Genomic DNA, 428,235 nt, shown 5'->3' on the forward strand with positions numbered 1-428,235 from the left:
TTTTTTTTTAGTATGCTCTATGATGGGGTCACATTTCATTATTTTTCTATGTGAGTATCCTCTTATTGCAGCACCATTTGTTAAAGTTTTGTTTGTTTGTTTTTTGTTTTGCTTGTTTATTTTGGGGGAAGTGCATGGACCAGGTTTCAAACCTGGGTCTCCTGCATGGCAGGTGAGAATTCTACCACTGAACTACCCTTGTACGCTCAAAAGCATTGGATTTTGAGTCCAAAGATATAGACTTTTGGCCTCCAGAGCAAAGACTTACCAGAAAATCTCTGTCTCTCTGAGACTCAGTTTCCTCATTTGTTAAATTTCTTGCCTTTAAGGATTGTGTTGAACTTATCTTTTTATCTTTAATGTTATTCTAGTTTGCTAGCTGCTGGAATGCAATAAACCAGAAATGGAATGGCTTTTTAAAAGGGAAATTTAATAAGTTGCTAGTGTACAGTTCTAAGGCCAAGAAAATGTCCCAATTAAAACAAGTCTATAGAAATGTCCAATCTAAGTCACCCAGGGAAAGATGCCTTGGTTCAAGAAGGCAGATGGCTCCAGGATTTCTCTCCCAGCTGGAAGGGCACGTGGCAGTCGCTCAGCTTCCTCTCCTGGCTTCTTGTGTCATGGCGCTCCCGCAGGGGCGTTCTCCTCCTTCACCTTCAAAGGTCACTGGCTGGTGGACTCTGTGGTGTGCTCAGCCTCGTGGCTCTGCTCTGCTTGGCTCTGCTGTGGCTTTCTCATGGCTTCAAAAAGAGGCTCTCTCCAAAATGTTTCCTCTTTTAAAGAATTAATGGGTGGAGTCACAACTCCATGGGAACAATCAAAATGCTCCCAGCCAGCAATATTGAATGAGGATCAAAGAATTTGGCTTTTCTGGGGTCTACCACAGATTCAGACTGGCGCAAACGTCTAGCACAATCCCTGACCCAGAGAAGGCCTTGCTGAAAAGTGAATTGAAAGTCCTGCCAACCCATGTCATAGTGTTGTTAGCAGGATTAAACAAAATAATGGACATGAACACTCTTTGCAAACTTCAAAGAGCCTTAAAAATGCTGCTCCTTTATTTATTTATCAGCCATCAATCTTGAATGCATGTCTACATGTAAACATTTGTGTAGAATTTTGGTTATTTTTTTTGCGGGGGGGTTCCTTTTTTTAACATTGTGCAAATCAGGAGAAAGTCGGTATGAAAAGAGTTAACTTTTTCTCAAATTATAGGTTGAGTTCTATGAATGCAACAACAATATGCATTCCTCAAGTTGTGCAATTTAAAAACCTTGCAAGTGTTTTGATATTTGACAGCTTTGATGTCAAGTAATTCTGTTCTACAATTAATCATGCCATAGCCATTTCTTCAACTCCTGTCACAATATAATGGCATCATTGTAAGTGCATACATAGTATACTTCCATGCTATTTAAAAGGAGGTAGAGCAAATGGATATTAAATATTTACTACTCAGTAGATTGCAGTTGTGTTGCCAAGATTTATCATTGAGCTCAACTTTTTTAATACTACTATTGCTCCCTATATGAATGCAAATAAAACCTTTCAGTCATTGTAGTTTTCTATTTCCTTGTTTGGGAAATTGAGAGTCTCCTTTCTCTAAGATGTTTTGTATGCTGGCTAGGTGCGCTATACAAAAAACTGAGATCATTTAATGATTTAACATTAGCTTCCAGGTTTTGAGTGCTGTTCTGTCTTGATCAGTGTTCAATGCAACAGCTACTCCCTTCCCGCCCCCACTGTCAGTGACATCCTGAGACAGATGAGTTTCCACAAATTGAGATGCTTGCAGCAAACATCTCTAAGAACCTGTTAAATCTCATTGGCAGTTTGTCGCTTTGCCTCACTGTTAACGTTGAGACCCCTGAATTTACCAAATTTCTTAACTTCTTTAGTAGTTTAACTGTTTCATGGGAATCCTACTCTTTGTACCAGAATCATGTGTTTCTCATACACAGCATCTTAATTTTTAGGCAACCTCAGGTGGCTTTAAAAAAATACACAACCACTGTTTTTCACTAGGTCATTTACTGTTTACATGTCTAATTTGTCAAGTAATCAGAGAAGAATTATATAGTATAATCTAGAAAGAACAGATTTATTTGTCAAAAATTTGTGTAAAAAATAGAATTAATCCTCTACCTTCAGAGGTAATTGCAGCTACTTGCTCTGATGACATTTAGTAACTTTCAGACTTTCATCTTGATGGACTTTCAGGTGGAACTGGCACTGCTGATGTTTTTATGCAGCTGCACAATCACCCTGGTAACAAGAATTTCAGGGGCTGCTACTGAATTGCTCAAGAAGAATCTGAAACAATTTTAAAACAACTTCATTATAAGGGTTAAATAAAAATAAACCCTGACAACTGAAAGGTGTAGTTTATATATACATGTTGATAAATATGGCTCTCACTTAGGGAAGCAAGTGAATGTAATTATGGAATAAACATAGAACTGTCATCTCCATTGAATACATGTGTGAGGAAAGAGGGGTGACAGTATCTGAGTAAGATATGCAGTAAGTCAGGGTTTTCCTGTTCCTCATTTTTTTCCCACGAACTCAGTCTGACTTTAAACCTGTTCCAAGTTTTTGAATAAGACTGATTATTTCTTAATCTAGTAATGCCTGAAATATATGACAATTCTACACCTAAAGATAGCCAGCACTTTGTTTATCAAGACCAAAGTGAGCTCCATTTGCCACCCCAACCAGGCCTGGTCAGAGAGGTGGTACTACATGGCAGCCTTCGGTAAGATTGTTCCTGCACTGCTGACTGGTCCTGATGCCTGGTCTCTACACACCGGGGTGCACAGCTTCTAAAACCAGGACTTCCCCCTTCCACTGTTGAAGGGAAAAAGTTGAGATTGCTCCTACTTTCAGCTTTATTTTCTGGGAGTGAAGAATGATTTTCACTGTTGCATCCTCACATTCAGTCTCTCTTGTAACCAAGAATACTGAGCTGAGTGATGACTGGACTCTGTAGCTATGGAACAGAGCAAATGGAAAGGGAGCCCTCAAGCAGCAACTCTACACACATGGCATCATCAGCACTGATTTCCATCTAATAAAATAAATAGCAATTTGTTAAAATGTTGCACTGAATCAGAAATGGAGTAAAAGTCTTTGCACATCAATTTTTAGCCACTCTTTCATCAGGAATGTGATGAAATGTGGCTTTTGAGACTTAAATCAATGCTCAAGAAATGGTTGCTGCCAAAGTATGTAGTATGTAATGTTAAACTAATCACATAACTTCTGAGTCCAAATTTTCTCATCTGTAAAATGAGAAGGCTAATACCTCCCTCTTAAAGTTACTAATGGCTCCCATTTTTTGAATCCCTGCCTTGCTCTGAACACTGTGAGGCAATTTACATTTGTTATCTCCATAATCCACTCTATTCCTTAAACTAATGTTACCTCCATTTTGCAGGTGTAAATTCTCAGGCAGAAGTTAAATAACTTGCCTCAAGTCAAAAAGCTAGAAAGTGGAAGTATTGGGATTTGAACCCAAGTCTGTCTGATGCCAACCATCATGCTGTACCCCAGGATGATTGAAATGTGATGATCTAGCGATGATAAATTAATATGCCACACACAATATATCAGAAACATAATGTAAGGCAGTGTTTCTGAGATTTCTGGAGAGCAAAAGACTCCACCTTCATGACTTTTACTATATCTACTTACGACATAGTGATTTATTTAATATTTGCTTTAACTGGATTTACTTTTTTATCTCAAAAAATTTTTCTTTCAGAAATTTTTACCTGGGAATGTAAGCAACTGAATTATTTGTCATTAACAAAAATAAATTGTAAAAGATCAAAACAGTATTTTAAAACTTAATTCCATTGTCTGTCTTCTAAGATTCTTAGGAATACTTGAGTGAGGTGTGTTCTTTCTTTGTTAAAAAGATATCAGCAAGGGTTAGAAAAGTGTCAAAGACACTAGCACAAGTTCAAGACTTTCTCCTAGGTATAATCAAGATTGACAGATTATTGAAAAGGGAATGCATTGTTTCATAAGGATTCAATAGTATATAATATGATGATCTTGTTACACCTAAATCATCTTGAGTAATGGCAGAGGAAAGTGTCCCACCTATGAGAAATACTACTATAAACAAGGGAGCAAAAAAAAAACCCTAGGATACTTGCAAATTTTTCCACATCAGTCAATTTCAACCACCTATTTCCATGTTTACTAAAAAACTTTAAGCCATTACTGTTCCCATTTGGGGTGGCTTACCCAAGTTCAGAATCTGTTTCTAGCTCCAGGTCCTTTCTCTTGCTACTACATCACATTGGGAGGGCTAGAAAGACAAGCAAGTTGTTCTTATCTGTTATTTGTGTTATTCCCCATTCTCCAAGATATTTTAGAAGAGTACATTTCTGTCTCAAGACTGGAGAAGTAGCAGTCACAATACTGAAGCCAGTATAAACATTGTATCTGTCTTCTTGAAATGTCTAGTTTTCAGGGAGAAAAATGTTTTCTCCTTAGCAAGCAAACTTCTGTTACTATGAATTTAAATAGCATAGGATTCTTGCCATGCTGAAGTAGCTAACTTGATTTTTTTGACTAGTCTTTCTTCTTTAGAATATCCAGTCATTAGTAAAAAGCTGATTAGAGAACTGAAAGAGTTAATATGGCTTTGAAAGGTGAATTTATAATCTAGAAGTAATTTAGGCTGTAAGAGAAAATCTCTTACTACGAAGATGGGAATGCCAAACCATGCATACAAATGTGATTGCTAGCTCGTGTGTAACTCAGAATTAACAGCCATGGATTTCAGGGGCTTAAAATGATCTTAAGAAACCATTTGACCCAGAAATGTGTACAGAAAGTCTTCTCTTTACTTAGAAAATGTGGCACCTGAGTCCCAGGGAAGCTAAGTGACTTGGTGGTAGAAAGGCTTGGCCTCAGAGGAAGGATGCCTAGAATCTGGTCTCCAGTGCCCCAGTTATAATGCATTTCTTTACTATAAACTCTGCCTCTTTGTTTGTTTCAAGAATGAGGGAGTGGATAACACAGCAGATGGACCTAGTGGTCATATAAGACAAGACCTCAAAAGGATTCATTAGATTTAGCCATGTGGAGTTCTTTAGTGACTTTAGGGAAAGCAGTTTTGGTGGTACGGTGGAGGCAGAAGCCAGACTGGACAATTACAGGAAACTCTTTAAAGACATTAGCTCTGAAGATAAGGAAAGAAAGAAGGCAGCTTCTGATGGGGATTCAGAGTCCAAGGGGGTTTCCCCAAGGTTTTTTTGTTTTGTTTTGTTTTTGAAGGGGTGAAGGCAGAAAGTCTTCCTTTAAAATGGTGAAAACCCTACAGCATGTTTAAATGGCATTTGAAAGAATACAATAAAAAGAAAAATTGAAAGACTGAACATACATGTGAGAGACAGGGTAAATTAAGAGTTCCTGAAAAGTTTGCAGTAGGTAAGATCCAGAGAATACAAGTGGGTATGGAGGTAAGGACACTTCCTGCATTGTAACAGAAGGAAGGAAGAGGATGAAAAAGCCTCACAGGTGGAACTGTAGATCTGGTGGGTAGTAGCATAAAAAACCTAGTGTCTAACAGCTTCTACTTTCTCCATATCATAGGAGGCAAAGTCATATGCTGAGAGTAGGGAGGCTCACACTGGTAGAGAATAGTCAAAGTTTTGAAGAAACAATGAAAGTTTTGAAATGGTGTTGAAGATAGTTAGGGAGAAGTCATAGAGAGGGCAGTACTGGGGGCCCAATTTAAGTTGGAGTCTATGAATATATAGTAATACCTACACCCTCCATTGCCTTCACAGGCGTGAAAAAGACGTATGGTGGAGTTCCTAAAATTGTTTCTATTTTTCTTTCAAGAAAAGAAAGACGCAGCATAGGAAATTATGGTACATTTGAAAGACTGTTTGAAATAGTAGAACATGGAATCTGAGCTGGAGAGAGAAGGAAGTGAAGACAGAAGGATTTTGATAGATTAAGAGAGTATGGTTATCAATGTTTGGGAAGTCCTGCTGAGGTGAAAAGAACACTTGCAGAGGGAGTACTATACCATACAAGCAGAAAGATTAGGAGGATGTTGTCAGAGGGGAATGTTCAAATCAGTAATTTCAGAGGTGGGGCAGTAGTGATGACAAGGTCAAAAGTGTGACTTTGGAAAAGGTAACTGCAGTGGAATGGAGGAGGCAGGCATTGGAGATGAAGAGGTCAAAGGATTCAGAAATGAGTATCGCGCATGTTGTCTCATGCAGGGAGTGTTTGAAGGGAAGAGGATGACTCAACTGTGGGTGTTCAATGAATAAAGAGATAGGAGGATACCAGAATAAAGGAGTCATAGGGGGCATTATGGTCAAATGATGAATCTCATCGGAACTGGAGTTTGTTTGTTGACCAAGGAGTGAAGGTCTGATCTGAGGTAGGAAGGCATTGTTGAAGCAAAGCCATGAGGAAGAGCATAGAGCACTGACTTTACCTCCTACCTACCCTTGGATATGGTTTGTGAGAGCATAAGCAGCCTTGATCTGAGAGGGCAATAAGAGGAGGAATTCCTATAAGAAGCTATAAGAGGGTCAGGCTTTAGAAAAGGGAGGATAGCTCAAGGAGACAGCTAGGATATTGGATAATTTGCTGTTCATGAGGGTTACTTCAGAAAGCACAGTGGAAGAGCTCCAGGGGGAGGGGAGGGGAGGGTCTAGGTCATTAGGGAGGCTCATCAAGGTCCAGTACAGACCAGAACCTCTCAGGGCTCCTTGGCTGGAGGAAGTCTCTTCCTTCCTGTATAGGAAGGAAGGAAGACTCTGCATCCTTCTCTGTATATCTGCACCAATTATTTCATTCTTTCTTTATGTCAAATTCACCCAGAGAGTATCACCCAAATAATTTCCATTAGTGCTCTTGTGCAGAGCTGTCATTAGCCATTGGCTAGGAAACCATCGCCAGTAAAATGCTCCAGCAAGGAAGCTTGCATGTACCAGGATTGGGATACATATAACTTGAATCTCATAGAAGGAGATTGTAGAGAGATCTGGAACCCTCCTATTTTGTTGGTGGGAATGTAAAATGGCAGAGCCTCTTTGGAAAGATGTCTGCCAATTTCTTAAATCGTTAAACATACACTTAATATATGACCCAGCAATTCTACCTAAGAGAAATGAAAATATATGTTCACACAAAGACTTGTACATGAATGTTCACAGCAGCATTGTTCATGATAATCAAAACCTGGAAATAATCTATATGTCCATCACTGGTGGGTAGATAAACAAAATGTGGTATATCCATATAATTAATTAAATGTAATTGAATGCTACTAAAGAAGAAAAAAGAACAAAGTACTGACATATGCAACAGAATGGATGAATTTCCAAAACATGATAAGTGAAAGAAGCCAGATACAAAAGACTACAAATTTATGATTCTACTTATATAAAATTTTTAGAAAACACAAATCTTAACAGGCAGAAAGCTGATCCTTCTGTCCCCATAGACAATCTCCACAGGAGTGGGGACTGCAAATGTATGGGAGGGAACTTTTTGAGGTGACAGAAATGTTCTAAAGGTAGATTGTGGTGAAGGTTATATAATTGCATAAATTTAGAAGTCATTGATTTGTACATTTACAATGGTGACTTTTATGGTATGTAAATTATACCTAAGTACAGCTGTTAAAAAAATTAAAATTATTTTCTAAAATAATGGGCAAAATGTTTGAACAGACTTCATTAAAGATCATTTAGGGATGACGGCATACAAGTCCATGAAAAGATGCTCAACATCATTAGCCATTAGGGAAATGCAAATTAAAACCATACACATTAGAATGGCTCAATTAAAAGACAGACCTTACCAAATATTGATAAGAATGTGGAAAAAGTAGAAAGTTGGAATTAATGGTACAACTGTTTTCGAAAACAGTTTAGTAATTTCTTTATAAGTTAGGCATATATCTACTATCCACTCCATTCCTAGGTATAGCCCAAGAGATATGAAAACATACTTCCACGCAAAAACTTGTACACAAATGTTCATAGCAGCCTTATTTTGAATAGCCCCAATTGGAAACAATCCAAGTGTCCACCAACAGATGAAAGGATAAACAAATTGTGGAATATTGTAGGCAATGGAAAAAGAGAGAGCACTGTGGATGCCACAACAACATGAATGGTTCTCAAAATGATTATGCTGAAGGAAAGAATCCAGACCCAAAATGTATACATATATAATATAATATATACACATGCATACAGTAATGTTCCATTTGTTTGAAGGTCTAGAAAATGCATACTAATCTGTTTATTATACATACCTAGCCATTGCTAACTTATCCTTAGCAATGGCAATTTGTTCTATAAATTCTGGACTGTTCCTCTATAAACTTCTGGAATGTTCTTGCCTGGCTTTACTCTCTCACATTGGCCATCTCTAAGAGACCAGAACAACAGTCCCTGTCAGCTCTAATTTATGTTCTCAAAGCTTTACAGCCAAGGAAACAAGAAGAACCTTCCCATAAATCCAAAAAAAACAGTGTTTGTTTGTTTGTTTGTTTTGATTTTACTGGCAGTGGCACCTGGCATGGCTTCCTTTCTCAGATCTGCCTCATCAAGCAGGTAACACTGTTAATATGGCTTGTGACATCAGCTCCCTGATTGCTTAGAACAGTCTTTTCCCATTATTTTTCTCATCATAAACCAGACCACTAAGGTAGTACTCATCCTTTTCAATTTACTACAAAATAGAATTTATGAGTTTTCTTTATTTCCTACCCTGTTTCTTTTCCAAATAGAATTTTCACACTCTCCCTATTACATGAGGCCAATGGGTGTTTGCATCCAAAATTTTTCATGAAGGAAGTGAGTCTTGGCAAAAGGGTGCTTGCTTTTTTGCCTTAGGAATAAGTTCCCTTCCCCACAGAGAACAAGGTCAGTTCAATCTACTCTGGGTGAAGAGCTAGTCAACAAATTCTTATTGAATGTGCCCATGCTGCATTGCCCAATACCAGGGAAAATGATGCCACCTAGTATTGTATTAGTAATAACTGTTGAGTTAGGAATGGGGAACTATTTAGGATCATATAAAAGTACAAAGATTTTTCATTTTACAAATGTCAAAACTTATTTACATTTCAAGTTCTATTTGGTTTGGCCAAAAGTTAGGTTGTCAGGCTGCTGGGTTTTTATTTTATTTTATTTTATTTTTTTGTTGTGTTTCTTCATTACCATTAGAAGCACAAAAATCCAACTGTAATCTTTTCAATTTTATTTTAAAATATACTGATTTACCTCCAAAAACAGTCATGAAAATGAAAGATATTCCTTTTCCGACCCCCCATCTCAAAAAGGACATTCATTGCAACTTATTTTCCAGTATTTCTGAATTCACTTCAAAGAGTCTGGCTAGTATTTAAAAGATTTTCCAAAGTCTTAGACACTACCACATGCACAATTTCTATCTTCCCATAAGCATTACCACTGCAAGCCTATTGGGAATTCTATTGGGAGAATTTAAGTTTCTCTTGTTCTGGGCCAGATTTACCGACATTTCTCTAAAGCATCTAACACACACACACACACACACACACACACACACACACACACACACACACAAATTCTCCTGGCATACTAAGTAATTTCTAAATCATGCAGCATTGAAAAGCGCATTTTGTACAATTTGATTTTTACATCTTTTAGGTTATCTACTAGAGGAGTGAATGGATATAATTCACAAATGCCATAGAAAGACTTCATGGACAGTTACACATTTTTTCCAGCTTTGTAGACAATGGAGCTACCGGTGGCCTGAGCTGTTTGTTTTTGTTGTTGTCATTATCGTTATCAGAAGAAATTGCAGTTTTAAATTTAGGTATTTTTATTTTTACCAAAGTCATTTATCAGGTAGTACTAAAAGCCCAGAAAAGAAAACAGCAGTCCCCTCCTCCTGCCCCACCCCTCCCAACTTCCCAGTTCTACTCTCAGAGGCAACTCCTCTTTCTTTTCTTAGCTATTTCATAAAAGCTAGTTACCTACTTATTTTCAAATAGTATGTGCATATGCTACTCCTCAATTTGTTGATATAAAACATTAACATATCAGCAGGCAGGAATGCTTGCGGGCGATGCCAGAGGACCCGGGTTCAATTCCCGGTGCCTACCCATGTAAAAAAAAAAAAAAAAAAAAAAAACATTAACATAAAACACTAACTTCCTCTTATGGTAAACAGGAATTTAGTTCTCTCAACTCTATCTGTCCCCATTTTCTCAATAGAATCATAGAGCTACTTTCAATTTGCAGTTTCTAACCGCAAATATTGTTTCTTAGTTTTTCCCCAAGGCTCCATAATATCTTCCACCCACTTATCTTGATTTTGTTTTGTTTTCTTTTGTTTTTCCAAGTAAACCCTCTTATCAGATAGACCTTTTTCTTATCAGATAGCCTTCTGCACTCTGGTTTCATTCTGGTCTCTAGGCCTGCTGTTCAGCTGACATCCTGAGACATCTCTTTCTTGTGCTCATGGGATTGATACATGGCTTTCTGGATCCCATGTCTTCCTTTTGCTTGTTTTACTATTTTTTTTTAATTGGAACCTACCCAGCTTCTCAGGAAAGGGATATGGGAAATAAATTTTCTGAATCCAAACATGTCAGAAAATGCTCTTTCTTGCCCTCACACTTGATTAATAATTTGGCTGGATGATCCATCGCAAGTTGAAGATCATATTCTCTCAGATTTTTGAAGTTTTTGTCCATTATTGACTAAAATCCAGTGGTGGTATTGAGAATTCTAATTTGAATTTATTCCACAAATATGTCACGATTGTTTGCTGTGTACCAGGCACTGCTTGAAATACAAAGAGTAAAGAAAGAAATACAAAGAGTAAAGCATCTTCATGGAGATCCTATCCATGAAAGCAGACAAAAAGCAAATAACTAAGTGGAAGATAATTACAGATTATGATAAGTCTGTGAAGAAGATAAAACAGGCTAAAGGGGGTAGCTGTGGAGGCTACTTTGTGAAAGTGCTCAGTGGTGGGTGGCAAGTGCCCTTTGTGCTTCGCTTGAGCAATGAGAGGGGTTCCAGCCATGATCTGGGGAAGGAGGAAGCACAAAATGTGAGGTGCAGAGATGGGACCAGCTTGGCTTGTTCAAAGAGGTCACATGGTGACCAGAACCTGGTGAGGAAGAGGTGGGAGATGAGCCTGGTCTCAATTCATGAGATTTGTAGAATGTGGATTTTTGTCCAATGCAATGGAAAGCCACTGAGTGGGAGGTTTTACAATGAGCTAGTGAAATAATCCTACTGAACTTTTTAAAGACCACTGTGCTGCAAGTAGAACTGACTCCCAGAGTAGAAGCAAAAGACCACATATATGAGGCCATTGTACTGGTCTCTGTGAGAGGGGGCATGAACTTAGAGTATAGAGATGCAGTAGAGGTGTGAGAAGTGACCAGATTTGGTAAGAAAATTCAACAAGAACTCCTAAAATTAGCATGTGGAATGTAAGGGAAAGAGGAGGATTTCAAAAGAGGCTTTCAGCTATAAATTTTAAAAAATAGGAAAGTAGACTGGCAGCTTTGGCTGGCAACTAAGTAGAAGTCAGTGCAGAAGTTTGCTGCCCTTACCTGGGCAGATTTATGACTGATCCCTGTTTGTAGGGCCCCAGCCCTCTCTCTTTTAGGATGTTTTTAACAGGGGCAAATACAGGTTTTGTGGAGCTAGAAGCATTTACAGTGTGGAATCATCTTAAATGAAGAGAATAAAAATCATGAATCCAAATTTAGCATGAAAGTCAATATTCAGGAGGAGAAAAGAAGTTACAACAAATAGCATATTTGAAAAGGCTGACAAATTCCACAAAATCTTAAAAAATGACAACTTTTGTTAATTAACTACTTGCACACCTCTCTAATACTTTCCCTGAATGTTGTTTTGTTTTTGTTTTTTTGCTACAGACTCATCATCTCTTTATAAGACAATCTTATACTATCACCTTCTCTACAGAAACCAGAAAAATAATTCAGTTTTTCCTCCATCTTGATTGAATTTGTTTTTTTTATAATATTAATAGTTTATCTTTCAGCTTCACAATTCATTAGCAATGTCATGTAAATTAAAATTGCTACCAAATTTGGAGAACCATCTATCACATTTCTGCCATTTTAAATGGAAAAATTTCAGGGTATTTCAAGATGTCTGTTTAATGACTACTCTTAAAGCATCCTTAAATGGTGACATTCATTAACCAACTTAGTCCTCAGTGTAGTGGCATAGCAAGAGTTTTATGTTATCTTTGCAATGTCAATATTTCATGTAAACCAGCAAGAAATTAAAAATTTTCTCAGTATGTTTACATGATTCCCACTTCTTCACTAACTGGATTACCAGATTATCCAAAAGCCTATTCATTATTTTTAATCAAAATTTTTCTCATTCTCTTAATAAAATTGTCACTTTAGATTAACTTGAAAAGTGTTTATCTCAAGTTGCTTCTATATTTCAGAGTAATTTCTATGAATTTCAGTTGTCATTGCTATCACTTTTGTTTCATATTCTTTCAATTTTGTATCTCGATTTTCTGTTTTAAAATAAATTCTGATATTACATACACTGACTTGTTCTTGAATATATATATAAGATACTGTAACATTTACTGTTTTAGCTCTAAAAGGCAATCTGATCCATTGGTAACAGAAATCATGTGACTTACTGAATGCATTTGTGCCCCACCTCACCCCCACCTGCACAACACACCCAGGAATTCTGATTACTTCTATTTTGTGCAATCCTCATAAAAATATATAATGCATTTATAATGCATTATTAAGTATGTTTCTGACAGGAGAGAACTTCCATTTTGATCGGATATTGTTGGAAATCGAATCTTCTGCCTACTATTTATAAGTATGTTAATTCAAAGAATTTTCCACAGATTAGCTTGCTGATTTTCCATTATCCACATATTCCCTGTGCTGGGCACAATAGAACACATTCATCTTGTTGTAAATCTATTGTTCCTGCAACTTTAGTCCACAATGCAGGTTTAGTTGGTATGATGGTATATTAGTCAAGATTCTCTAGGGAAACAGAGCTGGCAGGACTGTGGGTATGGGCAAGTCCAAATTGCTTAGGGCAGTCTGCAAGCCAGGAACTCTGATGAAGGTTCTCAGATTCTCCAGGAGAAGCTGGCTGGCTGAAGTAGAGATGGAAATTCTCTCTTCTGACTGTTGAAATAATCATTTCTTTAAAAGCCTTCAACTGATTGGATGAGATTTCTCTCATTGTTGAAAGCAATCTTCTCAGTTAATTGTAGATGCAGTCATTCATAGATGCAATCAACTTACTGATTATTTAAGTCCAGGAAATATCCTCAAAATAACAGTCAGACTTGCTTGAACAAACAGTAGGACACCATAACTGACCAAGCTGACTCATGAATATAACCAACACAGATGGTAGTCACTTCTACATTAGAATGACCAACAATGCTTTAATTATACTTAGAAGTGCCTGCCAACCACATAAACATATCACCATAAACCCAACTTAAAGAAATCTCCAACTCAATTTTCCTCAAGTCATATCCCAAAAAACGCTCATAGCTATTCCAATGTCTCTTGTGACAGGGAGTATAAGTAACTAAAGTTAAAAATATTTTACTTTTGTAAATTTTATATAATTAAAGAGCCATGTGAAGACATTGTACAGTCTTTCTCAGGCCCTCCTCTCTTAGAAGAGACCCATTTTTTGAGAGGTCTTGAAGTTTAAACTTTATTACCTTCAAAGAAAATCAGCCTCTAGGATCAACTGCATGTGCAAAATGTATTTTCATCTTGATGTGTACATTTCATTTCCCGGTAGCTAATTATGTATATACACAATTGTATATATCACAGCGTAGTATTGATCTTAAAATGGTCAAGCGATTAAAGCCTAGAGACTAAAGCTCTGGTCTCCTCCTGCCTGAGGAGGGTGAGAGTGTAAAGGAGACAAACATCTGGTGCCTTGTGCAGGGGGATGGTGCTGGGGTGACTATGTTCTCATATAGTCTTAACCCAGCTCCCGTTTTCTCTGTCTCACCTCCACCCTCTGCCACATCTGGCCCCGTCCAAGTCCTGAGATTCCCGACAGTTCTCTGTGCTGATCCATGCCCTCCACCTGGCATGCCTCTCTGTGAACACTTTAGAGCAGGTCTTCGTCCATCCTGCTCAGTCAGGTACATGCTTCCACCTGCTTTCTGTCCTCTTTAAACATCACATTCGCCCTGGATGCCTCAGCAAGGGGTTGCACCAACAGGATCTTTCATCCCAGGCTAGTCAAGCAGAATTTTTTTTACAGCTTAGTCCTTGGAGTCAGCAATCTTGTTCTCTTATGAATAAACCTAAGGAATTAGAATATGGTTAGGTTAGGTTTGTTAGAGGAGAAAGGTAGCAATGCGTATGTAGTCCTATTTGGACCTTCCAAATACGAAACATATTACCAATGCAAAGTAAGTTAAAGAAAAAGAAAACATTTATACTGTGTTTTTCTTTCTTTTTGTTCTCATGGGTTTGCACTTTTCTCATTCCTTTTTATCATTTTAGAGGGGGTGCTGGATGGAAGGGAAAATTATCTTTCCTTGGTTCCTAACGATATTTGTTGTAATATCATTATTACAATAAAGTTGTATGGCTTGCCTACGGCTCCAAATAAAGTTTTCTAGATATCCAAAGTCAGGTTTTCTTTATTCTTGTTACAAAAGAATTCGTACTAAATGCTCTTCAGAATCAGTCTTATTCAGTGGAAACCTGTTTATAAATCTAGGCAGTCCCTATGGGAGATATGTTTGTTCTCAACTCTCTTAAGAGACTCTAATTTAGGAATCAGATTTCCTCTAAGAGCTAGGTCTATGCTATTCAACTATTAACCTGCCATAGTGTATTGTCCTTTTAATGTACCCACCTCTCTACAAATAGTGTATATCACAGGGTGGTCTTGGCCTTAAAATGAACACCTTAGAGACCCCTATGTCTTAGGACCTGAAACCTGAGCCCTGCAGATATCCAGCAGGCTAAATATCTCCTAAACTATTGTCATTAGTCAGGCTTTTAGCTTTTGAGAGGCACAACACTGAGAAGAAAATGGAAGATTTTCTAGAAACTCTAAAGTTGTTCTGGAAGATCTCTGAAGGATTTTTAGAATTATCATGAAAACTGTGACAAGGAACAAAATTTATTTGTGTTTATTGTGCATTGCTGTTATGCTGGTTCCTTTACTCAGCCACTAGGAGAAGTGTTAAGCCCTATACATGCTTCTCAAAGTCTTTGAGGATCCAATAATATACTTGTTTGCAATTTGGTCTCAAGTTATTATTAGTCTATGAGGTAAATCAAATAGCACAAAGTTTCATCTCCTCAGTCCAAGTTTCATTATCGGGGATTAACTGCACATGCAAAATGTATTTTCATCTTGATGTTCACTCATTTGGCTTTCCAGTAGCCAAAAAACTAATAATAAGAATTTCAACTGTCTGTGAATGTCCCATTGCACTTTGGTGTAAAATTTGGGCATTGCCATATCTGATGAACAAAAACACCACCATTTTCTGCAGACCTGTTACTCTCTCACCTATTGCTATTGACGCAAGTCCTCCTCTCACTCTACCCTTCTGCTCCATCTCATAAGGATCCTTGTGATTGCTTTGGGCCCACTCACACATTTCAAGAGGATCTCTACATCTCAGGATCACATCTTAATAACATCTGGAAAGTATCTTTTCTAGGTAAGGTAACATATTCACAGGTTCTGCATATTAGAACATGAACACCTTTGGGGGGCCACTATATTATCTATCAAGAGGATAATGGGCCTCAGAAGAGGGGGTTTCATTTCAATCTTAGGAGATAAGAAAAGCTTTGTGGAGAAGGTAGCTATTGACCCAAGCCTAGAAACATGAGCAGATAAGAAGAAAAAGCTTTATAGGCACAGGAAACAGCTAGAGCACAAGTTAGAAGACAGAAAACAGCAGGCTTTGCTTGATGACCTCAAGAGATTTGGGAGGATGTGAGTGTGGGAAAAGATGCATATTTGGGGAGCAGATGCTGACCAACAACAAAAAATGCTAAAATGTCTATGGTGATCATTTCACACAACCTTGTAGGACCTGTTAAGAAGTTTGTACGTTCCCTATAGGTGAGTTGAACCAATGAAGGATTTAAAGCAGCTTAACATTTTTCATATTTTCTCATTATAATTGTGATAAAATTTAATATCTTTATTGTAGTGCCATGTTGGTCCCCTTTGGGGAGTCTGGTGAGGCTATGAATCCTTTCTCAGAATAAATAGAGTTACAAAGGAAATAAAAAGTTAAAAACCACTTAAGGATCGTGGCTTCTGCTCTCTCTCTCTCTCTTCCTGGAGCTCAGAACTCCAAAGACAATGGCCCTTTCTCTGTCCCATCAAAATGTCAAGTTCCTTCTGCCTTGAGTCTTTGGCACATGCTGTTTCTTTTGCTTGTAGTGTTTTTCTTCTCCCCACACCTGGATAACTCCTATTTGGTTTGAATGACACTTTCTGGGGAAGGGCATTTCACCTTCAGACTAAGGTAAAACCTCCCTTAGAATATGCTGTCATTCAGTAATTTTCCTTTATAAAATTAATAATGTGTAAATAGTTTTTTGTGTGATTATTTGACTAATGCCTGTCCCACTAACTAGATAGTAATTTCATGAGCGCAGGGACCATGATCTGTACTCCCAGCACACTGCCTGGCACATGGTAGACACTCATTGCATTTAAAAAAAATAATTGTTTATTTTTCAACAATTACAATGCTAATTCAGAGAGTTGCCATATACCCAACAGTATCCCGTTATTCCCCATCTTACATCAGTATGAAACATTTGAGACAATAAATGAACCATTACTGATATATTATTATTAACTAAAATTCATACTTGATTCAGATTTCCTTAGTTTTTACCTAATGTCCTTTTTCCGTTCCAGGATCCAAGGTTACACTCAGTTGTCATGTCTCCTTGCTCCTAAGTTCCTCTTGCCTGTGATGGTTTCTCAGACTTTCCTTGTACTTTGATGACCTTGACAGTTTTGAGAACTGATCAGGTATTTTGCAGAATGTCTCTCAGTTGGGATTTATCTGATGTATTTCTCCCAATTAGACTGTGGTTATGAGGTTTGTTTCCTTTTTGAAGTGGAGGTAGGAAGGGACAGAGGTGAAGTATCCTTCTCATCACATTGTATCAAGATACATGCTACCAACATGACATCACTGTTGACCTTGAACACCTGGCTTAAGTAGTGTTTGTCAGGTTTCTCCATCTAAAGTTGCTCTTTTTGTCACCTTGTCCATTCTATAATTTTGGGGAAGAAATCACTATGCACAGCTTATACTTAGGAAGGAGGAAATTATGGTCCATCTCCTTGAGGGCAAAGTATTTACATAAATTATTTTGCTTTTTCTGCTTTGGACATTTGTCTAATCTCCATTTATTTATTCAATCATTTATTTATATCAGTATGAACTATTGGTTATTTATTTTATACCTTGTGTTATAATTCAATACTGCTTTATTTATTTGATTGCTCAAATTGTTCCAACTTTGGCCATTGGGAGCTCTCACAGTTTACTCCTAAATCCCTTTGACATACCCTCATCACTGTGTGTGTGTGTGTGTGTGTGTGTGTGTGTGTGTGTGTGTTTTCCCCACACTTCCTTACTTTCTGATATGAGAAGATGCTCCAAGCTCATCACTTATATTTTCTGCTTCTGTCCTGGAATTGGCCATTTCTCTGAGGTTCCCTGGTTCGTGTTATTGGAAAATCAGATTAGAAACCAAGATCTAGGCATTAGGTATGCTCATTACTACCCCAGCTTCTGTTGCTTCTGGTTCTTCTGAGATGACAGAGCAAAGAAATATGTTTGTATACTAACCTATATATATATATATGCACATATCCTTAAATATTTCTGTATTTGACCATCTGTACTTATATTAAGCTGAACATGAGTTCATACTGATGTCTCCAACTCTAATCCATCACCCCAGGGTTATTCCCGCCTTCTCCCCTTGTTTATCTGCAACCTCCCACTGCAACAGTGAGAAACCTGGCTCCCACCATCTGCCATCCATTTTCTTCGTTGTCTAATTCCAATATATATAGTGTTTTCAGAGTTGTTAGTTCATACTCACATGAAAAACAAATTTAATAACTAGATTACATTGCTCATATATAGTTCCTTTTGATTTTAGTCTTACAGACTCCAGCCACTTCCAAAATTACTTAGATCAGTTCCTTTTTCCTTCACTCCTTCAGTGAAGTTGTTTCATACACTTATAATACAGTTAGACTATTTTGTCACATACTGTATTCCATCCTGGGATTGCCCCACCCCTAAATGACTTTTTTTTAATTTGCATGCATTAATGTTGACTCTTTGTGCTGTAAATGTCTAATGTGCTGTAAGTGTCTACAAATGCATAGTGTCATATACCCACCATTATATCATACAAAATAATTTCACCATCTGTTCTAGTTTGCAAAAGCTGTCAGAATGCAATGTACCAGAAAATGGAAAAGCTTTTAAAAAGGGGGATTTATTTTTATAGTTCTAAGCCCATGAAAATGTCCAGATTAAGACAAGGCTATGAAAATGTCCAAAATAAGACATCCAGAAAAATATACCTTGATTCAAGAAGGCCGATAATGTTTGGAGTTTCTCTCTCAACCTAAAAGGCAGATGGTGACATCTGATAGCTTTCTCTCCTCATCTCATAATGCTTCCCCAGGGGCATTTTCCTTCTGCTCCAAAGGTCTCTGGCTCTAGGGGCTCTGTTGGTGGCTCTTGTGGCTCTAAAGCTTTCTTCAAAATGGTTCCCTCTTAAAGGGCTCCAGTAAGCAACCCCACCTTGAATGGGTGGAGACACATCTCCATGGAAATCATTTAATTAGAAATTACCACTCACAGTTGGGTGGGTCACATCTCCATGAAAACAATAAAAAAGATTCCACCCAGGAATATTGAATGAGGATTAAAGGACATGGCTTTTCTAGGGTACATAATAGCTTCAAGCCAGCACACCATCCTAAAATGTCTTCTGTATTTCATCTATTTAACACCTCCCTCTGACTACACTCTGAACCTTTGTTAACACCATTTGTTTTCTGTTCCATACTTTTGCTTTTTCCAGAATATCATATGAATGAAATCATATCTGTGTGACTTCTTCAGACTGGCTTCTTTCACTTGGCAAAATGCATGTAAAATTCATCCACGCCTTGTGTGGCTTGAGAGCTTATTCATTTTTATTACTGAATAGGATCCCATTGTATGGATATGCCATAGTTTGCATATCCAGTCAAGTCTTGAGGGACATCATGATTGCTTCCAGTTTTTGTTGGTTATGAATAAAGCTGTCCCAAACATTCTTGTGTAGATTTTTGTATAGGTATATGTTTTCAGATAAATTGGGTAAGTACCTACAAGCACAATTGCTTGATCATATAGTCAGACTATGTTTAGCTTTATAAGGAACTGCCAAATTATCTTCCAAAGTGGCTGTACCTTAACGCCTTTTATTAAATTAGTTATGGTTGATAGTGGTAGCAGTGTGCAGATTATTGAAAGGACTCAAAGTTGGAGGTTGAGAGTTTAGTTAAGAGGCTGCTAATAATGATTCCAGCCAGAAATAACAAATGTCTGGAATAAGGTGATGCTGCGAGGATGGAAGATAGTTTCATAGCCTTGAAAAATTAAGGATATAGAATCCACAAGATATGGCCATTAACTAAATGTGGGGTTATATGATATATGGTGGCTCCCAGATAGGTGGTTTGGGAAAGTACGTAAATGAACATAGAAAAGGAGCAGCATTTTCAGAGAGGATTTTGGAACATTGTGATCATGTAAATCCATGCTGCCTGTGGGACTTGCCAAGGGAAATGTCTAGGAGACAGCTGCACACGTGAGTCTTAAACTCAGAAATAAAACCTTTTTATCAAGATAGAAATAAAATTATTCACAGTTGTAAAGAGAGGCCTGTAGTAATTCTAACTTAGCAAAGTGTCAATTTTAGTTTAAGAAGCACAGTTTCCATTAAATTTAAATTTTGCCATGCAATGTATTTGTCTGTTAAGTGACAGTGGCTTCAAAATGAAGATAGATATCTATGTCTCCATCCTTGCATACCTAGTTGCTAAATTATTCTACCTGCCAGCCTGTATAATTCAACCTCTATTCACCAGTTATATTCTGAATTCTCCCTTAGATTACCAATATTGTTGCATTTTAGAACGAATGGAGACCCTCTAGTTCAACACTTATTCATGAGTATGAACTTAATTGTGTATGTATTTAAATCTAATCAATTTAATTATTACAGTCTTACTATGTTTTCTTGCTGCGTATGAAATCAAGTATTTAGATTTGTCTTAAATAAATAACAACATTTATATTATGAATCACAAGAAAAGTTGTTTCACAACCTTGGTGTGTAGACAACATTGAATTTCTTTATTTTTCTAAATCTAATTAAATCCAGCTCCAGTTCTCTGCCCGCCAAAATTAACAGGAAGTCCAGTTCTGGCATCAAAAGTTTATTAGAACTCTCCCCCTTTTCCTTGTTCCTATCAAGTCCTAGAAATTGGGAGCAGGACTGGTTCTTAAGCTTCAAAGCTTGCGGCTGCTTTCTTCCCCAGGGGTCTGGACAAAGATGAGCTGCTCTGCAGGGCTCCAGTTCCTTTTGTGACAAGTTTGGTCGCTGGAGACTTTCACCAAGGCTGACCACTTAGTTCACAGGGCTCACAGTCTCCTGACCCTTCCATATCTAGTGTCTCATATAACTGCCTTTAAGAAGGCTCCTTATCACCACCATCCTTTAGTCCCTTTTCCTGTCCTGAGAGATACTACTTCACTGGGATTAAATTGCAATTTACCCTCAAGCACAAAACTTTCACTTAATCTACCCTTCCGAGTGATCCAACTTAATTGTCTAGACAGGTCTAGACCAGAAATTGTAATTTCTGTTGACCAGACAAGAAAACAAATGGGTAATGCAGATAGGGTATAAGACTGACAAGTTAGGAGTTAGAAACTATATACTATATACCCTGTCTTCCTGAGGAAGAAGAATTACCCTGTTCTAGATAGCTAGCTGCCGGAATGCAATATACCAGAAACGGAATGGTTTTTTAAAAGGGAGAATTTAATGAGTTGCAAGTTTACAGTTCTAAGGCCGAGAAAATGTCCCGATTAAAACAAGTCTATAGAAATGTCCAATCAAAGGCATCCAGGGAAAGATACCTTGGTTCAAGAAGGCCAATGAAGTTCAGGGTTTCTCTCTCAAGAGAGAACACAGTCAGGGCTTCTCTCTCGGCTGGAAGGGCACGTGGTGAATATGGCGTCATCTGCTAGCTTTCTCTCCTGGCTTCTGGTTTCATGAAGCTCCCCGGGAGGCATTTTCCTTCCTCATCTCCAAAGGTCTCTGGCTGGTGGACTCTCTGCTTTGTGGTGCTGCAGAATTCCCTGCTCTCTCTGAATCTCTCATTCTCCAAAATATTTCCTTTTTTATAGGACTCCAATAAACCAATCAAGACCCACCAAATGGGTGGAGACATTAATCCAGTTTAACAACCACTCTTGACTAAATCACATCAGCCAGGGAGATGATCTCATTACAGTTTCAAATATACAGTATTGAATAGGGATTATTCTACATTTATGAAATGGGATTTATATTAAAACATGGCTTTTCTTAGAGGGCACACTTCCTTTCAAACCAGCACATACCCCAAAATTCCAAGTGTTTTCATTTATCAAGAGAAGCAAAGAGTATACTCTTTCATGGGAATTCTTTCAAATTTCAAAAGTTGACAACTAATCCAAAATATTTTAAAATGATGTTCATATCAAACCAAAAATCCCTTGGCCACCACTTCAAAACCTTTTGCCTACATCTAAACACAAATATATGTTGAGGGACTTTTAAGGAAACTAAAATTTTCCTGGAAAATTCTACTTTCAAATCAGAGAGCAAAAAAACCTAATTACTTCCAATTGGAGTTAAGGGAAATTCACCAAACCTCAGGAACAAAGGGTGAGTGGTGATGGGATACAGACAGTGTTTTGTTTTGTTTTTTTCTAATAAGTTTTCAGCAAAATTAATCTGAAAGTTAAAATTTCAACCTTGTTATATATACTTTAAATGGTTTACCTAATGACCCAATTTGGATATGTGCATAATGTCTTTGTTGTCATATAAAGCCTTCGGACTAGGGCTACCATCCTTCAGAGTCTCTTCTATTGACTTTCTCCAGTGACATGACCAGTGTGAATTCAATAGCTATCACAATAATTAATGAATTAGAAAAGAAGTATAAGTGGATGATCTAGTTACTATTTCCTGGTAATACACAAGGATGATTTAATTATGCATTTCTGTTTGAAACCAAAAAGCCTTTTGATAATGGTGTGTGCATGTAAGTGTATGTTTGTAAAACTTTTAGTCTAACTATTGAAGTGTTTTATAAAAATCATTTGACAGCACAGACATAAATCCAATCACAGCACTCATATAACAGAGAGTCTACACAAAATGAAGGTGCCTTTCTAAGTGGAGTATAAAGGAGCTCTAGGCCTTTTTTTTCCCAGTTTTGGTTTGGGAAGGTCTAGTTTTGAAGAGTGTGAACTTATGGAAATGGCAATAAGTGTTCCTGTGTCTTGAACTTTTTGGAAAGTAAAAACTAATTCAAATTTGCCACGATAATAAAAGATAGACACAAATCACTGTGCATCTTTGTCCCAATGAAATATAAAAGCTCCCTGCTTTAGTCCTCAATGCATTATGATTCTGAATAGGAAGGCAACCATATACCATACTCAGAGGTCTCCTCAGCTCAATCATAGGCATGGGGCATTTGTATTCTCATCAACTAATGGACTCGGACTTTTTTAATTGAGGTAAAATTGACATAACATAAAATTCATCATTTTACAGTGTATAATTCAGTGGCATTTAGTACATTCACAATGTTGTTTAACCATAACCACCATTTAGTTCCAGAATGTTTTCATAACCCTAAAAGGAAACCTTGTAGCTCTTCAGCAGTCTCTCCCCATTTGCCCCTCTCTCCAGCCCCTGGCAACCATTAATTTGCTTTCTGTCTCTATGGATTTGCTTATTTCAGATATTCACATAAATGGAATCATATAATATGTGGAATATTACAATATGCGACCTTTTATGTCTGACTTCACTCACTATAATGTTTTCAAGATTTGTCCATGTTGTAGCATGTATCAGTACTTTAGTACTTTGTTTTTGTAGTGGAATGAAATTCCATGATATGGATATACCATATTTTCTTTATCCATTCATCTCTTAATGGACAGCTGGGTGGTTTCCACTTTGGAGCCATTGTAAATACTGCTGCCATGAACATTCATATACAAGCTTTCACTTGAATACCTGTTTTCAGATTTTTTGGTTGTATACCTAGGAGTGGAATTGTCAGGTTTTATGGAACTCTGTCTAATTTTTTGAGGAACTGCCAAACTATTTTCCATAGCCACTATATGACTTTACATTCCTTCCATCAGTGTTTGAGGATTCCAGTTTCTCCACATCCTCAGCAACACTAGTTATTTTTGGTTTTTTAAAATTATTATTATAGCCATCCTAATGGGTGGTAAGTGGTATGTCATGGCTTTGATTTACAGTTCCCTAATGACCAATGATGTTGAGTATTTTTTCATGGGCTTTTTGGCCATTAGCATATTTTCTTGGGAAAAACGTCTATTCACATCCTTTGCCCATTTTTAAATTGGATTCTCTTTAGTTGTTGAGTTGTAAAAGTTCTTTATATATTTTTGGAGACTAAACCCTTAGACTCCAGTAAAATTTTGCCCTAAACTTCACCTCTGTGTTTTTCTTCTGTGAAACTCATAATCAGTCTAATCATGAGAAAAACATCAAGCAAACCAAAATTGAAGGACATTCTAGATAACACATAACCAATACTCTTCAAAATTGTCACATTCATGAAAAACAAGGAAAGTTGGAGAAATTACCACAGATAAAAGGAGACAGCCTAAGAAGACATGATGACTAAATACAATGTAGTATCCTTGACCCAAGAAAGTACATTAGTGGAAAAACTAGCAAATCCAAATAGATTTTGTAGTTTATTTAATAGTTAAGTTTTGAAAATTTTATCATGGGTATATAAGATGTTAACGATAGGGGAAGGGGAGTGCGAGGGTAGTTCAGTGGTAGAATTCTCATCTGCCATGTGGGATGCCTGGCCCATGCACTTCCAAAACAAACAAACTAACAAACACAAAACAAACAAAAAAATAATTCAACAAATGGTGCTGCAATAATAGAATACTCACATGGAAAAAGAATAAATGTCACCCAGCCATACAGCATACAAAAACAAAAAAACAAAACACAAATTAAAAAAATAGGGGAAACTAGATAAAGTGTATATGAGAACTTTCTATGATATCTTTGCAACTTCTCTGTAAAAACATAACTATCCCCTCTCAGAAAAGCAATTATTTATCAACTATTGAAAGCAAATTATAAAAATTTCCTTAAAGTTAGTACGGAAGTTGAAGCTGTTATGTATCCCAGAAAAATCACATTTTTAAATTTGATCCATTCCTGTGATGTAGAGCTATTGTAGGTGGGACCTTTTTTTTTTTTTTTTTTTTTTTTTTTTTTGCATGGGCATGCACTGGGAATCAAACCCAGGTCTCTACCCTGGCAGGTGAGAACTCTGTCTGCTGAGCCACTGCGGCCCGCCCTGGGTGGGACCTTTTGATTAGGTTCAAGATGAGTCTTAAACTCCTTAATGGAGTTCTTTATGAGAGGGTAAAACACATAAAGAAAAAAGAGATGAAATTAAGTGAAGCTCACAGAGAAACACCCAGAGAAGTTTAGCAAAAAAGCCGCAGATAGAGAAGCCAGAACCTGAAGCAATTAAATCCAGGAAAGAAGGGCCAGCAGACAATGCTGTGTGTCTTGGTATCTGACAGAGGAGCCCAAGCTTACCTGTAACCAGTCTTCAGAGAAGGTGCATCCTGTTGCTGCCTTAATTGGGACACTTTCATGACCTTAGAACTGTGAGTTTGTAAGCTAATAAATCCCCATTGGTAAAAACCAGTTCATTTCTGGTAAATCGCATTCCAGCAGTTTTACCAAACCAAAACAGTTAGCTTCCAAGGTACCAGACTAGACTACTTGGCTTCTTCAGTCAAATGATTTAGTATTAGGTCTTGGACATCAGTGCAAGGCTTGAAGTGAACACCATTGTTTTTTGTTGTCTTATGGCCTCTACTAAGGAAGAATCATTTGGTTGCAAATGACAGAAATTTTGACTCAAAATATCTTAAACAAAAGTAGGAATGTCTTAACTCATGCAACTGAAAGTTCAAGGTAGTACTGGCTCCATAAAAAGCTGAATGATGTCATCCAGGATTTAGTTCTTCCCATCTCTCGGCCCTGCCCTCTGTTCTGCTGGCCTTGTCCTCAGGCTCTTTAATTATGAGACTTTGTAGATCCTGGCTCAGATCCTCTGGGTTTAAGTTCACCAGAAAAAGAAGTATACCTCTCTTTCCAATAGTCACAGTAAAATTTACTTGTATCTCATCGCTTCTGATTGGATCATGTGCCCAACTATGAACAAATCACCATGGGTGGGGAATGCAATGCTCTGATTGCTGGGGTAGGACTACATGCACACTCTTCAACTCTACTGGAAGCACATGGGCTGACAGTTGTTTCTCAAAAGGAAAAGCCAAGCACTGGAGGAGCAGAGTAAATGAGTTCAGGATAGCAAAAAAAAAAACACATCTACTCCTCCTACAGTGCTTTCCACCTAAAGTGAGGCCACTCCTCCAGCTTCCACCCCTGACTCACAACCAGTGCTTTTCTAGAGAGAGGGAAACACTCCAGTTTCTTCTAGAGACTGGTCATGCCATACTGAGTGAGTATGTGCCTTGGGTTTACATATCCTAGGAAGGTTCATGCTGGTGTAGTGTGGTTAAACCTTCATGGATCCAGCCACCTTTTCTCTCTTCCCCTATCTGCTATATAATTCATTGTAGTCTTTGATACTTGTCGTATAAGCAGTAATATCAATTGCTATGTAGGTATGGTTTCATAACCCTAATATTGACCAATATGTTGTTCCCTACAATGGGTATAGGGGAGCTGCTATTTTTGCTTTGTGGTTCCAGCCCTTCTCTACAGGAACATGAACTATTTTCCAATTTCATTATCTACCCAAGCCTTAAATCAAAGAAAAAAAGTCATAGTTTTCCATCACTATCTGTCAGTAAGGTTTAGCTGTCTGTCTGATGGCTTTACAGCTTAAAAGTGTTTCCTCTGCCAAGAAATTTTGACTTTGAGCTTCAGCTTACTTGAGCCACTTAAACAAAGCATGATGACAACAAGAGTGGGGGAGGGTGCAGGAAGGAAAAGCAAGCAGAGCAGACATTTCTTTCAATGGAATGCCCTATATAGTAGTCAGACTCTATGCCTCAATATATCCTTTGAGCACTCACTGTACACTCTGATGGCTCCTACTGCAGCCACCTGAAACAGTCACCTAAAAGACTTTCTTCAATGGTAATATACCTGACCCATGTCTATAGTAAGCCAGAAATGCCAGTGAATTAAAGCTTCCTGGATTGTAACATATCATGAGCAGGAGGTGGTAGGAAAATATCTCTTTTTCTTCGTGCTTCAGGAAAGTTCTCAGAAGTTCCAGTTGAAATGAGGTTCAAGTTGGAGTCCCACTTGCAAAGAGCCCCAAAAGCCCACAGTAGTGACCTGATCACTTTCACTCCCTGTATTTGCATCCCACACTTCCATGTTGCCTTCCCTACTCCCTTGATAGAGCTATCTGGGATTACCTCCCAAATAAACTACTTCTATTCAATTCCTTTCCTCAGGGTTTGCTTCTGGAGAACTCAAACTAAGACACTCTGTCATTGGTACCTACCCTTCCTAGACTCTCCTTGGTGTGTGCTGCTTTGCTCTTTGGGGCTAATACACAATTCAGTTGTTCTGTAGTAGAAAAGGGTACAGTTTTATATGTCAGGTTACCAGGATATTTTGGATCTAATTTTTTTTCAATCACTAATCAGCAGCTGTATTGTAATGTTTCTAATGTATCTAAATATCACTTTCCTCATTCACCCATTTTTCAACAATTTGTTTTGGAGTTCACCTTTGTTTAGGATATAGAAAGTCTCAAGGGAATGAGGCTCATATCCTAAAAATGAGAAAAAGCCAGATAATTTTCAAAATCATGACTTGAGCCCATCATAGAGGGAAGCCACAAGGCAACCAAACTTGGAGTGGCTTCCAAGAAAGGATGAGATGCAAACTCTTTTACTCTTGGCAAAGCATGTAAGAAAGAAAAGGTGAATGCCATACAAGCAGGTTAGAGGAAATTAGCTAAAATTTCAAAACATTCTTAAGGGTCAGTGTGGGCTGACATGTCTGCTTGCATGTACTACCAAATTCTTTTCTGTGGACCACCATTGTTTATTCATGAGAAATACTGGAGCAAGGAGGAAATTGGAGAGAGCATTCCTTGGTAGCACTAGCATGCAGGAAAAGTTGGACAGCTTGCATGAACAAATGGGGAATTTTAGCAGGGAGATGGAAACTATAAAATCAACTTAGAAATTGAAATGTTACAAAAGAAAACCAGAGGTGAAGAATCCTTTTGACAGACTCACTGGCAGATTAGACATACTGAGAAATAAATTGGTATACCTGAAGATAGCTCAAGGGAAATTATTCAAAATGAACAGAGAAAAAAATAATATTTTTGAAACATAGAACAGAGTATCCAAAATATGTACCACAATATAAAATTTTTATCATACATGAAAATGGAGTTCCAGAAAGAGAAAACTGAACAGGGAGAAAGGCTATCAATTTTAGAAAATTAATAAAAGACAAAAAGCCTCAGATTTAAGTGACCCAGAGAACTCCAGAAACACAAATGCAAGCAAATAAGCAATTATATATATCACCAATAAAACTGCTATAAATCAAAGACAGAAAGAAAATCTTGCAGGCTATAAAAGCAAAAAACCAACATTACATACAGAGGGACAAAGAATTACAGCACACTACTTATCATAAGTTTTGCAAGTCAGAAAGAAGTGAGGAAAAATCTTTCAAGTGCTGAAAGAAAAAAATTGCCAATCAGGAATTCTAGATCTACCAAAAAGACTTTTCAAAAACAAAGGTGAGGGCAGGCCATGGTGGCTCAACAGGCAGAGTTCTAGCCTGCCATGCTGGAGACCTGGGTTCAATTCCCGGTGCCAGGCCATGTTAAAAAAAATAAGGTGAGATAAAGATTTTTTTTTCTCACATAAACTAAGGCTGAGAGAAATCACTGCCAACAGACCTGCACTACAAGAATTGTTACATGAAGTTCTTCAGGTAGAAGGAAAATGATACCCGGTAGAAATTTGGATCTATATAAAGAAATGAAGAGTACCATAAATGGTTAAAATATATTAATAATAATAAGGGTAAATGTAAAAGATATTTTTCTTAATTTTAATCTTAAAAAGATAATTGACTAGGAGGGCAGGGCAAGATGGTGATGTTGGGAGTTGTGGAATTTAGTTAGTTCCCTAGAGCAGTAAGGAAATAGTCAGGAACTGTCTGGACAACTGATTGGGGGATCCATGGCCATACACACATCATACAACAGTCTGGAATAAGTAAAAGGGCCAAGATCATAGCAAAAAACTGTGAGTAAAACCCCCAAACTTCAGAGGCTAGCACCCTCCCCACTGGCATGGCAGGCTCAGTCAAAGAAATTTCCCCGTGGGGAAAAAGAAGCCATCTCCGCTAGGAGCAAAGAAGGGCAGCTTAGCTAAGCTCCAACTGTGCTTTTAATGAATGAATTTGAACTGCTGAATACAAGATCTCTCAAGCACAGATAAACCAAAAGCAAGCAGGAAAAGCTGAGTTCTATCTGGCAGAGAAGAGGTGGACTGATAGGAAAACAAAAACAAAAACAAAAATACAACAGTCAGACTTTCTGGAGTCAGGTGAGCTCAGAATACTGGAAAAGGGTTGTACCCCAGGAAAAGGGCACAAAGAGCCAGCTACCAAATCCAACTCTTGATAAGCAAACCTTAGGAGCTGGGAACTGACTCTGAAAAAGGATTTCTTTTTTAAAATACTACTAAGTAGTTCATTAGAGAAAGCTTCAGGCACTTTCAGTTGTCAGCCCCAACCCAAACAAGGGTGGAGTGAAGATAAGTCTGAGTCACAAAATAATGATTCATGTGAAGGAGATAATTTGTTCAAGATCTTCTCTTCCTCAAGGAAAAGGGAGCAGGGCCCAGCTCAAGAGGCAGCCCTCTATCAGAGAATTCAGACCCCAAGGGCTAAGCCCTAAGCCCACCTTCCAACACAGCCTCTGTCTCTTCTATACCCCTGGCAGGTATAGGATCTGCTTAGAATTAAAGGCAGCACACCACTTTACACCAGTAGGGAGCTGCAGGCTGACAATCACCACCTACTGGGAAGGGTAGGAAAAGCATGGAACCTAGAGGTCTTACATGAATCTCTGAAAGTCTCATCTTCACGGGAAGCTTGATACTGATCACACCTTCCTCCTGGACCTGTCTTACATGAGTTTGATCATATCTGGGAAGACCCACCTCAAAAAAGAAAAAAGATTCCATATATGCAAGGCAAGAACCAGCAAAACAAGAATGAAAAATTCTGATCAGTTAAATAGAAGCTATGCTAGAGGTCTTAGAATAAGTTGAACTAAATGCCAAAGAACAGACAGAGAACAAAGCCAACCAACAAGAAAACCTTAGGTAAGAGAATCAAAACAACCTCCAGAATAAATTAATCAATGAAATCAGCTGCCAAGACACCCACAAAAAATTATGAATCATACCAGGACAAATGAAGATATTGCTTAGTCAAAGGAACAAACTAACACTTCAAATGAAATACAGGAATTGAAACAACTAATTTATGTTCAAACAAACATGCTAAATCAAGTCAAAAATCAAATCGATGAGTTGAGGGAAGATAAGGCAAAAGAGATGAAAGATATAAAGAAGACATTGGGTGACCATAATGAAGAACTTGAAAGCTTGACAACATAAATAGCAGAACTTAAGTGAATAAAAGAGATGAAAAGCACAGTAGAGGCCTACAATAGCAGATTTGAGGAGACAGAAGAAAGGATTAGTTTACTAGAGGACAGGGCATCTGAATCCTGCACATAAAAGAATAGACAGGGAAAAGAAAGGAAAAATATGAGCAAGATCTCAGGAAATTTAATAACATGAAGCACATAAATATACATGTTATGGGTGTCCCAGAAGGAGAAGAGAAAGGGAAGAGGGACAGAAAGAATAATGGAGGAAATTATCACTGAACATTTTCCATCTCTTATGAAAGACATTAAATTGCAGATCCAAGAAGTGCAGTGTACCCGTAATAGAATAGATCCACATAGACCTACTCCAAGAAACTTACTAATCAGACTGTCAAATGCCAAAGAAAAAGAGATAATTCTGAAAGCAGCAAGAGAAAAGCTGCATACCAGTGAACTCTGTTAGATACAAGGGAAGCTCGATAAGACTATGTGCAGGTTTCTCAGCAGAAACCATAGAGGCAAAAAGGCAGTGATATGATATATTTAAGATACTGAAAGAGAAAAACTGACAACCAAGAAACCTATACCCAACAAAACTGTCCTTCAAAAATGAGGGAGAGAGTTTGAAATATTTTCAGATAAACAATCATTGAGAGATATTATGAATAAGATGCCAGCTCTATGAGAAATACTAAAAGGAGGACTAAAGGAAGATAGGAAAAGACAGGAGACAGAGGTCTGGAGAAGAGTGCAGAAATGAAGACTGATTATCAGTAAGGGTAAAAAGAGTAAAAAGATATGACATAAAATCTAAAAGACTAAATGGTTGAAGAAAGCACTGCCTTTAATGTTACAGTAATGACATTAAATATTAATTAGATTTAACTCCCAAATCAAAAGACATAGCCTGGAAGACTAAGTTAAAAAACAGAACCCATCTATATGCTGCCTACAAGAGACCCAATTTAAACCCAGGGACAAAAATAGATTGAAAATGAAAGGTTGGAAAATGATATTTCATGCAAACAACAACCAGAAAAGAGCAGGGGTAGCTATACTAATATCAGATAAATTAGACTTCAAGTGTAAAACAATTGGAAGAGACAGAGAAGGATACTATGTATTAATAAAAGGAACAATTCATCAAGAATACATAACAATCATAAATATTTATGCACCCAGCCTGAGTGCTCCAAAACATGAGGTACACACTGACAACGCTGAAAGAAGAGTAGACTTTGGTACTTTGATATATGACTCTCATCGTTGAATAGAACATCTAGACAGAGGATCAATAAGGAAACAGAGATTTTGAATAATATGATAAGTGAACTAAGCTTAACAGATATTTACAGAACATTATGCTCCATAACAGCAGCATTTTTCTCAAGTGCTTATAATCATTTTCCAGGATAGACCACATATTGGGTCACTAAGCAAGTCTCAGTAACTTTAAAAAGATTGAAATTGTGTGCACAGGTAGTTCAATGTAGAATGCTCGCCTTCCATGCAGGAGACATGGGTTCAATTCCAGGGCCATGTACCCCCACCCCAAACCCCCACCCCCTAAAAAGATTGAAATTATACAGAGCTCTTTCTCAGATCATAATGGAATGAAGTTGGAAATCCAAAACAAGTAGAAGGCCAGAAAATGCACAAATATATGGAGGCTAAACAACACACTATTAAGCAACAAGTAGATCAAGAAGGAAACTACAAGAAAAATCATTAAATATCTCGAGGCAAATCAAAATGAAAACACAACATATCAAAACTTATGAGACACAGCAAAGGTGGTACTGAGAGGGAAATTTATTGCCCTACGTGCCTGTATTTTTAAAAAAAGAAAGAGCAGAAATCAAGGAATTAACTGCTCACCTGGAGGAACTAGAGAAAGAATGTCAAACTAACCCCAAAACAAATAGAAGGAAAGAAATAACAAAGAATAAAGCAGAAATAAGTAAAATTGAGAACTTGAAAATGATAGAGAGAATCAAAAGAACCAGAAGTGGATTCTTTGAGAAAATCAATAAAATCAATGGACACTTAGCTAAGGTGACAAAAAAGAGAGAGAGAGAGAGGATGCATATAAATAAAATCAGAATTGGGAGAGGAGGCATAACTATTGACCACACAGAAATAAAGATAATAATGAGAGGAAACTATGAGCTAATAAACTAGACTATCTACACAAGATGGATATCTTCCTAGAAAATCATGAACAAACATTGACTTGAGAAGAAACAGATTATCTCAACAAACCATCACAAGTAAAGAGACTGAATCAGTCATCCAGAAGCTCTCAAAAAAGAACACTGCAGGACCAGATGGCTTCATATGTGAATTCTACAAAGCTAACAAGAAAGAATTAGTACCAATTTTGCTCAAACTCTTTAAAAAATCGAAGAGAAGGGAAGCTTCCTAACATATTCAATGAAACCAACATCACCTTAATAATAAAGCCAGACAAAAATACTACAAGAAAAGAATATTACTGAACAATCTCTTTAATGAATATAGATGCAAAAATTCTCAACAGATATTCACAAATCAAATCCAGTAGCACAGTAAGAGAACTATACAACATGTCCAAGTGGGATTTATTCCAGGTGTGCAAGGATGATTCAACACAAGAAAATCAATTAATGTAATACATCACATCAATAAAGCAAAGCCAAGCAACCACATGATCATCTTGATTGATGCAAGAAAGGCACTTGACAAAATTCAACATGCTTTCTGGATGAAAACACTTCAAAGCATAGAAATAGAAGGGAACTTCCTCGATATGATAAAGGGACGATATGAAAAACTCACAACTAACATCATTCTCGGTGGAGAAAGACTGAAAGCTTTCGCTCTAAGATCAGGAACAAGACTGGATGCCCATTATCACCATTGTGATTCAACATTGTGCTGGGAGTTCTAGCTAAAGCAACTAGGCAAGAAAAAGAAATAAAAAGTATCCAAAGTGGAAAGGAAAGAGTAAAACTTTCACTGTTTGCAGATGACATCATATTGTATGTTGAAAATCCTGAGAAAACTACAGCAAAGCTATAGATCTAATAAATGAGTACAGCAAAGTGGCAGGGTATAAGATCAACAGCAAAAAAAAAGCAGTAGTGTTTCTATACAATAGTTAATGAACAATCTGAGGAGGAAATCAAGAAAAAAAATTCCATTTACAATAGAAACAAAAAGGACCAAATATTTAGAAATAAATTTAACAAAGGCTACAAAAAGACCTGTACACAGAAAACTACAAAAAATTGCTTAAAGAAATCAAAGAAGACCTAAATAAATAAAAGACATACTATGTTAATGGAATGGAATACTAAATGTAGTTAAGATGTCATTTTACCCAAATTGATTTATAGATTCAATGCAATACCAATTAAAATCCCAAAATTTTACTTTTGAGAAATAGAAAAACCAACAACTAAATTTATTTGGAAAAGCAGGGTACTCCAAATAGCTAAAAATATCTGGAGAAAGAGGATTGAAGAGGGAGGTCTCACACTACTTGACTTAAAGCATATTACAAAGCTTCAATGGTTAAAGCAGCATGGTACTGGCATAAATACAGATATACTGACCAATGGAATAAAATTGAGTGTTCAGTAGTAGACCCTCTCATCAACAGACGATTGACCTTTGATAAGGTGATCAAGCCAACTCAACTGAAACAAAGCAGCCTCTTCAATAACTGGTGTCTATAGAACTGGATATCCATAGACACAAAAAGGAAAAAAAAAAACAAACAAAGAGGATCCATACCTCACACCTATGCAAAAATTAACTCAAAATGGATCAAAGACTGAAACATTAGATCTAAGACCATAAAACTTTTAGAAGAAAATGTAGGGAAATATCTTATAGATCTTGTGATAGGAGGTGGTTTTGTACACCTACACCAAAGTGCAAGCAATAAAAAAGAAATAGATATATGTAATCTTCTCAAACACTTTTGTGCGTCAAAGGACTGTATAAGGAAAGTTAAAAGTCAGCCTATACGATATGTACCTGGAGGAACTGAGTGTGGGGACATGAATGGACATTTGCACACTGGTGTTTATGGTGACAGTGTTTGCGATTACTAATGGATGGAGGTGGCCTAGGGTACAAACACTGAGAAGAGGAAAGGGCAAGTTGTGGTATATACATACAATGGACTATTGAGTGGCCTCAAGAAGGAATGAAGTTGTGAGACATATAACTAGGTGAATGAAACTTAAGGACTGTAGATGGAATGAAACAACAGAAACAAAAAGACAAATATTATGGTGCGTCACTCATATGGACTAACTATAATGTACAAACACAGAGAATTGAAGTTGAAAGTATGGGTTATCAGGTTGGGGCCTATTGTAAAGGGTCCTAGATTGCAAACTCTTACAATCATGTATATTCATGTATATTCAGGAGATGTAATTGTTATTTCTAAATTCTGAGATACTGAGCTTTATATATTAACTGGTCGTTCCCAGGATCTTCAGGTATTTCTGTGACACCTAAGACTCAGAGTTAGAATTCTGAAGCTATGAAAGTCAGAATTACCCTATACAGCAACTGTTTAAAGAGTTTAAAAAGTGATCAGACTTCAACCAGAGATATGAATGAAGCTGATCTGGATAGAACCAAGGTAAATCAGAACACAGGGTAAAAGATAATATGGTCCATATTTTAAAACTTCAACTTCTGCATGAGACCAAAGGGAGAAATTCTTATTTGGTGCAAAATTTGTATTTTGGGTATCACATTACCTAATTTAATGTGTATGGTACTTGAACACTATAAGTACATGAAATTTTGAATAGGGCCTGAGATCTTATTGGTTTGTACAGGTTAGTGTGATGCCCTAATACATCACAGAGTAATTTGGGCAATGAATAAAAAAGTATTTGCAAAGTCCCCTTGGGGACTGAGGAGAAAGGAGGCAATATTCAACTACCCTATTTGGGGAATTCCTGATATTCTTGCAAGCAACAGGGACAAAGAGATCAATGGCTGAGCCCTCGATCTTGGGGTTCATCCCGAAGAAACTTCTCCCTGCAAAGGAGAAGCTAACCCTACTTATAATTATGCCTAAGAGCCACCCGCAGAGAACCTCTTTTGTTGCTCAGATATAGCCTCTCTCTCTAAGCCAACTTGGCAGGTGAACTCACTTCCCTCCCCACTGTGTGAAACATGATTCCCATGGGTGTAAATTTCCCTGGCAACATGGGATAGGACTCCTGGGATGAACCAGGACCTGGAATCATGGGAATGAGAAAGCCTCATTGTGACCAAAAGTGGGAAAAGAAAAATGAGACAAAATGAAGTTTCAGTGGCTGAAAGATTTCAGAGTGGAGAGGTTATCCTGGAGGTTATTCTTATGCATTATGTAACTATCCCTTTTCTGTTTATGTGGAGTGGAGTGGGTAGAGGGGGGTACCTGAAACTGTTGAGCTGTTTTGCAGGAGCCTAGATTCTTAAAGATGATTGTATAATGATAGAGCTTTTACAGTGTGACATGTGATTACGAAAACCTTGTGACTGAATGTTCCTTTTATCCAGGGTATGGACATACGAGTAAAAAAATAAGGATAAACTAAATAAATAAATAATAGGGGGATAACAGGGTAAAAAATTAGGTAGGTTGAAATGCTAGTCAATGAGAGGAAGGGGTGAGGGTATGGAATTTATGAGTTTTTCTTTTTTCCTTTTGTCTCTTTTTCTGGAGTGATGCAAATATTCTAAAAATGATCATGGTGATGAATACACAACTGTTATGATATTGATTTTATATTCTATATGGACTGCATGTGTGTGAAGATTTCTCTCTCTCTCTATGTATATATACATATATATATATATTTGGGGGGGGGGATGGGCATATACAGGCTCTGGGAATTGAACATGGGTCTCGGGCATGACAGGCCAGAATTTCACCACTGAACTACCCTTGCACCACCAATAAAAATATATTTTTTTTAAAAAGGCAGTCCATGCAATGGGAGACAGTATTTGGAATATTTGGAAACCGATATCCAAAATAAATAAGGCGATTCTACAACTCAACAACAAAAAGACAAACAACCCAATTAAAAAGTGGGCAAAAGACATGGACAGACACTTTTCCAAACAGGAAATACAAATGGCTCAAAACATATGAAAAGATGATTGACCCCACTGGTTTTTAGGGAAATGCAAATCAAAACCACAATGAGATATCATCTCATATCTAATAGAATGGCCATTATAAAAAACAAACAAGCAGAAAAGTACAAGTGCTGGAGAGGACACGGAGAAAGAGGCACACATATCCATTGTTGGTGGGAATGTGGAAATTGCAACTGCTCTGGAAGGCAGTTGGGCAGTTCCTCAGGAAGATACTTATAGAATTGCCATATGCTTCAGCAATCCCATTATTAGGAGGCATTGAAGATAGGACACAAACAGATATTTTCCCACCAATGTTTATAGCAGCATTATTCATGATTACCAAGAAATGGGAGCAGCCCAAATGTACATCAACAGATGAATGGCTAAACATATTGTGGTAAATGCAGTGGATTATGCAGCTAGAAGACAGAATGAAATCATGAAGCATGCCACAAACTTGAATGAACCTTGAGGACATTATGCTAAGTGAAATTAGCCAGAAAGAAAAGGACAAATACTGTATAATCTTACTAATATGAACTAACATTAATGAGCAAACTTTGAAAGTTAAAGTTGAGAACACAGGTTGTTAGGAGATAGAAAGAGGGTAGAGATTGAGAGTTTAGTTGTGAAGGAGTATAGAATGTCCAACAGGATTGATTATAAAGATCCAGAAATAAATAGTGCAATACTATCTATGGTAGAAAAATATTGTAAGTAAATTGAATGAAGCTGCATGTGAGTATGGTTGAGGAAGGAAGGCTGGGGGCATGTATGATGCCAGGAGGAAAGAGAGAGGATAAAGCCTGGGATGGTATAACTTGATGAAGCATCGAGTGGATAATGATGGTGATTAAAGGTACAGATATAAGAAAGTTATTGCATGAGGAAGGAAAACTGAATGTCAACATTGCAAGTTGGTGAAAATGGAATGGTATGTAGGGAAAAAAATACATCAACGCAAACTAGGGTCTATAGTTAACAGTAACATTTTAATATGCTTCCACTGAATGTAACAAAGGCAATGTGCCAAAACTAAATGTAAGTAAGAGGGGGTTATGGAAGAGGCTATGGGATTCTTTGCAGAAGAAATGGAAATGTCCTCATATAAATTGTGGTGGTGAAGACATAACTATGTGATTATACCAGAAACCATTGATTTTTTGCTTAGGTTGGATTGTATGGTATGTGAACAAAAACTGAAAATGAACAGAGATACACATGCTGGAGAAAATGTGGAGAGAGAGATGTACCTATTCACTGTTGGTAGGGAAGTAGAATGGTGCAGCCCCACTGGAGGGCAGTGTGGTGGCTCCACAGGAGGCTAGAGGTGGGGTTGACGTAGGATCCTCAACCCCAATGTAAGGTGTATACTTAGAGGAACTGAGAGCAGGAACACGAATGGACATTTGCACACTGTGCTTATGGGAGTGGTATCCACAATTTGCAGTGGATGTAAGTGACCTAAGGGTACATTGACTGAGGAACAGAAATGGGAACTGTGGTGTTTACATACAATGGAATATTGTTCAGCTGCAAGAAGGAATGAAGTTGTGAGTCAAGCAACTAGGTGAATGAACCTTGAGGACAGTATGTTTAGTGAAATAAGCCAAAACAAAAAGACAAATTTTATAATACTTCACTAATATGAACTATAATGTACAAATTCTGAGAACTGAACTCAAGAGCATAGGTTATCAGGGAAAATCCTAGTGTAAAATTTCCTAGATCGTAAGCTCTTACAGCAGTCACATCTATTCCAGAGTAGTAACTATCATTTCTAAATTCTTAGATCCAGAGCTGTTTGTATATAACCTGGTTGTTCCCTGGAATTTCAGGTATCTGTGTGACACCTGAGACTCTGAGCTAGAATTCTGCAGCTATGAAAGTCAGCGTTATCCCATACAGCAACTGTTAAATACACTGAAAAAGTGATCAGACTTCAATTAAATGTATGAATGAACCCAATCTGGTTAAGACTAAGGTGAATCAGACTGAAGGGTAAAGGATATTGACTGTATATTAAAACTTCAACTTCTGTGCCAGACCAAAGGAAGAGATATTCATTTGGTGCAAAATTTATAACTTTGGTAGCACTACATCTATTTTAACTTGTATGGTCACTTTATTTGAACACCACAATTACATGGAATCTTCAATAGGGAGTGAGATCTTGTTGGTTGTACAACATCCCAGAGGTTTTTGGGAAAAAGATAAAAAAGTATTTGCAAAGTCCCCTTGATGGACTGGGGAGAAAGGTGGAAGTATTAAACTTCCCCACCTGGGGAAGACCTGTTATTCTCACAAGCATTGAGGACTGCCAAGTTGATGGGGCACGCCCTCAATCTTGGGGCTTGCCCTTATGAAACTTATTTCTGCAAAGGAGAAGCTAAGCCTGCTTATGACTATGACTAAGAGTCACTCCCAGAAAACCTCTTTTATTGCTCAGATGTGGCCTCTAAGCCAACTCCACAGGTGAACCCACTGCCCTGCCCTCCATGTGGGACATGACTCCCAGGGGTGTAAATCTCCCTGGCCACATGGGACATGACTCCTGAAGATGAACCTGGCCCTGGCATTGTGGGATTGAGAAAGCCTTCATGACCAAAAGGGGGAAGAGAAATGAAACATAATAAAATTTCAGGGGCTGGGAGATTTCAAATAGAGTCTGATATAAAGTAAAAATAGTAACTATGTTAGTGGGATTGCACACAGAATTAAAATATATTACAACAATAGCATTAAAGGGAAAATGGATATATGATGTCTCAAGGATCTGATACTATACCAGAAGCTGTATGATATTTGTTGACAGTAGACTGTGACAAGTTAAAGATGAATGTTGCAAACCCTAAAGCAATCACTAGAAACATTTTAAAGTGGGGATAAAAGGAACTTATGAAAAATATTTAAATAGTAAAAAGACAAGGAACAAAAACAGATGGGACAAAGAATTGGAAAGATGGTAGATTTAAATCAACCATATCAAGAATTATAGTAAATATAAATGCTCTAAAACCCCTATTAAAAGGTGGAAATTGTATTAAAAACATTCCCAACTATGTGCTATCTACAAGAAACCGACTTTAATTATAAAGTTCTAGGAAGATGGAAAGAATAAGGATGGGAAAAGATAAACCATACAAACCTAGTCAAAAGAAGACTGAAGTGACTCTATTAATATCAGACAAGATGATTTTAGAACAAGGACTATTACCAAGAGTAAAGAGGGATGTTACATTATAATAAAAGGGTCAACTAATCAAGAAACCATGAAATAATAAATTTTTAAACTATCAGCAGAGTCATAATACATGATGCAATAATTGATAGGACTGAAAGGGGGAAATAAACAGTTATAGTTGGAAACTTCAATATGCCATTCTCAGTTATGAATAGAACAAGAGCTGGAATACCAGTAATGATACAGAAAAGCAACAGGATCAACTGGCTTGACTTGATTGCTATATATAAGACATTTTAGCAAATAATAGCAGAAAACATTTTCATTTAAAGTGCACATGGAACATTCACCAAAATGCTCCCTAATCTGGGCCAATTAAACAAACATACAAAAAAATTAGAAGAATTAAATTGCATAAAGTATGTTCTAAGATCCCAACAGAATTTAACTAGAAATCCGTAACAGAAAGCCCTATGGGAATCCCCAAATATTTGGAAATTAGCTAACATACTCCTACATAATCCATGAGTCAAAGAAAAAAGACACAGGAAATAGGAAAATATTTTGAATTGAATGAAAATGAAACCAAAACATGTCAACATTTATGAGAGGCAGATATAACAAATATTTATTAATTTATACTATGCGCCAAATATGGTTTAGATAGTGGGAATATACTGGTAAAAAAAAAGATCCTTTCCTTTGAAATGTTTATGTTCTAGTGAAGGGAGAAACTTTAAATCATAAACATTAATTAATCTATAACATTAGCACATGATGAGTGATTTAAACAAGAAAAAATGGAGCAGAATAAGAGATTCAAAAGAGCTGGAAAGGAGAGAGGTTGCAGTATAAATTGAATGGTCTGAATAGGCCTCATTTTGAAAGGGACTTTTGAGCAAAGATTTGCTCAAAAGGAGTGGAAAGAATTAGCCAAATAGTTTTTAAGAGGGAAAAGCATTCTAGGAGTGGGAAGAACTTGATCCAAAAAGCCTAAGGTGGGAACATGCCTGGCATGTTCTAGGAACAGCAAACAGGTCAATGCGGTTAAAGCACAGTGAGAGAGAATAATAGGAAAGGAGGTCAGGGGGATAGTAAGTGGTTACCTCATGCACAGCCTTGTAAGAACTTTGGTTTTTACTCTGAGTGATATGGGATCAATTGCAGGGTTTTGAGCAGAAAAGTGAGATGCTCTGTTCTAAGATTATAGGGAGCAAAGGTAGAAGAGAGGAAGCAACAGCAGTAAATGCAGGTGGTTACTGCAGTAAATGAAAGGAAGAGTAGTTGGCAGGTTGGGCTGGAGTGGTAGGAGTAGAGGTTGTGAACAGTGGTCAGATTCTGGATATGCTTAGAAGGAAAAGCCAGTGAAATTCCTGATGTATTGGATGAGATGTTGAAGAAAAAGAAGTCAAGAATGACTCAAAGTGTTTAGTTTGAGCAATTGTAAAGATGGAATTTTCATCAATTAGATGGAGAACACCATGGGTAGAGCAGTTGGGAGGAAGACACAGAGTTAGTTTTGGACATAAATAAAGTGGATGGAGAAGGCAACTGTATACAGTAGTCTAGTATTCACAAGAGAGGTCTGGACTGAGAATAAAAGTTTGAGAGTGTCAGCATATAGACCATATATCAGTCAAGGTCCTGGCAGGATATAGAGAGTGTATTCAAATTGAGTAATTGAGAACAGAAGTAGTCACAAAGATATGGACAGGATTTAGGGAAGTGAACAAGGTATGATTGAGTCCTCCAAAGCTGTTAGCATCCCTGGCATAAAAAGACAAGGAGGGGAAGCACTCTTCAAACCAGAAGGGTGTGGTTCTATGGAGAGGGTGGCCTAGCAAGATATATGGCCTTCAATAGAGACTGCAGCTGATCTCTAGCAACCTGGTAGAGAATAAATACTCCAACCTGGCTTTCCTTCTCTCCCCCTATCTCCTGTGACTGCCTTCTGCTAGCTAAACCCAAATGGAAATTAAAGGTCAAGGGAGCTTGTTTGTTCTGCCTTCCAAGATAGCAGCATGAAAGACAGTGGAGAGTAAATCTAGAGGAGCAATAATTTAGAAGAGGAAATCATCAATTAGGTCAAAAATTGCGGATAGTTCAGGTAAGGTGTGGAAGGAAAATTGGCCAATAGATTTAGCAGCATGGAGGTCATTGGTGACTAAAGAACAGCAGTTTGGGCAGAGTGGTGGAGGAAAACACTCAATTGGAGAAGATTTACAAAAGAATGAAGTGAGAAGGATTGGATGAGCTAAGTGTTATGTCAAGGTATTTTTCTGCTAAAAGGAAAAAAGAAATGAAGTAGGATCAGAAGGGATTTTTGTTATTGTTTGGGTTGCTTTTTTGATTGTTTGTTTATCTTTAAGAAAAGAGCTAACACAATGTTTACCTTCTGACAGGCATGATCTAAATAATTGAAGATATAGGAAGGAGTGGGTAAGAAATGCTGGCCCAATATCCTTCTATAGAAGAGAGGGGAGGATCGGGTACAAAAGTGTACATTAAGGAAAACAATAGTACATAACTCACAGGCCTGTTGTGAGGACTAAATGGAATAATGCATGAAAAGCAATTGTTTCTGGCAACAAATGTTAGATATTATTTTTTATTATTATTAACTTCTCTGGGTCTCATTTTTCTCATCTATAAAAAGAAGCTGGCATACATTTCTAAAGTGCCTTCCAGTTCTAACAATCTGTGAGATGAGATTACTCAAGAAGTTGCACATGATGTCTAAAGAGAACCTAATCTCCAAGCCCAGATCACATGAGTTCACCCTGTAATATTTAAAATGAAACCTATGCACAATTTATCTACAGCCAATTGTTAAAACTTATTGGCATGCACAAGGAAGAATTTTAACACCACTGGGTCTATTGCTACAGTGGGAAACAGTTAAGAAAGAGAACTCTAACAACACCTGAGTCTCTAAGACTCTCTAAAAGCAATTGAGTCTGCACACAACTGAATTGTAGACTCAGTTGCTATGTAAACTGTGCTTCAGAAGGCATTTAAAGACTTAGTACAAGTGGCTTGAGGTTTAATCTTTTAATTCCGTTGCTCCATAAGTTCCTTGTAGGTTCAGTGAACAAGGAATTTAGACATAATATTAGAAACCCATTTTCAGGAAAGGGCTTAGGCATGGAAAAAATGTGCTGCATTTTAGTGCACAAAAGAGACTCCAGACTAATCTCTAGATCTCCTCAGTCTAAGGGTAATTCTCATGCAGGGATCCTGCTGAAAAAAACATATGCTTGCACAGCAAATTGAGGTGTTCATCCCCATCACTGACCCCCTCCCCTCAGTACCTACAAAGGCCTGTTTTAAAGAGCATGTGGACTGTGTTTATAAACATGCTCGTTTGGGTCATTTCCTCCCTGATGAACGTCCCAATTCACTGTGAAACATTATGTTACCTCTTATGTACTTGGGACATTTGCACTTCAGAACAGTAGAAATGGTCACATGACCACATTATCAAACACTGCTTAGCTGGTCAAGCCACGTGTCCACTAGCCCAGCAGAAGGAAGGCCACCAGCTCTCCTGAGGTGCCCCAGGCCACTCCAGCCACACATGGCCTGCTCTGGTTGTGATGCTGCTTCACACATACACACAGAATGTAGACAGTTCTTTGATGATCTTGGAGTCTGATGGTACAAAGATTAACTGAAGTCATATAATCCACCAGGGTGAACAGGCACGTTTGGATGACATTTAGGAACCATTGCACACATTGAATATGCTGTACTTTAGCAGCACTGTAATAGATAGTGAAATATGGTGTCAGGAAAAACTGGTCACAATTTATCCAGCCTGAATAACTGGAGCTAGTTTACATATTTCAGATATAATTTTATTTTTCACGAGTCACTTGAGGGCAAGACACATTTTCTTTTCAAGCTTGGAGGAAGTGCTGAATTTGCTCTTCCACCTCTTTCCCTCCTACCCTTGGGAACTTGATGTGTTAATAAATAGTCATGATACTTCTTGATACTTTTTTAAAATAACTTACCAGAATTCTCTTGTATTAATTTTCGGTTCCTTTAACTGTTTAGTAACTGAGACCATTAGACAAGGATTTATGAGGCCAGGGAGCCAGGAATTAAATTACTGGGGCAGGGAAGGTTGTGGTAAGCTGGTGGCTAATACATGGTGTCCCAAATGTCTTGTTCTGACAAAAAAGGTAATGACTTGTACCTACATTTTTCTATCTGGAAAATCAACACAATGATAATCCCTTCAAGAGAGTATTGCAAGAGTTAGTAAAGTGTTCTAAAATCTGTCATTTCTGGACAACAAACTCCACTACTATTATTTCACATTATCATACATAGATTCACATAATATAAATACTATGTTTTATTTTTCATAATGGCACCATCAAGGGCTTTTTTTCTTCCTAATTTTAGACGTAAAAAAAATTAAGGTTAAAAAAAGTGAAAAGCTCATGTGAGGTTGTAGTCAGAGAGGAAAGCACAAGGAAAGCATTTCTTGATACAGTAAGGCAATTTTACTATGAGTATCATAAAGGTATAAAGAAGAGAGACAAACTGTGGCATGTTTTATCACTTCAAGACAATTAAGTCAATTTTCCACTGATGCTTATAAAAGTTTACCACTGAAACAGGAAAACTCTTTTAAAGTAAAGTTCTCTATTAGAACCTTTGTTGTATGTATTCACCTATGACAAGAGTTTGGATTTTTCATCAACTTTGTCCCACATTGATGTGTAAAACTACATCGTCTTGGTCACTAAGTATGCTTATGGTTGTCAAATTTAGCATTAAAAATAGAAGACAGTTAAGTTTGGATTTCAGGTAAGCAATGAATTATTTTTTAGTATATGCAATACTCGGGAAATACTTATAATAAAAAATAAGTCATTCAAATAATCTTCTATTTCATCTGCCAACTTTAAGCATGGCTGAGATCTTCCAACAGATCTGTGGGAGAGAGGGGCTAGCTGGATTTGTCAGAGTTAAGAAGGCTAGCACTGGGATAGAGCTGGATGCCCCTGGGGAAACACAGATTACTATGGCTAAGGGTTGTAGTTACCCCGCTGAGACCTGAGTTGATGGACATCCATTCCTAAGGTATCAGGGTTAGTGGGAGAGGAAGAACAGGAAAGCTGAAGCTTCTGCTCAGTCCATACTCATGCTCAGGTGGGTGGACCCATTCAGCATTCAGGGAACTGGGTGGGGTTGATACCAGGGTCCAGAGAGCAGAGGCCCAGGGGCTCACCTGGAAACTCTGATCTTTGGCAGCAAATGAATTCCAAACCTTACCTGGCAGGCTGATTCTCACAGAAATGAAAGGTTTAGCTATTGCAGCCAAATAAATCGAGAGCAGACAACGTTCACATGTTCTCATATTTTAAACTTCAGCATATTGTATTAGTTTTTTCACTAGTCCAAAATCAACATTAAGAGCATTGACTTTCAAGTCAAACTTACCTGGGTTGGAATTCTGGCTGTACCTTCTAAGTGTGAGACTTTGGGTAAGTAGTATGAACACTCTGCATTCCAGTTCCTTAACTGTAAAGTAAAGATAATAAAACTACTTCACAGTGAGTCTGGGATAGTTAAATAAAATAATTTATAAAATTATTAATGTCTACCATAAAGTGAGGAACTCAGTAAATAGTACCTACATGGTATTCTAAGCTTTCATAAGGGTCAAATTCTTTATCGCGACTGAATATTACATAAGAAGTCTAGTTCTAGTCATGGACTCAATGGTTTGTATTGACAAGCTTTGATGAAAAATCCATGGCAAGTGTTACATTGGCCCTTAATCATTATCATCCTATTAGAGCAGGAAGTCGTTGGAGTTCAGGATTAAAATTTCTGTTACTTAGACTATAACCCCATAATTACTGACAAGAAAATGCTTCATCTGATTAACTGAATGCATAAGCTCCAAATGAAGAAAATCTTTCAACTGAAAATAGAATATTGTATTGATCAAGATGAGAAATTTAATTTATTCTTCAATAATGTATATTCGTATGTGAATGCTGTCTACCAACGATATCACTGTCACTTTTCCTACACCTCGTGGGTGCCGAGGGTCAGCCCATTTACAGCACTGGTTCTCATCTGGCTGTATATGCAAGCTATCTGGGAGCTTTAAAAAAAAATACCAAGAAAGGACTCTACTCCCAAATCAATACAATTTAAATCCTGAAGTAAGGTATGAGCATCAGTATGTTTTAAAAGCTTTCTAAGTGATTCTGACAAAAAGCCAGGTTAAAAATATTAGGTAGAGGAAAGAATATGGGCTTTTGAGTCATACCAAGTTGTGGTCACCCCAGGCCGCCATATTTACTAGCTGCATTACCTTGCACAATGTACTAATTTCTCACAGCATCAGTCTCCTTTATTAGAAAATGGGTATACTTAACCTCCTGAGGATCCATTGAAGTGCTATATAAATGAGAATTTTTATTCTAGGGTTTGCATAAAAGATGATCTTGTTAAGACATCTCCAGACAGCAAAAGCATTTCTTTTCTCCAAGAGAAAAGACTGGCAACCCAAAGCATAATAGCTACAATTTTTTCAGTATTTGTCTTCCTTGACTGTTCATTATGTTGTTGTATACCTATAAAAATTTTAAAATCTTAATTACTTTTTTTTGGCTTTCTTTTGTTCTCTTGGTACTACCCATGCCATTTCAGCCCAGATCTGAAAAGCTGATTACTTAAAATAAAATTTTATATGAAAAGAAACTTAAACTGGTTTTATGACACTATCCTTATTATTTTCTTCTGTTTCCCCTGCATTTGTTTTTATAGCAGAATTTTTCCTGCTGTGCCACACTTATTGAAGAGCTTCCCTTTTCCTTGTAATTCAAAATTTCCAAAATTTGGGAGTTGATTCTCATATTTACTATTTTATTTCATGGTCCTCTCCCTTGCTAAGCCTAGCATACTTAAATTTTTAATCAGTTTTTTTTTTTCAGTTCTCATCACAACCCTTGAGGATCTAGTGACAGAAGTGTCATATAATTAGGGTTAGAAATCCTGTATCCTGCTTTGCCATAACTATTCCTTTTTAATCTCATCCAGATGTCTTAGAGATAAATAGATGCCCTGGTTGGCAGTAGGGTTGATATTCAACATACTTAGAATCTGGCACAATATAAATTAATGTGTAAGCAATACAATTAAAATATATAATTTTCCTTATTTCCAAATAAAACTATTCTATGATAAGACTATTAAGTAACATAAACTGTAGCACAAATTATTTGCCAATTTATTCGGTTAATTTCCAAGTCATTTGTTGATTTTCAGAAATTAACGTGATCTTTTTTCTCTTGCTTTTGTCTTTTCTTGTTTGCTTCACATGGCTATCACTAGCTACTCGTCTGAGCAATGATGTGACATAAAGAACCTCATCAAACTCTCCAATGATGTCTCCATTCAGTGTATTTCCATTAAGTTTCAAAAAGAAGAGAATTAAAAATAAAGTACATTATTCATAGTACTGAATCCACAGCCTCAAATTTCCACAATTTAATTATATTTTTATAACACTTTTAAGAAAAACAGTTGGTGTTTCATTGATTATTACTGTAATCTTTTTTTCACAAGGGAAATTGTAATATATTTTCAGGTAAATAATAAAATAACAACATATCAAAATTTATGGAATGCATTTAACATTTAGAGGTAATTTTATAGAAAGGAATAAAGGGTTAAAATCAGTAATTTAAGCTTTTATCTCAAGTGAGAAAAAAATTAAATCCAAGGTAAGCAGATGGAAATTAAATAGTTAAGAATTCAATGAAACAAACAAAAAGGGCAAATAATAAAGAAAATCAGTGGGACCAATGCTTGTTCTTTAAAAAAGATCTAATAAGATACATGAATCTATCTAGACAGATGAAGAAAAAAGAAAGACAATACACATAACCAAAATATGGGATGAAAAAGAGACATTACTGTGGATCATATGTCTGTTGAAGGGCTAACAAGGGAATATTATGAACAACTTTATGTCTACACTAAGCTGCAAAAACTTGCATGAAAAAATAGAAAATCTGAAAAGACTATCAACAAAATAAATTGAATTTGCAATTTAAACCTTGTCCCAAAGAAACCTCCAGGCCCAAATAGCTATACTGATTATTTCAGTAATCTTATTGCCCTGGTTTATAATTTTCTAAAATGTTTATTTCTCTTTATGTTAGATAAAGATTTTGCAATAATTAGGAACATAAATCCAAATTGCAATGATACTCCCTTATCAGCTTTACTTTTAAAAATTCTGTAAAATATCTCATAACTTTACTTGTTCAGTTTTTTTAAATAAACTTTTTTTTGGAATAAATCTGTATTGTAGAATATTTACAAAGATAATGTAGAATGTTCCCATATATCCTTCACCCATTTTCCCTTAATGTTAACATCTTACATAATCACTAAACAATTTGTCAAAAATAAGAAATTAACATTGGTAAAATACTATTTACTATACTACAGGTTTTATTTGGATTTCACCAGTAAATCTCAAGTCTCCCTTCATCACCACCAACCCCAAATCCCTCAGTAGTGGTAACTGTTAGGACCAGTTCAGCTTGTGATGTGCCCTACACAAAAATTTAGCTTTGTTTTGTGAGTGTGTGGTTGGATTTTTTTCCACAGAAATTTGTCATATTGTACAAGATTTTTTTCACTCAGAAAACATATCTTTGTTATTTTCTGTAGTAATATTCCTTGCTTTGATATCTACATTATCTGATATTAATATAGGCACTCTAGCTTCTTTTGACTAGGGTTAGCATGATACAACTTCTTACATTCTTTTACTTTTAGTCTATGTCTTACATTTAAAATCATTTTCTTGTAGACAGCATATAGTCATGTCTTGCTTTATTATCCTATCTGGCAATATCTGCTTTTAATTGGTGTTTAGTCCATTTAATATAATTATTAATATGGTTGGATTTACATCTAACAACTAATCAGTTTTTGGTCCCATCTGTTTTTAGCCTCCTATTGGATTGTTTATTTTTATTATTTCATCTTATCTTCACTATTAGCTTTTTAGTTATAACTTTCTTTCAAAATATTTCTAGTGGTTGTTCTGATTTCATAATACACACCTTGAGAGCAGCTAGTAATTAGCCAGGAATGGTACAGAACAACTTCTGGGGGAAAGTCAGTGAATGGACACACAGCATACCCCAGTTTGGATGAGGTGGAATGGCTGAGATAAACACAGAACTGTAACTCCTTCAAGCCCAGGAGGCCAGCACCCTTCCCCACAGGCACAGCAGGCTGGTGGGGAAAGGAAACAGACTTCACTAGCAGCAAGGGCTTACCACAACCAAGTTCCAGTTGTGGAACCAACTAACAAATTTTGTCTACTGAAAACAGGCCCCCAGCACAGATATACCTGGAAAAAGCACTGAAGAATCTAAGAGTTTTTGCTCCAGCAGAGAGGAGGTGGAGATGACAGAAAACAAACAAACAAACAGAGGCTTTTTCAGTTAGACAGCACAAAATACTGGAAAAGGGCTGTACCCCAAGAAAAGGGGGCACATAGAGCCTGGAAATACAGAGAGCTACATACCAACTTAAGCTCTTGATTGACAAATCTGAAGAGCAGGGGTCCAGCTCTGAAAAGACTTTTTTTTTTTTTCCTTTGCTTTTTTTTACACTTTAACAGTTAATTAAATAAAACTGAAAGCACCCTCATGCTCCAGAACTGCCTCAGGCAAGGGCAGAATTAAGCTTATCTGAGAGATAAAGTAACAAGTCAGGTGAACGAGTTAATTCCCTAAAGGCTGTGTCTTCCTCAAGAGAAAGGGGGTGAGGCCCAGCTCAGGTGGAATCCCTCCTTCAAGGAATTCAGGCCCCAGGGAAGTGAAGCAATTAAAGCCATCATATTACCTCACCTCTGTCTCAACCATGCCCCTGGCAGTGAGAGTCTCCTGAAATTAAAGGCACCTTATTGTTTTAAGCTGCTGGGAAGCCATGGGCAGAAAAGCACCACATGCTGGGCAGGATAGGAAAAGCACGGAGTACAGAGGCTTCATAGGAAAGTCTGAAAACCTGCTGGGTCCCACCCTTAGGGAAAATTGATGAAGGTGACTCTTTCCTCCAGAGATATGGGCCTATGTGGTCTAGGAAAATCTGACTGGGGTCTATAAAATCTGAGAAGATTCTCCTAGAAAAAATAAGCTCCATATATGCAGGGAAAGAAACAGAAAAATAACAACTGAAAAATTCTGATTAGTCAAACAGAATCTATGCTGGAAGTCTACAATAAGTTGAACTGAATATAAAAGGATAGAAAACAAAGCCATCCAGCAAGAAAATCTTGGGTAGAAAAGTGAAAACAACCTCCAGAATAAACTAATTAAGGAAATCAAATGCCTAGACACCAGCAAAAAGTAATGAGTCATACTATTATTATCAGCCCAGTCAAAGTAGCATTCTAACACTTTAAATGAGACACAGGACTTGAAACAACTAATTATATAGGTTGTTCCAACAGACATGGAAAATCTCATCAAAAATCAAATCAATGAGTTGAGAGAGGATATAAAGAAGACATTGGGTGAACAAAAAGAAGAACTTGAAAGTTTAAACAAACAAATCACAGAACTTATGGGAATGAAAGGCACAAAAGAAAAGACCAAAAAAAAAAAAAAAAGGAAACCTACAACAATAGATTTTAAGAGACAGAGAAAGGATTAGTGAACTAGAGAACTGGACATCTGAAATCTGACACACCAAAGAAACTATAGGGAAAAATGGAAAAATACGAGGAGGGTCTCAGGGACATGAATGATGACATGAAGTGCATAAATATCTGAATTTTGGGTGTCCCAAAAGGAGAAGGAAAAAGGAGGAGAAAGACTAATGGAGGAAATAATCACTGAAAATTTCCCATCTCTTATGAAAGACATAAACTTACAGACCCAAGAAGTGCAGGGTACCCCAAACAGAATAGATTCAAATAGGCATACTCCAAGACACTTACTAGTCAGATTGTCAAATGTCAAAGACAGAGAACTTTGAAAGCAACAAGAGAAAAGTAATCCATCACACACAAGTGTGGGGGATCAGAAACAGGAACTATAAATCTGGCCCAACCACAACAGAAACAGGAGCTATGAATCAGGCCCCAACACAACGACAAGTCCCCAAAACAAATAGGGCAGAAAGTTCCCAAAAGTTAAAACTGACTCAATTTACCAAAAACAATAAAACAAAGGATAGGGCCTAAAGGGAACAGGATGTAGTTTGGCATGAGCTAACAGCATTTTTCTGCTTCTGTGGTCAAGCTTGCTTGCTCTCAGCTATGAACTAGGATGTGGTTTTAGCCTTTATAAGCTAACTCTGAGAATCTACTGGGGCTGCTCTCTGAATCTCTTCTCAGAAGTTTCTGAGGCAGTCACCGGCTGGCTAATAAAGACTCCCGATTGGCTTGCAATTTAAATTGTGTGGTTTCTCTTTCGGTGTGCCCCACAACACAAGGTGTTCTAGTTTGCTAGCTGCCAGAACACAACACACCAAAGATGGATTGACTTTTAATAAAAGGGGATTTATTTTGTTAGTTCTTCAGAGGAAAGGCAGTTAACTTTCAACTGAGGTTCTTTCTTGTGTGGGAAGGTGCAGGGTGATCTCTGTTGGTCTTCTCTACAAGCCTCTGGTTTCCAACAACCTTCCTTGGGGTGATTTCTTTCTGCATCTCCAAAGGCCTGTGCTGAGCTACAAGTGCTAAGATGAGGTAAGCTGAGCTGCTTGGGCTCTGCTATGTTAAGCTCTCTCATTTAAGCACCAGCTGGTTAAATCAAACATCATTCATTGCAGCAAGCACACCTCCTAGCCAACTGCAGATGTACTCAGCAACAGATGAGGTTCACACGCCATTGGCTCATGTCCATAGCAATAGATCTAGGCACCTTCACCTGGTCAAGGTAACAACTGAACCTAATTACCATATGTCCACCCTTTGTCAACTTGTCAACTATATGCATCACCTTAAATGATATTAAAGTGGCACAAATTCTCTTCTGGCTGTGGACCTATGAATCTCAAAACAAGTTATCTGATGCCAATATGCAAAGGAGGGACAATCACAGGACCTATAGGGAGAAATTGGAAGGAAAACCTGCAGGGCAAACACCATCGGATTTCAAAGACTGAAAGTCATTTATACTTCAGCTTTGGAAAGCTGCGGTCCCACTCTTTCCAAGGGCCTATGCAGTGGCCCACCTCTTTCCAAATCAACCTCAGGGGACTTTGAACAGACCATCTTTTTTCTTGGCTCCACTCTCTCCAGGCATTGAGGCCACACCTGGGCTCTCTACCATTTCCAGGGCACATGCTCAACCCCTCCATGTGGTGGCAGCCAGGCTCTCCCCAGTCCCCAGGGAGTGTGCTGTACCTTCTCAAAGGCCTGAGGTGGCACAACTCTTCCACTCCAATGAGATGGGAGAATCATCCTCTGCCCTCCGGGCAAACTCACCCTCTCCATGTATATGGGTGGGTCCACTCTCCTGGCCAAGGTTTCTTGGTTTCAGACCTGAGCTTTCATGGTTCTCATTTTGCAAACTCCAATTTGTCCCTTTTGTGTCCCCCTTTGTCCAGATTGGCAGTGGTTCCATTTACACCAACAGTCTCTTCAAGCACTTCAGGACTTCTCCATCATTCTCTTCACATTTCCTCCAAAATCTTCCCCTTAGCCATCTAGAAAACCATTCCAACATATCTGGTATTTGCAAACCACAACAGCACCCCACTTCTCAGGTACCAAATCTTTGTAGTTTGCTAGCTGCTGGAATGCAAAATACCAGAGATGGATTGGCTTTTAATAAAGGGAGAGTTCTTTCATTAGTTCTTCAGAGGAAAGGCAGCTAACTTTCAACTGAGGTTCTTTCTTGAGCAGGAAGGAACAGGGTGATCTCTGCTGGCCTTCTCTCCAGGCCTCTGGGTTCCAACAACCTTCCCCAGGGTGATTTCTTTCTGCATCTCCAAAGGCCTGGGCTGAGCTATGAGTGCTGAGATGAAGTATGCTGAGCTGCTTGGGCTGTGCTATGTCAAGCTCTCTCATTTAAGCACCAGCCAATGAAATCAAATATCATTCATTGCAGCAGGCATGCCTCCTAGCCAACTGCAGATGTAATCAGCAACACATGAAGTTCACACACCATTGGCTCATGTCCTCAGCAATAGATCTAGGCACCTTCACCTGGCCAAGCTGACAACTGAATCTAACTATTACACAAGGGAAGCCCAATAAGACTATGTGTGGACTTCTCAGCAGAAATCATGGAGGTGAGAAGGCAGTGTTATGATATATTTAAGATTCTAAAAGAGAAAAACCACTGACCAAGAATTCTGTACCCAGAAAAACTGTCCTTCAAAAATGAGGGGGAGATTAAAATATTTTCAGAAAGGAAATCACTGTGAGAATTAGTGACTGAGAGAGTGGCTCTGAAAGAAATGCTAAAGGGAGTGCTACAGGCAGATAGGAAATGGCAGGAAAGAGAGGTCTAGGAAATAGTGTAGAAGTGAAGACTATCAGTAAAGGTAAAAACAGGGAAAAGTATTAGATATTACATTTAATACCCAAAAGCAAAATGGTAGAAGAAAGTACTGCCTTTACAGTAATAACATTAAATATCAATGGATTAAACTCCCCAATCAAAAGACATAGATTGACAGAATGGATTAAAATACAGGACTCATCTATGTGCTGTCTGCAGGAGACTCATTTTAGACCCAAGGATAAACATAGGATGAAAATGAAAGATTAGAAAAGATATTTCACACAAACAATCATAAAAGACCTGGCATAGCTATACTAATAACTGACAAATTAGGCTTCAAATGGAAAAAAATTAAAAGATAAAAAGGACACTATGTGTTAATAAAAGGAACAATTTGATAAGAAGACATAACAATCATAAATATTTCTGCACTGAGCCAGAGTGTTCCAAAATACATGAGGCAAATACTGACAACACTGAAGTGAGAAATAGAAATCTCTACTATAATGGTTGGAGACTTTAATTCCCCACTCTCATCAATGGATAGAACATCTAGACAGAAGATGAGTAAAGAAACAGAACTTGAATAATACAATAAATGAACTAGACTTAACAGATATTTACAGAACATTACACCCCACAACAAAAGTACACACATTTTTCTCAAGCACTCATGGATCATTCTCAAGGATAGACCATATGCTGGGTCACAAAGCAAGTATTAATAAATTTTAAAAGATTTGAAATCATACAAAATACTTTCTCATATTATAATGGAATGAAGTTGGAAATCAGTAACAGGCAGAGGGCCAGAAAATTCACAAATATACAGATGTTAAACAACACACTCTTAAACAACCAGTCAGTCAAGGAAGAAATTACAAGAAAAATCAGTAAATATCTCAAGGCAAATAAAAATGAAAAGACAACATATTAAAATTTATGGGATGCTGTAAAAACAGTCTTAAGAGGGAAATTTACTGCCTTAAGTGCCTATTTTAAAAAAGAAGAGAGGGGGTGCAAAGGTAGAGAATTCTACCACTGAAGTGGTAGAATTCTCACCTGTCATGTGGGAGACCTGGGTTTGATTCCAGGTCCATCCACTTCCCAAAAAAACAAACAAGCAAGCAAAGCAAACAAACAAACGGTACTGCAATAACAGGATACTTACATGAAAAAATAATGAAATGTGACTCTGCCATCCAGCGTAAAAAAAAAGAAGACAAAAGAGCAAAAATCAAGAATTAACTGTTCACTTGGAAGAACTAGAGAAAGAACAGAAAACTAACCCCAAAGCAAACAAAAGGAAGGAAATAGCAAAGATTAGAGTGAAATAAATGAAATTGAGAACATGAAAACAATTGAGAAAATTAAAAAAACAGAAGTTGGTTTTTTGAGAAAATCAATAAAGTCAATGAACCCTTAGGTAGGTTGACAAAAAAAAAAAAGAGAGAGAGAGTGAGTGAGAGAGAGTATGCAAATAAATATAATCAGAAATGGAAGAGGAAATATTGCCACTGACACTGAAGAAATAAGGAGGTAATGAGAGATACTATGAGCAACTATATGGTAATAAACTAAACAACGTAGATGAAACTTCCTAGAAAGGCAAACAACCAACCTTGACTCAAGAAGAAATAGATTACTTCAACAAACGAATCACAAGTAAAGAGATTGAATCAGTCATTAAGAAGCTCCTCCAAAAGAAAAGTCCAGGACCAGATGGCTTCACATGTGAATGCTACCATCACTCAATAAAGAATTATACCAATCCTACTCACACTCTCTAAAAAAATTGAAGAGGAGGGAAAACTACCTAACTTGTTCTCTAAGGCCAACATCACCCCAGTACCAATGCCAGACAAAAATACTACAAGAAAAGAAAATTACAGACCAATCTCTATAATGAATATAGATGCAAAAATCCCAACAAAATTCTTGCAAATTAAATCCAGCAGCACATTGAAAGAATTATATACCATGACCAAGTGGTATTTATTCCAGGTATGCAAGGATGACTAAACATAAGAAAATCAATTAATGTAATACACCATATCAACAAATCAAAGCAGAAAAACCACATAATCATCCCAATTGATGCAGTAAAGGCATTTGACAAAATTCAACATCCTTTCTTGATGAAAACAGTTCAAAGGACAGGAATAGAAGGGAACTTCCTCAACATGATAAAGGGAATATTTGAAAAACTCACAGCTAATAACATCCTCAATGGGGAAAGACTGAAAGCTTTTCCTCTAAGATCAGGAATAAGACAATGATACCCACTGTCACCATTGTTATTCAACAATGTGCTGGAAGTTATAGCCAGAGATATTAGACAAGAAAAAGAAATAAAAAGCATCCAAATTGGAAAAGAAGGAGTAAAACGCTCACTGTTTGCAGATGATATGAAAATATATGTTGAAAATTCTGAAAGATCTATAGCAAAGCTACAAGAGCTAATAAATGAGTACAGAAAAGTGGCAAGGTACAAGATCAACACCCAAAAATCAGTAGTGTTTCTATACACTGGTAAGGAGCAATCTGAGTAGGAAATCAAGGGGAAAATTCCATTTATGATAGCAACTAAAAGAATCAAATATTAAGGAGCAAATTTAACTAAAGATTCAGAAAACCTATAAACAGAAAACTGTAAGAAATTGCTAAAAGAAATCTTGAAAAACCTAAATAAATGGAAGAGCATACCATGTTCATGCATTGGAAGAGTAAATACTGTTAAGATGTCAATTCTACCCAAATTGATTTATAGATTCAATGCAATATCAATTAAAATCCCAAGAAGTTATTTTGAAGAAATAGAAAAATGAATAACCAAATTTATTTGGAAGGGCAGGGTGCCCCAAATAGCTAAAAATATCTTGAGAACTAAAAATAAAGAGGGAGGTCTCACACAACCTGGTTTTAAAGCATATTATAAAGCTACAGTGGTCAAATCAGCATGGTACTGGCATAAAGATAGATATACTTACTAATGGAATTGAATAGAGTGTTCAGATATAAACCCTCTCATCTATGGACAAATGATCTGTGATAAAGTGGTCCACCAACCCACCTGGGACAGAGCAGTCTCTTCAACAAATGGTTCTTGGAGAACTGGATACCTATATGTAAAAGAATGAAAGAGGCTCTATATTTCATACCCTATACAAACATTAATTCAAATTGGATCAAAGAACTAAACGTTAGAGCTAAAACTATAGCACTTTTAGAGGAAAATGTAGGGAAATATCTTATATTTCTTGTACTAGGAGGTGATTTCCTAGACCTTGCACCCAAAGAAATTGATAAATGCGGACTCCAGAAAATTAAACACTTCTGTGTATCAAAGAACTTTGTCAAGAAAGTAAGCCTACACAATGGGAGATAGTATTTGGAAACCACATATCAGATAAGGGTTTACTATCCAGAATATATAAAGAGATTTGTCAACTCAATGACAAAAAGACAAACACCTAATTAAAAAATGGGCAAAAGGCATGAACAGACACTTCTCAAAAAAAGGAAATAGAAATGGCTAAAAGGCACATGAAAAGATGTGCAACTTCACTGGCTATTAGGGAAATGCAAATCAAAACCACAGTGAGATATCATCTAACACCTACTAGAATGGCCATTATCAAAAAATACGAAATAGTAAATGACAAGTGCTGGAGAGGATGTGGAGAAGGCAGCACACTTATCCACTGTTGGTGGGAAAGTAAAATGAGACAGCCACTCTGGAAGGCAATTTGGTGGCTCCTCAGGAAGCTACATATAGAATTGCCATGTGATCAGCAATCCCATTACTAGGTATATATTCGGAGAACCTGAGAGCAAGGACACAAACAGACAATTGCGAACCAATGTTTATAGCAGCATTTTTTATGATTGCCAAGAGATGGAAACAGCCCAAATGTGCATCAACGGATGAGTAGCTAAAGAAGTTGTGGTATATAAGTACAATGAAATACTACACAGCTGTGAGAGAAAAAGTGATGAAGTATGTAACAATGTGGATGAAACTTGAGAAAACTATGATGAGTGAAATTAGTCAGAAAAAAAAGGACAAATACTGTATTGTCTCACCAATATGAACTAACATTAATGAGTGAACTTGGAGAACTGAAGTTAAGAGTGAAGGAGATAGAAATAGGGTAGAGATTGGGGAATTGGTGCCAAAGAAATACAAATTGTGCAACAGAACTGATTGTAAAAACTCAGAAATGGATAGCACAATACTACCTGATGTTAGCACAATAATATAAGTACTGAATGAAGTGGAATGTGAGTATGCTGGAGGGAGAAGGGCTGGGGGCACGTGTGAAACCAGAAGGAAGGATAGAGGATAAAGACTGATACAATATAATTTAGGAATGCCTAGCATGGACAGTGATGGTGATTAAGTGTACAAATCAAACAACATTTTTGCATGAGGGAGAACAAATGAATGTCAATATTGCAGGGTGTTGAAAATATATGGTATATGGGAAAAAATACAATCAATGCAAGCTAGGGTCTATAGTCAACAATAACATTGTAATATGCTTCCACTGAATGTGACAAAGACATTATGCCAATGCTAAATAAACAGGCATGGAATTGGGAAAAGGGTATGGATTCTTTGTGGAAGAAAAGGAAATGTCTTCATCTAGAGTATGGTGGCAAAGGCATGTCTATACACTTATGTTGGATTGTATGATGTATGAATAAAACTTTTAAAATGAGCAGAGAGAAATAAGCGCTAGAGTAAGAGATGTATCTGTTCACTGCCAGTAGGGAAACTGAGAGGAGCAGCCCCTTAGAGGACTGTGGTGGTTCCACATGAGCCTAGGGGTGGGGTTGCCATATGATCCTGAAACATTGTTGCTCAGTATATACCTGAAGGAACTGCGTGTGGGGACATGAATGTACATTTGCACATTGGTGTCACGGCAACAGTGTTCATGCCTCACAATGGGTGGAGGTGGCATAAGGGTACAATGACTGAGGAATGGAGGGGGTACTATGGTATAGACATACAACAGACTACTGACCTGCCACAGGAAGGAATGAAGTTGTGAGGCATGCAACTGGGTGGATGAACCTTAAAGACCGTATGTTGAATGAAATATCAGAAACAAAAAGACTGATATTATCACGTCTCACTCATATGGACTAACTATAATATAAAAACTCAGTGAACTGAGTTGAGAGCATGGGTTATCAGGTTGAGGCCTATTGTAAAAGGTCCTAGATTGTAAATTCTTATAGCAGTCACATAATTCATAAATTGTCACAGTTATTTCTAAATTCTGAGATACTGTGCTGTTTGTTTATAACCTGGTCATTCCCGGAAGCTTCGGGTATTTACATGACACCTGAGACTCAGAATTAGAGCTCTGAAACAATGAAAGTCAATAGTACTCCATACAGGAACAGTTAAGAAAGTTGAAAAGGGGATCTGATTTTGAGTAGAGATATGAATGAAGCTGACCTGGATAGGACTAAGGTAATCAGAACACAGGGTAAAGGATGATATCGTCCATATTTTAAAATTTCAACTTCTTTGTGAGACCAAAAGAAGAGATGTTTATTTGGTGCAAAATTTATATTTTGGGTAGTACATTTCCTAATTTAACTTGTATGGTCAGTTTAATTGAACACCTTAAGTACATGGAATCTTGAGTAGGGCATGAGACTTTGCTGTTTTGTACAGGTTAGTATGATGCTCCAGTATATCCCAGAATAATTTGGGCCATGAATAAAAAAGTATTTGCAAGGTCTATTTGGGGCACTGGGGAGAAAGGAGGAGATATTCAACTACCCCACTTGGATAATTTCTGGTATTCTTGCAAGCAGTGGAGGCAACCAAATCAAAAGGCCGAGCCCTCAGTCTTGGGGTTTACCCCTGTGAAACTTATTCCTGCAAAGGATAAGCTAAGCTTCCTTAAAATTAGGCCTAAGTGTTACCCCCAGAGAACCTCTTTTGTTTGTCAGATGTGGCCTCTCTCTAAGACAAAGTGGCAAGTGAACTCACAGCCCTCCTCACCCCTATGTGGGACATGACTCTCAGGGGTGTAAATCTCCCTGGCAACATGGGACAGAAATCTGAGAATGAGCCAGGACCAGGCCATAAAGGAATTGAGAACTTTATCAAAAGGGGGAAGAGAGAAATGTGACAAAATAAAGTTTCAGTGGCTAAGAGATTTCAAACAGAGTCTGGAGGTTATCCTGGAGGTTTTCCTTCCACATTATACAAATACCCCTTTTTAGTTTATGGTGTATTGGAGTGGCTAGAGGGAAGTGTCTGAAACTGTTCAGCTGTGTTCCATGAGCTTTGAGTCTTGAAGACGATTATATATTGATATAGCTTTTACTATGTGACTGTGTGATTGTGAAAACCTTGTGTATGATGCTCCTTTTATCTAGGGTATGGACAGATGAGTAAAAAATACAGATAAAGATTAAAAAATAGAGGGAACAAAGGTTAAAATAAAATAGGTGGATGAAGATACGAGTGTTAATGAGAGGGAGGGTAAGAGATATGGTATGTGTGCTGGTTTGAAAGGATGTATGCCCCCTAGAAAAGCCATGTTTTAATCAAAATCCCATTTCATAAAGATAGAATAATCCCTATTCAACCCTGTATGCTTGAAACTGTGATCTGATCATCTCCCTGGATGATGTGATTTAGTCAAGAGTGGTTGTTAAACTGGATTAGGTGATGACATGTCTCCACCCTTTTGGGTGGGTCTTCATTAATTTATTGGAGTCCTATAAAAGAGGAAACATTTTGGAGAGTGGAGATTCAGAGAGATCAGAGAATGATGCAGCACCGTGAAGCAGAGTCCATGAGCCAGTGACCTTTGGAGATGAAGAAGGAAAATGCCTCCTGGGGAACTTCATGAAACCGGAAGCCAGGAGAGAAAGCTATCAGATGATGCTGTGTTGGCCATGAGCCCTTCCAGCTGAGAGAGAAACCCTGATTGTTCACCATGTACATTCTCACTTGAGAGAGAAACCCTGAACTTCATCGGCCTTCTTGAACCAAGGTATCTTTCCCTGGATGGATGGATGCCTTTGATTGGACATTTCTATATAGACTTGTTTAATTGGGACATTTTCTTGGCTTTAGAACTGTAAACTAGCAACATATTAAATTCCCCTTGTTAAAAGCCATTCCATTTCTGGTATATTACATTCCAGCATCTAGCAAACTAGAACAGTATGTATATATATTTCTCGTTTTTCTTTTTTTTCTTTTTCTGCAGTGGTGCAAATGTCCTAAAAATTGGTCATAGTGATGAATACACAACTATGTGATGATATTGTGAGCCATTGATTGAATACCATGTATGAAATATTTGCATATTAGGATTTAACAATAAAAATATTTAAAAAAAATCTTCAACCAAATACTTGTAAATCAAATCCAGCAGCACATTGAAAATATTATACACCATGACCAAGTGGCATTTATTCCAGGTATGCAAGGATGATTCAACACAAGAAAATCAATTAATGTAATATACCATATCAGCAAATCAAATAGAAAACCACATGATCATCTCAACTGATGCAGAAAAAGCAATTGACAAAATTGAACATCCTCTCTTGATGTAAACACTTCAAAGGATAGGGATAGAAGGGAACTTCCTCAACACGATAAAGGGAATATATGAAAAACTCACAGCTAACATCATCCTCAATGGGGAAGACTGAAAGTTGTCCCTCTAAGATCAGGAATAAGACAAGGATGACAACTGTCACCATTGTTATTCAACATTGTGCTGGAAGTTATAGCCAGAGAAATTAGACAAGAAAAAGAAATTAAAAGCATCCAAATTGGAAAAGACGAAGTAAAATTCTCACTGTTTGCAGATGATATGATACTATATGTTGAAAATCTGGAAAAATCTATAATATACATCTTTAACTTATCACTATCTACCTTCAAATAGCTTTATGTTACTTCTGGTATAGTGTAGGATCCTTACAACATATATATTCATTTCTTCCTTCCCATTCTTCATTCTCTTTTTGTCATAAGTTAAAACCCCACAATACGCTGTTACTATTTTTGCTTTAGACTAAGAGTCAGAAAAGTAAATTTTTACAAATAAATTGTTACTGGAAACCAACCCATCCACTCTATTTCGTATCACTCAGATCTGCTTTCCCACTAAATGGCAAAGTTGAGTAGTTGCAACAGAGATCATACGGCCCACCACCTCAAATATTTATTATTGGTCCTCTAAGAAAAAGTTTGCAAATTCATGATTTAGACAGTTAATTATCTTTTAAGTTGATTAAAATTAAGACATATCTGTTATATTTACCTTTATTCTTGCTCTTTGTTACTCTTCATTTTTTTATGTAGATCCAGATTTCTAACTCAAATTTCAATCTACCTGAAGGAATTTCTGTAACATTTCTTTTCATGGAGGCTTATTGGCAGTGAATTATCTCAGCTTTTCTATATCTAAAAAAAAATTGTTTCACCTTCCTCTTAGAAAGATATTTTCACTGGCTATAGAATCTTGGGTTGGGATTTTTTTCTTATTCAGCACTTTAAAGGTGTTCCTCCATTGTCTCTGGCTTGTAAGGTATATAACAGAAAGTGTGATTTAGTTCTTTGTTTATCTTTATGTAACTTTTCTTTTTTCTCTGGGTATCGCAAGACTTTCCCATTAACTTTGGTTTTCAGAAATTTGATTGTGACATATGTGGGGGAGTGAGTGAGTGTGTGTGCTTATCTGTGTGTGTGTGTGTTTAATTTATCCTGTATTTGGGTTCCTGAATCCATATTTGTTTTCTGTTATTAATTTTGTGAAATTGTAGATCATTATCCCTTCAAATTTTTCTTATGCCCAGTTCTGTCTTTCTTCTCCTTCTGGAACTCAAAGTACATATATTTTAGTCTATTTGATATTGTTCTTGAGCTCTTGGATGTTATCTTCTTTTTTCACTCCTTTAACTCTTTGTGCCTAGATTTGAATAATTTTTATTAGCCTACATGTAAGTTTACTAATATTCTCCATATCTGTGTCAAATCTGCTCTCAAGACCATTAAAGCAATCCTTTAAAACTGATGTGTTTTTTATTCCTTGTATTTTCATTTAACATTTTTAATATTTTCATCTGTCTGCTGAATTCCCATTATTTAAGCATATTGTCCATCTTTTACATTAAATCATTTAACATAGTAATCACAGTTATTTTTAAGTTCCCACCTAACAGGTAGTTCCAACACCTAGGTTACCTCTAAGTATGGTTCTGTTGATTATTTTATCTCTTAACAATGGACCATAGTACTTTCTTGCTTTTTTACAGGTTTTTATAATTGTTGATTGAATGTTGGACTTCATGTTTAAAAGGTCAGAAGAGACTGAGGTAAATAGTACTTACATTGAAAAATCTCCACACATCATCCTCTGTCAGATTTTTAATGTGAACAAGAAGTTGGTCAAGTGAGCAAACTGAGCTCATTTGGGTTTTATTGTTGTCATGGCTACCCTCAGTTCACCACAGGCTTCAAATTCCTCCCAGAATGGACTGCTGGTACTTTATGCTTAGTGTGGAGCCTCACGTGCTGGAGGGTTTTTCTCAGATTTCCTGCTCTGTGCTTAGCTTTCACCAGTCTTTGCAAACCTCTATCTCAGAGGAGTCCCTCTCCGTATTCTTGCTCCTCCCCACAGCAGTAGACTGCTGCTGCTTATTACTAACTACTAGGCTTACAGTTGCATCACTGGGAATTTTAGACTGTGCTGGTCAAGCCACTGCCTTACGTAGGACCAGTAACCTTGGCCTTAGGGGTTAGGCCTCTCAATGTTCCTGCTATTCCCCCACCCTACCCCATACCAGCCAAATTCCACCTTGCATCTATAGCGTATCTTGGGAAGCAGAGTTTCCTGGCCCTCCCCTAGCAACAGAAGACCTTTACTTTCTATTGGTTCAGGATCCTAGGTCCAACAGTTTTGTTGTTGTTGTTTTCCTGCACTCTAGTGGAGGCAAGTGACAGTTCCTTCTACTCTTCCCCCAGGAGCAATGGACCCTCGCCTGGTTACTCAGGCTAGAAAGAAGTATATCTACTCCACCCCTCTTCCACAGAAGTAGAATGAGTTTTATTTCTATCCCTGCCTCGGAGGCCTTGGAGGTGCGTTTATGTGCCTAACCCTAGGACTTAAGTGCTTGCTTCACACGAAAAAAGGATACAGGGAAACAGTCAATGCCTCATGCCCTTTTTCCCCCAGTGGGAGCTGATCACGACCAGCCAGCTTATACCACTAAGGAGGCCTCCCTTCAGTCTTTTGCCTGACCCCAAGCCTTCTCAGGATCTCCTGATGGAGACCTGTGGAGAAGAGCTTGCAACTGAGTGTGGACTCCCCCTATATCTGGAGCTTCCAGGTATTTTAAATTGATATGCTGGTCCACACAAGGCTTTAGGAATTTATAAAAATTTTAGCTGATGTCTTCTTATTCATTTCTATATTGGCTGCCTCCTCCCACCATGCTTTGCCAAAGATGAAATAATGTGTCCTGCCTCTGAAACCCCAGCCCTCTAATAGCTTCCAGAGAGGTTTTGTTTTTATAGATTATTGGACTTTTTCTCATTGTTAGGATGCAAGGGAAATTCTCTCGTGACTTTTTACATCCTAAGTGGGAGCAATACTTTTGTCTTTGTGATTTTACTTTGTTAGAGTATTCATAGCTACCTCATTTTTTTTAACTGAGCCATTGAATTCTGGAGTAAGATATCATGGCCCAAAAGAATTTCCCCCAGATGGTTCAAATAAAGAGACTTTAATGAAGGAGCTACTCACAAAGATGTGGACAAGTTTAAGAGAAAATCAACTTTCTTAAGGATTCTATTACGTGTATGTGCTCCTTAATTTCTAGATTTATGCGGAAACTGGGACATCATAATAAGAATGAAACAAGCAAGCCTGCTATTTCTTGGGTTTATTTTATTTCAAGGCAGGGAACGAGCCATGTGCTTATTTCAACTCATCAGGCACTTTATCTTTGAGGATGGTTATTCTTTGTAGTCTAATTTCTAAAGGTGATATCCTCTTTGGATGACTGTGTATTTGTGTATATTTCTCTGACAGGAAATATAAGATCTGTCTTTGGATTAGAAAACAGACTTATTCCTCACTGGGCATTTTAGCCCTCAGTCTCAGTCCCCATAGGGTAATTCAATGAGGGACTAATGTCTCACTGCACATGTAGTGAGGTTGCACCGCAGGAGAGGACCCCTGAAATTATGAGGCCCAGAGCTTTTATAGGCTGTTGGCACATCATCTCATCCTTCTCTCTAGGGAGGAAACAAACCTTGTACTCTGAAATGTAAACAAATCTTCTCTGGGATGGGAGGAACCAGGTCTCTACCTTTCCTGCACCATCCTGTAACATAAATAAGTGGTACTAGGCAGGATAAGCTTGTAAATAAAAGCAATACACTCTCTATAACTTCCATGACTTGTTTGACTGCCAATCATCCTTAAACCCTTTGCTTGGAAAACCCAGACCATGCAAAAATCTAAAAATAGTCATGGAGCATTATCTTCTAACAATATGTAAGAATCATACACTGAAAATACTCTGTTCTAACATTAGATTTTTTTTTCCATGGTTAATAATGTTTCTTAACAAAGTAAACTTTCACAATTGTTCGATACAGAGAAAATCTGGAGATAATGTCCAAGATTAGACCCTCAAAGTAAACAATTTGAATAATAAATAAGGAACTGTTAAAATCTCATCCCAGCTTTTACCTTTCTAACTTTCAATGCAATGGTCTTCTTTCCTGAATTCCTCAAAGTGATTATTAATTACTAAAATTTTAGTTCAGTTGGTCAAAATAATCAACTGTAAAGTGCTAGGAGATCTTTATGAAAATCACAAACCAGTGTAGATTTTCATATTCTGAAATTTAGAGATCATTTTTCTCTTGAGTCAGCTTTCTGATTCCTGCCCCTACTGATGAGAGACAAATACGGATGGCCTTAGAGGCTCATCTTTTCCTTTCCTTCAATAGCTGAATGAGGCAATCTGCAGGATAGGAAAGCCTTTGGTTAATGTCAACATAATCCTGGCAGGCAAGGCTGTTCCCAGGGTCCAGTATGCAAGCTCCCCAGGGCTTTTCTTGTGCCAAGAGATCTCTTGATATATTTCTTGCAATTTAGAAAAACTAGGTGTTCCCAACCCCTCCTAGGTCAATCTACGAATAGATACTCTGATGTGGGGGTGGGGTTCATTTTTGTACTTGGACAAGATTACATCTAGACTGCCGGCCCAAGCAGGTCCCTGCCTGCTGGGACCTTGGCCATGAGGAGACAGGATATCCACACCAGGGCTGTGCTGTGGAATAATTGAGAGGTCGGAGGATTGCGTGCACTTTGCTACGTATCTGTTTGTTAATTTTCCCCCTACTACCCCAATTTTATCTGTGTTCTTCTATTGCTAGAATTATATAAACATGACCACTCTGCATGACAATAAACATTGCAGCTCTGTGTCTTTTGAACCCTAAAGATAGGGTTCTTTCTTTAATCATTTTTCCCAATTCTTTTTCCTGAGAGGAATGCAGTCTCCTTGTGATTGGATATTCCATGATCATTCTTCTCACACTGAAACTGCCTCATTTCACTTATCCCAAATGGGCGTAATGAAATGACTCTTCTCTCAATATTCTCACTGAAAAAATTTCTCATTTAGCATTCACCAGTTTCTAGGTAGGGGCTTTGAGTAATATTTCATCTCTTTGGTTGTCTAGTTTTATGGGATTTGATTTTCTTAGTATTAAAATATTTCTTCCTCAAGATTATAATTATTTGCTACCTAAAGAGGCTATAGATAACTGAAACACAAATCCCTGCCTATATCAGACTTAATATTCTTCTACAATAGATAATTTACTTAAAATACTAATATACTCATGGAGCAGGTAGCTTTAATAGCATTACAAAGAAGTATCATGATAATCATGCCTGCCCAGTAGAAAAGAGGAAGTTCCATTCTTCATCTTATATCCTAAACTGGCTGCTGCTTTTCTATGGAAAGAAGAGGATTTATAAGATTTTTCTATAATGGCAGTCAAAGAAAAAGGAAAAACATAGGTACAAAGCATGAGGCAACTAGCCTAGGATCAGAGAAACCTCAGAGCAACAGAATGTATGCTCCCAAAGGTACAAAAAGACTTTCTCAAACTGAGAGCGACTACACCCTAAACTCAGGTACATAGATATGAGTATATTTTCAGTATATTTGAGGAATGCTATGCCCTTTGAGCAATAAGCTTCAGCTTGGGGAATTACATGGAATGGTATTTTTTCTTGGGTCTCCAGAACTTACTGCAGTGGCTGGCACATGGTAGGCACTTAATAAATGCCATAAATAATCAAATGAATGTTGTCTGAACTTACGGCCTCTGGGTGACCAGCCCCATTGTTTTTGACCCCTTAAGAGAAATTAATCCAGATTTCTTGATACCTTTAGGCTACATGCTTTATAATCATATTCCCAGAGATATGGTATATATCACCACTCACTTACTCTGCCAGGAGGAGCTAACTCATCACTGATTTCTGGTTATTAGCCCAGGGTCAAGAGTAGAAAGATCCTGGATTGACAGCATTTTTCTAGGATGTACTTCAGAGGGTACTGGAGGACCAGTTTGTTAGAGTGAGTTAGCCCAGCTGACTCATAAGTAAGGCTAAAAGAACAGTCGACGCTGGCTAAGCTTTGACTGCTCTAGTAGGGCCATTGTGAGATTTTCATTCCTATGTCCATTTAAACCAACCATTTATCCAGCACTGATAGAAGTTACCTATTATAGGGGGTTGCCAGCCCAGGCTATTGTTACATGGACTGTTTTTTTTTTAGGAAAGTGGTTCCTATCCTGTTCCACTGGGACTAGAATTACTAAAACTGTTAAGAGAGATAGACTGGTGATCCAGAGGAGGGGGGTCACTGGGAGTTTGTGTGGTGGGGAAGGCTTCATTGAAGGAGAGGTTCCATGTGGGTCTTAGGCAGTAGTTGGGGGGCGGGGAGCTAATCGGGAGAGGCAGGGTGTTCCAGACCAAGGAAACGGCAGGGGCAAAGGCAGAATAAGTAATGCTGTTTTCTAAGCATTCTGACCAATCTGACAGATGTAATTATGGGGCAAGGAGAGGAAAGAGGGAGGGTAATAAGGTAGAAAAGGTGAAGAGGGCTCAGCACGAAAAGAGCTACAAACTTCAAACTGAAGCGGTAAGACTTATTCTGTGAGCTAGAGTGTGAATTCTTCAAATGAATGTCGCAACTAAAGTAACCTCCTTAGTGCAAACAACAGGATTTGGGTAGTGCAATTAGAAAATTATCCAAACATCTTACCATTGCCTTCAAGACCCTCCACGACCTGGCTACCTCTCAACCCCATCTCTCCCGGAGAGGGTCCAGCCTTCTTTTGGCAGCTCTCCCAGCGGCCGGGAGAACAAGTCCTTCGTTCCTGAAGGGTGAGCTGGTTGGAGAATCACAGCATCCCCGCACGCATCAGCTTCAGGATAGTGCTGACCTTGGGCTTCGGGAAAAACGGAAGAGGAGGTAAAGCAAATAAGACAAACCACTAAAATTTAAAAAATTTATTTACTGATGGATACACTGCTGTCTGTTCTATTACTTTCTCTACTTTTTTGATATGCTTGAAATATTTTATAATGATAAGTATTTTAGCATACAGCCAAATGCATTTTGATCACATTTCTAAGTGGAAACTATTAGTGAATAAATAAAATCACTTGCATTTATAATCAATTCCAAAATTATTTTTAAGGAATATATAAATATCCTCCCCAAGTTTAGCATAAGAAAGAAAAGAGAGAGAGAGAGAGAGAGAGAGAGAGAGAGAGAGAGAGAGAGAGAGAGAGAGAGAGAGAAAAAAAAGAAAGAAAGAAAGAAAGAAAGAAAGAAAGACAGAGAGAAAGAAAGAAAGAAAGAAAGAAAGAAAGAAAGAAAGAAAGAAAGAAAGAAAGAAAGAAAGAAAGAAAGAAAGAAAGAAAGAAAGAAAGAAAGAAAGAAAGAAAGAGAAGAACATACCAGAAAAATTGTTTCTAAGCTCGGGTTTCACGTAACCTGGCATCTCTCTCACACAGGGGCCTCATGCTTTCCTGGATAGAGCTGTTACCTGGGTAAGGAAGGGGATTAGGGTATAGCAGGAAAGAGGGAATGCTGTCCTCTTCCTCTATCTTAGACATGTCCATAGGCTTCTGCTCTCTGATTTATACCCTTGTCCTCTGCCCCACCACAAGCCTTCCACATCTTCCCACCCTTTACTACTGCCGGAAACCTTGACTTTTGCTTTCTCAGCTCACTCTTTTTTTGTGTTAGTAATCCAAAGATTTTGTTTGTAGTCTTTTTTGACAGTTTATAAATTACACAATAGGTACATCAAGTCCCGTTATGTTTGCCTGTGAGCTCCTTTGTTTAGCACATAATTCTCTTGGTGAATAATCTGTAGTTCTTAAAATGGGCTATAAAATTCTGGTATAACCCGTAGTCCTTGAATTCAAATAAAGGTTTCAGCATTATGAAAGAGTAATGTTTGGTGCTTGAAGATGCCACTGAGTATTTCATGGATTCATTCCATTCGTTATTATCAACTATTGAACACCCAGAGATCATACTACGTACAAATAGAGCCGAGTGCAGGGTCTCGAGCAAAACGGGCAATAAATACTGGCAGTTTTTAAAGAGTGACTTACAAGCTTCAATCAGGCTAAAGCAGAAACTTAAAATATTTTTCCATCCAAATAAATCTACAGTGATTCCCCAAGCGGTATTATAATTCTGTCTTTAATTTATGATAATGCAGTTTTAAATCAAGCAGGATCTCATAAATTCCACCCCAGTTTGTAATGTGTGAGTTTAAGGTGAGGAAAGCATAAGACAATCTGCTGAAGAATAGAAACAATTGCCACAGGTGAAAATAGAATTAAGTTCCAGGTTTACTTTCAGAAAGGTCATTAAACCTTCATTTAAGACTAGTTGGAAATGTGTTAATTCTGTCAGCCAGGTATAGGTTTAAAGCCTAAAGTCATTTTAACACAACAATTTAAAGTGGGGGGGTGGGGGTGGGAGAAACACGACCAGAGATTTAAAATACCCCCAGGTAGCTTTTGCTGGGGGGGGGGGGGGTAGTGGAGAGGGTTGTAGGTAGATACCCAGAATGCCAGAATGTTTATTTTATAATTAACAAAGCTACGGAAAGTCTTTTGAAACACTAATTGGGGGTCCAGGAATTAGGTCACTTCCCTAGGTTGACAGGAGATTGCTTACGTCCAATACGTGGTGTGGGAGCCCTGGACGTCTGCGAGCTGCGGTTGTGGCCCAGCTGTGGCTGAAGGGCTTCGAGTCCTAAGTGATCTCGGAATGCTAAAATTCTATGGTCTTTACATCGTTCTGAACAATGTGGAATCAAAATGTAACAGAACACCAGAGGTGGAAAGAAATGTAAGGTCTACCGGCTGGTGGGGCCTTTGCATCTTAAAGGTAAAGAGACCAGGGCCAAGAATGGGAGCAGAGGAGCCCAGGATCACTCTGCTAATTGCTGCAAATTCAGGTCCAGAAAGCAAAGTGGGCGCTTCACAGAGCAGTGTTCTGTGCAATAACCCACACAGTTTCTAGCCAGGTGTGGAGCATATGCGATCCTCAAATTCTTGGACTCATAAGACTCCCTCAATGTGTAGTTTCAGCTTAATCCTCCTCTTGACACTTGCTTTTTCTCCTGACTGTTAAATTTATATACATAGAAGAAAGGACCTAGAACTAGAAAAAAAATCAGAGCTTCTTTAACATCTGGTTGAGGCATCTACCAAGGTGGACCTTTGATTTCCTTATGGAAGCTGTAACGTGTGATCACAGTGTATCTTAATGTAGCTATAGAGATAATACTCTGGTGTGATGAGATGATCTTAATTGACTGTGAAACATCTGTCTGTATGCAGTGCATTTTTTGCCACTCTTGAGGAAAAATATTGCTTCTCTAGGTAGAATTCTCAACATCTCAATTTTGTCTGGCTTTTAAAATTGGTCTAATTAAAGGATTTCACACTCCTTCATAATATTGCCTTCTCATGCAGAAATAAATGACTGAGCCGCATTTTGTGTTTTTCTTATGAAAGACATTTTGTTAATATATGGGTAGGTTATTTGGCTTGAAATGTGTTAATTACATTAATTAGCCTTACTATGGTAACAATAACTAGGAGTTGGTGATGAATCTGAGTTAGAATACTGCCATTCTAAACCTCCTTTCCCTCCCCTCTTCTTCCTTCTTTCCCTGGCTTTCCCATTACCAAAAAAAAAAAAATTAAAAAATAAAAACAGGGTTTAGAATCATGGAAAATCCTACTCATTCTGAATTGCTACCACTTATGTTACATTTGAAATGCAAGAATAGATGCTATAAAAATAATATTCATTCAATAATTTTATTAATCTCAAAGAATAACAAGACTCACAATATGAGCACACTTTAGGAATTGTGGACACATAATACAGGATTTTAGTCTCAATGACCGAGGTCATATTGTTTTTTCATTTCTTCTGCATATGTATTCTTTGAATACCTACTTGTCAAAGAGAAAAAGAACACCAATCTGTGTGGCAGTAGCACTGAGCAGACAGGGGACATCCATCCAGCTTTCAGTCACCCCTACTGAAACAAAAAATAATGTGAGCTGAACTCCCTCCCTAGATATCACTGTTTCATAGAAACAAAAAGGAAAAAAAATTACACTCTGGCTGCTCATGGAAAACATTATAAAATCCTAAATGAATAAAGAACTTGCTGATGTAAACTCTGTCGTTTCCGTGATAGCTATGCCCTATTGACTCTGGCAAGGTCAGAGCAGAGATGCATGGCTTCTTTAAAGCAGGCAAGGAAAAACATCTATAGTACCAGATCTCTGTCCAAAATCTCCATAAGTGGTAGGTCATTGCTCTCATTCCCAGCTCTCCGTGAAATGCAGAGATTGCATTTTACTCTCTTGTAGACTAATTGAAGCTGGCCTCTAGCACCATGCTTTTCAGAGTTTAATGCACACACAATCACCGACTCTGCTAAAATGAAGATTATGGTTCAGTAGAGTTGGAGTAGGACCTGAAATTCTACATTTCTAAAATCTCAGTGAAGCTGATGCTGCTGGTCTGTGTGCAGCAAGAGTATACTTTTTTCATCATGACCTACAGTAAGAAAGACATTTTATATCATGACTCAATATCTGCATGCATGTAATATATGTATGACTATGGATATAAAGTTACGTAAAACTGAAACAAAAGTTTCACAGAACGTTTCTTATCTTTACTACCTGTGATATTTTCTAGACTAATTCTATTTTATTTGTTTTAGTTTGTTAAGTTGCTGGAATGCAATATACCAGAAACAGAATGACTTTTAAAAGAGGAATTTATTAAGTTGCAAATTTACAGTTCTAAGGGTGTGAAAATGTCCAAACTAAGGCATCCAGGGAAAGATACCTTGGCTCAAGACGGCCGTTGACATTCGAGGTTTCTCTTTCAGCTGGGAAGGTACACAGTGACCTCTGCTAGCTTTTTCTCCTCATCTCATAAGGCTTCCCTAGGGGACTTTTTCCTTCTGCATTGCCAAAGGTCTCTGGCTGTGTGGGCTCTGTTGTCTCTGAGGCTTCTTCCAAAATGATTCCCTCTTTAAGGACTCTGGTAAGCAACCCCACCTTGAATGAGTTAAGACACATCTCCTTGGAAACTACCTAATCAAAGGGTACCACCCACAATTGGGTGCATCCTATCTCCATGGAAACAATAAAAAAGATCCCACCCTGCAATACTGAATGAGGATTAAAGAGCATGGCTTTTCTGGGGTATACAACAGTTTCAAATCAGCACATCATCTGAAAACAACATTAGAAAATAGATTGGGACCTTCAAAATTGGTTCCAAGACCACTAATACATTGAGACCACTGTTTGGAAAACACCCGTCCAGGATATTATGGATTGTGATGGGTTTGTTTCACCAAAGCAGATGCTATAAATGGGCAAGGCTGAGATGAATCTTCAGCTGAGATGACAAGGTGGCATTGACATGAATGGAATGTGGAGAGGAAAGGAGGAGCCTAGGAGGAGGCTTTCAAGGACAGGCTGAAAGGAAGCTGACTACCTACACAGAATGCTAGTGGGCAGTCTACAAGAGCGGGGAGGAGAAGACACACTCAGGAGTATCCACTGGTCATCAAAATTAGCCTTCTGAACATCCAGCTTTACAGAGTACTGTCCATCCAAAGTTTTGTTTTTGGTTGCATGTGTCTTTCAAAGTCCGTGGTAATGCGGTCTAAATGCACAGCCCAAGAGAGTGTGAAGGCGATACTTGGGACTGAGGGAATCTGGAGGAGATCCAGAACACTGAGTGGGAAACACTTGGATAAAGCAAGTTTGGAAAAGGGGGAAGGGATTGGGCAAGGGCTGTGATTGTTAACCCTGATTGCAGACTAAAAATCCAGAAGGCAATTTTATGTATTTAATTGATAAGCATTATAATAAATCACCCATACCAAGCAAACCACAGAACTGCACAGCCTCATTTTTCTCACAGTAATATATATCACAAGAAAAATATAGAGAAGAAGGAAAGGTACATTCTTTGACCAGAGACACATGAATGTAGAATGGGTGAGGGGTATGATTTAATTAACTACTACTTTAGGTTACAAAGTGCTGAAAATATGAATCATACAATTGTTTCAATGTAATACCTAATGATTTTTCTAAATATAAAAATGAACTTATTGCATTTTCTTAAGGCTTTTCTTCTGTCATTCACTTCATTTTTTGCTAAGATGCCTATTCCTCTTCTAACTAGATAATTCTGAAGCATCATTTTGCTCTTGTAATCCAATTGCAGGTAAATAGGAGATATCTGCAAAGTCTAATTTAGAAGAGAAGGCTTTTTCTGCACCGTGCAATAATTCATTTCAATTAGCATGATGAAACAAACTGCAGAGACATTTTTCACGGAAAATGTTGTGGTGGAGTTCAGGGAAATATTAAAGATGTTCCTAGAAGCACAAACAAGCTTACACATGCACTTAGCTGCCCTAAGGAAAAAGAGAAGATTACAAATTATCTCATCAGACAGATAAGAATGCTCTGTCCTCTTCAGCACTTTAGGTAAAACAGAATCATATTCTGCTTATTTATAGTCACTCAACGTATGATCCCAGGGCATGTCCCATAAAAAAATCCCTTTTATTTGCATTATTCTTCTTTAATGCACTTATCTAAGAAAAAGATAAAATAGAGTCTACTGAGGATTTTAATAAAAGTGTGATAGAAAAATATCTAGAGAAACAAATATTGCTACCAGGAACCAAATGATATTGAATAAAATATATAATCAAGGGTTACCATGAATTTTCTGATATCAGCTTAAGGGGATTTTAAATTTTGTTAAGTAAGAAGTATAGAAAAAAATCAATCTATTTATTATAGGGTTTGTCTTGTATGTGAAGCCAGGTGTTGGGGGAGATTGAATATGCACAGAGGACCAGCTGACTTGAAACAAACTGAAGAATGTCGTTGTAGGGAGTTAAGAAGAGCTGTAAAACTAATTGGTGCCCAACATGTTTGGGGCTGCATTTAATTTTCTTGAGGGGAAAAGAGGTCAGGAATGGAATGAAGTCAATGAGAACTGGAATAAGTCTCACCGGAAAAAGTAAAAAGCAAAATGGCCAACATTGAAAGGTCAGTGAATATCCCAGAGACAGGAAATGAACCTTAAATAAAATAGAAGGTAATATTTCTATCTGTGTTTGGGAGTTGTTAAAATTGCTATTTAAAAGGGTGACTTAAATCACCAGATGTTGCTTGCATAGAATCTGGTTTTGGTATGTATTTAATTTATTAGAAATATCAAGAACATAGTTTTTTTTTTTTTTTGCACTGGGCAGTAAAATAACTATTTAAACTCACAGCAAAATCGTCACTGTTTAACAAGACTTACTTCCTATTTTACTATAACGTATTTTCCTGAAAGGAAAATAAAATTCTGAATCTTCTCTCCTAAGAAGTCTTCATTATGCTAGTGGCTATTGGTCTGAAACCTGTGAATATGAAATCGAATAAGGTTATTTCCTTCTTTTGTTAAAAAGCTGCAGCTGGGTGGGCCATGGTGGCTCAACAGGCAGAGTTCCTGCCTGCCATGCTGGAGACCCTGGTTCGATTCCTGGTACCTGCTCATGCAAAAAAGAAAAAAAAGAAAAAAAGCTGCAGCTTCCAGTCATAGCCATTTGGGGGTTGACAGATTGCACAGAGCATTTTATTCAGGTAAAATTTGATTGCAAGGGTGCTTGATATATCCCACTGTCTTAAGGAGTAGTGCTGACAGAATAATGCAAATTCTGAATTAGCATCCACATACTTTCCAAAATAAAACTAGAGTAAATTATTGCTACTTGAACCGCTCTATCTAAGGGCAAATTTTGATAATACAGAGCCTAATTACAGCAATAAATGTTCATGTTTTATTGAAAGTTAATAATGGTTAAAATTAAAAGCAGTTATTACAAGGGTTTCTGTCCTTTAGGAGGCATTCATAATTGAGATGTATTGGAGCCCTTGTCTCCTCCTGCTATGAGATTATGGGAAAGACCATATGATGTAGCAGGATGATGCTGGGGTAACAGAGTAAACAGGCTTGTAAAACTCAGACAGGTCGCCAGCAAACCCGTTGTTGTGCCTAGAGCTTCCAGCAACACTCTCGTTCTCTCTTTTCCCCCCAATCATTCTGTTAAGCTTGTCCTCATATATCACTATTGCATGTAAATATTTGGACTGAACCTTTTTGGCACTATACACCTATGTTATGCTTTTAAAACTGCAAGTCGTCCTCTTCCACCCACTTGTGGGAAAGGCTGTTATGCCTACATTTTTTCCCCAGCCACATGTATTCTGAATCTTTTTGGCATTGCTGCACAACAGTTCGCTCTAATTTGGCTCAGTAATGCAGTGTTACCAAGCTTTCTTTTCCCCTCCCTGTAAGTAAAGGAATGAGTTGGAGGATGTATTAGACTTTTCTGTCTTGTCAAGGGAGGAGGCGGGTCAAAGAGGAACTTGGTTTGTTCTTTGCCCTTGCGTGCAGCGCTCCTGGCCCTGCTTCCTGAGAAGAACCTTAGTGGTGTTGTTATAAAGCGACATGCCCCAAACTCTCCTTAGAAGCTTAAGGGCAGCAATCTGATTGTCAAGGGGACTAAGGGGCTTGCCCTAAAGCTGGCATTTTTTCCAACAAATGTGCTTTTCTACTTAGACTGTATGTTTATTTTGGGAGAATGTTGGGATTTGTGGGGGAGGATTAAAGACCCATAGATCTCTCGTCTCTCCCCCCACCACTGCAAAACAGTCTTCCCCGACCTCAAATTTGGCCACCACAAAATTCTCCTGACACGGATTTCTTTATAAGGTAGTTGAACTATGAACGTGCAATACATGTTTACAAACTCTACATTTTTTTCTCTTTAGTCTTTTGTTAAGCACATGAATGGCAAACAGAAAGAACTTATCTTAAAAATCAGCAGGGTAGCACTAGCTGGAATGTAATTTCACAAAACCTGGCCATCTTTCAACAAGAGTGGGTGGATTTTTAGCACTACAAATGTTTGTGTATTATAAAGTATTTGCCATGGTGACAAAGCTGGGAGAAACATCCCATTAGCCACAGACGGGAAGCCTTTACAGATTGTTCTGATTATCCATGTCCAAAACTCAGTCTGGCTACAGCTTTGTGTTATTTTCAGTGTTTATAAGTGCTCCATTTTTCAACATACGAACCTAAAAACATAGCAAATATGGATGTACATAGGCATTTAATTTACGTTTATCTTTAAACATGTTCTTAGGGCTCATTCATCTAACCAATATGTAGATTTTAGTATGTGTTATCATTGCATTTAAAGTGGATATGTCTATAGTGTTATAAATAATAAGCTTTGAAAGAATGAAAGACTTGTGAAAAGTACCCTGGATCACTTATTGAAAATAAAATGGGTCATGCAGAGAGAATGTGAACAAGAAGGAATGAAAGGTCCGTCTTAATTTATTTGCAGAGATGTCTGTCTATTGATTTCAGTTTTAAAAACTATAGCCTCTATTTGTCACTGCATGTACAAATCCACATTTCCCCTCTTCCAAACGTTTCCCTGTGAAGGAAAATATGAGAAAAATTTTAATGACTGCTTTTGCCCCTGTTTGGCAGGAGAATGTTTACAAACAAATGGTGTTTTACGTAACAGAGTGAATTACCATGCAATAAAACCTAGTATCCGACCGACGGGAGAATTGCTTTGAAGTTATTTGTGACTATACGAGGTAGAAGACTGGCAGAATAAGGGAGCACAATAGGCCAAAAACAAACAAACAAAAGAAATACTTTAAGGTCACATAAAGGTTAGAGAAAAATAGGTCACAGAAAATGAGTGCTTATCAGCTGAGAAGTATTACCGCTAAACCTGAGGATGCTGGAGCAATCTGAAATTTTCATGTAAAGACACTAAACAATCAGTTCTGCAACTGCAACAGCTCAAACTTTTCCTTACTTTTGTATTTAGTGGGGGTGACACGGATGTTTCTTTCTTACATAACAAAGAAGAGATTCTGATTTACGTGTTTATCATTGGGTCTCTCAGGAAAGGTAATATAGCAGATTTCACTAAACAGGATTGAGGAGAGAAACATTTTAATGAGGAAGTAAAATGCCTGTTACAAGTATTTTGAGCAAACAACGTTTTGCTGACTCCTTCCAAAAATTGTGCTTTCTCAATTCATTTTGAAAAGTACTAAATCAAGAGCACATTTGTACAAACTGAAGAGTTGTTTCAATAAAATATAATGAGGTTTTCATAGTTCCTAAAATGTATGTGTTCAAATGTGGATCTACTGGTATATTATACAATTTTGGAAGAGGAAAATTAAAGAAACTTGGTTTAAAAGGACCAAGTATTCTCAAGTCTTATTTCTAGGATATTGAATAGATTTATATTAAGCATTTCTAAAACACCGTATTTCTAAGATGTGTATTGAGGTCTGATTTTCATACTGGTTATGCTGTTCCTGCCAATGAACTAGTTTAGATTGTGAATATACACTGAAGACTTCAGCACTTAAGCAGCCCAGGTTTCTAAAACTGTTAAGCTTTTCAGTGGTCAAGGAGTTAAGAGGCAGAATTGGGCACGTGTATCTGGAGCAAAACTTCATTTAATATTTCGCTGTCATCATTCATTTCTAATCTACACTTGCCTCAGAGTTCACATTTAGCATTTTCCAAAAGACAGTCTGGACCACTGCCTTCCAGACTTCAGCTAAGACGTTCATTGGGGCTTTCTCGATCATATTTTACTCATAACTAACTAAAACTAGACAGACAGAAAAGGCTAAATTCCTAACACATCTCATATAATGGCAAATTTTCATATTTAAAGAAAGCCTGGTACATATTTGTGTTTCAATGGAGCCCTACACATCTGTTTCTTATTTTGGAGCAGCCGCTATCATATATGCAAAAATCTCTTGCAGATAAATTACTGCATTGCAGTCTAAAATTACGTATAAAGGATTTCATTCTTTAGAAGAAAATTCCTTACATAGTTATCACGAAAGGATCGTGTGGGTTCCCCACAAAAGAGTTAGGCTTCACACTATATGTGCATAAATGTGTGATTAATTACTGTAGTCATTGACATAATAATAGCATGTGTTCTTCCTTTACTTGAGGGCACAGATGCGGAGTAACATCCACTGCGGATGTAGACAAACAAATGCCTCTTTTTTGACGTACAACTAGGAGCCCAGGATTTATAAAGGTCCTTATTCAGAAAACGCATTGAGTACCTACTTCAGCCCGTAACTTCTCGTCCAAGGCCCCATGAGCTTCAACAGGATGACATGTTTGAGAACTCTTCACCTGTATTTGCATTTGCTGTGCTTCCAGTCCTTTACCCCTTCTTCCCTATTGATAAGTAGAGAGCTGCATACATACCATTAAAAGGCAGACTTTCCAACTCAAAGGGGGAGAAAAGACATGGAGAACATAGTTCTAGAAGAAACCTTCCATCCCTTCTCTTTACTCCCGTGAGAAGAAAAGCAACTTATCTGACTGATGACACTGGGGTACAAGGTCATACTGCTCATGAAGGACCCCTGATGCTGTGACACTCTCTGGAACTGGCTGCCCACAAACAACCCTCTGGTCTCAGCTTCCTGCCACCTTGTATGCACTAATCAGACCAGCTCCCCACTACCAGGCTAGGTCATTTCAGGAGAAGTATAAAGCCTAATTTTGGCCTTAGAACCAAGCCACATTCTCCAAACCAACATTACTAGCAAGAAAGCCAGTAATGTTCTTATTTTATTTATTTTAATATGTTATATTTTATTCTTATTTGACCCCTTTTTATACATTTCTCAAATGGCTCAATTGAGAGAGAGAAGAAGTAAATTATCTGGAGTCTTGCAGCAGCCCTTTATAGCAATTATCATCATGTTTGCTTGGCCATATACTTACTTTTTTTTTTACATTGGCAGGCACGGGGAATCAAACCCGGGTCCTCTGGCATGGCAGGCGAGCATTCTTGCCTGCTGAGCCACCATGGCCCGCCCACCATATACTTTCTTAGTAGACTATAGGCAACTTGAGAACAAGACCTATTTCTTTCTATGTTTGTAAGCCCTATGCATAATATAGGCACAATATCGGTTATAATCGGTTGCATCTATCATAGAACTAGTACTTAATAAAATGATCCTGAAATGATAACCTAGTTTAAAAAGGCATAGTCAAGCAATTATATCAGCTGTATTAAAGATCTAAAATCATCAGTCTGGGGGAAATTTTAATATTATTTGACTGATTTAATCTAATAATTAATAGAAGTATTGATGTGTGGAGGCTAATCTCACTTCCTGCTACTCCTCCCACCACATAAATGCCTCCCCCCCCATAAAAACTCTATTCTGGTCTATAAAATGCCTCACCTTTTAACTAGTCATTGTGGAGACTGAGAAATAACAAGGAATCAAGTATGTAAATGTCTCGTATATCAGGAGTCTCCAGTCTTTTCCTGAAGACAACAGTTTATTAATTTCCCTAACTTGTTTTTGATTATTCAGGACCCAAGCACTGAGCTGGGAGCTTCTACCCCTACAATGAAGAAGAAAGGCCCCAGGAGTAAGATGACATGGAATTCTGAAGGTTTTTGTAATCCTGGTTACAAAAGTTATATACACAAGCTATGTGTTGTTGCTATGCTCAATACTTTTTCCATAAGTATATGTGGCTTTATGTATGGGCCAATTCTAAAGTATGTATTGTTCTTAGTAATAGCCATTAAATCATTGTAACCTAACTAGAAAACTCAATTTTAGAGTCACTCTGAGACAAACAGGAAAGTGGCTCATGAAGGCAGATTATAAGAGAGAGGGTTGAGCAACTGGAAATAAACAATTTCCTTTTTGTGTCAGCTGACCATGGTTGAGCCTCCATCTTTCATTTTTGGTTGTTGTTGTTGTTTGCAGGATTTACATGGCTTTGATAACAGATATTCATGGTCAAGTGCTGTGATCATCATGCATGTCTGTGGTGCTCATATTCTCTCTCAGATAATTAATCATCATCAATTAATCTTTTCCTGCCAAATGAGGCCACTAAATAATCTTTAAAACTCATTAACAACACCAATACTTTGCTTTCCTTTGTATATTCTTACTCATTGACTTGATGACTCCAGTAACCTAAATCAAGTATTTTCAAATAACTTTTCAGTTCTCTTATTTATCCAAAGCAGGAATGGACTCAATTGTATAGCTTCTAGGTGGAAGAAAGGACTGAGGCAGTATAGCTGTCTACCTAAAATGAAACAGGACAAAGAAGGGTCTGATTAAGAAGTAGGTGAGGAAAGAGGATGAGAATCAAGGAAGGGGTAATAACACATAACGCTTTGGAGAGAGTGAGGGAAGATGTATGAGTGAGGGAAAAGGTTGGGGCAGACTGGAGATCTGGTCAGTGGCAAAAGACAGAGGAACTCCAGGAATATGACCTCAGGTTAAGGAGGAGGGTGTTGGCTTTGACTGACACCCATGTTCCAAAGAGGATAAGCTATAGAATAAGCTGTGGTTTCATAGCTGCTTCAGCAAACTCCCCTCTGAAGCTTCATGTTGATGCAATATGGAACTCCAACTGAGGAAAAATATAAAAAATTTCTTTGGTTTTCAAAACAAGATGTCCCCCAAAATAGTCTTTTCAATAATTGAGCATGGAAGAACTGACTATCAATAGCAAAAAGAATGAAGGAGGACCCCTATCTTATACCCCACATAAAAATTAACTCAAAGTGGATCAAACACCTAAATATAAGAACTAGCACCATAAAACTCCTAGAAAAAAATTTAGGGAAACATCTTCAAGACCTAGTGATAGGAGGTAGCTTCCCAAACTTTGCACCCAAAACACAAGGAACAAAAGAAAAAATAGATAAATGGAACTCCTCCAAAGCTAATGCTTCTGCACCTCAAAAGACTTCGTCAAAAATATGAAGAGGCAGCCAACTCAATGGGAGAAAATATTTAGAAATCACATATTGGACAAGGGTTTGATTACCTGTATATACAAAGAAATCATACAACTCAACAACAAAAGAACAAACAACCCAATTATAAAATGGGCTAAAGATATGAATAGGCATTTTTCTGAAGAGCAAATATAGATGGCTCAAAAGCACATGAAGAAATGCTCATTTTCACTGACTATAAGGGAAATACCACCTCACACCTGTAAGAATGGCTGCTATTAAACAAACAGGAAACTATAAATATTATAGAGGATGTGAAGAAAGTGGGACACTTATGCACGCTGTTGAAAATGTATAATAGTGCAGCCAGTATGGAAGACTGCTGGCAGTTCCTTAGAGAACTAAATATCGATTGCCCTATGAACCAGCAATAGCATTATTTGGTATATACCCAGAAGAGCTGAAAGCAACAATGCAAACAGACATTTGCGCACCAATATTTTTAGCAGCATTATTCACAATCACCAAAAGATGGAAACCAACCCAATGCCCATCAACAGACAAGTGGATCAACAAAATGTATTATATACATACGATGGAATATTATGCAGCAGTAAGATGAAATGATGTCCTGAAGCACATGGCAAGATGGATGAGCCTTGAGGACATAATGCTGAGTGAAATAAGCCTGACACAAAAGGATCGGGCTTATTATCACTGCGTGATCCCACTTTTATGACCAGCATTAAGATATAATCAGAATGTAGGGGACTTAGAGATACATAGAAGCTAGAGATGGGCAAACGGTTAGCTAATGAGGTTGAACTCCAATGTAAAGAAATGATAGAAGTAAAAGTGGTTCTCTGGGTCTATAAGTAATATTATCATATTGAAGATGAACAAGATTGAAAGGGGTTATATAGACCTACGTGACCCACTGATTTACACTAGAAATATGAATTAGCTCTTGCAAGAATTACTTCAAAGCTATAATTTGTGTATAAAGAGTGTTTAAGTCCAGGGTACAGGGGGAATACTGCTATTGCATGCTATGAGCTATGTTTAAAAGGAAGATATCAGCACTACCACAGCAACAGCAGAGGTAAATAACGGGGGGAGGGACAAAAGTTAAGAGGAGGTTTAGATTTCTTATTTGGTGAGGATGTGTTTATTGGTTTTCTTTCTCTTGGGAACAATGAAATTATCTAAAATTGAGAATGTTGATGAACTGTGAACTTTGGGTATTATACATGATGACTGATGAATACACATGGCGGAAAGATGCACTGACTAAGAAGTAGAGTGGCGAACGACAGAGTATACTTATGAACAAAAGTTGTGATGCTACAAAAAGGAACAAAGTTGTAAGGCATACAATGATGTGAATGAACATGTAGGACATTTGGTGAGGCAAAATAAGCCAGAAACAAAAGGACAACAATGGTATGCTCACCTTTAGAAAATTCTTGTAAGAAAACAGGGCCTAGATTATAGCTTTTAGAGCAGACACATTAAGTCTAGAGTGATGATTATTGTTTCTGGATTTTGAGAGGCTGGTGTATATATATAAAACCTGATATTTAGAGAAAAGAATGAAGCTGATCAGATTGGGTTTAAAGTACTTCAGAACACAGGGGTTAGGAAGACAGAGTCTATATTTTAACACTGCACCTACTCTTTGAGACCAAAGGAAGAAAGGTTCATTTGTCCTGGAACTGAAATTTTCTTTAGCACATAATCTAACTCAACCTATCTATATATCTCATTTGAACAATTGAAACACAAAGAGCCCAGAATAAGAAAGAGGTCCTTTTATCCTGAATAGATTACTGTAATACCTGCATACATCCTAGAGTATATTAAGCAGATTATCAAAAAGTATTGGCAAAGTCCCTTGAGGGATGGGAGAAAGAATATGGAACTATTAAACCTTACCACTAGGGAATCCCCTGATCCTGTGTCAGAATTTAGGGACATCCAAATCACTAGGACATGTCCTTGAACCTGAGGCTTACTCTTGTGAAGTGTGTGTAGGTAGTGCAGAAGCTTAGACTACCTATAGGCATGCCTAAGAGTTATTTCTGGAGACCTCTTTTGGTGCTCAGATGTGGCCTCACTCTCTCTAAGCTCAACTCTACAAGTGAAATCATTGCCCTCCCCACTACATGGGACATGACATCCAGGGGTGAAAGTCTCCCTGGCAACATGGGAGATGACTCCCAAGGATGAGTCCAGCCCTGGCACTGTGGGGTCAACAACTCCATCCTGACCAAAAGGGGGAAAAGAAGTGTAACTAATAAAGTATCAGTGGCAGAGAGAATTCAAAAGGGTGAAGAGGCTACTCTGGTGATTGCTCTTATGCAAGCTTTAGTTAGACCTTGCTACCTATCATAACCTCCCAACACCCAACCAGAACCATTCCAGCCAATCCTAAAGAACACCTAGGGCAATATATAAGATTCCAGAAGGGTTCCATGTACTAGAGTAGCTTTCCATTTATTTCCATAAATCTACCACCTCCAGATGGGTCCCTGGTCCAGATAAATCATGAAGCCTAGAGGGCCCAACCTCTCTAGACATCAGATAGTTCCATCTCCCTACCCCATATTAGTGACAGACCCTTCCAATATGAAAAATTTAGAATTGCCATAGCCCAAACACCCCTAAAGAGAGGGATGGAAAGATCAAAGGTGATGGTGGAGTTATACAGTAAAGATAGGACTTAACAAATGAATATGAATGCTGAATCATTAAATTGATATCTCTTTTAGACTCCAGTATCTTAGAGCAGCTAGAAGTGAAAACCTAAAATTGTGGAATTACAACCCATGTCAAACTCTGAAATATGTTCTGCGACTAATTGTTGTGCAGTGCTTTGAAATTTATTGCTTTTTTGTATATATGTTATTTTTCACAAAAAAGAAAGAAAAAAGTCAATTGTGATGATAAAAGAATATTTAAGCCTTCTAGCCTCATATATTCTGAAGCATCTAGAAGGAAAAGAATCTGAGAAGATTGCATGGTAGCCCATGACAAACTCTGGGATCTGTCCTGTAACTACTTGTTGAAGAGTGCTTTGAAAACAATAGCTTTTTTGTTTCTCTGCTTTTTATATATGTTATACTATACAGTAAAAAAACAGTTAAAAAAAACAAACAAAACAAAAAAAAAACAAGGAGTCCCCTTTGCTGCCTTGTATTGAAAGTATATGCATGTGGCTTCCATATAAAATTAATATGTACACCAGACACTTATCAGAGAGCCTAACCTGGCCTATTTTGTGCATTTTAACTGTAGCTTACCTTCATTCTTTGAGGGAATTGTACTGGTTTGAAACTGTTATGTACCCTAGAAAAGCCATGTTCTTTTCCTAATCCAATCTTGTGGGGCAGACCTATTGTTTACGGTGGAACCTTTGATTAGATGTTTTCCATGGAGATGTAATCCACTCAACTGTGAGTGAAACCTCTTGACTTGAGGGAGATGTGACTCTGCCCGTTTAAATTGTATCTTGATTAGTTTACCGGATTCCTTTAAGAGGGAAAACTTTTAGAGAAAGGTCAAAAGTGACACAGACACAGACTTTGGAGATGCTTGGAGTGCCGACAACGAGAGCAGATGCCTAGACACAGACATTTGGAGATGCAGAGCCCAGCAGATGTCACCATGTGCCTTCCCATGAGATGCTATGCAAGCCAGAACCTAAAATTTTGTCCCAGAGGAGCTAAGGGAAAGCCCACAAATGCTTAGAGAGGAAGCCACTGGAATCAGAAGTTGGAAGCAACAGAACAGGGAGCAAGGACCAGCAGATACCAGCCATATGCCTTCCCATGTGACAGACACTGGCCTTTCTTTGGAGTCAAGGTATCTTTTTTTGGATACCTTACTCTGGACCTTTTTGTGGCCTTAGAACTGTAAACTTATAGCTTAATAAATCCCCTTCATAAAAGCCATTGCAGGGTGGGCAATGGTGGCTCAGTGGCAGAGTTCTCACCTGCCACGCCAGAGATCTGGTTCAATTCCCAGCGCCTGCTCATGCAAAAAAAAAAAAAAGCCATTGCATTTCTGGTATGTTGCATTCCGACAGCATAAGCAAACTAAAATAGGAGTTAAGTAGGAGATAAATTATAAATAATACAAACTTAAATTAAAAAAAAACTTGCTCTAGGATTGGCAACACTATTAGATATCCCTGGATCAAAAGGAATCTATCCCATTTGTTTTCTTTGCTCTCTTTAAGAAGGCCAGAAATAGTTGTATATTTTAGAAAATTTTCATACAGACTCTTAACTCCTAAAATATAAAAGTGTTTGCATGAAAAAGAGTCAGATCCAGTTAGCTGGAAAATGTGTTTATGTGGAACACTTCATTCCCCAGAAATGTCAGCTAAATGATGCATTGCTACAAGAAGCAATGATGCATGACATCAAAGAGAGTTGGACACATTTCATCACACTTTTGCTGGCATTCCAGAAGACCACCTTCTCTGCTTTCTTTTACCCCTGCTGCAAGAGCTGAATCAAATATCCAGGGCTGCTCCAACAATTAAATTGATAACATTTTGAATTTTGAATCCCCGTTAGATGCATTGCTGCAAGACAAGGGAAAAGGAAATGATGATGTGAAAAGCCCAGGCACACTACGGCATTATCATTTTATACAAATGAATTTATATCTAAAAATAGGTAGTGTTTTCGGTTTGTTAGAGCTGCTGGAATGCAATATATCAGAAACGGAATGGCTTTTGAAAAGGGAATTTATTAAGTTGCAAGTTTACAGTTCTAAGGCTGTAAAAACATCCAAGCTAAGGCATCCAGGGAAAGATACCTTGACTCAAGAAAAGCGTATATCTGTCACCTGGGAAGGCATGTGGCTTGTGTCTGCTGGTCCTTGTTTTCGGATCTGCTGCTTCCAGCTACTGATGCCAGCAGTTTCCTCTCTAAGCATCTGTGGGCCTTCACTTAGCATCTCTGGGACACAAGTCTGGGTTCTGGCTTGCTTAGCATCTCATGGGAAGGCACATGTCTCTCTCTCTGTGTCAGCACTCTAAGCTTCTCCAAACACCATGTCTCTGTCAGCTCTGAAGCAACTATTCTCCAAGTGTCTGCATCAGTTCTGAGCTTTCTCAAACATGTTTCCTCTTTTAAAAGACTCCAGTAAACTAATCAAGACCCACCTTGAATGGGCGGGTCACATCTCCATCTAATCAAATTGGTGTGTCACATCTCCACAATTGGTGTGTCACATCTCCTTTGGAAACATTCCAATCAAAAGGTCACACCCACGACTGGGTCCATCACATCTATAGGGAAACAATCCAATCAAAGTTTCCACTCTAAACAATAGGTCTGCCACAAGAAGATTGGATTAAGAAAGAAAGCACAGATTTTCTGGGCTACATATCAATTTCAAGCCAGCACAGGTAATGAGTCATGAGAGGAAAGAAACTGTATCTTTGTAATATAGTATTCCTGAGCATAATGCTGAATGTATTTTCACCAGCCATAGAAAGGAAAAGAGTTGAGTTACTCTTCACTGAGCTCTCAAGGCACAGTTCAGAGCTGTGTTTATCCCATGTGAATATTTACTCAATCCCTGAAAATTGTCACCAAGAAGCAGTTAGAGACAACATTCATTTATTACTGGCATTGTTTTAATAGCACTCAAGAAATATAGAGGGATACACTAATCCCCTACCTTTCACATGACAACTAAGCATTCTCACTCCATCAGCAAAAACTGTGTGGCAAAATCAAGATCTTCGATCTTGAGATCCATTTCATTTGAGAAAACATGACAGTGGGTTTTAAATGATTGTTGCAAAATCTTGAAATAAAGATTAATTTTGACCCACTTAAAAAAAAAACATTGATCCAGAATGTTCCCATTCTTTAGATGGGAAAATTAAGAAAATTTTCAAACCTATGGTGGGTTTTTTTTTTTGGCATGGGCGAGTTCTGGGAATCGAACCTAGGTCTCCAACATGGCAGACGAGAATTCTGCCACTGAGTCGCTGTTGCACTGCCCACCTATGGTATTTTAATAATAACTCTGGGAAAAATAATTATTATCCTAATATCAGGTACATAAACACTAGTAGAACACTGAAATTCTGTGAGAATGAAACTAGTCACAAAGATAATTACATTCAAAAAGCAGATTTTCAGAGAGAAATTAGCACATTTTGGCTGGGTTAAGAGATTTGTGTTGACAAGTCAAATTAAAAAGGATGTGGGGACCAATTGTCCAGAGTGAAACAAAGCCATGGCATCTGAGCCAGCAGAGAAGAGTTCCATAGGACCTAAGAGCAGGACACTGGAAATAAAAGGCCTAAAGTAACTGATTGGTAGACCAGCCAGCCTGCTTTAGTCCACAGCTAAGAAGCATAGTCCTTAGTCTTCTCATCAAGTTAGATTCCTGGAATAGATGCTGGAGATGCCCAAAGATGGTTTGCAAAGGCCTTTTGCTGCTCCTCTGGTCTCAAGTGACCCCTTTTCTGGTGTTTATATAACAAGGCTCCCTAACACCACCCTTTCAGTATTTTCTCTAGACGGTGCGTGATACCTTCTCCAGACAATCATAAAAACCTTGAGGGTACACTAAACAAATATATAGGTTCAGGTCCCAAATCCTGGACTCCCTATCATGGCCCTCTAGCAAGTTTGGGCAAAGGTTCTGGACAACTCAAGCCAGACATGAAGGGATAGGAGGAAAGGGCTGTGCAAAAATAGTTTTGCCATCCAGAGAGCCCAATTGACCATGTATCCAGAAAACTCAGGTAAGTCACTGAAGGGTAAGGAGAAGATACAGTACTAGTTTACAGCTGCTGTCTCAGCATAATTGTAAATAGTGCCTCCTTACTCTTCAACATCCTGGTTTGGGCTCTGACTATGTGGGCACCCTACTAAATGCATCATTCAAAAAATGATCTTCTGATTGGAAAAATGTATGCAAGAAAAAAATGCTTGAATGTAGAAACAATGTAGATAACTAAATGAAGTTCTGCTTTGTAAAAAATCAGCTCTGATATATGGGCAGTAAAAGGTAGAATATTAGAGAAATGTTGATTCTTGTTGAATTGCCATCATAATTTCTTCATCCTCGTGTGGGGATGGGTGGGTGGTAGTAGTTGTGAGGGTGGGTGTGTGTACATGTATATGAAATGATACCTCTGAAAAGGCTTTCTATGAGCCTTTAAGTAAAGATATCATACAAAGTAATATTATTACAACTGGTCAAATGTGATTTAAAAGACAACAATATAGACTCATTTGAAAAGTCTACAAGCAAAGGATGATCAGGGAAATGGGTGGAGGGTGGCAGCTTTTGAATGGCTGTCAGATCATCTCTTCTGTCTCATGAAGGACACAGAGCTGATCCTGTGTAGGACAAAATACACACAGAGAGATGCACACACACACTGAAACCAAACCCAATGGAAATCAGAGCATGATGAGAAACCTAAGGTTTTGTTTTGCAAATTTGCTCTTTAATTGACGGAGTGGCAGCAGACCTAGTAGAGCATATTTCAGTTAAAAATTGTGGCAAGGGAGAGGAACCTTAATAGTTTTCATTCTTTATAAAGAATGCCTTGCTTTGCCCTTGAGAGTAGGCTAAGCTAATTGTTCTACAAGAACAACATGGGATTGAAAGGTCGCTGTGAGTCCTGAGTCAGGGTTATGAGATCTTTTCTTATAGACGTGGACTCGGGAAACAAAGTATGGACGCTACCTATACCTTAAAGCAGAGTTGCAATGGTGAGTCTTGACCTGCTTCATGGTCTTGCTGGGATCTCTTTAACATCTACTGGTCATTCTATAAATTGCCACCATGATGGAAAACACTTCACAACACTCATTTTACTTTTTTTTATGTCTATTGTTGAAAAATGCGTGAAAACCTTGGGAATTGTAACATAAAGAGGGCCTCTAATGATGGTGATTTTGTTCCTCTTCTTTCGAGAGGTCTGAGTGAGTCCCAGAAAGGGTAACACGAGAGTGGAAGGTGGGAGGTCCTATTTATTTCCTTGTAATGGCTCCAGACGAAGTTGCCTTTTATCCACTTAGGCCCACACGACAAGTTCACTCTGGAAATCTCTTCAGCTTGGCTGCGCGCAGACGTAATCGGACCTGCTCTGGGCAGTCCTAATTGCAAACACATTTCTTCTCTCCCTCTGCAGCCATTCCTAAGCAGGCAGTGGTCAGACGCTTGCCAGAGTTTTCTGGCATTTTTTTCCTGCTTTGTTTCCAAACCTGCATTTTTCCATGAGAAAAAGAGCTACGAGAGATTGTAAACAGGATAATTATATGGCAATATCACTTCCAATGCAGGCTTTCCGTGTGGATTAGTTTGAATGTGTATGAGTTTGTTTTGGTGTGTGTGGTTTTTTCTCCTCTCTGCCCATGAATCAGGGAGATAAAATGTTGTTTTGAAAACACAAGTATGTGAGTCCACAAGAAACCTCCTACGAAGTTATCTAAGATAGTCTACAAAAGATTATTGGGAAGAAGGGCAAGCAAAAGAGAGAGAAGTGAGAGAAGAGAAGGTGCACTAAGGTCTCTGTGGATCTGGATCCCATAACTGCAGGCCTGGGGTCTGAACAGGCTGTCCCTGCTCCCTTTTCTAAAACAGCATGGAGAAGGAAGAAAAACGGCGTTCTCTTCACGATGTCATCCTGCCTGAAATGGTGATGCTTTGGTCCCCCGTCCTTCCCCATGCCTTCATTCAACGTCTACTGCAGTTTGTCGTCACAAATGGTTCTGAATCTAAAGATGGGGTGGGATAATGTCAAATCCATGCTCAGCCTTCAAGTTGCATGCCTAGATACAGCACAATAATTTATTTTGATACATCAAGTCATATAATGTGTGGCTGTCTGAGCCAAGGAGCACATCAGGGCTCCACTCATGGCCATGCACTCTGTGCTGCACAGGGCCCCTGAGCGCCACGTGAGGAAGCTCTGGGACACTCTTGCTTCTTTTTTCTTTGTTGTTTTATCTCCAGTGCCTGGCACACTGCCCGGCACATATTAGGTACTCAATATGTTGTGTTGAAAAACTTGCCAGTCTGCCTCCAGGAGACTGAGCTTGTTAACAATCAAAGTTCCTCTGAAAAACAAACTTTATTCATTCCCCAGGAACTGTCAGAAATATAGGGATAAAGAAAACACCAACCTGCTCTCAGAAAGCTGCAGAAGCCCATCTGCAGAAGCTGTCTGCGCAGGACATGGTGGGAGCACAGAGGGACAGTCAGGAAAGTTTTCACCTAAAAGATTATCTTTGCAAAAGCAAGCTTTGCACTCTACAGCCCCAAATATCAAAGAAGACAATGCAAATGTCTGATTTTTACCATTTCCTTGTCTTCTGGGGAGGAGACTGAAATATTAAGGACTACTCCGGATATATTGTAATGTGTTCTAGTTTTGGAGAACAGAAACTGCCCTCACCGCCTGGTGTATCTCATTCAAATGTAACAAATTCTTTTTCTGAAAAATCTTCTTCAGATATTATGAGACAACCTTGTGCTAAAGAGTCAGGCTGACACTTATCAGCTGAGTGATTTGGAGAACATTACTTATTTTATCTGGTGTTTCCTTATCTCTAAACCGGGGGTGATATATTTCAAGTAACCATAAATGTCATTCCTACTTTTATTCTCTCCCCACCCGAGGGCACACTCTACGTGTTCAAGTTTTTGTAAATAACCTACTTACTTGAAGAATGCTAGTTAACCATCACACGTAAGCTAACACTGCAAAGATTCATAGGTAACTGATAGTTTGTCTCTTAACCTTCTTGAGCCTAAACAATAGCAGTACTTTTTCTTTTTCAAGACCTTCTGAGGTTAAGAGATGAAGGCATAGAGTGAGACACAAAAAAACATCATCTGGAATATCATTGGCTTACCATGGTCTTTATCAAATGAGGAGGATCTTAATACTATGAATGATCATCTCAACAAATATTAACTGCCAACATAAATTTTTGTCACCAGCAGTGGTCTTTATCCAGTATATTGGTAATATTTGTAAGGCAAAAGAAATCTTTCACAGATGACTTAAAAATTTAAATTAAATTAATTCATTTTTCCATGACTCCTAATTATGTCTTTCTTTAAAAGTTCTGGACTACTCCATCTAATTTCACCCCAGGGGCAACTAAAGATCAGCCAAAAGTAGTGGTTCAGGAAAGTAAATTTGAAGGAAACGTTTGAAAGGTGTTCGATGATCTATCATCCATAGAACAAGAGAAAATATGAAAGCCCAGTCCAATGGTATTTTAGTTGATTTGCAACACTCATTTCAGCAATTCGGTTGACTTTATTTCAACTTTCTCTCTAAAAGACTTTTCTCATGGTTGCTAGTTGACGTATTTGCTTTCTTAGTCTGATGATTATGTTATTAATTATATTATCTCCCCCCAATTAAAACAGAATAGAAAGAGAAATTAGACGCTGGCTAATTTTACATAGACTGAATAGCTCAGCTATGGCTAATTCTACAGTAAATACTATATTATCCATCCATAGATAATGCATAAGTCAATCATTATAGAGTTTCTGTTTTTATTGTGACATCTACTTTAGTAGAAACAGAGAAAAAAAAGATGAGTAACACTGTCACTTTCCATCACCTCCTAGAATAGCATCTAGCCCATTGCCAATTCTCAGTAAATGTTTGCTGAGTGAATAAATGACCACACGGGACCTTCTCTTATGAAAACCTCAGAGGGAGGGGACTGTCATGTGCACTATTATATCAGTACTATGTCCAGGGTGGCCTCCCTTCACCACCTGTGGTCTCTAGAGTTGCTTTCAGCCACCCTACCCAGTCCTTTTCTGATTACAGAGTACAAAGGAAAGAGATTTAAAGTAAAAGAGACCACGTTTTAATTTTCTATTCTACTATTAGCTCTGAGAACAGACAAATTATTTACCATTTTAAAAAATCTTTTGGTCTTTGATTTATCAAATAGAGGTAATGGCTTCTGCCATCTGGGGCAGTGTGGAGAATTACTTTGCCAGGTAGTAAGCACTCAAGGAACTGTGAACTCACCACACTGATCCCTTTTCTTCCTCCCCAGTTTCCTCTCCCAGACTGCATTAGCCTTTCCTCTGGCCCACTGTCCTGCCTGTCACTCTAAACCAGTGGTTCCCTGCATGGCTGATTTTCAGAATCATGTGGTGAAGCCCTCCAAGACCTATAGAATTAGAATCTCCCAAGCAGTTCCAGAAACCTCAGGAAGCCCTCGTCCCTAGGTGATTCTGATGATTACCTATCACTGGGAACCACTACTCTCCACACTGTTCCTCAGGGCAGTAGTGCTCACAATAAGCAAGCACCAGAAGCCCCTGGAAGGCTTGTTAATTCCTAACCCACCTTCCACCCCCCACCCCGACTTTCTGATTCAGTAGGTCTCAAGTAGGGTGTAAGAATTTGCATTTCTAACAAGTTTCTAGGTGCTGTTGCTGCTGCTGCCTCACCTCCTGGTGCAGGGACCACACTTTGAAGTCTTGCTTTAAGTTCTTGCTATTCAAAATGCGATCTGTTGACCCACATTATCAATTATCACTTGGGAGCTCCGATAAATGCAGAATCTCGAACCCAATCCCAGACTTGCATTAGGGCTTGAGAAGCATAGCTTTAGGAAAGAGGTTCACAAAGAGAGTTTTAAAGTGCCGTTTCCTGGGCTCCCTGCATGAGAGAGTCTGATGGAGCCCAGTAACTGCATTCTAATAAATTCCCCATGTTAGATGCATGCCACTCAAAACCACACCTTGAAAAAACACTTTGAGTTGGTTTGCAGCAGCAGTTTGTTAGCTGTAAAATCAGTAACAGTTCTTGCTGCTGAGTACCCAGCATTGAGTCTGGCCAGCTTTGCTGCTTATCTTGCTGTAGCAAGGGACCTATTAAACAGTCAGTCACAGTGCACCTATTTTTTTATAGTCATCAGTCAAAGAGATTGTGTGTGCATCCCAGCAATCTAATCATGGCCTCTAAGAATAAGATAAGGATAAAATGGGTACATTTTGAAGACAGATGTCAAATATAAAGAAGAATGTCTGAAATCATTACTTACACCCATATCTTAGTCAAAGCTGTTTTGATTGTAACAGACAGCCATTCTATCTAGTCCATATACAAAACAATGGAAAGTTTTCTGGAAAGATACAAGGTAACAAAAAGCAAGGGAAGAAAAGTACAGCTGGGCCTCATCTCTTCATGATTCAGGACTGAGGTTTTTCTCTATGGCATGTTGTACTTTCAACTAGCAGTGAGAATCTTTCCCATCCCACATACTCTTCTTGAACCTTGCGACTACCTACTAAGAGGTAGAGTCTATGGCCCCTTCTCTTGAAACTGGGCAGGTCTTTGTGACACTATTAATAGAGTATGGCAGAAGACATGCTAGGTGGCATCTGGAGCTGGGTCATAAAAGATGATATGGCTGCTGCCTGGCACTCTCTCGGACTTTGCTGCTTTAGGACCTTGAGTCACCATACAAGAAGTCCAACTGCCTTCATGCACTGGAGGCTACGTGGAAAGTCCACATGAAGATGGAGAGAAAAGCCCAAGGAGCCCCAGCTGTTCCAGCTCTCAGCTGTTTGAGTCTCCCCAGGGCAGAAACCAGACATCTGAATGAAGAAGACTAGGAAATGATTCCAAGACTATCAATTGCCTGCAACCTCATGGGAGACCCCAAGTAAGAACCACCCAGCGTAACCAAGTCAACCCCCAGAACTGTGAGAGATAATGGTTTGTTGTTGTTTTACACCGCTAAGTTCAATTTGTTTGTTATGCATCATTAGCAACTAGAATATCCTCAATATTTGTCTAGAGTTCCATGATTTTGCCTCTGTTCCTCACTACACATCTGCTTCATTCTCCTCTTTCATCTTACAGGCCAGTCTTGTATATTTGTCCATGTACATAGAGCAATATTACATGTCCTACAGAAGTGCTTCTCAAGTTGTAATGTGCAATTGAATCACCTGGAAATTTTTTCAAAATTCAGATTCTGATTCAGCAGTTTCATGATGAGACCCAAGAGTCTGCATTCCTAATAAGCACCTGGGTGATACTGCTACTGGTCTGTGGAACCTAGGCTTGCCTTTGACACATTTGCTTTCCTCTCTCTTTTTGTTATTCTGAATCATTTGAAGACAATTTACAGACCTTGGAGATCCTTCAGCATAACTTTAAGAAAAAGAACATTCTTCTATTTAATCACATTACTATTACATATACAAAAAAAGTTAGTTTTTTGAAAACCATTATCTAAAATATAATGACACTCAAATTGCCACATTTGTCTCAAAATGTCCTTCAAGGCAGTTCCCCTCCTGCCCCCCCACCCCCTTTGGTCTAGGAATCAATCAAGAATCATGGCTCTTTGACATCCTATAATCTAGTATAGCTGCTTTGCATTTTTAAGAATTTTTTCTTTAATGATATTGGTATTTTTGGATAGTCCTAGCCTGGTAAGTTGTTTTATAGGATATCCCACAAGCTGTATCTGTCTCATTGTTTCCTTGTGAACAGATTCAAGTTATGCATGCATTTTGTCAAGAATATTTCATAGCCACCTACTATATGCTTCACATTGCCTCACATCAGGGGAGTCATGATGTCACTTTCTCCCATTTTTTGGATTGCTTATGTGGTACCTCTTATGTCTTATTTTTTCAGAACAAAGAAAAATTTCCCAGCTAGAACCCAGCATAATAGCCCTCTTGTCTCACTGGCCAGAACAAATCGCATGGCCATCACTAACCCCACTCATTGACAAAGGAGAAGAGTCCTGTGACTGACTTAGATGAACCATCACCCTCCTCAGAAGTAGAGGTTGGTCAGTCTGTTGGAGAGTTAATTAACTGGGGAAACTTTTAGCCTGGAAGAATGAAAGAATGGCGTTGGTATAGACGATCAAGAGTATTCACCATGCTTACTTACTGCTACCCAGCTAGTTAAAGTAAAAGCTTCCTTCATATTCCCATTACAACATATGCTGTCTCCTCAGGAGATTAAGGATCCACTGCTTATAAAATACCTTATAGACCTTCTGTGAGAAATCCAATACTTATTTGCCCTATCAGATAAAAACAAAAATTTATTTTTCTTATTTTCTCTTCAGTTGTTCTCAAGCCACAATTTCTCACAATGTAATGATGATATAGCTATATACATCCTCTGCAAATAAAAAAAAAACTTTACAAAATGGACCAACAAATTTTGTGCAGAATAAGTTCATGGAATGTAAATAGTATAATTTTAAAACATGTTCCACTCCATTATTCTTTTAAAAAGTTCTAGAGATGGAAAATCAAAAGGAGTTGCAATTCTATCAGGATAAGAAACCAAAACTGTAGATTATTTAATGAAGTTTATCAGGACTATCAGTAATAGTCATTCAAACCTCTGGTATCTGCAGAATTGGGTTGTATATTTGCAAAGAGCTTTTTCTTATGAGAATTCTGGCACTTTAGAATCTTGTTCCAACTGGAAACTAGATATGAAAAATATCAAGTTGATTCTGAATTTCTGAAATTATTTGGTTTAATTTTGAAAATCTAGTATTTTTAGGACTGGGTACAAGGGCTACTGTTGTCCCAAGCAAATGTTGTCTCAGCTATAGTAGTCTATTATTTTGTGTCTGAAGAAGTAGGAGAAGCATCTCTCTATACCCTGTTATTTAAAGTGATCAAAGATAGCTCTTTTACTAGCTTGTTATGTGTTTACAATTCTGCCATTTGATTCTTGAGGTCTTGAAGTCACTCTTCAACCCACTTCCATCAAGGAACTCTATGCTTACCTTACCTCATTCTAACTGGGCCAAAGTCCTTTTCCCTCCGGTTTTTTTTTTCTATATATAAGGGAGCCCATGGTCAACTCTACATAGGACTAAGCCAAAGGTGTCCACACATCAGCCGATACTTTAACAATGAAACTACATGCCCAGAGGCCCAGATGGCCACATGAAGAATGGGCTTTGAATGAAAGAGAAGAGTGGTGGGGTGTGGGAATGGCAAAGCAGAGGGGATACTGAAGGCGACCTTTACCTACTTCAAACAACTGAGTTGAAACTAGGCATCATTTTTAGAGTTCACTACTCCTTTTGTTTGCCACAACTGCTGACCTCAACCCTCACCAACCTTTTGCTTTCTTTGCTATAACCTTGACTCCAGGAGAATGATGCTTGCAATATATTTGACTTTGCTTTGCCTTGAAACAAAAAACAGGATGGCCAAATACCACAGAGAACTGTGTGGTTATTTTTATATGGGCACCAAATGAGATTTCTACACATATTTGTCATTTCTCCCATACAATGAATGGGTTTTTAAAACATAGTGATTTCTCAAAATTTTATTCTAGCTATTTTGTTCTTTGGCATTTACCCACATACCCCATGAGAGGAAGATATGAAAAAAAAACAATATTTGACCATGTAGCTATAGTTACAGACCACAGACAGCCAAGAGAGCAGAAATTTAAAGATGAATGTAATATGCAACTCTGCCCTGATTCTGTCTCTCTGCATAAACTCTGCTCTCCACTTAAATCTAAGTATTCTCTAGTCCTAGATAATTGACAGGTAGTAGGAGAAGATAAAATCAAGCAGAAATTGAACATTGAATAGAAAAGCATCTCATTTCCAAGAAAAATTCCATTTTATTATGATGATGAAAATGGCCAATCCTTTGTTTAGATAAATTTCAATAGCATTTGTACTGATTTCTCCACAGGGAGAAAAAAAGACGTTTCTTTGCAACATCATTGACACAAAAAACCTCAAGTTGAATTTGGCTTCATCTTGATAGTTTGAAGTAGAACAATTCTTTATCAGGACTTTAAAATGTAATTTCATTTATTATGCTACACAATATCATTTTGAAATGAATACTACTGAATTCATTTAAGTGCCATTAAAAAGATATAGATAAGATTATATGGAAATTCAAAATCTGGAAAAAATTACTTCTGAAAAACGTGGACAAAAGTAGCAGTCGATAAGATTTCATGGAAAGAGGGGTTTCTTAGGATAGCCTTGTAGACAAAAAAAGGTATTTCAGGTTGTGATGTTTAGGTTCTGGTGTCAGTTTGGCCAAGTGATGATGCCCAGTTGTCTGGTCAGGCAAGCAAGGATATTTCATGTCTGGCTGATGAACTGAAAGGCTGGTTATTAAGTCATCAGTTAGTTGATTGCATCTGTGATCAACTAAGGCGTGCTTCCCACAATGAAATAATTCAATCAGCTGAGGACTGTTAAGGGAGCAGAGAGACTCTTTCATTGCTTCTTCAGCCAGTGAGCCTCTCCTGTGGAGTTCATCCAGACCCTTCATCAGAGCTGATGGCACTGACAATCCATAGAGTGAGTTGACAAAATAGGTACTCAAAATATCACCATTAGATTCTGCTAATTGTACACGTATACGAGACAAGGGTCTGGGTGAGAATGTTTTTGACACCTTTATGGAATTTTATGGAATTAAGAGGTATAATGATGTTGGCTGGTTGTTATTACATATACTGGATACAGGAATGAAGGAAAGGGATGATCTGAAGGCCTCAAATTTGGACCTTAAGTGCCATAGGAATGATACAAAAGTTTCCATGTGTGCTCTGAAAGAAAATCTTATTTTCTCTGGTTGCAGACTTGAGATCTCTGAAAACCAGACATAAAGCCCTATTGTACAAGTAGATTTACAGCATAAATTAAAATCTCAACCTTGGAGGGCATTTGCTGTTATAGTAAGGGCTTTGATTGGAAAAGAATGGGATCCTGAAACGTGGGATGGTGATATATGGCTTGACAACGATGGTGAATGGGAGACAGGATCCCTGGAATCTGCTGATCCTTTGCTAGATAGACCCGTAATGGACTGCCCTGAGTGAAGAGCTTCCTGACCTCCAGCCTGCTTTGAGAAAACAGCTTCCTGGCCTCCTATTTCCTCAGCGGTGTCTGCCATCCAACCTCCACCTAATGAGATTAACTCTTCACTGCCTGCTAACTCTGTAACCATGTCCCTTGAGGAAACAGCCCTCATTCCTCTGTTTGGAGCAACTAATCCTGCTTCAGCAGATGAAACTGCAATGGAATGCACTGAGGAAACTGGCTTGAAAGACACTTCTATTTATTTTCATGACCCACCTCCACCACCTCTCTTTTCTTCAAGACCTATAACTAGACTAAAGTCCCATCAGGTCCCGGTGAGATACAAAGTGTGACCCATGAGGAGGAACACTATAATCCAAAATAACTGCATGGGTTTTCCAATCTATATAGACAGAAATTAGGGGAATATGTGTGGAAATGGATATTAAGTGTGTGGATAATGACAGAAGGAATATGAAGTTGGATCAAGCTGAATTTATTGATATGGGCCCACTAAGCAGAGAGTCTGCATTCAGTATTGTAGCTCAAGGGATTAAAAAGGACATTAACAGTTTGTTTGGATGGATGGCTGAAGCATGGATCAAAAGGTGACTGAAATTACCTGAGATCGAAATGCCAGAACTTCCCTGGTATAAGGTAGATGAGGGGATCAAGAAACTTAGAGAGATGGGAATATTAGAGTGGTTTTGTCATGAAAGACCTGCTCACACATCCCAAGAATGTCCAGAGAACACATCTTTCACCAGAACCTTGAGAAATAAATTCATGAATCTAGCTCCATTATCCCTGAAGAACTCTGTTTTTGCCCTTCTCTGTAGGTCAGATATTACTGTGGGAACTGCTGTCACTGAGCTGTAATCCTTAAACACAGTGGGGATGATTGGATCCCTAGTTGGCAGAAGCCATATGGAAACAGTTAATCACCATAGACAAGGTGGGTGTGGCCACCATAATGGACAGCAGATCCAAAGCAGCAGTCAAAATAATCTGACTCACAGAGACTTGTAGGGTTGACTAGTAGATCAAGGGACACCTAGAAGTAAAATTGATGGGCAGTCTACTAAATTCTTGTTTAAGCTGTATAATCAGAAGAATTCTAGATCAAGTGAAGAGAAGTCTAACTTGAATTACAAACACAGAGTCATGGCCCCTTAATCAATTCCCAAACTTGAGACAGTTTACAGACCCAGACCCAGACCCCCTTATAAGAGGGGAGGGCTGGGTGCCCTTGGGGAAGGACCCTTTTACATTGTCCAAAACTTACACTGTTAACCTTCCTGCCAGCCTTCCCCAAGGAGACCTGTGGCCCTTTACCAGGTGACTATGCACTGGGGAAAAGGAAATGATCAGATATTTGGGGGATTATTGGATACTGGTTCATAAGTGACACTAATTCCAGGAGATCCAAAGCATCACTCTGGATCACCAGTCAGAGCGGGGGCTTATGGAGGTCAAGTGAACAATGGAGTTTTAGCTCAGATCCTTCTCACAGTAGGCCCAGTATGTCCCCAGACCCATTTTGTGGTCATTTCCCCAGTTTCAGAATGCATAATTGGAATTGACATACTGAGCAACTGGCAGAATCCCCACATTGGCTCTCTAATTCATGGAGTGAGAGCTATTATGGTAGGAAAGGCCAAGTGGAAGCCACTAAAACTGACCCTACCTAGAAAAATAGTGAATCAGAAGCAATATTGGATTCCTGGAGGGATTACAGAGATGAGTGCCACTACTAAGGACTTGAAGGATGCAGGGGTGGTGGTGATTCCCATCACATTCCCAATCACCTCTCCTATTTGTCCTGTGCAGAAAACAGATGGTACTTGGAGAATGACAGTGGATTATCATAAGCCTAACCAGATGGTGACTCCAATTCTAGCTGCTCTTTCAGAAGTGGTATAATTCCTTGAGCAAATTAACACATTATCTGGTACCTGGTATGCATCTACTGATCTGGCAAATGCTTTTGTCTCAATAACTGTCAGTAAGGACCACCAGAAACAGTTTGCATTCAGCTGGCAAGGCCAGCAGTATACCTTCACTGTTCTGCCTCAGGGGTATATCAACTCTTGAACCCTATGACAATCTTGTCCTCAGGGACCTTGATAACTTCTCCCTCCCCCAAGACATCCCACTGGTCCATTATATTAAGGATATCATGCTAATTGGACCTAGTGAGCAAGAAGTAGCAACTACTCTAGACTTATTCATAAGGCATTAGTGAATCAGGGGATGGGAGATAAATCCAACAAAAATATAAGGGACTTCCACCTCAGTGAAATTTCTAGGTGTCCAGTGGTATGGAGCATGTCAAGATAGCCCTTCTAAGGTGAAGGATAAGTTGTTGCATCTAGCCCCTCTATGACCAAAAAATAGGTACACTTAATTGCCCTCTTTGGATTTTGGATACAATATATTCCTCAGTTTGGGTGTACTACTCCAGCCCATTTACCAAGTGACCAGAAAAGCCACTAGTTTTGAGTGGGGACCAGAGTGGAGATAGAGAGGAGGCTCTGTGCCATGTCCAGGCTGCTATGCAAGCTGCTTGCCACTTGGGCCGTATGATCCAGCAAATCCAATGGTGCTGAAAGTGTCAGTGGCAAATAGCTATGTTATCTGGAGGCTTTGGCAGGTCCCTATAAGAGAATCTCAACACAGACCCTTAGGATTTTGGAGTAAATCCTTAACATCCATTGCAGATAACTACTCCCCTTTTGAGAAACAGCTTTTAGCCTGCTAATGTGCCTTAGTAGAGACTGAATGCTTAACCATGGGCCACCAAGTTATGAGACCTGAATTGTCTATCATGAGCTGGGTATCTGACCCACCAAGCCATAAAGTTGTGCATGCACAGCAGCATTCCATCATAGAATGGAAATGGCATATTACACAAAGGGCTTGAGCGGGTCCTAAAGGCACAAGTAAATTACATGATTAAGTGGCCCAAATGCCACCTGGTGAGGGGAAATCCTGCTAGTGGGCAGAACTTCAAGCAGTGTACCTGGTTGTTCATTTTGCTTGGAAGGGAAACTGGACAGAGGTGTATTTCTATACTGACTGTGCTGGTTTGAAAGGTTGTATGCACCCTAGAAAGGCCATGTTTTAATCCTAATTCCATTTTGTAAAGGCAGTGGTTTCTTCTAATCCCTATTCAGTACTGTATGTTTGAGACTATAATTAGTTCTCTCCTTGGAGATGTGACTCAATCAAGAGTGGTTGTTAAATGGATTAGGTGGAGACGTGTCTCCACCCATTCAGGTGGGTCTTGATTAGTTTATGGGAATCCTATAAAAGAGGAAACATTTTTGGAGAATGAAGGAGATTCAGAGAGAGATGTCTGAGAGAGCAGAGAATGACATAGCCACAAGAAGCAAAGAGTTTATCAGTCAGCGACCTTTGGAGAGGAAGAAGGAAAACGCCTCCTGGGGAGCTTCATGAAACAGGAAGCCAGGAAAGAAAGCTAGCAGATGATACTGTTCACCATGTGCCTTTCCAGATGAGAGAGAAACTCTAACTGTGTTCGCCATGTGCCTTTCTACTTGAGAGAGAAATCCTGAACTTTGTCGACTTTTTGAACCAAGGTATCTTTCTCTGGATGCCTTAGATTGGACCTTTCTATAGACTTTAAATTGGAACATTTTCTCGTCCTTAGAACTGTAAACTAGCAACTTATTAAATTCCCCCTTTAAAAAGTCATTCGGTTTCTGGTATATTGCATTCTGGCATATAGCAAACTAAAGCATGACTCATGGGCTGTTACTAATGGTTTGACTGAATGGGCAGGGACTTGGAAGGAGCATGATTGGAAAAGTGGTGACAAAGAGGTCTGGAGAAGAGGTATGTGAATAGACCTTTCTGAGTAGGCAAAGAACATGAAGATATTTGTGTCCCATGTGAATGCTCACCAGGGTGACTGCAGCAGAGGAAGGTTTTAATAATCAAATGGACAAGATGACCCATCCTGTGGATGCAGGCCTCTTTCCTCAGCCATTCCTGCCTTTGCCCAATGGGATCATGAACAAAGTGGGCATGGTGGTAGGGGTGGAGTTTATTCATAGGCTCAGCAACATGGACTTCCACTCACCACAGCTGACCTGGCTACAGCCACTACTGAGCGCCCAATCTGTCAATAGCAGAGACCCACACTCAGTACCCAATATGGCACCATTTCCCGATGTGAGCAGCTTGCTACGTGGCAGGTTGACTGCATTGGAACACTTCCATCATGGAAGGGGTGGTGATTTGTTCTAACTGAAATAGACACATACTCTGGATATAGGTTTTCATTCCCTGCACACAGTGCTTCCACAAAAACTGTCATCTGTGGACTTACAGAATGCCTTGTCCACTGTCATGGTATTCTGTACAGCATTGCTTCTGATCAGGGAACCCACTTCACAGCAAATGACATGCAGGAATGGGCATATGTTTATGAAATTATCTGGTCTTTCCATGTTCCCCATCATCCAGAGACTCTTGGGTTGATGGAATGGTGGAATGACTTTTTGAAGACCCAATTATGGTGCTAACTAGGTGGCAATACCTAGCAGGACTGGGGTGATGTTCTCCAGGAGCCTGTGTATGCTCTGAATCAGTATCCTTTCTATTTCTCCCATAGCCAGGATTCACGGGTCCAGAAATCAAGGGGCAGAAATGGGAGGGGAACTGCTCACTATCATCCCTAGTGATCCACAGGAAAATATTTGCTTCCTGTCCCTGAAACCTTAAGCTTGTTCGTCTACATGTCTTAGTTCCAAAAAGTATGAGTGCTCCTACTAAGAGACACAAAAATTATTCCATTGAACTGTAAGTTAAACTGCCAGCTGACCACTTTGGGCTTCTCAGCCACTGAATCAACAGGCACGAAAGGGGATTACTGATCTGTCTGGGGTGATTGATCCTGACTATCAAGGGGAAAAAGGACTGCAAAAACAAGAGTTTTCCTCGAATTCAGGAGATCCCCTGGGGCGTCTCTTAGTACTCCCATGCCCTGTGATTAAAGCCAATGGAAAATTGCAACAACCCAATCCAGGCAGGACTATCAATGGCCCAGAAACTTCAGGAATGAAGGTTTGGGTCACCCCACCTGGCAAAGAACCATGGCCAGATGAAGTGCTTGCATCAATGATGAGAGTGAAAGCAATATGGAATGGGTAATAGAAGAAGGTAGTGATAAATATGAACTATGACCATGTGACCAATTACAGAAATTGTATGACTATTTCCTCCCTGTTTTGTTAGGAGTATGTTTGCATTTGTACATAAGCAAATATCTTGTATTGTTCATGTTACAGTATTTAAGTCATAGGATATAAAGTTTAAGAGTGAATGTTACCTAAGATTTGCATCCAATGTTGGAGAGATGTAGTATATTTCTGGTTGTATGCAGGACAGTTGACTATTGTTAGATGAAACATGTCTGTTATTGTGTTCTATTGGGGAATTTAGCATGTCTCAAGGTGATGTGTACAGCTGCCAAGTTTACAAGGGGTGGACTGTGAGGGGTAGGTTCTGGTGTCAGTTTGGCCAAGTGATTATGCCCATATGTCTGGTCAGGCAAGCACTGGCCTGACCATTGCTGCAAGGATATTTCATGACTGGTTGATAAACTGGAAGGCTGGTGTATTAAATCATCAGTCAGTTGATGGCATCTGTGGCTGATTACATCTGTGATCAACTAAGGCGTGCCTCCTACAATGAGATAATCCAATCAGTTGAGGACTTTTAAGGGAACATAGAGACTCTCACTGCTTCTTCAGCCAGCAAGCCTCTCCTGTGGAGTTCGTCCAGACCCTTCATCACAGCTGCCAGCCTCAGAGCCTGCCCTGCAGTTTTTTAATTCTTTCATTCCCATGGTTACATGAGATACCTTTATGAATCTCATATTTACAGGTATCTCCCATTGGTTCTGTTTCTCTAGAGAGCCTTAACACACAGATGTTAAAAGAGTTGTTTAGGACCAAATATATTTACTCTTAGAAACAATGTTACAAAGCAGGCACTCCACAAAATCCCATTTAATTTGTTACATTGTGTACTCTATATACAACTGCATTCAGAATGAAAATATAGAAGACACTGCAGTTGCAATTATAGTCATTAACATATTTTAAGACATAAAAAAGTACTACCAAAGTCATGAAGGTAGTAAGAGAGTAAGAGAAGCAGGACATAGTTCAGGCTAACTAGCACATAGCATATGTAAAAGGGTGTTTGGAGGAATAAATACAGAATATAGTGCACAGCATTAGAAAGTTATGCTGAGATGTCTAAATTTTATTGTTCAGGGGCCATTGAAAGTTTATTATGAGGATTGAGATGACTGGAACTGGACTCTAGAAAGACTAATCTGGCATTGGTGTGGGCCAAACCAAGAAGCAAGCAGTCATTTTAGCAAGTTATTACAACCAACTTAAGGGAAAAAGCATTGAGAACCTGAACTAGGATAGTGATGTTGAAAATGAGAAGAAACATACCTAAGAGAGTTTCCAAAAATAGAATCAACAGAAATTGGCAACTGGTTGGATTAGAGGATAAAGAAGATTCTCCTCCATTCCTCCAATCTCCTGCCAGAGAAATCATTGGCCAGCACCAACCAAGGGTTCACACACTGGGCAGAGAAGGTATCTGGCCCAACATAAGTGGTTATCTGTTAATCAATGTCAGTGAACATAAGAATCACCTGTGGGAGTTTGTTAGCAATGCAAAGTCCTAGGACTTTCCCCAAAGATTCTAACTCTGTAGACCCAAAGAGATGAGGCTAGCCATGTGTTGTTTTACTAAATATCCTACATGATTCTCATACATGTGGTATATGGATCACACTTTGAGGAACACTGAAGTAGCTTAATAGGGCATTTCAATGAGTTTGGCTGAATATATGATACTCACAAATGAACCAAGTTCTTTTTCCTTCTGGAGGGATTTTAAGAGTAAGGTCAGATTAATCCATCCGGAAAAAGACATTTGATCCTCTTCCCACATGACTCATATATCCTGGAGACTATGTGAATCACAGGAGTTCCTTCGTATTTTTGCTAGCACTCATCACCTGGCATAGTCCAAAGGAGCTCCAAGACTTTCCTCTGCTTCTGGATGCAAGTACCCAAATTAGTCCAGAGAAGATGCTTAAGTCACATTGTTGTTTCCTTATGCATTTATTCAACCAAATTATACAGAACGTCACCCCATAAGCACGAGTTTTTAATTTTTACATTGTTCTCTTGCACTGGAAATGTTTTCTCCATCTTTGTATCCCCAGTACCAACATGTTGAATATATGAGAAGTGCTCAGTAAATGTCAATGGCCAGTGAGTTTATTAATGGACATAAAAGGTAAAATGAGTGCAGTTTAAATGGCAGCTGTAATTTGTTTCTAAAAAAAAAAAGCAACAACAACAACAAAAACCAACAAACTTTCTGTTTAAATAAATTAAACTTTCATTGGCAATCAAACTCAACAAAAGTTCAAACAGGTTTGTAAAATCGTATGCAGTTGCAATGTTCCTCAAGCATACTGAGTGGGTCCCTGGGAAAGAGAACCCCGCAAACTGCAAACTGCAGTCTGTCACTCCTCTCAGGCTCCCACCTACTGTTTTGCATTTCTATGTGGTTTTTATTCAAAGTAACTGAAATTTTAAAGAAATTCTTAACTTGTGAAGATGATGCAACAGTGGAATTTAGGCTTTTCTTTTTAAGACGATTTCAGCATTTCTGTCGTCCACCCCTATTTCATGTGTGTGCAACTCTCAAAATCAAATCTGGGCAACCACATTACATCGCTTCACCCTGAGAGAATTTATTTCATTCCAGCATATGCTGCTCATGCAACACCTGTTCCTGCTGAAGAAATAAGCATTTTGTGCACACCTACACAGATTTTGGGACAGGAATCTCAGGAGTTTGTGATTTTGCTGTAACGAATCCCGTGTGAAATAAAACTAAAACAATCCGTTATGACCATTAAAACAAGGGCTCATGCAGATGACCCTTTTGGTAAGGCTTCAGAAGTGTAATACTAAGAACAAGGTAGTTATTTAATAATTTCTAAAAATACTGAGCACAGTTTTATTATTTTCTGTATGTGAATAATATTTTCAAGATTTCCTTCTATAGACTAAAACGTCCTACCACCAGGGGAGAAGATCCCTTTACTGTACCTCTTTTCCTACTTTATCTCAGATATATAGAGAGATAACAGTTAGTTTCTAGTCTCTTAAATAAAGTTATTTAGCCTGACTTTCTAGTCAGTGAAAATGAGTTCGGCATTTTCTGGAAGAAAATGCCAAGTACCAATATATCATTATCTCACACTCTCTGCAGTTGGCTAATTGTGATTATAAATATAGTACTAACATTTTTTCTGATGGTTACGGTATTAGTAGTTACTTTCAGCTTCAAGTCACAGAAAACAGAACACAAAATGCTTTTTAAAAAAGCGGATTTGTTCTCTCTCTTTAAGAACTCTCAATTAAGGGAGACTCCATGCTGAATTACTTAGCAGCTCAATCACTTTAATAAAAGACCCAGATTCTTTCCGTATTTTTACTGTTTCATCTGACTTTCCAGAGACTGGATAAGGACAATTTATTCTTATGCAACTCTTCTTAAGAGCAAGAAAATCTTCCCCCAGAAGCCCCCTAATAATCTTCCTTTCAATTTTCATTGGCCAAACCTGGGATTTATACCCCTCGTGAAACCAATCCCTGGCAAGGGAAATGAGATAAAGATTGGTTTAAACCAGTCAGGTTTTAAATGAGCCATGTGGGGCAAGAATAAATATTAAAACTAAATTTGAGCTATACCACATGGAAGAAGGGAAAAGCTGTGTTGGGTAGGCAATGCCAGTACCTGGTACATAATAGGAGCTCAATAAATATTTGAATGAGTGAACAAGTCAAGGAATGAATGGTGATGCATGCAGAGGGTAATGAGTACAGGTGACTTTCTTCAAATATAGACCCTGGTCAAGGCATCACTCTAGCAGGCAAATAGTGCATATGTTATATGCATGATGTGTGGTTCTCGTGCATATTTTTGCCCCATACTGCTAGAAATTATCACTCATAAATACCAAGTGAATGCTATCTGTGCTGTAAGGGCTGAGCTGAAAAAGAAAGGCAGAGTAATACCATTCTAAGGTTATTTAATTTTTATTTATTTAATTTAGTGATTAAATACAAAAACCTTTCTTTTGACTTACTTGAACTCATAACCCAGAACACACACCAAGATATTGGAGTTTTTTAATCAATAAGACCACAGTTTAGAGCAAGCTCATAGAAAAATAGAGAACCTCACCTGGGGATTATGAATTGCTCCAGGGAGCTACAAGGTGTGCTCAGGAAAATATGATGCTTTTCTTGTTGCACCTGTTACAGAGTTCCTTGTTTATGTTTAGTTGTCTTGTCAGGGCTTGTTTTCACCAAGAGTCTGAATTTATATGCCATGTGATATAGGAATAAGATGGAGATATGTTCTGAATAAATGGATTACTGACTTATCTCACATATGCATGCACACACATGTGCACAAAAACACACATCACCACACACAGCATTTACTACTATTTTCTTATCACCTTAATAATTAGAGATTATATTATGCTCCTTTGTATTAATTTTAAGGTGAAAAAAATTCCTAGCTTGTCAAGAAGAAATTATATTCTAGCTAATATTTATGCATTAATATTTACAGATTGCAATATTATAGTAGTCTTGTGAGGAGTTCCTTGGACAAGAGGAAGTCAGTGACTAACTTTTTCTTAAGCACCTTGAAAACCACTTGCCCTTTCTTCCCCTTCCTTCTGGGTGAATCCTAGCCAACTGGCCACTATGTATTAGTCTTTTGATCATGGCAGTCCTTAACACTTTCTAAGATTTCTTTGGTTTCTTTGCAAGCAAAATAGGAAGAACACTGTTTTCCTGAAATGCCTCATAAGGTTCTATATATCTGTTTTGTCCACTAGAACATCATCTCACTGGGGAAAGGAACTATGCCATTTTCTTCTTTATGTGGGGATGTTCAATAAATGTTGGATGGTTGAGGTAATAAATTAGATTAAAGTATATGCCATTTTAATGAGAGATGCAAGAGAGTTTGATGACCTGATACTGCTAGGGTCAATATACTAAGACAATCCAAGAACACAACGGGTATGTAAGAAGGTTAAGAGATGGCAGTGTGTGCTGGTATGAAAGGATGTATGCCCCTAGAAAAGCTGTGTTTTAATCAAAATCCCATTTTGTAAAGGCAGAATAATCCCTATTCAATATTATATGCTTGAATCTGTAATTAGATCATCTCCCTGGAGATGTGATTTAATCAAGAGTGGTTAAGCCAAATTAGGTGACAACGTGTCTCCACCCATTTGGGTGGGTCTTGATTAGTTTCTGGAGTCCTATAAAAGAGGAAACATTTTAGAAAATGAAAGAGATTCAGAGAGAGCAGAACGACATAGCACCACGAAGCAGAATCTACCAGCCAGCAAACTTTGGAGATGAAGTAGAAAAATGCCTCCTGGGGAGCTTCATGAAATAGGAAGCCAGAAGAGAAAGCTAGCAGATGATGCCAAGTTCACCATGTACCCTTCCAGATGAGACAGAAGCCCTGACTATGTTCGCCATGTGCCTTCTCACTTGAGAGAGAGACCCTGAACGTCATCGGCCTTCTTGAACCAAGGTATCTTTCTCTGGATACCTTTGATTTGACATTTCGATAGACTTATTTTAATTAGGATGTTTTCTCAGCCTAAGAACTGTAAACTAGCAACTTATTAAATTCCCCTTGTTGAAAGTCATTCAATTTCTGGTATATTGCATTCCAGCAGCTAGCAAACTAGGACACAGTGTGATCACTGTTGGAGAAGAGTGGAGAAAAACTCAAGGAGCAGGGATGTGTGAAAGAGAGGCTTAAATAATCCACGTTCAAAGTCCAGGTGTCTAGGGAAGAAAAGCAGACCCATAAACATTGTCATATTGAATTTATTCTTCAAAATTCTGAGCACATGGAGGGGACTTAATATCCTTCATTTTATTTCCTGTTAGAGACCAAAAGGAATTGAAAGTTAAAATGTAATCATTAAGTCCTTCTTGGGGAGTGTGGCTCTAAAAATGTAGTGCCCAAGAGGGAAAACTCTTAAGATATACTGTGCTACAAAAACTGAGGTTTGAGACTTTTGAAGACAATTGACATTTCCTTATCAAAGTGAGAAACTTTCCAAAAATACAAAAGGGGTGTTATCTTTTAATGTGTTAGATTGTACAGAAGCAGGAGATGTTTTCTAGTGGTTTATCATCCATACGAAAAAACGTAAACTATTTGTTGTTTTCCCTAAAAATTAAGAGTAGAGGTTTGCAACTATGGTGGCAGTAGGCCCTGAAATAGGGAAGAGAGGACAGAGTGTGGTTCATCATTGCCTTTCAAATCCAGGAGATGCATAATGGAGTAGAAAGAGCCGTCCCTTTCCTGCCTTGAGTTTGACTGTTAGGATGCAGTAACAGAATGCAGGCTACACTTGGCAAATTGTTGGAGAACTCACTGGAATTAAACATGCACATAGAAACATAAGGCCAAAGAACAGTTTGACATATATAAAGTCATTCTAAATACTTCTAGATTCCACAGGACATAGAGTTCTGTCTCTACCTTCAGATTGTCGTCTCTGATAATAAGTCCCTGAAGCTATCAGTCTCCAAAGATATTGCTAAGACAACTTTACCGCTTAAAATGAAGCCCAAATGCACCACTCTAGGCATTATGTAAGCCTTTTCTATTGGCGGTACTTGAGATAATAAATATGGCCATGCTTTAAAAGCTGTAAAGTACTATCTCAATATATTTTGTGGCTATTGCATGGTTAAGCTAAGCTTTGCCTTGAAAATACAATTATGAATGAACTGCAATTCTCAGTTTCTGGAGCCCACCTTCTATTTTAAGTTTATGATTTTATCAATTTGCTATTTAATTGTTTCAAGTCATCCATTTGCCAAGCGATGTTCTTTTACTCTTTCTTCAATACACCGTTAGGATACTTTAATTGATTTAACATAAAAGATATGTAGATGAAGGCCATATACTTTTAAAACATTTAAAGGCAGAAATTTGGGGAAATGCTTTAAAAGATTTGAAGTCTGCCTAATTCCATCGCCCTTACCAGCTTCTCCCTGGTTATTCTCTCCTGGCTTCCCCACCACATCTCCAAGTTGCACTGAAGTCAGCAGCTCCAGCAGGCTCTATGTGTAAACAGAGCCTCTTGGAAGTCTAGAGAGGCCCATGATCATATTATTTTTAGACTCTCATTAACTTAGAATTCCCATCATTTTGGGAATTGTGGAGAAATACCACAATCAGTGGTATAAATTTAAACATTTATGTTTAATGAATTAATTGCTTTAATATACATGGAAAAATACAGCTTAATGAATAGCCTTTATTTATAGGGCATGTCAAAACTCTAAAGTGAAGGTCTTCCCTTTATGTGAAGCTGGGCCAACTGGCCTTTCCACCTCCCTCTTGGGCCCTGAGTGCCCTGGGATGGTTGCTCGCCTTCCCCAGTATTCATTATTTGTCATCTGGGCCTCTGAAGAGGCCGCGAAGCACCTCTTGTTGCATTCAAGGTGCCATTTCAAGGCTGTCGTTTCGCAGCTGGGAGAGGCCCTTTGTCTTCTGGTCCACCCACTGCAGCTGGAGTTTTTTCAAATTGGTTGTTTCATTCACATAGAAAGCTCTTTTCATGTTTCAAAACACCAGGGTTGACAAAAGATGCTAAATTAGGTAATTTGTAGCGCAATCCCTTGGACTAGAAAGGAAGTTGGTATTGCTATTTTTTTCCAGTCTGCTCAGATAACACCAAACAGCTTAATGGAACTAAAACACAGTACTATCTAGGATAGAGAGAGAGAGAGAGAGAGAGAGAGAGAGAGAGAGAGAGAGACTGAAGCCACAATAACAAGTAGTCAGTTTTCTCCCTGAAAAATGCCATTTTGAGAAGACATGTATTGTACATGAACTCTAAATCTTGCTTGAACTCTGTAATGTACTTATGTAACTGAGGACTCTTTGACCTACTGAGGTTCCTCCCTGATCCATGATTCACTCCCACACACCCTATATGTCTCTTGTCTCACCATCAACTCAGAACAATTGGAAGAGACTAAGAGATTAAATTCTGAAAAACAAGCATCATCATAATGGAAAATCCAACTTGCTTTAGATACAGTAACCACATACCAGCAGCAGCACTGTAATCTTCCCTTCTGTGACGATGGCTTAGCTGTCCATTAGGAAGCATGTCAAAAATTAAACAATGTCGATTATTTTCCTTGTCCTGATATCTAGCATCATTTTGGGAATTGTTGTAGAACATTAACTACTGATATATATTCTAGCTAAATGTAATTCCAAGAATCTTCACTTTTTCCTGTTTTATCTTTTTTTGAATGCCTCTGTGAAAGGGAAAATAATTTTCTCTAGGGAACCCAGGGTATATTCCTGTTCAATGTTTTGTAGCTTGTGAAATGATTTTTTGTTGATAATGTTGATGTCATTTTTGGCTTTCCAAAGTGAAAAACACTATTGAATAATGACATCATCCTACTTAACTCTCTCAGCTGCTATTCCTGCTTACAGGGAAGGAAGACAAGAGGCCATGCAATTTGGTGAAATTTTTCTGTGGGATTACTGGTAGTTTTGGGAGCAAAAGTCAGATCTTGACATCAAGCTCAGGATTTGTCCTCCAGACTGTGCCTTCTTATGTTGACAAAGGCAAAGCACATCCTGGATTTCTATTCCATGCCCTGTTTTTACAACTTCTTGCAGAATTATTTAGTAACATTCAATAAAAATGTCCATTCTTTGCAAAAAATTATACATAATAGAAACATGATTAGGATATAATCCCTGCCCCCAAAGGGTTAAAACAGCACCACAAATACAAAACAAGAAAATAATAACTACTATATTATATATGAAAGAAAATTACATGAAAGTCTTTGTTAGAGTGGGTAAAATACAAATTTTTAATTTTTACTTTAATTTATACTTTAATTTATAAAGTACATACACGCATACTTATAAGTGTAAGAGTGGCATGGAAGTTAGAGGGTATCTCATTTGTTAGTGGTCATAGAAAATCAATGAAAGCAAATGAGGAAAGAGAGGAGGGGGCTGCACTCCTTCCCCTGAGGCTCCATTTGTTCACCTGACATGAGTTTCTCCAACTTAACAATGTGTTTAAGACTCACTTAAGTTACTTCTTAAAAATGCGGATTCATAAGCCCCACACTGGACATTCAGATTTGGTAGGCTTGCAGTGGAGTCCTGAAATCTGTATTCTTGACAAGTTTTCCAACCATTTTAAGATGCTTTATGATCAGGTTACTCATCAATTGAAGGAAAAGAGAGCACTGATTTGAAAGATATGCATAGTGTTAAAGTCCATAAATGGTGATCTTTGTAAGTACTGTCTTACATCATGGCAGATAGGTCTGAAAGACAAAGGAAAAGAAACAGCTAAGGAATTAACTAAAACAGCCTTGTTAGAGGTCAAATGTACTGGGACCCAGCCCATCTGAGTGCACCAAAGAAATCTGACTCCTTACAGTGGTTGCCTTCTCCTGTCCATCCGCTATATTTCCTCTGATCCTTGTTTTGTGATCCATCCGTCTGGGGTATGGCTGATTTCATTTTGAATTCATGAACAATTTGGGGTTATATTTAAGCATCACCAGTTATTAGGCACCTATATCTTGGTATACTACCTATAAGATTTTACTTTTTTAGAATTCTAGAAATGCATGAAAAGGAAAGCTGTTAATATTAGGTCATTTAGTCAATTACCTCCTTTCCTGCCTAATGCAAGGTTATTCCCAATTGCCCTGTTTCTAGTGCTCTGTTGCCTATTTTTAAATGTCCTAACCGATGGTGATTCTGCCACTCCCTCAGGAGAGCATTATCCCAGCTCACCATTCTCAGTGTCCAGGGGCTTTCCCTGGTAATTAGCTCCAACTTGCTATTTCTTCCCTTTCCCATTATCCTTGGCTATCAATTCCCTTGAAACAGCATTATTTCTTTCACAGTAGTTATATATTTTTAGAGAATTTCCACAGTTCCACAAGCCACTGTTATCAAGAGTTGTACTATTTAGTAAAAGCCCATATCATAGTCACACTGTTGCAGGGTGAAGATGCAGCTAACAGAAATGGTCGCTGGGTTCTGCTGCCTCTAGTAACACGCTGCATTATCTCGTGCCCATGTCCTCAGTGCTTTTCCACAATGATTTTTATCAATCTAAAGTCATTGTCCTCTACAAAGCAGTGTCTCTTTAAGCAAAATGTGTCTAGATCATATGACGGTACATCTGAAAGGGCCACTTCATTATCTGAAAAATGGGCATCAGAGTGCCTACTTGAATAGATTACTGTTGATGCTAAATAATATCAGGTGTGCCATTAACTTAGCAAAAATGTAATATGCTATAAATACAAAATACTAAAGCATGTCTATATCCTAAAGAGAATCTATATTCTGAAGTCAAACAGACTTGGTTCTATTGTATCTTTTTCACTTGCTGGCCATATTATTTATTACACTTCTTGTAATTATTTATTACATAATATTTCACAGTTTGTTAGATTAAGAATTCCCTAAAGGGAGGATTACTGCAAGAGATTTTTATTAATCTTTGTATCCAGTGCATCAAACTTAAGTTGTGAAGTGCATATTATCTGCTTCTGTATCAGACAGGTTTTATACCGTTTCCTACCTTCCTTGACCACTTTTTCGCTCCACCTATTGCTGCAGATACTTATTGTGCACAGGAATAGCCTGATGACACCTCACCTCAGCTGCACTATACTATCTCTTGCTTTCTTCCCTGGGATTTCCATCACCCATGGAACATCTGCAAGAGCTTGACTACAGGAGGAGAGCTGTCTGTTATCACCTAAGCTGTGGTTCTCACTGGGGGAGATTTGGTTGTCACAACTGGGGGGTGGAAGTGCTACTGGTATCTAGTGGGCAGAGGCCAGGATGCTGTTAACATCTTACAATACACAAGACAGTTCCTACAACAAAGTATTATCTGAACAAAATGTCAATAGAGACACCGTTGAGAAATCCTGACCTAGAGACCTTGCAAAAACCTAATCTGAGGAAGACACTTTAGAAGATACATTCCTTTCCCTCAGGTTCTGCCTCCAGCATCCCTCACAGCCTCCAAATTATATTGGACTGCCCCCATCCTAGAAGGGCAGCAATATATCCTTACCAGAATTTACATCTACTTTGATTTCAAAAATGCTTCCCCTACTTCTGGAGGACCTCTTTTATTCCTCAGATATGGCCTCTCTCTCTCTAAACCTAACTGTGAATGCAATCATTGCCCTCCTCCCTACATGGGACATGACATCCATGGGTGAAAGTCTCCCTGGCAGCGTGGGAGATGACTCCCAGGGATGAGCCTGGCCCTGGTACAATGGGATCAACAATGCCATCCTGACCAAAAGGGGGAAAAGAAGTGTAATAAACAAGGTATCAGTGGCTGAGAAAGTTCAAATAGAGTCAAGAGGCTACTCTGGTGGTCACTCTTACACAAGCCTCAGTTAGACATTGCTACCTATCATAGCTTGCCAAACTCAACCCAAACCATCCCTGCCAATTCTAAAGAACACCTAGGGCATTATATAAGATTCTACAAAGGTTCCATGCACTAGGGTAACTTTCCAGAAACCTACAACCTCCAGATGGGTTCCTGGACCAGATAAGTCCTGAAATGCAGAAGCCAGCCTCTCCAGAACATCAACTAGTTTCATCCTTCTATCTCAAATTTTCGACAGCCCCATCTAACAGGAAAAGGCTAGAATGGGCATAGCCCAAATACTCCTAAAGAGTGGGAGAAGGATCAAAGGAGATGGTGGAGTTATTCAGAGAAGGTAGGGTTTAACAAAAGAATATGATGGCTGAATCATTATATTGCAATTTCCTTTAATCTCCAGTATATTCAAACAGCTAGAAGTAAAAACTTAAAATTGTGGAATTGTAACCTATACCAAACTCTGAAATCTGTTTTACAACAAATTGTCACAAAGTGCTTTGAAATGTATTGCTTTTTGTATATATGTTATTTTCCACATTAAAAAAAAATAGTCAATTGTGATGATAAATGCACCGCTATACAATGATACAATGATATTGTGAACCATTGATTGTACACTTTGAATGATTACATGGGATGTGAAGATATAATATATATATCAATAAAAAGAAAAACTCATCTGAAAAAAAAATGCCTTCCCTACCCAGGGTGACTCAGCCAGTATCATAAGCTTCTAGTGTCTGATTTACCAACATGGGATCACAGGAAAATTGTCTCAAAGGAACATATTTTACAGTGAAGAAATGTGTCCCTCAGACAAAGGGACACATTTACAGTGGCACAATGAATGCAAGACTAGGGAATCCACAGGTCCCACATTATACAGCACCACTCTGAAGAAGCCAGTATTATATAATGATGGAATCACCTATTAAAAGCTCAGGAAAGGAACCAGTTTGGAGCACATATCCAACAAGGATAAGGGTGCTGTTCTCTAGTATTCTGTATACGCAGTGAACCTTTAACCAATAAATTGGGCTGTCTCATAATAATTCCTAGTGACCCACTTGCAGAATTGTACCTCTCATCTATATCCTTAGGCTCTGCTGGATTAAGTCTTGATTCTTGGCAGCAGGGGGGAGGTTACAGGGTTGGGGAATAGATACCGAAAGTTTCTACCAGAGGACACAGAAAAGTTCCACTGAACCTAAAGCTATGACTACTATTTTGTCATTTGAGGCTTCTCAAGCTGGTGAACCAACAGGCAAAGAAAGAAGTTACCACACTTGTGGGGTGGGTGGGGGAGGAAGGTGGGGAGTCAATAGACACTGATGACCATGAGGAATGGAGAATGAAGGAATACAACCCTAACCCCGGAAATCACTTGGGCTTCTCTTGAAGCTTTCAGGCAATTTCATAAAACACAGCCTAACAAAGATAAACCAGTGATGGAATCTACTCACTGGTGATAAACATGGAACCAGGCAATAACAAGAAAATTAACACCTGTGAAGCAACCCTTGACCAGTGGCAGAATGGAAGCTGGTGGAATAAGTATTTTCCTTCTCCTGTCTCAGGGAGATAATTTTGAGGCATATCACACACAGGATCCTCAAAAGGCTCCATGCTGAACTAAGCCATAGTTGCTGATGGTGGTAACCGATTCAACTGGTTTTCCCTCCTTCCCTGTTTCACTCTTACTAATACCCACATCTAGCTCCTTGTGAAAATTCCCCAAATAAACCACCCACATCTAGCCATTATCTCAGGTTCTGCTTTTTGGAAGAATCCAGACAAAGACAACTTCCAATAGTCTCTTTGCAAATATTTGATGAAATAGCCTAGAGTTGGGATAGGATATTACAAGAATAGGCCCTTAAACACATCCTGGAAAAATTTCTGAAACTCAAGAATAGGGATAAATTCCTTCAAGCCTCCAGACAGAAAATAATAATGATAATAATAATAATAATAATAATATAATGGGTTGACTGGAAAGTAAAGGAAATAAAATTGGCATTGAAATTCTCATCTATAAAATGAAAAACTAGAAAACAACAATGTTTGCAAAGGGTTTGGCAAGAAGAATGTGACCCTATGATTCTATAGTCAATCAAAATATCCTTTTGTCCAGCAAGAGAGACAAAAATTGTTGGATATGTAAGGATTTCAGAAAGCATCATTCCTGCCTATACCATCTAGAAAGATCACTTGAGTAAACCTCTTGCCAGAGGAATCTGAAAGAAGAGCTTAAGAAAATGAAATACATGGTACAAGTGGTGGTAAATAAGCTAGGAGAAATACAGGCAATTCTAACTATCATGATGATGTGTAGTTAACTCTTATTATTGTTAAGAAAAACTTCTTAAATAGAAGAGATCTAATATTTTTTAAATGAGATTACATATTAAGGGGCCTATCACAGCTCCTAAGAACATTGTAAGCATTTAAAAATAGTTTGGGTTTTCTGTCCCATAAAGATGGTAGAATGAAAAGCTTCAGAGCTCTGTCTACTCACAGAAGCTTTGAACAAAACCTCTTTCCCAAATCTCCAGAAAACAGTTAAAGGACTGCAGTAACAGAGCAAGATCCAAATAAAGAAAGAAAAAAAAAAAGACTTCTTAAAAGCAGTAGGATCTCGTGGTGCCCTGGCTGACCACTCCCCTACCTCTCACTGGTTTGACATAGAGCTCTCGGATGCTTCTAGTGCAAATCCTTGGTCCTGGTTATGGAGGGAGAAAAGTTACCCTCGTGCACAACTTGGGAGCATGTATGTTTTGCCCAATCTGTCTAGTGGTGGCCATGTTGAATCCAGAAAGAAGAAAGAAGAAAGAAAAGTGAACAAGCGTCTAAAGAATCTGTGGGACCACATCAAGCATAGCAATATATACATTGTGGGAGTCCTAGAAGGAGAATAAAGAGAGAAAGGGGATCACAAAGAATATTCAAATAAATAATAACTGAAAACTTCCCAAATATCATGAAAGACATGAATATAAGGCATCCAAGATGCTCAATGAATTCCAAAAGAATAAACCCAATTGACCCACACCCACAACATATGATAATCAAACTGCTGAATGTCAAAGATAGAGAGAGAATTCTGAAAGACACAAGAGAAGCAATGTATCACATACAAGGAAGCCTCGATAGGACTGTGCCAATTTCCCATCAGAAATCATGGAGGCAAGACAGCTGTGAGATGACATATTTAAAGTGCTGAAAGCAAAAAAGTGCCAACCAATAATTCTACATCTGACAAAACTGTCTTTCAAAAGTGAGGGAGAAATTAAGACATTCCCAGATAAACAAAAGCTGAGGGAGTTTATCACCCTCACACTAGCCTTACAATAGATGCCAAAGAGAGTTCTACGGGTTGAAAGGGAAAGATGCTAGACAATAGATTGAAGCCACATGAAGAAATGAGAAACTCCAGTAAGGGTGACAACAAGAGTATATATAAATGCTGCTTAGATAATATTCTTGTTTTTAACTACATTTATTACTTCCTCCAAGATCTAAAAGGCAAAGTGTTAAAATATAAGGATGAATCAGTGGTTTGGGACTCATAATGTATAGCCATCAATTTGTGACAACAACTATATAAAGGTGGGGAGGCAGAGAAATATAGAACCATTTTTATGTATGCCATTGTGTATACATTGATATCTAAGCAAATGAAAGTGCTACAAATTTGGGATGTTAAATTTAAGCCCCATCGTGATTACAAAGCCCATGGAGATAGTATTTAGAGCGGGTTATCAGGGGCAAGGGGCAAGGGAAATAAGGAGTTAATACTTAATGGGTATAGGGTTTCTGTTTGGTGAGATGGAAAGTTTTAGTAATAGAAGGTATTGAAAATACTGCAACAGTACAAATAAGAGTAATCCCACTGACTAGTATGCTTGGGAGTGGTTGAGATGGGAAAGTTTATGTCGTACATATGTTCCTACAATTAAAAAAAAAGAAAACAATTAAAGAGATAATGACAACTAAATACAATATATAACCCTGGATGGGATCTATCAGGAAAGGAGAAATGGCTCAAAAGTACATTATTAGGACATATGAAAAAGCTGGAATACAGAATATAAGCTTTATATTAATGTTAAGTTTCTTGAACTTGATGATTACACTTAAAGTGGTTATATAAGGAATAAATTTGTTCTTAGGGAATGTACATGGCAGTATCAAGTATTAACCTTCGTTCAAGTGTTCAGAAAATGAATTGATAAATAGACAGACAGATGGGTAGATAGCTAGAGGAATTGATAGGTTCATGGAGAGATAGAATGATACAGCAAATGTAGCAAAATACTAAAATTGGTGGATCTTGGTTTCTGGGGGGATAGGGATATATTAAAGTTCTCCATATGGAGTTTATAATATTTTTTTAGCTATCCTGTAAGTTTGAAAGTATTTCAAAATAAAAGCAAAAATACCCAACAATTGGTTCTCTTCCCTACCTGCTACTTCTTGTTGATATCATGAAATACATGATACATACAAAATAGTGATATAGCTTATAACATATAGGTATAGTTCAAAAATTATAATTACAGAAAAAATATCTGTGCACCCTCCACCTTGCTTAAGATACATTTGTCCACTTTTTCAATATGCTTCATTTCTAGAGAGAAACACCCTCTTTTTAATACAGAAAAAGAGTTCAATATTTTACTTACCTAGTATTTCTTTAAATAAGCAGGGATTAGAACAAACGTCTGCGACCACTGCCCACTATGTGAACTTGACCGAGGGACAACATCTCCCTGAATCTTAGTTTCTCCGTTTGTGAAATTGTGACCAAAATCCCCACCTACTCCACACGAACATCTCGGGCAGAGGAATTGGATTTAATTACTGAGAAAGTATGTAGTGCACAAATATAACTTATTGCTGTTATTATCATTTTAATCTAAAGCATACTCCAAAAGAGGGTATACATAACAAGCATCTGGTATACCATTGACCCACAGTTGGTCTGTTCACGTAGACTAATACTATCAATTCTGCTGAAAAGCTTGTACGGGACTGGTTTTCTGTGGCTAAATTTTCTTTAGTACCTGTGATCTGGCATGTCCTATTTCTCTCTCTTTACCATTAAAAACTGTACTCATTAATATACCACTTGGCACTTTTCTACCTTTTAAAAATCTAGCCCATGAATGAATCACCACTGAGTTAGAGAAACAGCTTGAATGAAAAGCTAAAATATACAAATGGATCTGTTGTAAGGTCCTGGCAGTAAATTTTAAAAATAGCTCTATGGAATGGACAGAGTTAACTCTCCTTTTGTTCATCTGGCAGTTTGTCTCTGTAGAGTCTGGCAGACACTTAACAAACAGAACAAAACTTTATTTTCTCCTTCCACTGGTGTGATGCTGTCAGCTTGAGCATCTTTTGGAATGCCCTAGTGCACTCAGAATGGATCCCATGAGCTCCAGCAGGCAGGAACAATGGCCTGAAGACTGTTGAAGCGGGCAGTGCTGCAAACTGGAGCCACACCAGCCCTGCTGGGAAGGAAGCCTGTCCGTTTATCAAATTGACGGCAAGGCAGCAAAGGGAGCAGCTGCAGCATCCTTTGCCAAGGACAAGCATAATGCAGAAAAATTATGTCATTGCTGCTAGTGAGTATATCTGGCTCAATTTTTGGACCATATCACCAGTCATCTAAAGTAATGGTCAGAAAAGAATGACCAAAGTTGTATACTCCAAATGAAGCTGGAAAGAGGTTATCTAAAGTGAGTTACTGAGTTGGAGTTAGACTTGCTAGTCTCATATGAAGGGATAGAACACTGACTTCTATCTCCGAATCTATTAAAGGCCTCATTCTAAAGAATGCCCAAAGAACTGTGTCCTTTTGCCAGGTCGTGAATCAGGTTTACACAGCTTTAGTATAGAACCTCCTCCTCTTTTCCACATTGTTCAAACTACATTGGGAAGAAGCTATTTCTGCTAAGACACATTTCAATTAAACAAACTCTGCAAGACAATACTGGAGATGCCACTACTGCCTCTCAGAGGAATAACTTAAAATTTATTTTTAACAGGATGAGAAACATTTGCATTATGTCTAGGTCCTATTTTACCTAAAGTCATATTACTTGGGAAAGCCAATATTAGTATTGAAATATTGACGGCAGAGTAGTACGTTGTCACCCTTTCTCTATTATATACTCTCTTAAGAAAAAAATACCTCTCATTTGTAGCACTCTCAATATTGTAATTTTGCATTTATTTATGTGATTTTTAATTAATATTATCTCCACCACCAAACTATATACTCCTTAAGGAGTACACAGAACCTCACCAAGACATGCTTAGTTCTGATCAAGATTTTGTATAGGTTAACTGTGATGTGCTAGGAATTGGAGAAAACAAAAAGGGTCCAAGAATTTAGACTCTAACCTTGAGATGTTTGTATTCTAAGATTATCCTAGAAGAGTGAACTGCTAAGCACCCACACACCCCTCCCAAACATTCCTTAGTCACTTCTTTTCCATTGGGCTTATCACCTTCTAGCATATTAAACAATATGCTTTTAATATCTGTCACTAAATGTCACTCCTTGACATCTCCTCACTAAAATGTCAACTCCATGAGGCAGGAGTTTTCATCTATGTTGTTGATGTTGTCCTGGTGCCTAATAATTATACTAATTGATCAGTTCTTCCCTCTTGAAATACTTTCTGTATTTCTGACCTGGTCCTGTTTCCTTGATTACTTATCTCTTATGACTCCCTACACTGGTGGCTACCAGCTGTGTACCCCCAGAAAAACATATTCTTAAAGTTAATCTATTCCTGTGCATGTGAACCTATCATAAATAGGACCTTTTGATGAGATTACCTCTTTAGGGTGTGGTCTGTCTGAATCAGAACAAGTCTTAATCCTATCACTGAAGTCCTTATGAGGAAGGCCAGAGAGTAAAACCTAAAGAGAGGAGCCAGCAGTTGGAAGTCAAGGGAACCAAGAAGTCAGTAGAGGCTGTTATGTGAATTCCGTGTGACAAAAAAGTCAAGGACCAAGGCTCACAGGCAGCCAGCCCAGAATGCCAGAGTTTTCTGGAGAAAGCATCACCTTGATGATGCCTTGATTTTGGACTTCTCCTAGCCAAAAAAGTTAAATTTACATTTTTTAAGCCAACCTATTACATGGTATTTGTTTTAGCAATCAAGAAGCTAAAATACTCCATTGCAACCACACTGTCTCTCTAGTGTTTCAAACACGTATGCTTCATCCTGAGGTCTTTGCACGTGCCATCCATTCTCAGTAGAAAACCCTTCCCCTAGTTACCCACGTGGCTTGCTCCCTTGTTTTATTCAGATCTTTGTTCAAATGTCACCATGTCAATGGGGCTTTCCAAGATAACCCTATATAAAATTGAACACACTCTCTACCTCATTCTATCCAGCCATAAGCACACATATGCATATTCACACACATAGACAGTCCTGGACCTTGCCATCTTCCTGCCCCTATTTTTCTCCATAGCACTCATCATAGTCTAATATACAATATTATCTGTTTATTGTCTGTCTCCCTCACCATCCACAGACACACTGGAACTCTAAGCTCTATGAAGGCAATGTACGTTCTATGCTTTGTTCCCCAACATATCCCCAACATCTAGAGAACATGTTTCAATTGGCACTCAATAAACATTTGTTGAAGAAATGAATTGTCATAAAAGCAATTTTATATATGACACACCAAATTTTAGAATGTTCCACTTTAGCTCAGAAAGTATATATGATTATAATAAGATGCTTGAATTTCAAATAGAAAGTTGAATGTGAAATTAAAAAATATAATAAAAAGCAGGTGACTTGGAAAGGTTAAGTAATACAAGGCATACATCTTTGCTTTCTCATAAATTTGGTGCTAGAGTTTAGGTCCTTGATAAATTCTGGCCTGAAAATCTCCAAGCAGTTGTTTGCTATCATATGTTGTTTTTAAAGACAACAATCAACACACACACACACACACACACACACACACACACAAACTTTCATATATAAGGATGCCTCTAGTGCCCAGAGAAAATGAGAGGAAATGACTTTTAAAGGGCTAAGGAAAATATTTACGATTTATTACTTCAGTAAAATGGAAGAGCAGGCACCCACTTAACAAAGCCGGCAAAACCAATCTTAACCAGGTAGCTTCTGATGTGGAGACTCAGATCAAGTTTCTACAGTTATAGCTGTAAAATTACAACTTATCCTGAGATTCAGAAGCCTCAGGGTAACCCTGTAAAATATTCAGGGAATATTTTTCTCCGTGTGAAAATCAATTCAAAATATCCATCCTTCCTTTCACCCAGAAATTCTTGAGTATTATTTTGATAGTGTGGAAGTAAGTTGTCTGTTCTCTTTGTGATCAGCATAGAATCATATTGTTTTATAGCACAGAGACTTTAACAACGACACCATCCAATTGCAGCATTTTATGAAGGAGAAAACCGAACTGAGCCAAAGGCTCCCCAATTAACTTAGTGGAAATATCTGAACCAGATTTAAGATTCGAAGCCTAAGATTGGGGTCTTCCCCTACACTGGAATGTCATCACTGGTGTCCTAAGTTAAGTGCTCAGAGCAAGCACTTATTTGAGTCCAAGTTAATGCATGCAGTTCTCTGTACATATGTATAGGTAGATATATAGAGAGATAGAGATAGATACTGTTATGCTATATTTAGAAAAACATATAAAAATGTCATTGGTTTTGTCTCTTTTTAATAAAGAGAAGAATGAAGGAGAAAACAGAAAGCGGTTCTTGATCTCACAGCCCTTATATTTAATCCTTATATTTTACTATCCTAATCTCTCCATCCTTCCATTTCTGGACCAGCTACTCTGTACCAGATCTCTTTGAGGATATATCTATTCAAATCTCATAAAAACCCTATGATGTAGGTATCATTAGCCCCTTTTTATAGAGGAAGGGTGGAAATTCAAAAAGTTCACTCAGAATGTGATTTGGCCAAAGACACCCAGCCTGGATGTAGCTGAGCCAGTCCTCAAACCCAGACCAGTCAGCCTCCAAGGCTGGTTCAGTTTATACCTCTCCACACTGTGTATGCCCATATTCCCTCTGAAAATGAAACCCTAATTCCTTTCTTCATACAAGATAGATACTTTTCCCCTATATTTATGAGGACAACTAACAATATCCCAATTACAGGCACTTCATTTAGAGAAAGATGAGGTAACATTGTTATTATTTAAATAACCAACTTTATTGCAGCTTAAAAACCAATTAAGATGATTTTACTTTTAAACAAGGCACTGATGATCAACCTGAGCAAAGCCCTTGGGCAGGGAGTTGTGCTTGTCCTGTTGCCTGTTGAAGATCTGTCTATTGCATGGAAGCAAGCCCATCAGTGATTTTCTGTTCCATTGCCTGCCTAGAATGTTTCACTTCAAACAGAGAAGATTTGTAGATCTGTAGGAGAAGGTTAGCTAAACCATAGAGGCTCCCTTTGGAAAGAACAGGTGGACCCATGAGGAGATTCTACTGTGTTCTTCCAAATGGTAGTGCAGGTGAATTGACTGGGCTTCTCCCAGAAATGCAATTGGGATTTACATTAGTTAGGGCTCTCTAGAGAAACAGAATCAACAGGGAAGACTCATAAATATAAAATTTATTAAATTGTCTCACGTGACAGTGGAAGCACAGAGTCCAAAATCCACAGAGCAGGCTGTGAAGCCAACGATTCCGATGGAGGGTCTGGACAAACTCCACAGGAGAGGCTCACCAGCCGAAGCAGGAATAGAGCCTGACTCTTTTGAATCCTCCTTAAAAGGCTTCCTGTGATTAGATTAAGTGTCACTCATTGCAGAAGACACATCCCTTTGGATGATTACAAATGGAATCAGCTGTGGATGCAGCTGACGTCATCATGATCTAATCCTATGAAATGTCCTCATTGCAACAGACAGGCCAGCACTTGCCCAACCAGACAAACAGGCACCACAACTTGGCCAAGTTGACACATGAACCTGACCATGGCAGGATTCCAAGCACAGCATCTCTCAGGAAAAAGGCAGTAGGACAGCCAGATATGCCCATGTTCCTTCAGAGATTCATTCCTGGATTTCAGTATCCCACCCAATCTCCCAAGTTAAAGCAAGGTTTCTTGTTAGGATCTTTGGCAGCCAAACAAATGACTTAAAGAGGTTCACTGGCCTGGAAGTTCCTGGAGTCTTTCCAGAAATAGCCAGTAGACCAAAATGGGGCTGCTAGTCAACCTCCTAGGATCCAAGCTCTGAAAAAGCAGACAAGTGGTTTTCCGAGGCTCTGGCCTCCCAGATCTGATTCACATCTGCATTCTCCTCTCTGCAGACACTTACAGGGTGGAGACCAAGAGGAGGGAAGGAAATCTTTGTGTCTGCTCTCTATTGTCCCACCATTCTGGGGACTGCCAATCTTTATTCTTTAAATGCACAAATGGCATTGCTTCGATTTTTCTTTACAGGAGATAATGTTTCTTTATGATGAAAAAGGAACTTGTTTGTGCTTCCAAAGGAAACAAGATGTTTAGTTTTGACTTTAAACAGAGATTTCAGAATGTGCAAAATGAGTTCAGCTTTTCTTACTAATCCTGTTGTTCATTTTCCTGTTTTCTCACTGACAGATAATGCAATTATTGCCACTCTTTTAAAACTTGCTAGCAGGCTCTTTCTTATGAGAATGTGAATCATAAAGAGACTACTTGGCAGGCCAATGTTTCTGGTAAGGTGTCCTCGTAATCTTTTTGAGTCTTGCTCTCATAAGCCACTTTCTATCCACTTGTTTCCACTGGACAACACAGCATAATTCATTGCAGGAAATTTCCTTTTTAATATTTTTCCCTTTGAGTCATCTTATTTCTACTTACTGTGTTCAAATGTACAAGCTTTTACAACTTACCAGCTGTTGATTCTCAGCAACCAAAGAGCCTTAGAGATGTCACTGAACATCAATACAAATATATGCATGCATACGTGTAGATCTGGTAATGAGAGTGTGCACATCATCTGTCTGATGATCTCTACTTTGAGGAATTCAAGATATTTTTTAGAATGTTTTCATTGATGGAAACCTAGATGAGTTATTCTGTAGAATACAATTTTAGAAGATATTATCCTTGTATTAACTAGGAGAACACTATGGATGCCAACAAATATAGTTCACTGTAGTTCAGCATCACTGATGTTTTTCTCTTCCACAATTAAAATGCTTTGCTAAATGTGGTTCCATTTATGAATTTCTTTCTCAGTCATTTAGAACGTGAGTGTGCATGTTTCTGTTTGTTGAATTCAATCACAGGAACTAAACACATATGGAGATTAAGAAAGAGGAGAGTACCTCCTAAAATCCTTAAAGCAGTGTTCTTCTAGAATGCATTTTATCACATTACTTATTACTTAGAGCTTTGTGGAGTAGAATGTTTCCTCCTTATAGAGGCAATCATTCGCAGAGAATGCAACAACTTTTTACTCAGTCATTGATAAGATAATAAATAGAACTCAAAAGTTCTATAAGTGTCATTTTTTTTTCCACCTGCAGATGGATACCTGTGGCAAACTTGAGTCAAAAAGTGTAAACTCTCAGGGGGATTCATTTTTCAAATGTAAAAGCCTACACCTGATACTTTGTTCAATATACCACCCTGCTTAATGCTCTGAAGAAACAAAATGTCTCCATATGTAGACATATCCCATTTCATGCTAAATCATTCATGCTTCTTAAGACACTGCTGACCAAAATCTAACCTTTCTTATGAAGTACATAGTGTTCCCAAAGCAGAATTGTTTGGTTTTGTGGGGCCATGAAAGCTTCTGGAAGATTTCATCTGTGACACCTGCGTGCTATACTTAGCCATATGGCACTGTACCATTGCCAGTGAAGATGCTGGAAAAGCAATTTCTCCACAGGCTCCACGCTCTGTCCCGTGTACTCACTTCTGCTGGACCACAAGTGTGAAGAGGCTAGATGATGCCAGAATTCAAAACAAATCACAGAGTCTCTACGAAGGAAGAGAATTTAAACTTCACCCAGGCCTACCACATTGCAGTAATGCAAACATCCTCTCAGAACATTTTAAAGCAAGGAACTAACACAAATTCAGAAAGGTTAATGACAGGCAAACCACCATGACAACTTACAAAAAAATATTTTAAGTAGGCCAAAAAGAATGTTCTAGGAGCTCAGAAAATATACACCAAAAAGGTCTTGTTCCTCTGAAATTGGAGAGGCAACAATTTCTCCAGTGCTTTCCAGAACTTCTACAATTCAAGGACAGTTGTTAACAGATTTTGAGTTGCTTCTTTCTCACTCATTTATTCAACAATATTTATTTTGTGTCTATGATGCTAAAAATGATTTTTCAAAGCAGGGTTAACACTTATCATCACTACAAAAACCATTTCTGCCCCATCAGCACTTTCCATGCAGTTTTTTTTTTTTTTTACTGTAGTCCGCGTCAGTAACCCACAGATCACATGTGCTACTACTTTTAAGAAGAGAAAAATAACCTAAACATTAGGACTAAGACCATAAAACTTTTAGAAGAAAATGTAGGGAAATATCTTATAAAACCTGTAATAGGTGGCAGTTTCCTAGATCTTACACCCAAAGCACAAGCATTGAAGAAATAGATAAATGGGAACTCCTCAAAATTAAACACTTTTGTGCATCAAAGAACTTTGTCAAGAAAGTGAAAAGGCAGCCTACACAATGGGAGACAATATTTGGAAATGACATATCAGATAAGAGTTTAGTATCCAGAATATATAAAGAGATTCTTCAACTCAACAACAAAAAGACTAACAACCCAATTAAAAAATGGGCAAAAGACATAACAGACACTTCTCAGAAGAGGAAGTACAAATGGCCTAAAGGCACATGAAAAGATAATCAACTTCCCTGGCTACTAAGGAAATGGAAATCAAAACCACAATGAGATATCATTTCACACCCACCATTTTTTGATAATGGCCATTATCAAAAAAGCAGGAAACGATGGAATATTAAGCAGCTGTAAGACAGAATAAAGTCATGAAGCATGTAACAACGTGGATGGACCCCAAGGACATTATGCTGAATGAGATTAGCCAGAAACAAAAGAACAAATACTGTATGGTCTCACTGATATGAACTAGCATTAATGAGTGAACTTGGAGAATTTGTTCTTATACATTATGTAGATATCCCCTTTTTAGTTTATGATGTATTAGAGTGGCTAGAGGGAAGTACCTGAAACTGTAGAGCTGTATTCCAGTAGCCATGGTTCTTGAAGATGACTGTATAATGATATAGCTTTTACAGTGTGACTGTGTGAGTGTAAAAAAAAAAAACTCTGTATTTTCTGCTTGATTTTTCTGCAAACCTCTAACTGCTCTAATAAAAAAATTTAAAATTAAATTAAAAAAGAAGAGAAAAATATTCCATAATAACAAAGAACTAGAGAAGAATCTAATGAAAAATGATACTGAATTTTAGAAATCCTAGGTAACTCTAGTATTTACTGTTACTGGAATAGACAGTCACCAAAATATCATAGATATAAGATGCCAGGTATCAAATGCCAGGTTAATTAGTATGCATTAAGAAATGAGGACATGAAGGGGATGAAGGGTGCTCTCGGTAAGTATATGTGCTCTGACTGTTGGGCCTTTATCATTCATTCTCCACACCTCTAACTTCCAGACGTTAGAGCAAAGACCATCCTGCCAGGTTGGCATCTTTGTTGGTCTTTACTCCCTAGCATGCCTTACCTCCAGAGGATACAGCAGTAAAGAGATGTCAGTATAGCAGACTCAACCAACAAAGGAACTCTCCCTCCTGGAAAGATTAGACCAACTGCAGCAACAAAAGCTTTTAGATACATAGCCAAATTTCAAATCCAGAGCATGAAATCACTCAATGTAAAAACAACACCCAAAGTCAGAGCAGTGAATAGGAGTCTTTAAGCCAAAGCAACTCACGGTTCATACCTTTACTGGATATAGGACCTAACAACTAGGGGCTGGGGCATTGGGGCCATCACAGGCAGAGATGTTCAAATCATCATTCCATGTATGCGAGAGACAACATAGAAGGTGGGAAGAACTCTCATCAGCAACAGTAAATGTCAAATGCATGGAGTAATATTTTCAAAGTGCTGAAGGGAAATTTGTTAGTCAGGGTTCTCTAAAGAAATGGAACCAACAGGAGAGATCCGTAAATATGAGATTTATAAAGATGTCTCTGTGGGAATAGAAGAGTCCAAAATCCATAGGTCAGGCTGTGAAGCTGGTAGCTCTGATAAAGGGTCTGGACCAACTCCACAGAAGAGCTCACTGGCTGAAGAAACAGTGAAAGAGTCTCTCTGCTTCCTTAAAAGCCTTCACCTGATTAGATTATCTCGTTGCGGGAGAAACACCTTAGCGGATCAGAGCTGTAATCAGCCACAGATGCAATCAATTGACTGATGATTTACATCATTTACAATTGACACCAGCCATCTGGGTCATCTGCCAGCCATGAAATAGACTTGCAGCAATGGTCAGGCCAGTTCTCGCCTGACCAGACAACTGGGCATCATCACTTGGCCAAGTTAACACCAGAACCTCACCATCACAGGAAGCAAAACCAGTTAAACCATGTCAAGAGTAAAAGCGAATATATATGAAGACTGAAAGAGTTTACTAGACACAGAAATTTACTGAAGTAATTACTAAATAATATTATTCATCAGGAAGGATGATGAACCTAGAAGAAAAGAGTGATATGCAAAAAAATAATGGTGAATAAAAAGAAGCTGGTATGCTTGTTGAGCAATCTAAATGAACTTTGGATCTAAAATAATGATAACATTTACAAATTGTGGAGCTTAACTGCAAGAAAACATGCTAATTGATAACTTAGAATATAGAAGAGGATAATCAATCTATTTTTTCTTATTTTTTCAGGAGGAAGATGGAGGATTTGCCTTTAGACTGCATAAAGTTAGAAATTTAAATAGTTAACTAATATAAAGAATAAAAATAAAATTATATTACCAAATCAGTTCAGAGAAAGTAAGAAAGAATAAAAAAGATTTGATCAATTCAATAAATATCAAGAAAAAAGGAAAATGCACAAAAACATGAAGTCAGATAATAAAAATAGTCATTAATATGTCAGTAAACACAAAAAGATTAAAATCACATCAAATTGTATTTTTTAAAAAAGAATAATATCTTTTTTTAACTTTTTTTAATTGTACAATATAACATATACAAAGCAAAGAAAGAAAAAAGCAATAATTTTCAAAGCACTCTTCAAAAAGTAGTTACAGGACAGAACCCAGAGTTTGTCATGGGCTACCATACCATCCTCTAAGATTTTTCCTTCTAGTTGCTCCAGGATATAGGAGGCTAGAAAGAATAAATATTTTTTTAGCCTCACAATTGACTTTTTTTCTTTTATGTGAAAAATAAGTACAAAAAAAGCAATAAATTTCAAAGCACAGCACAGCAATTAGTTGTAGAACATATTTCAGAGCTTTGTATAGGTTACAATTCCACAATTTTCAGTTTGTACTTCTAGCTGCTCTAAAATACTGGAGACTAAAAGAAATATCAATTTAATGATTCAACAATCATATTCGTTTGTTAAACCCTACCTCCTCTGTATAACTCCACCATCACTTTTGATCTTTCTATCCCACTCTTTAGGGGTTTTTGGGCTATGGCCATTCTAACTTTTTCATGTTGGAAGGGTGTGGTAGTTAGATTCAGTTGTCAGCTTGGCCAGGTGAAGGCACCTAGTTCTGTTGCTGTGGCCAGGAGCCAATGGTATGTGAGCCTCATTTGTTGCCGATTACATCTGCAGTTGGCTAGGAGGCATGCCTGCTGCAATGAATGATGTTTGACTTAATTGGCTGATGCTTAAATGAGAGAGCACAATGTAGCACAGCCCAAGCAGCTCAACATACCTCATCTCAGTACTCAAAGCTCAGCCCAGGCCTTTGGAGATGCAGAAAGGAATCACCCCAGGGAAAGTTGTTGGAACCCAGAGGCTTGGAGAGAAGGTCAGTAGAGATCGTCCTGTCCCTTCCCACATAAGAAAGAACCTCAGATGAAAGTTAGCTGCTTTTCCTCTGAAGAACTAATGAAATAAATTCCCTTTTATTAAAAGCCAATCCATCTCTGGTGTGTTGCGTTCTGGCAGCTAGCAAACTAGAACAGAAGAGGCTGTCAATAATATGGGGTAGGAAGACGGAACTAGCTGATGTTCTGAAGAGGCTGGGCCCTGTAGGTTTCAGGACTTATCTGGTCCAGGGACCCATTTAGAGGTTATAGGTTTCTGGAAAGTTACCTTAATGCATGGAACCTTTGTAGAATCCTGTATATTACCCTATGTATTCTTTAGGATTGGCTGGAATGGTTTTGGTTGGGGGTTGGCAAGTTATGATAGGTAGCAATGTTTAACTGAAGCTTGTTTAAGAGTGACCTCTAGAGTGGCCCCTCGACTCTATTTGAACTCTCTCAGCCACTGATACTGTATTAATTACACTTCTTTTCCCCCTTTTGGTCAGAATGGCATTGTTGATCCCATGGTGTCAGGGCTGGACTCAACCCTGGGAGTCATCTCCCATGCCACCAGGGAGTCTTTCACCCCTGGATGTCATGTCTCATGTAGGGGGGAGGGCAATGATTTCACTTGCAGAGTTGGGCTTAGAGAGAGTGAGGCCACATCTGAGCAACAAAAGAGATCCTTCAGAAGTAACTCTTAAGCACACCTGTAGGTACACTAAGCTTCTTCTCCACCTACATAAACTTCACAAGAGTAAGCCTCAAGATCAAGGGCTTGGGTTATTGATTTGGGTGTCCTTAATGTTTGATACAGTATTGGGAATTCCCTGGTGGTAAAGTTTAAGAGTTCCATATTTTTTTCTCCCATCCCTCAAGGGACTTTGTCAATACTTTTTGATTATCTGCTTAATATATTTTAGGATGTATCCAGGCATTACTTTAAGCTATACCATATTAAAGGCCCTTGCTCTTATTCTAGGCTCCTTGTGTTTTGATTTTTCAAATGAGCTATCCAGACAGGTTGAGTTAGATTATGTGCTACAGAAAATTTAGATTCCAGACAAAATAAACCTTTCTTCCTTTGGTCTCAAAGAGTAGGTGCCCTTCTAAAATTTAGACTGTAATGTCTTCCTTACTCCTGTATTATCCTGTATTCTGAATTACCTTAATCCCAACCTAATCAGCTTTGTGCTGATTTCTAAATACCAGGTTACAGATATATAAACAGCTTTTCAAAATCCAGAAATAATAATTATCACTCCAGACTAAATGTATCTAGTATAAGAGCTTACAGTCTAGCCCCTATTTTCTTATAAGCATTTTCTAAAGGAGACCATGCAATAATTGTTCTTTCGTTTCTGGCTTATTTTTCCCTAACCAAATATCCCACAGTTTCATTGACATCATTGCATGCCTCATGACTTTGTTCCTTTTTGTAGCAGCACAATATTCGATCATATATATATACACCATCATTCACCAATGTATTTCTCAATTGTTCATGCTCCACATCCAGCTATTATTTTATTTTAAGAGACACACCTAAAGCATCAGTATAGAGAAAGTTGAAAGAAAGGGATAGAGAAATGCCAATCAGGTAAATACTGATCAAAAGACAAGTAGTGTTGCAATATACAAATAAAAAAAACAAAACAGAATTTTAAGCCAAGATGCTCTAATAGAAACAAAGACATATAAGATAAAAATAATACTCAACAAGAAGATTAAAATAGCTATGAACTTACTATATATTTAACAACATAGCCTCAAAATAGGGAATTTTGTGCACTATAGATTACTGTAATAAAAAAATTTAAGTAAAATTGACAGAATTATAAGTAGAGATTGACAAATCATAGTGGCAGATTTTCATGAACCTATTTCAAAAACTGATACATCATATAAACAACAACAAAAAAGGATTTCTGAAATATTTGAACACAAAAAGCTAATACAAAATCATATTATATGCAGAGGCCTGAACATAATGAGTGGAAAATAGTATTACACAAATATTTTCAAATACAGAAAGAACCAATGGAAAAACCAACTAAATGCTAGGGCACAAAGAAAATTTCAAGAAATATCGAAGACTCTAAATTACATATCTGTGTCATAAATCTGATCATCAAAGAGGAAATCACAACAAGGAAATTTTGAAAAATTTAAAACTATGCAATGTACAAAAACTATACAATAATATAATAAATAAAACAATATAATAATTTGCTGTATGCCAAGATTGGGGGATATATCTATCCCCCCCAAACTAAGCAGAACCTTAGTTTTAAATCAATTTATTTAAAAGCAAGAAAGGATGAAAATAAATGAGCGCAGATTCCATTGAAACCTGGGGTAGGGAGGAATGAATAAACCTAAAAGAAAATAGAAGGAAGAATATAATAAGATAAGAGCAGAAATTAAGAAAATGGAAAACAAAACAAAATCCTTAGGGATGATGAGATGATAAAAAATACTCTAACTGGCTCCTAAAGAGTCCTTCATGGTCCATGATGAAGAAAGAAGCTGTCTTTCTCATTTGCTGTTGGTGTGAAATACCTATATCAGAACTGCCAAATAGAGATATAATGTGAAACATATATGTAACTTTAAATTTTACTGCAACATTTTAAAAAGTAACAAGAAACAGGTGAGGTTAATTTTAATGTTTTATTTCAACCAATATACAAAAAATATTATTTTAACATATGATCAGTGTTTTTTAATTGAGATATTTTGCATTCTTTTCTTGTACTAAGTCTTTCAACCTGGTTTATATTTTACACTGGCAACACACTTCAGTTGCCACATGTAGCTAGTAGCTATTGAAGTAGACAGAGCAGGGCTGTGCTCAAATGCCATACATTACAGTTCCAGAGCTTTTTGACCTTTGCAGGCACTATCTTCAATGTATTTGCTTCTTAATTTGGCCCCTGGGATGGAAAAAGATTTGTACAAGCATTTTGTTTTGTCAGCATTCTAGGTGCTGCATGGCAGTGGCAAAGCTTCAGTTACTTTGCTGTCAATTTCTGGGCAAGTCTTATCCAGCCATATGCAGTGGCATCAACTTAGCAGCCAACGTTCTGACAGTCACATAGGTGATGGCATCTCAAAGAGTCGCCTAACTTCTTTTGCACACTGGTGTTTGCACAACAAAGATTCTCTACAGGCATTTCTATTCCCCAGGAGTTACATGTTGAAATAACTAAATGGCCTACATTCAACTGAAGATAAATTGCTTTAATTATTAGGTAGATTGTAAAGCTCACCATTTCAAATATCAGGTCAGCCACCACAGTCCCCAGTGTTTAAGATGATTTCAATGTGAGATTTCTCCAAGTGCTACTACTAAGCCTTAATATCAATGAAATGCCTCCATTTAGGATTTCACTTTATCTGTGTCCTAAAAGAAGAAAAGTGATCTCAGTAATTGAGGGACGAGACTATTATTTCCCAATACAACAATATTTGGTATTTGACATTTAGTCCAAGTGTCAGCATTATGGCTAATAGCAAGGTTGAAATCCCACAGTATAATTACTTTCTAAGTCTTAGAATTGATAGAATGAAATGATATCTATGACTATCAACTTTTTTTTTCTTTTTTAATACTTTATGTGAGATCAAGGAAGAGAATATAGTGGTTAAGACTAACAACATATGGTCTGGGGTCAGACTATCTGGATTTGAATCCCAGCTTTACCACTTACCAGCCATGTTCAAGCTCAGCCTCCACAGCTTTAAAATGGGAAAATATTATTTAAAGTTGCAAAAAGGATTACACAAAATAATGTATATTATAAGGTGCTCAGCCCTGTGACCAACGTACAGAAGTACAATATTTCATTAGCTAGGTTATCTGTGGGTTCCTAATTCCTTCAGGCAAATTTGGGAACTTCAGAAAAGGTGACCATCTGACAGCATTTCTAAAGCTCTGAAAGCAATTCCTCCCAGAAGAAATTCCAGTTGACCTGCTTCTCTCTGAAATGTTCTTCAAAAAGTTTCCCTGAATGTGATGACATCAGCTTCCTTTCTAGATATTTATTATGCAACCATGCTAGCATTTTGGTTTGGAAACTCCCTCATCCATTTTCTATTATCAAAAATCAAGGCAATCACTTCCGGGACCATGCACCCAAGGAAAAAAAAATCAAGGCAGATTAAAGCTTTCTAAACATACTTAGCATCAGCTAGTGGAGTAACTCGGTTTTGCGATGTCACTTTCCTAATCTTATCTCTCTGAACCAGGAGTGGGCATTGTAAGGTTAAAGAGTATTTAGTTTTCTTTTTCTGAAGTGTATAGTTTTTTAATAACATTTTTATTCAGGGTGGGGAGAGGCTGATTCTGAATTGGAGAAATGGAATCATAGGGTTTATGTAAGCAAGTACACAGAGAGGGTTCACTCCGCCCCCCTCCCTGTCCCCGCACCACCCCGCAGTCATTTCCTCTCCTCATCTGAATAGATGAAGTTCACCTTTACACAGTCAGCCATCAGGATGGGCAGATGGCCCCTGTATTGCCTTGTAGATTTATAACTCCTCTTTTTGAGGTTTATTTCTATTAAAACTAAATCCTATGTCCACATGATCCATCTGCTGAAATTTTAGCATTCTAGAGCTAAAATTGCACTTCCAGGCTTTTTCCAGAGTCAATTAATTGACTATAAAATTAGAGAAGTTTTCACAATTTTTCCAGTAAATCTGCTTTAATCTTAAAATATTTCCTTTAGAAAATGCTGATTAATAATTAACATAACAATCGATATATGCCAGGCTACTGTTCTAAATGCTTTCATAAATAATACACTTAATCCTCACAACAGCCAGATGAGGAAGGTATCAGTTACCACTTTATAGGTGAGGAAAGTGAGGCATAAAGAGGTTAAGAACTTGCCTGAGGTCTCATATTTGTGTAAATAGTGAATGAAGCTGGGATTCGGATGCAGGTCTCCTTCTAGAGCCTGAGCTCTTAACCACGGTGATGAATCTGCCTCTCACGAAAAACATTAGCCGCATATATGCAATTAAAGAAGGCTCCATGCATTAAAAAGCAAATTTGTCACATTTTGACATATCTTTGGAACCAAAAATATTTAAATAATCTAACTTAATATATGTACATCTCAGGAACCATATATCTTAGAAACCACTGGGAACACAAGCCTAACCTGTCAAATAATGGCAAAAATCAACCAAAAAGTCAGAGCAGCTTCCACCGTGGTTACTATGGTACTTTGGTGTTCTTATCTATGAATTGGGAAGTAATTTTCCCCCTCCATTCACACATCCAAGCTGGAAAAAGCTAGAGAAGAGATCTTTTGCTTTGAGTGATTTTTTTTTTCTTATGTTGAATGGGAAATCATTATCCAAATCCAGCCATGAATATGTACTCTACACAAAACAATTTATCTAGAAAGAGTCCATGGGCAGCTGGATAGGGAAAAAAACACAGTAATTATCATTCAAGTGGAAATGCCCCATAGACGTACCATTTAATTAACAGAGAGGCCAGTTTTGGAAATGAATAATTTGAGGCAAGCAGGCAGAGGTATTGAGATAAACACTTGGATGATTTAAGGGTATCATCCGTGGATAAACACTAAAAATACATGAAAAAATATATGTCTTTTATTTGATGCCAAAATCGCTCATAATATAAAAAGGCACAGCCTTTATCTTGCCTGTGTTAAAAGTCATCATCTGTTGTAATGGAGAGGCTGGAGGAACTGCCTGAAAATGTGGAGCTGGGTTCCAGTAGCTATGTTTCTTGAAGATGATTGTATAATGATATAGCTTTCACAATGTGACTGTGTGATTGTGAAAACCTTGTGTCTGATGCTCCATTTATCTACCTTATCAAGAGATGAGTAAAACATATGGAATATAAATAATAAGGGGTACAAATGTTAAAATACATTTAGATTGAAATGCTAGTGATCAATGAAAGGGAGGAGTAAGGGGTATGATATGTATGAATTTTTTTCTGTTTTCTTTTTATTTCTTTTTCTGAATAGATGCAAATATTCCAAGAAATAGTCACGATGATGAATATGCAACTCGGTGATGATATTGTGAATTACTGATTATATATGTAGAACGGAATGGTTGAAAGTTAAGAATGTTTGCATTCGTTTGGTGTTTTTTGGTATTTAAAAAAATTTTTTAATTAAAAAAAAAATCATCATCTATGAGCAGGAAGTTAGTCGTTTTCTACAGGAACATCAATTCCTTTAGAGGCTGGAAAATCCCACTTCTCTGAATTTGAACTCTGAAAAGATGAGAACTAAAATCATTTCATGCACAGAGTTTCCCTGTCTTCGAAAACCCTTGAAATTTGTAGCTCTGCCAAGATTATAAATAGCAGTGAATTGATCATTCTGCTAAATGTGCTCATCCCATTTGGGATAGTTTTATGAAGCATGGTGGCAGCTGGGACAGCGGTGGCAGCCACCGTCACTGCTGCTACTGGGGCTACAAAATGCCTCCCCATTTTTTATTTCTTTACTGAGAAAAACCAGAAGATATTTTCCTAAAGCATGAAAAATAAAATTACAGCCAAAAGGTTGTTTTCTGGAGCAGTCTGTGAGACAAAGGATCTGGAAAAGGAAGTGACATGCACCCATTGATGCCCTGAAAATAATCCAAAAATCAGAGTTCTGGGATCCAATTTGGCATCATATGTGGACTGTTAAGACACTGTCAGGTTTTGTGTTATGACTGTTAAAAATGTCACGCTTCATAAGACAAGCTGAATGCCGCAACTAGCTCCTGGGAGTGGGGTGGGGCGTAGATTTTCATTTCTGACATTGGCATTTCCTTCCATTTGCTTAAGCTCATCTTCGATGATTGCCTACTTTTCCCTCTTTGTCTTCTTCCCTCCACTTTCAGCATATCTTTTCTTTAATACACTGGGGTTCCTAATTTAATTCATTCAAGAAGTAGTTACTCAAGAGTCTACTGTTAAGCCCAGTACTAATGTACTAGCTAGTTGGAGAAGAGAATATGTATTAAGAAAACAACCCTAGCACCCTCGTAGTGAACTAAAACACTAGAATAAGAAGTCAGGGAGGGGATAGGAGCCATTTGACTCAAAATTCTGCCCCCTCTTGCCGGATTCTACTCTCACATTGAAGGGCTTTCCCTCTGGTTTTCTCTGGCACCTTCAAGCTGCCTCTGGGGACTATGCTCACCCTTTAAAGCTGTGACCCCAATGTGAGCAGAAACTTTTCCCACAGCACAGCTGAGACATTCTCACTGAAGTTTTCAAAACTCCAAGAATTAAAAAGGGGAATAAACCCAAAAGATGCGGGAATCAAAACAAGCCAGACTACAGAGAAGACCTTTTATTTTTCCTAATATTTTTCTCAGGTGGAAAACCTATATTTCAAACAGAAACTTACATAAAGCCCTAACAGATAAACCAAAAACCCTGGTGCTGCTCTGATCAGTGTGTAGTGGAGGAAAGGTCCTCCAGATGCCACAGGACTCCTGACCTGCACCCGAAGGAGAACCCTGAAGATCCTCAATGGGATTCCTGGAGTGTCTATGCATCATTTGAAAACCTGTGGCAGGCTCATCTCTAACACCCCTCAGGACAACACCCTACCCTACCCCCTCCACATGCACAACTCAGCATGCCCTCTAGATAGCCCAGCCCCCTTTCAAAGTCAAGACCAAGGGAGCACTCAATTCCTCTCTTGTACCATTAGTGCTGGTCTAATCCATATGTTTCTTCCCTCACGTGGTAGACATTAAATTTACTCTTACTTCTAGCTATGGCTGGGTCCATGGTGTGGGTGTGACCTAGTCCCAAATACAAGGCCCTAGTACAACACCATGTTCATATAAAACAACAACCTCAGCATTATCTTATTAGTGAAGTGATGGTAAGGCAGGAAGTAGTTTCCTCACAAACTGAAGTGGTCCTCATGTCCTGCAAGATTATAATGTTTTAGAGGAAAGGAAAAATGTTGGCACAAAGTAATCTGCTTGAAATAGAAAATAAAACAAGACAGTATAGAAGAGGTTTCTAAACTGGAAGTGAACGCATTATTAAACATGTAAGTGTTGTGGGAAGTAAAAGAGGGGAAGCATCAATACTGGCTGGTGCAATGAGTGAATGTTTGAAAGAGGAGTTTGGACTTAAGGTCCTGAAGAAGGAATTTAGAGAGCATAAATGGAAAGAGATAGGCACTCCCAGCAAGCTCTTGGCAAACGAAGGTGTATTCACCAGGAAGGATTTGCATTCTAAGGAACAAACCCCTAATGGAACTAAGCTTCACTTGGAAAAGTAAACTTCTAAGAAAAAACGTAAGTTACACTGGATCCTAACAGAGGAGATTATTTTCCCACTGAGAGGGTATAGGTAGAGCTTCACAAATCATTATCAGCAACTCTGAGCCACCTCTAATCTCTGTGTGATGACATCCTGCCCAAGGACATTTCGGGAAGAAATATGGAAAACCTAGTGGTTTGCATTCCAGTGTGTGGCAATAATAATTTTGAAACCCTAACCAATATATTTGCCTTCCTACTTTTACTTATCTGCAGCTCCCACCCCAGCCTGAGAGAGGATATGATCACAGAAAGTAAAAAAGAAAGGAATCTTTTCCTGGCTTTTGATTTTCAAAAGTGTATATGAAAGACTTGAAGAAAATACGATAACTCCTAGGAAGTTGCCCCTCTCCATAATTCCATCCCTGCATCATCTCAAAGCTAGAAAAGAATTCCCCAAGCTTGGGAGTGGGAAGGAGAGGCAGGAGAGAATCAATCTGAGAAATGGTTCTGGAACAGGCCCAACGAGACCCAAGAACAAGAGAACAACCAAGTTCCACCATCATCCCAGGCTTGACTCAAGCAATTGCGCACTTTGGAACTATGCTACTTGTCCTTTGCACCACCAACTAGTGAGGACTTCCCCTCATAGCATTCAGCACTTTGATCATCAATTCGCTTGAGTTCTGACATGTTGCTTCATCGCTTGCTTCCAAACTACCATAAGTAATAACTGCATAAGCCAATGGTTCTCAAACATTAATGTGCATCAGAATCATCTAGAGGGCTTAAAACACAGATGGTTGGGCTCTATCTCCAGAATTTCTGATTCTGGGATGGGGCCTGAGAATTTTCACTTTCAACAACTTCCCAAGAGATGCTGATGCTTTTGGTCCAGGGACCATATTTTGAGAACCACAGTCCTAGGCAATGTTGCTGAAAATCATAAGCACAGAAAAAAGAAGTGGGATTCCACATACCCATATTTGTAGTAACAAGGTTTGGAAGAGAAATCCCTCACATTTTGGATTTGGGGAGGGGAGGTGGGGGAAAGGTGTGCTAAACAGAGCCAGCTTGAGATATCTTCTGAGCTTGGGCAATGGTATGGAATCTGGGCAGTTCCAGGATTTCTTGGAGAAATCAAGACCTCAACCAAGGGCTGGCACCATGAGGGCTCTTGACTCAGTCTCAGGAAAGAATTCAAGGACTAGCCAAATAGTTTAATAAGCTTGATGCCGGGGAACCCAAGGACTTCTCTGCTGGATACCAGAGAGCTGCATGAAGTCTTGGAGAAGTCTAGACCCCGAATAAGACATGACTCAGTGAAGGTTCTTGGCTCAGCCACAGGAAAGAACTCAAGGACTAGTTGGTGTGTACAGCCAAAGAATCCAAAGACTAGCCAGTGTGTCCAGCTCAAAACTTTAATGTGCAGGGAATGTACATGCTTGAAGATGAGCGTGGGCATTCTCCAAAGGAGGAGAAGCAGTCTGTGATCTGGATCTTTGCATTAGAAGGACTTGGAGGGGCCCTTCCCCCTCTGGCTGTGCTAATAAGGGATTGATGCATCTTTCATTGGTTCTTTTCAGGTGCCAACCTGAATGAGGGCTGGGTGTGTGAGGCTACGTGTGTGCGTGCCAAAAGGAACTTTTTGTTATGGGTTTTAGGATCACTTCCCACTCCCTCCTCCCCCATCTAACTTGCCTCAGTTATGACACACTGGAGAAAATAGTTTGAACGTTTTGGTGTGATTTATTCCCAGGTAGCCAAAACAGCACCACCATCTGGGTATCCTTGGTCTCCACAATTTTACTAACAGATATCTGACCCCAAAATTACCTGAATGGATCACATTGGAGAAAGAAATCTTAGGTCACTAGGTGGACTGTTCCACATGGAGCTCTTTCTCCCCAAATGACTTACATGTTCACTGAGGGCCTATTTTTTTTACAACTATAAAGTGCTTAGCAAAGGAAAACACTGAGATTCAGGTCTCCCCTTCTTTGATAACCTTAAATGGGTGCCAATATGCCTAATTCCAGCCCGAGGGCTTGATATCTATGCTATTCCATGTGCAAATCAAAATACAAGGCAACAATTGCTTAAGCAGACTTTGGGTTTAGAGGGCTGAATTTGAATCTTAACAATGATATTTACAAGTTGTGTGGCCTTAGCCACATTTCCTCACCTCTCTGTCCCTCAGTATCCTTATGTAAAAGATGGAGATAATACGGAACCACATACAGTTATTGTGAAGATTAAATGAGATGCCACTACAGTATTTGTCAAGGGGCTGACTCCTGGCCCGTAAACATTCCTGGTTATTGTTATTTATAACAGCAGCTAACATAATGCCCCTCACAGAATGTCTTCAAAAAATGTTTTCTGGCTAGTTGGATTGTTGCCAATTTTTGACAGTCCCAAAAGTGAGTTGGGTGTGTCTACACACTCCCATCCCCAATTTGGTTCCGTGCCCACACCTTAACAAGGGGAGGACGAAGAAATTACCCTCTGGTTTATGTTGCCCGAGTCCTGATCATGTGTCCCTCTAAACCGACTCTTCCAGACCCTGCTAATGAAATTTAAAGAATGTGTGGCAGCAGGCCACTGCTGTTAAGGGGCGGGAACAAGGAGAGGCGAGCTCCCAGAGATGTGGTCCCAGTGTGTTCAAACCTTCCAGCATTCTTAGCTCCGGCTTATCTTGGGCTGAGCTTTTGTTAGGATTAAAAAAAATAATAGTAATAGCCAAGCAATCTTGTGAAAACCAGCTTCTGAGTAAGATATATAGGCACTTTCTGGTTACCCCTGATATGAGAATAACCTTTAAACTATTTCCATTTCTGATCCTGGCTGGAAACAGGAAACTCATGGGGTACAGCTTTAAACAAAACAAAGGGACCAAAAGATAAGCCAACTTGTCCCAGGGTTCAGTAAGGGTTTATGCTAAGTTTTAGAAGGTTAAGATTTAGCGAATCCTCCCCCAGTTTCTGCCATTCCAGAAATTCCTTTTAGGGGAAGAAAAAAAAGAAAAAAGAAAAAGGGAAGTTCTGTACTGAATTGCACAGCACTGCCATCTTCAGGAGAAGTGGGGAAAATTTCTCAGGGTCAGTCAGATAAATCCTTTCCCAAACACTTCATTTAAATATAATCAGATGGCTAAAAATTTGACAGCAGACAGACTGGAACAGATTTTTCTACTGTTTCCAATGTTTGAAAAGTCAGTAGACACAGTTTTTTGTAGTGTGTGCACATTTAAAAAAATATTTGCTGATTGAAAAGCCATTTACAATAAATAGGAAAGTTTAAATAGCTCCTACTGCATTGCCAAATGATGGGAATAACACAGACACAAACATATTGTTCCAAAAAAAAAAATTCCTTAAAAAGAAAAGTATGACTCGAATGATATAGAAGTGCTGTTTGAACAGATGGTGTGATTAACAACTAGCATGTTAGCCATCTCAGGAGCTTACAGAGAAGTAAACAAATGCAAGGGGAAAAAATCACTTTATTCCCCCAAAGAGCATTTAGTTCATTTCATTAGGAAAATTTGAAAGTCTGCATTTTGAAAGCTGGGTATCACTAGGGGATATAGGGAATAAGGAGTGAAGAGAGTCTTTTTTGAAAAACAACTACAGTAGAACAATGATAGGAGGCACTCTCTGCACGGCCTAAGATGAGAGTAGAAGTTTAGGCTGTTTTCATCCAGAATGCTGGAAGCAGGTGGTGCCATGGAGAATATACTAGAATTGGAGTAAGAGGGCCAGGTTCGCATCCGGCTCTAATACCAGCTGCTGCTGTCCGTGAGGCTGTCCTTGTTCTCCCTGGGCCTCAGTTTCCTTGTTTGGAAGGTACAGGTGAGAACCAGATGAATGGTACAGCTGTGCTTTGAAAACTTTAATGTGCACCTGGGGATCTCATTAAAATGCGAATTCTAACTTAGGAGACCTGGGGTAGAGTCTGAGACTGAATTTTCCACAGCTCGGACTTATGCTGATCGCACTACAGATCCACTGACCACGTGTTTACTTCAGGGGCCCTAAAATCCCTCCCGCTGATGTTACCCTGCCCCCCTCTGACAGCTCAGAGCAAGGTAAGCAGACCAGCATGTGTCGTCTGAGGGAATAGGCCTCGGATATGGATGTGGATAAAATCACATTATTACACGCTAACAATCAAATATTGATTTTAAAGGTTGAAAGGCTGTGTTGATTTTAAAAGAAAATGTTTGTTTACATGATAAAATTAACAGTGAGAATTGCATTTTGTAAGCAGGTGAGATAAGAGGAGAATCATGGGAATTAGATAAGGAGGCCAAGTATACGAGGATGAGATGAGAGGAAGGTTGGGAGACTGAGCCATCACCCAGCATCCATGTGAGGTATTTAAGACTGATCCTTAGTCTTAATCAGAACTGAAAACTTTTGTTCTTATGAAAGACACTGTTAAGAGAATGAAAGGATAAGGTACAGAATGGGAAAAATTATTTGCAAATCACGGATCTGACCTAAGACTTATATCCAGAATATATAAAAAATTCTCAATACTCAAAAAGGACATTGTGCCAATTTGAATCTGTGGTGGACCCCAGAAAAGCCATGTCCTTTAATCCTCATTCAATATTGCTGGGTGGGAGCATTGTGATTGTTCCCTTGGAGATGTGACCCACCCAATTGTGGGTGGTAACTTTTGATTAGATGATTTCCTTGGAGTGTGTCTCCACCCATTGAAGGTGGAGTTGCTTATTGGAATCCTTTACAAAAGAAAACATTTTGGAGAGAGTTCCTTTGTAGAGCCACGAGAAAGCCAGCAGATGCCGTCAGGTTCACCATGTGCCCTTCCAGCTGAGAGAGAAACATTGAATGACATCAGCCTTCCTATACCAAGGTATCTTTCCCTGGATGCCTTAAATTGGACATTTCTATAGTCTTGTTTTAACTGGGACATTTTCTCAGCCTTAGAATGGTAAACTTGTAACTTATTAAATTCCCCTTTTTAAAAGCCATTCTGTTTCTGGTATATTGCATCCTGGCAGCTAGCAAACTAGAACAGACATAACCCAAGTTAACAAGCCAAAGACTTGAACAGATACTTAACCAGAGAGAAGATAACAAATAAGCAAATGAAAGGATGCGCAACATTACCCATGAGGGGAATGCAAAATAAAATCATGATGAGATTCCATCACACACCCACTAGAATAACAAAAAATATTGACAATTTCAAGAGCCGACAAGGATCTGGAGAAACTGGACCATTTGTACAATGCTGGTGAGAATGTAAAATGTTACAGTCACTCCGGAAAACAGTCTTAGTTTCTTAAGAAACTAAACATAAACTTACCATATGACCCGGCATTCCCACAATAACCTGTACAAGAGCAATTTTAGCAACTATTCATACTTCCTAAAAACTAGAAACATCCATATATCCTTCAATAGATGAGTGGATAAGCAATATGATAGGTCCATACAACAGAATATTATTCAGAAATAAAAAGGAAAAAACTGATTTTTTTTTGTTAAAAAATTCACAAAACAAACACCCCCCAAAAAAGCCAACTTTATTATATGCTAATATAAAACTTTTTTAACTGATCCTGGAAAAATTGAAGAGTTAGTCTCTTTTTAAAACTTTGTATAGGAGTCTTTGGATGTGATTAGTGAAGTAAACTTTCCCCAGTCACTATACTGCCATTAGATTTAACTATCTCTTCACACGACCTTGAAAGAAAGTCCTGTATATGAGTCCCAGCAGCTTATCATATTAAATCCATGGTACTCTCTTCCTTTCTGATAATTTATACGGCATCAGACAATTCTTTCCCTACAAGTTATGGCCCCAACACTTAACAAGAGAGCAGTAAGTCCCAGAAACCAACCCCATTCCCTCCAAGAAACGTAATATTCTTGTAAAAATAAACAAAATCTGTTGATGTTCCCATCATTTGCAGCATATAATACTCCCTCAGAAATTTCACAGAAAGAGCAAATATTAACAATTCCTAAAGAAAAGATAGATAAATGATTAATAATTATAAGATATTCAACCTCATTAGTAAAGACCTGCAAATTAAGATGAGATGACATTTTTAACCTGTCACCTTTTTAAAGATTAAATAGAGTGATGATATCCAGTGTTGAGGAGGTTGTGGTGGGATGGACAGGCACTTTCAGCAGTATGTAGCCAAAGCCTTTAAAATGTACCGGCCCTTTGCTTGGGCAGTTTACACTTTATCCTAAGAAATTATCAACCAAGGATAATTAGCATTGTTTTGCTTTGTTTTTTTTGGTATGCTATATGGTGGGTCACATTTCATCCTTTTTCCATGTGAGTATCTCATTATTGCAGCACCATTTGTTGAATTTTTGGTTTTTTGTTTGCTTTTTTGTTTTTGGGAAGTTGTTTTTGGCCAAGAATCAAACCTCGGTCTCCCACATGGCAGGCAAGAATTCTACCACTGAACTACCCTTGCACCCCCCAAGCATTGTTTTTAATAATGAAATATTGAGTGCCAGGACTCTTCCAGTGAATGGATGAAGTACTATGTCATTCTCTGATATGCTAGGTGCCACACAAAGCATATTATATCCCAAGAGTTTAATATAATTTGGAAGTATATATGGATTAATGTGTATAAAGAACATACTGACAGCCAAATATTGAACTGATTTTAAAAGTAAATATTTATTTAAAATATATAACAACATAATTTGCATATCAAAAAAGATTTTTCCAGACAATACTGATATTAAAAACAATGATATGCATGTATGTATGTATCCATCTATCTATCTATATCTATATATAGATATAGATATATTTTTTTTCACAGGAAGGCATCAGGAATCAAACCCAGGTCTCTGGCATGGTAGGCGAGAACTCTTCCTGCTGAGCCACCGTGGCTCACCCTGTATCTATATTCTTTGACAAGGAAAATTTGCATTTCATATTTTATTAAATGAAAAATTCAGACAAATAGCACTATCTCATTTTTACACAAGATTTACAGAGATAGAAAATGTTATGGGGGAGAGAATCTGTAAGAATATACTTCCAGAAGTTAACATTGTTATTTTTGAGTAGTGGAATGATAACCGATTTTTGTTTTCTTCTATATTTCTTCTGTAATTCTGATTTTTTTTTTAATGAAGATGTATTACTTTCAGGAATGAGAAAATGCAGTATGACTATTTATAGAAACAACCAGTGCTACCCCTTTGTATTAAACAGAGACCTTTTTCTCTATTTTAACATCACTGACTTTCTCCCCCAGAAGGATGTGCTTCTTGGGTGTTTGGGATGCTGCATTTCATCACAGACTCTGCAGGCTTCCCAGGGGACACCGATTATAACCCCAGAGTTTCTAGAGTCCCACAGATAACCCCTCATCATCACACCAGCCACTGACACCGTGGTTCAATGTACAGCCAGGATTATACCTTGAACAATGGCCATATCTGAAGTCTACCCAAAGTTCTCGGGTATCAGCCAATTCCAGTCTTGACACTTTTTCCTTAGTAGCCCAGAACTGTCTAATTACAAGTTAATTTGGAAATGAGATTACCCTTAACATCTTTCCCTGGCATCTTGTCAAAATAAAAAAGACAATGGAGCTTCTTTCTAAGCAGTTTTTGTTTCATTCTGGGTTTCCTTAACATTTTCGAGTCCTTCTAAATTTTTCAAGTATAGAAGATAGTAAAAGGGGCAAAATCTGTATTTTTACTGAATAAATTACTTTTTCTTTTTTTTTCCCTTTTTCTTTTCCGATGCCATTCACATTTCAATCCGGGAGAAAAGAGAATGAATGAATTCACCGGTTCTATATTCCTTTTTATTTATTCATAGAACTTCTCCTTGTCTACATAGCTTGATGATTGGGTGTATTTTAAAATAAGCTTTTTAATTAGTGATTTCAGAAAACTTTTCAATGTGCTTCTAGAATTATGTCTTAGTCACTTAATTTCTATTTCACCCTGAATACCTGGACATTTTAATTTATCTGTGACAAACTATTTTCACGTGTTTGCAATAAAATGTTTTTGGTCAGCTTTTTAAAAACCATTTTAAGCTCTTTTACAGCCAAGTTTTTCTAATCAGTGCTTGAATTTTATCTAAATGAGTGTCTTTGGCTTCATCCCACTTGCTAAAATATTGGACTTAATTGTGCTGATTACATAAAGGATCACTCCTGAATACCTAACTAAACCAGTTCCTGTATACTACGTAAACACTGTGCCACATGGAGCTTTTCTACTTAGTTAGAATTAGTCATTTGTCTCATCCATAAATGTCATCTCTGCATTTCATCCTGAATTAGGTAGTCTGACACCTAACAAATAGGTGATTGAAGTTTTGGGTTTTTTTTTTTTAAGTTTTATTTCTTACCTTATCTAATTTCTCAACTTCTCCAGTTTCATCAGGAAACCCTGGTCGGGTGATTTTTTTTCTATTTTTTAATACTTTCAATTTGCTTATGCTGGCAGAGATTTCATAGAGAATAAAAACTCTTGATGCCATTTATAATGATATTTTCCTTCACACAAAAAAAGGTACAATTCCCTGAACTCTAGCCTAGATAAACAAGTTGTTATCTGTCTTTCTCCAATTATGTTAAGGCCACTTATTTAACAGTATCCCCTCCCCACATCCCACTAAGAATTCCATTTCATCCAGTTAATTTCTGCATTTTAAAATTTTCACCTGACTTTTCTTCCATTTCCCAGGAATGTCAAACACTATCCAATGATAAAATGGACAACATTTTCCTCAAATAAATCATTGACTCCCCTTCAATGACTTTGTATCAAAATCCCTCCAATAACTCTAGGATTATATATACTTTTGTTAACTTGTGGTTTCTTTTTAATTTAGAAAATATTCTGCTACCTTCTATTTGCTTTAGTATTTTAAAACCAGTTTTCTGAGACATTTGGATTTAATGGGATAGAAAGGGAGAAAAGTAGATTTTGTACGTCTTCCCATTTCCTATCAATTTTTAAAATGTGTATCTCTTTCTGATTTCTAGTCCATTACTGAAATGTATCAGACATGTAATCTTTTGTCTTGCAAACTGGGTCCTGGGAAAAATTCACTTGGGACTTTGGTCTGAGAAGTCAAGGTTCTTTCCCTCACCAAGTAACTTTGGGCAAGTCTTGTCACCTCTCTAAGCCTCGGTTTCCTTGTATGTAAAATAAAATGTTCAATGTCTGAAAAAAAAAGGGAGAAAAAAACCAGCTTTCTGGTAGTGCACCTTCCTAATTTATCCCCATGTTCCCCAAGGTTCCTGTTTATCAACTTCTATGTGCCAGTCATCTTTGAGATATTATATCTTATCCTCATAATAGTGTTGTGAAAAACTGTTGTTATTCCAGTCATACAGATGAGGAAACTGAGGCTTGGAGAGTTTAATTAACTTGTTCAGGCATGTTCAGCTAGTATGTGAAGGAGATGGGATTCAGAGTCATGTCTTTCTGAGATCAGAGCAACTTCTTTCTTTTCGCCCTGATACCGTCCACAAATCTAATATTCCCATCCATGAACCCATGACTAGCCATCTTACCTGGTTCATGAAACACTGCTCATATATTACCAAGGACCCATAACATCCTTCCAGCAGTACTAACCTACGCAAGATTAGACAGAGGCGGGACTAGTTATGTCAGTTTCTCTGAAATCCTTATTGTTTGACATTCTCTTCAGGCCCTTAAAGTACCTCTCAAATACATTATTTTTCTCTTCCAAGAACTTAATTTCTTTTCTAAAGTCTTCTGTGGTTCCTCAAGCTAACACTGCTTTTCCCTGCTTTCTAAACAAAGCGGGTTATTGATTTATTACTTTTTCAGTGTGGCAGAAAATCAATAAAGGAGAAAGCAGTTTGTCAGATGATCCACAGAATACAGAACAATTATTTTCTTGAGGAAATGAGCACCAGGGTTTCCTGTTTGAGAATTATGGGTGATACCACCTACCCAGCCCTTCTTTTGTTCCGAGGAGAAAAAGCTGGTTTGATGATTACTCACATCAGATTTCCAGCTTTGCCATTCCCTTGGGCAATAGCTTATTTTTTGGCATTTGAGAAGATTACTCCTCCAGGGTTTAACTACAATTAGAGGAACAGGTTGGAGGAAACGTCAAATTTTTTCTAGGTGGGGGTACAAAATTGTTTATGTGGAGGAAGGGAGCTAGGTGAAAAAAATAAAATAAAAAGTTATTAATATCCAGAATACATCTTACAGAAACACAGAGCTAATAACTTACATTTGGTGTTCCTTCTATTTTTGTTATTTGGCTCTTGACAAGCAATTTTATTTACCACTTTCCAAATTAATCACAAAATCAAACTGCTGCTTGGCATGTCCAATCTCTCCCCAAATCATCTTGGCAGCCTCTAGCTGACAGTTCTGACATGTGCAGATAGCCCAAGCCTGGGAAATGCCAAAGTGCGTAATGGTAGTTATTGTCATCTTCTTTCCTGACCCAGGGGTTACTGTTATCATATCCACTGAAGAACAAATCACTACTGCCTCGATCACCTAAGCTTTTCTTGGGGCCTGTGATGGTTTGAAGCTGCATGTACTCTAGAAAAGCATGTTAAGGTTAATCCATTTCCATGGGTGTGGATTCATTTTAAGTAGGCTCTTCTGGTAACTAGGATAACTAAATTGAGATGGACCCACCTCATTCAGGGTGGGTCTTAATCCTCTTACAGGAGTCCTTTATAAGAGGATGAAATTCAGAGAGAAAAGACATAGAAAGTGACAGAGAAAGCCACAGAACAGAGAGGAAGCCACTGTAGCCAGAAGCTGGAAGCAACAAAATCCAGAAGGAAAGGGAGAGACCAGCAGATGCCACCATATGTCTTGCCATCTGACAAAGCAGCCCAAGATCACCAGAAGCCTGTCTTTAGGTCGAAGGTATCATTTTGATGATGCCTAGATTTGGACATTTTCACAACCTCAGAACTTTAAGCTTGTAAGTTAATAAATCCTCATTGTAAAAGCCAGCCTATTTTATGATATCTGCATTTCAGCAGCTTTAGCAAACTAAAACAGGGCCCCTTCAGCCTTTTGGGCTTCTTGTGTTTTGAAGAAGTAGCTCTTAAGAAATCGGTATCCTTTAAGGCATTTTTGACAATGGAACTCTTTTAAACATACCAAAATTGACATCAAATTCATTAATTATGCAGCTTAAAATTTTATTCAGTCACAGATTGCGTATCTACTTACTCTTCAAAGGTGTAAAAATGTCTACTTCTACAGTCTGGGGTCCTGGCATGTAGCTTATATTTCATGCTTATTTTTTTTGAAGTATTTCACTTTTCTATGTTGTTTTTAAATCAGCACACCACACTAAATTCTCTTTGAACCAAAGGAGGGAATTTATTTATTTATTTATTTATTTGTTTATTAGAAAGTCTGGAAAGGGCCCTCAATCAGGAATTAAGATTTGCCATTAATTAATTAATTAGCAAGATCTGCAAGAAGTCATTTAAATTTCCTTGGGACCAATCTCGGGTTTAGTATGAAATGATCTCTAAGTTTCTGACATTGGCATAATTAGAACTGCCAAATAAAGAAAAAGGTTAAAAATAGAGGGAATGTCTCACCTACAGCAGAACTGAATGTGGTCAATGGGCACTCAATCTCCATTCCCACTTCCTTCTAGTATGCCTTCTGTACTGCAGAGCCTGCAAAGCCAAAAATTACATTCCTCAGGCCCTTGCAGCTAGGTCCTGGATGAAAATGAAAGTTCCACCAATCAAAAGTACATGCATGAGGGGTGCAAAGGTAGTTCAGTGGTAGAAATCTCACCTGCCAATGAAGGAGATGTGGGTTCGATTCCTGGTCCATGCACTCCCTCCCCTCCCCCCCCAAAAATACAAACAAGTGAAACAAACAAACAAAAATTCAACAAATGGTGCTGCCATAACAGGATACTCACATGGAAAAAGAATGAGATGTGACCCCATAATACAGCATACCAAAAAAAAAAAGTACATGCATGAGAGATTTTGAAGGTGAAAATGAAGCAGAGGTCATCTTCATGTCTTTTGCTTTTTGAGCTACTGTGGTAAACAGTGTGTTGGAAATGTAAATGTTCCATCTTCAACTTCATGGGGGCAAAAGGTAGTTGCACAACTGGTAGATGCCAATGCAGTCTTCTATGCCTGATTATCACATTCCATTGAGGGTGTCCAGAAGATTTGCAGTAACAGTGCTTTGGCTTCCCAAGTCTGGCTTCCTTATTCCCTATTTTATATTTTGTGCTAGTTAGTGCAAAGCCTTGGGAGGTTCATATCTGTCATGTTTTGGAAATCATTGCTGATGTCCTGCTAGAACCTGCTCTTGGATCCCTTCTAATAGTTTTGTGAGCATCTAGTTTCCTGTATTAAATCCCTTTTTACTTAAAACACCCACATGCTTTTAATACCTTTCATCCAGCCCTAGATATCTTTTAGAGCTCTATTTTCTTCTTCATTGTTTCTTGCTTTGTTTTCTTCCTCCAAGTATATTTTGTTTATATGATTGCAAACCTGGTTGAAAAATGAAAACATAATCAAATCAGTCCTGTGGGGCGGGCCGCGGTGGCTCAGCGGGCAAGAGTGCTTGCCTGCCGTGCCGGAGGACCCCGGTTCGATTCCCGGCCCCAGCCCATGTAAAAAACAAACAAACAAACAAAATATAATAAAACAAGAAAATGTTTAAAAATGTTTCCCTTTCTTCCTCCCTTCCTTCCTTCTCTGTCTTTCCTTCCTTTCCTCCCTCTCTCAAAAAAAAAAAAAAAAAAAAAAAAAAATCAGTCCTGTGGTAGCTTGTTTTGACACCCATTCCAACTCAATCTTTTTTTACTTACAAATCAAACCAAATGCTCTTCCAAGTTTTTTCAGCACTCAGTGTGATTACCTCTTGATGCTCTTTTGTACCACAGCATGGATGGCCACAGAATCTTCTTTGGAAAATGTATATACTGTTCCTTTCTATATTTCTTTGTCTCTGGCTGTACCTGCTATTTTGAGTTTAGTCTTTTCCCTTTAAGTTTATTAATATATATCTATGGTCCTGAAAAATATTACTTATTATATTTTTTACTTTTTATTCTGAAATAATGATAGAGTCACAGGAAGTTGCAAAAATAGTACCAAGAGCTTCCATGTACCCAATATTTTTAACTAACACTTATTTCCATAAAAAAAAATTTAGTTACTAACCTTCTCTAACATTTCAAGCACACATTATACCACATTATTTTCCTCCTCAAAAATGTGAGGAAGCTCTACTTTGCTTATTAGTGCAATAGTAAAGTGCAATCTCTGTATTTAATCTTGTTTCCACCATTTTTCCTATCTAGCCCTGTCCCTTTCCAATCTCATCTTCTTCTACACCCCAAACCTGCAGGCATGTCCTGGCAATGACTTGAAAAACCTAAGCTCTCACTCACCTCTAAGCCTTTGTTTGTGAAATGTTCTTTCTTTCCCTTCCCTCCTTTACTTGGTCAGCTTCCACTTCTCCTTCAAGATTTGATTCTGAATTACCTTCTCTAGAAGGCATTTTCTGACTCCCCCAACCCTTGATGCAATTCCTGAGCTCCAGCTGGTGTATAGATCTCCAACCACGGGCTCCCATAATATCCTTGGCATACCACATTTATCATACTATCTTCTAGTTATCTCCCCCTCAAACTGTGTTTCTCAAGAGGAGAAATTGTGCCTTTCATCTCTATTAATAGCTCTGGCATTGGTCATGATACACAGCACAGGCTCATGAACCTTTGAATTGTTGAATTTAATTACAGATTTCTCCAGGATGAATTTTGCTCCTGTATGTCTCTGTTTGGGTACCAGCCCTCTACTGTTTCTTTACTTTGAACCACAGTCAAAAATAGTTCCCCACTATTGTGGCCCATCAATCACTGGGAGACCCAGGAGAGTTTGTGACTGGATCCCAACAAACACATGAACTTAATTGGAGAAAAAAACTGAGCACTCATGCCCTGTTCTCTTGGATCAGGGATGATGACTTTATTTATGGTATACATGAAATACTAAAGCCTTGGAGTAAAAATACAAAATTCCTACTTCACCACCCACTTGTGCTACCTTATCCAAGTTGCCTATACCTTGCAGAATTCATTTTTTTCATCAATAAAATGTGGATACAAATAACTACCTTAAATTACAAAATCCCTTTAAGGATCCAAATGAAGTGAGACAAGTGACGTCACCAAGAATGGTGGACTCAGGAACTTAGCTCCAAGGATCTGTTCCTCCACTGAAGCAACAATTAAGCTGGAAAAAACATTAGAATAAAAATTTTTGGAACTCTGGAATCTAATTAAAAACTTACAAACCCCAGGGGAATCCTTAAAGAAGAAAGAGGCTGCTAAATTTAAGGGAGGGTATAGTGTGGCATTTTTTACCTATAGCCATTCACCAGCTCAGTAGCAGTTGTGGAAACAGCAGCTGGCTTTCTAAGTACACCTTGCTGATTTCAGAAAGGAAAATATGGATGTCATTCCCAAAATTTGTGCTTGTATATTTTGACCTTTGTGGCAGTGTTCTGAGGGATTGGCTCAGGGGCTTGCCTTTGTTTAACCACCATAGCTCCTTGGAATTCTCTCAAGGCTGGAGTGGCTTCCTGGAAAGCATTTAAAGGCATATCCTACTTGCAAGCACCCGAGTCAAGGTACAACAGAGAAGACAAGCAGCAAACAAACCAAAAAATATAGGAAGAAAGAGCCTGGAGAAGGAGACAAATGGAGAATAAGGGCTTTAAAAACTCTCATTTATATGGGGAAATCCAGAAGCCATGTGAATGCCCAGGGCTATCTGAATGTTCATAAAAGAGTTGTAAAGATCCTAAGTTGTACCTCTAGCAGATCTTTTAGTTCCATGTAAACAGGAAGTAAAGGTTAACACACAATTGTAAGAACCCTGGAAAAGTATTAAAAATGTTCCAAATCAGAACCCATGTGCAAAGACCAGAAGAGTATTTCTTTTCTTTCCTTTTAAAGAAAAGCTGTTTGCCAATCACTAGCTCACTGCTAAGAAACAGAATAGAGGTTTCAGTAACCATATATGACAAAGAATATGGTCTTTAAGAAAAGTTAAGAAAGTCACTAAACAAGCAACTACAAGCAATCACCACAAATCCTGAAGAATAGGAAAAATCATATTTCCGGAGTTAATGCATTGTAATATTCAGAATATCCAGTTTTCAACAAAAAGCTACAAGGCAGACAAAGAAACAATAGAAGATGGCCCATTCATGGGGGAAAAAGAAATTAACACAAACTGTCCTTGTGAAGAACAGACATTGGGTTTATTAGACAAAAACTTCAAATCCACCATCTTAAATATGTTCAAAGAGCTAAAAGAAATCATGGACAAAGAACTAAAGGAAACCAGGAAAATGAAGTCACACAAAATTGAGCATATCAATAAATGGATAGAAATTATGAAAAGAAAGCAAATAGAACTCTTGGAGTTGAAAAGTTCAATAAGTGAGATGAAAAATTCACTAGAGGAGTTCAATAACAGATTTGAGGAAAGAAGAAGAAAGAATTTCTGAACTTGAAGATAGATCAATTGAAACAAGTCAGACTGAGGAGCAGGAATAGAAAATAATGAATAAAAATGAACAGAGCCTAAAGACTATGGAGCACACCATCAAACATAACAACATATGCATTATGGGAATTCCAGAAAGAGAGGAGAAAGAGAAGCAGTAAGAATTAATTTTGAAGAAGTAATGGCCACAAACTTTTTCAAATTTGATCAAAGATATGAATTTACATAGCCAAGAATCTCAACAAAATCCAAGTAGGACAAACTGAAAAAGATCCACACCAAGAAACATAATCAAATTGTTGAATGCCAATTCACAAAGAGATAAGCAACTGTTATAAGGGAACTTCAATAAGATTAACAGCTGATTTCTCATCAGAAACTATGGAGGCCACTCTCTCTAAGCCAACTCAGCAAGCGAACTCACCACTGTCACCCCTATGCAGGACATGACTCCCAGGGGTGTAAAGCACCCTGGCAACATGGAACAGGACTCCTGGGATAAACCAGGACCCAGCATCATGGGATTGAGAAAACTTTATTGACCAAAAGGGGAAGAGAAATGAGACAAAATAAAATTATAGTGGCTGAGAGATTTCAAAAAGAGATGAGAGTTTGTCCTGGAGGTTATTCTTATGCATTATACAGATATTCCTTTTAAGTTCATGGTTCATTGGAGTGGCTAGAGGGAAGTACCTGAAGCTGTTTTAACTGTGTTCCAGCAGTCTTGATTCTTGAAGATGATTGTATAATAACATAGCTTTTAAAATTCACTATGTGATTGTGAAAATTTTGTGTCTGATGCTCCTTTTATCCAGTGTATGGACAGATGAGTAAAAAAATAAGGAAAAAAATAGGTAAATAATAGGTGGATAAAGATTTTTTAAAATTGAGTAGATTGAAATACTAGTAGTCAATGAGAGGGAGGAGTAAGGGGTAAGGAATGTAGGAGTTTTTTCTTTTTTCTTTTTTTTTTTCTGGAGTGATACAAATGTTTTAAAAATAATCATGGTGATTAATACACAACTATGTGATGATACCGTGAGCCACTGATTGTATACTGGGATGGACTTATGTGTGTGAAGATTTCTCAATAAAAATATTAAAAAAAAGAGACCATGGAGGCTAGAAGGAAGTGGGATAATATATGTAATGTTCTAAAGGGAAAGAAACTGTCAGCCAGGAATTTTATATCCAGAAAAACTGTCTTTCAAAAAATGAGGATCAGATTAAGACATTCTCAAATACACAAAAGCTCAGGTAGTTCACTGCTAGCAGACCTGCCCTAAGAAATATTAAAGGGTATTCTTCAGGCTTAAATGAAAGCCATATGAAGAAGTAAAGAACACCAGTAAAGGTAACTACATAAGTAAACATAAAATTCAGTATTATTTTATGTTTGATTTGTAACTCCTCTTTTTTCCCTAAATGACTTAAGAGACAAATGCATAAAACAATAGTTATAACTCTATGTTGATGGACACAATGTATAAAGATGTAAATTATAATAACAACATAAGAGAGGTGGAAGGAACTATATAGGAGTAGAGGTTTCTATGTTATTGAGGCTAAGAAGCTACATTGTTATGAATTTAGAATGTCAGTTATAATCATCAGGGTAACCATTAATAAAATAACTAAAAATATAAGCAGATGAGGGAATTAAAACAAGACACTAGAAAAAATCAGTGAAACACAAAAGTAGGCAGTAATGGAGGAATTGAGGAATGGAAAGATATGACTTATAGAAAACCAACAGCAGTAGGCAGAACTAAGTCCTTCCTTATCAACAATCACTTTAATGTAACTAGATTAAGTGTCCGATTAAAAGACAGAGATTAGCAGAATGGATGTTTTAAAAAGTGATCTAACTATAAGTTATCTACAAGAGACCCACTTTAGATCTAAAGACACTAACAGCTTGAAAGTGAAAGGATGGAAAAGATATTCCAAGCAAATAATAACTTAAAAAAGAGCTGGAGTGGCTATACCAATATCAAGCAAAATAGATTTGAAATAAAAATTTGTTACAAGATACAAAGAAGGGAGAAAATATTTGTAAACTTATCTAATAATGGTGTAGTGTCTACAATATATAAAGAAGTCTTACAAACCAACAACAAAAAGACAAACAACTCAATTTAAAAATAGGCAAGGACTTGAATAGACATTTCTCCAAAGAAGATATTCAAAGCACATGGAAAGATGCTTAACATCACTAATCATTAGGGAAATGCAAATAAAAACCATAATGAAAAGCCACTTCACACCCACTAGGATGGTTATAATTTTAAAAATAGGAAAACAACACTGTTGGCAACGATGTGGAGAAACTGGAACCCTGGCACATTGCTGGTGGGAGTGTAAAATGATGCAGCCACTGTGAAAAACAATTTGGTGGTTTCTTAAAAAGTTAAACAAAATATCACCATATAATCTAGCAGTTTTACTCCTATTTATACACCCAAAAGAATTAAAAATAGGTATTCAAACAAAATCTTGTACATGAATGTTCATACAGCACTATTTACAATAGCCAAAAGTGGAAACAGTCCAAATGTCTGCCAAAACATGAATAGAAAAACCAATTGGGGTATATCCATATAATGGAATATTTTAGGCTATAAAAGAATGAAGTGTCAATACCTGCTACAACATGGATGAACTTTGAAATCATTACGCTGAGTGAAAGAAGTCAGACATAAAAGTCCACATATCTAATGATTACACTTATATGAATATCTAAAATAGGCAAATCCATAGAGACAGAAGGCAGATTAGTGGTTGCCAGGAGCTGTGAAGAGGGGGAAATGGGGAGTGATTGCATAATGGGTGTAAAGTTTCTTTTTGAGTTGATGAACATATTCTGGAACTAGATAGTGGTGATGGTTGCTCAACACTGAGGATGTCCTAAATGTCACTGGCTTTTATATTTTAAAATGGTAAATTTTATGTTACGTATATTTCATCACAATAGTTTTTAAAAGAATGGAATAATGTCATCACATACACTGTGTTTTTAAATTTTTAAATATTATGGGCCTCAAATCTATTTTGGAATAAGCCAAAAGACAAATCAGTAAAGAAAAATTTTATCATGCAATAGAAACGTGAATTGTTATTGCATCTCCATCTTCATCACACTCACTGAAGCAGCCACATTGAGAATTATTCTTGGAAATAGTTATATTCTAACGAGTTTCTGTCTTTCATACAGAAACAGCCACGGCATCTGGTTAATCCTAATATCCTGGCACCTGATCTACGACTCCATTGTCAGGAAATGGTATGTTCGTCCCATGATGAAAGCTGCTTAACCTCCTGCCCAGAATTGACAATATTTTTTAAATCCCCATGAAATGTTTCCTTCTAGATAAACAAACTAAGTGAAATTCTACCTAGTTTGAGATGAGAGTAAAAAATCTTTAAAGAATAGAGTTGTTTGATTTTTATATCAGGGGAATGTTTTTGTTGTTGGTATCGTTGTTGTTTTTAAATATGGAACGCGTCACGTATTTGCGTGTCATCCTTGCGCAGGGACCATGCTAATCTTCTCTGTATCATTCCAATTTTAGTATATGTGCTGCCGAAGCGAGCATGGAATGGTGTTTTTGTACTTTCTTAATGAGCTACACTTTGAAAAACTTTTCTCACACTGAAATATTTTATAACCTACACTTTATGGACCCTACCTATATGATAAAGTTGACTTTAACCTGTCCCTTCATAATAAAAACACAGAGTCATCCAAGATGGACTACCTTTCTTCAGCATGGTCAGTAACTTTTTTTCTTTCCTATTAATAGCTAGCCCATATGATAGTAAAATGATAAATAATGGCAATAATTAAGGGGTTAATTTAGGCTCCTTTCATATTTGCATGCTATGAAAAAAGTTGAATCCAGATTATTTAAAGTGATTCCCATTTCAGAAACCATCATTCCAGCCGGAAAGTCTAAGACAAAGCTCCAAGCTTTGAAAGTCCTGGGAATCTTGGAAAGCTTCATAAAATGGAAAAGGGGGAAACCACTTCTATAAAGTAGAAAAAATATTGTCTCTTACCCTCAAATACCAAAGAATATGACAGAGGAAAGCATAATCATAACCAGAGGTCTAGACATGGACCTTCCCTGAATAACAGCAGCTAGAAATTGGCAAAGAATATTCAGAAGGAAGGCAAACTTTAATTTCCAGCTTTGCCTGAATCTATACAGTAATAAACTGGTGACAGCAATAGCTCAAATTATGGAAATGTGACTTGTTGAGGCTTAACTAAGCCTAAGTTTAGACTCAAATATAAACTCTGAACAATTACTGACTGCAAAATTAATGTTAAATTCTGATGCAAATTGGCATGGAGGAGGGAAGAACAATTGTGAACTAAAAAGACCAAAAAAGGTGAAAGATTTTTCTTAGCTAATTGAAGAGAGATTGCAAGTTAATATCAAAACTGCATCATATATTATGTTTCCATTAAATGTTGATGAATCTCCACAATTGGTAGATGAGGAAGACTTTTCCAAACTAATCCAAACTGTCTCATCTCTGACCTTCTCTCCTAGCTTCCCACCTCAGCCAGTTGCAGCCACACTATTGCAAAACATGCCTTTGCTTAGACCATACCCTTAGAAAATCCCTACTCTTTCTTCATGACCCAGTTTGTTTGTCACCTCTTCTGAAAGCCTTATTTCATTCCCTAGACATCCTTCTTCACAGGATCTCAGAGCTTTGTTCATTTCTCTGTTAAAACACTTACACTAAATTGCAATTCCTTGGAGTTCTTGTCTTTTCTGATACCATGTGTATTAGTTAGGGTTCTCTAGAAAAACAAAATCAACAGGGAAGACTCGCAAATGTAAAATTTATAAAAGTGTCACCCGTGACTGTGGGAACACAGAGTCCAAAATCCACAGGTCAGGCTGTGAAGCCGACGATTCCGATGGAGGGTCTGGACGAACTCCACAGGAGAGGCTCACCAGCCAAGACAGGAAGAGCCTGTCTGTTCTGAATCCTCCTTAAAAGGCTTCCAATGATCAGATTAAGCATTACTCATTGCAGAAGACATTCCTGTTTGGCTGATTACAAATGTAATCAGCTGTGGATGTAGCTGACATGATCATGATTTAGTTCTATGAAATGTCCTCATCGCAACAGACAAGCCAGAACTTGCCCAACCAGACAAACAGGTACCACCACTTGGCCAAGTTGACACATGAATCTAACCATGACACCATGTCTTTTATGTCTTTGTGTTCCTTAGACTTAGCAAACTGTCCAGTTGTCCATGTACCTCCAAGTTCCTACTTCCCACACAAGATCCAAAATTGTAATCCTCTTTGAGGCACAACTTCAGGGACCAATGATAAAATTTTAGTTTTAGGTTCTTTACATTCTTGTTAACTGTGGTTATGAAGGACATGCTCATTGCCTGCACAGGCCCAAATGTACAGGCCTGTAGTCTTTGCTACCAGTGCATTTATAATATATCACAGGAGACCAAAAGGTAGACGAGGGAGTCTAAAAGCATGTTTACTTATGTTGTGCTCTATTCAGAGATGGCGGAAGAAAGGTAAAGTAACTGGAAGAACTAAAATAGATGTGTTAATGTTCTTTAGCAGACATTTTCGTGAAGATGTATGATTAGGGTTTATAGAGAAGGGAGAAATTAAAGATCTGATTAATTTGTTGTAAGTTGCTTTCTTTTTAAAATAGCTTATATACATCATGCTCCACTGTCACAGTCTGTTGTTTCTGAAGCATGGTGACATCCATTTGCTGTTCTTCTCAACCCTGCAATCTGCTTGGGAAGGCTGGTATCACAGGGCGATCGGAACCTCTGCCTTTCAGGTCATCCAACCCATGGGGCTCACTGACTGAGGCTGAGCTCAGCGGGCACGGAGAAAGACTAGTGTTTACTGCACCTCCACCCTCCCTGCACAGAGTTCTAGTAGAGGCTGCTTTCCATGGCAGCCCTTCTTCCCTGGGCTCAGCTCTCATCAGAACCACAACTGTGTTCCTGGCTGTGGTGGTTTGAATCTGTATGTACCCCATAAAAAACATGTTCTTAAGTATAATCCATTCCTGTGAGTGTGAACCATTGGAAGTAGACCTTTTGATAAGGGTGCCCACTTAATCTTTTGATCAAGACGTAGCCCACCTCAATCAGGATGGTTCTTAATCCTCTTACTACAGACCTTTGTAAGTGGAGTGAAATTCAGAAAGAAAGCCACAGATGTAAGAAGCTGAAATTCAGTGGAACTTGGAAGAGAATGGAGAGGCCAGGGTAAACCACCCTGTGCACTACCACGTGACAGAGAAGCCAAGGACCAGGGGTCCCCTGCAGCCAGTCCCAGAATACCAGTCTTTGGAAAGAAAGCATTGCCTTGATGACATCTTGATTTGTGCTTTCTTTTAGCCTCAAAAGTGTTAGCAAATAAATTCCTATTGTTTAATCCTACCCATTTACTTGAGTGGTCTAGGAACCAAAAAACACCAGTTGAGTGTGCTTCCTGCTTCCTGGAAGGACTGATACAGTCCTCACCTGCCCATAACTGAAAAAAATATGTGCATGAAACAAATGCTACTTGGGTTTTCTATTTCTTGCTCTAGTGTGTCTCCCAGGGAACTCCAATACTACAATGTGTAATATTGAGAGGAGGTTGTAGGGTTTAAGAAGGGCAATGTCTAGGAATTTCAGTTGCAAGCCCACTGAATTTTGCCCATTTCAGAAGAATTACAAGCTTCAGTGGAATAGGCCATCCCTCCTGGTGATTATTTTGAACACTGATAATTAGACTTCATCAAGGGCACATGTCTCCTTACTCTTTTAATAGACCTCCTCAGAGAAAAGCTGTGCAACTGTGGCTTACTTCCATTCAATTCAATAAACCTATTTTAAGTATCTCCAATGGTTCATTAGTGTAAAAAAAAAAAGTGAATATCTGGGGAAACTTGTTTGGCCATGTGTTATCTGTGTAAGATTTTTCTTGTGTCTTGTTTAAAAACACTCTGGATTCTTTTGAGATTATCATTGATGTATAACCACGTTTTCAAAAACAGTCCTTAATCCTTGCCAATAAAATAGTCCACCTGATCGCTGCCTATTTTAAAAACAGCTTGAGTTTCTTCTTTAAGTGCACCATCTCATCCCCCCACCCCCAAACAAATACACTTTCTAGTTGTTGAATGCGCATAGCAGATCCCTCGGGCTTGTAAGTGATGCTGTCTCTCGCTTAGAGAAGGGCAGATTCTTTTGGGAGCTAAAGGCAATGAATGACAAAAATTGTTTTTCAGATGTTTGGGGTTTACTGAAACGCAGGCTGTGCACTGACAGGTAGCACCACTGTGCATTTTTAAGCTTTCCTTATGTTACCGTATATTTGCCTAAAACACTGCCTTATGTTACTTTGCCTTTGTGTTTACCTACCTTTCTATGCCACATTCCCAAGACTCACAACAGACTCTTTAAATCCTATTTAAAAAATAGCCACCAACAAAGAAAGATTGAAAAAAAAAAGCCCTCAGGCAACTCATTCAGGTAGGAGCAAAGAATTTAATTTGAGACTCAGCAGTAATGAGGCTTAAGGGAATTCCGAACATGGCCTGGTACTGCATGCTTGAGAATTCCTTTGCACAAAAGTCCTTCTCATTGCATTAAAATAAACTATTTGGGATATAAAATGATATCTACAATGTCAATTTACACAGGGCCATAAACCCTGGTGTTATTGAGGTGAGTAGCTATTCTCAGCTCTAAGCTGAAACCTGATTTTTCTGGAGGTCGATGGCTTTGAGTCAGCAGGGATTCTACTGGTCTCTGTAACAAGCAGGAGGATCATTGCCCTCCACCTGCCTCAGAGGGTCAGAATATTTCCTTAGCCCTTTCTCTGTCTGGAGCCCACGGCTAACAGAACCATTAGTGTAGCATGAAGGAAGGAAAAAGGCACCACTTTGGGGACATCTTAGAAGTCAGGAGCACATCTTAGAAGTCAAAGTGAGCCCACCAACGCTAGCTCCAAATAAGGAGAATCCTTCCCCCACTATTAGAATGGCCAAACCTGAATGCAGCCTAAAGGAATTTATTTTCAGCCTCTACTTGTGTATCTAGGAGTTGAAATCTCTAATAAAGGATGTGATCAAAATGAATTTGAATTCACTTTACTGACTTATGAAGGCCTCCCACATTGCCATGGCAAGAAGCTTGTGGGTTTACAATCATGAAGACTACAGGAGACATATCATTGCTTTCAACCATCTTATATTATAAATTAATAGAGCAGTTACTGAGCTTATAAAACTATATTAACAGAGTACTATACCAGGTATCTAGGTGGGGGATTACAGATAAAAGACAAAATATGGTTCCTGACCTCAAGTTTGCCTGGCTGACAAAAGCAATCATAATCAGAGGATATGGCTGAGAGGAATAAGTAAATTTGACACCCAAAATACAAAATAAACCCTACATGTTGACTCCACTGGGGCTATGGTAGACAACTATGTTAACAACAAGAATAGGATTGAGAACGTCCAAATCCTCTAATAGTTTGCTAGTAGTATAGCTTGTGTCTTTCAGGCAAAACTTATCTTTAAGAGAATTATACCCCAGCATTCCTACCAAGCCACACTTTTAGTCCTCTTCTTCATTGGGAAGAATCTAACCTTGCTTGCATGAAGAGTTTAGATAAATGTCTTAAATTAAACCTTAAGACAGATATGCTTTGCAGCTTATATATTTTTTTATTTTACTTTTCTCAGAACCCATGTCTGTAAAACCTGATCCAAGTTCAGCCAACACTAAGGAAATACTTTTCAAAGTGTGTTTCTAGAGCCTCCTGCATAAAAATCAAATGTTTGTTAAAATTCGTTTTGTTTTTGCTGCACTGCCCCGAAGACCCACTAAACTAGAATGTCTGGTAGAAAAGCCCAAGAGCCTTTAATTCTAATAAGTATCCCAGATCAAATGTCTCCACCATCAAAAGTTTGAAGTTCATTGGTTTAAAGTCTGTGTGGATTTTCTGAGCAACTTCCTAGCCCTATGCTTGCCAATGAAATCTATTAAGAATCATTCCTTCTCATTGCACAGTTCTTTATATTGCTGGAATTCTTTGTCCTGGGTCCATGAATTTCTACAGAATCTCTGGATGGGTTTCATGCTTAAAGGCCCCTGAACATACATGCACAATGATGTGCATGTGTATGCTCTCTTCTGGAGTAAGAACCCATAGATATCTTCAGATTATCAAAGAGGCCCCAGTAGCATGACCTAGGGAGAAGCTGTACAAAAAAAAAAGAGGAGGGCCTGGTAAAGGAGACCAGGGTAGGCTGGGAGGGAGGGGGGCAGAATAGGAAGAAGGTCAGGAGATTGTAAATTCCTGGAAGCCATGGGAGGAAACTGCTCAAAGAGGAAACTGCTGCTGAAAGGTCTAGAAGAGACTGTCCGGTACTGGAGCCTCAGGCTGCATGTGGCCACTGAGCGCTTGAACTGTGACTAGTCCAAGTGGAGATGTGCTATGAATATAAAATGCAGATTTTGAAGACTTAGTACCAAAAAAAGAATGTAAAATAGCTCATTAATAATTTTTCGAATGATTGCATATTAAAATGATAATACTTTGGATATATTGGGCTGAATAAAATATAATATTAAAACTTCAAAAAAAATGTTTATAGAGCCTGAGTCTTTGACATCAATAAACTGATAGGAGAAAAAAAGCGTGAATCTTGTCTGTTTTTAGAATTCTCATAATGTAAAAAACAAATACTGTTAACAATTGAAGCCATATTTATGCTGTCTTTCCCTTTCATTTGAATGCATCCTAACTAATGTACTTTGTATATTACATTTCCATTAAAATGAGATTTTCATGTTGTTAAAAAATGGTGCTAGAATAGTTTTATGGGCAAGTTGTGAAATGCTCTTGGGAAAGGGAACTGATTTTATGTAACCTCTGGGTCCCTACTGCTGAATTTAGGTTTCCGTCTGAAGTCAATGCATGTCTGGATACTAAGCAACAGAACTGTTGAACTAAGAAATAAAAAGAATCAAGATTTATTGAACATCCTGAATGACTGCTGTATACTGAACACCTTCTGTCTATCCCATTCATTCCCCACAATGCTTTAGACTGGAAAGTAATTTTATTTCCATCTAGATTTCTAATAACAATAATAATAAAGATTGACATTCAGTGAACACTTACTATCTGCCAAGTACTGCTCTAAGCACATCACATATAGTAGCTCATTTAATTCTTGCAACACCTCTGTAGAGTGGGTTCTACTATTATCCCCATTTTACAGATGAGGAAACTGAGATTTTTCATGAAGCCCCCTTACCTCATCTTTAATAATAATGATTATGATGATGATGATGATGATAGCTAAATTTTATTGAACTCATTATGTGCCATGCACTTTTCTAAGCATTCATTTTTCGGAAGAGGAATCTGAGGCACAAAGAAGTTTATGTACCTTGCCCAAAGACATCCAGCTAGCAGGAGGCAGAATTAGGATTCACATCCTAATCTGACTGGAGAGCCCACCCCCAGCCATGCTCTCTACTGCCATAAATTTTACTTTGCTGGATGATTGTTGATTCGGTGAGGTCTAAGCTGCTAGCCTCTTCCCTCCTTTGAGAGCTCCATTTGTATCACAGGCTTCAAGGAGTGCCCTCCAAATTGCCACACGTGATTGATGGCTGCCTTGTACCACATAGTGGGTCCTGGACAGTGTGCCAGACCACCCTCTGCTCTGTCCCAATCCCCGGCCCACACAAGGTCACCTCGGCTTCTCAGGGGTGTCAGAACCCGCAGATGCCTTTCATGATCACAGACACAATAGCACCCGACAGCCCTGCTTGCTGGCCGGAGAACTGAGCAGTATCACATTTCAAATACTGCCTTCGCGTAATGTTCTGAGACCATTCAGAGCCCGGTTACAAAAACATAGTCACGACTCTCTACGGGGCTGGCGCTGTTGATTTTGTTAGGTGAGCCCACTAGAGGAATATAAAATGCAAGAGCAAGAGTGGCAAAAAGAAAAAAAAAACAATAGATGGATATATAGGGTCAAACGAAAGTCACAGAGAAGCAGAGGAAAATCCAGGCTGCAGCGTTTGGCTCAGTTTAAACCCCAGGGTTTAAAAGCCTAAAGGATTAGTCAATTTCTACTCATTTCAGTTTCTTCCCAATTGTAAAATGTTTACTTACACAGTGGCTTTTCCTTCAGTGTGTGTGTGTGTGTGTCTAAACTATGACTCTTTTAAAAATCTGACAGCTGCCTGTGTCCCCTGTTCTGCACACATATCAGAAACGTTTTGTGTTCAAAGCACACAACATTTGTATGGTTAGCTATCTATTTATGCGGGGCTTCTAATGTTATGCAAGACTTTTTCCTTCCTTTATTCACCACCGACTGTGCTGATTCAACATTTTATAGACGCATAAATTTTCCTTTAGAAGCTGTGCCGAGAACGTGTACCCCCCTGGGCCAGTTTCTTATTGAAATCAGATGATGTAGAATACATCGTTTCACATTTCAGTGATAGGCTGCCCCCTAGTGAAATTTTTCAGCCACACATTCAGCCTTCAAATTTATTGTCACAAGTACTGCAGTGGTTTCTTGACACAAAGGAGAAATGTCCTTCAGTCTTGCGGAGGATGTGACAGCGCTGTATAATTTAACCATCAATCACAAATTGCTTTGCTTTCAACGTCCTCACCCTATTTTCGGTATATGTCAGCGTTCTACACATTTTTCTTTGATAATTCAAGTTTTTTCAATTTAAATATATGCACACAAAATATATTCTTTGCCAAGACAATAAAAAATCTTCATAGTACTAAGTGAGAGATGCTGCTGACCAGTGCCCTTTCTTTTGTTGTTTCAATGATATGTATGCATTTTTTCATTTCCGCTATGTTATTTGACAATTGTGGCATTTTTTTTTCTTATCTACACAAAATAAGCCATTTTTGCTTATAGGCAGTAATTGTATCGGCCTTTTAAATACTTAAGTGTACAATGCCTCTATTTTCAATTGAATTTTAAGATCCGTTCTCATGCAGGTCTATAAGACAATTAATATGAAGCATTTTGCATAATGCTTTTCATGGTAAGCCTTAAAAATAACCATTGCTACTATTATCATAGAATTTATTTTGGACAAAAATTACTTTAAATGCTAAGCAAGAACACGTTTGGTTTGCCATTTATTTCTCCATTGCTGTACAGAGGTGAAATTGTTTTCATGACACAGTTGAACATCTCTCCATAAAATCAGCATTTAATAATTTGAAAACATTGGCAAATTTTTCCTTCTTTCCTATTTTATTTCTCCATCCCCACCCCACTCATCCACTTAACATCAGTCAAAAGGATAGCTTGCTACCTGAATTAACCTCTTCAAAGTCATAAGACAAAGGTGAAAAATCAATAACTGAACAATTGTAACATCTAGGTGTTTGGAAACTAACTCCTCTCAGCTTTTCTGCAATCTAATTTTGAGCAGATGCCATCCAAGATTAGAATCAAAAGTGCTCTTCGTTTTATTTTGATGGTTCTTTCATGGATTCAAGCTCTCTAGAATGAAAGCTTGGTTATTTTCCCCTACTATGGATGCTAATGGATATATTCCATTTCGTAGATTTCTGAGAACTGATTTGTGGGAAACTCACGCTCTGATGCAGGCATAGTGTGCTCACTTTACAGGTAATGAGACCTGGCTCAGAGAAGTTGGGGCACTTTCCCAAGGATACACAGCTTATTGATGGCCATCAAAATTCAGACCTTAGCCAATTGAGGCCAAGCTCCATGCCCTTTCTCATCAGGGTTGATCCATAGCCTATCCTTTGCTGTTTTTCATTAAATCTTAGAGACATAGACCATCTTGCCCAAATTTTAAGGAAAAAAAATTACATCAAGAAAGAATTAAAAAGCCAGAAAGTACAAATGAACATCATCATCTTTCTACTAAGTCTGTTCAGTTGAGAATTCCCTAGGGGATTGAGGACGGTTAGTACCTCTCTCTTCAGAGATTCTCCCCAAGGTTGTACCCTTTTCTCCCAGCCATGAATAAGTTATGAAGGTAAAATTTCTGAACTTACACAGAGACGTTTTCATAATGTAGAAGAAGGGAATTTCAGACAGATACTGCTAAGAGCAGATGGTATTATCTGAAACAACAAACAAACTGCCCCCTGTGGGATTACTGTATCATGGGAGCTCAAAAAAACTGCTCAAACAATATCCATAAACTGTGATTCAGAACTAGGTTTGAAATCTCATGGCTGAGGAACTATTGGCAATATTCTTTTGTTCAGTTATTAAACTGGTTGAGGAATTTTCAGGGTTTTTTTGTCGGGGAGGGGATTTGGAAGGGGGTGGCACATTACCACACTCAGGATGAACAACGAAAAACAATTCTTGCTTCTGGAAGCTTCTGAATCATACTAGCATGCTAGAGAATTTAATCTGTCTCTTTTTTAACCATGGCAAATGATCTGCAGTTAATTTTCTTTTGAAAATTCTGAATTCACTTACAATAAGAAGATGCTTGTGGTCAATTAAGTATATATATACTTTACACATGGGCAGGCACCAGGAAACAAACCCGGGTCTCCAGCATGGCAGGCAGAGAACTCTGCCACTGAGCCACCATGGCCTGCCCTCAATTAAACATATTTTGAGCAAATTTATTCACTTGTTCTCCCTAGGAAGAATATACTTCCCTTCCCCATTGTTACTGAACTTGACCATGTGTTTACTTTGGCCAAAGAAACATGGGTAGAACTAACAGTATGCCAGTACCAAACCTATGCCTTAAGAGGTATCACGTGTCAATGCTCACCCCTCTTGTCCTCCTACATTTTGCCTCAACTAGCTACTGGTTTAAAAAAGTAAGTAGAATAATTCTGTATCCAATACACAGTTTTAAGCCAAGCCCAACTGAACCTACTTAGATTACCAAAGCTCCAGCAGACCAGCAGACAAAGAGAGATACATGCGTATTATTGCATGCCACTGTATTTTGGGGTGATTTATTATAAAGAATTATTATGGCCATAGTTGGTCAACACAAAGCGTAATAACAGAGTAAAATGTGCATCTTAGTGTACTCTACATTGCATATCTAATACATTTACCTCTCTAGTATCAAGAAATCAGGTTGGTTACCTAGAGCAAAGAAGAATGGGAAAAAAGTAAAGTTGGTCCCTGACTTACCAAAAGAGGTGCCCCATAGTCTGTGCATGAAAGCCTGCACATTTTTTCATAGGAAAGACTCTCCCTAAGAGCCTACTTACTACCTTTCTGACCAGTTTAATTATCTAATTCCCCAGGCAGGGAGAAATTGCGAGAAAGACACTTGCTGATAACAAAGGAAAAGGTAACAGAGTCAGTGAGGGAGGAGACAGAAAAACCATGAAAAGTTAACATAAGAGTTTGAACCATAGAAATCTAGGATAATTTAATACGAAAGCAATATATCTTAATGTGTCCGTTTCCCAAGGGGTAGCAAATAGAATAGGGAAGTTTATGATCAATTCAAAATAATTGTTTTAAGAATGGCTTAAAACAATGGTTCTTACTGTTTGTTGAATCATGGTCCTTTCTGAGAAACTTGTAAAAATAATGAATTCTCTCTTCAGAAAAAATCCACAAAATCGTCCATCTAATTTGAAGTAGTTCAGATATTCCCTAGAACTGATTCTTGAACCCCGGGACTTAAATCACTAGTTTAGAAAAAAAAATTTAACGGCTTAGATCTGCCCAAGGGCCCATTAATTCAACAGGAAATAAGTGATCGGGAGGGAACTGTGAAATAACTCAGTTCCCTCTCACTTCAGCCTAGCAATTGTTAACTTTGAACACATCAAGAGCAGGAAGAATGTTAAGATGAAACAGTGTGGTCTCCACCCCTGAGGGTCTCTCCGTTCGGATTGTTTCAGGGGTCTGCTCCAATAAAGGTGGAATCTAGAATCATGCTAAGGAACATAAAGCAAACAGGAATTCATTCTGAAATTAAGAGTTCTGCATGACTTCTCCCTAGTCAAGACTTCCAGCTCTTAGTTCTGGGTCAAATAGAAACATTTGATCACTTCTCCATAACCTCCCTCCCAAAGATGAGGCTGGTCACTGAGTTGATTTGAAGACCACATCAATTCTCATGGAATTTGGCCAAACCCAGATCTTTCTACTCTGTGTCTCTTGGATGCCCACCACAGGACACCAACCCATCACTCACAGCCCACTACGACACTGGTGCCCAGAATAATTGATGCAAGTGATTATTTTTTCTTCACACGCTCATGAGAATTGGCAGGAAGGCAATGTGTTTAGCATGGGGAAATAACAATTTGTTGAACAAAATTGCCCCAGCAGTTGACTCTCTTCTAGGAGGATCCCTGGCTTTTTGACCTTGGCTGCTGGGAAGAGTGCATTCTTTTCCTGGGATGAGTTACTGTTTCTCAAGTCAATCTCCCAACACTTGCCAAGGGTAACCAGCTGCTTTGTATTATGAATATATGCTTCTCAGCTGCTCTGTCCCACCCAAAGGTTGCTATTCTGCTGCTTTTCCAAGTGCAATTAATATTAAAGCTGCAGATGACTGATTATATTAAGCTTTTATGTTTGGGATCTGGACACCGTAAATAAATCACAAATTCTTCTTTTGTTCACTAAGACATAATTTGTTTTGGGGGAACTTCAGTCAATCATCTAAAAATGCATATACATTTTGCAACAGCTGTTATATTTTATATGTTGATTTCCCCCTCCCCACAGAAGAAAAAAACATGTGTGTCAGTAACATAGTGAAATGAAAAACATATGTCCATGGTTAATATACCAATAGTTATATTGGTTAGTATACCAATAGAGCACTGCATATAAAAGAAAGAAAAAGAAAAAGAGAATGCAAGCTTTAGCGTTTGGCTTTGAAATAATATTTCTTTCTCCAAAGGTGTGAACTACACTTAAATAAATGGAAAGAAGATATTTCTGGGACTGGTACCCTCTTTCTTCTTCAAATGTGTAAAAATCTAAATGGTTTACTTATACAGATCAATAGGTATTGATTACATTATGCTGAATATTATGTGATATATTAAAACAATTAAATACATTATTTCTTCTAGTTCTGTTTGTTGTTAGAAGAAACTCTAATTTGTCATATTGTGATGAAGCCTATCAAAACTGAATTATATCATTGAGCTATAATTGAATATTTGGTTCCAATCCAGAACGAAAGTTCAGAAAGACTGAGGTAAACGACCAATTGTGTGGGTGGCAACATCCTCTTCTATGATGCACTGAAGATAAATTAGGATATCTTAGCTTGCCAGAGCTATTATGACAAATACCACACAATGGGTTGACTTTACAGAAAGGATGTGGGGCTGTTATTTATTGGCTCCAGTCCCCACCTCACTTCCAACCAAGGGATGGAGTCTATTTCCCTACCCCTTGAACCTGAGAAGGTCTTGCAATTTGCTTTGACAAACTGAATGCAGAGGAAGTGAATGTGCCATTTCTGCACTTAGGTCTGTTTCAAGAGCTCTTGCTCTTATAGATCTGCCTCTGCTGCCTTGAGAATAAGCTCAGCTAGCCTAATGGAGAAACCACATGGAACAGAGCATTTACTGTAAGACAGGATCATCCTAGTCCATCTGAACCCCAGTCAACTCCACTGCTAAATACAGTTGCATAAATGAGTCCATCTGAGATCAACAGAACTAAGTCTAGCCAATATGCAGATTCTTGTGAAATAATAAATGGTTAATGTTTTAAGTCACCATATTAAGGGGCAATTTATTAAGTAACAATAACTGGCAAAAAAAAAAAAAAGTAAGCAAAATCAGATGGCCCTAATAGAAGTAACAGACTGTAATCTTATAATTGCACCAATAAAGGGAAAGTTAGAATTGTGCCTAGTACTATGAAGGTGAGGTTCTTAGGGAGGGCACAGAAAAGACCTAGAGCAGGACATCAGGGAAGGCTCACCTGAAGAAGTGACCACCGGACTAAGATCTAAAGAATGAGTAATATTTAACCAGATCAAGAGGAAAGACAAAGGAGCATATGAAAATGTCTTTAGTAGAAGAGAACATGGTAAATAGTAAGGGTTAAATAAGGAATAATATGACTTGAGCAGAAAGACCAAAAGGTACAAATACAGAATGAGTCAGAAATACAGGTAGAGGCCAGACCTGGTAGGGTCTTGAAGATCAAGTAAGGGAATTTTCCTCTGTCCGAATAGCAATGGGACATCATTAAAGGCTCTTAATTAATGTGCTGGTCTGAAGCTGTTATGTACCCTAGAAAATGCCATATTCTTTTAATCCATTCCAATGGGTGCAGATGTATTGTGGGTGGGACCCTTTGGTTGTTATTTCAATTGAGATGTGACCCACCCACTTCAAGATGACTCTTTTTAAAAATCTATTTTTATTGAGAAATCTTAACAGACATACAGCCATCCACAGTATACAATCAATGGCTGACAATATCATCACATAGTTGTATGTTTATCATCAAGGTGGATCTTAATCCTTTCACTGAAGTACTTTATGAAAGGATAAAGGGCAGAAAAGGCCAAGAGAGTTTAGAAGGAAAAAGCCCCAAAGAAGCTAAGAGAGGACCCACAGAAGGAGCCATTGAAACCAGAAGCTGAAAGCAACAAAGGAGAGAAGCACCAGAAGACACGGGTCATTGTGCCTTCCCATGTGACAGAGATGTCCCAGATGCCAGCAGCTTTCTTCAGAGAAGGTATCATCCTGGTGATGCCTTAAACAGGACATTTTTCACGGCCTTAGAATTGTAACTTGTAAGCTAACAAATCCCCATTGCTAAAAGCCAATCTATTTCCTCTGCCTTGAGAATAAGCTCAGGTTAGCCTAATGGAGAAACCACATTACACTGGTATATCGCATTCTGGCAGCTTTAGCAAACTGAGACACCAAACAAATTTGTTTTGAAAATGTCACTACCATTACAGGTGGAGAATAGATTGGGGCGGTGGGGGAATATACATTGGGATATCATTTACAAAGTCATTTTACAAGATGCTTTGATTTGTTGGTAGTGGAAAATATAGATGAGCAGGTTCAAAAGATATTTCTTTAGACTCAGTGAATCTTGAAAATGGATCAAAAATTAAGGAGAACAAACATCAAAGATGACTCCTTGGTTTTGGATTGAGAAAATAGATGCAAAATGGTGCTCCTCATTGACATAGGGAACACAGATTGAGGACTAAGTTTAGAACAGAATATCTAGAGTTTAGTTTTAGACATGTTGAGTTTGAGGTGCGCCTAGTTAGAGCTATTAGGATGACATTTGTGATATAGGTGTGACACTTAGATGAAAAGTTGAACTAAATTTGTGAGTTTTATATATGCTGGATTTGTGGGAGCTAACATTTATTAGCTGCAGGGGAGAAGATGAATATAAAAAGGAGCCTGAGACAGGACAGCTGGAAAGGAAAATATGAAGCTAGAGGTCACAGAACACAGGAGAAGAAGGTGTTTGAGACAGGCAGCAGTAGTCAGCAGTGCCAAAGACTGATGAGCATTCAAATCAGGGGCCAAAATATGTCTATGAATTTGTGACTATTAGGTATTGATGATTTCAGCAGAAGTAGTTTCTGTCAATAGGTGGGAGCCAAACTGGAGTGCATTGAGGAATGTGTAGAAGGTAACTAACTCTCTTGAAGTACTGTGTTAGTTTAACCACCTGGACAGGTTCCATTTTGAAATACCCTGTCATTAACCCACTCTGAGCCCAGCATAGCCTAGACCTATCTGAAGGCTAATGGAGAATCCCACCCATGCTCCTACAGTAAAAGACTGCTGATTTCCTGGGGAGCAAATAATTTCAGGATATTAGAGTATGAAGGGACATTTGGCCTAAAGAGTAGTTTGGTCTAAATAAAATTTGGTCAGAAGGGGCATAGAATTCCTCCAAAAACTTTGTCAAATAAGATACATTTCCTTTTTTATTAGAGAAGTTGTGAGTTTATAGAACAATTGCAAATGAAATACACGATTCCCATATTCCATCAATACCTTGCACTGGTAAGGAATATTTGTTACAATTTATGATAGCACATTTTTATAATTGTACTATTAATTAAAGCTCATGGGTTAACTTAGGGCTCACTATTAGTGTAGTGTAGTTCCATGACTTTTTAAACAATTTTTTGTTCTGTAACCATATATACAATCTAACATTTTCCCTTTTAATAATATTCAGATATATATTTCATACTGTTAATTGCCTTAACAATGTGCTATTATTACCACCATTCATTACCAAAACATTTCCATCTGTGTACATTTTAAGCCTTAAATTCCCATCCCCTATCCCCACCTACCTCCCTAGTAACCTATATTCTAAATTCTGACTATAATAGTTTGCTTATTTTAATTGTTTCAAAAACAGTGCGATCACACAATTTTTGTTCTTTTGTGTCTGGCTTACTTCACTCAACATGATGTCTTCAAGGTTCATCCATATTGTAACATGTATCAGGACTTCATTCCTTTTTATGGCTGAATAATATTCCATAGTATGTTTATACCTACATGTTGTTTATTAATTCAACTGTCAATGGACACTTGGGTCGCTTCCATCCTCTGGCATTGTGAATAATGCTGCTATGAACATCAGTGTGAAAATATCTGTTCATGTCCTGCTTTTAATTCTTTTGGATATATACCTAATAATGGGATTGCTGGGTCATATGGTAGTTCTATACTTCGCTTTATCTTCCACAGTGGCTGTACCATTTTACACTGCCATCAGCAATGAATGCATGTCCTATTTCTCTGCATCCCCTCCAGCACTTATTTTCTGTTTTGTTTTGGGGTTGTTTTTTCTTTTTGTATGCTGTGTGGTAGGGGTCACATTTCATTCTTTTTCCATGTGAGTATCCTCTTATTGCAGCACTATTTGAAGAATTTTTTGTTTGTTTGATTTTCGTTTGTTTGGAAAGGGCATGGGCCTGGAATTGAACCCAGGTGTCCCACATAGCAGGTGAGAACTCTATCATTGAACTACCCTTGCACTCCCTTTCTGTTTTTTTAATAGTATCCATTTTAATGGATGTGAAATTGTATCTTGTGGTTTTGGTTTGCATTTCCCTGATGACTAATGATGTTGAACATCTTTTCACATGCTTTCTGACCATTTTGTATCTTCTTTAGTGTGATGTCTGTTCAAGTCTTTTGCCCATTTTTTAATTGGATTGTTTGAATTTTTGATGTTAAATTGAAGGATTTCTTTATATATTCTGGATATTAGTCCTTTATTGGATATGTGGCTTCCAGATACTTTCTACCATTGTGTAGGTTGTCATTTTATTTCATGATAAAATCCTTTGAGATGCAAAATTTTTCACTTTGATAAGGTCCCATTTATCTATTTTTCCTTTTCTGTGCTTTGGGTGTAAAGTCTATGAAACTATTGCCTAATACAAGATCCTGAGGATGCATGACTACATTTTCTTCTAGGAGTTTAGCAGTTCTAGCTCTTATAGTATGGCCTTTGATCCAGTTTGAGTTTATTTTTGTATATGGTGTGAGGTATGGTGCAAATGGAGATCCAATTTTCCCAGAAACATTTGTTGAAGAGACTATTCTTTCCCAATTAAGAGTGCTTTGCTACTTTGTCAAAATCAGTTGGCCATGAATGTGAAAGTTGATCTCCAAGCTCTTAATTCTATTCCATTGGTCTATATGTCTTCCTTGTGCCAGTACCATGCTGTTTGGTTTACTGTGTAATAAGTTACAAGATCAGAAATTGTGAGTCCTCCAACTTCATCCTTCTTTTTCAAGATGTTTGTAGCTATTTGGGTCCTCTTACTCTTTCATATAAATTTGATGATTGACTTTTCCATTTCTACAAAGCATGTTGTTGGAATTTTTATTTGGACTGCATTGATCCCTAAATTGCTTTGTGTAGTATTGATATCTTAATAATTTTTAGTTTTCTAATCCATGAACACAGAATAGCTTTCCATTTATTTAGGTCTTCTTTAATTTTTCTTCTTAGCAAAGTTGTGTAGTTTTTGCTATACAAGTCCTTTATATGCTTGGTTAGATTTATTTCTAGATATTTTATTCTATTGGTTGTCATTGTGAATGGATTTTTTTTCTTGATTTCTTCTTCCAATTATCAACTGCTTGTATTTAGAAGCAATTCTGATTTGGTGGTGTTTATCTTGTACCCCACCACTTTGCTGAAGTCATTTATGAGCTCTAGGAGATTTGTTGTGGATTTTTCAGGGTTTTCTGTATATAGGATCATATCTTCTGCAAATAGAGAAAGTTTTACTTTCTTGCCTAACTTGCTCTGACTGGAACTTCCAGTACTGTGTTGAATAATGGTGGTGACAGTGGGCATATTTGTCTTGTTCCTAATCTCAGAGGGAAAGCTTTCAGTCTTTCACCATTAAGTAGGATGTTATCTGTGGGCTTTTCATTTTTTCCCTAATCATGTTGAGGAAGCTTCCTTCTATTCTTATTGTTCTAAGTGTTTTTACCAAGAAAGGGGGTTGTGTTTTGTCAAATGCCTTTTCTGCATAAATTGAGATGATGATGATGTGGATTTTTTTCCCCTTCATTCTGTTAATGTGGTGTATGTTAATTGATTTTCTTATATTGAACCTTGAATCCCAGGGGTAAATCCCACCTTATCGTTATATATCATTCTTTTGTGACGCTGTTAGATTCAGTTTGCTAGAATTTTGTTGGTGATTTTTTGCATCTACATTCATGAGAGATATTGGTCTGTAGATTTCTTTTCTTGTGATATCTTTTTCCGATTTTGGTATGAAGGTGATGTTGACCTCATAGAATGAGTTTGGGAGGGAACGCTTCAATGTTTTGGAAGATTTGAACAGAATTGTGGGTAAGTCTTTTTGGTATGTTAGGTAGAATTCCCCTGTGAAGTCATCTGGTCCTGGAGTTTTCTTTGTTGGGAAGTTTTTGAATACTTATTCAATTTCTACTGGTAATTACTTTGTTGAGATCTATTTCTTCTTGAGTCAATGTAACTAGTTTGTGTATTTCTAATAATTTGTCCATTTCAGCTAGTTAACTAATTTATTGGCAGTTGTTCACGTTATCCTCTTATAGTCCTTTTTATTTCAGCATGGTCAGAGTAATGTCCCCTTTTCATTTCTGGTTTTTATTATTTGCAGCCTTTCTCTTTTTGTGTGTGTGTCAATATTCTAAAGGCTTATTGATCTTTTCAAATAACTAACTTATGGTTTTGTTAATTCTCTCTCTATATTTTTTGTTTTCTATTTCATTTATTTGTGCTCTAATCTTTGTTATTTCCTTCCTTCTACTCACTTTGGATTTATACTGCTCTTCTTTTTCTAGTCCTTACAGTTTTGAGATTGGGTATCTGATTTGAAGTCTTTCTCTTTTTTTAATGTAAGCAGTTAGAACTATAAGTTTCCTTCTTAGCACTGCCTTTGCTGCATCCCATTCATCTTGGTATGTTTTATTTCAATATTCATTTGCCAGAGAAAATTTTCTAATTTTGTTTCTAATTTCCTCTCTAACCCATTTGTTATTTAATAGTATGTTGTTTAATTTTCACATATTCGTGAATTTTCCATTTCTTCCTCTGTTATTGATTTCTAGCTTCATTCTTTTATTGTCAGATAATATGCATTATATGATTTCAATATTTTTTAATTTATTGGTGACCCAATATATGGTCTATCCTGGAGAATGACCCATGTGTGCTCAAGAAGAATGTGTATTCTCTTTGTGTTCGGTGCAGTAGTCTATATATGTCTGTTAGGTCTAGTTGGTTTACTGTATCATTCAAAATACATTTATTTAGTGAACCAAAGATCATCTGGACCAGAAAAAATATCAACTGCATCAAATGTGAACTGCATCAAATTCTTTCAAAAACTTATCAAAACTCAAAACCCCACCTCCTAAGAGTTAGGGATGCCCAGTCAAATAATATATGATCCTTTCCCCTAAGAAATTTATAATCCAGAGAGAGAGACAGACAAGTAGATGAATGTCTACAGTGAAGAGCAATACCTCCTCTGAAAGAGCAAAGATAACAAAGAGATGACTAAACCAAGCCTGGGGTTTGGGGAAGACCTCTGAGGAGAGATCATTCTTGAGTGGCCCTTTGAATGGTGAAGAGAATGAGATAGGAGGATGAAGAAGGAAAGTAGGACAATGGAAAGCATTCTAGACAGAGGGTACAACCTATGGAAGGGCTCAGGGTCATAAAACAGAATGGTACATTGGGGAAGTCAGCGCAGTAAAGCAGGAATACTAGGAGATGGGTCAGAAGAGGTAGGTCTGGGCCTGATTGTGAAGAACTTTGTATACAAGTGTGTTAATTAAGAATCTGTTGGTTTCAACTCACAGAAAAACAATTCAAATTGTTTCAACAAAAATATTTGGAATGCGAGGGCAACTCAGGTTACTAGAGGGTCCAAGAGGTAAATTAGTTTTCTAGCATGGGTGGTTATGGGACTTTGGCTGATTATCAGGGATCTGTCTTCAACTTGGGTCTAACCCTATGAATCCTATGCAAATAAGATTTGAATTCTCTGATTGGCCAAGTCTGGTTCAGGTGATCACTCTTAGCGCTGGGGAATTGAGTCAAAACCACTCTCTCTCACCAACTTCATGGAGTGAGAGTGGCACCATCAAAAGCAATGAATGTCCAACTGTTTTAGTTTGCTTAGCTGCTAGAATTCGATATACCAGAAGTGGAATGTCTTTTTAAAAGGGGAAATTTAAGTTGCAGGTTTATAATTCTAAAGCTGTGAAAATGCCCCAATTAAAGCAAGTCTATAAAAATGTCCAAATTAAGGCATCAAGAAGAGGTTACCTACACTCAAGAAAGGCTGATGAAATTCAGAGTGTCCTCTCTCAACTGGAAAGGCACATAGCGAACATGGCATCTGCTAGCTTTCTTTCCAGATTTATTGTTTCATGAAGCTCCCACAGGGATCTATTCCTTCTTCATCTCCAAATGTCTCTGGCTGCATGGTCTCTGGCTCTTGTCATTCTCTCATAGTTCTAAAAATGGGACTCTCTCCAAAATGCTTTCTCTTTTAAAAAATTCCAGTAAATTAATCAAAACCCACCTGGAATGGGTGGAGTCACAACTCCATGGAAGCCATCTAATCAAAAGTTACCACACACAGGGCAGGGCCACAGTGGCTCAGCAGGTAGAGTTCTGGCCTGCCATGCTGGAGACCTGGGTTCAATTCCCAGTGCCTGCCCATGCAAAAAAAAAAAAGAAAAAGTTACCATACACAATTGGGTGGGTCACATCTCCGTAGGAACAATCAAAAAGCTCCCAGCCATAAATATTGAATGAGGATTAAAGGACATGACTTTTCTGGGGTCTACCACAGATTCAAACTGGCACACCACCCCACAAGGAAAAGTGCTTTAAACCTTATACTAAGGACAAGGTAGGCCATTGAAAAATTCTAAACAGGAAAGGGGCATGATGAGATTTGGATTTCAGGAAGATCTGTGAGATAGCAGTGAAGCAGATGGGTCAGAAGAGCTAATTGAGGCAATTAAAGCTCCTTTAGGTGCCAGGGGAGTATGGTTAGGGGCTAGACAACTGCCCCGAGAATGGGCAGAAAATCACCTAGCTGCCTTTGTGGGAACATTAACACAGCCCATTAGCCAGCCACAATGACACAGTTTTTCCACTTCTACTTAGATTTTTTTTCTCAAATATACTATTAGCAAAACTCAAAACATGCTAATTCCTAGAAGTAGCCCTAACTTTAAGAAAAATGTAAATATTCTGATTAGAGTCAATACAAACCATAGTAAACTGAAAAAGAGTATATTCTGTAAAGGACAGTTTAACAAATTAGAGGTGAAAGAAATTCATATTCCTTGGAAGATGTAGCTTAAAGCCATATGTGCTCCAGAAATACATTGTATTAAATCTAATCCAGTCCTGTAGATGTAAATCCATTGTAAGTAAAACATTTTGAGGAGACTACTTCAATTAAGTTATGACCCACCTAATTTAGGATGGGACATAAACCTATTACCGGAGTCTTTTATAAATGGAATGAATTCAGAGAGAGAGAAAGAAAGTGAAAGCCATAGAAGCAAGAAGTTGAAAGCAGTGCAGTCTGGAAGAGAAGAAAGAGTTCAGCAGATGCCTCCATGTGCCTATCCATGTGGCACAGGAGCCAAGGATCAACAGAAGCTGTTCTTTGGGAAGAAAGCATCGTCTTGATGATGTCTCATATTCCTTGGTCTCAAACTGCAAGCTAATAAATTCCCATTGTTTAAGCCAACACATTTCATGTTATCTGCTTTAAGCTGCCTAGGAAATTAAAACAAATCTTGATACCAGGAAAGTGGGGTGCTGCTATCACAAATACCAAAATGGGGCAATGACTTTGGAATTGGTTAATGGATAGAGGCTGGAAGGATTGTGAACTGTTTGATAGAAAAGGCCTAGATTGCTTTAAAGAGACCGTTTGTAGAAATATGGATGCTAAAGTTACTTCTGACAAAGTCTTAGAAGAAAATGACCATTGTGTTATTGGAAACTAGATGGAAAGCAATCTTTGTTTTGAAGTGGCAGAGAACTTGGCAAAATTGAGCTCTCGTATCAGATGGAAGACAGCATTTGAAAGCAATGCATATTTAGCCAAGGAGATTTCCAAACTAAATATATAAAGTCCTTTGTTTCTTTCAGCTTACAGTAAAATACAAGAGGAAAGGAATAAGTTGAGAGCTGAATTCCTAAGCACTAAGAAATCAGAAATTGATGGTTTGGAAAATCATGAATTTCTGGAAAGGGAGTCCCCAGAGAATAATGCACCATGGGAGGGTTTAACTGAAAATGGATCCCAGTCATAGGCAGTCAGCCACTTCAGTGTAAGTCAAGATTGGAAATGCAGTTATCCAGGAAGGATCTGTTGAAAGTTCTTTAGTCTGATGGTTTGGACCCCTGTGTACTACATGTAAAACTGACAAGCTTTTTGCCAGATCTTTACGAGCAGAACCACTGCCAGGCTGGTACAGAAAAGGGGTTGAAGGAAAGATCAGTTCAAGGGCAGGGCCAAGGAAGCTGAGGTCTGGACCAAAGACATCTTCTTGGGCCAAGAGAGTGGACTTGCCCTTGTGTGTGGAAAGAGTGAGCATGCTCCAACACTGATCAGGAAGAGTGCTATCACGCCAGTTTTCTCAGATTCCCTATGGATTCTTTCACTTTATCTGCTTAGCCCTCAAAGGCTTTGAGATAGTAATTCCTGAATTTAATCTTGAGTCTAAGTCATTACATCATACAATCCTCCTCCTATTTGCTAGTCCTATAGTATTTCTAATATAAAGCACATTTATTGGACATTATATGATGGACTATCTTCTATATTCCAGGTATTTCCTTTGTGTTAGTCACTTCCAGAGCATGATTATAAATCTCTTCATGGCATGGGATGATATATCAATCACAGTTCTCAGATACAAGCAATTGGAACCAACTCTGGTTAATTAAAGCAGAAAAAGGAATGCATTAAAAGATATTACATGGTTCACAGAATGTCCACCAGTTCTGAAGAACCAGGCTTAAAAGCTATTCAGCCAAGAACTAGGCCCCAGGTCATACCACACACTGGTCCTGTGAAGACAAATTGCCAGAATCATCAGGCACAGCCCTCCCAACTTGAACCTCCAACAACTCCATTGTTGAATCTTTGCCAATAAAACTATTGCCACACTGCTTCAGAAACTTCTGGGTAGCTACTGCTGCTATTACCTTTCTCCCTGGGATATATTCAATTTGTTCTGAGTTATTTTGCCTCATCAGCTTTCCAGAAAAGGGGTGAATGTACTCAGTGGGTAGAAGCCAGGTCATATACCCATGCACTACCTTCAAGGAAGGCCAGGAAAGCAAGATTTGGCATTTTCTGCCTCTTTGATGATAGGAAGACTTTGTCTCATGAAATGAACATTTCCCCAACATATCAGGGCTTTCAGATACCAGGCAGTCAAAAATAATAAGCATCCCCTACAGTCTTGGCTTACAATTCTGTAGTTCAAAACTGTGTTCTACCCAACCTTAATGACTTCCTGACAGTTGACATTATCAAATTAAATTAAATTGTCAAAGTCACGTCATGGGAACTAATTGAAAAGGTAGAACTTCAGGCAACTGTGGAAAATGAAAATGAAAATGGTAGAACTAGAGCTCCTACCGTTCAAGGTCTCTTTTGCAATACAGGTGTTCAAAGTAGTCTACAAGTTTGCTGATGAACTTCAAACACAAGGACATGTCTATAACTACTACAAGGTGCTTTGGTCTCTCAGCTATAAAGCAAAGTAGGAAAAAAATAATAAAAAAGAGGGGAAAAGATGTTTCTGTATCAATTAATCAAGTGGCTGCTTCCTAGTAGAATTCTTGATACCTTACTAGTCATTATTCAAATAAACCTTGACTCTTTCTTACTAAAATCCACTGATTTCAAGACTAATGCTACAGCAGTTGGGTGTATGGCATCCAACTATTACAGTACAAAGTAAAAAAAAAAAATGCAAAGGAAATAATTTAAAGGCCAACAGAAAAGCCTTTCTCCAAAGGAAATCTGGAGAAGAATATGAAACATACAAGCTGACCTTGAACAACTTTCAAATTCAGAGCATCAGACCAGCCAAGATTGCAAAACCGATGGAGACATGAGACTTTAATAGGGAGTCAGGAATGGTTCACCAGGCACCTGCCATGAGAGAGACATCATTTTGCTTTACATGGTTCCCATGCTGGGCACTGAGAACCCATCTCACCAAACATTTAGATACAAGACAATTTGCTTAGTACTTTGATGCGAAACAAAAGCAATAAAATTCCACCCCTGCTGCCCCAAAGTTTAGGATCTCTAGGAGATAAAATGTCAAGAATTCAAATTACTATAAGGCAGAACATGATAAGTGTCCTAAGTGTTGAACAAAGTGCACAAGGATTTGGTGAAGAGAGAGAGAGTGGGAAGCTAAAGAAAGGCAGGTGGCAGGAAGAAGAGAATACAATGCCTGAAAACTCCTTCATGACTTCAAGTCATTGCACAGATAATTAAAGAGAGTTAGGGCTAGAACAGGACCTACAGATCATCCGGTTCAACCCCATCATTTTTGCACTTAAAGACAATGAGACTCTTAAATATGCGAGTAGCAGAGGCAAAAGTGGAAGCCAGGTTTCCTGAATCCAAAATCTGTATGATCCCTCCATAGTCATGAGACTCATAAAGAAAATAAAATTTTCCTATCTTTACCTGTGTCTTAAACACCACCTATATCCTTATGTTCCAATTATGAATTTAAGACCACTTAATCCTGCCACTTGGTGGTGTGACAGTGTGTTGTATATGCTGGGGGTGGGCACTGAGAGTGGCCACAGGGATGCATACTCTGAGAGACTGACCTGGTGTCCTGGGAGACAGCTGAGAGAGCTGCTTGGCTTAGATGAGATGCTGACCAGACCCTCCAAGCACATAGGTGCCATAAGACAGTGGGGAAAGGAGCATGACCCATATTTGATTCAGCAGAGTGAGGTGCTGAAGTGACAATTCAAAATTCAGTATGAAATTGAGTCAGTTTGGCTGTAGCTCTATCTGAGCAGGTGTGAACTCAGATATCTTAGTTTCAGGATGTCATCAGATAACACCTAAGGACATACTACAAGGGCAAGCCTGGTAGCAGCATGGAAAGTGTGGGAAGGCCACACATCTTGTCTGCAGCCAAGAAATCAAAACCACAGAGGTCTAATTGGGCTTTGAAATTAACACTATATGAAGGGGAGGTTGATTCTTCTTTGGTTCCATTCTCCCAACTCTGGCAGCAGATTATGTCTAGTAATTAGCTGGTAATATTCCATATCAGTTCCTTCCCAGGAAGCTGCAAAACTACAAAAGCCCTGGATAGACCCATGCTAATTTTTCTTTTTCTCAACTTTCTGGGCATGGTTCCTATGTTTATTGCCTTGGTTCTTGTCCTGTCTTGTCTTATTTTGTTTATTGTTTGTTTTTTTATCTCAAAAGGGATTAACTACTTTCATTTACTAATCAAGTGGATGCTTCTCCTGATTTTCCTTTAACAACAACAATAGGAACCAGCTATTAGCAAATACTTTAACCTCAGGCTGGAGTCTCATCTATCACTAAGTGTTTCGAAAGTGGGCAATATAGAGATGACCACGATTGTCACCCTATTGGCAATGAGTCTTTCTTCTAGGAACTTATTTCCTGAAAATACCGGGCCCACTACAGTTGGCTGTGACTGGTTTGGTCTTACCAGACCTCTGCTGCCACCAAAACAGTTCTCAGTATACCATAAACTGTTTTGATGATCCCCATCTGCTAGTTTCACACTCTTTACTATCATTAACATTGTGAAGATGACTTTATAATAATCTTTGCCATGTGTTGAAGTCTGCGTGGTAGGTCTTTTTATGGAAGATGGCCTTAACTAGGCCTCACCATCAAGTTTCCTTTCACACTGACCAAATTGAGTTCAAAGAAGAAGAGAAAAGCAGAAACCCATCTGAAGCCCAAACACACATCCCTCCATAGTTATGAGACTCATTGAGTCACATGGCAGTTTTTAGATCTCAGCTCTGTGTTGGATGCCATGCGAATCCCACATGAGGAGATGATTTTATCTATAAATGCTTTGCACTTGTAGCTTGGAGGCAACCAAGGGGCACACTTGTTGACATGATTTAGAATCAGGAGAATATGAAGACTACTTGCTCTATGTTTGACAAGCTGAGTACACCTCAGTTTCCTCCTCAGTCACCTCCTCACAGGCCAAATAGACTGAATAACATCTTACCTTCAAAACCTTAGAGAGTCTACAAAAGTAAAAGTTGTTTATAAAATAGTAAACTAATATTTCCCCCTGGACAGACTTTGTCTTCCATAAAAGTATTAGAAATTCTAATATCTTGGAAAACAGAAAGACTTTAGAAAAATCAGAAAGAAAACAGAATAACTCCTTAAGTAAAACTTTGGTGGAACAACATCCTATGGCCTGACATGGGAACAGACGCTGAAGACAGTCTACTAAAGGCTAAGTGCTAGGTCAGTTTGAGAAAAGCATGGATATTTAAACTCCTGAAAGATTGATAGTGGTCCTCAATTCCACATATTGGAATGAATGTGGATAAATACTCAGGAACCTTGTTTTATCAACAAAGATCCTGGAAGATCAGAAGTCAAGTTCACATAAGCTGATGCAGAGGTTCCCTGATCAACTGGTCCCACTATGGCTCTCTTAAGTGTTAGGATTTGGAATAGACAGGTATGGTTCCATTTAAGAAGATCCTAAGCCCATTTTGGTACAAACATTGCTCTCTTATACCATCACAAAAACAAAGGTTGTCTTCTGAAAGTTTGATAACCCAGTACTTGAGATGTCTATAAAATGACTGGCCCTCACCATCTGTCCATGCCCCCACCCCCACCCCATCCTTGACTGGCTTCCAGGATGGCTAGTATATGGAGTTCTCCCTAGGACAAATATGTGAGCACAGGCTATTAACTACCACTGCCTTGCCCAAGGCACACTTCACTAAATGATTGTAGTACTCTTTCCTTCCAAGGCCAGATGCAGCCTCAAGATCCTTCTCAGCAAAACTCCAAGGAGCCACTACCAGTAATTTGGAGGTGGCATTCAAAAGGAAATCTATTTTACCATAATTTTCCTGGGGAAGGCTGAATAGTGAGTTCCCCTTGCCAGAGGACTTTCGTATGTCCATTCTTCCAGAATCGTACTCATTCAGAAAAACATCCAATAAATGATGAAAGCAGGATTTACTAATTAATGCCCTAAGAAAAAATATTTGAGAGTAATTTATTCAATCACTCAAAAATAAAAAGATATTAAGTGGCTTCTATGTGCCAAGCTGTGCTATTCTCTCTTTTTTTTTCATGCATGTCATTATTTTATTACTCATTTACCCATACACTGGATAAAGAGGGGACCAGTTACAATACTTTTAAAAATATATGGTAAAAAGATGAAGCCTATGTAGTTATATAATCATTATCAAAGATCAAGGCTACTGGATTACAGTTCAATAGTTTCAGATATTTCCTTCTGGCTATTCTAATACACTAGAAACTAAAAAGAAATATCTATATAAATGAGTCAGTAGTCATAATAATTTGCTAAATCCTAACTTCCCCTCATTTGATCATTCTCTCAAATCCTCAGGAATATCTGGGCAATGACCATTCTAACTATCTCATGCTGAAAAGAGGTGTTGATATTATGGGGTAGAGGAATGAAACTGGTTGATTTTCTTGGAGAGACTGGTACCTCTGGGTTTCAGGGTTTGTCTGACATAGGAGCCATCTGGAGGCCTTATGTTCCTGGAAAAAAAATAAAACTTAACAGGTTAAACTTTTATAGAGTCTTTGATAGAGTCCAGGGTATTCTTCAGGGTTTTCAGGACTGCTGTTGGTTGGGGCTTGGTATTCTGTGCCAATTTGCAATACTTAGCTGAAGCTTGCTAAAAGTAACCTCCAAGATTACCTCTCAACTCTGATTGAAATCTCTTAACCACTGCAACTTTATTTGGTTTCATTTATCTTCTCCCTTTTGATCAAGAAGGCATTGTTGATCCCATGATGGCAGGGCCAAACTCATCCCTTGGAGTCATGTCTCACATCGCCAGGGGGATTTACACCGCTGGGAGTTATGCCCCATGTAGAGGGATGGGTAGTGAGTTTGTTTGCAGAGTTTAGCTTAGAGACATAGGCTACATATGAGCAACAGAAGAGGTTCTCTGAGGGTGGCTCTTAGGCATAATTACAAGTAAGATTAGCTTCACCATTATAGAAATGAATTTCTTAAGGGCAAGCCTCAAAAATGAGGGCTTGGCTTATTAAATTGGGAGTCCTTAATGCTTGAGAGAATATCAATAATTCCCAAGATCTTCCTGGGGAGGTTTAATAGGTCCACATTTTTCTTCAGTCCCTCAATGGACTTTGCAAATACTTTTTAATTTTCTGGCTAAAATACTCTGGGATGTATTGAGTATTACAATAACCTGTACAGTATAACAAGCTCTCATTCCCTATTCTAGGTCACAAGTAATCAGTTTAAACGAACTGACCAGACAGGTTAAATAAGATAGTGTGCTAGAGAGAATTTAAATTTTGGACAAAATAAATATTCCTTTCTTTGGTCTCACACAGAAGTTGAAGTTTTAAAATACAGACAATAGCATACTTTGTCCTATATTCTGATTTACCTTAGTCCTAACCAGATCAACTTCATTCACATCTCTAATTGAAGTCTGATCTCTTTTTTAGATTCTTTAACAGTTGCTGTATGGAGCAATGCTGACTTTCAGAGCTGCAGGACTCTAACTCTGAGCATCAGGTGTTACACAGATAACCAAAGTTCCAAGGAGCTATCATGTTGTACAAAAACAGCACAGCAATCTCATAATTTAGGGATAACAGTAAAACTCAGGAATAAATGTGTGCTGTAAGAACTTACAATCTAGGGACTTTTACTATGAGCTTTATTGAACATTCTGTACTTGTATTAGTTAGGGTTCTCTAGAGAAACAGAATCAACAGGGAACACTTGCAAATATAAAATTTATGAAAGTGTCTCATATGACCATAGGAACGCAGAGTCCAAAATCCACAGGGCAGGCTGCGAAGCCAATGACTCCAATGGATGACCTGGATGAACTCCACAGGAGAGGCTCACCAGCCAAAGCAGGAATGCAACCTGTCTCCTCTGAGTCCTCCTTAAAAGGCTTCCCATGATTGCATTTAGCATCACTAATTGCAGAAGACACTCCCCTTTGGCTGATTACAAATGGAATCAGCTGTGGATGTAGCTGACGTGATCATGACCTAATCCTATGAAATGTCCTCATTGCAACAGACAGGCCAGCGCTTGCCCAATCAGATGAACAGGTACCACAACTTGGCCAAGTTGACACCTGTCCCTAACCATGACAGTACTCTTTAATCATCTATTGTGCAATCTCTGCCCACTTTCTATTTCCTTCTAACCTGTGCTCTTAAATTTAATTCTCAAAGTTTCCTCATTGTAGTTTATATTAGTGAGACCATACAAGATTTGTCCTTTTGTTTTTGGCCTATTTTACTCAACTTTACAGTTTTAAGGCCATAAATATGTCCTAACTAAGGCATCCAGAGAAAGATACCTTGGCTCAAGGAAGGGTGATCTGGGAAGGCAAATGGCTGGTCTCTACTGGTTTTTCTTCCTAGTTCTGTTGTTTCTAGTTTCTGATGCCAGAGGTTTCCTTCTTAAGCGTCTGTGAATATTCACTTAGCTGCTCTGGGACAAAACTCTGAGTTTCATCTCTGAGTTTAGCATCTGCCAGGACTGGAGATTTTTTCATTTCATGTTATGGCTATTTCTGTGAGTCCTTGCTTAGCACCCAGGCCATTTCTGTCTTGATCTCTGAACATCTACATCAGCTGTCACCTCTAAAGTTTCTCCAAAATGTTTCCCCTCTAAAAGACTCTAGTAATCAAGATTCACCTTGAATGGGTGTGGTCATATCTCCATCTACTCCAAAGCTCACACCCACAATTGGGTGTGTCACATCTCTGTGAAGATAATCTAATAAAAATTTCCACCCTATGCTGCTGCATCAGGATTAAAAGAAATGGTTGCCCCCATAAGATTGGATCAGGATTAAAACATGGCTTTTCTGGAGTACATAATAAATTCAAACTGGACACAAGTGTATAAAACACCAATGATTTTTGTGTTTTGATCTTGTGTCCTGCCACTTTGCTGTACTTGTTTATTAGCTTTACTAGCTTTACTGTAGATGCTTCTGGATTTTTCTATATATATAGAATCAAGTCATCTGCAAATGTTGAAAGTTTTGCTTCTCCCTTTTCAATTTGGATGTGCTTTATTTCTTTTTCTTGCCTAATTGCTCTAGAGGAACTTCCAGCACAATATTGAATAACAATGATGACAGTAAGCATCCTTGTCTTATTCCAGAATGTAGAGGGAAAGCTTTCAGTATTTCCTCATTGAACACGATGTCAGCTGTGGGCTTTCATATATCCCCTTTATCATGTTGAGGATGTTCCCTTCTATTCCTATCCTTTGAAGTGTTTTCAAAAAGAAAGGATATTGAATTTTGTTAAATTCCTTTTCTACATCAATCAATATGGTTCTGTGCTTTTTCCCCTTGACTTATTAATGTGGTGTATTACATTCATTGATTTTCTTGTATTGAACTACCCTTGCATGCCTGGAATAAAACCCACTTGGTCGTGGTGTATAATTCTTTTAATGTGCTGTTGGATTCAATTTGCAATTATTTTGTTGAGGATTTTTGCATCTATATTCATTAAAGAGATTGGTCTGTAATTTCCTTTCCTTGTACTATCTTTGTCTGCTTTTGGTATTAGTGTGATGTTGGCTTCATAGAATGTAATAGGTAGCTTTCTCTCCTCTTCAAAAATTTTGAAAAAATTGAGCAAGATTGGTACTAGTTATGTCCTGAATGCTTGGTAGAATTCACATGTGAAGCCATCTGGTCTTGGACTTTATTTTGGGGGAGGTTTTGATAAGTAAGTCAATCTCTTTACTTGTGATTGGTATGTTGAGACCTTCTGTCTCTTGTTGGGTCAGTGTTGGCTGTTCATGTTTTTTAAAGAAGTTATCCATTTCATCTAAGTTGTCTAGTTTGTTAGCATATAGTTGCTCATGTTATCCTCTCATTATCTCCTTTATTTCTGCAGAGTCAATAGTCATGTCTCCCCTCCCATGTCTGATTTTATTTATTTGCATACTCTCTTTTTTTGTCAGCCTAGCTAAGGGTCATAAATTTTATTGATATTCTCAAAGAATCAATTTCTAGTTTTGTTTATTCTCTCTATTGTTTTCATATTCTCAATTTCATTTATTTCTGCTCTAATCATTGTCTTCTGTTTGCTTTGTGGTTAACTGCTATTCTTTCTCTAGTTCCTCCAGTATACAGTTAAGTCCTCAATTTTTGCTTTCTTCTCTTTTAATATAGGCATGTAGGGCAATAAATTTCCCTCTCAGCAATGCCTTCATAGCATCCCATAGTTTTTTTGTTTTTGTTTTTGTTTTTGTTTTTGTAGCCCATAAGTTTTTATGTGTTTTCTTCTCATTTTCATTTGCTTGGAAATATTTACTGACTTCTCTTGTAACTTCTTCCTTGACCCACTGGTTGTTTAACAGTATGTTGTTTAGCCTCCATATATTTGTGAATTTTCCAGCCCTCCACCTGTTATGGACTTCCAACTTCATTCCATTATGATTTGAGAAAGTGTTTTGTATAATTTCAATCCTTTTAAATTTATTGAGACCTGCTTTGTGACACAACATATGGTCTATCTTGGAGAATGATCCATGAGCACTTGAGAAAAATTTATATCCTGTTATTGTGGGGTGCAATGTTCTGTAAGTGTCTGTTAAGTCTAGTTTGCTTGTCATATTATTCAAGATCTGTTTCCTTATTGATCCTCCATCTAGATGTTCTCTCTATTGATGCAGTGGTGTATTAAAGTCTACAACCATTATTGTAGAGGTGTCTACTCCCTACAGTGTTGTCAGTGTTTGGATCATATATTTTGGGGCACTCTGGCCAAGTGCATAAATATTTATGATTGTTATTTCTTCTTGATGAGTTGTCCCCTTTATTAATACATATTTTCCTTCATTGCCTCTTTTTATTGTTTTACATTTGAAGTCTAATTTGTCAGATGAGAGTATAGCTACACCCACTCTTTTCTGATTGTTGTTTGCACAAAATATCTTTTTTCAACCTTTCATTTTCAACCTATTTTTGTCCTTGGGTATAAAGTGAGTCTCTTGTAGATAGCATATAGATGAGTCCTGTTTTTTAATTCATTCTGCCAGTCTATTTCTTTTGATTGCAGAGTTTAATCCATTGACACCTAATGTTATTGTAAAGGTAGTACTTTCTTCAACCATTTTGCTCTTTGGATTTTATATGTCATACCTTGTTTTTCTCTCTTTCTTTTAACCCTTTTAGTTACCCTTTATTTCTACACCCTTCTCCAAATCTCTCTTTCCTGTCTTTTCCCATCTATCTGTAGCACTCCCATTAGTATTTCTTATAGAGCAGATCACTTGTTCATGAACTCCCTCAGAGTTTGTTTATCTATAAATATTTTAATCTGTTCCTTATTTTTAAGGACAATTTTGCCACAAAAACTGACTTCTTGGCAGTTTTTCTCTTCCAGTATCTTAAATAAATTATACCATTGCCTTTTTGTCTCCATGGTTTCTCCTAAGAAATCTGCATCTAGTCTTATTGAGCTTCCCTTGCATGTGATGGATAGCTTTTCTCTTGTGGCTTTCAGAATTCTGTCTTTGGCATTTGACAATCTGCTTAGTAAATGTCTTGGAGTAAATCTATTTGATTCTATTCTGTTTGAGGCACACTGTACTTTTTGGATTTGTAACTTTATGTCTTTTGTAAGAGTTGGGAAATTTTCAGTGTTTTTCCTCCATTATTCTTTCTGCCCTTTCTCCTTTTTCTTCTCCTTCTGGGACACACATAACATATATATTCATGTGTTTCATGTTGTCATTCAATTATCTGAGACTCTGCTCATATTTTTTCCATTATTTTCCCTATCTGTTGTTTTAAATGTAGGATTTCAGATGTCGTGTCCTCTAGTTCACTAATCCTTTCTTCTCTCTCTTCAAATCTGCTGCTGCATGTCTCCATTGTGTTTTCATCTCTTCAATTGTGCCTTTCATTCCTGTGCTGATTTGAAACTATTGTGCACCCCAGAAAAGACATGTTCTTCTAGTCCAATTTGGTGGGGACAGTCCTATTGTTGGGTGGGAACCTTTGCTTAGATTGTTTCCATGGAAATGTGACCCCACCTATTCAAGGTGGGTCTTAATCTGCTTGCTGGAGATCTTTAAGAGAGAAACTTTTTGGAGAAGCCCAGAGAATCTAAAAGGTTCTCTTTTTAGGACAACACCCAGGAGAAGCCATAAGGACCCACAGGAGCTTCCAGAGCCATTTTGAAACCAACCCAGGAGAAAGGGCCAGCAGCCATTGCCATGTGCTTTTCTCATGTGACAGAGGAAACCTGGATGCCAGGAAACTTTCCTGCAAGAAGGTTTCCCCTTGTTGGTGCAAGAGGAATTTGAACATTTTCATGACCTTAGAATTGTAACCTGTAAGTTAATTTCTAAAAGTCAATTGATTTCTGGAATATTGCATTCTGACAGCTTTAGAAAACTGAAACAGATTTTAGTACCAGAGAAGTGGGGTGCTGCAATTTGCAAATACCAAAAAAAAAAAAAAATGCTGATATGGCTTTATAAATGGATAAATGGAATATTCTGGGAAAACTGTGATATGCTCAATAGAAAAGACCTGCATTGCTTTGAACAGACTGTTGGTAAAAATGTGAAATCTAAAGATATTCCAAAGAGAACTGAGTTAGAAATGATGAATGTGTCATTACAAACTGGAAGGAAAATAACCCTTGTTTTAAAATGGCAGATACTTTGGCCAAATTGAGTATTTGTGCTTGATGGAAGGCAGAATTTGAAAATGATGAGCTGGGATATATATCTGAGGAAATCTCAAACTAAATATGGAAAATACAGCCTGGCTTCTCCTTGCAGGTAATAGCAAAGTGTGAGAGGAAAGAGATAAGCTGGCAACTGAACTCTAGGGTACAAATAAACCAGAAACTGATAAGTTGGAGAATTCTGAGCTTTTGGTAAATGAGTCCCCAGAGAATAGGATTTAACCAGACATGGAACCAGTCAGCCATCTCAAGCGAGGATTAGAAATGAAGTTATCCAGGGAGGATTTGTGGAAAGTCCTATTGTCTGATGGTTGTGACCCCTGTCACATGCTGCATAGAAAAACTGACAAGTGTGTTTCAGGATCAGTATAAACAGAAGTACTGCCAGTCTGGACTAAAAAGGACAGAAAAGAAAAGGGACAGATTGAAGAGAAAATTACTTCAGAGACGGAACCATGGAATCCAAGGTCTATAGCTAAGTCACTTCGGGCCAGGAGAGCAGACCCACATAAGGACATAGAAATGGTGAGTTTGCCCCAGAGTTTATAGAAGGTGGTCCTTTCACCCTGTTGTTCAGGAAGAGTTTTGTCGTCCCACGTCTCACAGAGGGTATAACACATTCCCTGATGATTAGGAAGAGTCTGGTCACAACCTCAATGTTCTGAAGGAGTTAAATGTGTGCCCTAGAGATGGTAGAAATTCTGGGTGCCCACCCAGATGCTTGGAAAAGGTAGAGCCAAGAAAAGCATGGTTTTCCCAATGCTTGGATATGTTAAAATCCTTGCTCCAGTGTTTGAGAGAGCAGGGTTACTGCATAAGCCCTTGAAGAGGGTAGAACTGCTGTTCTCTCAAGCCCTAAGGATAACACATCATTCTATGAATGACTCTCAGACTTCAAAATCTAATTGAGCTTGCCCTGAAGATTTTGGAAACTATTTGGAACATTTGACCCCTGTTTTCCTTCCAATTTCTCCCTATGGAAATGGGAACATTTATCTGATGACTGTTCCTCCTTTCTATACTGGAAGCAGATAACTTATTCTCAGTTTCACAGGTCCACAGCTGGAGGAGAATTTTGCCTTAGGACAAAACGTGCCTGTAATTGATTTTGATAAAACTTTGTATTGTACTTGTACTGTTACAGAAATATTTTAAAGCTTTTGTGATATTGTGATGGAATTAATGTATTTTGCATATGGAAAGAACATGCCTTTTAGGGGTCCAGAGGGCGAAATGTGCTGGCTTGAAACTGCTATGTACCCTCAGAAAAGTCATGTTCTTCTAATCCATTCTTGCAGTTACAGACCTAGCATTGGGTGGGACCTTTTAATTAAATTGTTTCCATGGAGATATGACCCACCCAATTGAAGATGGGTGTTAATATTTTTTACTAGAGTTTTCTATGAAAAGAATAAAAGACAGTTCTACAACTAATTGTTGCAATGTGCTTTGAAATTTATTGCTTTTTTGTACATGTTATTTTTCACAAAAAAGAAAAAAGTTGATTGTGATGATAAATGCACAACTATATTATGATATTGTGAAAAAGTATTTATTTAATTTCTTTTATAATGTAAATAATAAATGCAAAATATATTTTTAAAATAATTAGAGAAAATATAGAGATCTCAGAGCCGATAGAGAGGATGAACAGATGAAACCAAGTGAAGCACATAGAGGGAGAGAGATACCCCAGAGACACTGAGAGGAAACGTACAAGACACAGACATCTCAGCGAGGTGTCCCTGGAGAAGCAAGCAAGAACCACAGATGCTCAGAGAGAAAGCCACTGGAAACAGAGGCTAAGAACAGCAGAACCCAGGAGTGAAGACCTGGCAAATGTCACCATGTGACTGAGGAGCCCTGGATGCCATCAGCCTTTCTTCAGAGTCAAGGTATCTTTCTCTGGATGCCTTAATTTGGACATTTTCATGGCCTTAGAACTGTAAACTTTTATCTTAATAAATCTCCATTGTTAAGAATCAAACCATTTCTGTTATATTGCATTCTAGCAGCTTTAGCAAACCTAAACAATATGTGTCTGGTCTTCGTCCTCCAAACAGTTGTTCCAGGCAGTTCCTGGTTATTTACCACCTGCCCTGGAGGATGAACTAAATCTCACACCCTCCCTATGTCACCATCTTGACCACACTGGTACTGTGCTCTTCTTTACAGATTCAAAGAAAAGTAAAGTCAAATTTTTTCCTCTCATCCTGCTCACAATCTAGAAAGAGATAGGGACAAGTAAATCACAACGCATTTTCTGGAAGCTGTACCTGAATCAGCAAGGCCAAAAGAAAACATAGCTCTTACCTTTTTTTTTGGCATGGGCAGGCACCGGCAATCGAAGCCCTTACCCTTTTATAAACACATATTCACAGACACACACTTACACACACACAAATCCACCATGCACTTTCACATATTACCATCTGACTATTTCAGGAACCTCATCCTTCCTTCATATTCCCCATGAAGGATTAATCTCACCGTTGACTCTGAAAGCTACCAGCTATCTGCACAGACCCCTATGACGTGGACTGTCTGGAATATACTGACACTGGAAAGTGGTTCTGCTCCTCTCAGTAACACATAATTTGGTAGAGTTCCTTTTGTTTTTCCAGTTTCCAGGTTTTTTTCTATAATTCTAAAAACTTCACTAGGAAAATTTTTCCTCACCCAAGTATTGTGATTTCAACAGTGCAAATTGCTGTCTTCTCAAACTTTAAACCATATATGAATCATCTGAGAGTTTGTTAAAATGTGGATTTTGATTCAGAAATTCTGGGATGAACCTGAGATTCTGAATTTCCAACACTCCCAGGTAATGCCAATTCTGATGGACCAAGGACTACTATTCTAGAGCAAGGTACCTAAGAATCCACAGCATTTACACACCATTTAGCAATTCAAATCATTATACGCTAACCAATACTTATGGAATGCCAAGCTGCGCTTACCTGAATCAATTTAATACCTAAAAATTGAGAATAAGTATCCCAACCTGACTTGACTAAAATATGCCAGAACTGAAGTTGATGTCAGTAAAGCTTCTCAGCTCAGCTTGCATGTGGTACCTGGCATTCTGTGTTGGACATCGTCCATTTGTCCCTACAAATCCACTTTCCTCTCTTCTTCAGCCTATGCCTAGATGCAGAAGTCTGACTTTTAGGGTCTATAGGTCAACAGGGCTCCTCTGTCTTCTGGCTTCCAGCGGGGTTCAACCAGTGGGAAACTCCAGCAGAAAACTGGAGGGAGGAAGGAAAGTGAGGTCATGCTATTTATTCCCCTGCTCTGTCCCTGCAAGGCTGCTTTGGGCTGACTGCATCCATGGATAAAATTCATTGCTTTTCGCAAAGTGTTGTTTTCTGCAGAACTCGCTCTCTTTTCCCCAGTTGCCATAATGTCTCCCTCCATTCATCATTCAGGTCTAACACTCACACCTTTTAATAAGTCCCTTTGTAAATAAATCCTCCTCCAAGTACTCTAGTTCAAGTGTGTTGTTTACTTGCTTTTGGGACACTGACTAATATCATATTTCACCTCACCCACTGCAGGATCTGTTTGCCTTCTTGTTGATAACATCGAGGATAAAAACAGAAAGAGGGGCTGTCTGTGTGGTATGTAGAATGTGTGGAAGAAAAGAGCAGAGAACATCTTATAAAACATAAATCTTTGGAGCCTGATCTTCCCATCACTCTCTCTGACTATTGCAGTTTGACAAGCATTTAGGTGTCTGACAAATACTGCTTCATACTGAAAGCAATAAATCCTTTCGCTAACAGCCCTAAGTCAGCACAGAATTAAACTACCAAATCACTACTTCTAGGCACACTTACTATTACGGTCTCACCACAAGGGACTATGGTCCTTGACTAGTCCATCTTTTAAATATGAAATTTCTTCAGTTTTAAAAAATCCTTATTCATTTTATGCTCAGATAGGCTTCTTTATCATTCTCTTTATTTTCTACTTGTGGAATTTTTATTAGTCATATATTTTAGCATCTGGATTTATTCTCTAGTTTATTAACTTTTCTTCCATTAGTTTCCATCTCTTTATTTCCTTGGTCTGTGCTTTGAGAAACTTTCAGAGTAGGTAGTCTAATACAGTGGTTCAATTCAAGGGCTCTCCTTGGATTCAAGATTCGTGGTGTGACTTTGGACAAATTGCTTATCCTCTCTGCCTCAGTTTCCTAATGAAAAATTGGAGATGAAAAGAGTACCTATGTGAAATCATTTTTATGAGTATGAAATGAGATAATACAGGCTGAATTTTAGAGTATTGACTGGTACATAGCAAGCACTCAATACTCAATAAATATTAGGTAACATTAGTTTTCTTCAACTTAAGTACATGGTTCACTAAATCACTTTTCAGTTATGTCCAGTCCATTACATTGAGTTTTATTATTTCAACAATCTTATTGTAAATTTCCATCATTTATAATTGGTTCTTTTTCATAGCATTCCATTCTTAGTTCATAACACCTTATTCCTATTTCATAAGTACTTATTCTGGTTTCATAGATATTTTTCTCTTTTATTTATTGAGGTTATTAAATGTACTTACATTTGTAATCCTTTACAAATGACTCCATTTTCTCTATTTCTCTAGAAGTAGGTTCTCCCTTTTATTGCGTTTTCCTTATATATCTGGAGATTTTAGGTATGAACTCATTAGGGCCAGGAGATTTTTCAATCCCTTTTACTGTATCATGATTTCTAAATACCAGCTCTAACTGGGGCTTGGTGCCAGTACCTAGGCCTTGCTCAGGTAGCTGCGTGGAGAACAGCCCACCTGGAGATGCAGTTCCAGACCCTGTTCCTGCAAGAGAAGCATGATTCTGGCCCTTAGGTTAAGTACAGATGCCACCACTCCAACTTCTGGCCTTGTGTTCCTACTCAGCTCTAACTCCAGGCAGTTCCTGTTTGTAGACAGGCATGGCAGTTCACCCCTGGCCATCATCTGACCTCAAGCAGAGCCACCTTCTTGCAACCTTTTCTCTTGTCTTCCAGGTCCAGTCATTTATTCAGCTGCTCTGTGCCCTACCCAGCACTTTCTCCCCCAGTATTATTCTCAGGCTCCTCTCATGTGCTTTTTCTTTTCCCACTGTCACTAGCTCCATATGATCCCCTTAACTTTGTCCTCAGAGTTACAGACCCATTTAATAAAGAATACAAGATATTCCTTATCAGAGTTTTTCTTGCCGTTCTTACCCCTCCAGTCCCTAGTTGCAGAAGTTCTTAAAACTGTCATGCCACATACTCTCAAAAACCTACAATCTCTTTAAGCTTTCCCATCTCCCCTCCACAGTCATTCTTGTAAGAAATACCAATATTAAAAGCCATTTGGTAGAATACTCACTTGCCATGTGGGAGATCTGGGTTCAATTCCCAGCCCATGCGCCCTCTTTCCCCCACCAAAAAAAGCTATTTGGGCCTTGGCAACACCAACCCCTTGGCATGATAGCAGGTCTTGAACCCAGGAAGTGTTGGGAGGGTAAAGAAAAGTGCCAAGAGGTGAAGAGGATTACCATATTCATACAGATCTCAACTCACTGTAACTCTTGCCCTTATTCAGTGGGTTTCTCTTTATAACTGCTACAGAATTCCCCAGCAAGTGGGGATAGAGGACTATGATCTTAGATATAGCATGATAGAACACATCCACCATCATGAAAACCTCATGGGCAACATATTTTTCCTCTCTCCTGCAGTATGGACTGGACTTAGTGACTTTTTATTCCTCAGGTCATATATATATATATATATATATGAAAATTATTAGCTTGTACACACACACACACACACATATTTCTCAAGATGAAATAATTTGTGTGGCAAGACTGCCTGCCTTCTTCCATGATTCATTTTCTCCTTTTCCATATGCTCTCTGCCTTCATAAATACCTTTAGCCTGTTCATTAATTTCCTGATAAATGTATTCAATTCTTCCCTCTGTTCCTTTTCCCCAACACTCCAGTTGCTTTTTAGAAGTTTTAGCTCTAACCTTATGCTCTCTGTCTCTCTAGCCCTGCAGTGATTGTCACTATCTTTCTGTGTTTCTCTTTCCTCAAAGTCTTGCAAAATATAACATACTGCAAAGCAGTGGTGTTCCTGGGATTTAGCATTTGGGGTGGCAGATGGGGTGGTAAAGAATCTGCTTGTGGGGGCTGGGTACATCCTCCAGCACTCCCAACCCATTGCATACATTTTGAAATAAAAATATTAAAGATAATGGAATTAGAAGCATATCAATATGGCATCTCTACTTAGTAGCTATTGAGAAAACAAACTCTTTACTAATAATTAATCCATCAGACCAACACATAGCTAAGTATAATCCCCTTGAAAACAAATAGGTAAGAGAGATTTGGCTTTTGAGTTCTTGCTACAACTTAGCCATTAGTGAAGAAGGCATTGGTAAGGGGGTTATTGCAATAGGAGGAGTTAAACTTGACTGTTTCATTTAGACTCACTTGAACCCTGGTTATTCACTGACTCTCATCACCCACACTATCCACAGACACATTTCGTAATAAAACCAGGACTTCTGTTGCTTAATCTTCATGTTAGAGTCATTCTTTTCATGTATCCCCCATCTAGATTGTAAGCGTCCTTGAAAATAAGGAACATGTTAATGCCTTGCAATGGGATTCACAGTCTGCACAATAAGAGGAAAGTAAGTTTTGTTTACAGAGTATCTTCTACGTATGAGCAATACACCATGTAGGCATTTCATTTATTTATTCTCATGTAATCATCGCAACAACCTTATGGTTGCTCATAGAGGTGAAGTAATTTTAGCGTGATCACAAAGCTAGCAAGAAAGCTGAGGAACAAAGCCCAATTTTCTTGATTCTAGGGCATATGTTCTTTATACTACACCAAGTCACTCAGTGTTGACTAGGAATGCATGAATGAGTGATGAATGAATGAAGCAATCAATCCTGAACCCAATGCACTTCAGTTCTGTTTGCAACTCTCTGATTGCAAAACAAAGAGTAGTCATTGAACAGTAAATGTGAAAAACAGGATTGTTTTGTGAAAAGAATGACATTCAGTTCTGAATTAAGACTTTCAGCATTTAAATATGTATGAAAAAGCCACAACACACAGTAACATCTCTCCTTACCAGGCTAGAAGTTTTACCAGTTTTATTATCCTGTTTGGCATTGATTGAACGGAAACAAAGGCAAAGCAAGGCCCAGGTCAATGTTATATGGGCTATTCTCATCAATCTAGAATTAGTATCAAGAGCTTTTGAAAGCTGCATCCTCTGCTCAGCAATCCATAATTTTTCAAATGCTAATGTAAAATGTTTTGCCTGATGCACTAATGGAAACTGTGCAACAAGAGGATACCTTTATTATCAATTAACCGGTACAGAATACCTAGTGAGGACAGACCCTGCACAGGTGCTATTGGGTTTTCTAGAGTAGGAAAACAGACTTCAGCTTCATCCTCTGTCATGATAGCGAAGCTAGAGATTTACATTAAGCACTGCAGATGGTATAGGATATTTTAATTACAATTCCAAATTGCTCTAAATAGCAAACAAAAACAAAAAAAAAAAACCAGACATATTAATTTGAAAGGACATAAAATTGCAGTCTTGGTGAGATAAAGCTTTCATTTAGTAAATCTTTCCATTTTGCCTGATCACTTCTGAGTAACTTTTTGGTCACTAAGGAGACTCACATGCAAAAAAGAAACTTTTCTATGGCTTATGAAAAAAAGAAAAAGCCCTTCCATTATGCTCTGTTTCTTTTGAAGAATTCCCTGAGGAACTCTTCTAAAGTTGAGGTAAATCAGCATACACAAATACATCCATTTACAATCTCCTTGGAAACTAGAATCACTGGCCAATTCAGGCAGCGAGCAGCAAAATGTTTTCTCCAGGTTTACTTGAAGAGAGAAAAATATTGTGAAAAATGCAAAAGGAACGTATATGTTGAGTTTCAGGGTTTGAAGTGCTATCCTCTAGAGGCCTACGTTTCCATGCACCAGAAAGATTGCTGTTTAATGCCAACCCTTCATGTTGTGCCATCAAACTGAAGTAAGCCAAGAAAAATGTTAATTATAAAAATGGTTACCATTTACAGAGTACTTAGCATGTGCAGGTAGGACGCTAAGTGTTTTAGCTACATAATCTAGTGGAATCCCCTCAGGCACATTTGGAGGTAACTAGTATTTTCCTCATTCTACAGAATAGGAAAAGGAGGCTCAAAAAGTTAAGCAATTCACATAAGGTCACACAGCTAATAAGTGATGAACCTTGGTGACATCACCCAGGTCTGTCTATTCCCCGGCTCTAAAACCATGTGACGGTGCCTGTGTGCTGAGTGCAATGCTACATCCCCACAGACACAGCAGCCTCATCAACAAGACTTCCTTGGCTAGAGTGTGATGATACAGTTAATGCTGAGCAATGAGCCTTTCCTTTCTAAATGCTTAAAAGGAACCACAGGTTTTCAGCGAGGACACTGAACCACTAAAATAAAGGCATGGGAGCTGTTCTGACAGATCTTATGGCCATTTATTTACCTATTACTCATGACCCCCTTGTGCATGAGTTTATACTGTAGGGAAAAATCCAAAATGAGGAAAGTAAAATTATTTGTGCTCTACCTCTATGTGGACAAAACGATTAAAAGACATACTGACACACTCACACACACACACACACAAATGGAAAACAGATTTGTTTTGACAACCTATTATACTACAAAAATATTTATGAATGTAAGCTGCAGCAAAGTGCATTCATCTTCCAAAAGCATGCGTGCGCGTGTACACACACACACACACACATACACAACACCAAAGGCTGCTTAGATTTGGGGAAGGTGAGAATATTGTCTCTAAATTAACTGCCCTTAGGCTAAGGGGGTGCATGAGAAGGAAGCTTCCAGTTTTCTATTATCAGGATTTCTCATAATGCCACTCTTTTCACAGAATGCTCTGATTTTTCACATCCACTGTTAAGTGACCACCCTTTATTTTGCAATCAGAGAGTTGAGCTGGCAGAACTGAAGTGCCTTGGCAGCTGCAGAGATGAAACTCAACTGAACAAACAGATTCTTAAGTGATGCTTAGATGGAAGAACTTGGAAATGGTTCAGAATGTTTAAAAATTCATTTAAATGTGTGATTGAATCCTGCTCATTACCCTCTCAGCGGTATATTATATATTCAATTCTTGATCATATAATAACGTTGAGGGTGGAAAATAAGAAAGGTACAACATTACCAACTCCTCTTATAATAGAAGAAGAGCAGCTTTGTTTATGTCATAAACAATAGTCAATAAATGCATATAACAAGTTGATTTTTCACAGCAGTCTATACCCAGAACTTGGAATACGCTATTTAGTTCTTTGGTCCAAATTTCTTGAGACAAATAAATCCTTCTGTACAGTAATCATACTAAAATCTTGGAGTAAACTGTGTGTAAAAGCTTACTGGCACAATTTTAGAATGTTGCTTAATGAGAATTGATGACAGACAACTTTACTCTACAGCACTGCCCAACACCTCTCTGATCTCATTTTCAAATCCCTCCCCTCTCTCACGCTGCTCACTTGCTTCCTTTGAATTTCTTAAGCATTTTCCCAAGTTAGAGTCATTGCACTTGCTATTTCCTCTGCTGGAAACATGCTTACTCCAGCTAGCCACGTGGCTTAAACCCTCCCGTCTTTCAATAGTCTGTCCTAATGTTACTTTACACCCTACCATTTTTTAACCTCCTAACCTGATTAGTTATGTTCTTCACATTTGCATCATCTGATATATATCTCTTTGATCCTTGACTCTCCTCTCCCACTAGAATGAAACCTCCATGAGCAAAAGAACTTTGTTACTTGCTGCAATAATTCCAGCACTTAGAAGTGTGCTTGGACATAGCAAATGTTCATGAACGAATGAATATTACTAGAGCCAGTTTAGAGTTGGGAGACACAGTGAGGTGGCTGCCTAAGATACCAATCTATAAAAGAGTTCTCAAACATCACTGAAAAGTAATGAGATAGAAAATATTTGTTTTAGCACCCCTCTCAAGAAGTCTTGTAAATGTTTAAAAGAATCAACCACATGAGGCTTAGGGAAGACTGATTAGCCCCATGGAAATATTAGTTAAACTCTCTAAGGAGAGTGGGTACAGTTATCTATAGGTCTTTTATTTTTTTCTTAATGGGGTTTGCATGATTGGGTCAGAGCAGAATCGCTTGGGTCAAACTAAAAGGCTTAAAAAGGCACCAATGGTTCTCCTCTCCCTTCCCTATTTCCTGTTCAGTCTGCCCTCTAAATAAATGTTGCATGAATAGTTAAATAATATTGGTTTGAAGAGGTACCATATCGTTAGTGTGCCTTGTGTACCCACATTCCTCTCAGAGAACCTATTGTGTTCAAGAACCTACAATGCTTCTCAATTACTTTTAGAGTGCATTCGAACTACTCAGTTTGGTTCACAATCCCTGCAATTTATGATTATGTTACGGTAGATGGGGAAAAAAGACCTCACAAATGATACTAAGTTTACAGACCTTAAGATAGGGGGATTAGGAGATTATCATGTTTATTCAGGTGGGCCCGATGTCATCACATCATATGGGCACTTAAAAGTGGAAAGGAAGGAAGAAGCATCAGGAAGACGTAGTGGAAGAGGGAGACCTAGGACTGATTTGAAGCATGTAAAGGGCTCACTGTGCCATTGTTGGCTTTGAAGATGGAGGAAGGAGTCAGGAGCCAAGGGAGGCGGGCACCTCTAGAAGACGAGTATAAACCCACCCACCAGCCAGCAAAGGAACAGGGGCCTTCTCCCTACCACCACGTAGAATTCAATTCGGCCAGTCACCTGAATGAGACTGGAAGGAGATCCTCCCCAAGAGTCCAGTGCCACCAACTCCTTAATATCAGCAATATGAGTCTTGAAGCAGAGAATCCAGCTGAGTCCATTGACATACAAAAAGAAAAAAAAACAACTATATGATGATAAATTTGTATTGTTATAAGCTATAAATTTGTGGTAATTTGTTACAGCATCAAGAGAAAACTAATACAAGACCTTTAATAATCTGGTTCCAATTTATATATACCAAACAAGATTCCATTACTCTGCTATATGAACCCACTGCACCAGTTAACCTGGGCTGTTTATGGTCCATAAGCATGCCGGCTTGTTAATCCCATTTAGTCCCTCCACTCAAGCCCTTTCTCCTGCCACACAAATTCAAACACAGCCCTTTGAGACTGAGTTTAACCCAAGAGCCCAACTTGTTCACCTTTTAACCTGCAAACCTAACAGGTTTTCCCACTTAGGGACTTCCAAGTGTCACACTATGATTCATATAATTACGTATTTAACTCAAGTGTCTTACTATTGTCTTTCTCAACAAAACCTAAAACCCTTCCTAAGCTGAAATCCTGTTTCCTTTGTGTCTAACAAAGCAGGTAACAATGATATACAATAAACATTTCAGAGGAACTTTTTCATTTCACTTCACATGCCCATTGGAGATTTTTATTTTTAGAGTATTTTATAATCTGCTAAAACAACAGTGTTGTCAAATATTTTTTGCAGCATGGTTGATTTCAGCTTGTATCACAGATCAGATGTGCAAAACCCTAACAGATTTGATCCTGAGACAGGAAGTGCTTAATTCATTTGTCTATCAGTTGGGCATTCCTTGCAGAGACAGTTCTCGCCTGATGCTTACTTTTCCATTCCATGTTGATTCCAAGGACTTTGGTGTTGTCAGTGTGAAAGCCATAATCACATCACGTGGAGACAGCTGACCTAACTTGGTGAAAGCAGTATTGTGTTTTATTGCCTAAACCATATCTGCAACTATCATTGCAGTAGGTAGACTAGATAAATGGCACCTTATTCTTTCAAGACTAAGCTCTTTTATTTCATAAAGAGAATTTGAGGTTTTATCTTGTTACTAGCAGACTTTTAATTAGTTCTCTTGGCATTTAACAAACTTGCTCCCATGGCACTGTACAAACTTGCTCTATGGACCTCATAAAAGCAATCTAGAAAGGTAGCAAGTTTTAAAGTACCATTATACAATTACCTGTTTAAAAGCATGAATCTGTAAATTTTATTTATTCTCATACTTAAACTCATCACAGATGAGATACGAACAGGTTCAGACATGCATTTAGTAAGAAAACATTATTCCTACAATGATGCCACTAGCTTTTATTAAAAATTATGTCCATTTTAATATGGATTCATTCGGGAAACACCTACTGAGTACCTACTTTATTATTAAAACCACTCACCTGCCATGTGGATTTAACAAGAAGATTAAAACTCTTCGGTTTCTCCCTTTTATCTTAGTATACAAGCCCCTCTTTTATGTGACACTCTCTAATTTTCCAGCTTTCCTTTCCACCAACTCCTGCCTCCTATAGCTCCAATAGTTCTGTAATCGCTTACACATTGACACGTAATGTTGTCATGACTTCATTCATCCTGGCTGTCCTCTTTGCCCAAAATATTTTTTATCTCTGAAACTTTAGCCTAGTTAACCCCAAATTCCATCTTTAGAACTCAGTTTAAATATCAACCTCTCCAGGAATCCTTCCTAACCACCCACCCCTCTTAGATTTTCTTACCTCCCTAAAGACTGTGACTTCCTTGAAGGCCGGAATGATATCTTAAATCATTTTTGCAACTTCAGAACCCAAAGCAGTACCTAACATATAGTAGAATCTCAATAAATAACTGTTGAATGAATAAAATATTTCAAGCAGAATGGTTGTTAAAAACTCCCCAAATAATCTCATAAAAAAGTCAGAACAAGGACACAAATGTTAAATATCAATTTAAGATGTATTATAGAACAAGATAGGTATATGAGTTTTTTAGGATTGCCATAAAAAACTACCACAATTTGATGGCTTAAAACAAAAGAAATTTATTGTCTTACAATTCTGAAGGCCAAAAGTACATATTCAAAGTGTCAGCAAGGCCGTGCTCCCTCCAGAAGCACTGTGAGGAAATCCATTCCCTCTCTTTCCTAGCTTCTAGTGGCTCCCGGCAATGCTCTGCCCCCAGCCTTTTCCTTGCTATATGACTTCTCTGTGTGTCTGTCTTGAAAGGCTGCATACAATTGCATTTAGGGCCCAAACAAATAATCCAGGATAAGATGGATTAAGTATCTCAACATATGTAAATTAATTATGTATTTTGCCATGTAAGGTAATATTCACTCTACCATATAAGGCAGTATTCACAGATTCCAGGGATTAAGATAAGGCTGTATCTTTGGGAGGGGGGCATCACAATTAAAACCACTATAATAGTTATAAAGTCAGAATCGTAAAGTTAGTAGGTTATCCAAGGACAGTCATGGGAACTCAGAATAAAGAGCACAATGGGCTGAACTGAGGGCCTCCGGAGCCTTAACATTTTAAAGTGTCACAGTAATTTGCAGTTATCCCCAGTGGCTCATTTGGGACAGCATGGTGCTATCAATTCCACTGAAGAAGAAACTAAGTAATGGACAGGATGCGTGCGTGTTATAGAAAGGCTAATGTTGAGGTCAAGAGTAGGATTTTACGCTCCTGTCTCCAAAGGCTTTATTTATTATCTATATTTTGCAACCATCCAAAACAAATTTAAGGGAGATTAAATGATAGACTACATCAAAGAGCTTCTAACCATTAGTTAAATGGCAAGTTTTCTGTCTGTTCTGCTTTTATTCCTGCCGTGATTCTCATAGTGGAATGCTAATGCATTACACTGGACAAAGGAGCACCACAAAATAAAAGCTAAGGGCTTCCCATGTGTGGTAGTTAGGTTCAGGTGTCAACTTGGCCAGGTGAAGGTGCCTGGTTCTGTTGCTGTGGACATGAGCCAATGGTACATGAACCTCATCTGTTGCTCATTACATCTGCTAGGAGGCATGCCTGCTGCAATGTATGATGTTTGATTTAATTGGCTGGTGCTTAAATGAGAGAGCACAACATAGCACAGCCCAAGCAGCTCAACATACCTCATCTCAGTACTTGCGGCTCAGCCCAGGCCTTTAGAGATGCAGAAAGGAATCACCCTGGGGAAAGTTGTTGGAACCCAGAGGCCTGGAGAGAAGGCCAGCAGAGATTGCCCTGTGCCTTCTTATGTAAGAAAGAACTCGTCAAAAGTTAGCTGCCTATCCTCTGAAGGAAAAGCATTTAGTTATATGTTAACTAAATAAGTCCCCTTTTATCGAACGCCAGTCCATCTCTGGTGTGTTGCATTCTAACAGTCCATCTCTGGTGTGTTGCATAGCTAACAAATAAGAACACCATATCACTTAATATTTACTCAGTTTCTGCCCTTAGTAAAGTATTTTGAGGAATACGAAGAATTAGACATGTATTCCTACACCGGGCACTACCATTCATAGAAGAACATGATCAGATGACATTTGCAAGGCAGTGGGTCTCATAGTGCCCCAGATAGAAGGCTATCGACATTCAGACAAGGAGAGATCAGTTGGGACCAAAGTTCTTTGGAAAAGTTTCATGGCACAGGTGACATCTGAACAGGACTTTGAAAGGAAAGGACCTCGGGAAACAGAGTAGGGGAAATGGGCTAGAAAAATTTAAGCAGAAGAGAGAATTTTTTAAATTGTGGAAGTGAAAGACTAAATGTTTGGGAAATAACAAGAAATTCAGGACATTTGCAGAAAAATGATGGGAGATAAAAGTACAAAGAAAAATTGTTATACGTGGTCCCTGACTGTCAAGTAAATGATATGGGCTTTTGAAAATAGGCATGGCTCTGTCGTTAAAGATATTTTGAATAAGGAAAAGACATAATCAGACATAATCAGCGTTGTTTGGGAAGATTTCTCTGGCAGTAGTATGAAAGATGTATTAGTAGGCAGGGAAGGCTAGATTATTGCAGTAGTACTCAAAGATTATTGCAGTAGTACTGACAAGAGCTAAATAAGGGTCTTGATTAGGGAGGAAGCCATGTAAAAGGAACAGAAGTAGGAACAGTGTAAAAGGAAAATCAGTAGGATATAATGACTTATTAGGTGTGTGACTGGAGATACAGAGGGTAGCAGAGATGGGTCTGAGATTAAAATATGGTAACAAGAATATAGAGATGCCACTGGAAAAATTGAGAGGGTAGGAACATGTTTAAAATCAAAACTGATTAGCTTAGTTTACAAGTGTTAGTTTTTAAGAACTGGCAGAACATAATGAAAGAGCATGACTAGAGTATAAATGCAATCATCATTCCCATAAAAAGAATAATTTAAATCATGGCAATTTATAACATCACTAAAGAATGGAGAGAATGTCCTAAAAGCTTAAGGAATGTCCATAATTAATGGATAGTAGACTGGTAAGAGCTAGCAAAAAAATCAAACCAAGAAAAAGTGATTTGACCAAAGAAGTAATGAAGATCAAATGCTGAAGTGAACAGAATTCAAGGAAGAAGAGAATTTCAAGAAATGGCCATCAATATCAAATATTACAAATTTCAAAAATGTGTTCTGAAGACACAGACCATAACATCATGTTTAGGGGTCATTTTCTATGAGCACAAAAATCAGCTAGCAAGGAGATAATTAATTGGTAGCAAATAAAGGTTGTAGATAAATTTTTCAAGAAGTTTGAGGATAAAATACCAATTAGCAGAGGAGGAAGTAGGATCAAAAGAAAGTTAAGATGGGTAGGTGTCAATTTTTGTCTTTTGTAGAATAAATGCTTACATTCTAATCAATGTTTCTTTAGTGACACTGTCCCACTCTGCTAGATGGTGGGATCCAGAGATGATTGGAACTTGGTCTTCATTTTCAAGTACCGTACAATTTAGTGGAGAAAATTGGAAATGTAAAGACATTGCTTAATATTGCATGGTAAATACTACCATCAAGGTAGGCAGAAGGCTATGGGAGCATCGAAGATGTGCATTTAGCTTGGTCTGGGGGAAAGGGTTGGTGATGGTGCTGAATAGCCTCCTAGGCACAGGTGATGCCTTGAGTCTTAAAAGAAGAATAGAAATTAGATAGGCATATTTCAGCCAAGAATGGGGGAAGAGAGACATACTGCGTATGTTTTCTTGCAAAGACAAAAAATCATACAAAGGGTGAAAAACTGAAGTTGCAAGAAATAGAGGGGGTAAATAGTGATAGCTTCATTGAGTGAGGTTGGAAAGGATGAGATCCAGCAGACTATTAAAGGAATTAAACTTTCCCAGGACAAGGCAAGAGAAAAGGAGACAAAAATGGATGAAGAAACTGGGCAATGTTCAGGTGGAAAGAAAAGTCTGAGGAAACCAGTGTTCTGCCTTGATCATTTTTGTAAAATGGAAGTTCAGCCATCTGCTGAGAGAAGAGTGGGACAGAGATGTGATGATTATTAGATTAATAGTCTTTCACTCTTTTTAAATAAGGACATTTATTTAAATCAAAGGCAGTTTGGGGTTCAGTCTCTTACCAATGCAAATAGTGTGAGAAGCAACTGAGCACAGAGGTGCAGAGCTTTTGAGCTCTAGAGACAGGCAGTCTCTGTTTGTCTTGTCTTTTCCACTTATTACTGTGTGATTTGGTGCCAGTGTGTCTGTACTTTTGTCTGCTCATTTATAAAATAGTGCAAATAACAGAACCTAACTCATAGATTTGTTGCGAGGATTAAGAGAATTAATACATTTAAAGTTTTGAGAGCAATTCCCAGCACATAAATGATATTCAAAAAATGTTAATTTTTATTATTACTAGACCAGTGTTATCCACTAGAACTTTCTGAGATGATGGACATGCCCACTGTGTCATCCAGTACAATAGCCACTAGCTACATGTGGCTCTTAAGAATTAGAAATGTGACTAATTTGACTGAGAAACCAAAATTTCAATTTTAATTGATTTTCATTTAAATAGCCATGCAGAAGAGGAAGCCAATAATTTAAACAAGGTTTTATGAGTACCAAAAACTTGAGTTCCATCTTCTAAGGACCCTGAAGCACTAGAAAATAGACCCAACCAATTAAAGATATGGCTGTAGCTCTCAGCTTATTTTGTTGGTGCTGATGATCAAAGACAGCACAGAGAAAAGATGTACTCATGACCCCTGTACCTCCATAGGAGATTTCAGTATCTGGTAGGATATTTGTTAGATAAACAAGAGACAAGTGGCATCTCCCCAACAGAACAGAAGAGAGCTTCAGCCAGCTTTCTGCTGAAGTGGGTCAGTTGAGAGCCATTAAGACAGACAGCTGGTGTTCTAAGAAAGACAGGAAAGCAGCTATAGATGTGTTCTTGAACCTTGCTAATGTCTGATGACAATGGATAATATCACTCAGAGCCACCAAAACAGACAGCATAACAATCTATGCCACTACATGAAACTTATACAGTCTACACCACTGATAAAACACAAAGGGAAAGAGGAGAAAGCTTATCAATGAATAATGCATTTCCTTTTGTGGAAGCAGGAGGAAAAGAAACAAAAGGATCATTAATGGGCTTAATGTAATCGGGGTCCTCGGTGACAGGGAAGCCAGGCACTGGCCCCTGGGAATAAGGCCACTAGCAAAGGAGGCAGTGATGAAGTGGAAGGGAGTGGGGGAGTGTTAGGAGAGTAATTTTGTAGTTGTTGCTTTTTCTTTCCAGTATTTCAAGGCCTTTTCTTGGATCCAAGATTGTGTTATTTCTCTATTTCTAGAACAAAATGGCATGTGGTTAAAAAAAAAAAAACTACAATCACATATCCCTGAGGATTTATAGGAAAAAGCATGATCACATTGAAAAGCTTAATTAAGATGAGCATGGGGAAATGAAGGATAAAGCAATGGAAATAAAAGAGCTAAAAGGACAGGAAATAATTACATGACAAAAACCATTCTTGAACATTATCAAGAAAACAGACACACAAAAGTTTCAAGCTACAACTTGCTGTATGCAATACATACTTTGCTGTAGAGAGGCATAACTTGATCTTTTCAAAATCAAATATTTGAAATTCACTAACAGCCTTCACTATTCAGAAGAATTCTGTGTGTTTAATGAACAAATCCATTATGACCTCATTAAGATTCCCATTGCAAAGAATTCTCTCCTTTTTCTATAGAGTGCTTATAAGCTATGGAGTTCAGCAAACCTGGGTTCAAACCCAGTCTCTGCTTTGTATTGATTATGTGACCTCGGGTGAGTTAATTTGCCATTTGAGCCTGAATTGCCTTAGCTCCTGCTTGGCAATTGAATCATGCCCCCCACAAAAGATATGTTTAAGTCTTAACCTCAAGTCCTGTGAGTGTGAACCCATTTGTATTCAGGACCTTTGAAAATACTTTACCAGATTAGGTGTGGACTCATTTGTGAATAGGATCACAGAAGATCCTATGTAGATGAAGCCAAATTAAATAAGGGTGGACCTTAATCCATAGGACAGGAGTCTGTATAAGCAAAGGAACTTTGGACTTAGTTGGTAGACCCAAAAGCCAGAAGAAGCCAGAAGTCAGCAGAAACCAGAAAAGCTGACACAATGAGAGAAAGACTGCCATATAACAGAGGATTGCCAGAATATGACAGACTCTAAGAGAAACCAAGCCCTGCCAAAACCTTGGTTTTAGACATCTAGGATCCAAAACCATGAGACAATAAATTTCTGTTGTTTAAGCCAGCACATTCTGTGTTATTTGTCATAGCAGCACTAGTAAACTAAGACAATAACTAACTGAATATTGTAAAAATTCATTTTAATGAGATAGCCTATATAAAATGCCTAAGAGTGTAAGGACAATAGTTAAGGTTGGTTAGCCTTGGGTGGTACAGAAGGTTGGCATGGGTCAATGAAGATTGGACATAGTTTGGGACAGCCCTGAAATTAAGCAAGCCAAGTAGAACATGGGTAGCATGATCTGACCTCAGAGCTGACAGAGGCCAGAGATTAGACACTGGCCTATCAATTAGGGACAGCGCCAGTCCTTACCTGGTCCTAGGTTTTTCTTAGAGTTTTTGACCTGGAAGTTGCTTATCTAGATGTCTAAACTCTGAGTCTCAATATTACTGCATTAACTCAAATTTCTCCCAGAACACTCTAGATCTTGAAAGAACCACACTCTTGGTCTTCATTCCTAGTCCTAATGACGTCAGACAGCATCCTCATGCCTCTGTGAGTCTGGTTCCATCTAGTAGGAAGAATAATCATTTAGACTGACTAAAGCTCTATAGTTGAACTGTACCTTCATGGAAGCACATCTTAATAACTGCTAGACTTTATGAGAATTCAAAATTCCCCTCAGCTCTCCTCCTCCTTGGGGCAGGAACTTAGCATCAGACTAGAAAATAGATGGTGGAAGGATGCTGAAAACTGGCTTACCAATGTAAAACAATTTTCACAATGAATATAGGGCATGTTTGGAAAAGATACAGAAAGCATAGCCTTGGAACACTCTTGAATGCTTAGCAGGCCTCTCTACCTCAGCCATCAATTTCTTTCTTTGGTGGTAATGCTATAACACACCAGCATATATTGATTTCAGGACCTAGCCTTAACATATAAGCACAATCTCTGTGGTATGGATCCAAAGGAAGAAAGTCCATGGTTCTCATCCTTAAGGAGGAAACCTGTTATCCTTATAGAAGTTCCATTAAGTATAGCTATATTGCAGAATATAAAACACTTTCAGGCCTTAGAATTCACTCCTTGAGATAAAAGGAATCATTTACAATCTTCTATATATGTATATATGTATTCCATTTCTATCCAAAGCAACAGTATTCTTCATAAGCTTCTAAGAGGATTATAACTTCCCACACAAGATGAGTAGACAAAATGCTGAATGCTTTAAAACCTCCAGCCTCTAGAAAATTAATAAGAGTTTGAGTCTTATGGCGAACCAACAATGAGTTATATGATCAGGTAGGACACACCCATCTCTCCTTTCCTCCTTGGAAAGTGCATATAATGGCACAAATGACCTACCAACCTCATCAAGAAGACTTGAGCATTTCTAAAATCTCTTGAGTTCCTCATAAGAAAATCCACATTCCTGTGAAATACATATACAGAGAAATGCCCAGAACCAAAACTACTTTCCATTTCAAGAGAACTGGAACAAAAGATCCCTTTGAAATGAAGGAGCCAAAAAAGAAAAATAAATACCAGCCCAGATATTCTATCTCCTTCTACATTGTGAATGTGATTTGCTAGTCCTGACTGCAGGTGAGGGCTGAATTACAATAATTGAAAGCACCTGTTGAATCAAACCACCACCACCATAACTCGCTAGCACTCTGGCCCCAAGGTGGACCTTTATCATAAAAGCACTGGCTTTTCCCTTGGAAATGTATTCAGAGTAATCTCCAAGAAATATTTATAATTAAAGTCTCTGGACTATTCCAAAGGTATCTCTCTTTGTCACCCTCCATCTCCTTTCCATATTAATCCTTTTTTCCCCTGACTTTGCTCTAGAATTAAAGTGGGGCTATGGGTAGCAGGAAGCCATAGCTCATATTTCAAGTTCTTTGACAGGGAAGAAGACATCGATTGCTTCCCACCCACTTTACCCCAAGAGAGACCAGCTCCTTTCATCTACATCTCAATTCCTACTCATTATATCTGCAATGTATTTCATATACTGTACATGGTCATGTTCTCAAGAACTATCTTCTTCCACCCATTTTTAATAACACATTTATTGAGCACTTATGCCAAATCAATATATTAAAAGGTTTCTCTCCATATGTGGCTTTGTAAAACATACACAGAAAATATGCAAGACTCACTGTCTGAATATTAACCATCTCTGGGTCACAGGAACTCAAAACAGCCCCAAGAGCAATTGACATCTCCATTATACCAGCTCAAATGTAAAATCTTTTTGTTTTAGAAATATAAGAGGGCAGTACAGTCAAGCATTATCTCCAAAAATATGTGCCCCTTTCACGAAATCTTGACCCAATATCCCCCTTCTTACAGTTCTTGGGTTTGTTTTTTGCCAACTTTTTTCTTCTTAAAAATTATACTCACAGTATTTCACTTGCAATGCACTGAAGACCTTACTCTTGCACCTGTGCTACTAGTAAATTGCTTCTTTTTAGCATGAGATAAGGCATCTTGGGCTGACCACAATGGACTAAATGGCCATTTTCATGTCTATCAGCAATAATAACCTAAAGATCACATTTGTAACATAACAGTCATGTTTCTTTCTTAGAACAACAAATGAAAACTTGCTTTGGAGGTGGGGGAGAGAGAATCCCAACAAACCACCAAAGGAAAGCACCCCACTTAGTTGGTTCTTTGTGGAGAGATGAAGAGAAGGGAGGGCAGAAGAGAAATCATCACCTATTCATTATCCTTCTATCAAATTAAAAACAATGTCACCAGCTGAATCTGAGAATCCCTGAATTCTAATTGACCTTAGATGCTGGGCATTGAAAGATGGCTAGGACAGGTAAGCTAAATGTCAGAAGAAGAATATGCATAATTAGCCATTTTTAACTCTCCTTCTCCTGTTTTAAGAACACTTCTAAATGAGCAACTTCTTTAGTCCCGTAATGTTCTCACTGATGGGGCTTAGCTATTGAAATGATACTTCGTCAATTGGAGACTGAGTCTAAAAAGCCACCCCTGGAAGGCTGAGCTTGCCTCATTCTGTTCTCATTTGCCATGTGGCTTTATACAAGTAAATGAGCAGCCTACTTTTGCTCACATTTCTTTCAGAGCTAAATAAAGGACAAGCTTCTTGTTAATCAAGGGCTCCGGGGTCATTGACTTAGAGCTACTAACAGCTGTGCCAATACAAGAGAATTGGTTTTATTTATTTTTTTTTTTTTGCATAAATCTGCCCAATACGAGCATCTGTGTAACATCTATGCAAAGGGACTTATCGCCAGTCTGGACTGTATTTATAGCAAGACAGTGAGAATCATAGACAGGAACGTGTCTGCCATGCACAAGAAAATGCAGCATGTTATGTCGTCCGGAGATTTTTCCAAGCAGCTGATATTGTCAACCCTTCCTACTCGTCATTTTGATGTTTTGATTCTGGCTACCAAATCTGTAATTAGGCCACCAAAGAAGTTATTACTATAGCTGTGGTCTACTGTCATTTTGACCTGCCTGTTTTCAGCCTGGTTAACTATTGGTTTCCAGATAGAAAATTGTTCGGCTTCTTCCTGAGCTAGAAAATGGCCTACAGTGCAGTCACTGGCCCACCTCCTTTCCACATACAACATTTATTGCTGACCTAGTGGTTCGCCGCAGACTGCCTGTTTCTTATTCTGAAAAACCAGGAGGAATCTTCACATTTCTGAGAGAAATCCCCCCTCTTGTGGTGGCTGTGGAATACTGCAGTCCCAGATTCCAGCTCTCACCACCCCACAACTTCCTACAAACAAATCTTGTGGGGATACTTGGAACTCCAGTCTTCCCAGAATATGAAAGCTTTGAGCTTCCCCTTATAAGTGGTGAATAGTCTCTAATTGCAGCAGGCTTTCTGATAAAGACTGAACCATATGAAATTGCTAGTAGCCAGACATTTTTGACCTACAAAATGGCAATTTCATATGGTTCAATATAAAGATAAGACAGGCAGAAGAAGACTTCTGCCTTCTTCTATGGTTTTAGCTGAGCCCCGTGAATGCCAACTGTGCTGGTTTGAAAGTGTTGTGTACCCCAGAAAAAAGCATATCCTTTAATCCTGAGTCAATATTTTGGTTAGACTGTTTCCATGGGTATTGACCTATTCAATTGTGGGTGTGAACTTCTGATTGGATTACTTCCATGGAGCTGTGACATGCCTAATTGTGGGTGTGGCCTTTCAATTAGATGGAGATGTGACTCCACCTATTTAAAGTGGCTCTTGATTAGTTTACTTGAGTCCTTTAAAAGATGAAACATTTTAGAGAAAGCTCAGAGCCACCAAAGATGCAGACACTTGGAGATGCTTGGAGTGCCAACAGAGAGAGCAGACGCCTGGACACAGACATTTGGAATGCATAGCCCAGCAGACATCGCCATATACCTTCCCATGAGATGCTAAGCAAGCCAGAATCCAGAGTTGTATCCCAGAGGAGCTAAATGAAGGCCCACAGAGGCTTAGAGAAGAAGCCCCTGGCATCAAAAGCTGAAAGCAATGGAACTAAGAACAAGAACTAGGAGACATCAGCCACATGCCTTCCCATGTGACAGACTTCAGTCTTTCTTGAGTCAGAAAGAGTCAGAAAGATATCTGCTTTCTCTGGATATCTTAGTTTGGACATTTTTATGTCCTTACAACTGTAAACTTGCAAATTAATAAAACCCTCTTTATAAAAGTCATTCCATTCCTGGTATATTGCATTAACAAACTAAAATATTAGTCAAGAATGGAAATCCTTCCTTAGTAAGTATAATGAGAGTTTTTAAATGCAATAAATGAATATTTTTCAAGTCCTAAAAGCTGGATGCTTTGACAAGCTCTGGGCATAGGCTTTCCATGTTTCTTGGTCAATTGATGGTTAATTATAAAGAGCAGGTGCAGAGGCAAGTAAATGACAAAACTACCTCTCTCTCCCCCCATGAACAGCTGGTACTCTGAATAGATTTCTTTATCTGAGGCTAAGCAAACAGAGCAACACTGAATGCAGTGTTGTAATTATTCACAGAGTCATTATTTTCATAGGTGCCCAATTTATTTATTTTAATATGAGAAATTAAATAGTTTGTTATGAATTTTATTGGGCAATCTTTATTCAATAACATTGATTTATCATTCTAGCAAATTAAAAAAATTTGTATGTAATTATTCAGTATTTTAAAACAGTTGATGTCAAATGGTAAAAATATCTGCAACCTCAAATTGGAGATACTTTATAATAAATAAAGAGCTCCTAGAAATGAATAAGACAAAAAGGAGCAACAACTCAACATGAAAAGAACCTCAACTTCACTCAAAATTCAAGCAATGAAAATTAAACCTATACTGATATTACTCTTGCCTCTCAGATTGGTAAAAATGAAAAACTTTGATAACACACTCTTTTGACAAGGTTATAGAGAAACAAACATTCTTTTACATTTCTGGTATTAGTATAAATTGACATATCTCCTAGGAAGGACAATTTAACAATAACTATCAAAATCACATATGTATATACTCTAGACCCCAGCAAACTTCATTTCTAGGAACATAGCCTACAGATTGCTTGCACGCATACAATATATATAAAGTGTTATTAATTGCAGCCTTGTTTGTAATAGCACAAAATTGCAAACAACCTAAAAACCAATCATGCAACTTTAAAAAAAGAAAAAAAGGAGGAAGCTCTTCAGGTACCAATATGGAGTAATTTCCAGATTTAAAAAACTTCCCACTTCTCAACAAATTTAATAAATTGTGCATTGTGTAGGAAGAGTGTGAGTAAAACTGTTGAAGGACATCATAACACTTATTCTTTAACAATAAACCCTTGTCTGACCCCAAACAAACTAAGGGTGTTGCTTCTCAGCACACTAACAGTAACATAATTTGAAACCCAGTATAGTACCTGAATCCAAGATTAAATTTCTGCTGAGTGCTGGATTTTCCTCACGACCTCAGGCCACTTCTAGCATCAGCAGATGTCCAACAGAGACCAAATGAGTCAGTGTTGCTTGTTTCCATGTGAAATGATTTCAACTAATCTTGCAATAATTTAAAAGATAAAACAGTCCTCAGTCCTTCTGAGCCCTTCTCTTCCTACTACTTTTTTTAGGGATTGAGGGACAGACAGGGGAGACATTTAGCGGACACTAGAGGAGGAAGCAGTAAAGTGCCACACAGCAGCCACAGCGTAAGTGCTCGCTGCTCCCGGGTCTAAAGAGGGCTCCAGGTGGTAGAAGGATCCAGGTGTCAGGACAGATGCAGCAGCACATTGCAAGAATAAGCAGTCTGTACTGGACACAGGCAATGTGCAGGGCCCAGGCTCTGGAAAGCTCACCGTTGGGACTGGTGCAGCCAGGTGGGACTTCCAGCCAGGAGCAAGACCCTGCTCTCCTTGGGGGGGCCCTCAGCAGCTAGAACCTCTGTGAATGTCCAGGGCTGTGTAGTAACAGGAGGGGGTGTGGACGAAGCTTTAGGAGAAGAGTTTGCACTCATGCCCAGGAAACCATATTCACACATTAATTCAAAATGATGAGCACCTACTACATTTAGATGATGTTCTAGAAGCACTCTAAAATCACCACTCACTCCTTGTTGACCTCCAAGAAGTTGAAGTTCGGTTATTCAGAGCTCAACAATGAGATGAGGGCCTAAATAAGCCGACATACGAACTCAGAAAAATCCAATTAAAGCAGAAGACATCATAAGGAGATTGTCAATCTCGGCGATGTGGTAAATGATCCCTGTGCCTTTTGGTTCCTAAAAGCAGTGCATATTTTAAAGTACACACATGCATGTACCCCACTGACTAGCCGCAAGACTTTGGGGCAGCCGTTTCTACTCTCTGACTTCATCTGATCCCTGGAAAATGAGAGCGCTTGAATTAGCTCAGTGTTTCTCAACATATTTTTATTAATTGTCCCCCTTGCCTCCCCCTGGAATTTTAGACATTTTTTTTTTCCCTAATCATCCTCTATCATGAAATTTAACACCACAGATATACTGTATATCTGCTTATGACAATGACAGTATATATATATCTGTTCCTTGTACATAAAAGAGTAAGTTTTTTGGTTGTACCCCCCCCCCCCCGCCTTGAGAAAGGCTGAATTAAATGATCCACAAGATTTGTTCTAGTTTAAAACTGATGGTAGAGTACAGTGCGGTAGGGAAACGTGTGTACTTAGGCACCAGATGGGTTTAGGTTCAAAGCCTGACGCTGCCACTCTCTTATCACATGACCTCAATTAGGTTCTTTAATATCACTAATCCTAAGCATCTCGTGTGTAAGACACGTATATCTTACACATGACGTGTACCTCTCACGGGGTTGTTGTAAATATCAATCAAGACAAAGTGAGGAAAGCCTCAAGCGCTGGACCTGGGACACCATAAGCAATCAGTAATTGCTATCTTTTCATCTCCTTAGTTTAAAACAATCTATAACTCACATCTGCATATCTAAAAAATGATACACTAATTACAGTAACGTGATAAAATTATAATTGATGGGGCAGGCGATGGTGGCTCAGTGACAGAATTCTTGTCAGCCATGCTGGAAATGTGGGTTCAATTCCCAGCGCTTGCCCATGTAAAAAAAATAAAAATTATAATTGATGACTCAGTGACCTATATTGTGGTTTCATTTGTGCCTGGAATGTAGCCCCACCCCAAATGCCAACTCCTTTGTGTCTTCAAAATACAATTCAACTTTCAAGACTGAGATCAAATGTTACCTCTTTCAATGAAATTGTCTTCAAGTTTTACCAAATGTAAATCTCTCCATCTTTTTAATTCCCATACATAGCATAATCTGTTTACAACACTGTTAGGGTGCTAAACATTCTCCTTTATAAATTATATAAGATTTTAAATTCTTCAAGGGAAGAACTCGATTTTATTCCTTTTGCTATACACACACATGCAAGGAACATAATAGATTTTCATTAAACATTTATTGAATAAATGAATTAATGCTGCATTAATTTTTTATCTCAAAACTCAAATGCAGCATTAGTGCATAAAATCAAAAGGAAGTAGTCAAATTAACATCTATGTTAACATAATGACCTAGAGAGAAATTAAAAATAGAGAGCTGAATTTGTTTTTGTCATTATTTGTCCCTAAGAGCTTAAATATGAATCCCAAGTGAAAACTCATCTTTTCACATAGTAGATATCCTTCTGGTACTTTTCTTTTTTCTTTTTTTTTTTTTTTCAGATCAAACCATTTTATTATACTGTGAAAATATGGAATTTGCATGTTTGGTACTTTTCAATTTATAAGATACATGAATTTTTTTAAAAGAGGCTATTCCAGGGAACATCAGGATGCCTCCCAATATGTATCAAACTCGAGTTTTATTAAAAGCGTACAGGCTATCTGTGCAACCACCAGAACAGTTCTGGGGATCTCCTATTCTATGACTATATTCATGGTAGTTCTTTGTCAAGCTCCTGCTTCAGCTGGGGAAACTCTGTGATAAAAGAAACACATACGTCAAATGCAATAGCAAAAAGCAAAGAGAAGCCAGAAAGAGAGAGTGACTATGTGAAGCATTTGGTTTTTAGCCCCTATGATGTTTTAAGCATATACCTAATCCTCTTTACACATGCTGAATAACCAGGCTAATTAAAAAGCCCATACAGCTCTTGTTAAAATCTGTTCAAATTTTTTGGAGCACCTGTTATAACAGAATGCCCACAGACTTGATAGTTTAGAGCCAAGACACCTGCTACCTTATGTCTCACAGTATGTTCAGTTTTATACTGTTAGCAAAAAAATAAACACTTTTTGACATTTAGCAATCTTATGCAAGTGATATGAAATAATCAAGAAAGAGTAATAGTTTAACCCTTCCTGTGCTGTTCTGGGAAACCCCACATTTTCTTCTCTAGAGGGAAAAAAATGGATTTCTAATATTTTCCCATGAAGTTACTTAGGCTTCTTTAGTCATCTCTAATCATACAGGGCTTTCTAAAAAGTCCAGATATCTTCTTGGAAGAAAGGAGCAGGGAAATTTCTTGTAAAAACAAGTTTTCAGTGAGCTTTCTTAGATACACACATTTAAGTGATGGCAATTTACAAATTAGCCTCTCAGCAAGACCCTTAAAGAAGCCCATCATTGTTTTGACTTTATCAACTCTTTATGAAATTCTGAGACAGATTTGATTTTACAAACCTGGGAGAGATTTTTACCAAAGCATTACTTGAAACTGTATTTAATTTTGAAACATTTCATTTATTTTCCATAGTGAAGGAATTTTCATTGCCCAGACATATAGAAACGTTTGAATATCTCTTTTAAATTTGGTTTTATGATAGGTAAACAAATCTTTTAAGGATGATGTTAAAAATGGTTTTTAAAGATACCTATTTTCTAAATGGCTTTCATTTAACCTACAGTATTTAAGTTCCTTGAGGTCTAGGACAATGTCATATTCAATTGTGTTAGCCCAGGGTTACACACATTGAGTGAATAAACAATTCACCCTGGCAAAAATTTCTTACATTTTATTCTGTCACATAGTTTAAGATTTAATTCATGCTAATAACATTTATATTAAAACAACTGCCTTTGATCTAGTAATTTTATTTTTTAAATTATGTCCTACAGGTAAACTCACACATTCGTACAAAGACTTAAGTATAAGGATATTCATTTCCAGGACTGTTTATATAACAAAAGATTTGAAACAACAGAAATGTCCATTGATAGAGAACTGGGTAAACAAATTACGATATATCAGTGCAATAGAATACCATATACCTGTTAATGAATAAAATAACTTTGTATTTGGTAATATGAGGCAATCTCCAAGATATACTGTTAAGTGAAAAACATAAGGTGTAAGAACAAACAAAAAACACACATTTGAAAATTCATAGCAATATAGAACATCTTTGGAATGAAACACAACAACTTGTAATGAATATCTCAGAAGGGGGAAATCAAGAATTGGGGGACTGGAATAGGAGGAACACTTATTTTTCACTTAAAGCCCTTTTGCAACTTTAGATATTCATATTGTATCAACATATTACCTATTCAAATTATTTTAAGATGAAAATAAATTTGCATGGGGGAGGGGGAATTAGATGCAATACATTGTGGGACTACTTTAATATAATATCCTAAAGAACTTTTAATTCCCAGACAGATACTTGGTTAACTCTAAATGAGTATTTAACAATATAAATCATAATTTAATGTCTAATTATCATGAGGAAAACAGCTTTTGAATGTTGACTGTGTATAGCTGTATTCAAATACAAGCTGTTTTGACTTATAACCAACATACCAGAACTAGGAGTGATTTTGTTGCATAATTAGAAAACAACCTAAAATACATTTCTCTGAGATGTTTTTAAAGACAATGGGAAGCATTTTTAAATGTTCAAGAAAAGAGATGTTTTAATTCCTGGACATCTATCAGAACAGAAAAGCAAGATCCTATTTTTATTGGTCAGGAAAACATCTATATTCAGCATACACTTTGTCACTGTAATGGAGCATGCAAAACCTGAGGACTCCTGAGGTCTGTTTCCTAAAATGGACAAGAATGGATTTTGTAGGTACTCCAGGGCTTGTAACTGCTGAACAACTGCTATAAAACCACAAGGCCCACCTTAGGCAATATCTGGAAGCAATTGATTTATGTTCCAAATACTTTTTCTCCCTTTCATAGGAGAAAGTTCTAATTTTCAGAAACAACATAACCATCCTCAAGAGCTCCATAGCACATGTGACAGGACTCCCAGGATGAGCCAGGACCGGGCATCATGAGATTGAGAAAGCCTTCTTGACTAAAAGGGGGAGGAGAGAAATGAGACAAAATAAAGTGTCAGTGGCTGAGAAATTTCAAACAGAGTCAAGAGGTTTTCCTGGAGATTATTCTCATACAATATATAGATATCCCTTTTTAGTTTATGGTGTATTGGGGTGGCTAAAGGGAAGTACCTGAAACTGTTAAGCTGTGTTCCAGTAGCCTTGATTCTTGAAGAAGACTGTATGAAGATAAAACTTTTACAATGTGACCACATGATTGTGAAAACCTTGTGGCTGATGCTTCCTTTATCCAGGGTATAGACAGATGAATTTAAAAAAAAAAATAAGGATAAAAGTAAATAAATAATATAGGTGGATAAAGGGTAAAAAATTGGGTAGATGGAAATATTAGTGGTCAATGAGAGGGAGGGGTGAGGGGTCTGGGATATGAGTTTTTTGTTTTTTGTTGTTATTTTTTTTTCTGGAATGATACAAATGTTCCAAAAATGATCATAGTGATGAATACACAACTATGTGATGATACTGTGAGTCATTGATTGTATACTATGGATGGACTATATGCGTGTGAAGATTTCTCAATTAAAAAAAAAAAAGAACTCTGCAGCAGCCACCTTTCCAAAGCCATTGGATGAACACACTAAAATTAGAGTATACATAGTGTTTATTTGTACTTTAAAAGAGAATTCAAAAGACTGGCCATAATTAGCCTAAGGAGTAAATTCTGATGAAGGATGACAAGCTTCATAGTAGTAAAATAGTAAGATAGATTGGGAAGGGTATGTAAGTGGAACCTGAGACCAACAATTGATACCAAGTCATTGATTGATTTTTAGGATTCGCACTACCACTTTATGCAAATAGCAATAGTCTGCTAGTTGTTGTGGATACTCACCAGATATTTCTGATTCTCCCACTCTGGGTGATGGCAGGATTAATTTTCCTGGCTACCTTGTGGGTGAGGCCATACAACTAGGTCTAGTCAGTGAGTTGTGAAATGAAATGGTATGCAATGCTTCTGGACCAATATGAGACCCTCCAGAGCACTCTTTGCCTCTGCTTTAGAGACCAGCAAACTTCCAAACAGTAGATATTGTCTATCAAGTGGATCCTGGAGTGAGAACACATGGAGCAGAGCCCCCAGCCAGCCCATAAATAGGAAATAAGCCTGCAGAAGCAAGAAACAAACATTCATTGTTTTAAACCATTAACATTTTGGCATATTTGGCTACAATATAACCTAGCCTCTCCTTGCTGATATATAGGGCAATGCAACAACCATACACAAATGACTCAAAATAGCCTTTGGGTTTACAAAGAGGATAATGAATGATAGGTTATAGAAATTGTAACTTTATTTTCCTCCCCCTGTCCTTTTTTTTTTTTTTTTGTATGCTGTATGCTGTGTGGCAGGGTCAGCGTCACATTCCTTTTTTTTTTTTTGCCGTGTGAGTATCCCATTCCTCATTTGTTGAATTTTTGTTTGTTTGTTAGTTTGCTTATTTGTTTTATTTTTTGCTGCTGTTGGGAGGAAGTGCATGGACTGGGAATCGAACCCAGATCTCCCACATGGCAAGTGAGAATTCTATCACTGCACTACCCTTGCACCCCTTCTCCCCCCTCATTTTATAAAACATTTTTCACTTGCTCATTAAGACCTTTTCCCAAATGCAAATTTTTACTACATTCCTGAAAGTATTAGAATTACCCTTTGGACATTGAGGAAATGAGACACAATATATTTTCTGTCTCTCTCTCTCTTGCTCTCGTTTTCTCTTCCTCTTTCCCTCCTTCCTTCCCTCCTATAGTTTAATGAGGAATTCTCCTAAAAAAAAGAAAAAAAAAACCTGAGAAAATAAATAATTTAATACGATTGAATATTTTATTAAAATGCTATGTAAAAGGAAAGGATTATTTAATTCCATGCCACTCTGGATTCCTCAGTTTGTCAAATTAACCCTATGGAAGAGGTTACCTAGCCATAGAGGAAATCGTCACAGGCAGAGTGTTAGGCAGGGAGTCATTAAGGATTTCACAGGAGACCGCGAGTCAAAGATTAACATATTTACTGAAGGGAAAAAGCAGAGAGGAAGCAGGTAGGAGCCTGAAATTGGATCCGGCCTCAGGAGGCAGCAGGAGGAAAGAGAAAATGGCTTTGGTTCCTTGTTCTGGGAGCTGTGTTTTAAAGGGATAGTGACACCTGAAGGGGAGGGTACCCACTAGGTGGTGTGTTGTTTCCTGATTGGATGGAGGCTTGTAACAGGTTTATATCTGGATCCTTGGACCTGTCAAGGTCGCTGAGGAGGGGAGCTCAGGGAGGCTCTGCATGAAGAGTTCCTTTTGCCTGTTAATTTCTTTTTTAAGGCCTAACACAGAGAAAGTCTTGTCCTAAGGATACTGTCACCACACATTTGCATAGCACTTTATGATTTGAAGAGTACTTTCTTCAGTATGATCTTTCTCAGGCTCTCTCCTTATCTTGCGTGTGATTGCTCTTTGTGTGTTTGTGTCCCCACAACCCTGTCAATTTTACTCCAAGGTATGATAGGCAGTAAGAAACAGAGTCAAGATTTAAAATCAGGTTTTCTGACTTGGTACAGGGAATTTTCCCAATATTCCACTCTGCTCCATGGAAATGGAGAAGAAAGAAAGCAAAAGCCCAGAGAAGGATCATCCTGTGGTCAGGGAAAGCTTCCTGGAAGAAGTGCAGCTTTTGCCCTTCCTGTCACTGCATTTCTGTATGTCCATCTTCCTTCTTGTCAGTGATAATCTTTGTATCCTCAGACTGAACACAGATCCCTCTCAGTAAGTAAATGCTCAATGAATGCTTATTGAATGAATGAGCAAATGTGTTGAAAGAGTGAAAATATTTTCATATTGACATCAAACTTTCATTTTTTGAGAGGAACGCACATTTAATTATTGAACCCAGCCCAGGCCTGACACCAGACCTAACCCTCAAATTTGCAGGACCCAAGACAACAGTGCAAATGGGGCACCATATACTTTATTTAAAAATTAGAAAGCAAGTTAACAGTTAGATAACATGTATTCTCCTACTTTGAGAAATACATCTCTATAATGATAAAATTAAGAAAAAAAACATGTATAAAGCTATGATTTTTTTTAGATTCTCCTAAAGGACATTTATGATCTTACATAGCAAGAAGACTGGAATCAGGATGGTTCCAGAGTTGGCTCAGCAACTCAATGGAGTCATCAGTGATGATTTCAGGGATGCAGGAATTCTCTGCTTTCCACTGCCATATTCAACATGGTGGGAATGTCTTCCTACAGGGTTAGGAGTAGCTGCAGCAATCCACGTATCACATGTAGATAGAATGATATCCAGACAAGAAGGGGTGTTTTCCTCCACCCTTGAATCTCTTTTTATTAAAACTACAAATTTATGACTGAAATTTGGCAAAATACCAAAGATGATTAAATTTAATTATTCTCATGATGTCTATTGATAGATCAATGATGTTTGGATAAGAAATAGAATAAAAACACACATAATTCATATATTAATATAATATTCATTCCAAATTTTTTCCTTTCATTTCAAATTAATATTTTTCATATAATTTGTTTTATTGACAGTAATGTCAAATTAGCCACCTTTCTTGAGATGTAGTTTTTAAGACTTATATTAGTTACATTTGTAAGAAATTTTGCTCTGCAAGGCAATAGGAATTGAAATTTTTAAATTACTAATGCAATAGTTAGATTTGGAAATGAATATGAGACATATATCTTGTTTAAACTTTACAATAGTACCGTATGTGATAAGTTATTATTCGTGTAGAAAATATTACCAACTATTTTCAATTTCATCATATGAATAGCTATTACTTGTGTTACAATTTTTACCGTCTCTTAAAGCAATATCTATATTCATACAGTTATGCAGAGACTCAATCTCATGTTTCATGTATTTTAAGTTTAGACATAAATATACACTAATTTAAGAGTAATATGAATTATTTAATATTGCACAATATTCCAGCCTTGTGTCACTTTCAAATATTGCTCTGAAATCACGAATTGGAACAAGAAGAGAAGAAATAGATACTCAATACTCCCGGGATATTCATCATGCAAGAATCTATTGCTTTCATGTTAATTAAGAGGACAAATTTCACAAGTTAATTTATATTTTCTACTACCTATGTGTCTCCATTGCTTAGATTATTCCCTGGACTCTAAACAATGTGTGTGTCTCCAAAGTCAATTGTGATTCAACCCGAGACCTTCATGCCATTTGAACAGTTGACTTTGGTTTAAAGGACATCAAGCAGGAGATATGGAGAAGCATTTACCTGGGGCTGAGTGGTGTTAGTCATGAGAATGAATGTATTTTCCCAGTGACAGAGGCATCCACGTGTTCTTTAACAAAAGTATGCTATATGTGATATGAATGACTCCCCAAAGTGTGGGGCTAGGGACAGAGACCCCTCATGCCAGGCTAAGAGCTATACAGCTGAAGATTCACTGTAGCAGGGCAAAGGAACATAATGGCTTAATCACTTTTAAGCCAGTTGTGCAAAGTCTTCAGGAGATTTTTTGCCAACACCATTTTCTCTTTATATATGCATCATCAATTATTCATGCTTGAGAAAATATAAGAGAAACAAAATAGTAAGAGAATTATTTAGCACATTATTATGTTCTCAAGTATTGATATAAGTATTTTATGTGCATTATCTTATTTAGTCCTGCAACCACCAATGAGATAGATAATTTTATTATTCCCTTTTTTATAGATGAGAAAATTGAAGCATATAAAGGTTAAGTAACTTACCTAAGATCACAGAACTGGTAAGTGGTGGAGCTGGTACTTAAAATAAGGAAGTCTTTCTCTGGAGCTTTCACTCATAGGACATAAGTTAGTGATGACCCTTTTAGTCCATGACTTCCTCCTTCCTTGGTTCTTAATTTTTATTTGATTTTTGATCACTTTAAATAATTTTGGAAAAGGGTACATATAGAAGACCAGTAGAACATAGTATTTAACTGCTTCAGTTCCAATTCTGACTCTACCACCTAACAAGCTCTGTGACCTTGGCAAGACACAACCTGCAAAAAAGAGTTGTAGTATGAACCTCATGGGGTTGGCATGAGGATAAATGGGTTACATGTAAAACACCCATGATAGTGTCATGTTAATGTTTCCTTTTTTTATTATACTGTGTGGTTTATTTTCTGAGCTCTCCCAATGGGGATAAAAATAGTATCTCCCTCAGAGGTTTGGGGTGAGAATTAGATGAGTTAAAATATGGAAAGCACTTAGAACAATGCCTGACACAGAGAAAATGCTGTTTGCTAATTACATCATCATATTATTATTATTATCATTTTACTATTATTGCGCACAATGTATTTTTTGAGCCTTCTAGTACATGAGAAAAACCTTTTCATTTCTTTCACTCATGGATAAAAATCAGGTTCAATAAAAATAGTTGGGTCACTGCTTTTTTTGCTTCAAAACTTTGCATTTTGGTAGGGCACGTCTCAACCTATATTTTTGCCCTCACCCACTGAGGCATGAGACACGTGCCCAGCATCAGTCAATACACACTACAGAAGCACATCAGACTCTCCTGGAGAGCTGTTCAGTTCCAAAAGGGCCCATACTACCATGTCATCAGTCCCGCCCCCCCAACCCCACCCCGCCCAGGAGAACGTGACCCAGCCACCCCAATTAAGAATCACAGTGTGCTGGTTTGAAAGGATTTATGTACCCTAGAAAAGCTATGTTTTAATGCTAATCACTATTGTGGGGGCAACGGTTTCTTTTAATCCCTATTACTACTACAGGTTGGAAATTTGATTAGTTATCTCCATAGAGATGTGACTCAATCAATTGCAGATATTAAATTTGATTAGATGGAAACGTGACTCCACCCATTTGGGTGGGTCTTGATTATTATTTACTGGAATCCTATAAAAGAGGAGACATGTTGGAGAAAGTAGGAGATTCTGAGAGAGCAGGGAATGATGTCAGAGCCAGGAGAAAGCCACAGCAGAACCAAGCAGAGCCATGAGGCCGAGAGAAGCACAGGACCCACCAGTCAGCGGCCTTTGGAGATGGAAGAAGAAGAGCGCCCCTGGGGGAGCTTCATGAAGCGAGATTCCTGGAGTGGAAGGTAGCAGACATCGCCACGTTCGCCATGTGCCTTTGCAGTTGAGAGAGAACCCTGAACCTCATCAGCTTTCTTGAACCAAGGTATCTTTTCCTGGATGCCTTAGGTTGGGCATTTTTATAGACTTGCTTTAATTGGACATTTATTCAGCCTTAGAACTATAAACTAACAACTTATTAAATTTCCCCCTTTAAAGGCCATTCTGTTCCTGGTATAGCGCATACTGGCAGCTAGCAAATTAGAACACATGGCAATGGATGTTATTTCATTGTCTTTGGGTATTTAGGAGGACAATTCAGTCCAATAGAGCCTTTTCTCCCCCTCGGTATTTCTTTTTCTTTTTTTTTTTTTTGCACAGGGAGGCACTGGGAATTGAACCCAGGTCTCTGGCATGGCAGGTGAGAACTCTGCCTGCTGAGCCACCCTGGCCCGCCTCTGTCTGTATTTTAATGTATTTGGTTCTTTATTCTTAAAATTCAAAGTAACATCATAAGTGGTCTCTTTATTCATTTTTCTTGGTTCCCCAATGGCTTCATTGGTTGGTGTACTCCACATTTTGCTGGTGCAGTAGTATTTCTCTCTGCACCCTCTGCCCCATTTGCTTAACTCCTATTTAACCTTCAGGTGTCAGCTCAGTTAAGTTTCCCCAATTGCATCTCTTATACTTTCTTTTTTAAAAAAAGTTCTTGTTCCTTCCATGAGAATAGCCATAATTCTTAGGTTGAGTTTCTGTTCTTTATCTTCCACATTATCTTCTTTCACAAAATTGTTAGTTCTTTCTCTTTCCCTCTGAATTTTGGGAAAATTTCTCAAGTTGTCTTCCATATCACTGATGGTATTTTTTTTTTTTTTGCCAATTGTCAATTCTATTCTTCATTCCTGTAATGCCAATTTGAATTCTATTATTACATTTAATTTTTCTTACTCTTTTTTATCTGTCTTGTTCCATTTTTATTATTCTCTTCTTATTTATTCATTTAATAAATATTGAGTTATGAGTATGAGACAGAGCAACAAAAATACACCAAGAACAATACAGGAAAAGTATGTCTCCTTATAGTGTTAATAAGGAACACAGACAATTAGCTATGCAATTACTATAGGGTCATATGATGATAAGACTGAGGGATAAGCAGAGGGATTGAGGGATATGCTTGAGGGATATGCAGAGGTGAAGTGACAAAAGGCATTGCAAACCTTCTTAGGGAGTTTGCACTTTACCCTGAGGACTGACAAGAGCAGATATACTTTGTTAGAAGATGACTCATTGTGGTGTACAAAAGGATTGGAGCAGAGCATGACCAGAAACAGTGAGACAAAATACAAAGGAGTTATAGCACTCTAGGCAAAACATGATGATGACCTGAAATGGAGGGAATGGCATTAGGGATGCAGAAAAGAGAGCAAACTCAAGAGCTATCTAACAGATAAGAGGCAGAATCAACAGGATTTAATGATTAACTGGATATGACAGGAAAAAGAAAGAGAAGAATTAAGAATTCTTCCTACAATTTTGGTCTGAACAACTGGGTGCGTCCAGTCACCAAGATGAAGAACACAGAAGGCTTTGGGAAAGACATTATGTTCAGCTTACTCAACACAGAGAATGTTGACTTTTAATTGTCCATGGAATGTTCTATTCGAGATGTCCAATAGGCAGCTGGCCAAAAAGACTGGACTGAGGGTAGAACTTTAAGAATTAGCATATGAAAGGTTGAGGCACTGTTGGTGAATGCGATTCTTGGGAAGAATGTACAGAATGAGAAGAGAAAGAGCTGAAGCTGAACCCTGAGAACAATACCATTTAAATGATAAGTAGAGGAAAAACAGCCCACAAGACCTAAGGGAAAGTCAGGAGCATAGCTTGTGATGGAAGCAAAGGGAAGAAAATACGGTGAGACAGAAGTTGCGGTGAGCAGTACCAAATGCTGCTGAGTGATCAAGTGAGATCAAGTCTGAAAAGTAGCCAAGAATTTTGCAACAAGGAGGCAAACAGTGACCTGGACTGGAGGCGTTTCACTGGAGTTGTAGGGGTGAAAATCTGACTGTCGTTGGTTGCAGAGGGAATGCAAAATGAGAAGGGCAAGTGAAGACAACTCTTCAGAAAATGAACTATGACAAGGAGAACCACAGCAGTAGCTGGAAGGAGGCTTGGCGTGGAGCATTTTTTTTTAAGTGGAAGAATTTTTAGGTATTTAAATGAGGAGTAGAAAGAACAAACACAGGGAGAGCGAGAGTTAAACCATGAGATAGAAGAAAGGAAAGTGAAAAATATTAGGCTTCTGTGGAACTGTAGGATTGGAATTCCAAGTAGTTATTAAAGATTTAGCCTTCTAAAGGAAGAGGGACACAGTTTCATTTGTAGCATGAGATGACCAGAAAAGGATGGTGAGAATGTACATAAGTTGACAGGCACATTGACAGGAATTTGGAGAATTTTCACTCTGAAAGCTTTAATTTTCCCTATAAAATAGCAGGTGAGGTCATCTGCTGGTAGTGAGGTCGAGATGTGGAGAAGAGAATAGAAGTTTGACATAGTAGTTGTGAAGAATTTGATTGAAATTTCGTGTGGTTTTAGCACATGTGGTGTGGCTGTGTGATTTTCTTTGATAGTGTTCAGAAATGTCGAGTGGGTTCAGGGAAGACAGAAAGCTGGATTGGGATTTTGTGAGGCTGCTGCAATGGAAGGAAAATAGAAGTTTGCAGGGAATGATGAGAGAGAGGATGACATCATAACATTTTGACTAAGTTGACAGGAGGGAACTGAAAACCTGGGGATTATCTGGGAATATTGGTGAAGCTAAAGAATGGATGGGGTGGGCGTAGCCTAGTGTGAAAATTGGTAGGCAATGCCACTGTGGTCAGAGATTAGGAAACAGAACATTTGAAAATAAAATTTTGGAAGAGCGTAATGCTCGATTATGGTGCCACCCTGATGTTGGGTGGTTGAAAAGAAAAGAATGTCTCTGGTAAGAACAAAATAAACATACTGAAAAGCCAAGCAAATGTATGGGTCATCTACAAGGATACCGAAGGCATCAGAATGATGGTGGAATGCAAGGTACAGGAGACTGTGAATGGGACACCAAACTCTTCAGTGATTTAGGAGACTAATCCAGCTAGAATTATCGGAAATAAATAAATAAATAGTGGTTCTCTAACCCAAAACGTGTTGCACTTCTTTTTCTTTTTACTTCTCATTCTAACTAGTTTTCTATCAAATGAGCACCCAAAAAATTAGTTTGAGGGAACATAAAACTAATTTTCACATAAACTAAACATTAGTTTAGGGAATCGAATTGATCAGAAAACCAAATACCAGACAAGCACATTTACTGATAACTCATTTCTGCTGCTTCGCTATTATACCAGGGAAGACACTGCCCATGATGTGGATACTTTTATTCTTTTATGCATGTACCACACGTGGACATGCACAATGTGCATTATATTATTTGATCCATAAAACATTTAATATGTTTCTTTTAAATCCTCTTATCCTCTACCATCTGATTCAGTGATTTACCCAGAAAAATATAATAATTAAAAACGCATGCATGTATGTATATATAAAGATATAACCCAAATTTAAAAAAAATTATTTGGGAAAACTTTATTATGCTTTTAAAATTCTTAGTATTTTGACACATTTCATTGCTAAATAAAACTGTTTTAATTTAAGCTAAGAAAACTAATTGGTATAGATACTAAAAGTTCTTGTAAGTTGTTGAAAGTGTTAGTTCTGGGAATAGCATTTTATATTTTTCATATTGATTTGCCTTTGAGACAAACTGCAACAGGAAAGCAGGTGATAAGTCTTTGTTAATGCCTCTGGGAGAAAATGCTGTAGCTACAGACTACTGTTGATAAACAGATTTTGAATTAATTAGTTCTGCATAATTATCTGAGCCATCAAGTCTCTAAAACCAAATGCAACTGGTCTTTTATTGTGTTATATAAAAAGAAAAGAAAAAAAATTATTTTTAAGTTTACCTATCTTAAAATATAGTTTTAATTTTAACAGCAATAATTGAAGTTTATAAATGGCGTATGTCCAAGGAATATTGTATATTTAATCTTAGATTTATAAAACAAGATAAGAAGGAATTTGCTTTTTATAAATTGTTACCAATAGTGACAGAAATGAGACTCAGAACTCTATAGTAGTCTTGCCTCACACTCCATGGAAGTTATGTTTTTTTACCAGAAAATGCCAAAGTATGCATCTTAAGAAAAATAGCCTGACAGTTAAGAGGACAGAGTCTTCAGTAAGATCATTTTAAGATTTTTACCCATATATTTACAAGAGCAACCAATATTTTTTAAAAGGGAGGAAAAGTGCTTAAATTGAAATAAGTAGAAAAAATTACAAATATTTATGAAGCACAGAAGAGTAGCATCAAAAAAATGGGGAGATATACCAGGAAACACCAGAGGAAGATTCAATATTGTAGAAAGGTGAATTATTACCAAATCAATGTATATGTTTAATACAATTTAATCAAAAGTTTAATTAGATTTTTTTTAATTTTGGCAAATTACTTGAGAAATTATCTAGAAGGACTAACTTAAGAATAGGCACGAAAATGTATTCAAACGATTTGTGTGAGATGACTTCCCGATTAGAAACTGGCATCTATTATAAAGCTATCATAATTTTTTAAAAATGATGCTGAGTAATGTAGGAAGAGGCAGAAAGATCAATGAAACAGAATAGATAGCACAAAGATAGACCAGAATAAGTAAAAATTTACCTAAGGAAATAATCAAAATTTGTACCCAAGACTATTTGTTTTAATATCTCATTATAATAAAAAAAATCTCAAGAACCCCCTGAAATAGCCAATGAAAGAGAATGGTTAAATAATTATGCTATATCTAGATGATGGAATATTCCATATATTTAGAAACAAAGTCTTGAAAAATAATTGCAAGGGAAAGTGTTCAAAATAAAATATAAAGTGAAAAAAAACATGATTCAGGGATATGTATCTCTATTCTTATATATTTATATGAATATATATATATATATTCATTCATTTGTATGTCATAATCAATGTTTTAAAGATTTAAGAGAAGTACATCAAAGTATTTCCACATAAGAAGTCTGGAGTTGGGTGAGCTCCAAATGGTATGAGTAGTGGCTTGATTAGGTATGCCAAAGGGGGGCCTAAGTCCTTCAAACTTCTCCACTCAGCCAACGTTAATGTGTAGGCTTTGTTCCTGGGCTGGTTCCCTTAACCAGAACAAGAGGGCTACAGTGATTTTAGTCATAAAAATTCCCAGAGGAATAAAAGGAACCATCTTTTCTGGTATCTCTTTTTTAGGAGAAGGAAACCTTTCACAAAACCCTAAGCAGACTGTTCCACAAACTCCCTGGGCCAGAACTGGGTCACGGGCCTATTCATAAACCAATTGCTGGTAAGAGGATGGGGGTTAACATAACTGCTGTAAACAAATCAGACTTGAAGTCAGTTTTCCCTGAAATGCCTGGAGGATGGATATGGGTACACAATCTAGGTTCTGTTGTGAAAAAGGAGGGCTAGGCTAGTATCACATCCTAGTGATACTTGATATAGGTAGGCAGTCTTTTCTGCTTCAATCCTCCAGGTTGCCAATGACATAAGAAAAGAGAGATTTCTTTTTTTTTAAGGGCAGTGATAGACACGAACACAGATCCTGAGGATTTGATAATGGACAGGATCTCTTCCTCACGAATCTCTAGTTTTAATAGAGAAAACATACAAGTCAGCAGGCAATTACAACACAGTATTACAATCACAGTGCCAGAGAATCTCCTTGGATGGGGCTGTCACACAACTTTGAATCTGAAAGGAAGCAACATCAAGCTGGTTCCTGGGAGAGCAGGAAACAGTCCTACAGTAATTGAGAGACTGGCATATCTGGGAAACCAGCAAGCCTTGAGGATGGAGATGTAAGCAGGATAGAGATCATATGGGGCTCTAAAAGCCATGCTAAGGAGAGTACATCTCATCCTGAAGACAATTTGGGTCTCCAATAAAGGATTATACACAGGTGAATAACATAATCTGATTTTCTTTTTAGAACATTCCTTCTATCTGCAGAGTTAAGAATAGATTGGAAGAAGTCAAGGGTAGTTTCAGAGGGATCACTTAGATGTCATTACACTAATCCAGTTTACAAAAAAGAGGATAGTTCAAGTTTCTGGCTTAGTCTACTAAGTGGATACTTGTACTATAAATAGAGATGAAGAACATAGAGGGTAAAAACAGGTGTGGGGAAAATATTTTGAGTTCATTTTAGGACATTGTGAATTTGGGGTGCTGATGAGACACTTAAATGGAAATGTGCAGTAGATAGTACTACTTGTTTAGGCTTTTAATGATTACTACCATCATGATTAAATTGCTATTGGAAAAAGGAAGCTCCATCAAGATGGTGGAGTGAGACACTTCAGGTTTCATCCCTCCACAGAAGCTTTGAACAACTAGGAAGATCTGATAGAAACATCTTTCTCAAAGTTCCAGAAAACAGTTAAAGGACCCCAGTAACAGGGTGAGCACTGAACCAAGGAAAAGGCTAGTAAAACCAAATGGATTGGGCAGGCAATGGTAGCACTGTGGCAGAGTTCTTGCTTGCCATGCCAAAGACCTGGGTTCATTTCCAGGTGTCTGTCTATGCAAAAAAAAAAGCAATCGATTTCATCCTGTGGTGTCCTAGATGGCCCCTCCTCTATCCCTTACTGGTTTGGCATGAGGATAAGCCCCAATCAGTGTGGCCGAGTGAGAGGCTTCAAGGTTCTGTCCCTAAACCTACACAGAAGCTTTGAAAAAAACATAAAGAAGTGGAAGAAACATTTTTCTCAAAGCTCCAGAAAACAGTTAAAAGCTTACAGTAAGAGAGTGAGTGTCAAATCAAGAAAAGCCTACTTCTAAGTGGTAGGCTCTGCTAGTGTCCTGTGTGGCCCCACCCCACTCCTCCATGTAGAGCTGGCCAGTGTTCCCAGTGTGGACCTCTGCTCTAAGTTCTGGAGCAAGCAGAGTAACCCTCATGCACATACCAGGAACACATATGTCTGGCCCAATCTGGCTGGTGGTAGTCTGAGGAACACATCCCAGAACTTGTCCTGGGTGTAGAAAACATAGAACATGTGGAACACAAACACAGGGGAGCAGTCAATTCATGCTCCCTGGGGCAAAGGGTTGCTGTCTGTAGAATATATAATGCAGAATAGGGGGCCATTTCTTAGAAAAGAGGGGGCATGAGGAACTACATACACAGAGAAATTCCCAGGGCCCCACATTCATACCTGAGACAATATACATGAACAGAAAAGATCCCTATACTTTGGCCTGGAGCTACACTCCTAACTGTAGGGATAAACCCGTAAGAAAAGCAATTGCAAAGGTCAAGCTACAAAGACTGGAAAGGTGTTTTTGGTTTTTTGGTAGCTCCTAGCATTCAAGGAAATCTCTGTCAAAACACTAGCTGAATACAGGCTTATGAACAGACACCTCCAAGTCTATATTCCAGTGATAACACATTAAAATATCAATATGTCCAGGTTTCAAAAATCATTACAAAACATACAAAGAAACAGGAAGTTACGGCACAGGCAAAGGAGAAAATTAAAGCTCAGAAAACCATCAATAAGCAGGGTCACACAAAGGATAGGTCAAGCCTACTTAAAATTAGGCCTAAGTGTCACCCCCAAGAGAACCTCTTTTGTTGCTCAGATGTGGCCTCTCTCTCCAGCCAACACAACAAGCAAACTCACCACCCTCCCCCTGTCTGTGTGGAACATGACTCCCAGGGATGTGGACCTTCCTGGCAATGTGGGACAGAAATCCTGGAATGAGTTGAGACTCAGCATCAGGGGATTGAGAAAACCTTCTCGACCAAAAGGGGGAAGAGTGAAATGAGACAAAATGTGTCAATGGCTGAGAGATTCCAAACAGAGTCAAGAGGTTATTCTGGAGGTTATTCTTACACATTAAATAGATATCACCTTGTTGTTCAAGATGTAGTGGAGAGGCTGGAGGGAACTGCTTGAAAATGTGGAGCTGTGTTCCAGTAACCATGTTTCTTGAAGATGGTTATATAATGATAAGGCTTTCACAATGTGACTGTGTGATTGTGAAAAACCTTGTGTCTGATGCTCCTTTTATCTACCTTATCAACAGATGAGTAAAACATATGGAATAAAGATGAATAATAGGGGGAAAATGTTAAAATAAATTTAGAGTGAAATGCTGTTGATCAGTGAGGGGGAGGGGTGGGTGGGTATGGAAAAAATAAATAAATAATAAGCAGGGTCAGACTGGGACATTTCAGACAAAGAATTTTTTTAAGTGGTCCCAATTATGTTCAAAGCACTAAAGGAAAACACAGACAATGAACTAAAGGAAATCAGGAAAACAATAGAAAGATTGCAATCATTGAAAGATGACATATTTTAAGTGCTAATAGCAAAAACTGCCAACCAAGAATTCTATATCCAACAAAGCTATCTTTCAAAAATGAGAGAGGGATTAAGACATTCCCAGATAAACAAAAGTTAAGGGAGTTTGTCACTACAAGTCTGGCCCTACAAAAGATGCTAAAGAGAGTTCTGCAGGTTGAAAAGAAATTAACTGACATCACATGAAGATATGAAGATCTCAGTAAGGGTAACAACTGGAGTAAATATAAATACCAGGACTGTTGTATTTTTGGTTTGTAAATCCATTTTTTACTTCCTACAGGATCTAAAAGGCAAATGCATAAAATGTAATGAGAAATCAGTGGTTTGGGATTCATAATGTATAAATATGAAAATTTGTGAAAGGAACTACGTAAAGTTGGGGAGATAGATGGGTATGCAACATAATTTCTGTATGCCATTGAAGTTAAGTTGCCATCCTCGTAAACAAGATTGTTAGAGATTTGAGATGTTAAATATAAGCCCCATGGTAAATATGAAGAAAATATCAGAGAACATGCAAGCACATAGAGTCAGAAATTAGAGTGCAGGTTGCCAGGGGTGAGAGGTACAAGGGGAGTGGGAAGTTAATGCAAAAATGGGCATAGGGTTTCTGTCTGGAGAGATGGGGAAGTTTTAGTAATGGAAGACAGTGAGGGTACTGCCACATAATGAAGCTGATTAACTCCACCAAATGTATGCTTAGGAGTGGTTGAGATGGGAAAGTTTATGTTGTATATATGTTCCCACAATTTAAAAAAAAGCAAAAGGGGCAACTAAAGAGATAATGACAAAGGCAACAAATGACCCTGGACAGGATCCAACAAGGGAGAAAGAAGGCTCAAAAGGACATTATTGGGACATATGAAAAGAGGAATATAGAATGTGTTATATCAATGTTAAATTTCTTGAATTAAATAACTGCACTTAAGGTAGTTACACAAGTGAACATCCTTATTCTTAGGAAATGTACATGGCAGTATTAAGTGTCCAAGGAGCCTAACACTTAAGTGTTCATAAGATAGAGATAGAGAAATAGATAAAATGATCCAGCAAATGTGGCAAAATGTTAAATTGGTAGATCTGAGTAAATGAGGAGATAGGGGTTTGTTGGAGTTCTATAGTATGGGATTTGCATTATTTTTGTAGCTGTCCTGTAAAGTTGAAAGTATTAAAACATAATTTTTAAAGGGAAAATTGCTATTAAATATCCTCATGAAAATCTCATAAAGAAATACAATTGCCAGATTATCCTGGCATTTTTTTCTTTCTAGCTATGACATGATTTGAATGATAGAATGAGAAAAAGTCATAGCAAATGTTTTACATGCTAACAATTTAAACTAATAGGTATTTTTAGATGTTGTGTAAGAAAAGAGCTCTGGGCTAAAAATGATGCTGACATTTAAAGGCTCTCTGTAAACTTCAGAAATTTGTAGTCTTAGATACCAAGGCTAGTAGTTTTAAACAATGCTTAGCATCTAAACTTACTGTTTTTCCAACTCTGTTTTCTCTCTTAGGCTCAGATTTCCTCACACCGATGCACGTTTAAGATGCTTACTCTTTTAAAGTAGGTCCCAGAAATCGCACTCACGTTGGGTTCTGGGAATGTCTGGCAGGGTCTTTGGTCCTTCTTCTCAAATCCCTCTGCAGGGCAGAAAACCCGTCTCTGCCTCATCTGAGACCAATGTTCCTCTGTCTGAAGAACATGGATGTCCATCCCAACTATTTTTTCAATAAAATTTTCATTTTGTGTATTTATATCATACAGATCAATGGTAGAAAATTTGGAAAATGCAGAAAAGTATTAAAAAAGTAAAATTCAATCATAATCCTACCACTCAGTGATAGCAATGGTTTACGTTTTCCTATCTATCTTTAACATCCTTTTTCTATGTATATTTATATAAAAACTCTAAATATATTGGAGTTTTTCTTACAAATTTGGAATTATAACCTACATAATATTTAGTAATCTTAATTTTTTATTTACCATTTATCATGACCCCCTTTCAATATCTTGAAAATATGCTTCAAGAACATGATTTTTCAGGGTCATTTTAAATGAGACTTTGTATTTACAAATAATTTCACATTTACAGGACAGTTGCAAAAGGAACATGATTTTTAGTGGCTGAATTATACTCTAACTTATTATGTGATGAAAACAGTATACTTCTGTGGACATTTAGGCAATTTCTAATCTTTTTATAATACAAATAAATGGTGGGGGAACATTCTTGAACATAAATTTCCATGACCATATCTGATTATTTCGTTATGAAAATCCCCAAATTTTGAATTAGCAAGTTAAAGGCTATGAACATTTTTAAAGCTTTTGGTGCACGTTGCCAGAAATTCCGTACAGATTTATACTCCCACCACTACCTTATAATACTGTCTAGTTCAGCGTAAATGACAAGTGTCATTAAATCTTCTTTAATATTTTCATAGTTCCCAATCAGCTTTTGTAAACTATAAGATAGACCAGTGAGGTTCTTCATTTTATTTTAAACCTGTAAGTACCTAGAAGGGGAGAGCTTGGGAAAAGAGCCATGGAATTTGAGGCTGGAGAATCAGATTCTAGTTCTTGCTCTTTTACAAACTTATAGAGTTAATTCTGGCAACTTCACTTCCCTGGCCCTTGGTTTCCTCTGTCCAAATGACAAACCTGCACAAAAGATCTCTATAGTCCCTTTCACTATGTAGAACAACAAAAACAATTTGTAAATGGTTTAAGTAAATAACATGGAATCTTATCTAAGAGCATGTCATGATTAGTTTTTCTTTGATAAGCTAGCATCCTTTCCTTGCAAGCACATTCTCTGAATTTGACAGGGCTAACCTTGAAAGTAGTGGGGTGGTCAACCACCCAGGACATGTGATATGGTTAGACCTCAAAATTTCTGCCCTGACTTGTGTTATTCTACCATTACAGCTTTACTTCTTATATCCTGAATGCAAATATTAATCCAAAGAGGAAATTCATAGTCATAGCCTTCAAGAAGCTTAGATATCTATTGGTAATAGGAATCCTGGGTCTGTATATACTAGCCTGGTAAGAAGACCAATGATATAAAGCAAGTCTATAATCCCTTGGAAATTGTCACAAGACAAGGGCAAATGACCATTAATGGATTTGACAGTACAACCCAAAAGTCACTTGACTGTGCAATATGGTAGCTTAGTGAGGTGTGGAACTTAGTTCATCTTCAAGAGCAGCTAGTAAATAGCCAGTAACAGTGCAGAACAACTGCTGAGGCCACATCAGTGACCAGACACACGGCACACACCAGTCTGGACCAGCTGAATCAGCGGTGATCCCACCCAGAACCATGAGTTCTCCATGCTGTGGAGTCTGGTTCCCAGAGGGATAGGAAAAAGACTTTACTAGCAGCAAGGGGCTGAGCTCAACCAAGCTCCAACTGTGGAATTAATTAACAAATTCTGACTATAAAAACAGTCCCCCAGCTCAGCTAAACCTCAAATAAAAGCTGAAGTCACTAGTTTTTTTTTTCCCAGCACAGAGGGGGCAGGGCTGATGGGGGGAAAAGGAGTTTTTTGGGTCAATCAGCACAAAATACTTGAAAAGGTCTGGACTCTAAAAAAAAGGAGGGGGCACATAAGACCTACAGATCTGTAGAGCAAAGTACCAACTTAAGCTCTTGATTAGCAAACCCAAGGAACAGAATCTTGCTCTGAAAAGGATTTGTTTCTTTGTTTCTACCACTTAACTGCTCTCAGGCTCCAACTGCCCCAGCAAGGGTGAATTAAGCTTATCTGAAAACAATGAAGCTACTCAAGTGAAAGTGGGTAATTTCCTGGAGGCTATACCTTTCCCAGGAGAGGGGTGGAGTCCAGCTTAGGTGGAATCCCTCCCTCAAGGAGTTCAGACCCAAGGACTGGAAAACTGAAGCAATTAAAGCCAGCCTACAACCTCTCTTCTGTCTCAACCATGACCCCAGCTGGGAGAGTCTGCTGAAGTTAAAGGCACTGCATCACTTTATGCTGGTGGGCCCTGTAGGCAGACAAATGCCACATACTGGGCAGGATAGGAAAAACACAGAGTCTAGAGGCTTCATAGGGAAGTCTGTCAACCTGCTAGATCTCATCCTCAGGGGAAAGTGATGCAGGTGACTCTTTCCTCCTGAGAGGAGGCCAGTCTGGTCTGGGAAAAATTGACTGGGATCTATAATATCTAAGTAGACACTCCTAATGAAAAAAAAAGGCATCATACAGGCAGGGCAAGAAACAAGAAAGCAAGAGCTGAAAAATTCTGATCTGTTAAAACAAAACCTATGCTAGAGGTCTAGAATAAGCTGAATGGAATGTCAAAGAACAGTTAGAGAACAAAGCAATCCCGCAAGAAAATACTAGGTAAAAGAGTGAAAAAAAATCTCCAGAATAAACTAATTAAGGAAATTAAATGCCTAGACACCAGCAAAAAGTAAGGAATCATATTAGGAAAATCAAAGATATGGCCCAGTCAAAGGAACAAACCAACAATTCAAATGAGGTATAGGAGTTGAAACAATTAATTCAGGATGTTTGAACAGACATGGAAAACCTCATCAAAAATCAAATCAAAAAATTGAGGGATGATATAAAGAAGGCAAAGGATGAACAAAAAGAAGAAATTGAAAGTCTGAAAAAACAAATCACAGAACTCATGGGAATAAAAGGTACAGTAGAAGAGATAAAAAAAAATGGAAACCTACAATGTTGGATTTCAAGAGGCAGAAGATAGGATTAGTGAACTGGAGGATGGGCCATCTGAAATCTGACAAACAAAAGAAAAGACAGGGAAAAGGATGGGAAAATATGAGCAGGGACTCAGGGAAATGAATGACAACATGAAGCACATGAATATACATGTTTTGGGTGTCCCAAAAGGAGATGAGAAGGGAAAAGGCAGAGAAAGACTAATGGAGGAAATTATCACTGAAAATTTCCCAACTCTTATAACAACTTAAAATTACAGATCCAAGAAGTGCAGTGTACCCCAAACAGAATAGATCTGTGCTGGTCTGAATCTGTGGTGGACCCCAGAAAAGCCATGCCCTTTGATCCTCATTCAATATTGCTGGGTGGGACCATTTTGATTGTTTCCATGAAGATGTGACCCACCCAATTGTGGGTGGTAACTTTTGATTAGATGATTTCCATGGAGGTGTGTCTCCACCCACTGAAGGTGGAGTTGCTTGCTGGAATCCTTTAAAAGAGGAAAAATTTTGGAGAGAGCCCTTTTTGGTAGAGCCACGTGAAAGCCAGCAGACGCCGCCATGTTCACCATGTGCCGTTCCAGCTGAGAGAGAAACATTGAACATCATTCTTGAACCAAGGTATCTTTCCCCAGATGCCTTAAATTGGACATGTCTATAGACATGTTTTAATTGGGACATTTTCTTGGCCTTAGAACTGTAAACTAGCAACTTGTTAAATTCCCCTTTTTAAAAGCCATTCTGTTTCTGGTATATTGCATTCTGGCAGCTAGCAAGCTAGAACGAGATCCAAATAGACGTACTCCAAGACACTTACTAATCAGAATGTCAGATGTCAAAGAGAAAGAGAGAATTTTGAAAGCAGCAAGAGAAAAGCAATCCATCACATCCAAGGGAAGCCCGATAAGACTATGCATAGATTTCTCAGCTGAAACCATGGAAATGAGAAGATTTACAAATTTTTAAGACTTGTAAAGAGAAAAACTGCCAACCAGGAGTTCTATATCAAGCAAAATTGCCCTTCAAAATGAGGGGGAAATTAAAATACTTTCAGACAAAAAAATCACTGAGAGAATTTGTGACCAAGAGACCAGCTCTGCAAGAAATGCTAAAGGAAGCACTAGAGACAGATAGGAAAAGACAGGAGAGAGAAGTATGGCGAAGAGTGTAGAAATGAAGACTACTAGTAAAGGTAAAAAGAGGAAAAATTAGATATGACATATAAAATCAAAAAGGCAAAATGGCAGAGGAACATACTGCCCTTACAGTAATAACACTAAATGTTAATGGATTAAACTCCCCAATCTAAAGACATACACTGGCAGAATGGATTAAAAAACAGGACTCATCTATATGCTGTCTACAGGAGACACATTTTAGACCCAAGGACAAACATGGTTGAAAGTGAAAAGTTGGGAAAAGATATTTCATGCACAAACCACAATCAGAAAAGAGCAGGAGTAGCCATACTAATATCTGACAAATTTAGATGTAAAACAATTAAAAGAGACAAAGAAGAACACTATGTATTAATAAAAGGAACAATTCAATAGGACATAACAATCATAAATATTTATTCACTGAGCCAGAGTGCTCCAAAATACAAGAGGCAAACACTGAAAAGAGAAATAGACACATCTACCATAATAGTTGGAGACTTTCAATTCCCTGTTCTCATCAATGGGCAGGACATCTAGACAGAGGATCAATAAAGAAACAGAGAATTTGAATAAAACAATTAACGAACTAGACTTAACAGACATTTATAGAACATTACACCCCACAACAGCAGGATACACCTTTTTCTCAAGTGCTCATGTATTATTCTCAAGGATAGACCATATGCTGGGTCACAAAGCAAGTCTCAATAAACTTAAAAAGATTGAAATCATACAAAACACTTTCTCAGATCATAAAGGAATGAAATTGGAAATCAATGACAGGCAGAGGACTAGAAAGTTCACAAATATGTGGAGGCTCAACAACATACTCTTAAACAAACAGTGGGTCAAGGAAGAAATTACAAGAACAATCAGTAAATATCTTAAGGCAAATGAAAATGAAAACACAGCATATCAAAATTTATGGGATGCAGCAAAGGCAGTGCTAAGGGGGAAATTTATTGCCCTAAATGCGTATTTCAAAAAAAAAGAAAGAGCAAAAATCAAGGAATTAAATGTTACCTTGGAAGACCTAGAGAAAGAACAGCAAGCTAACCCCAAAGCAAGTAAAGGGAAAGAAATAACAAGATTGGGGCAGAAATAAATGAAATTGAGAACATGAAAACAATCGAGAAAATCAACAAAACCAGAAGTTGATTCTATGAGAAAATCAATAAAATTGATGGACCCTTAGCAAAATTGACAAAAAGTAGAAGAGAGAAGACGCAAATAAATAAATCAGAAATGGAAGAGGAGACATAACTACTGAAGCTTCAGAAATAAAGGAGGTAATGATAGGATACTATGAATAACTTTATGCTAATAACCAGACAACGTAGATGAAATGGACAACTTCCTAGAAAAGCATGAACAACCAACATTGACTTGAGAAGAAATAGATGACCTCAACAACCAAAAAGTCACTTGATTCCATTTCTTTCCCTTTTCTTCCCCATCACCCAGGGACAAAGTATTTTTCAGTCCCTTTGCTTCCTGCCAGATTTTGAAATTTTTAGATCATCCCCATTTAAATCTAACAGGCAATATTCAGTTATGCTTGTTTCACAGATTTTGTAGAGGACGTATTTTTCTTTTGGAAAAGAAAAAGAAAGTATAATAACACACAAAAAATTGAATGACTCAATGAGCTCTCAAGTTATCTTATAGATAATAATGTATCATAGCTATCTTTGGTTCTAAGGCCTCTACTTGCCCACTATTTATTCATGATAAGCAAGCAGATATGATGTCACCAAGTGTCTTGTGACTCCCATGAGAGAGCATCGCATGGCAGCAAGGGTTTGAGGTGTGGGACAGGCAAGCTTCTTCATGCTGAGGATACTGAGACTGCCTTCCAGGGGAGACCTGATCCTGGGGTGTTACTATGTCTCAAATATTCACTACTCGACTACTCCCTGAAATACCTGTGTAATCTTTTTTTTTTTTTTTTGACCTTCTTAGAGAAGGTAAATTTCAATGTCTTAACCTGATTTTACTTACTTAACAAAAACTGTAACAGTGGATCCCAACCTTGACTTCCTGATAGAATCACCTGGAGAGGTTTTCAGATTCCCAGTGCCTGAGCTGTACCCCAAACCAATTAAATCAGAATTTCTAAGAGTAGGACCCAGGCATCAGTATTTTTAAAGGATTGCCCGGCAATTCCAATATGTAGCCAAGGCCAAGACCCACTAATATAAGATTTATCTCACACAATTGATATACATTTGAGCTTATTGTTTTTTTTCTGACCAACATAAAGCCAGAAATTACAGAAACAATTAATGAAGTGACTTCACTGAGGAGACTCAACAACTACTTTTGACTCTTACCCCTTCATGGGCTATCAGCTGTGGCATCTGTCATATCGCAACCTGTGTCCTCAGTCCCTAACTTGGGAGTCCTGAGGTTGTCCTATGGGTTCTTACATCCCTCAAATTACTGTTTATCTTTTTCTCAGCCTAATTCCAATCCCCTTGAGCTCATATTTCCTGAGGGGTCCCAGACCACCTGTTCTCCTGAGAGGCCAAAGTGAGCTAACATGGATGGATACAAAGTCATATGAATCTTCTCTGCTCTTTTGGCAGTTCTAATAGATGGAAGGGGAGAGAGGAATCAAGGGAGAATCTTTAGACCATCCATAGTTCCCATCACCTCCCCTCCCCCTATTCTTCGATATAGACAATTAACCTTTTTCTGTATGTTATGTCTTATATATCTTGTATAAGGTGTTATAAAAAATATAGCTTCAAAGTGATAGAATGATTCTTTTGGCAAAAAGACAAGCATCCAGTTTGTGGAGGTTAAGTGTGATATCCAATATATCCCAAAGTAATTTGGACAGAGAATAAAATAGTATTTGCAAAATCCCCTTGAGGGACTGAGGAGAAAGGAAGAAATATTCAATTTCCCTATCTGAGGAATCCCTGATATTCTCGCAAGAGACAACCAATTCAACAGGTTGAGCCCTTGCTCTAGGGGTTTGCCCCTATGAAACTTACTCCTGCAAAGGAGAAGCTAAGCCTGATAATTATACTTAAGAGTCACCCCAAGAGGACCTCTTTTGTTGCTCAGATGTGGCCTCTCTCTTTAAGCCAATATGGCAGGTGAACACACTGCCCACCTCCTACGTGGGACATGACTCCTAGGGGGATAAATCTCCCTGGCAACATAGGATAGAACTCCTGGGATGAGCCAGGACCCAGCATCATGGGACTTAGAGAGCCTTCTTGACCAAAAAGGAGAACCGAGAAATGAGTTTCAGTGGCTGAGACTTCAAACAGAGTTGAGAGGTTATCCTGGAGGTTATTCTTAGGCATTATATAGATATCTTTTCTTTAGTTTATGGTGTATTGGAGTGGTTAGAGGGAAGTACCTGAACCTATTGAACTGTGTTCCAGTAGCTTGATTCTTGAAGACGATTATATAACTATATAGCTTTTACAACGTGAACATGTGATTGTGAAAACCTTGTTTCTGATGCTCCTTTCATCCAGAGTATGAACAGATGTGTAAAAACATAAGGATAAAAAATAAATAGGGGGGATAAAGGGGAATTTTGGGTAGATTGCAATACTAGTGGTCAATGACAGGGGGGAGTAAGGGGTATGGTATGTATGAGCTTTTTCTTTTTTCTTTTTATTTCTTTTTCTGGGGTGATGCAGATGTTCTAAAAATGGTCATGGTGATGAATGCACAACTTTGTGATGGCATTATGAGCTACTGATTGTATACTATGTATGGACTGTATTTGTGTGAATACTTAATAAAAAATAAAAAATAAAAAAAAGACAAGCACCCACTAGAACCTCTTTAACTAATCACCTGTGCTTTCTCTTTGGATATAAACAGGTATCACAGTACCAAAAGTAATGTATTTGAACTATCCCATGAATTTTCTCATGACCATTTTACAAATATTCAACATTATTTCATGCGCAATTGGCTTCCCAAATTCAAGGCCAGAATTTTAGAATGTTGTGGCTTATTTTTGAACTTAGAATGACTACAGTTACACCTGTACATTTAGGAAGTAGATGAATGTTGTTTGTATTCTGCCTTTGTAATAAGCGTATTGAAGACAATGTCAAGTAAAATTGTCTTATGCAGTTTTCAGACAACAGACTCCAAAATGTGACCTTATATAACTGCCCCTTTCCTACTGAATTATGACAAAACAGGAAGTTAAAAATCATGTTCTGGTCCTGTTTCTTTATCTCAGACAACAGGAATCTTCTTAGCAAGAATCTGTTTTGCTTAAAGAACAACTTCAATTTCCTCAGTGACGGAACCCAGATCTGTAGTTCGAACACAGCAGCTCTCTATTTCTGTCTGGACTTTCCCCATACTCTCAGCTTTGTTCGCAGGCTCAGTTTGCTGCAAGTGAGTTCTCCACTTCATTCTTCAGTGCATATTCTGACTCTCTAATAAAATAAGACCAAATAAATCCAGATACTGACATTTTACCTAGTATGCCTGTGTGTTAAATTTCATCCCCTCTCAGACTGTGTTGCACTTCCATGATTAGGACTCAATGAAATTACAGCTCAGTTCAGGTCTCAACAACATGGAAAGAGGTTTATAGGATTTGTTTACAAGTTAGAATGCCATATGCTCTTCTAAGAAAAAAAATGCTAATTACCAGCAAGATACTTTCTGTGCAATGGGAATAAATGTGGTGAAATTCATCCCCTTGTGTTTAATCATTCAGCTGAATTTCCACAGAAAACGTTAAAGAATAAGAAAAGAATAAGAAAAGAACAATTTCCAGTAGTTATGTACCAGGTGATAGATTTGACACATTTCATATTTTAAATCCAAGCTGCCTCAAATCCTTGTTTTGGTCCAAGTAATGTTAAATACAAAATAAAATAAGATATTTAAATTTAAAATCTGTGCACAGTGACAACATGAACCAAATAAAAGTTGGTTTTTCTTGCTGTTCTTCTCCAAGGTTCCTTCTTCACACTAGTATTTGTTGCTGGAGGAAAACGTTAAGTTTAGTCGATCATTTTTCTTCAAAATAATTGCTGGTGTTTGAATTCAACTCTTCAGGGTTTTGTTTTGTTTTGTCTTGTTTCCTCCAGCTGGTCTGTGATTATAAATAAAGCTTTGTTTAAGAAAAAAAAAATCATGCTTTCCTATTCAGCAACACATTGGCAGGAAATGCTGGCGCAATGGGCTGTGTCTTAATACAGAATCTTCAACAAGACAATTGGAATGATGGGCTGAGGAGTAGAAAGAAAAAAGAATTTTGAAAAGCACACAGAGCTAAGAGGCCTATGGGATACTGTCAAGCATATAATATGAGCATTATGGGAGTCCCAGAAAGAGAAGAAAAAGTGGAGAAGAAGGAATATTCAAAGAATTTTTTTTAAAAAAAGAGTCTTCCAGCTGATCAAATCGTATCAAAGTTAGTGTTTAATATTTAGAATTTAAGAACTTTGCTATCTGAATATGTAGATTTTTTTCCTTGTTGCCTCAATTTTAAATTGGTTTATGAAACTTACTGTGCAAACACAGGCTTTACAATGATTATATGGATACATTATTTAAATATGCCTATGGTTAAACTAACTAAGGTATCCGTTTTGTTGGTTCTAAGTATATTTTTTGTTTTCTTAAATAAAAAAAAATTTTTTTCAAAAGTCTTCATACCAAAACACCTTCTTCTGTACCAGACACACTACGCAGGTCTGTTCTCTTTTCGTATATACATGGAACCACATGGAACATCCTTCAGAAGAAAACCAAGGCTACATGTCTAATTAACTACAGATAACTCCATATCCCCCCAAGTTCGGGTCTGTGCTGGCGATCTGTTACAAAGGCCTCCCTCAGTAAGTTGTAAAGTAGACAAATAGGCAAGCAGATTTTGTCTGTTTTGCTCATAAAATTAAAACAAGAAAAAGACAGACTAGCCTTAGGCAAATGGCCCCTTAAAAGGACAAAAACTCTGGCTTAACTCCATCTTTATTCACTTTAGCTTACCACTATAAGAACTAAAAGGAGGCACTTATTAAGCCACGTGGTTTTCCAGGAGACACAAAGTTCCCCCATCTCCATAGCTCTCAATATTTAACTACCAAGGAGTCTGGAAGGAATGCATATTTGGAATTACATAGGTCCAACTTCAAATCCTATTCGTTGTTTAACACAGATAAATCTCAGCCTCAATTTCTTTTTCTACAAGCTGGAGATGAAAATTTTGCAGGAGCATCATGAGTATTTGGGGGAGATTTTTCTCACTATTTTGCCTTTGCCTGGAGGGAGAATATAAGACCCAATAATTTCTCTCTCCAACAAGGGTGAATGAGAAAGTGTCTTTATACTGGTTAATTGAGCACTAATATTCAGGTTTTCCTGCACAGAAACTTTTAGTAGGCTCATTGACTCAGTAAGAAAATAAAACATAGGAGTACATTACTGTGGCAGAGCAAGGATTGTGTTATATGGGAATAGAGCAGTTGCTTAAGTGTTGCCATAAGGCCATTCCTCAATGCCATCTTCAATTATGGAAAAGTAACCACAGCTATGGGCTACCTTGACTTGGTGGAGTCTTCACTCTGCCCAGACTACTATGACCCCCAAACTTCAGGTGCACATCTGTTTGCTAGCTAAATAGTAAAATAAAGCAGGTCAAGTCATCATCTCAAAGATGTTCAAATCTGCTTGGATTTTGTGGTGGGAACTCACTCTCCATGAAACTCTCTGTCTCAGGAGCCAATGGAGTGAACTTATAATTGCCTCCTTTTACAGATGAATACTGTGGTGGAAATCAAGAGATCCAAGGCAAATTTGACACTCGGTAGACTGAAAGCTCTTAAAGGTCAGAGACTATGTGCTATTTACCATTTCATTCCCTATGCATACCACACTGCCTGGTACATAGTAGTTAGTCAATAAATATTTTGAATGAACAAATTAACTAATGATTGAATAAGCAGACTGCCATGCATTTCTCTCTTCTAATCTTGGGTAAAGTGGGTACCAGTAGCATTGAAACCAGAGTCCAAGGTGAGGACACTGGACACACATGGTTCTACTTATCTTTTTTTGAGTTTGGATACTTAATGTTTTAACAATGATGTATTTTCCTGTAAAGTTAAATATATATCTACCCTATCACCTAGAAATTCCCCCATCTAGTTTATTTACCCAAGAGAAATGAATGCCTATGTCCACAAAAAGGCTGCACAAGAATATTCATAGCAACTTTTGAACAAAAATGTTTATAGAAATTTGTTCAAAATAGTTAAAAACTGGAAACAAGTCAAGTATTCATCAATAAGTAATAAGAAAATATATTGTGGTATAATCATACCAAACAAACCTATGTAGCAATAAAAACAGGAAGACACCTCTTGATGGGTTCAAAACAAACAATGTCCTGAACGTCACATAAATGGAATAATACAATGTATTAACTTCTTTTGCTCAACATAATGATTTGAGTATTTGTCCAGAGGTTGCTGGAGTCAGTTTGCACAAGCTGATTGTGCAAAGCTCTTCCCAGTGCCATATTCAATGATGTCACTTTGGTGATTTGGCCATGTTGGGAGTAAGCATGGAAGTCAGCAAACACCACACAAACCTGGGATTTTTTGCTATTGTTCAGAGAAACACACTTTAAAAAAGAAAAGAAAAGAAAAACTGTTTTACTTCAATGCTATTTAAAAATGCAGAAGTCCTGGGTGTGCCAAGGTGGCTCACTGGCAGAGTTCTCACCTGCCATGCCAGAGTCCCGGGTTCATTTCCTCATGCCTGCCCATGAAAAAAATAAAAAAAGCAGAAGTCCTAAAATCTTCCAGTAGCTCATCTTCTGATGTTTGCTCACTCAGGCTACCAATGAAAATACAGTTATGAGCTACCAAAGCTAGAGGCTGCTTACCCTACGCAGATTTGAGTTCTACTTAGATTTTTTCATCAAAGTGAAACAGAAGTTTTAAACCGAGTGCTTTATCTGATTTATTCTCTAAAACATACAGATAAAAACACTGATATTGCCTCATAAATATTGTCTTTATTGAAGGTGGGATACTTTGCAGTCTAGAAGCCCCCCACTCCCTCTGGACTGTTCCCCTTGGTTTTAGGGTTGGCTACCAAAGAAGCATTTGCTCTCAGGCTACAGCCAAACTCCAAGGTGGCAATGGGCAATCACCTCTAAAGGAGAAGAGATTCCAAACTTTCCATTACCTCCACTAAAGCAGAAATCAGAGGCTTGCGGGGGTCTTATATTATTCAAGCCAAGATACATGATAATATCCAATCACAAATTCCTTGTTTATTTGGTGCACTGAAAAGCTAGTTCCTCTCTCTTCTCTAATAGAAACTTTAGAGTATACAAATGTAATTTCTTGATAATGAGGGACTTTTCATGATCTTTGTGCAAACATTACATGATCCCTTCCCTTGCTGCCATATGTGTATAATTTCTCTTTCAAGAAAAGACTTATAGATCCATCCCCTGCAGCTCATACTTGTGGTCAGTTTAGTAACCCCAAAATATCAGAAGAGTCTTTAAAACATACAAGCCCTTTGACCTAGTAGTTCCACTTTCATTACCTGTTTAAAGAATAGTCATATAAATATTAATATATAAATCCAAAAGTCCCCTAGATCCCATCAACAAGTTTGTCAAAAGTTTGTGAACTAAGGGATCATTAGCTCTTAACTTTCAAGTTACAAACCCTCAGGCTACCTTTTGCATGAGTGTCCCTTCCAAAGAGCATGGGTTCTCCAAAATGAGAAGCATGGGCAAGGTCCTGTAGGTGGGTGCACATGCCTTTTCCTACTCATCCTGGAACTCCTGCTCCCTCCCAACCATCAAGCCCTGTAAGTGGAAGGAAACAGGTCTGGGTCAATCATCCTATAGAAAATGACCAAAAATTGCATATACAAGTTCTGTTCATGTCTCATTGGTGAGAACTTTGTTACATGCCACACCTATCTCAAGGGAACCTGGGAAACGTAGTCTTTAGTTGGAAGGTCATGTGTCCAGGAAGAAGGGCAGAGTAGATTTGGGAACAATCAGTAGTCTGCCTTACCACATTATACACGTAAAAAAATGCAGGAAGGAAATATACCTAAATGTTCACAGTAGCCATTTCTGGGCAATAGGGTTTGAGGAGCTTTTTCTCTTTATACTTTTCTGAATTGTCTGAACTGTCTGCAATGGCTATCTATTTCTCTCATAATCAGATAATGAAAAATGTTATTAACGTAAAAGAAAAAACACTAAAAACAAATGTAATCAAATATTAGCAGTAGTTGTCCTTGGAAAATGATACCATATAAAACTTTCTTTTCTATTTACTTTCCTGTATTTTCTGAATTTCTTATACTTCAAGTTTTAGAAAGTAGTACACTAAAAGCCTTAGATCCTGCAGGGGAGGTAGACATATTGTTTTGACCTATATTTGGGATTCATACACAGTTACAATTACAGTGTGTTTCCATCAGAGCCCTTCATTTTCTTTGCTTTAAAATTAAGAGTAAGTCTGTTTATAAATGACTCTCAGTAAGGCGTAAATGACATCAAATCTTTCTGCCTGTCCCCCAAAAGCAACCATTTTAAGTAACTCATTTGCTTAATTCTAGAATGGAAGCTATATTCAACTACTAACTGGTTTTCCTCGTAGCAAGTTGCAATACCCCCTACCCAGACAGTAGTGTCTCACCTCCTGCTCAGCCATCCAATGGGAACATTGCTGTCCCTGCTCCCATCCTCCAGATGATATATTCCGACAGAATTTATCTCGGTGAAGTAAGCCCATCCTCACCCATCCACCATGGTATTAACTGATGGTAGCGCTGGGTATTATATTTGCAGTTCTATGAGACATTTTTTAAGACCTGATTGAAATAGAAATAAATGAAAATATTTTGAAAGAAATAGGCCTCTCTCAGTACTACTTAAATCCTATCATAAAAGTAACGCCTTACTCATAAAGATAGTTCTGTTTAGGGGCACATACCAGAGACAGAAATAAATCAACACAAACTTTTTTAAAATAAAAAATGAGACATCAGTTTTTATGACCTCCAGGTGGGTCCCTGTAAACAGATAAGTCCTGAAACCTAGAGGGCCCAGCCTCTTCAGAACATCAGCTAATTCCATCCCCCTACCCCATATTACTGACAGCCCCTTCCAACATGAAAAAGTTAGAATGGGCATAGCCCAAATACCCCTAAAGAGTGGGATAGAAAAGATTAAAGGTGATGGTGGAGTTATACAGAGAAGGTAGGGTTTAACAAATGAATATGATTGCTGAATCATTAAATTGATATTTCTTTTAGTCTCCAGTATCTCAGAGCAGCTAAAAGTAAAAACCTAAAATTATGGAATTGTAACCCATGTCAAACTCTGAAGTATGTTCTACGACTAATTGTTGTGCTGTGCTTTGAAATGTATTGCTTTTTTTTGTATGTATGTTATTTTTCACATAAAAGAAAAAAAGTCAATTGTGATGATGAAAAAATATTTATTCCTTCTAACCTCCTATATTCTGGAGCAGTAGAAGGAAAAATCTGAGAGGACAGTATGGTTAGTCCATGACAAACTCTGGCATCTGTCCTTAACTACTTGTTGATATTGCTTTGAAAATTGTTGCTTTTGCTTTCTTTGCTTTGTACATATGTTACACAATACAATAAAAAGTTAAAAAAAAAAAAAGAGGCATCAGTATTCTGTACACTGAAAAGGTTGCAAAATTGCAAAAAGTATCTCCTATTTCTCCTTTTCTTGTCTGTCCTTTCATCTTCCTTTTTACCACAGTAATTGTCAGTACATGCGCAACCCACAGAAAGCAAATAACATTCTGAAAATACAAGTGATCAAAACATTTATTTATCAGTATTTACAAGCACAAAAACACTACCTTCAATTTCAGGGGATCAGTGAAATGATTTAGTTCACACTATGATGTATTGTCTTATGAGTCCCACCAAATGACTTAGTTGAAATGGGAATGCATTTAAGCCCATCAAAACCACTCTGAATAAAGGATATCAACATTCTGGATGACAGCTATAACCATCATCAGAAACAGCCTCAGACGAACTCTTCTCACTGTCCTTCAATATGAAGACATGATGGGTCAGGGAGAAGTGGAAAGAAGGAGGAAAACAGGTCTGTTTCACTTCTCGTCTTATCTTAAGGTTCCCAAAATGTCTTCTTTCTCCCCTTCACCTAACATCCCGCAGTTTTTGCAAAACCCACTGACTCCTTTGCTCTCAGATATTTATATTCTCTCGCAATTATTCTCCTGATACTACAATTTCTTTTAGATTTCACATTGTTCTAATTTCTTAACCATTTTGTCTGGCATAATCCTTATTTTCTTGAGTTTTTCTTCTTCCTTTCCTGAGCAACAGAGAATACATTGATTCCTAGGGTCTGTTTTGCATATTTCATTGTGGAGATTGAGACAAAGAATTAGCTGGGTTCGATAGATTCGTCAGTCAAATTATCCTGGGCTCTGTATTTATAACTGACATTTTATTTACAACATAATAAGAGAAACCTAGTATTTATTTCCTTATGCCTTGCTTCCATTTTCCTGACCTAGATTTTTATGAAATACAACAGACAACTAAGACAGAGGTAGATAATTTACTTATTTTTTATAAGGAGAAGGAGAAAGAGGAGGGAGGTAGAAGGAGAGGAAAAGGAGGAAGATGACACCTACTTAAAACATCCAGCAACTCAGGACTTTGTAGAATAGTCCAAAGATTATCTATGTCTTTGTAGATATAACCTTAAAATATCACTTCCAGGGTGGTCCACAGTGGCTCAGCAGGCAGAGTTCTTGCCTGCCATCCCCAGATCCTACATCTTTTTTGACATTCTGAATTAGCATTTACTTTATTGCTTGTATCCATACCAATAAACTCCCTTTAAAATGTTAATCTAGGTACATATGCTAGTTAAAATCATCATTGTCAAGAAAATAATTTAAAGAAGGGCTTCTTTTGTAGACTAAATCCGGCTTAAGCTGACATACTAGGTCACTGCCAATTGTTGACTGAAGTAGGAACCCTTTCCTTCTAACAAATGGGTCTTTCAGAAGAGAATGTCACATCCATAATGAAATTTGCTGATTATGAAACATATTTCTTTGTTTTAGTAGAGCTCAATTCCATTGTCTCCTAAAAAGGAGGACAGTCCTTACAGGTCCCAGGACTGCCAAACGACAGAGGACTAAACCATGGAACAACGCTAAATTATTCAAGTGGTGGGGTCCTTCCTAAAATAGAAAGCATCATCGCTATTTTTCTTGAAATGCAGAGTTGGGGAGGGAGGCTGAGGGGTTGGGGGAAGAAACAGCACTTGATGTAAATTGTGTAAATCTGTTAAATGATAATAAAATGTTAATCAGGGCCAAGAGAGCTTTTACTTTTTGTTGTTGTTTTTAGCTCTATGAAATCATGAATAGAGAACATGTAGAGAAAATAGTTGCTACTGCCATCTGGAAGGCAAACTAGGGAGGTCAAAAACATCTAAGGCCTGGAAAAATGTAGATGAGCAGATAGGTTGAGTAGCTGCTCCTTTTTCAAAAGCTGTTGATTTTCTTAACAACTAGCAATTCTAGACTTTTTATTGGATGCTTTATTGATTATTGTTTATAGCAGCATACGATGAAAGGATATAAATATGCAGACGGGTTCTGAACAGTGAGTTGCAGAGGGAAAAATGTCAAAAATTTAAATAAATCTAAACCAGGAATATAAATGGGATAATTCGTTTTGACATCCAAAACTAATTCCACAGTATGAAGTAACATAAAATTCACAATTGCCTCCATGTAAGAAATGCTGCCCAGTTTTGCATGGCCCCAATACAATAAGATTAAGAATGTTCTATCATTGTTTACCCTTTGTGATCAATTGTTTATCCAGTGTTAAACAAATATTGTGGAAAGAATAGATTGGAACAGGCTTCAAAACTATTCCTTGGATGCTCATCAACAGAAACAGAGAGAGACAGCAGAGCTCAGAACTTGGACAGATAAAATCCAACAGAAAAACCAAAGGAAAACTGACTAGAATTTTAAATCTTTAACAATGAATAGAGTCGTGGGATTACTGGTATAAATGCAAACCTGATGCTGCAGAAAATAACTTGGATTTTTAATTCCCAAAAAAATACATATCAACTTGCCTTTCCAAGGAGATCCTTAATGATACATGTGCCAGGGTAATGTATGCATGTGTATATATAATGTATGTATTATATATAGTCTTTTTTGAAAAAAGCAAGAGAAAAAAAAAAGCATGAAGAACATATAACATATGGCATTCCCTATCGCCTCAGCTGGTGTTTGCCATTTCCTGCTTGTAACTTTCTTAATTTTACATCTTCTCCTCAATTTCAACATACTAGACATTTTAATCAGATTTGCAAGTTAGCCTTCCCGGTTTCTTCGTTCCCTGACTCTTCTCCTATTAATCTTTTCCGTTATAAGACTAGACCTATTCGATTTAAAGAAGAGCTAATAATTACAATGCCTGAGGTGACTTCATGAATAATCAACAATGTGTTTACTGTGATGTGGTTGGCTGTGATGCTGAGATGCAAGAGGCCACAGAATAAAAATCTATTCTAATATGTTAATCAAATTTTATGGGTTCTATATGTGATGTTACTGAGAATAAAAATCAGTGTGTTGCATGGGCAGCCCAAAAAATCAAAATTGATTTCAAGTAGCTCAAGCTTTGCCCTTCCTAGTTGGTCCTCAGTTTTCCTAACTTCTAGCCCTGACCAAAGCCAAGCTATATAATGAAGCAGTTCTCTTTAAGAAAGACAGAAAGACAAAACTGGTCATTAACTCTGAGGCAATTGGGTTGACTTTCCTCCCAAAAGCAACTAAGTAGAATTCCAAGCCAATAAGATCCTAGACACGACTAGTAAAACCTTCCTCACTTTTCAAAAGTGAAATCCTCTCCACTGAATGCTGCTAGAAATCAGAGATATTGGAAAATATTAGCAACACAGTGGGAAACCCATTCCAAGCTTCTTACTGCAGTCCTATGAATGGTCATCGAGAGTTCTTGTAGTTTGCTTCAGGAATTAATTATGCACTTTTAGAAATCCAAGGAGTGCTGCTGACAAATGTAAAGGACAAGCACCCAAAACATATTCTTGCACACTCTAGCAGCATTGCCTAAAATTAGACAATGCCAGTTAAGGAATGAATGTGACCAGCCAGAGCTCAAGGTTGACATCTCAGACTTTGACATCTCAGATCCTGAGCTAATGTCCTAAAAGTATATATGCATATGCAGGGATTCCATCAGGTTTTCTCTGTTTTGCTAATTAGCATGATTATTGGAGAGCTGAGACTTCACTTTCTCCTGAATTTTTTAGCTCACACAATTGCAAAATCACCCCCAACCCAAACCCTCCTTGGGTACTTTCTCAGAAGGTTGTCTCATGCTGACTATTATTAGGTACCTCTTCAGAGGTTCTTCTCCCCATAAAGATGATCAGGTTTTAATGAAACTCTAGAAGATACTGCTAAAGAAATCTTTATAAAATTTAAGAAGATGGGGAAATGAGAGCAAAAGACATACTCACACTCTAAGCATTACATCTCAGCTAGGCAGCCAGTTTTAATGTAGTACTGTCAGTAGCATCATTTCCCACCCATCACCCAGCTCTTGATATAAAAGTTCACACACTAAAGCCTGAATCCACAAGTTCAGAACCAGGATTCCAATTAAATAATACAAATGAAAGAGAGTCAGACAGCACAGTCATGAGAGAAAACAAAAGCACTACGGTCAGAAACAAAGAACTGTGATCCAGTCCTTTCTCTACTTTTGAACCAATGAACTAAGTTGCAGAATTCTAGGATAAACTTTCATTTCATTGCTATGGAAATGACTAATAACTATTGCTAATCTGTATTTCCCATGTATTATACAGTATAGCCATACTTCATCAGTTATAGAAATTGTAATCCTTTTTTGACGATCATGAATATCCAGTTTAGTATTTTTTAAATGTATGCATAAAAAAAGAGCAATCATTACCTAAAGTTGAGGTAAAATTAACTTCTCTACCAAATAAAATGAACAGGCTAATTCAAAATTACCACATCTCAGAATCTCACATGGATCAGAGTTCCAAAATTGGTAGCTATAGTTAAGACTAGAAGTGTCAGAATGAGATTCTGAGGCAAGAGAATTTTCAAGTCTGTAAGAAATCATGTCTAAATGATGTTAGCTATAAAATTGTAGATTAACAAATGAAACAAACACAAAGATAAAAATTATGCAGTTAAAGGTAACCAAAACTAGTCTGTCCTCACATAAAATTTAACATTTCCATTCTTTGCCCTCATGCCTTACCCTCGCCTACAAAATTAATATGAAACAAAGACATAACAAGACTAAAGCATTAGGTACCACCATCTGTAAGTTGCTAAAAAAATGATTGAAAGTGTAGTATCAAAAGACTGACAAGAAGGAAACTCTTATGATGAGAATTTACAGTATTCAAGAAAAAAAAAGCAGTGAAGCCAGATGTCAAAATATGTATTTAGTGACTCATAAAATTTCATTGCCCTAAAGTGAAAAAAAATGAATATCACAGTTAGGCAGCAATTTCAGCAGATGCCCCCAAATTACTTCTTCTAACTTTAAAATAGTTCTCCAATTTTCTTCTTGAAATACTTTCTATTCATTCATATTTCTCTTATTTTATTGACATTTTCTCTCCACTATCCTATATAATTAAGAATAGAATCATGAGTAGAAGAAATTAAAATAAACTGAATGTCAGGTTCACCATGCTATGCTTATTATCCATGTCTAACTCAAATTTGCTTCCGACATGTAATTAATAGGATAAGTGGAGGGATGAAATGGGCTAATCATATATTTTCCTCTCCTCCATCTTTATGAAAGGCAAACCACAAGATACACTTCTTACTTTTAATGTTTTAACATTGTTTCAAAATACTCAAACAAAACTGTACCGGGCATTTCACATTGGAGAAGCTAAAGAAAATTCGAGGCAAGAACAGAATCCCCTTTCTCTCCACCTTACTTCCTCCCCTTCCATTAGACTTTATACTCATGGAAAAGTGTCAACCTAAGGGCCAAATCTGTCCACATATGTGCTTTGCTAACTTGAGTGCCTTTCAATAGAATTTCACTCTGCAATTTGCCATAGTCCCCACCACTCCCTATCATTGTATTTCACAGGGCCACTTCACACATTTGCCTTACCTATTAATCCATGTATGCATTTCAGATTTTGATCCCTGCAAGGGAAGATTTATCTTCATCTATTCAAATAAACAGAATATAGGTAGGGGCTTTAAAGACCATCTTCTGGAACAATTGTTCATTAGATTATCTAATTATCTATTAGACATTAGATAATTGTCCATTAGATAATTAATCTCTAATACATTTTTGCCTAGCTTTTAGTCTTTACACTATGTTTTATGTACATCAGAAACACAAGAAGAATTTCTCTAAAATATAGATGTGGGAGCCCCATCCCTGACTTACTAAATTAAAGTATCTAAGTACGAGGGTTCACACATCTATACAGGTGAGTCTGATGTGCAGGTAGGGTTAAAAAAACATTTATTTATTTTACCCAGTAATGAAGCACTCACTGCCTCCCAACAGTTTTTTGGATAACAATGTAAGAAAGTTCTTCCCTCAGGCAAATCTTAGTGCTCAGGCTAGAAATAAGAAGGGTTTCCTGCCTCTCAGCCCTGGAGTGGTTTGACAAATCTATCAGAGAACCCGGACAAAACTCAGGGGAGTTTGTTAATAGAAACTAGTCTTTACTTCTTCCGCTTCCTGCCATATGTTTTCATTCCCTGCTGGCTTGATTTTGAGAAAACTTCTATCTCTATGTCCATGTGAAAGCTAAAGCTACTGATTCAGGTGTTACAGCTGTCACCAACAATATCTGGTGATGGGACGAAATAGATTTTGCTATGAAAAGAAAGTCAGTGCACAGAATTGACACATTATGAAATGATGAAATACAACATCTGGCTTAGAAGTGAGTCAAACAGGTGCAATTAACAAGAAAAACAGGAAGCTTCTTTATTAAATAACAAAGTTAAATTTCCAGGCTATTTTGGACTTTCTTTACACAGCATTATTAATCAATTCGTCAAAATATCATTACAGGGCAGTGCAATGGTAGTTCAGTGGCAGAATTATCGCCTGCCATGCTGGAGACCAGGGTTTGATTCCCGGTGCCTGCCTATGGAAAAAAAAAATCAACAATAGATTCGACCAGATGTTTGGCTGAATTAGCTAAAATGGCTAGTTATTATAACACAGCAAAGATTCATGCATATAATTGCCAACAGAAATCTAATAGCTACAGGTCAAAAAATACATATTTATAATACTAAGTCAAAATTGTAGAACACTTTACACCTTTCAAAGTATTTCCTCATAAATAATCTCATTGAAACTTTACAGAAATCCTTTTGTCAGGTGATAATAAATCCATATGACAGATGAAGAAATAGAGACTCTTGTCAATTAACTTACCCAAATTCACTCAATTAGTAGCAGAGCCTGCAAAGGCCCAGATTCCCCAAATTCAAGGCCAGCACCCAAGACCTAATACCTTCAGGTTTCTAAATTATAGAACCAAGCTTAAAAAATAAAAATCAACATAAGCCTAACCATGATTCTGATAAACATGTGAATGAACAGGAATAAATGCAATAAAGAAAGGAAATGTGGAAAACATCTAGCCTTGACTGCCAGGCTGGAAATATGTCAGTTTTCAGACTGAGTTCTAAGGTACTATTGGTGACATAAACATCTGCAACCAATTCCCAGGCCCATCAGGAGCTAGCTGTCAAAGGCACAGATGTAGAACACAGAACAGAATAATGAGACCGCCTTATGGTTGTGTAGCACTTTATACAGCCACACAGAGAGATGAGACATATTTCCCTGCCAGGTAAATACTGGCTGAGGAATTTTGAGCAAGCACAGGAATATTTTGGGAAAGAACATGTGAGGTGCAGCTGAAAGGGCCTCTGAACTTCAGTCACGACAATACTTCTGATGATAAATTGGAGCTGAAGGCCGAGAGAAATACTTTACTTGACAGAAATGACTTTTCAGAATTATTTTAATGCACTTTTATTGATATATATTATATATTCATATACCATGTATTCAGCCAAAGTGTACAATCAATGGTTCACAGTATCATCAAATAGCTGTGCATTCATCATCACATTAACTTTTTTCTTTTTTATGAAAAAATATATATACAAAAAGGCAATAAATTTCAAAGTAACACCGCAACAATTAGTTGTAGAACAAACTTCAGAGTTTGGTATGGGATACAATTCTACAATTTTAGGTTTTTACTTCTAGCTGCTCTAAGATACTGGAGTCTAAAAGAAATATCAATGTAATGATTCAGCAATCATACTCATTTATTAAACCCTACCTTCTCTGTATAACTCCACCATCTTTTCTCCCACTCTTTAAGGGTATTTGGGCTGTGCCCATTCTAAATTTTTCATGTTGAAAGGGATTGTCGATAATATGGAATGGGAGAATGGAACTAGTTGATGTTCTGGAAAGGCTGGGCCCTTTGCATTTCAGGACTTACCTGGGCTAGGAATCCATCTGGAGGTTGCAGGTTTTGGAAAGTTACCCTAGTGCATGGAACATTTGTTGAATCTCAAATAAAGTCCTAGGTGTTCTTGAGGGTTGGCAGGAATGGTTTGGGTTGGAGTTTAGCAATCCCTGGTAATTAGCAATGTCTAGCTAAAGCTTGTATAAGTGTAGTCTCCAGAATAGCCTCTTGATTGTATTCGAACTCTCTCTGCCACTGAGATACAAATGCCTTTTAAAGTTTAGTACATACTGCATTATTTGATTCTACCATTTTCAGGTCAGCATGTCTCATTGTAAAATGAGGGTCAATATCTTGCAAATATCGAGAAGATCTTAATGCCCTTACTGATTAATCCCCAGGATTGTTCATCTGAGGTAAGAAGAAATGGACTATAAAAACAGCAGCATCCATTCTATTAAAGTGTAGGGAGATGGAATTAGATGTGGAATGATTCCCTCTTCCTATATATTCTTGGCTATTTAGGATGCTTTATTAAAACTCTGCTATGGAATTGTTAGCAGATTGCAAATCTCTTTTGGGTATTAAGCACATAGTTTCATTTCTTTTGATTCTATGAATTTTATTAACTTTCAATGTTGATTTTTAAGGTGGAGAGAATTTGCTCAAAATTTTATGTATCCCTATAATAATCTTTAATGGATTTTAGGAAAAGCCCATTTAATTGTACATGCATATATTCCAGATTTCTGTATAATTTTTAAAAATTCTAAACAATAAAATGATAATTAGGGGGTATTATTTTTCTTCATTAACTAAACAAATATGTATCAAGTTCCTATATTGGGCCAGACACTATGTGAAGTTTAGGTATACAAAGATGAGTAATACAGGATCCCTGCCCCCAAGAGGTTTACTATGAGAAGAGAAGTAATTAAGAGCTATGAAATAAAAGGTATTCATGGTATATGGAGACACAAACCAGTGATCAAAGCTAAGACGATAAATAGACATATGTTATACTAAGGAATCTGAAGTTTGCAAATGTAGGCTAAGGAGAAATTGAGACGTTTTAAACTGTGAGTAATTATCAAAATCATGTTTTATAAACAGCAGCTCCAGCAATGAAAAACAGCATAGCTTGGAAGGATCAAGACCAGAGATAGGGAAGCCAATTAGAAGAAGACATTGTAGCAGTGCGTTTGTGAAATGGTCAGGGCTTGACCTGAAACCATGGAAAGGAAGAAGAAAATTAAGTTGGGGGGCAGTGGAGAGCAGATTTGTTAAGCTACCCTATTGCGTGGATTCATGTATTGCTTTGGAGGAATCGCCTTCAGTGATCTTAAGATAGGAACTCACCACCCGGTTTTGAATTTTAAAATAGAGTTTTTAAACCAATAGCAAGACAACCTTCTAAAAAAGTTATTTTGATTTGCAAAAGCTACACTTTACTTAAGCTGAACAAGAGCCAGATATAGAAGACTGGAGCATAAAGTTTTACAAGGGACCATGATGCAAGGGAGATAAGATTATTATAGGTATGGACATTTCCTGACCCAAGAAGGGGAAACTTATTCCAAGAGCTGAGGGGATGGGACAGGAGCAGTTTAGATGTCAGCAAAAAGAAGAAAGAGGCAAGAGGTCAGATCAAAGCTCACTTTCCCCCTAACCTTTTAAATCTAAAATCTCAGATGGGTTGTGTCCACACTGGATGAGAAAAGTGGCAGAGGAAAGCCCAGAGTTGGAGCCTGTCTTCTGTACAGGCTGTAGGCAACCCAGAGAAGCCTAACAGTCACCACGACTATCATGACACATCACAAATGATTTTCAAATGAATTTTAAAGTATGTCTAAATTTCTCTAACTTCTAATGTGGTAAATATCAGTATAATCCACATAAAACAAAGCTCCTCAGGGCCCTCAGTAATTGTATAGAATGTAAAAGGAACCTGAGACAAGAAAGTTTGAGAACCAGTGTTCTATGAGAAGCAAGGAGTGCATCGTGTAGTAAGCTTCATTCCAAAGGAATCAGTAATGAAATACTGCGGTACTTTTATAGCACATTGGACCTGGTCACGAATAAGGGACACATAAATAGCATAGATAGCATTTTAACAGCGGCCTTAGGCCCCAGCTTCAGTATTACTTTCTTGGAAAAGGGTTCCCTTATCACTCCATATGGAGGCCTCCCCCTATTATCCTCTTTCCCCTTACCCTGTTTATTTCCTTCACAGTAGTCACTTGTTTTAGACTTTGTTTGGTTTTCTATGTCCTTAGTCTCTACACCCCACCCTCATCCCACTTCTTGTTTCTTGTCTCTCTCTTTCTCCCACTCAAATATCAGTTCCTTGCAGACCCGTAGGGACCTTGGATGTCTTAGTTAATGCTCTGTCCTCAGCATCAGGATAAAGGTCTGACACACACTAAGGGCTCAATTAATATTTGCTGATTGACTGGATGAACTGACTCAGTCTATTAATTACTTGCTTCCAGACCCATAACATGGAGAAAACTGGGAAGCCTAAAAAACATAAACACGCACACATGGTACTTGCCCTTCTTTTCTGAAATACTAAACATCTCTGACATACTAAAGGAGCCACTGTTTGCCCTGTGGTTTTTTGTGAGGCACTGTGGTATTGCCCAAGGCTAAGTCTATTTGGTCCTCCAAATAATAACACTTACCCCCTATTGCAGAACCCTGAGGAAACCTGCTGGAGTGAAATGAAGACTGACGCAACTTTGTTATATATTTGTCCCTCACCAGATTGACTGCTGCTTTTTTGCCTAGATTTGTTCTAATAACAGTAGCTCAGTCTCAGACTTGATCAGCATATCAAGAAGTTCCACACTTATATATAGAAAGGACAGAAGTGAATCCAGGCTATGATAAACATAGACAATTCCACCCAAAGGATGAATTTGTGCTTTAAAAGGCCTTGAAGTGTTTTCACCCTGGCAAAGAGCACTTGTTATGCATTGCTACATATGCAACCAGCATTCCCTTAAGCAGTGTTTTTGATCCATGTACACAAGAAGCTTAACATATGTGCTGTTTAGGTCATTTAATTGCATCTGGATCTGCATAGCTGTAAACAGTGTAGCTGCTGCAAAGGTGTACCATAGCTGTAGCACCTGGTACATGTCCTACATCTGTCCCTGGCTAAGGGTGGGACCTTGTTCAAACCACTAAACTCTGTGCTGTGGTGCTTTTGTAAAACCATGGATAATAATACCTGTCCCAGGCACTTACCTTAAAAGGATGTTGTAAAGATAGATGAGATTTGTGATGGCAAAGCTCTTTGTTGAAAGGTGCTATTTAAATCCCAAATACTATTATTAGGGACTCATGCAACCTCTCAGCTAATGGACAATGCAACAGATGGGGCCTAGAAGATGTTTGATATTATTGATACTTCCCATGGATTTTTTCCTTCTTCCCACTTCTCTTATTTTTTATTTATTAAAATTCTGGCTCTGATTTAGATAACAAGAAAGAAACAGAAGGCCTCTCTGTTTGGGCTGATTTTGCCAAGATCACCTTATCCAGACAATTTAAAATATATTACTTTTGTGCATTTGTAAATGTAGACAAATCACACAGGTGGATTGAGCAGTTTCTGATGTACTAGTAATTTGATGCAGATAAACCTGATGCAGATGGATTATGAGTTATTTTTCTTTTTTAAAAAAATTTCTGTTTGGGTGTTTAATGTTTGTGTGATAAAGATTTTTAAAAAATTAAACACCCCAACTATACTAAAAATGCTTAACTAGTGGGTCTAACATGAACACATTAGAATAAACCAGTAGAGTAGCATTAACTACTTAACAGAGATAAACTGGCCGTTTATAGTACAACTAAGGAGGGAGATCAAAAAAGTTCAATAAGAGGGGCACTGGCCACCGAGAGGTGGTAGAAGAGGGTAAAGGGCCTTATCTGGCAAGTGGAGGAAAAGCAGCAGGCATAGGGTTAAAAAAAAAAAAAGCAGCTTATCATAACACAATCATAGTCTCAGGTCCAGCAGTCTCCATCACCAGCTTGCTTTCTACTTAAAATGACCTCTAGCTAATTCTAATTTATGTGACTTAGTCTTCATTTTAATGCAAGTATTTCAACAGTCAACTCATTGCCATGATGCAGCTTTAAGCAGAAAAACACACCTAAAACATGGGAGGGAAATGTCTAGCAAGACACTTGAATTTGCTCCAACTTGGTTTAATTCAGTCACCTAGAGGATGCTGCTGCTCCTGAAGCAAGTATCCAATGAGCAGGCTGCTGTTGAGCAGAATCTGAGAGAGAGGAACAGGTTGTGCCTGTTTATTACTACTTTTTGTTGTTCCCAAATAAATGGATGCTAATTGAGAGGGAGTGTCATTCCATATTTTATGACACCCTGGGTACATGCTAGGAAGTCTCAGGAGGGCTGCTTTAAATTAAAGCTAATGTTAAACTCTGCTTCATTAGCATTGCTGTAGTGGATTTTGCTTTTCCCTGTTAGGGGAAGAATGTGCTATGTTACAGTTTTCCTGTGCAAAATGCTAAACTACATGATGGAGGTGAAGAAGTGATTTGGGAATTGAATGAGTTGCTGGCAAGAGAGAACCAGACAGGATGGTATTTTACTAATTAAAATGAGTGTGTACTAACCAGATGGGAGGAATGCAGAGTGGGACAATGGAAAGAAATCCTCAGAATGATACCATTATTTTAGAAACCATTATAAATCAGATGGAGTTGGGGCCTTAGAAGCAACTCCCAATAAAAAAGTGAGACTGTCACTCCTGAACATTCAGTGGTAAACAGCTAAGGAAGCTGAGGCTAAAATCCCTGAATTCCAAATAATTCATCCATACCTGATGGAAATACAATAGGAATAGCAAGGAGATGGGAATAGCTCCTAGTTGTGCCAAATATCACTGTCAACCAACACACTGACTCTTCCCTACCTTTGGCCTCCCTTAATCTCGTGCTCTGACATTGTCTTTTGCTCTGTTCCCATTTACACATAAACTGTGCCACATTTGTGCATTATATCAAGTCCCCTTCCTTGAGTGTCAGAGCAAAACTTATCATGCTGGCTGCCAGTCACTCAGTTTGTTGGTGGCTTCATCTACAGCTGACATGGAAGCACAAGGTTAGTTGTTTCTGGACTGGCCACCAGACACTAAACTCTGGTCACTCTATAAAGTATAACCCAGCCAAAGAGACTTTCACAGATTGAGACAACAGCAAGTTGACCCAAGAAAGGATATCAGGCTTGTAATTAGACCTACAAATGGTTTGCTAAGTAAACTGTCCTGTTTAGCGTCTCAGGAGAAAAATTCTGAGGTTGCCCACTACTCAGCTACCCAGTACTGCCAGAGTGACTTTGTCACTTCAGAATACAAAGACGGTTATTTAGCTTTCTGATGCAAGTCAAAACACACTCACATCTCCTGCTCACAGGAGCCAGCATAAAATGGGTACTGAGCTGGGAGAACAGGTGTGTTTGTGCTTAGAGGAAGCAGCTAGGGATATGAAAATGACTTAGCAGCTGGTGAAAAAGAAGATTGAAGTTGTGCCAGGAAAAGGGTGTTTTTTTTCCCCAATTATGCAAAAGCCTTAATTTCATTGATCATGTTGTTCTCTTCTTTCTCCATCTAAATACTATAAAAATCTAAGTAACAACTCTTTGGCAAAGTAAAATAAATTGCCAGGGATGCTTATTAAGAGAATGTGGGTCAAGAAACACTCTTTACTAACATCTCTCTTTTCTCAGGGTTTGTAAACCATGGCAAGCTTAATTAGAAAAAAAAAAAAGATGTAATAAAATGAAATGTAGTCATTAGAGCTGGAAAAAAAATGCAGTCGAATGAATAATCTTGGAAAACAAGACCCAGGGAACTTGAAAGCCTCTTTTTGTTCTTGCACTGTTATGTGAGTGTTTGCATTCATTCATTTGACAAAACAAGTTATTGAACTTATTAAAATTTATTTTGTGCCAGTGATTGAACTATGCATTCAGGATCAAGGATGAAAAATTCAGTTTCTGCCTTTCACAGGCTCACAACCTAGAGGCGAAAAAAAAAAGTTTCATCATAACTCTGTTGAGGTGGAGGCAGCTACTTAGATAAAAATTCATTCTAATTGAAAAATTTAGTCTGTTCTTTCATTTCAAGTGAAAATTCCAATTTTAAAAGCTGTATCTTAGTTGAATTCTGGTGATTTGTGAGAAACCTGGTAAATGATCCAAATTGCATGACGACTTCACTCATCAGCGGCTGGCCAAGTGATCCAGAAGACCTGTGTCTCCCCTAGGCTCTGTGATCCTAAAAGTGATGCTACATAAACATGTAACCTAGACATGCTCATCATTTTCAAATCCAAATAAAGTGAAAGACAGACAATAACAAAAGATGAAAGTCCCCAACACTCACACCAAAAAAAGAGCAACTGCTCAAAAATGTGTTGGTAACATCACTGTCCTTTGCTTCGGTTCTCTCCCACTCAAGGAAGCAACACAACGTGTGCCAAGCAACCAAGGAGTTGAGGCTACCTTCTGACTTTACAGCTTGTGGTTGTGAACCAACATTGCACATCTCTCCACACTGTCAGAAACTGTAGCAGCAGTCCTCAGAGCTGGAAACAGCAGTCGCAGTATGAGGTTCCATGTCTCTCTGTTTGACTTATAAAATGTCAATCATTGTATGGTCTCAGATACATTGACTTGCTCACTGTTTGGTAACATTGCAATGACAATGTGTTTTAAATATATGCTGGAAGGACAATTTAAACACTTGACAGCAGTGAGAGTCAAGACAGACCATATTTTCCTTTCTGAATCTAGTATGCAAGAGAATCTGCACATACTGCCAGTGTTTTATTGTCATTTACATAGTTTTCAAATGTGAAAGTGTTGGCTAAGCTGGCATTTTGCTGGTTGGTTTTACCTTGATAGTCTGATATGGGGAGGGCAGGATACTATTTGAAGAGAAAAAAGCGTGTCAGACCCTAAGAGACCAACCTAGAGGTTTCCTAATCTTCTTGCTCACTTTTTGTACTTGCCATCACATTCCTTAAATTCTACTCCAACTCCTAGATTACAGTCCTGGAACTTGCACCCCTAAAACAGTACATTCAACTCTCTAAAATAGTCATCTGTTTTAATTAAGTGAAAGAATCTAAGGAGAATGTAAAGAAAGAAAAAATATAAAACAGTACGGCAGAATACCTACTGAGATATTAAATTGGGTTTTATTCTCAAATTATTTTTTTCCCTCTCCAGCCTCCTTGCAGAAAAGGAGCCAAGCCCTCTGGACTCCTTTACTCTGGGATAGGTTTTCTTTCCAGCTTTATTTACTAAAGATTATAATCTTGAAAGCATTATGCTAGAGGGAGATGACGAGAGACAAGTTGGTCTGACAGAGAGAATGTTTCCCCTCATCTGAAAAGAGAGTGAGCAGCCTGAGACCAGCCCCTCCCTCCTTAGGTAGGGCCTCAGCAGAGATGACCAAGGTTAAGGTTATCACAGAAGTGGCAGAGTCTGTCCCCTATTTTGGGGGTGTATAATTTAAACCCCTGAAAGGAAGGGAAGGAGTACAATAATGATGAAGATTGAATTTCCTATCAGCTCAGGGATTTATAGAAAATAAATAAATACAACATTTCTTATTCACCCACATTTGTGATTCCAAATTCAAGTTTATTCTATTCTGGTTTCTTTTGCACCCTCAGAGTGTGAATTGCTGCTCTTATTTGTTCTCTGGTTATACATTATAGGGCAGGGCTGACTTTCACAACTGTAGTGAATCTATGGTCAGAAGCCCTACAGTCTATCATTTGGGTCTTGAGTCTATTCTACAATCTTTAATTGAACAATGAATGTCAAAAGCTCTGCAGGGTCTGAGATTTTACTCTAATTATTAGCTAACAAGTAGCCTGTTACAGTTTCATGGATACTGGCTGAAGACCATGGATACTGGATGAGACTCTTGAACTAGATGAACAAAGGACTTTATTACTCATAGCACAGCAAGCAGCATGAGTAACAAATTTGTGTCAGAGTCCCTTGTCCCCACAGAGTAATGCAGATGGGCCCAGATATGCCTGCACATGGAGAGGCTGCATTTCAGGAGATGAACCCTCAACACAGGGAACCTGAATCTTTTATAGCGGACAGCAAGCACACCTACCCTTTCCTCTAGAGACACTATATATTCACAGGTTATTTCTTATCCAAATTTCCTTGAAAAAAAGAGTACAGTACAAATAATAGTTGGTGTCTTTGCTCCCAAGATGTACCTGAGAAACCCATGTTATACTCTCCCCAGCAGAGCTAGGGCTACTGTGGCACATATGATGGCTAAAGGAGAAACATGACCCCAGCCCTCAGAATCTAGTGAAAGAGATCAATTAGCTGATGTGGGGCTACAAGCAAAGAATTTCACTTTTCAGTGCTTCACTTTCTGTGATTATAAAATAGAAATATCTGCCCACTCACTGCTTATTTTGAGAAATAAAGGGAAAAGAACAGGGTGACAAATGCTTTGAGTTTCATAATGGGCACTAAAATAGGAGGCATCATATAAAAAAAAATACTGAGTTCTGATCACATTTTTGTTCATTGATGCCTTTAGAGGAAGTGTGATAAACATGCAGATATTTATTCTGATAAGGTAAAAACTCTGATATTTTTTCATAAGTGCTGAACATGAGTTTAAGTCATTAGCTCCATCAAACTATAAAGTTGGTTAGGTATGTTTAAACAGTCTGTTCTTATTGAAGTCACTATTTAGGAGGAATTCAAAATTCTCATTTCTAAAGAAATCAGAGAATCACTGTCTCTTTATCATACCACCTAGTAGCTGTAAATCACTTTGTAGCTAGAAAAGAGAACAGATCCATTATGTCTGAGTCCTTTAAATATGTCTGAGTCTTCCCCACCCCATCATCTCATGGACACACAGTTGGTTGGCCTCCTACCCTTTCTGTCTTCTCGCTTGGTACTTCTCAATTCTGATCACCTTTTCATACTCCCAGTCTTAATTTCAACTCAGCAATGTAGTGCTGTTTGCCATAAAGTCATAAAAAGAGAGATGTACTCAGTGCATATAGATGCAAGAATTACTAGACTCACAGGCTGCCTTGAAAATTTTAAATTCAAGTAAAGAGCTTCCAGCACTCCCTGATTAATTCTACTAGCAAATGTGCTAAAAGATGTCCTAAATTTCCCTGAAAACAGCCTTTGTGTTCTATAACCCCCTACATGAGAATGACTAGGCCAACACACCAGACATATATAATCAGAATATTTGTGGAGAGAACCCAGAAATATGCAGTTTAACAAGCACCACAGGTGATTCTGTAGCTACTAGAGTTTAAAAACCACTCTTTTAAAATAATAACCAATGGAGCTTCAATAATTATGCTTATTTTCTAAATTGTAGAATATAAGACACAAGCACACGCCATTTATTAACAGGCAAAAGAAAAAAATGTTAATTAAGTAGGATGATTTATAAAAAAACAAGTGCATCTTAACAATAAGTATAAATAGTCTGATTTCCTTTGTTAAAAGCAAAGATTTCCTTTGTCAAAAGGCAAAGAGTCTAAAAGGATTAAATATCTAGCAATAGGAACATAGTTAACTAAATTACAATGCATTTACTCAACAGAATATTTTGCAGTTGTTTTAAATGATCATTATGAAAACTGTTAGATGATGTATAATATGTAATATGCATGAAAAAATAAACAAAAACGAAGAGCACAAAACTGCATTTACGTATGATTACAACTGGATATATGCATGTATTTGGGAAACAAAAAGAAAGCGAAAGGGCCAGAATTGTAGGATCATGTTCCCCACCTCCATTTAAAAACATATATCTTTAATGATGCATTTTCCCAGTACTTTAAAGAGATAGTCTGAAACAGAGAATGGAAATGCAAATCTCAGTCTCTGCCTGACAGTTCTATTAAGTAGATTAACAATACTGTTCTCAGTTATTATGAAACGAGAGAATAGGTGAAGGAGATGAAATCTGTTTACCTTGATTTCTGATGGGGCCTAGATTTCACTTTAACATATTTTCCTTTCCCATTATCTCCCCACTAATATCCTGCCACTTATCACCAAGACTATTTAACTCACTTCTCAAACTAGAAATTACATGCTGGCATCCTCCTCCTACCTCTTCTAAAGGCCTCCAGAATGGCATCTCTGCCAGGAGCTCACTGTCTCTCAAGAGGAAAGACAAAGATTCACCCTCCAGAAAACACCTGTATTTTCCCTCTCTGAAATCCCACAGGTCAACAGACCAAACTTAGATTTTCATAATAAATGTTGTTTCATGGTACAAAAGCCACTGACTGACCAACTATCAAAGTCAGGTTATACATATTTGCCTCTTTTTTGTTGCTAGGGCTTCAAGTTAGGGAGAGAATTTATTTATATAATGGGTTATGACAAATGTTTGTTCCAGGAGAAACCCATGGTCACTGGCCCCTTGAAGATGTCTGCTAGTCTGAAAGGCCTCCCCTGCAAACCAGGCATGAGCAATACCCTAGAATCATTAGCCACCATCACGGGTAAATATGGACATTGTACCCACAGAAAGGAGGGACTCAGTGAATGACAGCTTAATTCAGTGGAATCAACCAAGACACTTAGATCCTTCTAATGAGATATAAGGTTTCTCAAGGAGGACAGGCTGCAAGATAATGCTAAGTCCAGTGCTCATCCTAAAATCTTGATTCCCACATGGAACTTTGATGCCACCAGGAAAAGGAATGAACCCAGGAAGTCTGTACAGCTCCTGAGCAAAGACCAAAAGCAAAGGACCAGCATCAAGTTGCTGGTGAATGTATTATAGTAAAACAGAACAGAATCCACCCAGGCTTAGAGCCACACAGTTCTGGTGGGTCTGAACCCTTCCATCTCAAGAGTGATTGCAAAAGATTAGAGAACAGATGGAGTGCAGCGGGGGTGGGGGGATGGCAGGGGGAAGAGACCATTCCAAGAGGTTCCTCCCTCACTTTTGCCTTTTCTTCCTGAAAAACGGATTTCACATCAATACAAAAGGATGCTGAAAACCAAAGCAGAACAGTCACCAGGCCTGTGAGGAATTCAAGGAGAATGAGGTTTCATCATCAAAAGATCAACTATTAGTAAGAAAGAGTAAAGTACTCAAAGGAAGAAATATTTCTTCCAGACTCTTCTGGAATTAAGGAGGGATTTCTGAGAGCAGCAGGGTCAGAGAAACACCAGAGGAAGGCCAACGTATTTCTGCCTGACAGTTCTCTTCTGACTGCAGTGCTGTCCAGGAAAAGAAACCTATCCATTATCTAGGAATGAGAAAAGTTTTTCTGCAAGTTCAACTGATAAATCAGATGGAAATTCCAGGGAAGAGGAAAGTCATACAAATGAAATGAGTGACTTGATATAATTGATGACTCAAACCCTAAAATTGGACTCTAAAAAGAGCTGTGAAGATCTCCCAGTATCAAATCAGGTGTCAGAGTTCAAACTTCATCTGAACTATCAGATATGCTGATACTTGATGGAAAAGTTGTAGAAGAGCAGTGAAGTTCCATTTTAAAGAGCTACCTTCAGCTATTGTGTCACATTCTCAAAAGATCAGGAGACTCAGAGTATGAGTTCTGCAGTTTTGAAGGTTAGCATTGCCACATACAACAACTGTTAAAGAAATTGAAAAAGAGATCAGGCTTCAATTAGAGATAAGAATGAAGTTAATCAGGTTGGAACTAAGGTAGTCAGAAAGCAGGGGTAAGGAGGACATTGTCTATATTTTAGAACTTCACCTACTCTCTGAAACAAAAGGAAGAGAGGTTTATTTTGTCCAGAACTTAAATTTTCTGTAGCACATAATCTAACTCAACCTGTTGGGATATAACATTTAAACAACCCAAACACAGGAAACCCAGGTAGGAGAAAAAGGCTTGTAATTCTGAATAGTTTATTGTAATAAATGCTCAGATACATCCCAGAGAGTGTTGATCAGATAATTTAAAAGTATTGGCAAAGTTCCTTGAGGGATGGGAGAGAAAATATGGAACTATTAAACTTTTCCACTAGGGAACCCCCTGAGACTGTCTCAAACATTAGGGATCCCCAAGTCAATAGGCCAACCCCTTTATCTTGAGGCTTGCTCTAGTGAAGCTTATTTATATAGCAGAGAAGGTAAGCCTACCTGTAGTTGTGCCTAAGAATTACTTCCAGAGGACCTCTTTTTGTTGGGCAGATGTGGCCTCTCTAAGCCCAACTCTGCAAGTGAACTCATTACCCTTACCCCCCCTACATGGGACATGACATCCAGGGTTGAAAGTCTTCCTGGCAACATGAGATATGACTCCCAGGGATAAGCCTGACCCTGACACCCTGGGATTGACAATGCCTTTCTGACCAAAAGAGGGAAAAGAAATGTAACAAATAAGGTATCAATGGCTGAGAGTTCAAATAGAGTTGAGAGGCTATTCTGGAGGCTACTCTTACACAAGCTTCAAGTAGACATTGCTAATTACCAGGGTTTGCCAACTCCCAACCAAAACCATTCTTGTCAACCCTAAAGAACACCCAGGGCATTATCTGAGATTCTACAAAGGTTACATGCACTATGATTACTTTCCAGAAACCTACAACCTCCAGATGAGTTACTAGGCCAGATAAATCTTGAAACCCAGAGAGGCCAGCCTCACTAGTTCTATCCTCCTATCCCATATTACCGATAGCCTTTTCCAAAGACATGAAAAAGTTGGAACGGACACAGCCCAAATAGCCCTAAAGAGTGGGGAAAGATCAAAGAAGAAGGTGGAATTATAACAGAGAAGATAGGATTAAAAATGAGCAGGACTGCCGAATTACTACATTGATATTTCTTTTAGTTTCCAGTGTCTTGGAGCAGCTAAAAGTAAAAACCTAAAGTTATGGAATTGTAACCCATACCAAACTCTGAAATCTGTTCTACAAATAATTGTTGTGGTGTGCTTTGAAGTTTATTGCCTTTTTGAATATGCTATTTTTCACAATTAAAAAATAAATTAATTAATTAAAAAAAAAAAAGGTCAGGAGTCTTGTTGAAGCCTTGAGAGCTGATCTAATCTGGGGCCTGGGTGACCAGGTTTTAGAGCAAGTATATGGTCTCTTGGAAGAAGATGATGAACTGAAGTGAGAGGTACATTTGAGGAAGCACACAGATGAAAAGTATATGACTTACAGTGTGGAAGCTTACCAGTTGAAATATTTTTAAGAAAATGTGAATGTTTGAGCATTTGTTTTAATCTGCTGCCAGAACTGAAGACCTATTTTCAACAGTTTCTGGCTAAAAAACAAACAAACAAACTCATAACAAGACTTGGAGGCCATTCAGCATGCTTTTATCTCTAGTTGGGGTTTTCTTACTGAAAAAAAAATTGGACAGTACAGAGTAACATGAATCAAGCTCAAAAAACAAAACAAAAAAACAGAAAAACCTTTGACTATCACATTCTCTTTATGAGCAAAATTTTTTTGAGACAATTTGTTTGGTTACTGTTTACCAAGCCTTAAACCACTGACTTTATATTTAGGACTTTATTTTTTTAAGGTAATAATTAGATTTCAAGCAGAGCCATATATATTGGATTTGAAGTTTTATATTGTACTGTGGCAACAAAAAAGCAATAACAAAAACAAATGACATACTAGGTCCAGTGATAGTATTTGTTATTGTTAATAATATTAGGAAGTAGTTGATAAATTTTTTAAAAAGTCAATTCACAATCCTGGGAGTATATTTGAAGAATATCTAGTTGCACTAAGTATTTGAACAATTGAATTCCTTTTTTACACATTGATGAACATTTAACATTTTTATTTAATATGGAACTCATTTAGGACATAAAAGAATTGATATATTTTGACTTTGTAAATTAGTATGTTATTCCTTACTGATTTTGTTAGATTGATTTTGTTAGAGACCACTGCACGCTGCCATGATGTAGGATATAGCCATGTAGACATGTACCTAAAGATGTTTCACATGCAACTCATTTGTCCATTTCTTAAATATCGTCAGCCATCTATTATGCGTAGGCATATTTTTACGGATTTAAAGAAACACGATTTAACAGGCCTCTCTGACTCTGGAGAACATAGCAGGTGTGCAAAGATCATAGGCCCTGGAGACAATCAGACCTGGGTTCAAATCCTAGATCTGCCAGCTACTTTCCATGTCCATGTCCAAGTTACTTAGTCTCTCTGAACTTGCTTTATCTTCTGAAAAATATCTAATTCACAGGGTGGTTGTGAAAAGAAGATGAGAAATAAATGTCACCCAGTAAAAGTTAGCTTATTGCTCCTTTCCTTAATAGGAATTTGCAAACTGGATGTTAAACTAATAAAAAGAATCTCCACGTTTCCAGGATTAGCCTTTTGTGGAGCTGCTCCACTTCAAGGCAGTGTAATTAACACCCATTCTTCACCTTCACCCACGCTTTCATCAGTTTCAACAACGGTTAATCACTAGCAGGAGGTCGCACAGCAGACCCAGGCTTCCTGATTCTTAATCCTGATGTACACCCCTGAATTTCTGTTTGCTGCAGGAAATTTAAATAAAATGAAGATTTAGTCGTGTTTTTAAAAAATATACAGACCATCAAAGTCATGTGCCCCCTCATCCTTCTCTGTTCTAACAAAATAAAAAGGTATTTCTAATTAAATGTTTACTATAGTGTGCTTATTAATCCATATAGAGTATGTATATGCTAAAATAGAGACGCTTTTTTATAGATTGCAAATACTCGTGTTTTTTTTTCTATTCCAGTCTTTATATTTTAAAGATCTTTGTTTTAAAGAAATAAAATGTCACTTTACTATGCTGACTGTATATAACAATCAGCTAGGGAAAGTTTAAAAATTCTAATGCTTAAGAGCTACCTCAGATCAAGTAAATCAGAACCTCTGGGGGTGGTATCCAGGCACCAATGAATTTTAAAAGCTCCCTCAGTTGGTTTTAATGAACAGTCTTGGGTTAAGAACCACTGAGCAAAAAGCCTTATCTCTGTCTCCCTTCCCTCTCCAAGGTAACTGGTATCCTGATATTGGTGTAAATTCTCCCTATGCAATTTTTAAACTTTAATATGTACTTGGGTATCCAATACAATATTCGTATTTTTTTAAATACTGTACACACTCTTTATATTATTCGGGTCCCTTGGACTATCAATATGAGCATATGTTTAACTCCATTTTACAGAAGCATTACAAGGGAAGAACTGTGGTCTAGACATCAAGAAATCCAAATTCAGTTCCTGCTCTGCCACTAACTAACCAGGTGACCTTAGGTAAATAATTTCATCTCTCTGGACTTCTATTTTCTTGTTTTTCAAGGGAGGGATTAACATAAATTCTATCTTCTTTAAGCACATAGTATGTGACCAGTGTCTTATCTAAGGGACAAAGGCAGTCAGATGCTTCAAAACATAGTATTTACAAACCCTACTGCCTCTTTGTCTGACATCAAGCCACAGCTCCTGCTTGTGACTAATTATTCATTGTTGCTGATTATTCTTTGCCTCCCACCATTGCCCCTCAAATTTCAGAATGATATTCTGACTCCTCTAAACTCACCAGAGTTTGAATTCTCCTGACATAGATTCCAGCTTGGTGGAGAGAGGGAAGGAGAGACATGATTTCTTTTTTCTTCATTTCTTTCTTTTTTTTTTTTGCCTTTTATTTATTATACTTCAGAGCCTTGTTCCCCACTGATTAATCCCAACTCTAACTGCAACACTGGTTTGGGATTATAGGCAATCCTATAATTTAATCCTAATTATAATTCTAATTTACTATTAATAACAATAACAACAATTTCAGATGGAACTCAGGAGTGGCATTGTTAGAAGCCATACGTGGCACCTATGATAGGCTCAGCTCCTTCTTTCCCAGAAAGAAGTCCTATAAGTTTGCAGCGACTTAACAGGCACAAGCTGGCTGCATTTCCTATGTATTCATTGCTTTCAACACCCTTGATGATTTGGCTAGGCCCTGTGTCCTGGATGTATGGAACTCCTCTCCAAACTTGGCCTAAAATTGTTCTCATTTTGAGGTCAAAATAAATTTTGTCTGCTAACCCTCTGGATCCTGGTTTTCCTCATAAAGTAAACAAATGTATTTAAGAATCACCTAGAAATTTTGTTAAAATGCAGATTCTGATTCAGAAGGCCAGTGGTGGGGCTTGAGATTCTACACTGCTAACAAGCTCCCAGGAGAGGCTGATGCTACTTATTTGCCAACCACAGTTAAGTGGCAAGGACTTTGATGGTTCTTTTCACTTCTAAATTCTAAAGCAGAACAGAATTCAATTCTTCCAAGCTCTGTTTTTCCTTTTGTGAGATATTCTTTGTATGTTATTTCAAAGATATATTTCAGGTTGAGTCTTTGGGTGGAAAAGCATCCTACAGTTCAAGTATTGCTCCTACGGAAAAACACAATCCTCTTTATGATGATCCACTTTTATATTCAGTTCACAGGAAGAACCATGGTGGAAGGGGAGAATTTTCTGTGTAAATAAACAGATAAGTACAATCTGAGACAGTATATGCTAAGCGTCAATTGATCTGAACTGACAAATTGTCCCACTACTTTCCCTTATGAGTCCTTGGCAGGTTTCAATAATCAGTCATGGCACTGTTCTCTTTGAGCCCATATTTAGCCTCAGAATCTTTTTCAATACCTACCTTTTTCAATACCTACCATATCTGCAGCTGGTATCTCTAATATGGATAATAAGTATGAAGAATACAGAGGGAAAAAAAATCAACTCCAAGTGGGGGAAATTAAAAATTATTTCCTGAAAGGAACTGACTTTGATTCGGTGTAAACCAGGCAATTCATTAGCATATCTTGCTTTGTGACACCAATCTGCTAGTAATAATAAAGTAGTATTTTTAAGTGCTTGCACTCTTAGGATAATAACATTAAATATTCATTTTACCTATAACCATGCAATTATAATTTGTTCTTTAATGATGCTTTTTATGAAATACTTGATTTCCATCTTCCAAATTTACTATTAATAACAATAACAACAACTTCAAATGGAACTCAGGAGTGACATTGTTAGAAGCCATAGGTGGCACATGTGATAGGCTCAGCTCCTGTAGTTGGCTTAGAGAACTAGGTCTGGACTTTGATGCCACTTTTGTCCCATAATCTGCCACCATCCAAAGGACACAGTAGGTCTCTTCCTGATTAAGTTTCCTGTTTCTTTGTCAATTTTAGTACACATCACTGGATATTGTGTGGCTTAAATCAGAGCTTCCAAAACTTTTGGATTTTTTGAATTAGTAATATTTTCACAAAATTTCGGCAATCAATATAATCTCATCAATCTTTAATTTGCTAAGCAAAGACATAAAAACCAATAACTATCATCCACAAACACTGTCATTTTATTTTTAAGGGCATATTTTAATGCCAAAAAAGTAGGAAAAATTAATCTCAGAATAAAAATAGCTCTTTAAAGTGAACAAATATAGCTTTACAGGAAAAATGACTATTATCTTTATCCTTCTCATTTTACATGGTTTGGTAAAAGCTTCATCATGGACAACAGTCCATACATTAATCATCTGGGTACTCTTGGCTTGAGTAATAGAAACTTTTGACAGCAGGTAATGTTTTTCCTCATCACCAGCGAGTACTAGGGCCTTTGCCTGGGGAATAATTTGGCTCTTTTTTGAGCCAGGCTCAATAATCAGTACCTGCCTAAGCCCCTCTGTGTATATCATGCTTTATGAGCTCTGTGCATTAGACACCCAGCTGCCTGCAGAAGGCCATCTCTATATCCATTCTGCCCCTTCCCAGCTTCCTTCTCCTATGTGCTGGTCCATATTGATAGTTTCTATCATGTCCAAGTTATGACAGTCTATTCTCCTATCTCTTGAGGAAATGCCAGGCTATGGACGAAGAGAGCTTTTTGTTTTTTAGTCATTCCAGAATGTGGATCTCTTCCATCATGTTGCCACAGACTGCTTTATAGGCTGTGGGCTGCAGCCCACACAGTATAAATACATAGAAGAGAAACACGTTTCTGGGCCTCTATCAGGACTTAATCCTGCCATTACCTTTCAGAAGTTGTGTTTTTGGAGAGAAGGCAAAACTATGTTTTCTCCCATGATTTAAAACTGGTTTCAGTGACAGTAAATATGAAGCTAAAGAAGAGGCTTTTGGTATTAGAGAGACACTCACTTTGAAATCTTGACCAGTAGGTAAGCTGTGTGGAGTCTGTGAAAGCAGCGTCAGGGTCCTTCTTGCTGAATCATTACAACAGTATGAACCATGGTGAAGTAAATCAAAGGCCACAAACATCAGCAAGTAAGCAAGAGAGGAGTAGCAACCAGGCCCAGATTGTAAATCCAGGATTGGGAATGATGATCATTGAAATCAGGAGTAAATCAGAAATAGCCCAGCAACACAGGCTGCCCATGCCAAAATTAAGAACTGAGTAGATTAGAATTGGGTCATTATATGAGGATCAGGAACACAGACCACCAGAGGCTGATGGAGGCTAAGTGAAGCCCCTTGCTTTAGGCTTTCTGGAAAGAAGGCCTAAGAGCTCTTAAGCATACCTCTTGTAAATTATCTCCTCTGTTGGCCCTGGCCTACAAAATAATTCCCATTCACCAATCTATCCACTTGCTTGTTGGTGGGAACCTCCCCGAAAGAATGATGAAAGACTCTGGGACTAATTCTACACATAAACTGGTCTGACCATATTGACTGAGGTGATACTGAGAAAACAAGTCTATTGAGCCACCTTGCCATGTTTCTAGATATAGCCTCTATCTAAACTTTGTGATTAAACTGCCTCAATAGTAAAATTACTTATGTGTAAGGATGAGTGGGCTTTTTCCTGTTGCCTGATTTTCATCTGAGGCCCCAAAGCAGAGAACTACTTTATGAGCCCACATATCTATGAATTTGCTGAAGAGGCACTGAAAAAGCTGATCCATAAACTCAGTTTTCAAAAAATAAAAGGAGATAAGATGATGAATCCTAACAGGATTTTGGGGGAAAGGATTGTTATTCAGAGAGAGTAATCAGAGCACAGTGCATTTTCCTCTATCCTCATGGTAGCACACGGAGAAGATTCACACACACACAAACCATAAGGTCAAATGAAGAGAAAACCTTCAGGGGATCTTTTAGAGAGCCTGACCTGTATCCACTGAAGTTGGTGAGGCGTAGAGACTCCTATTTGGAAAAGTTTAAGGGCAAGAGGGTGACATGGGGCTGAATCTGAAAGCAGAGAAAGAAGAATCAGTTGCTGTGGAAGTGTCTCAAACTTACTAGAGTTCAGCAGAGCAAAGATGAGTGTTCTGGTGCTCCAAGTGGACACTATGGGTGGTAACCACATCTAACACAAGGATTCAAAGAGTCTGTGTATAATATATGGTTGAAACAGCAGCTGAGGAGCAACAGTAAGAAGTCAGATAAGAGACTGCTTTGCTCAAACTACCGATGGGCAGGATAAGAATCTCACAAACAAGTGGACATCTGCCCTACACAAAGGCCCACAAAGTAAGACGACCACCCCAGCAGACCATTACTACATTTTCAGTGCCATCTGTCTCTTCCTCCTCCAACCCCACCCCCAAATCTGTAAGACCAGAGGTACCACAATGAGAGAGAGGACTGGGAGCAGTAGAGTTGGGTAGGAAAAGAGTGTTGAGGCCTATCAAGCCACCTTTCCGCCCCCTTTCCTCACTGTAGGTTCTAAGTCCAAGTCAGGCCAAGTCAGAATAAGGTTTAAAGTTTGATTTATATAGAACTGGACTTTTCAAAACTTGAAATCAGACTACATTAAAAATAGAAAGGAATCTAGAAACATTTTGGAATTGACCTAAATTTCATTCAGGAACAGGGAAAAATTCACATAGCACAGATGAAAGACAGTAATAGGAAAGAAGTGCCAAGTTCAGTTCATCTAATAAATCAGTTAAGGAAGCAAAAAATATGTGTATGGCTCCCAGTTCTTCTGCTTATTAGTTTAAATACTGTGTATTTTATAACGTCTCAAAAGTTTTCAGTCATACCTTTAGTAAGCTTAAAATTAACCTAAAAAGTTGTTAGAATTCAGTATTTTTTATTTTTATCTTCTTACCAGTTGAAGGAATGAACTTCTTTGTCTTCAAATATTCTACCAATAATGTCTGAAATTTTGAAGCTTCATACTGCATCTTATCATATGTCAGAAGAATAAGACATTTTTCCTCCTACATAAGGATAAGTACATTTTCTCATTAACATAAACATATGTTCAGACAGAAGTACTACACTCAAGACTTTAACCATGTATCTGAGGCTAAAAAAGAAGAGAGGGCACTCTCTCTGAGAGCTCAATTTGATATACCATTTGTCAAAACATTTCAAAAGGCAATGGTGATTAAGATACAGAACTTCAGTTAAAATCTTCTCCTCAGCCCTTGGTAGGATTTGCATTCTTAATATTTTATGGGTGAACCCAAATCTTGAGAAATCGCATATCTAACTACTTGCTAGACATCTCCATGTGGATGCTTTACTGGCTTCTAAATATCAACTTCTGAAAAACTGAACATTTCTTCTCCATCACCATGGTCCTGTTCTTCCTTTTACATCCTCTCACCTGGGTGCTAGTGCGATTGAGAAGATTCACTGAGATCAAACATTTGTATTCAGTAGCCAGCATGGTGCCTGGCACAGCTGTTACTCTCAGTCCCTTATGTCACCAACTTCCCCGTGACCCAATTAGTGGCATTACCAACTCCTCTCTTTCCTTGGTTTCCCACATTCAGTCAGTCCCCAAATCCTGCCAATTATACAGCCAAAAAATTATCCCCAATTGATCTTCCTACCTATAATCTCTTTCCTTTTATTAGATTAGATGATAATGTTTTCTTCTTTTCTGTATCCCACATAGGGTATACAGCAACTTATTCTATTTAATTCCAGACTTTACCTATTAAATAACCATTTCCTCTAAAGTCTCAGAATGTGGCATGCAGAAGGTGCCTCCTCTAGTTGATAGAAACAAAATAAAATGTTTAAGATACTTTTATCTTCAACAATTTACAAGGCTCCAAAGCTATTCCAGCTGTGGCTCCACCAGACCACAGCTTCCTCCCTTTCACAAGAAAACTCAATTGGAGAAAATCTACACCACCGCACCCTACCAGAGGTCATCTAAAATTAGTCTAAAACTGTGGTTCTTGTCTTGACAGCTGCTCTCACAAGCTCTGACTCCATCTAAGCCACTCTTATTGGGAGCCACAACTCAAACCTCATGGAAATTTTCTCTGCTCTTAGAGGAAATCCAAGTTTTATGCTGTTATGGTTTGCTAATGCTGCTGGAATGTAATATACTAGTAGTAATGAGCTTTTATAAAAGGGGTTTATTAGATTAAAATTTACAGTTCTAAGGACATGAAAATGTCCAAATTTAAAGCATCAATAAGATGATACCCGGACTCTGAAAAAAGGCTGCCAGCATATGGAACACCTCTGTCAGCTGGGAAGGCATGTGGTTGGCAGTCTGATGGGTTTTGCTCCGGTTTGTTGCTTTCTATTTCTGATTTCAGTGGCTTTCTTCCTGTGTCCTGTGGATCTTCTCTTAGTGTCTGCAGGGTCCTCTTTTAACTTCTCTGGAACAAACTCTAGATTTCATCTCTTAGCTTCTTTTGGCTCTATCCAGGTTCTGGGGTCCTTCAGGTTCTTGGGTCATTGCTTAGCATCTCCCAGAGTGTTTCTGTCTCCAAGTATCTGTGCTTTCTTTAAAAATTCTCTCTCTCTTAAAGGACTCCAGTAAGTGAATTATGAGCCACCCTGAATGAGCAAGGTCACATCTCCATGGAAACAACCTAATCAAAAGGTCCCGCCCAACAATATGTCCACTCCCATGAGATTGAATTAAAAGAGCATGGCTTTCCTAGAGTACATAACAAATTCAAACTAGTACATTTAGGCCTACACTAACGAAATGAATTTTCCTCTGGTCATGATTAGTATACATTCTCTTCTTAACAGACTACGTCATGTAGGAAAAGCATGGGCTCCAGAGTTAGACAAGCCTTGATTCAACTTTTGGCTCAGTGGCTAGCTGTGTCAGCCTAGAGCCTGTTTTCTCATCTATATTGACAATAAAATCTACCTCATAGTGTGGATGAGACAATTCAGTAAGATAATTTATTTGTATACAGAAACTAGTATGATGCCTGACACAAGGAAGTTACTTAATAAATATGTTTTCTTTTTCTTCATTAATACTTATTTTCATCTCTCTCATTTGGAATCATTACTTTCTTTGAGGATCTTGGAAGAAAGCCCTAAGTACTGCTAGTGATAATATTAGATTGTTCTGAATATTGTCAAAAGGTTTATTTGTTTACTATCTAGCATCATAATTCTTATAAGTGAGTAGGACTAAGTTATTCATAGTTTCCTCATGTCTCTGGGTAGAACTCAGTTCAAGAGAAGAGTGAATTTCTAAATCCTTTGGCTTCTTTTTCTTCAAATAAGATTCTTATTGCTAGAGGAAGTTTTCCCTAACATATAATGCCAAATAAGAAATTCTTCCTTCAGTGATATAAGCATATCCTGTAAAGCCAACTATTCAGCAGTAATAATAGGATAGTTCTTATGGAGGAGAACTATTATACTGTTACCGGTTAGGTCCCAAACCTCAATACTAGATTCCTTCATATACTGGAAATATCAACAAGTGCCTAGCATAGGTATAGCATTTCTGGGTGCTGGGAAGAAATGTACAAAACATGGCCTCTGCTCTCAAAACAGAGTACTTCTAGAACAGTGAATGGAGTCCACCTCCATGTGACGATTTTTATACCTAAACTTCCTTTTCCCACCTTTACCTTTGCTTTACCTCCTTTTTTTCTCCTGGGTCCTCATTCCTAATAAACAAGTCCATGTGTGAAAAATTCGATTATGCCAAGAAATAGTACAATAAATTACTGGTGTGTGAGAGCTGGATGGTATCTTCGACATCACATAGTCTTACTTCCTTTCACTCACACTGTGCATTAGAGGCATTACCATCTTCTACAATCATTCAGTCATTCATAATTTCACTTCAATACAGCATATCTAAGCCACTGAATCATGTACAAAGTTCCCAATAATGCATTTCTGCAAAATCTCCACTATTCTTAACATTCATATCCCCTGCCTCTTCTCCATGAAATCAGTTAGACAAGATTAAGAAATGAACAAACTGTCTTTTATACTCCTAGCCTCTTCGTTCTTAGCCCATTTCCTCTTCAGTAACCTCTTCTTCATCCTAGTTCCTCAAAAACTCATTTCCTTCATCAGTAGTTGTCACTAAGATGACTTCCGTCACCTTAAGGTTTAATGACTATTATCAATGTAATGGTTATCTTTCATGAGTAGTTACATTTTAATGACAGTGAAAGTGTTATGTTATAAAAAGGTCTAACCTATATCAGACACCAGTCAAAGAGGATTTGGGGAGCCCCAAGTCTTGGTGTGGATCATACCTGAAAAAATATATAGTTAACACCTACTTTATCTACCTTTAAGTAGCATAGGTAATATACTTAAATAAAAACAACTGCTGAATGTTGGCATAACAGGGTATAATGAAAGCTAACCCCCTACATTCAAGTGTACTGTTTAAAATTTATTGCCTCTTAGCTCTAAAGCCACTCTTTATTGTCTGCTCTGCAAAAAATAGAGATAGATGGAACCTGTAAGTATCTCTCCTTTGCAGTGAGTACGTTATGCTGTGTCAGTATAGGTTGCTAGAGGGACACTGCAAGAGGAACAGGGCTTCTTTTCCTGGTTCTGGTGTTTTCTCTTTGACTTTTCTCTTTTCCTATCTCATGACTACCAGCTGCATGCATAGGATACATCCTCTGGCATTTACTTCCATCAAGTTTCAGCGGTGCCTACATGAATGACTTCTCAAGTTTCAGTGGCACTCCTGTTGACAGCTTTCCAGCGAGTCTCATAAGTGTCCCAGAAGTTGCCTTCCAGGCCTTGACCCACCCACACTTCGGAGGAGTGTTTACTGTTTGCCCAAGTTCTGTGAATCATCCCTGGCCTGGGCAACACAGAGACCCAGCATCCGGGGGCTATAACCTTACCTTCTCCAATATGCTCTGAATCCCAGCCTTGTAGAGGATGGCCCTTTTAACATTTATTCATGCCTTTGATACCCACCCTGAGACCTAGAATATTCTTTTGAGCTAGCTTTATCCCTCCATAGGTCATCACCTATTATTAGTTAAGAATTCTTAATGTCAAATTACATATGATTTCTGTGTCCTGATTACACACTGACTGTTATTAGAGAAAAAAAGATCTTCATTCCTGATGGATAAATCTTCAAAGCATTTGTTTCAAAGCCCAAAGTATGTAAAGAACCAAAGATAGTTTGACTTTCTGCCAAAGTTTTCTACTGCAAATGAGTCAAATGCCTTGGTTACAATACATGAAAAAGAAAAAGCAATAAGCATTCAAATCCTAGCAAACCAGATTTTCATTTTAAACCTGCAATCAAGGAAAAATAAATTAAGACCCTCAAACAAACTAAAAATCAAAACATAAATATATTAAGGCCATAATCAGCGGTTAAGTTTCAGTCTAGTTGTGCCCAAATTAATATCTCTTATATTTAATTGATAAATTAAACTGGGGGAAGCAGGGAAGGGGGACCCTAAGTAGGTTTTATAAATTTGTTTTCTGCAAAGATATTAGCATAAATTGGAAAAAAATAAAAAGACCATGTTAGAAGTATAACATTTGCAGCCATGACACTGTGTACATGGCATTCAAAGACCCGCACCTTGGTAGGGAATGAGAATCATGTTATCTGTCTCTCAGGATTGTAAAGATTACTACCTTTGGGCAGTGCTTGTCATGTAGCAACTATTCCATAGTCATTCATTGTGGTTGTTGACTCTTTTTTTACTTTCTTGAGTATTACAGCTCCAAACAGAAAATCCAGCTCAAAACTAGCTTAAACAATAAAAAGGGACTTTGGGGGTTATATAATGAGAAAAATGAAAGTAAAAGGATCTATTGATTCAGTGAGATGGCAATACCATCTTAAAGACCTGCGTTTTCCCTTCTCTCTTTTTGGCCATCCCAGGTGTTGGCTTATCATAAGACTGAATGAAGCCCTTTATTGATTTAGTTTGACTGCCAGCCATAAAGAGGGCTGTGCTTCATTAAATGCTGTCAGTGGGGAAGTGAGCTCCCTATTCCAAGCATGAATCCTGGAATTCATTCAGATGCAACTGGTTTAGATCATGTGATCACTCCTGAGCCAGTAACAAATGCCAGTGAAATGTAATGTGCTGAATTGGTTTACACCAATCCTAGCCTACCCCTGCATCTGGAAATGAAGTTAGCTTCCCAAATACCACATAGGCTACAAGGGAGAAGAGATGAACATCCAAATAAAAGTCTTGACACATTTAGGAAGAGGAAAAGGGAAATGGGTATTGCATCCACAAACAAAATAGATCTTGCTTAAATTATTTCCCTCTGTCTAGTTTTTCTGAAATACTTTATGAATTTACATTACTATTTTATAGACAGTAAAGACAAATGCAGCAAAGAATAAACAAAATACTCTTATGTAGTATTCACCATATGCCAGATGCTATTTTAAATGCTTTACATATATTAACTCATTCAGTCTTCATAACTACATATGAGTTTTGCAAGGAGTTAGTAAAGGTGGAGCCAGGATTTGGAATCTCAGCAATGCCTCCAGCACCTGTGTGCTATACCCTTCTGTTAGACTGCCTCTCAAAAAAAGAGGTGGTTTTTAATTCCTCTGGAGTGCTACGGAAAATACCATTATACTTGGTTTTGTGGCTCTCTCTCTCCCCTGAAGTCATCAACTGATGAATGAAGGAGTAATATATAAACAAATGATATGGGAAGGAGGTGTTCCTAGGAGGATTTTTTTTTCGTAGTCAAGCAATACTTGAAATCTGAAACCCAATGACAAAGGAGAGGTAAAACACACAAGCCTTTCACCAAAAGAGTAACATTTAAAAGTTATTCAGTCACATCCGACTCAGCCTTCAAATATTAACATCATCCTCAACCTAAAATGTCAGAGATTATGATAGAGTATTTTGAAATTAAGACCTTTAATGCCAGTGGAAATCTATTAATATCAATAATTAACTGTTCTATATTGAAAAAATCAATGAATCTCTTTGTGATTCAGTTTCCTTCTTTTTAGTGAAGGGAGTCAATCAGGTTAATCTAAAGAATACCATGTACATGTACACACACAATTACTCCTACATTTTTAAAACTACCCCAATCATTTCCCCTTAAAACAATAGCTTGTGGTTTTACTTGGAACTCATGTTAATTGAATCTTGCATCATCGCTCTGGCATCTCTCCAAATATGATCAAATTAAAAGGGAATTTAACTGGTGAACCAAAGAATAAATAATGCACAGGGAAACTTGAAAACTCTCTGCCAGCTTCAGCGAGTTAGTGCTCCCAACATCCCTGTGTAGTCAGGCTAAAGAGTTTTTAAAGGTCAGATATCACCGAGTCTGCCTTCTTTTATTAGGGTTATAGGAAAAAAAAACAGAATTTGTGGAATCTTTTCTCTCTCCCACTTTTCTCTTCTCCTCTCTAATTTCTCTCTCACAAGTCATTGTGTCTGAAAGGTTATAGATAGGCTAACATATTTTATCTCCTCATTCATATAATTACATTTATAATCTACTAATCCTGCTAATATTACAAACTGTTTCAGTGCTAAATTACTGTACTGTGCATACTCACATAGAAAATTACTGATGACCTTAGGCATCTCACAGCCATTTCAATTTTGTGAATTTATAAATTTAAACGAAATCTACTTCAGGTAAGGTAAATGTATTTTCTACCATTTATAAATTCTGAACCACTGTGAGGGGAGCCAGGTAATTTCTACTTTTTTTTGTTGTTGTTGTTTGTCCTAATAGCAGGACCATTTTCTGGATTTCTCAGTTTAGTAAGAAAATACCTGTGAGATTCTTTTTTTTTTTTTTTTTGGTTGGTGTTTCTCATTAACTTTAGATTGGAAAAATCCTAGTACATAGATTTTTTTAAAGGGGAAATGGGGTTTGTTTGGCAATGAACTAAATACATTGCTACCTTGGCCACTAAAAGAGCAAGTAGAATGTACCTGCAGCAGACATTTCTAGGATGAGGCACCCTCATCTCCTAAAGAAATTTTGTAAACTTTATGGTGGATTAGAGAGTTCACCTTGCATCCTGTAGAAAGCATTGTAGATTTTTTTTATGGAATAGATAGAATAGAAAAAATTGAAGGATGAGTAAATCTGCAGAAACAAAATGTGCATTGTCATCTTTCTTTAACTAATGGTATTAAATCAGCATCAGGGCTGCCCCATTTTCCTAAGTTGGTATTTGAAGAGGCAGCAAGTCTAATTCAGCCCTCCACTTCCCAACAAAGGCATCCATTCTACATCACCTTCTTATTCCTTTTGCGTCTGCTTGCGGTCCCCAACTATACAATTCTTATATATCCAGCTGAAGACCAAACTTAGATGTTGAAGCAGGGATAGGTGATGTATTCTCAGTTCATTATATCTTGCCAGGCTGGAAGCTTTCAAAATCAGGTAGAAGAGTCAGAAGTGGTAGGAAATATAAATTTCTTTTCACCTCCCCTAAAATTCCATGGATTCAGTAAATGCAGGAATCTGCACTAAATAAAGTATACTATAGCAGACATACAGTTGCACTACAGTAAAGTTGTTAAGAGCATGGACTTTGGCGTCAGTTTCCACCTAGTAGCTTTGCGTCCTTGGCCTTTATACTGCAGTTTCATTGTAAAAGAGTACCTTCTTCAAAAGAGTAGTTAAAGGATTACATGAAATAAAACATGTAAAGTGCTCAGAATTGTTCCGGGACAGTCAAAATTGCTATATTGGCGTTGGTCAATATTATCTCATCTGAGATTTGAATCCCCTTTCAACATCCCCAAGCAATGGTCATTAATATTATGCTTGATTATTCCCGGAGAATTCATTACCTCCCAAAAGGACCTAACTCATATTCTATCTATTGGAATGTTGATCTTCCTATAAGAACTAAAATTAATTTTCCTTGTAGTTACTATTCTCTGGTCTGATTTCTACCTTAGAGCTTTACAGCAGAATTTCATCAACATTCAAAAAAGGTTTTTTCCTTCCCATTTTCTCCAAGATAAACATGCTCCATTTCTACAATCATACACACATAACCTGGATGAACATTAAGTAGCTAATTTGCCTATGGTGTTCTTAAAGTGTGGTACCCAGAAAGATGGATCTAAAAGCAGAGAAGAGCTTCCTTCATTCTAGAGGAAATTCTAAGTTTCTGTTAATTTTGCATTTTTTAAAAATATTCCCGTATTACCACCTCAGTAAAACTCCTAAGTTATTTTGTGTATCAACTGCTACTGAACTGCATCTCATCATCCCCTTTCTGAGATTATGCAAACTTTTTGTTTATTTGATTATATTCATTTTTTTGTGGAATGGTAGTAAGGATGTGGGCAGTAATTAGAGAACATTATAGTTATTCCAGTTAAATTTCATGTTGGCATCAACCTGTAACCTGAGTCTGTGAAGATATTTTTGGATTTTGATCCCATCAACCATCATTTCATCACATATCACTAGGTATGATGGTTAGGTTCTGGTGTCAGCTTGGCCAGGAGATGGTGCCAAGTTGTCTGGTCAGGTAAGCACTGGCCTAACAATTACTGTAAGGATATTACATGGATAGTTGATAAACCAGAAGGCTGGTTTATTAAATCATCAGTCAGTTGATTACAGCTGTGGCTGATGACACCTACAATCAACTAATGGCACATCGCCAGCAAACAATATAATCCGATCAGTTGGGTTTGAGGCAGTCAGTTGAAGCTTTTAATGGAAAAGAGAATTTTCACTGTTTCTTCAACCAACAAGCTTCTCCTGTGGAGTTCGTCAAGAACCTCCATTGGAGTCGCCAGCTTACAGACTGCCCTATTTTGTACTCTGAATTTTGGACTCTTTCATTCCCAAGGTTGCATGAGACACCTTTATAAATCTCCTGTTGGTTTGTTTCTCTAGAGAACCCTGACTAAAACACTAAGTATCCTTTTTCTTTTCATTGTCAAAAATATATAGTTACTGGGAAATCCCTGATATTTCTCTTAAATATTAGAGTCTCCCAAGTTAATAGGCCAAGCCCTTGATATTGAAGCTTGTTCTTGTGAAACTTATTTCAGTAATGAAGAAACTAAGCCTAGTTTTTTGATTAGATTATCTCCACAGAGATGTGATGTGCCCAGTTATGGTTGTGACCTTTGATTAGATGGAAATGTGACTCCACCCATTCCAGGTGGGTCTTGATTAGTTTACCAAAGTCCCTTAAAAGAGGAGACATTTTAGAGAGAGCAATCAGAACCCACAGAGAGAGAGCTAATAGAAACTTCAGAGCAGAGCTGACACAGATGCAATACTTGGAGAACAGAGACACAGATGTTTGGAGATACTTGGAGTCCAGCAGACATCACCATAAGATATTAAGCAAGCCAGAACCTGGAGAAAGTCAAGGGAAGCCAAGAGATGAAAGCCAGCTCTGGAGAATCAAAGTGAGGGAACCCCATAGGAACAGAAGCTGAAAGCAAAGGAGTCCAGGAGCAAAAAGGACCAACAGATGCCAGCCATGTGACTACCCAGCTGTCAGAGGTGTTCCTGACCCATTGACCTTCCTTGAATTAAGATATCTTTCCCTGGATGCCTTAGTTTGGACATATTTTTAGGCTTAGAACTGTAAACTTGCAACTTATTAAATTCCCCTTTTTAAAAGCCATCCTAGTTCTGGTATATTGCATTTGGGCAGCTTGCAAACCAAAACAACATACAATGGAATATTTTGCAGCTGCAGGAAGGAATGCAATTGTGATGCATGCAATGACCTGGATGAACTTAAGGACATTATGTTGAGTGAAATAAGCCAGAAACAATGGACAAATATTGTATGGTCTCAGTAAGAGGAACTAACCATAATGATGAAACTCTGAATTAAATTTGGGAGCATAGATTATCTATCAGGAGATAGAAAGAGGTCAGAGATCAGGCAATTGATGCTTAAGGAGTACAGAATGTTCAATAAGGTTGATTATAGAAGTTCAGAAATGAATAGCACAATACTGTATGATGGCATAACGCAGTATCATAAGTATAATTAACAAAGCTGAGTGTATGGCTGAAAGAGGAAAATTAGGGTTGTATATGTCACCAAAAACGAAAGTCAGAGGATAAAAACTGGAACTGTATAACTCAGCAAACATAGAGTAGTCAATGATGGTGGTTAATTATGAAAATATAAGAAAGTTTTTAGATGAACTAGAACAAATGTATGTCACTATTACAAGGTGTTAATGGGGTGGTATATGGGGAAGATACAATTAATGCAAATAAGTTCTATAGTTAACAGTAACATTGTAATATTCTTTCATTAATTGTAACAAAGGCACTATACCAAAGCTAATTATTTAAATAGTAGGGGGATATAAGGGAGAGGTATGGGATTTTTTTTTCTTTATTTTCAGAAGAAATTAGAATGTCCTTATATAGATTGTGGTAGTGAATGCATAACTATGTGATTATATTAGGAGCCAATGATTGAACACTTAGGATGGATTGCATGGTATGTGAATAAAACTGTTTTTTTTTAAATACATAGTTATCATATGATAAGAAAGGAAGGATGCTGGGAAATTCAGGACCTTCCTTCTATTCCCAATCACAAAAGGAATGGGCCTATGCTCGCTTCAGCAGCACATATACTAAAATTGAAACGATGCTGAGAAGAAGCATGGCCCCTGCACAAGGATGACATGCAAATATATGAAACATTACATATTTTTTTTAATGGAATGAATATGGGGGAAAAACCAATTAATCCAAACTAGGGTCTATAGTTAACAGTAACATTGTAATATTCCTTCATTACATATGCTTACTTTGCCAAAGCTGCCAGAATACAACGCACCAGAGAGGGATTGGCTTTAACAAAAGGGGATTTATTTAGTTAAAAATGTAGAGGGCGAGCCATGGTGGCTCAGCAGGCAGAGTTCTTGCCTACCATTCCAGAGGCCCGGGTTCGATTGCCGGTGCCTGCCCATGCAAAAAAAAAAAAAAAAGTATAGTTCTCCTGGTGTCTGCCCATGCAAAAAACAAAAACAAAACCAAAAAAACATATAGTTCTTCAGAGGAAAGGCAGCCAACTTTCATTTGAGGTTCTCTCTTAAGGACGAAGGCACAGGGTGATCTCTGCTGGCCTTCTCTCTAGGCTTCTGGGTTCCAACTGCTTTCTCCGGGGTGCTTCCTTTCTTGGTCTCCAAAGGCCTGGGCTGAGCTGTAAGTACTAAGATGAGATATGCTGAGCTGCTTGGGCTATGCTGCATTGAGCTTTCTCATTTAAGCATCCAGCTAATTAAATCAAGCATCATTCATTGCAACAGACCCTCCCCCTAGCCAACCACAGATGTAATCAGTGACAGATGAGCTTCACATGCCATTAGCTCATGTCCACAGCAACAGAACTAGGCACTTTCACCTGGCCCAGTTGACACCTGAATCTAACCACCTCAACATGTAACTAAGGCAATATACCAAAGCTAAATGTCAATAAGAGGGGGATATAAGAAAGGCATACAGTGATCATGATGATGAATATGCAACTATGTGATGATATTGTGAATTACTGATTATATATGTAGATGGAATGATCATATGTTAAGAATGTTTGTGTTTCTTTTCATATATATTTTTTAATTTAAAAATTAATTAAAAAAAAAAAAAAGAGGGGCGGGCCGCGGTGGCTCAGCGGGCAAAGTGCTTGCCTGCTATGCCGGAGGACCTCGGTTCGATTCCCGGCCCCAGCCCATGTAACAAAAACGGAGAAACAGAATACAATAAAACAAGAAAATGTTTAAAAATGTTTCCCTTTCTTCCTTCCTTCCTTCCTTCTATCCTTCCTTCCTTCTCTCTGTCTTTCCTTTAAAAAAAAAAAAAGAAAGGGGTACAGGATTTTTGTTGGAAGAAATGGAAATGTTTACATATAGAATGTGGTGGTAAATGCATAACTATGTGATTAAATCAGAAGCCATTGATTGTACACTCAGGATGGATGATGTATGAATAAAGCTATTTTAAAAAGAAACAAAAATATACAAGCACTGGAGAAGTGGAGAAAGATGTACTTATTCACTGTGAGTTGGGAAGTAGAAAGGTGCAGCCCCTCTGGAGGGCAGTGTGCTGGTTCCACAGCTGGCTAAGTGTAGGGTTGCCATATGATCCCACTTATGTACTTGGAAGAACTGAAAGCGGGAACATGAATAGACATTTGCATACTGGTGTTTCTGGTAGCATTATTCGTGATTGTCAATGGATGGAGGGAGCCTAAGGGAACATTGACTTATGAAAAGAAGGATGAACTGTGGTATATACACATGATGGAATATTTTATGGCAGCAGAATGGACTGAAGTCATGAGGCATACAACCAGATGAATGAACCTTGAAGATATTACGTTGAGTGAAATAACTCAGAAGCGAAGGACAAATAATGTACAGTATCACTAATCTAAACTAATTATAATGAGCAAACTCTGAGAATTGAATCCAAGAGCATAGGTTGTAAGGAGAAAGAAAATGGGCAGAGATTGGACAATCAATGATTAAAGAGTACAGAATGTTCAATAAGGCTCATTTTAAATGTTCCTAGATTATAAGCTCTTACAGCAGTCTCAGTTCTTTTTTTTAACAAGTGATCATTCCATTCTACATATATAATCAGTAATTCACAATATCATCACATAGTTGCATATTCATCATCATGATCATTTCTTAGAACATTTGCATCAATTTAGAAAAAGAAATAAAAAGACAACAGAAAAAAATTCATACATATCACACCCCTTACCCCTCCCTTTTCTTTTTTTAATTAATTTATTTTTTATTTATGATACATAACCACATACACACACAAACATTCTTATCATATGATCATTCTGTTCCTGTTATAAAATCAATAACTCACACTACCATCACATAGTTGTATATTCATCATGATCATTTCTTAGAACATCTGCATCAATTCAGAAAAATCAATAAAAAGACAGAAAAAAATTCATGCATACCATACTCCTTACCCCTCTCCTTCACCGATCACCAGCATTTCAATCTACTAAATTTATTTTAATATTTGTTCCCACTATTATTTATTTATTTTTAATCCATATGTTTTACTTGTCCATCGATAAAGTAGACAAAAGGAATGTGACACCTGAAACTCAGAGTTCTGCAGCTCTGAGAGTCAGTATTACTCCATACAGCAACTATTAAAGAAGCTAAAAAGAGATCAGATTTGAATTACAGATATGAATGAAGTGGATCTGGTTAGGACTAAGGTAAATCAGAATACAGGGTAAAGAATGATATTGTCTATATTTTAAAACTACAAATTCTGTGTGAAACCAAAGGAAGAGATATTTATTTTGTCCAAAATTTAAATTTTCTGTATCACACTAATAGAACACTCTGGTCAGTGTATTTTAACAACCTAACTACATAGAACCAAGAATTGGGAATGAGATCTTTTTACTCTGCACAGGTTAAAGTAATACTCAGACACATTCCTGAGTATTTTGGGCAGAAAATTTTTAAAAAGTATTTGCAAAGTCCCCTTGAGGGACTGGAGAAAAAAATGTGGACCTATTAAACTTCCCTACCAGAGGAATTCCTGATATTTTCTCAAGCATTAGTGACTCTCAATTTAATAAGCCAAGCCTTCAATCTTGAGGCCTGCCAATATGAAACTTATTTCTGCAATGGCAAAGCTAAGCCTGCTTATAATTATGCCTAAAAGTCACTCCCAGAGAACCTCTTTTGTAGCCTCTCTCTTTAAGCCAACTCTGCAAGTTAACTCACTCCCCTCCATCCTATGTGAGAAATGACCCATGGGTATAAGTCTCCCTGGCTACATGGGGCATGACTTCCAGGAATAAGCTTGTCCTTGGCATCATGGGATTGACAATGTCTTCTTGACAAAAAGGGGAAAGAAAAAGGGAACAAAATAAAGTTTCAGTGGCTAAGAAGTTTCAAATAGGGTTGAGAGGTCATCCTGAAAGTTACTAGGCAAACAACCTAACTACATTGAACCAAGAATAGGGAATGAGATCTTTTTACTCTGCACAGGTTAAAGTAATACTCAGACACATTCCTGAGTATTTTGGGCAGAAAATTTTAAAAAAGTATTTGCAAAGTCCCCTTGAGGGACTGGAGAAAGTCCTGGAAGTTACTAGGCAAACTTCAACCAGATATTGCAAATTGCCACAGTATGCTAAGCCTCAACCAATGGTATTCCTGAAAATCTTAATGAATACTCTGGGCTCTATCTAAGAATCTACAAAAATTTTACCTATTAGTTTATCTTTTCAGAAACCTAAAGCCTCCAGATGGCTCCTATGCCATAATAGCCCTGAAACCCAGTGGTACCAATCTCTCTGAGAACATCAACCAGTTTCATTCCTCTACCCCATTAGATCAACACCCCTTTCTAGCACAAAGAGTCTCAAATGGTCATTGCCCTAATAACCCTGAAGATTGAGAGGATGGTCAAATGAGATCGAGGAGAGGTAACTGAAAAATTAGGATTTAAGAAAAGATTATGACCATGAACCCATTTTATAGATATTCCTTTATAGTTTCTAGTGTATTAGAAAAGCCAGAAGGGAAATTGTTGTACTGTAACCCAGTAGCCTTGATCTTTGATAATGATTGTATAACTATATAGATTTTATCATGTGCCCATGAGATTGTAAAAATCATGACTAACACTTCCTTTATCCAGTGTATGCATAGATGAGTAACAAAATAAAGACATGCATGAAAAAAATAGATCAGAAATATGGGGGAAATACCCCTCCATTAACTATGGGCAATAGGTATAGTACCACTTTAATAATTGTTTGGTTTGCTAAAGCTGCCAGAATGCAATATACCAGCAATGGATTGGCTTTTACAAAGGGGATTTATTAGATAACAAATTTACAGTTCTAAGGCTGTGAAAATGTCCAAAGTAAGACATCCAGAGAAAGATACCTTGACTCTGAAGAAAAGTTTGATGTCATCCAGGGTTTCTCTGTCACATAGGAAGGCACATGGCGACATCTGCTGTCCTTCTTTCCAAGCTGCTGGTTTCAAACGGCTCTGATTCCAGGGCTTTCTCTGTAAATGTCTGTAGTCCTTACTTAGCTTCTTCAGGGCAATTCTGGGTTTTAACTCTTAGCTTAGCATCTCCAAAGGTCTGTCACCTTCTGTTCCATCTCTCTGCTCTCTGTGTTATCTCTCTCCAGGTCCTGGCTATTTCTGTGAGTCTTTGCTTAGTACCCAAGGTACTTCTGCCTGCATCTGCTACTTCCTGTATCTAGGTGTCTGCTCTCTGTATCGGCTCTTTTAAGGACTCCAGTAAACTAATTAAGATCTTTCTTAAATGTGCAGTGTCACATTTCCATCTAATCAAAGGTCCCACCCACAATTGGGTGGTGCACATCTCCCTGGAAACAACCTAGTCAAAAGTCCCCACTCAAAACAATAGGTATGCCCCCACAAGATTGGATTAGGATTAAGATAAGGTTTTCTAGGGTACATAACAATTTCAAATCAGCACAATAATCTTAATTATAATAAACATAACTAACATTAAAAATAATAGAATTTAAAAAAAAGTGTTATCATTAATTGTAACAAATTTTCCACACCAATGCAAGTGTTGTGGAATATGGGAATTCTGTATTTTATGTGTGATTGTTCTGTAAACCCACAACTTCTCTAATACAAAATTTAAAAACAAAAGGAAAAAAGAATAGACCTGAGGTATTTCTTAACCACTCAGTCTGTGTACCTCACAGATACCCTTTTTATTTGCATGGGCAGGCACCAGGAATCAAACCCAGGTCTCCAGCATGGCAGGCGACAATTCTGCCACTAAGCCACCTTCGCATCACCCCAGATATCTTTTTAGAGATAGATGATCCAGAGTGATTTGGACAGTGAATAAAGAAGTAAAAAAAGATAAATAAATAAAGATAGATGATAAGAACACTGAAATGGTCATCAAGACTATGAATAATCTTCTACAATGTTAAAAAGCAATTTATGATTTCTAGAAAAATCTTACTTTTCAAGCTATGGATACAAGAATGTTCAAAGTAGCACTATTTACAATATCCAAAAGGGGTAACTTATTCTAGTTTGCTATCTGCCGGAATGCAACACACCAGAGATGGATTTGTTTTTAATAAAAGGGGATTTGTTTTGTTAAAAACATGTAGTTCTTCAGAGGAAAGGCAACTAACTTTCAACTGAGGTTCTTTCTTACGCAGGAAGGCACAGGGTGATCTCTGCTGGCCTTCTCTCCAGGCCTCTGGGTTCCAACAACTTTCCCTGGGGCAATTCCTTTCTGCAACTCCAAAGGCCTGGGCTGAGCTGCAAGTGCTGAGATGTGGTCTGCTGAACTGCTTGGGCTGTGCTACACTGACCTCTCTCATTTAAGCTTCCAGCCAATTAAATCAAACATCACTCATTGCAGCAGGCATGCCTCCTAGCCAACTGCAGATGTAATCAGCAACAGATGAGGTTCACATGCCATTGGCTCGTGTCCACAGCAATAGAACTAGGTACCTTCACTTGGCCAAGTTGACATCTGAACCTAACTACCACAGTAACAAAGTAAATGTTTATTTATCCATTAATTAATGGATAAACAAATGTGGCATAGCCATAATGGAATATTATTGAGCCATAAAAAGAAATGAAGTAGTAACACATGCTACAATGTGGATGATTCTCAAAAACATTTCAATGAATGAAAGAAGCCAAATACAAAAGGTTACAAACTGAAGGATTCCACTTATATAAAATATCCATAATAGGTAACTCCATAGAGACAGAAAGCAGATTGGTGGTTGCCAGGGGCTGGAGGCAATGGGGATTTCGAGTGACTCTTTTTGGATATGGGATTTCCATTTGGGGTGATGAGATGTTTTGCACCTAGAAAGTGGTGGTGGCTGCACAACACTGTGAACATACTAAACACCACTAAATTGTACACTTTATACTGGTTAACTTTATGTTATGGAGTTCTACATCAATAAACAAATAAAGCAAGTAAGCTTTGGAAAGGAGCAAAAGGTCACAAGCTCAGCCTAAAGGAAATCAGAATGAATTTACTGAGAATCCAGATAAAGGTATAAAATTAGTGTTTAGCCCTTTATCATTCTGTTTGTGTAGTTCTAGGTATTTAATCATTTCTTCATGAGCAACTTCAGCTTTGACAACTGCTTCTCTGTCCACACAGCACCTTGTACATACCTAAGCTATCATCTCTATTAATGGGCAGAGTAAAATGTTTGTGTACCTGTCTCTTCCTAGTGAGCTGAATGACGGCCCCCAAAAAGGCATGTCCATGTCCGAAACACAGAACCTGTGAATATGACCTTATTTAGAAAAAGGATCTTTTCAGACATATTTAGGTTAAGGAATTTGAGGTAAGATCATCCTGGATTATCAAAGTGGGCCCTAAACTCCGATGACAAATGTCCTTATAAGCAACAGAAGAGTAGACACAAAAAGATAAGAAATCTATGTAAAGACAGAGGCAGAGGTTTGAGTTATACATCCATAAGCCAAGGAAGGCCTTGAGCCACCAAAAGTTGGAAGAGGTTAGGAAGGATTCTCTCCTAGAGCGATAAGTGGGAGCACTGCTCTGTGGACACCTTGATTCCAGACACCTGGCCTCCAGAACCATGAGAGAATAAATTTCTGTTGTTGTAAGCCACCCAGTTTATAGTAATTTGTTATAGCAGCCCTGGGAAACTAAGATATTCTTTTTTACTGCTCTGGGCTCCTCAAGGGCAAGAAAAGCATTTTCATAATTCCTACACCAGAACAGAGCCTAACACATAACAGGTAATAAACAATTAGATTTGTTATTGAACAAACAAATGAACACACATGCTAACTAAATGTTTCTAACAACATAAGGTCAGTCATTAACTTATGTGACAACTTTAGAATAAAAATTATAAGGGGTATTTACATTTCCCTTGCTCCCCTTCCTACTTCTACCAAATCTCCTTCACCCTTCATTGTGGCCAGAAAGTCCACTAAATGGGGACACCTTTAATTCTACAACTCTCTAAGTCACAACAGGCAAGTATCCCACTGGAGAAGCAATATTTTGGCATAAATTTATGTTACACTGCTAATTACCTAGTACAGTTTTGTAGTGATTAGGGTATAGAGGAGAAATAGTATCCATCATCCCTGCAGGTCCCAGGGTCAGTTTTGCCTTGGCCAGGGCCAATATAATCCTGGCACTCCAGCCCCACCAGCAAGTAGAGGCTAGAAAATTTTGCTGCTCTCACAACTACCATGCCTGGAGCTTGGATTCATACTTCAGGTGCCATGTGATCATTAAACACCTAACCCATGCAGGCAGATTACTGACTCACTCCTTGGCCAAATTTTCAAGCCTTCTTTGAGTGGCCCTGAAGGAAGCGAGTCCATCCCTGAATCCCACTGAGCAATTGCCAGGCTTGCTTTCTTACCCTCCAGTTTCCCCTAGGAAGACTTTTCTTTGCTTGATTCTTCTTAAGGAGGTATCTTGCCTAGACCTGCCCTGAGAACCCTGTTGCCCTGTGGTGGTGATGTCCTCATTCTTTGATCAGTAAATCCCTTGACCGTACATCTCTATCTAAATAGGAACATGAGTTTTGCCTCCTACCCTCTGACTTGGTCTGGGAACCACTCCATCCCCTTCCTGGTCATTGTACCCTAACCCTTGCCATTCCTGCTTGATGCCAGTTTGCCTCTTCTTCCCTGACAGGAACTTCCTGCATTTCTATGTGCTCTGGTCAGATAGTTTATGAGAGGAAAAAGCCGGGCTGATTTGGAATAGGAAAGAGAACCACTGGACACAACAAGGATAAAAACTTCTATCTGCCTCACATATTTTGCCTAGAGCCAAAACTGGTTAGTGGTATAGGTTTTTAATTCCTTGCACTCAGATAGAATGTCCTGAAAAAACATCTCTAACTATGGTTTCTCTATCTTGGCCTGGAAACCCTCTCTCAAGCAGTACCCATCAGTATGAGACAAAAGGAACAAAACTAGTTAGTTCTTCTGGGTTTGGACGTCAGGCAAGCTTATAAGCCAAAGTAAATAGAGAAGGGAGGGGACAGGGTGGAGAGACCAAGGAAAGGGGCATTTTCCAGTTAAGACATAGACATTGCTTTTGTAAAAAGCTGTGTTTTTAAAACCTTGCTCATTCAAAAATGTAAATTATTGAGAAGAAAGTTTTCCTTTCAATAGTTTTCAAAATTCATCAAATTTTTTAGTTTGGTTTCTTCTATTATATTGACGATTAGATAGACTTTATTCCACTGCACACAATAAAGTTTATTGTTTGATGTTTCACCAGCAAACTAGTTATAAAACACACGGGGCTGAGGAAAATTATATGTTAGATGAGTAATGGAATGTTTCTAATCATAGATTAATATAGCATTTAGTTACTTTCAAATTATTTCCTTTTTTTTCTTTTTAAATGGGCAGGCACCGGGAATCGAACCCACAAATTATCTCCTTTTATAGAATAATTACATCATGAGTAGCAATATCTCAGGTTTATTTAATATATAATTCATTATGTTTTAAAGTAGAAAAGAAGCTAGACTAAGAATTAGAAGCTCTAAATTCTAATCCTTTTACTAACCATGGAACTTTGGTGAAGGATTCAGTGTCCTCATCCGTAAAATGCAGGAGTTGAGCAATGGACCACTCACTTGTCTTTTCTGATGCAATAACTTGACAAGCAGAGACTATGGTGCAGTGAAAAAAGAAGTGTACTCCAATTCAAGGGGCTCAGATGTTAATCTGAGTGTTGCTTCTAACTTTCTTTGTGACATTGGGCATTCATCCTCTCCTGTTTCCTCATCTGTAATGAAAAAAAAAATGGAACAGATGGTGACTAAGGACATTTATAGCTCTAAAATGCTATAACAAAGAAAAATGTCTGTGGTACATATGCTGCCTTCCATTTGCATGTAAAACTTGATATTTTACTCCAAGTAGCCTGGGAGAAAAATGCATGTATTTTCCAGTGTACGGGAACATACACTATGGAACCTTAGTTCTTTAATGGAGAAAGACTGTCTCAAAATCTTTAGGCTGCAGATACCTTTGCTTTACCCAGCTTCTAAGCACCTGAGGTCAGGCTCTAGAATCCAGTATAAACCTAATTATTGCTTAGTATCATCCAAGTGAACTCTTTAGTTCACAAGCAAAGGCAGCTATGCTTGAATCTAGTCTTTGTCTGCTGTTTATAAATATAATACTTAGGACAAACAGTGACTGTTTAAAGGCTAAAGGGGCCATTTATCAAATAAATAAACTTAAATTTTTTTCATAAAAATATGCTTAATCCCCCAAAATTGGGAGTTTACAAGTTTCTGGGTTTTTGTTAAAATGCCCTAACTATTCAAGTAAAGTAACTTTTGCTTCAAAAGGAAGTCAGAGCTACAGTCACGGGTGGTTTACAGAGTATTTTCTGGTAGTCTTTGCTTCATTTCAATATCTTGCCATGATTGGCTGTTGATGACTACAAATAAGGAAGTCTTCAAGTTAGGGGATTTCTCAGTGGAAGTTCCCAGTTTGACACAATGGAGAGCTCAGAGCAGTTTGTTGGATGGCCTTGTTACACAGCCTGTGGATAAAGCTCCTGGACCGTGTAACCGTCTAGATCTTTAAAGAGGAGTAGTCTACAAAGGAAGATTTGCAACCTGGAGAAGAGGTAATCAAACTTTAGCATTTCCTACCAATTCTCAACATAGCAAGATGGTCTGGATGTCTTAAATGGGCATGTTGCAATTTTTTTTCTATTCTAACTTTTGCTTAATGAGTAATTTAGGGCATGATTCAATAATGCCTTTCTATTCATTATCATAGTTGAAAATTTGACCTTAAAAATAAAATGGGCTCCCTATTCAAGATCCAAGAAAGTTTAAAATATGGTCTTGTTACTTTTCAACTTTTGAGATAAGCTTAGTCTCTACTTGAAAATTTGGGGGGGGGGGGGTTTGGTTCATATCTGGAGTGTAAGCCTTCTCCAATAAGTGGTTATTATAAAATAATGTAAAATTGAAAGATATGTATTTGGTTTAAGTTAAGTGGTATATAGCTTACTAGTTGCTGTAGGAGTTTTTTGTTTCTTTGTTTCTGAAAAGTTAAATGCTGTATGTAGTCATAAGTTTTCATTAATTTTTAAAAATTAATTCCAGCCTGATCCAGCCAGCCCATTCAAACATCAACTCAGGTTTAGTATTTATTATTCCACCTCATAAGAAACACATGCTAATGAATAACTCTTTACACTAAAGCATTAACCTAATACCTAACTCTGCATATCCTATCTTAGAACATTTAAATTTTTACCATTATAGTAATCATCTTTTTCTGTTACCAATTGGGTATTTTATTTCCACAATCAAAAGTGAACATTAAAGATTATGTAGTATTTTCTTAAGAATAATCCTCAGAATGGTTGATAATTTAAAAAAAGTAAACATCAAGAATCATTGTCATTGTTATATTGATAGCTGTCCTTTATTGAGTGCCTATAGGAAGAGAGATCATAGAATCTTCCAGGTAGTAAATGATGGAGCCAGAGTTTAAACATAAATTCATATAAGTTATTTTTCCATTGCTCTGTTACAATTGGCTGGCCTTCATACAGTATTAAAACAGTATTGGAAATTTCTTCTCCAAACTGCAGGGTGAGGGGAGAAATACAGGGCAAAAAAGGAAGATGACTTGTCCAAGATCACAGAGCAGCCCAGTTAGTTCCAGGAGGTAGGTCCTCCTTCATCTCATTCGCCCCCACCACCATCTCCACCCCCACCTCCAGAGTCACTTCCCCATGGGCACAGGTACACATACTGTTCTGCCTCCATGCAGTCAGCTTCAGACCCAGGGAAGGACAGTGGACCACGTCCTTGTGGAAAGCTTCTGCCCAGCAGCCAAATTAAGCATCTGGGTTTCAGTGCAGAATTGGGGCCCTAAAGCAACTTCCAGGTATTTCTTATAAACGCTCGTGACCATGAGCTAACTGGAAGGCTAACTGGAAGGTTTAAAACAAATCTGTTAAATTCCCCTGAAAAAGTTCTGATAAGGATTTCATGAAATGTATGCACCAAATTTGTCCTTTGTGTCATGGGAGAGGGGAAACGTGGTTTCTTTGTTTTATTTTTTTGACAAAGATAGTCTTGCCACTGTATTTTCCAATTACTTGCTGACATTTAGGAAAGTTATTGATTCCATAATTTTACTTTGTATCTGGCCATTTTATTAATCCCTCATTTGTTCTAAATAATTTTAGATAATACATATACAGTACCTAGACAGAAAAATAATAATTTTGTCCCCTCCCTTTTTTTCTTCTCACCACATTCTAGAACAGTGTTTAATAACAGGAGCAAGTGTTCAACTTTGTCTTGTTCCTGATCTCAGGGGAATTTCCCTAGTGGTTAACATTAAGAATGAAGTTGGCTGTTGGTTTGAGATAAATACATTAATCATAAGTGCCAAATAACTACGAATTAATTTTCCAGCCCTAGTTTACTGAAAGTGTGTTTGAGAGAAAAAAAAGACTTTATGTCTTCATGTTAAAGTATGTTCAATGTCTTTTCAGTATCTTTAGAGATAACTGTATAGCTTTTCTACTCTGATCTATATAGTACTCTGCTGTCTCATAATAGAGTAATTGCATTTTTTTTAATTCTGTTATCCAAAATCATGTTATTAATATGATTGCTTCAGTAATAAAAGTAGGTTTATAGTTATAAAATGTATTTTGTTATTGCTCTGGTTAAAATAATAAATTGCTTAATCAAAATGAACCAACCTAAACCTACACATTTCCTCATTTTCTCCTCAATCCACATGCTTGGACGCCTCTCTTCTATCATTTTAGCTTTGCAATTCAATTCACAACTCAAACTACCACAAAAAAAAACAAAACACTGTGGCATAAGCCAAGGAACTCTATCTGGGCAGAGTAACCAGATACTCAAACAAAGCAACTGTTCCTATGCTTTGTGCAAAAATGCTATTTTCCTAATTACAAGCCACAATTTGTTACAACCAACATTGGTATGCAAAATTTGTGTCCAAATTGATTAATCTTGCATCTACTTTCTATTAAGAAAATGTATGCTGATAAAGAAATACCTGTAATTCACTGAGAATTTTTGAACTCATATTCATAAGTGACATTTTTGTTTTCTGGCACTAACATTGATAGGCTTTATTATTAATCGTATGTCAGCTTTATAAAAAATGATAAAAATACCAAACTTTCTATGTTCTGAAAATATTTAATTTAGTGGGAATTATTGGCTCCTTGAAATTTTTAAAGAACAAATCCATAACACTGTTTGCTGTTGGTACCTCTTTGGGAAGTAGTTCTTTAATATATTTTCCACTGTCTTCTATTATTAGTCTACTCGGGTTTTACGCTAATTTTTTTTTCACACAGTTTAGGGTTTTGTTGCTGTTGTTGAGAAAAGTATTCTTCTTATCAAAAATTTCATATTTATATTTTCTTTCTCTTTGTTACCATTTGGACATGTCAAAGAGACATGCATCTTTGCTGCATCACTTTTATAGTCATCTCTAAGTTAAGTAATTTTTTGCTTTTTATCTTAATATTTTCTTATTGCCGTTTTTATTTTTAGACATTCTACTTTCTCTTTACTCAGTTTGTGAGTTGAGTACTAAGTTCATTTATTTTTATTCTTTCATGTCTTATAATGAAAATACTTAAGGCTAGAATTTTCTCTGAATGCCACTTTGATTACATCTTACAAATGTTGATGTCACTCTCACTTTAGTATTATTTTACATGTTTTAATTGTAGTTTCATTTCCCTTTAATCCAAGAGTTATTTAGGACAGCAAATTTTTTAAAGTAATTTTTTTATTTTAAAATTTCTTAGAATATAATTCAAAAGATAAAAACAACAGTACATTATAAAATGTCTCCCTCCTCTGCCTGCCCCCAAGTCTTCCAGTTCTTCTCTCCCAAGTAATCACTTTTACCATCTTCTTGCCTTCCTGAGTGACTTAGTGTTTTACTTTGTTTGCTTTTTCACTTAACAATCTATTTTGAAAATTGTTCCATATTAATATGTGTTAGCATTGCCTGATTCTTTTTAACAGTTATATAGTATTCTTTTGTATGGATGTCCACCATAATTTATTTAACTAGCCGCCAATTAATGGATATTTAAGCTGTTTGCATTCCTTTGCTATTGCAACAATGCTGCAATGAATATTTTTTTTTTATTGTGGCAAAATACACATGTTCTAGTTTGCTAGCTGCTGGAATGCAATATACCAGAAATGAAATGGCTTTTAAAAAGGGGAATTTAATAAGTTGCTAGTTTACAGTTCTAAGGCCAAGAAAATGTACCAATTAGAACAAGTCTATAGAAATGCCCAATCAAAGGCATCTAGGGAAAGATACCTTGATTCAAGAAGGCCAGTGAAGTTCAAGGTTTCTCTCTCAAGTGGAAGGGCACATGGCGAACACAGTCAGAGTTTCTCTCTCATCTGGAAAGGCACATGGTGAACACAGTCAGGGTTTCTCTCTCATCTGGAAGGGTACGTGGCAAAAACAGCGTCATTTGCTAGCTTCCTCTCCTGGCTTCCTGTTTCATGAAGCTTCCCGGGAGGCATTTTCCTTCTTCACCTCCAAAGGTCTCTGGCTCGCAGACTCTGCTTCTCATGGCTATGTCATTCTGCTCTGTTCTCTCCAAATCTCTCCCATTCTCCCAAATGTTTCCTCTGTTATAGGACTTCAGAAACTAATCAAGACCCACCCAAATGGGTGGAGACATGTTGTCACCTAATCCAGTTTAACAACCACTCTTGATTAAATCACATCTCCAGGGAGATGATCTAATTACAGTTTCAATCATACAGTATTGAATAGGGATTATTCTTCCTTTATGAAATGGGGTTTTGATTAAAACATGGCTTTTCTAGGGTACATACATCCTTTCAAACCAGCACAACACATAACATAAAATTTACCATTAGTAATGTTTAGTGCATTCATGATGTCATGGAATCACCACCAATATCTAATTCCAGAACAATTTCATCATTTCCAAAAGAAATCCCATACTCATTAAGCAGTCACTCTCCATTTCTCCTTCCTTCCAGCTCTGGGCAACCACTAATCTACTTTCTGCCTCTATGAATTTGCCGTCTGGACATTTCATACAAATGGAATCATACAAGCTGTGGCCTTGTGTGTCTGGCTTTTTTCACTTAGCATAAGGTTTTCAAGGTTCATCTATTTTCTAGCATATATCAGCACTTCTTTCTTCTTTTATGACTAAATAATATTCTATTGCAAGGATATGCCACAATTTCTTAAATCCTTTTCAGTTCATGGACATTTGTGTAGGGTACTAGTTTACTAATGCTGCTGGAAAGCAATATACCAAAAAATGAAATGGCTTTTCAAAAGGATATTTAATAAATTACAAGTTTACAGTTCTAAGGCCAAGAAAATGTCCAAATTAAGGCACAATGAGAGGTTACCTTCACTCAATAAAGGCTAATGCCATCTGGAACAGCTCTGTCAGCTGGGAAGGCAAGTAGCTAGCTTCTGCTAGTCCCTTGCTCCTGGGCTCTGTGCTTTCAGCCTCTGTTTCTGTGGGGATTTCTCACTTTGCTTCTCTGGGGCTGGGTTTCATCTCTTGGCTTCCCTTGGCTCTCTCTAGGTTCTGGCTTGCTTAGCATCTTATCAGCAGGCACATGGCAATATCTGCTGGGCTCTCTGCCCCTGTCTAGGCATTTGTTCTCACTGTTGGCACTTGAAGCATCTCCAAATATCTGTGTCTCTGTCCACTCTGAAGCAACTGTTCTCCAAGCATCTGTATATGAGATTTCTCCAAAATTATTCCCCTTTTAAAGGACTCCAGTAAACTAATCAAGACCCACCTTGAATGGGTGGAGTCACTTCCCCATCTAATCAAAGGTCACACCCAAAATTGGGTGTGTCACATCTCCATGGAGATAATCTAATAAAAAGTTTCTACCTACAGTATTGAATCAGGATTAAAAGAAATGGCTGCCCCCACTAGATTAGATCAGGATTGAAACATGGCTTTTCTGGGGTTTGTAATAGTTTCGAAGCAGCACAGGCAGTTTCCCCTTTTGACTAGGAACATCTTTTTAAGAACATAATTCTGCATATATGCATTTAGAAACTAAAATTGAGAGACATATAAAAAAATATCATATTTAGTATTTTTGGTGGTTCTTCATGTTGAATGAAGCAGGAACACCAACATCTCATACCTTTGAATTATGATCTAATTGAGAGAACTGGCTTTCTTTGCCTTTTCTAGCATGTGGCTCCATATCTTTAGAGCACACAATAACTTTTATTTCTTGATACATCACAGTGTGAACATTCAAGGACATTTAAGTTAAAGTCAGCAGCATGTAGGATCATCTACTTAAGGGACAGAAATTCTTCATAATAGCTAATATTTATTAAGTTCCTCCTATGGCTCAGCCCCTATTCATAATATTTTATCTCATTTTACACACATATACACACAACCTATGAGGCAAGTACTATAATTATCCGTATTTGACAGATGGAGAAACTGATGCATAGGGTTAGTAAAGTTATATGATTTGTAAGTAGCATGCCAAAATATGAATCAGGCAATTTTAATACAGAGCTCTCAGTCATAATCAGAACACTTTAGCTTTTTACAGTTTGAGCTGGCCCTTGTGGAGCAATGATAACTTAGGCTTCTAACCAGTGGCTGCAAGTTTCTTTAACATCAGTCGTAATAGTAATCCCAACGTCAGAAACATCCAAAAGTGCATCTTGAAATTACAAGTGTGATGCATGTTACAAAATTGCTTTATCCAATATTTTAATGATTTTAAATGTTTACCAATTGTGCCAGTTTGAAGCTATTATGTACCCCAGAAAAGCCATGTACTTTAATCCTCATTCAGTATTGCTGGGTGGAATCATTTTTTTATTGTTTCCATGGAGATATGACCCACCCAATTGTGGATGGTAACTTTTGATTAGATGGTTTCCATGGAGATGTGTCTCCACCCGTCCAAGGTGGATGGCTTACTGGAGCTCCCAGGGAAGCCTTATAAAATGAGGAGAGAAAGCTAGCAGACATCATCATATGCCTTTCCAGCTGAGATAGAAACCCTGAACATCATCGGCCTTCTTGAACCAAGGTATCTTTTTCTGGATGCCTTAATTTGGACATTTTCACAGCCTTACAACTATAAACTTGCAATTTAATAAATTCCCCTTTTAAAAAGCCATTCCATTTTAGGTATATCATATTCCAAAAGCTTGCAAACTAGAATACCAATATTGTTTCAGGAAATAGGTGTTATGATTTCTGAACCTTGAGATATCTGAGAATGTCATTCTTTTCCCTTCCCGTGTGAATAACTTGAATGGGTATAGACTTTTTACATCAAACCTTACCCAGGCAACCAGAGAGATTATTCTATTCAGCTTCTAAAGTTTAACGTTGAAGAAAAGTCTCAGGCAAGCTTTCATTATCCTCCTTTTTAAGCAATCTATTTTTTTCTGTGTAGTTCTTGTCAGATTCTTTCGATACTTTAGATACTGGAAACTCTCTCTCTGACCCTTGCAAGCCTAAGCTCTCCAGTATATTTTCAGGGTACCCTATTCTTAATCTTATTATAACAGCATATTGTGTAGTAATTGGTTTTTATGTATATCACTCATATCAGAAACTAAGTTCTTTTAAGGTCGGACTGTATTTTGTTCATCTTTGCATCCATAACTCTTAGCACCTAGTGAGCACTAGCAAAATATTTGCTGAGTAAATGAATGGATACATCATTTAATGTTGAAATTTCTGCATGTCAATTCTAAAAAATTCATCATCATTAAAGAAAAAAGTTTGACACCATTTTAATGTAAAATGCACCCATTTAAAATAAGCCCACCAAAATTCATGCATACACCACCCTTGGTAGAAGAATGCAGCCATTTTTCTTATGAGAGTGGAGAGAAAGAAAAATACATGTTTTTAAAGAAATGTATATATATTTATTTTTTCCTAATTCAAAGATTTGGTACCTCCATATTTCAAAATGCTTATACGTTCAGTTTCAGATTATGAGTTTATTATTAAATTCTACTATTTCAATTAAGAAATCCTTAAAGCAATTCCTTCACTTTACTCAAAAGCAGAGCCATATTGTCATGTTTAACACAATTACTTATTATCTCCAACTGGACCAAATGTTATATATGAGAAGTTTCTGTTAAAAAAAAACTTGGAACTATGTTTTTGGCTTTGACTTTTAAAAATAAGCCCGACCTTGACTTCCAGGGAAGATGTTGAAGTAGGGAGCTCTAGGACTCAGTCCTCCCATCAAAACAACTATTAAATAGGCAGCAACTGACTGAAACAACTATTCTGAAACTCTAGAGGCCAGAAGAACAAGTATAGCACCCAGGAAGAGCAGGAAGAGGCATGTAAATTACTGTAAATTGTAGTCTCCCTGTGGTGGCTACCAGCACCCATTCTCCACTCTTGGTGGCAGCCATCAAGAGATCCAGTCCCTGGCTAGCTGCTTGTGACAGAAAAGACATCAAAATCCTCTTCCCCAAGTACAGGGGTGGGCACAGCTGATCGCTGATCACAGCTTTTGACTGGCAAATTTGGATCGTTAGTTCCCAGCTCTGTGGACAACTATTATTTCAATCTGACCTAGACAGAGGCAATGATAGCCATTGTTTAAAACCTCCCTGGACAGGGGCAGAGGTAATGGAGATTTAAAGACATAGTGCTTCCTTCCTCAAGGCTGCAGGAAACAGGTAGCTAAAGGCTTCATTTGTTGGGCAAGCCTTAGGAAATCTCACTTCTGGGAAGGCATCGGAGAAGATTTTGGAGACTCTCCTGATCCCCTCCCAGGGCATTTTGGACCCAGTCACCACTCCCTTCCTGGATCCCTGGTCCTGTTTTGGCTGAGAAAGACTGACTTGGAAAAATCCTCTCCAGGGCAACCCTACTCCCAAAATTTGCCCTCCAGTTTAAAGCAGCGGGAGACAATGAAAGGAGCATAGAAACGTATAATGACAGACAATCTGAGACAAAAGGCCTTCCAGCAACAAAAACCTGGAATAGACAGGTCTATATCCTGGGAAACAGAGAAGACAACCAAACTCCTGTAAACAGGGGAACTCCAAAACAACTATTAAGCAAAAGCCAAGGACAAGACAGAGGCTCAGAAAGACACGGGAAACCCTATACACTAGGGTTTACCCTTGGGCAGAACTTCCTGATAGGAAATCTCTGTCTTATCACCAGCTGATTACAGAACCAAGAAACAGACATCCCAGGGAGTAAATCCCAGAGTTAACACTTTAAAATATTAAAATGTACAATGTGCAACAGAAATAACAAAGATATTGTTATTCTGTTAACAAAAATAACAGAAAATAAGCAAAGAAAGAGGAAATGATCCAAAGGAAGGGGTCATTGTGTTTTCACACAAATGAAGATGAGAATGTAGGCATATAGAACAAAGCCTTTTTAAAAATGATCTTAAAAATACTCAAGAAGAAAAAAAATGCTTAAGAAGAATAAAACGCGTGGCAAGATGGTGGTGTAGTGAGGCACAGAATTTAGTTCCTCTTCCAGTGCAGCTAGTAAATAGCCAGGAACTGTCTGAAACAACTGTTAGGGGGACATCAGTAACCAGACACACATTGTACAATAGTCTGGAATGGGTGGAACAGCTGTGACCCACACAGAACTGTAAGTGTCCCAAGTCACAGAGGCTGGTGCCCCTCCCCAATGGACACAGCAGACTGGTTCCCTGAGCAGAAAGGAAACAGACTTTATTAGTGGCAAGAAAGTTAGCTCAACCAAGCTCCAATTGCAGAATTAATTAACAAATTTGGACTGCTGAAAATAGGCCCCAAGCATAGATAATAAACCTGGAGTAAGCACTAAAGAAACTGGGAGTTTTCACCCCAGTAGAGAGGGGATGGGACTGATTGGGGATAAAATGAGGGTGTTTGAATTGGAGAGCACAAAATACTGGAAAAGTGCTGGGCCCCAAGGAAAAGGCGCATATAGAGCCTGGGGACACAGAGTCACATACCAACTCCAGCTATTGACTGGCAAACCCAGGAACCTGGAGTCCTGCTCTGAAAAGGCTTCTCTCTCTCTCTCTTTCTCTTTTCTTTTTATTTAACAATTCATTAGATAGAACTGTGAGCCTCTGAGGCTTCAGCAGTGCCCCAGGGAAGGGTGGAATTAAGGCATGTCTGAGAGACACAGTAAATGGTCAGGTGAATAGGGACAATTCCCTAAAAGGTATATCTTCCCCCAAGAAAAGGGGGGTGGGCCCAGCTCAAGTGGGGGCTCTCCTTCAGGGAATTCAGGTCCCAAGGGCAGGATAACAGAAGCAACATAAACTGGTCCTCTACCTTAGCCTATGTTTCAATCACAGCCCTGACAGGGACAGGGTCAGCTTAGAATTAAAGACACCATATCACTGTATGCTGGTGGGAAGCTACAGACTGACAAGCACCACATGCTGGGCAGGATAAGGAAAGCATAGAGTCTAGAGGCTTCATAGAAAAGTCTGACAACCTGTTGGGTCTCACCCTCAGGGACTCTTGATACTGGCTATTCTCTCCTCCTGAGACTTGTGCCTGTTTGGTCTGGGAAAACCTGATTGAGGTTGATCATATCTGAGGAGAACCTCCTCAAAAAAAGGTTCCATATAGGCATATCAAGACCAGAAATACAAAAGTTGAAAAATTCTGATCAGTTAAACAGAACCTATGCTAGAGGTATAATAAGTTGCACTGAATGCCAAAGAGCAGATAGAGAACAAAGCCAACCAAGAAAACTCTAGGTAAAAGAGTGAAAGCAACCTCTACAATTGAGGAAATCAAATACCTAGATGCCCCCTCACAAAAAAATAATGGGTTATATTATGAAAAGCAAAGATATGACCCAGTCAAAAGAACAAGCCACCATTCCAAATGAGATACAGGAGTTGAAGTGACTAATTAAGGATTTTCTAATAGATGTACAAAAACACATCCATATCAAATCAATGAGTTGAGGGAAGATACGGCAAAAGAGATGAAGGATGTAAAGAAGACATTAGCAAACATAAAGAAGAATTTGAAAATTTGAAAAAACAAATTGCAGAACTTATAGAAATGAAAGTCACAATAGAAGAGATGAAAAAAAGCAATGGAGACCTACAACAGCTAATTTGAAGAGGCAGAGGACAGGATTAGTGAACTAGAGGACTGGAAAATCCTACACACAAAAGAATAGATGGGGAAAGGAATGGAAAAATAGGAGCAGGAATTGAAGGACAACATGAAATGCCTGAATACACATGTTAAGGGTGTCTCAGAAGGAAAAGAGAAGGGAAAAGGGCAGAAAGACTAATGGAGGAAATAATCACTGAAAATGTCCCATCTCTTAAGACAGACATAAAATTGCAGATCCAAGAAGTATAGCATACCCCAAATAAGATAGATCCAAACAGACCTACCTCCAGACACTTACTAATCAAATTGTCAATGTCAAAGACAAACAGAGAATTTTGAAAATGGCAAGAGAAAAGCAATCCATCACATACAAGGGTGATAAGACTATGCGTGGATTTCTCGGCAGAAACCATGAAGGCAAGAAAGAAATGGTATGATATATTTAAGATTTTGAAAGAGAAAAACTGCCAATCAAGTATTCAATACCCAGAAAAACTGTCCATCAAAAGTGAAATGAACTTTAAAATATTTTCAGACAAACAGACAATGAGAGAGTTTGTGATTAAGAGACTGGTTCTACAAGAAATACTACAGGGAGCACTACAGGTAGATTGGTAAAGACAGGAGAAAGAGGTCTGGAGAAGAGTGTAGAAATGAAACTATCAATAAGATAAAAAGAGAAAAAATATATATATATATGTCATAAAATCCAAAAGACAAAATGATAGAAGAAAGTATTGCCTTTATAGTACTAACATTAAATGGCAATGGATAGGGTGATGTGATGGTGGCTCGGCAGGCAGAATTCTTGTCTGCCATGCCAGAGACCCAGGTTCAATCCCCATTGCCTGACCATGCAAAGCAAAAAAAAAAAAAAAAAAAAGAGGCAATGGATTAAACTCCCCAATCAAAGACATAGACTGGCAGAATACATTAAAAAATAGGACCCATCTATATGCTGTCTACAGGAGACTCACTTTAAATCCAAGGACAAAAGCAGATTGAAAGTGAAAGTTTGGGAAAGATATTTCACACAAACAACAACCAGAAAAGAGCAGGGGTAGCTGTACTAATATCCAACAAATTAGACTTCAAATGTAAAACAATTAAAAGAGATAAAGAATGACACTATGCATTAATAAAAGGAACAATTCAATAAGAAGACATAACAACCACAAGTATTTATGCACTGAGCCAGAGTGCTCCAAAATACATGAGACAAACACTGACAACATTGAAGGAGAAGTATACACCTCTACCATAATAGTTGGAGACTTCAATTCACTGCTCTCATCAATAGATAGAACATCTAGACAGAGGATTAATAAAGAAACAGAGATTTTGAATAATATGATAAATGAACAAGACTTAATAGATATTTATAGAACATTATACCCCACAACAGGGCATACATTTTTCTCACATGTTATGGATCATTCTTAAGGATAGACCATATCATGGGTCATAAAGCAAGTCTCAATACATTTAAAAACTTTGAAATTATTCAAAATATTTTCACAGATCATAATGAGAGGAAGTTGTAAATCGATAACAGGAAGGGGGCTGAAAAATTCACAAATGTATGGAAGCTAAACAGCACATTCTTAAACAACCAGTGGGTTAAGGAAAAAATTACAAGAGAAATCAGTAAAATTTTTGAGGCAAGTGAGAATGAAACACAACATATCAAAATGTCTGGCATGCAGCAAAGGCAGTGCTGAGAGGGAAATTAACTGCCCTAAAGTCCTATATTTAAAAAGAACAAAGAGCAAAAATTGAGAAATTAACTATTCACCTGGAAGAGCTAGAGAAAGAACAGCAAACAAACCACAAAGCAAACAGAAGGAAAGAAATAACAAAGATTACAGCAGAAATAAGTGAAAATGAGAATATGAAAACAATAGAGAAAATCAACAAAATCATAAGTTGATTTTTTTAGAAAATCATTAAAATTGATGGAACCTTAACTAGGCTAACAGAGAGAGAAAGAGAGACAGAGAGAGAGAGAGAGACAGAGAGAGAGATGATGATGATGATGATAATGATGATGATGATGATGATGATGATGACGATGATGATGATGATGATGATGCAAATAAATGAAATCAGAAATGAAAGAGGGGACATAACCACTGGCCCACAGAAATTAAGGAGGTAATGAGAGGTTACTATGAGCAACTATCTGCTAATAAACTAGACAGCACAGATGAAATGACACTTCCTAGAAAAGCATGAAAACCAATATTGAGAAGAAATAGAAGACCTCAACAAACCAATCACAAGTATAGAGACTGATTTAGTTATCAAGAAGCTCCCAAAAAAGAAAAGTCTAGGACCAGATGGCATCACATGTGAATTCTACCAAGCATTCAAGGAAGAATTAGAACCAACCCTGCTCAAAGTCTTCAAAAAATTGAAGAGGGGGAAAACTACCCAATTTATTCTATGAGGCCAACATCACCCTAATACCAAAGCCAGACAAAGATACTATAAGAACAGAAAATTACAGACCAATCTCTTTAATGCATACAAATGCAAAAATCCTCAACAAAGTACTTGTAAACTGAATCCAGCAGCACATTAAAATAATTATACACCATGAACAAGTGGGATTCATTCCAGGAATGTAAGGTGGTTCAACACAAGAAAAGAAATTAATATAATACACCATATCAGTAACTCAAAGTGGAAAAAACACATGAGCATCTCAATTGATACAGAAAAGGCATCTGACAAAATTCAACATCCTTTCTTAAGGAAAACATTTTAAGGATAGGAATAGGAGGGAACTTCCTCAACATGATAAAGAGAATATATGAAAAACCCATAGCTAACATCATCCTCAATAGGGAAAGACTGAAAGTTTTCCCTTTAAGATCAGGAACAAGACAAGGATGTCCACTGTCACCATTATTACTCAATGTGTTGGAAGTTTTAGCCAGAGCAATTAGACAAGTAAAGGAAATAAAAGCAATCAAAACTGGAAAAGAAGAAGTAAAACTCTCACAGTTTGCAGGTAACATGATACTATATGTCTAAAATTCCAAAAAATCTACAGAAAAGCTACTAGAGCTAATAAATGAGTACAGCAAAGTGGCAGGGTACAAGATCAGCACCCAAAACTAGTAGTGTTTCTATATACTAGTAATGCACAATCTGAGGAGGAAATCAAGAAAAAAATTCCATTTACAATACCAACCAAAAGAATCAAATATTTAGGAATAAATTTAACTCAGGACCCAAAAGACCTGTACACAGAAAACTATAAGAAATTGCTAAAAGAAATCATGGAAGACCTAAATAAATGGAAGGGCATACAATGTTCATGGATTGGAAGACTAAATATAATTAAGATGTCAATTCTACCCAAGTTGATCTATGGATTCATTACAATACCAATTAAAATCCCAACAATTTACTTTGCAGAAATAGAAAAACCAAAAACCAAATTTATTTGGAAGGACAGGGTGCCCTGAATAGCTAAAAATATCTTGAGAAAGAAAAATGGAGTGGGAGGTCTCACACTACCTGACTTTAAAGAATATTACAAAGCTACAGTGGTCAAAACAGCATGGTAATAGCATAAAGATAGATATACTGAACAATGGAATCAAATTGAGTGTTCAGAAATAGACCCCTTCATCTATGGACAATTGATCTTTGATAAGATGGTCAAGCCAACCCAACTGGGACAAAGCAGCCAGTTCAATAAATGGTGTTTGAAGAACTGGATATCCATATGCAAAAGAATGAAAGAGGATCCATATCTCATACCATATATAAACGTTAACTCAAAATGGATTAAAGACCTAAACATTAGAGTTAAGACCATAAAACTGTTAGAAGAAAATGTAGGGAAATATATTATAAATCTTGTGATAGGAGGTGGCTTCACAGACCTTACAACCAAAGCATGAGCAATGAAAAAAAAAAATGGATAAATGGGCTCTCCTCAGAATTAAACACTTTTGTGCATCAAAGAACTTTTTCAGGAAAGTGAAAAGGCAACCTATACAATGGGAAACAATATTCGAATGTATAAAGAGATTCTACAACTCAACAACAAAAAGACAAACAACCCAATTTTAAAAAATGGGTAAAAGAAATGAACAGACACTTTTCAGAAGAGGAAACAGAAATGGCTAAAAGGCACATGGAAAGATGCTCAACTTCACTGGCTATTAGGGAAACGCAAATCAAAACCACAATGAGATATCATTTCACACCCACTAGAATGGTCATTATCCAAACAACAGAAATGACAAGTGCTGGAGAGGATGTGGAGAAAGAGGCACACTTATCCACTGTTGGTGGGAACATAAAATGGTGCAACTGCTCTGGAAGGCAGTTTGGTGGTTCCTCAGGAAGCTAAGTATAGAATTGCCATATGATCCAGCAATCTCATTACTAAGTATATATTCAGAGGAACTGAAGGCAAGGACACAAACGGACATTTTCATATGGATGTTTATAGCAGCATTATTTATGATTGCCAAGAGACGGAAACAGTACAAATATCCATCAATGGATGAGTGGCTAAACAAACTGTGGTATATACATATGATAGAATATTACACAGCTATAAGACAGAATAAAGTCATGAAGCATGTATTAACATGGATAAGCCTTGAGGACATTATGCTGATAAGTTAGCCAGAATCAAAAGGGCAAATACTTTATGATCTCACTAATATTAACTAACATTAATGAGTGAACTTTGAGAGTTAAAGTTAAGAACACAGGTTACCAGGAAATAGAAAGAGGATAGAGATTGGGCATTTGGAGTAAAGAATGTGCAACAGGATTGATTGTGAAAAGTCAGATATGGATAGCACAATACTATCTGATGGTAGCATAATAATATAAGCTTACTGAATGAGGCTGAATGTAGTATGGTTGAAGGATAAGGGCTGGGGCATGTATGATGCCAGAAGGAAACATAGAAGATAAAGACTGAGATGGTATAACTTAGGAATGCCTAGAGTGGACAATGATTGCGATTAAATCTACAAATATAAGAATGTCTTTGCATGAGGGAGAACAAATGAATGTCAACATTTTGAGGTGTTGAAAATGGGGTGGTATACAGGAAAAAAAATACAATAAATGCAAGCTAGGGTCTATAGTCAACAGTAACATTTTGTAATATGCTTCCACTGAATGTAACAAAGACAATATGCCCAAACTAAATGTCAATTAGCAGGGGATATGAGGACAGGTATGGGATTGTTTGCAGAAGAAAAGGAAATGTCTTCATGTAGATTGTGGTGATGAACACATCGCTATGTGATTATATCAGGAACTATTGACTTTTTACTTAAGTTGGATTGCATGATGTGTGAATAAAACTGTTTAAAAATGAACAGATATACACATGCTGGAGAAAATGAGGAGTGAGAGATGTACCTAATCACTGTTGGTGGGGAAGCTAAGAGGTGACTCCCTCCTGGAAGGTAATGTGGTAGTTCCATAGGAGGCTAAGGGTGGGGTTGGTATATGATCCCCCACTGGGTATATACTTGGAGGAACTGAGGGTGGGGACACAAATGGACATTTGTACACTAGTGTTTATGGCAGCAGTGTTCACAATTTGACTTGTTTTAATTGGGAAATTTTCTCAGCCTTAAAACTGTGAGCTAGAAACTTATTAAATTCCCCTTTTTAAAAGCCATCCCATTTCTGGTATATTGCATTCTGGCAGCAAGCAAACTAGAACAAGGATCATCTCAGTTGACCCAGAAAAGGCATCTGGAAAAATCCAGTACCCCTTCCTGATAAAATCACTTAGAAAACTAGGAATAGAAGGAAACTTCCTCAACATGATAAAAGGCATATATGAAAACCCATAGCTAAATTATACTTAATGATGAAAGACTGAAAGCTTTCAAGAATTCCCACCATTACCACGGTTACTCAACATTGTATTAGAAATTCTAGCCAGAGTAGTTAAGCAAGAAAAATAAATAAAAGGCATCTAAATTGGAAAGGTAGAAGTACAAATTTCCCTATTTGCAGATGATATGATCCTATTTACAGAAAACCCTGAAAAAATCTACAACAAAGCTTCTAGAGGTAACAAATGAATTTAGCAAAGTAGCAGGGTAAAAGAGCAGCACTTAAAAGTCGGTAGTGTTTCTATACACAAACAATGAACAACCTGAAGAGGTAATCAAGGAAAATTTTTCATTTGCAATAGTAACTAAAAGAATAAAATATGTAAAAATAAATCCAGCTAAGAATGGAAAGGAGCTGGCTAGGATTCTCAGGGCCAAGATGGCGGCGTAACAATGTGCGTGTTTTAGTTCATCCTCCAGAACAACTACTAGATAACCAGAAACAGTACAGAACAGCTCCTGGGGCCAAGTCAGTGACCGGACACACAGCATACCCCAGTCCGAACCAGCTGGACTGGCTGCGAGCCTCCCCAGAACCGTGAGTTCCCCAAGCCATGGCAGCTGGCACCCCTCCCCCACAGGCTGCTTCCCAGAGGGGAAAGGAAAGAGACTTTAAGAGCAGCAGAGGCTGAGCCTAACCAAACACCAATTGTGGCATTAATCAACTAATTCTGACTATTAAAAATAGGCCCCCAGTTTAGGTGAACCTGGTCAAAGCTGAGGTCACTCATTTTCGCCCCAGCGCCAAGGGGGCAGGACTAATGGAAAAAGAAAAAAAAAAAAAGGAAACAGAGGTTTTTGTGGCTGTGTTACTACAAAGGCTTGACTGCCTCTGGATTCAGCAGCAAGACTTCTCAGGCTGCAACTGCCCCAGGCATAGGCAGAAACAAGCTCCTTTCAGGGTTGTCTCAAGCCTGTGCCTTCCCCAGGGGAGGGGTGAAGCCCAACTCAGGTGTAATCCCTCCCTAAAGGAATTCAGACACCAGGGCTTGGTAATTTGAAGTATTAAAACCAGCCTACAACCTCTCCTCTGTCTCCACCATGCCCCAGCAGGGAGAGTCTGCCAAAGTTAAAGGTACAGCCTCATCTTATGCTGGTGGGGCCTGCAGGCAGACAAGTGCCACATACTGGGCAGGATAATAAAAATAGAGCCCAGAGACTTCACAGGAAAGTCTGCCAACCTGCTGGGTCTCACCCTCAGGGAAAACCAACACAGGTGTCTCTTTCCTCCTGATAGGAGGCCAGTTTGGTCTGGGAAAATCTGGCTGGGGTCTATAATACCTGTGTAGACCCTCCTCAGGGTGGGGGGGGAAAGGCACCATATAAGCAGGGCAAGAAACAAGAAAACAAGAACTGAAAAATTATCCTCTGTTAAACAAAACCTAAGCTAGAGGTACAGAAAAAGCTGAACTGAATGTCAAAGAACAAAGAGACAACAAATTCATCCAGCAAGAAAACCCTAGGTAAAAGAAGTGAAAGCAATCTCCAGAATAAACTAATTAAGGTAATTAAATGCCTAGACGCCAGCAAAAAATAACAAATCACACTAGGAAAACTGAAGACATGGCCCAGTCAAAGGAACAAACCACCAATTCAAATGAGACACAGGAACTGAAACAATTAATTCAGAATATACGAACAGACATGGAAAACCTCATCAAAAACCAAATCAATGAATTGAGGGAGGATATAAAGAAGGCAAGGAATGAGCAAAAAGAAAAAATTGAAAGTCTGAAAAAACAAATCATAGAACTTATGGGAATGAAAGGCACGGTAGAAGAGATAAAAAAAACAATGGAAACCTACAGTGGTAGATTTCGAGAGACAGAACAAAGGATTAGTGAACTGGAGGACGGAACATCAGAAATCTGACAAGGAAAAGAAAATACAGGAAAAAAATGGAAAAATATGAGCAGGGATGCAGGGAATTGAAAGACAATATGAAGCACACAAATATACATGTTGTGGGTGTCCCAGAAGGAGAAGAGAAGGGAAAAGGAGGAGAAAAACTAATGGAGGAAATTATCACTGAAAATTTCCCAACTCTTATGAAAGATTTAAATTACAGATCCAAGAAGTGCAGCGTACCCCAAAGAGAATAGATCCAAACAGATGTACTCCAAGACATTTACTAATCAGAATGTCGGAAGTCAAAGAGAAAGAGAGCATTTTGAAAGCTGCAAGAGAAAAGCAATCCATCATGTACAAGGAAGCCCAATAAGACTATGCATAGATTTCTCAACAGAAACAATGGAGACAAGAAGACAGTGGGATGATATATTTAAATTATTAAAAGAGAAAAACTGCCAACCAAGAATTCTATACCCAGCAAAATTGTCCTTCAAAAATGAGGGAGAAATTAAAACATTTTTACACAAAAAATCACTGAGAAAATTTGTGACCAAGACACTGGCTCTGCATGAAATACTAAAGGGAGCACTAGAGACAGACACGAAGGCAGAAGAGAGAGGTGTGGAGAAGAGTGCAGAAAGGAAGACTATGAGTAAAGGTAAAAAGAAGGAAAATTAGAAGGATGTAGAAAAGCCAAAAGGCAAAATGGTAGAGGAAGGTAATGCCTGGGCAGTAATAACACTGAATGTTGATGGATTAAGCTTCCCAATTGGGGGACATGGACTGGCAGAATGGATTAGGGAATGGGACCCGTCTATATGCTATCTCTACTCAAAGGACATGAGGGCAAGGACACATACAGACATTTGCACACCAAATGTTATAGCAGCATATTTACAATTAGCAAGAGATGGAAACAGCCAAAACGTCCATCAACAGACGGGTGGCTAAACAAACTGTGGTATATACATATGATGGAATATTATGCAGCTGTAAGACAGAATAACGTTATGAAGTATGTAACAACATGGATGGACCTTAAGGACATTATGCTGAGTGAGATTAGCCAGAAACAAAAGGACAAATACTGTATGGTCTCACTGATATGAACTGACATTAGTGAATAAACTTGGAGAATTTCGTTGACAACAGAGACCATCAGGAGATAGAAATAGGGTAAGGGAGCTGAAGGGGTCCAGATTGTGCAACAGGACTGAATGTAAAAACTCAGAAATGACAGCACAATACTACCTAACTGTAATACAATTATGTTAAAACACTGAATGAAGGTGAATGTGAGAATGATAGAGGGAGGAGGGCAGGGGGCACAAATGAAATCAGAAAGAAAGATAGACAATAAAGATTGAGATGGTATATTTTAGGATTGCCTAGAGTGTATAATGACAATGACTAAATGTACAAATTTAAAAAATGTTTTTGCATGAGGAAGAACAAAGGAATGTCATTACTGCAGGGTGCTGAAAATAGATGGTAATTGATATTTTAAAATTTCAACTTATGTGTGAGACTAAAGCAAAAAATGTTTATTTGGTACAAAATTTATATTTTGACCAGTGCATTTCCTAATATAACTTATGTAGATAGCTTGTTTGAACAACATAAGTACACGGAACCTTGGGTAGGACACGAGATTTTGTTGGTTTGTCCAGAGTGATGTCCCGATGAATCCCAGAGTGATTTGAACAGTGAATAAAAAAGTATTTGCAAAGTCCCCTTCGGGGAATGGTGAGAAAGGGGGAAAATTCAACCACCCCAAGTTGAATTACTGATATTTTCACAAGCAGTGTAGACAACCAAAGCTCTAGGCTGAGCCCCCAGTCGTGGGGTTTCTTCATATGAAACTTGACCCCACAAAGGCTAGGTCAAGCCTACTTAAAATTAGGCCTAAGAGTCACCCCCAAGAGAACCTCTTTTGTTGCTCAGATGTGGCCTCTCTCTCCAGCCAACACAACAAGCAAACTCACCACCCTTACCCTGTCTACGTGGGACATGACTCCCAGGGGTGTGGACCTTCCTGGCTACGTGAGACAGAATTCCTAGAATGAGCTGAGACTCAGCATCAAGGGATTGAGGAAAACCCTAGAATGAGCTGAGACCCAGCATCAAGGGATTGAAAAAACCCTCTCAACCAAAAGGGGGAAGATTGAAATGAGACAAAGTGTCAATGGCTGAGAGATTCCAGACAGAGTTGAGAGGTTATCCTGGAGGTTATTCTTATGCATTAAGTAGATATCACCTTGCTATCAAAGAGGAAATGGAAAGGCTGGAGGGAACTGCCTGAAAATGTAGAGCTGTGTTCCAGCAGCCATGTTTCTTGATGATGATTGTATAATGATATAGCTTTCACAGTGTGACTGTGTGATTGTGAAAACCTTGTGTCTATGCTCCTTTTATCTGCCTTGTCAACAGATGAGTAGAACATATGGAATGAAAATAAATAGGGGGAACAAATGTTAAAATAAATTTAGTTTGAAATGCTAGTGATTAATGAGAGGGAGAAGTAAGGGGTATGGGATGTATAACTTTTTTTCTGTTTTCGTTTTATTTTTCTGTTGTCTTTTTATTTCTTTTTCTGAATTGATGCAAATGTTCTAAGAAATGATCATGATGATGAATATGCAATTATGTGATGATATTGTGAATTATTGATTATATATGTAGAATGGAATGATCACATATTAAGAATGTTTCTTTCCTGTAATTTTTTTAAAAAATTAATTTAAAAAAATAAATAAAAAGAATGGAAAGGATACAGAAAACTACAAAAACATTGCTAAAAAGAAATTAAAGAAGACCTAAATAAATGAAAGGATATTCCATGTTCATGGATTGGAAGACTAAATATCTTTAAAGTGTCAGTAGTACTCAAAGCAATTTATAGATTCAATGTAATCTGAACCAAAATTCCAACAACCTTCTTTGCATAAATAGAAAACATAATTATCAAATTTATATGGAAGGATATGTAAGACCTCTGGAAAAATCTACAACAAAGCTACTAGAGCTAATAACAGAGTTTAGTAAGCTGGCAGGACACAAGATCAATATGCAAAAATCAGTAGTGTTTCTATACACTAGTAATGAGCAATCAGAGGAGGAAATCAAGAAAAAAAATCCATTTACAAATAGTAACTAGAAGAATCAAATATCTAGGAATAAATTTAACCAAAGATGCAAAAGACACACACACGCAAAAAAAAACAAAAACAAAAACAAACAAACTTAAAAAACATTGCTAAGAGAAATCAAAGAAGACCTAAATAAATGAAAGGACATTCCATGTTCATGGATTGGAAGACTATAAATCATTAAATTGTGAATCCTACCCAAATTGATTTACAGAGTCAATTCAATCCCAATCAAAATTCCAACAGCCTACTTTGCAGAAAAGGAAAAGACAATTATCAAATTTATTTGGAAGGGTAAGGGCCAAAGAATAACCAAAAACATCTTGAAAAACAAGAATGAAGTTGGAGGACTTACACTTCCTCACTTTAAAGATATTACAAAGCTACAGTAGCCAAAACAGCATGGTACCGGCATAAAGATAGATATATTAATCAATGGAATCCAACTGAGAGTTCAGAAATAGACCCTCACATTCATGGCCATTTGATATTTGACAAGGCCCCCAAGCCTACTCAAGTGGAACAGAATAGTCTTTTCAACAAACGGTGCTGGGAGAACTAGATATCCATATCCCAAAGAATGAAAGAGGACCTCTCTCTCACACTTTATACAAAAATTCACTCAAACTGGATCAAAGACTTAAGTCCTTAAAACTCCTAGGAGAAAATGTAGGAAAGAAATTTCAGTATCTTGTGGTAAGCAACATTTTCTTAGACTACACCCAAAGCATAAACAATGAGAAACAATAGATAAAAGAACCTCCTCAAAGTAAAAACTTCTGTGCTTCAAAGGACTTTCTCAAAAGAGTGAAAAGACAGCCTATGCATTGAGAGAAAATATTTGGAAACCTCAGATCAGATAAGGTTTGCTCATTACTAGTGTATAGAAACACTACTGGTTTTTGCATATTGATCTTGTGTCCTGCCAGCTTACTAAACTCTGTTATTAGCTCTAGTAGCTTTGTTGTAGATTTTTCCAGAGGTCTTACATATCCTTCCATATAAATTTGATAATTATGTTTTCTATTTATGCAAAGAAGGTTGTTGGAATTTTGGTTCAGATTACATTGAATCTATAAATTGCTTTGAGTACTACTGACAGTTTAAAGATATTTAGTCTCCCAATCTATGAACTTGCCATATGTGCAGATTTGAAAGGATTTATGTACCCTAGACTAGCCATGTTTTATTCCTAATTAATCTTGTGAGAGCAACAGTGCTTGCATTAATTGTTTAATATCCAGAATAAATAAAGAAATCCTACAGTTCAACAATAAAAGGACAAACAACCCAATTTAAAAATATGGGCAGAAGACTTGAACAGACATTTTTCTAAAGAGGAATCACAATCACAAATGGCCAAAAAGTACATGAAAAGATGCCCAATATTACTAGCTATTAGAAAAATGCAAATTAAAACCACAGTGAAATATCATTTCACGTCTACTAGAACAGCCACTATTAAAAAACAAACCAAAACATAACAGAAAGCTACAAGTGTTGGAGAAGATGTGAAGAAATAGGAACACTGTTGGTGGGAATGTAAAATCATACAGCCTCTATGGAAAGCAGTTTCGTGATTCTTCAGAAAGCTAAGTACAGAATTGCCATATGTTCAGGTTTGAAAGGATTTATGCACCCTAGACTAGTCATGTTTTAATCCTAATTAATCTTGTGAGAGCAACAGTTTCTTCTAATCTCTATTCAGTACTATAGGTTGGAAACTTGACTAGGTTATCTCCACAGAGATGTGACTCAATCAACTGTGGGTATTAAACTTGATTAGATGGAGACGTACCTCCACCCATTCTACATGGGTCTTGATTAGTCTACTGGAATCCTATAAAAGAGGGGACATTACGGAGAGAGTTCCTTTTGAAAACGAGGAGAGAGCCACAGAACCATGACAGAATGATGAGAGAAGAACACCACCCAGGAGCTTCATGAAGTAAGAGGCCTGGAGAGAAAGCTAGTAGACATTGCCATGTTTGTCATGTGCCTTCCCAGTTGAGAGAGAAATGGTGAATGTCATCGACCTTCTAGAACCAAGGTATCTTTCCCTGGATGCCTTAGCTTGGACATTTTTTTTATAGACTTGCTTTACTTGGGACATTTTCTTGGCCTTAGAACTGTAAACTAGCAACTTATTAAATTCCCCTTTTTAAAAGCTATTCCATTTCTGAGATATTTCATTCCAGCAGCTAGCAAAATAGAACAGTAACATAATTTAAAAATTTTAAAAATCTATGGAACTATACTGCTAATTAAAGTCTGTTATACCACAGTCTTAACAGTACAATTACAAAACTGTGCTTGCATAAATTGTAACATATGTTCCACACCATTGCAAGGTTTTGGTGGTGGGTTGGTATATGGAAATTATTTTATTCACGATTGTTCTGTAAACCCATAGCTTCTCTAATAAAAATAAAATAAGCCCAATCTTCAAGATAATGCAGGTAGAATGCCCTTCAGCTTGTCAGGTTTTTAAATTTTTAGACTTATTGGCCTAAGAATAGGGAGAAATTGGTGCAACCAGAACCCAATCCTCCTGCTCTAACAGGAAAAGATACTATCTTAAGAGCAGCAAAATGGGTACCATATGGCCAGAACAAAGACAACTCAAGAACTCCAAAGCTAGGCTTGAGTCTTTCTGGCTGAAAAGAGAACCATGGGCTATTCAGCTATTCAGGTATGGCTAGCCAAGATCCTTAAGACAGAAGAAGCATTGTTAACTGTGAAAATTTCATCAAGTATCTGTAAGGCAGGAGCTGCCAACAATAAATGGCATTCACAGTCATTTTAATATTGGCTATCAAATTGCTCCTACAATGTTAGTGTGCCTGTACTTGGTGGCAAGGTATTTCCAAACACCATTTACCTATGATAGACCATATGTGTGAAAGTGGTGAGAGTATTAAAAATAGATTGTCGTATGTAAACCATACTTCAATAAAGCTATTAGCATTTTTTAAAAATTAAATAAATATATCGTCACCATGGAAGCTTCTGAGAGTGCCAGGTGCTTTCAGCCAAATGCATTCTTCCTCCAAAGTGGAGATTTGGGCCTTCAGCACTCTTAGGAAGCTTTCAGATATGCTGCATGTTTGACTGATCCCTTTTCCTGAAAGGAATTCCAGGGACATCTTTGGCTGTGGGAAGGAGTCAGCATGATAGCGGTGACTCTGGACAACACCTTTCATTTGCAAAGCAGTGCCTTATTGGATCTGATCCTCTAAATAAACCATTCATCCAGCGAAGTAGATTTATCTTGCTTTTGTTTGTCAGATAAGAAAAGGAAGATTCATTTAGGTTAAGCAATTTGCCTAAACTAGTAGGTATGAGAGCTAAAACTGGAAGTATTAACACATTTACTACAGTAGTTAAAATTTCTATCTTGACGAATACTCGGGCATGGCTAGGAATAATGGGGAATTTTTAAATCATGCAAAATTTTCCAATAAAATTCTACTTAAGGCCATTTACCAATCATACAACTTGAGCAAGTACATTTAATGACAAAAGTTAGTAGTTGGGGAAAAAGTAAATGGGATGTTAGGGTGGAGGGTGTGAAGACATATTGTTTCTTAGACTGTTCACTTTAATCACCTTAATCACGTTCACATGAGGATCTATACAAAATAAAGACTCCTGGACTTCATCCCAGTTCTGAACCGAAATCTCTAGGAGTGGGTTGGTGAACCTACACCTTTAACAGCCTCTCAGGCTATTCTTATGTACCCACAAACAGTTAATGTTAAACCTGATTATTTACTGTTTGGTAAAAATCTGGCCAAGATCCTCAGGTGACCTTTAACCTTGTCACTGGACTCTTTTTGGTCTTTGCTGTTTTCCGTGAGAGGTGGAGCCGGGCAGGGCGAGGCTGGGCGCGGCCCGCACTAGCCTGGCGGAGTGGACTGCGAAGGGTTAATGACTCCGCGCGCAGGCGCCGCCCTCTGAACTGGAACGGAAAACAACTTCCGGTTAGAGTCACTCGGCTGGGCGCCGCCGACGTGAGACGTGAGAGACGGGCGCGGACTCCCTCAACTGTGAGTAAGAAACTTTGTGAACAAGTTGGCGGGTCCGAATCCGTCTAGCACGGCAGCGGAGAGCTTGTGCGCGTGAGCGAGAGGAACGGGCCGACAGGATAGGCGCCGCAGGGAGAGAAGCGGAGGAGCTGCAGTTCTCAGGGAGATGTTTTGTGCGAGAGGAGCAGCCTCTGACCGGGTCCCAGAGCGGAGACCGGGAGGGGTTTTCCCGGCCGGTGGCGTCGGCGCAGCAAAGACGTCCCCCGCCCCAAGGGCACCGGGGGAGGGATCCGGCCGAACTCCACGTCAGCCGCTCTGGGTGACTGACATCTTTGCCTGGAAAATGGGGACAACGGGGCCTGCGGGGTAGAGGTGAGCAGAGGACCCCGACAGCAGTGCTTCTGACCTTGGGACAGGGACTGCCTCTCAGAAGCAAATGCCGTTGCGATTATTCCTTCGAAAACTTCGTAATAGGTTCCTCTGTTGTTTTTCCCAAAGCACTTGCACAGTTTCGTTCTCTGCTTTCCTGTGGGGTGTCATCATAGCCTTGTCAATGAGAGGTTAGGTAACTTCCCAGAGGGTGGCAGAGGGAACGGATGGCCGAAGCGGAAGGAGCAGTAGCAAATTTTGCCCGCAGTGGGAACCCAGGCTTTAGGTAGAGACTCCACCCGGATGTAATCTGATTAGCATCGAGTTGCAGGTTTGTGAAATGTGTGGTCCTGAAGAAGTCAAAAAGGAGGAGAAAGATATTCGAACGAAAAAGGAATGCGTCTCTTTTTGTTATGTTGTAATAAGCAAAAGTAGAGAGCAACCTTGGTACTTAGACTGCCCTTTTTTTCCCGGAAATGCTTTTGACAAGTTATTAAAAGGGAGAAATGGCACTCACTTTCTGTGAAGTGAAATAAAATGATCTGCCTACCTACCACGGTTGAAGTATACATTTCGAAAGAGAGAGAACAGAGAAACAAGCACTGTATTCTGTTGAGATAAAAAGTTTGTCTCCATTAGGGAGGGGGGAAAACCCTCATGATCAAATGTTGCAACCAAGTATAAAGGAGAAAGTGAAACTTCTGGGTTATCTCCCCAACCATTAGGAATCCAAGGCCTTCAACATCTCTATTATATGTGCATAAACATACCTATTTTTCTTTCTTATGAAAGTAAGCTTACCTACACATACTGTTCCATGATTTGCTTTTTAGATCAGAAATATATAGTGGAATCTTTGCCTTGCCTAGCTCTACCTTTATCGTTTTGGTGTCTGCGTGGTTCTCCATTGTCTGGTTGTACCATAATATAGTTAACTAGCTCTTAATATGGTCTCTCCGTATATTTTGTGCTTTATTTTTCAAAATCGTTTATTTTTAATAGGATGCAGATATATTAATCCTTTGTGAAATATATGGCAGTTTTTTCAAGAAATATCAGCCTTTTCATTTAAAATGCCCAGATTTTGTATCTAACTGAAAAAGGTAGACCAGAAATTAAGTGTTCCTCTGCATTATCAGTTAATTATTTTTGTAATATTTTATGCTTTACTCGTTAAAACACTGAAAATTATTTTTGTACATTGTATAACAGGGATTTAACTTTATTTCGTTCTTTTTACTGATTGGATAGCCATTTTGCTTACAAACTATTTGTGGAAATCTGTTAAGTACTTCTCAAGTGTATTTGGGCCTCAGACTTTTCTGTTGCTTTGGCCTATTTTACACTTCTATACAGCTACTTGATTATGGTATTTTTAGTAATTCATAGGGCGAATCCTTCATTGTTTTTCTTTTTCAAAATTTTCTTGAATATAATTCTACATCTTTAATATAAAATTTAGAACAAAGTGTGTGTACCATTAAAGTAATCCCTTTGAGGTTTTAGCCTTTAAATTCTCTAATATTCTGTGGCTATTAGGTAGATGAGTGTTTGTATATCTAGCCAACTTTCCAAACTTATTAATTTTAATAAATTGTGTCTCAAATTTTGTAAGAAAATAATCATGGAAATTTAATGATAATATTATCTCTTCCTTTATTCTTATTTCTTTGGTTTAACGAATTGCTGGATTCTCCAGAACAATGATAACAGTGATGCTAGCCATCCTTATCTTGTTTCTTAGTTTGGGATTGTCTTTATTATGTCAACATTAAATATGAGGTTTACTGTTAATTTCCCCCAAATGCTGTTTCTCAAACCAAAGAAGTTTCCTTTAGTATTTCCAGTTCACTAGGAGTTTTACAGAGAACGAATGTTTGGATTGTGTCCAAAGTCTTTTCTTTCTTTCCTTTCCCCTTCTTCTGTTTGCATTGGCTAACACTTTGAGAATAATATTAAATAATAGATTTATGGATATCCGTTTGATGTATATATTTCTTATGTTAAGATAATATCCTTTCATTAATACTTATGGAAATATTTCCGTCATGAATAGAAGCTGAATTTTGTTAAATGGCTTTTCAGTATCTATTGTGACATTGTTTTATTTCTTGGACTTATTAGGATGGTGATTTTTTTTAGTAGATTTCCAGTATATGAAGAAACCTTACACTTGATCATGAAGTAATATTTAAACATGTATTGGCTGTTGTTTGATAACATTTTTATTTAAAGCCAGTAAGTGAGTTTCATCTATAGTCATCTTTTTCTGTGGTGTCTTTGTCAGGTTTTGATATCAAGGTTATGCTGGCTTCATAAAAAGAAATGGGAAGAGTTCCTTCTTTCTCTGCGCTGAAATATTTTAAATAGCAGAAGAAATCTCTGTTCTTTGAAGTTCTGAAAGAATTTACTCATAGAACCATGTGAGCCTGAATATATTGCTCACAAAACAGCAACATTATTCAACAGAAAGGTCAAGATCTTAAAACAAAAATCCTCAGAGTAAATTCAAATAAATGAAAAGTTCTGAGACACTGATAATGTTAAGAACAAAGAAGAAATGCTGTGCTGAGCTTGGTCATTTTTACTCTTTTTTTTTTTTTTTTTTTTTTATGGTCAGGGGAAATCCTGTAGTTGACTAAGGCTATAAGTAAAATGCCTTACTGCCCTTCCCCTCCTGTACTGCCATTGCATTAGAAAAGAAGGGCTTTTGCTTCCGCATGGACAGATTCCTCTATGACCTGAAAGAAACCAAGAATGAAACACAATTGGGAAAGTATCTGTTTCACTTTGTTGTCACTAGCCTCCCAATTTTGCCAGGAAATTTTTTTACTTCAAAGATAGTGATCAAGGGCGGACCACAGTGGCTCAGCAGGCAAGAATGCTTGCCTGCCATACCAGACGACCCGGGTTCGATTCCTGGTGCCTGCCCATGTAAAAAAATAAAAATAAATAAATAAATAAAGGGGATGACCCCTGCTTATAAAAAAAAAAGATAGTGATCAAGCTAATATTCTCCTGTAGCCACATCCCACAGGGGAGTTTCAAAATAAATGATGAGAAAATAGACAAGCTTAACATGCCTTACTTAGTTAACATGAAGTGAAAATCATTAGCACAGTTTAGGTGTGTTGGTATATACACATACATAGAGCAGGATGACTGACCTCTAAGGAATACAAAACTGGTCATCTAGCCAAAACTCACCTTTTTACTCAACTAATAGTTTACTGTTCATATGTAGATAATAGTGTATTGTATAATAATCGGTAGTATTAACTTTTATAAATTATACAATTTTGATATAACTTTGATCACTTTCAAGAACATGATTTTAGGTAGGTAATTTAGTAATATACATCTGTGAACTGTGATGGGTGCCTCAAGACACTCATAAGTGTTATTTACAGCAAGATATAGGCAGTATGTGAATGGTGGGGTATTCGTTTTAGTATTTTAATCTGTGTTCCTTTACTCTGGCAAACAGTATTTATTGACATGATTTGGGAATTTGTTCTGTACGGACAAGGACTTTGCATGTTTTTTAAAATCATGTTCGTTATTCAAAAGTAAATGGTCAAAATAGATAGCATGTTGATATAATGGTTCACTAATTAGTCTGATATGATGTATTGGTTGAGTAGCTATTACTACTCTTTATCCTTTTTGTTTTCTCATTTTCTTGTAAGCATGGATGTTTCTCTTTAATTTTAACTCATTTGTATTCAATTATATCAAGCCCACTTTTAGTTTCTATTTCCAGTAGGATTTATGCTGTGACTGCTATTTCCTGCCTCTGCTGTCTTGTGGCCATGGTTTTGAATCATGGCTAAAAGGAGAGAGGAGGCTATTATGTAGAATAGGGAACAAAAATCTTTCTATAATCCAGGTACAAGATTTTGAGTCATCTTTAGGATAAGGTGTTTAGAAAATATTAATTGAACTACGCTGTGGGTGGGTGGCTAGTGTGTAAAGTCTTTTTAACTGTGAATAATATGACAATTGTTCAAAAAAGTTGAGGGAGATGGAAACAGACAGTGGTGTCAGGTACTATGCAACCGAAACAAGCCTTTGGAAACTATTTGGTACATGTGTTGTCAAACAGGTAATTTTGCTGTGGAGGGTGACTTGCTATAAGAACAGAATTAGGGATTGTGGGAGCAAGATAAAGGGTATATTATTTAAAATTGTTTAAAGAAAATTTATCAGAGCACATCAACTGTTATTATTAGATATTTAAACATAGCATTTTACTGTAATATAATTTCATGGCTGGCCCTAACTAAAAATGCCTTTCTCCTTGATGTTGATGTTTCTTAACCTTTTAAAAATCCATGTTTCCTTTTTTTTTTCTTTTTATGTTATATGGCGAGGGTCACATTTCATTCTTTTTCTGTGTATCACCTTTTATTGCAGCACCATTTGTTGAAATTTTTTTTGTTTAGTTTGGTTTGCATTTGTGCATGGGCCAGGCATATTTCCTTTTTGATAAATATCATAATTTCATTTATCTTAGGAGATTTTACTATATGCTCCTCCTTTCTGTGTGTCAGCCACCTGTCTACACTGAATATAAATTTTCTTCTCTAGTTCTAACAAAACAGATTTTTAATATTAAATAGCCATTCTTAAACTATATATCCTTCCCTCCATCTCCGTATTCTAACATGGTCTCTGCTCAGAGAAGTGGATACTCCTTTTATATCTCTCAGGAGGCTGAGCACAACTAACTTAGGAGTGCCATGTTTGGGTTTACCTTAAAGGTAAACCCAACTTTCCTTGTGGTGTTACACTGTTAACTTACATACTTGACGCCACAATATTTGATAAATAGACTGAGAGAAAGGAGTGCCAATGGACAAAAAAAGGCAAGGGGGCTTCTGACACTTGAGGATGTGGTCTTTGACAGAGAAGTCTTCTAATTCTAGAGAGATAGCACAGAAAGTTTTAACCATGGTCTTAACATCCAGCAAAATGAAGAACCTAGAGTGGAGAACTTTGATCAGTGGCGTTGTCTGATCCATTCGGCTAACCAGCATATGGCAAAACTGCGGAGTCCAAGTTATGATACTGCTAGATCTATGATATTTAAGTTCCTATTATATCAACTGCCTGATTGGAATATGTAACAGCGTAGTGCAATGTGCTAAGAAGTGTAGTGCGATGTGCTATGAGTGTATCCATTTCTGCAGTTTACAACCTGAAAAATGAGAATAGAAATGCAAGCTATTGGAGAGTTGGCTTCTTGAATTACAGAACACTCCTAAAGTGGTAAATAATCCTCAGTAAATGTTAGGAGTGACAGTTCTCTTCCATTTCTTTTCTTCAGGTAAGGAAAGGACACCTTATACTTTGAATGTCTTTAATCATCCAAGACAGACGGTGTCTTTTTGTTTATATATATGTACTAGATCACTGATTTATTTTCTGCATTTTGCGCCTGATGTTTTTCCGTGGGAGAGGAGGCAAACAAAGCTGAGTTAGACAACACAGGATGTGTCCTCACTCACTTATTTACCTTTTCATCTGCTAAACTCTTACGTTAGAAGGTGGCAACTTTTCTGAAATAGAATGTCAATTCTTATTATTCATACCCCAAGGGGTCAGGAAGGTCTGACGGCTTTCTTTTCTAGGGCAAAGTAGAAGGGGTAACAGTTAATCATGGTGATTTCTTTCCCCCATCCTGAAGCTATTTTACATTTAAATTGGCCTCTTGCCACAATCCTGGCTGAATACTTACCCACAAGCCACATATGTTGAACAGTGGAGGAAACCCAGTAGAGGGGCCTTTCCCACCTCCGAAACCGCTCACGCTTGCCTCTACCACCCCTCAAAAATTAGACCTTATTAAAGAATTACTAATCATCTTGGAGTGGAAGTGGTAAGAGATTTGCCCTTAAGCCTGTGGTTCTTTTTAAACTTGAAATCGCAATGTATTAAAGTAATCAAAGTTGAGCTGCTCTCCAGGTGGAACTGGATGGTTGGGTGTAGAATATTGTTTGGCTCACAAACCCCGGGTCTCAGAGTTACTTCAGAAGCACCACTGCTTGCGTTTAGGCTTCATGAGAGTGGTTTGAAATTACTGCCCTGAACCACTGTTTTTGTGGTGTGTGTGTATATATTTTTTTTTAATTTTTATTTTATAGTACATACAAAGCAAAGAAAGAAAAAAGCAGTAGTTTTCAAAGCACTCTTCAACAAGTAGTTACAGGACAGACTCCAGAGTTTGTCATGGACTACAATACCATCATCTTAGATTTTTCCTTCTCGCTGCTCCAGTACATTGGAGCCTAAAAGGAATAAATAATTTTTTTATCATCACAATTGACTTTTTTTCTTTTTTTGTGAAAAATAACATATACAAAAAAAGCGATAAATTTCAAAGCACATTGCCACATTAATTATAGAACAGATTTCAGAGTTTGGTTATGGGTTATAATTTTAAGTTTTTACTTTTAGCTGCTCTGAGATACTGGAGACTAGAAGAAATATCAATATAATGATTCAGCAGTCATACTCATTTGTTAAACCCTACCTTCTCTGTATAACTCCACACCACCTTTGATCCTTCTCCCACTCTTTAGGGGTATTTGGGCTATGGCCATTCCAACTTTTTCATGTTGGAAGGAGCTGTCTGTAAAATGAGGTAGGGAGATGTGTCTAGCTTTTCTTTTTTTACATGGGTAGGCACCGGGAACCGAACCCGGGTCCTCTGGCATTGCAGGCAAGCATTCCTGCCTGCTGAGCCACCGTGGCCCGCCCTGTGTCTAGCTTTTCTGAAGAGACTGGCCCTTCTAGGTTTCGGGACTTATCTTGTTCAGGGACACGTGTGGAGGTTGTAGGTTTCTGGAAAGTTACCCTAGTGTATGGAACCTTTGTAGAATCTTAAATATTGCCCTGGGTATTCTTTAGGACGGGCTGAAATGGTTTTAGTTGGGGTTTGGCATGTTTTGATAGGTAGCAGTGTCTAACTGAAGGATGCATAAGAATGACCCCCAGAGTAGCCTCTTGACTCTATTTGAACTCTCTCAGCCACTGATACCTTATTTGTTACACTTCTTTTCCCCCTTTTTGGTCAGGATGGCATTGTTGATCCCATGGTGCCAGGGTCACACTCATCCCTCAGAGTTATCTCCCACACTGCCAGGGAGACTTTCATCCCTTCATGTAGTATCCCATGTAGGGGGTAAGGCAATGGTTTCACTTGTAGAGTTGGGCTAGTGAGAGAGAGGCCACATCTGAGCAACAAAAGAGATCCTACAGAGGTGACTGTTAGGCATACCTATAGGTAGGCTAAGCTTCTCTGCTACATACATAAGCATCACAAAAGCAAGCCTCAAGATTAAGGACTTGACCTATTGACATGGGTGTCCCTAATGTTTGACACAGTATCTAGGGTTTCCCCGGTGGTAAAGTTTAGTAGTTCCATATTTTTTCTCCCATCCCTCAAGGGACTTTGCCAATACTTTTTGATTATCTGCTTAATATACTCTGGAATGTATCTAGGCATTACATTAAGCTATATAGGATTAAAGGCCCTCATTCTTACTCTGGGCTCCCTGTATTTCGATTGTTTAAATGTGTTAAGCAATCCAGACAGGTTTAGTTAGAGTATGTGCTGCAGAAAATTTAGTTTCCAGACAAAATAAACCTTTCTTCCTTTGATCTTTGCAGAAAATTTAGTTTCCAGACAAAATAAACCTTTCTTCCTTTGATCTCAAAGAGGAAGAGAGCTTCTAATATATAGACAATGTCTCTTCCTTACCCCTGTGCTGAACCGTTATTAAATAATACCTTATTGTCTTTAACCAGAATTGATCATCTATCATTTGGCAGCTTAGTGATAGAATATATCAAGCTTAAGATGTTATATCCATGAGAAAGAGATCATTTTAGAGGGGGAAATAGGTCAGGGGGGAGCATGTTCAAGATCAAAAGAACTCTTAGAAATTAAAAATATGATTATAAAATATGAAAAATTTGATAATTTAGAAGACGAAGTTGAGAATATCTCTCAAAAAGTAGAGCAAAGAGATAGAAAATAAGAGAGAAAAAGGTCTGAAAATTAGAAGACCAGTTCAGGAGATTTACATCCAAATGGTAGGAGTCCCGAAAGGAATATAGAAGGGAAAAAAGTGCCCCAAAAATTAATTCAAGAAAATGTCTAGTAACTGAAGCAGGAATTTCAAGATTGAAAGGGTCCGCCATGCACTCATTGTAATAAATGTAAATAGTCCATAGCAAGAAATATGGTCCTGAAATTTCAGAATACTGGGACAAGGAGGAAAAAATCCTACTAGTTTCCAAAGAGAAAAAGAATAGTTTAAGTACAAAATTAGAAATCAGAATGGGTCTGGACTTCAACAAAAACAAATGAAAGCTAGAAAACAGCATAATAAAGCCTTCAAAATCTGAGGAAAAATTATTTCTAACCTAGAACTCTTAACCTGATCTAAGAGTGAAATTACATCTAAGAGTAAAGATATTTTCAGTTAAACAGGCTCTAAAAAATTTACTTTCCAAACACTCTTATTAAGTTACTGGAGGGTTTGTTCTCCCAAATGGGGAATAGAAAAAGAAAAGTGAAGATTTGGGATACTGAAAATGAGGATTTCAACTAGAGAGAGAGATGGACTAAGGCCATCCCCCAAGTCAAGGTGAAAAAGGTCCCATGGTAAAAGGTTTTTGGCAAGGCATAGAGAGCAAGCAGTCTAAATTGTAGCGAGTTAGAAAGCTCAAGGAGAGATTCCTCTAAGAAGATGAAATTGATAGAATACATGAAGTGTTGAATGTACTGGTGTAGTGATAATAGGAAATATAGCAAATAAGTTTTTTCGGGGTTAAAGTTTTTCAAGAAAGGAAAAGCAGCCATAGTATTACTGTGTGGCTCAGCAGCATGATACAGTCATAAGAAAGAAAAAGCTGAATGTAATTTCAAATTCATTTGGATATATATCAGAAAAGATTGTTTTCAAAATAAACTAGGGAGTATAAAAGTACAATTGAGATATATATGTGTGTGTGTATGTGTTTTGGTTTGCTAAAGCTGATGAAATACAATATACTAGAAATGGATTGGCTTTTTCAGTGGGTTTTATTAGGTTATAGATTTAAGTTCTAAGGCCATGAAAATGTCCAATTAAGGCGTTGAGAGTAAGAGAACTTCTTGGAGGAAAGGCTACTAGCATTGGGGGTTCCTCTGTCACATGGGAAGGCACATGGTAACATCTGCTGGTTCTTCTCTCCTGAGCTGAGGTTTCAAAGTGGCTCTCTCCATTTCTGTGGGTCCTGCTTGCTTTTCCTGAGTGTTTCTTTTCTCTGCTCTCTCCAAAATGTCTCTCCTTTTATCCTCCCTTAAAGGATTCCAGCATTGTGTTAAGATCCACCTTGGATGGGCTGGGTCACATCTCCATGGAAATCCCCTAAGCGAAAGGCCCCACCCACAATAGGTCTGTACCCACAACCATGGATTAAAAGAACAGGCTTTTCTGGGGCAAATAACAGATTCAAACAGCACAATATGTATAACTTTGTTAACAATAAAAACTAAATTAGTAGAAAAGTTGGAGATTGACTTTAGCATCAGAGAAACCTAGATTTATCTGGTTCTTCCATTTCCTATTTCTGTGACCTTAGTCAACTTACTTAACTTTTTTCCACTCAGTTTCCTCATTTGTTGAGGGAAGATAATGTATGCTACTACAGAGAGAATATTAAAAATGAAATATTTATATAAAGCACCTGGCAAATAATATGAATTCAGTAGGTATCAGTTCCTAACCTGTCCCCAGTGTTTCCCAAGAAGAAATAGAGAACCATCTCCTTCATTGTTGGTATGCTTGCTGTTCAAGCAGAACACTGAGATTGGCCCTCTGGTCCAGGGAATGTTCCCCTTTGGATTAAAAGGTAAGTAGTTGGGGCTGTCTTCTTTCAACTAATGCAGATAGTTTAGGACTTTAAATAGAATCAGAATAATTGAGAATATTGATAAGCAGGACCATAAGATTCAAAGGGTTATTGCTGCTTAGTGGTCAAAGAACTGGGGTTTCTTAATACAAACTTCAGTACACAGGCCACTAATAGTCTCTTCCATTAATAGAGAATGTATTTGTCATGAAAATTTCATGGAACCAATATCAGTAAAGTGCTATTGTTGTGATCCATCTACCAAAGTTTCAAAATACATGTATTTTATATATGTATGTGTTTATTTATTTACTAGAGAATCTTTCTACCACAGCAACTGCTATTTTTATTTCCAGATTCTGTATATTCCTTCTGGAACAGGACAAAAACCAAATCATCGTGAAACAAAAGGATTCTTTCTTTGTGAAAGCCTGTTTCACTGCTTTGGTGTTTAGTTGTTAGTGTTTTACAAAGGACAGAGCTTTGCCAGCTATGACTTTACCCCCTGCGGCAATGACTCCTAGATCTTTCTCACTTCTACGCACACACACACACACACCCACACACACACAAATTATGATCCAGGTTTTCTTGGCCAGGGCTTTCTGATTTGTTTTTTAAAATACCCAGGATGATTCTACTATACTGAAATGTTGGGAACCCATGTCCAATAACATGACTTTCTCCCAAACATTTTAAACTGTTGCAGAGGAGAAAATTAAGGTCCATGGAAAGATTAAGTAACTTATTCATCATGATCACCCAGCTTCTTAAATCCAGGATGCAGTAGAATCCATATCTCATAACTCCCACCTATTGTATCAGGCATGTTCAGGATGGATGTTTATTCTCCACTTTCTCCAATCTACAAGTAGTCTTAATAGATAAATTAATACATCTTACACAGAATGTCTTCTAAGTTAAAAATGAAATTTGAAATCTTTATTTTATAGCTTTTTTTTTTTCATTTTTTCCAGAAACAAAAGGGAATGAAACAGGTTTATATATATAACCTGATATTTAGAGATAAGAATGAAGCCAAACAGGTTGGGCTTAAAGTGATTCAGAGCATAGGGGTAAGGAAGACACTGTGTATATTTTAGAACCACATATGCTCTTTGAGACCAATGGAAAAAAGGTTTATTTTGTCTGAACTGAAATTTTCTGTAATATATAATCTAACTCAATCTATCTGTATAGCTCATTTGAACAATTGAAACACAGGGAGCCCAGAATAAGAAAGAGTCCTCTAATCCTGTATAGATTATTGTAATGCCTGGATACATCCTAGAGTATATTAAGCAGATAATCAAAAAGTATTGGTAGAGTCCCCTGAGAGATGGGAGAAAGAATATGGAATTATTAAACCTTACCATCAAGGGATCCCCTGATACTGTGTCAAACTTTAGAGACACCCAAATCAGTAGGCCCTGCCCTCGATCATGAGGCTTACTCTTGTGAAGCTTATATAGGTAGTGGAGAAGCGTGGACTACCTATAGGCATGCCTAAGAGTTACTTCTGGAGGATCTCTTTAGCTGCTCAGATGTAGCCTCACTCTCTCTAAGCCCAACTCAGCATGTGAAATCATTGCCCTACCCCCTATGTGGGAATGACATCTGGGGGTGAAAGTCTCCCTGGTGACATGGAAGATAACTTCTAGGGATGAATCCAGACCTGACACCATGAAATCAATAATTCCATCCTGACCAAAAGGGAGAAAAGAAGTATAACTAGTAAAGCATCAGTGACTGAGAGTTCAAATAGAATTGAGAGGCTACTCTGGAGGTTGCTCTTATGCAAACTTCAGTTAGACCTTGCTACCTATCATAACTGGCCAACCCCTAACCAAGACTATTCTAGCCAGTCCTAAAAAACACCTAGGGCAATATATAAGATTCCACAAGGGTTCCATCCACTGGAGTAACTTTCCAGAAACCTACAACCTCCAGATGGGTCCCTGGTCCAGATAAGTCCTGAAACCTAGCCCTGCCTCTCCAGAACATCAGATAATTCCATCTCCCTACCCCGTATTAGTGACAGACCCTTCCAATAGCAAAAATTTAGAACGGCCATAGCCCTAACACCCCTAACGAGAGAGATGGAAAGATCAAAGCTGATGGTGGAGTCATACAGAGAAGATAGGATTTAACAAATGAATATGAATGCTGAATCATTAAATTGATATCTCTTTTAGTCTCCAGTATTTTAGAGCAGCTAGAAGTAGAAACCTAAAATTGTGAAATTGTAAACCATGACAAACTCTGAAGTATGTTCTACAACTAATTGTACTGTGCTTTGAAATTTATAGCCTTTTTGTATATGTTATTTTTCACAAAAGGAGGAGGAAAAAAAGTTGATTGTGATGATAAAAAAATATTTAAACCTTCTTGCTGCCTATATTCCGGAGCAGCCAGAAGGAAAAATCTGAGAGGATCATATAGTAGCCCGTGACAAACTCTGGGATCTGTCCTGTAATTACTTGTTGAAGAGTGCTTTGAAAGCTATTGCCTTTATATTTCTTCGCTTGTATATTATATAGTACATATGTTATACTATACAATAAAAAAAAGTTAAAAAAAAAAAAAAAGAAAATGAAACAGGGAGCCAAAAATTTTAATAAGCTCTTGCTTCCACACAGTAAGGTGTACAGCAGTTTTAGGATTTACTAGATCCAAACATTCACACTTGAGAAAAACTGATGTCATCCTGACAAAGGTGGGAACTTGGGAAACTGTACCACAGGTGCAGGTTGAAAGATTGGTTTGTCAGGCTACTCAGGGATTTGAGCATCCTTTCTTCAGGAATATTCAACAGTTGGAGCAAAAGTGTGTGTTGTATACTATAGAAATAATGTATCTAGTTTTAAAGTTTTATCATACTGTATGTTTAAAGTCACACCCAAAACATCTTGGGAATGACTAGAAATGGAGATCTGGAAATCTCTGAAACCTTATTTATTTTCTCATTGGAGTTCTCACAATTACTTCTAATAAAACAAGCTGTGACTTGCAGACATTTGCCCAACAGCCTCTAGGTATCCTTAGGGAAATTAAAAGCAGGAGTATGAAGAGCTAGAGTCTTGTGCTAGTGCCAGTGGTTAAAAGCACAGAGTGTGCTTTCATAATTATGTAGCTTTTTCCTTGTTCTCATTTATCACAAGTAATATTCTCAAGGCTAATTGACTGCTCAGCAATTTTAAACTGTGACTTAAAGAGAAAACAGACCATTTTGTGAAAAGTTCTTTTTCCTAAAATTTCACTCTCTTCATAGAAGAACTACCCTTTTATAGTGGTTTTGTTTTGATACAATAATGACTCAGGGATGTTGAGAGGCAACTGTTTGATTAAACTCGTAAGATTTTTAAATACTGCTGTTTCAAAACCAACTTTGCCCTTTGTGAATTTTGGGCAGCTCGTACCATTTCTTACATTAGTACCTTGTGTTTGGGGAGACTTTTTAAGATACTAAAAATATGTACATTTTTAAACTCTGTTAAGATTAGAAAATAGGGACAAACTTTCATACTCTGAAAAAAAAATCATTAGTTTGCAGAGAGACTTAAGAAAAATCACACAAACACCGTGCCTAAGAATTATTTTTCTTTTATTGTTTAACAGTGTGTAAAGGTTAACAAATCAGAGCAGTAGATGAGATTCGTACTTATTTGGCTAATGTTCTTTTTTTCTTTTTTTTTTATAATTAGAGAAGTTGTGGGTTTACCAAAAAAATCATGCATGACATTCAAGATTCCCATATACTACCCTATTAATAATTTACATTATTAATATTTACATTATTGTGGTAGCTTTGGTACAATTGATGAAAGTACTTTTTAATAATTGTACTATTAACTATAGTCTATAGTTTAACGTAGGGTTTATTTGTTATGTCATGTAGTTCCATGATTTTTTTTTTACTTTTTTCTATTGTGAAATACCATATATACAAAAAGCAATAAATTTCCAAGTACATTTTAACTAGCAGTTATAGAACTGATTTTAACATTGGTGTGGGTTACACTTCCAAGATTTTTCGGTTTTTCTTCTAGCTGCTCCAAGACACTGGAGACCAAACAAAATACCAACATAATGAATGATTCATCAGTCACACTTGTTTGTTAAATCCTGTCTTCTCTGTTATACTTCTCCCCCATTTTTTTCTTTTGTGAAAAACATATATACCAAAAAAAAAAAAACAAAACAATATATATCACAACAATTAGTAGTAGGACAGATTTCAGAGTTTGGTATGGGTTACAGTTCCACAATTTTAGGTTTTTATTTCTAGCTGCTCTAAGGAACTGGAGACTAAAAGAAATATCGTGTAATGATTCAGCACTCAAACTCATTTGTTAAACATGACCTTCTCTATATAACTCTACCATCACTTTTTGCTCTTTCTCCCACTCTTTAGGGGTATTTGGACTATACCCATTCTAACATTTTCATGTTTGACTTTTTGTTGCTGGCTTATTTTGCCTCACCAAATGTCCCACAGGTTCATTCACATCGTTGCATGCCTCATAATTTCATTCCTTTTTGTAGCAGCACAATGTTCGATCATATGTATACACCATCATTCGCCAATCTGCTTCTCAGTCAGTGCATCTTCCAGCCACCACCATCTAGCAGTATTCATATAATGTCCAAAGTCAACAGTTCATCAACACTCAATTTTAGATAATTTCAGTGTTCCCAAGAGAAAGGTAGCCAATAAAGACACCCTCACCAAATAGAAACTCTACCCCCCCATTCTTGTTTCTCCCTCCATTATGTACCTCTGGTATTACTGCAGTACTGTTGGTGTTTTCCTGTTGAACATAGCCCATTGTGTGCAATAGCATTTTCTCCCTATACCCTGAAATTCTACACTTTGTACAAAATTCATACCTTTGCAGTAGTAGTAGTTCATGCAAGAATTATTTATATTTGTAGTGTTAATCAGTGGGACACATGAGTCTATACAACCCCTTTCAATCATATTCACCTTCAGTATAGTAAAAGTACTTATAGAACCACTAATGAACTGCCTTCACTTCTATCTGTTCCCTTACAATTAAGTTCAACCTCATTAGCTAATTGTTCACCCATCTCAAGCTTCTGTGTATCTTTAAGTTCCCTGTATTCTGTATCATAAGCCTCTGATTTTACCCTTACCATGGTCATAAAAGTGGATCATATAATATCTATCCATGATTTTTTTTAAAATTTTTCTTCTGGTAACCTATATCCAACCTAAAATTTCCCCTTTTACCATACTCAAGTACATAATTCAAGGCTGTTAATTACATTCACTGTGTTGTGCTACCATCACCACTATCCCTTACCAAAGCTTTTCTGTTGCCCCAAATAGAAACTCTATACATTTTAAGCCTTAACTACCTATTTCCTAATCCCATCCCATCCCCTGGTAATTTATATTCTGGATTCTGACTCTGAGTTTGCTTATTCTAATTATTTAATATCAGTAAGGTCATAGAATATTTGTCCCTTTGTGTCCCTTTATTTCACTCAAGGTTCATCCATGTTGTTGCATGTATTAGAATTTCATTCTATTTTAGGACTGAATAATATTCCATTGTTTGTCTATATCTCATTTTGTTTATCCATCCATTATTTTATTTGACACTTGGGTTGCTTTCATCTTTTGGCAATTGTGAACAATGCCGTGAAGAACATCATTGTGCAAATGCCTGTTCAAGTCCCTGCTTTCAATTTTTGGGGTAAATACCGAGAAATAGGATTGCTGGTTAACATGGTAATTCTCTTATCAACTTTCTGAGGAACTGCCAGATTCTTCTACAGCAGCTGTACCATTTTACATTCCTACTGGCAATGAATCAGTATTCCTATTGCTCCACATCCTCTCCAACACTTGTAATATCCATTTTTTTTTTAAATAGTAGTTATTATCTATGTGTGAAAAGGTATCTTATTGGTTTTTTTTTTTTGTTTTTTTTTTTTTTTACATGGGCAGGCACTGGGAAACAAACCCAGGTCCCCAGCATGGCAATCACATCGCCCTCATTGTTTTTATTTGTATTTCCTAGTGGCTAATTAATGTTGAGCATTTTTTCATATACTTTTTGACCATTTGAACATCTTCTTTGGAGAAATGTCTATTCAAGTCTTGCCCAGTTTTTAATTGCCTTTTTTTTCTTTCTTTCTTTCTTTCTTTTTTTTTTTTTTTTTTAACATGGGTAGGCACTGGGAATGGAACCCAGGTCTCTGGCATAGCAGGCAAGAACTCTGCCTACTGAGCCACCGTGGTCTGCCCTGTTTGCCTTTTGGTTGTTGAGTTGAAAAGTTTCATATATTCTGAATTTTAAACCCTTATTGGATATATGGTTTCCAAATATTTTCTTCCACGCTGTAGGTTGTCATTTTATTTTCATGATAAAGTCCTTTGCACGAAAGTTTTTAATTTTGATGAGGTGCCATTTTATTTATTTTTTCATTTGTTGCTTGTGCTTTGGATGTCAAATCTAAAAAACCATTGCCCATCACCCATGGTTGCTGGAAAGTCTCCACCTCTGTGGACAAACAACCTACTTCCCCTACGAGGAACTTAACAGGACCAAGGGTCGTGGGCAACAGTTGGAGTGAGGCTCTGACCACACCCCTGAGCACAGCTGCAAGAAGAACCACTCCAGTGAAGGGACCAAGGAGTCGAGCAGCAACTCCCTTAGTAATAGAAGACATGGGGCTGAGGAAGGGAGCCACCACCACCACCACGAGTCTCCAGACTCTTCCCATGGGAAGAAGATGAGAGGTGGTAAATGCAATCATTGAACCTCTGAGGCTGAACCCAAACTGCTTGAAGAGCCAAAACATTAAACCAAAAAGCCGAAGAATTTTTCAGAGTTTGCCCAGACACTACAGCTGGGTTGAAAAGAGCTTCTTGTGTTAAAAAAAAAAACAGCTGTTCCCTGACATCTATGCACATTCTAGAGGGGACCAGGGAGTTATCAGCGATCTCAATGACCACACCTCAGGGAGCAAGCTGACCGAGCTGAAGATTGCCCAGTGCCTTCGACTGGGCCATCCCAAACTCGGTGAGGTCACACGACACATCCCCCAATGGCTCCTAGCCAGCCAGGTGACCCCAGTGTGCCTGGCACTGAGAGGATGCCTACTGTGGAACCAGGCCTACAGAGGCAGCTTCTCAGGAACCTGGTCTCCTACTTGAAAGAGAAGCAGACCACAGGGGTGATCAGTCTGCCAGTGGGTGGGTCCAAGGACAGAGACAGCATGTGCATGCTCTACACCTTCCCTCCCTGTGACTTCTCACAGCAGTACCTCCAGTCAGCATTGAGGACCCTGAGCAAGCTAGAAAAGCATATGGTGATAGTCATCGTAAGAGACACTACCTAGCTCACACCTGTCTTTTCTTACTCCATATTTCTTTGCACCACAGAAACAGTTATTTTAAAATCTGATGCCCTCCCTTTCCTATAGCCTAGGTTTGAATTCTCCTGGTGGGTTATTTTGGTTCAGTTGGTGGGGGATCAGAAGTCCTGCCAACAATCAAAACTAAGTTGTTAGATTTTGGGTTTTTCTTTTTTTAACAGTCATGCAAAGGAACTCCTGTTAACGTTGATTTCTAGTGTACTAGATACTGTCTACTGTGTTCTGTATTTTTAATTTTTTGACTAACTGTATGAAAAGTTCAATAAAGCCTTTGTTAGAAGATGGGTTTAAAAAACAAAACATCATTTCCTAACCCAAGATGATGAAGGTGCTTCCCTGCGTTTTCTCCCAGAAGTTTTATAGTTCTGGTTTTTTTATTTAGGCCTTCAATTTATTTTGAGGGGTTGGTTGGTTGGTTGGTTTTTATTTGCTTTGAAGTAGGAGTTCACCTTCATTCTTTTGCATATGACGTTTCAGTTTTCCCAACACCATTTGTTGAAGGAGACTAGTCTTTGCCACTTGAGTGGTCTTTGCCTCCATGTCACAAATCAATTGGCTATATAAATGTGAGGGTTGATTTCTGAACTATCAATTCAGTTCCATTGGTTCTTATGTCCAATATCATACTGTTTTTGAATGCTGTGGCTTTGTATTAACTTACAAGTTGGGAAGTCTGAATCTTCCAACTTCATTCTTTTTAAAATGGTTTGGCTGTTTGCAGGCTCTTACCCTTTCATCTATAAATTTGATGATTGGCTTTTCCATTTATGCAAAGAAGGTTGTTGGAATTTTGATTGGAATTATATTGAATCTGTAAATTGCTTTGGATGAAATTGACGTATTTTCAAAATTTAGTCTTCCAGTTATGAATGTGGAATATCCTTCCATTTATTTAGGGTTTTTTTTATCTTTTAATAATGTTTGTAATTTTCTGTGTACATGTCCTTTACTTTCTTGGTTAGATTTATTTCTAGGTATCTGATTCTTTTAGTTTCTTTTGTGATTGGAATTTTTTTCTTGATTTCTTCTTCTGATTGTTCATTACTAGTGTATAGAAACACAGCTGATTTTCACCTGTTGATCTTGTGCCCCACCACTTTGCTGAATTCATTTATTAGCTCTTAGAGTTTTGTTGTAGATTTTTTTAGGATTTTCTGCATTTAGGGTCATGTCATCTGCAAATAGGAAAAGTTTTACATCTTCCTTTCCACTTCGGATGCTTTTTTTATTTATTTTTCTTGCCTGATTGCTCTGACTAGAACTTCCAATACAGTGTTAAGTAACGTAGGTGACAGTGGGTATCGTTGTCTTCTACCTGATCTTAGAGGGAAAGCTTTCGGTCTTTCACCATTTAATATGATGTTAGCTATGGGTTTTCATATATGCCCTTAGTCTATACTGAGGACGTTTCCTTCTATTTGTAGTTTTCTGGGTGATTTTATCAGCAAGGGGTGCTGGATTTTGCCAAATACCTTTTCTTTGTCAACCGAGATGATCACAGGTTTTCCCTTCATTCTGTTAATGGGTATTACATTAATTGATTTTCTATGTATAAAACCTTACATATCTGGAATAAGTCCCATCTGATCATGGTGTATAATTCTTTTAATGTGGTGTTGGATTCAGTATACTAGTATTTTTGTTGAGGATTTTAGCATCTAAATTTCTAAGAAACACTGGTCTCATTTTCTTCTCTTGTGTTTTCTTTGTCTGGCTTTGGTATTAGAGTGATGTTGGCCTCATGGAATGAATTAGGGTGTATTCCTTCCCCTCAATTTTTGGGAAACGTTTGAACAAAATTGCTGTCAGTTTTTCCTGGCATATTTGGTAAAATTCCCTTTGAAACCATCTGGTGGCCCTGGGCTTTTTTTTTGTAGGGGTAGGTCGCTTATGATCATTGAGTCAGTCTCTTTACTAAGTTATTGGTTTGTTGATATTATCTAATTTTTCTTTGGTCAGTGTAAGCAGACTGTGACCATCCCTTTTGTCTAGGTTATTGTATTTATTGGTGTACTGCTGTTTGTGACATTCTCTTATGGTCCTTTATATTTCTGTAGTGTCTGTAATAATGTCCCTCTTTTCATTTTCTGATTTTAGTTATGTCCTCTCTTTTTCTTCATCAGTTTTATTGTTAGTTTTATTGATCTTTTTGAAGGAAAAAACCTTTCATTTTGTTGATTCTATTATTTTTTAATTATCTATTTCATTCATCTCCACTTTAATTTTTGTTATTTCCTTCCTTCTACTTGCTTTGGGCTTGGTTTGCATTTTTTCTACATCTTCCTTTTTTAAAAGTTAGGCTTCTGATTTGAAATCTTTCTCCTTTTTTAATGTATGCGTTTAGAGCTGTAAATTTCCTTCTCTGCCTTTGCCACATCCCATAAATTTTGGTATGATGAGTTTTCATTTTCATTCTCAAGATGTTTGCTAATCTCCCTTGTGGTTTCAACCCATTTGTTGGTTGAGATTTTGTTGTTTAATTTGTACATAAATGTGAATTTTCCATTTCTCCTTCTGTAAATGATTTCCAGCTTCATTCCATAGTGGTCAGAGAAGATACATTGTATGATTTCAATATTTTTTAATTCATTGAGACTTGTTTTGTGACCTAACATATGGTCCATTCTGGAGAATGATCCATGTCTACTGAAGAAAAATGTGAATTCAATATTGAATTTATATTGTTGCTGTGTAAAGTGTTCTATATGTATCTGTTAGGTCTAGTTGGTTTAGATTGTTGTTCATTCTATCATTCAAGTCTTCTCTTTCCTTATTGATCTTTTGTTTCGATGTTTTATGCATTATTGAAAGTAGTATATTGAAATATCCTACTCTTAATGTAGAACCATCTATTTCTCCCTTCAAATCTGTCAACATTTGCTTTATATATTTTGGGACTCTGCTTTTAGGAATAAATATATTTATAATCATTATGTTTTCTTGTTGAATTGATCCCTTTTTCAGTATATAATGACAGTCTTTGTCCCTCATAACCCTTTTTTTTAAGTCTGTTTTATCTGATACTGGTATAGCTACCCAAGCTTTCTTTTGGTTACTGCTTGTAGGGTATTTTTTTTCCCATCCTTTCCCTTTCAGCCTACTTTTTTCTTTGAATTTAATGTGAGTCTCTTGTAAATAGACTATAGTTGTGTCATGCTTTTTAAATCCATCCTGCCAGTCTCTGTGTTTTGACTGTAGAGTTTAATCCATCTACAATTTAAGTCAGTACTGATAATGTGGGACTTTGTTCTGCCATTCTGCCCTTTAGTCTTTGAAAGTAAAGTCTTACACTTTTTTGTCCCTCAGTTCTTCTGTTAATGCTTACTTTCATTTTCATTTTTTTTGTATTGTACCATATTGAGTCCCTTCTGGATCTGATTTTCATTTATTTTCCTTGTGGTTACATGGGGTTAAAATTGAACATCCTAGATATAGACGATCATATTTTTTCAATTAAAGAAGGTATAGATTTACAAAAAAGTCATGCATAAAATACTGAGTTTCCATATACTGCCCTATTATTAACAGCCTTACATTAATGTATACATTTGTTACAATTCATATAAGAACATTTTTATATCTAAACTGTTAACTGTAGTCCATCATTTACAATAAGGTTTACTGTGTTGTGCAATTCTGTTTGTTTTTTAATTTTTATTCTGAATAATATATATACAACCTAAAGCTTCCCCTTTTAACCACATTCATATATAATTCATTGCTGTTAATTACATTCTCAGTGTTATGCTACCATTATAACACCATCCATTACCAAAACTTTGCAGTCAACCCACATAGAAACTCTGTATAACTCAAGTATTAACTTTCTACTCCCTACCCCCACTCTGGCCCCTGGTAACCAATACCCAAGATTCTGAATCTGTAGGTGTGCTTATTCTGATTATTTCATATCAGTGAAATCATATAATATTTGACCGTTTTGTGTCTAATTTTATTTCATTCAACGTGGTATCTTCAAGGTTAATCCCTTTTATGGCTGAATAATATTCCATTGTGTGTGTGTGTGTACACCACATTTTATTTATCCATTCTTTGGTTGATGACACTTGGGATGCTTCCATCTTTTGGCTGTTGTGAATAATGCCACAGTGAATGTCAATTTGCAAATTTCTGTTTGAGTTTCTGCTTTCAGTTGCTTTGAGTATATACCTAGAAGTGGGATTTCCAGGTCATGGTAATTTTGTACTTAACTTTCTGAGGAACTGCTAAATTGTTTTCTATAGCAGCTACACTATTTTACATTCCCACTAGCAAATGATTGAGTGTGTAACAATCATCTGATCTGATACCATTTAACTTAAGTAGCATAAATATATACTACTTCTATACTCCTTATCCCCGCAACATTTTTTGTACTTGTTACAGATTATATCTTTGTACGCTGTGTGATCAGAAACCATAGATTTCTCATTACTTTTATGGGTTTGCATTTTAGCACCTACAGGGAGTAGGAAGTGGAGTTACATACCAAAAAATAAAATACAATAGTACTGGCATTTATAATTACCCAAATGGTTACTTTTACTAGAGGATTTTTTCACTGTCTGGTGTCCTTTCCTGTCAGTATAAAGAAGTCCTTTTAGCGTTGTTTGTAGGGCAGGTATAAATACCCATGGCATTTGTTTATCAGGGAATGTCTTACTCTTTCCCTCATTTTTGAAAGAAAATTTTGCCAGGTATAAAATTCTTGGTTAGCAATTGTTTTCTTTCAGTACTTTAAGTATTTTATCCCACTGCCTTTTGCTTCCATGATTTCTGATAAGAAATTGGAACTTAATCTAATTGGGACTCCTTTGTATATCACATGTTGCTCTTCTCTTGTACGTTTCAGAAATCTCTCCTTAATCTTTGCCTTTGGCAATTTGATCAGTACATGGTAGGGCATATTTTTCTTCACATTTATTCTGTTTCATGTTCTCTGAACTTCTTGGATGTACATGTTCATGCCTTTTGCTTTTTGGTAAGTTTTCTGTTGTTATTTCTTTGACTTTTCCTTGTACCCCTTTCTACTCTTTCTGGGAATCCCATAATGTGTATATTGGTACATTTGATGTTGTCTCAGAGATCTCTTGCACTGTTCTCTCTTTTTATAAGTCTTTTGTATTTGTGCTACTCAGCCTGACCCATTTCAGTCATCTTGTCTTCGAGATCACTGATTCTTTCTTATGCCAGCTCCAGTCTTCCAGAAACCTTTCTTGGAATTTTCCATTTCAGTTAATGTGGTCTTTAACACCAGTAATTCTGTTTGGTAGCTTTTAAAAATTTCTTTATTAAGATTCTCATATTGTTTATTCATTATTTTCCTGACAGCCTGTAGTTCTTTCTCTGTACCTTCCTTCATCTCCTGAAGCATATTAAAAATCATTTTTTTATTTTTGTGGGTTTTTATCCTCTTCTTTTGGATGGGCCATCATAATATTTTGTTGCACAGTGTACATTTTAATATTTTAAAATGTTAGCTCTGCAGTTTAACCCCTGAGATGTCTGTTTCCTGAGTTTGTAACCAGCTCATGACATGAGAAATATCTTCTTGAGTGTCACAGGCTAAAAAAACCACACACATATAATTAAAAAAAGACCTTTCACCCTCTTTGCCAGTTGGTTTTGCATTGGCTGGTGCTCTCCATCAGAGTCAGCCTTCCTATCAGGAAGGTCAACCAGAGGTGAGTGCAAAGTACAGTGTTCTCCCCATCTTTTCTGGACCTGTGTCCAGTCCTGGGCTTGTACTTGTTAGTGGCTTTAGAAGTACCCTTTTTACAGGAGTTTGAACACACCCTCTGCTTCCCAGGAAGTAGTTCTTCTCCAGGGTTTCCCACTCAGAACTTGAAATAGGTAAGCCTTTGCCCCAGGCTATCCGCCTCAGTTATTTCTTACTCTTCTTTCATGTCTCAAGCAGCTTTTTCCCGGAGGGCAGATTTAGTGGGGGAGGGGGGCGGATAAGGGAAAGGAGTTTCCCAAGTTAGTCTTTCCCAGCTGGGACAAAGCCAGTAACCTACAAAGGGAGTGCCAGGTGGCTCCAAACTGCTCTGGGACAACAAGAGGGAGGGTCCAGGAAGGGCACCAAGAGCTTCGTCCATGGCTCCAGAGCTGTGCTTTCTTGACTCGGCCCCTGCCCAGCCAATGCAGCCCTTTGAATTGTCTTTCACAGCTCTGAGGAAGTCTACCATCTTTAAGTCTTCTTTGCTACCTTTGTGCAGTTCATGGTGGAACAATGGCCGCCCTCAAATCTGGCCCCCCAGTGATCTAAACTAGCTAATCAGAAGCCATGATCAGCAACCACCCTACCCTACCCTTCTCCTCCCCACCTCCTTGATCTTGGGAAAGTGGATTTTTAATGTCCTTTTTGGCACCAGCAAGCTATGACAGGAGCCAGAGCCCACTGCTTCCTGCCATGAGAGTAGGGGATGGACACTGTTAATCACTGTGTGGGAAGAGAACATTTTACCGGTATTGATCGTAATTTACCAGCTTCTTCTTCCCACTCTTCCCTGAATGCTGTACAGTGGTCTTCTGTCCTCTGGAGTTTGTAAATTGTTGATTCTGACAGTTCCTGCCTGTTTAATTGTTGTTCTGATGGAGGGACTGATTCCTGGAGCTTCCTACTCTGCTGTCTTCTCATGAAATTTTTCTAGCGCATAGTCCCTTTATGTAAGATAAGACTTCTACTAAAATTCCATATTTTTTTTGTTTTGGTTTTTGCTTTATATTGTGATAACCTATGTACAACTGAAAATTTCCCATTTTAACTACTTTCAAATGTAAAATTCAGTGGTATTAATTATATTCACAATATTGTGCTACTATCACCTCATTCCTATTTTATGCATCTCAAAAGATTTCTCCTTCTGACATCTTCTTAGACAAGTAGTAAGTAAGCCTGTCCCACTTTATGGTTTATGTTCAAGAGAAAAAAGTACATCTTTGACATAAGGTGGTATGATAATGGGTATTGGTTTTCTCTCTCCACTATTTTCTTTACCAAAATATAATCTTTTGGCATTTTTTTAGTAAAAAAAGATTTTTACCTGGTTCACTGACCAGGGACTTATCCAAGGACAATGTCCTTGAATCAAAGAACATTCAAAACAGGACTTTAAGAATACAAACAGTAGGGGAAACATACTTAGCCTTAATTTCTTCCTCTAGATTTATCACTCAATTGGTACTTTGCTTCTGGCTTATTGTTAATTGTGAATCTTCTAGCACTTTTGTCCAAAATTGAAATAAATATTTTTCCCCTAAACATTTTTCTTATTTCCCTGTGTCTGGCTATCATCACTGTCTTAGTGTTTTGGAAAAATATAACTATGGAATCATCTGCAACAAAACCACCTAGGTCACTTTGCTTATTATAATGGAGATTCCAAGGACTTTTCCCCAGCCATCTGATTGAGAATCAGAATGACCTGAATGCTGCCTTATGTCTATTATTGTGCGTATCCAGTTGGCTGCTGAATCTTGTCAAGTCTACCTTTGAAATATATCTTAAATCCACTCATTTTTCATTCCTCCAGCTCTAATTTAAGTAAATATTCGTAATTCACCCACAATACAGCAAGTTTCCTATGGAGTATCACCACTTTGTCCCCCTCACTGATCTATATTCCCTGCTGGGACCCAGTTTACCTTTCTAAATCATGTCTATCTCCAGATTGAAAACCCTCTAGTACCCCTTAACATCAACAGTTTAAAGTCTGAATTTCTTCGAGTTACATTCAAGTTCTACCCCAATCTGGCTGTAACTGAGCCTGCTGCATATAGTTTTAGTTAGTACACTGTACAACTCTAGGGTGTCATTTCAATCACTCTCTTTATGAATGGTGTCCCTAGGGCTTTTCAGTACAGCACAATCATACATGGTGGCCCTAACTGTTGCATATCTTGGCAACCTCACCTCTCTGGCCTCACGGTACACCTTAGATCACCATAAATAGAATACTCATTGTGCTCAACATAAATAACCCATCATACATATGAATTCTTAGAGCTTCTAATCCTTTCAGAATGAATGTTCTTTTTCCCTTTCAGTCACCATTTGTTGAAATCCTTCTCGTCTTTCAGGGCCCAGTTTAAGTGTCAGATCCTCTGTGAAACCTTCTGTAATCCCTTTCGTTGTAATTGCCTTTCTGTTGAGCATTTGCCCTACTTTCACCAATTATTAAAGTTCTTTTTCTTTTTCCTCTGATGTATAATTTACCTACATACACTGAAATACACAAATATTAAGTGAAACATTGAGTGTGTTCCCATAAATGCTTTTACTGGTGCCCGGTAGTCCCTATCAATATATGCTCATACATTTTTTTTACACGTTTGTAATTGACCTTCTTGTATGGTTATTTTCTTGTTTGTCTACCTCACTGAATCATAAGCCGTAATTGGGGAAAGAGGCAAGGACCATGAGTTTTCATCTCTTTCTACTATTAAACACTGAACCACTCTTGCATATTTTAACAGTTAGAGTACAGGCTCAACTCCTTTCTTAGAGAATCCCAAAGACCATAATGTAAACAAGACAGAAATTTTATTTCTCTCACATGTAATAGTTCAAAGTATAAGCTGTCTAGAGCTGATCTGGCAGCTCCACAGTGTCAAAGACCTATAAACTTCTTCATTCTTTTTTTTTACATAGGCAGGCACCGGGAATCGAACCCAGGTAACTTCTTCATTCTTGTTGCTTCACTATCCCTAAGTGTTCAAGATGGCCCCCCACCACTATGTTTCATCCAGCTGGAAAAGGGAAACAAGTGAAGAGGAAAACTTGTCTTGGAAGTTGACATCCACTTGCTGATGACCAAAACATAAACTCTAGCTAAAAATGAGCATTTCGAGTACCATAAAAGAAAATGTATATTACGATCTAACAAGTAATATATATGCTCTACATATGGTCTCACTTAATTTGACAATAACTCTACGAATTAATCTGATAAGAAAACTAATGCTCAGCAAAGCTAAGTAAACAGCTGAAAAATTGCAGATCTGGGATATGAATTGAAAACCCAAATATTTTTTTCAATTTACCGATAAGTTTATAAGGGAATGTATAAATGCTGTTGAATACATAAAATAAGTGATTTTCACAGCATTATATCATGTATTTCCATATAACATATTTTCACTGTATCATGTCATTTCTACTTCCAGGACATGCCATATTTGCTTCTTATATAATGCCATATCAGCTGGTTCTGCAACCAAGGCCGAATTTGTAATACCAAACACAGCAATATGGCCACTCCTTTTAAAATCTGATGTCGTTTTGAGAAAAGCAAATCACCGTATCTACCAACCAAAAGTTGGTATACTTCATATTTGTTTGGAAATGCTGTGAAATCATAAAGTTGAAGGGGACTCTAGCAGTTATATCATCCAACTGTTTTATTTTAAAAGAAGGAAAATCAGTATCCACAGAGGCCATGAATATTGTTTTATTTTCTTTTTTCATTTTAAGCATCATGGGAAAAAATACTAAGCTAATCAATTTCTATAGCAGTGTTATACTTAAGAATTGTCTCAGGTTTGCAGGATTGTCATGATAAGGAAAATCATACTGAACAATACATATGCATAACAAATGCATCTAATCCTGGCCTGTTTTAGTGATGAATAAAAATTATCTAAAACAAAAAATATCTTTATAGCTAAGGGGTACCTGTTTCAGAAAGGCTGACTGCTGTCTGATAATCAAAGGAATGGGTGAAGTTATTCCTACCCATTCTTCAAAACCCAATTCAAATATTCCCAACCTTTCAAAGCCTTTCTCAAACCCCATAAATAGATGTGACCACTTTGCTCTTTGAATGCCATAGTCTTTGAATATCTCAGAGTACTCACATATATGCTTTAAATTACAGCTTCTGGTACCTCCATGAGTTATTTAGGTTTCATGTTTGTTTGTTTGTTTGTTTTGCAGTGTATCCATGGTGCCCAGCATAGAGTTAGCCCATAGTAGGTGCTCAATAAATGTTTAATTGAATGAATATTTCCACCATGACCCTTTGGAAGAATACTTTGCAGCTGGCTTTAGTGAACAATTCTTGAACTAAGAATTTAAAAGAAATAGTCCTTACACTTTCAGTTTTGTAGCTGTAGGCAAGTCCTTCAAGCTCTCTGAGCCTTGTTAGTCAACAGGGAATATTAATAATAGGAAATGATGAATTAATGAAAATTTTTGTAAAAGGAATAGAACTCTAAGTAAGGTACACCATCTCTGAATCCCCTCCCAGCACCCCAACCAGTGCCTTACATGTGGTAAGGAAGCAATTTTCTCTTCTCACTTGAGATAAATAGTTAATGGGGCTATACTTTATTAAAATTAAAGTTTGGCCCTAGCAATTGACAGACCTTTGTTGGGGCTGGGAAACTTTACCAAGGAAAAATAAAATCACCTCCCTTGCCTAGGCTGCCTCTCTTACCCCAGAACAGTTTTATTATTTAACCAAGGGTCATTAAAAGAGGAGTGGCCTGCTGTGTAGGGATTTTCCTGGTGCTTCCTCCTTGGCAGACACACCATAAGCATACATCTAGCATGAGAGGCCTGAGAGGAGCTGCAACCTTCCATTTGAAGCAACTACCGCCAGAGGAACTGAGTTGGGCAGTTGGGGGTGGGGTGCCAAGGATTCAAAAGGATTACAGGTGTGGGGGTGCTTGACAGTCTGCTCACCCAGCTACCTTCTGGAGTGTCAGAGTGACCTAAGCTTTTTCTTGTGTGGTGGAAGAAAAAAAGCAAACCAAATTTAGACATATAGAAGTTACCATGGATGGTTTCTTAAAGGTACATTTAAGAGAGTGAAACCTTAATCCCTGACAAGAAGAAAGTTTACAAGGCAAAAATTGTTGCTTGGGCTCTTGGGTTTGAGGGATGGGAGTGGTGATGAGATTTGGGTTTGAGCATCTTGACTATGAATAGAAGCAGTCTCCAGAGCCTAGCAAGTTTTGCAGGAGATGTACCAGTATGTAATTGAAATGTGACTGCTGCCTCTTAAATTGTGAAATTAGCATTGCACTTTTAAAATGCCCCTAAAATAGAGAAATAAGTGGCCTCAAAGTTCAGGGCATTAATATTTTAAATCTGTCCAATTTAATTAACTGGAGTCCCAGAGACTTTCGTTTTTCTTTGGTCAGTATCACTGATATAACACTCAATTTTCTTCTTGGTTGTAAGATAAGAACTAAATTTATCATTTATTTGGTTGTGTCAACCTGAATCTTTTTTCCCAGCATACATTCTTATTTCAGGAAATAGGATGCATCCATGTGGAATTTCCTCAGTAACTTCTCTTAGTGACATTTGTGTGATCTAATTCAAGGGCCTGAAGTGAAGGCTCCACATGACTTACTTGCATATGATGCAGTTATTTTTAGTGCTGCATTTACATTTTTAAAAACAAGAATGCACCTTCTTGATGGAACAGGCATGTATTTTTAGACTCACAGACTCAAGAACTGTAGAACAAAGAGATCCTTAGAAATCTAGTCCAAACATCTATTTTTTTTTTTTTTTTGGTAATGGAGAGAGAGTATATACCTTGGGTCCCAAGTGATTTAGTGGTCCTAAACCAAAGTCAAAGGATCTGTCAGGGACAGAACGAAGCAAGACGCTGGATAGGGTCTTAATTGGGCTCTGATTTGGCCCAGATTTAAAAATACAGGTGTGTTTTATATATGATAATTTGTCATGACATCTACAGCTTTTAAAGACCTAGATATTTAACACTCTAATTTCTGCATTAGTGTATTACAATATAGTATGCTCCCTGAAGCTTCTTATGGCTACCTACCCTTATTTTTTCATTATTCAAAATCTTTTTTTGAATGAGGTGATATCTAAATAAATTTAGTGCTCAAAGTGAGGCTTGGATTAATGCTAATTGCTTAAATTTCCATATTGTCTACAACTAGGCAGAAATCTTGCCAGAGTTAATTGTCCTAAAGCAGTTAATTGTTTCCATCTATCAGAGGTAGCAGCAGAATCTAACTTTCTAAGTGGAATGCCAAAAGAATTCCCATCCCTTCAGTTGGTTAGAAAGTAATGACACTTTGATTCTTGTATAAAAATCTTGAAGTTGTTTTTATTAAGCCTGGGAAATGAATTCGTTTGTTTAGTATCTTAAAATGAAAGTTCTAGGATTGAAATATTACTTGTACCTTGGTGTTATAGCTTGGAGCATTGTACCCCAGAAAACCATATTCTTAAACTTGGGTGTAAACTCGTTGTAAATAGGACCTTTTGATGAGATTACTTTAATTAAGGTGTGGCCCAACTCGGTCAGGATGGGTCATAATCCTATTGCTAGAATTCTTTATAAGCAGAATGAAAAAGTCATAGAGAAAGCCAGGGGAAGCAAAATGCTGAAGGTCAAAGGAAACCCAGAAAAGAAGGAAGAGGCAGGAGAGGCCACCATGTGCCTTACCATGTGACAGAGATCCTAGAACCAAGGATTACTGGCAGCCAGCTCCAGATTACAGGTCTTTGGAAGAATGCATTACCTTAATGACACCTTGATTGGACTTTTTCCTACCATCAAAATCATGAGCTAATAAATTTCCCATTGTTAATGTCAACCTGTTGCATGGTATGTGTTTGAGCAGCCCAGGAAACTAAAATATTGGGTTTTTTAAAAGAGCATTATAATTTATGGTCAGTTGATTTTTGGCAACGATGCCAAGGCCATTGAAAGGGAAAAAATTGCCTTTTCAACAAATGATACTGAGACAACGGGGTAGCCAAGTACAAAAGAATGAATCTGTGTCTCTGCCTCATACTGTGTACAAATATTAACTCAAAATAAATCAAAGACCTAAATATAAGAGCTAAAATTATATGACTCTTAAAACATATATGAAAATCTCTGTGACCTTGGATTATGTAGTAGTTTCATGTATTGTACCAAAAGCCCAAGCTATGAAAGAAAAAATAGATAAATTAGACTTTATCAAAACTAAAAACGTTTATGCATCAAAGGACCTCAGAAGAGTGAAAAGACAACTCACAAAATGGGAGAAAATATTTTTGAATCATATATTTGATAAGGGCTTTTTATCCATAGTACATAAAGAATTGTTATAACTCAATAATGAAATAATGAATAACCCAACTGCAAAATGGGCAAAAAGGATCTGTCTAAATAGACCTTTCTCCAGGGAAGTTATACAAATGACCAATAAGCATGTGAAAAGATACTCAGTTTCATTAATCATCAGGAGAAATGCAAATCAAAACCACAATGATATACCACTTATATCCATTAGAATGACTATAATTTTTAAAAGTTATACAATAACAAGTAACGGTAATGATATGGAGAAATTGGAATCCTTGTACATTGCTGGTGGGAATATAAAATGGTACTTTGGAAAACTGGCAGTTCTTTGAGAAGTTAAGCATAGAATTAGCATCTGACCTAGAAATTCTGCTCCTGTGTATATGCCAAGAGAATTGAGAACATATGTTCATGAAGTAGTTTGTACATGTATGTCCACAGCAACATTATTTATAATAGCCAAAAAATGGAACAACCCAAATGTCCACCAATGGATGAATGCATAAACAAAATGTTGTATATTCATACAGTGAAAAAGGAAGAACTGATACATACTAAAACATGGGTAAACTTTTGAAAACATGAAGTGAAATAAGGCAGACACAAAGGGCCACATATGTGATTCCATTTATATGAAATGTTCAGAATAGGCAAATCCATAGAGGCAGAAAGCATAGTAATAGTTGCCAGGAAATGAAGGGTGAAAGGGGTTGACGTGGAACTAAATGCTAATAATACAGGGGTTTCTTTTGGGGACAGTGTGATGGCTACACAGCATAGTAAATATACTAAAAACCACTGAAATATATATTTTGAAATCATGGATTTTATGTTATATGAATTATATGTCAATTTTTTAATGCTAATTTCTTTTAAAAAGGGCATTGTGTACCACAAAATAAAGAATTCCCATTTCCTCATTTCTTTAGAAAGTAATGACACTCTGAACCTCATATAAAAGATGTTATAACAACTTGAAAATAAAACTGAAGGATTTTTTAAGAAACTGAAATAATTTGGTACCCTCTATAACTGGGATAATTGATAGAAACTTTTTTCTGTTCTGTGGCATTTAAAGATGAAAGAAAATGCCCTATGTTATAGTTTTTTACAACTGTAGAAGAATCAGAGTCTGGCCCTCTGCTCAGCCAAGGAATGTGGCTAGAGCTGTTATGCAAACTAAGATGATAAAAACAAATTATTTCCATTGGGCAAAACTATAATTCAGAAATAGCAGAGAGCTTGGAAAGCTAATAGAGAGTGGGGGAAGGACTGAAGGGATGTGTTTTTCTTTCTTATACACAATCCAACAACAGCTCTCCCTCGATTTTTGCTAAAATAAGAGCATTTTCACACATTTTAATTGCTTTGTGATAACAACAGTGTGAACTCCATCCACAAACATTTATTATCTATTTAATTTTGCTCTAATTTCAGTGTAGCAAGAATTCACCTTCTGAGTGGGAATAACTGTCCATTTAATAAAAAGAAATTACTTCCCACATTGCTAATCCTGTTGCGCATATCTATAACAACATGTGAATAATAAAATGGCCTTTTCTATTTCTCCGTTTTTTGGTCACATCTATAGGTTACAGTTTTCAGAGTAGCATCTTTATGAACTGGAATGTCAGTTGCTCCTTGTACATTTGTAAAGAATGTTTAAAAAATTGTAGAAGTTCCATTTTCAAAATAATTTTTGTCAGGATTTTAGATGAGACTTATACCTTTAGAAACCTGTATTGTACTTGGGTACTATAATATTTATGACAGATCTTTATAGGACTATCTCTAAGATAAATTTTTAAAATGAGATTTATGTAACTGAATAGCTATCTATATTATTCTCATTATTTTCCAGACCTATCATTTACTCCATCCTTTATAGTAATGCTACAGGAAGAAGAGGAATGGACAAAAACATTGGCGAGCAACTCAATAAAGCTTATGAAGCCTTCCGGCAGGCATGCATGGATAGAGATTCTGCAGTAAAAGAACTACAGCAAAAGGTATGTGGTTCTGGTTTTGAAAGTTGTTCTTTATGCTAATAAATGGAATTTGAGAGTCTTTTTGCAGTTGAAAACTTTTACATTGTTAGAAGCAGCCTTGAAGAACATTTTAAATCATCACTCTTTTTGTATAAGGATGAAATAAATGTAAAAACAACTAGTTTTAAGACACTGAAAATTAGGAAGCATCACTGTCTCAGCTAGTTTGTTGGTTTGGATATTTTTGTTTGTTTGCACTGTTATTTGCCTGACTGGCAGAAAGACTATACAAATCTTAAAGTATCCTAAAAATAAATTTGTTATTAAAAGTTACAGATTTAAAAAATTATCCCTGTCCACCTAACATTTCTGTTCAGTGCTTTCAGTTTCAAAAGAAAGCAAAATAAAGAGGCATATCCAGGCAAATATTATTTTGCGTAATGATTCCCAAACACGTCTATTACTAGTCCATGACAGAGTTTTCACTGATATGCAGCAAAATGAGAAATATAAGGTTAAGATAATGTTAACTTCTTGTAATGTTAAACTTAACTCAGTTTAAAATTCTGCCCTTTATTCTGATGTTATGTTTCTATGTGTTTCCATGTTTCCCTTGACATCAGAATAAAGGGCAAAATTTTGGTACCATGCCCTTTTGTGAAACCATGTTAGAGTTTTTGGTTTGCTTATTTAACATCATTTTCTGACAAAATTTGTCAGATCCCCAGGAACATCCATACACTCTGATTTGTATACATTCTGATTTGTATTCATTAGACTCAGCATATAGTGTATTCATGGTTAAAATTTACTACAGTGACATAGTAAGGATACCCAGACATATCATTAATGGAAAAAAAAAGCATTAGGCAGAGTCTAGAGGAATCCATATGTTGGCTTCTTGTACTGTCTTCCCCCATGAGGGTCATACAGAGTGCATCCTCCCTCAAGCAATAAAAATTCAGTCACATATGTGCAATGTTTCTACCCAGGGAAGACTGAGACTCAGAGTTCAGCATCTTATTAGGGCTGGTCACATAGCCACCAGCTGTGAACCAAAATTCCAGGCTCTCAGGAAGAAAGTAGAGGTACACCATAAACTTCATTGTACAGTCGAAGCAGGCTGACAGCAGGCATAACCCTACAACTTAGGAAATGTTTCAAAAGTAAAGTTCCCAGATGCCAGGCAAGGGCCAACCTTGTAAGCTTGCTCTTCTAAAGTTAGCAGCCTAGGCCTGCTATGTTAAATCATTCCTGCTCAGGTAGATGAAAGTGGAGAACTGCATATTGGTTCTCCCAATTGAAAAAAAAAATACTGGCCTGTCAAATTCTGAAGTCTAAGAAATATGCTAGCCATACATTATGGAAAAAGAAATATACTTCCATAAATATAGGAACTACACAGTTCTCTTCCTCCTTTCTAATTGATACATCTACTATTAAACTAGCTGTTATACATACTTCTTTGCATTTCTCAGAAACTGTCATTACTCTTTGTGATTTGTCTGTTGGTTTACAAAAGAACACTTCCAGTTATATAAGTAAAGAGTAGTCAGTTATGGGCTATAGATATCCATGAGGGGTAGATAGAAAGAGCAGGTGCTTGATGTGACAGGGAGATTTCTCAGATTATTGAAATGAAGTTTAGAATTTGGATTTCTTTTCCTTTCCAGTTTAAGTTTAAAGCATAATCACTTTTTTGAAAACAACAACAAAGACCACTCTCCACTTTTATTCTTCTTACTTTTCCATTAGGTTCATTAAAAATAGTTTTGATAATCCTGTACTTGTTCTATGAAGGTTAGGAAACCTGGAATAAGAGAAAAGAAGCATTGAGATTCTTTTAGATTAGGGCAGAAACAGAAATTTGTCTAATCCTCACCTTTCTGCACTGGCCAATGTTAGGCAACTGAAGATTCTTGTAATTTATCCATTCATCTCTCATAGAAGAAGCCTTTGGGATAACCATATCAGCAGTTATCCCAAAGAAGGGAAAGCAAAATATTTTTTAAGAATATCAATAGACCATATTTTTGGGGAACAATTTCAGATTTACAGAAAATTAAGCACAAAGTACAGAGTTCCATTATGCCCTCTCCACACAGACAAAAAATAGACACCATTTCTCCTGTTAATATCCTGCATTAGTATGGCATATTTGTTATAAGTGACCAACCAATATTAATACATAATTAGTAACTAAAGTCTATAGTTACATTAGGGTTCACTGTTTATATGGGCTCTATGGGTTTTGACAAATGCATAATGTCATATATCTACCATTACAGTATCACTGAGTTAGAAGTGCCATGTGCTCCATCTACACATCTCTCCCCATCTCACCCATCACCCTTGGCAGTCACTGATGTTTTTACTGTCTCACTAGTTTTGCCTTTTTCCAGGATGTCATATAGTTGGAATCATGGTATGTAGCCTTTTCATAATGGCTTCTTTCACTTAGCAGTATGCATTTAAGATTCCTCTATGTCTTTTTGTAGCTCATTTCTTTTTATTGCTGTATATATTCCATTATGTGGATATACCACAGTTTATTTATCCATTCACCTATAGAAGGGTATCTTGGTTTTTTCCAGTTTTGGGCAATTAGGAATAAACCTGCACATGTTTGTGTACAGGCTTTTGCATGAACATATGTTTTCAACTCATTTGGGTAAATATCTAACATTGTTGCTAGATCTCATGACAAACCTGTGTTTAGCTTTCTAAGACACTGCCAGATTATTTTCCAAGGTCGCTTTATGATTTTGCATTCCACCAGCAATAAGTGAGAGTTCTGTTGCCCATATCCTTGCCATCATTTAGTGTTGTCATTTGTTTTGGATTTTAGCCATTCTAATAAATGTATACTGATATTTCATTGTTGTTTTAATGTGTAATTTCCTAATAACATATAATGTTGAATTTCTGTTCATGTGCTTGTTTCCCCTCAGCATATTTTTGGTGAAGTGTCTGTTCAGATCTTTGCCCATTTTCGTAATTGTGGTGTTTGTTTTTTGTTGTTGTTTTTAAGTTTAACAGTTCTTTGTATATTTTGGATACAAGTCCTTTATCAGCTGTGTTTTGCAAATATTTTCTTCCAGACTGTGACTTGTCTTTTCATTTTCTGAGCAGTGTCTTTTGCAAAGCAGAAGTTTTTAATTTTAATGAAGTCCAGGTTATCAGTTTTTTTTTTTCTTTCATGAATCCTGCTTTTGGTGTTGCTTCTAAAAAGTTGCCCCCAAACTCAGGATTACCTAAATTTTGTTATATATTATCTTCTAGAAGTTTCATAGTTTTGCATTTTACATTTAAGTCTTTTATATATTTTGAGTTAATTTTTGTGAAAGGTCTAAATTCACTTTTTTGTGCATCGATGTACAATTGTTTCAGCACCATTTATTAAAAATAGACTATACTATTCTGGAGGCTATTCTTTATTCTGGAGGATGCACTTATGCCAGCTTTAGTTAAATAGTGCTAATTAGCAGGGTTTGCTAAATCCCAACCAGCATCACTCCTGTTGACTCTTAAGAACACCTAGGGCTCAAACTGAGACTCTATAAGGGTTTTATGCCCTAGATTTGCCTTCCTGGAACCTATAATTCCCGGAGAGTTCCTAGATCAGATAAATCCTGAAATTCAGAGAGATCAGCCTCTCCAAGATTCTCAATTAATTTCACCTCCCTATCCTTTAGTGTGGACACCCCTATAAGTGTGAGGAAAGGATTAAAGGAGAAGGAGTAGGTATAACAGAGTAAATGGGATTTAGCAAATAAATATGGCTTCTGAATCACTATATTAAGATTCCTTCTAGCCTCTAGTATTTTAGAGCAGCTAGAAGGAAAAATCTGAGATGGTGGAACAGCAGTTCATGACATTTTCTGGAATCTGTTCTGTAACTACTTGTTGAAGTATGCTTTGAAAATTATTGCTTTTTTCTTTCTTTGCTTTGTATATATGTTATATTTTATAATGAAAAAATTGTTCAAGAAAGTAGATTATAATCCTTTCTCCATTAGATTACTTTTGCTCCTTTTTCAAAATCAGTTGGCTTTGTGTGAATCTATTTCTGAGCTCTAATCTGTTCCATCTGTTTGTCTGTTCTTTGACCAATACCATTATATTGTAACTTTATGGTAAGTCTTGAAGTTGTTTAGTGTCAGTTTTTCAACTATGTTCTTCTTCAGTGTTGTTGGCTATTCTGGGTCTTTTACGTTTCCAAATAAACTGTGGAATCATTTTGTCATAATCTGTATAATAACTTGCTGGGATTTTGATTGGCATTGCATTGAATCTATAATCGAGTTGAGAAGAATTGACATATTATTAATATTGTCTTCCCATGCATGAATATGGAATATCCCTTTGCTTATTTAGATCTTTTTTATTTATTTCATCAGTTTTATAGTTTTCCTCATATAGACCTTGGCATTTTTTATTAGATTTATATTTCTATGCCAATGTAAATGATGTTTTGTTCTTTTAATTTCAAATTCCAACTCTTCATTACTGGTATTAGGAAGGTAATTGAGTATTATATATTAACTTTGTATCATGCAACCTTGCCGTAATTGCTTATTAATTCCAGGAGTTTCTGTTGATTCTTTGTGACTTTCTAAATAAGTAATCATATCATTTATGAGCAAAGTCAGTTTTATTTTTCCTTCCAAACATACTAATTTTTTAAAGTTAATGTTTTGTCAGATGTTAAAGATTGAGAGAGGAAAAATGCATACTGTACCTTATTCTTACTGGTTAGATTCAAAATATCCTGATAGATTTATTTAAAAAATTTTATTGTATGCCTGCCATGTACTGAGTCTTGATGAGATTTTTGTGAATACTGAAATAAACAAACAGTTTATGCTCTTAAGGAATTCTCCAATAAAGAAAGAAGATAGAAGAGAGGATTAGTTATTTCCAACTGATACTTAGTGCTAAAATACAGGTCTTTGTAATATGTATCTCACTTAGTCTGAGAAGATCAGGTCATAAATTAGGTGTGAGTCAATACTTAGGCTCAGATTAAAAGGAGTAAGTAAATTAGGGGAGAAGGGTCTTGCAAGCAAGAGGAGGAATATATAAAAAAAACCCTCAGAAGTGAATAAACATATGTTATATTCCAGGTACCACACACACAGTGATCCCTATGTCCAAAAACAATAACAAGAAAGGAAGTAAAGGTAGATTAGGGCCCAGTCATAATAAGTATGGCATAGTAGTTGTACTGTATCCTTATTCAGTCAAAAGTTACTGAAGGATAAAAATTTGCCTTAGAAAAGGCTTCCTCACATTGGGATGAAAGATCAGATAGCAACAATGTGGAATTCAGCTCAGCAAACATATAACAAGAATATAACTAACGCTAAGCAATGTTCTAAGAGCACAGAATATAAAAATAAGTGGCAACCATCAAACTACTTGATATAGTTGTGTATGTGTATGATATATGTTATGTGTTTTATATTTGATTTAAAAAAGGACAAATGAATGGCATTTAATGTGTGCAGTCAAAATGAGGACCTTAATTAAACATTAGGGATTGAATAGGGAGAAATCTAAGATATTTTTTTAGGACATAGAGTGGAAAACAGTTTATACCTAGATGTAGGCCACTTCTGAGAGAGATTATCTATACTCTAGATGATCTTTGATTGGCATCTGGAATGGATGACTAGATTGATGGTGGTTCTGATAACTGAAACCAAGTATGCTGGTTTGAAAGAATGTATGACCCTAGAAAAGCCATGTTTTAATCAAAATCCCATTTTGTAAAATGGCAGAATAATCCCTATTCGATACTGTATGTTTGAATCTGTAATTAGATCATCTCCCTGGAGATGTCTCCCAATCAAAAGTGGTTTTAAGCTGAATTAGGGCAGATGTGTCTCCACCCATTTGGGTGGGTCATGATTGGTTTACTGGAGTCCTGTAAAAAAGGAAACATTTTGGAGAATGAGAGATTCAGAGAGAGAAGAGAATGCTGCAGCACCACGAAGCAGAGAGTCCATGAGCCAGCAACCTTTAGAGATGAAGGAAAATGTCCCCTGGGGAGCTTCATGAAACCAGAAGCCAGGAGAGAAAACTAGCAGATGACACCGTCCGTGTTTGCCATGTTGCCCTTCCAGCTGAGAGAGAAACCCTGACTGTGTCCGCCATGTGCCTTCTCACTTGAGAGAAACCCTGAACTTCATCGGCCTTCTTGAATCAAGGTAGCTTTCCCTGGATGGATGCCTTTGATTGGACATTTCTATAGATTTGTTTTAACTGGGACATTTTCTCGTCCTTAGAACTGTAAACTAGCAACTTATTAAATTCCCCATTTTAAAAGCCATTCTGTTTCTGGTGTATTGCATTCCAGCAGCTAGCAAACTAGAACATCAAGAATGAAGAAAGTACAGATTTGGGGATGAAGAAATAAAATGTATAATTAAGTTTTAGTTATTAGGTTTCATTATCTGTGAGACATACAGGTGAAAATATCCAGTGGATGATTTCAAATATATAGATCTGGAAGTCTAAAAAGAGTTCTGAGGTGAAGATTATTGATATGGGAATAGTGGATTTTGTTGATGTCTTGCATATGGATAACATTTCCTTGTTAGCATGTACAGATTGAAAGAGATAAGGAGGGAAACCTGGAAAACACTAGTATTTTAAAGAATAGGCATAGAGGAGAGAGATAAGAGACAAAACCACTCTTAGACAAAGGAAACAGATTAGAGAAGAGTGATATCATAGAAGCCATTAAGAAAAGACAGTTTCAAGAAAGATGGAGTAGTCATCAGTACCAAATATGTGAGAAATCTGGTTATGTGAAGACTCAGAAACATCAATTATGTCTGGCGATATGGGAATTATTGACATTTATGAGAGCAGTTAAGTGAAATGAGGGTAGATTGTACTGGCCAAGGAATGAATAGGAAATGAATAAATACAGTATAACCCACATATTCATGAAGTTTGGCGGGTGCAGAAGGGAATGATGATTAGAGAGGTTTTTTGATTTTTTTTTTTTTTTTTAGGATGAATGAAATGGTAACATGGGTATATGTTGAAGAGTAACAGCAACAGAGAGGAGAACGTGTTTAAAGATAAGAGGAGTGAAAAGAAATGATTGATGCCTTTTTACAGTCAGTTCTCTACCCAATAGCCAGAGTGATCCTTTTAAAAGGGATCATTTAAAAGTTAGTCATATCAGGCTCCTCAAGATTTTGCAGTGGCTTTTTAAAAATAAAATCCTCAGTCCCTAGTATGACTTACCAGTGCCTGATCTGGCCCCTGCCAATCGCTCTTATCTTTTTTTCCTACCACTCTCTTCTCTTATGCCCTTCCCACCACGCAGGTGCATTCCTGTTTCAGGGCCTTTGCATTTGCTGTTCCATTTCACTGGAGTGGTTTTCCTTTCAATGTTTCCATGGCTCCCCTTTTGCTTTCAGGTTTTTATTTAAATGTCACCTTCAAAAGAAGTCTTTCCTGACCATCCTAAATATGAGCAGCATCTATCACTTTTTTTCCTGAAACCTTGCTTTCTTTTTTCCCCTCAGCACGTATCACCTTAACATTATATGTTTTTTTAAAAAATTTGTTTTGTCTCCTGAATAAAAAAGTAAGCCCTGTTGGGGGCAAGAGCCTTGTTTTGTTCACTGTTATGTCCCCATTACCTAACAGTAGTTATGTGGTCAGATATTTGAAGGATAGAATGGAAGGAGATAAGAGGAAAGAAAGAAAGAAGGCCAACCAGCTGGCCTCTGGAGATGTAGCACATAGGTTACAGAATTAACTGAACAAGAAGAGAAATTACTATTCCTCTAAGGACTAGAGGAAACAAGAGAAAAAAATGGATGCAAATGAGAATAAATGTATAGATAGGAGGCATTGGTGGCGGGAAGTTAAAGGAGTAAACTATGTAATAGTCCTTTGTGTGTGTGTGTGTGAAATACAAGGTGAGATCACCTAGTTGCTGAAGTATAATTTGCAGAATTTTCTGAGGCTGGTAGTAAAGAATTGGAATTTTTAGTGATATCAATCTATAAGTTTATAGGTCATTTTTCCAACTCTCTTTATATAGAAGTACAACAGATGGGTGACTGAATCTAGGATTGAAAGATCAGAGAGTAGAAGAATGGCATGGTGGCCATAAAATGCCTATAAAAGTGATTGGAATTATATACTTGGAGGTATAAACTGAAATAAGAAAAGTTAATCTAAAAGGTATCTGATGAACTGAGAATAAGAAGAGGGTTTGAGGCTGAGGTCTCTGTGAAGTGAGTTATGTGAGAGCTGAAAGAATGGGTTATTGTGAATGAGTAACAATGATATTTAAGATCTTCTCTCTTCATAATGAGTCATGAAAGTAGGTTGCTTAATGGAGGTGAAGGTCAGTGGGGTTGAAGCATTCAAGAAACTGAAGACTGGAGCACTTTTAGAATGATGCCAAGCTATTTAGTCCCTATGTGTGAAAGGAAGAGCCAAAATTCTTGAGTCCCTAGTTTATCAGAAGGTAGCAGTTTTAAAGAAAGACAGTGGTGTAATTGAAGGCTTGGGGAAGGCTTTTTGATTAAGTTTGAAGGAATAATGGCCCAAAAGTGGCAATGATGAACCAGGATAGTTCTTATCATTTTGTTCTCTCACGTTCCATCCCCCAACCCTGGAGTTTAATAAAACATTACACTTTATGTGAGAGGTCCAGAGCCATCTGTATCCTCAGTAGACAACATGATTATCCCTTTTTAAAATGAGATATCTGGCTTTCTGAAATTCAGTTTTTTGGCCATTATGTTATCTGTAGTATAATAAAACAAGAATTCCCACATTCGGTTTCAGTTTTTGATATCATTTGTTGTCTTTTTTCTTTCTTTGCCTTTTTTATTTTATTTTATTGTGGTAACATATATGGGGAACTGTTTTATACATATATAAATATACATTTTTAAGTGTATTCAGGGATTTTAATTACATTCATGATGTTGTATACCAAACAAATATGGGATTCTTTGCCCTATACCTGTAACAGCCAATCCATGACACTGGGATTTCAAAGAGAGTTTATTGCTACTCATCGAGCAGGAGATCAGTGGCCTATGGACCCAAAAATCTGTCTCCCCAAGTCTAAGGAGTTCAGGGTTTTTATGGAATCACGCAAGGGTAGATGGAATTGTTACACAATATCAAGTATTAACAGGGCTGAGATTAAGCTAGAATGACCATTACAAAAGTATAAACAGGGTTGAGACTACTTGAGTTTCCTAATTTCCGGTATTAACTTTTGACTGATCTACAATATGTAGAGAAAAAACATCTATATAATGATTCAGTAATCATAATCATTTGTTAATTCTTAATTTCTTGGTTACAGTTCTGCCATCACTACCATCCATTAACAAAACTTTTTAAGTACCCCAAACAGAAGCTACATACACATTAGGCAATAACTCCCCATTTCCTCCTTATCCCCCAGCCCTTGGTAACCTTTAATCTACTTTCAATTGTTAGGAATTTCTTATTCTAGATATTTCAAATAATTAGAATCATACAATATTTGTCCCTTTATTTCACTCAGCATCATTTTCAAGTTCCATGTTACAGCATGTTTGAGAACTTCATTCTTTTTTAGGGCTGAATAATAATATACTTTTGCTTGTGTGTACCACATTTTGTTTATTTATTCATGTGTTGATAGACACCTGGGTTGCTTTTACCTTTTGGCTGTAGTGAATAATGCTACTATAAACATTAGTGTAGAAATATCTGTCCAAGTGTCTGCTTTCAGTTCTTTTGCATATATACCAAGTGGGATTGCCAGGTCATATGGTAATTCTGTTATCAACTTTCTGAGGAACCACCAAACTGATTTCCAACATGTCTGTCATATCTTTTTTTTGGCATGGGCAAGCTCTGTCATATTTTTTTTTTTTTTTGGCATGGGCAGGCATCGGGAATTTAACCTGGGTTTCCGGCATGGCAGGCGAGAACTCTGCCTACTGAGCCACCACGGCCCTGTCATATCTTTTTAAAATTAATTTTTTTGTGAAAATTTTTTTGAGAAGATGTGAATATTTCTTTAGACATTCCTTAGAATTTTATTTTATGGAGGGTTTTTGATTTTTTTAAATGTGAAATCAAATGTACCAAGTGTAAATCACTAATTTGTCATCTATATACTTCAGGAAATGAGATAAAGTTCTGTTGATCTTTGAGGTATAGCAAGCTCATAGGAATCTGTAATAATAAGATGATATATATAGAAGTCTTCAGACTTCTAGTATGAAGATAGGAACAAAGTCTTTGAAGTCAGACCTGAGTTTTTAAATGCTGTCTCTACCACTTCCAATATTTTCAACCTATATGACTGAAAGATTGGTGATGTATCCAGAGAAATAGAGACATTGAATTTTGTAAAGGACATAATTATTTGATTTGGATTTACTGAATTTAAGTGTTAGCAGGTTAACCAGGATAAGATGATCAGTGAGTAATTGAAATGTGGATTTTGATCTTTGAAGAAAAATACCAGTTGGAAATAAAGGTTTGGGAGTCCCCTGTACAGAGATGATATTTGAAGTAATAGGAGAAGAAGGTACCAAGGGGAAAGAGAATAGAGCAAGAGGAGAACTTGAGAGATTCTGATGACATTCTGATGGCAGAACACCCCCGAGGGCCTTACTGCCCTTCCAATGTCATGGTTACAGAACTGATCTAATCTAGAATCTCTTACTAGTCATGTTTCATTCTGTTCATCTACAGTTTTGCAACTCACCACACTTTTCTACTTAGCTGCCCTACTCCAAGTCAGTTCTTTTTTCCTCAGTGTTTCTTCTAGTTCACTGCAGTTTAACATTCAGAAGCTCTTCTTTGAGAAGTCAGTGTGCTACATCCATTTAAGAACATTCTGTCAAGCAAAGGCATCTGAGTGTTCCAAGTTAATAAAGAAACAAAGACAAGGCAGGTAAGTGATTTTTAAAATATTACTGGTTTAAATTACAAAAGCAGCACATGCTTATTGAAAAATATGCAAATAATATAAGGTATACAGAATAAAAATTATAGTCCTCTTCTCCACCCCCCATGAGTAACCATTGTTAGCAATTTGATATATATTCTTCCAGAATATATAAGTCGTATTTTTGCAAGATTAGGACCATGCTAACCTGGAAAAGTTTTTACATTTTTAAAATGCCATAATCCTCACTAGACTCATCATCATCATTATCAAAATTTATTGAGACTTATGTTTGCCGAAGAGCTTTTTTGGTTATCTAATTTAATCTGTATACTTATCTTATAAGGAAGTATTATCTCCATTTTATAGATAAAGAAAGCAGAGCACAAAGAAGTTAAGTAACTTGCTCATAGTCACACAAGTAGCAAGTGGTAGAGCTAGGATTTGAAAAAATCTCTTTGACCACAAATCTAATGTCTGTAACTTCATTGCCAAAAGTATAGATAGCCTTTCAGGTTAGTACATGTAAATCTATCTACCTCGTTCCATTTAACAGCTGACAGTATCCATTTTACTACCTCTTTCTTCTTAAAACATTTTTTCCTTTAACATGTGAGACACCATGTTTGAATTTTCTCCTTTCCTTCTAGGGCTCCATGTAATCTCCTTTACAGTTCATTCTCTACTACCAGGCCACTAAATATTGAAGTTCATCTCTTCTTTATATTTGTACATGAACCATCTCATCTTCTCCTGTGGCTTCAGATGATCTGTAAAATAGTGACTACCAAATTTATCTTCCTTGTTCAGACCTATTCCCTAAACTCTAGTCCCATATGTCTAACTGCCACTAAGAAGGCATGTTAAATTAAATGTCCAGACATGGACTTACACTCCACTGTGATTTCTTATCTGTACCATTCAGAGGAGTAATGAGTTCGTTCCCTGAGCTGCTGTATAGAGTCATATTGCCTTTTATTTATCCTAAATTTATCTTCCTTAAATTTCAAAGAGTAATCCCTCATATTAGTGCTATGAATATCCTAGTATTGATCACCTCAACTATCTCTTTTCCCTGGCCCTTAAGATTTGTTTTTCTCTTTCGTTTTATGCCAGTTTTCCGTTGTTATACCTTGACATTCCTGCCACCATGCTGTTAGATTGTTTCTTTTAATCTTTAAGAAAATATGACTTTTTAACTTGTTCTTCAGGCCCTCATTATATGCCGTACTAGAATACATAGACCAAACAAGTTGCATCCTTTTCCCTCTTCAATCCTCAAATTCATATTGCTTTGTAAAGCAGGAAGAAGAACTAACATTTAATGAGTGAGTATATTTTGCAGGTGCCACATACTTTACATGAAGAATCTGAGACTCAGAAATAAGTTAATTTTTCACCCTAAGTTGCAGAATCTGTACTGAAACTAGGTTTATCTGGCTCTAGAGTCCATGTTCATTATACTTACTTAGCTAGATCATAGCCCATTCCAGGTTTTCAAACTTTTTTTTCTAATTGCCACTAATAACCTAATAGAGTTCCCTTTCTTCTTGAATAAATCATTACTTTGTGATTTATACATTACCAGAAGAGGCTAGAGTATAAGGCTTGCTATTAATACTTATTCCGTTCATCCTACAAACCATCTATGACATGCCAGCACCTGATAAACACTAGTGATTCAAAGATAAATAGAACACAGTGTACATTTAAAGAGTTCACAGTCTTATACAGCTTATTCTCTTTCTTGCTTCCTGCAAACATTTGGATGTACTTAGACTAAAAAGTGTCTTCTGGCTTCTGGCTGTTCCAAAGTCAAGGAATCTTTTAATTGTGCCTGGCATAGGTAACCTTTAATATGGTTACAGAATAAGAGAAGAGACTGTCATGTAGGGCAATAGTAGAGTTGGCTTGGCCCTTAAATTAGTTATTAAAGGCTGCACTCTTGTTACAAAGAGATAAGAAACACAGTGCTTAAATAAGATAAAAGTTTATTTCTCTCTCATGTTACAATCTTAAGTGAAACAGGGCTAGTACAGTAAGGGTAGCTAGCGCTACCATCCTTAAGTTGTGACTTTCCTGTCCAGGATCATAGTGGCAGCTCCTCTTGTTACCATTTCCCTGCCAGTGAGAAGGAGGTAGAAAAGAAGTAAAAAGCAGACAGCTGCCTTTTAATGATGTGATCCAGAATTTGTACAGGTCATTTGTACTCATTCCTTTAGTCAGAACTCACCCCTAGTATTGAGGAAATGTAGTCTCTAGCTGGGTGACAAGGTGTTCAGCTAAGACTATATTACTAAAAGAAGAACGAGAATGGATATAGGGGGATAATTAATAGTCTTTGCCACAACACTTTTTGTTTGAATAAGCTAAAGTCACCTGAAGAGTTTCAAGTATCATAAGATTCCATAGTATGGAATTACGTATTTATTCAATTTCATTACTCACAACAAGTTGCTTGTCATTAGTTTCTGCCACTGTTAGAAGTTTCTGTAGGAGAAGTCAAATATATTTTTTGTATGCTGTATTGGGGGGAGCGGGGGAGGGTCACATTTCATTCTTTTCCCATTATTGCAGCACCATTTGCTGATTTTTTTTTTTTTATATAGAGTGTGTGGATCGGGAAGGAATTGAACCCAGGTCTCCCACATGGCAGGCTAGAATTCTGACACTAACTACCCGTGCATCCTGAAACCAAATATATTTAACAAAGACTTAAGTAACCTCTATTGCTTCTTTGACCATCTTTTCGAGAGTCAGTAATAAAATAATTTAAAAACTGATTGCCATTTAAGCACCAGAGCCACCATTATCATGTTTACGTTAGAGAAAACATCATTCAATTAATAAAGTATCAGTTCCAGAGAAAGTTCAAATAGATTCTAGAGGCTGTTCTGGAGGTTGCTCTTAAACAAGCTTCAGGTAGACCTTGCTACCTATCATAAGCTGCCAACCCCCAACCAGGACCATTCCAGCCAATCCTAAAGAATACCTGGGTTCCAGGCACTAGAGTAACTTGCTAGAAACCTACAACCTCCAGATGGGTCCTGGTTCAGGTAAGTCCTGAAACCTAGCCTAGCCTTTCCAGAACATCAGATAGTTTCATCTCCTTACCCCATTTTAGTGACATACCCTTCCAATAGCAAAAGTTTAGAAATGCCATAGCCCAAACAACCCCAAAGAGAGGTATGGAAAGATCAAAGGTGATGGTGGAATTATACATAGAAGATAGGACTTAACAAATGAATATGAATGCTGAATTATTAAATTGATATCTCTTTTAGTCTCTAATATTTTAGAGCAGCTAGAAGTAAAAACCTAAAATTGTGAAATTGTAACCCATGTCAAAGTCTGAAATATGTTCTACAACTAATTGTGGTGCTGTGCTTGGAAATTTTTAACTTTTGTGTATATGTGTTATTTGTTCACAAGAAAAGAAGGGGAAAAAGTCGATTGTGATGATAAAAAAGTATTTAAGCCCTCTAGCCTCATATATTCTGGAGTAGCTAGAAGGAAAAATCTGAGAGAATTGTGTGGTAGCCCATGACAAACTCTGGGATCTATCCTGTAACCTTTTTTTGAAGATTGCTTTGAAAACTGTTGCTTTTTTATTTCTTTGCTTTGTATTTATGTTATACTATATAATAAAAAAAGTTAAAAAAAAATCGAAAAAAGCATCATTCAGTTGACCTTTCCTGCTTATCCCAAAATCCTTTGCATTATGTATTTAGAAAATATAAATTTTACTGAAAAGAGAAATATGGAAAAATAATTTTTGTCTCTTCTTGCCCCGTTTTGATTAAAAGAGAAATCAAGAAAGTCTTCTATAGAAAGGAGACAGTCTCCTTTATTTTATTATTCAAGTGCTATGCTATGAATTTTTTCTTTGTTCTGATAAGAAAGGGAAGGATACAGAGTACTTAAACCATTCGTTTTTGCTAAGCAAATAGCTTTGTTGACTAACCATTGAGGCTGAGGTGAATGCCTCAAATAAGACTTAAGTTTGTGCTGTTTTATCGTTTGTTACAGATCCTCTCTCTGTCTCTTTTTTTTTTTTGCTGACTATAAATATGAAGCAATAAAAACTTTTGTTGTCAGAGTATTCTTTTGTAAAATTAGTCTTGACATATATGAAATGTAAATCCTTAGCCTCAAGCTTGTGTTATCTCTAAAAGCTTATGAAATGTTTTTTATTTAGTATTTTTAATTAAGTAGTTACAGGTTTACAGAAAAATCACATTAAAAAGCCAGCATTCCCATATACCACACCACTCCGTCAATTATTAACACATATATCTTCTCTTGTGCAGTGTAAGTAAAACTGAAGTCTTTGTTACCCTTTGCCATAGATTTATTTCCCAACTATCAGAATTTAAAGTGTTTATATTCTTTTACTTAACAGAAATATGTCCTGTCAAAGTTTTCAGACAGATGTGTTAAGATATATGTTAGTAGAGGATGTTTTCAAATATGTATTGAACACCTACTATGTATCATGGATAGTACCAAGTACAGGGCTGAATCTACAATGATAAGCAAATTTATGTGCTCCCTAACTCATGGAATGATGGCAGTCTGATAAAGCAGAGATTAATCAAACAGTCTCACAAATATCAAGTTTCAAATTCTGATAAATATGAAGAAAAGCACACTGCTATTAGAATATCTGTTGGGAATTTGATCTCATTGGGGAGATTGAAGAAGACAATCTTTGAAGTGATATTTGAAAGGGTGGTGTTGAGGTGCTTTCCAGGAACAAGGACCTGTGTTATAAACACCTAGTGGCCCAAAAGAACTAAAAGTAGACCAATGTACCCACCCAGAATAAGAAAAACAGTGGAATATGAAGAGGTAGAGGCCAGACTACATAGGGATTTAGAGGCTGTATTAAGGATTATGGGCTATTCTAAGGACAGTAGGAAGCCATTTAAAAATGTTTTGAAGGGAAGGGCAGAAGGAAATAATGGGATGATATTACTAGATTTGCATTTTGTAAAGAATACAATGTTGATAATGTAGAGAATGAATTGGCTGATTTAAGAAGTGCAGTTAGGCTGTTTTTGTAGTTTAATAAGATGATGCTGGCTTGAACTATGACGACTGCATTGAAGATGAAAATGTAGATAAATTGAAGAGAGATTTCAAATTAAAATCAATAGTTCATAATGAATTGGCTATAGAAGAACAAATAAAAGTCAGGGATAATTGCAGGTTTATAGATTCATAATGGTACCATATACCGAGGACTTAATATTAACAAAGAACCAAATTCCAGGGAAAGGTGATTTGAGGTGGAATGGTAATGAAGGGAGGACATCATCAGTTTTGGATACATGGAATTTGAAATTCCTCCCCTGTTAGTTGTATAGATCCAAAGCTCAGAAGAGAGTTCTGGGCTAGAAGGAGAAAATTTGAGAGCGAGTCCCAGGCAGATAACCAGCCACTGGCATGGATGAGATTGCATGGTGAGAGAGTACATAGCAGATAGAGGGCCCTGGTATAATTAGGTGTCTTACACAGTCTGGCATAGTGGTTAATTTGGAGCCTGGGCTTTGTGATTAGACAAACCTGCATTCGGCTCCCAGCTTTTCTATCTACTTGAAAACTCTGGGCAGGTTACTTTGTACCTCTTTGTGCCACGTTTCTTTATGTATGAAATGTGGGAAATAATCTCAGGTGGTTGGTGTAAGGAATAAATGAGACCTATGACATGTGGGAAATAATCTCAGGTGGTTGGTGTAAGGAATAAATGAGATAAAGAAAACTAAGCATGGTGCACGTAGTAAACAGTTCAATGCTCATATGATAATGTGTTGAATTGAAAAAATTGGTTGTAGAACTATTCTCATTTTTTAAAGACACATAGACACATATGGACAAAGAAGTTCTGAAAGGGTACATACAAAAATGTTAATAGTTACCCATGAGGAGGAGTTGGAAGGCAAAGTAAAGGAGGAGACTCACTTTTTACTCTGTACATATCTGGGTTTTGTGGTTTTGTGGAAGTAATGGTAGTTTTTGTTGTTTCTTGCATTTTTGCAACAAGCATGCTACTTTTGTAATTTTTAACAGCTATTAATTGTTCTAAATCACTTTTGAGTGCTTTTTGTCTCTTCGTAAACTTTGAACAACCAAGGTTTTTTTTACTTGACAGAATTTTTTTTTTGTTCAGTTATGGTACCATATTGATTCCTCACAGAGAAACTTCTGAGTCCTAGATTGCAGTGAACTAGAAGAAAGACTGCGTGAACTGGCTTAGAGTGTGGGGTGGTTGTGTGGTAAGTCTGGTAACAGTTTGCCTATGATCAGTGGTAATGAGTGTATTTGTTGATAGATGTATGTATAACATGCATGGTGATAGATATTATGTAGATACCTTGCTTATTGTTAAAGGAAAGGAACTAACATTTGCAAAGGGCTTATTGTGTGCCAAATATTTTATATATGCTGTCTCCTTTAATCCTTTAGGTAAATATTATTTTCATTTCAAAGGGAAAGAAACCAAGGCTCAAAAAGGTGCAGTTAATTAAATAATCTTAAATTAATCAGGACCAAAGCACAGGATTATAAAACAAAAATAGTTTGTCATAGTTTACCACTTGGAATGCTGAGAAATCAGTGGCAGCACTGTCATCTAATAATTAGATCTATCTAATAAGTAGATAGATTAATAATCTGATGTGTCAAATCCAAATAAATCTTGGGGAGCAGGGAGGGAGGAGAAAAGCATTGTAACCCATTGGGCAGAGAATGGTTGTTGAATGATTTATGTGTAAGCCAGGGTCTCTGAATTACTCATTCTATACGTTCTCCTTTTTTTGTTGTTGTTTTTGTTTTTGCTTAAAATTGAAGTCAGTGCTTAGCTTACAAAAGTGTCAAGATGACACAATTAATTAGTTTGTGTCTAAAGTGCTATGTAATAGGGTAATTAATATTTAATTATCTTTTCTTTGTGAACTGTAGAGCTCCCTATTGAGAGCATTCATGGTAACCAAGCAAATCCTTTCAATAAAGCTCTCATTCTCTTTGTTAATCTTGGAGCAGTTTGAAAGGTTTTTAAATTGAGACAATTTCTTTACTTTTTTTACTCTATTCACCATTTATTAAATTCCTATTCTTTTTTTTTTTTTTTTTTTTTTTTAAAGACAGAGAGAAGGAAGGAAGGATAGAAGGAAGGAAGGAAGGAAGAAAGGGAAACATTTTTAAACATTTTCTTGTTTTATTGTATTCTGTTTCTCCGTTTTTGTTACATGGGCTGGGGCCGGGAATCGAACCGAGGTCCTCCGGCATAGCAGGCAAGCACTTTTGCCCGCTGAGCCACCGCGGCCCGCCTAAATTCCTATTCTTAAGTCATGTGAAGGAAAGCAATGGTGTTTTGTTTTGTTTTGTTTTTTCAAAATATTGAGACTAGTTCTTGAGGATGAAAAGAAATAATGTTGGACCTATTCAGACTATTATATATGACTTAAGGACACTTGAAGAACTTTTTTTTTCTTAAGAAGGAAATAAGGCATTGTGCCTTGGAAAAAATGAAAAATGAGAATTTTCAGTGTTGGCAATAGGGAAAAATCAGTGTATGGAGCTCTGTACTAATATATGATTTATCAAGCTCATGAAACTTAAGCAGATGTGTGTCCAAATTATAGGAAATATGCTGCCTTCATTTTGAAGATGAAAGATTGAAATTTTGCCTTGAATAAAGAAGTAGTTATTAAGATAAGCTTTTTGCCTTATTTATGGTAGTTGAAAATTTGTATGGACAGCTACTTTTAATAAATTTGAGATGTGTACTATATTTGATCACCATTGTTTTTAAGTTTTTCTTTTGAACACTAAGAAAGAATGCAAAGTAAATTATTAATGCACAAGTGTCTAAGTACCTGTTTACCTCTTTATTTGCTGGCCGACCACTTGTTTTGCTAGTCATTGGAATTGGAAGGAGTGTCAAATACACAGAAGCCAGAGTCATCTTGGCCAGATGGTGTTTGATACAGATGGATGGTTAGTTGTCATGCAGATCTCCTAGTTGGTAACTTGTTGCTGCCATCTGACTCAAAGAATCATTCACACACACTGGCTGTCAAAAGCATCTTCTCTTCTGTCTGTTTTAGCTGTCATGTCTGTGCTCTGTACAGAAGTGTTGACAAGACATTGCTGTTGTACATTTTCAATTTAGTTGTTAGTGATTTTTCTGTTTTGTGGGGTCTTTGACAGTGCTGGAATGTACTTGCTTTGTAATTTTATATTGTTTTTAAAAATACTACGAGAGTGTAACTGTTGTCTGATTTCTTAATAGTTTATTCAAATCTGCTCAGTGGACAAAAGCATTTAATAAAAAGGGGAAAAAAGCATTTTGGTTTCATTGAGTTTCCAAACATTATAAATACATTGAATTCCCAGTTTGATATTATGCCTTCTTTTGGACTTTCCCTCGCATAGCCTTGTGGTCAGAATCTTCATACTCTTTCTAAATACAATATTTTTCCTTCTCAAATTACTTCCTTTTTTTCTGACAGTGTAAGCTTCCTTTTCCCCCCCTAAAAATTTCGAGACTGCCTGTCCTTTGCATCCGTTTTCTCAAACTTGATTTCCCTTTGTCTAATGTGCCCACTCACCTTGGTCTTTTTTTTTTTCCAAGTAGGAATATAATACATTCCCTTGGATTACTTCTGAAGGCTTATCTATTTCTCTGACATTTCTTTAGCAACTTTATTTATTTATTCAACACAGATTTTGTGAACATCACAGTATGTTCCAGGCACTCAGCTATACTCTGGAAATACCAGGAAAAAGTAGTTTCTATCCTTGAGGAATTTATAGTCTACAGAAGGAAATCAAATACGGACAACTAGACTAGAATACTATAATGGCTGTAATGTAAATATGTAGTAAGTGCAGCAGGAGAACATGAACCATTGCTTTATTTTCCCTGCTGTACTTCTATGTTCTCTCTTTTACAGTTTTACAGAATTTGCTTGAGCTTTATAATAATAGTTTTAAAAACAGTCAAACATTTCAGCTTGAAATAGCCATGAAACTATTGATTTCCCAGCTAGTGAGTGTATTTTTAGTATTGTTTGTTTATTGTATGTTATATGCAGATGTGCTAAAGCATGTGTTTAAGCCAGGAACAAAAAATATGAAAATTAACTGACAGAAGCATTCTGAGTTAATTCTAAAAGAAAATATATTGTCGTTTAATTTTTGCATTAAGGTGAAAAAAAACATACAGCATGGAGAACTGAGACTTTAATAGCTTAGAAGTTTATTCTGAGCCTGTCTTCAACTTGCTAAATTTCTTATACTGTTTCTGGACAGAAGTATGTATATATCAAAATATAATGAAAGAATAGTTAACTCCTGGTTGTTGTTTATGAAAAGTTCTAAAGTTCTTAGTACTCAGAAATAGATAGAAAAATGTTTGCTGATTCCTCAGTGCTGGGGCTTTTTGTAGCCCAGGTCAATTTAAGGTATTAAGAATTTTCTGTTGATTCCTTGAATCCTTCTATCAGTCATTGTACCAACTCAATGGGTTTGGGTTTGAGTTTATGTAGGAATAAGATGTCTTGTCCTAGGAAGGCTGGCCCTAGACTAAATTTGGCATCTAAGATTCAGTTCTGAGACTCATTAGTCCAGGTGGACTTGAGATTCATTTGTGTGTTAATAAAATTTACTTGGATTTTTTATTTCCTTTAACTTTTTTTCAAAAAGCATGTATGTATAAGTTCTTATGCGAAGTTCTATGGGGATGCCAAATTATCTAAGACTACATTAGATAATATAACGATGACATACCATTTGGATTGCTTATTTCCTTTGTCAGTTATTCATGTTTAAAATAATTCTTATAGAATGACCTTTTATTTGGGGAGCATAGGGTATTTTGCTTTAATTTCTTAAGATCATTTTATTGGGGAATCTAGGAGCAACTGTGTAATTTATAAAAGAAATTAGGCATATAATTTAGGTAATATTGTCTGAAAATATTAGAGCTTCACTAGTTTTGAACTTTAAGATTCAATTCAAAATCACATACTTACTGCCTACTGAAAGACATTCAGGGATTGTTAGGACCTCCTTCCATATTTCAAGGAATTTACAATCTATTCTTTCTTTATTTGTTCCTCCAGTTATAAAAATTGATAAATTTTTTATTTTTTGGTAACTTTCTAAGGATTTTATATTAATTTGGTAATATAATGCAGCATTTTCAAATGTGCTTGAAGATTGGCAACATCTGTATTCCCTAATGCAAATTTATGTCTTTTTTCAGTGCACAGTTCTCACATCCATTGAAATAAAGTAACAAGATTAGTGGATTAAAAATACAGGAGAAGTTATGGTATTTAAAATAAACACTAAAAATTAGCCAAGTTGTTTTGCTTACTTCTTAAAATTTAACTTTAGAAAAGAAGTTTCGAGTCAATATAATTTTATGACTTTATTTGTCTCTCTGGTTTTCGTATTATTTTAATTGTATTCATTCCATTTTGTCTTTTTGTACCTAAAAATAAATTCAGGAATGGGGTTATTTAAAAAATGTGAGATTTTAGTTTTGTTTTATGTTAATGGGTTTTTTAATGAAAAGCCTTCAATTTAGTATTAGTTTTATCAGTCATGCTTTCCTTTTTGTTCAAGAAACCATGCATTGAACTCTTGACTGAAATTTCTTTAATTAAAATTATTTTTTAAAATTTGGAGTTGCTGTGTTTTAAACCTCCAATGTTTGTAATGATAACAAAAACATTTCTAGAGCCAGTTTTTTTTTTAAATATTTTTGTTGAACAGTATCTACACACATCCAGTCCAACCATATTATACAATCAGTGACTCACAATATCCTCACATAGTTGTGTATTCTTCACCATGATCACTTTTAGAACATTTGCATGACTCCAGAAAAAGAAATAAAATGGAAAAAAAAGAAAACTCATACATCTCATGCCTGTTACCCCTCCCTCTTATTGACCCACAATATTTCAATCTACCCAGTTTTTACCCTCCCCCTATTATTTGTGTGTTTTTATCCTTTTTTTTTTTAACTCATTTAACCATACCCTGGATAAAAGGAGCATCAGAAACAAGGTTTTGATAATCACACAGTCACATTGTAAAAGCTGTATATATATATATATATACACAGTCTTCTTTAAGAATCAATCTAGAGCTAGTTTTTAACACCAGTACTTAATACCTGAAAATTGGCAATATGAGCAATCCATTGCTATTTATAATTAATGGACAGTAAATGTGTGTACATGTCTGTCAGTAAATATCAGGCTAACTGGTTTGTATGTCAGCAGACTGAGAACTATGAGCAGAGAATACGTGAGCAACAGGAACAGCTGTCACTTCAACAAACTATTATTGACAAGCTAAAATCACAGTTACTTCTTGTGAATTCCAGTCGAGGTATGTTCATGTTAATTTTTATGTATTTCTTGAACTCCTTGAAGAAAGGTAGAAGTCAGGTTTTGCTGTTGTATTCCGCCATAGCTTATCATTAGTTCTGATATTTTAAAAATGATGGTACAGTTGCATATTATATTTATTTAAGAAATTAATGCTTCTAGGCTATGGGAAAATGGGCATTTACTTAATCTGTGTGATGGAACTCAAAGTTGTTAAAACTCTACATGGCAGTTTGCCTGTAAGTATCAAAAGCTTAATTGTCTGTGCTGTTTGAACCAAAAATTCAAGTCCTAAGAATTTATCAGAATATATAAGAAAACATTTTTCAAATACTCAAAGATATATATGCAAAGATTTATTTTTATTGTTTACTTTTATTTTTATTAATGTTTATTTTTAATAACGAAATACTAGAACAAATGTCCACAAATTAAATTAGTTATCTCTATAATGAACACCTATGTAACCAAGAAGTGATTATTATAAATTTTAACTTACTAATGTGAAATAAGTTAATGAAGTATAGCAAAGTGAGCAAAGCAGGACACAGAACTCTAAATACTGTTTATTTCTATACACACAAAATTCTTATGAGAATTTATATTCATAAGAAAAGAAAACTCTGATAGACTATAAACCATGTTAACAGTAGTAAATCACACTGGTGATACAAATTGTAGGTAGATTTTATTTTTTATTCTTTTTGTCATGTCTGCGTTTTCTAATTTTCCTGCAATAAACATGGAGTCATTACGTGAATACTTACTTTAAACAAGAAATGCATACTTGTGAAAGTTTAATTATTATTGTTGACAGTAAGATGCACAGAGTATACTTTTAGTTTTTTAAGTTGTATATATTTTATACATACTTTGGAAGAGTAGGGGTTTTGTATGTTTTAATAGGAATGAAAAAAATCTGAACGGAAACGTGTCAAAATAACTATTACCTAAAAAAATTTTTTTTAAAACTCGTGGTTTAAGATCTCGTCTTTAAAATTTTGGTTTTGGTTTGCATTCTTTTCACTTTTTCAGGTGGTACCAAAAATAAGAGTTTCTTACTGATGTCCAAAAGTTTTTGTTTTGCAGATAATAGTTATGGCTATGTTCCTCTGCTTGAAGACAGTGAATTAAGGAAGAATCATTTGACTTTCGATCAGCCGTGTGATAAAGTGAAATCAGGAATACCAAGAGAAAAACAATCAAAGGTAGACTGCACTGTGGGTTTATTATAAAAGAAATAAGAAATGAAAATCAATTTCCATATACTTCCTGTATTATTTAACCAGTAATCTATCACAATTTAGGTGGGTAGCGGGAAAGGGGGCACAGAGAAAATGGTGAAGGTTCTTTACAACCCTTAAATTGCTTTTGCAAAAAACAATCGTCAAATGATAACACAACTTGTTCATTTTATTTTCCTGAGGTGGGTCTACCACTGGAATTGTAAACAGAAGGTCTATATGTATGATATATGACCTACATGTTTCTTTTAAATAGAAGCACTATTTCCAAGTGAAGTAAAGGCTTAAGTTTCATATTTCCTAGTGTTCTCTTTTCTATATCACAAGCATTTAACAAAAATAAAAGATTAAAGTAAGGTGGGCAGTAAAGATTTAGATGAGTCTAGATTAGACAATAGGATTCTAGTGGTTTTTTTTTTTTGGATTGTTCTTAGTAAAACAAAATACACCTAACTAGCTTAAGTGAATGTCTTCCTTGATACGATATACAATATAAGTATTGTATACAATTCCTTGATACAATATAAGGCATAGTCCTTATCTGCAAAGAAACATATACAAGGATATTCACGCTACATTGGTTAGAAACAACCTAAATATCTATCAGAAACAAAATTGCACATCTTTTTAATGAAACACTTTACAAAAATTACAATAAACTAAATATTTATCAGTATGAATAGGTCTCAAAAATAATGTTGAGTATAAAATGGAAATTACAAAATGGGAATGATTTATATAAATATTTAAAATATACATAGTATGGTACATTGATGTTTATGAAAACATATATATGTAGTGAAAGTATAAATATATGAATAGGAAGAGAATACACTTTTTTTTTTATAAAAAATTATCCCCTCTGGAGTGGAGAGAATGAAGACTAAGGGGAGAGGTATATCTGGAAGAGAAATGAAGGATGCTTCAATTTTGTCTGTAACTTTTATTTCTTTAAAGAAAACAAGATTTGAAGCAAATATGACAAAGTGTAACACTTGTTAAATTAGGGTGGTGGGTAAGTTTAAAAAAGAATTTTTTAAATGTGATGAGTGGAGTTTTAGTGGGACAATGCATGTTTTGAATAAAATAAAATATTCTAACAAATAAGGGCTCATAACATCAGCAAAACCAGTTAAAGCAAGAATGATGTATTGGTTTCTTTCTAAAATTAAGTGAAAGATTTCAGCTTTGCTTGTCAGTGTTATTTGGTTACTGATTCCACAACTATGACTTTCTTATGTTTTTATACTAAGAATTTATTATTTAACATAAAATCTGAAAATTGAATTTCAAGCTATTTTCAATAAAAAATTTTAAATGAAAAATTCTCTGTCTCTCATTCCATATTTTTTTCATTTAAAATCAATTTTTAAAAACTTTAAATCATTCCATTCTCTTCACCTTCCTGTACTCCCAACCCAATTTCCATTCATATAAAAAATATATACTGGGCGGGCCACGGTGGCTCAGCAGGCAAGGATGCTTGCCTGCCATGCCAGAGGACCCAGGTTCAATTCCCGGTGCCTGCCCATGTAAAAAAAAAAAAAAATATATATATATATATATATATATATATATATATATACACTGATAAATAAACTCAGCAAACCATGGCATTAGCATATTTTCAGGCCTATTTTGCTGATGAAATATTCAGACACAATGATTCTGACTTTTTGAAATATCATTTTGTGATTGGTCCTCTTAATAGTACATGATAAAATCATTGAATTACTATAAGATGCTTTCTCATAAACTTAGTCCTTAAGTAAATAATATTTACAGTCTGTTTTCCTATAACAGAGACTTCTAAATGCCATTATTTACCATTCATTTTTCTTTCTTTTTTTTCTCTCTCTCTTTTTTTTTTTTTTTGGCATGGGCAGGCTCTGGGAATCGAACCCGGGTCTCTGGCATGGCAGGTGAGAACTCTGCCTGCTGAGCCACCTTGGCCCACCCTCACCATTAATTTTTTTTTTCTTACCATTAATTTTTAATAAAATTCTTATGTTTATCTCAGTTATAACTAACATGTTTGAAGATAATTGAATATTTCCATTTCAAAATAAATGGAAGGTATTTTTGAAAATAACTGTCTTGGTTAGAACAAAAAGGCTCTAAATTATACTAATAATTTAGTTTATTTTGTATTTGAGTAATTTGGTTATTTATGAAAGTTTTAGACCTTATTTTTTAGTTAGAATAAGTTTTCAAAGGGAGACCTTCCATATACCTTTTTTTAAAATTATATTTGTTTTAATTTTGTGTCTTTTATTTTGTTATAAAATCTGGATACCTGGGCTGAAATTAAATGCAAGTATCAGAAATCATGTCAGAGATGGCTTATTTCCAAAAAATTAATAGTGTTACATCAATTATTCCTACATTTATGGAAGACAATACAAGAATTAAATATAAAGTTCTGAGTAAATAATTAAACTAACTTCAGTCAGTTCTCATAATCATCTTTACTAATAGGTCAAAGGTTTATGTGATACACACATTTAGTGACTCATTAACTCGTTATTTTAGATTATAGCCATTTAATAAAAATCAAAATTAGCTTTCTTGTATTTCAGCTGTCTATTCTTCCTTTATATACCTCTAGTCAAAGTGCTAATGAACAATGCATAAGAGAGTCAGAAGCAGAGAAGATATAAACTAAAGAAATAGATTTGTTGAATATTTGAGAGCTAGCTATATATTCAGTATAGAAGATAAGGCCTAATTAAAAAAAAAAACCAAACAAGCAATAAAATCTTTTCCATTGTCATATTTGTTTGTCTGTCTGTACTTACATACTTATAATTAAATTCACTTTTAGTTAATACAGATAAAATCTTTTCCTAAAGACCTTTCATTGATTTGGTTATATTAGGTTTTTTTCCAAAAATGAAAAAACTATTGTTGTTGTTGCTATTTTATAAACATATGCATCCACATGGACAAAACTAGAGGGCAGTATGCAAAAAATGGCTAAGATGGTGGTATGATTCATTTTTTTCTATTTTCAATGTACTTTAATATTGTTAGTCTTTTCAAAAATATGTATTTCTCATATTTCGAGTCATTGGCCTAGCCACTGTAATGAATTATCATGGAAATGCTAGTAACAGAAGAAAGCTGCTACTAAGCACCCACAGTCCTTTCCTCCCTCTGTTTGGTGAGTGGTTTCAGGGTTTGTTTTCTTTTAGACTGTTTGCTTTGTTTAGGATTTTGTATTGTTAGGATATTTGAGAAGGAAATACCCATGGACTTTATGGCAAAGAATGACTGTCTGTCCTTGAAAAGACTACAGTAGAGAAAAGAGAAATATGAGGGGAAAAAGGCCCTTTTAGAAAATTTTACTTGGGAAACATGAAATCTGTAGTTGAGCTGCTGTTTGTACCAATCCTACAAACAGCATCCGCTAGTCCTTTGACTTCTATGAGTACATAGAGAGGTCAAGACAACAGAGCGTCTATCACTGGATGACCCATTAGTACTTTTATGTCTAGTTTTGAGTTAGGAAAGACGTACTCGGTTTAATGGAAAAACAGTTTTATCTCGTTTCCACCCACCACTATTGTTTACATAATCTTTCTTGATCAGATAGGATTTGGAGAAAGGGCATTGTATTAGTTAGCTATTGCATAACAGATTACTCCAAACTTAAACTAGAACTTAATGACTTAAAACAAATATTTATTATCAGTTTTTCTGGGTGATGAATTCTGGAGCTGCTTAGCTGAGTGGTTCTGGCTCAGAATCTGTTTCTCATGTGTTTGAAGTCAAGATGTGTGGACAAGGGCAAGCAGTCATCTGAAGGCTTGACTAGGATTGGAGAATTCACTTCCAGGATGGCTCACTCACATGACTGTTACAAGGGGCATCACATGGACCTTTCCTCTTATCATGGCAGATAACTTTTTTTTCAACACAAGAAATTCAAGAGAAAGAGCAAGGAGGAAGCCACAGTGCTTTTTATGATCAAGTCTCTCAACTCTCACATTTTCACTTCCACTTTATTCTGTTCATTAGAAGTAGCAAAGATTTTTTTCTCTAGACATAAATAATAAAATTTATTAAAACAGAAGTTTATTAAAATTGGGAGTACACACTAGAGAAGTTGACACAGAAGTGCCCAAAGAAGGAACACACATTGAGTGGAATGCGCCAGGTTGTTTTATGTTATAGGGAAGTTTTGTTGGTAGCAGATTTCCATAGTAACCTTTGAATACTAGGTGTCCTCTTTGTTCTAGGAGGAGCTAGCTAGCAGAATTCGTAGTTGTCACATATTAAAATTCGTCTTTGGGCAAATGGTTAGCAATCTCTTTGACCCTATGCTTCCTATTATTAACTAAGAGTTTGCTTTGGTCCCAGAGTTTTACAAGCTTTTATGATCTGGGGAGGTTTCATGGTTTGGGAAGGTTTGGGAGCTTTAGAGAAATTTTTGGTCCGGAAGTTTGCAGCTCTGGATTGGTTTCTTTGGAGCTAGATAAGAAACAAGGGACTTGGAATTGCCTGTTAACTCTTTCAAAGCTGAATAGGAAGCCAGGAACTTCAAGTTATTGTATTTTATCCTGCTTCAATCCCCTGCCACCGCCCCCCTCCCCCACCAAGAGTTAAATTCCTTTAATCTTAAAGGGAGGTTGAGGGATAAATTTGTGATATTTTCAGAGTTGAGAGAGTACATGTAGGAATGTGTATTATTGCTGACAATGTTGGAAGGGCTGGGGGATATTGGAAAATACAAAAATATTATTTGTGTTACAATCCGCCCTATTCCCACCAGTCTTACAATCTTTCTACCACCTCTTCTGCGTAAGTCCTTGAGTCTGAGATTGGGAGGTTATAGGTTTACAGCTTGGAATGTTGAAAAATAAGAAAACAATAGCATTTGGGGGAAGGCAAGTATGCTCTGGCTTGCTTAGAACTCCTTTAGAAGTATCAAAGATTTTGTAGAAGTATTTTAAAAGCATCACAAGCATTATGGAATTGCGATGTGCAGAAAATTGTTCCAAAGATCAAAAGTGTGGAGGGTGATGGTATTTAATTTACCATGTTTCAAATACTGATAAAAAGTAAGTCTTTGACAGAAGTTAATAGTGAATTCAACTTCCTAAATCCTATCACTTTCATCTCAAAGGAAGGAAATGTCATAGCCTGTCTTATAAAGGACAATTTCAAAAGTTCTAATATGAAATAAACTTTCCAGAGGAGAATAATAATTGAGCAATGATTTAGGCAACCAAGAAACTCTTACATGTTATTGCTAATTATTTTTTATAATTCATTTTAAAAATTGAAAATATATGTATTTAGGAAATCAAATAACACAAGTACACACCTTCTCTCTTTTTTTTGCCCAGCAGTTTAAATGCTCAATGCAATTTATTTACTTGCTAAATTGCAAGCTGCCAACACAACCAATGTGTAATAACCAGGTCAAGAGCACGCAACACATTAAAAATAGAGGATACCAGAGTCCCTGAAGCCCAGCTTGAGGGCCAACAGAGAACAGAGGATACCTTTAACAGGTTCTCAGGAGCCAGATGTGTCGCTGTCATGGCGTCATTGGAGGGTCCAGAACCACCATTGGGAGTGCTGCTGGCAGTGCTGCAGTACACATTTATTCTTGACAAAGACTAATTGTCTCCACCCCTTGGGCTTAGAGTATTGATTTAATAACCAAAGTAGATATGACTGAATGTTGTAAAGTCTGATTCTAAGATCTGAGAACTAAGTAAATATAAGTTTATTTGAACTTTTAAAGTGTTTAGTGATCATGTGTAAATGTATCCAAATAATTGAATTTTTGCTCCATTTCCGATTTTCTATATATATTCCTAATTTATTCTTTATATATCTTTGTCTTTCCATTGGAGTTATGTGCTTTAAGCAAAAGCTCAAAAATACAAAGAATGCAGTTGTGGAAAGAAGCTAGTTAGACATTTTGCACATTTCTATAGCTATCATTGTGATTATCTCAGCAGACACGATAACTTTGAGGAGTAGAAAAAAATAGTTTATACATCTGTAATAGTTAAATAGTGATATTGCTGTAGAACTGACATCAGTGCTAACATAGAATAAGATTAGCTAGGGAAGAAGATGTGCTGTGCCTGTAACTGTAGAAGCACTAACATTTGAAGAAAGCTGATGTCTGAAATTTCATTTATCAGGTACTTAAACAAGAAGTATTTATTGAGCTCCTTCTATTTGCCCAGGCTTATTGGTCAATGATAGGAATTTAAAAAAAAAAGTAAGACAGGATTCATCCCTTTTAAGAAACTGTAGTCTGGTTGAGAAGACAAAGTTTAGGAAACCCAAAGCAGTGACCAAGTATTATAAGAAAATATGAAGTCCTAACTCTGTGAAATAAAGAAGTCCTAATTGTAGTTTTAGGTATGGGTAAAACATACAGTACCTTAATTTAAAAATTAAAAATTCCCAGCAAACTGAAGGTGAGTTCAAGTAGGAAAAACAAATTTGTACTTGTCTGTATCTCGCTACATGTGTATAGTTATGTAAACTTAAAAGTTTTATAACATTTTGGTAGAAAAAAAAGCTCTCTAGACAAATAAAGTAAGCCCAAGTCACTTTTGGAGAACACTACATAAACTGAAGCCTAAAACAAAATATTTTGAGTCAGCAATTTTATTTACCATAACTTTTTTTAAACACCGTAATCATGGTCTCGATGGTGGTCTCAACACCCTTGTTACTTCTGTAGACAGTCCTTCAGTAAAGGCATTTAATCCTGTTCTTTCTGTCTTCCTTATAAAATCCTAGCCTCACAGTTCTAGGTCTTGGACTTGTGGGGTCTCTGCAGTAAGGCTGAGTTATGTACCGCAGGAAAAAAACATGCTTTTTAGTTTTCCTCTCTTGTAGTATTTTACCCAGTTTTGGTATTAAAATGATGTTAGCTTCATAAAATGAGTTAGGTAGTGTGGTAGTTAGAGTCAGGTGTCAGCTTGGCCAGGTGAAGATGCCTAGTTCTATTGCTGTGGCCATGCGCTAATTGTATGTGAAACTCATCTGTTGCTGATTACATTTGCAGTTGGCTAGGAGGCGTGCCTGCTGCAATGAATGATGTTTGATTTAATTGGCTGGACGCTTAAATGAGAGAGCTCAATGTAGCACAGTCTAAGCAGCTCAACATAGCTCAACTTGGCACTCGCAGCTCAGCTCAGGCCTTTGGAGATGGAGAAAGGGATCAGCCCGAGGAAAGTTGTTGGAACCCAGAGGCCTAGAGAGAAGGCCAGCAGAGACCACCCTGTGCCTTCCCACTCAAGAAAGAACCTCAGTTGGAAGATAGCTGCCTTTCCTCTGAGGAACTACACGTTTTTAATGAAATAAATCCCCTTTTATTAAAAGCCAGTCCATCTCTAGTGTGTTGCATTCCAGCAGCTAGCAAACTAGAATAGGTAGTATTCCTTTTTCCTCAATTTTTTGGAAAAGTTTGAGCAGGATTGGTGTTAGTTCTTTTTGGAATGTTTCATAAAATTCCTCTGTGAAGCCATCTGGCCCTGGACTTTTCTTTGTAGGAAGATTTTTGATGACCATTGAATCTCTTTACTTGTGATTGGTTTATTAAGATCTATTTCTTCTTGAGGCAGTGTAGCGTATTTGTGTGTTTCCAGAAATTTGTCCATTTAAGTTGTCTGGTTTGTTGGTGTATAGTTGTTCATAGAATCCTCTTATGATTTTTTTAATTTCTTCAGAGTCTGTGGTAATGACCACTCTCATTTCTGATTTTGTTTATTTTCATCCTTTCTCTTTTATTCTTTGTCAGCCTTTCTAGTGGCCCATAGATTTTATTGATTTTCTCGAAGAACCAACTTTTGGTTTTGTTGATTCCTTCTGTTGTTCTCCCATTCATTTAATTCTGCTTTAATCTTTGTTATTTCTCTTCTGTTTGCTTTGGAGTTAGTTTGCTGTTCTTTCTCAAGTTTCTCCAGGTGAGCAATTAAGTCCTCAATTTTTGCTCTTTCTTATTTTTAAATATAGGCATTTAGAACAATAAATTTCCCTCTTAGCACAGCCTTTGCCACATCCCAAAAGTTCTGTTATGTTGCATGTTCATTTTCTTTTGTCTCCAGACAGCTACTGACTTCTCTAGCAATTTCTTCTTTGACCTACTCATTGTTTAAGAGTGTGTTAGTTCATCTCCATATCTCTGTGAATGTTCTTGTTCTTTGGTGGTTATTGATTTCCAGCTTCACTCCATTGTGATCAGAGACAGTGCTTTGAATAATTTCAGTGTTTTTAAATTTACAAAGACCTGTCATATGATCTATCCTGGAGAATGTTCCATGAATACTAGAGAAGAATGTATATCCTGGTGTTTAGGTGTAACAACCTATATATGACTGCTAGGTCCAATTCATTTATCAGATTGTTTAACTTCTCTGTTTCCTCTTTGATCTTCTGTTTAGTTGTCTGTCTATAGAGGAGTATGGTGAATTGAAGTCTTCTACTATTACTGTTGAAACGTCTATCACTGCCTTCCGTTTTGCCAATATCTGTTTCATGTAACTTTGGAGCTCCTTGATTGGGAGGATAGACATTTATGATTGCTATTTCTTCTTGGTTAATTGTCCCTTTTACTAATATATAGTGTTTTTCTTAGTTGCTTATGATGCCTTTACATTTAAAGTCTATTTTGTCTGATATTCTACTTCTGCTTTCTTTTGTTTACAGCTTACATAGAACATCTTTTTCCATCCTTTCACTTTCAATCTATTTGTATCCTTCTGTATAAGATGAGTCTCTTGTAAGCAGTATATAGATGGGTTATATTTCTTAATCCATTCTTCCAATCTATATCTTTTAATTGGTAGGTTTGGCCCATTAACATTCAGTTATTACTGTAAAGGCATTTCTTGAATCTACCATTATATCTTTTGGATTTGGCAGCTATATGCATTCTTTTTCCTCTTTCTTGTTTTATCTTTTAGGTTACTCTTACCAGTACTTTCCAATTCTCTGCCCTCCTCCAGACCTCCCTCTCCTGTCTTTTTTTTTTTTTTTCAGCCAGCGAATTCCCTTTTGTATTTCTTGTAGAGCTGGTCTCTTGTTGACATATTCTCTCAGCCTTTATTTGTCTATGAAAATTTTAATTTCTCCCTCAGTTTTGAAGGACAGTTTAGCTGGCTACAGATTCTTGGCTGAAAGTCCTTCTCTTTCAGGATCTTAAATATATCATACCACTGCTTTCTCACCTCTATAGTGCATTGAGTTGAGTAGTTGAACTCAGTCTTATGTGGTTTCCCTTGTAGCAGATTATCTCCTGCCGCTTTGAGGATTTTCTATGTCAACATTTGACAGACTGAATAGTATGTGTCTTGGGGTAGGTCTATTTGGATTTATTCTATTTGAAGTTCATTGGGCTTCTTTGGTTTGCATATTTATGTCTTTTATAAAGGTTAGTAAGTTTTCTCCCATTATATCCTCCACTAATCTTCCTAGCCCTTCACTGTTCTCTTTTCCTTCTGGGACACCGATGATTCTTATATTTGTGTACTTTGTTTTGTCTGTCATTTCACTAAGATCCAATTCAAATTTTTCCATCTTTTTGTCATCTGTTCTTTTTTGTTTTCAAAACCTGTTGTCCTATCCTCTAGTTCACTGATCATTTTTTCTCCCTCTTCAAATCTGCTGTTGGATGTCTCTAGTATACTTTGTATTTGGTGTACAGCATCTTTAATCTCTGTGATATCTGCTATTTTTCTATTTATTCTTTTAAATTCCTCTTTACGCTCTTCTGGTGTCTTCTTGATCTCCTTTTTATCATTAGTCATTCCACTGATTTTACTTAGTAAAGTTATATGAACATCTTTGTTTAGTTGTTCCAAATGCTGTGTCTCCTCAGGTGTTTGAATTTGGTCATTAGTCTGGGCTGTATCTCTGTCTGCATCTTTATACAGTTAGTGATCTTTTGTTGTGTTCACAGCATGTAAGTATCTTGATAGGGTTACTCTGGGTGTTGATTTCCTTCAGTAATTTGAAGCTTTGTATTTGTGGGATGGGTATGGAGCAGGATGCAGGGTGTGGGGAGGGGCACAACAGTGCAGTAACGGGTTGCAGTGCAGGCATATATATGGGTCAGGGACTCAACACTGGTGCCTGTGAGCATGGGTGGGGGTAAGGTACAGCTTAGGTAGGCCCTGCAGCACAGGAGCAGGGTGTGGCATGGGGGACATAGAGGTAGGGTGCAGCAGAAAGCGAATGGAGGGTGCTGAGCAGATGTGCTGGGGCTGTTACGTGGGGCCCATGTGTGTGGGTCATGTGTGTCAGAGTGTAGGGTACAGGGCATAGAAGTTGGGGTACAGGGAGGTTGGGGAACAGGTGGGTCCTTGTACAGGGGGAGGGATCCAGGGGCCTGGGATATGGATGCATGAATGTCTAGGGGTGGGACATAGGTCACAGAGGTTGTGGAGCATGTGTCGGGGTGGGTGATGACAAGTGGGCGCATGTGTCGGGGTGGGTGATGACAAGTGGGCGGGGTACTGGCATGGGTCCACAGGTGCAGGGATGGGGTGGGATATGCCTGCTCGCTTGTGCAGGGTAGAAGCTGTGTGGCACAGAGGTACCCGAGAGCACCTGCCCAATGTGGGAGAAAGGTGCTTGTGCTGTGGGGTGGGGAAAGGGTTTGCACGTGTGTGGGGCAGAGTACGTGTAAGTGCAGGGATCAAGAGATCCATGCACAAATACGTGGGTTCCTAGCAGGAAGGATATGGGTGTGCCAGTATATGGATCTAGGGGGCAGGACCTGGTGTGCACATGTGCAGAGGGTGGGATTGTGCATGTGTGTGCTGGGAGTGGTTATGGCCCAGAGGGTGCAGGTCAGGGCTTGTCCAGAGCTGAGGGGTGTGACATGAGTGGGTGCTTACACCTGCACACATCTGAGGAGACCAGATGCTGATGTGCAGAGCTGGGGGAGGGGGCAGGAGAGAGGGCCGGACTGTATTGTGGCCCAGGTATGAAGGTGAGCTCCTAAAACCTGGATGTGCAGGTGACTGCCTACACGGGGCAGGGAGGGGGAGGTGGGGATCAAGGGGCTGGCCCCATGTACATGGGTCTCAGGAGGGGTGGGGTAAAACTTTGCTTGCACAGGAGAGGTAGGTCACGCTGGGACAGACTTGGTGTGCATGCACAGGGCAGGGGTGTAGTGTAGGGCAAGGTTGTGTGGGAGGGTGGTCGGGTCAGGGGTGTTTGGAGAACAGTAGGGGTCAGGTGACAAGGTTCAGATACATGGGGTATGGGGAGAGTTATGGGGCGGGGGGTAGCGCTTAAGGGTAGCACATTCAAGAAATGCTGTTTGGTGTACTCCTGAGGGCTCTGGGCCTCAGTCTGGAAATGGACACGCTAGGCTGTTTGCATTGGCTGGCTGGTCTCTAATTCTCTGTATCTCAGTTCTTCTGCTTTTTCAACCAGGGCCTCCCTATGTGGTGTAGAAGACTCTCCCAGGTCACTTATACACTCCGGAACCGCACTCCCTTTCTTTTTTTCTGTCCCTTTTCTAGCTATTCTTTGGAGCAGGGGTGAACTCAACCTATCCTATTCTGCCATCTTCCCTGAAACCTCCATGTTTTTAATCTTAATCCATTTCTGTGGGTTTGAGCCCATTATAAATAGGACCTTTTGAGATGTTATTTTTAAGATGCAGCCAACTGAATCAGGGTGGGTCTTAAATCCTTTTACTGGAGGCCTAATAGAGAAGGCCTCAGGAAAAAGCCACAGGGGAAGCAGGAAGTGGAGGGCAATGAAACCTGGAAGAGAAAGAAGATGATGCTTCCAGGAAAAGACCCCATGTACATTGCCATGTGTTAGAAGTCTCAAGGATTGCAGGCAGCAAGCAACAAAACACCACCTTTAGGGAAAAAGCATCACCTTGTTAGCACCTTATTTTGGACTTCTCCTAGCCTTAAAACTGAGAGCCAATAAATTCCCTTTGTTTAAGCCAACTCATTGTATGATGTTTGTTTTAGCAGCTAAGAAACTAAAACAGTCTCCATCTGAATTTGGGGCCCCCATAGTTCTCTCAGCATTCTAGATGCTTTTCCTATTGCAAGTCTCCTAAAACTGTATTTGTTTATTAAGTTGCTACATAGTGTCCAGGTCCTGGTTTTATATACTTTGTTAAAGATTTAAAATACAGTACAATATACAGGTCCGTGATAAATGTTTTTCATCATTTGAATAAGAAGTTGGAAATTAGGTCATTAGTCAAGAAATACAGCTGCCAAGTGATTCCTGTAGGAAAGGGAATCTGTTTTACAGTTATCTAAATGCATAGTGCCTTTTCTAAGAGAAGAAGTTGCCATAAATTTAACTGCTTTGTTCATCACTCAACTTTTTAAAACATTTCCCCTTTGTTCTTTTAATGCTTGATTTTATCTTTACATCATCCTTTAAAATGATTGTGCCCGCTATACCAAAGGGCACATCCTGGTGTTGGTTGAGGCTTACAGAGGATAGGAAAAAAACGTGTTTGTGTGTCGCATCCCAGAGAAACTTGCCATCTCAAGTCGCAGTAAATGCCTAGTTCCCCCTGTTTTCCTTCTAGAAAATGGGTTCTATATACCCTCTTTTTTTATGTAACACTCCTATATTACTCCCCTTATAGATTAGTCTTCGTTTATAGCTTCTCTGGTAAAATTAATAAATAAAAGACAAAAATTGTCATCAACCAGTTCTTTGAAGTTCAGGATTCTTTTCCAAAGTGTCATAATAAAGATCTCACAAACTCTTAAGATAAAATAATTTGATATCCTAAGTATTTTAATATGTACATGGAAATTTTTATTTCAGAAATTTTATTTCCAAATCTAAATTGTTAATTCATCCTCTTTCCTGCTCTGGGTCTGTATTTTTAAATTCAGTTCATCATTTTGGGATTTTTGCCTTATTGTGATACTGGAAATAGTTTTTGAGGAGAAAAGAAAACAAGTGGTATATGAGTTTTTAAATTCTTTTCCCTAACTTCTAAGTAAATTTGAACATCTCTAACATGGCCTTTCTCCCCATGCATTCCCATTTTCCCTTTATCATATTTTTATATTTTTCTTTCTTTCTTTTTTCTTCCTTTGCTCTCCTCCTAAGCCCACAGAATACAGTTGGTGTATTCTATCCAGTCTTGAGTTCTCCTGACCAAGGCATAAAAGATTGTTTCTTTCAACCTTAATAGATTAGGGAGAGCGCATCAAAACAATCTAAATTTTCTTAATGTATTATAATCTGTCATCCTAAAAATTCTCAAAAATCCATTTTGAATATACTTGTATTTTAGTGTTATGAAATTCTTCTGCATTCAGTCTGTTGTGGTTTTTTTTGGCTTAGATTATATGGAAAAAATTCAGCCTCACACCAGATATATAGTTGGAAAGGGGAAGAGTATTTTAAGAGCCTTGTTAGATCAGTGTGGATATTCTTTTGTGATACTGCACCAAAACTCAGCAAGCATTAGTTTCTTGAGTGTTTGATTCCATATGGAATCTGAAACTATATCAATGAATTTTTCTGTTAATTTAAAGCCCATTGATCTGTATTGTATTTTGAATGTATCTTTTACCTCTATGCATGATTCAGACCAACATCAGGCATTGGTCATTTGGAAAATATTGACTCGAGATCTTTCAAGTGTTGACTTAATTCATTATATAATATTTAGAAATCACATTTATTAACATTATCACTGATTTCATCAGAAAAGTGTTATGTTTTGGGCAGCTGCCAAGCTTACTGAGATAGGTACAAGCTTTCCAAAATTTTAATTTTCACTGGAAAGCTCAGATTTTATCTTTAAAAACAAATTTTGTCAGTTGTCTTCCTTAAAGTGACAAACTTCATTTGTTTCATGAGAAAATGTCTGAATAATCATAGCTTATCTGTCAGTCATTCTTTCAAGTAAAAATGGTACTCCATAAAAAAAGTGACCAGTTCAGCTTGCAACTCAAACTATTGCACAAGTGCTTTTCCCAAAAAAACCATTGTACTTTTGTTTGTAGCAGATTTCCTTTATGTATACTTCCCATTTTGTCATGCAGAATATTAATAAGACATTAACTCAAGGATCAAAATTCAAAATAAAATCAATATTTCTTATTGCTTTACCAAGGATGTTCTTAGGTCAAACTAGCATCTTTTTTTTTTTTTTTTTTTTTTACTGGGTGTGTGGTGTTGAAGAATCCAGTGACCACTGTATAGTTTAGTGCCATGGCTGTGGGTCATTCTCAGGTACCAGTAGTAGTTTTAATCACAGTTGCTTTTAAATCATTAGTGCAAATGCGAACACAGTAAGAAAGACATAATACTTCTTAAAATTATTGTGATAAATTAAACCTCATGGGTGTCAGGGTCTGGAATTTAATTTTACCCTTCTGTGGGGGAGTTATGTACCCCAGAAAAACATGTTCTTAACCATAATCCATTCCTGTGGATATGAAACCATTGTAAATAGGACCTTTTGAAGATGATTTTTTTTTTAAGTGAATAAGCATAGGTCTTAATCCTATTACTGGAGGCCCTATTGAGAAGGCCAGAGAGAGAAGCCACAGGGAACACCCAGAAGCAGAAGTCAGTGGTGGTACCTGGAAGAAAAAGGAAGAGACACTGCCATGTCCATTGCCATGTGACAGAAAAGCCAAGGAACCCCAAACATTCCAAGCCAATCAGAAGATACCAACCCTAGAAGGGAGCAAGCCTTCTAAGCCTCTGAAACTGTGGGCCAAAATCAATAAATGCCTAATCAACCCATCATATGGTATTTGTTTCAGCAGCCAGGAAGCTAAAACACCTTATAAGCTAATAAGTGAGCCTGTTAATGTTTCATGAATGCTGGAAGAAAACACAAGACTTCTGGATCAAAGAAAAAGGACTTTTTCGTTCACAGGACAGCAAGAGCATCATATTTTCATGGATCCATCCTTAATCACCCCCAAGTCTCACACTGGTAACATAGCTGAACCCAGAAAGATGCCTGTACATGCAATGGGTTGCTTTAAGGGAAAGGAATTCTGAGCTTAAAGAACTTGCCATTTTATAGTATGCAGTAAGCAAGCCTGTTCTTTGTCCTTATGAAAGGCATTACCTAATCCCTCAAGTTTCCTCACTGTAAACACAACCCTGAGTAATATCCCAGGTGAAGAACAGTCAGGGCCTTGCATTCTTGGCACACACAGCAAGAATGTGTGGTAGAAGATGGTGAATTCCTTCTTCCAAAATTGGATGCCCTGAAAGGATCTCAGGACCTCTCCAAAATCCTGGACCATATTTTGAGAATCATTGGTTTAGCTACATTGTGACTTCCTGTTAGAAAAATCATTTTGCCTTTTTCTTACTTTATTTACTTATTTCATGTCCTATTGAAAAAATAATGTAGTGCATTAGGAATATTGTAGCATCTCCTCAGTAGCCTTTATTTATGAGTGGAGGTCATATTGATTTAAATCCAGAACAAACTCTGAATTTTTACTCTAATTTGTCAAAAGACAATGTGGTAGCAAGGATCTGCCTGATGAATTTCCCATAGTATGTTCCATAGAACTTTTGCCTGTGAAATGGTGTATACCACGTACTCTTTGAAGTATTTTTAAAACGAACAAAAATGTATTATAGGGCAGATCCACCATAGAAGCCTGCAACAGTTTGCTGAGCTCATTTGTTCTTGTGGCCAAGACTCTACACCACCACCATGTCTCACTGTCTGCACTTCTCCATACCCAGCACGTAGTCAGTTTGTGAAGAGCATGGCCTTGACACCAGATCTGAAGATTTATGTCATAAATATGGTCATTATGACCCTAGAGTTAATGTGTATGTTCCGTTTGACTTCTACACTCGTTGTTCAAGAGGATTTGCTTATGTTCAATTTGAGGATGTTCTTAATGCTGAAGATATGTTACATAATATAGACAGAAAATGGATTAGCAGTTGTCAAATGAAAATCCAGTTAGTACAGAGGGATCGGAAGACACCAAATCAGATGAACACCAAGGGAGGAATGTATGCCATTTTTCATACTATGATGATTATAACAGATAAAAAATATTCTAGAAGCTGGTTATGGAAGGAGGAGATCAAGAAGTCAGTCTTTTTATTACAGCAATAGAAGATCTTATAGTCCTAGAAACTGTAAACCAACTAGAAGACCACAGTGTAGCAGAAGCCATTATGCCAATGATAAATCCAATTACTGCAATCGTTTTTTTTCAATATCTAAATCCAATTCAAGACCATGATCCAAGGCCCAGCCCAAGAAAGAAATGAAGACTAAATCACATTCTAGGTCTGTATCTCACACCAAACTGGAGCACCTCTAAAACAGATTCTAAAACACATTATAAGTCTGACTCAAAATATGAAAAGGAGTCAAGCTGAAAAGAACCACCTAGATTCAAATATCAGTCAAGATCACAGTCTAGGTCTAGGTCAAAACCTAGATCATGGTCTTGAACTAAGCCTAAGTCCAGTAGCCACTAATAGCTTAAACCATGATATGTTTAGGCATTTATCATTCACTTACTCATAGTTTGGTTAACTTAAATTATCAGAATACCAGTGTTGCAATGATGCTTAAAATAAACAACAAATTGTTACTTTTCCCTGTACCAGACAATGGTTATAACTAAAATGATATGCTGTTGAGAAGCCACTCTTAAGAGTCTAGTTTGTTTAATGTTAATGGACAACTACCAATTTGTGATGTCTCTGTACATTTTTATAAAGATTCTCATTTTTTAAGCTTAAAGAATTGGTAAAAAAAAAAAAAAAAAGATAGTAGTTGACCATAATTTGCAGCATTGTTTTATTCAAGATAGTCAAGGTAAACTTTCATATCCATATTTAGTAGAACTGTTAACCTAGAAATGTAGCTTGTTAATAAAATACGATACAAAAGTAAAGTTGTAGCCACAGTACCACCCAAGTGCTTAGATATTTCCGTTCAGGGTGGACCTTTAATGTCTTGTTAAGATGTCTAGGCCCATAGGAATAGTTTATTTATGAAGTAGTCTGGAATAGTTATTTTGTTAACCTCACTGCCATAGGGACTAAGGCCAGCAGGGTTAAGTAGCATTTTCAGGAAAATTGAGTTTTTGACCGAAACAAAAAAGCCCCCTGCTTTTTTCTGGTTTCTGTGAAGGTTTGAAACAAAATCATCAGAAGAACTCACCTTAAATTTGAGTAGGTCTTTTATGACAGGAATAATCTTAAGGGGAAAGAATACTGTTTCTTAGTTATTCTAAATTTTAAGGAGCATTGTGGACCATGATACTGCTTAGTGTTCTGACTGCTGTTAGAAGCAAGTAAATTGTTTCAAAGTAGGTTTTGTTTTTCTGTGTGCATAGTCTAAAATAACTGAATTTTGAAACTTACAGCACTCAGCTGGTTTGTGCATTTGTATCAAAATCTGCATACATCTTTATGAGGGAGGCTTATTCTTCATTAGTTTATTTTATGTGAGTCAAGTTGAAAGACAGCACTCCCAGTACTACGTGATTCTGTGCTACCATGAAATTTTAAATAACTGGGGGAAAGGATTAGTTAAGTTTAAGCAAGAGTTACATCTCTTGATTATTTGATTGATTATCAGTATACTAACTGATAATTGTACATTATTGTACTTGACAGTACCTGGTTAAAAATGAGGAAATGATATCTTTAACCAGTTATCATTTCTGTTATTTCTCTGAAAGATTGTTTTGGAGCCAATAAAAGTAACTTGATGACATGTCTAATCTCATTTCAGAATAAAAGCATCTTTAAGAATCTCATCTTGTTTACTTGCAGATATAAGAAATATTGTGGGAAAATGATTCATTTTAGAGGTTTGCTTTTCCCATTTTTTGTTTTAGTAATCTCGGCTTGCCCGTAAAGATCAAACGATGACTTTTAAATAGTGTTTGTGGAATGTATTTAAAGGACTGATTCTAGAATCTTTGTATATTTTATAGTATTTCTAACTTTCATTTTTTTACTGTTGCAATGCTCATATTCTGCTATGCAGTCATTTATATGCACGTTTTTAAAATTTTTTTCTTTCTTATAGAAGCTTGTAAAAGAGCATTTTTGCATGTTCCTTTTAGTAAATATTGTGTACAACCTTTAAAACATCAATGTTTGGATCAAAACAAGACCCACCTTACTTTCTGCTCTCTGTAAATTAAGTAAACATGTTATAATAAAAGCAAAATGTTTGTTGGGGTGGTATATTATAGGATCTGAAATCCGAAAGTAAGAAAACCTTGGCTTTGTTTAACTTAAGGTTCTCTAGCTGGTACTTTCCTAATATTGTATTTTAAAAATACTCTTATTGTCTTTGAAGTCCCCTTTAAGAGATTACTTGAATTTGGGGGGTCAGGAAGATTCACCTAAGTTTTAATTCACACCTATGTTAAATACTCTGTGAGATTTTTGGTTGTCATATTATGAAAACTGGCTTTTCCTTGAAAGATTTTTTCTTTGCTGTTGATCATCTTTCCATATACTTGCTACCCCCTGTTATTTCCATCCCTAATCACTCTTCACTATTAAGCATTAAGGACAGTATATTTCTTTCAATATTTCATCCAAATAATGCTGCAAGTAGTCACCAACTTGTCTTCATTCCTTAGAAGTATTATCTGCTGTATTCATCCTAAAATGGCCTCAGTAAAACTCCTTGCATTCCTTCTTACTGCTCCTGATTGGACATTCTCTCCTTCCTCTTTCTTCATGCTGTGGCCTCAGAATCTCTATCCCTATCCCAATCCTATCCTCTTCTCCTGTTATGCTAAGGATAAAGTGATAAATTTTTCATAGTTAAATCTAAAATTCTCTCCTTAGTATTTTTAAAATAAATATCCATTCCGTTTTCACAAAGAAGATAATCTTGGTAATTAGTTGTTTTTACCAAGTTCTTTCTTGGCAAAATAAAAGCTGGTAGCCCTTTGCCCAACCCTCAGTTTTGTTTTTACTATTCCAGGAAAGCCTAATTCTCAATTTCCTTAGATTTTCCCCTGCCCTAAGATTATTTGATGCTAAAGAGAGTGACTACATTAAAGAAGGAAAACAGACATTGGAAGTATGAGCCAGATTTGAGGAGAAGCTGATTATTTTGTGTTTTTAAACTTGATGGTCTGTTACCCAAATGAGTTAAAAACTTATGTCCAAAACCTGCTTACAAAAACCTACTTACGAATATTTGTGGCTTCTTAATTCATAATTGCCAAAGATTGGAAGCAACCAAGATACTTTCCCATAGGTGAATAAATAAACTGTGACACATTCATACAATGGAATATTATTTAGTCATAGTAAGAAATGAGCTTTTAAGCCATAAAAGACATGGAGGACCTTAAATGCATATTGTTAAGTGAAAGAAGCCAGTTTGAAAAGGGTACATACCATATGATTCCATCTTTATGACAATCTAGAAAAGGCAAACCTATAGAGAGAGTAAAAAAGGTCAGTGGTTGCCAGGGATTCAGGAGGGAAGAAGAGGTGTATATATGGAGCATAAGGCATTGTTAGTTCAGAGAAACTATTCTGTATGTTACTGTGATGGTATTTGGAAAAACCCATAGGATTGTACAACACAAAGAGTGAACCCTAATATGAACTATATACTTTGGTTAATAATCATGTATCAATTATTGGTTCATCAATTATAAATTTAATTTTATAATTAAATATATTTATAATATATTTATACCCATAGCCAAAATAAATAAATAAAAATGTACGAAAAAGACTTGGCCTGAAGATACAGACTTTAGGAGATGATCATAATAGAGTTGACATGAGCATGAATGACATAACTAAAGAAAGGGGTAGAGTGCAGACCCAGAGTAGGTCCCTGCTGAACATCAGAGAATGCCCACATTTATGGCCTAGGAAGAAGAGAAAGCAATGACAATACCAAAACTTCAGAAGAAAATGTAAGTAGTATATTGTACTTGTAGCCAGAGAAATTTTCAAGGAGGAGGAACATTCAGTAATTAAGTAGAATGAGAGCTTTAGGAAAAGTCATTGAACTGTGTACTAAAGTCTTCTCTGGAAAATCATAGTGAAATCTCAAAAGAATGAAAGGATGAAAACTAAGAGTATAGGAGTTTACCTTCATTATGGAGGAGCAAATTCCTAAAAAACCCATCAGTCATCTACAAATAACAACTGTAAACTTTGGACAGCATACAGAAACAACTACCTGAGAAATCTGGAGACTGAACACAGGCTTACATGTTTAGGGGGGTTGTCAAAATGTAGAACAGAGATGATCAGTGCAGATCGAATTCCCAGTTTTCTGTAGTTTTATCCCCAGTTTTCTGTAGTTTTATCCCTAGGGAAGCCACATGTGCAGTGGAGGCCCAGCAGTGGCTGACATTCCAAAAGAAAAACCTGCATCTCTCTGGTCAGAAGAACCAAGAGAATGAGCCTAGTGCCACCAAGAATCACTGAAGAATGAGGGAAGGAGCTCCAGAGAGGAGAGAGCTAGAGAACAACTCCCAAAATCTGTGTTTAAATTTAGCCCAAATCTCTAGCTGTCCCCTGAACCGATTGATACGCAGGAAAAATTGAAAGCAGTTTGCAGATAAGGCCTAAAGGAGTTAATGGAGATCTGAGCTGCCATCCTCCATCAGAGTGACAGTTTGGAGTCTGAGTCTAACCAAGTTAACTACAAAAGCAAAGACATCATTACCCGTTGTCGGCACCATGTTACATAATGTCTCCTCAACATAATAATAGTCACAATGTTCAGGATACAGTTCAAAACTAATCAACATATGAAGAGCCAAGAGAATGTGACCCAGTTAAGGAAACCACTACTAACCCTGAGATGATCAAGATATTAGAATTACTAGATAAGGACTTTAAACCAGATACTGTAACTATGCCAGTTTTCTGTTAGGAGATATCTAGGGATTCAGGAAGTGAATTAAGATTTTGAGAGAAAATAAAATTAACAGGTACTACACTGGCATACTTTGTCACATGATTAATTTCTACTAGCAAGTTTGAGAAATACTGAAACTACAAAATTTTGAATAAACAACTATTACCAAATTGCCTGTGGCAGAACTGAAATAAATCTTAATTATTGGGAGATGTAATTTTCTACCTGGGCATATTTGAGTGCAAAGGCCATACCAACCCCAGCCATGCTGGCAATATCTAAACATTGAAACTTGGCTTATGAGACTACTTTTCAGAAATATATTTTTCATTGTATGACAGCCAGGTTTTAAAACCTTAAAATTAGTTTGCATCAGTGTGTATTACAAATGTTATCGTTCTTTATCTACCTACCCATGCTAGATAATAGGGTACCACTTACCTTGTCTAGCAGCCAAACTCTATAGCGAGTAGCTAAAGAACCTTCTGAAGCAAAAGGCTTGGATTCCAGTTGCAGCTGCTTCACCTGGACTGTAGGCAAATTATTTGACCTCGAAGTCTTATTTACTATAGCAGACTTTAAATTTAAAGGACTTAATTTACAAGATTATGTGGATTAAGTTAAATAATACATGAAATTGCTTAAATAATAGCTGTCTTCATGAAGATAGCAGCTGTTCACCATGATAATGCTATAAGATCAAGTTTGTGGTTAGAGAAAATCATTATCTTTTCCAAATCAGTTCATTATAAATAGAATGGGGAGAGAGTGAGGAGATTATAGGAAACCTTACTTATTTAAACTGGTTATGTGAAATTATTCATTTTCCACTTTGCATGAAAAGGCTTCCCCACAAATAAATGTTACTTCCTTTAAGAAAGATATTTGCAAAAGGTACCTAATACAAAGTGAAAGATTCAAAATATCGATAGTGGGTGATGCTACAGTGGCTCAGTGGCCAGAATTCTTGCCCACTGAGCCTGAGAACCAGATTCAATTCCCAGAGCCTGCCCATGCAAAATACACACACGCAAACACACACACATATACATACACACAGATAGTAGGAAAGTATCAATCTTACTCTCTCCTTCACATTAACTACTTCATAGAACAGAAATTCTAGTAATTGTGGCAGTAACTGGGAAAAGATTTTTAACTTTTTTTTAAGATTATGTTTTATGTAGCATTGAATTGATAGAGATTTGGGGGAATTTACTTTACACCTGAACCCTGTAAAGAACTTGATCGTAATTGGGGTGTTTAGTTTTATTTCTCTCTTTTTTGCCATTTCCTTTAGAACTCTGGGATGGATACCATTTTGCCCTGGAGTTTGTTCCCACACTGGCAATGGGTTTGCCTAGCACACTGCTTCATGCAGAAAAGACAAGGCTCCTATGATTTCTGTTCCACTTGCTTTGTTAGGTTTGTCAGGAATTATCAATAATGAGGTTAAGAAAACCATAGATTTTATATGGCCATAAATTCTTATATATTAAATATAATTTCCTTGTAATATTTTAATTTACCTTTTGTTTTTAAGCTCTTATTACCATGCCTTTGATTTTATGCTTGAATCCCTTTTTTGTAATTTTTTTCTGATCCTCTTTTCTACCTTAATCACTTCCCTTTCTCAGCCTTTCCTCACTTCCAAATTCATCTCGGTCCTGTTATCTTCACCATAACCACTTTGGTCTCAATATCTAAAACAGGTAAGGAAATAGTCAACCTCAGTCCCTCCATTAACATTTCATTCTTAGGTTTCAAAAATCTAAGTGATAAGTGGATCCTTATTTTCAGTTTTCCTTTTCCACTGCCCATCTTCCCTTTTTCTGTAGTGAATTTATCAAGCTAATATTCATAACTATTCCACAGATTTGTATTCCTTTATCAATCCATCCCATCTCACTTTGGTTTACTTCTTCATTTGCATTGTTCTGAGTGAGAGCATGTTTTTTTCTGCTTTAAAAATCATGATTCTTTTGAGCCTCATCAAGAAACTAAACCAAATACTGAGTAACAAATATTCCTTTTGCAATCAAGGATCACAACTAAATTTACAGGGATTCTTTGATATGAACATTGGAATAAAGTGATTGGCATTAACTATACCTCAAATATGTACCGTTTAAACTTACTACCTTAATTCAATATTAGCCTTTTAAAGTTTAGGCTCTAATATAGGAGAGAACTTACACTGTAATAATAAATTTAATCAGCATCATCTTTAAGAATTCCAAAATCTCAATTTAATTTTGCTTACTTTGCATAAAATTTCTTTAAAAAAGATTCTGAATTAAAATGTTTTTATTACATTTTTATATTTTTCAAATTGTTTTATAAAAAAAATAGAATGCTTTCATTTTGAGTACCAAATATAACAAAGGCAGACATTGAGAAAAATATGCATTTCTGTCTTTGAGATGGTAATGTCTAACAGATCTTGAAGCGCAATACAGAAACATTTTCTGTCATCCTTGCATTAAAGTAAACCTGGTTTTGAATTTATGAAGTAACTGCTTTCTTCTTCTTAAAAATTGCATATTCAACTAGTCATCAAACGTGCTTTTAAATACATAATACGCATCTATGAGTTTAAATTGATTTACAATAAAAATTCTCCCAATTTGCTTACAAGGAGATTTAAGGAGTCATTTCATGTCTTTCAACCATTTCAAGTAAGTTTATCTTAATGTATTTAGTTGAATGACGTATCAGGACCGTACTGAAATATATATAAAAATATGTGAGATTCTTATTTCAGCATTCATTCCACAAGTGTAGCATTTCTAAACTAATGCTTGGAACAGTTTGTGATGTCAAGTAATTTAGGCTTTAGTACCTCAAAATAAATTTGTTTGTTGAATGATTTAATGATTAAAACTCCTAAAATGTAATGTTCAAAAGTTCCTTGCTTATTTGCAAATTAACAGAACTTCAACCTCCTTGAGTGCTGGGTCCACTTGGAGATACTCAACAAACTGAGTAATCTTCATTAAATAAGATAACTTAAGCATTGACAACTATGTCTGAGTTTCTAGGAAAGTGTTGGTATTGACATAATTATTTTAAATCCTTTGAAGATCCATGCACTTCCCCTAAAAACAAACAACAAACAAAAATTCAACAAATCGTGCTGCAATAACAGGATCGGGATACTCAGGTGGAAAAATAATGAAACATGACCCCACCATACAGCATACAAAATTAAAAAAACAAAATTCCCTTGAAGAATAAATCCATTTGCAGTGATAGAAAATATCTTTAACAAGTTGTACACATTTTGGATAAACTACTTCAAAATATCTGTCAGGGAACTGCTTACCCTTTTTTTGTTTTCTTTTAAATTAATTCATTTCTTAACCCCTTTTTGAAATTTTTCTTGGAATGCTGGGAACCCAAAATATTCATTCAAAATATAGTAACAGATTTGTTTGGTGTGATTGAGAGAAGGTACAGCGTATTAGCTTAGTGCAGCTGGTAACACTATTCTTCAATAGTAATCAGAACAAAAATAATAAGCAGGCTTCTGTTCCTAACCCCAAGAAAACTAAGGAACTACTTTAAATATTTCATAGAAAGTCTTCAGTAAGTGAATACGCCCTTTAACCAATGAATCCTCCTTACCAGTACAACCAGGGAATTTCTCTGGATAAATTCACACATACTTTTTATCAAATCTGAACAGCACAGAAGCAACTTGGCACCAATTATTTTGCCATACCAAATAAAAGTTTATCATTTTTTTTACTATATTTTCCTTTACACCCACACATTAGTTTTTAATATTTCTTTCACTTCAGAAGCAGTCATTCTTAATTTATATCAAAATCAGCATTTTGGAAACTAGGGTATTCTTCTTTACTACTTTTCTGTCACCGTCTTCATTTTTTAGGCTAAAATTGTAGGCTCCTAGCTCAATATATTTTTTTCATACTGGGAAATTTCTAGTAGTAGTTTTTTAAAAGTAGTTAGTTATTCCATATAATGTAATTGCTTAATTTATTATAATTTACCATTAAATTGTCAAACTTTTCTCTTAATATACCTTTTATCTGATTTTGATGATATAAATTTAATGTAAGAATTTGTTTAAATTTTATTTTCATACTTACAGCATCCTGAATGACTAGCTTTAAAATGCTGGGGGTTTTCTGGTCCATACTAAAAGCCATTATGTTCTAATTATGCATAGCACTTAAAAAAAAGATAGCTGGTCTAACACTTTTTTTAAAAAGTGTTTTAACAAACTGGGAATTTGAGAATGTCTTGCGATGTGCCCGCCTTAATAAGGTGCAACTACAGCTGTAATCCAGAAGAAGCATGGCCTGAATGTTAGACAAATAATAGGCAGTAACAAATGATCTTTATTTTACTGCAATCTGATGTTATTGTTTGGGTTGGCAGGATTTTATTTTACTAATCAGAGTTACTTAACAGAAATGTTAAGCAAACACTGGTTTTTAGACAAAGCTGGAAAATGAAAGGAATAAACTAAAATAAAAGTGTGTTAATTTTAAGAAAAACAAACTGGCCTCAAGTCAGGCAAATAAGACTCCTGGGAAATTGAAAGAAATATTTCTGAAAAGCAAGATTAAAGGTAAATGTCTCAGATAATAAGAAATGATGTATTAAGATTTTCCAGTTTAGTAATAGTTACAATGACCATAATTGAGTAAAATTGTAAAAGTCACAAACTCTAAATAGCCACTGGTTTGAATTTGAACTTAAATAAGAATTATACTGTTTGGCTGACTTATAATTTATGATTTATAATAGTAGGACTTCTTCAAATATCAGTCAATATTTGTCGATTTATAGCTTCAGAAAGTATACATAGAAAGTTTTCTAGGAATGATTAAAGATTTTTTAAAAACTTAAACCATAGAATTGATTATTACAACATTCTTTAATATTGACTAAATGTCAAAGTAAATGTAATACCAATGTAAGCCACAGGGTGGGAGTGAAAGGTAAGAACTTGTGTTGAAGTAGTTTAAATATATAATTGCCCTATCTTTATAAACCTTTAAAATGCTTTTTAGATGCTAAGGACCGCAGTTTGGTTTTCCTTCTTTCTTTAATATAGCTGCATTCCTCAGTAAAGAATCTGTAACAAAATATAAAGATGTGACCTAAATCTGTAGTCCATTATTGGTGAACATTGAAAGAAGTAAACAAACACACAGATTTTTTTTTCCTAAAATTCTGGTCATATCGGGTGTTTGGTGATTAGAGTAGGAAGTTTGATCTATAATTGAATTTCAGAAATCTCTTTAATTAACAGTACTGAAAATTATAATTGATGATATTATCAGTATTTCATGTTTGCATCCAATTTTCCGCCTTCATTTTCCTTATCTTTTCCCTGACTTTTCTGAATAAAAAAAATGATACACTATATATCTAGGCACACACAGATGTAACATACACACACACACACACGTACATATATGTTAATATATATATATATTATGCCTTAACTTCTTTTTAATAGGGAGATACTTTTCTCATTATGTTTTCTGTTGACCAATTCTCATTTGAGTTTGGAAGCAATTTAAAGTGTTAATCAATTTGTGTCTTTAAGATAAGAAGACAAGAGGTTTCTTCTCCTAGAAGAGAAACTTCACCAAGGAGTCTTGGCATTCCTTCATTCCATGAAAGGTAAATCTGTATCCTTTTTTGCCAACTCTAAAAATTGTAAGTGTAGAAATATATTGTTTCTTTCTAGCTTTTAAAAATTTTAGCAATTGTAAAAAAAACAGCAGCGTTTTAGAATTGGAAGAGACCAACAAAACTACAAACCTGACCCACCTATGTGTTAATGATGTAATAAGCCTTTCCACTTTATAGCAGAACTGAATCTAAAAACTGAATTTTCTAAACTCTGTTTTAATGGACATGTATTATCACTACTTTGTATTCTGTATATTTACTATAAATCTTACCAAAGTTAGGAGTAACATTTCATTTTCTTTTGTTTAAGATGTTTACAGAGAACAAAACTTAATGCAATTGAAATTTCTAACGTACATGAGAATAAGATAGCCAGCATAAGTATGATATATGAATAAGTACATGTGGTAGTTGGCACTACATTTTCTTATTGGAACTTTTAAGTTATTTTTTGCTTACTTTGTGCATGGCTCTCCAAACATAAGAGTTGTTGTAGGGGAGGGGGGTAGCATTTTCTAAGAATTTAAAATAAATTTTTAAAATTTTAACCTTTCAATAATTATTTTTATGGTAGATAAAAAGATGCTGTATAAATGTTCAACTTTGCTAAAAAATATTTGAAAATATAGCCTTACATTTTAAAATAATTGACTTATTTCAGGAGCTATATAGAAAAAACTTTCTGGGATCTGAAAGAAGAATTTCATAGAATATGCATGCTAGCAAAGGCACAAAAAGACCACTTAAGCAAACTTAATGTATCAGACACTGCAACTGGTAAGGTTTGATTTAACTTACAAATAATATTAATTTTATCAGTATTTACTTGAAATTGATTTCTTTTTGAATGTGAAAATATTTCTAAATGCTTAAAGTGCTAAGAAACTGCAGCCTGCTCCCTCTCTTTCTAATATTTGAATAGTTAAGAACCATTTAAATTCTGTAATATATTGTATTATAATACATTTCATTCATTGAGTATGATACAATATAAATCAAATTGAGTGATATAATTACAAATCATCTTAATGAGAAGTCCCACCTTCAAAACATAAAAAGTAAATGTAGGATATCTCTCTTAAAGTTTTCAGTTGCTATTTGGGGGTCTTATTAAACATTAATTCACATGTAAGTAACCTTGAGGTACTACTACCATGCGTGAGCTAAGTAAAATTATAACATCAGGTCTGTTGTTAACTTCTGCCTGAAGGTTAATTGAAACTATGCATAGATTCTTATAATTTGGTTCAAGAAATAAACACTTCACATTTCCTGAGTGCCAATTCTGTTGGAGGCACAAAATACAAATTTAGTATAAAGTGTAACTTAAAAGGAACATCTGTTTTACATATGTGTTGCAATATATTTCTTAAAAGCTTTACCCTTCCTTAAAACCCCAGACAACCTTCCTGGTTTTTGCTTTAGCAGTTCCATACAAACAACAAAATACCAGGGGTTGAGTCTGACAACCAAGCACTTCAGTAAACAGGAGAAAGATAAACTGATCACTTGTAATGATAAATTCTCCTTCACCTTTATTATTTTAGATACTCCACATTCAATTCCCAAGACATGTGATTTACAGTTTCCACTCAGAGAGATGTTGCAGCAGTACCAACCAGCACCCCTATAATTAAAGATTGCTTCTCATTTCTTACAGCTCTTATATCTAGGCTATTAAAAAATCATTTTATAATGTAAATTCACTTTTGCTTACTACCATCATTTTATTTTCAGAAAAGGCACACAACCTGGTATTAGAGAAATAAAAAATTTTTTGTAAATGTTATTTCTTCCCCTTCTTCCATTACCTCCTCAAAAAGAACTCTAGTTTCTCTACCTTAATTTTTGTCATATTTTCATGAGAAGTTGGCCTTTTGTATAGACTAAAAACACTAGGTACTTCTGAAGTAAAAGAATAATTTTATTTAAGATATACTAGCTATAGAAATCTCTTACCTAGAATTCATAAACAAGCTTTTTTTGAGCATCAGCATCTTATCAAAACATTGTAATGGTGATATATCCTTTGTTACACAGAGAACTTATCCCATTATCAATGGCTTAATACTTTGACCATTTTTAAATTGCACAGGTCTAAATCTGAGTATGTATCTGTCAACTAGTACACTGAGTGTTTAACTTCTTTTTTTTCCCCCACTAAAACTGCTTCCTAACAGCATTCTTATGCTTTATATTAACTGCGTTGCAAATAATAGCTACAGCATTATTCATGAAATGTTTTAGATCTGTTGTACTTCAGAGTGCAATGACGTTTTTCTGGGTACAAACAGAAGCCAAAATATCAAATATTATGCTTCTGACGGTAATAGATCAAAAGAGGAAAGAAAGGAAAAAATATTTTGGAAACAGATACTTAATTGGATTTCCATATTTGGATGCCACATTGAATAAAAATATAGAAGAACTATTTCAAATATGAGTTTAATAATATTTTAGGAAAAGTATATTTAACATTATTGTCCCTTTAATTTATAAAACATAATTTTATATTATTAATATTTGATTTAACTTTAAAAAACCAGATATATAATTCATGAGAAATTGCTGTTAGAATTGTACATTTCCTTTTTATTATTGTCTTTTTTCTATTTATCTACATATGCATGCGTAATTTTGTTGGAGAATGAAAATAAAGCATATGTTTAGGCAAATATGGCCTTAAAAAGTGATATTTGGTTTAAAAGGAGGCCCTATTTAAATGGAAATTAGGAGAGAAGAATATAGGAATAGGGATTATTTATATTTATAGCAACCATAAGTATTTTTCTTTTGTCAAATACAAAGTAAACTGAGAAATTTATTTAAAAATTGAAAATCTAAAAATACTTCTCATTTTCCTTTTTTTCTTACAAAAATATGTATTCTTGAAACAGCCAAAATGGAAAGCAATTTGCTCACCTGCTTATGTGCTTTCAGGTACCTTATTTGAGTTGTAAGTTTTCTAAGCTTGGATTTCTTAATAGTATTAGAAAACTTAAGTTTATATCTTCTGTATAAATAGTAACTCTCACTGCTTCAGCAGATTAACTCAGAAGATTATTTTAATGTGGTTAAGTTGTTTGCCAGCTAACTATGCTAAATAAAATATCTGCTTTATTACAACGGTTTGATTTCTCCATGTTTTGTTTACAAGGGGGATAGGTTCACTAGTGGGAAAGTAATTCAGAGCACATTTCTGTCAATTTGGGTGGGCATTCTCTCTATATAAATCAGCATGTTCAGTTTAGCATAATGGTTCAGAGCACAGGCTCTAGAGTTATACTGCCTGGGTTCCAGTGGCTAGATCTACCACTCACTATGTATGGCCTTGAACTTAACCTTTCCTTGTCCCAGTTTCTTTACATGTAAAATAATAACAATGTCCACCATGGGATTATTTTGAGAATTAAATGAATTAATAATGCATGTACAATGCTTATAACAGTGTGTGGCACATAGAAATGCTAATAAATATTAATAGTTATTGCTCTCATCAATAGCAGCAACAGATTCTTCAGTATTTACCCTGTTCTCTTTGTGAAGATGATTTTTTTCACTCCTCAGGCATTAGAGAATTTGGTTTCCTCAATAGTTAGTTTTCCTGATTTGTTATTCCCATTTAGTAAATATTATCTACAGAAATAGTGCTGTTTCCTAGAATTTCCTGCCACTCTCAAGTTGACTGCCAGGAAAGATGACTACTTGAGAGTCAATGAACTTGAAAAACCTCAAAGTTCAAAGAAATCCAGATGAACAGTTGAGATTATGTGAGATTACTGTATTCCTAGTCATCAAGCACAAATAAAGTATCTAATAAATGTAGAATAGTATACTAGGAACTGCAGGGAGAAGAACATAGAGTCATTCAGAATGCATTTATTGAAGGTATACTATATGCCAGACACTGGACAGAGTACTGAGGATAGGTGGAGAACAAAATGTAGTTCAGGACCTCAAAAAACATACTTTAATGAACGAAAGAGAGGTATACTTATGAATACAATATAGAATTTTAGTCCTTCAGACACCCAAGAGCCCTGTCTAAACCAATCTTGGAAAGTTGGGGAGCACCATTCCAGAGAGACCCATATTTAAGCCAGGCTATGAAGGGCAAATAAAAGTTGGGCAAGAGGAGGAGGAGGGGGGATCTCTTCAGGCAGTCTGCACAGCATCTGCAAAGGTCCAGAGACAAGTGAGCAGGAATGTTTTGGAGAACTGTACAAAGTTCATTATAGCTGGGGTGATGATTGAAGCAGTTATTGTAAAAGAGAAGCATGGTGAGGTGACCAAGGCCAATTATAAACAGTCTCTTATGACTTTTTTGAGGATTGAGGACCTTGAAGAGCCATGAAAAGGTAACATGAACAGATTTAGACTTTTTTTAAAAAGTTACTCTGAGAAGGGGAAAAAGCTAAATTTTAGAGAATGGATTAGATAGGAGATAAATTTAGAGGCAAAGATGCAATGCAGAGGCTATTGTTGAAATCCAATAAGAGTGGGCGGTGCAACAGTGGCTCAGTGGCAAGAATTCTCGCCTGCCAAGCTGGAAACCTGGGTTTAATTCCCGGAGACTGCCCATGCCAAAAAGAAAAAGAAAAAGAAATCCAATACAAGAGTTATGAACTAAATAAGCAGTGTGTATATAACAGGGTGGGTCAAAAAAGCTGGTTGCATTTAGTACAGCACATCATATCCAAACAGAAATTATCTTCGTTGGAATGTACTGTGGCAAAAGGTAGTTTACCTTGACCCTACAAGGACTAAAGGAAGAAAAGAGAACTAAATTTGTTAAGTGCTTTACTAACCTGTACAGACACTGCAAGATGTTTTTTATACCCTCTCTACTTAAATTTGGATCATTGGTAAAGTCTTCATTTGTAAATTTAAAACTTCACTGATGGTACCTTTTTAAAGTGCTAACTTTTATTATTATTATTATTTTACCATTTATCTATTTTAAATCTTTTAAATATAGCATATCTCTAACTGCCCTCTTGAACTGACATTGTAGAGCATAATTTGTTTTTTTCTAATATCTCAGAATTATTAACAGGGAGAATATTTTGAGCATTTGTATATTAGGAAATATAGACTTGTTGGCCCTATACTAGATAGTAGTTTTCTGATTTCCTAATCTCGTGTTTTCTTGTTTGTTTGTTTTCCCTTGTCTCCTCCCATGCTTTCAGTTTTTCTTGTTGATATTTCTTTCTGCCTTTAACGACTTATATCCCTTTTTATTTTGATGCTTCTAACCAGCTTTGAATTGGGAAAACATCATCAAACTTTTTTAGAATACTTCTAAAAGGAAAATAGGAATGAAATTCATATATCTATGGGCTTGTTTTCTCAGAAGCTGTATTTGCTTACTTTCTAGTTTTTGCCTGTGTCCTAGAGAACTGAATTTGTTGGATAAGCAATTTCTGGTAAATGATCTACAAAGGCCATGGTATCTACTGCTGTGTTAAAGTGAAGGTCTTTTTTTATAAGATGAAAAAGATCATACATTCATATGTATTTTTCTAAACTTGCATCTCAAAATTTCAGCCTTATTTTACCTCTACCATCTTCCTTCTCCCCAACTCCCACACCACCAGTCTCTTGCATGGTTTATTGAGTGTAGGCAATGGCTAAATTGATTGGTGATATATTTTGTTGCATAGTAATTTGAGGGGGAATAAATGACCTAATTATACAAATTTTTGACCTGTATAATATAGTTATGCTTAGTAAGGGTTTTCCCATTTTGCCGTCTAAGTAACTTCACAGTTGCAGCTACCATTACTGACAAAATGTTTAAATATATACACTACAAGCAAATGTTTTTTAAGTGTGGAGCAGTGTAACTGTGAACAAGAGGTAAAGCTTACAGCAAAAAAACTAGGAAAAGACAGTAATAAAGTGCTACTAATAAGCTATGTTCTAATTCACCCGCTGGAAACTGCTAAAATTCCTGTTTAACATGTGGCAAATGTAAAAATCCCAGTTTTCTTCAGTTGCCATAAAAAATGATAGAAAAATAATACTCATCTGTCCAAAGCTAATTGAACAGATTTTTAAGAATGACTTGAATGCATCTGTTTCCCTTTTGTGTTCTTTTCCTCTGCAGAAACCCAGTGCTCTGTTCCTGTACAGTGTACAGATAAAACAGATAAACAAGAAGCGCTGTTTAAATCTCAGGCTAAAGATGATATAAATAGCTGTGCGCCATGCATCACATCTGTCACACCCAGAGGACTGGGCCAAGATGAAGAAGATACCTCTTTTGAATCACTTTCTAAATTCAATGTCAAGTTTCCACCTATGGACAGTGATTCTACTTTCTTACATAGCACTCCAGAGAAACCCAAAGCCCTTAGTCCTCCCACATCTGAGGCAATGTGCCAGGACAAATTAAATATGGAACTCAGAAACAACCCAGGAAACTTTGTTAAAACAGAAGAAACTGTATTTGAAACTCAGGGAATTGACCCCATAGCTTCAGCTATACAAAACCTTAAAACAGCTGACAAAACAAAACCCTCAAATCTTGTAAACACTTGTATCAGGACAACTCTGGATAAAGCTCTGTGTTTGCCACCTGGAGACCATAATGCATTGTATGTAAATACATATACACTTCAGGACCCATCTGATCTACCTTATCCCTCACTCGATTCTTCAGGAAGAGCTATCCAAGGACCACAGCAGGTAACTCTTGCTTTAACAGATATATGTGTGAACACACATTTTGCCATACATGCACAGATATGCTTCTCTTTTAGTTAATGGACACTGTTTTTAAACTAATGACTAGCCAAAGTTAAAGCCTTCCATTAAAAAAATGCAAGTCCTATAATAAATGACATAAGATTATAAAACATGAATATGGTAAAGCCCTAAAATTAAGTTCCTTAAAATTTATGACATTTTAAAATGCAAATGAAACCTTGTCCATATCTAGTGTGGTATCACTTTCTCATTGCCTAATTCAAAGTTCGTTTACTAAACATGGACAGTATAGTAGGGTTCTTTATTAAACAAATAGTATTTTTACTATTTGTCAAAGATAAATCTATCATATTTATCTTTACAAGAATGCATAATTTTCCATAGGTAAATAATTGTACAGTCCTATTTATCAAAGTAAGTGAACTGTCTGAACTAATACTCATGGTACATTCTTAGTTATACAGAACATAGGTTTGTGGGTTTGGTTTGGTTTTGATTTCTGATCTATCACAAACATGTAGCCTAATGTATTTTTTAAATAGTCTCTGCATTTGTATGATTTTAATCTAATATTTAATTTTTTAAAAAGCTCACATACACTTACAGACCTCGGCCCATTCCTACCCTCCCTTTTAAATTCGGATTCTATCATAGAATGATTACTTTAGTTAAAAAAAAAAGTTTTAATGTCTGAAGGAATTGAAAATAGACAGTTGTTTAAATAAGAAGAAACAGAAGCTCGTGAACATAATTGATATCATGTTTGTATAACATGCAAACACTTGTTTGATTTCTCTGCCTTCTGATATTTAATTTTTTAAAAAATGATGAGTACCCTTTGTCTTTATAAGTACTCTTGCACATAAATTAGCATTCAAAGGAGGTTTAAGTCATCCTGTGGTATATTTCAGTAGAAGGAAGAACTAAGCATATCTGACAATAAGCCTTAATTATTATAAACTCACTTATGTTCTGCATTGTACCTTATTTCTCATTAGTCTCAGTTATAGTTGCTACTAAATGTAACAAATTAAACAGTTTCATTTATTGTGAGTAGAATTCCTGTGGAGCTGTGAAGTACATCAGTTCTAATCCTGATTATTTTTTCCTCTATTTTATATCTTACCTGTGCTTTTACTAGTTAGTCTGTGCATTTATGTTTCAGTAGATGGCACCCTGCATTGTGCATTTGCTTTCTATACCACAGCAAGGGAAACAGCTGGTATGTGATTACAACTTGATGGAGAAGTATGCAGCTTTAAAAATGCAGGAGAATTGGTGTTGAGCTGTCACAAGACATGGGGTATAAGGTTAGATAATTGATATTTTGGCAGAAAAAAAAACAGAGAAATTAGTTTGTTTTGATGGCCGTATTACGGTTTGGTATTGAAAGAATATTTTTTGAAATGGATTTTTAAAAACTATTTTTATCGTTTGTGTTACAGCTGTATGATAAATCCAGAATTATCAAGTTGTTGATAGATAGTAATAGAGAAGTGAAATTTTGGTTACATATTTCCAATTTTTACTTTCTATCAATCTATCACCAATACCTTTTTTATATATTCAGATATACCAAAGCCTAAAATATGTCTGCTTATTTTTTACCTCTGTGATTTTTCTTTTTCTTTCTTTCTTTTGTTGAGTGAATGGCTGGGGTCCCAACTGATGTTAATCTCTATGAAGAGATTAAATCTGGACATTTTAGCTTCTAATAGAGAAGGATAAATATTGACTTTGAAGATAAATTGGCAGTAGAAGATGGGCTCACTAAATTAAGAAGCTGAATTGTTTCTGAGTCCATTTCTCATTATTTTATAGATGTTAAGAATTATCTTTAGAGTGATAATCTTTCATTTATAACATACCAATATGACTAATAAAGTTGTACATATTAATCAGTTGTACTTTTTGCTTAAACTGCAAATATTAAAATTTGAATCTAGTTACCTCTAAGTAGATTCTGTTTGTATACTCAGAATTATTACTACTTTTCTTTTATCATGGAAGAAAGATTTTTCTAAAGAAAATTATTACCCCAAGTACTATTTTAAATATTATGCCCCTAAATACTATTTTAAACATTACTATTTTTTTGTGATAAGATTGTTGGCTTCTCACAAAAGGAACTGAGCCTGTGTTATTATAAGCCCTTTTGCACTGATATTTGAATGTACTTGGTGCCTAGACAGACTTTCTATATTTATACCAACTGTACACAGCTGTCCAGTAAAATATTTATAAGAAGACAGTGATGTCGTGAAACCCAAATGTTTCAATAGTAATATACTATTTATGTAAATGATTAGTTAACTAGAACGAAGGAAGTTAAGGGTATGAAAACTAACGCTTTCAGATTTTGGCTAGGCTGTGCAACTCTAGAAACATGTAAGTAATAGGAGCATGAAGGGGTCTCTTTAAATTGACTTTATGAGGTGATACTCTTCAAAATATGAAAATTTAGAAATTTTTCTTGTCTTCCTTTATCAAGGTAAGAAAGCAAATTTTCAAAATCATGTGGCTTATACAATTCAGGGAAATAAAATATTCCAGTCTGCAGACATTTATTGAGTACTCTTGTACTAAATGTCATTTCTTACCCTTCTAACTACTAAAAAAAAAAAAAAAAAAAGGAGCAGTTGCATTTATGTGTGGGTTATAATGTAGATGATCCTGTTGAATTATGATTATCCATAATTCTTTAACTGGGCAATTATTGACAGGTTTCACCTTATCCTGACACAAGAAAGGATAAGAAGGTCAAATTATACCCTGTGTAACAGGAGCAAAGTAAGAAGTCAGAATCATTCTGTTTAATGATTAATTTAAATATTTGAAGTTTTACAGAACAAAAAATAACCAACCAATGAAATTAGTTTGCCAAATTAAAAGAAAAAATTGTCCTTTCAAGAAACAATGTTCCTTATGATATAGTCCTTGCTTAGAAATTGTGAAATTTAAATTGCTTTTGATTAAAAGACATGCACATATACACGTCATATCTAGTGTACTATATATTAATAAAGACCCTATTATTTAAGGTTTTTATTATAAAATAGAAAAAAATGGAATGTAATAAAAGAGCTTAAAGTATTAACTATTATTCCAAAACTACTGCTGTGATAATAGGTATTAAAAATTGCTAGTCCTAAAGAACCAGAATATTTTTAAATATGTGAAGAATGCATGAATATACATCCCAAATGGTTTTTAATGAATGTTCACTTGTGCCCTTTGTGGAAGAGGGAATTGAGTCATATCTTCAAGCTAACTTCAAATGCCAAAGTCCTTTTCTTACATATTAGGGAATTTTAGCAATTGCTTTTTTATTATATTTTTTATATATGCACATAACTCATTCAAAATGCAAATTGATTTTAAACACAAATAACAGAAGATGTTTTTTATTTGTTTCCTGCAGCCTGTTTGGAAGCCCTATCCTAATCAAGACAGAGACTTACTGGTATTAAGTGGTACAGACTCAGAACTACATATACCTCGAGTATGTGAATTCTGTCAAGCAGTTTTCCCACCGTCCATTACATCCAGGGGGGATTTCCTTCGGCATCTTAATTCACACTTTAACGGGGAGACTTAAAAACTCACTTGAAAACAGACATATCAATTCCTATGTGATGATTTGCAGTTTGTAATGCTATAATTAAGTTTGTAAACTTAATTCAAGAACAGTTATAGAAAAATTCAGTGCCATAGCTACTTAAATTTTTCTGGGCTTTATTTGGGGCTTTCTTTTATTGTCTTTTAAAAGATCACTGTACAAAAATACAGTTCATTGTATTCATGTTTACAGTGTTACCATAATTCAAAATTATGTTTGTGTCTTATGGAGTTGCATATCATAATTCAAGTTCATTTCAAATATCTAAGCATATTATTTGGCTTTCTAGTTAGATCTGTTTCATTTAGTAATGTCAACTATGATTAGGTTTTTTTTCATGCATTTTCATTAAATAATTTAGATTATTTATGGTATAGGTGATATTCTTTTTGCATAATCGTTTAACAAAATAACAGACAACATAAAACATCTAAGTAAATGCCAAACCTAAGACATTTGTGGGCTAATGATAAAATCACTGGTAGAATTATTTAAACCTTTTAGTTTGTTTTTTAATATACATGGTTTAATTTTTATTTTGTATATAGCTATATGATTAAATGAAATAAATATTAAGAGTTACTTAATGTGATCATTAATGTATTCTTTGCTTTTGGGTTAAAAAAAATCAAGGAAATTTAGTCACATTTGGGGGAGTTCTTAAAATTCATGTTTGCTTTTCATAACCAGAAAAAAAGGGTAATCAACAGATCTGATGGCATTTTATTACAATTAGTGGATCACTTGAAATTTTAAGATTAGTTTTCAAACTAAACTTTTAAAAACATTGGTATTTAATGGGAACAAATCTAAAACTGTGAGGATTATCCATATTTATTAATTTAAATTAGAAATCTTCATATTCTTGTTGAGAAATTTGTTATTCATTGTTAGCAGCCTGATTGATGGCCACTGAAAGACATTTGAGAGAGAGGATACCAAATTCACAAGAATTAAAAAATTTTTGTTTTTAACTTTTTAAATGAAACTTCTCTTTTGTTTTTCTTCCCTATGATTCTTCCTTTTGCATCTTTTCCCCTGATTTCTAAAAATGTTTGAGGCATGGCTTCAATTTTATGAAGTAAATATTGATTTGCCATGCTCTAACAAATTTAAGCCCTCTTGAACAAGTGTTTAAAGGTAGACATTTGGGGATGGGGGAATTCGAACAGGCCCTTGTTCCACAGTGAAGAGACTTAACTGTGGAAGAATGAGTGTGGTGCCTCGACTTGACTTCTCAGGGTGCCAAGCACATCACATTGACATCTTCCTCACCAAGGTGACATAGTGATTATTAGATATTCACTGTGAAGGGTTCTGAGGCATGTACATCTTTCTTTCATTGCCACTGGGGCTGAATGAAAATGCCTAGACAATTATCCAAGTCTCTTCCCTTCCCCCTATCTCTCGCCCATTCAGCCTCCCCTCTCACCTACCCCTCCCTCCCACACACACACTTACCGAATTAAAAATAAAAACTTCCCAGCATGTACCAGCCAGAATATACCACAGTACCTGTCTCCTAGAAGGGGATTCTTTTGTCCCTTCTCACATAGTCTCTTTTCAGCAGTTGACACCTACTAGCCTGCAGACCACCAAAGGAAACTATAGCCCAGAAAGTGACTCAAATTAAAGTGTATCTCACTGACTCCTCATCCGAGTCTACCCCTTTTCAACCTCCACCAGTTTTAGTAATAGCCAGGAACTCTGTTTTCTTTTGGTTTCCTGGGCTGCTTAAGCCCCAACTTCCGAGGGACAGAGGCCCCCTTGAGCCACAGGAGAGGATCCTGGAGAGCCGGTGCCTGTCGTGCCCTGCCCAGGTGGCATTAGCCGCTTGCAACTCGAAATGTGGAGTGGGCACCCTCCAGGTCTCCCCCTCTGTCTCTTAATGTTGAGTCGTGCAAGGGCTTGCATCTTGACATCTGTTAAGCGTGGCCGGGTAAGAACAGCTCCCAGGTAAAAAAGCTGCACACGCGAAACGCTGAGTCTGAAAAGACCACCCCCGCCGAGGCGAGGCAGTTGTGAGCGGGATGCCTGAGAAGTGGGAGGTGAATGTCCTCAGGAGGGCCCCCCCCCCCCCCACCCGGTGCAGCTTTCCCCGGAGGCTGAGGCTGCTGCCAGCGGGGACATCTGCTTTCTTACACTCCAGCCTGGCTCACCCCGCCCCCTCAGCCCCGGGTTGCGTGGTTATTTTACCAACACGGGGGGAGGGAGAGCGCGAAGAGGTAGAGAAGAAGTGGATGGAAGTACAGGAGATTTTCTTCCCACTCCCTAGGGTACCCTCCTTTTTTCTTCACATCTTTTAACCTTCAGGGTAAGGACTTTAAACAAATGTATGTGTCGCTGGTTTCCAGGCCCGCCTTCTGCTGGTCGGGGATGCGGAGTGCAGGGCTTTGCCCTTCTCCCAACTTCCCTCGAGTCGGACAGGATTTCGGCGGTTGCGCTGGGTGCTGGGGCCGGCCGGGTGCGCTCTGCCTGTGGCTCGCTCCACTCCCGGGCTGCTGCCTCGACAGCTGCTTGTAGCTACAGTAATTAGACTGTCAGTGCTTGTTAGAGGAGAAAGGGGAAAACACGCTTCTGACAGCAGATTCCGAGACTCCCCAGTTTGTTAATTTCTGAGAGATCTTTAAAGCATTAATTGAGGTCTCCCCAAGTCTCCCCTCCCGTCCCTCTCCCCAACTCCTCCCTTCCCAAAAATATCTTCAGAAGAGAATACTCTCCGCGTGGAAGCAGTGTTTTCCGCAAAACTGCAAGCCCGGCCCCCATTCACGCACATACACTATTTTACATATACATATATATGCACACATGTATACACGTAAGGTTAACTCGGCGGAGCCCTCGTCCAAATAGGAACCAGGATTGCATTTAAAATAATAGTAATAAATAAATAACTAGGAAGGAAAGGGGGGAGGGAAGCAGAAGTCGGGAAGAAAAGAGAAAAGCAGCAGGCTGATTACGAGGTGTCAAAACTGCCAGGAGCAAGAAGGTGATAGCAATCAGGGGTGAGAAGAGTGCGGCATTCGTGCGGGGCAACTAATTATCCGTCTCATTTGAGAAGAGCAGCATTTGAGGCAGCAGCGTTCGCCTGCTGAACGGTGACAGATTGGCGCGGAGGAGAGGGGAGGTGTTAAAACAATGGAGCCGGGCGCGCGAGCGCTGCTGCATGCTAATCAGCCCTCCCTCCGCCTTCCTGCCGCGCTCCCTCCTTCCTCCCGGCCTCCCTCCTCCGCGCTCCCTCTCCCGCCTGCGGCGCTCACTCCCTCCTTTCCAGCGGGCCCGCCGCCGCCGCCGCTACCCGCTTCCTGCTCCCTGCTCCCTCGCTTTCCCGCGCGTCCTTCCCGCCGCTGGCAAGTGGAACCCAGCCACCGCCACCGCGTCCCTCCCAGGTCGGGAGCCCGCGCGCGGCCCCCCACGGGCTCAGTGTGCTAGCCCGGGACGCACGCGTCCAGCGGCAGAGCGCAGCCCCGCGTTGCCTCCCGCGAGGGCCGGACCCGGTGCCGAGCGCCCACTCCCTGCACGCCTCTCAGGGAGCGCGGCGAGGCCCGCGTTCTCGCTTCGGTGTTTCGGTGAAGAGGCCGAGGAGCCTGAGTTCCCGCTTCGGCCCGATCTCAAGTGGTGAATTGAAAGCGTTGGGCAGCGAGTGGGAGCCGAAGCGAATTCGGGAAGGGCGAGGGACAGCCAGGGTTGGGACGCTTGTCGGGGCCAGAAAGGCAAAGTAGAGTCGCTGGATGGACTGCAGAGGCCGCGACTCGGCTCTGCCGCGGCCGCCACCTCAGAGGCTCCCCGCCGCGCCCTCTTTGCCAGTGGCGAATAGACTAGGTCAGCTCTCGGTACCCTTCTGCGCTGCGCCCTACAGACCTCAGCACCCTCCTGTCCCCACCCTACCAGAACTGTGCGTGCACAGAGTACAAATAAAGGGGCTTAGCAAGCTGAGTTCTGCTTTCCAAGGCTTGACCTCTTGACCCCAAGATTAGACTGAGGAGGCCTCTACCCCACCCCAGAAATACCCCGTAAGGCCCTCCGTTGTAAGGGAAAACATTGAAGGAACCCACCACCCTACCCTCTGCCGCGGAGGCTTTGGGGGCTATGTGCGGCTCAGGCACTGCTAGCAGCACAACTTTGGGCCTGGAAGTTCCCCTCAGTGCTCTGGCCTGAGAAAGCTGGTAGCAAGCGGCTGGACTGTGGCTACCCCGCGACAGAAACTGCCAGAACCTGAGCCTCTTTGCTGAAAAATATCTCGCGTACTTGGTGATGGAGGTAGACCAGGGCCGGGGTTTTCTGATGCAATGTCCACTACGTTTTCCCTATTGTTGAGCTTAAAGCTTTTGCTTAAAATACATGTTTATTCCTACTGTTAAAATATTATTACAGATGTACATAAAATTACCTTAGAGATTTAAAAAAAAAAAAAAACACTGAAGCCCTCTTGGCTTAAGTGGGTTTGAGGGAGCACAGCTACTGAGAACTGGAAGGAATTGGGACTGAAAATTGACAGTGCAATTCCTTCTAACTTGTTTGGTATTATTTAGGTAACCAGGTATCTAAATTAACACCAGAAAATTTCCTTCCCCCAAGTCATAGATGGAAAGCAAAGCAGCTGAAAGGTGATTTATGCAAAATATGTATTTTTTCCTGCCGACCCTTCCCACTGCATAACTTTACATACACAATTGTTTATTTTTTAAAATCAGTTTAAAATATTAAGCCCTGATAAAGCTCAGTAATAGATACGTGAGGATTTCATTTATGTTACACTCTTTACTCTTCTCAAAAAGTACACAAAAATAAAGATGAGTAAATTTTGGTATTCTATCATCATTGATCCTAGTCATGAAAAACTACACAAATGTACAGTGAAGTATCTTTCCTTTTTGGAATATGATCAGGAATCCCAGTACAGTAAACAGACAGCAAAATTCTTAGGGTCTACTAAAATAATTCAAAGTGCAAAAAAAGTTTTTAAATCAAGAATGCTTAAGAGAGTTTCGTAAAGAATTTTTTGTAAATAGATGTTAATGCTTTGGGGATTTCACTCTTAGGAAAACCACTAAGCAGGCCTCTGCCCTTAGTGCATCACAGACTTTTCAGTGATAAAGTATTTTCTGGCCTTTGGGAAAATGCCCAGGTATCTGAATCTGTTAAAATTGCAACTTTAAATAAAAAAAAAAATTTAACTTTACATTTATTAATGTAAACTTGGATATTCAGATGTCCCATCAACATCAAAATTAAGTAATTTATTAAGTATTGATCAGCCTTTTCATTTGCCAATTATATAGAAATAATGTATTTCTCTGAAATCATGAGCCTATAGAGCTCAAATTAATTTAGTTCAATTTGAATTACGTATTTCTAATTTCTAATCAAACTACTTTCCAAGACCTTCAGTTTTTATAGGTTTAGTCTAATTTCTTCTCAATCTATGGACTTCACTAATTTGCATGATTGTTTTAATGGTGTATTTACAGATAAGTTTTTATTTGTACATAAGGACAAAAAGGTGAAGTGAAATTTGTTCCCAATGGAAACCTGTTAGGTTCCCTGAACATATGGCTCATTGGGCTGTTGCTTCCTTTTTGAGATCATTTTCCAAGATTTTTTAATATATACATCAATTTGACACCAGTTATAAAGAAAATATATTGGCTTTGAAGATGCCTCCACCTGGGGCATATCTCTTAATAACAACCCATGTAGTCAGGTGTACCTCTGAATGTACAGATTTCCAGCCTCTGAGAACAGGGCATAATTTGAAACCAGTCACAACTGACAACTGATTTTCACCATCTTTGGAATTAGGTAGTCCTTTGGGTTCTAAGAACACCATAATGATTTGATTAAAACAGGTTAGAGTTGACTACTTAAAAACTCTTTTCTCAAGGCTCTGCTGTTGGAATCCATAATATTAAAATGATTTCTCTCAGTGGATGCAAGTGATGTAAGTCTCATTTGTTGAAAGTGTATGGTGCCAGCTTAAGACTTAAGGGGAAAATCACAGCAATTTGAAAAAGATGTAAATGTTCAATTGGTAAAAAAGAGGGGAAAAATCATACTAAAACATGTGCCTATTTCCGTTATGCTTCATTTACTATTCAAAACAAGTTTTTCCTAATAAGCTCTATTGTTTTTTTCTGTTTTGTAAAATTTAATATGTGTGAGACAAAAACCAGATTCAGAATGTGAATGAAGTCTGTTTAGCGAAAGCATGTTATGGAGCTTACAGTTCAAGGAAGGCCTCAAATTAAAAGAAGCATCACTTTCTATCACTGAGAAAAAATAAGGAAGCAAGTTTCCTAAGTCTTCATTTCTTAGAACCAGTTACAACTAGATTGCCAACTTCCACCAGCCTCAGGTCCTCCTGGCAGATGGATTCATAACTTACAGTGCACAAGCACTGGAATGTTCGGAATGACATATTAGTTGTATGTACTAAATATCCTTAACTTTCACTTTATTTCAGTCTTTGCTTTTGGAGGCTTCAATCCCCAAATAGGGCTGAAGTATTAAGTCTCAAACACGTTACCCCCCCACCCCTTAATCTGCCTTCAGAGGGCTTTATGTCTTTAAAAAACTCACGTTTCTCCAGGATATTTGCACTTAATTATAGAATCACTTGGTGTTTAAATAGTCTCCAGTGTTTAAATATTCCCTTGGAATCTGGAATGCCCAAACATTCCCTTAGAACGTGGAATGCCAAGGATAACCTGGAGTGTGTGCTTTGTTGTTTAGAACTAGGTCATAAATAAATTCAAAAACACCTTGCTGATAGCCTTCGGAAGCAGTGTATGAGATAGATATAATTAACATAAGGAATAATTATTTTTTAAATAACAATATCTTAAAAATTGTTTAAACCAGCTTCCTTTTTGTGCAACAAAAAGCAGAATCTAAAAAAACTGAGTCCCTCAAACTCATTCAAATAGCTAGAACTCACTTCCAGCTTTCCTATCTTGCAATCCACTATTTTTCTACAATAATCACTCACCTCAAAAAAATATATATACTTTTCCATTGGCTTCACACTTGCCTTCTTAGGGAATGAATCATTGTGTCAAAAGTTTTTTCACAAAAAGTTGCTAACTATTGGACTAAACCACAATGACAGTGGGGAACCTGACATTACCTGACAGTGAGGTGGGGTTTATAATTTAGGGACTATTGATTTGCCGCCACCCTAATGGGGGGCCCCCAGAACATTTCTGCTTGGAGGAAGAAGCGCCTTAACACATCAAGTGTTGAGCATTTTTCATGCCTGCTCCAAAGAGGGAACAACAAGTATTGGGATATATTTTTGTAATTTTAGGCATAAGCTAAGTTAGAAAAGAAGGTAAAAAGGATTTATACTTCTAAAGCATGGAGTTAAACCAATACCATGACCCCCAAACCACAATGCTAACTTTTTAATAGTCCAAATTCTAAACCAAAATTGAATGTTTGCAAGAGAGAGAGAACGAAAGAAAGAAAGATAAAGAAGGGAAGGAGGAAAGGATGGAGAGAGAAAGAAAGAATCAAACAAACCAGTCTCAACTGGAAATGAGCCCATGTATTTTCTAAAACTATTAAACCAGAACTAAAACATTCTCTAAAACGAACAAATATTTCATTTGGTTCAAGACTCAGGCTTTCAAATATTCTGGAAATGGCCCTATGACTCAGGAGAAAGTCTCAGCCATATATTATCTTCCCTGATTCTCGGTCAATCAACTCTGAAAACAGTTCTTATTAGACAAATAATTTCTCCCTTTGCAGTTGTTAAATAGCACTAACTGCCAGTGATAACGGGGCATCCTGTGTGGGTGTATTCATACAGCTTCGTGCAGCTGGCTTAAAAGCAAGGCTAGCTCACTGGGAATCCAAAGTATCAGTAAGGGTGATAAAGCTCACTTGTAAAAACTTTCTCTAATCATGCCTGGGGAAGAAATGCAAGCAGCAGGCTTCCTCCATAGCACAGCTTTGTGATTCTCACCGAATCATACACACACACTCATTCTCCAATATGCAAAGACCCACTGTTTTGTTTAGTTTTTCCTCGGATTTTACCATTGTTAGACTAAGACTTATAAGAGCATCTGACAAATTTCAAAGCAGATGTTGCTCTACCCTTCCCACCTTTAACTTTCAAGTCCCAACTTTGTTTTCTTTGAAAATAAACTAAAAACCGAGTAGTGTGACTCCATCGTGCATGAGTTTTTAAAGTTTATTATCCTGACATGAGAGAACCATTATAATTGGCACTTTGTTTCCAGCCATGCCATGGTGCCCCCTACTGGCCTGGAAGGGAGGGCTTCTTGGAATGAGACCTAGAGAGCCAACCTGAGGGAAGGAGGTTGCTCCATTTCCTAGTGAACAATCAATAATGACATTGCCACTTCTTCTTAAAATATATGAGGACATTTCCAAATTGTTTCAGTCATTTCTTCCTCTTCCACTCTACAATGTGCTTGGAAAAGTATACTGTAGGGGTAACTGTTTTTCTTTCTAAGGCAAGGTTTCATTAAAAATGTTTTCAGTGTCCTGATTTAATACACATTTTAGCATGAGCCTTTCTTCTTGCATGGTTTCTTCAATAAAGTATTTTTAATTAGGATTGACAGATTTAGCAAATGAAAATACAGGACACCCAATGAGATTTGAATTTCAGAAAAACGATGAATAATTTTTTAGTATATGTCCCATGCATATTTGACAA

At 37.3% G+C, this 428,235-nt stretch overlaps 1 protein-coding gene, 3 long non-coding RNA genes, 2 other non-coding genes and 2 pseudogenes across 14 annotated transcripts; 4 read left to right on the forward strand and 4 right to left on the reverse strand.

Moving 5' to 3' along the window:
* Positions 1–42,472: 42,472 nt before the first annotated feature.
* Positions 42,473–69,374, reverse strand: LOC143676352 (uncharacterized). The gene is made up of 4 exons (XR_013172028.1): positions 69,291–69,374; positions 67,350–67,536; positions 44,938–45,018; positions 42,473–43,242 (listed from the first exon to the last, which is right to left on the reverse strand). It is a non-coding gene; the product is annotated as an uncharacterized LOC143676352 (long non-coding RNA).
* Positions 69,375–111,449: 42,075 nt separating this feature from the next.
* Positions 111,450–326,931, reverse strand: LOC143677675 (uncharacterized). Its single transcript, XR_013172788.1, has 7 exons — positions 325,922–326,931; positions 299,792–300,013; positions 202,363–202,453; positions 152,520–152,638; positions 150,784–150,886; positions 149,960–150,040; positions 111,450–111,928 (listed from the first exon to the last, which is right to left on the reverse strand). It is a non-coding gene; the product is annotated as an uncharacterized LOC143677675 (long non-coding RNA).
* Positions 157,409–157,515, reverse strand: LOC143678411 (U6 spliceosomal RNA). The gene has a single exon (XR_013173222.1). It is a non-coding gene; the product is annotated as a U6 spliceosomal RNA (small nuclear RNA).
* Positions 265,391–273,101, forward strand: LOC143676793 (serine/threonine-protein kinase Nek4-like; annotated as a pseudogene).
* On the forward strand, positions 290,773–290,877 carry LOC143678463 (U6 spliceosomal RNA). The gene has a single exon (XR_013173272.1). It is a non-coding gene; the product is annotated as a U6 spliceosomal RNA (small nuclear RNA).
* Positions 300,726–420,125, forward strand: TANK (TRAF family member associated NFKB activator). 8 transcript variants are annotated; one of them, XM_077153994.1, is made up of 8 exons: positions 300,726–300,868; positions 358,954–359,101; positions 381,323–381,434; positions 382,523–382,641; positions 409,125–409,201; positions 409,875–409,990; positions 415,323–415,903; positions 419,346–420,125. In XM_077153994.1, exons 2-8 carry the CDS (start codon positions 359,003–359,005, stop codon positions 419,520–419,522), a joined length of 1,281 nt encoding a protein of 426 aa, XP_077010109.1. In that variant the 5' UTR covers positions 300,726–300,868; positions 358,954–359,002; the 3' UTR covers positions 419,523–420,125. The 8 variants fall into 8 exon arrangements, with proteins under 8 accessions (XP_077010109.1, XP_077010113.1, XP_077010108.1 ...); XM_077153998.1 differs by having other exon boundaries at positions 358,981–359,101; XM_077153993.1 differs by lacking the exon at positions 300,726–300,868 and adding an exon at positions 326,245–326,361.
* LOC143675765 (putative RNA-binding protein 15B) lies at positions 326,937–358,947 on the forward strand (annotated as a pseudogene).
* Positions 401,948–426,317, reverse strand: LOC143677676 (uncharacterized). 2 transcript variants are annotated; one of them, XR_013172789.1, is made up of 4 exons: positions 426,123–426,317; positions 417,051–417,210; positions 403,979–404,067; positions 401,948–402,088 (listed from the first exon to the last, which is right to left on the reverse strand). It is a non-coding gene; the product is annotated as an uncharacterized LOC143677676 (long non-coding RNA). The 2 variants fall into 2 exon arrangements; XR_013172790.1 differs by lacking the exons at positions 401,948–402,088; positions 403,979–404,067 and adding an exon at positions 408,467–408,647.
* Positions 426,318–428,235: the final 1,918 nt, after the last annotated feature.

This window comes from Tamandua tetradactyla, chromosome 3 (genome assembly GCF_023851605.1).
Source record: "Tamandua tetradactyla isolate mTamTet1 chromosome 3, mTamTet1.pri, whole genome shotgun sequence".
In the NCBI taxonomy this organism is placed as follows: Eukaryota; Metazoa; Chordata; class Mammalia; order Pilosa; family Myrmecophagidae; genus Tamandua; species Tamandua tetradactyla.

Coding starts and splice junctions, on each gene's coding strand:
- TANK (XM_077153994.1), top strand. CDS start 359,003: ATGGACAAAAACATTGGCGAGCAACTCAATAAAGCTTATGAAGCCTTC. Junction 359,102..381,322: donor TAAAAGAACTACAGCAAAAG/GTATGTGGTTCT, acceptor TTTGTATGTCAG/CAGACTGAGAACTATGAGCA. Junction 382,642..409,124: donor CAAGAGAAAAACAATCAAAG/GTAGACTGCACT, acceptor TGTGTCTTTAAG/ATAAGAAGACAAGAGGTTTC.